The sequence below is a fragment of the Asterias rubens genome, chromosome 19, assembly GCF_902459465.1.
Source record: "Asterias rubens chromosome 19, eAstRub1.3, whole genome shotgun sequence".
NCBI classification, from domain to species: domain Eukaryota; kingdom Metazoa; phylum Echinodermata; class Asteroidea; order Forcipulatida; family Asteriidae; genus Asterias; species Asterias rubens.
The window spans coordinates 1,632,302-2,141,731 of NC_047080.1; the positions used below are offsets into that span (position 1 = coordinate 1,632,302).

Sequence of the window (509,430 nt, forward strand, 5' to 3'; positions counted from 1 at the left end):
GAATTTGTCAAATTTTGCTTGAAAAGTCTAAAATTTTGCTTGAAAAGTCTACAAGGCTATAGCCTTGTGAATTTGTCAAATTTTGCTTGAAAAGTCTACAAGGCTGTAACCTTGTGAATTTGTCAAATTTTGCTTGAAAAGTCTACAAGGCTGTAACCTTGTGAACTTGTCAAATTTTGCTTGAAAAGTCTACAAGGCTATAGCCTTGTGAACTTGTAAAATTTTGCTTGAAAAGTCTACAAGGCTGTAACCTTGTGAACTTGTCAAATTTTGCTTGAAAAGCTTGAAAAGTCTACAAGGCTATAGCCTTGTGAATTTGTCAAATTTTGCGTGAAAAGTCTACAAGGCTATAGCCTTGTGAATTTGTCAAATTTTGCTTGAAAAGTCTATATACAATATAGCCTTGTAGACTTTTTCAAGCAAAATTTGTCAAGTACACAAGGCTTGTACACCTTTTCTCGAAAATGTACACTTGTGCGATTTTCATGTGCGATTGTGACTGCAATTAATGACTAGTGCCAAAAGGAATACATAGTGCACAAGAACATTGTTTATTTTAGACCCACATGACCGCACAGTGCCTACTTTGTTTAATTAAGTTTGTATAATGTACACAGCACCAAATAAAAGCAAAAGGTAGGTAGGTGGGTATTTTTCATTTAGACATTTTTACGTACACCAATTTTGGGAAGAAAAAAAAAACTTCTTAAATACTGGTTTTAAAATAAGGGCATCTTTAAAACATACATCAGAATATTAATGGAAATGACACATCCTTCAAGTTCTTGCAAGAAAACAAACTTCACGTGCTCATTTGCAGATAATGTTCAGTTCCTGCTAAGCGTATAGCTTTAAACCAAGATAATGTAAGAATTTGGCCAAAGTTGGTAGAGTAAAAACATCATCAAAAAGTTTTAAAAAAGAAACAGCTATGTGCAGTTTGACTCTTAAACAAATACACTTTTAAGATGCAGTTCTATAAAGTGCAGTAGCATTTGTAAGCAGGAATTTTGTAATACAATGATGTCCAAAGATGCCCTGATTTTAACAGAAATATTGGTGTTTCTTTTGGGCAAAAACATTCTTTTTAAGGTTGAATTAAAGTTTAATTTTAAAAGAGACTTTCTAAGAAAGTAATAAATTATAACTGTAGACAACTTATTAAGTAGTCACATGGAAATATGAGTGAGAATTAATGTGATGGGTTATCAGGAAATACTAGTGTAAACGGGACAAATTCACAGGTGTACTGTGAACTACAACTCAACTTAAAGGAGAACTAGTGCACTTAGAGTGCCTTGTCACACATGTAAATAGCTACAGTGATTTGTATATTTAAGGAAAATTGTACCACGGAACTACAGAGTAGATAGGGCCTTTTGGTCAAACGATTCGGACCCGTCATTTCTGACACTGCAAATTTTTGGGATGTCTGAATGAAGCAAGGGAATTTCTGCCAATTACAAGGAATTTATGTGCGAGTACCAAGGAAATTTTACTGGGTACCAACGATGCTTTGCCGTCTAAGGCTGCGTTTGAAATGGCGACTTCGGCAACAGCTACGGCTAGATCACTCTCGCCTGCCTATTCTTCAACACTGGCAGACACGCTGATCTAGCCGTAGCTGTAACCAAGTCGCCGTTTACGACACGGCCTAACATAAAACCTCTCCAAGTATACCATGAAATAGTAGGCAGGGAGCGCCACAGTGTACCATGGAACCTTTGCAGGGTACAAAGAACCAAAGACTTCTGAATCTTCTTCGACATTATCCTATTTTCATCTAAACAACTACACAGTGTATCCTAAAAGGAACAGACTTAAAGATATTTAACTACACAACACTTTGAGTGCATTGGACTGTTTATCTAGGTGTGGCCATCTTTGTTTTTACTCCCTGTTAACCATGTATAAGGCGTTGTCCGAATCGTGGCTGCAGTTGTTGGTAAAGGCATCCACTATTTTAAAAACGGCCAAACAAAACTGAAGCACACCAGGCTATTGACAGGCAACCAGTTCCAGGCTATCCCCATTAAAGAAAGGCATTCATGTTTGAATTTACACATATTATTCTCTGAGATTGTAAGACCTTGTTAGCCTGGAAAAAATGCTCATGTGCAACAAAAGTGGTCCTATAGAACATACTGCAATTGGTTGTCTGCAAGTTGCCTGTAAAAGTTGCTTCGTGTGACAAGGCCCTTACATCGAAGGCAAAAACCCCACTGCCCTTACAACTGAATAAGAGTTCCATAAAATGTGGCAACAACACAAGTGTATAATTTAAGAAAACTAGGAAAACACCTTCTCTGAAGAAAAAAAAAAAAAAAAAAAAATAGAACTACCAGATGAAATAACAAAAATGGCTGAATTTAAAATACAGACATTCTACTTCATGACATCCTATACAAAGCTCACATCACACTTGCTTAAGTTACTTATTTACCAACACCACATAATTAATATATATATTAAATTTTTTGTAACCCTCTTTGAAGATCAAAAGAAAGCACTTAAATACGACTTAAATCTGAATGAATTAAAAACACAACACTGTTCATTTGTACAATTCACAATACACATAAACGCCAACATCACCACACCATATTTTTTTGTTTTTAAAACCTTGGTAACTTTTTTTTTTAAAATACGGGAGGCCTGCTCCAACACATTTACAAACAAGACTTTTTTTTCCTCCCTTCTTCTTCTTCATAGGAATATTTTCTTGTGGACAAGTATACAAATGCATCAATAAGGAGAATATATACAAAAAAAACGCAATACTGTCGGTGGTTTTCGTTTTCTTCCATCTCTTTATCTGTAGGCCCCACACAAAAACATCCATAATAACAACAAAAATACACTTTGGGAGAAGCAAAATACCACTCACTATTTCAAAGTCGTAATTGACTCTACTTTAAAAAAAAAAAAAAAACCCAAGAGAAACAACCCCTTGTACTTTCTTTCTAAGGAACACAAAGCTAACTTAGTCAAATTCATACTTCTTTGTAAGAAAAAGACTGTGCAGAACTACTGGAATCTAGATGTGTGTTTACTTTTCGGAACACCCAAGTACACAACCAATCACATGACCAATCACATGACTAATCACCTGACTCACAGAAAAACATACAAACCCAGAAGGCATCTTGTCGGTGCTTTAAAATCGAACCATTGCGGATTTATGAGGAAAATCGGTGGGATCCTATCATCTCTCCATTAACAGGGAGAATATGCTTCAAGTTTCTTAAACATCTATAAAAGCACATCCAAGTCAAAAAAGTTACTACGAAAAAATGTTCTTTCACAAAGCCCTCACTCATATATATATATCCCAAAATATATACTTTTTAAAGTTTATGTTTAAACCGCCAAATTTATCTTTGGCTAAAATTGTGTGTGACACCAAACGCACACACACACACGATATATATATAGAAATATAGGTACAGAATGTTTTTTTCGGTGGAATAATACGCTAATATTTTTTAATATCAACAGGTGCTGGGGGTACAAAAAGTAAAGAATTTTACGCCATTTTAACAAGAACAAATTCAAAAGAGTTATGGGATAATTTGGAAGTCCCCTTTTGTAGTTCGAGACAAATCAAAATAAATTTAAAAAAACTTCTGATCAATAGTTCTTTCCAAATAAAACACTTTTTTCAACCAAACAAAACCTGCAATTCCAAAAACATGGTTATTTGTTTCCCGTCCTCAGCGACAAAAACACCCACAGTGAAGTTTTGTAACAACTCAAGTAACAATTTAGAGGAAGTTGAAACCTGTAAAGTGCTGGTGTATGGATTCAGCAATTATGCACCAATTACAGTATTTGTTGTTTGACCTATTTTTATTTTTTATTTTTATTTTAATGATTTTGTTTTCTACACAGGCCCTTGACATTTTGAGACAGATGTCCTCTCTTAGACCATATTTGGACATTAATGAGTTGCAAACACCTTATGGTCGGATTTATATGAGTTCTGCTAATAGGGACACCATAATGGTTGAATTGGTCAGAACAGTGAGTGCGTCCACTGCTGACGAAAGGTGCAGGGCCCCTCACTATTATCATTGCCACGTCCCTTTTATTTAGCCCTAGGCGAAAATATAATGTTCAGGCCCCAGGAAGATTTTTAGGGAAATATCATTTTCACCGTTACCACAGCTTCAATGCTAACGTTTACCATACAGGAAATCCATTGTCCATGCCACACACTGAACTTCTGTTATAAACTTGAGAAGGAAAAGGTTTTTCGTAATCCAAACTCAAATTTGAATGTATATCTTGCGTAAAGTTAGTGTGTAGGCTCAGGCCTTGAATTTTGTTTATGAAGGGGCACAGCAATTCTGCTCTGATAAGGGGCACTTCTTTGAGGCAAATATCATCTTGTATTGGAACTTTGCAAAGGGCACCACAGCAAAAGCACAGGGTATCGCGGCAATTACTGTGTGGGTGGCAATGGGTTAATTTGAGGTGTGTAAGTCAAGGAAATGACGATAAATCCATAGTTGGTTCATTTGTTTGGCCACCTTGATTATTTAATCAGCAAGGTGTTAACACCTAAAGTGTTGGTTTATAGAACAGATAAAAACCATTTTCCAAGGAATTTACAATTAATTTCTGAACTTGTGCGACTCTTTTTGTTTTTGCTTCAAATCTTTATATTTACCATCACCTGTTGATATCATCAGCTATTTTTTAGAAAGTGTCAAACTTTGTTTTAAGTCTTGCCCTCTGGCGAAATATTTTCTATAAATCCAGAGTTTTGAGGTAACACTTTTTCTGTTTTCTATTTTTTAATTCTTAAAAACTATGTACAAACAGGATTCTTTTTCAAAGTCCTATTACCAGTATTAGACATCAGTTTTATATATATTACAATATCTACAACACACAAAGAATTTAATGCACAATTTTAGGTTTTTTTAATTGGTGGTTTGGAATACATGTTTTTTCTCAAACAAGAAAAAATGGTACTTGGTCAAACAGCGCCTACCTTCAGGAAATTCTTTGTCAGATTTACGAATTCATGAAATCGTTCTCAAAAGTTCAAATACTTCAAGAGAACCCTCTGATAAAAGCCAGCAATTATAACAAAGAAATATTGTTTCCACAAGGGAAACGACGTGGTAAATGTTTAATAACTGTTCGTTCAACAATAAAACACCAACTACAGCAGGACTTGAACCTTCGACCTCTGACACGTTAGTCCGGAGATCACAGGTTCAACACCTGCTTTAGTTAATTTGTCTTTGTTCAATCCCAAAGTATTAATTGTTGATGTACACTTTCGATCTTACATCAGTCTCGATTTTTGAATATCATCAATTTTTCTACCTGTTGAAAACTAACTGATGTCAGATTTGTTGTTCTTCAAATTGGACATATCCATCGTTACACTTTTGGAGTGAATTTCTAACATTCCGAACTGTGGATTATAACCGCTTTCATAAATCAAAGTTCTCCCTTGAACAGTTTTCTGCCGGCCAAATGACAGTTAAAACACATAAGGACCAGTCCCAATACACTCTCCTGCTGCTGGTCCTGTTGGCTAGTTCAGTATTGAAAAAGCATCTCTATGAAATATGAACTAATGAAAAAAACGCTGACAGATTAGTAAAATGACAAGCTCACTGGTCCCGCTGGCCAGTCATTCAAAAAAGTTAACGTCCGATAAGCATTGCCGTACCATTTTTTCTCTTTATGTCCTTCCCGGAGATGACGACAGCGTCTTCAGGATTTCGCCATGGCAACCGCGTTGAGCAGATACGGCATGTAAATCAGTTTGCTGTTGGACAGCAGCTCCGAGCACTTCTGCAACTCGGGAAGTTGGCTCATAATCTCCTCGAAGCGGCTGAGCTGGTGGTTGACTTCGATGAAGTCTCGCAGGGCCAAGACGTACGGATGCTGGACCTGGCGGACGAGATCGCTGCTTGAACGGTTTTCTGAAAAGATAGGGTTAAAAAACAATTATTTAAAATGAAATCATTAAGTTAAAAAAACACAATTAAAAAATGCACTGGGTGAATTCTTTCAAATATTGGGGTTGAACATAGAAAAGTTTTGAACCAATGACCTCTGGATTAACAAACTGGCACTCTAGCCACTGAGCTATCTAGCCCTATAAAGGCAGTCTCCCTTTATTGTTTAGACACTTTTCGCGATTATGACTTCAATTTTGAGGGAAATATTTCCCCCACAAATGGTTATAGTATGACTTTTACAGTCAGTAAAGTTTGGCACGCTAAAATTAAACAATGGTGTTTTTTATTCTTACCAATCCTATACCTAGAATTTAGCTTTGAAGTCTCAAATCACTTAAAGACTCATTTTACAAATTTTATCTGCTCCGGGCCAGGTGGGTGGCCTGCCCTGGACCTTTCCTGCCAGCATTCATTTTATAGTTTTCCTTTTAGGATAAAAAAACCCCAGACCCCTTCTAACCATTTAAAACTTCAATCCTGCTCTTGGATCTACCCATCAACGAAAATATTAAACTTTGCCATAAATCAGACATTCGGAAAAAAAAAACATTCTTTTTGTAAATTTTCCACACAGTGTATATGGGTCAACGACAATGAAAATGAAAGTGTGAACTGTGACAGCTAGATTCATTGTTTGTTTTCAAAATAGAATCTGTTAGTGTGCAGGTCAAATGAAGGAGTCAAAATTCAAAAGCCTTAACCAGGGGTACAAAAGTGAAAGACTTTTTGGTCCGACCTATTCTGCTTTCTGTTGTCGATACAGACTGTTGCCTATTTGAACCTATCTCTGGTTAAATGACAGCAGAGAATGCATTGAATTGCAACAAACTTCTCTATTTTAAAGGCATTGGACACCTTTGATGATTGTCAAAGACTAGTATTTTCACTTGGTGTATCCATATGCACAAAACTATGAAAATTTGGATTCAACTGGTCATCGAAGTTGCAGGAAAATACTGAAAGAAAAAAAAACATCCTTGTTGCTAACAGTTGTATGCTTTCAGATGCCTACGAAAGGCTTCAGGCCTCAAGTCTTTTAATATTTGCGTGAGAAACTACCTCTTTCACAAGAACACTGATGTGTTTCGGGCCTAATAAATGAAACTTAACGAAGAAACAAAATGTTGAGTTTTTAATATGGGGGGGGGGGGGGAGAAAGAAACCTACACACTGCTGATTTTTTATAATTGTCAGATCTCGTAGTTCATTATACTTTTTTTCCGAAAAACCCAATCACGGAAAATGTTTCTCTAAATCAAATTATAATTTTCTATTTTGATGTTGTCTGTGAAACAAAAAAACCAAACAAAAGGGATTCGTTTGCGTATTTCAATACAGCACATTCATGTCATTTAAAGCATAAAAGTACACAGGCCCGCATTTCACAGACATGAACACATTCTATTAAATGTCATACTTATTGTTCGTGCGGAATAAACCTGTGGGGAGCATAGAAAGAAAAAAAGTCCCCAATTAAATATCTTCCCACGCATCACTGCCCATCACCAATAAAAATAGCCATCAAATTCTCCAACAAAATTGTAAAATTGTATAAATAAATAAAAAATGTATAAGTACTTAAATTGCTTTACGCGTTACTCTGAATGGAAACATTTAGCTGCGGATGAGCGGAATTTAAGAAGAGGAAAAAAAAATCATACTAATATAAATAAAGACAGAGAGAGAGAGAAAGAAGACGAAGAAAAAAACAGCTTCTGCCTAGGACAATCACCCTACGCTGATTTCTCCATCGGGGCAACAGCATTCCTCAAGAAAAGTGCAAGACACTTTGTCTGTACTTTGGAAGGAGCTATCGTATGCTGTCACTCGAACTAACAATGAACTTCCCCACAGCCCCGCACTGCATACACATTACACACGGGCAGCCTATTTAGCGCGCTGTACGTCATTCACAAAAACGTCCCGCTTTTCAGATGTGAATGGAACCTTTGGTCCACAGGACGGAACAATAGGAAAGAGCAAGGGTCTGCCTCTTCGGGTACTACACAATGTCGTTGCAGCTCCTCAAGCCCCCCCGGGGATGGTGACTATAAAAGTCTCCCGTCAGTATTCGTTTCAGGAAAGAAACCAAGCATTTTCACACTTATCTCTCTAACTTCTGATTTTTTTTTCCAAAAGCAGTATGACGTACGCTTGGTAATTTTTAAGGGGTTGAAGTGGTTATTTTTAGTTGATAATGAACCCCCTCTTCCCATTCAGCGGACCATTTTTAGGGCTGCGGATTTCTAAATTTGTCCTCTTTTGAAGTTTAAATTTGGTGTCCAAGGGGGTGATACCTATTGTAAAAGACTATATTTTGCACTTTTATCTAACACAGGTTTCTGAAAACAATTCTTTTGAGTTTAAATTTGGTGACTGAGGAGGTTATATATATTCAACAAACTATATCTTGTGGTTTTACCTAACCTAATGTTCACTGCTTTTCCTTTAGACATTTTCCTTTCAAGACAGAAGGCTTATCATCTGCTTCAATCTCAGATCATCGATCAAATCGTCTTTTCCTAAAATATGCTAAACTGAATTTATAAATAATAAACACCAACACCCTTCACCTGCATGATCAATCTAATCACTTTCTATTTTTACAATTCTTCTAAAACAATTGGTTCAAAAATTCAATTCCAGATATCTTAGTCCCCCGATTGAATAAAAAACAATTGGCAGTTTTTATAAAAGTACATTTCAAAATTACATCGAAATCACGAGAAGAAATCCTAAAGTGGTCTTCAATTATGCAAAAATAGATTGGGTTCAATGCTCTTTTGGAGTGGGAAAAAATGTACTTTTTAACCAAATGTTTCTATGATCAACAAGAAATTCGATCCTCAAACCGTTGTTGACATAGTATTCCACAGAAATTCTCAGACAAAAGTTGTTAAGTGGAATTTGACTGAGCAAGCCAAGAGAAAGCTAAAATGTATTAATTTTTTTCTCTGACAGTATTGCACAGGATTGGTAAGGATACAAAACATAATTGTTTAATATTGGTTTTGAAGCTTACTGATTATGAAGTTTATATCGAACCATTTTTGTGGTGAAATAGTTATTTCCCTCTGAAATGTAGTCATATTTGACAAAACTGTAGCTGTGTATGGGTGTATACACACATCGGTGTATGGGTAAAAAAACAAAACTAATATTCTTTATCCCGATGCAAATTTGACAACTCTCCAAAACTGTATCTAGCCCCACCCCCCCCCCCAAAAAAAAAAAAACCAAGGGAAAAAAAAAAAAAAAAAAAAAAAACGCAACAGCCGATGTTGGTTGTTGCGACCACAATGACAGACAATGTCACAGGCTGAAAAATTGTGCATGGTTTTTCACTATTTTCTCGTGACTCACAAAACCGATTGAGCCAAAATGTTCTCAGGTTTGTTATTTCATATATTTAAACAAAAACATTGTTGCATATGGATGATCACACGAAGCAAACACTGTTTGCAACTACTGAAGTATTGGTCGCTATGAAAGCCTCCTGCAGTTTTGCATGTAATTAGAGTCTTTCAGAGCAACCACTACCTTCCTTGCAACTTTTTTTGTCAGCTCTACCAATCTTGTATATACCTTTATAAAAAATGAAGGAATACTCACTGAAATTAAGAAGGATGATGACTTTAAGGAGTAAGTACTCATTGCGTGAGATGTTGAGCGTCCTGAACGATGCGGCGAGTCTCGTCAGCTCCTCAACGGCTTCGCCCATCTCCTCCCGGAACACGCCCATGTCCAACTTGAGATCCATCGTCTTGTTCATGCACTCCTGTAGGGTGAGTAGATTCTGATGCACACAGTGCTCAAACCCAAGTACCTTCTCACCACTGTTCTGCTTGAAATACATTGCCCGGGAGACCGTGCACAGGATCAAGAGTTCCACCCACTTCGTCTTCAGGATGTACGTGTGTTCAACTTGCGATAGCTGGGTGTAGAAGGGGAGGTGCTTCACCCACTGGACTAGGTTGAAGACCAGGGTGTCGCCGAGCGAGCACTGCTGCCCCAAAAACTCATCAAGGGTCATCCCCGCAATGAGGGCCGGCGATCCGGTTTTCCCCTTCTCTTTAGACGAGACTTTCAAGACGGCCGATTCGGTCTGCTGGAGGACCTCGATAAGCTGTGCCGTCTGGGGTTTGAGCTGCCGTACGTCGATGTGGGAGTGGGAGTTCAGCTTGTGGATGCCCGCGCTGCCCCCGCCCGACGATGGACTTTGCGGTGAGCTCTTGGACTTCTGGTCTTTCTCGGATTTGAGCGTGTCTCTGGCTGCTTTCAGGGCTTGTTTATCGGCCCGGTTCTTGCGACTTAGCTGCGCTTTCTGTTGAGCGATCTGCTGGAACTTCTTGCGGAGTTTGTCATAGTTCTTCGGTTTACTCTGCAGAAGAAAAAAACAAATTTGACATTAATACCAAACCAATACAAGAAATGCACTCCTTACAAAAGAACAAAGTCAAAAGCTTAAGTTTCTTTAAAAATTGGTGTAAAAAAGTAATTTTAAAATACAAAATTATAAAAAAAATCAAAAAAATCTCGGTATTCAATAAATCAGGTCAGAAATTTGTCGCTGAGAAAAGTTTGGACAATTTATTGAGTACAAGGCTGACCTAAATGTGCACAATGGCTCAGGCTAATTAACAGTCTTTTCAAGCTTTTAACAACAACATTTTCGTTAGTTTCTAAAGGCCAAGAAATCAGAATTAAGTAGGAAGAATATCCCAAAATATAAACTAAAAATTAATATATATTAAAATAAAGAATATCTAGACTGTCAAATCCTTGTAGAGGATCCTAGATGAGGATTTAACTGTTAGAAAGCACAACAAAACAGAACGCTACAATAACAACATGAATTCTGCCAAACAAAACAAAATTCCCAAAACTATCCAAGATCAGCTAACCCCACTGCGACACATGACTGCTCTTTTTCGTTCCGCTTGTTTAGATCACTACAACGTTAGCTTCTGATCCTCTGTTTACACTCCCCATGAACAGCCATGATACACCCTTCATCGTGACAGCCTTTGTGTTTTCCTTCGCAGCGGGGCGGCTTTTGTTGCCCCTTATATCTAAATGTTTTCACGGCTCCTGGTCATGTTCTCAGAGGGGGGTGCTATTGAACGATGACTCTGGGAGCATTTTTTTTTCTGGTGTGCCGGGCAAAGTGATATTGACGGAAAAATGAGCCCCAGTTTGCAACAGATTATCTCAGCTGGAGTCAATGATAAGCTGATGATATGAGATTTAGCACGGGGCCCAATTTCATAAGGTTGTTTTAAAGACAGTGGACACTATTGGTAATTGTCAAAGGACCAGTCTTCTCACTTGGTGTATCTAAACATATGCATAAAATAACAAAACCTGTGAAAATTTGAGCTCAATTGGTCGTCGGAGTTGCGAGATATGAATGAAATAAAAAACACCCTTGTCACGCGAAGTTGTGTGCTTTCAAATGCTTGATTTCGAGACCTCAAGTTCTAAACTTGAGGTCTCGAAATCAAATTCGTGGAAAATTACTTCTTTCTTGAAAACTACATCACTTCAGAGGGAGCCGTTTCTCACAATGTTTTATACTATCAACCTCTCCGCATTACTCGTTACCAAGTAAAGTTTTATGATAATAATTGTTTTGAGTAATTACCAATAGTGTCCACTGCCTTTAAGCAGAAAATACTGCATAACAAATGTCTTTGTCAAGCAACAAAACAAAGGGGCACCAGTCCCAACAATGAAACTTAATAAAATGTTGGTTACAGTAACCAGTTTTTGCCTAGCAAGATTTCCCTCGGCTGAGCAGGTTTTTGTGCTTAAGGCTTGAAGAAACTAGACCGAGGGCCCAAATCATATAGCTGCTTGTTAAGCACAAAAAGTACAATGTAGCTAAGCACAAAACACAAAAATAGCTTAGCACAAAACAATTTGGGTTAGGAAAAAATATAGGTCATTAGCCAAATCACTGCTTCATAAATGATCAGACTGTGACCCGGTTAAAGTCCTGCATGCCTTAAAGTCACCACCCTTTGGATGACATTTCCCGCCCGGCCTGGAAAACATTTCATTGTGTACTGCACGCTCACTGCATGCTTAGCTTTGCGATGCAGGTAGGATGAGCGTGCCTTCAACATTTAACACATAATCCAAAGCTCATGTACGATCATGATTACCCATCTTAAGTTAAGAGAGAGAAGAAAAAAAAACAAGCTAAATAGCTGTTTGAACTTTAGTAAGTAACGACAATTATAAACGCCCGTAACCTTTACCAGTGTGGTGAATAATCTCTCACACATGAAAAACCGACTATATTTAGCAATGGAGCACATGCATTATGAACGAGGAAAAATAAAACCGGACATAAAAAAATACCAGTCATTTGCAAATTGAAGTATACTCCAAAACTTTTTCTGGCAAAAATCCATGTATGAAGTAGACTAGTGTCAAGATAAGGTTAATTGATGAGGACCCAATTTCATAAATCTGCAGTTCAGCAAAGAAATTTGCTAAGCACCAAAAAGTCTTGATAAGCAGGTATCGGTTCTCCACCTAAGTATGTTGTTAAGATCATTACTCATAATGCTCGGTCCCCTGCTTAGTTTTGCTTAGCAAATGCACTTGTTAAGCAGTAAATTTCTAAAATTTAGGCCTGTTTGGTGAATCACTGAATCCAAAGGTCTTTGGTTTTAGTTCTCCCAAAGTCACACTTCCAGGGGGTTGTGATCCAGTAAGGCATTCTAAAGGGGAGGAGGAATACAAGAATGCAAGAATGTACACAACTGGGAACAAGGTTGGAATTCTCAAATCTGTTTCCTCTCGCCTTCAAAATTTCGGACCAACAGAAAGACCCCTTCACTCTGACTCAAGGAAAGTCACCTTCTCTCATGATTAATTTTTCAAGCCCATATCTTGACCCAACTTTAGTAGGGAAAAAAAAACCCACAGAAGATGAAGTTTCCCGAATGATTCACTGCTCCTCGAAACACATTCCTGAATCACACATCTCAGAGTCGGCCGCTATTCCCTTCTGGAGCATTGATCTCCATTAATGAAATCTCTATGACAACTTCTCGTAACCCAAATACTAAACTTACAAAAGATTAATCATTGACCATGTCAGTGTGTGTTGTTTCACATCCCCCTCCCCCTCCAACCACATCCTCACCGCTTTCCACTTCAAGTTTGCCATAATTAAGTCAAAGATCACACAACTGCTATTCGTCACCATTGTCCGAGACCCAAATGTATCAGCCAAACATAGACCAGCTGCTCCTTGCTCGATGAAACAATGTCCTGTTTAAAAAACATTCAGCCCCGCCTCCACCCGTACCCCCACCCCATCAAAGAGTTTAATTTTGCCACATGTCCAAACCCCCAACCTGGTTATCCTGCCCCAAACTATCCTATTTCCCATCCGCCCCGTCCAACTCTCTAGTTAAATTTCTTCTGTTCATATCGGGGTTAATTTTTCACACAATGAGTGTTATAATATATACAAAAAAGCACCCCCCTCCAGACAGGAATGGTTGAGCCCACTCCTGACGTCAATGTAGCCGGAGTCATCACCCGGCTCGGTAATTGCCACCTAAAATAGGTGAATCCAAAATAGGATCATTGCTCTCCTTTGAATCGGACCAAATACAAAGACGACAATGATTTGAAGGGGGGGGGGGAGGGATGAAAAAAAAGAAAAAAAATGATGACGAGTGTAACTACGGGAAAAAAAAAAACTGAGGAAGAGAAAGAAGAAATAAAAAAGGCTGTAGGGCGAGGTTGACTCGAGAGCTTTGTATTCCTAGGAAAAAAGTCGTGACGTACGACTAGGTCTTAGTTGGGGTTTTCCCTGGAACCTGTCGCTACAGAAAGCGATCCCCCCTCGACATGTCTACTACATCCCTTTGTCTGGCTACTTTCTGAGTTCACGTTGATGGCAAATTATTTGTAGAATCATTGTGTGTTAAGGGGAAATGAGTTTACAGTTCACCCCTCAGCGCTCGGCGTTTCCGCAGTTTTTCTTGAAAATCCAAATGCTGAGCATGACCAATGAAAATTTGCGTACTTATATGGAATTTTGAATTTAGGTGAAGTTACAAGGGATTTTATGTTACATGTGTACTTCAACTTAGGCGTTGTTACAAGTGGCTGTTATAACTTTGTTCAAGTGACCTTAATGTGTCATATCTTACATTTTGTGGATTAATACAATGGAAATATTTTATTGTACTGAAAGGTTTGTAGAGACAAACAAGAAAGCAATAAGTAATTTTTTTCCCCAGGTAAATTGGTAGCAACTATATGAATCTTTTGAGGACAAAAACAGTCCTGAAAATGTGTTACAAATGTTAAAGACGTTATGTAGCGCTGAGAGAGTAGACCCATACAGTCACAGTGGTTATGTTCAGTGTGATCAATCATATGCATGAAATTAAAAAAACTGCGACTTCATTTCAGAGGGAAATGTTCCACAGAAAAATATGTTCTACAGGGGTGAGAGTCGTTCCGAACGAAAAAAGTCTGAAACTTGGATACAAATTCAAAGGTATATTGAAATGATGCCATTTCTACTATTTGGTAACTCCTAGGGTTATAGATTCCAAGGAGCTTTTGGAAACAGTATCCAAAGCACTAGAGAAGTAGACCAATGAGCAGGATTTCTTTATTTGTGGAAAAAAATATTGTCTGATTTTCTTCACCAGGCCGACATAAAAAGACTGAATTCAGCCAAAAGACTGAACAATCTCATCCATGGTTCTAGTATGAGTTTCATAATCAGTTAAGCTGAAGACTACAAATAAACAATGATAATTGTTATCTATAACAATCCTGTATACATGTAATAACTTTAATAATATTTTGCATGACATCTCCATTAAAGTTTCTGCTCTTTGACTATTTGTCACCCACTTACAATATTGTCATCAATGAGAATTTAATCAAACATGGCAGCAATACATATCAAATTTCCACTCCGAGAGTGTGTTGATAATTTAGTGAAATATCTCGTGATATAATAACACTCCATGTATGTATCTGGGTTCTTTTACAGTAGAAAATCAATAAACCATAGAATATTCAAATATGCAAATTTTCATGAATAAAGAATAATTTACCTTGTATGAAAGTCCGGTGTTCCGACCCCCTGGCATCCGGTCCTCACGAACAGCTGCAAAAAAAAATGAAATTAGAAAAGAAATTTCATTTAACAGTTTTTTTTTTAATGGTTTAGAATTTTAACGAGTTCAGGGGACTCAACAAAATGAAATAAAATTAGAATAAAAAAATGAAAACGTCCTGTTTTTTTTTTGTAAAAGGAACAATTATCGAAATCAGATAAAATGTGAGGACTCATTTAGCATCCTGCTATTGAAAATTTTATGTGGGGAGTCACGGCACAAAAGAGCAGAAAAGTGCAGCCTGAAGTGCAACGTACGTTTGTGACACAGACACACACACACACAGAGTGAACCATAGATGCAGAAAACATGTGACGACCGATGACCATACGCCCAGGTATCTAGGTTAGTGGGCTCTGTAGAATTTCCCCGGCTATTGTAGCCGTGGAATCGACACGGCATGGACAAAAGAAAAACCATAGTGAAATTTTCAAGTGTTGCTATTTTATATTTGTTGCTTTTTTATTTTTGTTTCCTTTATGCTTGTACCTTTTTCATTCATTCAAACTTACAATTATTTCCACACTTCATGAAAACAGACCAATCAATTTCTTTTAAGGAATAACCCATAGACAAGCTATTTAAATGAGGCAGAGAAAAAATTAATACTATTTTGGCACTTTATTGTTTAAATTAAATTGTAAGTCCTTTTAACGAGCTGCAATTTTGCATACTTGTAGTAAATATTTTTAATGAAGGGATAGGCCTTGAATAAAACCCATGGCACCTACAGCACTGGTTGGCGAGCACAGCAAGTATTTGTATTTACATCAGGATTCATGGGTTCTGATTGCATGTGTTTGCCCATTTGAGGTTTTCCTCCCACATCTAAAACTCAGCTTTTCTACTCGTTTATGATATTCATCTTGGTATTGCTGCTTGCACTATTTGCTGCTTCCACTATTTCATGTCTAACAACCTTGATGAGGACTCGGGAAAGTACTGAGTATACAGTGCTAACACACATCGGTGTATGGGTAAAAACCAAAATTAATATTCTTTATCCCCGATGCAAATTTAACATCTATTAAACCTTGATAAGGGAATGAAAGGGTAAGCGACAAGTTCTTAAACTGCCGTTTTAAACCGGACATTTTTAACCTTGTTTCACGTCGTCTGATGAACATACTGTGAACGATTTCCCTTGTATAGACAGCAGAGCAGAACGCTATGCAAAATGTATCAGTTGCTAAGAGTACTCAAAAATCATCATTTGCTAGTCTAGCATTCAGTGTGCACAAAACTTATACTGCTAGGCAAGATTGGTGAACAAAATCATTCACTGGAACATGTTTCTGAAGAAGTCACAGACCATGCACAGATTTAAGACAGCGCTAACCATTGTTTATTACAAAACCAGTTCTTTTAAATGCCTAACCAACATCTGCTATTTTTTATTTTATTTATTTTTTTTCGTCCCAGGTCCAGCCACCAGCTCTTTCATTGGGCTAGTTCACTCATTCTCCTGCCCTGCCCTGCCCGCCAAAAAAAAAAAAAAAAAAACACCTTGAAAATAAATTTCCCCCCTCCATATTACGGAGGCTTCCTGCCTTTACAACATGATCAATAGGAACCTTGGACGCTGTGAAACGGACAACAAGCAATTCATAAAGCCAGCGAGTCAATGACTCCTTCTCTACCCCTTGCTGACTTCATTGGCTGCCCAATGCCATCAGCCCCTGGATGGCAAGGTTTTAAATATTTCAATAGAAATATTGTTTTTCATGGATAGAGTTCGGACTATACCCTAACAGTCCCAAAGACTGTGTGAGAAGACCTTGGATGTATCAAAGACAGGATATACTTTTGGAAATTAACAAAGACTCGTATCCTCACTTAGTTTTTCCCTACATTTAAGCATGAAATCCTGGTAAAATTTGAGCTCAACTGGTCACCACAGTTGCAAGGAAATTATGAAAGATAAAAACATACTTGTTACATAGAATTGTGCACTTTCAGATGCATGAGAAATGCTTTATGCTTTCTTAAAGGCACTGGACACTTTTGGAAATTTTCAAAGACTATCCTCACTTGGTTTGTCCCAACATATGTATAACAAACCTGTAAAAATATGGGCTCGATTGGTCATCACACAGTTGCAAGACAATGATGAAAGATAACAACATCCTTTTTACATAGAATTGTGCGCTCTCAGATGAATGAGAACAAAACTGTATCATCGCATGATGAAGGCTTCCTTCCTGCTTTCTTAAGCAGGGATTGGTCAAGGGACAGTTAGAGTAAAGTGCATGATACATGTACGCACATTTTTTTTCAGAACACAAAATTGTATAATGTATATAATTAAAGGTGTTGAAGTATTGTATGAACTGGATGTAATAAAGCATACCAGAGAGATGTTTAAGCACATGAACTGAAAAAAAAAAAATTAAAACCCCGGACCCGGATGCTTTTCTTGCATAATCCCCATCATCAGGTGATGACCATAACAGAACTCTCACCTCTCCATTTCATTCCAACGACCTCGACCCCTACCTAAGAAATGGTACAGTCCACAGCCTAAAACCCAATCAGTTACTCATGGTCAGCAGGCCTTGGTCAGTAAAAGCTCAACCCAGACAGCACTAATCATTACGGACACAATAAGTCTGGCCGGCAAGGCCACTCAGTCCACACACACAGAAAAAAGAAGAAGAAAAAAAAGAGAGAACAAAAAATTCCCAAACCTGGGCATTAGGCCAACATAACTGAAAAATATTAACATACATTTAAAACCTGGATTACTGCTTTAGTTACTGATGAAGCCCAAGGCTTTATTGATCCAAGGTCCAGCTCTCACCTTGGGTTGACCAATGACATACAGGTTCCAAAGGGGGGGGTGGTAATCCCAAGGGTCCAGTCCTTAAGAACACCAGGGCCTGGAATTTGGACAGATTGTCACCTCGTTTGGGGACAACTCCCCAAGCCCCCCTCTGGGTATTACATCATAGACATTACCCCTCTACCAAATACAACATGGAGAGCCACACAATAATCCTTTATCATGGTGCAGCCATCTTGATATCAATGGTACCAAACAGAGGCTTGATAAATAGTCTGGTTCCTATTTGCAAAATGATTATAAGCATTCATTATTATTATGGGATACGGGAACAAGACCAAGATGGAGGTAGCATGATGATAGAGGTTTAAGACCCCTCCCCTTCACCTAACCTCAGTAGTGCAAACCCTCTTTTGGGTAAAAACAAAAGTTTACCTACAGAGCAATAATCTTTGAAAAGTTGATACAAAAAAAATTCTTTTAAGGGACAACACTCCCTAAAAAGAGATTTATATGCCTACATGGTTGTACCGGTAAGTTTATAGTTTACCTTCAAAGTTTACCTTCAAAGCAGCAATCTTTGAAACGTTGGAAATAAATTGACTCTTTTCAGAGCCAACACTACACTCCCTCATTAGATGTTTAAAACATGGTCGTATCCGCAAGATTATAGTGTATTCCTCTTTTGGGTCGAAACAAAAGTTCATCTACAGAGCAGCAATGTTTCTCCGAGATCTTTCTCCTTGAAGACGAGCCGAGTATAGCTGTTTGAAACGTCAAGACCAAACCGGCTGTTTTCAGAGCCAACACTCCATCAAAGGAGATTTACACATTGTTAGACCAATGAAACATGGTTGTACCCGCAAGTTTACTATTATTCATAGTTTATTCTTGGCACTTATGATTAATGATTGTATTTACACCCTTGTTTTTATATGTTTTGTTCATTAGCATTTTGTAAATTGCCAATTCTGTTTCCCCCCGCACAAAACAAGAAAAACACTTTTGTTACACAAGGAAGTCAATAGCACTGAAAGCATGTTTAACCATGTAGAAATTACAGTAGAAAAATGTGAACAATGAGGAAATGTTAGAAGTCCTGTAGGACAAAGCATTTCATTTTTTGTTTATTCCTACACAATTTGTTTTGCCATTTCCTGAATAGCTGTTTTCGCCTAAATGATCAAAACAATGTTTTTTTCCAGCAATTTTGTTCCTTCTTTCTTTTCTCTACAGCATCAGGTTGAGAGTGTAGAATGTGTTATGACACCTACACATAATGTTCATTAGTGTGAATTTATCATGCACAATATCCGTCATTAAACTACACTTCTGGTGTCGAGTTATCAGAGCCCTCGACACCTGCTTTTATATCTACATGGGTATCCTTGGAGAAAATTGTCCGGACACACCCTAAAATTACGTAACACTGAGCAGTGAATTGCTTTCTGTGAAAAAAAAAACCTTCAAATTTTTAACCCAGACAAGATATGCAAATTTATATCTTATCTGACCATCGTCCAATGGAATTGCATCGGTCTGTTAGGTATTGAAGGACACTTTATCCACCCCGGTACTAGGCCTTCCCTGGTGTTCGGATCATTGACCTGTTGCCACGTATCAATGGATGTCCGACCAATAATTGCATTACATTATCTAAAGTGTACAAGGTTGTTAGTTTTTTTTTTTTTTTTTTTTTTTTTTTTTTTCAGGGTGAAATAATCTAACTCTGCCATGACAATTAGTGGCGAGATTGGACAAGGTCTTCCGAGTAAGGGTCCAGCCTTGTAAAGTGACCAATGGTCTCAGAATAAAGCAACAACCACAGCAGGAATGCTACCCTGAAAAAAAGTTGACCTTTTTTTATTTTCTAGAGAATATTGGCATTGTCCCAGAATTTAAAATCACAAGGTGAAATTTGGAGTCCAAATTTTGGACTGTTCCATTTCACAAGTGAAATGGAATAAGCAAGTTTTCACCGCAGTTATTTATATTTTGTAACAAAATTTAGAACGAAATACGCTCAATATTCGTTTCATAAAACTCAATCTTTGTCCTTTGGATTTTTTTTCCAAAATAAATACATAATCAACACGGAAATTCATCCTCCCCACGCTCTGATTATTGTAAAACACCCCTTCTAATCAAAATGGATGAGTCTACATATGAAGGTTGTCAACCATGTCCGCCCATACCTGGTTTGGACAAACAAGCAAGGAACAATTTTATTTTTTAAACAATACTTTACCGAAACATCAGTCCTTTAGCTATCCATGCTGGACTCTAAATTTCAGAGCATCCAACAAAACACATGACAGATAATAATGTCTGAGATATATAACTTTGGATTACATAAACTAGAGGATTGGAATGAATGTTATCAACCCCTTAAAAAACGGCAAATGCTCTTCCTTAAACATATAGCTCAGTGATGAAATGCTTACGGATTGTATTTTATTTTTTGTTGTGCTTGGGGAATCCTTACTACCTTTCTGAATTTTGGTTTTCAAAAAGCAAGGAATTTACCTTGAAATCACAATATTCAATGCTAAACTCTGATCCTTTCAAACTGTTTCCAAAGCCATTTTCTCTCCCTCTTTGTTCCAATAATTTTAAGGCTCCTTTTCTTAATTCTGTTTTGCTTCTTCTACTTCGTTTTTGGAGGACAACAAAACTGGACAGTTTCTTGAAAAGTCATTGTTATGGATGCAACCTTCGCATATCTCAGACATGACAACACGTCTTCGGCCATCACTACCGCTCCCTGTCATTGCAAACCACAGAAGACAATGCCAACGCCCACACTACTTTACTCATTCTGTAAACACACTGTGCAAACACAAACACTCAAAAGTAGTCCCGCAGCCATTTAAAACTTTCGGGCGCCAGGGTATTTCTAGTTTTGGATGTCATCTTCCAAAGGTACGCTTTTTGACCCCCTCCCCCCCCCCCCACCCTCACCCCATATAGTTGGGGTAGGGTTTACAGTTGAGTGGAACTGAAAAGAGTGAAATAAAAAACAGCTACGTTTGAGCCTCATTACTTCTTCTAAAATGGCCTGATGAATGGTTACAACAGCAAGACAGACTGTTTCTGTGTTTGTACACAATCAACATAGTTACTTCTTGCTATATGTCAAAACTCTTGTTCAGCGAAAATTTGAACTAAACGATACAAAATAAAGGAGAGATGGAGCAGCCTTACAGGGATCAACCCCTTAAAGATGACGCAACAGGCCGAAACAGCGCCCTCACTGAGATAAATGCTTTCATTGGCTGAGAGTATTATGTGCAAGTAAGGCTACACATTTCCATTGTTCCTCATCAGCCATGACAGCCATTGCAAGGGGTGAAATTTTGTTTTTAAACCTTGAGTTTAAAACACATAACAATGTGGAGGGTTTTACTGGCTGTAAATGACCTCTACGTCTAGACCATGGGCAGGGTTGGACCCCTGGCAGTCAATCAACATAAGCTGGTACCTTGGCCACCACCAGGAGTGGCTGGTCCTTGATGTCCACCAAGAAAGTCTGGTCAAGGATTTCTTCCCCTCCAAAACACAACATTCAGAGAGACCCCCTGGGTTTGCAGTGAAATTGACCATGGAGGCGGGCATTGCCTGTTGATAGACATTAGAACATGCAGGAGACATTTTTCATTTCTAAAAATTGTAAAATTCGTTCTATATTCACTCGCTTGCTTTCCCATTTCCAAATCTATTGGATGACTGTGCTAGGCACATATGGCATATCAAATCCATTTCTGAGCTGCAAATCTTGAGAAACTAGCCAATTCCACAATTTCAACGCATCTGTACACGATTATGAAGGATATAATATCAAAATTCTATGGGTTTTTGTTTAAGCTTACTTTTTAACAATATTATGCTAGCCAACCAATTGTGCTGAGGAATATTTTCAACTTTGGGGGTGACCAACGAAGAAATATTTTCATCAGAGCTGCTGTCATGTTCAAGAACCTGTGAAGAAAATGTAGTTGTGTTTCTCGAAAGGGCATGACTCACATTTGTAATTTTATTACAAATCAGAGGGAGATGTTCTTGAAAGATTGACATCATCATGTTGGATTTTTTTCATGGAAAACAGGGAAAGAAGACAACTTCGGATGGAAGTAAAGCAAGACACCATTTGCTAACGCACAGGTTTGGAATGTTCTAATAGTTCTTCTTGGAATGTCCCAACCTTTATGTCCATCTTTCCACCCCCCCCCCTATTAAAATAAAGACAAACATATTGACCAGCGACCCTGGTCCTCAAAAAAAGTCTACCTGCCGTCAATGGCCTTGTTCCCGATGATTAACAGCGGGTCCTTGGTTTCCATGTGAATACAATTGACCAATCACACATCATAAAGCAAACAGGCACGCCTATTCCTGGGGATTTCTATGTCACTGTGTGCGTCATACAGAAAAATTGTTACGTAACGCTTCTCTCTTACCTGGCACAACCTTGGAACGGACAAAAAAAACAAAATGGATCTTGCGGGGCCTATGTATTTGTTTGGTCTTTTTTTAAAACTGCTCTGCTGACAAGAATGTGTTTACTGAGGTTAGGGTTGTGATTAATTGGTGGGAGTGATTGAGAACTTATTTCTCAACTCAGTAATTGCCCTGAACAATGGGCCTAGAAAAAAAGGTGAACCTTTTCTGCTTAGCATTCTCCCTTAACAGTGGTCAGTTAAACACCTGAAGACCAGTCATAATTCTCACCAAGTGGTCAATCTGGCTAGCTCAGTGTTTAAAAGCATCCCTATTTCATTTGCAAAATGGACAAGAGAAGAAAAAAAACACTGGTTTTGTTTTATATAGGTTTCTCGAAGATTTGTAAAAACTCAAGTCTTTGAATTTATTTTCAACTTCATGTGAAAATTTGGCTTTGGAAATAACAACCATCCAAACAGACAGCAGAGATGAGAATGGGAAATTTGAAGAATAAAATAAAGCATTTTAAGATGGTTGATTCATCAAACAGAGTTTCATCGAATTGAAAGCACAAATATATTTCCTCACTCTGTTTGCCTCCTGAACAAATAGTTTTTTGAAAAGAGAAAACGTGTTTTCTCTGGGTTATTCCATTTTTACCAAAAGGGGTTAACTGTTCCAGTCTGGGGAGAGCTTGTCAGGAGACAGTGACTAAAGTGGAAACTGCATTAAAACCCTGTTAAAATCAAGGCTGACCGATGGCACCATGTAGTAGACGCAGCTCTCTGATTGGTCAGCGGGGCAGGTGCTTTCAGACTAAAGCCATCTCGTAATAATCGCTTCATCCTTGGTTTACTCAGCTACTTGAATCATCCAACCCGCCAGAGAGGAAATATCGGACCAGTGGTCAGTTGGTCATTCTCTGGCTGGTCATTTACCCGAACCTGGGGAAAAAAAGCCATTATGGGATGGATGGATCAAGACTATAATAAAAAAAATTTCATTTGGGAATATCAAGGGTCCAAGGGTATCAGTGAAGCCTTGCTCTATATTATAATTGAGAGGGGGGTGGTGGTCAGATGGATGTAGCAGCCATTTTCATAATGGTCATCACGAGTTGTCCGGAAACAACATGGTCATTTTTGACTTTGCTTTTTTAAGTGTTTTCAAGGTTTATGCTCACAGTTGTTTTATCTGTTAATAATCAGGAGGATATGATCAGCATTAAAAGCCAATACCAGGTTCCCCATCGTCAACTTAAAAGAGTATCCTAATCAGGGGATAATACCTCATCGAGGGCAATGTCAACCAATCAGAGAAGTCCATCTGGAGAAGCGGGATGCCAAAAAGGGATACCAAAAAGGGATACCAACTGTTGTTACATTGCACCAACATCGGAAAACATTTTGGGGCGGGTTATTTTCATTGTGAGCTTGAACCACAAAAACAATTTGAAAACTCTGCTGCAGAGGCAAGACAAAGACCCAGGGATGATGAGCCGAGGCTAGTGGGTTCTAAAAGGGGGGTGGGGTTGGGGAGGGGGGGTGTACACCCTACAACCTCAACTTCCCACCCTTCCTCAAAAACTGGTAACCTGGCTCAGTAGCTCCTATAAGTTTCTCTGGAACTAATTTTACCTCTTATCCCGCTCCCTCCCCCGTCCCCCACTCAGCCACCTGGATCCCCCTTGTAGCCAGTCTTATGGTTACCAAACATTTCCCACAAAATAACATATTACTGTTTTTGCTTATCAACAATTTCATCTTACACTTCAACAACTGCTTCGCTGCACCATTTTCTCCTTCACAGATTACCATCAAAGTCATTGTTCTCTTGCCATCGTCGTCGTCGCAAGAAAAAAATTTTTTTTCTCGAGGCAACACTTTTTTCTTTCTACTCGTCAAAATTTCTCCATCACAAGGTAAAAGAAATGATTGAATCCGCAAGCGCAAGATCTTTCCAATTGTCTTGTCTTATGAACCCATCTGGCTTCTCCGCCTACAATCCAATCAGCATCAAGGTCACGGTAAGGCCAGTCCGGGAATCGTATTTCAATATTTGTTAAAACGCCCAGAATTTGCAGCTTCTGCTATGATTTCTCTTTTTCTACCTCTTCAGTTTGAGCATCTGCGTTTTCAAATTGACAAGCCAAGAAACCACAATAGGCAAACAACATCTTGCAGACGAAGTCAGTTCTGGTTTACACCTGCAATTGTGAATACATAATTGTTGCCATTGCCGCCACCCCCCCCCCCCCCCACCCCCAATAGAGTCAGTTTGAAATGTACAGATTACAAAACCAAAAGACACTGAGTACACCAACAAAAGAAAACGTTTTATGGAGTGATTTGAGGTAAAGCTACAATTTGAAAATGTTATCGCACCAAAGTTCCACCCGTATATTCCTACTGGAACAAAACAATTACACAGTCGTCATTTTCCAGGTTAACGTTTGTAAACATTCAAATACAAGACACATTTTCACTCCCCCAAAAAAATAATCTTGCCATAAATATTCTGGGAGAAAAAAGTATTTGGTTTTAAAAATCCATGACTCCCATCCAGAGAGGCTGTGAAACAAACTGGGGAAATTCTCAATCTTCATTAACTCAGAAACGACTTTGTTATCAAGCCATTATCTTTTCGCGCTACATGTATTTGTCCACATTCATCAAAGCTTAATGTACAGACGCCTCATCCCAAGAGAACATTTCGACCCATATCCTTTCCTTTCTACTCTCCCTAAAGCTTTTTCCTTCTCCGTCCACCCACCCACACAAAACTCGTAATGGCCGACTCTCCATTGGTCATTAAACGGCGTGCTAGAACTGCAATTACTACTCTGGGAAAGAAAATACAAGTGCAGTGACAGGATATGGCGGAAAATTGTTGCCAATTCACCTTGTTCATGAGTTGTGGCTGCGGCTAGTGATTTGATGTAGAGATGTAGCCATAGCTTAATGAAGCTGTAGCCATTAATACACATTTCCCTGTCAGGACTCATGCTTTAGCCGGCAACATTTCCCTATGAATGTACATAACGCATCTCTTAACTTTTCTCTTAATTTACAATTGTGTAGTCGAAAAGAGTCCCTGGATTCAGTTGCCAGGGAAGAGGGGTTAGTTTTGCAGCGATATTGCAAGCCTTGAATTTGCAATTGTTAAAGAAATCTCTCAATTCAACCACCCCAAACTGTTTTTCTATCTTCCTTTGACCTTTTTGAAGACCTCGCAGTTTAGTCGGGTAGAAGCAATCCAATGTGAATTTGGGCCAGCCACAGTAATATCTACGTGTCAGTTTGTGTGTTGAGTAAATTTAGGGTTTCATTATTACAGTTTCATTATCACCCTAGTAGATCGGTTTTATTAGGACGGGTCTGCCCTGAATTAATCTGATGACAAGATGGGAAAAAAGAAACACTCTTCAGTTTATGAAGAGGTTGGGGGTAAAATGATCTGTTCAAGAACCTCTCATATGTGTCATGTACCCTGTGTTAACTAGCTATAACAATAACTATCAATTGTATCAAGCTGGGGCCAGACTGAATCCCTATATCATGCTGCGGCCATCTTGATTTTTGTTCTCCTTCACTACAGATCAATGTAACTAAACTGAGGCTTGATGGAGAAATAGTCTGGTTCCTTTTTGTACAATGAATTGTACTATTAATTTCTGTTACTTGATATAGGGATCATGACCATGCTATGTTCCCCTTCAGCTTACTTTGATGGCTACACCGATTTTAGAAAATGCAAGATGGCCAATGAAAGATTGAATGAACGCTACTTTAACAAACAAAAAAGGTTAACCCAAAACTGTCACATCACGGCTTGTGTTTACTGAAATCATGTCCGGGAGTGTATTCTCTGGAAAATCTATAGAAAATAGCGGCTTTTTCGTACCTGATACTTCCTTTCCAAAACAAACAACGACATCTATAGCAACAGTTCAACAAAAGGACACGCTTCTCAAAATTAGAAGCGTTTTTTTTTCTCTCTCTCTCACTGTTTGTATTTCTGCCTACGTGCGGTTACACTTTGAACTTGACTGTCATTTTAGGGTTTCCTTATTCATAGATGTAGAATCAATAAATGATATCCGGATATCAATGGAAAATGAAGTCGTTTGAAAGTTTCATATATACTGGAAAAGTACAATTTATTGCCATACAATTGTGGGAGGGAATTTGTCTGCACTTTTGGCAGAAGACTTTGAAGAACAATGTGATTATTTCCCCCTTCTAATTATCCACAAAATTGATCAAATCAGCAGATATATTTCTAAAAGTATCAACATTTTCTTTCATATATACTTTCTTTCTAGATTGCAATATGAAGTGCATTTTTTCTGTATTTTGGGTTGAAGAGTTTAGAGAACAAAGTCTCTTGATTTGATTCCCCTTCTAAAAAAAATCCAAAACAGTTTTCAGATATATTTCTAAAGGTATTTAATTTTTTTCTTGAATATAATTTTGTTCAGATTTTTCAGACTGATCGTAAAGACAAATCATACATTTGTTTTAGCCAACCAGTCATTAACCATCAAGGTCATTAGTTTTGTATAAGGAGACTTAATTCTCATTGGCTATTGGTCATCACCAACCACCAAGGACAATTGGATATGATTGGATGGAAACTAATGGGAAAACAGCCATGAAGACAAACAGTCTTGTTTGTACTGTGACTGACCATCAAGTTTTTTTTCTGTGTGTTTTTTTTCCCTGCAGAATGCGAGTTGTGGACAAATCAGCCTCAACATCTCACTGAATCCTTCTGAGATATCGGATAAATGGTGTGCAAGTGGGAAAATTGCACCCTAACGCCTCTTTCACATGAGAGCAATTTAGCACGGGTCAACTTACTAAATTGTAGCATGGTTGACAAATTTTACAAAATGTACATCGTGTGAAATTACAACAATTTTTGTACTCTCCAACAGTCCCTTGCAAATTATTGTCAAACATTGCTACATTCTGTCGGGGATCCACGATCAAAATCCGCAAGCAGAAGTCTTAAATACACCCTAGTCCTTTCGAATTGTCCATAAAATTAAAATGCCACAGGCACAATGACTGTGCACAAAATCTCTGCTACAACATGAACAATAATATTCCAATGTTTTCTTGGAAATGTGGCAACATAATTTGAAGAATTGTCCACGAGGTGATTACAACTACTACCTATGGCTTAAAAAAAATAAAAATAGAACAATGTTACTGTCTTTTACAATATTGGTGTATGATACACATAAAATATCTTGAGAGATTTTAGATTTTGTTTTTATTTGAGGGGGAAACAAGTTTTTCGGACAGTATGGCTGCAAATAATACAGCCAGACTCAGACCAATTCAGGGCCATCACTAAGCCTTGTTACATAACACTGTCTGACAAACCAGCCAGGTATTGTTGGGCTAAACCATTCTCAATGTCACAGCATTTCGAGGGGTGAATGTAATAATCCTGCGCATTATTGGTCAAGCTCCGGGACTTATTATTATCCACTCTCCCTGCTTTCGAGTTTGGGTGTGGCAAATAAATTAGGAACTTCCATGAAATTGTGAAACCACAACTGGGAAATATATCATCGATACTCGGTTTTTGATCGCTTATTTTTTATTCGCAGAAACAGTTCTCGGTCCAGAGAAGATTCCATTTCCGTTATTATAAGAAGATTGATTTTGTTAAGTCAATAAATGGCTGAACTAAATATAGTCAACGACATGTACCAAGCCAGACAGTTTCAACAAGCAAAGAAAAGACCCGCACCATTTTTGTTGAAATTCATTCAAGGAAATTTTGCCCACATTGATATAGGCACAATTTGGCCGGTAGTATTATGTAATTATGCAATGGGGTCAACACAATAAGGTAGAATTTAAGCTTTCTCAAATAAAGTTTGTCCTCCAGGAAAAAGCTTTACCTGAAGAACAAAAATGCAGGCACCCACCTCTAGCACCAGCCTTGTGAAGTCATGCTTCCTGCATTTTTTTACAAACAAAAAAACCTTCACATATAAAAAAAAAAATTACCACAATGAAAAGCAACAACATTAACAAAAGCCAGGGGAAAAAAAAAAGACCACCCCCTTATCAGGGATTTGTCAACTTCTCTGAAGAGAGAAAAAGATCGGATCCCAGGCATACAACGACATCTGACTATGACACCCTACCTTTGTAGTATTCTTTACCATTTGTTTGTCTGATATGGTAATCAGTACCTATCTCAAGGTTGGCAGCCTTTTGTATTTTTGTTGTATTTTGCTTAGGTAATATCATCTCTTGGTGGTCCAATTCCCCTTGACTCTACACTAGAGTGAGCAAAACAAAAGTTGCCAGGGACGATAACAGCCTAGCAAGGACTGACAAACTCGAAATGAAGTCTTGCAAACAAGCTCGGGATAGAAAGAAGTAGTGTAATGCACGGTTATTAACCATCGACTTTAAAAAATACCACTTTACAAAATGAACAAAAAACATTTTTGGAGGTACAACAGTCCTGTAAGTGGCCTACTATATTCCTACAAAGTAAACTTTCCTAGACATTTTTTTTTAAAGAAAAGATGAACCAGTAGGATTTTATACAGCAAAGTTTGAGGTAACATCACGTAATAATAATATCTAATTGAGTTGGGGTGGTTCTGGAAATGAATCAGACAAAATAATTGAAAATTTGAAGAAATATTGAGCTAACCTACAATATCTTTCGAAAGAACACTTTGCTAATGCTAGGGAAAATTTCCAAATTTTAGAAGAAAAAAAATCAAAAAGACAAATGATTCAAGACAAAACAATTGTAATTTATAGAAATATTGAGCTATCAATCTTTAAGATTCAATTGTTTTTTTTTTTTTCTCAAAGGAACTTTCAATAAACTTATGCATCAAGTTATTTTAATGAACCTTGACTCTTTGAACAAGCCCATAACCATTTCTTCTACCTCGACCAACTCAACCCCGGCTCTCTAGCAATCTGCCTCTGCAATATAAATCGCTCTTACTAGGTGAAGAAAAAAATTCCCTCTCTAAAATAAATCATAAATATGATCCAAGCTGGAGTAGGTCATTGAAAAACCCCGAGCAAATGCTACGGAAATGGCATCCCATAAATCGTTAGGTAAAGATCAAAGAACAACAACGAAAACACAAAACATTCCAAACTAAAAGGGCAGCAGACACAGCACGACTTGTCCGGCAACAGTCAAACATTTCCATGAAAATGAAATGCCACGCCTTGCATCTTTTCGTTTCATAAACATCTCTCGATTTTGAGTATTTTGTTCATGCTCTGCACCCAGACAAGGGCAAAATTTTCTCATCCAATTGATAGGAATTTGAACCCTGACTCGGACCTTTAAGGTGCTAGTAGTGTTAAAGACACTGGACACCTTTGGTAATTTTCAAAGATAAGTTTTCTCACTTTGTGTATCTCAACCTGTGCACAAAATAACAAACCTGTGGAAATTTGAGCTCAATTGGTCGTCAAACTTGCGAGAGAATATTGGAAGGAAAAAACGCCCTCGTCGCACAAGTTGTGTGCTTTTAGATGCTTGATTTTGAGACCTCAAAATCTAAATCCGAGGTCTCAAAATCAAATTCAAACATTTTAGTGGTATTAAAGAAATTACTTCATTCTCAAATACTACGTTACTTCAAAGGGAGCCTTTTTCGCAATGTTTCATACTATCAACAGCTCTCCATTGATCTTTTTTTCATGATTTTGAGTGACAACCAATGCCTGGTATACATGTAGTAAGTGTTCAACATTTCAAAAAAACATCACATCACGATTGATAACAAAACTCAGAAACATTACCACGAATACTTTTCCATTTTCTTTTTCTTACCCTAAACTCAAATTGTTTAAATAAATGACTTTGCTTTTCAAATGAACTTTGCCTCCCCTTTGTATAAAGATGAACTTTGCCACAGTGGAGAAAACATGTTTTTGTTGTGTTTTTGTGTTTGTATTTTGTGCTTGTATAAACAAAATTCCAAGCAATGTTTCCCTTGAGGTTTATTACTTGATATTTGAAATAAAAAGTCACATTCCCTTTAGGTGATCCCTCTGCCACCGATTCTCAAGTTGTATCACAAACTTGGGTGTGATCCCTGGCTACATGGCAGTTACAGGTTGAATGGCTTCTGACTGGCACCCGAAACGGAGATTTAAAAACAAAAGACGAAAACTGCCAAATTAGGGCTACAGCTCAGTTAAAGGAACACATTGCCTTGGATCGGACGAGTTGGTCTATACAAAGCGTTTGTAACTATTTGTTATAAAATGCATGGTTAGAAAGATGTTGTAAAAGTATAATACAATGATCTGCACAAATTTGCCTCGAAATTGCATGGTTTTCGTTTTACTTTGCAAGCTAACACGGTCAAAGCTATACCCATAATAGCAATCCACACAACAAATTATTTTGGGGAACCTGGAACTGTGGGATAACACACACAAAAAAAACGATATGGTTTAATGCAAGAAGCACAGGAAACAGTTCCAATTGCGCCGGACGAGACAAGGGACCGGAAAAAAAATATATCACTTGTTGGTTGAGAATTATCATCATGGTGGTTACACAGAGTTCATAACAAGTATTTATTCCCATGTCGTTAAACTATAACATAGATATAGCGTCTAGCGTCAGGCACATATTATGAGTACATCCATACAAAGACAATTAATCATCGGGGTTTTTCATGCTTCCAAAGCATGGCATAAGGATACGATCAATCTGGACACTGGACGGCAACACAGCAGTCAATGCACGCACTATGTTCTCTCTGACATCATTAGACACATACATTGCACAGAATGAATGTCACATTTAAATATTATGAGGTAACAAATTCTAACATGTATCATCGAGGGAAATACAAAACAACGGGCCTTTCTTTAGGTTTTTCTTATGGACCAGACTATTTGTTACAAGACAAGACAGAAAAAAAAATAAGAAGAAAGAAAAAATCTGTCTACACATAATCAAAATGTTTTTACTTGATTGGCAAGCACTAACGGAAGATTTATCTCCTTTGTCTGAAATGAGTAATATTTTCAGCTATTTATCAGATTCAGAATCAACATTTGAGCATAATTGTTAAAAGTATCGATGAGGTTGAGGGTTATTATTTTAAAATCATACAATATTGACAGCCTTTTGTACTTGTTCGGTTGTTACTGTTAGTTTACTGGCCCAATGCTCAAAACACTGGCCTCTGGCAATACCTGACCACCAAAAATATTCTGTTATTATGTAAAAAATTATTATATCTCAGCCAATGAGTTTATGCCCCTGACAAAGGTCCAGCTGGATCGAAAGCTAGGGCCATCTTCTCAAATAAGTTTTTTTCAATGATTTGTTTTTAAACTGTAGGACATTCTGGACCAAAACCTGTGGATATTATGCTGAAGCATGCTGAATTGAAACAGGGTCTTCAAAATGTTTTCCACTTGGTGTTTATCTTGATTTTAAAAGCCCTTTTGTGCAATAAGACATTCTATATGGTTTTTTTCCTGATATTTTTTGTGTATTTTTGTCCTTCTTTTCTGTATCGGCCGGAATTGTGCGCGTATGAGCACGTGATTCGCGCAATACACTATCTTGTACATTATTAAGTTGAACCCTTTATATAATAATATTAATTATCTTATTTACAATTCCCAAGATGGAAATAATTTTGAGGGGGTGGCTGTTGATCAATAGAGGTTTTTCTCCATCTTCCTGTGGGAGCCTCAAACGAGTCAAAAAAAAAATGAAAAGTGAAAACTGCAGTTTCTCAAAAAGCCTTATCTTTTTGTGTTGTAGTCTCTTTTTCCTGGACAGTCGCAATTTTTTTTTACTTTCGGTTTTATTCCTTCAAGCGTAATTGTAAGGAAGCTGTTGACAAGATGACTTCAGGTTTGCATCCTCTTCGGACTGTCGGGGAATTGGTTTGTTTAATCTTTCATGTTTTTTTCTCTTTATCTTCTTCCTTTTTTTTTTTTTTTTGCATTGAATCTTTTCTGCCAGACAGCCGGATGTTTACAAGAATTTATAATTCAAAAGTGTAATTCTGAAAAATATTTGTACAGATATTAAAGATTAAAGCTGATCATTCATATAAGACAGACAAATTAAAAAGATTTTCAGCTCAAACTTTCAATTGTACCGCCCTAGATAACTATGCCTATAAATCAGCATTAACACATTTAACAAAAAAATCTATAAACCTTCCATTAAAACAAAATTTCCAAAATGTTAAGTTAAAATATTTATTTATTTTCTGTGATTATTGTATGATCTGTGGATCAATTCTTAAAATAAAAAATTTAAAAAGCAGATCCAAAGCGATGAACCTCATTTGAAAAGGATTTTATTTCTCATAAATTTACTTCATATTTAACTGCTACTGCAATAAATTTATAGACAATGGACACTACGGGTAAAATTAATCTTCATTTCTGATAAAAATTACAGACAATCCACTCTTAATAATACAAAATATTGCACCATGATCCTGCTGCATACTGGTTTCCATGTGTTCGTTAGTCTATATTACCATCCGTAAGTATTTCACAGGAACTGGCGTACGTCATTTTGGTTGCCTTTTTCTCGTAATACCGATTGCTTTTTTTCTTTTCTCGGTAGCCATGTAAGTCAGAGTGGATTGGTGACCACGTCTAGCAAGCAGCATCAATTAACTCTGTGTGCGTAACAGATTCCCCCCCCCTTCTCACCGAGTCCGACACCCGACTTCAGTGCTGATAAACTATGGAAACAGATCTGGCAGAGGCAATAAGCAGGACCTATTTAACGGCAGGATTGGGCTGCCATGAATCATTGATTTTATTTGTGAGGGCTGTTTGCCGTGACAGATGTGTTACAAACAGGCAAACAAGTAAGGCAAAAGGGGCGACGAGTTCAGAAAGTCAGGTTTTTTTTCTCTCACATTTTTGTTCTCTTTTTTTTTCCAACAGGGGTGTGTTGAAGTCATCGACGGCTTGTTGGTTAACTGAACTAATCTGTACAGGATGAAGTTTTTTTCCGAAACTCCAGTTTACATTTCAATCTGTTTTATATGTTGGTGAGGTATTCTCAAGCTGGGAAAATTATGGGTGAAATTTGGGTGGAAATTGTTGACATCAATTGACATCAAAAATTAAGTTGTCTGACTTGAGTTGGGGGGTTTTTTTTTCTGCGGAAGTTATTGTGACTGAATTCCCTAATGTGTTTAATTACTGGATTGACATCAGTGTGTGGTCTATCCACGAAACCGCAAGATGTATGCAAATAATGGCGTATGATGTTTTGATTATATACAATTATCAAAAGCCATTGAGAAAAAGGATAAAGGCATAACGCTGATCAAATATAAAAACTGTGTTGAGGCTTACCTTCGAGCATCATTCCCATGTGTAGACATTTCTGAAACCGGCAATATTGACAACGATTCCGTTGGGCTTTTGTTACTTCACAATTTCCGCTCCCGACACAAGTGTATACTCTTTTGTTCTGAACTGTTCTTTTAAAGAAACCCTTGCACCCCTCGCAGGTTATGATGCCGTAGTGCAACCCTGTGGCTTTGTCGCAGCAGATGCTGCACAGCATCAACGAGTCGTCCTCGTCTGAATTGCTCTCCTCGCTGTGGCCCTGGCTGTCCAGCCCGGAGACGGCGCTCTCCGACTGCGATCTGACTTTGAGTTCGTTCTCGCGCAGGAACTGGTGCGTCTGGAACGGCAGTTGCGGCGGGAACGGGAAACGTGTCGCTGCGGAGAACGGGATCCCGGCAGTGAACGGTGGGAAAAGAAAGTTCCCGTTTGGGAGTGATGGTGGGAGGAATGCACCCGGGGTGGGAAGACTGGGCGACGGTGAGGGTTGACAACTTGGGGAGGGGAGGACGGTGAAGGGACTGAGGCCACAGAGTGGGGAGTCCATGCCTCCGAGGGATTGGCGCTGGCTTTTCATCAACAAACCCTCGCTGGTTCTTGGTGTGACCTGTCCGACGCTCGTTGGGATAAGTCCGGGGACCATCAGTAATGGGGGTGGGGGAAGTGGGGGGCGGCAGTGAATTGGGTTTGCGTCCATTGAAGACTCCTCGCTGAGAAATACTTCGTCCTTGCTGGGGCTTTTGGCAAGGGGGGAGATGGACATGCGGTCCTCCCCTTTGTAGAGTCCACTCCAGCGTTTGGTCGGTGGGAGTTTCTTGAAGATGGGCTCATTGTTGTTGTTGTTGTTACAGATGGCGTCCATCTTTGGTGATTTACACATGAGGTATGGTCTGTCGGCGAACTCCATGTCTACTGAAGAACGCTTCATTTTGTGTTGGGAGGAAATCTGAAATGATAGAAATAAAAACAAACAAGAAATTAAATAACACAATAATTTACTCATACTGTGGCCTGTCGTGGCCAAGTGGTTACGAGCACAGAACTTAAGCTCTGATGTTTCTGATCAACAAAGTGTGGGTTCGAGTCCCGGTTGTGAGCAAAGGTCAGATCTAGCGTGTCCTTGTCAGCATTTAAGACTCTTCTTCTCCAATTTTACAGGGACAAGTTTGCATCTGACTTTTCAGCGGATGATGTCTGCACTTGGGTGTCGCACTGCCATTGCTCTTCTTGTCGTCTGTAATTGTCAGTCCCGCCTTAAAGCGCTCCCTCTTTTTTGTGGGTTGGGTGGTTTTTTGCTATGGGGTGGGTTTCAGGGGACATTTCTTGTGACAGGACGGCTTTGTAGAGGTGCTGGTCACCTGTTCCTCCTCGTCACTCACTGGCTTGGTATTTTTTATAGCTAATTTGATTCTTTATTTCTTTATGTATCGATTTGTATTTCTATATTTTTATGCCAGTGTAAAGTCTAATAAAACTAAAACTAAAACTAAAATTGATTTGTCCTTCAGATGGGACGTTAAGCCATAGGTGCTGCATACTACAGATGGTAGTGTACGTAAAAGAACCCAGAACACTTTTTCAAGGAAGACAAGGGTTTAACCCAAGTGTTTCTGGTTCACAAAGCAAGCACCTTCGTTAACAGGTTTCCTCAGGCTTGCGAGCTACAGTGATTAAGTTCACTTACTGTATGAGGCATCCTTGGTTTTCATGATCAGAAATACATTATAAAATAATACCTTGGCATAATTCTACAGCGTGTTGATTGCATAGGTCAATTTGTAAATAATACACAGACAAAATAAACAATGTATAAGCAATGACAAATTTGTACAAATTGAAATTGACACCATCATATAATTTAAAACAGACCCTTTTGGCATCAATTCCAGATGCCACAATTAATCTACCAATATCAATTTGCCAATTTTTTCTACATATCAAAAAAATGTATCGGAGGGAGAAAAAAACTTAAAACGGTTGTTGGACAGACCTAGTTACAGCATCAATCATTTTTAAAATCAATCATAGAAGAATCGCATGTCAGTTTAGTTTAACACTGCATCACAAAACGTCTGTAAATTTGCATTAATTTTCCATTACACTGTATGTATACAGTTGTAGAAATCTAACAGGTATAAAGCCTAATGCGTTTTTGCTAAATTCAGACGGAACTTAGCATTGGGGCTGAGTATCAGTGTCTCTGTGGTCAAAGGGTTATACTGCTGGACTTGCAATCACAAAGTTGTGGGTTCGAATCCAGCCAAGCTAACTGCTGATTTTACAACGACTATTGAATAAGTATTGTTGTCTAGTCAATTTCTTGATTTGTGCAGTTCATAATCATAAATGTTAAACCACTTTTTATGAGAGAGATTGGCTGATGCCAGCTTGGTATTAATAGTTATCACTTTAGTGGAAGCTTTGCCAAGTTCTTTTGGTAAGAAAATTGTCTACACAAACAAACAATAAATAAGTTTATTGTAATTTCCTTTGTATGATTGGAAAGTCGCTACCCATTGTTGTTTGTTTCGTTGTATGACAAGGCTGTTTGGGTTTTTCAAGGAAAGTAAAGAGCCATAATTTGTATCTACACGGAAAATAATAAATTAAAGGATTGATCATCAATAAAAACTTATTAATTTCTATTTGTTTCAATTCATAACAATATCAAGAAAACAATTTGAATTTGCTACTCCAAAAAATCAACTATGCAATATACCTTGAAATATTGAATTTATGATGTCAAATAAAACGGGATCTTTGCAGCATGCCCAGCCGTGACAGCTATGGAGTCTTTAAAAGTTTCAGTTCATGTTCTAAAATTTGTTTATACTATGGAGGTTGACAGAGATGAATATTGCATCGTTTTAAAGAATAAATGATTAACTTATAGAGGCATATTTCATCACTCGCTTCATTTTTAGTAAAACTGCATATCATTTTAACAGAAGTTACCTTAAAACTATCATTGCACTAATGGAAAGAAATAATTTCTGATGATGACTAATTTTGTCTGTGTTTTTAAATGATAATTAAAAATCCAATAAAAAAGCTATTATGTGAAATAAAATTATTTATAGCTTTTTGTATGTGGGTTGTTTTAGTCTCTTCTTTTTATTGCCTTCTCAAAACTACCAGCATGTTTTTGTATTACTTATTGAATGAAATAAACAATTTTTAGTATCTTCAAAAACCGGGTGGGGTTGAGTGCTAAGAAAATGTTACATAACAACTATGTTTTTAATGAGGAACAATTTCTCTGCAAGTCGATCACACAAAATAATATGGGGAAACAGAAAACAACCCATTTGTAAAATGAGTTTTAAGGCACTGGACACCTTCGGTAATATTGTGAAAGACCAGTCTTTTCACTTGGTGTATCCCAACATATGCATAATTTAACAATAAATCTGTGAAAATTTTGACTCAATTGGTCACCGAAGTTGCAAGAGAATAATATGAATGAAAAACACCCTTATTGCAAAAATTTGTGAGCTTTCAGATGCCTTAGAAGAGCTGTTTCTCACAACATTTTATACAATCAGCTGCTCTTCATTGCTCATTACCAAGTAAGTTTTTGTGCTAACAATTATTTTGATTAATTACAGTAGCAATAGTGTCCAGTGCGTTTTAAACCATGTGTACATAGAAAAACATGTTGTTCTTGAATTTGCTACACAGCCTTCAGCAAGGAGAACAAACAAAAACTTTAAATACTCGGACCAAACAGAGTCTTCAATCAAAATTAACACAAAGAAAACATATCAGGGGGGGGGGCTCTCTATTCTGATTTTATTTGGCATGTTTGAATCGGTTATTGTGACTGACCTGTGTCTTTTTTCTTTCTTTTTCTCAGTTGAGTCCCAACCTTTCAAGCGTTGTGTGAATAATTCATACAACTGTTATAGACTGAACTTTGATCGTGATCCGGCATAAAGCCACTTTCAAAATTACCCTAGAAAAGACGCCAGACCACGAAGGGAACTGTTTGCAAAGAATATTGGAGTCTTTGGAATGATTACAAAGGTTACAAGCTATTTTAAACAGGGGACAACTCCCCACAGTGCAAGACTGCACTTTGTAATAAGTTTGTTCTTACCAAAAGAAACCCTATCCAAAAAAAACTTACGCAAAATAAAAATGATTTGGGGGTTGAAAAAAGAATTGACTCGAGTGGAATTCGAACCAACAACCTCCGGATTAACGGAAAATAAAAATGTAAATTTGATCGTCAGATTACCCACAAATAAGTATAATTTGATTTCTTAAAAACTGCAACAAAAGGCAAACAAAATAATATTTTTCTGTGAACAAGGAAATGAAAAACCTTGACAAATTGATGAAATGTGCAATCACCCATTTGTTAAAAAAAAAAATGGTGTTGGTTTAAAGAGCAGGTTATCCAATAAAATTTAAGATTTGTTTTCAATTTTGCAAGCAATTCTTTTTTCATTTTAAGTTCAGTTTATGAAATAAATATTTCAAAATATTTTCGTCTTCTTTTGTTTTGTTTAACAAAGCATCTAGCTCGCAACATCCTTTGTTTTTCAAGTTGAAAGTATCCATTGTTTTAAAAATTAATGTTTCACGAACAACAACAAATTTCGACATGAGCAGAAAAAAATTATGAAGTAATCGAAAAGTCTACAAAGCCAAAAGTGAGTAAAATAGACTACCTACCTTTATTGACCTGGGTCAAAGAGATGAAAAATGAGCAATTTGACCGGTGTTTTTCACTGGGAAGATACCCGGGTGTTCCTGTCTGATGTTGAACCCGATGCCCGCTGGAATTAATGGTACATGATTTTCAGTCGACCCGGAATGTACTTTTCTCCGATGAAATATGACTCCCGGGAGAAAAATATATTTTATCATCGACGAAAACAGGTACAAATCTCCAAATATCGTTCCTCAATCTTTACATGTTTCAGGTCAACAATTTCCCAGATAAATATGAGATGATATTTGGAGGTGATTTTAAATTACGGAAGAAACGTAGACTTCAATTCAACCTGGATCTCTTTCTGTAGTTTTTGTTCACCTCGGAAATCGAAAAGACCAGCAAATTATTCGGTGAGCGACATCAGCAGCAAGTCGCGGGCGGGGAAGAAGCCGTTTTTCCTGGGGAGCTTTCACCGGGCACAAGTCCGTGGAAACTGAATTCACCTTGATCGTGACAAATACTTTGAGGTGTTTTTTCTTTCTCTCCACGGTGCAGGGCAGGCAGCCGGCTTGCTTTAGCCAAGGCACAGCTAGCAGGAACGGTCGTTTCCAGTCGAGTCAACTACCCGAAGCCCGTGAGTCGCGCACTCTGTGAGGGCAGAGCTCTGCGATCAACGACCCCGGCCCAGGCGAACGAGCCATGGCCTACATTCATAATATTAAAGCAGGGTAGGCAACCCCATATACTAAACAAAACAAAACATAACAAAATGAAAAACATCATAAATACTCATTCAATCTTACCTTCGCAAAGATCCACGATCAATCCAAAACTTTTCTCCTAGATAGGGTATTTTGTGTTCCCGGGGATACTCTCCAAAAAAGATGCGATGAGATAAAGATTTTTCCTTCTTGTGTAAAAAAAAAAAAGATCGCCCGAGTTTGTGTGTATGCGATGCGTGCACTCCTGTGCCACAGTGCGGTCTGCGTGTACGTCCGTATGTTGCATGTGTAGTGTACAGAGCAACTCGGAGTTCAAAACGGACTGAAACTAGGCTATAAATACAGTGGTATTAGTAATGCTACGACGGCCGCAAAGTGCATGCGTTGTTACTAATTCATGAATACAGGTACCTCACTGTGCTGAACAGTTAGCAATGGCACAAGTTGAATGACCACACTTTCAATGTCACGTATGATAGGCAAAACACAATGGAGCCAACTTCTTTTATACTCTTCTTTAGTTATTTTTTTTTTTCTCTCTCCTTCTTTTTCTCTCCTCACTATTGATGAGCTGATGCAATCAGCAACTGGGTAATTCCCGGGTAGCGGGGAGGGGAAAATAAGGGAACATTTTCGGCTAGACATTCTTTGGTCTCGTTAAATATTTAAACGGCAAACATGAGGTTGGGAACGAGGGTGAACAATTCTTTAAGGGATGGGATTGGGAAGTTCCATGGGGTAAATGAAGTGAAATAAATTGCGGTCGGGAGGACCTCTGTGGTTTATTCTAATATTCAGAGAATTAGTCAGTGTTTTGGGGTCACTTGGAATGATGAATAAAACATCATCTTTCGCTGTTTTCTTTGAACTCTATTCGATTTTGTATTTATTTATTATGTGAAATTTGTTTAGTAAACCTGGTATTATATCGGTATAAATTTATTTAAATCTTCCTAGCTCTGAACTCGTAAATGTTTGTCCCCGTACAATTGATGTTTTATGGCCAGGCCTTAAGGCAGCAACATAAGCACTCAATATGTTATTATGGCCTAGTTCTTCATCGGGAATTGGGGCCGCAAAATAATTAAGGTTTTGCCCGCAACATATGGTAAATCGGTGATAAAAAAATATCTAAATAAATTTGTTAGCAAAATTATCCTCGATGAATGTGAAAATTAAACAGAATCTTAAATGGATTTCAACTTTAACCTAAAATTTAATATCGAACATATTCAAACATCTTAAAATTGGCACCATGCGTTTTCTCATTTTTTTTAAGTACATTACCGTTTTACGTCATTTAGCAAATCAACTTTGAGATATTGCAGTCACGGAATGAGCAAGAACAGCTCAAAAGCAGCCATGTTACGTTGGTTGCGTTCCCTTTAAAAATAATAGTTAAGAACCTGACGTTCAATTTACAAAAAGTTACCAGTTTATTTCATATTAGATTTGTAACTTGTTAGCATGAGGAAACATAAATATGGCTACCTGCTTTTTGTTCAGAAAATCCCGTTATTTTGAGCGTCTTTTAAAAAAATATTTTCGATTTTTATTTCTATATTTATTGGTATAATATCTTTCAAGCAAACAAAAAAATCACCTCATTATAATATCAATGCTGAAACAATGCCTGATGTGATGGCTTCTCCAAAACACCGTAGTTGCTGCAAAGCATCCATTATAATACTGTCTGTTTAATTGCGCTATCAATCAACGCGCTTACGTAGTGTTAATTATTTCAGCACAGTTCGCCATCACATATTTTCGTCTCACTCAGTGAATACGTTTTAAACAATCTATAACTCAAAGAGTTTGTCACCCAAATGTTGATGGTCCATCAACATTTTTTTTTCTGAATCAAGATGCTTTCGAAAATCGGGATTGAAACTAACCAGTTGGGGATTCCATTTAGGAATACAAATAATGAGTGATTAATTAACTTGTCCTCAGAATTAAATTTATGCTGGCAACTGTGGAGGCAAACAACCAAATATGTCGTACATCTTCATTGAATATGTTTTATGTGTTCCCATCTGTTATTTTGGGAATACATTGATGAATAATTAAACGGGGTTTATTTTTTATGGTAGCTCACAAAACATTAACAGAGAATTTTGAGATTGGCATAACAATTTATTCGTTTATCAACAAAAGTGGTGTGAATAATATTTTCGTCAGGAAATTTGGAAATTGAAAGCTTTGGCATCGGTTGGATACAGGTTTCTTCATGCAGTTATTGTTTTTCAAATAATATTCAACAATAGTTGAGTAATTCATGTATAACTTTAAAATAATTTAACGATACCTTTTGTTGGTTTAATTGTGTTCGAAAAAATCTATAAATCACTAAATCACAAACAAAACTATGAAATAAATAACAACTATATTTGTATCGGCTAGACTGAGACGCACAAAATGGCACGCAGAAAAAAAAACATTTTCTAGGACCCTTGATTATTTTGTACTCATTTGTCCCTGAACGATTTTTGTGTAGTTTGTGGATCGACAGATAGCGCCACCAAGCGACGGGAACTGTTACGTAATCTAGCCTTCGGACACAGCGTACACGGCACAACGGCCGGTTGGGGACGCACTGGGTCATCTTTCGTCTTAAAAACCAATACGTGTGTTTTGCAAATTGTGAAATCTGTCCTGGCAATTGTTTAACTTGTAAAAGAGGGGATATTGTGTAACTTTGTTTATTATTGGTAATAATGTAAGTATTTATTTGTCATTAAACGCTTTTTGTCCTTTCAAAAAGGTGCCTTACAAATGTAAGTTTCTATTATGTATGATTATAAACACGCTAACAACTAATAAACGAATACAATACAAAAGACAATAACTGATGATAGGAACTAAACAAATACTTAAATCTAGACTAATAAAATCAGAGTTTGATATTTCTTTAATGAATAGGCAATTTAAACATAAACAAAAGCAAACTTAAAATTTCAATTACTTTAAAAAATAAGGCGCATTATTTCGATGGTTTCAAATAATGAAATAAAAAATCCCCAAAACCTAAAATTCGTTAATATCCTGAACATTTTCGCATGAAGTCGGTTAATCTTTTTGGCAAACAAAATCTTTTAAAATCTTTTAACTTACTTAAACCAACACTTGTTGGGATAGAGATTACGGAAGTTCATTCATTTTTCTCATTTATCAAACTTAAATTTGCGAAGACAAATGTTATTTAAGATAATCACAAAATAAAATAAATATATCCATTACTTTCCGGCCTTTAAATAAACCAGGGCCATTGTGTACGTGTGCCATATCACGCGCGTGTCCATCTTCGAGTTTTATATAAACCCGGCGGCCATGTTGGACTATTCCTAGTGACGACAAGCTGGCTGTTTCGCAACATGAAAGACGTCTTTATTTCCCAGTGTCCCTCCATCCATCCAACTAGCTCTCTCCTCTTAGGCTGAAGTCTCTCCGCAGGTTGCTGCAAGCCTTTTTTCTCTTCCTGCGCAGAGCTAGCTGTGCATTAGAGATTTTTTTTCTATAAGCTAGGGTCGTTGCTCGCGCGTCCCACTTTCACCGGCCAACTGGGGAGTTTGCTCATGCGCGGGGTACCGAGGAACGCCCCCAGGGCACCGCTAACCCGCTTTCCCCGCATTGCTGTCGCGTAATGTCGCTTCGGAGTCCGCTCACCCGTACACCGATGTACCGTCCTTTTCCCATCACAAAACCGACGGACTGACAGAGGTGATAATTGTCACAGGTCACTTTCTTATATTCTTCTCCTCCTTCTTTCACAATCTCTCTCCCTCTCTCCTCACAAAACCAACACAGCTCAGAATAATTAACGGATGGCGATTGTTTTGTGTAATGTGTAAACACAAAAGGGGACAGAGGAAATTAAACGTAGCAACCGACAGTTTTTTTCCCTGGGATTTACAAACCCGTCTATAAAAAACATGATTTCTTTTTCCATTCTTTCTCCCCACCGTATCTCACCTCCCATCCCAACATACGCACAAGGCTTGCTCAGCGTTTTTTTTTTGTATTCTCATTTTTTTTTTCGTTTTCCCGTAATGACAAATGCAGTAAAACCCCAGAATCTATATCCTCCGCATCGTGAGCCATAGTAACAATGACGTCGGTTGCTCTCCAACCCGAGTCCATCGAGTCAAAAGTACGGGAAGTGCATTCAACTAGCACTGTGCACAGCCACATCGGGTCAGCGACCCAAGTAAGAGCAAACCAACCAGCCGGCTTGCCCGGCCCCCGCGTGTGCCACAAAATGATCCAGTCGGCCGGGCCTCATCGATTTTCTTATCCGCCTCAAATTCAAGTCTTAGCGCTACATCGCTTCCGGATGAGAGCCCATCCCGTACCCTTGCATCTCAGAATGCCGTGGCCGGAATAACATCGCCAGGTTTTCCACGGGAGGGACGGGATTAATCGAATTTTCTAGGGGGGAGAAGTAGAAGAAGAAGGCATTTTGCAAACAAGGGCTGCAGCATCAACCCCAACTACAGCACTTCATCACCATGAGCAGGCGATGAACCCGAGTACTGCGCGGGCGCAGAATTCTAGGTCAATAGATTCAACCGCGGCACAGATGCCTGCCCTCGACCTTCGCACGACCGTGACTTTGAATGCCGCTGCCTGCGCCGCCTGTTTACCGTTGTTCTATTTTTGTCGCCTGCCAGCAGAGTGTTGTGCGTGAGTCAGTCGAGAGAGGCCACGGAGTTCAGTGCTCCTCTCTCGCTCACACTCGTTCGATCGAGCCCGCCGCGGTAGCGCGATCGCTTTTTCGCCGGCTATGGCGCTGTTACCTTCCCCACGGTGCCCCGGACTTTTTAATTCACAACATCCAAGACACATCCAACATCTCCATCCGGCCTCACTTGGCTTCAATTTATTTCCTCAACCCCTTCTTTAAAAAAATATCAATCTGTGAACGAGGTTAGACAGCAGCCTGGTGAAAGGGGGGTTTGGTTGTGGGAAATATCCACGGTTCAGGCAAAGTTCAACCTCGGTAAATAAATGTAACCGGGGCCGTCTGTCCGCACTTGAACTAGACTATGAAGTGAGTTGTGTGGTATGGGTTTACTATTTGGGCTCTTTGTAACAAGGCAGTCATAGAAGGCCAGGGTCACTTGGCTACTTTAGTTACAGTGCTCTGGATCTTTGCCCATTGTTGCTGGCATGACTAAAGAGCTTCGGTGTGTAAATATTATACACAGTGCAGTAAACTTGTACCTCTCTTTTTTTTGGAGGAGGCGAATGCCGAATTTTTAAACAGGGATATAAAATGTTATGTTCGTGTGGATATATATATATAAAATATTTTTGTCCCAAGGAAGTTTCGTAAATATATTTTTACATCTGTTTTGAATACACTCTTACATAGGCCTACATTTTGTTCAATTCATAATGAGGAGCGTTTGTACACTGTAAATATTGTAGCATGTCATTCATTTTCTTTAAACAAATATAATACATATTTGAGACTTGTCTTAAAACCACCACAAAACTTATTACTTTTTAACATGTTCATTTAATGACTTACACTGATAACAGAAAATGCTTGTATACGTACACTTGGAACGTACATTTTTCATCGTGCAGACATTTGTAACTTTTGTCTATTCAAATCAATATTGCCAACACGAGGTTGGAAGTGTTTTAGTCTGGTTTTCTCTTCAAGCAATTTCATTATGTCTATATCACTGGCGAACACAAGGAACACGACACACACATGCATGTAGGCCCTAAGGTAGCAGCGCGATTCACATTTACAACAATAAATATTACAGAATAATTAGTATGAGGGGAAAAAAAGAGTTTGTAATTTATATAAGTCGATCTAAAACTTCACATATAAGAACATAATGTGATGTTTGTAGACCAACATTTGTTTGTTTTTTAAGCAAAACAATGTGTATACTATCACCAACTAGAGAACCTTTTCAGAACAACATGTGCAATTTCATGACAATGTTTACAAAAATAGAACGAAACAACTGTCTATGTCTACAATATTGTCAGAAGAAATCGTTAAATAAATAAAAAATTACTACTACGACCTGAACTTATGGATAATTCCATTCATTTTTTCGTTTACAATCTGGCTCCAAAGGGCAGTTTATAAAAAGCGAGGTTTTAGATTAGAAAAATGTTGATTCTTTTGTTTTATATAAATAGATGTCATCTGGAATTTAGAATGGTTCGCGTGAGATCGGCAGTCGTTGCGTGGTAACTGGTGCCCGACCCACACGGCAAGTAATTTATATAGAGCAACTATTTAAAGGGTTTATGCCTTTTGGGGTAATTACTCCCCCAGAAAATATTGACCATACAAATTTATTTTCGTTTCTCAGATTGTATTCTAATAACGAATTATTCTTACTGCGTGGACATAATTGCTCCAGATGTTCGACAATTATCTCAAAACGCTACCACTTTTTGAGGTGAAAAATTATAGTAACAAAGCAATTAAAAGGTTCCAAAAGGTCAAATTCAGTTCTGTACTTAGCTCATTTTCCAATAAATGGGGTCTTACAACTAAGGGAATAATGATTACAAGTCTCTAACCTCATGCCAATAATTGGTGTAAAATGCCACTGTATTTGATACCCTCAGATGAGGTCCAAATCCCAAACCGTTCGATGACGTCATGTTTCAAGTTCCGCTCTGACAGGGTATCAATTTCAATGGAAGACCATTTTAACGTACGGCCAGAAACTTGTATCTTTTCACTCTAATTTTAATGAGGACTTTATCTATTTGGAAATAATGAGTGAATTCACAAAATCTTTTTATTTGGAAATGAGTGCATTCACAAAATCTTTCTATTTGGAAATGAGTGCATTCACAAAATCTTTCTATTAGGAAATGAGTGCATTCACAAAATCTTTCTATTTGGATTTAAGTAGACTCCCAAATCTTTTTTTTTTTTTTTTTTTTGGGGGGGGGGGGGTGAAATAAGTATATTCCCAAATCTTTCTATTTGGAAATCGAGTTCTTCACAAAACTCGGTTGAACCTAGAGGCACCTCTTTAAGGGAATAGGCACCGGATGACCGCGCCATTTCCTCCGAACAGCGAACTAAAAAACAAACATTTGTGTATTTTTTCACATTAATGAACAACTATGAGCTGAGACCATTTTCACAGATTTGACCCTGCACAACATAAGTTATTTGCATTAAACATAAAACCAGGTGATTATTTGCAGACCTAAAAACCACAAAGTTTGCAACACAGGTGATGTTTTTACATCAGTACATCACGCACAGGACATACATTGGTTCAGGTTTAGCAGTTTAGCAAAACTGGTATGATGTTTATCAAAAATGGTATGATAAGAATGTCTCGATACTTTTAAAAGACATTTTCACGGCAGTTCGTGAACTGTCTATAACTTTCTTTGTCATGTAAAGTATACGGTGTATATTATTGCCCAACAACACCGTTAATTCTCAGAAAAGTTGCAAAATGGCGCCGTAATCATAAGCCCATGTCGTGAAGTTCAAAGTCATGCGTTTTTCTAACTGGGTCATTGTGGTTGGGGGGTTCACTCAGGGGCTAAGCCTGAACCGAGCTGGGCCTTCAGATTTTCATTGTCACCACAAATTTTGTTGGTTGAAGTTGCTGTACATTGACCATAGGGCCCAACTTACTTTAGCACAACAGAATAATGATTAACAAAATAAGCTACCAGCCAAAATAACAATTCGACGTGTATCATCCGTGACCGGTATATCCTGCTCATTTTCGGATAAAATTACACAATGTTTTCTAGGTCACGGCCAATTGACCCCTATCCTTAAAGGCAGTGGACACTATTGGTAATTACTCAAAATAATTATTAGCATAACACCTTTTTATGGTAACGAGTAATGGGGAGAGGTTCATAGTATAAAACAATGTTGGAAACGGCTCCTTCTGAAGATAATGTAGTTCACGAGAAAGAAGTAATTTTCCACGAATTTGATTTAGAGACCTCAGAATTAGATTTTGAGGTCTCGAAAGCACACAACTTCGTGTGACAAGGGTGTTTTTTCTTTCATTATTATATCTCGCAACTTCAACGACCGATTGAGCTCAAATTTTCACAGGTTTGTTATTTTTTTGCATATGTTAAAATACACCAAGTGAGAAGATTGGTCTTAGACAATTACCAATAGTGTCCAGTGTCTTTAAAGTATTATGTGTGCCGCAGTGTACCGAGCACAACATGATTATGCTTGAAAGAATAAGATTACCAACCAGCAAAAGAATCATGTCCTATGTTCCAATAAGTGATTGGTATCCTGCTCTTCGGAGCAACACTATCTTCTGTTCCAGCAGCACTCTGCAGGGCCCAATCCTCTATAGCCCAGGTAACCACCTAAACTTGCTAAGCACAGAAAAGTATTGCTTATCAAAAACAGGTTACAAACCAAAGTTACACGAAGTATAATTTGTTGCGACATGCCCCACTCGGGGTTTTTTTAGCAAAGAAATTTGTCAACCAGTATTTTCTGTTTAACAGCTTCATTAAATTGCGCCAAGTCAGTGGGCCCAAATCATGCTGCTTAAGCAGAAAAAAACTGCTTACCAATTTTTTGCTAGGCAGAAATGAGCAGGATACCAGTCACAAATTGTACATGTGACATGGTAAATTGGCTGGTAACCTTATTCTGGTAAGCATAATTTTGTTGTGCTTAGCTACTTTTGTTTGTGCTTGAGCAGCTCTCTATGAAATTGTTCCACGATGTGTTTTTAGAAGAGTAAACACTCACTGATGGGTTCATCGACATAGGTCACTCTCTCTTGATGTAAGGGGAAATATGGAATTATAATCGTCTGGGAAATTCATCTGGACTGGGGTCAACTCTCGGTCGGCTCCAGAATGGATCCAGGAGAAGAAGAAGAAAAAAGAAGGGGGACAAGCAATTTAGCAGAGGGTCTGTTCTTGACGTTGGAGACGACTGTTTCCTGTATAGATGGGAGACGTGTTTCCTATCACAGAGGTGGCACTGACCTACATGGGATATTTTGGTCTGTGGAGAATAAAGGTGACGTGAAAGTCTACGGACGTTTCATCGTTGGCAGTAAATAGCCACTGAGTGTTTTGTTGATGAGTCTGACACTGAGAGCCATAGTCCACTAATACATAGTAATGCTTATTAGGAAGAAGTAGCAGGTTACAATAAAAATGCCTCAATGTGAACGTTATTATATACGTGTTGATACATTATCTCTGGAGCGTGAACAATCGCACTTGGTCGAGAAAATTTTGATTTTTTTTTTTTTTGATTTTACTAAAACAGGCGTTTTAGATGATTGGATTGTTAATAAAAAGAAATTGTAATTTTGCACAATTTGTGAAATATCTTCTATTTTGATTTATTGATCAATATGCCTAGTATTGATCAACTAGTGTCAATACTTAATGAAAGTTAGATCATTGATGATCAATTGGTCGGTTAGCTCAGTCGGCAGAGCATCGTGCTAATAACGCGAGGGTCGTGGATTCGAGCCCCACACTGACCATATTTGAATTCATAACTCGCGCAAATAAATTGAACCCAGTGTTAAAAAACCTACATTGTACATGCTTTGACGGGCTTAGTTTTTTAATCTATGATGATTTTTGTCTTCACCTAAGTTGTATCCATGGTTTAGCCTTTCAGAAAGACTGTATACTATTATTCCAAAGTACCCAAGGTCAGAATTTAACCCCGTACTCAACATCGTAGCCACTTTCTACATTCAACCTCGAGTCCAAAACACATGGATCCTTTGATACATTTTGGGTCACGCTGACCCACAAAAGGGTACCATTTCAAATCAAAAACTAACTCCAAATATTTGACTGGCACCTCGCCCATCAAACAGTCGTTTGCTTCACCTTTGCATAAATTCCACCATTTGGAGCAAATAAAGGGTTCAAATTTCAGCATCCCTTTAAGAAAATGTGATATTAAACGGGCCACCGTCTTGACAAGAAACTATTGGCCGTTGTCCAGGCGTTTTCTTCCCGTCTGTCTTTTGATCCAGAGGTTGCGACTCCATTCAGTTGGGATTGCAACAGTCTTGACCCAATTGCATAGAGCTGCTTAAGCACAAATGCTAAGCACAAATGCTAAGCACAAATGCTAAGCACAATATGCTAAGCACAATATGCTAAGCACAATAATGCTTACAAGAATTACCAGCCAAACTAAATTCAACACGAAAAGAGACGAGCACCATCTTCACGGGAAACCAGGGCTGTAAATGTAGCACGGAAGGACAAATTTATTGTTTAGTGACATTGAGGGCTTTCCCGTTTACTTTCTAATATCCCTTTTCTTTAACATTTCAACAATATTTAAAAACCTACAAGTGCAGTGCCTATCCTTACCAAACTGTTTGGTAGGGCCTACAGTGCCAAGACACTGGACACTATCGGTAATTGTCAAAGAGTGGTGTTCTCACTTGGTGTATCTCAACATCTGCCTAAAATAACAATCCTGTGAAAATTTGAGCTCAATCGGTCGTCGAAGTTGCGAGATGTTAATGAAAAAAAAAAAACCACCCAGATGCTTGATTTTGAGATCTCAAATTCTAGATCTGAGGTCTCGGAATCAAAATGGTGGAAAATTGCTTCTTTCTCGAAAACTAAATTGCTTCAGAGGGAGCCATTTCTCACAATGTTTTATACTATCAACCTGTCCCCTTTATCCTCGTTACCAAGAAAGGTTTGAAGTTAATAATTATTTACAGTAATTACCAATAGTGTCCACTGCCTTTAATATGTCCGTGAGGAAATGATTGTTGGATCTGACTCCCCAAAATCCACACTCTTTATCTAATACCATTTGCCCCCCCCCCCCCCAAACCCTTCCAAATGTTCCCCTCCCGAATTCGCACCATATGGGAAAGCTTTTGTCCATCAGGCAATATCTGTACTGAGTGTTGTTGTTTTGTGTGCGACGCCGTGCGTCCTTCAGTATAAAATTGACATTGTTAATTATTAATAAAAACTTGGTACGGTTATGATAAATTATGTAACACCAAAACGGCGGGGCATTTCGGGGACGAAATTGGCAAACTGACCTCGATACTGTTCACTTTGTTGGAAAGAGAGTGGGTTTAAATATTGTATGAGGAGCAACTGATGTTGTTGTGACTGTAGGTATAGAAGCAACAGAGTTAAAAGGTACTGCCATCAGACGATATTCATTGGTTTACACAAAATTTAGGTTTTTATGATGTTTGTAAAAGAACAAATGGGTTATTTTTTATTTATTACCAATATTATCCTTACTTAATTATGGAGTCGGTACTGGAACTAATTGCCATTTGAAACAATTCTATTCACATTATTTTGGCTTTGAGATTCATAATTTAGCTTTAAAATATTGATAAATACTGCCCTGAAAATGCAGATGAACAAGAACTGAATATTAATTTGCATGAATAATGTAATTAACACTTTTCGGTAGGAACCCGAATGCTTGTTCTAACTAAACATCAGCTAATTTTCTATTGAACAAAATATGAAAGTAAAATGTTATTCTTCAGTAATTCTTGTTACAATAGGTTTTATCTCATTTGAATTAAAGGCAGTGGACACTATTGGTAATTGTCAAAGACTGGCCTTCACAGTTGGTGTATATGCATAAAATAACTAACCTGTGAGAATTTGAGCTCAATCGGTCATCAAAGTTGCGAGATAATAATGAAAGTAGAAAACACCCTTGTCACACGAAGTTGTGTGCGTTTAGATGGTTGATTTCGAGACCTCAAGTTCTAAATCTGAGGTCTCGAAATCAAATTCGTGGAAAATTACTTCTTTCTCGAAAACCATGCCACTTCAGAGGGAGCCGTTTCTCACAATGTTTTATACCATCAACCTCTCCCCATTACTCGTCACCAAGACAGGTTTTTTTTTTTGAGTAATTACCAATAGTGTCCACTGCCTTTAATTATCATCACAACAAAGCAATGAACTTGAAATTTAAACACAAGAACCAACCAAAACATTCCATCAAAACAACGCAATCAGATTCAGAAAGGTTGACTTGAACTTTTTCCTATCTGATATTTTTGATTATTCAGTTTCGTTTCGGACGTAAATTTCCATATCTCCTACAATTTTCTGATAAAATGCATCCTCATCGTCAGTTCAAGTTCATGAGTTCCTCTTATCAACATTTTATGGATTAATATTTAACCCGAGCAAACAGGTTGACCTTCCACAGCCCGTACTGAGTCAATATTATTCGATTATTTTTCATCAAATACCCTCAAAATTGGAAAACCCATTTGTAGGGAGGAGACAGATATAACGGCACGATTTTAGCTTCGAGGTTGTGTCGTTAATTATTAACTTCGCGTTGCTTGGACAAAGAAATTAATAAATTAATATCAAACTAAGTATGGCGTCGTACCCTAGACCTTCATGTGGCGGCCATTTTGTATTTCCTTGAACGCGAACAAGCGCCTTGGCCATGAAACTAAAACGGATGAATATATGGTGTGGCTTCTTTAGGAGATCGATACTAAGGTTATGGTTCATAAGTGTAATATGACAATGAGAGTCAGGATTGCAGACCTTTGGTGCGGCAATTTTTATTAAGTTTTTGCATCCAAGTCAATGGCAAAAAGCTGGTATACTGGTATACAGACAGGAAAGTCTGGCGCCTTTTATGAGAATGGGTATTCGTGTATTTATCGAACATAGGACACTATACAATGTTGATCTGGATTTTCTGTATTTTGTGGAAATTTTGAAAAATTTGTCAGTTCATCGTGCAAAGGAAAGTTAAATAAGGATATCCCATGGAATGTGTGCGTTGGTAGTGCGAACAAAATGTTACTGTGGACAAGTTTTTGTTTTGCCAAATTTAATAAGGTTTCCAGATCCACCTCAGTGAATGTTTTTAACCAAGTACCCAAACTTTCGTTTTTAACTGCAACCTTTGAACATGAAGTTTTGTACATTTTAAGTACTTGTTTGTTCGATAAAGAAACATCCCAAAGTAAAGGCGCCATCTCAACCGCGAACACGCGCCATCCGTACGTCGTACGGCCTGCCGTACGGTCTGGATATTGAGCGGCCGTCTATTGCACATTGTTAGCAGCAAACATTGGGTCATTTATTATAACACAGTCGTTTCTACCCAATCGACTGATTACAGCACAGCGTCGCCCCAATGTCAAGATCGCATGAAGTCAATAAGGAGTTGTTTAATGATTGACGAAAGCCAAGCGCAAATGACCGACAAAACTAACAGACACGGCTGGCGCACTCCCCATCAGCCCCCGCCCCCAACGTCTCTGCCCCGTAGTCTGGAGAGCCAGGCAACGCGATACAAAGTGGGACTAGTGAATCCTGCATTCTGGGTGACTTCAATTTTGTAAATTATATACTTTAAAGGCACTGGACAGTATCCCAACATATGCACAAAATAACAAACATGTGAACATTTGGGCCCAATTGGTCATCGAAGTCGCAAGAGAATAATGAAAGAAAAAACACACTTGTTCCACATTAATTTGTGTGCTTTTAGACGCTTAATGAACGTCTTCAGGCCTGAAGCATGTTAATATTTTAGTGAGAAATTACCTCTTTCTCAAGAACTACGTTTTTCAGAGGGAGCCGTTTCTCACAATGTTTTATACAAGCAACAGCTCCCCATTGCTCGTTACAAGTACATGTTTATGCTTACAATTATTTTGAGTAATTACCAATAATGTCCTGTCTGAGTGCCTTTATTAAAGTGGGCACTCTGGTTTGTTTTATATTCTGGGAGCTAAGTCCCCAAAGTTTTATAAAATGTACGAGGGAAGTGAAGGTACAATGGGAAACTAATGGGGAACGTCTACACACAATGTCGCTCTATGATGACAGACGTCTATGTAACAGTCTGTGACTATTGGTCTACGTGCCTACCACCATGTACGTATTGTTACCTGCGTGCGATAGCAGTGACGAACACCAGTTCTGGTAGTGTGAAAGGGGGCCAGGCTATTAATTATTCCTTTCCAGCATGGTTAATGGCTACAAACAAAATGTCGGCTGTGTGAGAAACGTCGACTATGAACCCATGATCATAATTTGACTCCCAGATGGTCAAACTCGAATCCCAGATGATAAACCTCGACCTTCTGGTGGTCAATTCGGCCCTCATTTTATGGTAAAACTCGACTCCCAGATGGTCAAATTCGACTCGACTCTCAGACCATTACGAAAACTAAACTAACTCGATCTAAACAAAATCCTAGTGGATTATCACATCACACTTTGTCATCCCCCGAATAACAACCGCCAATTTTATCGGCGTAAAAATAAGTAAGAAACCAATAATTCCGATAATTATTTATAGGCCTGTCCTATTTTTAGTGTGACATTATGCATAAACCGGGGCACGGTCTCGACAATTTGCCAAAAAACACTTAGGTCATTGACTCGTCACTAGTTTTGATAAGATGAACAAACTTTGAGAAATCTGGCTTGCTTCTCCAATTCCAACTACGCTGAGGAAATGTTAATTTCGATGAAGATCTAAACAAAGGTACAAGCAAATGGTATTGTCTCTTAGGAAAGTATAAGTATCTTGGTGTCAAATTAAAATACATCCGAGTAAAGCCGGTAGCTTTCTTAAAGGTTGGGCCTATATAGGATCGTTCCGGATAAAACACATTGTTTAATTTAATTATGAAAAAGCTTACTGGTTATGAAGTTCACAGAAGTCATTTTCGAGAAAGCTGTCTGAAAATCGACTTACTATACAAAAGCTGATTTCGGTTGTTATAACTAATAAAGACAATGTATTTACATGCTAACAATTGTGCATGTTTTTTCACCCACTATTCTCTCCCGACTAAAAACAAACGGAGTAAGCGCAAATTTTCACAAGTTTATTATTTCATGTATATTATGATTGATCCCTCAAAATCATTAAAGAAGCACAGAACTTTATCGGTAAAAACAGCTGGACGAGAACTTTGGCTGAGGCCTTACAGTAAAATCAACTATAAGATTAATACAACATACATCTCATATTTTCTAGTAAATGAATTTGTCAGATGGGTACAATTTTCCGGATGCTTGTTACAGATTCCAAAGTTCAGTCAAAGTTGTCAAGCAAGCAAAAGACTGCTAACACGTTATTTAGCGAAAATTGTTTGCCAGTCCCAGATCATTACTAAATTATAATGGTATGCTATATTAATGAAACCTAGGACTGTATGCTTCGTTTCTGAAAGGGCAATGGCACCAAGGTATTTTTCACCTTGGTGAAGGTGACCCTATTTGGACATTGTAAATGTCTATTAGAGCATATTGTATTTTCAAGGGCAACAAGGAAATGACCAGGGGGCATCAAGGCTTAGTTGCCTATGGGAAGTATCAACAAAAGGATGCCTCAAAGTGAACTTAATCACTGTATCTCGCACACAAGCGTGCTTGGTATTTGAACCTGAAACACTGGGGTTAACCCCAATACTCTCCCAGATCTACGATAAGTGTTCTGGGTTACGTAAACTTACCAAATCTCACGGATCCTTAGTACGGCTTTAAAGTCCCACCCAAATGACAAAGCAATAATAATTGAGGTAAAGTGTCAAGACCGAGACTCGAACCCACACTCTACTGATCAGAAGCACCAGAGCTTGATGCCGGTGTGTTTTAACCACTTTATCGCGGTGACAAAACCTGTGAAAAGAAAAGTTTGCCACAGAAGTTGGACACAAAATACGATTTGTTTGTCTCTCAACTCAGATGCTAAGTGTCCGTCTTTGAAAACAATTGGTGGAAATAAAAAATAAAAAAACATTTCCGCGAAACTTTTACCGAGACAACAACAGAATAGATGTGTTCAACTTGGGAGAACCATTTGCGAGGGGTGAAAAGGTCATGTGGTTGAAGTTGGCTGTTTTAGAATTGTGGTCGAACCCATGATGGGTGGGTGTAAAGGGCTTTTGATGACCGGTAGTTTCAAGTGGGTTCAGCCAGGTCGACGGTCTGTTTTTCAACCTAGCTGCCCGCACGAATGTGTTTTTTTTTTGGTTGATTCATTGAGGAATACAGTTTTGGAAGGGAAGGAGGGGGGGGGGGGGTCATTGAGCCAATATGACAGACAGGAAAATCGTTCCCAGGAAGGCTAGAGAATTTTCCTCCAATCGGTTCCTAGGTCAGGAAATGCTTGGCAGGTTTACTACTTAGTTTGAATAAATACAATTGCCAGGCGGTTTTATTACGCACGACCATGGCCTAATTTTCATAAACTACTGAATCTGAAAAATGTTGCTTTTGAAGCAATTTTCTGCTTAGCAAAAAAATGACCAGAACAGTCACATAAGGCTGCATGTGATATTGTGTTTTGGCTGGTGACCTTATTCTGGTAAGCATAAATCATGTTGTGCTTAAAAGGCTCGATGCAGTTGCCACATCACCATCACCTGCATCCTGATTCCTATAAAAACGAAACACACTACAAAAATAAAATAAAAAAACAAAACAGAACCACCCCAAAACAACAAAACAACAATGATAAACATTTCCTTCTGACGACCCACTGATTTGAGATCCATCGGAGATTGTATATCCATTGCGTACAATAATTTTAAGAGGTTCCCCCTGATGGGCAGAGGGTCGGCGGGTAAAGTTAGTACCACCAAAAAAATCCCCCTCCGTAATCTCAGTCTACCCCCTCTACGGTCTACCAAGCACGTCCAGGCAAACTCAGCCGCACCCACTTCACTCCCAGACTCTCTCCGCGTGAGCTTGGCCCACTTTCCGCTCCCCTTTCAAATCAGCACCCCTCCAGAGAGAAAAAGAACCAACAATTTGGACCGCCGAGATTGTTGACACCCTTTTGCGACCGTGACCCTCTACCCCCTAGCCCCCCCTCCTTTTCCCAGAGTTGGTGACCCGACAGAGAAACAGAGGAAGAGTCTCCTACAGGTAAGCTGGCGTGCAAGCGGAAAAGACTGGGATAGCTGTTAATTCCAGAAAGTAGGCCAGGAAGGCCACTGACATTGGAGCGGTTCGAGTTCTATGCCAAGGTTGTCATGACCGAGTTCACGCGTCCTTCCTGTTGGCTGATCCAGGGCATTGGCTTGGCGTCATAAAGTCAACAGAGGGCGCTACGCAACACTCATGATCACACTTTGGAAAGGCACTAAAAACTAACCTCTACAGCGGTTCGGAACATTCCGGCACGGTTCGCGACGATCCCCCACGCAGCAGGTTTGGGGAGTTGTTACATAAGAGTGGACTAACCACTAGGCCCTGGTTGTTAATGATTTCATGCTTAAAAGATGCAAGCACTGCTTCAGACCTCTTTATTCAGGTACATTTGTAGCAGCAGGTTTGGGGAGTTGTTACATAAGAGTGGACTAACCACTAGGACCTGGTTGTTACGCTCGGGTATTCTCCGATGGGCCGAACCGCTGTGGAGTTTAGTATTTAGTGCCTTACTCAGACTTAGGGTCACAGACGTTATTATATACCCATTATTATTGGTCAGTGCTTTGGGTGCACCGCACTAGATAAGTTCCTGCTGGCTTGTAATGCTGAATGTTAAGATCAAAAACACTCAACAAGTATTTCTAAGTTTCTCAGCCTCTTGAAAACAAACCAAATAATATTTTCCAACATCTAAACATAATTTTTCTTTAGATTTTTGTTGGTAGGATAGCCGATTAGCTATCATACTAGGCTCATCCAAAGTAAAAGAAAACGCCCATAAAGGACTAAACTGGCCAGACTCCGTCTGGGAAAAAACTACCCTTTACCTCGTAATGTAGCAAAATAGGACATTTTTAAGAGGGCTAGCTGTACCCCAAATGCTCCAGGTTGGAAATTAACGCCCACATGGGCACAATATTGGACTATTGTTTTTTTTAAGCTAATAGAAATATGGCCTTCAAATCTTTAATTTTACAGACGAAGTAATATAATAGTAAAACAAAACTTGAAATTACCAATATTGTGCAAACCCTTTAGAAAGAAAATCCATGAAAAGCTGTACATATGCACTAACCCTCATTAAGAACTTCAGCCAATCGAAGGCTAGAATATGATGCCTGGCTTACACTTTCAATAATATAGACCATTACTTCACCAGTGCTGTTGATATATAATATCATATTTTATCATCACAAAATAATAAACATTCATGTTAAAATTCATACCATCATACCATGGTGCAACTATCATGAATTCATATCCCCAATGTACCAAAACTAGAATAATAATCTTTAAAAATAAGATTTTGTAGGCTAAACTTATTATTACTTTTAAAATTAGAATATAATAATACTTAAACAATTTTGGAGGCTAAACGTCCTTACTCCCAACTGAGAAGCTAAGTTGCATAGAGCGCAATTAACTGGAAATTCTGTGTAGAAAAATGCACTCATCACGGATTTGAAAAGTGACGTCATTGAACACTTTTGGATTTTGACAAAAATTGCACTTAAGTGGTCAAACAGTGGCATTTTACACTAGCTTAACTTTACGTTAGAGACCTGTACATTTTTTCCCATTTTCATACAGACTTTAAAATATTGAAAAACGAGTAAATAAAAAAACTGAATATGACCTTGGAGTCACTCTTTGATGTTCCATTTAAAGACTTGTGCATTCACCATTTGAAACAATTCTTACAAAAAGATCCCATCCAGTTGATATATAGTTATGTTATTTTTCATAAACTACCCAAATCATGATTAGTTTAAATGTTAGCAATTTTAATTTACTATTTGGGCGTATAAATAATGACTTTCGGAAAAAAAAAGACTAGCTAGCCAGTTCCACCAGTTCCATCAGTTCCATCTGACCTTTCAATCAAAACTTCGTGTCGTTTTTTTTAAGGCTGTCTGCGTTTGACACAGTGTCTTTAAAATAAAAAAAATCGGAAAACAGAAAGTCACTCGTTTTCGAATCGAATCATTTGGAGAGATACTTCTTGGTTGCCGCGGCGATGCCTTTAGCGCCCTCTTGTAAGTCGCTGTCTAGGTAGAAACTGAAAGACAACCGCATGCAGTTGGCGTATTTACCGCTCGGTGAGGCTCTAAGAAACGAGACAATTGAGATTGTATGTAAATGAAAAATCCTAAAAATTGGAATACAAGCTCAATCTTTAAGTGGATGGAGATAAAGGCAATCCATTGTGGGAGATGTTAAATGGTAGAGAGACCACAAAATAAATGTAAAAAATCAGGGAGGAAAAGTGGAGATTGGCTTGACACCGTAGCATGCATAATCGACATGAGATGGACCGCAAGATTTTCAGGTTGGCAACTAAGAACAGAGAAGAGAAAAATGATGCAGACAGAAAAAGGAGGTGGAGAGACGACATTACATCCTAGCTGTGTACTACTTAATAAGACAGGCACAAGAATGAGGAAAATGGTGAGCACAGGAGGAGGGTTACATCAGATACTGGATGAACACGGCTTAGGCAAGGCTAGGCTATAGAGAAGGCTAGGCAAGGCTAGGCAAGGCTAGGCTATAAGGAAAGCTAGGCTAGGCAAGGCAAGGCTAGACAAAGCTTAGCTAAGCTATAGGGAAGGCAAGGCTAGGCAAGGCATGGTTAGAGGTTTACAGATCCTCTACATCATCTCAAGGTTTGGTGACAACAATTTCACCTCTTTGGTGGAAATTTCACATCTGTCAAGATAATCTGAAGGAGCAGGAAGACCGTTAAAAGAAAGTCCCTGAAATCAGGGAAGTTTTTGCTATATCCCTTGTGTACTACGAACTTTAAGTCCTTAAAATACAATATAGGCCGATTTTCATTGAGCTGTAAACCCTTTGGCGAGGCACGGTAGAGATTTTCTAACCGCCATATTCATTTCACATAAAGTAAAACCAGCAGAATATCAGTCACAAATGAATTATCTTGCGCAAGGTCCAGTTTTCACTACAGAAAAGGGAGTGCTGTATTAGCAGGAGCCACACAAGTATGCATGCAAACTGTGACTACCCTGGCAAGCTCAAAAAGAACCACCAAGGCAATGGCTTTGAAAGTACATGATCTCACACCATGCATGCACTGTGTGTGCATACACATAAATCATAAACATGCACAGACATTTACACAGCTAACTCGAGCTGGTAGCAGGCGCAAAAAAACTTTAAAAATATCTGAATAAATGAAACGAAACTCAAACGGTCAAGGGTAAATGTGATAAGGTATTTATTCATGATAACAGGGCATGGTCAGTGGGTGCATTGAAGACAAACAAACAGGATTTGTAAGTTGCCCGAAGGAGGAAAAAAAACAAGCACTTACTTTTGACCGGGCAGAAAGGCGACTTTGAACTCCTCCTTTGCAATCTTGAGGACTTCAGCTGCGTCAGATCCTTCGGGAAGCTCCACCCAGATGAAGTACCCCCCCTACAGGGAGATCAACCACGTTAAAGATATTGGTAAAAAAATCGGCTGAATTATTTTGAGTTGTTGGTAATCACTCTCAATCAGTTGTAATTGTTGGTGATTAATGGTGTTTTCAACTCACTTTATGCTTTATTTTTGAAAGGGCAAGGGCACCAGAAATGTTCTCCTTGGTAAAGGGCATACTAAAAGAAATTGTAATATTCTACTGGAGCATTTTAAGGGTACCAAGTCAATGACCAGGGGCACATAGGCAATTACCTTTGTCACCTCCGTGAAGCATCTGACCTGCTATTGACTTAAACATTTGACAAAGTAGGGAGACAATAACATTTGGGCTAGATAGCTCCGTTGAAAGAGCGCCATAAAGTTCATTTGCAGGTTCATGTGTAAAGATTTTTCTTCGTTCAACTCAAAATTCTTGGAATTTTTGTACTTGTTACTTTTACATACTTGGTACTAATAATAATAAGAAGAAAACTACAGCATTTATTAGGCGCACTTTACTGAAAAAGAGAAACATTCAAAGGCGCTTCAAGTTTTGGATAGCAAGCAAGAACAATGTGTGTTTTGAGTGTCTGCTGTGAGAGAGTGATGTTGTGTATTTGTCTGAGGTATTCCGGAAGTGAATTCCAGAGTCTTGGTGCTATGTTGGAGTAAGCCCTGTCCCCATAACTGACCAGTCGAGTTCGAGGAACATGGAGTGTATTGCTGATAGATCTTAGACCTGGTCTAGTTGTACGGGGTGTCAAGAGATTGTGTATGTAGGGTATGGCTGACCCATGTAGTGCCTTGAATGTGAGTATGATTATTTTGAATTGAATTAATAAATTTGGCCTGAAATAATTAATGTCATGTTTAGAAAAAATAACACCGTCTCTTGAAATTCTGGCTACAACCGAGACTAAAGTTTCAACTGAGAAATGAGCCGAGTTTTGTCCTACCTGTGGTTCTGCAACACGCACCCCTTCTGGCATCTCTGCTTGCAGAGTTTTCCACATTGCCCGGGACGACGCCTGTCAACAAGATCCAAAAAAATATTTCTAACAAATGTCCGGGTTTAAAATGCGTCAGGTTAAAGAGTGAAACATGGAATATAGGAACCTAATTTATAACCTCCCCTCGCACCATATGGCTCATAAATTGTGATTTTTTAAATTTGGTGGTCTAAACATGAACATGTCGCTGACACAAACTAAAGACAGTATTTATGATGTGATGGTCAAAATATACTACGTACGTTGCAATAAAACTAAAATACCTTTTCAGACAAAAAAAAAGTGATGTGATGGTCAAAATATACTACGTACGTTGCAATAAAACTAAAATACCTTTTCAGACAAAAAAAAAGTGCGTACAAATCTTATGTTTTTTTTTCGACGGATAGAAAGAATATTAACAATAACAACAATAGTAATAAGAAGAAAAACAAAGTAAAATCTTGACGGAAATAATAGGCAATCTGACTACTAAGTAGGAACAGCTAATTATACTCACAGAGTAAGTTTTCCTGAGCCAAGCGAGATGATTCTGCACCAGATTCATCTCCAATGCAGCACCCATGATTCCTGAAGCCAACGTGTTGAAGTTACCGCCACTCAGCAGATATGAACTGTTCAAACAATAAGGTCAAAAGTCAAAGGAAACAGAACCTACATCAGCAGGGAACCAGTCATTAGCAATACAGGTTACATTATATCAGGCATGGTAACCAGTGTTTTAGCAAGTGAAGCCCGGTTCATACTTCATGCGAATGCGAAGCGAATTTGACGTGACTTTGACGTCACAACCCTCCTTTCGCAGCGATATTCGCAAGTGAGTCGAGGAAGTATGAACTGGGCTTGAGAGTGATCTTTGTGTAGTGCATATTATTGAGAGAATGATTCCATCAGCTTTATCATGTTGTATAAACAAGTAATAACATTTTTAAATACTTGAAAGTAATAGAGCCCTTTTTCAATATGAAAACAAAATCCTTTTCAGACCCCCTTACATGGCCCTGTTGCCCCTGGTCTTTGCCTTGGAGCCCCTTCAAACCCTTCATATCATGTTGTATAAACAAGTAACAACATTTTTAAACACTTGAAAGTAATAGAGCCCTTTTTCAATATGAAAACAAAATCCTTTTCGGACCCCCTTACATGGCCCTGTTGCCCTTGGTCTTTGCCTTGGAGCCCCTTCAAAAACCGATTCCGATAGACTTTCTAACGGTTTCAAAGACTTTTTAATGGAGAAATGGAATTGCCCTTTGGAAAATAAAAATCGCCTTGTCCACTCAAAGATGAAATTCCATGCCTGCCCTTACCTTTTCCTCATCATATCAATGATGCGAGGAGCAGTCTCGAACCAGCCCAAGCGGACACCTGGGCACATGAACTTGGAGAACGAGCCACAGGAGACGACGTTAGCTTTGTACCCTGGGTCGTCCTTCTTGTCGTACGAGAAGAGTCGAGGTGGGGCAAGGCCGAGCTCATCACCGCCTGTTGGCACCCACGAGAGTACATTGTAGATGTCATCAGAAACAACGAGAAGGTCGTACTCCCTGGCCAGCTCAATGATACGCTCACATTTAGCTGTTTTTACAAGAAAAATAAATAGTAAGTCAATCAAAAGACTATTTAAAAGATGTTACATTTGCATCGACGATAACAAATATTATTTTGAGTTTTACCCTTACACAGTGTGTTAGCACTAATAATAATTATAATAATAATAAGACTTGTAATGTGCACGTATCCACCCTGCTGGGTGTTCAAGACACAGAAGCACTGTATACTTTCCAAAATGTCTGTTTAGAAAAAAAAGGTTATTGGATTGAATCCCAACTGATGCTTGCGATTTATTTTTGTTCTCTTGTTCACAGAATCAGTCAATTAATTCGTATCAAAATCAATCCTTTTGCTTGCTGAAGGACAAAAGAAGAATCACCATCGGTAAGCTAGTAAACCTCCTTCACAAGCCTCTGTTAATAGATTTTTGTAATTGTCAAAAACGTTTCACACAAAAAAAAACCCAAAAACAATGGTTACCTTTGGAGTAGCACAGTGTGGTAGGGTTCTGGAAGACAGTTATGACGTACAGCATGGCACGGAATGGATGTGCGGCGGTCGGTTCCCAACTGCTCTTGGCTTTCATCTCTTTCAATTTAACCTCCAGTGTCTCTGTGTCGATCCCATCCTTTTGTAGGGGTACTGCAAAAAAAAAGTTAATAAATAAAATAGAGTCAAATTGACCCCCTTGCACGCACGTCACAAGCGGCGACTGCGCCACGCTCACCATTTCGGTTGGCAACGGGTTTACGTGTAAATGCTGCGTCGCCTAGAATGCGCACTTCACTGAATTATGCACAGTGACATTGCCCACCAATATGGGGCATCCAACAGATATGTTTTTGTATGCATTGGCTGGGATGCACAAAACAAACAACAAACCTGTGAGAATTTGAGCACAACTGGTGGTCAAAGTTGCAAGATAATAACGTAGGAAAAAACACCCTTGTCACACGAAGTTGTGTGCTTTCAGATGCTTGATTTCGGGACCGCAAAATCTAATTATGAGGTCTCAAAATCAAATTCAAGGAAAATTTCTTCCTTCTCGACAACTAAGAGGGAGCTGTTTCTCACAATGTTTTATACTGTCAACCTCTCCCCATTGCTTGTGACCAAGTAAGGTTTTTTGCTAAAAATTATTTTGAGTAATTACCCAAAGTGTCCACTGTCTTTAACTGACTTTAACCGCCTATGGAACAATGTTCGATTAATAGTCGGACCCACCTGGCACAGCTTTCATGTCGGCATCTTTAAAGATACCCAAATGGATAAAGTACGTGGGGTCCTCGACGAAGATGGTGTCCCCGGCAGTGAAGAAGTAAGAGAGTAGGAAGGACATAGCCTGGGTAGCTCCCCCCGTCGTCAACAGATCATTGCTGAAAGCAAATAACAATCATTACACATCAAATTCTTTAATAGATTCATTAGGAATGGCCAAATCAATAAATAATCAAGACCCAATTTCATAGAGCTACTTTTAGCACAAAAAGTATTACGATTAACAGCCAAATGACTTAGTCACATGTACAATTTGTGACGTGTGTCCTGCTTATTTCTGCTCAGCAGAACATTTTTTAGCAATATTTTCTGCTTGGGTAGCCTTATGAAATTGGCCCCTGATTAAGTCAGTGGTTCCTTTCACCTCTGTGGACTTTGGTTCGAATCCTGCCTCAGACCTGGAGGCTTGCATGTGGATTGAGTTTTCAGTCCTGAATTTGGGTGTGTGGTGCAATACCTTCAAATGAAAGCTTACAACCAATTTAAAAAAACGACTATTTTAAATCTAATCAATGATTTAAATCATGATAACACAGTACCTATAAAATCTAAATTCGGGGGTTAGGTCAGCCCAAAAGTCAAAACTAGATATTTAGTATCTTGTTTCTTTAGCCCATAACAGTGCCCCAAATCCAATGAGCTGTTTTCATAAGTAGAAAGTATTTAAAACAAATTAAATGCTTATAAGAAATGAGCAGGATACCAGTCACACATTGTACATGAGACATGGTAGTTTGGCTGGTAACTGTACTCTGGTAGCATAATTTTGTGTTTAGTTGTTTTTTGTATTTAAGCAGCTTCATGAAATTGGGCCTAATTTCATAAAGCCGTTAAGCATTAAATGTCTTTGATAAGAACAAAAATTAGTGGGGCACCAGTTGCAACAATGTAAACTCCATTGAATTTTGGTTGGTAACCAGTTTCTGTAAAGCAACATTTTTATGCTTACATGCTTTATGAAATTCGTCCCATGGCTAGATCTTACACATCCATCAGTTTATGGGCACTTACCAGTCAACCGGCATGCCATACGCGTCGCTCAGGAACTTGGCCAACTCGATGCGGCAAAGTGGATCTCCATAAGGGTTACCGTACTGTAAAAGATCTGCTTCACCTGCCGCCTCTTCACCCTATGGAGAAATAGGATGAAAAGATTAAGTCTTAAGTTTTATGTCGTGGCCGAGAGGTCAAGAGACTGGACTTGAGCTCTGGTGTTCTGGTGTTCAAGTCCGAGTCTTGACACTTAAAAGAACACGTTGCCTTGGATCGGACGAGTCGGACTTTGAAAAGCGTTTGAAACCATTTGTTCTGACATGCATACGGTTAGAAAGATATTTTAAAAGTACAACATAATGATCCACACAAGTATTGCTCAAAATTGCACAGTTTTCCTTTTATGTCATGAACTACCACGGTCAGCCATTTTATGGAGTCAAAATTTTGACTCAACAAAATTGCCGACTGTGTGACTTAGCGCGTAAAAGGAAGACTGTGCAATTTCAAGGCATGTTTGTGTGGATCAATATGTTCTACTTTTATTTGATCTATTAACCATTTGCATTTCATAACAAACGGATTCAAACGCTTTTCAAAGACCAACTCGACCGATCCAACGCAGCGTGTTCCTTTAAATGCCAACTCCATCCACGATTAGCGAGGTGACAGCCGGTACCAACCACAACCAAATCTCTAGCCACAGCATTTGCGAACAAACCCCTACCCTAAGAAATCTGGAAAAAAAATTCATGCATGAATCACTTCTCAAAACACTGAATTAGACAAAATTTTACCCCCATCCCTAACTCCACCTTTCCGAGCCCATCTCAACCTACCATCCTCTTCGCCGCAGCCTTCCACAACAATTCAGCTACAATCTTAAGTTTGTCATGGCCTGGTACACCGAGGGATAAATGCTGATCAATACCCTCCAAAGTTGCTCTGAACTGAAATTGGTTCTGGGCGAGAAAACCAATCTCTTGGATGTCTGTGCGCCTTTCCCGAACAGGTAAATATACCTCCATGATGAAACCAGTGATATCAGATAGAATTTCCTGGGTAGCTAAGTCCTTGCTTTGCTCTGTGATCCTTTTCTCTGTTTGGTAGAGTGCAGGCCTTGAACAATTGCCCAGCAATTTTCCTCACGTAAGGGGCACTACTATCGGGAAATTTTGTATTAGAAGCTTTGGAACCTTACAGAGGGTACCACTTAAGTGTTGGGAATTTCTACTGTAATGGTTGAGAATTTGACTGCTAGGTATTTTTTTGGTATAATAGGGTGTAATTTGGTTAACAATCCCACTATTGACACTTGTTTAGGCTCCAATGCATTTCAGTTGTTGCATGGTTCCTTTGTACAGAATTTGCCACCCAGCTGTGGGAAACCAATGGACCCCATATATTATATTGTATATTATATTATATTGTTAACGCTATCATTCTCTGTGTTGACTCTGTTGACCCCAAGTGGGCGGTGCTAAATCTGTTTATGAAAGTTTGAGAATGATGTTTGGAAATGTTTAGAAATTAAAATTTAGTTACGGGTTAGGCTACTTTCCAGAAAATTTTACCAATCCTTTATACAATGGGCTGGGAGGGATTTTTCGACAGGACACAAGTACTATCAGACTGGTGGTAGGAGCTACGTTTTGTTGGATGAAGGACAAGCATTTTTAAAGAATTTGAATTTATACTGTGCAGAAACCTCCTCAAAACTTAATGCCAATATTCTAGAGTGGTCATGTTTGTTACTACAAAACCAATCCTCATTGACATTTAAAAAAATGTCCATACTTTTATATCCACCCGCAGCCAGTAGGCCTATTTTTTTTTATATATTATATATTTATTGACCAAACCAACAGCGGACGAGCCGCCAATTACAGGAAAGGATACAAAAAAAAAAAATAAGAAATATTCATATAGCCTATATAAAAAAAATCTGATATGTACAAAGTTAACAATTAAAATAGAATCATCTTAGGAAAGAAAATTAAAGCATACATTGAAGATTAAGTAAAATAAAATAGGGAACAGAAACAGACCACCATGAACGACTGTGAAAATATATTTAAAATAAATTATAAACAGAATAAACGATAGATGCACGGTAGTGTAGTTGGAAAACTTTCCGACTCCAGCTAGCTAGGCCTACCACTTTTTCACTCATTTTTAAGTAAATTTAATACTTTTTTTTTGTATAGCAAATGAAAAAGTGGTGGCAGGATACTGAAACTTTTCGAGTTGGCTTGCCCCTGAAATTAATGGACTCAACAGGACATGCTATACTGAGCTGAGGAGTCAGGTTTGTTCCACCATAGAGCATGGAGCAAGGACACTTAGTCATTAGTCATAGAACTATAATTTATAGTTCTATGCCTAAGGTCAACAAGGAGTCATGCCTCACGAGTTGGCACAAAAAAAGTATGGATGGCAAAGGGGTCGGAAAAGTTTCCGTATGGCGCCACCACTTTTTCATTCGATATGAAATAATATAGTATCTAATTTACCTCAATGAGATATCCTTTTTTGTAAAAAATAGTGAAAAAGTGGTGGCGCCATACGGAATTTTATCCAAGGGGTCCTACTACTTGCCGTCAACTCGCCGTCAACTCACTTGCGCCGTCAACTCGCCGTCAACTCCTCCAATATACATTTAAAATCCACAAAAGAAACATAGAACTGTAAAGTATCAGCTCAAAGAGAATTCGCGAAAGTTTTAGGTCATATTTCGGAATAAAAATTGAGTTTTTTTCTCGTGAAAAAATTATCTCGAAACAGCAAAACCGTCGGCCGCCATCTTGCTTTTTCACATTGATTAGTCTTGGCCCAAGATGTCAATGATTGGTACTTTTTTTTTATCAACCCAAAGTCGTTTTTGTGAATGAATTTTTACCGAAAACCATGAGAAATATGTAGTTCAGCCCAGACTTAACACTTCCGTGTCCCATTTATAAATATTTCATGTAAATTTAATGAGTTGACGGCACGAAAATGAGTTGACGGCGAGTTGACGGCAAGTCGGCGAGTTGACGGCAAGTCGGCGAGTTGACGGCAAGTAGTATAGGACCGTGGCAAAGCGCTATATACGATGGTCGATCTTTTTCCTAATAAGCCATGATTGATGTAGTTTCTACTTCCGTTCCACATCCATGGATAAACTTACCATCCTTTTCACCGAGGCCTTGGACAGAAGACCAGCAACTGCTTTGAGCCTGTCCGGCCCTGGGCCACCGACGGTTAAGTTCTGTTTCACGTTCAAGAAGAGACCCCTCGACTTGAAATCATTCTCAGCCATTGGACCGGATTCCGTGATTTCAGTTCGTCGTTTCTTGACGGGAATGCATGATTCTGCCATTGTGGACGACGTTGACGACAAACAGCGTATCTTGAAGGAGGTTTGGAAGGGAGATGTTGCTGCTGTCAGGGAGGGAGAAACGATGGGGGAAAGATATCTGGCACTGGTTAACGCTGCCCGTGAAAGTCTTGCAGTTGTAGGCATGAACATTGTGTTACGCAAGGGACCGCGGTACGCAAGGGCCGGGTGGTCGCAGGTTGTCGTCTGCTGCCGATGCGATACGTGTAAAATAAGACAACTCGACACTCAACCTTTGTCCTCAGTATGTTAGCAGTATGTGCGTCCCCCTGTCCTTTGGTCACGCGACTGTGGGCTAGTTGGGTTCGATCCCCAAAAAGGAGGTCCGGTGCCGTGCGTGGGAAAAATGATACCAGTCAGTTTCCCTTGTGGTTTTTTTTATTAATAGTTCATGGAGGAAGGATTTAATTTTTTAACGATGTATTTTTGTACGGTATTTCCACCAACCCAACTTGGAATACAATGACCAGTTATTATTATACCTCCTCCATGATCGATTCTACCTCTATCTATATATAGTGTGATTTCCATTATACTGCTCCATCCATGGTTTTCCCATGAAATCTGTGATGAAGTCAAACAGTTTTGCAGCTATATTTACTCTGGAACCATCTGGAACTAGCTAACACTATTATTAGAGTAAAAAGTTATAAATAAAAGAAATTAGTTTCTGCCTGTAAAACCTATTGAAGAAGCATCATATTTCTTGTTCATAATACCACAACATTACGTGAACAAAAGTAGCTCAAAATTCTTCACTGATTGCCAGACATTCAATATATTGTTGCAGTCATTAAAATCACTAAAATTTAAGAAAGAAATTTAAAAAAAAGGAATTCTGGTCAGTGTGGGGCTCGAACCCACGACCCTCGCGTTATTAGCACGATGCTCTGCCGACTGAGCTAACCGACCTCATGCCTACATAGCTAAATTGTTACAATAAATACGTTTTAATAGGAGAGCACGCCCATTATGACGTCATTAGGCAGTTAGCACATATCACGTGACCATTTACAATGTGTCGTGTCGTCATGGTCGTGTGTACATGCAAAACACCATGCAATGGGCCCTTTTCGAAACCAAACTCTGCATGCTGCCGTCCAATCGAAAGTACATGTTTTCAGCCTCGAGCCCCAAAACCGAAGCCGCAGCTTTGAAAATGTCCCGAACTCTGTTTGATATCATTTGTTTGTGTGTATCGTATTTCGTAAGTTTGAAGAAGAATGTAAAAATGTATGTGCCCAAAAAGTACTAAATCATGATAAAAACTTTAAAAGCAATCGTCACCATTTAATGGTACTTGTAAAAAGAGGAAATACTAAAAATATTTCAGCAGTTCGACGGTAATCAGTATTTAATTCAGTATTGGTCAATAATAAAAGAAAATAAGCAAAGAAGAAAAAAGAAGCATGGTCAGTGTGGGGCTCGAACCCACGACCCTCGCGTTATTAGCACGATGCTCTGCCGACTGAGCTAACCGACCGCTCGACATGATATTGAATCATAAAACTTTATACTCTTGTGAGCACATAAATGGTCATTTTCATATATTTTGTTATCAAAAAGTAATTGTTTACTGCTAAGCGGTGAGTCAGATACTCTGTGTTAGTAATATTCTAATTTGATTCCTAAAAGAAACACGCAGTTTTTGACACCTAATTTTCATCTCTTCACTTCCCCCCGATAAAGTTATCTAGCGCCCTCAGTGGGCTGATCAGAATAGCTGAAAATCCAGCCGCTGCACAGCGCCACCACCGGGCATCAGAGCACAAACACAGTTTCAGTCTCACGTAATGATGGGATTATAATTATTACCCATAGTAAGTTCCTCATCAATAGATTTTCAATTACTCCTCTGAAAGTAAATTAAAACGCAAGAAAAAATGCCAAACGTCAGCAATAGGAAAAACTCGAATTCAGTATGAGTATGATGTTCCATTTTGGTGTTTTTTATGTTGCTTTTAACAAAAACTTTTACTGGCAAAAATAAAATGGTCAGTGTGGGGCTCTTATCGAACCCACGACCCTCGCGTTAGAAAGATTTTGTGAATGCACTCATTTCCAAATAGAAAGATTTTCTGAATGCACTCATTTCCAAATAGAAAGATTTTGTGAATGCACTCATTTCCAAATAAAAAGATTTTGTGAATTCACTCATTATTTCCAAATAGATAAAGTCCTCATTAGAGTGAAAAGATACAAGTTTCTGGCCGTACGTTAAAAATGGTCTTCCATTGAAATTGATACCCTGTCAGAGCGGAACTTGAAACATGACGTCATCGAACGGTTTGGGATTTGGACCTCATCTGAGGGTATCAAATACAGTGGCATTTTACACCAATTATTGGCATGAGGTTAGAGACTTGTAATCATTATTCCCTTAGTTGTAAGACCCCATTTATTGGAAAATGAGCTAAGTACAGAACTGAATTTGACCTTTTGGAACCTTTTAATTGCTTTGTTACTAAAATTTTTCACCTCAAAAGGTGGTAGCGTTTTGAGATAATTATCGAACATCTGGAGCGATTATGTCCACGCAGTAAGAATAATTCGTTATTAGAATACAATCTGAGAGACGAAAATAAGTTTGTATGGTCAATATTTTCTGGGGGAGTAATTACCCCAAAAGGCATAAACCCTTTAAATAGTTGCTCTGTATAAATTACTTGCCGTGTGGGTCGGGCACCAGTTACCACGCAACGACTGCCGATCTCACGCGAACCATTCTAAATTCCAGATGACATCTATTTATATAAAACAAAAGAATCAACATTTTTCTAATCTGAAACCTCGCTTTTTATAAACTGCTCTTTGGAGCCAGATTGTAAACGAAAAAATGAATGGAATTTTCCATAAGTTCAGGTCGTAGTAGTAATTTTTTATTTATTTAACGATTTTTTCTGACAATTGTAGACATAGACAGTTGTTTCGTTCTATTTTTGTAAACATTGTCATGAAATTGCACATGTTGTTCTGAAAAGGTTCTCTAGTTGGTGATAGTATACACATTATTTTCCTAAAAAAACAAACAAAATTGTTGGTCTACAAACATCACATTATGTTCTTATATGCGAAGTTTTAGATCAACTAATATAAATTGCAAACTCTTTTTTCCCCTCATACTAATTATTCTGTAATATTTATTGTTGTAAATGTGAATCGCGCTGCTACCTTAGGGCCTACATGCATGTGTGTGTCATGTTCCTTGTGTTCGCCAGTGATATAGACATAATGATTAAATTAAATAATCGACAATAGTTGTTCGATATTGATCAATAGAACAAAACAGAAGCAAAAGTCATGACCTGACTTCCAGCACGAGTCTTTTTCTTAAGAACTGGGTGTAAGGTGATGGTCAGGCATGTTGTTTGAAAACTGGGAAAAATTAATTTGCGAGAGTCATGAGATAAAAATCATTGTATTTAGCCTATTATTATATATACGGTAGAAACAAAAATAAATACTGGTCAGTGTGGGGCTCGAACCCACGACCCTCGCGTTATTAGCACGATGCTCTGCCGACTGAGCTAACCGACCAATTGATGTTTGTCTCGCCTAACTGGAAAATTTGTCAATACTATTAAATCAAAAAGACAAAAATAGAAAGTTCACAAGGTGTGCAAAAGTAGGCCTACAATTTACGTTTTTTATTAACACTCAATCCAGCGATAGGACTATGTTAATTATTTTGGAAAAGCATGAATTTCCGACCAACAAGATTGCTAATGCTCCAGATGGAATTAACAATCAATGCACCGTTACAATTGTGCATAACGATAGCCCGAATAACTCAAACATGTAATGTTATTGTTGATACAAAGTCCAAACCTAAATTTTAAGCCCACTCCGCGCCCAGAATGCCTTTCCCGTTATTGGTGCGAGCGCCCTCTATGTTAGCCGTGGACATCATCCCTTTTTGGAACCAGCAGGGGCCGATTTCACAAAGCAATAAAATCCACCGCAACACAAGAATGTTCAGTATCACCATAGTGATTTGAATTGTGACATCACACTTTACTAAGCAACTACGATTGATTTGCAGTTACGATCAATTTTAGATCTTTGTGAAAAGAAGTGCTAATCTAGAACTGTGAGTTATAGACTACACTAATTTGATTTTATTCAAGTTGGACAAAGAGAAAAACAACCTCAAAAGATCATTTCTGTGAGCTGCTTTTAATGCCTATAATTATTCAAAATAATTATTATTAATAAGCAATATACAAAAAGCGAGTTATGAAGCTCAATAATGCTGCGATTTAAATTTAATTTTAAATTATTATATACATTTATTTTTCGTCTACAAAATAAACAATGTACCTTCAATTTGAGAAGGAAAAAATGTTATGAAATTAACAGCGTCCAAAAAAATCTTATTGGAAAGTAAGTAGGCCTTTCATTCATTCTGCAACATCGTTCCATCAGTTTTCTGTAAAATACTTGACTTCTGAAATAATAAACTTATATAAACTTGCAAGTAAATTACTCCGACTTGGCCTAATTGGCTATTACTCACATTAGTTGTTAGCAGAAAAACTTGATAACGAACAATGAAGAGCTCGTTGAAAGTAAATAAAATATTTTTTTTTTTAAATTGAAAAACCGATCCCTACCCTAGTAACGTAGTTTTTGAGAAAGAGGTAATTTCTCACTCAAAATTAAAAGCATTATGCATCTGAAAGCACACACTTGTTGTGCTACACGGGTGTCTATACGTTCATTCTTCTCTCCGATGATCATCGAGTTCAAAATGTTCGATGCATTATGTTGGGATAGGCCCACACCAAGTTAGAATACTGGTCTTTGAAAATTACCAAAGGTGTGCTTTTAAGGTTCCCACGACTAGAGCATTTGCTCAAAATAATAGGTTCATTTCCGCTTATCAATGTGCTTTATAATTGAAGGGGAAAAAATAAAACTTTGGCTTTATAAATTTACTACTCCGCTTTCAACAAGTGCAATCATGATTATTTTAACATAAAATAAATTGTTTATTGCTTTTCTGAAGAATACAATGGAATGTTAGTAAGCTCGACGAGCGAAACAAACAAAAACAAACAAACAAACAAACAAACAAACAAACAAACAAACAAACAAACAAACAAACAAACAAACAAACAAACAAACAAACAACACACAAACAACAAACAAACAAACAAACAAACAAACAAACAAACAAACAAACAAACAAACAAACAAACAAACAAACAAACAAACAAACAAACAAACAAACAACAAACAAACAAACAAACAAACAAACAAACAAACAAACAAACAAACAAACAAACAAACAAACAAACAAACAAACAAACAAACAAACAAACAAACAAACAAACAAACAAACAAACAAACAAACAAACAAACAAACAAACAAACAAACAAGCAAAAACAAACAAACAAACAAACAAACAAACAAACAAACAAACAAACAAACAAACAAACAAACAAACAAACAAACAAACAAACAAACAAACAAGCAAATAAATAAATAAACAAATAAGTAAACTTAGCACTAATTTGAATAACTTAGACTTTAAATAAATGAGTAGGTGCATAAATAATATAAATAGTTATAATAGTGAGTTAAAATTTAACTCAACATTTAAATAAGATAACTTAGTATCCTGATTAAGCACATATGATGCTTGGCATAGCATTTGACACGTTTGCGGGAACTCAAAAATAAATTAAAATAAATATAAACATTGCTAAAATAGTCCTAGCTCTTATTTTACGGCAACTTTCACTTCCAAAATGCCCTCACAGAATCAGAAAATATATCGTGCGTCAGTTTTAAATAATATTTAGAAAATTTAGTGCTGAGTTTGTTGCCAAAGTAACAATGATCGGCTTGAATTCTTGGTTGAGTAATGACATAAAATTGTATATATTAGTTTCGAACATAATTATCATTTTTTACTTTAATAAATAATAAATAAAAATTGTAGCATAATAAAAAGTTATGTTGTGTTCTTATTCATAAGTCACTCTCCAGTTTTCAAGAAACAGATCAGACTTCAAAGCTGGAAACTTAGGGGAAACCCAGCCAAAGACAATGACAAGTTTATCTTTTGCGGGTTGTACACTTTGGGCTATAACAAAAACAGTTGTTTTTAAATAAGTAGTTGGAATAAATAATGCTTCACAGAACACGGCTTGCTATACTTATTTTGTAGAACCAAAATGTCTTAATGGACAACCCTTGAAAAGGGCAAGGAGCAAAAACAAGGCAGTGTACACAACTTATTATCTTCATATCCTTACGAAGTCTGCTGTGGCAGGAGATTATGTGGCGCCTTATTCCGTTGGGCAATAGTTTTATTGTGCTTAGCTACTTGTTGTGCTTAAGCAGCTGTATGAAATCGGGCCAAGCATAAAACTATTGTAGACCACATCATTTTGTATGTTTCAAGTTAAACTTTCTTTCCATTTTTAGCTCTGTGGGATCTTGGATGTGGTGTGGTCCGGTTGGTGGAATGTCAGGGGTTGTTGGGACTGCTGGTTGACCGGGGCGGCAGGGGGACGGTGCCGGGCGCTCTTCTGATGAGCCCGGAGTCCGGCGAGTTGGGAGTAAGCACTGTGGCACACGTTACATCGGTACGGTTTCTCACCTTTGAAAAAAAAATGAAAAAGTGTTACATGTGTCACGATGTGAAACGAGATAGAATAAAGATGTTTTTTGTTTAACTTCTTTTGATCAAATTAGCGGTTGAAACAAACTTCTTTGACCCACATTTTGAAGCCGAGCCCCTGAAAGGATCTGCAAGCATTTCCCCCAAAAATATGTACCGAGAGTTATTGTTTGCAGAATAATTCAGAAATTAGGGAGGCATGGCATTTTTAAGCAGGTCCGTGGAACTTTCTTTTATACTTTTAATCTTACCCCGAAAACCAACATTTTTGTCCAGGATTTTTCCCCCAAGTATGATGTAATACTTTGAGTATAACTTGAATTATTAAAGGTATTTCAGTTCTTATGTTACGGAATTAATAAATAATATTTACCTGTGTGCAGACGGACGTGGTTCCGAAGTGTGGACGACTGGCTGAATCTACGATGACAGAACTTACACACGAATGGTTTATCCAGTGTGTGGATTCGCATGTGGGACCGGAGGTTACTGCGGGAGTTGAACCCCCTACGGCAGACAACACAGTGGAGACGGCCTGCTGAGTTAGACTGATGGTCGGTGGCACTAGCAAGATCCTCTGTTGGTTTGAATGATAATAGTTGGGGCTAGATTGGAATTGACAATAGGCAATGGCTAACAATACCTCAACTCTGTTTCAAACTGTCCAAGATCAAATTTCTTGACTAACTTCCGGAATAAGTCTGACCCAGAACTGACCCAAATTGGTCAAGCCCCGCTTGATGGGTCAATTTTGTCCTGTGAGTTTTTTTTTAAGAAGTGCTTTACACAACACACGGGACCTACAGTTTTACGTACCATCAGAGGGATAAAGCAACAATCATGTGTTCCACAATTTCAGCAATACTAATGTGGTTTGGAACGATCCGAGTGGGCAAAACTTTCTCAATTCATTTATATGCATCATGCTTCAAAGAACATAAGTGCCATAACCGGGATTCGAATAAGGGATCAGAAACACCAGAGCATTGAATCCTGTGCTCCTGACCGCTCGGCTCGGAAGGGTGAAGGTTTTGAGATTTTTTTTTTTTTTGGTTGGGGGGGGGGGGGAGTATATTGCGGTTCTATGGAGAAGGCCAGGAAGCAGTTTACTTACCAGAGCCAGCTAGCTTGACGCTGCCGTTATTTTTGTGTTCCGGTGAGGCCAGGCCGATTGGAATGCTGTTCATGAAGAGATCGTAGGCACTGCCGTAGTAGACGAACAGCTCCTGGTCTGGCGGGATAGTCTACAAGAAAGATTCAAGCATAAAAGAACTTCGTGAGCTTTGTAAATTATAAACTTTGTGAAACTTCATAAACATTGTGAGCATCTTGAAATTCTTGAGCTTTTTTCCTATATTTTTTTGGAGGAGACTTTTCTTATCAAAAACAAATTATCTTTGTGAATTTTGAGTTTCGTGAACTTCTTTAACTTTTTGTATATATATATTATTTTTGGAAGATTGTTTCTATGGAGAAACAAACTATCGTGTCTAAAGTCTTCCACTATACACGCTAAATTTAAGTCGGCCGCTTTTTTACAGAAAATTATCTAGAGTGTATTTATGTGCATTTTCAAACGTAAGACCAAAACACATTAAATATCACAACTACCAATAAAAAGTCTCATCAAAACTTGCGTTCCCAATTATAAGATATCCGACTTTAAATTTTACTTGGTACTTGGTTTTTTACCTTGACAGCGCGGTAGTAAATGTCGGATCCCGTCTGAAACACTTCCAGATTTTGCTCCTGGTCGTTGCGGGCGCAATTGACGTAACACATCCACGTCTGTAGCGTCTCGTCTGACGCGTCTACGAAGTGACTCAGCCGCCCCTGCTCGTCAAATACCTGAGTTCAGCAAAGAAAATCAAAGATTTCATGATTATTTATTGTCTGTTAGAAAACATAGCCTTGGTTCAAGACGTTACATTAATTTGCGCATAAGCCGCACCTTATCTTCGATCATTGATAAAAATAATCAATATTGCTTATATTTTGAAACTGAAGGTAATAAAAAGTACTCAATGTTTCTGCAGCTTAAGAGTGAACTTAAAACTGGGAGCTTGAGCCCGACTTGAGTCAAAATATCATTTTGGTGTCGATAATAAATTTATCCGAACATGGACAGAACCTAGTGTTCTTTTTAAAATACTTGTATAACGCACATAAAACGGCACATCGAAGGGCAAATGAGAGACTTCTGAAGTAGCCATGATTAGCCAAGTTAATTGAATCTGACTGAACAGCGCCCTCTGTTGGCCAGTGGAAGTTAGCCCAACAAGTGTCCTTGCCACATGCACTATCTCCCGCACTTGTAGCAAGATTGGGAGGCCGAGTTTTCTTCAAAGCTAAAACAAACAATCACAAAGAAAAAATGGACAAACCTCCCACATGAACTGATTGTCCCTGTCGGTAGCCACCTCATGAGGGCGCACTATACGTCCAGTGTAGGGTCCCATTTCCGTTCCCTCTTTGATCCAGTCTGTTGAGAAGACGCCGATGGCCGAGCCGGGGAGCGAGGAGGGGCATAGGGAAACCTGCGGTGGCATTGGCATACCTGGGAACGAGAGCAACAATGACGTCTTAATTAGGTTATTTTTGGATGAGCAGATAATAGCCAGAAGGCTAGCTAATAAAAATATAAAGAAACGCATTTTGAAAAACATAACGTCACAAAAATAGAAAACAACCGCATACGCCTTCAAACATCTTTTACCCCCTACCCCATTTATCAAGTAAAACGAAACAAAATTAATTGGAACTTAAATTAAAGACATTTGAATTTTGAATGACCTTACTTTATGATCAGATAATAAAAAAGCGTTTTGAGAACTCCTAATTAAACATTTATTAAAAATAATGTTACTGTGAGTTAAGCCTACGTGACTCTTCTACAGGGTCACGCATAGGGTGCTTGGCTATAATAGACAATACTGTGCAAGTCTCGCTTACCAATGTTACTCTGTATAAGCAGGGAACATGACAAAGTCAGTTTTTAATATAATTGGTTCACAAGGATATAACAAAAGCAGGGCCAGCATTCATAAAGCCCGTAAGCACAGAAACTTGCTAAGGACAGAATAGTTTTGCAAGGTAGAAACAGGTTAACAACCCAAATTACATGAATTTTGCATTGTTGTGGCTGGTGCCCGACTAAATTTTTGCTTAGCAAGGACATTTGTCAAGCTGTATTTTCTGCTTATTAACAGCTTTATGAAATTGGGCACAGGTATGATAACCGAGTACGACGAACAACCACAACAAGTAGACTCTTTGACTGACGTTCTTGGAATAATAGCATTATAATAATGGCGGCACGCGACCCTAAAATAACTTTCCAATTGTATGTGCCAAACTTTCTATGAAATTTACCCCCTTGCCTCAGTGCTCCTGGCAGACCCACGAAGGGACATCTAGAAGCAGTGAGCAAGAAAAGAAAGCAAAACCCTGAGTGAATGGAAAAATAACCGCAGGGCATAGTGGTGAATTATGCAGTAGGGCCGGGGTGTTTCTTGTGCACGCATAATATTGGTCTTTGCATGGGACGGCCCTTTGCCCTTGCCTTTATTGTGCACGACTTATTATTACTTTCCATCGTGTGCATTCTTACCGCCCACAGCTTTCTCCTCACAGTGACCATACCTCGTCACCTCGTTAAATCATTTTTAATTAGAATTTCAAATTTTGGTCGAGCGGGTTGGGTTTTTGTTTTTAATGGACCCAAAGGTAGGGGAGTGGGGAAGTGATGCGATAAATTAACAAGGTTCGGGGGACGGTATGTCCTTGGTTAAGTTTCTTGGCTGAGCGGTCTTTAACAAAATAAATGGACGTGTAACCATCTTTCACGCAGCAATTTCGATCTGGGAGCTTTCAGAATGTTACAAAGCTTTTGACTAGAGAAAACAGTGGGTTATTAACAAAATCAGTTGGCAAGGAGCAGGGTAGTAGTCAAAACAAACAAGGTGTGTCGCTAGAAATGTTGGCAGATTACCTTATTGTTCAGGTGCTTTCAGCGCAAAAAGTAATTAAACTATTAATTGTGTCTACTGAAGTTTAGAGTAAGATTGTATACAATAAGGAAAACTATTATTGTTTTCCTTAGTGTAAATATATTTCATTGAAATAAATCATTTTAAGTTATAATTTTGTGTTGTTCTTAGAGAGCGAGGGTTATGGTGTCACGGTGTATCTGAGGAAAGATGTTTCGTTTTTCTTTAATAAAAAAAAAGAAGAAAAAAAAGCGCGGGATAGTGTTCCTTATTATTGTTACCATAAACATAATTCCTTTAAATAAAATAACAAGTAAAATCACATCCTTTTGGAAGAGTCTACTTCAATCAATAAAGCAACTACATAAAGAACATGCAAGTTTAATCAGAATTGGCGGAGAGAAAAAGGTTGAAAAGGGGTCTAAAGGTTTACTCTGTCCGTCTTCGCGTGAAGAGGTTAAAGTATTTACAGAGAATTGCAACATGGAACAAGCAAAGGTAAATTTGGAGATCTTCAAAACGATGTTTTTTTCTCCAACTCTATTTAAAGATGGAAATATTTCTCAAGAGGATGACACAGTGAGTTTTCAGTGTGCAACTGATCTGATGTTCTTTGTCCATCTAAAGGTGTTTCACAACTCCAGCAATCCGGTCCCCCACCATTTTCTTCAAAATGACCACGCCCATATCCCTACATCCCCTTATCCACATCTCAATCAACCGTAACCATATTAAAAGATCAAGCTAAGCAAGAAATGAACTTCTCCAGTGTGTTTTGTCCTGGTCGGCACACCGTGTTTAGCTCAGATCTTACCCGCCGGAGGGCCGACCTGAAGTAGCCCCCATTTTCCCGGGCCCTGCGTACTCCGTTTCAAGATGGTCTACTAAGCTTTACGGAAAACAATCAAATTTTACTAAACGATTCGCACTTATCCGAGGTGAAGACAAATTGATTTCTTGGGAAGAGTTAAGATGGAGCGGATTCCTCAAAAAAAATAACACCGGGGTATTTTGTTTTGCGCTTGGGGGAATATCATGTCGTCTCGGTGATAATGGGGGTATAGAGGGCGTGCGGTTTGAAGCGGGAGTTTTACAGAGCGTGGCAAACGAGTGCATCATTATACCGCCTTAAAGGGATGGTCAAAATCAGTTTTAGGAAAAGCACATTTATAGGTTGTAAGGAACATTAAGAAGAAACATAAGCTTTGCTGCAGAGGTTCAGAGTGTAACTTTTGTTACAAGATTGGAAGTTTTAATATTTCAGTGTGGCAAAAATTAACGGCGTCTTTATTCAAATGTTATAGCATTGATTTAGTTTCAGCATATGCCCCTACAAAGGGTCCCTTGTCTCTCACCAACTGTACCACTTTCATATTCAAGTGAGCAATGGAAATATGAGTTTTGCATCCTTCCAGAACCATCACCCACTCCAATTATCTGTAGGTCTTATACTGTCACTTTAAACAGTGAAAGGTGAGCGTGCGTACTGTTCAAATACATCGGCCCGTGCGGACTTTTTCTTTCTCGGGCTTCTCGGTAAGAAAACCCATCTCGACTCGGGCTCGAGTTGCGATGTGTCGGGTGGGTTTCAGTCAAAAAATATCGTTTAACATTGGTGTTGAGGACTTATAAGAAAGCTGCTGATGAAAGACACATGGAGGCACTGTAACGGGACTGTTATTTATTCGAGAAAGCCACCCGTTGTTTTGTGGAGCCTTGTATGTACCGCTAGAGTTATAAAGCAGAAGGGGAAGATTCATTGTAAATGACACTGGACACCATTGGTAGTTACTCAAAACAATTTTCAGCAGAAAAACTTACTTGGTAACGAGTGATGGAGAGCTGTTGGTAGTATAAAGTATGGAGAGAAACGGCTCCCTTTGAATAGTTTTTGAGAAAGAGGTAATTTCCCACATAAATACTACGACTTCAGGCATGAAGCCATTTACGAGGGAGCACAAAGAATGTGCAACAAGGACATTTCTTCTTTCATTGTTTTCTTGCAACTTCGTTGACCAATCAAGACCACAAAATATTTGTTATTTCATGCATGTGTTGGGATACCAGTGAGAACACTGGTCTTTGACAACTACCAAACGTGTCCAGTTCTTTCAAGAAGAATTTCGAGGATAGGGCCACATTTTGATGTCAGGTTGTGCTCTATACCGACCCAGTTAAAAGTTTGTCCCTCAAAACTACGGAGATTTGAGCGTTCTCGCCCTCCCTCCTCAACCTACAAACTTTAACCCATTTTGAAACTATAAGCCGGCGTCAAAACAAGTTATGCATTACAGCATTAAGATTAAAGAACTGCAATAAACACACTATACAGAAACACCAACCGACAAGAATGTACAAAGAATTAAAACTACGTAATTCCCCTTTTGTTAAGGGAATTACAACTAATGCATCTTTGAAGTACTTAACTTGAAAACATATCGCATTATAGCAGCTCTGGAGTAGGAAAAAAAGACTAGAAGAAAAAAACTACCAGAAAAGAGAAATAATTTCATTACACTTTTAAAACAACACCGGAGGGTTTAGCTGGATAGGATCTCACTACGGGAAGAAAGTCGAGTGACTTCTAAACTGGTATAAGTCACTGGTGTACCCCCTTTGTAGGGACTCCATGGCGCACGGGGTTAAAATCATTTAATCTACGATTAATAACAATTTTAATTATGTAGCATGTCCTGGGGTTTTGTACCGCTCTGGGGTAAAACGGGCTATGATCAACTGTAGCTAGTTAACCAAATGATGTGGAAATGGAATTACTGCAACGGAGATATTTTTCTTGTCTGAGGGGGGGAAGCTTCGACTGCGCGGTCATTCTAAGCCGGGGATTCGCCTCGATGGGCCCGGGGAACAGACTGGGTTTGCGCGCTGGTGATTTGTGGCCCGGAGATAGGCTCAGAACAGATTTGCTGTCATTCTGCGTATATTAAGTTGTTGTATTATTAATACACCACCATGGTTCTACTGGTGTGCTTTTGTTATTGCTGTGTTAGGGGCAAACGGTTGGATTTTCAGACTTGTAACTGTAGGCAGTGTTTTTTATTCCGGTGAGGGGGTTGAGAGGGAGAGAGGGAGAGAGGAAGTCGGTTGGTTTGAAGACTTGCTCGAGTTCACAGATATTAATATCAAGGGCTCTGTGTTTTCTTAGGATTATGATTTGAAGGAAAATGAATTGTGAAGGCGTAAAAATGAGGTATCGTTTTCATCCCGATCGATCTCGTAGTTGATACTCTACGTCCCCTCCCCCCCCCCCCACTTCCCCCACCCCACACCCCCATTTCAATGTAGGTGCCACGAATAATAATTTGTAAATGTATTATTGGTTGTCTATCTTAGTTTGAACTCATTCAGCGCAAAACTCTTGACGATTTAGTGACAATGAGTTTGTTTCTAATATTGGAATCTAAGTAGCTGGTTATTGGTGTATCATCAGTCCATTTATTCCTCCCGAGTCAGAAGTTGGTATCAACCCGGAGTCCGTGTCCGGAGCTGGGTCAACCAACCCGAAAACTTGTCAGTCGCCACCGGATCTTCTCGGATTCTGCATCAGTGTTGACCCATTCCTTGGTCATACTGACCGAGAAATGGGTCAAGCTCAACTGGACCCGGATCATTATTCTGACTCAGAGATTTTAGAGTGCAGTGATTCTTGACTAAAAATATACAAATCTCGCTTTACATTACAAATAATGGTTAAAGACAATAAATGTACTTAAGTTTAAATTAGTATCTATAAATGAAGCACACGTGACTCAGACAGTCGTGTGTCCTTGTGTTATTGTTTCTCTGAGCTCGGTCTCTGTTGTCGTTATTAATAGCCCTTTGTTCTAAGAAACTCTAACCTGTACCAATTTAACAGACCTATTCAGTTTAATAATGCACATGACCTAGATTGACCCTCGTGTAACTGAAGCTCTCTTAATGAACTACGCTGCAGCATCAAGAAAGAAAAAAAATGAAAGATGCGGGAAGAAAAAAAAAATATGAAAAGCCGACAATGACGAGACGGTCTTATGACAACGCCTATTAAATTCAATCATTTTCCCCCAATAAAGTTTAATTCAGTGGAAGAGGGACTCAGTCGACGGGTCTCCAATTGGTCCGAGATGGGGACACCACCGTGTTTAATCTCGGACGTGCTGTGAGGCCCAACTCATACCCCGGGCCCTCGAGTTCCAATTACCGTATGTCTTATTACACTCAACTCCAAAACAACAACATAAGAGTAAGATTTTGTTAGAAGGCAACAGGAAAAAAAAGGACATTATTTGATGTTATTAGTACAACACCAGCTCCAGAACATGGAAACCCCAAGTTGTTTTTGTTTTTATGGTGGCGTTGATCCTTTAAGACGGCCCTCTAACAAAGGGCAAATCCTGCTAAGTTTTCCCCGACACCCTAGGCAGAGAGGATATTGTTGCCTTGTGTTCAAATTGATCCCACTGCAGGTAAATCTAGAAGGCATTTGGATTTTTTGTTACCGCCACACGCGCCCAAAAAGAGTCCCATACCATACGCCCTGAAGGGGGACAAATTTTCATAGTTGCTTGCTGTGTTTGTGTAATGATTATTAAAGAACGGGAAAAAAAAAAACGTTCGCGGGGAACTCGGGTTTGTGTGAGACCATGGAGGGAAGAAATTGAGACCAACAAACCCACACTGGCCATTTTTGTTTTAGTTTATCACTTAGGAATACTGTTTTGAGAATATTTTGATAGAAGTGGTAAAGGATACATTTTCCCAGCATGTTCATAGCACAAGAAAGTCTGGCAGATTGTTCGGAGACCTCAATTTTTGATCTTTACCCGAATGGGGTCAACCTAGCAGACGGTCGATCAACAGAGATGTTCTTCTTTATCTGTCTTCGATAAGTCGCTGGTAAGTCTCGACTAACTCGCATGTTTGGAATTTCTTCTTTGAGAGGGAAGGGCACTTCCATTGTCAAAGTCTGAGGGAAACTTTAAAACGGGCACCGAGGCCAAGGGGGGTAATTAGAACCGTGGTTTCCGTGTAATTCCGGGCACTGAACTCGTCGCAATAGCCACTGCATCAAGTGTCGTAAACAGAACAAATCAAGGTAAAAATGTCTCATAATGATACAAGAAAATAATTAGGCATTTAAACAATAAATATTATTTCAAACTCTGTGTACAAGGGTTTACCACAACCGATGTTTTTCGTTATCTTTAATATTTATGTTTGGATAGTTTCTTGTAAACATGTTATTATTTGTTATTATGTTATGCATTAGTAAACAATGTTAAGCCGTTTTTTATACGTCGTTTAACAAAACATGCGGATCAGCCTTAATTGATAAAAAGGGCTTTGAACTAACAACCCGACCCCATTCCCATTTTTAAAACACATATAATGTCAGATCATCGAACATCATTTATCAACAGGTTTCGTTCTTCCCCAGACCCCCCCCCCCAAATTGTAATATTTCAAACAGTTGCGGTTATAAAAATACTACAAAGGTGTTTATATCTACATCGTACGAATCTAGACCAAGTTGTTTTGTTTGTTTTCACAATTACAAGCCACCACATTTGAATAGCCGACCTTGAGTATATGACACAACAACTGCTGCCATGGGTGAGCTGTAGTAATTGATTGATTGGATTTTATTGTAGCATTTTGTTCAAACCAATTTAAGTTATTGTATGACGGAGTCCGCCAATAGTGTGGCCTATTTGGCAAACTTCAATGCTGCATCGTTTGAAAATGAACAGCCCTGGACGCATTTTTTTCTTCTGTAGTATTGAAATGCCATCCTCCAAATTGTTCCAGTTTTTTTTAAGGATTCCCTTTTTGAATCGATTTAAAAAACATATTGCCAATCGAAAAGTTTAGTGCTATTTCGATTGTGAATTATGTTGGGGAAATGGCGATGTTGGTGTGGTGTGCTGAAAGCAAAATATATCGCCAGGACGGTGTTGAGCATAATATTTGACGAGAAAAAAACACACACACACTCTTATTTTGTTTTCACTGTAGGCTTACGTCCTTGCCTATTGCCTAACTGCAGCTGATTCCTATAATATAACTTTTTGATAATCCATGCTTTGTTGATCAGGGGAGGTTGTGGGCAGTGCTTTTGTAAACGCTACATGGCTTTCGGTAAATAAAATAAAATCCTTCGTTGAACACCGGTGCATAAATCATTGGAGCATACTTTTTTCAACGTTATCCTTTTCACCAGTCAACCATTGATGTAAGAAACTTATGCAGGGAAAAAACAAACAGTTTTTGTTTGGAGGTTCACCGAGCCGTGGACAAAGGTCATGGGGGAGATGCGTCCTTTCTCCCCGGGGCTGATTTGCCTGGGTGACCACCAACCAGATGCTTTATCAAGACAAAAGAGGTGCACATAATTACAAGTTGCTGATGATTAACTATTAATGAGGGGCTAATTATGCCTTCCAGGGGTACATGAACAAGGTTTTATAGTTGATAATGGGAGACGTGGATGCGAGGTTGGAGATCTTCAACCCAAGCCTCCTGCAGTGCGCACAGAGCCCAACAATGGTAGGTTGTCATGTTAGGCACAATGCAGTACATTTTTATTGGTGTTCCAACTCCACGCATCTTTTATCAACGACATCATCGTCTTTGGCAACCAATGGTGTGGATTTCACAAAGAGTTAAGGCTAGTCTTGTTTCGAGTGATAGGACGAGTTAGGACTAGCCTTATAAAAGCTTCGCATATCTCCTAGGACTAGTCCTATACTATCAACAACTCCCCATTACTCGTTACAAAGTAAGGTTTTATGTTAATTATTTTGAGTCATTACCAATGGGGGTCCCCTGCCGTTAATTGCCATGTAAAGTGTAATGCCACAATTTGAATCACTGTGGTAAAGTTTACAACTATCTTATGAAGAACATGTGCTTTGTGAAACCAATGCCTGTTTTTTTGTGTTTATTATATTAAAAAGAGACTAGACACTTCATCTTCCAAACTGATCACGATTACATTTATGAATGAGCGAAAAGGCCAACGATGCACACAAAGCCAATCGTTTGTGAAATGTCTCTCTATTCCAAGACACAATAGTTAGACAGAGTGACAATGTCACAGTGTGCAAAGAATACAATCCCAATTTCAATAGTTGCAATTAACCATGATTATCAATCGGGTGGTAAAAGTACATCGACGCTGTACGTGCTCGAAGGGAAACTCAAAACGCACCCAATTTGACTCATTTGTTTCATTCAGTGTTGTCTTCTTCATTCATTCTTTCTCTTATAATAAGACCATCTTTTACAGGCGCCAAGTACTGTCTTCTGACCCGAGAAACGGCCGGTTTGGCCCAGGCCTAAATCAAACAGACTTCTTACAAGGAAAGCAAAGCAGTAGCGGACAACGCGTTGCACACGCCAACACTTATACCTTTTGACAATCAAACAAACACCCCCATGTCCTTCTTTTTTCCCCAAAAAATACTTTGTTGCACTTTAGCTTATTTAAAACACTCTGGGTGTACCGTCTGTAAAGTAAAAAGAAAATTAATAAGGAGAACAAAAGAGGTCCCCTGGAAACATTCCAGCTGTCGGTATTCTGTCCTCTCAGATGTTTACTATTGACATGTAATCAAATCGGTTTATTTTCCGACGATAATGTGTCGTGTGTGTTCCTATTACAATATGAGACAATATTGTGTGTAGATTTTCCATCCATATATAGAAGAGCTTTTAGAGAAGTGCGATGACCGAAGACGGGGGGGGGGGGGGGGGGTTCTAGCCTTTTGTCTTCACCAAGTCGCGTCGTAAACCTTAAATGCTGGACGATGACAACCTGAACGTTTGCCTTTTCGTACGTGATTTTGTGGCGGGAGACATAACTACCTTGTAAAAATATAGCTGAGATGCGGGAGTTTGAAGTCTGGAAGGGCTGCGCACGTGGTCGCGTAAGAAAGGAGCTACAAATCAAAGGTTCGTCAAGCCATGAGAAATCATAGATAGCTTTGACTTCAGTCTGAGAGAGGATACGGTTTCATTGATCTCGTGTGCCTCTGGAAGAAGGGTGTCAGTTTTTTTACCGGGAAAAGGGCGCGAGAAAGATGCAACTTTGAGTTTCAAGTAGAACTGAGCGTGACAGTTTGATTGTTTTTTTCCTATTAATAAGTCGTTTTAGCAAGGTTAAATTCTGCTTGGGAATGGGTTAACATTTTTCTTGGGTTGTCTATAGCAACAATATAACATAAATGCAATAAATATATAAATGTTTTCGGCTAGGAGCCATTTTATTGCGTAAGGCCTTCTTAAAATTGGACAAGCCTTATGCTCTTCTCCCGGTCATACAACATAGCACGCTCAACAAATTGTAAAAAGTATTGTCAGAAGATTTGTAATAATTAAACTGTTGGGGTTTGGGAGTAGTTAGTAAACTTTTTTAAGCTAGCTAGGAACTCTTGAATGTCCATTCGGTATGAGAAACTCGTTTTGTTTATGCTGAAATTCAAAATCCAAGAAGTTTACTTCCAGCCATGGTGACTTTAAGGAAGATTACGAGGCCGCATCAAGATTGAAGTTACGGCTGTGTTTTCGATTGTAAAGCGAAGTGTGAGGTTGGCCTGTAGGGTCGGACCCTGTCATCAACTCTGGTATGACGTTTTCGATTTGATGTAAGGAGGACAATTACTCAAAAACAAGACATTAAGATGCACAGCGAATCTCTAGACAACAAAAACAGCTTGAATCTCTAACCACTCTATATAAGTATCAAGTTGGATATAATGGGATGGGAAAACAATACTTGCAAAGAAGACATTAAGAAAAGAAAAAAAATATGCACTCTGAATCTCTCGTTTTTTTAATATTTTAAATTCCATACCAAGTTCAGTTTAATATTATCTGTATAAATTGAAGAGCTCTTTGGTTGGATCCCCTACCACTCTTGAGTATGAAGATGTGATCGAGTTAGAATCTTGAACCACTCCCAGGTTGTGATTGGACATGATGGGGTGGGTAAACAGACCGAGGGCATTTCGATCGACCCCCCAACATAACCACAAGTCAGTCACCATTAAAGGGAAGGTACACTATTGTTAATTGTCAAAGACCAGTGTTCTCACTTGGTGTATCTCAACATATGCATAAAATAACAAACCTGTGAAAATTTGAGCTCAATTGGTAATCGGAGTTGAGAGAAAATGATGAAAGAAAACACACCCTCTTCAATGCTCGCTAAACCAAGTCAGTTTTTAAGTTAATATTTGTTTGTTTTGAGTAATTACCAAACGTGTACCTTCCCTTTAAGGCAAGGTACGAGGAAGAAACAAGGAGATAATTCAGGGAGACAGCTCAAGTCTCGTCTTTCTTATTATAAGTTGGCGTTCCCGTTTTGGGTAAAACGGTTTTGTCATAGACTGCAGGGGAAATGTGAAGAGGTGGTAGAGTTGTATTTCACAGGAATAACATAATATGTCAGAACTGAAAGTGTCTTGATGTGATTGAGAGTGTTTCTGTGGGAATGGTTTGTCTGGTATAAGGATATACACAGATGCAACGGATCAGAAAAATGAATATGGATTGGAGAACAGTGCTCCACAATCATTTGATGCATTCGGCAGAATATTAATATCTCGTAAGATTTTAAACTACCACCGGTTCATCTTGGCACCGTCACAACTCACTGGAAAGACTTAAACAAACTTTAGTTTCTATAATATATCCACTGACCAACTCCTCCAGAATTATTTTAATTATTATACACAAAAACGACTCATCAAAACAAGAAGATCCATAAATGGCAATTAAAAAAATATATATACATAGAAATAAAAAAATGAGACCAACGCGAAGATCATTTAAACCACTGGAGTAAACATCATTACACACCCCCAACAAAATCTGATTAAAACAAAACAAAACAAAAATCTCGATCGCTCACCCAAAAAAAAGGCGTAATGCCATAAATTAAAATTTAACAGAAACATTATCAGAAAACTATTGTGGAGTTTGGTCCTATATCGCCATCACAAAAGCTGTTCCGTGCCCCCATATCTAGAGCCCCGTGTCTGTGCGTCTACGACAGACGCTGGCTACAAGTTGAAACCCCCCCTTCGTACGCGATCTCACCTTTTCACGCGGGTTATACTGCTACAATCAATCTCAAATTAGAACTGCACTGATTGAGGGACGCCATAGCATTGTGAGCAACATCAGCCTGATGGGAGTTTTTAAGCTTTTTATGAATGACTTTATTTTCATGGGATGACTTCCCTACATGCTTTGCGGGAAAGTCTGCCATTGGTCAGAGGATGACGTATTTGGCGGGTTGGGATTAAGCTTTACACGGATACACGTGTTGCAATATTAGTCGATCTATTCAAGGCGAGCTTTACTACCGCCAACCCTAACAATGGCGCGTTTAATTCCTAACTTTATAACCTGCAAAAACATCAAAAGATTTCAGCGTGAAAACAAAGTTCATACGCTAGCAAGAAGGCCAAACTCTTCCTTTCTAAACATGTTGTATTGACAACTTATATCCCGCACCGTTCGCCCCAAAAAATCTGTGATTTTTTTTCCACGAGTTGATTCCTCACAGCTTTGATCCGTGAGATGCGAAACTTAATTTGCCTGCCACACTGACCACGATTACAGTGGCAACACTTGCAGGTTTCAAATTGTATATAAGCCACTGGCATGGGCGAGAATAAATTTAACACTAATAACAATAGAACAAAGTATCATTACTAATCTGTTTTTAAAGCGGCAAATGGCCCAGAACAAAACCGGTGGTTTTTATTTTCCCTGTGACAATTTTCGACAGACGGACCGGCGGGAATCCACAAGCCTACCTGCTGGTGACAGGAGTCTATGGGGGGCGAGAGACCGGCGAGAGCCTCGTCTCTAAACTAGTCAAGTTGCGGCCCACAACTACGACGAGAGCCCGTGTTTACACTGGGACACGGAGGGCGTGAGGAACCGTTTAATTTCTACTTTTTCACCCATTCGGTGACATGCTTGTAATTGCTTGTTATCACACTGTTATACTTGGCCACTCGAAACAGACTCTGAGCTCGCTTTCGTGTGACATATGGGGGATGTAATGCACCGTCTGTCACGCGCGCAGCCCCAGTCTGGACGCCACCACAATACCTGTTGAACAACAACAGTCTCTAAACTCTTTTAAAAAACACAGTCTAGCGGTAGTAAAACTAAAAACCACCTTTTTGTCATTTAGTGCTACCCGATAGCGGAAAATTAGAGCAGAGAGGGATGGTAATACTTGTCACCTGGTACTTGATTTTATGAAAAGCAGACGGCACAATGAGAAAACAGACAGAAAAGCAAAGTCAGGCGAGTTTGGGTTGCGACTAGGTGTCGTAAAACTTTACAGCATGAACAAGTGACAGCATGAGCTGTTGTCAGCGATCTTCCCAGACGACATACTCTTGGGGCTCAAGAACAAACCCTGCCTCACTCCCCAGACAAAGAAATACTCAACCACCAGTTGCAATTGAAACATATATTTATATGTGTATATATAAAATCCCTCTCTACCTATCATACACACGCCCTACATATAAATATATATCTATTAAAAAAATATAAAAACACACACAACGTGAGTAAGCCAACTGAAACACCGCATGTTTCGTACATCGCGCTGTGCAGGTTATCGTTAAAAATGTTCTGCCTCTTATTCTCTCTCTCCCCAAAAGCCGGCAATTCAATTAGTGTGGAAATCAAGAAAACAGAAAACGGGGGAGAAGTCGATCCATCAAAAGCCACTCGAACGTGGAGAACGACGTGCGCTCGAGTGAGACAGGCACTCGCACACTCACTTTACTACAAGCGTCTGTGTCTTTGGTCGGGGGCGAGCGAGGCGAGCTTCACGTTGAGATGACGAAAGGGATCGCATCTGTTGCAGAGGCATGGGTGGCTTTACCTAAGGTGACAGTCACCAGGATTTATTCGCAATTAGGAAACAGGACCACGCCGGGTCTCCCTGCCCCCCGTCCCCCCTCGAAAACAACTCTGCATGATGAAATATAGTTCTTGATTGCGATTTTTAAAAATTTGGAGTTGTTCAAAGATTTCGTGAGAAAAAGTAAAATTTTACTTGAAAGCGTTTGACTAAAAAATGGCAGAAAATCGGACAAAGACGGTTGTAAGGTTGAAAATGGCCCTCATCGACATATGTTAATGAGGATGACGTCACAATGAGCTAATGTACTGGTTCACCCCCGGGAGATGAATATTTAAATCGGAAAACACGCCTCTGCGATGAAGCAATCTGATTTCCACAAAAATGATCGCTCGTCATAAACTTGCTTTCGCTGAAATAAAAAAGTGCCGAAAATGCCGAAAAATGGCAAACCTGGCGATCCCGTCGACATTCAGGTTGAAAAAAGAAACTTGGAGAGGACCCCCCTCAAAGGTGAGCCCCCCTCCGAGAGTAATGTTATACGCGGTGGACAGGCGAAAAAACAAGAGCCGTGACGCTTCAAGTCAAGAAAATCAAGCGATCGCAAAATTTTATCTGGAAAATGAAAATGCCTCTCGGCCGACAAATAAATGCCGGCACTTTTCCCTCAAATTGCCAAACTTTTCCAAATGTTGGCCGACAATGTCTCCGTCCAGAGCGCAAAGCGCCCCCCGTCTTAGAACTACTCTAAGATTCAAACCCGAAGTCAACGCATCCAGGTTAACTTTGAAAATAAGACTGTGAAATTTCACACGGCAGTTTTAATGCAATAAAAAGAAAATAAGCGAAAAGTTGTCCTACCCTTTTTCCGTTCCAGAAGTTCCGCCGTTGCAGCCTTGTTATCTCGTGTGAGCCCCTGGCCCAAGACATTACACCATTTGCCGTAGAGTGCATTACGCAAAATCTCAGGACTGATGTAGTCGTGCGGGAGTAGGGCCTGGTCCATGACAGCTGGCGATTGGCGAGTTTAACCCGAGCAGGTGAAAGAGTAAAAACTGACTGTCGCTTCTATCTGCCGCAATCACTTGTTTATATAGAAATTTTTCCCTCACCGACCTGGGATCGCCCATTGAAGTAGGAACCCAGGATAATGAGCGACAAATATGGCTCTAACAACTAGGGAAATACAGCTCGGTTGACAATCACGGCCCCGCCGAACAAAGGGCTCTTTTTTTGCCGATTGAACATAATAAGTGTCTCTGATGATTATTATGTGCCCTATCACCAGCCTGGGCATTTAATAGTGTATTTCCAGCGGGTTGCGTACACTTGACAACTCGGCTATGCACCTGCAGCTTGGGGGCCAGCGCGTGTGCTCGCTCCCCGGCCGCTTACATCGCAACAAAAGTCGATCGCTTTTTCGCTTATTTCAATGGTAAGGAACGAACATGATGAATTGTCGGCTGCCTGCTATGGTTGTTCTAATAGCTCAATTAATATAAATAAATAACAAAACGATAAATGTTTCTGGAGCGTGCGAGGCGCGAGTGGCAGTGCAACAAGGCAACCTGCCATTGGCGCTCAGGCGTTCGCTGTTTGCAAGCGACACAATCGTGCCGCCTGTTCGTTCGGTCTTACTCGCTCGGCTCGGACATGGCACCCCCACCGCCGGGAGCCAGAACAACCGGTGTCTGCTGCCTAGACAATACCCCCAAAAGACGACCAAAGCTAACACTATCAGGCCTGCTTCGCTCTGCTTCAATCGAAGACGACTTAGATTGGTCGAGAGTAGCGCGTTCTTGGCTGACGGGCTTTGCAAGTGAACGTGGGCACGGCATCTCAACATGTTTTGGGCCGACGCGCCGGCCGACTCACCAGGGTCGGCAGGAGGCAAACCAAATCACAGACTCATTCGATCAATCCCAACTCTTTGTTCTGGCTCTGTAGGAGCTTTTTAATGCCCAAACAGAATCACGAAGATTGGCAAAAGATTTAACTTGTGAGCCAAGCCATCAGACGGCCCATTCAACACAATGCAAAGCCAGCAAAACCGGCACTTTGGCCCCATCTGCGCACCAAACCTTGGCCCGTTTTATATATAAGACGCCGGGGCAGCCGCCACCCTATCACCCCTACTCACCTTGAAAAAGACCTAAATAAGGGTTCTGAGGACATTGCGAGCAAATTTGTCGCTGGCGTCTTGGCGAAACGGCGAGATGTCGAGAAGACCTTTTTCGCGTCTTGGAACGAAAACAGCATTGTGTTGTAGGCGCATATACAGCCAATGCGTGCTACACTATATACACACACGGTCGGTACAGCGCCTCGCGTCGCCATCTTCCTGCACCCCTCATTTGTTGCCATTTTAGCGTATTTAATGCTTCTTCTGTCCCGACCGTCCCACAGGAGTAAATTGCTCAGGAAAATTCAACTTTATTGCCTGTACTTTTTGGATGTTTTTGTTTTTCTATATTAATTTAATGTGTCTATTCTGTATGTGTGTGTGTGTGTGTGTACTGCGTGGCCATAGCGTGGGCCATATATAGCAATATGTACGTAATGAGTGAGGTGGGGTCGAACCGGCCAAACGCTAGGCATGGGGTGCCTCAGACAAGGATCCACAGCCACCGGAGGTAATATCATTTTATGATTCGAAACAACTATGGCGTCTTTTGTTTTCAATGCAACCTTGCTTTGTAAGAACACAAATCCTTTGTTAAAAGACAAAAAAACACAATAAAATACTTTAAACACGCCCACAGTTGTACTTTTTCCGAAGGCACGGGGGACGTGATGGCTCAACACCGGCGTGTAGCTCAGCCCGCCGATCGCATCAAAACTTAAACACTAACGCACTTGCCAGCGCTCAATCCTCAAACAAAAAAGGCCCAACAAACAAGTAATCTCCAACTACTTTTACTCAAAACCAAAAACAAAGCCTTGTAAAGATCAATGGAAATCTGGTTGAATTTGAGGAGACGTGGTACACCATGCGAGTAGAATTCCTGCCATCTTGTCTGGTTGGATGGAGGAGGGGGGGGGGGTAATGGTCACAATCCTAAGCTTTCTTCTGAGTGGATGCTATTAAGTTTGTTGTTAATCACGTGGCCGCCGAGGGCCTAGATTTTTGTCAAGGGTCATGCGAGACAGAGATCCCCGATCGTGTTCTGTCCACTCAAGGCAACCACTGTCTGCGAGGCTCAGCTGATTGGCCAGATTTACACAGTGGTTAAAGCGGCTGAGCGACGGGCGAATCGCATCCACGCAAGCCCGCCTCCCCTCGTGTATACCTCCCGAGTGCCAAGTAAATTCCAACAATAAAAAAGTAACGAAGCGGTAACATTTACTAACTTTTGGACGTTGGTAAACTTACACAAAGCATGAGTCAGTCAAATCGAATAGGAAAAATAACAACCTGTCTTGGTATACCAGATAGTCAAATGTGCATCAGCAATTTCTGTAAGCACACATTCAAACTTTCTCACTTGACGTAAAAGAGGCATCATTTGGTTCTGAAAACAAACATGAACAAAATCCAACCTCAAATCCTGAGGGGCACTGAATACAGAGAAAAAACTGCCTAGTGCCGAATATTTTCGCCAACAACAGTGTTCCCAATAACGATTTCAGCTCACTATGAAAACGAGCACCACGGACAGTGAAACATACTGTGAAAGTATTGCGAACAAGTGCACGTATGTATTTTGTACATAATACCAATTCGATTAAAATATAAATACAAGGGTTTATAATGTCTTTGTATAATGTGTGAAACCGAAACAGCCCCTTGTAAAATATAACACATTGGAAGACACCGGGAACCCCTATAGGGTCAGATACATTTCTAGTTTATTCATAATACAATAAATTCGAGAGCTTTAACAAAAGTCGAGCCGGACTCGACTCAGATACTCTACCAAAACCCCCACGCCAGATTTGTGTTTATTTTGTCAAGTCGCGGTGTGTGATGCAAAAGATGTGTGTGTGCACACAATGACCCCCGTTTAGCAAAGCTCCAATGTTTCCATGCTATAAATACAAATCAGTTTTTATTATTAAGTGTTAAGTGGGCTCTCCACTGGCCTAGAGACGCGGGGTGTTAAATATTACACCATTAGTGTCTACAGCGGCCTGCTCGTTCGCAATGTACCCTACGGAAGTTTTACAGTAACATGTAGAGCGTTGTTTGTATTTTATCACCGGGTTTTATGGACGGTAATGTAAATTAATTACATTTATATCAAAAGGGTTGATGTAATAACATTCATAGGTTCAAACAAAGAAGTTGTGCTATCATTTTTTGGAAGGGGAATAAAAATAACGAGATGTTGTTAAAATGTTTATTGTTAGTATTTTAAACATTTAACACCTATTTAAATAGGTGTCGTTGATAAGAGAATCGTGGCTCTATTGATATTGTGTAATTTCCAACGCTCTTTGAGTATAGATTATTAAAGCATTTCGATACCTCAGTATATAATTCTGAGGTGTCGAAATCAAATTCGTGGAAATTTACTTCTTTATCGAAAACTACGTCACTTCAGAGGGAGCCGTTTCTCACAATGTCTTATACTATCAACAGCTCCCCATTACTCGTTACTGGTTTTATGCTCATAATTATTTTGAGTAATTTACAATAGTCTCCACTGCCTTTAATATATTAGCAGTTTTTTATACGCTGTCAAGAATTCTTCAAATTAGCAGCCAAGTTCTTGTCTCAAAACTTAGACAGTGAGCATTCTGGCGTGCTACTCATGCACTCTTGACTAAACGCCCTCAATGGTAATAATGTGCGAGAGTAGCCCACGTGACACCTTGCTGGAACTTTATATCTATCGTATTGACATGTATTTTCTGTTTAAGTGGGCTTTGGTAACATACTGTTTTATTAAATGTACTCAACACTGTTCAATTTACAAACAAGTTGCTGTTTATTACTTTATGTTTGATATACCATGGGTGTGATCCCAAGCTACACGGCAGTTGCAAATGGCTTACGACTAGCGGTCTCTCCCCAACAAAGATGTTGACGAAATGGGGAGACCCCTAACATAAGGGCTAGAGAGCTCCGTTTGCGCACCGTCTTGTTAATCCGGAGGTCGCAGGTTCAAATCCCGCTCTAGACAATTTCTCTTTGTTCAACCCAAAATCGCTTTACATTGCTATGATGGGAAAGATCATTTGATATGCTGCACTGAGCTTAGATATATGACTTTGTTCATATAGTCCATGCGCACTGAATCTTAAGATGTACGACTCCGCAATACAAGAATAGCTTAGTACTATTATGGGTTTTCTTGCTAAATGTTCATTTTTTAACACCCGGCTCATTCACTTCCCTTTCAAAATGATACCTCCGTTGCATCAGCAATCAGCAGTCAAAATTCACTTCTGAAAACAGATCATTAAAATTCATTAGGTCGCAAAGATCAACCAATTGCGTTAAAGCCAGCGGCAATAGGCTGCATACTGGGGTGTTCAAATTGGCCCAATGGGTGTTGTCACATTATAAATAAGTCCCAGTTTTAACAGTGTTCAGCGTGAGGTTGGTCAACCATTCAATGTGTAAGGTAGTGGAAACCCAACAGAGGAGTGGTAAAAATGTAGTCTTGAATTCATGCAAATGAAATGGAGTCATAAAACGATCCTAAATGAGAAGAACCGGAATCACATGTGCTCGAAAACGAAATTTAATATAATAACAGGACAGTTAAGTTGTATTATGGGCAATTGCGTATTTGATTGCGTTTTAAAGAAATGGAAATAATCTTAGCAACAAAATTCTGGGAAAGCCTATGTGACATGATTGCTATTTTGACCAACCCTCCAGAGTAATTTTAAATATGTAGAGATCAGACCCATGTTCCATGCTATATAAGCCCCCCTCCCCCATCACAAAAAGGCTTAGCAAAGAAATAGCTTGCTATAAAGCAGAAACAATTTCAAAATGTTGTGTCCTTCAAACTGTCGCAACTGTGCCCTGCTCTTTGAGCGTATAGATTTGCTTAGCAATATTTTCTAGTAGCTTATCATAATAGCACCAGCTAAGCACGGTATTGTGAAGTCATTTGTTTACTTGCTAACATGACATTAAAGCATGCCATGTGAAGCCGTTTCATAGTGATTTGTTGCTTTTGATTAATTGTAATGACTCTGTGGTTATTTTAATGTACCGGTCATCAATTGTGGTTTTAACCGAGACAGAGAAACCGCGGTATAGCGCGTGCATACGTGACGGTTTGTTCAACCGTAGCTGAGTTTTGATGTTATAATACAAACGTCTTCAGCAAAGACTTGTTTGCGTTACTCAGTTCAGCGGAGTGTGCTCGTGAAAACTCTCAAGTTTGTTCTAAAGACTTCCGAGTTTCGGTTTTCGGTTAGAATTTTAAAACGCATTCTTATGATATTAAAGCCACTGGTGATTGTCTGAGACCAGTATTCTCACTTGGTGTATATTAAACATTTTGACTCAATTGGTCATCGAAGTTGCAAAAGAATAATGAAATAAAGAAAAAACACCCTTGTTGCATTACTTTGTGTGTATACTAAAAGGTTTTTTATTTTTTATTTTAGTGAGAAAACTTCCTTCTCAAAAGCTACGTTACTTCAGAGGGAGCAGTTTCTCACAATGTTGTATACTATCAATGGCTCTCCGTTGCTCGTTACCAAGTCAGCTTTTATGCTAATAACTATTTTGAGCAACGATTAATAGTGTCCAGTGCCTCTACAGACACTGGACACTTTTGGTAATTGTCACAGACCTGTCTTCTCACTTGGTGTATCTCAACATATGCATTAAATAACAAACCTGTGAAAATTTGAGCTCAAATGATCGTCGAAGTTGCGAGATAATAATGAAAGGAAAAAACACCCTTGTCGTACGAAGTAGTGTGCTTTTAGATGCTTGATTTCGAGAGCTCAAAATCTGATTCTGAGGTGTTGAAATAAAATTCGTTGAAAATTACTTCTTTCTCGGAAACGACGTAACTTCAGACGGAGCCGTTTCTCACTATGTTTTATGCTATCAACAGCTCTCTATCACTCGTTACCAAGTAAGGTTTTATGCTAGTTTTTATTTTGAGTAATAACCAATAGTGTCCACAGCCTTTAAGTATGTATTCATGCGGTTTTTTGCCTTTGTGTGGATGAAACAGAGAGAGAAAAAGAAATTGCCTTTAAAAATTCCACATGGGTTACAAAAGGCTTAATTGCCATAAACAAATAAATTGACTAAACACACAGTAAGCAATAACATTTTCAAAAGCATCTTTACACATGGACAAGCGACAGTGAGACAAAACACAAATGCGGGTAAAGTTATTTCGGAAAAAGGGAAGCACTAAAGATGTAATTATGTTTGACCTTGTCCTTGGTTTGACAAGATACAAAATAACTAAAACGTGTGGACCGAGCATCAAAACATCTTCATCAAATTAGAAACCAATCACCGCCTGAGCGACCGTGCACTCGCCCCGACCACGGGGCCTTAATTACGGGTCAAGTTGACCGGTTAACAGGTGGATGCAGCCCTTGGTCTTTAAGGGGTTGTTTCCCGTTCGGTATGTCGGTCGTTATCGCCTTATTTGTCGTCACCTACGATTGATGGAATCAAGGATTCGGCGACTCAAAAAAGGGAGACAGAATTTACACCGCATGGTGTTTAGAGTTATATCCATTTCTACACAAATAATTAAACTAGTGTAACTTTAACATCATGATTTAAATTTTTCGTTATCTATAATATGTGACAATACCAATGGTGTAAATTTTAACGCTCAAGTTTCTACAGTGTACCCGGTGTCCAGTGAGCTCCGTTGAAGGACAATGAGCAAATCTTCAATAGCATAATAAACACATGAAGTTATAAGAATACGAATTCCAAATAATGGAAATCATAGATGATTAACAGAAACCCAGATTAAATAAATATGAAACTCTTTGGAGACTCGCAGAGCAAATAAACTACTGACCGTGGAGGGAAAGTACTACTGGGCAGATATTAAACAAAAATACAGCTCAGGACTGTTGGAGTAGCCGTTTTTCTACATCTACGTATTATATAGACCATCATTTAACACAGATTTGTGGAATTGTACGCAACAAATCCTAATGACACACACTGCGAGTAATTTAAATGGTAATCAATTGATCTGCACACACATAAATAAATAATTCGCAGAAAATGCCACCCTATTAAAATATGCGACACGACAACTGTATTAATACACTGTAGTTGGCCCGGACATTCATCAAACATGTACCTGCAGGGCTCGTTATGCTCATCTCATGCTCGCCCCCACAGTAGTTCTACGTACAGCTGTAGAGCGCACAGCAAAAACTAGGATAATTTCAGTTTTGTCACAAATTGTTGCTACCAGCATGTCTGGTCGACGGAAACTATTCTAAAGCATTTTAGTATTATCAGTGACGTCACCGGGGTGTGAGAGCCCCCCTTCCTCCCTCCACTTAACGTTCTTGCCCCCGTACAATGGAAAGATTCACACATTAAGGATTCTTGGTCAGTGTATATTGCGTGAGTAAATTCTTATAAATCGTGTTTACATTTTAAGAATTGATGATCGGCGAAAAAAGGAGAGAGAGATATTTGCTGCAGCTCGGAAGACGTAAGGTAACATTTAAGCATGTATGAGATACTATACCCTTACCACTCCACGGTAAGTTTTTGGGGATGTATTACAAGAACCACTATTTACCGATCCCCTGTAATAGATATAGAAATTCAACATCATTAGTCGTCAACATCATTCATTTCTGCACCGACTGCCCTGACTGGTGAGAAGCTTCCAAACAGACCAACACTTAAACCAAACATGACCTAATTAAGCAACCCCAGAACAACAAAGACTGTTAAGCATCTTGCATCAACTTGACAGCTCCTCATTGTATCCGCTTCATTCCAGGTCCGATATTATAACGTGGCACTTACGATTTACTAAGCACAGATTAACCATGCTTAGCAAGAAACAGGTTACCATTAGAAATGCCATGAACTGTGATTGGCTCTAGTTATTTTCTTTGTATCAGAGAGCAATTTAAAAGAGAGCATTTTTTTAAAGCGTTTTGTTTCTTATTTATAATTGGTTCTCCTTATTCTCTTATAGGCTATCAGATGCACCTGCAACTCCACTCCATCCTCAACAAACATAAGACCAACAATCATTTGGAAATTTCCCCAGCCACAGAGGGACATTTTCAAGCTTAGTATGCATAGTGCTTGCTCAGGATCTAACGATGATAGCAAGTTTTAATCCATTTGGGTTTACCCTCGTCACGTTCGGCCCAACGCAGCGTGAACTCTAATCCCGGACTTGCATTGAGCCACGCCCATCAGTTTAATAACGGGACAATCATTATTATTGGTGTGAGGTCCGGTATATCCGTTTTAATTGTGTTTTTTTCTTTCGATTTGATGGATTTGTTGGTTTGGTGGTTTTGAAGGATCAATTAGTAAGTCTTATATAATTCCGGGTAGCTGTTTTGATTGTTTTTTAGTATTGATAAATTTGTCGGCAAAGTTCCGAAGGAATGATATGAAGGGATACATGCGAGATCTCTTCGTATAGACACACAATATGCTTACAAGAACTGGGGTCGATTTCACAAAGAGTTAGGACTTGTCTTATCTCGAGTTAGGACGAGTAACTCGTCCTAACTTAGGATAAATCTTGAGGTCTGCATGCTACAGTGCAGGGTTGGGACTCGTCGATTTCACAAAACTCTTCCTAACTTAAGACTAATCTTAGGACTTAGGACGATTCCCAACCCTGCACTGTAGCATGCAGACCTTAAGATTAATCCTAAGTTAGGACGAGTTACTCGTCCTAACTCGAGATAAGACGAGTCCTAACTCTTTGTGAAATCGACAGCTGAGTCCTAAGATTAGTCTTAAGTTATGAAGAGTTTTGTGAAATCGACGGCTGGGCCCAATTTCATAGAGCTGCTTAAGCCCAAAAATTAGCTAAGCACAATATAAATATGCTTATCAAAATATGGTTACCAGCCAAAATGACATTTCACATGTGCAATCTGTGACTGGCATAATGTTTGCTTAGCAGAAACTGTTAAAGCATGATGTTACTCATGATTTCTTTTAACACAATCAAGTATACAAAACTATTATTTGAAACTTTGCACGATTGTAAATTACTTTAAGACCGGTTAATGAATGATGGGACCCGTTATTTTACAGGGTGCTGCAGCGAACTCAGCAGCCACTACCGAAAAAAGGGGACAAACCTCTTCTCTTTTGGCGACACTGTGTTCTTCTGGACACCTTACGCGGGACCTACGGTTGCACATCCTATCCAAAGGATGAAACAGTACTGAATAAAATGTCCAGAATGGGACTCGAACCCACACTCTGCTGCGAGGTCGAGTCCAGTACGCTTGACCTCTACTCGGCCAAGACACTCCACAGACCAATCTTTTCCGAATCATCGAAACCCAATGGGTGCGTTCGTTTAGCTTCCCTGGGTCGACCCCGGTGTATGGCGGTTTTTCCCCCAGGACGAACGTGTGTAACTATCTGCACACGTTCGTCCTGGAAAAAAAACCCGTCACACACCGGGGTCGACCCAGGGAAGCTAAACGAACGCACCCAATATAATTTGTCCAAAACACAATCATGCACACTGATATAATATTGCTACAAGGAAATACTCGGCTGTTTTCCTTTGTCGTTGAAAACAACTGTAAATTAATTATCAACGTTGCTTTGAAAAGCAAACCAAAACAGTTTCATTCTCCACATTTATTTATTTTGAAATCAATCTTAATTACTGTTGTTGTAAGTTTAAATTAGGCTTGAATGTTTGCATGGTGGAAGGACACTAAGAAATATTGTTGCGGTAATAATAATGTAGATACATCTCGGTTGAGTGGTGGTTCTTCTCAACTTCATAATCAGCACAACACAAATCTGTCAAAAATCAATCGAACCTCCGGTTCAGAAACCTTTTTTTTATTTTTATAATGAGCCCCTTTTTAAAGTTTGTTTGATTCATTACTGACCCCAACCTAGTTGTTTTAGCCTGGGGCAAATTTCAACGCGCCGAAAGAAAAATTTCGCGATATGAAGTAGCAAATGGAAACCCGCACATTAGGTACAAAATCGGCCGTTAAAGTCACTGGACACTATTGGTAATCATTCAGAGTAGCTGTTAGCTTAAAAACTGACTTGGTAACTTGTAATGGGTAGAGGTTGATAGTATAAAACATTGTGAGAAACGGCTTCCTCTGAAGTGACGTAGTTTTCAAGAAAGAAGTAATTTTCCACGAATTTGATTTCGAGACCTCAAGTTTAGAATTTGAGGTCTCGAAATCAAGCATCTGAAAGTACACAACTTCGTGTGACAAGGGTGTTTTTTTCTTTCATAGTTATCTCGCAACTCCGACGATCAAACGAGCTCAAATTTTCACAGGTTTGTTATTTTATGCACCTGTTGAGCAATTACCAATAGTGTCCAGTGTCTTTAAAGGCACTGGACACTATTGGTAATTACTCAGAGTAGCTGTTAGCATAAAAACTTACTTGGTATAAACGAAAAATGGAGAGCTGTTGATAGTATAAAACATTGTGAGAAACGGCTCCCTCTGAAGTAACGTAGTTTTTTTGAGAAAGGGATAATTATTCACTCAAATAATACAAGATTTCAGTTTTATTTAGTTTGCGGTAACACCATGTGCGTATCTTCTTGCCAGGCAGATACACACATTTCAGCTTAAGTATTTATTCGGCATCTAAAAGAACACAAAGATGTGCAACAAGGGTGTTTTTCATTTCCATCAACTTCGACGAGCAATTGAGCCCAAATTTGCACAGGTTTGTTGCTTTTTGCATAATAATGCTGAGATCCATATATAATGAGATACGCCAAGTGAGAAGACTGGTCTTCACCAGTCTGGTCTTCACTGGTCTTCACAAGTGAGAAGAATGGATACACCAAGTGAGAAGACTGGTCTTTGACAAGAGGTCCCTCATTGAAGGTCATTAAAGGAACACGTTGCCTTGGATCGGACGAGTTGGTCTATAAAAAGCGTTTGAAACCGTTTGTTATGAAATGCATAATGGTTATAAAGATGTTTTAAAAGTACAATATAATGATCCACACAAGTATCACTCAAAATTGCACGGTTTTCATATTACCTCGCGAACTAACACGGTCGGCCATTTATGGGAGTCAAAAATTTGACTCCCATAAATGGCCGACCGTGTGAGCCGACGAGGTAAAAAGAAAACCACGCAATTTCAAGGCATATTTGTGTAGATCATTGTATTCTACTTTTACAACATCTTTCTAACCATATCGATTTTATAACAAACGGTTATCGAACGCTTTTCAAAGACCAACTCGACCGATCCAAGGCAACGTGTTCCTTAAACATGCGTCACTGATGATCGAGGAGAGACTTGCAGGTACCCTGTTTTCGACACTTCCAGTTATCAATACGCGAAGAAGAGCAAATAGATTAGCTCGATATTTTCCACGGTCCTGACTCATAAAACCTCACGAACTACATTCCCATGACCGATAATTCGCTTAAATTGGTTGATTGATGCTTATGTTTTATACTGGTAGGTTCACGGTACGTATGGCGGAGTTTATGGTCAATTTCACTAATAAATTTAGCCCAAAAGGGGGTTGGGGAGTGTGACCCCCTTTTTATTTTATTTTTAAATGAGTGATGGCGTAACATCTCAAGGGCAAGGCCTGGCGGCCATTTTAATGTGAGGGTTTTCCCTAACTGATTTTGACTACTGACCCAGATAAACTTTCTGCCAGGGGCACGTTGTCATCTACGGGTTTGAAAACAGGGTACCCCCTCAAGAGACCCTAATGAGCCATGTTTATCATCCATTATGTGCTTGGCTGCTAGAGCAAAATGCACTACATTCAAAACTTTTTTTTAACGATGCAATTATGGTTAAGGGCCTTGCTCAAGGGCACAGGTGTCACGACCAGGTTCCGAACCACTACCATGCTTATTCTGCTGCTGATAACACCAGAGCTTAGGTCCGGTGAACCCAAGACCGCTCAGCCACGACCAGCACATCCTGAGAGACCCTCAACAGGGCTGGTTAGCTTAGTTGGAGCCGCGCCCGCACATTAATTCAGAGGTCGCATGGTTCAAGTACCTCTATGGTCAATTAATTTTAATAAGCACGCATTGGTAAGTGCCAGTGACCAGCGTCCACACTTTATTGTGACCCACATGCACGAAGTAATCACCCTGTGACTTAAGCTCAGTATTGGTCATCGGAGACACTAGAAAATAGTGCAAAAACCTTTTAGGATGTTTTCAAACATCGGATTTCAGACCCCAAGATCAAAACTGATTGTTGTTACTATATTTCTCTAAAACAACAGCCTGGCAGGTAACAATTTCATGTAAACTTTTTCCACCATGGCCATGTTTCAACTATTGTGCAAACATCTCAACTTCCAAATTTACCAATATTGTGCACATCATTTTGATGATTTTGAAAATATATAGACAAATCAATGAATGGGCCTGCTAATGAACAGAGGCAGTTCAACTGTTTGATGCATTCATTTTGGGTTAAAGAATAACCCAACTTTTGCCTCTAAGTGAGGGCGCCCTACTCAAATGGCCCTGGAAACTTCGTACAGTCTTACGAGACACTTCGTACCTCGTATTATTCGGGATTTCTGCCTCGTTTTGAGAGGGTCATGCAGCCAAAGTTTAATTATTTTAATGCCCTGGTGTAATTAGACTCGACTAGTATTGACCCGAATGTACGAACTAACCAAGAAGCCCGTTTGGCCGTTCATGTTTCTTTTGGCAATGACTTGGCTACTTATCGTCAAGCGAGGGCGTAGTTTGCAAATAATTTTATTTTTGAAGCAAAACTGAATAACAAGTTTTAGGGCCCGATTTCTGCCCAACAAATTTCGAAAGATTTTTGCCGAAATCTGATGTTGTTTCGAAAGCGAAACATACAAAACTTCCGCATAATGCCGTGGACAGTGCCCAAAATACATAAACTTGCAAGATTGCCTGGCCCTGGTGGATACGAGGCGACGTCGGGATCCCGACAACAACAAATAATTCGTTTTGAGTAGACTACCATTTATCAGTCGTTAATATGTTTGTGCAATACCTTAATTGAAAGCTTATACCTTTCCCGAATCTATCAAATAGCCATTCATAATTTAGCCCAACATTTTATGGGCAAAACCGGTCAATGCTCCGAGCTAAGTATCTTTAATACAATAACAGATATTAGAATGATTCGAGCGCTAACCAAACAACCTGGCAGACTTTCAACTGATGAGGGCGCTACACAGAACTCAACCAAGCTCAAACGGAATCAGACATACATGTATGACCACAATAGATAAAGCTATAAACACAAAGTTTCATACACAAAGCACGAGTAATTGACACTGTCTTACTCAAGTTTAAACGCTCTCAAATAAGATTACGAAACAACCAGCAAGAGACAAGTTTTTACATTAATAGAAAGTTAATAAAAATCGGCAATATGAAAAGATCACTAGGGTGTTGAGGGTATTAAAGCAATTGATCCCTCTATAATAAAGTTTAAACGGTTAACCTTGTTTGACGATTACGTTTAACGGTTGCTATTGTCTTGTCGTAAAGCACGACTGTAATCGAATTCATCGTTCACAGTGGAACAACTGCTCGAAATTCAAGTTGTATACAAATCCTATCACACACATCCATTAATTCCCCCCCCCCACGTTTTGATCGCTCAATCCAAAAAGCTCCCATAGAGTTGACCCGATTGCGGGTCTTGACCCTTTCCGGGCCAGGCGGTCCCGTAAAGTGGTTAAACACATGATTGTTTCTCGGATTCTGTGTCAATTTGACCCCTTTTTTGAGTTACTTTTGTCCACAAAATCTAAAACCCCATTCCCGTGAACACCATTATTATAGTACACGGGTCGGCATGGTGTAACATCATAACCAGAAGAATATTATTTCGTCGTCCTGGAAGACGCAATACAGAGCGCATAAATAATTAATGTCGATGCTTGTTTAAAGGCAGTGGACACTATTGGTAATTGCTCAAAATAAATATTAGCATAAAACCTTTCTTGGTAGCAAGTAATGGGTGGGGTTGATGGTATAAAACATTGTGAGAAACGGCTCCCTCTGAAGTAATATAGTTTTCGAGAAAGAAGTAATTTCCCACGGGTTTGATTTCGAGACCTCAGATTTAGAATTTGGGGTCTCGAAATCAATCATCTGAAAGCACACAACTTCGTGTTACAAGGGTGTTTTTTCTTTCATTATTATCTCGCAACTTTGATGACCGATAATTTTTGAGCTCAAATTTTCACAGGTTTGTTATTTTATGCATATGTTGAGATACACTAAATGAGAAGACTGTTTTTTTAACAATAAATCAGAAGGAACATGGTGTTATTGTGTTCTTCTTCCTAACATATAGAACCTTCATCCATGCTCTGAACGAGTGTTGCAGTGCTCAAAACGAAAAACACACATAAACTTTCGCATGCTACATCACGGACAATGCACAAAATAAATGTAGTGCATCAACCTGTTTGCACTTGGCTAATGGACGTCAATCGCTTTTTTTAACCCCGACAATAACTCATTTTTTAGGTTTTAAAGTTAACTACCACTCACCATTTGCGGATTTTTTGTGTGTGGAAGATCTTAAACGAAAGCTCGTAACTTTCTTGAATCTTTTTATACAAATGGCTTTTTAGAATGTAAACTTAAAGGCATTGGCCCTCTCACTTACTTGGTGTATCCAATTATTATATGCACCAAATACAAATCTGTGAAATTTTGAACTCAATTTGTCTTTGATGTTGCAACAAAGACAGAAAATACCCTTGTTTCACAAATTGTGTGTGCTTTCAAATGCCTAATAAAAAGCTTCAGGCCCGCAGTCTTTTATTTGAGTGAGAATTTACTTCAGAGTGAGCCGTTACATTCACAATGTTCAACTATCAAAATCTCAGTGCTCGTTACCAAGTAAGTTTTTAAGCTAACCATTTTTTTTAAGTAATAACAACAATGTCAAGAAAATGGCTTTACAAAGAAGTCGGCCAGAAATCAGATCTATATTATCTTATAGACCAAACTACGACAGAATAATACCAATGAGCACCCAAAGTTCAGCGCCCTCAATTATCAAAAGAAGAGAGTTGAGGCTAAACAGAACCAGTTTTAACGGTAAGTCAAACAGCATTCTTTATTTATTCTTAAAAGGAAGATCATGACAACTTTATGTGCGGAGGTGCAATAAAGTTACTTAGTCTGGTCGTGAGATCTTCTCGTTGCCCTGAGGTCTGCTGTTCCACGCGAACTTACAAACCATTAACTTTTACTTTCTGTGTATAGTAGCCTTATTGACTTCCAGTTTATAACCACTAAAATAAATTCACTTCCAATTTATATCACACAAAACTTCCTTTTCTGTGGAGTAAAAATAAATCGAGGAAAATTGTTTAATTTTGAATGGGGAACAAAGAGACGAATAAGAGATTTGATTTGGTAAAACAAATTTTTATTACCAACTGAAAAGTTTTCGCACATGAAAAGTGAAGTAGAACTGACTAAAGTGTCTATCGTGGGTTCGAATCCCACCGAGTAACATGCCTGTGATTTTGTCCATGGAACTCGGGAAAGTACACAGTGCTAACATACACCGTTGAGAGGGCAAAACCCAATTTATTTTAATTTGTGTTTGTTATTGAAAACAAATCTCCAGACAGAGAATGATTCTACGCCCTAGAACGCGATCAAATGAAACTAGGCCAATGTCTTATACTCTCCCCATTATAACCACTGCGTCGGAGAGGCCTTGATTTAATAGTTTATGTGAATTCCATCATTCTGCTAGCCAGCATTCGAAATGGCAGAAAACATCATGACCTTGTAACACATATCAACATTTATTAAATTTTCCCTTAACAATAATTACGATGGAACATTATGGGCTTTCAAAAAGTAATGTTTTCAAGGTTACCTATGCGCCAATGTCCATTTAAAATTTAAAGTTAGAAAGTTTATATGATACATAACTCTCTTAAAAATCATACTCACAACTTTTATGGATAAACATAAACTAAACTTTCAGTCGAAATTGAGGATAAATCGCTTGGTAAGTCTGTTATGCAGGAGCCACCGCGCCTAAATGTCTGTGGTTGACTTCCAAAGGACCAGACTAGAAGTATTTTTTATGGTCGAATTGGGGGCATGGTTCAAGAATACCACAAAACATTACAGCATATAATTATTAACAATTGTTATTTGGATTAAATTAAGACTAATTTACGTCCGATTCCATCAGAGTAAACGGTTTTACTGCCAACTCTATTTGCAGCCCACTTATATTCTTAAGCGATAAACAGGTGTTTTCATAAACGATCATTTTACTGGGCCCATAAAATGCTGATACATCCGTCGGTATCAATGGAAACTTACACATAATCTATCATCAGTTTGTAATTTTACAATACGCAACATTTAAGGATTCAGTTACGAATGTCTTGAAACTGGATTAAGACGATGAGAGATTAAAGAGTCCAAGCTGCTCCAGAGAGTGGTCAAGATGATCATTTTAGGCTATAACAATAATATTAAATTTACATTGTATGAGTTGTGTGCTGTGCTTGTGTTCAAAGGTAGTTAGGAGAAAAATTGTGTTTGGAGGAAATATTGCCCCAGGCCTGGAAGACATGAGGGTTGGGCCCTTCCCTGGACGGCCTGTGCTTGTTTATTGTGTTGTTTTGTTTTGTCCGAAGAATTAAAATAAATAAATAAAATAAACTTTACCATTGACATTGAAGATTTCCCAATAGAAGTGCCCTCCGCAAAAATGTCCTTGCAATTCCAAAGATGGAACTCAAGGCGTGTTGACCGTCTTCAAACATTTCGGGGGAGTTAATAGTATGGGCGTTTTCCTTTTTTTTTTTGTCATAGTGTGTATATAAAGGGCACTTCGTGAATATGCGCTGAAGTATTTGTTTACCCTATGTTGAAACAAAGTTTCAGTTTCAAAATAAAGCCCCAATTTATAACTGGGATTTCAAGGTTGCCATTAAGTGTGCACCCTTCTCCCTTTGGTTTTACCTTCACTTCTAATAAAAAGGTACCACATAGTACATTCATTGATGATTATGCCATGAGCTTCACGTGGATGGAACGGGAGCTACACAAAAACAGTTTGCTACATTTGGAGTGTGGTAAATAGATTGCACCAAATAATTGGCCTTTAGTCCTATTGTCATAAAAGCTATTGTTTTTGTTCGCGCATGATTAATGTTGCACAAACCTACAACCTGTTAAAGTTTCATAGCAATGGCTACTGTGTTTAATAGTTTAAAGGTTTTACCACAAATAACATCACGGCCTGATAACATAAACATTTAAGAAGTCGAGTTACTCCAAGTGATTCATCAAAAAGTTCAATTTCAGCTAAAGTTGTTTGAAAGAGTTTTAATTTAAAAACAGATATAAAAAAAAAATTCAAAAAATCTGAAAATGGTACAAAGAGATTGAAATTAATGTTGAAAAAAAAATCAAATTAATACAAACGTCGGTAAGACATCACCTTCACAAAAAGGTTTATATACAAGTACCTTTTCCTTTATAGAAGACAAATTACTTTTTCGCAAATAAATAGACTTTGACGCTAACAGTTTTTATTGTGCTACTTATCTAAGGGTCTCGTTAAAAGAAAAGTGACCAATTTGAGTCGACATTATGGGTGTTAGCGACCGTGCAGTCAATTGTACAAAATCACCTACTTGTCAAGTCAATAACTTTGACAAATTCTTCATTTCTTTTCGCCGTATTATACTTTACAAGTAAGCCACCAACATAGCTGTCCACACACCGTGGTTCAAACCAGGACCGACTCGCACGGGTCACGACGAGGTCCCGGGCGGCACGCGTCTCCGCAGAGACAAGGGTGACGATTGAAAACAACTTGGACCATCATCAATGAAGACCCGACGCGTCGTTAAATTCAAAAAGTAAACAGGAAAAAACAATGCGATCTTTCCACCCCATCACGTTTGTATGTTATTTTTAACATTTAAAAGCTGGGTGCTGCAGCTATATAATTATACGAAAGCATTTAATTATAATGTTTTCACACAAACAGAAATCGACGTCCGTTTTTTGTTTCGTCTAATTGTTCTCTTTGTTAGTTTGGACTCATAACATTATAATGTACTTATTCAACTTTTAAATGTGTAGTTTGGTTTTATATTAATGACAACTTTGGGGGTAAACTGTTATTAACCCACATGCCACAAAGCATCACTATCCTGGGATAGTGCATGTAAAGAAAATAAAATTGCTTTAGGGTGCTCGCTTTAGGTACCGTTTAACTTAAGTAACAGCCTATTTGACATAACTTAGAAAGTCCTGAGTAAATAAACAGAAAATCGCAAGGCCTTTCTAAGGTCAAGCAGATTGAAATTTATATCACAGCTTACCTTTGTGTACATTCCACCACTGCTAAAGCGTGCCTTCAATGCGAGAGAGTTTTCTGTCCAGTGGTTTCCACAGTGGGTACGATATCCCGTTCAGAAGAACCAATTAAAGGCGATGTGGGGTACATCTGTCAACTGCACCGAATTACGAACTGCACCCCGCCAAGCTATCGCATAAATCGCCCTCAACGACAGGTCATTACGTTTTATGCTTGTTACCCGCTAGCAGTCTCAATTTGTAAACTTTTTTTTTTGCTGCTGGCTGAAGTTGACCGTCAAACAGAATTGTGTTTATTCTCGATTAAAAAACCTTCCCACATTTCCCATGTGTTAATTTCAGAGCAAAGAAAACCGAGGGATTTCCAACCCCCTTATTTTCAAGTTGTTAACAAGTTATAAATTAATTTCATAATTGTTTATTGACATCATTAATTTCACAGTCGGAGTTCTATTTTTTTTTTCAATTCAGACACAGAAGGGTCATTAAGACAGTGGGTTGAAACATGTCCACTCTATCAAAACTTCTAGTCCGTCGAGTAAAAACCCTGCCGCAAACAGCATGGCGTTTGTTTTCAACTTGATGAAATAAAATAAACCTCCTTGAGATTTGTTTTAATGGAGGCTTAATAACACAGCGATCAGCGCATTGGCGGGCCGGTGCGCAACTCTACCAACACTTCAGGCGGGGCTAATTGTCTCACGGAGCGGGGGGCTTTGCTGCCGTGCACGCCTGACAACTGCTACCGTGTACTTGACCAGAAGTACGGCAGTGAATTAGCTCGTTTGCGCTGACTGTTCAAACTCGTTGTACACACGCATCACCCACAAATCAATACATATGAGTTAATGATTTATCAATCTTATACGTTTTTCTGGGGTTGGAGTTTCATTAAATTTACGTTAGGTTTAAGATTTGATCTTTGCCCGGTAGTTATTGGATTTTATTTATTGGTGTTTTTTTATTGCATTTTGTTTAAGTGCCGAAGTTCAATAAGCAGGGGTGTGTGTGGGCATTTTTCGTTCCTTAGACACACTGGTAACTATCGACGTGATTTTATACGAAACAGAACGGGAGATAAATGACAACGCTAGGTGGCAGCATACCGGGGCCCAAAGCAGCTGGTTGGTAGGGTATCAGTCACAAACTTTGGCTGGTAACTTTTGTTTCAAGTAAGCATTATTTTGTTGTCCTTTGCTGCTTCTGGGGATTGAGCAGTTCATTGGTCAGGGTAAAGCCATTGTTCTTGAAAGTGCTCAGAATTACACAATCTCACAACTTGCTAAAGTTAAACAAGAAATTAAGAATCTGCGCCTACAGCAAAAATGGAAGGTATAGCAGTATTATTCTAAAGTATCAATTACTTTTTAATTCAGAGGAACAATTTTTTTAAGAAAGTATAGTGCACAATTAATCAGGGGAAATATATCTGAGGGGGTTACCCTTATAACATTTTTAAAAAGGAAGCTGCATTAATTAACTATTTGTGTGCGAGGAACCACTCTGACTCTCATAGCTCTGTGCCTTGTCATTGTGTGGCGCCCTCTTGCGACAGTTTGCGTATCGCGGCGAGCGGCAAGAATTACATAATCGCGTATTTATAAAATAATTGAGTTTATCCATGGAGTTGGTAAATCCAAATTTGCTAAATAAAAACAAGTAACCAACCAATTATATGGAGTTGACATTTGCTTGTTCCATGCACCGTTCTTGAAATTATTACTGAGCGGCAGAATATATTTAATGCAGTGGACAAACGCGCGAGGACATTGTAATAACTAATAAACATTATTTTACGTTTTACTTTAAATGCACTGGACACTATTGGTAATTGACTAGTCTTATCTTCACACTGTGTGTATCTACACATATTCATAAAACAACAAGCCTGTGAAAATTTGAGCTCAGTTGGTCGTCGAGGTTGCGAGAGAATAATCGACGAAAAAACACCCTTGTCATACCATGGAGGAATTCCTCCATGGTCATATGAAGTTGTGTGCTTTCAGATGCTCGATTTTGAGACACCTCAAAATCAAACTCTGAGGTCTCGAAATCATATTCAAATATTTTAGTGAAAAATTACTTCTTTCTCAAAAACTACATTACCTCAGAGGAAGCCGTTTCTCACAATGTCATAATAATATCAACAGCTCTCCATCTCGTAACCAATTAAGGTTTTATGCTAATAACTATTTTGAGTAATTACCAATAGTGTCCACTGCCTATGCAACACGAGAGGAAAAACTTGCGTCCGATTTGCGCTAGAGGGTATTCCCCTATGTTCACATATTTGTTAACCCAGCCCCACCACAAACCCTTCAAAGAATTTGAAGAATTCCTGCGATTCCAAACACACAATGGATACACACACTATGACCGTATTGAGCACCAAATCATGCATTGAGAAATCCTGTTCCAGGTTGTTTGACATGTTTGACGTCTTTCAGCATCTTCATTATGCAGTTATTTCAGATGGGATGGTGTAGCAAAGACGAATGGAACAAGGAGTGACTTGGTGTTCTTTTACAAAGAAGTATGGGGACTCAAACTGGGGACAATTATGTATTATTTAGATGTTCTAAATCTAAAGCACATAGACTCCCGGGCCAAAGTGCACTCAACCAGCAAGTAGTCAAGAATGCTCGCTTGCTATGCCCATGGAACTACATTGGACTTAAAAACTTAGTCAAGTCGTCATGGTCGTTCGTGCTGTGTGCTGAAAAATACCCTCAACAAAATAATTTGAAGTTCACACAACAAAGCCTGAACACATTTGCTTACCTTCACCCAAATAGCTGCCTTCGGTTCTTTTACTCCACCAATCCATCATTCTGCTATCCAAACGAGGAACTATTTGTCGTATTTCAGGATGCATTTGAACGTCAAGTTGTCAAGATTTTGTCGTCTGGTACTTGCGGTGACTTCACAATGAATGCATGTAGCAGACGATCGATCAACCCGCACGGGTCTGTAACGCGACTGCTGATTGGTGGGCAAGTTTTCTTTACGGGCGGTGTGATTGTTAGCCGCTCGTTCTGATTGGTCAGCTGCACCTGTGTCCTTAGTTAATTTTGCATAATAAACACCTGTTTATCGAGTGCATTCATTGCATACTTTAGTTTGCAAAGAGAAGATACTCTTTTTGAAACAAACAAAGAACAAAATGAGAGAATGGATTGTTTTTATTATTGTAAACATCACGTGACATTGTACGTAGTCAAAAATATACTTTAGGGGCTAATAAATTATACATTAAATTGTCAGAGGACAGTTGTAAATGGGACGGGGGAGGGTTTGGGTGGGGATTGGGTGACCCCACCACAACCCCTCAAACGAGATCTCAGAATAAAAAAATAAAAATAAAGTATGGATATCGAGTACCGTGGAATGCAATTTTCTTTCCTCTTGGATCTTTTACATGTACATGTAGTAAGGAATTAAGTCACTAACATTTGCCCCTGCCTACCCCCAATGAAAATTTCTACTTACGCCACCGGCAGAAAGCAAAGGTACTAATTATTTAACACACATTTGTATTAATCCGTCGGCATTACAATTTCACGGTTCAATGCTGTATCCATAGGGTTTCATTTCGGATATTATAGTAACTACAAAAGTGGTACAATAGTTAAATGCGAAGGGATTAACGGGTAAATAAAAGGTTCTTTGTTGAGACCGTAATGCGAGCCTAAAGTCGTTTGACTTGCGGGGGAGGAATTTGTCTTGGCTTTTCCGAGCCGCCAATTAAGTTTTAGTTTCTCTTAATGTCTTGTTAAAATGTCCGCATCTGTGGCAATTGGTATCAGTTTTTGTTTCTTAATCCCTATGGTTGGATCAACCACATCTCTACAGAGTTAATGTCGGAGGCCATTGCCCTCTCTGCTTGCTGGGACATGGGGTGCACTACACTCAATAGCCTGATTAGAAAAATCATGCGCCGGGCCTAATGAATAATTTGTTAACCCACAACTTATTTTGTTGTAAGTCGTGGCTTTTCGGTACTGCTTGAAAATGGAGCCTTGGGGTGGCATTTCGGTCATAGGCGTCGAAAATTTATATAATTTGCTAACAAGCGTATATGGCCCATTCCCTTTTTTTCAAGATGGAGACTGGCCAGTTTGTCGTTTTGTGATGGTAACGTTTCGGATAGGCATTGCTCAAAAAGTCTACAGTATATACCTGCCAAACATAATATATTTGATTTGGTTTCAAGAGACTGAAATATTTAAATGATTTTGAACATTAATTTACCACAGGAAAGCTTGCAGTGTGGCCGTAGGTGGCGCTTTTCAAAAGTTGTGAATTTGTATAGTCACCTTTTCTAACTTACTTTGTCACCTCAGTAAATCTTTGGTAGCCTTGTTGTACACATTTCGACCATGAGAGTTTTAATTCTCACTCGATGAAGTTCGCTCAACATGTTTTGCTTTTCCAGGCTTTTAATGTGATCATTAATGATAATGGGATAGGATTATTAAAATGCACAGAGAAAATAAACAAAACTAACAGACATAAAGAATGAATTTATATGCTTCAAATGTCACTTTTTATTACAAATTGTACAGCGTACGGCCAATAGTTTTTTTTAGGTTTCTGATAAAACCTTGTTGACTGTTTTATAATTAGACACATAAAATGTTCAGAAGGTCAACAACAGCCTGCTGAATCAGTAGTTAAAACTCAAACAATGCCATTGCTCAATAATTGCATAACAGTTAGTGCAGTGGAACAATGTAGTATTCAATCACAATTAAAAGACACTGGACACTATTGTTAATTACTCAAAAACATGGTTAGCATAAAACTTACTTGGCAGCAAGCAAAGGAGAGCTGTTGATATTATAACCGTAGTGAGAAATGGCTCCCTCTGAAGTAATGTAGTTTTTGAGAAAGAAGTAGTTTCTTGAAAACTATGTCACTTCAGAGGGAGCCGTTTCTCACAATGTTTTACAATGTATACCATCAACCTCTCCCCATTACTCGTAACCAAGTGAGGTTTTATGCTGATAATTATTTTGAGTAATTACCAAAAGTGTCCAGTGCCTTTGACAGCGTTTGTATAATTGGTTCTGGCCCACTGTGTAAATATGTGACGGACAGTATACTACATTCTTTCATCATTTCGTTTTCAGAAAGTGACACTGACAATATTAAATAAAATCACAAGTTACACTTAATTACTCTCTCTGTAACGAAAAACAAATAAAGTAAACATATTTTAGAACTGAAAAATGAAATATACTGCTATACGAAAGACAATTGAAAACTTCTTATATTTAAATCTCTGCAAGAACACATTTTTGATTGGTTGATGCTATGTCATATGATAACAAGGGTGCACATGATTGGTTAAATTTTGTGTTAACCGTTGAGGAAACCTGAAAGAAAATAATGAGGTCAGTTTGACCGTGGAGGAAATTTATTCCTCCATGGTTTGACAAAGAACAAAAATAACTAACGTCAGAACTATGAAGTCAATCTTATCTCAAATTTTACCCTGAACAGAAAAAAAAAGAGTTGAGAGAAAGAAAAGAAAACCTCCAATGCAATTACTTTTACTTTTGTGTTTTACCCCCCCCCCCCCCCTCCCCGTGATGCACCTTCAGCCCATTTTTAACCAAACTGATGCTGGAAGGATTAGAAATTACAAATTAGAACTGACAGTGTTAATTTGATAAAGTATAACTTAAGGGAAGGGGGTTCTCCATTTAAGCTAGACATCTTTTTCTTTTTTAGGTTAACTCTCAAAACACTAAAATATAAAGTTTACGAACAAAATGTATTTTTTAATTCACGATTAAAAAATCTCAATAAAAAATCTCAATAAAATTTTGGTTAAATCTTTTATACAATGTGATTGATTAGGGAAACATGTTCTTGAATATTTATTTTCTATAAGATTGCTAATTTTTTTTCTCACAGGCGGTCATTAAGAGACCCTGGAATCAATTTACTGCTTCAAATCCATGGTTGGAAAGTAAAGATCTAAGCGTAGAAGCTTGAGTTTAGTATTGCCTAAGTAGGGTAATTTTACCAACACTTTCTTAACGTGTCGTTGCCGAGCAGTTTCAGAGCGTCGGACACAAGTTCTTGTGGCTGAGTCGTCAGGGTGTGGGTTCGAATCCCGGTCATGGCACTTCTGCCCTTGAGCAAGATGCTTTACCATAATTGCTGCTCTTCACCTAGGGGTAAAAATGGGTATCTGTGACGGCAGATTTGTTTCTTGTGGTTGATTTAGCTGGGTGTGCTACATATTTAGCAGTCCAGGGAGTTCAGACTGTTTTACGAATGAAATAAATGGCTCAGTGACCAGGGGTAGTAATGTTAGAGCGAGTTGAAAGGGGTGACAGAATCGAGCACTATATAAGACGCCACTATTACTATTAACCTTATTACCATTTGACAGTTGATCATCTTAAGAAATATGACTCAAGGAAAGTGAGGAAAGCTGCTACTGATCTCCTTAAAAATACTGTCGAGAGTGTCTCAGAACCACACTTGAGTGTAAAGGGTGAAGATACAAAATTATTCAAGCACAAACATATAATATACATGCATGTACTTCTGTTGATTCATTGCTAGATTGCAGGGTTCGATTGGTGGATTGTAACTTTGGTTACATGATCAAACAAACAAAAAAATCCCACAGTGCTTTCAAATTTGTTCAAAAATTTTACAGAGTGCTTTTTTTCGCACTTCTCCATCAAGATAAAGAAGTGTAGAGGCAAGCACCTGCACTTGCACCCCTTAAAAAAAATTCTGATTTCATCTTAAAAACATGAAGAACTTCTCCTTCTACGATTCTTTTTAAAAATAAAACACACACGACGAAGCTGATAGTTAAAGATCTGATTTTCTTCAGAAGGGTTTTAGAAACTACGATTTCTCTTTAAGGCTTATGTGTCGTATAAGTCAGACCAACAGTTTCTTTAATATTTATAATACAAGGCAGGCTTATCCGTCGTTACAATACATATACAAATACAGCACATGACATATACATATATATATTCATACATTTTGTGGAGATACGAGAGTCGTTGTTTGAAATATAACCAATTTTTGTTTTCTCGTCTTTTGTTGCTGAAAGGAGGACCTCGGAAGTGGAGGAGCTTTTTGAGAAATACATAATACTTACGCTTGCACTACTTTGGTTTGTGGTAACAAAAACAACACTGAGTTAAGAACAAAGGCAGATTGAAGACTCAGTGTCGACTACAACGGCAGCCATCTTGGGTTTGGTATCCAGCCTACACATCAATGATGGCTGTGCACATTCTCACTATCAGTCAGGACCAGTCTTAAACAATCCAATTCTGAGGCATTTTGGCTGGTAACCTGTAACTGCCTAGCATATTTTAACCTGCGAAGCAATTCTTCATCTACTCAGCAATGCTCAATCTGGTCAGCAATTCCTAATTTGCTAAGCACACAAATCTGTCCCTGCTTACCGATCCCTGCAAACATTTTGTCTGGTAACCTGTATCTGCTAAGCAAATCTCAATCTGTTTAGCAAATCTTAATCTGCTCAGCAAATCTTGATTTGCTAAGCGTACAAATCTGCCCCTGTTCACCAAATCCCACAAACCAACATAGAGCAAGCATGAGCAAGGTTCAGAATACTTGAAAATTGTGCAATTGAAAATGACATACATGATAAAACGACATCGTTTATGAAAGAGCAGTATTTCTATTCACATATCATACATGCGCTATCCCCTTCCCGCCTTAGCTATCGTTGAATAAGGGCCCTTATTTCCTCAATCTGTTTTCTAACATCACCAAGTATCGACCCGAGCTGATCGTCGGACCCCGTTGTTGTCTTGATTTTCAAGTTCTGAACGTGAGTGTCCAATTGGCTGAGGTGCTCCCTTACCGAGAAGCGAGTCCGAACAGGTAACGATTCCAAGTATTTGATGCAGGAGCTGTAAAGAACCTCCAGTTCGGCGCACAAGTCGCTACACCTACTAAAGTCCCTGTTATCATATATTGAGGTGGCTTTCAAGCCCAGTGTCTCTGATAACTGAAGTATGGACCCCTTCGTGATTTGTCCGTTGGCACTTTGAAGGTCCGATTGTGGAAAGGGCTTGTTGGGTATCGAAGTACGCTTCTGAGGTTTCGGAGGGGTGGGCAGCTGAAACTTGGGGCTGGTTAGGTCTGGTTTAGGGCTTAGGATTGGTTTAGGTCCAATGATTTGAGGCTTGCCTGATACTGGGGCAGGCTTTCCGGTGGTCTGCAGAGAGGATTTGCTTGGCGAGCCTGTAGGGCTCGGGCTTGATCCCGACGAAAAGTCACGTGTCGGTGATGTTACCCTCTCAATAGGGGGTGCTGGAGGGGGCACAGAGGGCCGAGCTAGACGCACCTTATCCCGGGTTTTCGTTCCATAGTTTGGTAAAGTTCCAGGGGGGCTGTCGATCTCCGGGCTCAGTAAGGGACTCGTTGGGGGTGGAAGTGAGATTTTCTTAGTAGAAGGCAGTGATTTTGTCTTAATTAACTGCTCCTTGGAATTATCTGACTGTTGATTTGTTTCTCTGTGTTTGATGTCCAGTTTAGGGGGCGGTTTGAGGGCTTGGCGACCCACCGTCCGCCCTTCCTTAACCTCAGGCAGTGCTTCTGTTCTCTTTGGTTTCTGTTCGAAACTCGGCGACGAGGAGGTGCGAGGAATTGGGAAAGGTACCTCCTGATGCTCCTCCGTAAGTACCTCCTCAGCACTCTTCTTGCGCTCTCTGTCTTTCCTGAGTTTTGTCTTTTGCCCGTTTCGCACGGGCGGTCTTAGAGCGACTCTCCCGCTCTGTCCTGAGCCGCCGCTTTCACTGCTCTCAGAGCTTGTCTGCAGCGGCGACGAGGAGTTATGAAGGCAAGAATTCAGCTCCTGGTGGAGGGAATCCTGAAATTTCATCGCTGTACCATTCTCCTGGCGGTGGTGGAGCGGCGAGCCCCTCTTTGGCTTCTCGGGGATGTCTTGATGAATGTTGCGCTGCCCTCGTGTGTTGGTGTCGTCCTCGGCGGAGGAGCTGATTTGTCGCTCGGGGGGTTGGGGTTGGTGATGGTGATCCTGTTTGGAACGCTCGGTCTTCTTCTTGGGCAGATGTGGAATTTTGAAGGGAAGCTTCTTGCGGCTAGGTTCGGGGGAGTTTGGAGGGCTTTGTCTTTGCTCTGTAAAGTAAAACAACATCATAAACAATTTAGAGTTTTGAAATCCACTCAAAAATGTTCGGAGAACTTCATTTATACACTTTTCTGATAAGGCCAGGAGTTTTCAGGTTCTTGATCAAGTTCCATAACTCGATAATGCACCAAAGTAGTGCTTCGTGTGAAAGCGTTCCCAGCAACAACGTTGTATCTCTGCCTCATTTACAAGCTGAGACGAAACAGACGAAACGTTCCAAAAAAAGAACAACTGAATTCTCAAAGTGATAAACCAAACTTCAGTGAGGTTGTAAACCCAAATTTTCTTAAAAGTGCTGGGGCTTGGATTTCACTATCAGCAGAGAAAAGAAATAACAAAGAACTTGCTGAAACTTGACACTAGGATTGGTCAAAGTAAACAAGGTAAAATGTGCAAAAAAATCAATCAGGTTTTGAGGTTGTCTTTGTTTGGGGGAAAACTGTAAATTACCAAATTAATCTTTTCCAGAAATCTTTAATCAAATGGTGCATATACGTCAGGACCTCCAAGGTCAAACTCAGTTTTGTGATGCACACATTTTTCAACAGATGCGTCCCAAACATAACAGCGTTTTACACTGTTTTTAAGTCGAGTTAGAGACTTGAAATTTTGTTCTCCGACTTTCAAAGGCTCTGTCTGTTGGAACACGAGTGCATCACGAAACTGAAATGGACTTTGGTGCCCCTCTATAAATTAATTTCTCTTGCACAGCTTCAAGCAACAAGCAAAGTGTTAGTAGAATGGTAAATGGATGATTATTAGTATGTTTTGGTTTTGAAGACACAATAGAGATGATGTTTGACTGGGTGGATTACAACTTTTAAAGAGCACTGTCATCCTGATCAAAGCAGGCAATTTTGCTTTAACAATTTTGTGCTAAACAAAACTTGTCAGGGCACCAGTCAACTATTGTGCATGTGACATGCTATTTTGGCTGGTAACCTTATACTGGTAAGCATCATTTTGTGCTTAGCTACTTTTTGTGCTTAAGCGGCTCTATGACGTTGAGCCCTTGACCTGAACCTAGTGCATGTGCATGTAGTGCATGCAAACATTTGGTAGAGTGTGAAGTGTGGACAAATTAATATTCTTTTTAGCTCTTGATTGTGAACAATATATGATAAGAAAGGGAGAATTTGGCAGAAAACAAAACCATTTGAAAAACAAAATAAAGACAGGTGCAAAACAAGTGGTGCATTAATTTATACCCGGAACCGTGTTTGGGGCAATTTCACAGTGTTACGATGCTCACAGTGTTGAAGAGCATCTCTATTTCATTCGAAATGAAGAAGGTTAAAGGAACACGTTGCCTTGGATTGGACAAGTTGGTCTATAAAAAGCGTTTGTAAACGTTTTTTTTTATATGAAATGCATATGATTAGAAAGATGTTAAAAAGTATAATACAATAATCCACACAAATTTGCCTCGAAATTGCACGGTTTTCCTTTTACTTTGCAAACTAACACGGTCGGCCATTTATGGGAGTAAAAAATTTGACTCCCATAAATGGCCGACCGTGTTAGTCGAAGAGGTAAAAGGAAAACCGTGCAATTTCGAGGTATGTTTGTGTGGATCGTTGTATTCTACTTTTACAACATCTTTCTAACCATATGCATTTTATAACAAACTCGACCAATCCAAGACAGCGTGTTCCTTTAATGGACTAAAGTGTTCCTGCTGGCCAGTCACTAAAATAGATATGGGCAAACCCTGGAAACATGCTTAAGTTTCATGCTGGATGCACATGCAGCAAAGCAAAGAAGAAGTGAAATGAATGAGAAATGAACGGAAAAGCACGGAAGTGTGTCATGCAGTGTTTTACCAAGTACCAACATGAGTAGCTTTTGAAATCATTGCTCTGTTAAATTTAACATTCCATTTGAACAAATCAGTTTCCGACAGCCAGATTCTTTTTTACTTTTCGTAAAAATCTTCCTGTCTTCATTTCATAAACCATAAATATTTTAAAATGTCCGAATGTCAACACACATTTTCTCTATCTGTATTAGTGAGACTATGGGTGCGTTCATTTAGCTTCCTTGGCTCGACCCTGGACTGCCCCCGGTGCGTTTGAATAGCTTTGACGTCATCCCAGTGGCTCACCTGGGTCAGCCCCAAGTGCCCTGCTTGTGGGATGGGTCACTTAGGGGCTAGCCCCAGGTGCATGATGTCACTAAGAGTGAGTGGTTGTTTGTTTAGCTCTTGTCAGGGGCTCACCCGAGCGAGCACTGCTGGGTAGACGTAGACCCAGGGAAGCTAAACGAACGCACCCAGTAATTAGCCTGAACAATTCACCTTATCAGAGAATGAGAACACAGACATTTCCAAGAAACAACGAAAATACAAGATACAGGAACGTCACTAGTGCAACAACACATCTCATAAAACTTGAGGGCGCATTCAAAGTTTATTGCATTATGGCAACCACAACTATTAAAGCTGGCTGTCTAATTGTTTTGTTGACTTGATGTTTAAGTTTCAAGTGACATGTTTCATTTCTACATATCACGGCACATTAATCTCAGACAATTAGACTTCTTAAACTGTGTTCGATGTTCCAGTTTGTTGCATGAGTGACAGATGGAAGTTAGAACGGGAAAAGGGACTAGAACCGGCATGGTTGTGGCATCTCTCATCCATCTAATGTAAACAATTGAAAAATTGAAAACAAAATTGATAATATTCTTCTTCTTTTTTTCCCAGATTTAACTTGTTCTTTCTCCCGAGAATGCCCCGAGCAAATACATAATATATTTTGGCGCATACTTGTGTACATCTAGGCTATTTTAAGCATGATACAATATTTTGGCACTTTCAAACTTGGTGTAAACCCAAGTGCTATTTTAGGAGATACAATATTTTGGCAGTGACACAAAGGTATTTAAAATCTTTGATACCTTCGCTGTCTCAGTGCCAAAACAACATATCTCCTATCACACTTTCAAAAGTGCAAATATACACACAAAACTAGCAGGCGCCATCATGTGTACGACACAACATTCTGCAGAAACTAAGATTTGACATAATTGCCGAATCAAGACACAACATTTCTGAAGAATCGAGATACAATTTTCTTTGCCACGGACGCTACATTTCAATGCAGCCAACCAAAGCCAGGTCCTAGTACCCATATGTCAGTAGAAGCTGTGCAAGAGCCAATGCAAACCTACGAGAATGACCTACTGGAGCTATCGCTAGGTGCTCCTCCTCCTCCGTCTTTCCCTCCCCTCCCGTGATGATTGGGATCACCGCTCCCCTTCCGGCTGCTCCTCTGCTTTGCCGGCAGCATCGGTGGCTCCCGGCGTCGATGCAGTGACTTCTCAACCTCCTCGGCGATGCTGGAGTTCTGGAACATGTTATTCATTTCCTCTTGTATCCCGATGAAGTTGGGTCGGTCCGTCGCTTTCCACTCCCAGCACTTGAGCATGAGCTTGTAGACGTCGGCGGGGCAGCCTTCGGGACGCTCCATACGGTAGCCCCGCTCTAGTTTCTCGTAGACGTGCTGGAGTTCGAGGCCTGGGTAGGGTGAGCTGCCATAGGTGGCGATCTCCCAGAGTAGAATGCCAAACGCTGTGTGGTTAGAAAGGTTACAAGACTTAAAGATGCTATGTCAAATTTTTGGCCGATTTGACCCAAAAGTTTTGATTTAACATTCTACAGATATTTTGATGGGGGTCGAGAAAGTTACAAGCTTTTATTTGAGCCAATGCTCAAAAAAGTTCGCCAATTATTAGTAGCAGTGAAATAAAAAGCTCAAAATTAGTTTTTGTCGGGATCCCGACAATATATCACGTGACCAATTCTTACGTGTTTTATAAGAAACTTTTTAAATTTTTGTCATGGTTCCTGACCATTAAAAGTAAAAGTTAAACTTTTTTGTCGTTAGAGCGGGTGATACTCTTTGAAATACCATTCACTCAAAAAAATCTACTTTTTAATGTTATGGGCCAAAAATCTGACATAGCATCTTTAATATACATTACATGTAGGTGATAATACTTAAGATGATAGATTAGACCGCAGCTCGATAACAGTGTTTTCAGCACTGGGCCAGGTAGCTTGTGAATCGACATGTCTGGCGGTCTTGTATTTTTGTTTGAGTGTTGACTTTAAGTCTGATAAGAATCTTTTTAATTCTGTTCAAGATTGAAGAATACTTGCTACAATACAATCAAGATCAGTCTTCTCTCAGTGTTAATGTTCAAATCTTTTCTTATGACTGGTCTTGTAAAAAAGACATCCGGTCTAATTGACCTTTTTGAGTAATAATAATAATAATAATAATAATAATAATAATAATAATAATAATAATAATAATAATAATAATAATAATAATAATAATAATAAGACTTATAATGCGCACGTATCCACCCTGCTGGGTGTTCAAGGCGCAGTAAAGTATATAAAAAAAAAAAAATAAATAAAAAAAAAAATAGTCTTTGAAAACCTGTGACATAAGATAAGTTTTGAGAAGAGATATGAATGTTGTGGTACAAAGACAAAGGTTAAGTGGTAGAGAGTACATACAAGCGCTGTAGTTGATTTTCTCCCATAATTCGACGCCTGCCCTCCTACGCTCAGCAGCATTTGACAGTTGATTTTCATCAGCATTCACCTGCAAGGGTTTCTGTAGGGTACAGCAACTCACTGCACACAGAACTACATGCGTTCAGTGTAGATGTAATTCACCTTTGATATCATATGGTCTTTTGAAAAACAGAAATGCTCGATTGCCGTTTTTTTTTTAATTATCTCTGACAGCCGACACTCACCCCAAATATCAGACTTGTTTGAAAACTTATTGTAAGCGAGACTCTCCGGGGCAGTCCACTTGATGGGGAACTTGGCCCCCGCCTGGGCCGTGTAGATCTCTCCCGTCACGATCCGAGCCAGTCCAAAGTCGGCCACCTTCACAAGATGGTTATCACTCAGTAGACAATTCCTTGCTGCTAAATCCCTGGGAGAGGATAGAAAAAAGCACTACATTGAAAAACTCATTACTGAGTTTAAAAAAACAATGAAAAATCACTGCCAATAGAGGGCGCTCTTCATTAGGCTGTTATGTTATTTTTCTTGAGTCGATGGTCCCTTTTCTAATACTTAAAAATCTTTGTTTGTTCCAACCATCGATTGCTTGACTGGGTAAACTTTTAAAACATTGGGGTTCAACAAAGAAAAATTGACGAGAGTGGGATTTGATTCAATGATCTTCTGTATAACATGCTGACAATCTACCAACTGAACCTGAAGTTGGCAGGCTCCCTATTTTGTCAGTATCTTTGTTCGGGGTGCAACTTATTTTTTGCATTTAAACCATAGGTCCTTTTGGTTGGAAAGCAGTTTGCTATAGCCGATTCTAATTTCTCATAAATAGTTTCTTCTCGTAGCCCCCTCATCAAGAATGGCTTTTAAGCCTTGTTCAGGCAAACTTGAAGGGAAACACAATTGAATTCCGACTTGAAAAAGAAACTTGTAAAACTTGAATTTCGTCCGAGAGACGTACCTGTGGATGAAATTCTTGGACTCCAGGTAGCACATTGCAGAAGCTACCTGTGATGCCATGTACAGCAGCGTGACGGCCGGCAGTGTGTTGTCATCATTCTCTCGTAGATACTCTAGGAGATTACCATGGGGCATGAACTCAGTGATGATGTAAAATGGGGGCTCTCTTGTACAAACGCCTGGAAGGAGGAGGATGGTAAGAGGAGGGTTGGTCAGAGACTCATGCTTGAATAAAGTAACTCCAAATACCAAAGGTATACTTTGCCTTCAAGGAATAGACAAAACAGCCCTTTACACACTGCTTCTTTTATCCCGCGGTTTCTTTTTTCTAGCTTTTTTTTTTGTTAACCCGCGGTTTACCCCGGCGCATTTTCAAACTGTGTCCCTATTCCAAAGGGTTCTGGAGGCAATGTTTTAAGAAAACCCAACGGGTTTTGCCGTTTACCCCTTCACCTGAGCAGGGGGTGGGGCGAGTGTCTATTCCCCAGGGTATGGACATTTGCCAGGGCAGACCGTGAGTGAAGCGATCATAGTGTGAAACGGCCGGGCATTATACCCTGGGGCAACCCTAGTGAATAGAGTAGTGTGAAAAAGGCTTGATTCTAACCCATAGAAACTGCAATTGCTTCTTACCTAAGAGTTGGACCAGGTTAGGATGTTTGATAGTCTTCATCACACCGGCTTCTCTTAAGAACTCCTCCACTCTCATATTCTCCTCCTAAAGGTCACAAAAGCAACGAAGGTTTAAATACAAAGGCTGTTTAAGTGAACTTAAAAACATGTAGGGATATAACTGCAAGGAACATCAACTCTTTAACGAACGGTTGCTTAATCCCAAAATGGTCTCTTTTTCTGTAACAAAACTTCAAAGACCAATCCTCCACCCGAGTCTCGTCCATCCTTAACCCTAAACTAAGGTCTATCTTATCCCGGAAGTTTTTAACAAACACCCTTTCCCTGCCCATGTAACCTAGAGATTATCTTCATTACACTGGTAGATTTACCTGCTACAATATTGCTATATTTCTTGGACAGAAACCTCCAATCCCTCCCTCGCCAAACTAGAAATTCATGTGTCTCACTTACTCAGACAGTTTTTACCACTACAATCTTACCACCGCCCACAACCCACCCTCTCCCCCCCCCCCAAAACATCAGCCATATTTCTTACCCTAACAGTCTTAACAGCGACAATCTTCCCATGTTTCTTCCAGACGGCCTCATACACCTCCCCGTACTGTCCGCCTCCAAGCTTATTCCTCATTGAGATGTCAGTCCTCTGGATCTCCCACTCGTCCGGCTGCGGTGAGACGCCGTAGATGGTCGGCTTGTTCATCTTGGCCGCGGGGAAGCGCAGCGTGGTGATCAGGCCGTCTGCGTCCTTGCAGTGGTGGTGGACGAGCTCGGCCACGCTGCAGAACTGGCTCTCGTTGGTCACGTACACCATCTTCATTAAATACAATAAAGATTTTCAATAATAAAATTCAATACTTGGAAAAATTACTTTGATAGTCTATCAATAGACACAGTCAGGGATGAGATTTGACATCAAGTGGAAATTCCGGGAAAATGACTAGCGGCCTGGGTCCCCATTATTCTAGGCCCAGAAGGTTTTTGTGCTAAGCAAGTATTTATGCTTACAGGCTTTATTACAGGAGGTTAACATACTCTGTGCATCACCAGAAAGACAAATTTACAGGATGGGACACAAAGTTTGATCTCCCTTTAGTGACTTCTATTTCGAATGAACCAGGCATGACTATGGAAATGTTCACATGGATTAGTTTGCAAGATCTGAAGAAGACGATGATTTTAAAAAAGTGTAGTCCCTTAAAATTACAAAGACTCATACAACCAAATTATGATGCAGGGTACCTGACCAAAGTTTGCCGCATTTATTTATTCACCTTTCCGTCTGTGGAGTGGTTAATTCGGTAATGGTACACCCTCCCCGCAAAGCGTAACGATATTGACAGCTGCCCGGGACTACTTTCGCTATCCCGAACCAAGAAGCTCCCATCGATGCCGCTGCTGAGGAGATATTCCGCCGCGGTACGGGAAATAGGCCCATGATACCAGGAATGTTTCTCAAGGCTGTTGACGGTGGTGACGTAGCTGGACGGTACCCAGCCCACCTTGGAGCTGTCGACGACCTTCTTCGCTTCACACCATTCCCCGTTCTTGTTGTATGTGATGATGCGGACATGTTCACCTGAAAAACACAGAAACGACACTAGTTAAAGGCAGTGGACACTATTGGTAATTACTCAAATTAACTATCAGCATACAACCTCATTTAGTAACAAGTTATAGGGAGAGGTTGATAGTATAAAACATTGTGAGAAACAGCTCCCTCTGAAGTGACATAGTTTTCGAGAAAGAAGTAGTTTTCCACGAATTTGATTTCGAGACCTCAAGTTTAGAATTTGAGGTCTCGAAATCAAGCATATGAAAGCACACAACTTCGTGTGACAAGGGTGTTTTTTTCTTTCATTTATAGTTATCTTGCAACTCCGACAACCAATCAAGCTCAAATTTTCACAGGTTTGTTATTTTATGCTCATGTTGAGATACACTAAGTGAGAAGACTGGCCTTTGACAATTACCAATAGTGTCCACTGTCTTTAACGCACTGACCTCTAAACTAAAGGTCAAAAATGGTGCAGCCAACCGAAGAATACCATACCAGGGGTGTGTTTTTACGATTGTAACCAATACGTGTATTGGTCATTGGCCATTGGTCATTGGCCAATGATCAAACAACGGCCAATTCAACAAACTCAACGGTTATTGGTCACAACCAAGAAAACGCACCCCAACACCCCAGGGTATTCTCATAACTCTTTCATTGACCGGCCAGGAAGACCAGTTAGCTTCTGATTTTAGTAGTCCCTCAGCTTTTTCACAGGTCCATAGTCCATACAAAATGGTTATACATGTACCTTTTTAACATTGGACTAACTGGCCGAACCACCTTGAGAGAATTTCTACTGGAGGGTTTTGACTACTAATGGCCAGTGAAACACTGTCAAGTGAAAATGGTACGCACACTTTAAGAATGAAGACAACATTTGTTTTCTATGTGTCACTCACAAGGAATCCAGACTGAGAAGCCCCCCCCCCCCCCCCACTTCCAAAACATGACATGATCAACCCAGCAGTCCCAACCGGAAGCAAAGACAGAGTTAACGATAGAGCTATCCACACTGTCTGGTGGTGCGTGCTGACACATTGGATAAGTCCCACGCCATGAGATGTGGGTCGCATAATATTGGACAAGGGAATAAGAACAACTATTTCGAAATTGTAACAATTCTCACAGGAACATGATCAATATATGTCCTCGTTTTAAAAACAATTTAATGCAACGATCGAGTGAAATAAGTAGAGGGTTCATAAATTTGGTAAAACGCACTCAATTTGAATTTACTATGACCACGTATGTTTGACATGTATGGATAATGTCTGTACATTACTGGTTGCAATCAAAACTGTTGATACACTAACACTTGTGATATAGTGTACAACTGTGTTGGTGTACACATGGTATGCATATAAGTATAGTTTGCAGAAATGTTGAATTTTGTCACAACATCCGTTGACACAGTTGTATGTTTTGCTAACATTCACCTGTCCATGCCAGCCAGTGCAGATTTTTTACATACAAAACTTTTAAAAGCGCGATATGGGAGGAAAAACAAATATAGTTGCAGGTGTTGAAGGCACGCATTAACCTTGGACTTCCAAATAAACATTTCAAAATGAAGCTATTTTCGTCCCACATATCTGTGCCAATTCGTACCAGCCAGTCCCGCAAAGCTTTCGTGCCAAACATTTTATAAACCAAAAACGTACTTAACGCCGTTACCGCGTTTCAATAATGAGTTTGTTGGTCAGGTCACCTGTAAACAATCAGGTGACCTTTATCAGGTGACATTATCAGGTGGGTATCACATGACCACCTGAACTCACCAAAAAACCCGAAAATAGCTTGAAATAAAAACACAACTCCCCCAAAAAACCTGACAGATTAGTTTATTGCCAAAATTAAACGGGCTCCTTTCCCGAATTACTACGGGCAGGGCAAGTTGAAACATCCTGTTGGTATTAAGCTAATTGGTTGCTACGGCAACTGCAGCCAAATGACGTAAGGCGAGCGGTTTAGCTACGTCTTTCCTGGCAGCGTGGTTGGGAGAGGGGGAGGGGGGGGGGGGAAACTGCGGGCCATCCTGAAATAGGGTGACCATCCTTTTTTTAGGTTAACGCAAAACATTAGCCAATGTGAGCGTAATACCAAAGCTGGCGGTTCGAGAAAAAAAAAACGTAGTATAAGTACAAACATCTGCTTAGCACAGAAAAGTATTGCTAAGCAGAAACTGGGTACCAGCCACAATTCCACAAAATTGACATTGTTGCAGCTGGTTCCACACTCAATGTTTGCTCAGTAAAGAAAGTTAAGAAGCAATATTTCCGACTTAACAGCTTTGTGAAATAAGGTCCTGGTCCTATTCCGTCAACAACCTACAACCCCCCCCCCCCATGTAATTTTCTTTCTCCGAAGACAAGGAGAAGGCTATTGAGATTCGAGTGCGTAGAGTCAATAAGTTTATTTGCTGTCACCATATAAAACGCAGATACACGCTTTGACATGTGCAATGTGTCCTGTGTGTGGACTATTTCGGGAACCGGTGAGACCTCGTTTGAAAAGGTCAATGGCGTCAACAGAGCCAACATTCTCGAGTACTGCGCGGGGTACCGTGCAAGCCTCTAAAAGACCATCTTCTCATCACGGCTATATTGGCTTTTCTCATATTGGTATTTCGTACGTTCCTGCGTCAGCGCTAATCAGAGCACTCAAGAAAACTCAAGACTATTTTAATCAAAAACAGGCAAGGACAGCAGTTCTAGGCGTATTCGATTCGAAGTGACCACAAATAGCAGAACTTTACTTTCCTGAATTATTTTTTGGCCACAATTTAAACTGATGACAAATGACAACAAATCACGACATTAAAATCTTCCACAAAACTATGATCCCATTATCTATGGATGTTGTTGCTTAAGACCCTTGTCATACGAGGCAACCTTACAGACAACCAACAGCAGTGTGTGCTTACGGACCACTTTGGTGGCACTTTCAGACAATGCCTTACGATCCCCAATAAAAAATATGTGAACATTCATATGTGAATGCCTTTCCTGACAAAGCCCTATCAGTGGAACTGCACCAAACCCTTTCCTGTTTTTTTTTTCTTCCAAGTTTCTCTCAGTATGACGTACCTTTTCGAACATTGAGTTGATTTTCACCGCTTCCGCTGAAGTCATAGAGCACAACGAAGACGTCAGGGTCAAACTCATCTTGAACGTTTAATTCCTCTGAGGAGTTCCATCTTGTGAGGTCTACAGGGCCGTGAGATGGGGTGCTGGGAAGAGGTCTTGACTGTATACTGTCTGGAAAGTTTTCTAGAATGAAACGGACAAATACGGAAGACAAATTAAATCAAATGATCTCAATTGTATGTTGCATGAACACAAGAAAGAGCACCCCGATCTAATAACATATTATCAGGGCTGTATGCTTCGTTTTTGAAAGGGCAAGGGCACCAAGGCATTTTCCTCTTGGTAAAGGGCACCCTATGATGAAATTGCAAATTTGTACAGGAGCATTTCAAGGGCACCAAGGCAATGACCAGGGGACACGGAGGCAATCGCCTTCATTGCCTTCTGTGACGTATCAGGCCTGTATTATTCAGTCGTGCTTTGATGATTTACATACACTTTCTGACTGAAACTGCATTCAAGTTTTTGGCTGGGTTAGGCAAGCTTGGAACAACTGGGGCCACAAAGCCAATGGCCAACTTTCCCGGGTATTGGCCACTGTGCCACTTCAGAACTTTCCTAACACTTTAAGATTTTCCAAAGGAAGCGCCCTTTAAACATTTTAAATGGCCTTGCCCTCTCGACGATGAAATGCTAGGCCTGTTACTGTTGTATTTTAGACGGCAGATCTGGAGAAAAAATATTTACAAATACAGAAACCAAAAACAGATGTCAAGTCTTTCTCAAGTTTTCTTTGTCGATTTGTAAAATTTATTTTACTGTCCTATACACTTCATGGCTTAACTTGACTTTCTGAATGACATTTCCAAATTGTTATATAAACTACATTAAAGACAACAGTATTTGAAGAGACAGAATTAAACACACATAAACTCAACATGGTTCAAGTAAGTGTCATTGACATTTCAAAGTTCAAGGCCTGTTATTGACAGCAGGAAAACAAAAAAAACCTGGACACCGAGAAGACAGTGCGATTCAATTTACCGTTCCTGTACATAACAACCGCATTACGAAACACATGTATTACTCATCTTCAACATGTAATGAGTAAAATAAAAACACTCTGCTGTTGTTGTTGTTGTTATTAAAAACTCTCCCTGTTAATCTATCTGTGACTGTGCTGACTATTATAAAATTTTATTTCATGTTTTTTTCTTTTTCTCCGTCACTTTAATACTTTGAAAAGTGAACAGAAAAGATTTGTTATCATTATGTTATTTTATATTTTTTTTAATTTTTTTTATTATTTTTACCCATACACTGATGTGTGTTAGCACTGTATACTCAGTACTTTTTCCGACTCCTGTGAAAAAAATATCACAGGCATGTTACTCGGGTGGAAAACAAATGAAGTGGTTTATTCCGTGATATTGCAAAGAAAAGATTAGTTTTCCCTCAAACTGAAGAAAGAAACTAGCCCTGCGGCTAAAATATACTTCACACAGGCAAGACAAATTTCCTGAGTCCACATTTTCTTGTTTCACATTATTCTTTAAATTATAAAAACTACTTTGAGGGGTACACCCCAACCAGGGGTTTGGGCACCTGGACGTAATATCCCCACAGGAAATTAAGGGCCTCTCTGGGGGCTGAGGTAGCCACCTTGGCATGGTCTCAAATGTCCTGCGTGACGTCCAGTTTTAAGAAAATCTAAAGAAAATGTGACCTGGGATTTGTTCTTCCCCTTCTCTTCTGGAATGTGACACTCAACCGGAGATCACTTTTCATTTCCGTACTGCGATATAAAACAAAGTGGTTTATTACGTGATATGGCAAATCAAAATTTGCATCCCCCTTTTGGTGTTGCCTTGGTCTTGGCTTTAGTACCCCTTCAAAAGTTTCCCTGACTGAGGCTTTGAGATTATCCAATGGAAGTAAACTTTGCAAAATTGCAAAGGGTCTTGTCCTCTAAAAGCTGGATTTTCAGGCTTGCATTAACCATAATAGGGATAAAGTTTTCTTAGTCGAGAGAGATTTTTTAAATTTGTTCACAAGGAGCATGGAAAGATTATTTTAAAAAATTCCAGGGAACTTTCTGCAGAATCAGGGAGAGTTGCCAGCTCTCATATGAATTTGGGTTGTAACTTGCAAGTCTTGGGGTCATTTGCATAGAGCTCTGAGTCGGTGCGGGCGCTGTTGGTGAATTGGCCGTGATGTGCGTGAAAAGAAAACGAGAAACGTCTTGCACCACGACTACTATAATGGCAGATGCGCTTATTACAAGTTCATGAGTTTCTATTTCATGTTTGTTTTTTAGAGAACTTTCTGTAGGATCAGGGAGAGTTTGCAGTCTCTAATGAGCCTGATAGATAGCCAAGTCTAAGATGCCAGCTGCCTGAGTGACCTACATTAGTATTCTCTGTAAGTGTAATCCATCCCAACTTCTTGCGGTATGGGGGAGAGGGGAGGTGAATGACATACAATATAAACTTTCACATATTGATGGGTTTATGGCTTACACATGAATTTTTCAGCTCAAAGGAAGAAGGGAGAATCTGAGACACATTTCAAATTTGCAGCTGTCTTTTGACCGACATTATTGAACCCCAAAACACTTTGTCGATTGTCCTCCCATTTTGTTAAAGTAAAAAACAAAATAAGATTCTCTTTTTATTTCTCACATAGTGGAAGTACTCAATGTGGTAAAATGTCAAAGATCCTCAACATTTTTGATCGGTGATTCATTGTTGTACTAAATCATGATTTCATGCACTGCAAATGGTATTCTTGAAGTACGAAAAAATCCTTCTTCTGATTTTGCCAAAAAAAACCTTCTTGTGTCAGTCACTCCCAAAACTCTTGAGAAACTAGAATTAACTGATGCAAACTGCTTACCAACCAAAATGATCTATGGCATAAATGCTTAGTTGTAGTGGCCTAAAATGTGACCACCCTAGCAGAGTCTTTCTCGCCAAAGTCTTACAAGAACATACTTCTAGGGAGTGAAACAAGAAAGATTTTCTTGTACAATAACAATTTTCGGCTGTTTAGTCGAACACTAAACGATAAGCAGAATCTCAGACAAACAACTTCTCCAAAACAGAAGTGAAAACAATCACTATTTACAAACATCTTCCAGCACGACTATAAATAACGTTTCTACTGAATTTCTCCTCGCTAAAACAGGGGACTACAAAAAATAACGAGGTCTAAAAATAATCCAGTTTAAACTTTGGTCACTCAGGGAAACCACTTAAGAAAATTAGGCCCTCTGGCGCTTGCAGTGTGAATATAGGATTATAAAACAGCATGGGGGATAGAATTTTAAGAAAGGGAATATTGTCCGACAAGGCAAAGAGGGAAAGAATAAACTGCTGGTTTGTTCTGGTCTGGTCTTTTCTTAGATGAAGGCGAAAAGAAATCTGTTTGATAAGAATATGCATTGGAGCGTGTTGGCATATGGTGGTATGGTGGGCAGCGAATGGAGTTCATTGTTTGTTAAATGACCTTCATTGGTTAGTGTTTTGTTACATAACCTGGCACAAAATATTCACATACAAATTTTATTGCCACATTTGTAATTTTAGCAGTATGGTAAAGACTTTCCAGAGTTTTATACAGCTGCTAATTAAAAAACAAATTGTTTTGGAAGGTACATGCAGGCTACCAGCCAAAATGCTGATTGAATATTGTTTGCCACTGGTTCACTGCAAATTTTGACTAGGAAGGGAAAATTTGTAATATTTGTCATATTTTCATCTCTCTTTACAAGAACGCAAAAGAAAACCTACCTGCCCCAAAAATCACATTGTGACTTGTGTACAAGTTGGTAAGTTTGCATTTAAAACGTTTTTTGCTTTGTGGTTGAATGAAAATTGGGTGTAGATTTTGGGTCTGCTTAAATTGGGCCACTTTGAGACCATGGAAGGAAGGAAAATTAGCCTTGGCCAATGTCTCTACAACGTGTCCGTGTAAGTTTGGCCACAAACCTCGGTCATGCATAGAGTTACAACAGCTACCTGTGGGGACTTATATTGTTAGAACTCCATTCAATGCTAATAAGTATTCCTGTATTCAAACACCACATGTAGTATTAAACACACAAGACTGAAGCTATCATCACAGATTAAGGCTCTGTGAGTTTTGCCGCCTCTCTCCTAAACCCCCCCCCCCCCCATCCCACCACCCGTGTTTTACCAATCACAGGAAACATCATAACATACACAAGAATTTACAAGCTCTTACATGTAGGTATAATGCATTCAAATGACACAGCGCAACATTTTTAATGGTCTGGCACTTTCGGCCCGTCAGTTCAGAGATGACAAACAGATGGAGTGCAAATTGTACACGTCGAGTACGTGTTGGGAATATTTGTAGTCTGACAAATGTTCCCAAATACATTTGTACACATCCTATTTGCAGTTGAGGGTCATAAATCAAGGGTCTATATTATCGTACAATCAACTGTGTAAACAGACTGTGTGGGTATTAATGGTAGGGTCAAAATTCCCTTTCACACAAGAGCAATTTAGCATGGGTCCCTTGTTAAAGTGTAGTGTGGTTGTACAATTTTACAAATTTACCTCATGTGAAAGGACAACAGTTTTTAGGATGCTCACACAAATTTTATTTTATTTTCTTCTGATAGGCATTTTTAACAAAAGTTTTCAAAATTTCACTAAAAAACTGTGTTTTTTTCCCCTTGTCGAAACGACCTATTTTGACCCCTCTCAAGATTCCTGGTGAGGAGGCTGAACAATTCCATGTAGATTTAATTCTGTTTTGGTTTTTCCTAAAGTGAGAAAAACAAACAAAAGTATTCCTCATTTTTGCATTTTCAAAAAAGCCTCATCATCATCTGAAAAACCTCTCTACAAATCTCCATTTATGGTGAGATGCAAAACAAATTTTGCAAGACGTTCCCCTCAAAGTTGGTTTGACATGACCAGTTCTTAAAAAAACAAATTGCCGCCGCATGACTTCCCTGAAGTCAAATTGACACTTTACTTTTAAAAAAAAAAACCACAACTGTCATTTCATTTAGTTTTTCTTCGTCCATTTATTCATTTCAGCGAGCACAGCTTCCGTGCCTCAAGACCGGCAGAAATTCCTTTCAGAAAAAAAATGTCCCCTACAAGCTATGGATGAGTCCCAAGACATACCTGTACAGGTAATCTTGAGAAAAATGCTGCTCCCGCAACACCCCAATAAATTATCAAGCTGACATAGACTACCATTAAAGGCACCGGACACGCTTGGTTATTGTCAGAACGCTGCTTCAAAGGGAGCCGTTTCTCACAATGTTTTGTACTACCAACATCTCTCCATTGCTTGTTACCAAGTAAGTTTTTACGCTAATACGTATTTTTTAGTAGTTACCCAACGTGTCCTATACCTTTAAACAGACACACAATCACCATCGAAGCTTCTGGCGACATTACAGATTCCTGTCCTCCATTCATCAGGTTTTGGATCAAGAGCTGAGATCCAGAGTAATGACAACACCTAGCGGAACTATTCCCTTTTTACTTGCCAGGAATGACCGAATGCCACTTGTCCCCCCAAGGGGGTAACAACTGAACTTCTATTGCAAGTCATTTGTCAGTTGACTTTCCCTCCTGTCTACTTACAGGATACTTATAGACCTGAGATTCTGTTTGTTCACGTGGAAACCTTTCAGTGGCTGGTGATGGTAACTTATTGAGAGGAGGGATGGCAATGGAACACAGAGGAAGTTTAAAGGCAGTGGACACTATTGGTAATTGTCAAAGACTAGCCTTCACACTTGGTGTATCTCAATATACATGCATAAAATAACAAATCTGTGAAAATTTTAGCTCAATCGGTCATCGTACTTGCGAGATAATAATTAAAGAAAAAAACACCCTTGTCACACAAACTTTTGTGCTTTTAGATGGCTGATTTCGAGACCTCAAGTTCTAAATCTGAGGTCTCGAAATCAAATTCATAGAAAATCACTTCTTTCTCGAACACTACGTTACTTCAGAGGGAGCCGTTTCTCACAACGTTTTATACTATCAATCTCTCCCCATTACTTGTTACCAAGTAAGGTTTTATGCTAATGAATATTTTGAGTAATTACCAATAGTGTGCACTAAAAGCTGATGTACATGTATTCTTATTCAGCAGAGGGGGAAACAACTGGAAGCTTGCTACAAACTATAATCACAGCGATAATATCAAATTCATTTTTGGCAATGGAGGACTGAGGAGGGGACTGAGGAGGGGAGAGGAGGGAAGGGGTTTCTTTGTGGGTGTGGGTAGAGAGCTCAAAGAAGCATTCAGGCAGTTCCATGCACAACAAAACCTCTCAAAATTGTCCCTTCCTACAAAAGTCTGAGAAAATCCATGCAGAGTCCATACAATACAAAACAACCACTAAAGCAAAACTAAAAACATCTTTTTTTTCCTCCAAACTCCCAACAACTTTTCCTCCAGGGTAAGAAATTTGAAAACCCTGACTACCCCCCTCTGCCCATGGTCATTAGTTATTTCACTCATTACCAGGCACCACAGGCTTCCACAATGGAGGGTATTTAGAGAATGTTATATATTCCAATATCTTTGGTCCCGGAATGTCGCACCTTTTGCCACATCCTGTTTGTTACATTGATTCAGGTGACCATCATAAAAAAAAAATGGGACTGGTAGGCCTATACTGAAGATCTAAAAGTGATATGGTAAAGCAAACTGATAAATTAGGACCAAATGTAATGACTGGTAGCAAATGATCAGTGAACATGTATAATCATTGAGCTTATTATTGCCTCATGGTACATGTATAATGGACTGGCATACAATGACTGGTAGCAAATGATCAGTGAACACGTATACTCATTGAGCTTATTGCCCCATGGTACATGTATAATGGACTGGCATACAATGACTGGTAGCAAATGATCAGTGAACATGTATAATCATTGAGCTTATTATTGCCTCATGGTACATGTATAATGGACTGGCATACAATGACAGGTAGCAAATGATCATTGAACATGTATGATCATTGAGCTTATTGCCCCATGGTACATAATGGACTGGCATAATGACTGGTTGCAAATAATGGCCGGTGTATAATGGACTGAAACAATGGACCAAATGCTCCACCTGTCTCCTTTCTTTTCCACCAGAGCTCTTCATCTCCTTTTGAAACTCAAACTAAAACCCTGTCTTTTAAACCAGATATAAATGTAGCTCCCACATTACCGCAGCCTTCTTGACGCGGATGTAACAAATTTTCCCAGCCTTACAAACTTGTGAAAGACACGTCCTTTAAATACATTCATAGCTTTCAATTTCCTCATTAGGAATTGAAATGTCATGCTGACAAACGACAGCAAATTTAGCAGAAAAATTAGACATTTCACACGTGAGAGCGGGGACCGACACCCTCTCATGACAATCATTCGTCTGAAGTAATTAATTTCTGGGAGGAGGGATCCCGACAAAACCTGTTCAAGCTCATCAGGGAAGAAAAAATCTAATAGTGGCTTTATCCGTCACTCAGTGACGCTCAAAGCACTTCAAAGTATTTCCTGCAAGGTATGTAGGAATACAATTGAGTTACTACTCTTTTTAAATAGCACCATGTAATGGTTTACAAGGTGTTGTGGCGCAACATGCAGCCAATCCAGACAGGAACACCAGGGCAAACCTCTTCTCTTTCCGATAAGTGCACTTCCACTGGGTCCTTAACATGCGTTTCGCAACACACTGGACCAACAGCTTTAAGTCCCATCCGAAGGACGAAGCAATGGTTAAGTGTCTTGCTTACGGACACATTAGTGTCACGACTGAGACTGTAAACCCACACTCTGCTGATCAGAAACACCAGAGTTTGAATTCGGTGCTCTGAACTGCCCGGCCACGACACACTATGACTTCCCAACAGAATAAAAACCTTTTGACCACCGTCCAAAAATAGCTTCCTGCTTTTGAGCTACTCAAGTTCAACCACATGTGTCTTGTGGCCGACACAGGTGAGCACAAAGTGAATAAGCCATGGTACTACAAAAGAAAATTGAGATTCCAAGAAAAACAGGTGAGGGTCTACCCGCTGCCACACCAAAGCATGAGGTCATCAAATTCTCAACTGACTGTATTATAACCTGCTTTCTTGAACTGTATTTGTACAATTGTAACTCAATTGAAAGAAAATATTTTGTGTGTGTGTATATTTTTTTATGAATGACAGTTCATTGACACAGGAGATAAAAGTTCAACCACAGAGCATGGGGTTCAACAAATCAAGTTGTTTATCAGTATGTATATTGCAGTTTTTAGTGCTTGTGTCCTTTCTTTGTGCTGTGTTGTGTCCACACCGGCGGACTCGAGCTCTTGAGTGTTTTTGAAGCTCCAGTGTTTCTGATCAGCAGAGTGTAAGTTTGAGTCATGGTCATGCCACATTGTTTGTTTGAGCAAGATACCATGTACTTTCAATTGTTTGTCCTTTGAATGGGACATTGTCTTGATGTCTCTTTAACTGTTCCAGTCATGCCAGTACACATTAACATTTCATTTTGATAGTAGAGATCCCCTCTTCAGTGCAAGTAGAAGAAAACGTCAGCCATGCCTTCATACATGTACCATGGACCTTACAATTTATTTCTCCCCCAAACTAAAGATTCTCCTACCGCAACCAATAATTTAGCAATTCCTTCATCATATAATAGGTCTATTCCAGTCCACTAACAGCTCTCTTAACTGTAGAGATGCTAGTATATTGTATCAGGCCTTGAACTTCGCTGTTGAAGGAGCACAGAAAATTTTCCCCTGGAAAGGACACCTCTTTAAGAAAAATGTAAAAAAGATTCTACCTTCTCCAGAAGAATATCAGAGCATACTGATCGGAACGTCGAATCGAAACTAACGGTTCTTTTCATTTAGAGATAGACATTACATGGTGTTAACTTCGACAACCGATTGAGCTCAAATTTTCACAGGTTTGTTATTTTATGCATAAATGTTGAGATACACAAAGTGAGACTGGTCTTTGACAATAATACCAATAGTGTCACATTAAAGAGAGTCATCCCTGAGTTGTACCTCAACCTAAACCTCAACCCTAAATATAGTTAGTTTTACCTCCTTTGATGGAGTAGATTCCTGTCCGACCAATCATTCCCCTCCACGGTCTTTCCTTCTTCTCATTAGTCTCCCTCGACGATCTCATTATTCCCAACCCCCCGGAACTAATTAAATTTGCCAAAACGCCATTGTATATTAGGGGAAACAATTATCTCCGGTACAACTGTGACTAGGCAAAATTAACCGCTAACAATGGCACGGTGAACAATGGCTATTGGGATTATCTACCACGCCCAGTTGTTGGCATTCAATTGTGTGAAGTACGTGTAGGGAGCTATTTTTAACACATTGGATTGTTTTGTTTGTGATCTACATTTCGGAAGCCTGTTGCGTTAATCAGTGCTGTGTTAATCCATGATGGTAAAAAAACAAATGGGACCAGTGTAAAACAGCAGTGGACCAGTCAGGTTTACCGAGAAAAGTACAGCACTCGGTACTGTCACTGGTGCCAGATGGCAGGGTACCAAGATACGATACAATAATATTTTACTAACATGCACAACTTTGAGGTGGTTTACAATCAGCCAGCAATAAATAATAAAAAGAAATAATTTGAGGTGATTTACAATCAGTCAGCAGTAAATAATAAGTAGAAATAAATTTTCAAAACAAAGCAGTGCCACAGACCAATTATCTGTGTAGCATTCATAATTTAATCTAATTTACATATCCTTTAAGATGTTGACATCAACTTATTGTTTAAATATTAGAAAAACAAAAATAAAAACAAAGTTTCATTCTCTTCAGAAATTCAAGATGCATAAATTCATGCCGTCAAACGAATCAGCAATATTCAATGACAAAAAAACTGATGTTAATAGCGAGCAATTTCACTTAGAAGTCTTGCACCAAGACTTCATTCATATTCATTTCCAACAGACAGGGAGTAAACATACCAGCAGATTGACACAGCAATGACACTGACAATGACGGAAGCAGACAGTGTGACAAACAGTCTAATAGGGAGGTAAGGAGGAGGCGAGTGGGGGGGGGGGGGGGGGGGGGAGGAGAGAAAGAAAGGGTCACATATGAAACCAAACAAAACACCACAGATAAATATTTGTTAAAAAGTTACATCAAATTTTGACTACATGATAGAAAACCTTGATATCCAATGTGAGAATGTATTGAAATCAAAGACATAACACAGTAAACACAAAGAAAAGTTTCCCCCTAGGTCAGAGCGGTGCGCACCCTATGCCAAGTATGGGATCCAAAAACAGGTCGGAAATATACTTGGCAGGTTTTTCGGGGAAAGAGAAAATCTACATGTCGGCGTTCATGGTACTTTAAAGTTGCGTTTAAATCTGAAAGGTCACTGTATTTATTTTACATACGATACCAAAACAACTGTTTGAAGACTCCTACCCCAAAATACATGACCAAAGCCATAGGCCTGACACTAAAGCTACTGGCTTCAGGCCTGTGGTCCAAATTGAGCCTTGCCCTGAAGGTTTAACAGCATTCCAAAATGCATTTTTTTAACATTTACTCCATCAGTATAAATCACCCACTCCCAAATATTGAACATTGTATGGGGGGGGGGGGTTAGAGAGCCAACATTATCCATTTAAGGAAATACCGGTCCTAGATAACAGATTGCTCACACTGGGTGTCCAATCAGATCCCAATCAACAATCGTTACCGACTAATCATTCTGAAAAATAGTCCCGCAGGAGTCTGGTGCCCCGTTTTTATCAAACGGAATGTTACAAAGACGGCCGTACGTGATCACTGGCGGAGGTAACGGCTGTACGAGATTGCTGGCGGAGGAAATGTCGTACGTAGGATAGCGGAGGAAGGTTAAGGACCGGGAGATGAGATGGTGTTATCAAGTTGTCTCGTGTGTGGCGGAGAGAGATATGAGAATTGGACGTCAGGTGTTGCACCAATCATTGAGTTGTCTTTTGACACTGACAGGGGTTATTTCAACAAGATGACTTTTAAAGGTTGGGTGATAGATTGGTATATACTCCAAAAGTTAATGAGCATCAAATTTAACTTGGTGAGAAGCAAGGTGGCTAATGATGATGGTATTTTGAAAAAGGATTCCCTTTGAAGTAAAGGTTTCTTTGGATAATTTTTAAGCCAAAAACATTTGAATTTCAGAAACGCTTGATTCAGGCATGAATCAATTCTCATATTTCTTCTGAGGGAAGGTGTTCGCTCCTGAAAGCGGCACCCAGAGATGTTGCTACCTTGCTAACCAAGGATGGATTCAATGGAAATAACGTGAGAGTGTTTTTCTGTTTTCTAAGCAAGTAGACACTATATTCCGCTGAAAACTTCACATAGGCAAACAGATACAATAAAAATTGCATCTGTTTGCCTACATTGTATAAATCAGCATTACCTTAAATAAAATATAAAAAAAATCTATAGACCCTGCATTAAAAGCTGGGCTGCAAGAACATTTGCCAAGCTCTTGCCAAGCTCAGAAACACCAAGCTTACCAGCCCCCAAGTATGCCATAATGCCTGCATAATGAGAAAAGTGCTGCCCAGCAAGATGTTTTCCTCGGCAAACAAAAACTTCAAAACAATATTTTCTGTCCAAACAGCTTTATGAAACTTTACCCCTAATGCTACACAGATGTGACCACCCTTCATTTTCTCACTTTTCTTTCAGTTTTCGTTCTGGAAATCTAGCCTCTCTCCATAGGTGGTCCGGCCGTTACTAATAAACGTAAATCCACAAAGGGGTGATTCAAGTGAAAATCTATCAATGTCGTCAGTTTTTTTTATATATCCTTTATGTGAGGTGTTCCTGGACCGATTTATTACTGGTGTTTGTCAATGTCACTTTGGGGGTAGGGCCAAGGACCAGAGGGGCAGCTACATTTCAAGGGAGGGTCATGGTTAATTGCTCCATATGACTCTATGACAGAGATTTTTCCGGTTTCTATCCGTCATTCTAAATACCCAGTTTACTAAGTTGTCTGAGTTTTCTTGGTTTGTTCAACATGTGGTGATTTCTGAAAGACAGGTAGAAAATGAACACTGAAGCTTGTATATAATTACTCAACTTAAAGGCAGTGGACACTATTGGTAATAACTCAAAATTAACATAAAACCTTACTTCGTAATGAGCAATGGGGAGAGGTTGATGGTATAAAACATTGTGAGAAACGGCTTCCTCTGAAGTGACATAGTCTTCATGTGACAAGGGTGTTTTATCTTTCATCTTGCAACTTTGACGACCAATTGAGCTCAAATTTTCACAGGTTTGTTATTTTATGCATGTTGAGATAAAGCAAGTGAAAGACTGGTTTTTGACAATTACCAATTAGTGTCCATTGTGATTTTATTTAAAAAAAAATTATAACCACAAAAACTTACTTAGAAAGAAGAAGCATTGCAGAGCTGTTGACATCATTTTGAGAAACACTTCCCTTCAAACGAATGTAGTTTTTAGAGAGGGATTCAAACACATTTTAATCTGAGAAGGGTTTCTGTATGATTCATTTCTCAGACTGTTTCTTCCAATTATGGATTATTCTTCTTGCGTGGACATAACCGCTCCAGGTTTTTGGCAATAACTCAAAAATGCTATCACCAATTTAACCCTTAGCATTTGATACCATCAGACAGAATGTTTTTGCAATGTATTCAAATAATGGAAAACTCTGTCCAGAACAACGCACCTCTAAAGATAATTCAAACCCAATTCAATTGTTGATGTTCCCATTTCAGCTGGGATTCAACAAACAAAACAAAAAACCGAGGACAACGACTTATCCACCCAACACCTGCGATATCGTCAAGATATTAGACATTAATTTTCTTATTAATATAAACAGTCCAACAGCTGATGTCAATGTGCCATCAAGCCCCGACCCATCTTTGGTACACAGCTATTTTTAATACCCAAGACTAGAATTTCAATACAGAGGCTCCGTGCTGAGAAGCGAAGATCTAGTTCCAGATTATCGGTCTGCAAGCTGGAGGGGGGGGGGGGGGGGGGGGAGGTTCCATCGTCGACTAGACTGGCAAGGTTATTTCTCCCCTGTGACAATTTCTTGTTTACCTCTTCTTCTTCATCATCCCCTTTTTCAGACCATGTCGTACAGTTAATTAAACTTACTTCCAAAATTAATATCCAAGCTTGACATTTTGCATACTGTATTGCCGGGAATTTCATCTTGAAGAGGGCAAGACCGTTTTCATTTTGCCAAGGGCACTTCAGTTGCAAAAATCTTGAAAGATATGAGAATCGTTTGAAGCGGCACCAAGTATATCATGCCCAATATGGTGGCAGAGGGTACCCCCCCCCCCACCCCAAATGGTCTCATGCAGGCCTGATTCTTCACGGAAGCAACGAAGACAATTGCCTCCGTGCCGCCTGGTCATTGCCTTGGTGCCCTTGAAATGCTCACAGTAGAAATTCACAATTTCCTCATAGAGTGCCCTTTACCAAGGAGAAAATGCCTTGGTGCCCGTGCCTTTTCAAAAACGAAGCACACAGGCCTGCTCATGTTTGATTGAACACTCTAATCACTCTAATAATTCCCCAAAGGATGCCTGAGATTACAAGCACACAATGAAGATACAATAGAAGGGGGGGGGTGTTACCACAATGCACCATACTGAGCCCTAAATGGCATTAAGGCCAAGACCAGGGGCAATAGAGGACATGACCTCTGTGGTCTCCTTGTAATTCCAGGACTAATATGTACACGTGTTCATGTACATAGTTGTGAGATGATGTTATATGAAAATACAAATTAAATTGGGGGGGGGGGAGAAGACTGATAGCAAGTCTAGAAACCCTCAAAGGGCAAGACGAATAACCTCTAGCTAGGGAGCCAAGCACTGTCTCCGCCAAGTGTCAAAGGTCGCACACCTGTGTCTGGCGTGCTGACCTCTTGAGATTCAAAACGACCGAAGAAAGAAAGAGCCGTGGACAATCAAGTGCAATAGTGTAGCGATGGTGACACGTTTTTCATGGGTAGTCTGGTTGCCTGCTGTCTGGTGCCCACCCACCGGGCAACCAAGACAAATTATAATTGCGAAATAATTGGAAGTAATAATATGCCATCTGACAAGACATGATGATGAAAGTACAACTACAACATACTGTGGAGACACAAAGGCATTTAAACATTTTTTCAAGTAATTCTAAAATTTAGGATAGCAACACATTAAATTGCTCTACCTTCCAAAGTTCTGTCTTAAAATGTTTCTCTTTGTTAAGCACCTTAGGAAGCTCAATGAAAAATCTGGCCCTTGACCATAATATTAGTAATGCATCATAGAACAATAACAAAGTGAAGAAAGAGTCCATTTATAACCGATAATGATGAAAAACCTAAACCCATGTTTATGAAACATATAAATAGTCATCAATCTAGGGGGTCTTTTGTTTTTTATATCAGTGAATTTTGGAATAAACAGAAGCTGCAATGAAAATCTTGGCTCTCCAGGTCACGTAAACAAAACTCAGGCCACAAAATAATCTTTTCGCTGCGCATTAGCTGACGCATTAGCTGACTATCTCAACATGAATGTCTACAATCTGTTCCATGAAGTAGAATGAGGAGTCTGTCTGGAGCAAAACTAAAGACTAGTGCTAGACCTGTGAGGCCTGAGCAAAGTGTGAAACGAATGTCTCACTCATGGCAGAACACAAAACAGCAGGGCTCAGGAAAACTGGAAGAGCTGGCTGGCATATGGTAACCATTGGCAAAGTCAAATTGTCAATGAGGCTTACTGTGTGCGCATAACATGTAATGGCCTTTGTTCTTCATGTGCATCAATTTTGTATATAGGATTTGAGGCATTGCATGGTGAGGTATCAATGTATATTTGGTTTGCGGTAACACCATGTGTGTATTGCAATTTTGTATTGCACGAAACCATTGAGAATTGAACATGATTAGACTAGTCACCAGAACCATGGAGGTAGAATTCTATCTCCATGCTGAAATATTGCCAGACTACTACAAGCAACAACAAAAACGTTAATTTGTTGTTATTTATGTAATTTATGGTGAACAATTTTCATAGGCCTTTTTCATTTGTAGGGACTCCTTTCTTAAAAAAAGTTTATAATATCAACAGCTGCAGTGCCTCTCAACAAGTAAATTTTGAAGGTCATTAATTTCGCTGGTACAATTACCAATCTATGACCCTACCTAATTAGTTCACCACAAAATGGCAACAAGTCCATAAACCTACATATAAAACAAAAAAGACCAACTCATCAAACCCATCAAGTGCCTCTTTAAGTTTTAAATAACTTCCTAATTGTCTTGTTCTCTAAATTATATTCCCCACACAGCAAGCATCCATCGCTCTTTTGAGTGATCAGAACGGAAATTGAATATATAAATTTCCCCCCCAACAAATTAATTTACATACAATCTAGACGGTCTAGCTTTTTTGCCAGTAGAAGGAATTCTTGTGTAGCATTTGCATGCAATGAGTCGGCAGCCAGAGGGCATTTCACTGCTCATTACAGAGCTACATGTAGTACATACACAATTACGCACGTACCAATACTTATGAGTAAAGCTGGAACTGTCGTCTGTGAAAATGTTTCCTTTGCCTCACAGCCTAGCCTCGAAATTGGTGGGAAAGTCCATCAGACTTGTAGTACACAACTTTTACTGGACTGGAATTTTTTTCACAAAACCAGAATTAAAATGGTAACTAAAAGAACTTTCTAAACAGTTGAAAACTGTACTTTTTTTTAACAAGAAGCAATATTAGATGACTGGAATGCCACAAAGGCCATTTGCCCCGGTCTTGAACTTGGTGCCCCTTTAAAAGTTTTCAACAGACTTTAAGATTTGCCAATGGAAGCAAATGCAAATGAAAATGGCTTTGAAAACTCAAAGATGAAATTCCGTGCCTACAATCGAGGGAATATTTATCAAATTTTGCCATAAGCCTAAAGGGCAATTGTACTTTAGTTTCTAACAGAATGTTCAGTTTTTTATTTTAAATTTAGACTAAAAATTATGATCGCCATTGCCTCACCATGGAATTCCCCTTGATCATCTTTGTCTTGTTCCCCATGTACATTAATAATACTGAACAATGATTCCCATAATACATGGGAGGGGTCAGACTACTCCACCCATACAGCCTCAATTCCGAAGGGTGACCCCCACCATGAAGGTCCACACTGTAATCCCATAATCAAATTATAATCACATGAGGAACACAAAACATCAACTCAGTCCGATCATCTCTACACCTGCTCAGTATCATCCCAAATTGGATTACTTAAATCTAACAAAGATACTCAACTTCCTTCGCAAGATCTCCACAAGAAACGCCTGACGTCTTTTTTTGCCCCCCGTGTCCATACTCTCTTTGTTACGCAAATCCATTCCATCATCCGTGACAAATGAAACAGAGAGCCAAATCACAATGTTGGGTTGGCGATTGGATTGTAATTAAGAAAAACGTGGAGGAATGGAGGTGTGGGCTGAGAGGACATAATGAGGATGTTTACAGGTGAGCGGTGATCAATCAAGCCGGTCGTTTGAGGAGCTGGTCGAGTGTTCAATCGAGTAAGGGTTTGATTAAAAGATGACGCCTGTGATGTTCATTAGAGTAACTATTGTTAACTCTGATTTGTGATTTGTCATTACAAATAATTTGTGATTTGTCATTACAAATAAATGTTTTCCTCCAACCCTTATAGCCTAGAAATGTTGCCCCTGCTCTTGGCCCCCCCCAGAGTAGTTTCCAAAACAGATTTTCCGCTGATGCCCTTACCCTCGACCATTGAAAGTGGGCCTGCCCCTGCGTTTAATTTACACACAAATTTACATTTTCATAATCACCACATAAACACTTTTAACACTAAAAACGTGAATAAATAAAAAGTTATTGGCAGCCTGCCACACATTAAGTAGTTTCAGCCAAAGAAGATTTGTAAATTGTCCAGGAATAAAAAGAGTCCTAGAAAGTGCCAATGTTTATGGCAAATTTTAAATCATCACAGTCTTTCACAGATATACATGAAGCAATCACATCAGATATCTTAAAATTCCAAACAATCTTTAATTCCACCTCTTCAAAAATAGTTCTCTCTGTCACCTGCTCGTTGAGACTCCCTTCACCTACTCCGAGAACTAAGAGGTTCATTTCACTATTGTCTTGACGATAGCAGAACAATCCTCATAGTTCTAAGTTCTAGGAGCTACCCCCTTCACCTACCTTTACAAGGCTCTCGCTGCTTCTGCAACTTCCTACTCAGCTTCTCCTGCCTACAGCGTTCGCACATCACCACTCGGTTCTTACGCGGCGCCCGGTTCGCCTTGTCTCGCAACACCACCACATCAACAAAAGAGTCCGTCTCGGCAACGGGCACCGCCATCGCCACGGGTATCTGCAACATCGGCGATTTGCTCGTCTTCTTATCTCCCTTTGTTAATAAAGTCGGCATGATCTTCGTTGTTGTTCCTTGTCGTATCGGCGTTTCCAATTCCATCCGGGTGAAACTCTGTCCTCTTGTTTTCAAAATATCCTCTCAGCGATTTGTTCTGAAAACAAAACTCGAGGCGCAGGATGTCATTGTTTAGATACAGAAGTGAGAATTTCGTCGTCGTCGGCTCTCGGGCTAATATAAATATTATAAATAGGCACTAGGATAACAAAGACTAGGTTCTCTGCGAGTCCCCCGATAGATCTGGCCGAGGAAAGAGAATCGCCCAGGGGTGTTATCATTCATGAATCACTGGAGATTCTCTGATGATGTGACACTGCCGAAGATATACCATCATTACGATCATCATCAACGCATTGGACTATGTCAACTCAGACTCTCGTAGACACTTCATTTATGCATCGATGGCCACCCATTCATAAAGAAACTCACTCATTAATCACAAACTCGGGAAAATATTATGATGACGAAGGTAATAGTAGATTAAGAAGTTGCTGTTTGGTTCACATAGCGTGCCAGCCAGACTAGCAAAGCGAGTTGCCATTAGCATATCCTTCATGAAAACAAACCTGTCGCAAACTTCACACAGGATATCCACCATGTAGTATCCCTCTCAGCCACTCAACACCCGAAAATAACTCATCGCCCCCTAAAATTATCATACAGTACACCCGAAAAACCCCTAACCCCAATAAGACCAAGAATAAACAGTGTGTGTGGAGTCCCACCAAGAACCTAAGCAGGAAAAAACGTATTATCAACTACATGTGTCAATTGAGTCATGTACACAAAGGCATGCCCTGTGATGTCATCCACAGTGGGCGGGGCTACACCAGCTCCATCAGCCAATAGGAGAACACCAATATGGTCAGTGGCCTCGGGTGATGGAGGGGGGAAAGCCTTGTGTGTGTTCAGTGTTCAGTGTTCACACACCAGGGTGTCAAGTAGTGTTGGTGTTACATGTCAGGGGACAAAAGCCAGGGTGAAACATTTTTATCAATATTTGAGTAGAGCCAGTGAATGAGGTTTTGTCCTTCGGGTTTTTTAATTGACCTTTGTCAAAGTGCAGGTCTGGACAAATTGAAAACCAACACTCTGGCTAGACTGGGAGAGAAGTGTGTACATTGTAAATATTTTCAAAAGAAAATAGATGTAGAATAGAATTGGTAATGAGGTGAGGTTTTTCTCCATTGTGTCATGAATGAGTAAATTCCACAAAAACTGCCACAATGAAAGAAAAATCACTACAATTTGTTTATGTTCTTTAAAAATTACAGAGTAAAACATTTCCCAAACAATGCATACATTGTTGAGTGAACAATCTTGAAGGTAAATACAGGATTGGTAAGAACAAATCAATGTTTAATTTTAGTCTAAGATCCTGCTGACTACGATGGGTTGAAACTATGCTTCTTTTTTTTTTTCTTCTTTTTTTTCATTTATTGGTTGGTAAGGAATTTGCTTTTAACTTCAGCTAACACTAATTTCTGTTGTTTATGAAGTTGACACAAGAAGTATAATATAAAGTCGTTCTTTTCAATGTTAATTTTTAAAAGCACAGTGCACTCAAAACTTGAGAATTAAACATGCTAATATGTAATAAATTAAACATAAACTGACCGTATGTTAACAGTTACCCCTATAAGAAATTTGTATGAATGAATGAGCTGTCAATTTTTTATTGAAGTGGTATAAATTATGTCTCATCCCTCTTCCCTGATGACTAAAGTCAACTGGAGTATCTCGTTTATTCCAATTGAACGATCCAACGATCCGACTGGAATGATGTCTACAGAGGATTGGTTCTTGGACTGTCATTTATCAATCATTCCTTATCTTACAATTCAAGGGAAGTTCCACACATTGGTTGGTTGGTTTTTTGAATAATTTGGGGCTGAACAAAGAAAGAAAATTGACTGGAGTGGGATTGGAGCCTGCCACCTTTGATTGACAGTAAACTGATCTACCGACTGAGCGGTCAAGCCTAATGTTGGCGGTCTCCCTATTTTGTCAATATCTTCATTCCGGGGCGCCAGTCACTGGTCAGAAAACTTTTCAAGCTATAACTACCATATAACCCGGGATTACACTCAAGTAAATACTACAATATGGGAAGTGACAGCAAAGCACCTATGAGCGATGTTGGCAAACTAATGTCTTATTGCAAACCCCACATTTTGTCTCTGACCTCATCTCAGAGGCAACCACTGGTTTCTTAAAGACAGTCAGATCGAACCATCGAGTTGCCAAACGACCCATTCATCTCAGAACAAACACTACTTAAAGACACTGGACACTATTGGTAATTGTCAAAGACCAGCCTTCACAGTTGTTGTATCTCAACATATGCATAAAATAACTAACCTGTGAAAATTGGAGCTCAACTGGTCATCGAACTTGCGAGATAATAATGAAAGAAAAAAACACCCTTGTCACACGAAGTTGTGTGCGTTTAGATGGTTGATTTCGAGACCTCAAGTTCTAAATCTGAGGTCTTGAAATCAAATTTATGGACAATTACTTCTTTCTCGAAAACTATGGCACTTCAGAGGGAGCTGTTGCTCACAATGTTTTATACCATCAACCTCTCCCCATTACTCGTCACCAAGAAAGGTTCTACGCTAATAATTATTTTGAGTCATTACCAATAGTGTCCGCTGCCTTTAAACAAGACTTACCCTTCTGGTACCACCACAAACCTCACCTGTACTCCCACCCTGCAAATTTTCAAATTCTTCTTACAAATTGTAAACAAAACAATTCGGTGTCGAAATATAATATTTCAAACAAACACCATCATAAAGAGAATTAACGAATTCTTTCAAGTGACTCATACATTCCCCCCCCCCCACCACCCTTCTTTACAAAATCAAACAGTTTCAGACCGTCAATAATCCCCGTTTTAATAACATCACATTTAACCAAATATTATTAAACCTAACTGTAATGTACTTTCTCAGAAATACAATGCAGGAAGATGGTGTATTTTGATAAAACTTCACGGCATTCACTTTTTTTTCACAGTACACCCAGGAAATGGAACAGGGGGAAGTTAAACTAGGCCAAATCCAGCGTTTTATTAGAGGTTCCCGGTCGATAAAAATCCTTCAAGAAAACCACATTTTGAACTCGTGTCCACAAACTGAGATGAAAGTCCACAGTACTGAGGGGGGGAAAAAGAGATGTCGGGTCTAAGCAATACAGGAAACAGTGGAGATTCTATAGGCCCGCAAGATTGGTTCATTTCCTGGAATATACTTAGTTCGGCCGTTTCTTCCTCATTCTTAGCATTCTTATATTATCTTTTTTTAACCCTCTTTAAGGCCTGAAGCAAGTTTCTTGTTTACCAGTAGGAGGCAGTGGGTGGTTGAACCCGGAGAAACGAAGGAGGTTTGACTGATGCTGATGAATAACGAATTCCCCGAATTGTAGAGTTTCTTTTCTTTTTCTGTTTCTGTCACTCCACCCCCCCCCTAAAATAACTGATTCATTGGTTTCCAAACCAAGGACCTAAAACCACAGAACAGGTTTCTGTTTGAGGCAAATTCACTCACGATCCACTCTGAAATTTTATTTTGACAACTGTACTCGCGTACCGTGAACCTGGGGTGAGCGAATCGCGACCGAAAAGCAGGCAGTGTATAACCTTCGCTGTTGATGTTTTAGGCGGAAACCCCCTCTTCGACCCCCTAACAATCTCCTAATGACTCCAAAGTATTGTTGACAAAATAGCTTTATTTGATTACTTGTACTGCCATTCTACTTTGTGTCGTTTGACCAGCAATTATATTCCTAATAGAATGATAGCAAGTATATCAACAATGTAAAACCAACAGATTTTGTCAAGCACCTCTTCAACTTTTTTTTCAGGGACTTGATTTTTGTCAGTCCTTTAAAATACGTGACAGATCGGTTGTTTTCATTTGTTTGCAATCATAACACTGTCATCGCCCTGAGGGGGTTAAGCTTAGGAAACTGTCCGTCACAACCGTGAAAAGAAAATTACAGAGAATGTTAGCCCAAAAGGGCAAAACACAAAATAAACGGTAATAAACCTAGCTGGGGACAATGAAAACACTGGTAAATGCTATTGTGTTTCAACTGACCTCTTTTGCAGGGGGATTTTACGGTCCGAGTGTTTCGACAAAGACTCAAATAAATGGCAATCACTGCCGCCACCAGGTTGGCTTTTTGGGCTGGGAAGCCATAAAGCCAAATCAAAAAGACAGTCGCAGGTTTTTATCAACCCCCAGTCTGCCAACCCTATAATGAGCGTACTGCATTGTACAATGCATTGCTGGTACAATAGAATTCACAGATGAGTCATGGGTTGAATAGAAATGGAGCTTTAAATTACAGTTGTGGTTCGGAGATTTATGTGCACTGGTCCGGGCCCAATTTCATAGAGCTGCACAAAATAAATTAAGCAGAACCAAAATTATGACGACGACGGGACATCCACAAGACAGCAGCACTGTTCATGTAGCTGAGAATCTTTACTGGACCAGAATACAAGACTAGAATCAAAATGAGTAAAGACTAGAATCAAAATGAGAAAAACCGTCTTCTCATCTCAACTGTTTCATTTCAACAAAATACTCAAAGAAGATGATCTCAAATAACATTCCTTTTGTGTGCTCAGATGTTTTTTTCACACACTATATCAACCTGTTTACTGGCCCAACATTGAAACCAATGGCCTCGGGCCGGTGATCCAGTGTAAAATTTGAGCCCATATAGGCCTACATGTACTAGTATACAGTTGTACAGCATAGAATATTTAACAATATTCTTTCTGACTCTCCAACAGAAAAAAATTCTTAATTAAGAATATTGATATTTCACAAACAATCTGCCAATCATGATTAATTGGCTGCTTAATTGACAACTCAGAATGAAACACCATCAGCCATGCATGCATGGTGTTCTTGCCATGACTGAAAATGTAAAGTGAGCAGCCAGCAGTTGTAAAGTGAGCCCTCTGTTGGTCACCAGCAGAGATTCAAGTAAATACACTGCACTCCAGTGCCCTGTGGTTTATTATTAAATTAAATAGGTACAGGATTATCAAGGGTCTATCTAATTTCAAGATGCTTAAATTTCTTGCTTCACAAATTTAGTTGCTAAGCGAATGAAAAGCAGGGCACAGATCACAACAATATGAATTACTTAGCGCTTTAGCAGGTAGCTTGTTTCTGCTAAGTGCTAGTGAGATACTCAGTGTCATAAAAATAAAAAAATTGTATTCCTACATGTCTGTATTTGGTTGAACCCTTACACAAATAAGTGAAGGGCGGTTTACTCGGTCTTTCCAGCATGAGAGTCCCCTGGGTATATTGTACATCCACAGGCATATTACTCAGGTGGGATTCGAACCCATGACATAATTGCCATTCTAGAGCATGTACCACTAGACCAACGAGCTTGCCCAGTAGCATTGAATCCTGCATTCTAGGAATGGGTACCACACACAAAATCTGCTTTCATAGCAGCTTCAAAGACAAGATTAAACCTAAAGATGGCTTCAAAATTACCGGCTATGACTTGATCAACATCATTGAAGCATCTGGTCATCTAAGCTTGGGTGATATAGGTTTATTTTATTCACGATATATCGCCGACAATATATTGCGATATTCGATATAATCGCGATTAATTAAATTTGACACCATCACTCACTCTTCAAACTCCCAGTGAAAGTTGTAGAAGAGACAGTCAAAGCATAAGAGAGGTGTTCTAGTGACCAATTCTTCTGGTTTTACTCGAAACCTATGGGGTGCAAGATGTCTCAGCTAGGAAATACATCGCGATATTGCGTCACTTAGTCGATATCGCGATTAAAACCAAATCGATCCGATATCAAAATCGTTTCCAAATTAGTATCGCGATATTCGATATCGTGGTATCGCCCAAGCATGGGCTTATGGTCATCCTTAGCAACAAACCTAGCCAACGCCGACACTCGACCCTGAATCACACATGTGTACATGTAGTATCTACAAAACGTCTTTCGTTCACTGTGCATACTTGTCGGCACTACATGACGGACGTATTAGGAATCATAATATTACAGCGTCAGGCATCGCTTCATCTCACCACACAATTTATCCCTATCATTTGGGCAAGTTATTCCGAGGGAGTCTGGTACTCCATAATGTACAGTTCACCGTTAACAATTTGCTCACTGGAGTGTGCGACATATTATAATGACTCCCAGCTACCAGACGGTTATGCTTCTACCAAAATGTCTAGTTACTATATGTCTAGAGTACACTATGAGCTTTACTATCACCAAGCATGAAGGGCCAGACTGATTTTCTTTCCTGCCTTTGCATTATTTGTAAATTTCTGTGTTAATTTCAGCAAAATTACTCATGAAACTGCAGAAATTTTCCCACATAGAAAACTGTTTATTTTTTGTATATAATATATACAAGTACCTATCCAACAGGACTGACCATGAAGTATAATGGATCAACTAGGGGACTGGGGGGGGGGGGGGGGGGCAGTTACGAAAAATGGTGACACCTAACTCACAATTTGTGTTCCTAGTGGATCAAAATACAATTTTTCTTCCGCAATGGTTGGGTTAAGGTTACAGTGCAATATAAAACGACAGTCATTGTAAACGACGGCTTGTTGTAAATTAAAACAGGAAAATGAAATTTTAACCCATCAACAAATGTCTGCTTACAGGCTTGGCCTTAGTTATTAACAAGTGCTATAAATAGTTAAAGATAGATACCTCGCTTGGGTTTTGGCTTTCAGCTGCGTCAAGCGCTTCAAATTTGCTACCCAGCCAAGTGGTTTACTGACCAACCATGCAGAAAATGCGTTTAAACTCTGCCTCAACAAAAAGGCCAACTATTATCAAGAATATTTTCTGTCAAGGGCCGAATTTTATAGGGCTGCTTAAGCAGAAATGAACAGGATACCAGTCACAATTTAATGTGACATGGTAGTTACGCTGGTAACCATATCATAGTAGTAAGCATATAATTTTGTTGTGCTTAGCTACGTTTTGTGCTTAAAAACAGCTCTATGAAATCAAGCCCAACATAAAGCATGTTTGACGAAAAAAAAAAAAAAAAACCTTGCTAAGCACATAAATATAATGCTTAGCAGAAGAAATACATTTCCAGCCAAAATACCACACAGTTTACATTGCTGCAACTGGTACTAAAATTATCCGCTAAGCAGCTTTATGAGATAGGGCCCAGATCATCAAGGAGACAGTGTTCCTGTTTCATCATAGTACTTGATGATGTTTCCTGTTGATCTAAACGAGAATAACTGATATTGCCGATGACTGGCCACATAATATGTACACAGTTAGATAGCGCCCCCAGGGGTCAATGTGCTAAAGGTTACAGGGCGGAAGACACAAGAAACAGGCCGCTGGCGTTAACAGTTCCTTTAATGTTCAAATTTAAAGGGAAAGTTGACTGTGCAGCAGGTATTACCAGGCCTGAAAATTAACCCACGGCACCCACAGCAATTGCCGGATGGCCCTGTGCTCTTGCCACGTGCCCTCTGCAAGGTTCCAATACAAATTCACATTCTCCTCATAGAACTGCCCCCTTACCTGAGGAAAATTGTTGTGTTCAAGAACGAAATTCAATGCATGTATCACACGTATTGAAAACAACTCGAACAAAAACAGTATTCCTGAGAAATAAATCTTCCTGATCAATTTTATTTACAGAATACTTGAAAAGAAAATTGCAAGATGGCTTCCATTTTGGCCCCAGATGTTTGAAGACAAGCAAGAAACAGAAAAAGAAAGAAAATAACAAATACAAAAAGTTATCGCTTTGAGTGCAAATCTGTTAATTGTATTTAATTAACTTTTCTCTCTTACTTATTGTGTTTGATTCAAACACAAATGAAAGCGAAATATTAAAGACAATTCCAAAACAATTCCTTATAACACTTTAAAAACTACAAACTGTTTTTAGTTCTGTGGTTGTCGTCATTGTGTCGTTCGTTTCACAAACCTTATTGTTTCCACGTTCACACAGGAACATATCTTTATTTACTTGAACTTTTCATTCCTGCACTATGTTGTTGATGGTCGACTGGGTTATTACTATACAAGGTTCAAATTTCTCTTGTGCAATTTTGTTATGGGATTTTCAACATGATGGAGAACACAACGTTGACGTTTTTCCTGAGGTTAAACAAACTTACGACCAAAAAAAAAACAATGACAAAGATTAGTTTGGCAATACTAACACTGAACAGGACACGAAAATGAGGTTGACTTTAAAATGAACTGAAAACAATTCTTTAAAGTTTAAGTGCAGATGTGGGCACAATGAAGAACAATACAGTAAAGCATTATTAAACTGCTAAGTGAAAAAATAACCAGGTAACCAACCATAAAAGATGTGCACCAAATTCTTATTTGGCCGGTAAATCCCACTAAGCAAGATTTGTCTATACCAAGCATATTTGCAGGCTTTTGCTGTGTGTGTATGTGGGGGGGGGGACTCTCTGAACAGTCCCTTTAAGTTGACGTCCAGGAGTGCATGCTTTGCAATTTAAACCCAATGAACCTGTAAACCTGTAAAAGCGTTTTGCGCGCCACCGATCTCCCAATTGCAATAACTCTGCTGAGAGATTTGTGTATACAGGGCCAACCTGTCCGGGCTGTCCAACTTGCAGAGTGTTTACACTTGCTAGTGAGCCATATCAAGTGCTCCAATATGAGAAAATGACGGAGCAGGCAAGGTTTTTTTTTGGAGCGTGTGAACGGGCTAGATGAATTTGTTTGAACCTTCCTGAACCGGAACTGCAAGCAGGAAGTGAGAAAGTACAGTTTACATGGGGGACAATCTGAATGTTCAGTAAGAACCAGCAACAAATGAATTGCATAAATTAATAATGAATAGCCATGACATTGATCAAGTAATACACCACAAGGGAAACTGACTAGGTAAGTTTCTAAAAACAAATTAGGTTGGTCAAAGAAGGGAAAAAAATTACTAGTGCAGGATTTGAATATACATGAGAAACCTCCAGATAAACGTACTGGCAAACACCAACTGAGCTATCCAACCCTATGTTGGCGCTCTCCAACCTGGCGCTCTCCCAATTTTATTTTAAGAAAAATTGTAGTGCTATTTCACATCTTAGCTGTGGATTTGAAGTTGCATTTATTTCATTTTCACGCATGGTTTATGGGTGCATTTGTCATCCAAACTGTTTCAACAATTCAGGTAGTTTACAGACTGTGAATCACAAGAATACAAAACAACAGGTTAGGACACAATGTGGACTGACTCTTCCTCCCGATGATGTCTGTGTTATTAAATTTATTTCAAGACAATTTTAAGCATTTCAAGAAAATTTAGAGACTCCATGAGGTTGATAAATAAATTCAGAATTCAGTAAAAATTCTAAAGAAAGACAAGAGTTTGCTTCTTTCTTATACAACAACCTTAAACACATTATCTTAATTCACATTTCACAATCAATTGACTGTCTAGCATTGCTCCCCACTCAGTTTTCTACATCAACGAACATTGATCGCTGATCAATCTGCTCCCCTACTCCACACAGGAAATCCTAACGGCGATGCGTGTTACATAATCCTAGACTTGCATTCAATGCCATCTCAATGGTGGAATACGTTAGAGAGAAAGAGAGAGGCAAAAAAAAAAGGCCATTATGCTGGTCGGAGGCCATTAATGAATAGACAACACTGAGTCATAAATACGGATCCTCAGAATCGCTCGGAGCCATTGCACAAGTGATGCAACCAAGCGCGGTATGATGTACCGCCTAAACGAACACCACCTGATTTTCCTTCTCGTCTTCTTCTTCAAGGAGGAGTATGCGGGGCAATGATCACTCAACTCACCCGGCTACGGGATCGGCCGATTACACGAGGCGATGCCATTAAATGAAAACGAATACAGCGGCAGCGTGCGTGGAGTGGCCACGCACCCGGGATCGAGAAAGAAGAAAAAAAACAGGGAGAGGCCCAATTGAAGAGGCAATAATTGGGGTGGGCTTCTGCTCTAGATTTAGATTCCGATATATGGATGACGTACAGCGATCCCGGCCAACACGATGTTATTCCAACATGACACACCTGTAGGTGCTGAGATTTTCATCGCGCTCAATTTACACATCATCTTGAGAGTTGAGTGGATTCAATGGGGGGGGGGGGGGGGGGGAGAGATTCTACTTTATAAAAGACGATGGTCCTTCTCCTCTACTAATAATTCATTACACCTTTACACCCCACTCGATGTTTCTTGATAAATTGTTCTCGACGAGTGTGTACAGAGTTTAATATCGGACCCGTGTGAAGTCCCTTATCCTTGAGATAGATTGATGTGGTCGGACCCGAGAGGTGGTCATTATTCAGAAGGATGGTCTTAAGTATGAACGTTCCGCTAAAGGGATGAATATGGCATACGTACTTGTACATGTTGAGGGCAGTGACTCTACCATAAGGTGAAAAAAAAACCGCACAGAAAAACAACAGAGTTGAATCTATGTTATAAATAATAAACCCATGAACAAAGACATTGACAAAACAGGGAGAATGGCAACAATAATGGTCAGATACATGAAGCTCAGTGGCTAGAGTGCAAGCACGTTAATCCAGGTGTCGTTGGTTCAAATCCTGCTCTATAGTAAAATTGTTTTTGTTCAACCCCAACTCTTGGAAATTGATAGTATTTATCATTTAACAACACAATTTGTTCCAAAAATTTAGGTTAAAACACAATATTCCCCAGTGAAGGTGCAATGAAGTTGTTGAAGGCTCTTTGACCATGGATACAGGAGTTTGACAGCAAAGATTGGCCAGCAGTAAGAAAAGGACAATAACAACAATTTATTTATGATCTTCATATAAATATAGTCTGGAGTAATAGTCCAAGAAGATAGTTGGAATGAGGAGATTTAACTCATAAATACAAGGCATTTCTATACCCATACACAAATGTAGTCAACAAATTAGGCTCATTTAATCGGCAAAGGACACAGCAAGCAATAGAAACGGGAGGACTGGAATAAATGCACTCTTTCAAAACCCAACAACTATGTGTCATCATCAAACAATGAATAGTTCAGTCATGTGTTCACTACATACCTGGAAATACACGCCCATTCCTCCGTTCTCGTTTCACCGTGGACACACACGTACAGTAACAAGTGCAAGACGCAGATGTTTTCTCTAAAATCACATCCATCGCTTTCTGACTGTTCTCTTTTTGCACGGTTAAAGGGCAAGGCATCATTCCAAAATGTTCATAAACAAGTATTTCCCCCAAACAAAATCAAAAGTTTCAGTAAAGAAATTCACACTTTTCCTTAATAACCAGAAGAAAACACCTACTCCGATTGAGCTTCAGTTTGTGAATGACTATCACTTCACTGCCCCCGTGAGAATTTTAATCCAAAACTTCCTAACACGTTTTCAATTTTTTTTATAGTAACCCTGACATTCCCAAAAACCCACCAAGGCCAAAGAGTGGGATGCATCATTGTTTGTTGATCCCTCGTTTAGTAAGCCTCTAAAGTCACCTAGCAACCAACTAACCTAGCAACCACTTTTTCAGAGGGGACAATCACCCAGGGTTTGGCAACGTCTAAATTGACGTCATAAACACAACAGAGCTGTAACACGTCAGTGATTTTTCAGTGTGAGAGGGCCACAAAGCTGCATCCTGGTTCTTTGTGACAGTAAAATACAGGGCCGTATTTATTACCCAATTTAAAGGCAATCAAGCCTGCAGGGGAAGATGCACTTGAATGATCCCTTTAAACTCTGAAGAATACAAAACTGTTAAGAATAGAAACACCCAAGGTGTTTTTACTTTTACTTTTCTTTTTATTAAATGGGGAGACATGATTGCACTAATATTACAAATATCCAACATTCTTGGGCAACTATAAAGTCACGATGTGAACCGACACAATGGATCAGTTGACCAATAAAAAGGCACCAATGCTTATAATTTACACACGCATTATACATGATGTAATTTACATATAACCATTATACATTCAATGTACATGTACATGTTTGCCTCCTACCTTGCCAACAATATAATTTACATTCATTATGCAAGATGTACTTTGCATATTAGTATCCACTGTCCACACCTTTAACATCTCCAAACACCCTTAATAATCTACAAAGTGCCCGGGACACATGAGTGTCACCTGTGCGTCTCGCAAACTCTCAACGGCGTTAAGTACATGCAAAGATCTTGATAATCTCGTTAACAATTCCAAGGGGCCACATTTGTGTACGTTTCATCACCGTCATCCTATCTGTGCAATTCTACATTCAAATCTATACGCCTAATGTACTTAAGAGAAGTGCATGTGAACCTGTGTGAAGGCTCTGCATGGACGTCTAAACACAGGTGGATAAGTTACATTAAGGGGGAAACAAGGTGTGGCCTTGACAGACGAGGGTCCAATTTCATAGAGCTGCGTAATGGTTGATTTTGTGCTTACTGTGAAAGCACAGGAAAAGGCATGCTGTAACCTTCTGGTGCTTACTAAAATGAATGACAATGCCATTCTATTTCGCCTATTTTGCCTACTTACTGATGAGCAAAATGAGCAGGATACCTGTCACAAATGGTACATTGTACATGTCATGAATTTGGCTGGTAACCTTATTCTGGTGAGCATAAATTTGTTGTGCTTAGATGCTTTTCGTGCTTAAGCAGCTCTAAGAAATTGGGCCCAGATGACAGGACAGAACTGAGACTTCACAGAAATTTACAATTTCCTCATAGGGTGCCCTCTCTCGAGTGCCCTTGCCCTTTCAAAATCAAAGCATACATGTACGTAAACATTATGAACTACAGGGAATAATATTATCACTTGAGTAAAACAAGACACTTCCTAAACACTGTCTGTGCATGCCAATGAACCCTGTAGCGGTAGCATTCAAGCTGTACCTCTTCTTAGAGATTACCTGGAAGATTGGCAATGGTTCTGACTACTATCTGATTGAGATCACTGATTAGCTAAAAAGGTAAGGTACATTTGCTCCAGATCGGATGTTTGTTGGTGCTGCATTCTACCAAGGTTCATGGCCCGATTTCAGTGCTGCCGAATTCTGTGATCATCACCATTCTGTGCTTACCAAGCAAGCAGAATTTCTGCGCTACAGTAGCTGTGCTAGCTGTGTAAGCAAAGAATGCCTAGTAACACTGGGTACATGTACACACCCACACACAAGCAAAATTCCCTGCGAACCCCTGAAATAAACATGAAATTCCCTGCTTACGGTAAGCAGAGCGTTGAAATTATGCTCAAATAGTTTCAGGAATACCTTTGAATACGTGAACCAACATCAATGTACTTGGATTTAAAGCACTTTATAAATGATGAACTGCCCTCTCCAGAAAGCTGACAAAGTCTCAGTCTGGCACCCACGAATAAGACGGAGGTGGAGTCTTAGGTTGAGATTTCCTTCCTAATCTAGAGTTCCTTTTCTTGTGTCAAGTTTTCACAGACCGCCTGGAAGTGCAGATTTCCGGTCAGTGATGATCCCGGGTCAAGTTCAATATCAAATGCACTAAGTGATTGGAAACAGATCAAAGTTCTACTTACTACAAAACGTACATGTACAATGTATGTAAATTTGCTTGAAGAAAATGCTTGAGGATTTTTTCTGCAAGACGTTTCCCTTCCAAGTGCAGAGAGTCTCACATAAACTGCAACATTCCCTCAAAACAACCTTCCCTGGAACTCCACAAATCAGATATTTAGATTTAATACCACCTACCCTTCCCCCCCCCCCCCCACAACCAATGGAGAGAAAAAAGATCCCCAGATAATTGCTCCTTTGGCCCTCTCGGATCTCCAGGAATCTTTTAATTGATTGTACACTCGGGGAATCAATCAAGAATGGCGGGCATCTCTGGCGAGGCGGGTGGGCAAGAGCATGCCGCTTCCCCGCAATGGACATTTGTCACTTTGGTAATTTCAACCGCTGTCGCCGAAGCCCACCATTTGGAAAAGAAACCTGTAGTTTATTTATCTGTGAATGCCTACATGTGCATGTGTTACTGTGGGCTCTGGATGTCGAGCTGAGTGGAAGTGAAGGCACTTCTAGCATGTAGTAAATATTGTTCACGTGTGGGACTTTGGCGCGGACGTCAGTTTTCATTTGGCTGTCTATGATGACCTACAAAGTGAGTTAACAGTCTTCGAATGCTGTTAATGAATAACTCCTGACACCCAGACTTTTTTTTCTGGGCTCAAGTTTATGGAGTGAATAATGAACCTCGGGGATCGAGCTAAACGTCTGTAGCGGACCGGAAATTTATTTACGGGACAAGAATCATAATGAGAAAAACAAACTCTCTACAGTTTACTGTTTTACATGCATGCTGAGAGATGCCAAACAGGTACAAGTTCCTAGATACAGCACAGATTGGGAGACTTTGGAACTCTAGGTGGCAGCAAACTTACCAGGTAAACTTCCACACCACAATAATTAATCTAGTCCTCGTGAAATCAGCGATGGTCAAACCACTTGACCAAAGTGACTTTGTGACCTTATCGCTTTTTCTGGCGACACAATACTTTGGGATTTGTATGCATTTATCTTCACTTTAAATTTTTTTTTTTTTTTTTTAAGAAATTCTGATAGCAAAAGAAGATCAATGAACAATTCTTAAGATCAGGGGAAACAAAATGTCAAATCACAGGCGTGCTGGAATGAAAATTTGAGGTGTAAAAAAAATAGAACACGCTTCCATTTTCTTAGCCCTAAGGGTAGTGTTGTGTGGCAAACTGAAACCTTGATGCCTATTGTACATGAAATGTATGCACCAGCTATGTACATTGATCGGCAGTATTGCATTACTGTACACATTTAACTATAAGAATCTATCCTGCATTAATTTGCATTTCTGAAAAGGGCAAAGCCCGATCAATCATGCCAGTCTCTTGATTTCCCAGACATGAAATCTTTATGATATAATATTCATAAATCATCCATTTACACAAGTGCACATTTATTATTCTGATGTATACAGAGGAAAGTACATAATTGTCGTGCACGAAAGAACAACATGAAGCTCTCTACCATGCCTAGTACTATACATACATGTACGTGGCATTGGGTGTCCCCTTTCCCAAATGTTCCAATACTTTAAAGCCATTGGACACTTTGGGTAAACAGTGTTGTCCAAGGCCCACACTTCGTGTCAAGAGTGAAGGGCGGATGAGAAAGACTTGTACCCGAGCCACTTTCCAACGGCCACAGGACAACGAGAAGGACAACTCTGACAATAAACCATGCTGTAGGAGTTGCGACCACATGCATTAGAGCAAAAGAAAAATCATGATGACAGTATCACAACTTATATATAAAATAACAAACCTGTGAAAATTTAGGGTCAATCGGTCATCGGAGTCGGGAGAAAACCCACCCTTGTTTCTGCACGTTTCGCCGTGTCATGACATGCGTTTACTATAAATCCGTAACTCTCGTTGTCGAGAATTGATAGTTGTTTTAATGTTTTCTCAAAAAGTAAAGCATTTCATGGAATGATATTTCAAGAGAAGTCTTTTACCATTACCTTCTGTAAACCCTGTGAGTTATTTATAAATCTGTGAACTTTTAATTTTGTTTCTTTTCCGAAATTGTATAATGGCTTTAAACACACCCTTTTCCTCTTGAATAGAACCCCCCCCCCTAAAAAAATCCTCCAAAGAATTCTTGAGATTCCCAGAACAAGATCAAAACACAATAGCAGGGGGTACCTCAAGCAACATATCAAGCAAAACATGTATTTAAAAAAAAAACATTAAAAAAAAAAACGTTCAAAACGTGTCTGTAAAAGGTGTCTATCTTTTTTCAAGCACCTTGAGTACCTTATTGGTAGAATACTAGACTACTGTATATTTTTGTATATTGTTATAAATGTTTTTAACAAGCCTTGAACTTTGCTCTTAAACGGGCTTGGCAGTTTTTTGTCTGGTCAGGGGCACTTCTATGAGGACAATGTGAGTTTTAATTATAACCTCGCAGAGGGCACCAAAGCAAAAAAAAAACAGGGCACCATGGCAATTGCTAAGGGTGGCGTGGGATATTTCCTGAAATAAGGCCTGAAACTACATTAGGGCACAATGTACAATTGTTGATAAAAATGCTTTGCGACATGGCCTAGCCCAGTTTTGCTGCTCTGTACATTTGGCCAGGCATATTAAACAGTACTTGCGTTTCTCTTTTGGTAATTTCATTCATGTATGACACACTATAGTTTCAGTAAGTGTCAGCGAGCCCAACCAGGCGTAACATCCTGTGAGGAACAATCCGTAATCCACAATGTGAATGTCTCGTACGAACTTAACACATGACCGAGCAGAGCTTACGAGGAGCTGAGAACCAGCGAGTGTTCGCTTTCACTTTCCCATCTAGAGCGAGATATGGATATTTGTGCCATTGAGGCAAAACCAAGTGCGTGCGAGACGAGTATTTCTCGAATCTAATTAAAGGAAAAGTGAACAGTCCTCAACCAAGCAACTTTTAAGATATACTGCCAGGTTTTCTAACGAAAAAAACCAAACAAGTTTCTCTTCTCCCCAGGATTTTGTTTAACCTCTGGGGCATTCTGGACCAATATTTGTTAAGTGTGGCCAAAGTGCGCTGCATTGAAACAATGTCCTTTGAATGTTTTCTACTTGGGGTTTATTTAAAGTGGAAAAAACTCCAACCATTAACTGGGGCACACTATCCAACCAGTTACTGGGGCACACTATCCAACCATTTACTAAGGCACTATCTTTCCATCACCCTTCCGATCACTAAGCTTGGGCGATATCACGATATTATCGAATATCGCAGTATTAATTTGGAAACGATTTCGATATCGGATGGATTTGGTTTTAATCGAAATATCGATATATCGCGATATATCGCGATATCGATTAAATATCGCGATGTATTTTCAAGCTTAGACATCTTGCACCCCATGGGTTTGGAGTAAAACCAGAAGAATAGGTCATTAGAACACCTCTCTTATGCTATGACTGTCTCTTCTACAACTTTTACTTGGAGTTTGAAGACTGATGATGTCAAATTTAATTAATCGCGATTATATCGAATATCGCGATATATTGTCGGCGATATATCGTGAATAAAATAAATCGATATTGCCCAAGCTTACCGATCACACATGTACTAGATTCACACCTTGATGGCAGAAGGAAAAAAAAATAGACTGGCAAATATTTCAAGGCTCATTAGCAATCTATACAGAGACCATGGAGACAAGCGACAGTGCCAACTACACGCACATAACATTAATTTTATTAATTGAGATGATTCAACATTTCTGATCTTAAAGGAAGGGTCTCAGATTGGTAGTCACTCCAAAAAATAAAAAGTACTGCAGTCGTTGACAGTGTAAACGGTTTTGAGAAATTCCCTTTTCAACATAACAAAAGCCGAAAGCAGAGTTTAAAAAAAAATTAACTTATCTACATTCTAGACTGGCAGAAACATTCCTTATCAATACAAATATAAATGTATTTAACTACATGTAACTTTAACCCGACCTTCTCTAATTGATTCTTCCAACCTCTCTCTTTAAAGAAGAGAAATTAATATCCATGTTTACACAAGCCATGTTTTCTTAATAATTGATTCCAAGCCGAGCCCTGGTGCATTCTACATGGTCTGTCATGCAGAACATACATACAATGCCACTCTCCATTGATGTTCCTCTCTCTTAGAAATATTCGAGTCCTGCTCTAAGCGAATCTTAAAGGGATGAAGTCTGCTAAAGAGTCGCAAAACGTGCAGTCTGACACATTTTAATCTAGGAAATTTAGTATTATAGACTGGGAATTTTTTTTCTTCAAAAGTACATGTACTATACAGGATTGGTACAGTGTAGATCTGACAAAATAGTTATAATTTTGCCTATAAATGGGCACTGTACTATTGACAAGAACACTTCAAAAAACTGTCATGGTATTTTCACAAGAATGTCAAATCCATCCACATTTAGCAAGGTGACAGCAGGTACCAACTGCATCTCCCCCTGACCACAGCATTTGGCAGTCAGCCCTTGGAATGCATGCAAGAACCCTTTCTCGGATTCAAATGTTTTAGGGTGAAAACTTGTCCAAACCATAGGCCCTATTATTTAGCGAGGTGACAGTGAGTACGAACTGCATCTTGGGCTGTAAGGGTTCACAAATGGACATCAGCCCTCAAAAAAACAAAAAAAAAACTTTCTCAGATTCAAACATTTTCGAGTGAAAAACTGTCCAAACTAATAGGCCCCCCTAAAACTTCAAAGAAGGGAATCCCTTCTCAAAATAGTTCACACTATCAACAGCTGCATTGCTTCTCACCAAGTAAGTTTTCAAAGCGTATCAATCTTTGGACTAGTTACCAACGCGTAACTCTAACTTTAAGAAATATTTTTTCCTCAATGCGCCTAATCAATATTGAAATTTTCCTTCTCAAAATACACTCCCAACCCACTCCTTTTCCCTCTTCCCACTCTCTCTCTTCCTCTCCCTCCTGCAGCCCGTCAACTCAAATCAACAGGCTTGCAGATCTTCCTCCGAACGTGTCTAGGAAGACAACACGGTCCGAAGAAGTCTGTAACCCAATCTCGTGAATCAATACGAACATGGCCTACTCCTGTGTACGGACAAGGACCCCCATTTTGACTTTTTTAATAATACAATAAGTAAGAGGCTTGTCGTCAAATTTGAACACGCTTCGCTTGTTGGCTGTGTACATTTTTGGCGCTGAAATCACCGACTTTTTCATCCCTCATGTCTTTAAACACGCTTCGCTTGTTAGCTGTGTACATTTTTTTGGCGACATCCCTCGTGTGACTTCTCGGAATCTATTTTCCTTCATACAATGACTCAGAATATGCCTTTATCATACTGTCAATATCTCAAGTTTGTCAAGTTCCCTGTATGCACTAGCAGTCTGGAATACTGATTTGCATCTTACCGAAAAATGCGCCTGACTATATTCTCTTTGAGCCTCATTTTGGTTTCCATTGATTTTGAATGGGTTAAAAAAAGAAGATGGCTACATGCAGGCCTGGAGTTTCGTCTTTGGGAGGGCATGGCATATTTTCATTTTGCAAAGGACACTTCTACTGGAAAATCTTAAAGTCTATGGGAAATTCTTCAAGGGGCACCAAGGCCACATGGGGCAACAGAGAGAGGCAATGTAATTTCAGGCCTTCACAAGTAAACTGTTTCCATTCTCAAACCTGTGGTAAACAAAACTTACTGTATACAAATAGTGGCAAAAAATGCAAGGGGCAAATCTGAGCAAGTCTGTTCCAGTGTTAATCTTTCGTTAATTTGCAATTTACATCAGTCCTGCTTGGTTTTCATATAATTATCAACACATTATTAATGATAATAATATTATCAAAGTCTTATATAGCGCATGTATCTACCAAATAAGGTACTCAAGGCGCTGAGTATAATACAAACTTTCAGAAAGATAGGTAATTGCAGTGATGAACTTTGAGACCCAATTATTTAGCACCTTATAATGGTTTACAAGGTGCTACAGCGCATACAGCAGCCACAGCCAGGAACACCGGGGCGAACCCCTTCTCTTTTCGAAAAGTGCACTGGGTTCTTCATGCATTTCACACTCAAAACATTCTGATAGGAGAAACCAGGCCGGACACACTTGTGGCATACCGTGAATATATTCTTAGAAATTACAGAGGCTGGCTGTTGGCTGGCTTCTGATGGCACGAATCTAACCAAGTATCCAAACGAGCTAAGGGTCTGATGAAATTAAAATAATAGGATTTTCTGGAAATTCCCAGGGTTTCTTTGGACGCTACATGTAGTATCAAGTATGAAGAGCAGCTGGAAACCGCAAGGTTTTGTTTTTGATATCCAAGGGGTATGCGAACAGCGTTTTTTTTTTTGAGCCAACTCTGGGGAAAGGAATGTGTTTACGACAATTCAGGAAACTTCAGAGTTTTAACTCGTCGTCGCCGATGCAAATGCAATGAATTGAGTCCTCTGTGTGGAAAGTCATCTGGGATCCGGAAAACAGAGTGTGAGAGTTGTAAACAATTCATGGGCATTTATTTGCCACACCTACGCTGTAAGTGTCCGAGCTCCGAACGTTTGCATCTTGCGATTGAGGAGATTTTGTACAACAATCAGGGAGATCTTTAGTTACATTGAAGAAAATATTTTGATACAAATCGGGGAGATTTCTCGATTTGCCATCAGAACATGGAAAGAGATACTGCTGTGTTTGCACAATCAGACAGTACATTAGTTTATCCATGGCATTTTACCTGACATGTGGACGGCCGCCTGCGGGGATGATAATATAAAAAGGTCAGACTGACCATACGATGCCTTGAATACAAAACTATTTCCTAATATATGTGTGTTTTATTGTGCCATCTGGAGTATTTTTACTACATATTTTCAAAATAATAATTTTGACTTATATCATAAGTAATCTTTTGTTACCAGGTACCAACCATCTCTCGCGAATGGACACCAACCCTCAGAAATCTAAGAAATGAATAATTTCTCAGATTCAAATGTTTTAAAGATAAGACTTGTATTAAATCTTGAAGTTTGGGTTCGAAAAAAGATCCGATGTGGTCTCGATGTTTCAAGAGAAGAACGTTTTTTATCACACCATGTTACTCCAAAGGGAATCCTTCCTCAAAATACTGTGTACTACACCAACAGCTAGCTGTGCATTGCCTCTCACCAAGTAAGTATTTATGGCCGTTAGATTTTTACTAATCTTTTACCCTACCTTTAATATAAATTTACATGCATGGGGGGATTCGGTGTGCATATCCATGAGCGTGTTTCATTACAACGGATTGGGATCGCTCTTCTCCAACACTGTAAGCATGCAGTGTGCGTAGGGGGAGGGGGCCGTTAAGAGGAAGGGGGTAAGGACCCAAGGAAGGGGGCTACCCAAGGACGGGAACTAGGTGGGGGGAGGGAACTAGGTGGGGGAAGGGAACTAGGTGGGGGTGAGGGATGTCTGTTGATGAGTAGGGGGTAACAGGTGGGGGTAGGAAAGGGGACTATGTGGGCTTAAAATCCACTGTCATATGCTTTTACCAATATTGCTTATTTCATGACAGCTACCATAATAATATAACTATGTTCTGTTAAGCCAAATACAAGCGTTCCGGGGTTAAACCTGTGAGCCAAGTATTAAAATGATCCTCAACAGAGTTTCCGTTTTGTAACAGATGATGGTTACTAAACTAAAATGCAGTGACTACTTAGACGAGGGCCATAAAATAACATGAATTAATATATCGCCTGTTGCAATGTTTGCAGTGTGAACAAATTAGTTTTTTGTTTTGTTAAGAATCCCTTTAAGACACTGGACACTATTGGCAATTGTCAAAGACTTATCTTCCCAGTTGGTGTATCTCAACATATGCATAAAACAACAAACCTGTGAAATTTTGAGCTCAAAAGGTCATCGAAGTTGCGAGATATTAATGAAAGAAAAAACTCCCTTGTCGCACCATGGTCTAACAAAGTTGTGTGCTTCCAGATGCTTGATTTCTAGACCTCAAATTCTAAATCTGAGGTCTTGAAAACAAATTCGTGGAAAATTACTTCTTTCTTGAAAACTACATCACTTCAGAGGAAGCCGTTTCTCACAATGTTTTATATTATCAACCTCTCCACATTACTCGTAATCAAGAAAGGTTTTATAATAATTATTTTGAGGAATTACCAATAGTGTCCACTGCCTTTAAAGTTAAACTGTTCAAGATATGAGGCATGAAGTAAACAAAATTGTTTTGGGGGATTAATTTTTCCTCCAAAATAACCAAAGATATATCCGCCCGTTTATCATGTCGGCTGAAAAAATTCTCTCCCATCTTAAGACTCTCCCATCTTATCCCCACAAGAATCTATGTTATGAGCTGAAAATATTTGAAAAGAAATCCATACATATATAATTTCTTCCAACATCCCTCATACGTGTGCATCATTTTGACACCCGTCTACCGCATGCAAAAGATGTGACACATCAGAGAAATAAAACCACAAAAACATAACCTGCTTACATATGCCATGGCTATCCCCCCCCCCCCCCTTCGAACCCATCACACTCATCCTAATTAAACAGGCCTCTATGCAGTCAGAGCTATGAGCTCATACAGTGGACATTCACACCATTAAAAAAAAAAAATAACTGTCAAAAATTACAAGCATCTTATGTTTGACTCATCGGGAGTTAAGGCAAAAACTTTCAACCTTGTAATCCTGGCAGGTTAGGGTTTTTTCTTGTTGTTGATGGCAGTCAAAGAATCAGCGAGTGGGTTATGATCCGCCCCCTGGGGGAGCTGCTAAGAAGTGTGGATCGTTCGTTTCTTTTTAGAGGCTGAGTCAGGATGCCTGGGGGGGGGGGGGATGGAGCACTGGTCAGATTCCATACATGGATGGGACTGGGAGAGGTGGATTGTTCATCACAGTGTGGACATATTTGTCATGTACCCTGTGTACACAATAATTATGGTGATCTTGGTAAGGGGCTAAAAGAAGAAAAATAACTCAGTCAAGGGAGCTGAAAATTTATAATATATTCCTCTTAAAATAGTCTGTATTGCAGTCTGAATACCCCCCCCCCCAAAAAAAAACCCACTACAGCCAAGTTTACTATGATTAAATGCATATTATTCACAATGAATGAGGCTCATTAAATGTTCATCAAACTCGTTATAATTTGCTGTTAATTTAAGTTTCACCCCCCAAAAATATGATAATAACAACTATGCACGTTCGTTAGCTAACAGTAATTTAAGATAATCACAATATATTGAAAATGTAACTAACTGCAATATTTTGTCGTTAGGTTTCAGTTTCACAAAACAAAAAAGGAATTAATGCTCACTCGCTTACTCACAGTAATTATTGACCACAACGTAATTACATGCATTGAATGTGCAACATTACATACCAGCAGACCACTGTTTAAGGGCTGGTCTAATAAACATGTTGAGCAACAAGCCCAACGGTCTTGTTGTGGATTTTTCCCCAAAATTTGAGTCCTACATACTGTACTCAGTTTTTTCCTTATAAATGATTAATTAACACATCAATTAGCGAATTCTTCTGGATTTCCCTCAAAATTGAGCCCTTTATACTGTTCTTAATTTCTCTTTTATCAAATCCATAATTTAAAAAAAAAGGCATACCAATACAAATTGTAATTGGGGGAAAAAATGTAAGGATAACCTACTTCACTTCCGTTATATGCTTTGCTAAAAGGTATAGGGTATATCCCTAAAATATTACATAAAGAACAAAAATGTGGACCAAAATTAGGAAATAAATTTTGCTTAATGGTCTACAGCACAATCACAACCTTTTTTTCTGAGGTTGGACAAGCAGAATTGCAAAAATCTCAGACGACAGGAAAACACCAAATGTAGGGCAGGACTAGCCTTCAGCATCTACTGCACGCCATGAACAATCGTACAAATCTTTAATATTATTTTTTGTCTTCCTTGTAAGCGAGAGGGGAGAAATAAATCAATATGTATGATTCATGGGTAGTATTTTACAGCTTGGTTTATGGGTCAAGGTGGCAGGTTCTAAAAGAGAGCCGAGCATATTGTGAGGCTCGGAATTGCACTTATTCCATCTACTGGTTCAGAATGTACAGTCATTAAAAAAAAAAAAAAAAAAAAAAAAAAAAAAAAAGAGAGATTTAGACTTAACCCAGCAAATGTAGACTTTTTTACTCTTTTTAAAAAATTGTTATTTAACAGTTACTGAGCTAGAATGTTAGTTTATAATGTGTTTTTGATCATTTGTCATTTTGATACGTTACCACTTCGGTATTTTGTTTTGCTACAGTTTTGTACTGAGCTAGGAATGTTTTATTAAAACTTGTTTATAATGTGTTTGTTTATTCATTTATTTATTTATTTATTTATTTATTTATTTATTTATTTATTTCATTTAAAATTTAATATTTAAACAATTCTGAATTTGTTTGCAAAAATCAAACACTACAAAATTGAGGCCCCAGCTCAAACGTTAAGATAAAATAGACCTACAGTTCCTGCTTTGTCAGGAACTCAATCAAGTTCAAATAATCATAGTGAAACAAAAACCGATTGTTTGGGACAACATTCTAATACACTTTCAGTCTTTAGTTTATAAATAACTGAATTGTTTTTCTCCAAGGGTCGACTTTAACAATGTAATTTACACTCGACCGCAACATAGAGCGAACAAGTTCAACGTATCTTTAGATTCTGGGAAATTCTTCCTGTTTCTACCTTGGTACTCAGTGTGTAGTAGCCAACATTCCGTTAGTGTAAAGCTAAACATGTGTGTCTTGTGGGCGTCGCCTCGTTCCGGTAGATCAAACATAGAGGCTGTAAATTCAATGGACGACGTCCTCCTACCCAGACATGATATTAAAACATCCCTCATGGCATCGCCAGGGCTCAAATTTCAAGAAAAAGAGTACATCTCCAGTAGGTCTTGCATCTCTCAATTGATCATATATATTTTTTAAACGACCTACAAATGTCCTTTCTAAATATATTTTACAGAATTTTTAGGAGTAAGTTTTGAGCTTGAATGGAGGGAGGGGTGGAGGGGTGGAGGAAGGGGGGGTTGTCACAAAGAACAGGGCTTGTAGCTAGAATTATTTACTGTACCATAATTGTTTTCACAAGACCCAGAAACAAATATAAGGAAAAACTTATCTACATAGTCGTTGTATAAACGGTCTATATTGAAGATAAGCACTCAGAGAATCCTTATCTCATTTGTCGTATTATGGGCACGGTGCTTTGATAGTTGATACTCAACAGGATTAAAAGATATTTATCAGACTCCAAGTCAACATTTTAACATTTTCTTAAAACGCTGTAAATAGAACTATTGCCAGGACATGCTCACATATTTCAATATTTCCATTGTCTTATCTATTTACCACATCATACACACTAGTCAGTTCATACGCCATGATGTCCTAAGCTGGACCACGCCACAATATCCCAGAGGGGTGTCAATCAACAGTGGTCAGTGATTTGGTTATGAGGGGCAGAGCAATGAACAAACTCTGCCCGCGTCCTTTGTTTACTAAGTCAGTATGTCAATTGAATAGGTAGATAAAACTAAATAAAACTTAATTAATTTCAAACTAGCAAATAAGCTTAAATTGTAAGCAACCATGGCTAGAAATGTTAACACGAGACGTGTTGTTTTCAAATACTTTTTGTTAGGCCACATAAAAAAATAAATTGTTGATCATCCTTTTGTTTTTGCGGATGGGGGAGGTAGGGAGTTTTTTTTTTTTTTTTTTTTTTTACTTTAAAAAAGAAGTTTTGTTGACATGCCAAATATGAAATCAAGAATAAAGAAATCATCACAGTCACTTTAAAACAGTGGGTTTGTGTGTTTTTGATGTTTTCAATAGTTTTGTCAAACAAATTTAACTCCTAGATGACATTTTCTGTAAACTTTTTCAAACAACTAAGCACAGTGTAGCCCAAGTAAATATTTAAAAAATTGTTCTTGCCTTGCCAACATAAATAAAAACCTTCTTTAAACATCTTTTCAAACCTGTACATTTTGAAGAAAAAAAACATCATTGAAAAAGTTGTTTTTTATGATTAAAAAAAGAAAAAGAAAAAAAAAAGAAATGGGGTTGGGGTTTTTTGAACGGTCGGGCGGGGACGATCAACAATTTTTCATTTCTATGTGGCCTTATTGTCGAATACCAATATCCCCACTTGGTGTATCCAAACAAATTTTAACTACACACTGTACACTTGTTTGTCAGTTTATTTATACACTAAAATGTACTGTAATACATACAGTACACGTTTACGTCCAGTACGTGAAAGTACAGTGTATTTAAAGCCTAGCCATGAAAAAATGGGAAAGGAGGAAATGGACATAACAACCTGTACAGGAAACCACAATAATAAACTTATGGAATCCTTACCACCTGCTGTAGTGTACTTCTCTAGTGGTAACACAATACATGCACTACTTGTGTGACAACGTTATATGTTTACATCATGTCTTGTACAGTGATTAAAGGCAGTGGACACTATTGGTAAATTGTCAAAGACCAGCCTTCACAGTTGGTGTATCTCAACATATGCATAAAATAACAAACCTGTGAAAATTTGAGCTCAATCGGTCATCGAACTTGCGAGATAATAATGAAAGAAAAAACACCCTTGTCACACAGACTTGTGTGCGTTTAGATGGTTGATTTCGAGACGTCAAGTTCTAAATCTGAGGTCTCGAAATCAAATTCATGGAAAATTACTTCTTTCTCGAAAAATATGGCACTTCAGAGGGAGCCGTTTCTCACAATGTTTTATACCATCAACCTCTCCCCATTACTCGTCACCAAGAAAGGTTTTATGCTAATAATTATTTTGAGTAATTACCAATAGTGTCCACTGCCTTTAAGAAGATAGGGCCCTAATTGCACATCAGGTACAATACAGGCCTCACATTTCAACAATGTTTTTCTTCCGTATGTCCCCACACAAGGGCCCCATTTCATAAAGACATTTAAGGCCAACTTCCCTATTTTAGAGTCCACCACTCATTTTTTTTTATGACAATTTATTTGATTTTCTTTCTTTTGACGATCTCAGCAACAAGTTATTTTGTTTCAAAAATAGCCCTGTTTGTTTTGACAAATATGTGTGCCGCCATTTTGTGGGGGGGGGGGGGGGAAAGGGGCCCTCCTTCTTCCTTTTTCAAAAAGGAGGTATGCTAGACAAAAATATCACTTAGCAAATTTCCTTGCTAAGCAAAAAATTAAGTAAGGGAACCCAGTTGTAATAGTGAATTTCGGCTGGTACCCAGCTACTGCAAAGCAAGCTTTTCATGCGCTTAACAGGCTTTATGAAATTGGGCCCAGCTCTTGTGTGTGCATCATCAGGGCCCAATTTCCTAGAGCTGCTTAGCACACAAACTTGCTTAGCATGAAATTTCTTCCACATGATTTTCAGGAAGAGCAAACAACAGCTGAATACCAGTAATAGGCAATATGCCAGAAATGGAAATTTGGTTGGTAATCCTGTTTTTATCAAGGAAGAAATGTCATGCTAAGCAAATTTTTGTGATTAGCAGCTCTATGAAATTTGGCCCAGGTCACTCATTATCCACAATAAAATGTAAACACACTGTCTTGTTTTGTCTACATTGGGCCCAAGGGGGCAGGCAGCTCAGCATCTCTTTAATAAAAGAACCCCAACACAAGAACTGAACTCACGCATGACTTAACACAGACATCAACACAGTTTTAAAGACCTTATGAAAGGATCCCCACAGTGAATGATTTGTACCCTGAACAGCAAATTGCCACAAAGAGGGTATCACTTGCTACTCAAAAATTCATCATTTGCCAGCACTTGATGTGCACAATTGAAAACAAGTTCTGACAAGTTATGCCTTATTTGCTTTGATTTTCATAAGAATGATATCCTTACCTGCAATTTATGTACATATACAGTATACCCTATGGTAGTTTGGCTGGTGGACTGGTGAGCAAAGCTTTCATGTGTTTTGAACAGCTTTAAAAGTTACAAATGTACTGTACGTAGTGTTCAGGATTGGTAAGGATAAAAATCACTATATTGTTTATCAACCCCTGTTTTCCGGTGAAATTTTCTCTGTGAAATGAAGTCATGTATATTCAAAATTTAATACTGAAAACCTTAAAAACACAGCTTATTGCAGTTGTTACAACCAAAATTAAAGATAGGTGTTTACATGCTAAATTTTTGTTCATGGTTATCACTATTTTTTTTTCTGACTCACACAACGGATTAAGATAAAATACTCACATATTTGTTATTTCATGTAACTAGTTTTAAAATGCAACTTGTTTTTACCCTTTAACACCAAAGCTCTTATGTATTAAAATCGTCCTGAGTTTGGGAAAAAATCAACAGGCAAGTCACTCAGGTGGAATTCCAACCCATGACCTTTGCATTGCCAGAATAGATGTCTTACGACTAGACCAACGAGCTAGCCCAGTTGTTGTACATGTACATAGTTGATCACACTGTAGCCTGAACACTGTCTGCAACTATTTTGTCAGCTCTAATACCTTTTACTTTATTTTTAAAAAGCAGAGATTTTTGATCTGTGCTCAGTGAGCTTTTCAAACCAGCGCCCGGCTTTAAGACAAATGTACCCACGGCCCTTTGAATAAACACGGCCATCAACATCAAGCTGTTAACCTTCGGGTAAAAAAAACGCTGTGCTAATCGTCTCAACGGATTTAACACGTCCCAGTCAAGTGTTTCAGGAGTTGGGTGTCGGAGGAATAAGCCCATCACCAAGCCACGACTCGGTTGCTAGGCAACTCATCTTGCTGAATCCTACCGACGATGCCGCACCGGCAACATAAGAAGTGACCCTGCGCTCCAGAGGTCTTCAACAACGATTATCTAGGGCTTTTGCTTTTTAAAGGGATTATCACCCACCAACAATTGAGAGAGTAACAAGTAACAAGTAAATCACTTCAATTTTTGTTTCAAGAAAAAAAGTTTTTTTGTTATTGTGATCAGGTTGGCTATAGTGGTTTCTCCCCTGCCTTCACCTCTGTGAACCCTGGTTTGAATCCAACCTGGGCATTTTTATCTCATTTCTTATTGTATGTCTTCTCTTTTTTTTCCCAGACATTGGGCTACCGAGAAGCATGTTTGACTAGCCCGCAGCACTCTTGACTAGTGTTTGCAGGAAGGGCTAGTGTCTACATGATGCACAGCACCCTTCCTTATGTAGTTCCTTTACAGACACTGGACACTATTGGTAATAACTCAAAAATAATTGTTGCAGAAAAAACTTACTTGATAACCAGCAATGAAGAGCTGTTGATAGTATAAAATACTGTGAGAAATGGCTCCCTCTGAAGTAGCGTGGATTTTGAGAAAGAAGTAATTGCTCACTAAAATATTTTAATTAAATTTGAGACCTCATACAACTGAGGTTAATTGAAGCATCTGAAAGAACACAACTTGTGCGACAAGGGTATTATTTCTCATAACTTCAAAGACTGGTCTTTAACAGTTACTAAAGGTGTCCAGTGCCTTTAAGATTCCCCTCAACCACTTCCAAGATCATCCTGAGTCACTCTATTTACACAATGGACCAGCGGGGGATTCCAGAAAACAGACTCATGAACTACAGTACCTCACTCGCTCCCTAAGTCTACATCCTACAACATGTTAACACCGCTTTCCAGGGAAAAACGAAAAAACCTCCGTGTACGACACCTGTTGAGGAAAACAGATGCGGCACTCCGAGTGCCAAAATATGACCGGAGTTCGCTGTGCTGTTAACGAGAAGGGGGGGGGGATTGTCCTCTGGCCAAATGCCAGTGGGAAACAGCTGAAGACGGACTCAAAGTTGTTCTTCAGCAAATTTGTAGAGTGCTTCCAAAATTTTGAGTGCTGAGTAAATTATCTTTCCAGAATCTTAAATTTGGCAAAAAATGCAAAAAGTAAACTTCTTGACTCTTATCAAATTTTAATCTAAACTATTGGGTAACGAAAACCAAAACTTAGCAGCTTTAACCCTCTAAGGCCGGTTCCACAAGCCCCCTGCACTCCATAATGCACAAGTTCAAAATGCACCTCAATTACTCTGCACAATCACCCGCAGGCCATGTTCAGGGCCTTTTTCTCTGAAAGTCGTTTTACATTTAAACCAGATTAAAAAAAACACCAAATAAGAAATCCTCTCAGACGAAGATCCTGCTACATCATCCTTCACTAACTCCCAGGCAACGAGGAACATTTCAGAGGCACATAGCCCTTCCCAATACCCCCATCCATCTAAAACCACAGAGACAACCGTTATTTGACCAGCCAGAAACGCTCTGTACAAAAAAACAATCGACATAAACTCAATTAATTCCCGCTCTTGTTTTTTCCCCAGGCTTCCAAAGACGTCTTAATTGGAAATTAATTGGGCGCCTTTGTCTGCCTCGGAGAAACAACGTCAGGGGCCAATGATAGGGTAATCATTCCCAAAAAAGCGGGGCAAGTGCATGACGTAAACAACATCTACAATATATGTACATGTACCCAGGCCTGTGTGCTTTGTTTTTGAAAGCGCAAGGGCACCAATGGCAGATCTTCCTTGGTTAAGGGCACCCTATGAAGAAATTGTAAATTTCTACTGTAGAGCATTTTAAGGGCACTAAGGCAATGACAAGCAGGGGGCATGGAAGCAATTGCCTTTTCGTTGTCTCTGTGAAGTATCAGGCCTATGTACCTGGCCCCAGTAAATTTTTACACATAGAGACCGTTTCTTATTATAACACGAGAGATCGGATTGAAACAAAACACAAATTCAATACACTTTCCGAATCAATACAAACTTTGCAGTAAGAGACAACAGTATCTTCGCAAACTCCTAGCAACCGACACCCCCAACCACCCAAGCCCCCTGATAATAAAACAGGAGAGCATTTTCGTCCAGAGTCTACAGGCAACTGCCAATGTTTTCTAAATCGATAATTAACGTGAGACGCTCAAGGAATGTACGTCCAATTTTGATTCAATTTAGGAATGGAGAGAGTGCCAGGTGGACGTCGGGAAAAGGTCACATTAATATCATCTTCCTCCGAGGAGCTTGTCTCGTCTTTCCATGCAACCTCCTCGTACAAGTGCCTCTCATCCTCAGGGATGCCCCTAAAGATTCTCCTCTGAGGCTCTCTCTTTTTTTCTCCCTAAAATAATGGAGGATCTTATTCTGAAGACAAATTCTAGAAGATGGATCTGGTGAGATGTTATACGGGTCTGGATTTTCATCCTTAAAAGATGAGAGCATTTTCATTGGAAAATCTTCAAAGTCTAAGACAGGGAAACTGTTAAAGGGGCACTGAGGACAAGACCGGGGCAAGAGGGAACATGGGCTATGTGCCCTCAGGCTCAGGACAAGACATGATTTCACAAAGCAATAAAATCCATCACAAAGCAATAAAATCCACGACAAATTGTCAGTGTTACCATAGTGATTTTTGTGACATCACACTTAAAGCATCTGCATGTACATTGATTTGCAATTATGATCAATCTTATCTTTGTGAAATTGGCCCCAGTGCAACAGAGGACATGGCTTCCGTGCTCTCTAAGTAATTCCAGGCAGAGGATGTTAAACTGCAATGGGGGGGGGGGGGGGGGACTGGCACTTGTTGAAAATCAGCATTATCAGAATGTATTATACATAGAAACAATTTCACAAAGCACTTAGGCTCAACAGTCAATATTAATCTATAGGCCTATAAACATTTTCGGATTATGAGTCTTTGAGATTATACAATGTATGTATGGGGCACTGCCAAAACCATTAATGTTGAGGTCACACAAAATGCATGAGTTGTCATTGAAGCAAATACAGTTTTACACACACACACTCTGGGAAAGTTAAGGGAAATCCACCCACCAGCAAACAATGAAATTTGGTAAACACACAATAATCACCTTACGAATATAAAATCAACAGCAAGAGGCAAACAAAAAACCAGGAAACGCACAAACTTAAATACATTTATACGCAGGCTTATTGCTCAGCTGAGTGGCATTATACACAAGTTTATACTCATCATGCAAGTTTTCGTTTCTATTCAAAGCCACTCAGAAAAATATAAACTTTTTTGTGAAATCACTCTCCAGGTATGAAACTGCAAAAACCAAGGCCTTGTTTTTGGACAAAACACAAGTTGGTACATGATCTATGGTGTTTTTAGGAGGTTTAAATCTATGGCACTTATGTGGGAAGATAGGCCTGGAAATTGAACTTTGATAGGATGAGGCTACAAAGTATTTTGCAAAGGGCACTTCCATTGGAATATCTTAATTCACGTCAATATGGAAAACTTTTAAAGGGGCACCAAGGCCAAGACAAGGGGCAGCAGAGGCCATGGCCTCCGTGGCCTCTGCATTGGTCCAGGCATGAGAAGAAAGAATAAAATGGTTAATCACTTGGGACTTTGCATGCCTGTGGTTTTCTGATAAATAGACTTAAAGGTGTCTTCTTGCAATCTTCTAAAGAGAACTACAAAATTAAGCATTGAACCAGAAGCAGGCCTGATGCTTCACGGAGGCAACAGTAGAGACTATTGCCTCCATGCCGTTGGCCACTGCCTTGGTGCCCTGTGAGATGCTCCATGGAACACACTGAGGGTTATTTCCTTCATATGCCCTTTACTGATAGTATACTGCATTGCCCTTGCAAGTGCAGCGTATTAAAGACCATGAGGGAATGTAGGGTGTTTTTGACAGATTAAGGATTCCGACTGAGCATCTAAAAATGTAAAGGCGTATTTTTTCAAAACTGAAAAAAATTATACCTGGATTTACACACTAAACCATTTGATCCCAACATAATTGCAGTCAATATTTTAGGTACAATGTGCACACAAAGACAAGCAGAACATGTGGTCACATATCAAGATCATCTTATCTCTAATTTTTTTTTTTCGAAACCACAAATTTTTCCGCGAAAAGATAACAACTGGTTGATAGACTTGTCCTTGAGCTTTGCTGAAATGCAAAATCTTAACGTGGGAGTAGTATGCCAATTTTCCCTTTTGGCAAAGCAAATCTTTAAGAGGTTGGGGGAAATTGCCTCATCTGACCTTCATTGTTCAGTAAGACTATCTGTCTTTCCATGGGAGGAGGTTGTGGGTGGGCCTATATAGTAAAGGTATATTGACGCTGGTATGATATGATTCACTTCTTTGATGACTGCGAGACTTTCTTCCCTTTTACTTATGACAGAAATCATTTCAAACTTGATGGAGAAAATGTGGAGGTCAGATATGCCGAATTTTAAGAAATTCAATGTCTAGTTGAATTTTACAAAAGCTACGTACTATGTACAGCAAAAGGCAATGTCAAAACCAATAAGTGCTTATTGGCAGTGCTACTGCTACGTACTAGTACGCTACAACCTGTACTGTAGTACAAGAAAATTCAGTCACAACTCCCAAACGCATTTCTTGATTTTAAATAAAAAAGGAAGGAACCACACCAAGTCAAAAGGAGCATTATCCAAACCACATTTTTAATTCACTTACTGAGTCAAAACTCTCCAAATGTGGACAATATTTGATCATGATCTTAAATATGTTGCATTTGAAGTTGCTTAAAATAATATATGTATGTGAAAAACAAACAAACAGGCAGTTGCAATGTAAACAAGACATTTGGCATGTTTGGCCGGACCTTTCCAGCAAAAGCAACATTTCCTGTGCTGAACTAAGCAACCTTGTGATTACCACCAGCCATTAAAACTCTGGCCAACCCAAGACCTTCTATTCTACTGTTTTTATAATTATTATACACTTACTGAGTCTTAATTTAAATAATACACTAACTACAGTGTTCATGTCTGTAAAATTGAACTCCTTTTCAAACAAGTAATTTGAAGTTTTGTTTACCTTTCACATCTGGTGGAATTCTGTGGTCATATCCTTTCCTTCCATCTCCACCATGGCCATGTTGCTTGGACGACTTGGTACCTGGTCCGCGTCCTCCACTGGCCGAGTGGCGTCTACTGCTAGTGGTGTGTGGGGCCGGAGGTGGCTGATGTACGGCGGTCGTAGCTTCCTTCTGTTGCGACTGGTCGCCCTTTCCATGTTGCTGTCCCATGTTTTACTGCATGATGGTACGGAAGTCCGCGCACGTAAAAACCTCACCGCTGCTCTTCCAATAAATCCCACAAAGAACAGGTCCAGCAAGATGGAAATCTTCCTAACCCCGATCGACGACGGGGCCTCGAAGCTACAACAACCTCCACAGGTCTTCCAGATTTCATGCCGCGAACACGGTCATTTTGGGGATTTTTTTTTATAAGAACGAAACGTCTGCACAAATTTGCCAGGAAGTGTCAGCCATCTTATATCTAGATACATGGTCCCCCGATCGATCTTTCACACATGATGACAATGCATTGTTGATGATGAGTACCAGTTAAACAACCAGAGAGGGATTTGGTTCGAAACGAAAGAGGGCGGCATATTATTTTCCAACGTGACTTTTTAACAACAAATGAATGTCGTCTGCTCTGGGTTGAAATTCTTCTTTTGTATAAAATATTAAATAAACTGGAGGGGAACAAAGTGATAAAAGGTAGTATATTAACATAAGAAAATACATACATTTCATAGTTTCAACCCTTGAAAGATTATAAAAAACATTTGTTCCTGTGAGAAAATTCATGTTTTTTTGTCAGCATTCTGCAGACGGCCTAGGCCTACACTCTGTGACAACCGGCCAACAACGCGTATGCGTCAATTTTCGGCGCGTGGTGGAGAGAGCCGAACGCGGACGCACAGTGCACATCACATTATATAAAACGCAATCACTTTACTGAAAAACCTTTTGCATTTCATCATCTGTGCACGACTCTGATAAAGATTTATTTCCAAAGTCGACTCTGAAAGTTGCAAACTATCTACAGAATTAGATGGTTTGTGTTTGAAGATCAATCCAATTTTATGTTTGTCGTTTTTCATTTACAATGGTGAGTGAGACCAAAGTTATCCAATCCCGTAGATGGTTCTTTTTTCATGCTGTTTGGATGAGCATTATTTCTATGATGAGCAGAATAGTGACTGGCACAACAACACACGGTAGGTTTAAATCTTGTTTAGCTGCCTCCATTTGCTGGGCACTTTTGGTTTTGTAAAGTTGTACAGACCTCGGTTTGTAAATGCAATAACAAAGTTAGTCTGCTGCAGTGAGTACAGATTGTATGTTTTTAGTATTACTTACTGACCAACCAATTGTTAATATTTTTCAGTACAAATATCTGTAAACATATTTAACTATAGTGTGTACATAAAATTGTATACAAAAACTTTTAAAACGAACATTAACCAACATTCAACAATAACAAATACACTTCATCAGGAGTAAATTCACACAACAATATAAATAAACATGTCTTGTCCTTGACACTCTACTTTATTTATATTAGTCTAATTATTATTTTGGACAGTATTTCCTGAGCAGGGTGTCCACATGGAAATTAATGGAAGTACACAAGTTTACAAACAAAACTCATCAAAAAAGATCTACCCTCTTAAGTCCTGGACCCAATGCATAACACACCCTTCTGTTTTTTGTAATATCTTATTTTATTTCTTTTTTGTTCCAGATGTTTTTGGGGTGTCCGCCCCACCTGAGGTCAACTACCAAAATCCTGTAATGTTTGCCTTCTTGACTGATTTTACAAGAGAGAGCCAAATGGTGTGCTTCTGGGTCTTTGGTGATGGACAACATCTGTTTACAACTGCACAAGATTTAAAACAGGGGGTGTCACACCTATATGATTTTCCTGGTCATTATTCGGTAAGTACACTGAACTCTGCAAACAAAAATCAATCATTTTAAGATAATTAATCATTTCTCATAATAAAGTAAACATTTCTTGATTCAAATGCATCCATTCAAACAGCCCTGTTTACAAGAAAAATCATAACAAATTCATGGAACAAAATTCATTTTTTTTTTAAATAAAAAATTAGATGCCGTTTGTCTTCTGAGCCGTTTGTCTTCTTTTGCTTGTTATGGTTCTTAATGAGCATAGCAAACATTGGAAACGTTCTAGGTGCGATTGAATGTTCCTATAGTGTAGGCATGCCCCACAATACAGTGTAAGAAACCCAAGCTCCACAGCAATTGAGTAGCCCGGTGCTTTTTGCTGTGATGTTCCTTTGCAAAGTTCAAACACGAATTCCTTTGCTCATAAAAGTGCCCCTTACCAGATGAAAATTGTCATGCCCCTCAAAAACAAATTCCAAAGGCTAAAACAGAATGTCTGACAATAACCTTTTTTTTTTAAATTTAGATTTTAACGACTTGTCAGACTTCACGCGGCTTCATCCACCAACGCACTCAAGTGGACGCCATTCACATTATAGACTCAATCCAATGTGTGATAACAGACGCGAGCGCAACGGAGAAGGAGTTCTATCAACATGGTACAGATATCGTTATCCACTACCAACATGAGTACACAACAGATCTTCAGTATACTTTACTCATCAATGATGTGATAGTCTACGAAGCCAGAGCAGCGACGCCAAATCCGCCGACAAATCTCGTTGAGGATAGTTTGATCATAACTGATCAGGCAGACAAGCTTCAAGCTGGTCGTCACAATCTAACGCTGCGCGTGACAAACGACCGTGTCAACGTCTGTTGCGATGAGTTGGTAACATTGATGACCATAGTTTCAGAAGTCAGCTTGTCTGCGAGTCAGAGTGCTGTGCTTCCCGCTAGTGAAGTCGTGCTTGAAGTAACGGCCGAGTCAGGCTATCCTGCAATGATTAATTGGACAATGAAGAAAGAACGCAATGAAACTTTTGTGTGGAGTTTGGTGAAAGAGCGCAGTGGAAGAACAGCATTGGATGTTGACCAGATAACAGTCTTCTTGCAAGATGGTAAGATTATTTGCACTATAGGGCCTAACTTGATTTGGTCATCTTGTGAAGGAGCCTTAGCTTTCTAGGAAAGTGTAAACGAAAATGTTTTTTCTTAATAAAATTGATAACTACTAAGAGCCGTGTCACATGAGGCAATTTACAGGCTACCAGTTCTAGGAAATCTCAAAGATGAAAAACATTCACATCTTGATGTCCACATTTTGGAGATCTCAAGACATTGTTTGAAAAATTACTCAATGTGCTATCAAAGTTGTTCTTTAGCACAGGAATTGGTTGCCTCAAAGTTGCTTTCTTTGACAAGGCCCTTTGGTTGCCTCCAAATTGCTCCATGTGGCAAGGCCCTTAGACCCTTGTATAATGATTGAAAACTTGTTCATCAACTTCCTTGGGCTGGCAATACAAACAAAATTGCGCCCCCTGTTCTTTTTTAGTGAAAAATGTGTATTTTAATCTGATTACAAAAAAAACACAAACCATGTTCTAGAACCATACCTAATGTTCCTTTGACACTAGCCACACTCCTGTGGGAATCTTAACGGTTAAAGTCAGGTAAGAAGTGTCCTGCTTTGGGCATAAAACATCAGAATTTGTATCCTCTAATTTTTGTTGTCTACACAGTTGGAAGTTATCAAGTCACAGCCCGGATCTACAACAATCTATCCTCAGTGGAGGACACCATTCAGATTAAGACCCAGTTGCCCGTCACATCAGTTATACTGACGTCAAATAGTCCAGTCAACTTTGATGCAGAAAATACTATTCAGTTCTCGGCACAGATACTGGATTCTCCTCTCCCGAAAAGTCTGAAATACTTCATTGAATTTGGAGATGGTCATCATGGTGAGTGCTTCCAGTAGCTTCAAATTCAATATAAAAAAGTCATCTTCACACAATAATTTTGTGAAACAATTATTACAAAAGTTTGGGAAGTCCATTTTATTTGAGGATAAAAACTTATTTCAAAAGCTAACTTTGATATAAGCCAGTACACTTCTGGCCCCAATTTAATAGAGTCGCTTCTACAGCAGAAAATAGTGGTAAGCAAAAGAAAGTAGGATACCAGTGACATGTTGCACATGTGACATGCTATTTCGGCTGGTAACCTTATTCTGGTAAGTATAGTTTCCTTCTGCATATTTTAGCTACTTATTGTGCTTTAAAAACAGTTCTTTGGAACTTGGCCCAGGGCCCATTTCAATAGAGCTGCTCAAGCAGAAAATAGTGCTTAACAATTTCCTGCTAAGCAGAAACAAGCAGGATACCAGTCACGGATTGTACATGTGACATGGTACTGGGCTGTTAACCTTATTCTGTTAAATACAGTTTTCTTGTGCTAAGGAACTTTTGTGCTTAAAGCAGTTCTATGAAATTGGGCCCAAATTAGATGGGTTTATTTTCTTCACTTTGAGTATAGCTTAACAAAAATGTGGCAAACTCTCTCTGCAGAAAACTCCAGTGTGCAGAGCCCCGATCCTTGGTATGCCCGCTTGCGGAAAAGAGATTATCAGTATGGTACTCAGTCTGACGATCTGATAACAACCTCGCACACCTACACTTCACCAAATGTCTACAATGCCAGGATAACCGTCTACAACGACCTCAGCTCGGTCACGAATGAAACAACAGTGGCTGTGTTGGTGCCTATAACCTATCTGGCAATCGGTCTGAGTCATAACAGTAAGTTTGACATGGGACAATGTTTGTTAAGGGACAGCAGGTCAGGCTGGTGTCTTGCCTCGCCTTCCACCCCCTTGGACCCTGATTCGAATCCCACCAGGGGCACTGTATGGATTGGGTTTTCAGTCCCCAATCGACTGCGTGTGTTTTCCCTGGAAGAATTCTCTTGGGTTTTCCTCCCACATCTAAAATTGATACTTCTTCATTGTCTTCTATCTTACTGTCTGGTTGTAGTAGAGAACATTGAGAATATATCCACATCCAAATCCAAACTGAAAATCTCATACTTGAGTGCCATGAAAACTATGGGTGCATTTGATTAGCTTCCACAGGTTGACCCAGGTCCTCTCCCCCGGTGCATTAGAATACCTTTGACATATTTCTTGGGGCTCACCTGAGTCAGCCCCCAAGTAACCTGCTTGTGGAGCGGGTCACTTGGGGCTGACCGAGATGACGTCAAGCTGAAAAACTTTCTCAATTCTCATTTCAGGCAGAGAGCTTGAACCCTTTCTTCTCCTCAGACTAAGTGCATTTTGCTACACATTTAAAACATTAAAAACATTTGATGAATACTTTGGCAGACACTATTTTGCGATTTCATATACACCTTCTTTTTCATTGATATTTTTGTCAGGTGGTGTCTACTTTCCAAGCATTGACAATGACTGGTTTTGGCAGGAACCACCATTTTCTTATCCAGTTGTGGTCGAAAATGAATATGCATTGGAGGTGAGAGGCACTGGTATCCCGCAGCATGTAATCTGGACCATGGCAAACAACGGTGACCGGTACCAACGCAACACCACAGGTCCAGTTCTATACTATCAGTTTCCGACCAACGGGACGTTTTTGATTTCAGCATCTGCCAGTAATGTGTACTCTCATTACACAACACAAGAGGAAACTATAACTGCCCTTAATGCTATTGTCGGCCAATACCTGATCAGTAACAGCCCTGGAGTTGAAGGGGAGGTCACGACCTTTGTGGTGATTGTACAGAAACTTGGGTTGAATCCAACGTTCAGCATCGACTATGGCGATGGGCTCTCTGAAGCCATACCTGAACCTCGACGAGACGACACTGTGATGAGATTCATCCCAAGTAACCTAGCTTTACCGGCTGACCCACTGAAGTCCTACGTCGCCATCCTCAACCACACCTATGCCGCAGAAGGGGTCTACGCCCCAAGACTCACAGGCTCCAATGCAGCCATGGAATGGGTCTCCATAACTTACGTCCATATCGAAAACAACATTCACCCATGTAAGATACCAGACATTCACATTCAAGACGGTGGGAGTAACTACTACCAGGCCAAGAAGTACAGCCCTAGCCAAGCATTGATTTTCGGGGCGACGGTTAGCATCGACTGCTGGAGAGCTAAGAGAACCAGCTTCCAATGGTCGATGTATAAGATAGAGAGTCTATTCACCGTACCTAGCTCCTCCAATCAGGTCATTCTACCGCCTGGCATCAGAACAAACGCAGCTGATGTTTATATCCCGCAGTATACACTTGGTTACGGCATGTACATCGTTCGTTTGACTGTTACCGTTGTGATGAAGGATGAAGGAGACGCTAGTAGTGAGAGTACTACACATAGTTACATTGAGGTCGTCGCGTCTGATCTCGTGGCTAGAATCAGAGGAGGGTCATCATTGGCGGTTGGTGAGTTCCATTATCGGACCTACCCCCATCTTATCAGACAGGAAATATTTCTTACGCAAAGGGGGTCCTCTTATAATAATAATACTAACAAGTTTTTATGTAGCGCATTTTACAAGAATATATCAATGCGCTTTACATAACTGCCCTAGTCATTGGACCAATAACCTTCCTTTAAATGTTTCTCAGCTCCTTTTGGAGTAATGTATACAGCCCTGAGCTGCTGTTGTTCTCAGAAGGCTTTTTCAAATACAATAGCAACCTCTACAGTAGCAGCTGTTAATACCCCCTGGTGAAGAGAAGCAATTGTAGTGAAGTATCTCGCTCAAGGACACAAGTGTCATGACCATGTTCGAAACCCACACTCTGCTGATGACTCAACCACCAGAACTTGAATTTGATGCTCTAAACAGCTTGACCATGACACCCCGTAACAAGCTTTTCAATTATTTTATGACAGGCTGGCATTCTAATATAACCCTTGATGCCTCGGACTCTTACGATCCTGATGTGATACTTGGAGAGTCACATGCTGATCTGATATATACCTGGTACTGCCGCCAGGAAAATACATCCTTCCCTGCTAACATGACTGATAGTCCTAATCTACAAACAACAGGTAAGCTCTCGGTCTAAAACAACCAACATCCTCAGAAACCATTAGAAACTCTTTATAAAAAGACGGACTGTTGCCTTGATAAAAGCAGGCCTGTCGTTATACGTGAAATTAAGAACTGAGAAAATGGATTTAGCTGTAGCAAACTGTTTACCAACCAAAAGGACCCATGGTATAAATGTAAAATAATAATAATAATAATAGTGGCTTCTCATATAGCACTCAGGTCCATCACGCAGTGTCGCTTCAACATTATTACCCCTGGTCAATGGGCCTTAAACCATTCTTTACACCATCCCAGCTCCCTGTGGAGTATACAGCCTGTGCCGCCAAATATGTAGCGTAATCAATCACAAGGACCAACTCTGCCCTCACAGGTACCCATTTACCCCTGGGTGGAGAGAAGCAATTAAAGTGAATTGTCTTGCTCAGGGACACAAGTGTCACGATAATCAACCCTCGCAGAGTCTTTCTCGAAGGTCAACACAACATCCATGAACAGATAGATAAGTGTAACAGAAGCAATCAAATGGAAATACATGAATGGAGAGAGAGAGAGAGTCGGAAAGCATGCAGCGAAAAGAAAGGTGAAACTAAGGGTGCGTTCGTTTAGCTTCCCTGGGTCTACCCCGCAATGCTCACTCGGGTGAGCCCCTGACAAGAGCTAAACGAACGACCACTCACCGCTCTCGTAGTGACGTCGTTTACCTGAGGCCAGCCCCCAAGTGACCCACTTCACAAGCAGGGCACTCGGGGGTTGACCTGGGTGAGCCCCAGGAATGACGTCAAAAGCTATTCGAACGCACCGGGGCAGACCGGGGATGACCCAAGGAAGCTAAACGAACGCACCCAATGAACTCTAATACAGTTTCTTAACGTATGCACTGTCCTTCTTTGAATTTCAGGTGGCTGCTTTGGGACAGGCTTCCTGCTTTCTAATGATAGTGTCAGGTCACTAACCATCTCAGCCCAGACTCTTGCAGGGAACCAAAGCTACGTCTTCCTCTTGATGTTGTCAAAGTCTGATCGTGAAAGCAGAAGTGCAGAGCAGAGAATTACAATTCTACCGGGTGACCCACCAACTCTTGTTCTGAGGTAACTTTGAATAAAGTTCATGGCATCAATGTAGTTTTCTCCTCAGTGTTTGGATTTCCAATTGGTATAATGGGGTGTCGTGGCCGAGTGGTTAAGAGCACCGAATTCAAGCTCTGCTGATTCTGTTCAGCAGTGTGTGGGTTCGAATCCCGGTCGTGACACTTGTGTCCCTGAGCAAGACACTTAACTATTATTGCTTCTCTCCACCCAGGGGTAAATGGGGACCTGTGAGGGCAGAGATGGTTATTGTGATTGATTTAGCCGAGTAGCGCATTTGTTGCACGGGGCTGTATACTCCCCAGGGAGCTGAGATGGTTTAATGAGTGAATTAAGGCCCAGTGACCAGGGGTAATAATTTGAAGCGCTTTGAGACACCCATTTGGGAGTGACAAAAGCGCTATATAAACTCAAATATTATATTATTATAATTAATTCAGTATTTCAAAAGTGCAATGATTACTGAAAAATAATGTCAACCGAACAGAGTAGAGGGTTGACATTAACTGATAACAAATTTTTCAGAATATATGATGCGACTGACAGCAATAACAAGCCATAACAGGCCAACAGGTAAATTTTTCAAAAATATCTGTTTTTGTAAATTCAAATGGCAAAACATATCTTAAATCATATTGGCAACTTCCGTCAACATCAAAAACATAAACCACTTGACTTTTTACTCATTTCCTCAGTTTCCTTCTCTCATATCTCTTAGAGTTTTTACTTTCGCAACGTTTAAACCAAAGAGGTATCAACAAGAGTTTTTGGTGGCATTAAAACATAGACTATGCTCTATTCAAATGTATCAAGATATAAAAATGACCTTAGTCGACAAACGATTCATTTTGCTCGACCGCATCACATATATTGAAACAAAATCTTCCTCTGAAACCAAGATTTTAAATTTCCCCATCCAAGGTGTCTGATGAACTGCGGATCGCAACTCAACCCATCGGCCCGGCTGGTCCTGTCAGGGAAATGCACTGACTGCACAGCCACAACACAGCCCAGCTTTGAGTGGACACTACTACCAGGAAATACATCGAATACGAGGCAGACACTGGATTGGTCTAAAGACACAACCACAGGACGGTATTACCCGTACCTTGCCATCCAAGCAGGAGTATTTGCTGGATCTCATGACGAGACCTACATATTGCGTCAACAAAGTAAGGGCATCATTTGTATGTTTGACAGCAAAACCCATCGAGTAACTTTTTACAAAAATCTGCAAAAAAAAAATCACTGAGCAATTCATTTGGTTGGTCTCTAAATCTATAATATATTCCTAAAATAATTTTAAACTGCCTTGGCTCAATTTCACAAAGCTCTATGCCCTATAAGTCATCTTTTCACAGTGACTTGTATTAAGCCATCACAATTTGATCAGCAATTAAGAGTGACTCACAGTAAAATCTCTCTTTGTGAAATTGTGCCCTGGGCCCAATTTCATAGAATTCATAGAACTGCTTAAGCACAAAAACTGCTTAACAAATTTCTGCTTAGCAGGTATGAGCAGGATACCAGTCATAGATTGTACAAGCAACATTGTAGTTTTTCTGGTAACCATAGTATGGTAAGCACAATTCCGTTATGCTTAGCTTCTTGTTGTGCTTAAGCAGCTCTATGAAATTGGGCCCAGGTGAGAGACATTTATAAATTGACATACCTTTCTTAGTCTCAAGCAAGAGCGGTTCCACAAACTTTGCCGAGTACACCTTCAGGACCAACTCCCCACCAACCCTCGGCCACTGCTCTATCACTCCATCTGAGGGGGTGGTCCTGGTCACTCAGTTCTCCATTGAGTGTTCAGGCTTCGAGGACATCCATACACCACTGACCTACACGGCAAATGCTGTCACCGGAGCAGAGAGGTCGGCTGGGGTTAGCTCACTCAGCGACTCATCTCAACAAGGTTGGTCTAGCAATAAAAAAGAATAATTCAAAGAAAAAATACGTCATTCTAAGAAACAGGTTAATATTTTACTACTTTTGGAATAAAATACTGTACTAAATTGGTATCATGTAATAAACTGACTGGGGAAGTTTGAAATAGTAAAGGTTTTGAACAAAGAAAAATTTACTAGAGTGGGACTTGAATCAAAAACCTCTGTACCAACTCAGCAATCCAGCAGTGTTTAGTCAACACTTTGTTCATGGATGCCAGTCAGAAGCCATATAAACATTAGCTGCTGTGTAGCCAGGGATCGCCACATAAGAAGCAGCAGAGAGGGGATCATGACCTTAAGGGGATGCAACTTTTTTTATAAATTAGCAACAGCATGTCTCTGGGATGAGATAGTGCTCTTTCGGTGGAATGCAAAATTTGAATTATCCTGTTCTTAAATTCTGTGTTTACTTGCAGGTAGCTTTCTTTTTTATGGAGTAGATCCAAATATCCCTGCAACTTTCCTTCCACTTGGTTTGTCCAGTCGTGACTTCAGAGTAGAGATCAAAATACACGTCACTGACTCACTGGGTTCTAGTGTACAGACGTCCCTCTTTGCCGTGGTAAGTGCGTTTTCAACAAATCTGGGCAAAGTTTCAAGGCTCTTATAGAATATGGAAACTAAAAGTGCTATTTTACTTGTTTAATTGCTAAACGAGTTAAACAGTTCAGCTGCAGAACCCTTAGAAAACATGTGGTCACCGTGGTCTAGTGGTTAGACTGCAGGACTTGCAGCCACAAGGTTGTGGGTTCAGATCCTACTAAGCTAACCTCTGATTTCACAATGACTAGAATTAGTATTGTTGTCTAGTTACTGAAACACAATTTGTTGATTTGTGCAATTCCTAATCCGAGACATTAAACCGATGTTGGTATGTGACTGAGAGATTTGCTTTTGGCAGCTTGGTGTGTAGGAGTTTGCCAAGTTCCAAATTTAGTCACTAGTGCACATCCATATTCTCTTAGGCCTGCGAGTGACCAGAAGTGGGCGTTATTCCAAACATTTACAGCCCCGATTATCTTCATCAGGCTAACTTTAAAAAGTCTGAATTCACACACAAAAGTCTGACGTTTCTCATCGTTGACTATTAGGTCAGGGAATCTGAGGAGGAAGTGGACATCGAGGAGCTCGCTCTTCAACTGACCTCGGATGAAGATTCGCAGTTGAATCAACTACTAGATGAAGGTAACTACCAATCAGCTACACAAGTCATCAACACTGTCAGCTCTATGCTGAATGTGGAGGCAGAGAAGGATGGGGATGATGAGGGAACCATGGTTGAGAAGAAACAACAGCGAGTGGAGGTTGGTCTGATTGGAATACTTCAATATAACAGATGTTAAATTTGGGGTTTTTACCCATATACACCGGTGTGGCGGTTTCAGTCTTCCGCCATGTTCAGTTTTCCAGGTGACTTAGCCGGACATAAAATGGACTACTTTCGCTTGCTGTGCGCAGGCGTCACATGACGTAATGTTACCGTATTTGGTCATTCGGAAAACTAGGGGCAATCTTGGAGGACTAGATGGTATGACATGACTCTAGAATTGCAAAGGTCGTGGGTTCGAATCCAACCAGAGTAATATGCCTGTGATTTTTTTCACAGAACTCAGGTAAGTACTGAGTATACAGTGCTAACACCAAACTAATAGAACTTCAATACTTAAAATTACTAATAATTACAATAACTAGTTCGTATATGGCGCATTTTATAATGTATCAATGCACACATTATTTCCCTGGTCAGTGGGCCAATAACAATCCATTAATTTCTCTTAGCTCCCTGGTGAGTATACAGCCTGTGCTGCTTTTTTTAGACACAATATCAACCTCTACACTCGCAGGTACCCATTTATTCCCCCTGGGTGGAGAGAAGCAATTATAGTAAAGCATCTTGCTCAGGGTGCAAATGTTTAGCAAGGATCGAACCAACACTCCTATGGCTCAACCATCAGGGCCCAATTTGATGGCTCTGCTTACCGTAAGCACAGAATCGGCGCGTACGGAAGCAGGGAATTCTGTGCTTGTAACAAGCGTATTTCAAGGGTTAGCGGCGAATTTTGGCTTCTGCCGCGTGCGTACTTCACGTAACAAGGCATTCTTTGCTTACAAGGTTAGCGCAGAAATTTGGCACTTGCACCTAAGCGGGGAATCGCAATCGTAAGCGCAGAATTCGGTGGTATGCAGAGCCATGAAATTGGGCCCTGAACTTGAATTCGATGCTCTAAACCACTCTGCCTTTCATTTCCCAATTGGTTTTATTTTGTGTAGGCAAGAGAGTCTCTGCTCAACATGCTCAGCCAGGTTGAAGTCAATAGCCTGGAATCCATACAGTTGACATCATCGGCTATTTCCCAGATTACTAGCGAGGTAGAGGAGATATCCCCACAAGCTCAGGTATAAAAGTTTTGGTTAACTTTTGAAACTTGTAATTTGTTTCCATTTTTATAAGAACTTTATCTATTAGAAAACTAGTTTATCGGAAAACTGAAGTTTAATCTTGGAGTCCCTCTTTAATTTGTCAATCCATAGACCCAATACATTCAACTTGGACTCGGTGAAGATTATTACTACAATTCAAGCTCAACTTGTTCAAGAAAACGTGTAAAGCCTGGTTCATACTTCTTGCTAATGCGATTCGAATTTTGACGTTACAGGGATGTTTTCGCAGAAAGGTTTCGCGGGAGTGCAGCACAAGTTAACCGAATTATTTGTTGCGAGTTTGTGTTGTCAAAATTTGTATCGCAGGAAGTATGAACAGAGCTTTGCACTCAAGACATTGTTTCAATTCCGTTGTATTTACCACTTGAATCTCCAGGTGTCGACCACCAAGGCAATCCAGAGCATGAGTACCATCTTAAAGCAGCAGTCTGATATGGGAGTTGGCGGAGAGGCAGTTGAAGGAGCAGCTAAGTAAGATCCATAAATTACAGAAAGTAAAATTGTTAAACAATTTCAATGACAGAATCTGAAAGACACTTTCCCTTGTGGATCGAGTCTAAAAAAAATAATTTACTTTTGTACAAGAGATAATATCACAAGGCCGGCAGCCGTCGATTTCACAAAACTCTTCCTAAACTTAGGATTAATCTTAGGACTTAGAGCGAGTTTACAACTCGGGATAGGATAAATCCTAGCGTTTTGTGAAATCTGCTACAGGCAACTTAAAGGTGGGGGTGTTGTCACATAGTGCTGAAGCTGAAGGGTTAACCCCTTTACAATTGGCAAGGATGGTGCCATGGGTATCATCCACTAGGTGCCTGGCTGGTGGAGCAGAATGCACTACATGTACCTTCCACACTTTTTATGGATTAACTAGGGTTATGTTCCTTGCTCAAGGGCGCAAGTGACATGACCATGATTCAAACCCTTACTCTGCTGCTGACAACACCAGAGCTTGGGTCCGGTGAACTAGATAGCTCGGCCACGACATGCCACAAAATGTACAAAGTATTTGTAAGCAATTTTTCACATTTCTGATTTGATTGTCTCTCATCAGGTTTATTGTGTCTGGATTGTCAAATGTCATGAGTTCTACAGCCATCACCCAGGATCAAAACACCTCAGAAAGTTCACAGTTATCAGAGCAAGAATTGGAAACTAAACAGCAGGTGATTTGATACTTTTAATAGTACGTCAGTCACAAATAAAAATAATAAAAAATCAGTTCTGTATTATTGATGTTTAATTATATAATCTAAGAGATTTTCATTTCATTTCATTTCATTTATGAACTTCACAGGTAGGTAAAAAATAAATAAAATAAAAATAAATGTTTTTAGATCTTAAAGTCGACCCCCTTCCCCCAAAATCGGCTGCCGAGTAAGATGTAAACACACAAATAATAGTCTCCCCCACCTTATTGAATATTTTGAGCGTGGCAAAACAAGCTATATATGTAGCTCAGTTGGTAGAGCGCCAGCACATGAGTCCGTAGGCTGTTGGTTCAAATCCTGCTCTAGTAAACTTGTTTTAGTTCAACCTCAAATCATCTTACCTTCTCTGTGTTTTTTTCTTCTAGGCTCGTAACATCACCTTGGCATCTCTCCACGCTCTTGACGATGTCCAGGCTGCTATTTTCTTAAACAAAGTACCGGGTGAGCAGCCGACCGTTCTCCAGACAGAGTCCCTCTCCATCATCCTACAGCGACAGGAGAAACACGATTTGGATGGTTTGATGCTCCAGACAGAAAACTCTGATGTGATTTTCAAGTTGCCAGTGGGATTGAGCACAGCAATTGATCAGCATGGGGCGTCATCATATGATGAAGTCGTTGATACAAAGGTAAGTATTACATAAATTTTGGTTTGTTTTAAAACAAAGACTGGTACAGAGTTGGCTTTAAATGAGAGCACTTACTTGACCCTCCTACATACAGGCAGTGTTCTACCTTAACCGTGGTCCGCTGGCCAAAATGCCACTTAAAACACTTGTGGACCTGTCAAATTACACTCCAAGTGGTCCGGCTGGCTAGTTCAGTCTGCCAAATCACCCTTGTTTAAAAAAAGACAAGTGAAAAAGCTGAGGACCCAATGAAGAAACAAGCTAGTCACTGAAAAACCTGAGGTACCATAGACTACCACAAATATAATACTTTCTAGGCTACCATTGAGTACATGGGTTTCTTCCGTTCTGTGGACTTAAAAGTCTCCACATAAATACCTGTGGTATTTCTTTTATTGAAAGAGTTTGGCATAATAGAGTCCAACGTGTGATTACTTATACTAATTAATATGTGCAGGAAACGATAAAAGCTTTTTACTGATAAAAGCTTTTCATACCGTAGATCCATCATTTTCAACACAACCCTTTTACATGGTCGGAGAGCAGCAACAGAGTGACAAGTCATGTGACCAGCCTCAAGCTTGGACATGGCACTGACCAATCAGACATCGCCGTTCAGACCCTACCTGAGGCCGTTGAAATGATGGTGATAAACGGCGATGACATAAAACCTACGCTTCTCCGTGCGTCTTTCAACCAGCTGACCAATCAGCTCCTCTACTCTTTAAATGTGACCAATGAAAATTCTTCCGCCATCATCACAGTTGCATTCAACCAATCGTTGGACTCAATCGAAGCACGGACTTTAAATTTAAGCCTGTACTATGATTCTCCACCAAACAACACAAACACACCATTCGACGCATCAACAATTCTGCCTTCAAATCCAGTGGAAAACCAACTGAATTGGAATACAACCAATATGACCTTTGACCCTTATATTTGGGTCATACCAAGTGAGAAGATCTCTGAAACAGGGGCATATTTTGTGACGGTGGACGGAGGGGATGGTGTCGATGTAAGGAATCTACATCTCTTGGTGTATGCGTTTGGTTCCCAATGTCTGTACTGGGATGAGGCTACAGAAGAATGGCTAGGCGACGGTTGTAAGGTGACAATTTACATTTTTGCAAATTTTATGAGAGACGGATTTTATACTAGGAAACTGTCCTAGTTATCAAAGTAATGAAGAGAAGATGACCATTTGGTAATGTCAACGCAGGAAGAAAAATCAGTATATTGAATACACAAACTGAGGAACTTTTCACGCAGAAACGTTTCTCAGATTGAAATGTTTTTGAATCCCTCTCACTAAAACCACATTCCTTAAAGCGAATCATTTCTCAACATGACCTACATTGTGAACAGCTGCAGTGCTTCTTACAAAGTCAGTTTTTTATGAGTAATTACCAAAGGTATACCCTTCAAATAATATACATGCTGTTTTTTTGCCCCCAAAAAAACATTTTTAACCACAATGGAGCTTTCTGAATACCGTCAAAGAATAACTTCATACAAATCTGATTGGAATAAACACTTCAAAACTATAATGTTTTACATTTTCTTCAGAGTTTATATGACGGCTCACAAATTATTTCCCATCTTCCTCCAGGTTGACCCGTTAACATCCAAATCTAATTGGAATAAACACTTCAAAACTAATGCTTTACCTTTAGAGTTTGTATGATTGTCTCTCAATATACATTTTCTATTCCCAGGTTGGACCCTTAACATCCACAGCCAAGACTCACTGTCTGTGCAGTCATCTTACATCCTTCGCGTCAAGTTTCTTAGTCATGCCCAATGCTGTGGATCTGACAGACTTCAGTCTCTTCGCAAATGTGGCTGAGAATCCAATAACTGTCATAACTGTTGCTGTGGTGTTTGTTATCTTTGGTCTCGGCGCTGTGTGGGCGCACAGGAGGGACCGTTTGGAGAAAGAGAAGGTTCGGACTGTTTTGTTTGTAGGATAAAAATTGTCATTTTCACAACAAAAAATACAATGAAATGAACTGATCGTCATAAGCCAATCTGACAGGCATCCCCAAACAAAGATATTGACAAAATAGGGAGATCAACAGACCGCAAACAAAGGGCTAGATATCTCAGTTGGTAGAGCACCGGCACGCTAATCTGAAGGTCACATGTTTAAATCCCGCTGTACTAAACAATTTTTTTTAAATCTTAAATTTATACTAACGATTCCATCACAGCTGCACATTTTGTAGTGTTAGATTTAGAAACCACATACTATTGAATGAAAATAGAGAGAAATTGTAAGTTGAGCTATTTGGGTACATGGATCTTAGAGAAAGGACGACAGTGGTCTTTTCTCTATGCTTTGATGGAGAACCCTCATTTAATACAAAAAGAGGCCAGACCAATTTGGGAAGACAAAAAGTAAACACCAAATTCTCTTCTTGAAAACAGGCTCGCCTTATAGTCCTTGAAGATAATGAACCACTGGCAACTTACGGATATCATGTGACGGTCTTTACCGGAATGCGTCGAGGAGCTGGCACGACGGCTTCAGTGACTCTCACCCTACAAGGCATCGTGGACGATAGCGAGCGTCATGTACTGGCCACAGACGACAAGGAGAGCCCAGTGCTGCAGAGAGGCGGGATCGATTCCTTCCTGCTGATGACTAAAGAGTCACTTGGGATACTACGGTCGGTCAGGGTGTGGCATGATAACGCGGGCAGTAGTCCTGATTGGTAAGATCAATAAATATAATCGGATATTATTTTCCGAGTGGCTTTCAATATAAATACTTGGCAGGAGAATTACTTTTTCGGAGGAGACACAGTGATACACAAAGGGGGGGGGGATGGTGTGTAAAGGCTGACCAACAACAAATAATAACAGGGACACTGTACTTTTGACTCTACTCTATCGCGGTCCCCGTAGCTGTTAGGCTGAAGGGGCAAAGAGATGGCGGCCACAACACACTTCCTCCACAACTCTGGATCTTCAGTGGTCCTCAACATTTGCACCCAGCTTACGATACTCCCGTCCAATGCTTCACATTGTCTACCCATATCTTAAAAAATCCACCTTAAAATATTCATTTTTATCAATAACTGAGACACAGCTTTAGACGTTCATCTAAACCATAAACAAGCAGCAAAATTTTTACGGAAAAGAACTTGATTTTTTGTTCATACATTTGAACTTAGCATTAATTTTGACTCTTTGTTGCAGGTATCTCAGCCGAATCTTGGTCCACGATTTAGAGAAAGACCGCTGGTGGTACTTCCTCGCCCATACCTGGATCGCCGTCGATGCATCCAACGGCGAAATCGACAAGACTTTCAAAGTGGCGGCCCCTGATGACCTGAAGGGTTTCCACTACCTCTTCTTCACCAAGAGCGCCCGCGACATGAAGGACAACCATCTGTGGTTCTCTGTGCTGTCCAGACCACCACGGAGCTCCTTCACGCGGCTCCAACGTCTCGCCTGTTGCTGGTCGCTCCTCATGTCGACGATGCTCATGAACATCATGTTCTTCAAGGCTGAAGAAGGAATAGAGGATACCACCGTTAACTTCGGGGTGATGAGTATTTCGATGAACACAGTTTTGATCACAGTTGAGAGCTGCCTGTTAGCCTTTCCAATCAACTTTGTCATTGTGCAGATCTTCAGGAACACTCGGCCGAGGAGTAAAGAAGAGGTTGAGATTGTGGCCATGAATGAGGAAGATGAGACTGTGGTTCATGTGGATTCAACTGGCTTTCACGAACGTTCGAGTCAAGCTGAACAACCATCTTCCAAAGTTGAGGAAGCCGAAAAGAATTCCCAGCTTCAAGCTGCTCCCTTGGATATACCTGATACTCCTTCAATTTCACCGAGCTCAAATATTGGCTATTCACTTGCTCCCGAGTCTCCTTCTGAGTTGACGATAACCTTAAATCCTGGACGTGGTGACAACAACTCGGCCATGAGTCATAACACCCTTCCAGAAAGGGAGCTCTTTGCTGGTGATAAAGCGTATGAAGAGTACATTGACATGCATGCAGAGTATGTCTATCTGCGCAGTACATGCACCAACTTCAAAAACACAAGTCATGAGTCTTCTCAAACATCAGCCAACAACAATAATCCCCCCGAACGAATACAGAAGACAAGGACGATTGAAGTTCCCGTCGTTCAAGAAAGTGTTCCAAAGCAAGAGCATTTCAGACTTGAGTTGTTGCCAGAATGCGACCAGGGCATTCTGTCACACTACATAACGGAACTTACTCCAGAACCGTCCAGGAACCAGAACACAAACAGAAACTTCAGTGCATCCAGCGAAGCATCATTCCCAAGACAACAATCCTCTCCATCCAACATGAGCAGCCACGTCACCAGCAGCATCAGTATCTCAATCTCATCGCCCAGTTCAAACGAATCCGCCACCTACACAAACTACCAGAAGTACCTGAGCACTCGTTTAGGCCTGCTGTACGAACAGCTGCACAATCCCAATCCGAATCTATTCAAGAGTGAAGAGGACCGCAGGAGGGCGTTGAGGAAGTTCAAATTGGTCTTGTCTCTCCACGGTTGGGAGGAAGAGAGAGACGGTTCAAGTTCCGAGGAGGAGGAGCCTACGGATGAAGTACAGAGGCTGTTTGTGGTGAAAGGTCGCCTCCCCTGGTGGTGCACCTACGTAGGATGGTTTCTTGCCGTGTTTTCGAGTCTCTTCGCCGCTTACCTGATCATTCTCTACGGCCTGACCTTCGGGAAGGCGAAGTCTATCGAGTGGGTGATTGCTATGTTCATGTCAATGTTTCAGAGCATCTTTGTCATTCAACCGTTTAATGTCATTGCTATAGCAGCTTTCTACGCTATCGTCATCAAGAGTTCTGAATATGACGACATCGGGGCCAGGTTCTTCAGGCAGATGAAGAGTTACACAGGTGAGACGAGACAAGACTAATTATTCTCGGGAATTGTACGCATATTTAGATCTATAAACAATGGAATTTTACTGGTTATGTGAGCTGCCACCTCGTGCTCCAAAGTCTGTCATTGTTCTTTCCTTTCACACTACTTTTAAATTACTTGTTACAACATTCTGCTTGGCAGATTTCTTGGCCAAGCAAGAAATGACTGGGGTACCCGTTCTAGCATGGGCTGGCTGGTTAAAAATCTTTACTTTGCAAAAGTTGTCTGTGCTGAGCAAGTTCTAGTAATTACAGACTCTATTAAATTGAACCATGACACCCTAAAACACACTATCATTACCTTATCATTACACTATCGTTACACTATGTTTACTTACCTCCAGGCAATCGACAAGCAAGCAAAACACACTATCATTACCTTATCATTACACTATCGTTACACTATCTTTACTTACCTCCAGGCAATCAACAAGCAAGCAAGACTAACGTTGACACCAAAAGTTTCCACGCCAACAGACAGCGAGACTCTCACTTCTACTGCCCGCCCACCGAGAGTGCCGTGGAGCTGGCGAGAGAGAGGAAACAAATGGATAGTAAGATGTACTCCGTCGTCAAGTCTTTACTTGGTCAGTTGCTCTTCATCTGGCTGGTGGTTCAAGTCAGTAACGGTCAGCGTGACCCAAACAGTATTTACCTTCACCAGGCAATCACAAACAGCTTTACGTCTGAAGTGAACAAGGTAACAAAATTAATTGTAAAATTTATGAAAAAAACAGCTTAGTTGTGGTATTCATGGCATAGAAATAGCTCACAGCAATACACCGATCCAGTAGGCTCCGTCCACAACGCACGTGTGAGCTAGAACACGTGGTGCTCTCCAATGCCTTTCTGCACAACTCTGCCGCGCGCGCCATGATACGCGCACGCATGTCGGACCTTATTTGACTGACCTTCGTTACGTTGTGATTGGTCAATACACAACGGGGCGGAGCTCAGTGGATGGGTCTATTGCTGTGGTGCCCTGTGCTTTTGATGCGGTCAGTGGTGCCCTTTGCAAAGGTCAAATACAAATTTTTACTCATAGAAGCGCCACTTACCAGACGAAAATTACTGTGCTCCTTCAAGAATGAAGTTCAAAGCCTGGCATTCACAAGCTTTATGTGGAAAAACATTATTTTAAAGCCATATTGTCATAAAAATATGAAATAAAATGACACTACATTCATCAGCGGTCTCAAGTACATACATAGGCATGTTATTTGATTCTTGGAAAAAATAAATGAACATATTTTTTAGTACAAAGCTAAAAAGCTTTTTCCAAGCCACAAAGACCTTGATGAAAGGCAAATAATTGTCAAGTACCACCCTGAAAGTGAGCAAGTAGTTACTCAACACTTTTGCTTTGAAATAAAAAATAGATACTTACCCATGTTATATTTTCCTGATCTCTAGGTGATAAATATGGCCGATGTGTACCACTGGATGAAGCTGGAATTTATCCCAGCATTGTATGGGGACGATGATTCAACACTGGCGGACTCTTTTTTGGTTGGAAGCCCACGACTTCGTCAGCTCAGAGTCAAACAAGGTGTGTTCATAGATAAAAGACGCTTTTCATTGTCCACCATCGTTGAAACATGCACATGAGAAAAGCTGAGAGTAGTGCGCGAGCGTATACGTTTTTAATCACATTTGGTGGTCAATGGTGTCATGTCCAATCCATGTGATCTTCAAGCTTATGTGGAGATTTTTATTTTATTTTTTATGTTAAGTATAAAACTTCCCTACAAAAGCCTACGGCTGTTTCAAAATTGACAGCTGTGGCTATGGCTTTGATCATTACTAAGGGTGTTGCTAAAGACGTCCTACTTCAACGCATTGAAATGGTGATCCAGCCAGAGCCATAGCTGTAGACACAATGTCAGACACCATTTCACGTCTAATTGTTAGTGAATATAGATCTACCACAATAGACTTTATCCATTGACATCATCCTGCTACTGTTGTAGAGGTAAACGATGATGAAACAATGCAAATGCGCAGATTTTGAACGCGTGGCACAGGAGTACAACCTCCTCTTGACCTCCTGAGGGCATCCTACTGAATTGACCTCATCGGCATAAGGTCTGTATATTGTCTCTTAACGCTTTGATATTTTGCTTCCATCAGATCGCTGCGTCGATCCAGAGGCTTACTTCGGTTTGAGACCAGAATGCCACGCTATCCCTAGTTGGATGCTAGATACAGAATCCTACAGCACATCCTGGGCACAGCAACTATCACCAACAACCACGTCTCAGTCATCCAGCCCATGGGTCTACCAAACCCAGCAACAAGCTCGTGGAAATTTCATCCTGACTGATCCAGGTCGATACCACCGCGGGGGATTCACTGCCAATCTTGGAATGACGCGAGAAGCTACCGAGAATGTACTGGCCATACTACAAGATGCATTATGGATCGATCAATACACGCAGGCTGTAATCGCAGAGTGGGTGATGTACAACGCCAATGTGAATCTGTTCAGTGTTAATACCGTCATCTTCCGCGCGGAGGGAACGACTAAGGTTGTGGCCGCGGAGGACTTTGTCATACTTCGGATTTATCGGTACACAAACAGCTTTGATAAGTTTGTGTTGACTCTTGAGGTGATTTATATCCTGGTCGTACTGATAATTCTTGTCAAGGAGATCAAGAAGTGGAGAAGAAAACGTGCGGACTACTGGGTGTTCTGGAACTACTTGACGATAGTAATCATCTTGCTTTCTGTTGTCGGTAAGATGCTTATTTAATCTGGCAAAAGACTTTGCAAACTCATAGCTCTAAAAAGATACAACTTCATAAAGCCAAAGAAGTTCAACAATATTTGTGCTTACTCAAAGTGTTCACAAGCAGTTTCATTGATTAATACCACCAATGTGATTAAGTATTTTGATTTGTGCAACTCATCAATAAAGATGTTAAACTATTGTTTGTATAAAAGAGATCGGCTGTTGCCTGCTTGGCGTTTATCCCTTGACAAAAAGTTAATGAGGACATTCTAACTCCAGAAGACTATCAGAGCATACTGATCGAAACGTCGTGTTGAAACCAACGGTTCTTTTCAGATAGTCATTACATGGTGTAACCGCAAACATTTCCATATTGAGGATATTATATTTTTTAGTATCATACTTTTAATTCATTCTACAGCAACAGCGACTTATATATGGGAGTATGTACTAGCAGCAGAGAGGTTGGCGCTCCATAAAACCAACCGTGAGATGTACATGAGCTTCGCTGATATCGTCTTCTTGGACTATATTCTCATCCTGAGTCTGGGTGGTATAGCCTTCTGCAGCATCCTCAAGTGTCTCAAGATCCTTCATTTCAACAACAGCATCTTCCTGATCCAGAACACCATCGGAATCCTCTCCGAGAAGATCGCGTCTGTCATCTTCTTACTTTTCTTCGCCATAACCGCATTTGCGTTCTTCGGCCACATCGCCTTCGGTAGTCACTTCCAGGATTTCTCAGGGTTCGTCATGTCTGTCGAGAGTGTCTTCGTCCTCATCTTGCGGAAGTATGATAAGATGCTGGAGGTGATTGAAGAGTTTGGGGTCCAGGCCTACTTCCTGTTTGCCGCAGGAAACTTCCTTCTTGTCGCGGTCGTGATGAATGTCTTCATTGCTCTGATCTTGGATTCCTTCTCCAAGTCCAAGAGGAAGTTTGTTAGATACAAAGACCATAGTGTGTTGAAAATGCTTTGTGGGTGGCTTCTCTCGGCTTTTTCGATTCAGGAACAGCCGGTGAGACTTCACAAACACAACAGCCTCCAATAACTAAGCACATCGAAGGAAATGTAAAGACAGCTGGCATAGTTATCCTCACACTCAAATGAGAATATTTCTGGGTAAACAAGCACTGTTTGTCGTGTTTCACTTATGTCCTGTGTAATACAAAGACTTGAAGAAAAAAATATGGATTTTTGTTTAGGAGCTCTAACAAAATTGTACATTGACGCAATGATTATACTTTTGGCTGTTTATTACTGTTGATCATATGAAATGTTTATATAACAGGTGCATGGCTGTTTATAATTTAAAATGATTGGTTCTGTGTTGTTTTCATTAGAAGTTATTCTTATTTCAAGATGTACAGTATGATTCATTGTGTTATAAATGTATTTAAAATGTAAATAAACTTCCAATGAAGTATTCAGCAATGAGCATAAAATCCTGCACCATAATTGCTCCGTAAAAAAATTGGGAGGTAGTGCATTCTGCCATACCAGCCAGGCTTAGTGGATGATACACATGCCTGTATCCTTAGGAACTGTGAAGCGGCTACTTCCGTTTAAGCCCAAGGAGTAGGTGGCATGTGCCCCTGGTGGCAGTTGATTTGGGTCGACAGCCAAAATCAGCTCGATGTGACCCTCACCTTCAAGTGGCCGTCCATGGCGTTAGGCGATGTCTCCATGGCGTTAGGCGATGTCTCATAAGAAATATATATAAAAACCAATGTAGAAGATGATGTCACCCATTTGTACACAAATTCCTCTCCTTGCAGTTTGCCAAAGACAAACACTGCACTGATGCAAATCCATTGGTTCTTCGTAAGACCACAAAACTCACAAAGGTCCAACAAATTTATATTCACTGTAGTTAACCTCACTCTAACCTTTGGCTGGGACTAAAGAGAGTTCTAAAAAGTTTCAGAGTGTTATTTCAAAATTCTCGTCCATTCCACCTAGATTGGGGTCACCTGGTTTTGCGGATTTCTTCCTTCAGTTCTTGCATTCTGCCCTCTTGGAGAGCTTGTCGGATGCTTTGAAAGAATTTGAAGTGATGATGGAAGTTGTGTCTGCAGGGAAATAAAATAAACTAAAATCGTCTTGACAATGAAAAACAGAGGGAGCAACAGGAATGAGAAATAATGATTTATATTTGGAAATAGACTTTTAGGTCAGAAGTCCATGTGTCCCTCATGCGTTGTTTGTAATACGCAATCAGGGGCGAAATGGTGAAATACAATCTCTAGGCCGTCTGGCAGACGGTAGGGTTGCTACCCATTAGTTTATCCCTCGGTATATGACTTAGTATATTGAGATAAGCATTGCCAGTTGTAAAATGGCACCGTTTCATTAAAACTTTCCAAATGGACTCTTGTACACAAGGAATACAACAACTAAAATGCACGCCAAGCAACGCAGATATTTTTACATGGAATTATGTGTGTTGCTAAGCTTGTGTTTTAATTGTTATGCATTGCACACTAATACGCACAAACGCATGACAGACACATGAATTTCCCACCTTGACAAGTATTTTCATTAAAAACGAAGAAAAAAAAAGTGGCCACTGGAAGAGTTAGAGGTTTTCTTACATCATGAGCAGCACACCAGCAAGAAGCTCCTTAACATTGATGAGATGGTTGATATAGGCTTTGGTGTGATTCACACAGCAGTAACATTCACATCCTTCAACCAGGGTAGAAAAATCCTCAATGTACCTGTCATCACAAACAACAACACAAACGGGTGTAGGTTTGAGTCCTAGTTACTGATTCATGTCATCACAAAGAACAACACAAACAGGTGTAGGTTTGGGTTCTAGTTACTGATTCTTGTCATCACAAAGAACAACACAAAATGGGTGTAGATATAGGTCCTAGTTACTGATTCAACCTTCAAAATCACCAATGCATTTATCATATTTCAGGCCTTATGGAGCAAGTTTGGTTAAACAAAATACCTTCGGTCAGAGAGTTTGATTTCATACATCGTCCGGCCACCATCTTCTCCATTTTCACCACACTGTGTAGTTCTGTCATTTCCACCATCTGTATCTGTCATATTGGAGGAGGCAGGCAGGGTATGTCTTACCTCCTCATCATTAACAGATGAAGATGGAGGAGGGTCAAGATGGTATGAAAACACCAAGGCACAACCTCTCTCTGTTACTTCAAATGGGAAGCTGGTTTAATAGTGATAGGAAAGTTTTTGTTTTTTATTTTGAAAAAATGCTTTTTAAGTGAGGTTTGCGGTAGCACCATGTGGAAATCTCTTTTGAGCGGTGTTAGTTCTGAAAAGAACCGATGGTTGACAACTCTTCTAAGTAAACTCCCACCATGTTTCATATGATACATAAAATGCTGTTATTTGAAATGGACTTCTTTTGAAGTTGATTTATTATGTACAAAGGGGAATGGACAATTTCTCAGGATGCAGGATAATTTCCTTCCTAGTTGAGTTTTTTAAAATCATCTCCACACATAACAGGATTAATGCTTTGACAAGACTTCAATGCAATGGTCTTACCCTAGTGATTGCCCGTGAGTTTTTTTCCACAGAAACTGGGAACCTATGTGTGTGTACAGTGCTTTAAGGGTAAAACAAATTATAGCTGATACATCGTTATGGTACTGGTTTTACCTTCTTCACTTTCTTTTAAAGAATTTAAAAAGGATACGCTGAATCAAAAATATCCACACCAAGTTCCACTGCCTGGATCACCTTATCCGGTCGACCAACCCTTGGGAGAAATCTTGGCTTGTCCTCAGGGATTTCGTTCTGATGAAAAAGGAAATAAAACTTCTAAAAAAGGGCTCCAAAACACCTAGCAGGAAAATAATTATTGTTGAAGCGCCTTGAGCGTCAATGAATGACAAATACGAGCGTTACATAAGAAGCCACTACACATGTTGAACCTTCCCTTCTGGGCCAACTTTCATAGAGCTGCTTAAGCACAAAAAGTAGCTAAGCACAAAATATTTATGCCTACCGAAATAAGGATACCTAACAAAATACTATCTCACATGTACTGTGGCTGGTATCCCGATACTTTTTGCTAAGCAGAATTTGTTAAAGCAGCTTTACGAAATTTTTGCCCTGGACTTGATAACGGACAATCAGACTCCTTACCAGGACAGACTCCATGATGCTCCATCTTGTCCCGTCTTCCATGGCTCCCTGGTGGAATCCATCTAAGACAAAGCCTCCTACGGGTCTCTTCACCGTCTCCCTGACTGATCGGTTTCTCTCCTCCAGTGAGTCTCCTCCAACAATCACACCAAGAATAGTGGTGTCTTTAAGATTCTGTTTCACAAAAAGATATCAACAATATCATTTCCTTCTTTCACCGCACTGTTGTGACTTGTGTGTAGTTCAAAACATATTTAAACAAAATCACATCAAAAGTTTTCCATGAACTTCTTTCTAGGTATGGCTGGTAATCATGCAAATTTCCAAGGCGGGGTGCGAAGTGAATGACGCTATGTGCTAGTGCTAAAAGATTACTTGTATGGTCATAATGATGGTTATGGCAGTAAACATTCTGAAAAGTTACTTCATCTGAAGTGCCCCCATAGATTAGAAATCAATAAAAAAGTATAGCGCAAAAATCTGAATCTCCAAAAATTGCCGGCAGGCGACTTTTGAAAATATATGTTGTGTCTGTTATGAATGCTGCCCTCAATAAAGATAAATCAGACGCAATACTTGTTGAAAGTGTACCTGCCTGCTCTGCTTTGCATCCAGACACTTGTCTAAGTAAACCAACGTCCGGTCTACTGATTTCCTTATTCTCTTAGACATTGATCCCGTTGGGGTGTCTCCATCAGAGAGAGCGTCTATCCAGTCCACTTGCAAGGCTTCTTGCAGGGACAGGAACCTATCAATGGTAAGCTGTCAAATGAAGACATGTATGATTTGAGGCATTGCATGGTGAGGTATCAATAGATATTTGGTTTGCGGCAACACCATGTGTGTGTCTACTTGCCAGGTAGAGTTTGTTGTGTCTTGCTATTCGAGTCAACTCTTGATATAACAAAGTCGCTGAGACTGACCAAATGACCTCTTTATATCAGTAATGTTGTTATAAGAGGACAGCAAAACAAAGAAACACAAAGTGGAAATGAGATTAAGGATTTCAAAATGTACTTGTTAAAAGCAAAACCTCTTCTCAACAGTGCTTTTTATAACAAGAGCTAAAAGGTTATTACACAAACTACCATTACCATTCTCTTGAGTAATGTGCGGTGGTGTGTTAAGAACCCAACCCTGGGAATTGAGGTATGAATCTCAAAAATAAAAAAATAAAAATTAATCTTTATAGTAAAAACATCAGGGAGTATGAGAATGTGTTCACCCTTTCTCTGCCAGCAGGGGTCCATACAGACACACTGTTCTTGTCATTATAACCAGATCGTGATTGCTGGCCTGGGTCCTGAGTGCAGGAGTATGTGATGGTACCGGGCCTCCCTGAGAATGAAGCCACACCCTGACCGAGGGTGGATAAGACCTCTTGGCTTTCAACGCTACAAGGGTGAAAAATAATCACAGTGATGGTACAACAGGAAACATTTGAAATCAAACGTTGCAATGTCAAAAAAAAATTTACAAAAATTTTAGCTAAGCCAAGTTTTTTAGAGCATCTGCTGCATAATTATTACTTTACGTCATTCAGAAGAGGTTTTATAAACTCAGTTTGAAATGCAAAGAGATTATTTGTTAGACTGCATGCAGGACTTGCAATCACAAGGTTTGGGAATCGAATCCTACCAAGCTAACTGCTGATTTCACAATGACTAGAACAAATGTAGTTTAGTTACTGAATCACAATTTCTTAATTTGTGCATTCATGTTCATAGACATTAAAGGAACACGTTGCCTTGGATCGGTCGAGTTGGTCTTTGAAAAGCGTTCTGTAACCGTTTGTTATACAATCGGTATGGTTAGAAAGATGTTGTAAAAGTAGAGTACAATGATCTATACAAATATGCCTCGAAATTGCGTGGTTTTCGTTTTACCTCGTCGACAAACACGGTCGGCCATTTATGGGAGTCAAAAATTTGACTCCCATAAATGGCCGACCGTGTTAGTTCGCGACGTAAAATGAAAACCGTGCAATTTTGAGTGATACTTGTGTGGATCATTATATTCTACTTTTACAACATCTTTCTAACCATATGCATTTCATAACAAACGGTTTCAAACGCTTTTTATAGACCAACTCGTCCTATCCAAGGCAACATGTTCCTTTAAACCAATGTATGAGAGAGATTGGCTGTTGCCAGCTTGGCATTCATATCCCCTTGTGGGAGTTTATTGAGTTCCCTTGACAAAAAGATCATAAAAACACGGCATAAGGCCAAAAAAAAAGAAAAGAAGTTGATCGTCCCCTCCCTCATCCTTTTTTGAGGCTGCATCATTTTTTTTACTATTTTTTCTTTTTACTTTTTTTTTCTTCAAAAAGACAAATATATTTATGTGTATGTATCTTTAAACTAAGGCCCTCAACTACTTTAAAACATGTAACTACACAGAGTAATTGGTAACTTTAATAGTTTTTAATTAAATTGCTTGGCGGATGGCGGCCACCTTTGAAAGCAATAAACAAATAAAAAGGGCCTCTTCTTTTACCAGGACGATCAACTGGTGTTTATTTTTATTTGGCCTAAAAAAGCAAGACTAACATTGTTGGTATCGGTATTTGAGTCACCGGTGGCACTCCCTCTATGCCATTGAGTAGAGTGAGCGACAGGTTTGGGGCTGAGCCTCCTCGAGTATACAACGTACATCCTGGAGATTCCATCGAGATGTTTCCATGGTGACCAAGCTCAGATAATGTTGCTAGGCGACCAGCTGTACTTTTGACGTTGTGCAAGTTGAATTTCATTTTTCAAATTGGAAAAGATCTGTTTGAAAATGAGCATTAATTACAATGAATTTACAATGTTACAAAGTCATACTCATACATTACAAGTTGCGATACTAACGTAACCCTCCTCTTACCCCTCCCCCCGAAGCGAAGGCCAGAGCATAGTGCAAGGAAGAGGGAGCTCGGAGGAGGGTAGTCTACACACACACAGTGTGACTATGATGTGCCCCAGTGAGTCACTAGACTAGTGGTGGGCCGGGACACTGGGTCTACAAATCAACTGGAACTTGGAATGGATTGGAAATGGAAGCGGACGGAACCACTAACATGACTAACCAGGCGATGTATATAATTTTATTCCTCTGTGCTCTGGCTGACACGGTGGCACACACTGGTTGAATTTGTTCTAAATACAAACAAAGTGATAGTTACCTGCTTGTGAAGTTGTGTTATTTTGTGCACACAATATCCACGGGAAAAAAGTGAAACATTGGCAGAAATGTACACCTTGGGGGCGCTCTCTGCATCAAAGCAGGGCCCTTTTCGAAACCACCGCGTGAGTCTCAGGCTTCGGCTACCTCTCCAGGGGCTATTTAAAAATACTTCAAGTCTTTCAACCTCTTGAAGGAAAACTAAAATTCCTTTTTTTTTCTCTTTCATTTTTGATAGGTCAGCCAATCGAAATTGTGCTACTTACCCCTGAAAGTAACACCCCGAAAATGTGTTTGTTTCTCCTATGGCTAATTGCTACTAGTACTAGTTTGAGCCACCTCCACTTCACAAGCCAATGATGATTAACGAATGACCATTTTCGAACGACATTTTGTCGGCTAATAAAGTCATATAATTCTTTTGACTATTTTAGTGTGGTGCCCCCCCCCCCCCCCCCTCTCCCCCTATTTGGAGTTCGAATACCGGTGTCGCATGCAATTATGTCCTCTATGCAACACTATCCGGCGGACATTATTGCATATATTATGCAGAAAATAAAAATGAAATATTATGCGCTATACTAAGTTTAGCATCTGCACTACTATAACGATGTTTGGTGTATCAATGCTAACAAAACAGCCGTCTGCTGCAAGTACGTCACCATGGGAACATGATAACGAAACAGCCGTATGTATGCACGTCACCATGGAAGCATGATAACGAAGTCCAAGTTGCTGGGGGAACACTCGAGTTCTAAACAGCTTTTGAAGTTACAACGGAAAATAATTGATACTTGACTAAACAAACAGTCTATGAAAAATAAATTATTGAATGTACAAAAATTACACCGATTAAAAATACTTCTTGTAAATATTACACATGATTCTTCATAAACCCTATATATTTTCCACTCTCCAATAAAAAGAAAATCTTTTTATACAACTCCACAATGTGAAACATTACAAGTTTCGAGAACTTTGTCTACAACATGACAATACCAACATCATAAGAAGAGTTACATTTTGTGACAAACGTGCATGCACGACCTACACTGTTTACATAACACTGTTGATCAGGTCAGACTTTTATCTGCATATATATCTTTGAAATCGGAAACATAAAAGAAAGGCTAAAGTTCGGGATAAAAAGTGCGTGATGGAAAACAAACCAAGACAGAAGAATAACTTGTGTATACGGGTTGTAAATTCATTCCTATCAACAGTTTTCGTGCGGAAACATTTTTAGTTTCAAGGGAAAGGTATGACTTTTTTTGTATACTGTTTCTATCCCAACATTTTGGCGGGAACTTTATGGTGTGAAAATCTACCATTATTTTAAAAATGAATACCGCCTAATCTGGACCGACGCTACGGTTCAAAACCGGCATGTTGCTTCAAGAGGATACTATCTGCAATGTTCGAGCTCAATTTCTTAAGAAGATACTTATAGGGACTATGAAAAATAGTAATTATTTTCTCTTTTTCTTTCTTAGAACGATGAAGAAAGTGGTCATCGTCTTCGGAGCGACAGGGCGGCAGGGCGGCTCCGTGGTGCGAGCCCTCCTCGAGGAGCCTGAGAAATTCCACGTCCGTGCCGTGACTCGTAACCCAACATCACCCAAAGCCCAAGCCCTCCAGGCCGCCGGCTGCGAGCTCGTCCAGGCAGAGCTAGCCCAGACAGAGAGTCTCATACCAATCCTCCAAGGAGCAGATTGTTGCTTCCTCGTTACAGTCCCGCCTCAGCAGTTCGCAAAGGATGCAGACAAAATCGAGTACCAATACGGGATGAACTTTGCGAATGCCTGCATGGCGGTTGGACTCCACCACTTGGTGTTCACGACGTTACCACATTGTGAGGAGGTTACTGGCTGCCCGGTGCCGTGGAGTGACAGCAAAGCGAAAGTGACGAACTATTTTAAGGAGAAGAACTTGCCGCTGACGGCGGTGACACTATCTGACTTTTATGAAAACTATGCTGGTGTTCTTAAACCGAGGAAGGTAAAAGACGGTGTGTATACTATAGGTGAGTCAGATTCTAAGTTGTTGTAGAAGATATTTATGTCATGAACGCGTCATTCACTTCTCACAGTTTGTTTTTGTAATAATTATTTTCTCGGTCAAAGTTGAAAAGTAGTGTGAATCCATTTCTGATCAGCAAACTTTGCAAGCATACTCACTTAACATTGGTCCGCTGGCCGAAATGGCAGTTAAAAACACCAGAGGGCCAGTCAAGATTCTCTTCTTGAAAGTGGTCCGACTGGCTAGTTCAGCGGAGCGTTGCACCACGCCCCTGATTATTAATATGAAGTATGAACCTGTTAAAAAGCTAATGGACCAAATGACAAGACAACTGGTCCTTCTGGCCATGAGTGACTGAAACAAGTTAAGAGCGAATTCCGAACCCTGCTTGTAAGCGATTATTCTTTGAATTCTAAACGTTATTGCTTCTTTGCCTTTTCTAAGACACCGACTTTCTTGCCTCTTTTTTCTTCCTAAGAAATACCGACTGGTGAGCAAGCCTACGGCATGATGCACATAAGCTTCTTGGGTGAGGCCGTACGCCACATATTCAGTCATAGAGAAGACTACCTTCGCCGAGATATCACTCTAGTAACGGACAGACATACGGTGGGCGAGGTGGCTCAAATTATGAACAAACACCTCCAACCACTGGGACAGACCATAGAAAACGCACAGGTAATGGCTCACTTGTCGTCTGTTCAGTCACAAAATGAATGCCAATTTCATATTATTTTTGCAATGAAAAACAGTCATTGAATTAATGATAATACGCATACAAGTTTGAACAATCAACAAATGAATGTTTTACTTAGAAAATGAATAGTTCTTTTTGCACAACAATTACGTTGAAGTCTACTTTTGATCAATAAACTCCAATTATACGCTCCACATGCAAAAGGACCATACAATGATTTGCACCAATAACCAATACTCTAGTTTTGATGATTAATGATAGCAAGACAAAGGCACCTGATCATACTCTCTAAATAAAAAAGGGCTGCGTTAAAGCACCCTTTGAAGAGCCATATGAGGGACAACTCTTTTTCGAGTGGTCTTCCACTCTTTCAGATTGACGTTTGCATCTGTTTGAGTGATTTTTCACTCTGTCCTGGAGTGAAACCTCTATACAAGAGTGAAATAACCACCAATCTTTTTAAGGAGCCATTGGAGGGACACCTCGACATGTAAAGAGTGGTGTTTTTCACTATTTTACATTTAGAGAGTAAACTTTCATAGAAGCAATAGTGAGAAAAGACTCTTGACACAATCATCACAAGAAATTGTTATTCATTGATACTTTTAACATTGTTGTTTTTCCTTGGCAGTTCACACTTGACGATTTACGAGAAAAGTACAAGACCCATCTCGGCATCGAGACATTGGCCAACTGGTACAAGTTCATCCTGGCGGGAGAGGCATATCCCGGGTATGCCAAATACATGGACATTGAAGAAAGCAGGAAGCTAATGCCGTCAGCTAAAACATTCGATGAATGGGTTGAAGAAAACAAGGAGGCAATTTCTGCTGTTCTTGATCCACCTGATAAACCTATGCGGTTATAGATGATGAGATACGCCATTTTCATCTGCTATAAAAACAGGAAATTTTTGCTTCTACTGAATTGTTGTTGAGTGACTGTTATATTTTGTGAAATAATTCCAGTTTGCTAGAGACATGGAAGAGCAGTTTCAACAGAGGGCGTTTTGACATGCGTAAGACTTGGCAGGCATTATTGTTTTCATAAATCGCAGGCGGACCTGTCAGCGAAATTAGTATACAACTGTACAAAGCTTCCTCCTGTTGTAGAGTTGGGCTACTCGCACGGTAAATAATAATAGCAATCAATTGGTATCACTACATTGTATATAAAACTGATATAGGAACATAATCATTAGGTAATACTTGTAGGCTACTCGAAAGGGTTAGAAAATTGCTTGCTGTGAATTTTTTTTTTTACAATGTGTACTGTGAATGATTCCCGACTCCGTTTACAGGAATTACAACAAAACTTACCCGCAGTTGCCAGCACGACCAGCCGACTGTATGTACCGCATTCCCTTTGCATCCGTAAACGTAATGTTACGAAATATAAGGTAGAAATGATGGTTAATAATACTAATTAATAACAGAGCGACAGAGCTATGCGATGTACAAGTTCTTAGTTTTGATACTTGTAGACTTCATTGTGTGGGACACTTTTTCTTGCACTGTTGCGCGGTTGTGCGATGCCGAATCACCATCTTGGTAATTACTGCGCGCAGCAATTTCTGCCCACTTTTAATTCATGCAACTGTTTCACAAATTACATTCCATGAGACCTACATGGATTTTCAATTTGAAAAAAAAAAAAAAATATATGGTAAACAAAACGGAAAATGATTGCTGTAAATTAAAATTTGCTAAAAGCAGGGACCTCTTTTATTACGCGCATGATTATTTACGGTGCGAACAAATTCTGCATCTGTCCACCTGTTGTTTGTAGCACTATTGGCCAATCAGAAGGCAGGGCTCATTAATGCAACAGTTTCATTGGTTTACAACCTTATACTATTGTTTACACATAATGGACTTATGTTAATTCCACACTAGGCACAACTTGATTCGTCCTAGTACAATAAAGCAAAGATTTAGTTCAATATGATGCATGTGTTGCAACTAACTCCTGTTTTATTTCTGAAAGCGAGTATAAACATGTTAAGCCTAATTTTATGATAAAAAGGATAATAAGTTACAGAAATACTGTGTGAATAAAGTGTTTGTTAGTATCTTTGACAAAAATGTTTGGAAGGATTTATTAAAGATGCTACAACCGTTTTTGTGTGGTTTCTTTTGCCTGTTTGACCTGAAAACTTATATTTGAATTTGAAACAGCCATGACATGTTTACTGCAATGAGCAGTGTTTTTATCAAACCATTAAATCAAGTATTCACCCTAAAACTGCATGTAAGCAATTTTGATAGAAACTTTAATGGTAACTTGTAGATACCAAAATCCCTCACATTAAAAAATACCAATAAGGTCACCAAAAATAGTTCACTTTTGGATTAAAAATCCCTTTTCCATTACTTATGCAGTGTTCAGTTAAAAAATATTTTGTTTTCCCGCCAAAGAAGCAGCTAATGTTGAATCACAGCCTCGTCCCATGGACCATGGATATTTCTGAAGGAAGGAAACAAGAAACACAAAAATTGAAATGTCATTTATTAGTTTTAACCAGGGCCCAATTTCAAAGAGCTGGTTATGTAGACAATATTGCCGAACAATTTTCTGCTAAGCAGAAATGATCATGATACCAATCAAAAATTGTAAGGGTAATTAATAATATAATAATAATAATAATAATAATGAAAACCGTTCTCATATAGCGCATATGAGCGTGATGTCACTATGAGATGTAAAAGGAAATCAACAATTATTGTACAAAGTAAACAGATATGTTTTTAACCAGGTTTTAAATTATTCTGATGTCTCAGCCTGTTTGACAACCTCTGAAAGACACAACTGAACTGTCGCATATTGGAAAGAGCGGGAACCATACGACTTGGTTTTGAGGGTAATTTTGCAATGCTCAGATAATTTGTGTGCTTAAACGTCTCTATGAAATTAAGCCCTGTGCGGCAAGCCACATGTATTTGCAAAGTTCAACAAAGCTATTAGTAAAGAAAAAAAATAGAACTCACTTTTTGAAAAGTTGTAACCGTATCAGGCAAACAGGAACAAGGAAAGTAATGGCAAGATCAATGAAGACGATGATAATGGCCGCTATGTTACTCACTGTTACCAAGGCAACGAATGCAACGATAACCGACAACAATGTTAATGGAGTCTGGGATCTCGGAATGCAAACCTAAAAAGACAAATGTATTTAAAGGGCATGAATACCTCTGACTTCTGGAACTGTTCAATTGTTTTAATCCCACATATAACAAGTTATGTAGACTAATACAATGAAACTAACCTGTGGAAATTTCATTTAAAGATGTGGTAGCAGTTTTGAGATATCAATGAATATCAGTGGCGGTCTAGTGCACACAGGAAGAATCAGTAATTAAATCAGAGAAAAGTTTCAGACAGTTACCTTAAGTTTTCGTCTGAGTTCAGGCCAGAGTGCAAACAACTGCATAGCAACAGTGACTGTGGCAAAGGCATGGAGAGTAGTAGGAAGTCTGGATGCCAGACAAACCGATGCAAATATAGATGCACATAGTGAGACAGGTCTCCTTCCCCTGAAATATTACAAGAATGTAATGTAAAATCGGTTTAACTCGAGATGTTGTTATAAAAAAAAAAAAAAAAAACTCATGTCCAACTATTTCCAGGCATTGCAACCCCATTATGAGGTTATTTTTCCCCAAAATGTGAGCAACATTGTGTTGATATCCTGGTGGCACGGTTGGCTTGTGGGTAAAGCGCTCGCCTCTCACCAAGGTGACCCGGTTCGATTCCCGGCCAGGGCCATAATGTGAGTTGAGTTGTGCGTTGGTTCTCTGCTGTGCCACAAGGGTTTTCCAGACTATCCGGTTTTCCTCCCTCAGGAAAAATTAAACACTTTCGATCTTGGCTGTGCTCCGTGGTCATAATGTGTCGATGTGGCTGGCAGCCAAAGGCGCCCTTGCATGCCTGCTTCTCGAACATGTTGTAGCCGCGTTCTTCGCAATTCAGCTCTTAGCTGCGAGTAAGGATGATTAGCCCCCCAAATTATTTATTTATCCTGTTTTAATGTTAATTTGATTACATCTGCATTATTGCTGTAAATAACAGTGCTACATGTTCCCATAAATAAGATTAAATCAACCATTTTTTACAGGAAAAAATAAATAAAACTGAAGTCATACCTTGTTTCCGTTGTCACATAATCATGAAAGAGCAGATTTCCTAAAAGCATAAATACCTACAAAAAATAAAGTCGAATGTAAATTAAAAATTTATAAAAACAGCATTAATTTGAAATGTTTGGACGCTTATAAGATTGGTATGCTTGTCCCAATGATAAACATTTGTCATTTAGACCTGCATCTACACACCCTACACAGTTTAACATATTTCTGATTTGGGATTGTAGAAGACATAGGCATTGTTAGGGTTAAAGGAACAAACTGGGTCAACAAATATTAAATGTTACTTAATACTTACAGTCATTGCATAGATAGTGTCGGTACTAACGGTATCAGTCAATGTTTTCAGGATCGGTGACAAACCATATGAAAAGGCAACAAAGATGGCAGTACTTTTAACATCATCCAAGCCTGTAATAAAAACACCAAAATCCCTCAAGTAAGTTCGGCATCACTATTAATAATATTAATAAATAATAATAAGCTGGCATTTAAACGCGCCTTTTCCAGAGGTCGCAAAGCACGTAACAAAATCAAACTCAAAAATGGCCCAAAATAAAAACCACTAACAACGAATGTACTCATTAAAAAAATAAAAAAAATAATTGGCATTTTCCAGTACAAAATAATTTCAAAACTTTTAAAATAAGAATAGAGCCCCAGACTGGGGATATTTGGTACTTACGGGATCTTCCGCTCTCCTTCCGATCCTGCCCTCCATCGATGACATCATAGAGAATATAGCCAATCAGAGACAACCCAGCGTTGACGTACAGCAGATTGACTGGAGAGAGCAATTCCCGTTGCATATACACAAATAAAACCACAAAGATGCAGATACTACAAAAAAGTGACAAATTGAAAAGAAGAACAAATTAGTCATAAACTGTTTTGATATTTGATATTTATTTGATGTTTATTTGATGTTTAATAGAAACAAAAGAACACAAATTGTAGCCCGCAGCTGCAGGCCAAATTGTGTTTGTTTTAAAATATATTGCTTTTAATTTACACACATTAGAAATTATAATCACAGAGAAAACCAACAAATATATAAAAACATTAAAAAGTAACTCCTCAAAAAATGCATTCCACTCGTTAGACATACCTACTTATTTGTTGAGTCACAACGCCTGATTCCCGCACCACATGCCACAATTCATACGTAGTTTCTGCATAAACAATAAAACAAACAAACAAACTTGTGAATGTTAACTAAGACAAACAACAAGTAAATAAGTTGAATTTGAAAAGGAAAATAACTTTCAACACACAAAAAACACTGAATACAATTTTTCCCCCATGATACATCACATCAATAAATATAAAGTACAAGTATATTTGCTATTCAAAATCATTAGAAATCTGAATAAAAATTTTTCAAATTTGAAATAATTTTTTTCAAAATGTACCTTTTCTCTTCAACTCCCCAAGGAAGGATTCATCAACGTAGTTATCCGGAACACCCTGGTCTTTATACAAGACTTTCTGCCACCTTGGACGATAATTATTGCCTATTCCATTGTCCATCTTCCGTTCCACTATCTCTACTACTACACCAACAAGCCTATCACTATCAATAAAGTACACAGAAGACAAATGCAATTCTAGAGCAGTGTCTTACCAACTAGACTACCGAGGTTGCCCGGTAGCTAGAGGCAGTTCGAATCCTTCCTATGTTTTGGCAGCGGGTACTGCAAATATAATAGATGTTAAATTGATTTAGATTTAGATGTAATATTCCCCTAATAAGATTTAGATTACTGAACCGTTCAATATGAACTGTGCAGTCGATGAGCTGAAAACGATCCCATGGGCGCAGCCATCTTGTTATTGAGGAGTTATTAAAAACAAACAAACGCATTCTTTCACTGGTAATCAGAAAACTAACTCATTGAATTTTGTGAGATGTGCTGGATTGAGTACCAGTTGTGTGTTTATATCTGACGTCACGCTTCTTAGCGACGAAGCAGCACCAGCAGAGCGATGGCGCTATGATTGGGAGTATTTCATCTGGTAAGATTCTCGATAGTGTTCTATCTAGTTTATTTGTTGTCCATAGTAGTTCCTTCGTTTATTTTTGTGAAACTGATTATGTATTGAATACCTAGATAGGTAAGTACTGACAGAAATATTTCAGAACGTACTGAAAAACAGAAGAAACAAAACCATTATGATGATTAGATTTAGAACAAGTTAGTGACTTTGTGCACTGCACACAAACTGCATGTTTTTGTGTGGACAGGAGGGGTGGGGGAAGGGATGTGTAAGGGGGGGGGGGTTGATAAATTTACTCAGAAGAAAAACTGAACAACCTGAAATCCTGACAGACATGATGATTAGAAATGCAATTGTATTATTTTACTGGCTAAAATTATTAAAACAAATAGGCCTAGCTAGGCCAAAGGCAAAGAAAATAATAATAATTAATTTTTTTAAATATTTTTTTATAAAAATAAGTCAAAAAAGAGCTTAATATCCCGGCCCCTCTCCCTTGCCTCGTCTTGGCACACAATGCATTGATTGCCTGAGTGAGATGCGAGATCTAGTCCAGTGTAGTACAGTACTACAGTAGTTAGTAGAATGGTTCTCTGAGATCCAGGTAAAAGCAAAGTGCTATTTTTTAAAATAATTCTGTTATAAATCACCCTTGAAATTGTCAAACTGTTCAATAAGTTTTATTAATTTGCTATCACTGCATAATTTGTCTTAATTTACTTTTTTATACCAAAATTCATCCAAGATTTTTCTTGTAGACATGTGACCTGCTGCAGGTATAAAACAAGCTATTATAGTATTAACCAGTTTTGTAACAATAACTTAAAAAAATACTTTTTTTTTTTTTTTACAGATGCTGACAATTGCAAGACATGAGTTAAACTCAGGTTGGATTGAACGCGGATACACACTTATAGACAAAAAGATGAAATAACAGCCGAGCACTCGGACGTACTTGATGGACCTTCTTGAACCTCAGTTTTGAATTTAAAAGTTGAGAAAAGCGACATTTACTCAGTCAGTGAACTTGAATCTTTGGCAGAAACATGCCACCCAAGAAGAAAGGAGGCAAGAAGAAGGGGAAGAAAAGTGGGAAAAAGAGCGGAAAGAAATCTGCGAGGGCTTCCTCAGCGCCCTCGGGGGCCAACCTGACCGAGGTCAGTAAGGAATTTTTCCTGATACAGATACGCGACTTAGAGCAGAGGCTGTTTAGGTGAGTAATTTTAATTTTGTCGTTGCTACCCCCAACTTGATAGAACGTGTCATGGCCGATAGGTCTAGGGCACCAGACTTGGCTGAGTTATTGCAATGTGGGTTCAAATCCTGGTCCCGAAGCTTTTTTCGTGAAAAATGCTTAAAGCCATTGGACACTTTCGGTAAACAGTATTGTCCAAGGCCCACACATCGTGTATCACAACTTCTATATAAAATAACAAACCTTTGAAAATTTAGGCTCAATCGGTCATCTGAGTCGGGAGAAAATAACGGGAAAACCCACCAATGTTTACGCACGTTTCGCCGTGTCATGACATGTGTTTAAAATAAATCCGTAATTTGATATTGTTTTAATGTTTTCTCAAAAAGTAAAGCATTTCATGGAATGATATTTCAGGAGAAGTCTTTCACCATTACCTTCTGTTTTTTTTCTGTACTGAAAGTGTCCAATGGCTTTAATGCTTAAGCAATTTTTGTTTGTGCTATAGTTAGGACGAAAATTTGCTTTCCTTTAAGCAGCGCTATGAAAGTGGACCCTGACTTTTAACTTATTGTAAGTGTACTGTTGTCTCTGCTAAATGTTTCCTCTAAAATTATTACAAGATCATTCATCTTTACAACACAGATACCAAAGAAAATGCGATGAACTTGAGGTAGCAAACGGAGAATTCAGGGCCCAGTATGATCAGATGGGCACCGACAAGAAGGAAATCGTCTCCTTCTTGAAGAAGCAGCTTGAGCAGCGACAGAATGACATCGCTGATCTGAACGATCGCCTCGTCGGCCTCCAACAGATCAAGGATGCAGAGAAGGATGCTTACGAGCAGCAGCTCGCACAGCTCAGAACGGAGTTCCAAGAAACTAAAGATCAGCTCACATCAGAAAACATGATTCTGAGTAAGAAATATTACTATAATAGTTAGACCCATACAACTTTGAGAAATATGCATTTGAACAGTCAGTGTATGATGTCACAAAGTTCAAATGGTACCCTCAACAGAGGGAGACATTTCATTGGCTTATAATTGTGCGTTTCTATCGTTAGTCCTCAGCGAGGGTGGTATACGCTAAGTGTCTTTTGCAGGGCAAAATAACTGTTTTTGTAGTAAATTGGTAAGATGGATCAACTTTTGCACCTCGACAGAAATGGAAAGAACCATGGCAACAGTTGAAATTTGTACCATACACATTTGTTTTTGTGGTACAACTTGTTAAACTTCTAACTTCCCTTGCCTTAAAGGTGGAAAGCTTGCATCGTTGGAAGAGTTCAAAGTTCAGAAGGAGGATCTTATGGCCAAGTTTGCACAGATGGAGCAGGAGCTCGACAATCAGCAGACGGAACACAAGGAACAGATCTACCAGCTGGAGAGGAAACAGGTGGTCGACAAAGACAGGTGGGTACACAGTCTGTAATTGGTCAGTGGTTAAAGGACACAGTCTGTGATTGGTCAGTGGTTAAAGGACACAGTCTGTGATTGGTCAGTGGTTAAAGGACACAGTCTGTAAATGGTCAGTGATTAAAGGACACAGTCTGTGATTGGTCAGTGATTATTAAGGAACTTATACCTTCTTTTTGTTTACCATTTGATTGTTATAATCCTATATTATTGATTGTAGCTATATATTGTCATAAAACTGACCTGTGAAAATTTAATTTCAAAAGGTAGTGTTTTTAAGATATCGCAAAAAATCCGGAGTGGTTTTCTCCAATTGGATTACACAATCTGAGAAACGTATCTTACCGTAGCGTTTCTCAGATTTATATTTTGGGGGATAACTGATATCTTTTTCCATAGAGCCACATTTCTTGAAAATTACATGATTTCATGGGTTTGCAGGGAATTTTGGTCGTGCGAACTCCAAATTATTAGCCACTCTTCACTTACACAGCAAGTTGAGAAATTTTGCGCTTGTAAAGGGAGCCGAGAACGGTGATTGTAAGCGCAGATTTCTGTTGTAGGCAGAGCAATGAAATTGGGCCCTGAAATCTTATGAACTCTAGATCTCCTAAATGAGTACAAAAGTTAAATGTTTAGTGTTATGTTTCTCTGAACAGGTTGAAACGAGAGATGGTCCTGCGCGTCAATCAAGTCGCCGCCGAATTCCGTAAGGTCTCCAATAAGCAGATGGCCGACACCACCAAGCGCACCATCCGCGAGAATGTTAGCATCCATGCCCAGCTGTCCAAGATGTCCGACAAGACGATGGAGTTGATCGAAGAGAATGAGCAGCAGCAGGCCAAGGAGAAGAAACAGCTGCAGCAGCTGGACATGTTGGAGAACAACGAGAAGGAATTGGCTAAGAAGAATCACAGCAATCAAAAGGTAGAAATAGTTTTTGGATACCTACTTGCACACTTTTAACGCCTTCAGCCCCTTTGTTTGTGTTTTGACAAAAAAAATTATATTAAAGAAGAAGAAGTCTGTCTCACCAAAAACAAAATGTATCTTGCGGATTTGTATTGCCTTAGTGCATCCCAAAAGCATGACTGATACTATCAAGAGTCATTATAGGCGATTGCCTCCATGCCCTTGGTGCCCTTGTGCCTTTGTGGCCTTCATTCCCAGTGCAATTTCTCTCATTATGAGCTGCCCTTTACTTTAAGGAAAATGTGCCTTGCCCTGTCAAGAAAGGGAGAGTCACCATGAGGAAGTTACCCTTCAAAGGTTAAAGTTTAAAAGCGCATCGAGCGTCTTTTAAGTCTGATTTTGGCGCTATATAAATACTGTTTATTATTATTGTTATTATTAAATGTTGCTTCACTATGTTGTCACCACAGGTCATTCGCATGCTAACAGAGAAAGCCAAGCAGCAAGAAGCACTCATCATCGACCTGGAGGAGCATGAGAAAGAACTCCTGGAGGTGGAAGCGGAGGCTGCTCTCCTCCGGCAGCAGACGGAATCATCTCGCGAAGAGATGCAGTCCATGGGTAAAGAGATCGAGCAACTCGAAGACAGGATAGAGCTGATGGAGAAAGAGAAGAAGGAGATTCTGAAGAATAAAGAACGGCTTGAGAGGATACTAGCTGAAGCGGCATACTCAATGCATAGGATACTTACAGTAAGTACTCTTGAATATCTGAGTAGATTCTGCAGACTCTCTTCAGATGGGAGTCTAAGCACGGAACAATTTTGCTTTAGCAGGTTAAAGTCTCTAGCCAAAATACTGAGCCCTTAACTTGAGCAAAATTTTCATAGAGCTGCTTAAGCACAAAAAGGTGGCTAAGCACAACAACAAAAATTCCTCACTAGAATGAGGTTCCCATCCAATATAGCGTGTACCATTTTTAACTGGTTAGAGTTTGCCCTAAACTTTTTCATTGACTGGCCTTAAGGACCACTAAGTTTGTAATTTCACTGGTCTGTTCGCTCTTCTCCAGTCCAAGCGTTATATTAAAGAGAGTTGCTTTTTAACACTGAACTAGTAGCCAGCAGGACATAATTCTGACTGGTCCTCAGGTGTCTTATCTGGTATTTGGCCGTTGGACCACGGTTAAGAGAGAACGCTGCTGGTATCCGGAAATTTTTTTCCTTAGCATAAAGCTGCTATTTGTTGCTTACTTAAGTAGCTCTATGAAATTTGACCCAGTAAAGCAACTCTACACTTTCGAACTAAGTTTTTACTGCTTCCTTAAAGTAAGATTATTTATTTGAACCCATCAGTCGAGGCCAGAGGAAGGTGACGTCGAGGATGCAGACGAGGACGATGGGATTGAACAGCGTGACAGCATGCTTGAAAACCTCCTGGTCATCCTCAACAGTGCCGCTGCCATCGGAGTTGGCCCATCACCAGCGAGCTTCTTGAGGGAAGAAGAAGCCATGTATCGGACGAAGAGTAGGCAGTCAAATATACCAGGATCGGGCAAGGGATTTCAACCAGGGTGAGTGAAAACTGTAGTGGCGAGTCTTGCTGACCCACTCTCAAGATACATTTAATAAACAGCAAAATTCAGGACATACTTTTAAGAAGTCCAGGGGCAAATTTCTTAGCACTGCTTAACAAGAAGCACATTTTTGTGGTCAATGTAGCGGAACAAATTGCTGAAGCCTAAGCGTATTTCATAGGTTTGCAAGAAAACGAGGCGGCAGGCTTGTACAATTACTGTCAATTTGCATTGTTACATCATTCCTGTGCTTACGGTCAGCAGCGCTATGAAATGGAAACTCGCACAGTAAGTAGTTAAGCAGCTCTGGGAAATTGGGCACAGAGATTTAACGTGACGAACTTGTCACATGTTTATACGTAGCTGTTATCATCTTTGTGTAATACAAACTTGAGACAAAAACATGACTGAGTATTTTGTGAACATTATAAAACTGATGTGTAAACAAATTTCTAAGGGACAAATTTCTAAGGGATTGTATTGCTGGTATTTACCATTTTAGAAAGTAATTCCAAGTATTTTGTTTATCACCTATAGCGTGGCACCCCTCTCACCGATCGCCAAGGGTCATGCACCACTGCCCCATTACCAACTGGGAGACCTTGGTCTGGTGCCCAGACCCAAGCCTGCATCCTTCCAAGCTGATAAGATGAGGCAGCTATCAGCAACGAGTCGGTTGAACAGACTACATGGAGTCAAGACACGCTCTGTTGGGATCCAATCATCAAGTGGACCACAGGTAGAAAAAAAACTTCTTTTTCTTCCTCCAAAACGAAAATTCTGAATAAACATGAAACACACCTGGGTGTGATTAGAACCCACTACCTTTGCATTGCTTGAGAAGTGAAGTTAAAAACCACAAGTTCCCTTGAATCACTTAACGGATGTAGTAGTCCTGGCTGATTTCCTACCTTCAACCCAGGTAGTAGTTTATAAGCAGGACAGTTCTTTTCAGAACTAAGTAATCGCCCGAATTCTGAAAACTACTCCACGGCAGTAGAATCAAAAGCAAGACCTAGTTCCCAAAAGAACAAAATCCACAATTTTGACGAGACCCCCACATGTCTACTGTTCGAGAACGGCCCTTTCTAGGGTTGAAACGTCTGCCCATTAACTATTTTTGCATTTACTCCATAGTTCCTTTTGCTTTATAAGCAGTTTGCAAGAGGTCATTCTATTTTCACAAAACAAGTCTATCAATAAAAAAGTCAGTAGAAACCAATTTTAACCTAGTACTTCAATAACAACTTTTTGTTACTGATTTTCTCTCACCTTTTAGACACTGTTCTACTCTGACCAGCTTCTTGGAGGAGGGACAAGCGCAGCTACATCAGCTCTAGTCAATGAACTCGCCATTAAGGGCCGCCGTCCATTAGGTCCAGTCAGAGCCCAAAGGAATGTTTCAAAATCACTGGTGCTTTAAGACTGGACTTAATAATATCTTCTTTGGACCGCTATGATGCCGCCATCTTCCCCTGTATGAAAAATTACAACCATAACAAAAATACTGTTATTCATAACATAGAGAAGATTCTCCAAGTGCCCAATTTCATATTGTACAATTTCTTCTCTAACTTTATTACCCATTGAACATTTCTCCCCGCAAAATGGTGTTTTAAATGCTTTCATGATGGTTTGTATATGGAGGGGTGACTTAGTTAGGGGGCAACTTTGTAGCGGTGACTTTGTAGTGGGCGACTTTGCTTTGGGTTGAGATCACTGGTATTCAACTTAACCATTGCCCCAACCTAACCAATTTGAGTCAGGTTCTAAAACTGTAATGTACAAATATTTCATCATGTTGAACAGTATGTCACAAATAAATCCTGCTTATTTCTATTGTGTAGCTTTGTTTTTGTTAAGATGATTAAATAATAACAATTAATAAAAACTTATACTTGATGTTTTGGCCTTCAATTATGCTTTGTTACTCATAAAAGTTCCGTCCAAATTATCTTTATTTCCATTGAAGAAATGAGTTGTAAATAACAGTGCCCTATTCTCCTGCTATTTTTTAAATTGCTTGTACATAATGTATATACATGTATTTTGTGAGTAACTTTACTGTGTTGAATAAATTTGAATCAATGCTAAGGACCAAAATTGTGTGTGTATTTATCATTTTGTTGTTAACATATCTTGAAGGGCAGTAACATTTCACAGATCTGCTTAAGCAGAAAACATTTGGTTAGAAATGTTCTGCTAAGCAAAAGTTAGCAGGATACCAGCCACAGATAGTACATAATGGGGTCAAATTTCATAAAGCCTTTAAGCGGAAAATACTGCTCAGCAGATTTGTTGCTAAGCAATAAATGAATTTGAACCTTTGGCAACTTGAAACTTTTTGCAGGTATTTCTTTTTCAGCCAAGCAAGTTCTTTTTCTGTGCTCAGCAAGTTATTCTGCTTAAAGTCTTTATAAAATTATACCCTGATGTTTTAGCTAGGAGCCGTGAGTTTTGAAAATTTCTCATCATTTTTTATTTTTGAATGTTTTTTTTAATTTTGCAAATAAAGGTCTACTTAAATATTATAACACAAACATCAAACGACAATCCCCTTATTATTATTAGAATAATTAAATTGGAATCAGGAAAAAACAGATACACACGATAATGTGTGTAGGCCAGAAAACGGGGTTACATTTAGTCGCGGGCTTTCTGAATTTTGTTTTTCGGCGTTCCATACTACCAAATGCTCCGGAAAGTTTTATATTATAGAACATGTAGTATGTGTCGATATAAAAGCACACCTTTAATTATACTCCACAAACAAAATAAATGTTGAGTAATGTGAAAAATAGTAATAAAACAAATTTATTTTGTACAAATATTTTACAGACATTTCTAAAAGCAAAATTTAAAGAAACGCCAACTACACGTTTATAACTTATTGGATGAGCGTTCGTCTGTTTGTTGAATCATTACTCGATAATTGATTGATGCGTCTGTAGCAACGGGGACACCTGTCGTGCAAAGTGTAAGTAGAGACCCTTAAACAAAACATTTTTTAGGGAAACTGTTTGATCTAAAAGGGATTTTTTTTATGCAAAGGTTGCAGCTGTTTAACATATATGTTGAAACTTGATGTGTTTGATATGAGTTTTGAATACTGTTTTCAACAACAAGATATGCCATTGCTCGCACTCGGCAGGCAGTCAATGTATGCTGTGCCAAATGGAACGAGCAAGATACTTCTTCGTGATGATTTTTTTCAGTACAAAGAGTGCGAATAAAATATGTAAGATATGCCGATTTTTAATTTTTTTAATAATTAATTTCATAACGAAGGAGTAATGGCAGGTAGTTGTCTGATATCAAATCATTATGGAAAATTTTGAATAACTTTCTGTATGGCGCCACCACTTTTATTTTTACAAAAAGGGATATCTCATTGAGGTAAAATAGATACTATATTATTTCATATCGAATGAAAAAGTGGTTGCGCCATACGGAAACTTTTCCAAAATTTTCAACAGTATTGTAAGGTAATAAGTTTAATTTATTTATCATTCATCTATTTTTACATTGCAGTTAAATTTTGGAATAATCGTTCAAGATGGTGATGGTAATTGCAGTGTTCGGTGCCTCAGGCACGCTGGGAAACTCTGTGGCACGAGCATTATTGAGAGATTCAACGCACTTTCAAGTGCGCGCAGTGACACGCAATCCGAACAATCCTGACGTATTGGCCTTAGCAGACAAGGGAGCAGTCGTCATCAAGGCTGATATGAATGATCGGGAAAGTCTGGTTCCTGCGCTTAAAGGAGCAGACGGGTGCTTTGTAGCAACTAACGTACCATTTTCAGATCCGATGTGTCAGGAACTTGAATACCAGCAGGTGGGTTCACTTTACTCGTAGAACAGTAAGGTTGGTTCCACTATCATGGAGACAAATACTGGAACGAACCTCGATAGTTCTAGGAGAAGGTTCACAATATGAAATCAAGGGAAGTTATTATATATCTTCAAAAGTGACTACATGTATACGTTTAACGTGTAGGCCTGAAGATGAGAAGTAGAATCTGATGATGAAGAAATGTCATTTTGTGGGGTGGAAAACCCCACACGAGGAAAGCCACACTATCAAGGGACTGAAAACCCAATCCACATGCAAGGCATGGATCCAAAGTGGGATTCGAACTGAGGTCCACAGAGGTGTAGGCTGGGAAGTAGTATCAATATAAAGCCACTTTAATTCCTTGTAATTGAAATTCTTCATAAACCTTCAAATTTGCGATGTTATTAATCAGGCAGTTGGCAATATAACATTAAAATAGGATCTGGCATTAAAATTTTCAACAGAAATTCTTGTGAAAATTTCACCCCTGTTCTGTTTTGGCTTGTTTCTCCATACTGATATTTCCAAACAAAAACAGCAATATAAAATAAAATAGAATCTGGCATTAAAATTTAAAACAGAAATTTTTGTGAAAATTTCAACCCTGTTCTGTTTTTGCTTGTTTCTCTGTACTGATATTTCCAACAAACCACTCATTTAGCTTGATCGCGTCTCATATATTTTAACAGGGAGAATGCGTGGCTGACGTTTGCATGGCCATGAAGGTAAAACACATCGTCTTCAATGCTCAAAGTCACGTCAGCAAGGTCATCGGAGTGAAAGCCAGACACTACGACGCAAAGGCCTACATTAATGACTACATGAACGAAAGGGAACTTCCACTCACCAGTGTTATCCTCCCATTTGCGTATGAGAACTTCCTCGGGGAATTCAAGCCGGAGAAATACCAGCAGCATGAGTACACCATTGGTAGGTTTCTGGCATGTTGTCTGTTGCTGGGGGCTGATCTGGACTCCTCAGCCAGTGTAATTTTGTTCAATGCATTGTGTATCTGGATGAATCTGCTACTCACTGAAAAGAGAGTGAATGTTTTGCGTATTTAATGTGAAATATGGACTTGACAAACCAGCAGGTCCTGCTGGGTAATCACTTGAAAAAGGTTAAAGGGCAAACCCTTAATTGCCTTGTTATATTTTATGAAAAATAGAATTAGCTGTTGCAAACTGCTTACCAACCAAAAAGGCCTATTGTAAAAAATAATGCCCAAAATAGTTAATGGTCTGTTGTTTCCACCCTAGAAGAGTCTTTCTCAAAGATTTAGAAGAAAACAATAAAGAAAACAAAATTACCTGAAATGAAAACCAGCTTTTGTATTTTTGTTTTTATAAATAGTGAAGTTTAATCATAACTTTTAAATTGTATTATTGTCAGGTATACCTATGGGAGACCTGCCCCTCAGCATGATGAGTGTCAAGCAACTAGGGGAAGCAGTGTATTTCATCTTCTGCAACCGTGCCAGCACCGTCGGAAAAACCTTCTCCCTAGTTGGTGACAAGCTCACAATAAAAGAAATTGCTTCCACTTTGACGTCGCACCTCAGACCTAATGTTGTCAGAGATATGAAGGTAATTTCGGGATGCCCTGGGATTTTTTAATGCAATTCTGTCGCAAACATGGCTAACATCCAGTGAACAGGGGCTACAAGGAGACAAATATTTAAAGATGAAAATAACTTGGGGAGCTGAAGATTCAAAGGATACACCTATGTATTAGAAATGCAGAGTACAAAAGACAGCAAAAAAGAGTGAACAAAAAATATCTTAATTTCCTAATACCCATTTTCTTGTTTTCTTTTATTTTCTGAAACAGATTACACTTCCGGAATTCCAGAAGCAGAACTGTTTGAACCCTGGCAATGATGACATCACCAACATGTTTGACTTTTTGCATAAAGTCACCCAAAGGTTCAGCATTGAGACTTCAAGAAAACTAATCCCTGACCTTTTGACCTTTGACCAGTGGGTGTCTCAGAACAGGGAAACTATTTTAAAGCTAATTCTGAAATGAATTGTTTTCTAAGGTACAATTTGGCCGTTGAAAAAAAGGACATAGTTGGCCTCTGACAGGCACCCCCTGAACAAAGATTTTGAAAAATATGGAGACCACTTACCAGGATGGCTGGAAGGGCAAAGTTGGTAGAGCGTCCACATGTTAATTCAGAGGTTACAGGTTCTAACCCTGTTGTCTTCAATTTGTTTTGACCCCCAAATTTAATTTAAAATATCCTGTTCGTTTCCCTTGTCAATTGCTTTGATTAACTTTCAAACAATAAGCCACAAGGGAAACTGCGGGGTAAATTTAAAATGATGTGGGGTTGAGAAAGAGTGTGACTTGAACCACTGACCTCTGGATTGTTTTTTAAATTAAGTGCCAATATACTTGTGTCATATTCTGATTTCATTGGTTTATAGAAAATATTCCAACAACCGTCCAATTGTACGTCTCATTTTACATTTTTTATAAACAACATACCTGAAATTCAGATGTATATATATTTGTCAGCAATGATATTCATTATAAATGCGTGTTAAATGTACATTCTTTTTGTGTGACCATTGCAATAATAACGATCTTTCTAATTGTGATAGGACTAAAATTGGAAAACATGATGATTTTTAAAAGGATTCCAGCAACAGTGCAGAGGAAAATCATGTCCCAGAAAACAGAGGTGTATTTAACATTGAAAGAATTGTATAATACTAAATTGAATTAGTAAAAAGGTAAAGTAAAGACCTCATAAAATGATGCAACAGTTTTGGTAATTTTTTCTCAAATTGTCAAATTTAAAATTTAGATTTATACTGGTTTTTGTTAGAAAAGTATACTTTTTAAGGATTTCATGGTTAAATTTTGGCTTAACCTATAACTGTATTTGTATTTGTATATTTTGAATCATTATTTACATTGTATCTTGGCAATAAAAGATATGGTAAAATGAACTATAATTTTCAACTATTGTTTCACTTGTATTATGTTTGCAGCATTCTTCTTTGCAGAAAGAAATCGGTGAAAACATTTTATGCCCATTTTGCTGTCCATACAAAAAAAAACGCGGAACTAAATTATAAATAACCTCAACTGCTGTTCTATGTACACTGGCATTTACCACAACCTGATGAAACAGCCGTATAAAAAAGTCGTAAACAAACAATTAAAGAAAAGTTAGATTTCACTTCCTGATTTGCAATACAATTGTTTTGTGATTTGGAGAATCTGGACGGCTGAAGGACTAAAATTGGACTTACGGGAATTCCCGAATTATTTTCGGGAGATATTCATTGATAACTTCTTGTAAAAAAAGGTGATTCTGTGTACTGGCTATGTTAGTTTTCCATTACACAGGATCCGGAAATGTGGTCTGCCTTGCCTGCCCGCAGTTGAACTATAGGGACAACCAGGAAACCACGAACTCAAACTAGATTATAGCACACACAGACTGAATATTGTGACTGATTATTGGTGACGTGTGTGGTTCCGGCGGCAAATGTCAGAACTGGACAACTGAGTTCCAGTTGTCTTTTCTCTGGCACTTTCACAGTTACTAAAAGTTTAGTATTCCTTGTTTTATGATCTGTGTCTGAGTTGCACTCAACAATCACTTGAGGATATCCTGCTGATTTATCAACTGTGTTGTATTTATTTACTTGTTAAGTTCAACCCTTACTCTATGGTTCAACTGACTGTGGGTTTATGATTGAGACAATGAGTTCTTCAAATAGACGGGAAGTACTCCAAAATGAGGAATATCTTATGTTTCTTCACAACAGAGTAAGTTATGATTTTATTGCCATCTTGTCAAATAATTTTTATTGAAATTTATACGTCATCTATAACTACTAAAAAAAACCTATCATCCTATGCGGTTTCGTTCCGCTATCGTCTCCCATTACGGGAGAGACGATAGCGGAACGAAACCGCATAGTTCTAGGACTCAGGAGTAATCTATAACTTGGTGATGATTTAGTATCTTCATATGCGCTATAATAGGTTTACCATATCTGTAGAATATGTGGGGAAAATTGATTTGTTAATCTGTTTAAAATGTATGGTATTATTATTAGGTTTACCATATCTGTAGAATATGTGGGGAAAATTGATTTGTTAATCTGTTTAAAATGTATGGTATTATTATTACTTTTGTTATTAAATAAATGCATAAATTATATTCATGTATTTATTTTTTGCTCATGTCATGTGTTCATTAGTTTATTTATTTGTTTTTAAAGTACTCAAAATTATACAATATTTATATTTGTTTAGTGCTTTACTTAAATCTCCTAGTATAATATAAGCCTGATAAATCAAATAGCAATGGTATGTAACAAATGTTTTAAGCAGTATTTTTACATTTTAATTTTTCCTGACAGTTGCTGGATGATCAGAGAGACTTCCTTTGTAAAAACGGACGGATCAACCCGAAGCATCACTATCCATACCTCCGAACAAAGCAAATCTTAAACAGAGAAACCTGCGCAGAGATTGACCACGTCGTTGGCCCGACAGCAAGAGCCAACCGCTTCATTGACGAGTTACAGAGAAATGGCAGCCCAAGAGCTCTCGTCTGTTTCCTTGAGTCGCTGAGAAGAGACGGGACACAGATATTTGTTTTGAAAAAACTTAACCAAGCTCTAGCCAATATGAGAAATGACCTTCCACTCATGGGTAATTTCATTTTTATGTCAGTTTATCTTTTTTTCTTTCAAAGTGGCTGAAATTTGTCTTCACTAGTTGAGTTTTCTGTTTTGGTGGTGATAGTTTTTCAGAGATTATTGTTTAATGGTGTACCATGCATTGTTGTTATACTTCGGGTGTTGTTGTTGCCTTGTTTGTCTGATTTTACTTATATTTGTTTTGTTGGGTTGGCTCTGGAGGTGGGAGAATGTCATACATTGCATCCTTTATTTAGCACAGTAACTACTGACGCATTTCCCCACAAGACAAAGTACTATGGAGTTTGTAAACTTTTTCATCAACAACACTTCCACAAAAAAATTCCCTTTTTTCAAGAGCTTGTTACAAAGGAAAGTTCTTAAGAATAAGAGCTTGTACATGTATTTTTTTTATCAACCTCACTTTCACAAAACAACTTTCCTTTTCCAAGGGCTGGTTACAAGCAAAGTTCCTAAAGAGTTGGTACTCTTTTTCAATTACATCACTTTCACAAACAGACAAAATTCAAGAGCTAGTTACAAAGACAATTTTTAGTGCTGGTACTCTTTTTTTTATCAACATCACTTTCACAAAAAAAAAACTTCATTTTTTTCAAGAGCTTGTTACAAAGAACAAATTGGAGTTAGTACTCTTTTTTTCATCAACACAACTTTCACAAAAGTTTTTACTTTCTCAAGAGCTTCTTACAAAATGTCTCTCAAATTAGATTTGTGACCATAAACCACCAATGGGCTGTAAAGTTGACACTTTTACTGTTGTGGGCTTAATGCATTTTTGGAGAGAGTGTGTAATCAGCTTCAAAATGATACCATCCACATTTAAATCAGACTTTTCTTGACGAAGTTATGATTTCTCTAAGCCACCTACTTTTTTATTCAGATTTCTCAAAGTTTTCTTGAAAACCCAAACAATTTAATAGGCTCTGTAATGTACAAGTGCGACTTTACTGCCCATTGGTGGTGGATGGTCACATTTAACCAAATTAATGTATTATTGTTTTGTATCAGATGAGTTTCAAAGTGAGTGTACCCCAGAGTTACAACATCAAACGTCAAGAGAGTTTGAAGAATCTTCCATTCCGTCTGAGGGGGAGGGAGAAGTAAGCGGAAGTTCCCTCGAGGAGGGGCAAACAGCCTTTACCACTACAAGTTCAACACTTCTAAGACCGGGGGATCCTGGGGCACCCCCGCTTCCCACTTTTGAGGAGCTGACACAATTTCCTAGCAGTTCAACTGTTGGTAAGTGCCCCGGGACCAATTTCACAGCGATGCTAAGTAAAACAATTTGCTTAGCAGGAAATTTCTTCCTTGATGAAAACATTGTTAGCACAAAACTTCCATGTGTTTTTTAGGATAAGCAAACAGCAGCTGAACACCATACCAGTAACAAGGAAGACACTTCATGCTAAGCAAATTGTTGTGCTTAGCAGCTCTATGAAACTGGGCCCTGGTACTGATAATGTTGGTTGGAGGAGTGGAGGAGTTTGTTTCATCTGTGGTCTCCTTGACAATTTTATATAATTTTAATTTTAATAATTGCTGTTGTTAGAGGGAAGGTTTTGTATGCTATTAATAAAATTTCAGAATTACTCTAATATATAGCTGGTTTCCAGTAGCACCATATTGCATATCCACCTTCTTGGTAGGTTATGTTCTTACATAATACAACAACACTGCAACTGTAACACAACTTATTTAAAAATTTGCTAATTGCCAACAGTGCTTTTAGATTTTCTTCAAGTTTCTTGAACAAGGGTTGTAGCAAACATAAACAAACATTATAGAGAAACTATAATGTCTTTGGAAATTGGAAAAAAATGCAGATGATTTTCAGCCTGGCGGACATCATCTGCTCATGATTACCTCTGGTTAAGTATACAACATTGTAACTTACAACAACAGGCAAAACAATTTTACTTTCATTGCATTGGAATTCTCCTTTTTTTTTCCAGATAAAAGTGCTGACAGGGGAGATGATACAAATCTATTGGAAAAATAAACTCGAGAGAATGAGGTTTTTCTTTCTGCCGACACACATCTGGTCAATCTGTTTAAATAGGTAAAGAGTAACTTTGATTTTCCATTTTCCAAGCAGTTATTTGGTACAGGCAATATAGTCTCAAAAGCTATGTAGTTTAATGTGCCTTAAAGACACTGGACACTATTGGTAATTGTCAAAGACCAGTCTTCTCACTTGGTGTATCTCACAAATGCATAAAAATAACAAACCTGTGAAAATTTGAGCTCAATTGGTCGGCAAAGTTGCGAGATAACCATGCAAAGAAGGAACACCCTTGTCACACAAAGTTGTGTGCTTTCAGATGGTTGATTTTGAGATCTCAAATTCTACATCTGAGGTCTCAAAATCAAATTCGTGGAAAATTACATCTTTCTCGAAAACTACTTCACTTCAGATAGAGCCGTTTCTCACAATGTTTTATACTATCAACCTCTCCCCATTACTTATTACCAAGTGAGGTTTTATGCTAATGATTATATTGAGTAATTACCAATAGTGTCCACTGCCTTTAAACTATCTCAACAAAATTAACTTGTTAACAAAAATCCTACAATATTAGTAAGATAGCTAGCTTTGCTGTTATAAATTTAACATTTTATTGAACACCACAATCGATCCCATCCTTTTAAAATGAATGATCAGTTTATACTTCACATACATGCATTAGGCCTAAAACTTAAAAGGTTCTGAGCAGAGATGCTGCTTTTTCAAATTCAACAAAAACTACTGGGCTCAAGTCGATTTCACAGATACATAGCTGAGATTAATCTTAAAAAAACATATTGATCATAATTTTGCCAAGGAAAGTGTGATATTACAAGATAAATTATCATTATACCAATTATTTAAAGGCTGGTTTATAGTCAGTCGCGCAAGGTCGCACGATTGACATCTTGACCTGCGATCCTAAACAAACACAGTTATAGTCATTGCAGAGTCGGCGTGAAAGCCGCTGAAAACAGCGCCCTCTTGTGATCTACCTTCGCAATTTAGCCAACGATTTAGATTGCGAGTTAGGGCCCGTGATAGCTAATACAATGTGGGGGCGTTTTTTTGTAGCGGAGATGCAGAAGAACAACCGCGATCTAAGACTTGAATCAAGTTTAGCCATTTATTAGCTAACTAGCATTATTTTAATTTGATCTTAAATCTAATTTTTGTATTACACAAAATTACAGCTGTTTGTAGGATGGCAGTCCAACAATGATAATGTATTGGAAGACTTAGTAGTATGGTGTCTGTGTTTTGGTCTGGGGTTAAAAGGAATTGTTTTACTAGGGTTGTCGTTGTAATTGCAAATGAGCTGTCTTCATACATTTTTCTTGATGTACTAAACTTTTATATATATAAAGAACAACATTAAAAGAGCCTGATTTTCTTAAAATTTGTATTTGCCTTCTAAAAAGTTATTGTCTTCACTTAATTGACCCAATTGACCTGACGTCATCATCAGCATAATCTTGGTGGCCATTGTTACTGTGCGTTATTCAGTAAAGTGAGCATTTCAGGTGACGCGGCCTTCAAACAAAACCAAATGACCACCATAATGTTGAGTGTCAAATCGAGGTGTCTTTTGAGCAAGACACTCTTTTGAAAAAACTACTTTGCCAAACTGTTACACATTCAACATTCAACTTCGCTTTTGAATAATTTGAAGTGGGCGCAGCAATGTGCCTCTGGTAAGGGCAACTCTGATGGAGAAAAAGTAAGTTTGTTTTGGAACCTTGCAGAGTGCACGGCAGCTAAGGCACCGGGCACCACAGCATAAATGCAGCAGGGATTCATGGCAATAGGGGACTTTTGGAATGCTTGGTGGCAGCAGACTTACCAGGTAAAATCCATTGTTCTCGATAATGTGCGCGTGTTCAGAACTATGTAAACAATGGACATTTACCTGGTGAGTCTGCTGCCACCTAGCGTTCCAAAGTCTCCTATTGCTATGGGCTCTGTGGGTTATTTTAGGCCTCCATTCAATGATGAATACTTATAACTGATATTTTCCCATTCTAGGCTGACCTTGGTATCGTAGATTTAAATCGCTTCATCATGCGTAAATTTCTTTTAAAACTAAAAAGCTGTCACAATCACTTGGAAACTGAGAGGCATATAAAGGATTGTCTGTAGTCTCCTCTCCTGTTTTCCCCTCTATTCATTCCATTTCATCTCCATACTTGTTCTTCTTGATTGCCCCACTCGAAAAGGGAAGTTCTTTTTCCTTCTTTACTTTAGGCTCTTGTGGGCGTGTTTGAGGGCGGGGCTGGTAATGGCCAGGCATCACCTGGGTGTATTGGGAAGGATGATGCTGCCGGTTTTCCCGTCGAAGATCTTCATACGTCTTTGTCATCTCTGGTCGCTTCGCTTCAAGTTCCGGGTCGGCGTCGTTGTTGAGCTCAAAGTCAAAATGATTATCCATGGTCTTCACATTACTTGTATCGATGTCTATGTTTGCACGGTAGTCATCATTGGCATTAAAACTTGAATAGGAATCACTGTTAGATTGGGGGCTACTGGTACCCTCCACAGGATCGTCATTACTTGACTGGAAGCCGGGTAGTTGCAACCCAAAGCTTCCGCCTTGACCGGAGGGCATACCACCACCCTTTCTGAGCATTTCACCGATGGGGGAGTTTTCTAGCCTGAGAAACTTTTCTTTGCAGGTATTGACGTAGGAGATTTTGCCGGCCATGTAACCAATGATGGATCCAAAAGCAACCTGACGGGAAGTAAGGTTTAAAAGAAATGCAAGCAATTCAAATGAAGAAAAAATAAATTACATACGTAAGTATAAATATTAAAAAAAAACATAAATAAAATACACAAATGCAAGTAAAAAGTAGCCATGTATTTGTTTGGTGTCAGTTTGTTGCGCAACAAACTGTGGGGGCTCCGGCTGAGAAAAAAATACATGTCGTATCCAAATAAAATTAACTTTTTTGAGCTTGCTGTCTGGGCCATTGCTCAATATGCAATTTTAAATATCAAAATAGTATCAAGACATAGCATTCATTCAGTTCAGCTGTAAAACAAATTTTAATTTTAAAAAACCCAGTGATTATCATATACAATGAAAGAAAAACAATTGTTGTATTTTGTATTACTTTGTAAAACTTTTTTGATGACAATTAAATAAAATGACAGTGCCACTGCCAGTGACAGTATTTCTTTGTCAATTCTTTTTTGCTATTTTACTTTTAGTTTTAGTTTAGTTCTGATATTTTCTAGGCCTAGCTAGATCTCGATTAAGATGGTGATTTTCTACACTTGACCAATTGTTGTTGACCAATTCTGATTAATAAAATACCTTTGGAAGTGAGCCAAATCTTCCGAATCTTGTCCCTGTCGTTATGGTGCCCCGTGTGATGAGTGTTTGCGTCAGCAGGCCTGCGCCGAGCGCAAGGGGCAGGGCACGGTACCAAAAACTCTCCGATTGACACTGGAGCAAAATCCGCTTTTCCTCCTCGTTCATTTGATAACTCTTTTGAAAGTCAGCATTCCTTCCACCACGTGCATGTCTACCTTGGTTCGAGGGTTGGTTTGGTGGCAAATTTGGGTCGTTCCGGTTAGACATCTTGGAAGAATTTGGCAAAATTTTTCAGTTCACGTTTACCAAGTTTGGGAAATCTTTGTAAAGATAACGGTCAGGCTGGTGCATCATCACGCGCCTGGATCTAAGTGATGTGAAGCAGTCAGGGGGTCGTCATAGTTAGGTATTTATTTTAGCTAGGATGTCAAAGGCACTGTTTTTGTCCTTTTCTGTGCAAAAATATAACTTCAACTCTGACCGTACCACTGATTTGAATAATAAATTTGGTGTTTATGTTTGTTTTTGTTTTAAACAATAATAACAATGTAAAAAATACACTTTTCAATTAAGTTTACTGTGAAAAACTAAAAATCATAAAGTGGACAACGTTTCGTCTGCTTAAAAAAAAACGCCTCTGCACACAAACTCCCCTTGATTCTATCGACGTACTGCGCATGCTCTGTGTATATAGTTGCCAAGGAACTGTGACTGCGAGGAGCACTAAAATGTCTCTATTTAATGACGATTTTCTGGAAATCGTCTGGATATTTTTTTGAAATTCTAATACGATAATATTAACTGGAAGTCTGTTATTAAATAAGTTTCAGTTTTGGTGTGATTTGAATCTTCTGATCGCTTTTACAGAGCTGGAAAGATCGGCAAACTTCTTCAAGTCAATTGTCACAATCATGTGTAATCTAATGGCATGTGTGTCTGCAGCAGAGGTGCATTCATAAACAAACTCCGGTAAAAATTGTTGTTTTCTCGGGGAATTGTTCCAGAGAACTTTTAACGATGGCGGAAACTCAGACAAGGCCAGTGAGGGTTGTGCCATCAGGCAAGATTTATCGACAGTTATTTGATGCTGAGGTGAGTGCTAAACATAGGAAATCGTGCATTTTCAATTTATAATTCCTGGGAAAAAAACCGAAAGTCTAAAAATTTCATGAGGCAACTTAAACTTTCTTTCAAAAAGTAAAACACTGACTGACACTCCCCTACAAAAAAACACAACAACAACATAACATACAACACCTGTATGTAGCTTAAAATAGGGCCCTAGGCCTAATTTGATATGTTTTGTTATGCCAATTAAGTTTTTAAAAAGAAAAAAAAATCCAAAAACAATATTTTTCATTTTTGTTTAAATTTAATCTGAAAAACAAAACAAAGTGAGCAACATAGAGTGGTTATAAATACACTAAAATAGGCAAAACTAGGATGATAAAGTTGTATGAATGTGTTTATGATAATAATTGCTGAAGACAGAGTAATGATTGTTTTTGTTGTCTCGTTGTTAGTGTTTTTACACATCACTAATTAGGCCCTATGTTATATCAAAAGTGGATGAAAACTGCTTGTTATCTTGTTTGTTGTAATGTAGGTGCAACTCGTCAACACCTTGGAGAAAACGAAGAGTGATCTCAAGACAATGGAATTAAAGACAGCATCAATCCCACTGGTCCGAGAAGGTCGTACATCAATGGGGGAGAGCCTACTGACAGATAGACAGATTGAATGGATCGAGAGCATGCCTAATGACCACAAGACAGAGAACCCAGTATTACTTAAGTAAGAAATTGTTTCAATGATTTTAAAGTTTACCTCACAAATTGTCATCTTATCTGGGCCTGAATTCATTAAATAAAGTACACAAAAAATTCAGTCAAAACACCATGTCACTTTGTACAACTTGGGACTGGTATCTTACCCATTTTCGCTCAGCAGAAATTTATAAAAGCAATGTTTATTCTGAAATGTCCGAGTTTTTCATCTATTGCAGAAGGGGAAAGGAAGAGCAGAAAGCTGCAGCTACTGAGCCTGTTTCTGTTGTTGCAGCCAGGGAGGTCAGGGGGTTAGCTGATTCTGTCGGTAAGTGCCAGTGAGACTGTTTGTCGAGACCATCAAACTAATGGTCTGGACATCCAAGAAGATAATTACTATTAATTTTTGTTCTCTTTGCCTTCTCCTTTTTCCATAGATATCCGGACCCATTTCCACACAAATTATTTGTTTCACTAGTATACCTGTTTATGTGTGTTGTGTTGTCAACTTGGCCAACCTGATGCCTTAAACTTTTAAGATTTTTTAAAAAGAAGTGCCCTTTCCTGAATGAAAATTGCCCCGCCCTCTCGCAGATAAAATTTCAGGCCTGCATGTACAGCATCAATTTGGTTCATCTTAAGAGCTTGAGATAAATTTAAAAGGATGATCACTTGGAAGTATGTTATACAAATGAAGAGCAACTGTTTCAAATCAAATTTGTTTATTACTGCAGAAGCTGAGAAGACTGGATCTGATATCATTGAGAGGATAGCTGAGAGTAGACGGTTAAGACATGAAGCTGCCGTGGAAGATCTCCATCAAGATCTGACTGTCATTGCCAATGTAAGCACAATACGGGAAAGCTCGATTTAAGAAAGAGGCCAGAATAATACATCCTTCTCCTTTAGCAACTCACACCTGTTATCTTAATGTAATTCCTTTTTCAAACTACTTAATTGGATCATGTACCAACCAGAATGCTCAACAACTAAGTTAAATGATCCCATAAATTCAATGTAAAACACACCCACTCATTGAAAAGAAAAGACCACTATCGGTTATCGCTGCTGTGACTGGTACCCAAGTAATTTCTTGCTTAGCCAAAAAATTAGATAAGCAGAATTTTCTGTTGAACAGCTTTGTGAAATTCTGCCCTGGCAGTTGTGGAACATATTATTTTGTGCTGATGAGCTGAAGTAAAAATGTATGTTGACAGGGTCAAATCAAAATTTAGGTATATTTTTGACGAATGAGAAAATTGTTATCTTGATTTACCTTCATGACAGGATCTTGAGCCTAGAATTACTGGTGCAGGAGATAGACTCATTCAGCAACTACAGGAGAATGATAAAGGTAAGAAGAATCAAATAACAAAAAATTAGTAACATATTATTCATATGTATTCTATCTTTTTAAATAGAGAAAATTCAGCAATGATCGTTCCATTTACATTTTGTGTAAAAATTTCTCTTTTTCTGTGGTTCTTTTTCCCCTGCAGACATTGAGAAGATGCTTGCAAGAATTGGTGATGATGATGTAAGTATGAAGCAATTGTCTTCATGAAATGTGAAGTTTATCATTTAGATTGAAAGGAAAAGAAATTTTATAACACGGTATTCAGTTAATTTAATCTGGTACACTTTACATTTTGTTTAATGAGATACTGCCTAACATCACAATGCCGAATGGCAACTTCAAAGCGAGGGCTACACTTAATTGTTTTGGGCTGTCGACCAAATTAACTGCCACCAGGGGCACGCTGCCACATACTCCTGGGGCTGAAACAGGGTTACCCCCTTAACAATCCAAAAGGATGTAGGCACGGGTATCATCCACGAGGAGCCTGGCTGGTAAAGCAGAATGCACTAACTTCCACACAAAGCTATAATGGTAAAGTGCCTTGCTCATGGGCACAAGTGTCATGACCGGGATTCAAACTGGTGCTCTGCTGCTGATAACACCAGAGCTTGGGTACCGTGAACCAAACTGATAAGCCACGACATGCAACAATGATTTAATTTGTTTGTCCGATTATATATATTTTTTCTCAACCAGGATCTGCGAGACTACAGTTTGGATGAGTTGAATGAACTCTGGAGTCTGATTGGTACTCAATCAATCAGCAGGAGGGAATGGATTGTGGAGCTCGACAAAACACTCGATGGATTCGAATGTCAAAGACTACAAAGGGTAAGTAATATTCAAAATACTTTGGGAGGGCTAATCATCTTTACTCACAGCTGAGAAGCCGAGTTGGGAAGGACGTAGCCACAACGTGTTTGAGCTGCAGGCACAAGGGCGTCTTTGGCAGCCAGCCACATTGACCTATATATGACCACATAGCACAGCCAGAGATAGACAAATTGTTGTGAGGGGAAGGAAAGTCAAAAGAAAAAAAATAACCTGTAGCATAGGAGAGAACCAATGCACAACTCTACTCTCATTTGGCCCTAGCCGAGAATCAAATCAAGGGCCAATTTTATAATGAGCTAGGACTGATCTTTACTGTGTATCAATTTGAATTGCTGATGTTACAACATAAGTCACTTTGGTGAGATACTGACAACTCTTCTTAAGATAAATCTTAGTTTTTTTTGTGAAATCAACCCCAGGACCACAGCGAGAGACGAGTGCTTACATCATGTAAATTTTTATAAATTTGAACCTCTTAAGCTTGAGCGAAAATCTTGTTTGAAAGAACCCCTAAACATTTATTATATTTTTGTTCAGATTCGAGACGTCTTAAAATCCTACGCTAAAAACATAGAGAAGATTGCCTTCTTTATGCCCCCGGACGTCCAACGTCTGATCAGCAAAGAGGGTCAAGTTATCAACCAGACGATCTTGAACAACCGACGAGCGTACGCAGACCTGTTTACGAGGTTGATGAAGACGGATGTGGAGCGAGATAAGAATCATCATCGTATCTGGGAGACTAGGGTCTCCGATTGGAAGAGACTCAACACGGACGTCGCCATTGACAAATTCACGTGAGTATTTTTGTTTTTCTGATATCGAGCGCATCATCCATGTGTAGTTGAGACACATCACACAATTGGCTTGTGTACTATGGACTTAGTCGCCACAGTGTCCTGTTTGTAAAAAGTGCCAGTGGGGCAAGAAAACTACAAAGTTGAAACAAGTGCCTTTTAGTGCTTCCTTCCTTTGACTGCCTGGATAATATTTATTTGTATAAAATGGCCAACAAAATAAAAAGGATAATAAAAAAAAATGAAAAAAAAAAAAAACTGGGATTGAAACACGATTGTTGCTGTATGATTTGGTGGACAGGTTGTTTATGCAAAGTGAGGAGGTGAAGAATCCACCGCGGATTGGTTTCCTCTTAGAGGACCTGAAGGCAGAGCAGATGATCTTCAATAATACAAGACTGGATCTACTTGACTCCCTCAGGTAAGTTTTTAAGTCTCATGCCTCAAAAGTAAGGCCCCCACCAGTATGGCTACTCATTTCTTAGTTCCAGCTTTGGCCGAGGCCATTGATCACCATTCCGCTTATTGTGCAAGTGCTGAATTTCTGTGCTAGCTGTGTAAGACTAAAATGCCTGAAAGCATTGAGTATGCATGCGGAAAAGCAGACATTCCCTGCTTACGTGTAAAATACGCTTGAAGTAAGCGTGGAATTTGCTTCTTACCTAAGCGCAAACTCTTTGCTTATGGTAAGCAGAGCCATGAAATTGGGCTGTGGGTGATGAGAAGCAGTTATAGTTAAGTGTTTTGTTCAAGAACACAAGTGTCACAACCAGTATTCAAACCAACATGGATTAAACACATATAAGAACTTGTATTTAAGTGCTAGATTTCAAAATGACAATAAAAAGTTACTTCTTGTCAACTTTACAAAAAAAAGTTATTTTTTCTCTTCTCAAATTTATTTATAAACTCCCTTGTGCTTCTGATTTTCCTTCAGGGAAATGAAGCCACCAGGTTCAACCAAGACTGCTGTGTACCAGTGGAATAAACAGTTGACCACTACTTGCCAACACCTTGAGCAACTACACATCAAGTACCTAGGAAAGCTACACAAGGAGTATGAGAGAGTGTGCCAGGATTGTCTGGACCAAGTGGACAAGTACAGGGTAAGAAAACATACCGAAAGATATTTTCATTATTGTTAAGATGATCTTCTGAAGAAGGGAAATTTTAACTGAGCTATCGGGTTCTTCATCATGGTAAAAAATGAAACAATTTAGAGCTTTGCTTTCAAGTACATTTTGGCCCAATTTTTGTGCGTGCATTCTCCACGGTACTTGGCATTCTAACACATCCAGTTCAGAAAACTCTGCGCTTACACGGTAAGAGAAGATTGGTGATCTGCCAAGGGCAGATTTTGGCGGTAAGCAAAGCGATGAATTTGGGCACCCATCTAACCATCCACTTATATTATTTCTTGGTGCAGGAGGAGCTTCTTGAGGCGGGAGTGTCCAATGAGGAGAAGGTTCAGGAAGTGATAGAGGAGAACTTCTTGCCTCAGGTCGGCAACCAACAAAGAATCTTTGAGAATACTCTGGAGACGATAGATGTAAGTACGATCCCACCCCTCTACCTCCAAACGAAATGACATATCCGAGTAAAAAGTCTTTAAGACGCCTTGCTATGGCCCCTGAATGCTGTAGTCAAACAAGAGGCACGTTGCCACCTACTCCTGGGGCTGAAACAGGGTTACCCCCTTCAAAGTCTAAGGATTTAAGCATGCGTATCATCCAAGGCAACGTGTTCCTTTAATAGAAATGAGTCCACAGAAATCTACATTTTACGCACATTCCTCTGACTCTGTCGTCAATAACTGTTATTTATTGAAAGTAATTTTTGTAACCCACAGAAATCTTTGGAGCAGTTAGCGGAGCACCACGGTCAGCGGCTGCGCTCGCTGTTCAAATTTGCTCAGGGGGCAGCCCACCTCTGGGATGTCCATGAGATTGGGTTAGCCAAGAAGGAACGAGAACTCCAAGAAAGACTGGAAGATTGTCGACATGATCATGACAACCAAAACCAGGTAGGAGGGACGTTTTTATTATGTGCACAGGTTTACATGGCACAATTTCATAAAGCCTGTAAGCATACAACTTGCTTAGCACAGACAAATCTTGCTTAACAGAAACTTGCTAACATAAAAAATTCCATAAGGTTGTTCCAACTGGTGCCTCACACAGTTTTTGCTTACATGTAGCAGTATTTGTCTGCTTAACAGCTTTATGACATTGGTCCCAGGTATCAAGATGAGACAAGTTCTCAAAAGCACAATATCTACCCAGCAAGTAGATGTTCTCTATTTGACGACCCCGTCACATACACATGGTGTTATTGCAATTAACCATTGAGCTAACCATACAAATGCCTAAAAATCTATATACTTTTCAACAGCTATTGTATCATTTCATCGATGGTTTGAAGGAACTAGACAATAACCTAAAAGCCACTAAATAGCTTGGCTATGGCACTCGGTGGCTTGATTACAATTTGTGAATTTTTCTCTGCAGGATATGGAAGCAAACTTGGACATTATCATGGACCGGCTTAGACAAGAAAGTAGTGAAGAAACATTAGAAGATCGATTGCAGAAAGCTCTCCTCATGCTGGACAAGATCAAATCAAGGTACACACCAAAGTGTTTGTTTTAAACCCTTCAACCGTTGCTCTGACTGCTTTATGTGTAGAGCGCCCTCAAACATCCACATGAATGGATGTAAACCTAAATTTATATTGCTTTGCTTAGAATGCTAGTAGGGGAGATGGCATTGCTTTAAATCCAAACTGGCCTTTCGTCAGAGGCATAAACAAAAATGCTATATATTGTATCACATTGCAGTCGAGTGGTCTAGGACATCAAACTCTCAGTCACCAGGGTGTGGGTTCAAATCCCGGTCCAGACACTTGTGTCCTTGAGCGAGACACTATAATCAACTGAAGGGGTAAAGATTGTGGATGTGAATGAGAAAGATGATCAGGGCCCAATTTCATAGAGCTGCTAAGCACACAAATTTGCTAAGCGTGAAATGTCTTCCTTTATAAAAACAGGACTACCAACCAAATTTCAATGTGATACTCAACAGCAAACAACAGCTGAATACCAGTAACAAGCAATAGGCAACGAATAGAAATTTGATTGGTAATCCTGTTTTTATCAAAGAAGAAATTTCATGCTCAGCCGATTTTTGTGCATGGCAGCTCTATGAAATCTGAAGATGATCTGAGCATACTGATCGAAACGTTGAGTTGTCAACCACCAGATCTTTTAAGAACCAACACTACTCAAAAGAGATTTACACATGGCGCTATCGTAAACCTTATCCGATTATACTCCTACCTGGCATAGTTTCAAACCCTACTTATGTAATTACTATTTTTGTTTTTATACAGTTATGAGAGATTCCACAAAGATCAGATGCGGATTGTCAGAGACTATCCTGACATGGTGAAGGAAGAATTACAGCGCTATGATATGTCTGTCTGTATGTTCTACGAAGTCGACAGACTACATCCCACGGTAAGAATGGTATTTGGAAACAAAAAGTTCATTTGAACGTTTGAGGTTGTTGTCCTCCAATCAGGCTGAGAACCTCTGGTGTTGCAAGCTTGATATCAGATCGTGTATTGAAACAAATAAAATGTTTTAATTTTTTTTTACCCTTACACCAATTTGTGTTAAGCACTGTATACTTTCCCAAGTCCTGTGAACAAAATCCACAGGCAAATCACTCGTGTGGGATTCGAACCCATGAACTTTGCATTGCTAGATTTGAACTGCCTCTATAGCCACCTGGGCCCAATTTCATGGCTCTGCTTACCACAGAATTCTGCGCTTACGGAACCCTTGAGGCACACAATTCTATGATACGTAAGCGCAGAATTTCGCGGTAAGCAGAGCCATGAAACTGGGCCCAGGCTAACTCATTATCTATTCTGGCAATGCAAAGGTTGTGGGTTTGAATTCCACCTGAGTGACTTACCTGTGTTTTTTTCTTTCTCCAAAGAACTCGGGAAAGTTCTGAATATACAGAGCTATTTACACCTCCTTATAAGGGGTAAAAACACATCATGTTCTTTATCCCCAAAGCAAAAGTAACATCTATTTTATAAATTGTTGTGGATTTTAGGAACGGTTGCATCAGATTGAGCAGGAGATGAGTGAGGAAGCGAAAGCGAGAGGCAAGAAAAACCATAAGAAGAAGACGCCAAGGGGCGTGACTCCCGTTGCCGATCTAGCCCTGCCTCCAGAGAGTAGAGTTTCATCATCAAAGTCTGTGACGGTAAGATCATTGGGGAGGTTGGGTTCTATCAAACTTTCAGCAAAGCTCTATCCAGTTAAGAGTTTGTCCTCCGTTTGTTTGAAATCACCCCCTGCACCTTCCTCTTTATTCTCCTTATTCTGCCTAAATTCATTTAAAATCTCCTCCCTGGCTTTATACCCAATTTGCCTGGGTCCAATTTCTTGGCTCTTCTTACCGCCGATTTCAGCGCTTATGATCACCATTCTTCGCTTACTGTGCATGCGCTGAATTTGTCTATGCTAGCTGTGTAAGCAAAGAATGCCTAGTAGTCTGGAGCGAGCATGTGCACAAGCAAAGATTCCCTGCTAACCTGAAATACGCTTGATGTTAGCGCAGAATTCCTGGCTTCTGCAAGCACTGATTCTTTGCTCATGGTAAACAGAGCCATGAATATTTGTACCGGTCATCAAACCTTTTCTTTTGAATTCTCAGCTGTTTGCATTTTCCTCTAAATCATCATTGTGACAAGAGAAAACACACGATTGTGCTTCACTCTATCAACTCCCCCCCCCCCCCCCAATCTTCACCAACGCTTTCAAAACCCCACCCGTACCCGGTTATCCATCACCCTTGTATATTTGTACCCGGTTTTCATTTCACTCATCTACTTGCACTTTCCTCTCATCACTTTCATCTCCACGCACTGCACCCTTCATTCCTGCTACCTACAGATCAGCATTAGTCAATCTAAGATCAAATGGAGGAAAGCCTTCAAGAGGGTAAGAATATTTTTATTATAGATGTTAAGTTTGCATCGGGGATAAATCCCGATGTGAATTTAACATCTACTATATCGTTGCGGTACCAGCTGCTAGAACAAAGGATTTGAACTGCCTCTAGCTACTGAGGAACCTCGGTAGTCTAGCTGGTAAGACGAATGCCATCTGAGTAATATGCCTACGATTTTTTTCACAGGACTCGGGGGGAAAGTACTGAGTACTCAGTGCTAACACACATCAGTAACCAAAAGTAATAAGAACATTTTTGTTGCGTCCTTCTTATCACTTTCATTTAAGCGTCTTACATACTTCGGAATACAGTCTTTTTGAGTGTGGGGGCAAATTTCATAGACATACTTATTTTATTGATGTTTTCCTAATAAGAAAATTATTTGAACAATTAAATATGCACTGTTTTAAAATTTATGGTTTCATTTGCAGAGTTACCCTGGCGACTCATCGTTTAGCCAGAGCCCTGTTCCCACGGCAGTCAAAGAGGTCCTAGCAACCAATAAGGGGACTACCTTCTACGTTCTGACCATCGCTGGGGAGCATGGGATATCAGAGGAGGATTCTGGGAAGGGTCCCGACACGACATTCATCACCGAGAGCGGAGTGGAGCCAGAGGCCGTTGTGATGTACTCCACGAATGTTCTGATTCCCCACGAATTGTTTGGAGAACTTCGGAGAGTGTGAGTTTAAGAAATATTTGAAAGTTGGCATTTTTTCCGATTAAGTATCTAGAACTAAAGATATGGCCCCAATTCATAGAGCTGTTGTAAGCAGAAACAGTAGCTAAGCGCGACAAAATTTTGCTTACTAGAATAAGGTTACCAGGCAAACCACCATGTCACCTGCACAATTTGTGACTGGTATCATGCTAATTTCTGACAGGGAAAGTCTTTTAACACTTTGGGTTTGTACAAAGAAAGATTGACTTGAGCGGGACTTGAAGCAACAACCTTCGGCTTAACGTACCGCACTCTACCAACTGAGCTATATACAGCCCTATATTGGCAGTCTCCCTATTAGTCAATATCTGTGTTCAGGAGTGCCAGTCTGAAGCCAGATATTTTATTTTGTTGTTGTTTGTTTTCTTCTAGAATGCGTATGGAATTCTTGAACCATCTGGAGGCGTGGTCAGTGGAGGCTGTTGAGAGAGCAAATAATGTGGTTGCCGCTAAGGTACGTTAGCAAAGAGGCGATATTATTCAAAAACACTAGACTTTCGGACTTGTACGGTCATAAGTTTACTGGCCCGATACAGTGTTATTTTCGAGCCTGGAGTATTCCTGACTCCGGGTACATATTAACATCGTTCAATTCCGTTTTCATTTTTTTGACTAGATCGAAGAACTGAACAGTGAGCTGGACTTGCGCCTTCACTTGCACGGACCGCGCTCTAAGCGAGCCGAACTCGATATCCATCATGTACGAGCAGCCGAGTTAGTCCTCCACCAGGAACGTGTGTCGCGCCATTCCAAGGGCATTAACGGCGCCCTCAATGATGTCAAATCGCGTTTTGTTGAGATGCAGCATGAGCATAACCGGCTGGCAGAGAAGTTCCGCGACGAGATTGACGCCTTGGAAGAGGTTTTTGTCAACGCGAGCAAATCGGCAACGTAAGTCCGTAAATGTTTATTGAATCAGGAAAATTTGCTTAAGTGTAAGCGTATTTCACAGATTATGCAGCCAGCTGGAGCGTTCACCATGGGTGTGTACTGTGGCTTTATTAAATTTGTGCAGTAAGTACTGGAATGTTAGCATGCCTTTTTCATGTGCTTACCGCAGTAGAAGTGCTACGAAATGGAAATCGTACAGTATGCACAAAACCGCAGCTTTATGATATTGGGCCAGTAGTGTCAATATTGCATTCCATTTATACATTGTTTCATTTCTATTTTTATAGTCTGGTAGCCCTATCCAACCAAGTAAGCACCAAAGTTGAGACGCACATGGACGTGATCCGTACCTCACTGAGGCAATTCAGACAATATCTGGACGACACATTACAGATGTTGAGAGAGTCCAATGCCAGATTCATCAAATCCTTCAAGTAAGTAAAACTTTCAGTAAATGGACCAGTGGTTTGAAAACATAACTTCATGAGTTGTGTGAGATGGCGCACTCAAACCGTGCAGAACTAACTCTTTACATGTATTGTGTGCATTCACCCCTATATCATAACTGCAGGCATGGCAGGCTGGCATAGTTTGTCTATCATTCAAAATAACAGTGGATTGGCTTGAATGGTCTGACAGTAGGAGGGTTGCCTGTGTACTGTCATGACTGTGTAGAGGTATTCACAAAATGACATCATATTGCAGGTTACCATTCAAAACCAGTGGTTGGAAAGTAGGAGGGTTGACTGTGAACTGTGAGACACATTTATTACATGATATCATATTGCAGGCTAGCAAAGTTCATCTATTATTCAAAACCAGTGGTTGGAAAGTAGGAGGGTTGACTGTGAACTGTGAGACACATTTATCACATGATATCATATTGCAGGCTAGCAAAGTTCATCTATTATTCAAAATCAGTGGTCAGACAGTAGGAGGGTTGATTGTGAACTGTGAGATGCATATCATACTGCACCCCTTTCATTGATACACCGGTTTCAAAAAGGTTCATAGAGATAACAACATTTGTTACAGAGTTTATGAAGACAATAAAAGCTATTGTTATTTATTTTCTTCCCTGCAGACTGTTTTCTGATGGGGGTAACTTCTCCCCTGAGGAAGTTGATTCCTATAAGAAGAAACTGGAGAAGTTGGCCATTAAGATTGACTCGGCTGAAGGCTTCGTCATGGCCGACTTGGAAGGCATGGAAGCTCGGAGACTAGAACAGGCGTTGGACATTGCTAATAAGTTCGAGGACAGGTACGTTGGGAAAGTAGTGGGTTAAATCATAAAAGTAGAGCTTGCAGAATGCACAGCTCTGTTGATGTTTGTGTTTGCCGTGCATGCTCCCTATAACAGCTTTGGACAACTGCTCCGGAGGCTGCAAGAAACTTGGAACCTTTTTATTGTCGTGTTATGCCTGACAAATCCTCAAACCAGATACTTTCCATCTTCCAAAGGTTTTTTTTTTTTATGCAGCTGCTCCATGACCTTTGGAACAATCAATGGGTGCATTCGTATTAGCTTCCCTGGGTCTACCCTACGGTGCTCACTCGGGTGAGCCCTCTGACAAGAGCTCTCGTAGTGACGTCATGCATCTGGGGTCAGCCCCAAAGTGACCCACTCCACAAGCAGGGCACTGGGGGCTGACCCGGGTGAGCCCCTGGAATTACGTCAAAGCTATTCAAATGCACCAGGGGAAGACCGGGGTCGATCCAGGGAAGCTAAACGAACGCACCCTTTCTTAGCAAATACGCTCGCCATTTGACTAACTGAATTCAAACTGAACAATGGAAAGTCCAGGGGTGTTGACATTTTTAAATATTTTTTTAAGTGTATATACAAAAGCAGGTTCAGCCAATTTGTGGTCGTATGTCCAAAAGCAGTGTGTGTGCATACCTGTCATCCGGTCATAACCGTTTAAATTCGTTGTTGCAAAAAAATCCGGATTCAACTCCAATGTCCTGTTTCCCTCTTTGTTTCTTTCCACGTTTTAGATTCAAGCATCATCTCTTTGATCTGACCTTCATTGAGAAGTTGACCCGATGGTTGACCAACACCCAGGTCAAGGTCAAAACAGAGGTTGCTGAGAGTAACGGCCAGGCTCAGCGCCTCATGCATCATCTCAACGTACTGGAGAAGAGGGTAGATGCGTGCGAGAAACCCAACTTAGATAAAGAGGTCAGTCAAATTTATAAATTTTGGTGTGAAAATCTGTTAGTCTTTGAGAAAGTCTGCGTGGTCATTATTATGGGAAAGCTCCATTAAAGAAATTCTGAGTTTTGCAACGAAAACTTGTCCTTTTAAGTGAGTGGTTATGTTTACAGTGAATTACATCGGTCATTCAACTTTATGAATGAGCAGTTAATATGCCTTGGGCTTGGGAATTCTGCGCTTATGATTTCACAGGTTAGCATGGAATTTTTGCTTGTGGGCGTGCAGACACCACAGTATTCTAAGAGGCATTCTTCGCTTACACAGATAGTGTAGAAATTCAGTGCTTGCTCTGTTAGCAAAAAATGGTGATTGCAAGCACAGAATTCAGCGATAGGCACAGCCATAAAATTGGGCTCTGGTCAGTCGGTCGTCTAACCTACCCCCAGGCTTAAACTTCCCAGGGACCCTTGACGCCCCTGGCCCTTAATTCTGTTGGTCATGGGCCGCAGATTAAGAAACTGGGACGGACACTGACTTTGGAAATTTAACATGGGTGTAACCGACCACTTCACTTTGACTTTATTATCACAAAATCATGTTTTTTTAAAAGCCATTTTTAGTCTACCCATGAGTGAAATTTCCTTTTTTTGTAATACCACTCAGCAAATCACACCTCTGCAGCTCCTAGAGAGCTTAAAGGCGATCTTCGCGGCGTTTGACGACCGGAGCAAATATGTCAACTGTCTACGCCAGCCGGCCATCTTGCTGGACTCCCCTACCAAGAAATCTGGTCTCCCGTTCCAGAGTGCAAAGGTGGCCTTCAGTGGAGACGATAAACCACAAACACAACAGACAGCTCAGGGGACAACGGCCCTGACGACATTGGTTACCCTGACAACGCTGAAGTCTGCCAAGCCGCAAATTGAAGATTCAGCCGTTTCACTCATAAAGAACATTCTGACGTGAGTCTCCCGAAAATAAACAAAAACTTCATTACTGTGTCTGCTTGATTGTGCTCTCCCCGTCACAAGGCAAAATGGCCACTCATGGTTTGGGGCTGAAGAAATTAAGGGCTGTCACATAAGGAGCCGAGCAATTTCCTCCATGTTTTAAACAGGTTTTTCCTTCCACTGGGTCTTTAAAGAATATAGTTGCCAGCTGGTGCAGTTACTACTCATGAAAAGTGGGGCTGGAAAAATGCCTGCGAGGGAAATGAAGTCTTAAGTGTAATTTACTTAGGCCTTGCAGATGAGACTGAAAACAAAAATACTGTTCTTGGTTAAAGCTGTTTAATCACACAACTCCTGCTTAAATCTGACTCCCCTGACTATGGGCTTATCAATGCATTACTCAAAGAATAGTAGATGTGTACACATTGTTGTTAGAGCCAGCTCACATCACTGACATAGAGTGTTTTGGCGACCCCAACCAAAAACTGTTTCTGACGTCACAACCAAAACGTTAACCGAGCTCACAACTTGGTTGTCGTTCAGTCTGAACAGCAGAACCAATGACCAACAACCGAAACAGTTTTTGGTTGGGGTCGCCAAAACGCACTCCTAGCAACACCATTTACAATAATAATAATAGTAATAAAATGTTTATCACAGATAGAAACAGAAGCATAAACAAGTAAACAGTCAAAGAATACCCAAAGAACAGGTCAAGTTACTACTCGGTAAAAATATTCAACGCCTGAAAATATAAATACTTGAAACAAATTTATATTTATGTTCTACTACCGCGAATTAAGTGCAGTTAATAAGAAGCCTCCTCAATCCACTTGAGCAAAAGTAGTAGTCCCAGCCGATTTTCTATACCTTCCGCCCGGGTAGTAGTTAAAAGGCAGGACAGTTCTTTTCAGAACGGAGAAATCTCAAGGATTCCGAAAATCAACATCACTTTAGTGGAACAAAAAGCAAGACATTACCTGGTAAGTAGATATACACATGGTGTTACTGCAAACCAAATTAATACGTCACTATGCAATCCTCAAGTCCCATGTAATCAATGTCACCAATTATTAAAATCTGCAGATCTCAAAAGATGAAAGTGAAAATGACCGGGGACGGTGACACACTAGGTGACGTACCCCTTACCCCTGGGGTGGGGAGACCCCCAGGTACACAGTCCACCATACAGGCAGAGGATGCTAAAAGCAGGAGTCTCGGCAGGGCCCTTCAGGTCAAGGCAGTGCAGGACAAAGAGAGAATGAAACCCAGGAAGATATCGCAGACTATGGACAGTGGGAATCCGCGGAGGATAGCGTCAGGGTGAGTGTGTCAGGGATGTGATTTCTCCATTTTTACCAAAAGGTTTTTACCACTCCTCAAAAAAAAATGGATCCTTCCCTGATTCCCTTTCCTCTCTTTTTTCTATAAATGGAAATGTATTTGTTTGTACTTGTTTATGCCTCTGAAGAAGGTCCAGTTTGGATCGAAAGCTAAGGCCATCTACCCTACTCATTATAAAAAATAAATATACACAAACAATCAACAACAAAAATCAACTAAACCATCTTTTTTGAGGGGTTTGGAGAAACTACTCTCAAAAATGAAGGAATTTATTTTCTCAAATTAGGAAGGAGACAACAAAAACGAAGTTTAGAAATACTGAGCACAAACAATTTTTCTTGACAACAAGAACTGAAGTTTATTGACGGAGTTGAACAGGTAGATTGGTCAAAAGTCTTTGACCAGTAAAGTTGCCAAGGAACATGGTCAACTGATTTCCTCTGAATTCGAGTATTGTGTGTTATATTCCTGTTTATTTTAAACAATGATTTCCATCTTTATTGCTTTCAGAGTTCAGCGAAACAAGAACACCAATCTGAAGTTCGATCAGAAATACTATATTTTTGGTGAGAAGCCTGAACGAGAAACGTAAGTTTTGTATCTTCAAATACTCTCTTGCACATACAAGTGTGGCAGGGCCCAGTGGTCTGGCGCACCTGAATCAAATTCTGGTGTTGTCAGGGAGTGAAGTTCAGGTCCAAGTCTTTGCACTAGTGACCATAATCACTTTGTCCTTCAGATGGGACGTGAAGCCGTATGTCCTGTGTTTTGTGTAACGTTGCTATTGACCCCAATGAACAAGACAAACATGGTTGACGGATGGTAGGCCGGCTGTAAACGAAGTGTCACCAATATTTATTTTTAGCGTAAAAAACAAAACTCCACTAGGATCGAAGCGTCAGGCCATAAACAACTTTTTGCATTTATACCATTGGTCTGTCCAGTTGGTAAGCAGTTTGCAACATGAATGAAGTAATTTAGCATCTATTACTGTTGCATATTTTTGCTTTGCCCGCTGCCAACACATAGGATTTGAACTGTCTCTAGCTACCGGGCAATCTCAGAAGTCTATTTGGTAAGCCACTGCTCTAGAGTTACAAAGGTTGTGGGTTCGAATCCCGCTCGAGTAATATACCTGTGATTTTTTTTTCACAGGACTCAGGAAAGTACCGAATACACAGTTTAAACACACTGGTGTATATTGGTAAAACCAAAATAAATAACATGAATGAAGAAATAAACATTCTTGTTGGGTAATGAATATTGATTGGACTGAACCCAGTATGTCCTTTTTTTGTTTCTTTCTCTAACCAGGCACTTCCTGGCCCTTATTAGGCGGATCCTACAGGACGCCTTGGATGGTCTGCTCACAACAGCTGATGTAAGTCAACCTCAGTAGTCCGTAGTCATAATTACCAATTGTCACCAAATAGGCCATTTCAATTCAAAACATTGGTGAAGGTTCACGCACATGCCCCGCGCTTTTGGAACTCCCTCCCTTATCAAACTCATTCCGCATAGTCACTGGAAGTTTTCAAGAATGGTTTAAAAACTTTCCTGGACCAACTGTCTTTTATCATTGTTAGTGCCTCTATTTTTTCTTGTAAAGCGCTGGTAAGAGTGGATCTATAATGCCTGTTATTATGAAGTTTATACTTTTTCTGTCAAATATTTCCCCTCAAAAAGGAACCTTATCGAGAAAACTGTATCTGAAACCCTAAACAATAAAAACGCAACGACTGAGCTACAATGTAATTTTGGTTGTTAAAAACAAAGTTAAGGACAATGCATGGAGCTGAGAAAGTTCACTTGAATGTTGTTGGCCCAATCACCAGGGCACTAATGAGACGATATTGTAAAAATACACTATAAGAACTAGTTATTATTATTACTTAATCAAAACAAAAATCCTATACAATATGTTTGTACACTTGGTTGGCAATATTGTTTGCCAAACTGTGGTTCTCACATGAGAGTCGTTGTGTTAGGAAACCAAAGAGTTTTCGTTAAAGTTCAAAAGATTGTTGAATAGAGAGAGAAAATCAGATAACATTTTGAAAGTTAAGATAGACACCTACATTTTTTATTGATGTGGCCCGATCATAACACACTTTGAACCAACAATTGACTGTAAACTTATAATCACACAAATCTATCACGGTATTTCAAAACTTAACAAGACGTGGAAGTGACTATTAGGCCTTTTTATGTAACTTGCGGAAAATACTTGCGTGGGATAATTTCAAAGGGGATCATTTAGGATTTGGGCTTGGGAAGTGCTCGTGATTTTAAATTTAGGCCATGCTGGATTTGTGTATTTAAAAAAACATGACTAATTGGGAACAGGTTATGGGGTTATTTGGGGTCATTATTTTGTAAAAGAAGAGTGCACTCCACTTAATAGTGGCTGAAGCTGTGGGTGGGGTTTGCTTTTTTGAATTTAAAGGAGGAGCTCCAAGGTCAAACTTAGTTTTGTGATAAACTCATTTTTTAATAGGGACGAGCCTGAAGGAAAAAGGGAAAAGATAGAAATTTTGAACCTTGCGTTAAAACAGTGTAAAATGCCACTGTGTTGTCCCTTATAGTGCGATTCACAAATCTGAAACTCTCGATGGCGTCACTTTTCAAATTAATGATCTGTGCATTTTTGTTCACTGAGGTTTTAGTTCATTCCTGAATTTGTTGATATTCAATCAAAATGCCATTGGCTTTTGACTGGCACAAAGTTTGTTTCAAAAACTAAAACAAGCAAACAGACAAACAAACATATAATTATGAGCCAAATGTCTAAGATACTGTCACAAATTTATGAAACTGCAGTTAAAATCATGATTTATCTCGGCTGTCATCAACTTTGGAGAGTTTGGGAAACAGTAGACACTAAAACAATAATTTAAAGTGTAGGTCCCTTTTGTAAATCTTTTCCATAAATTTGATAAATTTTATTTTTCTTCCCCGAAATATTTGTTTAGCTTTACTATCGTCAGAAGGGTCTAAGGCCACCTACGAGATCCCATGCTATACATGAGTCGTTTGAGCAGTGCGCTGATGTTGTTGTGGCTAAGCTACAGTCGTATTTCATTCAGGCTGATGAATATCACAATCAATGTCTTCAAGGTAAGTATTTCAGTTTCAGAATTGTAGATTTTTGCTTTTCAATTCTTTTTTTTGGGATTAGTTCGCCAAATGTGGATTCTAAACATAAAGAGTTGCATACCTTATGGTGAGCCCAGTATAGTACTGTCGGATAAATCTTGCTGACGAATTCCATTGGTTTTTTTTTATCCAGAATTAAACCACAAGGGAAACTGACTGGGTAGATTTTAAACAATTGTGGTTGGAACAAAGGCAAATTGACTGGAGCGGGATTTGAACCAATGACCTCTGGACTTAACGGCACTCTACCATTTTGGCTATCTAGTCCTATTGTTGCCAGTCTCCCTATTAGTCAATATCTTCATTCGGGGGTACCACTCAGAATCCTTATAACCATATCAATAATGGCCAATGTAACAACTTCTTTATACAATTTTCTTTCTACACCAGAATTCCGTGAGCAACTTGAGCGACTCGAGATCCTGAATGGCAGAGTGCCTCCACTGGTGATCCGAGAAATCTTAGACAAACATCTGACAATATCCAAGACGTCACTGTATGAGGTTTCTGAAGACTTCACAAATAACCTTGCGAGATGGGATAAGGAACGGGTAAGAATGCATCGAGAAAGGAATTCTAGTTCCCTGTTTTCAATTGAAAGTAGGAATAGTCTAAAAAAGGAGAAAATTCATTATTTTACGAAGAAATAAAACTAAAAAAAAGGTGACACCAAACAGTTGTCCAAGCATTTTCTTTTTTGTAATTTTATACCAAAACTAAACTCGTTTTTTGTTTTTTTGTTTATTAGTCTGAGCACAAGACGCTTCTACGCCCAACTCTAGGCCATCCACACAACCGCAACCAGCTACAGTCATTGTGTGACAGTGAGGAGACTCGTAAGAAAGACTACATGATCGGCGTGGAGACTAACTCCCAAAACCTCAAGGTAAGAGTTTAAAGCACTTATCTTAAAACAAATGGCGACTCTAGTTTATACATGAAATGTAATTCAGCAAAATATGATCATTCAATGTGATCATACTTCTTTAATACTGGTATCTTATATAGCCCTTTATTACACCATATGGGCGCATCAAAGCACTCAGTATTTTTTCCTGCAAGGTACATGTATGTGGAGCTAGGTTTTTGAAGTATTAGACCTACTTCTCTACGCAGCACCATGTTATGGTTTACAAGGTGCTGTGGCGCAATATTGCTGCCAATCAGACTAGGACAACGGGTGCCAACTCTTGTCTTTATGATAAGTTCACTGGGTACTTTACATGTCATTACACCATACACAGGACCTATGACTTTACTTCCTTTATAAGAAGGACGAAGCAATAATGATTAAATGTCTTACTAAAAGACACAAGTGTCACTACCGAAACTCGTACCCACACTCTGCAGATCAGAAACACCAGAGCTTGAGTCCAGTGGTCTTCTTTGCTCGGCCACGACATGCCACATTTTAGTCAGTTGTTGAATATTTTTCATGAATTTATTTTGTAGGAATCGGCAAAGAATCTTGGGACAGACTTTGTTCAGGAGCTTGCCTCCGCATCAGAGAAACTACTCTTGATGTTTGACTCCTTGTTGACTGTTGATGAAGTAGAAATCGGTCGTAAGTACAATTTACAATTTATTTTTACTAAATGATTACATCAATAATAACGTACAAGTTACTTTTATCTTGGTCAAGACTTATATGTTTTTTACTGAAAGTTCATACAGCTCATATAAATTGCCTGAATGTTGAAATTTTGATTTGTCCAATTTACAAAGATTCTAATCTTGTTTCCTTTAAAAGGTGTTGATCCAAAGCGTCTCAAGACAAGCGCCCTCATGCGACGCAAGAAAGCCGGCCTACCCCTCGAGGACAACGAATACATTCCTCTTATAAAACGAGGTAGTCGCCAGTGGGTCGGAGTACCAGTCGATCAGCTGACCGGTAAGAATCGGCCGGCAAAACCCCAGCTCTCGGCCGCCATAACGACGGGAAAGACCACATTGGCTCACCAGGCACTGGTGGATTCAAGAGATCAAGTGTACAAGGTGAGCAAACAACAGACAAACAGAAATAATTTAGCGTTCTTATATAGACGATGTGACCTATGTTTACATTCAAACAGCCCTCTGTTGACAAAACACTGTATACGTCATGTTTCGCTGGGCAAAAACACGCGTAGTCATGGTAAGATTGCATTACACTTTCTAGCTGGCTCCCAAAACACAAAGGTTTTGCCCGGCGGTATGCGCGCGAATCGCGCGTGTTATGGTTTTCGAGTGACGTCAGAGGTCACATCGTCTATAGCACTTCACAATAACTTTATGTTAGTGCCCTGTTCACTGGGCCAATAACATCACTTTAATCTTTCTTAGCTCCTTGAGGAGTATACAGCCCCAAGCTGCCATTGCTCTCTGAAGGCTTTTTCATTCACAATATCAACCTCTACCCTCGCAGGTATCATTTATACCCATGGGTTAAGAGAAGCAACTATAGTAAATCATATTGATGAAGGACACTTGTAGGCTTTAGGACTGATTTTTTTAACAGTGGCGTTGTAACAAGAATGAAGTTTGACTTGGAACAATAATTTTTAGAAGGAATCTACGTACTTGTGCACTGCAGAAAACTGGGGCTGTGTCTTGTAAACACAGAAAGTATGGAGGAGACTGTCTGACTGTATGCACTGTTCCTTTAAGCAGAGGCACCGCCTTGTAAAAGAAATGTGAATGAACAGGACAGCGCAGAGAGGAACTGAGATTTTCCTGTTGAAAACAGACTGCCCGAGTCTGGGTACTGTTCATTGTTCATTCATTACTTTTATCAGTGTTGGGACAATGTCCACAGGGAAACAGCTACCAAAACATGTCATCTCTGGGCTTCTGGCAAATGTTTTTCTTTTGAATTATTTATTTATGAGACCTGATCCATGGCACTAGGATGCTCCCAACAGTGTGGCAAATTTTTTTACAAAACGTAAAAAAAAAAGAATTATCACTCATAGTTTGATGCCCTACTCCAAAGCCAGACACTTCTCAGAAAATAGTGAGATGGCATTCAAATTTAAGAGAGCCGAGACGACATGCATTGGAATGCAAGTTTGCTTTGAGATTATCAGCCATCAATTTCACCAAACTCTTTCCCGTATCTAAGAAGTTAGGATGCATTGAACCCATCCCAAGTTAGAATGAGTTACTCATAACTCGGAGATAGGATTTTAGCATTTTGTGAAATCGGCTGCAGAGATGTTCAGAATGTTTGGCCGATTGCCAATGATGTTCACAGCCTTTGGGGAGAGTCGTGCAGAATGTCAAATCCCATAAGGAAAGACACCTTATGGTGGGCCTCAGGTCAATGTCTTCAGCCTGATTGGCCCTCGCAGATAAAGGAGGGGTCCAAACTGAGGGGGGGATTAAGCACAGGGGGTTTTATGAAAGAGGAAGAAACCATGGCAGCTGCCGAGCTATCAGGGCCTCCAGAGGGCCAAGAAACAGATTAGTCTAACCCCCTTTAAGGTTAACTCCAATATCCTCGCAATATCAAAACTGTATCATTCCAGATTAATCAGAAACAGATGTGGTGGGTCGTGATTGGGTGTGGGAGGGGGCGGGGGAGGCGGTTTTATAGGGAAAGGTACTTTACTACTGTCCTTGTACCGGAGTCATTAGCCTTTTCTCCTCCTCGAAAAAAAAATGTTAGTCATTGCACACTAATTACAAACATCCCAATTAGCCTAGATTTATTCTGTTTTCTGACATCTTCCTGTGTGCATGAATGTAGAGCTAAGACAGGGGGCCAAGTTCACACAGGGACCGTTTGTTGACTTGAGGCTGATATTGCCCAGTACCCACCGATCGGAATCGAGGATTCAAGTTCGGGTGATGAAAAACTGTGTTCTGTGTACAATTCTTTTAAGCAAGACACCTGAGAGGCTTTCAGTTCAAATCTTACAAACTTTGGTGACAATATTACTTTGCCCTTCTGGGATCGCCACTTCGTGGGGAACAAAGCTCCTCTGGGACCCACTGGTGTCTCCCCTCCAACTCAAAGGCAAAGGGTCAGCCGGCAGAAGCCCTTGACCTTTCTGGTCGACCGAGCCACTTCTTAACTCACTAAATACTCCAAAAGTTCTCCGCTGATAACATTAGGGAACTTCAAGACAAACTACAATTATTCATCCACTCTAAACGTCACTAAACACAGATTACAATTGCGCTGAAACACAACTGAAACACAGCTGAAACCACCACTGCCTGCCTGCCTTGTGTGTTATTTCCTGACCCAGTTTCTTGAGACCCCTACGCCTTCTATACGAAGACAGCCTTTTACATTGAGACAGCTGTTGTGTCTTATAACATTCCCAGCCTTTTATCAACATAGAATTACCGCCCTTTGTGGATACCCCTCCCCCACTCTATCGAAGGAGGCCATGTGGTCTACTGAACTTTTACCCCAGTACTCCTCTAGACTTTTCCCCCCCAAACCACCGGACTAGTTTGTTTGTCAGTGGGGAATGTGGTCCAGTAATTTTGCACAGTATACAGTAAATGTCTGTCAAATTTCTAGCAAAATAGGCCTAAAGAGGTTTTGTCTGTGTGTGAACATTTGCTCCTTGGCTTCATTTTTTTTGTTTTAAAAGAGTAGCTGAAATGCCGACTTTTACACACAATTCTCTCGAATGTTTGAGCAAATTCTCTGGAATCTTGTCCGACAAAAGTTTAAAACATCTTGAATGAATTAAAATAGGGCACAATTTTATAGAGCAGCTTTTAAGCAAAAAAAAAAAAAAAACTAAGTACGGCAATATTAAGCTTACCAGATTAAGGTTACCAGGCGAAATACCATTAAACAAATACCGTTACGCATCCTGGTATCCTGCATGTTTATGCTTAGCAAAAAAAATGTTCAGTATTATGTTCTGCTTAGGCAGCTCTATAAAATTGGGCCCAGGTTTTTATGGGCATGAACAAAAAACGAATCTAGTGCAAACTGTGAACTCGTCCACATTTCATCACTGACTGTTACCCGAGGTAAATTGACACAGCCTAAGGTGTTTAGTCACCTGCCTGGTTCCCTGGGCTGGCTGGTTACCATGGGAATGATTCCGGGTTACAAATGTCGTCCCATGATAAGCCCTGAAAGACCGAGTCCCTAGCGTCAGACGGTGGACAGGTCCGCGGGGAAAGCCCTGGGTGCTATTTGCATCTCAATTTTAGTGCATTTACCTGCAACGTCTGCCTTGTTCTTTTCTTTTTCATATTCAAAACATAAAATATTGCTCTGTTCTTTAGGGCTGGTTTCTGAGGTCATGTTGAAAGCTGTCAAGGTTTGATGCTTGTTTGATTGAGAAAAGTTTATGGTCCCATTTGGGAAAGCAGTTTGGGAATTAGGAACTTAAATTTGAAGGGTTCTTTTTGATTAGTATGTGGGTGTGATTGCTTAGAGGAGCTCCCAATTGGATCCCAGTCATGCCAGTACAAAGTTATATTGCTGGGTTTTTTCAGTTCTATTGTATGTTCATAAGATATACCCATGTCCATGCCATATTCCACAGCTGTGCTGTAAAGGTTTCTAAGAATATATACAGGTGTACTCAGGCAAAAATACATTAAAAATTGACATTATCAGTGTGATGCCCTGAGAGCAAACAGGTGGTTATTGAATTTAACTATCGCCAAAAGGGGGGAGGTCTCCCAAATCCAAGAATAAGCAAGAAAATACCAAACCAAAATGCAGCACAATCACAATTTAAAAAGCCTAACATAACAAAATGAAAAATCACAGTGAGTCTTTCAAATGAGTTAAAAAAAAAAACAAAAAAACTTAGGCATCATTCAGAGTACTCCAGCTAGGAGCAAATGACAGGGGATTAAAAATATTTAAATACGTTGGTATGGGGCGGACTTGGATTCAAAACAGGCATGAAAGATTTAACTGTGTGCTTTATTGATGGTGTGTATTCTACTGCTATTTCAGTGATTACAGAGCAGTTATGGAGCTTGGGGTTTTTTCTCTGTCAGAATTTTTGTAAAAACAAATTTACCATGTATCTTTTCTTTCAAAACAAGAAATACCTTTAGGACTTGCGTGTCATTCCATTTTTAAGTATCATATCAATGTCTTATAGAATTTGCGGTAGTTAAACGAGAATGCCTTTTAAAAAAGTAGTCGGAAATGACACTACTGATTTGTCAACATCCTGAAAACTGTAAAAAGGGTCGTTTTGGGTCATTTTGGGTCAGTTTGGTTAATCCCGACTGGATTAATACTTCACGAAAGTATTGGCCAATTCCTGGTCTTATTAAGCGGCACTTAATTAAGTTGATTTTATCACTTGCACGATTTATTGACGTTGCCTTGAAATGTTTTATCACTTGCTAGAGAGGTCCATGACATTTACCCGAATGAGAAATTTCGGACTTATCTGAATTCAGACTTCTGAAGCTTGGTTCATATGGTTCGTAAGGGAGTTTTGCCCAAACCCTCATAAATACACCAGATGTTGTTGTACAACACATGTACCTGTACTGTAGGAATTGTGATCAGGCTGCGGTTTTTTCTCTCCAATTTGGAAAGATTTTCGAATCCTGCCACCACTTTTGCACTCCATGTTAAAAAAGATTTGTTTTCATTTCATTAAAGCCATTGGACCCTTTCGGAACAGAAAAAAAAAAAGTTCACAGATTTACAAATAATTTACAGGGTTTACAGAAGGTAATGGTGAAAGACTTCTCTAGAAATATTAGTCCATGAAATGCTTTACTTTTTGAGAAAACGGTAAAACAATATAAATTCTTGTTAGTGAGAATTACGGATTTGTTATAAACACATGTCATGACGCGCGAAAACAGGAGTGGGTTTTCCCGTTATTTTCTCCCGACTCCGATGTCCGATTGAGCCTAAATTTCCACAGGATTGTTATTTTATATATAAGTTGTGATACACGAAGTGTGGGACTTGGACAATACTGTTTACCGAAAGTGTATAATGGCTTTAAATTAGGTACTAGTTTGTTTCATAACAAATGAAAAGGTGGTAGGATAGGGGAAAACAAAATTCTAGAAATGTTGAGAAAGATTGCCAAATACGAGGCACACTTTCTCACACTCATGACCAACATGGTTGTCAGATTTGGTATATTGTCCTGAAAATTTGTTATTGATAAACCTAAAAGCGAAATTAAGATTCCATTCTTACCTTTTCTTCCTGCAGGAATACTTGACTGCATTTGACAAGAACCTGGCTGAGATTGACCAACAGAGGGATGAGCAGTTAACAGCAGAGTCAAGATGGCTTGAAAGCTGGCAGAAATCCGTCCAGAAAGTCAAAGATTTGTATTAAAAGAAGAAGGCATGGAAACTGCCTTCGATTTCCATCTTAAATATTGTAGAATTTGTAAATATTTGAAGCAATAAGTTACTATGTTTGGAGGAGTGAAAAACAGGCACCATTTTGAATTTGTGTTGATGGTGGTGTGGGTCAGGGTACCAGCTGCATTGTAAGCTCCATAAGGACTATGTGGAAGTGTAGTTGGTAACCTATCACATCTTCTGAGCAAGGAATAACTGTGGTGAACAAAATATAATAAAGAATTACCTTTTTCATGAAAAGCAGTTTACAGGTTACATTTTTAAAAGAGTATTTTATTTGAAATTTTCATTAGAATTTGCAAAAAAGGGCAGTAAGATTTTCATGTACATATACTAATGGGAAGTAAGCCTCAAGTATTTTTTCTTGTACTTGAATAATGTGACTTTTTCCATGTATTCTACCACTTCAGCAACACAACTATTAAGTTCTTGAAGCAATTGGGAATCCAGGGTAATAAGAGTATTGTTATAAGAGGTAATGCACTAAATGCCTGGCACAAAAAGTAGCTAAGAACAACAAAATTATGCTTACCAGATTAAGGTTACCATCCAAACCACCATGTTATAAGTATAATTTGTGACTGGTATCCTGCCTATTTCTACTAAGCAAAGAAATGTTAAGCAATATGTTTTTTTGGCTTCAGCAGCTCTATGAAATTTGGCCTTGGTGATGATCTGCCGACACTAAATATCGAGGGGTATTACTTTGTCTATAAAATTTGATTTTCAACATGATGACAATTTGAAATTCCGTCCGTTAGTACATTCCATCCACATTAAAATATTGTTCAAAGTTTGTGTATATATTTATTTAAAAAAAAACATATTCCTCACATGCCGTCCATCCAGTTTTGAGGTTTACCAAATTCTATGTAAATGAAAAATTTGTTTATGTGACCTAAAAATGATGCCTTTAATTTAACTACTGAAAATTCTGTTTGTACTGGGTTTTTAATAGTACCATTTTAGGTCAAATATATGTTGTATAATAAACATTGTTTGTTAAAAAAGCAAATCTTTTGCTGTATTAACTTTTTTCCTTGTGAGTTTCTTTACAAGTTTAAGTGAGAAAGAAAACATGACGAATTGGATAGAAGCTGCAAGGTATAAAAGACATAAACAAGATTTCTTTCAATTGTTATTTCAATTTATTGTGTATCCAGATACACACAGCATGGTTCATACCCAACAATATCATGCAAAAAATCCGCTTAATTTTACAGTATAAAAAAACACTTTTCATACAAAAACGGTTATGTACATGTACAAATTTGAAGAGTTCCCATTAAAAGCATGGGACCTTCAGCTACAAGGCAACTGTGTGCTTCAACTACTGAAGAAAGCCGATCATAGTTCCTATACGATCTTTATAAAGTTACAGCTAGTTTATTTTCAATTTCAAAAATCCAGGAATTCTACCTTTAAGAAGAACATAACTTTAGCGCAGAAACTAGGTTGTACAAGTTTTTCTTCAAAATGTAGGGTTTTGACAATTTAAATTATTTGCATCAGAATTTGTATATACTATACCCGGACCCTGCATATTAAAAAGTATACAGTTTTAATTGAAAGGCACCAGTCTATTTTGAATACAGCCTCATCATACTCAACACATTTTAGCTAGGATAGGGGGTCTTATCCTAAACACTGGGTTCAGGTCCAGCTCCTTGTTATGTACGTGCAGCAATACCAAAGGTATCCAAACGAGCTGGGCACCATACTCAATGAGGGTACCTAAGCTGGTGTTGAAAACCATGTTTTTGGAAAAATCTGTTCTAGGTAACCACAGTAAAGCCTACAATAAGCTTTTTAGGTGTATCTTAAAGCAGTTGATGAAAAGGAGCTAAGCTCAACAAAAATTCTGTTTATAAAAATATGGTTACCAAACAAAACACCCATGTAAAATGCACCATTCTCTCTGTAACTAGTATCCTGTTAGTTTATGCTTAGCAAAAGAAATTTAAGCAATATTTTCAAGATTATTAAATGACCATGGAGTTCCAGAAACCACACAATAAACAACTATTTCAAAATGCAAAATATTAAAATGCAAGGCACACAAAATATAAATGATGTTATTGCTTATTTTTTTGTTTACATTGCTGATGAGTTGTGATTTAAAAAAGAAGGCACAGCAATCGACAAAAACAAGAATAAAAAAAATGATTGAAATCTTGAAAAAAAGTATTAAATACTACGAAAACTTTAAGTACATAATAGTTACAGGAGTTCTACACAAACATGTATGCTACAATGAAAAATCCTTCAGAACCATACATCTTTCTTAAATGTTTATGGTAAAAAATAAAGCATTTTGTGGCACACAAGGATTAAGTGGTTTAGCACACATAAAAAGATATAAATAGCCAAGACTGCAAGTAACAAAAACTAGAAAACATCACACATAAATAGAGAAAAGCTGAACTAATCTAGATTACACAAACAACCTGTTTTACGATAGCAAAACTAACATGTGGATTGGATCTTGCTCCATATTAAATATGTAACACACACACGAACTGACTCAGTGCAAAAGAATTTAACTTTTAAACAACCACTTTTAATGCTCTTCACAGCTCTTTCTTCGTCAAGATATTAAACAAACTTTAACTTTTAGCAAAAAATTGCAAACTGCAATAAAACTCTAACAGCTGTATACTAACTATTGGCCAATAGTAATAAACAATCTCAAAACACTAGGATCCTAGATTTATCAGTTCACGAAGTCAATTCCGCGATTAATATCCGATTTATCAGTTCACGAGTTCAATTCCGCGGTTAATATCAAGGATACGGGCACTGTAATTCCTCCTCCACTCGACACCTTGCAGCTACATGTACAGATGTAGGTACGCAGTAGGTCAAATAGTTCAGAAGTCCCGGGGAAACTTGTTGCAGCTAGGTAGTACGTCTAGACCCAGTCCAGCAGTCCACGCATTCCACAGTCCAGCAGACAGCGAGTCCAGATGTGGAAGGTCCGCAGTTTCATTCGTCACCAAGTACCAACACTCCAACAGTTTAGAGTTTATTCAACTTGAGAAGCTGATTATTCATAGAGAAGATCTAAGATTGTAGATCTGAGATCTGAGAGCAAAATATCCACAAAAATGCAATCACTATTTGCTGGACATTAATATGCTTTATAAACCTTTAAAAACAAGCCATATAATTATTTGTAGTATCCCCCAGATTTAACCAAAATAATCATCCATAAGCACATGTGAAAAACATGAGGCTTGAAAACTCTTTAGGAAATGATTTATAATAAAACCAACTCTTACCTGAGAGCCAACAACTGCCAATAAATCTTTACTGGTTTGCAGGAACACAAAACCTGCTAACAGGAGGTTATTATTTCTCCCTCAACTATTATATTTCAAAAACAAAACGATGAGCAAACTTTTACATGACATGCATAACAACAAACATGTCTGCCATAAAAACACTCTCACATGGCCTGGACATCTCCAGTCAATTGAGGGCGCTTTCACCTGTTCCAGCCTTGAGGGCGCTATCACCTTTTGAGCTCTGGGCTACATCCTCCCCTTCTAAACTCGCTGCATCGTCCCGATGCATTCATTTCGTCTGGTCCCAAACAAAAATCTGCTAAGTGCTGGAACGAAATCTCCAAACGTAGGGGTAACTGACAAACTGTAGGTAGGCTGACCTAGCGTGTCGTAAGTGAATCGCTGAGGGAGTTTTCGTACTCTGGAGGGGCGGGAACTCGGGAATGCACCTTGGTCATCTTCAAGATTCTCTGATTCAACCTCCTCCACAACTTGTTCCACAGAGATATCCGATGGAAACGTAGCATCTTGTAGGCTAAGCTCAGGCTGTGATGTAATCGGGCTTTGATTAACATTGTCCTCAGTAATCTCAACAGGTGTAGCCTCAACAACCTCTAATTCATGGGGTTCATGATCATCAGCATCGCTGCCAATCCCTTCAGGATCCAAACTATCACCAGGTGGGGGGTCGGACACTGTAAGATCATCTGCTGGTATCTGCTTGAGATCATCCTCGCTTGAAGTTAGACCACTGCTCTGGACATCATGACTGCTGACGCAAACACCATCTTCATCCATCCCATTCATTGAAGGAAGTGACAATGTGTCTCCATCAACACTGGGGTCTAGGGTGACAGGAATGCCATCATCATGGACATCGTCAATGGTTTTCAGCTGACAGTCTTCAGGGCAAGGGTTCACATTCGGTTCGGTATCACTAGAGAGTTCGGCTTGGGTGTCCATATAGGGTGTCTCCTCAGCAGGATCCATAATCGAACATCTTTCAGAGTTCAAAAACTGGGAATAGGGAACAAACTCCTCTGCCGCTTCCCTCAATGTCGACTCTACTTCAACTGAAGAATTTCCATCATGTGCACTAACCTGTGGTCCAAAGTCAATTGAACCTTCATCTATCAGGATGTTTTGTGCACTAGATTGGGTATCGGGCTGTACAGTAGAGTCTCGCTTCTTGGGCCACACAACCACTACATCAGATTCCTCGGAGTCTGACTCTATGTATTCAAGTTCTCTTTCTGGATCACCGGGGTCACACTGCACAGTTTCGGGTTTCTTTGACTGTCTCGTTATGGGTCGATGTACCTTCTCAGAGGGCGGCTGCTTGGGTTCACCTGTGAGCATTCCAATAGGAAGAATCATGTTCCTGTGAAGTGTCTTAATCTTACCCTCACCAGCTTCTGGTTTGAGCTTATAGACTGGTATATTGTCACTATGTCTGCAAACAACGAGGTACACATCTTGTCCCCATTTATCAGCTAGCTTATGAGTACCTTTCAAACCCACATTCCTGATAAGGACACGATCTCCAGTCTGAAGTTCATTTCCTCGCACTTTCAGGTCATACCTTCGCTTGTTTGCTGTCGCAGACTTGGCCGACTCTTCTGATGCTCGCTTAAATGCACTTTCTAGATTACTTCGCAACTCTTGAACATACTTCGAGTGGTCCTTGTTCGTTACACCATCAGGATATGTACCAAAGGAAACATCAATAGGAAGCCTGGCTTCCCTTCCAAACATGATGAAGTATGGGGAAAATCCAGTGCTATCATTTCGAGTGCAATTGTAAGCATGTACCAGGGAGCTAACATGCTTACTCCAGTGCTGCTTGTCTTCATTCTGCAAAGTCCCCATCATGCTCAACAGTGTCCGGTTAAACCTCTCAGGTTGAGGGTCACCCTGAGGGTGGTAGGGCGTAGTCCGTGATTTGCTTATACCCAACATCCCAGTCAGTTCCTTGATGAGTTTGTTGTCAAATTCACGTCCTTGATCTGAATGCAATCGGGTAGGTAGACCATAATGCAAAAAGTACTTCTCCCATAGCAACCTGGCAACTGTTCGAGATGATTTGTCCTTTGTCGGATATGCTTGAGCATACCGAGAGAAATGATCAGTGATGACTAGAATGTACTGAGCACCACTTCGGTCCTGTTCAAGTTTCAAAAAGTCTATGCAAACCAACTCCAATGGGTAAGTAGTTGAGATGTTCACCAAAGGAGCGGAGATCTTGGTGGGTGTCTTATGCGTCACACATCTTTCGCAACATCGGATCCACTCCTCAACGTCAGACACCATCTTTGGCCAGTAGAATCTTGGTCTAACCAAAGTGACTGCTCTCTCTACACCAAGATGTCCGAGGTCATTATGCAGGCCTTTCATTGCTTTGGTTCTATAGTTCTTGGGTAATACCAACTGAAATCTGGCAAGACCGTTGGAGTCCATTGATCTTCGATACAATGTTTCATCTCTCAGAACAAGACGATTGAATTGGCCGAGCATAATGTTCAAGTCCTTGGAGAAATCATCAGATCTCTTGGGTCGTACCCCATCTTTGACAAACTTGATAAGTTGACTAATATCTGCATCAGCTTCTTGCTCCTTCCTCCAATCAACATTATCCAGACCGACCATCTTTGTCTCAGTGTCTGGATTGCAGTAGTTTGACGGAACTGCTTCGGCACTCATTGCCATGGAGTACACGAGAGGTAGATCATCATCACCGTTTGAAGATGGACTAACAACATCACCAGCAAGATAACGAGCACAGATCGCATCAACTTGTTCCTTGCCACAGGTCTGGTATCTCTCCTCACTGTCCTCTTTTAAACGTGTCTCAAGATCACGGATCATCTCGTCCTGGTTAAACTCTCCACCACCGACAGAATTTGGGTCAGGTCTCCGTGATAAAGCATCAGCATCTTGGTTGCAGTGACCCGGCTTGTAGTGAATTGTAAAATCAAACGTGGCCAATGCTGCTAGCCACCTGTGTCCGGTCGCATCCAATTTCGCTGAGGTAAGTATATACGTGAGCGGGTTGTTATCTGTGTAGATCTTGGTACCCTGGGCCGAGTACAAGTAGTCTTTAAATTTTTCAGTTACAGCCCACTTTAGGGCGAGGTACTCCAACTTGTGAGCTGGATAGTTTTTCTCCGCCGGGCTCAAACTGCGGCTAGCATATGATATAGGTCGTACTTTGTGATCTATTTCCTGACAGAGAACTGCTCCTAGGCCGTCACGACTGGCATCTGTATGTAGAATAAAAGGACTGGCCATATCTGCAAACGCTAACACAGGTGCAGTACAAAGCCGCTCTTTCAAGGTTTGAAATGCTGTTTCACAATCTTGTGTCCAACGTGGTCCAAATGGAGCTCTCGGGTTGACAGAATTTTCCTTAGTCACAGAGTCCTTCTTCTGAACACCCCCCGTCAGCTGAAACAAAGGTTTGGCCACAACAGAAAACCCTTCAATAAATCTACGATAATAACTCGCAAACCCTAAAAAGGATCGCAGTTGACGGACATTGTCTGGACAAGCCCAAGTTTTCAACGCCTCTACCTTCCCCGGATCAGTCTGAACTCCTTCTCCAGAGACAATATGGCCGAGGTATCGCACAGAAGTACAACAAAACTGGCATTTGTTCGGAGAAACCTTCAAGCCAAACTCTGCAAGACGGTCGAACACCTTAGCAAGTCGCTCTTCCATTTGCTCCAACGTCGAAGAAAATACAATGATGTCGTCCATGTACACCAATACTTCCGACATGTTCAGACCCGCCATACACCTCTCCATCAACCTTTGAAAAGTTGCGGGAGCCCCTTTTACACCTTGTGGCATCCTCTCAAACTGGTAAAACCCAACGGGGCACGTAAAGGCTGTCTTCTCCTTGTCCTCTGGGTTCATTGGTATCTGATAATATCCGGACTTGAGATCAATGACGGAGAACCAGTTACACCCATGTAGGCAGTCTAATGCTTCATGAACAAGTGGGACGGCATATTGGTCTGGAATTGTTCGTGCATTCAAAGTCCTATAGTCGATACACAGGCGTATTTGTCCATTCTTTTTACGGACAATAACAATGGGTGAAGCATATCTACTTCTCGACTCAGTGATCACTCCTATGTCAACTAAACTCTGGATGTGGTCTCGCAGATCCTGCAAATCCCTTGGAGCAACACGTCGAGATCTTTCACGAAACGGCTCCTCATTGTTCAGTCGAATTTCATGATACGCCTCAGTAGTCACACCAATATCCCATTCATGTGTAGAGAAAACTTCAGCTCTCTGAAATGCAATCTTTAGTAGTCGCTCTTTCTCCTTGGCATCTATCGGTCCCCAATCAAAGGGTAATTTCCGGAATTCCTCTTCTGTAATTGAACACTTTGGGCTCGGTGAAGTCTGTGTCTTCACTGTTGACGATGTCACCTTACATTGTACCACTCCAGATGAAGATGGATTCGGAACATCACTGGTTTCGCTGCTTGTGTCACTTACCCATGATGTCAGGTACGCCCCTGCTACAATACATCTTCGAGACAAAATAACAGGCCTGTTGTTCTGGTTTTGATTTGTGAGGCAGACCTTTACTTTACTAAACCCTCTCTTGATAGTACAAAGCGAGCAAGAAACCTCTATCCCTCCAGGTAGCTTATTTGGGACAAATGAATCCAGTAATCCGGTAACAGACTTCCCACATTTATTTCTGATCACTCCCACTACTTGTTTGGTTGACCCAGCTGGAATCTCCACTCTGCCTCTGGCTTTGAGTTTGACATACCCAAGTAAACCATCAGGGCCTGCTTTTGTCGAACATCTGATATCTTCATATATTTTATCACAAACTGCATCAATCGTCACTCCACTTGAGTCACGCTGCACCTCTGAGTAGCAGTCCTTGAATACTCCAGCATTTGTACCAACTATCAGCTGGTAATCAACAGCACTTCTGCTATCGGGGACAACCAGAGCAAGAGTTCGAAACATCTTTTGTGTACCACAGAATTTCTCGTTGAACCCAAGGTTGATTTCAGTCCATCCTAAGTATGGCATAAGATCATCACCACCATGCCACAACACTAAATCTTTTAGCGGGTACAGTGATCTTTCAAGTGTATCAAAAAACTTCTTGTAAATGAGTGTCACTTGGGAACCACTATCTACAAGTGCACTCGTCTCTACCCCATCCACCTTGCATGTCCTGATGGTCAGTCCCCCAATCAGTCCCTCTGGAATGTCGGTGTCGGCTTGACATTGGTAACTTGGTTGAGTACTGCATGGCCTTAGTTCTGTTGGGGCATCGCATCGGCCTCTTTGGAATGCCCTTTCCCGTTTCCCTGAAGATAGAATTGGATAAACCTTTCGCTGACTTTATCTGGGTCCGATGGATTGGCACATTTGGGACGGTAGTGGCCTTCCAAACCACACTTGAAACAAAAGTTTGGACGCTGATTTGCTCTGCCTTTATCACCTCTCTGGTCAAACTTACAACTTTTGGCCTGTGTTTTAGGTTGTTGTTGTGGGATGGAGACTGCAGATGGGTTGGAAACAGACTCGGGCTCTCTATGGCTGATCTTTTCTGCTTGTTCGGCCTCTTCTCTCCTCACCATCTGAAGAAGAGATAGATACGTAGGTGGTGTTTTCACTTTATCCTTCAGTCTGAGGTTGATAAGCATCATGTCGTTGTATAGTGTTCCACGAATGAACTGAGACAACAGCAGTGAGTTTGCTGAATCCGGTAGTGCACCCCCTTTTCGAATCAGCTTCCGAAGAAGACCCTGAAGGCGTGTCAGAAAGTCTGAGGGCTTTTCTTCTTTCTTCTGATGTAGCTGATGAAACTTGATTCCCAACTCCTCTGCTGATTGTGTGTCACCAAATGCAAGTTCTAAAGCAGTTAGGTAATCAGCTGCTGTGGCTTGTGGGTTGTCTCTCCTATAGTCAGTGATCATATTGGCAGCTGGGGCACGCAGTGCTTCTCTTAGTCTCTTTCTCTTCTCTCCTTCATCGCTTTCCTCTTCTAATTGCCCATGGACAATTTCCACCCACAGATCAAAGGTTTCTTCATCTCGGGCTGGCTGCTTAGATCCAGAAAAAGAAGGAAGTCTTCGGCTGTTTGATATTTTGCACATAGACAGCGCCTCTCTCAACCCCACTGCAACATCCTTTGATCCATTTGCTGTGGATTTCATTTCTTCTCCATGATTTTCAGGTTGTTTCTCTGCTGAGGATGGCAAGTCTTTGGACGACGACGGCAGCAAACCTCGCGACATTAAGTCCGCTATTGTTACCTTTTCACGAGGGGAGTTAAATTGTTGAATTGTGAACACAATTTGTTCATCGGAAATATCAAGTCGAATCCTCCCATCAAGAGGAAGTTCGACATCCTTCATGGCAAGGTCAAATTCGACGAGAAGAAGAGTTTGGCTGTCTCTATCCTGGCGCGAAACACTAGCGAGATGGTTTATGGTCTGATATAAAGCAAGGGCTATGTCATCTGTGGGAAAATGTACCGTGGTTGCACTGACAAGAAGAAAACAATGAGTAACACGTAAATCTTCCTTTTTGCACCATGACAAACCTAATTCCCGAAGCTCTGCTGAACAGTCAGGCATTTTGTATTTACGATTGAATTAACACAAAACAAAATTTCAATATCAAAAAAACTTGCGTGCTGTGGCACGTTTGAATTTGACAATGCAATGCACAAATTATGCAACACACAAATCAGTTGTTGACTCTCAGAATGAAATCACTAAAATTTAACCTGTTTAAACACCAGCTATGAAGAACACTAAAATATATTTAATAATTCAACTTGCACGAGCAGATGTTTTTTAGTTTCAGGCCTCTACTTTTCGAGGTCCTGGCAAGATCGCCAATTATGTAACACACACACGAACTGACTCAGTGCAAAAGAATTTAACTTTTAAACAACCACTTTTAATGCTCTTCACAGCTCTTTCTTCGTCAAGATATTAAACAAACTTTAACTTTTAGCAAAAAATTGCAAACTGCAATAAAACTCTAACAGCTGTATACTAACTATTGGCCAATAGTAATAAACAATCTCAAAACACTAGGATCCTAGATTTATCAGTTCACGAAGTCAATTCCGCGATTAATATCCGATTTATCAGTTCACGAGTTCAATTCCGCGGTTAATATCAAGGATACGGGCACTGTAATTCCTCCTCCACTCGACACCTTGCAGCTACATGTACAGATGTAGGTACGCAGTAGGTCAAATAGTTCAGAAGTCCCGGGGAAACTTGTTGCAGCTAGGTAGTACGTCTAGACCCAGTCCAGCAGTCCACGCATTCCACAGTCCAGCAGACAGCGAGTCCAGATGTGGAAGGTCCGCAGTTTCATTCGTCACCAAGTACCAACACTCCAACAGTTTAGAGTTTATTCAACTTGAGAAGCTGATTATTCATAGAGAAGATCTAAGATTGTAGATCTGAGATCTGAGAGCAAAATATCCACAAAAATGCAATCACTATTTGCTGGACATTAATATGCTTTATAAACCTTTAAAAACAAGCCATATAATTATTTGCAGTATCCCCCAGATTTAACCAAAATAATCATCCATAAGCACATGTGAAAAACATGAGGCTTGAAAACTCTTTAGGAAATGATTTATAATAAAACCAACTCTTACCTGAGAGCCAACAACTGCCAATAAATCTTTACTGGTTTGCAGGAACACAAAACCTGCTAACAGGAGGTTATTATTTCTCCCTCAACTATTATATTTCAAAAACAAAACGATGAGCAAACTTTTACATGACATGCATAACAACAAACATGTCTGCCATAAAAACACTCTCACATGGCCTGGACATCTCCAGTCAATTGAGGGCGCTTTCACCTGTTCCAGCCTTGAGGGCGCTATCACATTTTGAGCTCTGGGCTACAAATATACAAAACTTGCTAAGCATAGAATAGTATTGTATAGCAGAAACAGGTTACCAACCAAAATTACACTAAGTTTGCATTATTGTGGCTGGTGCCCCCACTCATTTTTTGCTAAGCAAAGAAAACAGCTATAAGAAAAATTGGGCCCTGTACTCAGGAGACTCCTCACTTCCTTGGCTACTTTGAAAACTATGAATTTGAGCCAAGAGGGAGAACCATGCCCTTACTTTTCGGTGTCAGAACCCGGGATCCACCAGGACAAACAAATTAAAAAAACTTCTGACATTGAGGCCATAACAAAAAAAAAACATGAGTGTAAAAAGTTCACAAAGTCACATCCATTAGCACAAACTGATTGTGATTTCCTCAAAAAGCCAAGGTCAATTGTACTATCAGATATCTTCCCAAATAAAACATTTCAAGTTTCTCTAATACCCGTCGTCCCCGCGGGACCTGGAGTGAAAGGTGAGCCTTCCTGAACCATTACTCTACCGTTTTGAATCACAAAGTCAGTGCCGCATCAAAAATTCCTATGTGAGATGATTTCATTCGCTATAAACAGACGATGAAGAATGTACCCCTCTTGGGACGTGCAGAATCATTAAGCACATTTCCCGTCGGAAATCGACCCTACCTACCCGACGAAAGTCGTCAGAGATCCCCCACCCCCTCCCCATACATGAGTTCGTTGGGGGGTATGCTCACCCCTCCCTTGTAGCACCCTCAGGGGAAATTACCCTTTTTGGTAGTGTGAATAAGTCATAATGACAAAAGCAATCCCAGTGGGACTCAAGAATCATCAATGATGTGCGACCTCGACTTACATTTGAAGTCAAAAACATAGCTTAAAAACATGAGCAAATGGTATTCATACTAATGGTATTCCAGCAATCCAAAAGGGGAGTTCAATTTATCAGGCATGATATTTGGTAGTACAACTGCTACCTACATGTAGGGTTTAAAAAGACTTTGCAGTCCTTATTAATAATAAAAAAAACTTTTTTCAAGGACAACAACAAATATGACAACAGATGGTTGGAGGAATAATGTATCATGCCTGTTTTACACATTAAAGGAACACGTTGCCTTGGATCGGTCGAGTTAGTCTTTGAAAAGTGTTTTAAACCGTTTGTTATGAAATGCATATGGTTAGATAGATAAATTAAAAGTAGGATATAATGATCCACACGTCGCGAAGAAACACGGTCGGCCATTTATGGACGGACCGTGTAAAAAGAAAACCGCGCAATTTCGATTGATATTTGTGTAGATCATTGTATTCTACTTTTACAACATCTTTCTAACCATATGCATTTTATAACAAACGGTTACAAACGCTTTTTAGACCAACTCGTCCGATCCAAGGCAATGTGTTCCTGTCACGGAGAAACAGAGGTCAATGTTTTTTATCTTTATATTCTTCTTTGGACTCTTTCACGGATATGCTGGTTAGAAATGTACTCCTTCGAGAAGTTGACCAATCACAGCAGCAGGAAGGCGTAGTCCAATCACACTAACTCATTTATGCAACTCGGAAGAAAATCCACCATTCAAAAGTCTCCTGCCAGCAAAATGGTCTTTGTCCCAATGGAGGATTGGCAAACGCTCATCCCAATCCACACTGCGCACTTTATGTAGTTCAGTAGTTCTACAGCACCTTTACATTCATCCACGGGTACTGGGTTCACATCCTGCTTAAGTCATTATTTATTCACACATTAACATATATATAATATGTACACATTAGGAGCGACGGAACTGGAAGGGTTAAAGGGTAGTCCTTTCATTTGATATGACAATCGATGAAGGATTCTCGACAGGTTGGAGGTCACCGTTGGTCTCTTCCTGGTCCAGCAGGACGGCAATGGCTGCCAGGCTATCTTGCTTCAGTCGACTCGGTCCTCTCGAGGTTCGGGCCACCTGGGAATAATCAACATCACAATGTTATTCAAACCACTTGATTAAATTGTCAGCAGACAGTTGGTATATAGGATTTGAGGCATTGCATGGTGAGGTATCAATGTATGTTTGGTTTGCGGTAACACCATGTGTGTATCTACTTGCCAGGTAGACTTTGTTCTTAGAAAACTGTCAGTTGTTATAGTTAATACACAAATGCAAATAGTGGTCAGTGACTGGCCCGACCCAAGCAGAACTTCCTCATGAGCTAAAAAAATGACAACACAATGGGTTGTGTTTTCATTTGTCAAAGACTCTACTATGCGTCAAACTGTCAGATCATCAACTATTTTTTGCATTTATACCATAGGTCCTTTGTGTTGGTATGCAGGTTGGTAAGCAGTTTGCAACAGCTAGTTCAATTTTCACTTTTACAGAAAACCTTACCACAAATTATGTTACAATTTTGGTTACAAAACAATAATTTCCAATTCTGTGTTTCTAAACGGATCACGAAAGACATTTTGGGGGAGAAACAAAATCTCAAATTAGGGGAAATAAATTATTTTAAAAATTTCTTCGCGAACAAAGATATTGACAAAACAGGTCTAGCTCAGTTTGTGGAGCATCACTTTGTTTTTGTTCACCACAAAATTATTTTATTTGGGAATTAAAAAAAAAAAATTCACAACATTCACATCAACTAATGCAGGACAATGAAATCGACAAGTAAAGAATTCTGCCATTACCTTGTTATAAAGTTCATCCAGCTTGTCGGGCGTCGTGTCTTGACTCTCTAACTGCCCATGGGAGGCTGGATGGTATTTAGCATTCCTCGGACCTAAAAATAAAAAACATTATTATTAATATTTGTTTTTATGAAAACCTGGATTCTTCCCATGCTAGTCGATATGCTTGATTTGTGGCCTGATATGCGGAAATTTTTTGGCCGATAAGCAACAAAAAAATTCCCCAAAATCATCTTGAGAAAACCTTATAAAATGATCCAGGTTCAATCCAATTTTCAATTCACATTTATTTCCCTGAAAACATTTCGACAAATTACAGAACTACATTGTAATGCATATATGTATGTACACAAGATAGAAAAGGAATAAACAAGCGGGAGGCACAGCCCAAAAATAAGCCAGGTAGCTTACATAACAATAGACATAAACTGAAGGCTTTTGCTCACAAAGGCTTTTTTAAAAACCAAGATAAACGCCAATTAGAAAACATTCCGTAGGCTGGTTTCAGTTCAGAGTACCTCAACCAAACATCAAAAGGCCTTAGAATAATGCTTGATAAATTCTACTTGCTGTTTCCATCCAGCCATAAAAAAAACACTCACTTCTTGCCGGGGTGTAGAGTCTCCCATTTGCCCTCGGTACGGTCCCCGATCCCTGCTCGACCTGCCCTCCGTACGCAGCATATCCATCCATATCTCTGTGCACCCTCATGTGGTCCATGCTGGGGGAGGAGCTTGCCCGGGGGCGGTTGGGGTCCATCGGGCCGTCATTCATACCGCTCAGATCCGCGAATTCCTCAGGTGGGGACGGTGTTGGAGTGGAGACGGACGGGAGACGAGAAGTGTTTCTTGAGCTGACCGTCGAGGGCGACTTGGAACTATTGGAAATCACGATATAATAGGTAGGTAAGTTCTCTCCTCGCTAAAGAGGGAGGGCACTATAAAGAAAACGTTTACACATCTGGACCCAATTTCATGAAGCATGTAAGCTCAAAAACTTGCTTGGCACAAAAACTCTTGCTTATCAAAAAATAGGATTACCAGCCCAAGTACCATACAGTTACCATTGCTATGACTGGTACCAAACTCATTTCTTGCCCAACACATTTCTTGCTTAGTAAAGAAATTTGCTAAGCAGAATTTTCTGCTAAACAGCTTCATGAAATCCGCCCCTGATGACTGTGCAGGGCAAAATGATTAAATCAATCTAACTTAGTGTGGGTGTGGGAAGGAAGGTAAACCAGGAGTTGAGCAAGAATTGGAAAGCTAGGGGGTCAAAAAGGCGAGGAAAAACAAAACCTTGTCTTTGATGTTTTTTTTTTAGAAAGAAGGAAGTGTATTTTTATTGTTTTAACTCTAATATGGCAAAGTTGTTCCCCAAATTTCATGGTGCTTTACTAAGTTTGACACTTTCCAATTCAATCGTGAAGTTTTTTATTCATTTAAGTAAATATAAAAATATTGAGGCAGCCGAGAAAAAGGAAGCAGGCAGGGACGAGAAACTGTTAATATATTTAATGTGGCCTAAGAGGTGCGGACTCGATGCTGCCTCGTGTCTTATCCTAAATCTAATACTAAGAAATCTCTCCATCAGAAAATCCGTTGATCACATTACGAGACTTGCCACTCAGTAAGAGTGAGCAGGTCACAAGCGTCTCTAGAAAAATGTCAAATTCTCCAAATTTATCACCCGTGGGTTGGGAATAACAACCGGAAACAGTAACAAACTAGCCACAAGCCGAAGGCAGCCAATGGAATCTACTCATGGGAGTTCTTATACATTTCCTAGTTCCTGTAAGTTTATACTTTGTGCTTGCACAGCAGCCATGTTTAGTCTGGCTGGCAGAGGAGTCCGCAGCCAGATATGCCAAGGTTCAAATCAATTTCCGTACAGGTGCGTTAAAGCTGATCGTGGTGAAATAAATCTTTCCAAACGATTCACACCCTAGCATTAAAAAAATGTTGAAAGTAGATCGACTCAGTGAAAGAGGGAAAAATTGACACTTACTACCCTTTGTAACAATGTCACAGTACTGTGTTACTTGTGACAGTGACACAGTAATGTGTAACTGGTAACAGTTTCACAGTTATATGTTCCTTGTGGCAGTGTCATGTTACTGTTTGGTAACAGTTTGACAGTACTGTTACTTGTGACAGTTTCAGAGTGTTGTGTTACTTGTGACAGTGTCACAGTATTGTCACGGTGGCAATGTCACAGTACCATGGTAGTTGTGACAATGTTACAGTATTGTGTTGCTGGTAAAAGTTTCACAGTGTTGATATGAACTTACTTTGCTCTGGAGATGTCCAGCACTATATCATCACTCCCGCTGCGTTGGCTGGATGAGCACATCTGATCATTGTCAATCACTGTTCATGAAAATAAAAAACATTTACCTTACTATTTGGTTTATTCCTCTAAACGAACAGGTTCTGCATTTGACAAAAAAAACTTTAAACAAAAAAATAACTAACAACAAATGGTTTTTTTAACAAGAGTGAATTTAATTACGCATAAAACCTGAACCTGTGTTTATAATGAGAACAGTTTTCACTAGAATTAACAATAATAACAAATAGCAAATGCATCAATAGCCTAAAAAGAAACTGCGATTTAAAAACAAGGCCACCATCAATTTTACAACAGTTTACCCCCAAACATTGGCCTGAGTGAAACCTGTTCAGTCTATTTCAAAGAGCACTTGATAACCGGGCTTCATTCCTTTATAGAAATTGAATCATTCTCCCTGAAGGAATTCCCTAGAAATGAAATCAAGTTTGACCTTTTCGGAATGTCCTTTTCAATAAATGATCCGAAAAAAATTTAAGTAAATTTTGTATATTTGATAATAAAATGTATGAAAAGTTAGCTTGTGAGAGCCCCTTTAAAGCCCTAGTGAAATGGTGGGTATCTACGTATTTATTTTTTTAAATTGTCCACTGCCCATTTAAACCCTAGGGTCATGTGTCACAGGGAATATGGGTTCAACCGGGGTCATGGAATTTAGTACCATCATCGGAATTTCTAGACAGCAAAAATATTGACTTACAGTAATTTGAATTTTTGAGCGTTTTGTCATCGCCACGTCGCTTACACCACACTAAGAGGACAACGAGGGCAAGACAGAGGGCAGCTCCTGCAAGACTGACTGCTGAGATGAAGATGATCAGGGAATTTCTAGAAGAAACAAATATTAAAGAAGAAGAAGAAAAAGTTCACACAACTATCATTCTCAACCACTTAAAGGCAGTGGACACTATTGGCAATTACTCAAAATAATTATTAGCATAAAACCTTACTTGGTAACGTGTAGTGGGGAGAGGTTGATAGTACAAAACATTGTGACAACTCCCTCTAAAGTAACATAATTTTTGAGATAGAAGTAATTTTCCACTAATTTGATTCGTATACTCTGCTTGTTTTCTGGAAAAAGGGAGCTTTACAAATTTGACATGGTTTGACGATGACCGGAGATACCACACGGACATCTTCTCAGCTGGTAACCGATAGCTCTGGGGAACCAGTTGACCCGTCTGAGATAATTTCTCCGCACGTGGGAATCATTGCCTCAAGGCATGTCTGGCGGTATCAGTGGCAATACTGGCTGATGACTAGCTCTGGACCTTTTAAACAATGCCAGCAATGGCCTCTGTGTCCGTTGCTTATCAAATTTCTTCTAAGGACAAAGAATTTCCAAGCCCCAATTTGATGGGCTCGGCTGACCACAGATTTCTGCATTTACAGTCACCTTTCTCCGCTTACAGGGTTAGTGCTGAATATGTGTGGTAGCTGCCTTCAGCGTAAATGCTTAGGCTAAGTTAGAAATTGAATCTAGTAGACAAAACAGCACATGTGTATACTTATGGCCAGTAACCTTTTTTTCCTTGATAAGCAAAAATTTGCTTTTCAGCTCACTTTTTGTGTTCAACCAGCCCTATGAAACGGAAGACTTGTGGAGATGCTAGGCGGCATCAGACAGGGAGAAACAGGCGAACGTTTCCCAGGTTGAAAATCAATCTTTTGGATCAATTAACATTAAACCACATTCCTTTATGCAACCATCTCCTTTAAGAGTAATTTGGACTTTGTAATAAACCGTCCCGACCGTGAATCAATTTGACTGGGCCCGTGATTCAACGTTGGTCATCGCTAATTACAAACTGAAAAGTCCGTCTGTACCTTGAAAGATTCCCAAACCATTTACACCTGGTTATAGCTTGAGGACTTGGCCTAAACTGTTTAGAAAAGTGGACTGTACACCTGGACCCAATATATAATAGTGCAAGAAAGTTTAACATGCTTAGCGAAAAGAGAGCAGTGAACTCTTTTTTTTCTTTCTACTCATCATGACATTTTTGTTTGAAAAGTGCATCTGCGAAGGAAACCTCAGCAAATTAAGTGACCTTCACAGAAATTGGCCCCAGGGTCCAAATTAAATGAGCTACAAAGTTTGTTGAAGCTGACTTGAGCAGCCAAAATGCCAGGTAATGGGTTGTTAAAGAGGAGTTCCAAGGTTTGCGTTTTGTGACGCACTTATTTTCCAACAGATAAAGTCCTCGTGAAAGTTGGGAGAAAAGTTACAGCGTCTTTAACTTTAATTTCATAAAGCATGTAAGCACAAAAATTTGCTAGGCACAGAAAAATAATGCTCAGCAGAAAGTGTTACCAGCTAAAATTCAATCAAGTTTACACTGTTTTGACTGGAGCCCTACTAATTTTTTGCTTATCATAGAAATTTCCTAAGCAGTATTTTTTGCTTAACAGTTTTATGAAATTGGGCCCTGATGGAAGGCTTTCGGGGTTGGATTTCACAAAGAGTAAGGACCAGTCTTATCTTGAGTTAGGACGAGTACTAGTCCTAGCTTAGGACTAGCCGTTTCTAATATTACCTAGGACTTGTTCTGAGTTAGGACTAGTCCTAACTCTTTGTGAAATCAAGCCCTGCTACCGAGATGTGTAAGGAGGTTAAATGTACTTACAGTGGGTAGGCTGCTTCTCCTGGGAAGGGGTTCATGGTCTCGGTGAGCGGCGGAGGCTGAGAATCCATCGGTGGTTGGGTGGTACCCTGACCTGGTGGTGGTAACCGGGTAGGTAGTGCCCTGCCTGAAGTACAAGAAAGATATTGATAGTTTACTACAAGTTGGAAGTAGTCTTGTTGAAGGATTCAGCAAAAAGTTTTGGCGGGCGTAACCAATAACTTTTCCAGTCATCGGCCATTGAGATTAACCAATGGCAGACTCAGCTGAAACAGGGTTAAGACCAAAATGCCCCCCTGCTAAATCTGCAGTAATATTTTCTTGAAGAGTCAACATTGAGTTTCTTTCGTATACCTTCACTAAGTGTATACACTAATAGACAGTCATCCCTTTTAGCTACAAAAGTTCAAGTTTGACCAGTTCATATTTGAGTAATGATATAAGTTAATAATATCCTCAATACATTAAATCATTGTTAAACTTAGAAAACAAGAAAGAAAAAAAAAATCTCAATGCAGACATGATATTTGGTCCTCAGAAAAAAAGTAGGAGCCGACCTAAATCTACACAAAGTGAAAAGACTTTTCATGCTATTTGATCACAATTTTTAAAATTTTTCCCAGGGCCAAAAATCAGACTATAACATGAAAAATGTCAAGCCTTTCCACCGGCACAAACAATTTCCCTGTTTGCAGAAAAAAAAATAAACTTTTAAGAATAAAGTTTCAAAAACCTACCAGTTGAGATGAAGAGTTTCTCAGCATTGACTCCCATACCAGCACTGGTCCTCCCTCTAATCTCAATCACGTAGTCTGTCTCCGGCTTCAGCGACGTCAAGTTATAAAACGTTTCTGTCGTCTCAATTTGTCCGTACGTCTCGTTGCCAAAAATCACGTCTCTTCTACGTCTGGAGCTATCTGCTTCCAAAAGAAGGAAAAAAACAGGAATATTATAATTTTTTGACATTTTGAGATGAAATAAAAAATGACTCAAGTGCAACATGCCCAGCCCTTCCTCAATCACAGCCCATGCTTCGGGGGGGTTACTGGCTATCAAAAGTTGACAGGACACGATTGTTCAACTTGGAGAAGTTTCAAAAATCAATGAGAGAGAAAAAAAACCTTTTTCTAACGGGAGACAAATACTTGACTTTTCCTGACAATACTAGACTTGTATTGACTGCCAGACGTTGTCTGGGCCAGGAGGGTGGTTGAAGGGGTCTGCATGTACACACAGATAGGAAGTTAATACAACAGACAATATCCAGACATCAAAGTGGAGCTGTACACCTTTTTTTTCTCCCAAGGAAATGTTGATATTTTAAATCAAATATTCTTCCAAGAACTTAATAGCAAGATCACTCTTAATACAGGGGTGAGAGTCATTACTGACGAAAAAGTCTGAAATTTTGATACAAATTCAAAAGGTATGTTGAAATGATGGCAGTTCTACTGTTTGGTAACCCCTGGGGTTATAGATTCCAAGGAGCTTTTGGAAACAGTATCCAAAGCACTAGAGAAGTTGACCAATGAGCAGGATTTATTTATTTGTTGAAAAAAAATATTGTCTGATTTTCTTCACCAGGCCGACATAAAAAGTCTGAATTCAGCCAAAAGTCTGAACAATCTCATCCTTGTTAATAGTAGCTTAAAAGTGCTGAAAAATATGTAAGATTGTCAAAGTGGATTTCTACACGTTTTTTTTTCTCCAAAGAAAATCTTGATATTTCAAACCCAACATTTTTTCAAACCTAACCTAATACCAATAACACTATCAAAGAAGCTTTAAGTGCTGAATAATATGTTTTTTCTTTATAATTTGACAATTGACATGATTAACAATCTAGAGAGTGGCTTGAGATGTGTGGTGGCTCTAAAAAAAAAAAAAAGGCAATGGTTTAGAAATGTTTCTGTTATGCTCACTTTAAAGATACAAACGAACAAAACTACTGTGTACATAATCGATTTTGAGGTATGGCGGACATGATACGCGCGCGTCACAAACCGCGACTGATGCCACGCTCACCATGTTGATGGTCATTAGGTTTACGTGTAAACGCCACGTTGCCTAAAATGCGCACTTCACTGAATAACATACGTTCTATTTCCATGGTCAATACGCACAAATTTACCACAACTTTACAGTGTTGTAGCATTGTGTCCGCCATACTTCAAAAAGGCTTATTGCATAAAGAAACATCTATCCTCGTCTTGCCTAAATCAAATCACCTCAAGTCACACACATCAACTTTCTCCCCAGTCAAAGCCAAAAGTCTGGAAAACATTCTGACTCAATGTAAAGAAATAAGCACAGTCACTGAGTTCAAAGTCAACAAGCTAGCCCAGCAGATCCATCAAGGGTTTTTAATCCAAGAGACGTACCGGTACTCAAGCTTCGTCATTGACTTCTCATTGTCAAATAGATAACAATAGCAACCCAAACCCGGTAAAAAACACTCTTAGGCCGGCGATCAGCTTGAGATCGTGCCCACCAGAAACAGGAAAGTTTTGTCTGAGCCCCGAGCCCAGGATCTCCGAGCTGGTAGATCTTAAAAAACATAGCCCTTGTAATTGGGTGGATATAAATAAAGTCTGCTTATGTCAATTTGGGAATGAAAGAGGGATCACTTTGTAGTTACATGTCGGTGACACCCAAGGAAATTATGGACGATTAGCCGATGAAAGCATTAGGAGGGCTTGTTGATGTAAATCTAAAATACACAGGTTTGAAGTTTGTTTTTCTTTTGGATGGCCAAAGGACGGATACACATAGAGCCCTAGTTGGTTCATCAGCGTAACAGGCCGATAATGCCTTCTTCCTCAGCAATTTTCTTCAACTACAAACATGGCCGTGTTGTTAAAGGAACACGTTGCCTTTGATCGGTCGAGTTGGTCTTTGAAAAGCGTTTGTAATCATTTTTTATAAAATGCATATGGGTAGAAAGATGTTGTAAAAGTAGAATACAATGAACCACACAAACATGCCTTGAAATTGCACGGTTTTCCTTTTACCTCGTCAACTGACACGGTCGGCCATATTTTATGGGAGTCAAATTTTTGACTCCCATAAATGGCCGACCGTGTTAGTTCGCACAGTAAAAGGAAAACCACGCAATTTCGAGGCAAACTTTTAAAACATCTTCCCAACCATATGCATTTTATAAAAAAAACGGTTATAAACGCTTTTTATAGACCAACTCGTCCGATCCAAGGCAACGTGTTCCTTTAAGTATAGGGAAGCTCAGTGGTTTATTGGTCAAGATATCTACACTCAGACTGCAAAAAGGTTGTAAGGTTGGATTTCTACCCAAGATGACGTCTTTGTCTGCGTGACTCGGTGGGCACCGAGGCAGTGAGCGATATTGCATGTAGGCCTACCGCATAGTTTTGTTTTTTTGTGACAAAATTTTGACAATTTGCTGAACAGTCATTATAAAAAAGTGGATCGCATTTATTTATTTAAATGTTTGATTATGCACAATTTATAGTGCCTACTGGTCAAGTGTCTTGCGTAAGGACACAAGTGTCAAGATTGGGACTCGAACCCGCACCCTGCTGATCATCACCAGAGCTCGAGTTCTGTGCCCTTGACTCTCAGCCTGGAAAACCACCAGACCACTTAGCAGAACACATACAACTTTCTCATGCTGGGCTACCAGCAATCTCATTCAATAAACAGTCCAACCCTTCTTGACAAAAAGTTTACACTTACAGACCAGACAAAAAGTTAAAATTTCTATGTTCAATGAGGATGCCACAAATAAACCACTCAATTAAGCTAAGTCACTTCCCTCAGAACCAGCCTCCCCTTTTATATATGCCTCATGCATATTCATGTTTAAACCTTATCTTTTTATTATTTAGAATGGAGTAGGAAAAGGGTTTCCTTTAAAGTTCCGATTCACTGGGTCACACAACTGGACCATTTATTCCCCCGTGACTAGCTGTTTTTACAACCCCATACCCTCCCACAGTAAAACCTGTGGTGGCTTGTTTAATGGAGGTAGAAACAGATGCTTGTTCTAAATTTAAAACATGCATTTAACAAAGAAGGCTATTTTCAGTACAAAGAGTGACTTATTTTCAACAGGCCTACCTACATGTATGTATACAGCAATACTTACAACACCCATAAATGTGTACAACATTTTCACAGAACTCAGGAAATCTACTGCGTTAACAGTGCTTACCATAATACACAAAGGGTACAATCAAGTTCTTTAAGTCGAGGCAAATATAACATTAAACACCCATATATGAAAATTCTTCTGTTTTCACAGCAAACAAGTTAAACATTTGCTAAAAAATTAAGTCGCAAAAAATAACGTTCCCATAGTCTCACCTGTGCACACTTAACGTGATGAAAGTTACAAAAACTCCGAACCCCAAAGGATACGCCACTTTTCACTAGGATCCTTTTAGGCTTTGTGCATTGTTTATTGTTGAGTTAGTAAGTAAAACCTCAATACCTTAGGCCCCATACAGTCAACGCTGCACACGTCAAGACTATTCCACCGATAGAGGGCGTGTCTATAAGCAAGGATCCCGTTTAGAGTGTTAAGTGGTGATGGTGATCAGGAAGTGGCTGCTATCGTTTGTTGGTGATGTGTACAGTAAGTGCGAAAAATGGAGTTGGGGATCGCAATAGTTGAGTGATAGTGAATAACAACGTCTTGCACCAAGACTAGGATCTTATTCCTGAGAACAGTCGGACAACGGTTGATATATCAAACGGTTAAAACCATTGGACTTTGATCATAGGTGGTATACGCTCCACGCTGAGTTTGTGTGTGTGGTACTTCAGTTCTAACAGTGAATTGTTCCTTATAGTTCAGCAGCCGATTTCACGAAAGTAGTGTGTAACTGTGTCACAAAGTTCCGCATATGGTTGATACATCAAACAGTGAAACCATCGGACTTTGATTATAGTTGGTATACGCCTGGCTCCATGCTGAAGTTGTCTACTGTGTGGTTCCTAAAGTGAATGGTTTCTAATTGTTCAGAAGACGGGGTCAGGCTCCTGGCAAACAGACATCTCTCATAACTCATTCACTGTCTTAGAACTCCTTAGGCTCCTGGCAAACAGACGCATCTTGTATAACTCATCCACTGTCTTCCTACACCACAACAGGTGTCACAGTACACCTGTGTGATTGGCTACAACATTGATCCAATCACCGGCCCACAATCCAGACAATTAATCTACTCCCTCTCCAGACAATAACATCGTGCCCTTGAGTCTAATCAGACATATTGAAAGCTATTTAATGAGCCACTAGGCTAATTGACCTCAATTTAAACAGTAAATTACCCAAACTGTTCTTAAGTGTTCATTTCTATATGTGCTTATTTATATGCAGAGTACAGGGCCCAATTTCATAGAGCTGCTTAAGCAGAAAAATTGCTTACCAATTTTCTGCTTAGCAGAAATGAGCAGGATCCTACCAGTTAAAAATTCAAGCATGCGAGCAACGCGACAACTTGGGTCAACTGAGTGAATGATTTATACCATCCTGTATACCATCCCAATTTCATAGAGCTGCTTTGAAAAGCAGAAACATTGCTTAAGAACTTTCTGCTTAGCAGAAATGAGTAGGGTACCAGCAAAAAAGTGAACACAAGAATTTGTAGTTTGGCTGGTAAACCCTTCTCTTGTACAGACATTTGGTTTGCTTAGCAACTTGTTGTGCTTGCAGCTCCGTGAAAGTGGCCAAGGTTTCCATATCTCCACTTCCAAAGTGATTACAGGCCTCGATTTTTTTTAGAAGGGCCAGAGCAATTTCCTCTGGTCAGGGGCACTTCTTTGAGGAAATGTAAAACTGGAATGTTGCAGTAGAGGGCACCACAGCAAAAGCACGGGGCACTTTGGCAATTGCTGTGGGTGCCGCTAGTTATTTCAAGGCCTGGATGTACGTAAGACATCCAGGTAGTCAACTCAGAATGTTATTTACAGTTGAATATCATAGCCTCGCTGCAATATTAACGAAATAACGAAACCCAATACACTTGTAGAAAATGTTGACAACCTTGAAAACTGCACCCCACTTCACCTCCTCAAGGGTTCAAATAGCTCATTTTTGTACAACACACCGGGAACAATCCATCAACCATAAATTAACCGCTTCCAAACAAGAAATCCATCCAAGACCAACTCAGCAGATGGTGACAGAAAACTTCCAACGCTGATGGGCAAATACTTTTTTTAGGGCCACGGATAAACTTTCAGATTTGCTTTGGGGTTTTGAAGAAATTGTTGATGCTAATTTTGGAGCTGGTAGTACTAAGTGGTTGAGCTTCATAGAAGGAATTTCAAACATTCAAATTGTATATAGAGTTGTGAAGGTTCATGAAAGAGAAATTATCTAAATATCAATTTGTTTGAAAGAGTCTATAAAAAAGAGCCAGCATTGTAACAACTTAACATCTTTAACAGTCAGTGTTCTCTTGGCCCAATTTTATAGCACTTTTGCTGAGCAACTTAAATGTGAAGAGGATACCGTCACAGGGCACAAGGTACATGCTATTTAGGCTGGTAACTTATCCTTGCAAGCATACATCCATTGTGCTTAGCTGTTTTTTGCTTTACTCTGTAAAATTGGGCCATAGCTGCTTCATTGGCAGTAAATATTGCTTAACAACTTTCTGCTAAGCAACATAATACCATTCACATATAGTGCATGATAAATTTTGCCTAGTAACCTTCTTCTTGTACATACATTTTGTTTGCGCTTAGCTTACTTTTACACAGCTCTAAAAAATTAGGTCCTGGGCCCAATTTTATAGAGCTGCTAAGCACAAAAATTTGCTCAGCATGACATTTTTTGCCTTGATAAAAACAGGATTACCAACCAAATTTCCACTTGATTTTCAGGATTTAAGCAAACAACAGCTGAATATCTGTAACAAGCAATATGCAACAAATGGTAATTTGGTTGGTCATCCTGTTTTTATCATGGAAGAAATTTCATGCTAAGCAAATTTTTTGTGCTGCGCAGCTCTAAAAACTTGGGTTCTAGTTGTTTTTCAGGATAAACATTTAGTCACATACAAATTGCATGACTCGTTTCATCACCTGAGTCATGACAAAAAAAATCCCAAACACAAAACACCAAATAAAAAACTTTGGTAATTGCCAAGGCCCCCGTGATTTGTTCAGCGAAACAAGTTGGGCCTTAAGGATCGACGTCAACTGGTGGGGCTTAAATACCGGGGTCCTGGAACAGACATGATAAGGGTCCATGCTTGTCTTCCAGACAGATGGTGGCCTACAGCGAGACCGTTCTAAGACGCTCAGGAAGGATACGTTTCAATTGATCCATCTCCAGTCATTAACTTCAGACATCTAATCAAAAGTTAACCCCCTAAAACTTCTTGAGTTGGAGGAGAGGGGGAGCGGGGAGGTTTGGTCTGCATATTATTCAGGATTCAAAATGGTTTAAAAATTGTTTGCAAGATAGTGATACATGGTCGAATTGAAGCGGGATTGATAGATTAGGATCAATATTCAAGGCGGGACTGTCTTGTTCTGCTTTCGGATGAGGCTGAATGGGCTTAGTGACAAGGCTGGAAAGTTTGTTTGACATGGTTTCAATTATTATCCGATTATGGTACTTTGGGGCAGCGGGGTTTTTGGGTGGAGGGTATCGTTACAGGGATGTGGTTTCTTAAAATGTTTGTTGTGCTTCACAGTGGAATCACAAGTGAGACTTGATTGATGGGTTGTCTGTTTGCTTCAGTTTTGAGGATGACTAGATTCGTGGTCGACAAGGCCAGAAAAGTTTGTCAATGATTTATATTTAGTGGTAAGACATGAACCAATTAAAGTAGTCCAGTAGGCAATGGTAAGGTGATTGTTCATGGACCAGGGCTGAGTGATCGCACGCGAACGAACAGTGTCTGGTCTTCAAACTCTGAATAAGTCAAAATGTTTTAACAGAAGGGTTTGAGAAAAGGTAGAACCCCAAACAGGTTTTTTAAAAAGCAAAAAGTATTGCAGAGTAAAGCCAACCCACCGATGACAGAATTGGGATAACTCAACTCTTTTTTATGTGTCAACGATTTTAAACAAACACTCCCAATTTAGTGTTTGAATTATTTGCAGTTTACAGCTTGATAAAATAATGTAAACAAGTTTGTTATGTGCACAATCCCTCTCAGAATTCCTGAATTGGGAGACCAGTCCATAAGCTTGAGTTAAGAAACGGACCCAAAGGAATCGATGGTGGGGGGGGGGGGGGTTGGACTTTCAACTCTCAACAATACAAGAGGCAGAGGAGCGGCATCCTGCTGAAATTTCTGATTGAGAGATTTTTATCCAGTTGTGGACTGACAAGGAGTTAAAGCATTATTCCTGAAGTGCTTTTAATTCTTGAAGAATGTATTTGCACGGACATGGTGGGCTGGGGTTGCTGCACTGTATTACCTGATTAAAGAGAAGAATTTACAAGGCTGAACACTCTGCCGCAAGTTAAGCAAGACTAAGCACTCTTATACCAAGCCAATTTTGTTTAGTAATGCGATTATCCAACAATCAGTTATATACTGTAACAAAACTTTGTACAAACTTGCCGTTAATTTACTTCCTCAAGGAAGTATGTACTTTCAGCCAAATTGCCAGTAACTGTGCTCATACTTCAACTGGACGCAGACCCACGTGCAGAAACACAAACCAATGAAAGCTTTGACGAGGCTTAGCTTGTTTATCGTTTGCCAGGAAACCATGAAAGCCGATGTGATTTTTCATCGTATTTGTTCCAAACAAGCAGAAAATGAGTCATGAAATAATTTAAATGGAACAAGTGCAGTATTCATGAAGACAATCAAAGCGTAAGCCTACTGATTGAAATGTTGAGGTTGTTACACCGCTATCTCTTTTCAGAATCAAAACAAATCTCAACAAATGTTTAAATTGTAATGGATGTTAGATTTAAACGAGCTGCTGTAAAACAATATTGAAGCTTGTTTTTCCTACCATGACATTTGACCCAGTGAGTGCCATCTTGTTATTATTTTTTCTTTTTACATGATGGCGAGATAAACCTGACAACCCCATTTGTGCACCAAGGTCTTAGGGTTATATGGTTTACAAATTGAAAACAAGAAAGAGAATGGCATTAACAAATAACTTTTTACAATCACTTAAAACATCTCAGTTAAAAAGGTTAATCTAGAAATTTAAGAGAAGTCTTCCGAATTCTGAAAATGAGTAGAAAATAAAGCAAGACAAGTTCTCAAAAGAACATAAATCTAGCTTACAAGTAGATACACGGCAAACCAAAAATGTATATTGATACCTCCCCATGCAATGCCTCAAATCCCATATAAGAAATTAAAAACTTTCAAAGTCTCGACCAGCCAAGTTTTTACTGACCAATTACTTCCACCTACAATGTAGGAAGTGACTTTTTATTTCTCAATGCGGCGTTCGTGAATTGGTTTTTTTTTCTTCTAAGCAGCCATTATGCACTCATTGGCTCACTATACTTCTCAGTTTGTTCAATTTAAACAACTATTACCTGTACAGGTGGCCTTGCCGGACTTGAACTATAAAATACCCATCCTGTTAAAGTTGGCAGCTGTAATATGAACCAGGTAGTCTCTTTTAAAGGCTGTATAATGCTTGTTAAGAGGAGCGCATGAATTGAGAGTGGCGGTGGTGCAGAATAGCATTAAGATTTTCTGCAGAAAAGGTCACAATTCTTGTTACTTAAAAATGAGGAAATTCTGTACATTTTTTTTTTGCTCGGAGACTTTCTGTGCTAACAAATAGTAACACAATTTTGCTGCTTGAAGTTGGGTTTTAAGTTGATGTTAACAGCAAGCATTAGCCACTGTTGAAGCTTTTAAAGCGTGTGAATAAAAGCCAAAGTTCCAAATTACGAAAGCCTGGACTTTTTTTCAAGGGATCACTTAACATTAACATCACAAGGCCGGACGGCTACACTTTGCAAACTGCCACAAGTTTTAACCTTCTCCTGGGGCTGAAACAGGTTTACCCCCCTTTACAGTCCATGTAAGCATGGATATCATCCAATAGGAGCAGAATTCACTGCCTTCCCAACTTTCTGAAAACTAGGCACTGTTGAAAATCGCGCAAAAATTCAGCTAATTATGCCCGACACTATTAGAGTTTAAAACGCAGCATGGTCGGTGCGACAACAAGTCTACAAAAACGAGATTAGGAAAGCCATCCAGTGGAGAGACCATAAGAGAGACAATAACAGCATAAAGAAATTGCAAACACTCATTTGTGAAACAACTCAATCCATGTATAAATTTCTGCCGAGGAAAACACTTGTAATGACCCAAGCTGTAGCACAACAAAATGCCATTCAACAACTTCTGTAAAGTCTAGAGAAAACTCCGCCCATCAACAAACAATTGTTATTAACTTTTACAAAACATTTTTCCAACAATGCAATCCTATATTGATGAATTAGGGTACGTTCAGACGTGGGGTTAAACTAGTCCTTAATCCGAGCACCGCGGGTGTCCAAAAGATAAACATGACTTAGTCCAAAATTGGCTTGCGTTCACACAGTGAGTTTATTCTGGTCAAGCGGACTAAACTAGCCCTCGATGTTGATTATTGGGTCATGCATCGGCGAACCTTACCATTGCTGGTTCCGGTTTGTTACATTGTCCATGCGTTTTCCACAGGGTTTCGATCCGCTATCGTTTCTACGAACCTCATGGTCATTATGTATTCCATCATTAAAGACGGCAAAATCACTTCATATCCTTGCTTGGCCCCAGCACAAACGCAATTCTATTGTGCCCGCTGAAGTTTCCGTTCCGCACTGCCCTCGATGAACGAAACATTTACACGTTGTTGTTGAAAGCTTCAAATTATTTTCGAGTGTGAACTTTTGTAAATATATCACAACTTGGTCATTAAGAAGTCGTAGCCTACACACATTCTCATGTTACGTTAAAAATTGTTTTTCAATTCAACATTAGTCTGCTACTTGTATAACTGTTACGTAAAGTTGTTGAGGGCAGGAACCAGATACAACCTAGTTTTCGAACCCAAACTTTGGTCTTAATTGTCGATCCCGTGTGTGTAGCTTAGCTGTGATTAGATGCCACTTTCTTCAAAGCAAAACCCGTTCGTTATCATAAAGTAGCGTTGCACACAGAAGAAGTGAATTTAAAAACTAAATAGTGCTACTAAAAATGAGAACTTGTTTTCGTGCGACGTCCATTTCAAACATTTTCGGCGAAGGGGAATACCGGGGCCCCAACACTTAATGGTAACATAAAGGGAAGGCAGCGGAGAGACGCAAGGAGATATTATATAGCTCCATGGATTCATGAAGACACCACCCAATACTCGCTGCCGATCCATCCATACACGTGGAATGACGTCACCTTTGTTGCCGCGGTCATTTGGGCTAAAATAGACCGGAAGTAGCAGGTCAGTTGCGTTCCAACGATGGTTTACTGGGCCTCGCAGCGGGGGGTTGGTCGTAAAACCTGGGCTAAGTTAGTCTAGTCCACCAATTTTTTTGGTTTAGTTTAGCCCAGCTCAGTGGGTCAAATTAACCCTCGCGGACCAGAATATTGCGTTCACACGCAGGGTTAGTTTAGCACTTTTGGATTAAGGACTAGTTTAACCCCACGTCTGAACGTACCCTTACTCACTCCTTGACTCACTTTGGTATTACATTACAGAAACAATACTTTATACAAGATAAACCAACATGATAAGCAAAAGCCGACGCCAAAAGTCGCCGACAAAACCCCCCCAAATACCTCACACACTACGGTGACTCACAGCGTGGGTTACACCTTGTCGTCCAAACAAGTTTTACATGTGTCCCCGCCAAATTGACACAATGGCAAACACCTAAACCCGGCCCGATCTGAAAGTACACAGCGAGCCAAATCTAAATTGGATCTAATGTACGCAGTTGACTTACCCCTCAAACACACACAGATGTATCTTGACGATGAAGTACAAACACCGAAGTTTCAAGATGTGCGAGTATTTGTTTTTCAAACTTCACCCCCTTAAGAATTCCCAAGAGATCTGAGAGAGTGAGTACGTGCTTCGCGTTCCCCTAAAAACCCACGTCGTCGTCTTTTGAAAGAGAAGTTTAGGTCTGCGGGAAGAGAAAATAAGGACTTACCCCTCACTCCCCCTGTCACTACACTCAGGACGTCAGTGGTAACTTCCTGGGGAAAGTCTGCCGTGTACGTGATGACATAGGCCAGGATTACTCCATTGCTGTTAGAGGGGGGTTCCCAGCTGAGGTAGATGTAGTCGGAGCCAACTTCGGAGGCTGTGATTGATCTGACGTGTCCGGGAACTAGCCGGAGGAATTGAGGTAACAAGTTAATTAGAGATTGGATGTGAAATGATGAGTTTTTATGCCGCAGATATTCTTGGGATTTTTATTTTGTTTTTGGATCTCCGAGCCGCACACAGAGTAAGTGAGAAACTTACATATTCCCCAAATCGACTGTGAGAATTCATACTAACCCTTCCCAAATAATTGAAACAATATTGGCAGATCGGTTTACAAGTTAGTCAACACTATGTCATCAAAGGAAATAGCCTTGAAAATGATTCGCCTTTGAATCAGAAATTTTGAAATGTTCAGCTTGCGATGGATCATGAAAATTTAAGTAGTCTACAACTATAAGTAAAAACTGTTCTCTTTAATAGTAAAAAAACAAAAAAAACAATTGAAGTATTTGACTTTGACTTCGCTAGCATGTGCCGTGATCGTGCAAATAAAGTGACATCACCACATGTTGCTTAGCAACCTTGGTGACATCACTAGCCTTGCCCTGTGGCAAACGTTCAATGACATCATCTTTATATTTAAAAGTTTGTATGCCATTGAGTTTGAACATTGAAGTGTCAAATTAGCCATGCCAAACTACAACCCCTTTTTTAATGAGGAATACTTGAACTTTCTTACAAGAACATGAATTATATGTTTAAGAATTTAACAATAAATATATAAATAGATGTATTGAGATTTTGTAACTGTAAAGAAGTTTAACTTAGATTGTCTGCAAAGTCGCAGTTATAATATCAGATTTGAATGAAAACAGTTTGGTTTTGTCACACAAATAACAAGCAAAGATTCCTGCTAACCCGTGAAACACACTTGACGTAAGCGCAACATTCCCTACTTCTTTAAGCACCGATTATTTGGTTGCGATCAGAGCCATGATATTCGGCAGCGATACCATCAGGGTCTATAAATCTTAAATGTACATCAGCTCCAAAATCTTCACCTCTCCCCCTAAATGAAAGCAACCAATGCTTCACCTTATTATCAAATTAAGGAGAACCCAACAAATCTTAAGGTGTCATTCTCACTTTGAATTAGCAAATGGCCTGGATGTAAGAAGTCCGCTTTGCAAATCGACTGAATGGGGAAATATTCTTACTTCCTTCCTGTGTTGAGGCAGATGTTTCTACTGATGGGGGACCCTCTAATCGAACGCCATCCACTAGGTTGTAGGCAACCATCTGGGCGAAGTAGAGTGTCGCGACCTCCAAACCTGACAAAGGGAAGAAAAAAACAATTAAGTGTCTTTATCAAGATGGGTTTTTTTATAGTTTTTTTTTAAATCCTGACGAATGACTAGCGTTGTCCTCTTGTTCTTGACACAAAACCCCTAAATTTTTAAATTTTATTTTCAAAGGATTGATCTTATTCATAATTTTCAAGTCATAATAATCCAGAGGGACCTCGCCAGACTGGGCGCTGGGGTGGTCTGGGGAGGAGGCAGAAGTGGCAGCTCAAGACCGGTCTATTTAGAAGCTTCTCACAAGTCAGGCAGCCGGTGCAAAAATACATGATGCTTACTGATGATGATAATAATGATGTTATGTGTACACTTTGTGACTGGTACCCTGCTTATTTTTGCTTAGCAGAAAGTTGTTAATCATAATTCTCTGCTTAGGCAGCTCAAAGAAATTGGCTCAAAAATCAACATCCAGCTACACCTCCCTTCCAATGCCGAACGATCACGAAATAGGTCATTTTAACTCTGAATGGTTCCAATTACGTTCGTCATATCCTTTCAGCTTAAAATGAAACCCAACTCTCGCCCAGAGAGACCCAACGCAACAGCACCGACTTTCTCATTTCACAAATTGAATCATTTCATAATCCATAGCTTCAATCTGCTGAAAGATGACTTCTACAGAAATACAAGCCACAGATGGGCAGTATACATGTATGAATGCAAGAATTAAGTTGTCATTCATTTACCACTGCCGACGAGTTTATTGCGTTAAGGCGGCTTCCCCCTAAGCCCACACAAGACCCCCTAGGACCTCCCACTCAAGATAAATATTCTGCACTAAATTTCCATGCAGGTTTTGCAGGCTGCGAAGTGAATCTATTTTTTGATGAAAAAGCTTGTTTTATAAAAAACAAAATGACCTTAAATTATGAATCATTACATGGAGAATTGAAAGCATTCATTTCATGCTCCTTTGCGCAAACAAAATGTTTTCAGTAATTTCATTTTTTTTTTTTTGTGGCTTAACATCTTAACTTCTTCACAGAATTCTAAAAGCTTACAGAAATTTCCATGCGACAAAATGCATTTTACTGGTAAAAGAACACTGTATACTCGCCATGTGAATGTACAATCTACACACAAACATGACAAACTTCCTGAGACTTGGGAAAAAAAGAAAAAAGTGCTGACTCCCTCGAGACAACTTTAAGATAAAGGAGAAACCTTCAGACCTCCCTCGTGTCTCCATGTTTATCTCCTTTCATGCCAACACATCAGGAAAGCTTCAATTGTCGAGTTTATTCTTTCGGAACCCTTCAATAGTGGAGACGTTTTTATTCTCGGGAATCTATTATTGGGGAGTCAGTTTTCGTCCTTTTCCTTTCAGGAAGCTGGCTTTGTACCAGTTCAGTAGATTGTTTAGTTGACTTGATGATATATGTATCTGTTATCATACTGCGTCCATGTTTTGTATGGCTTCCTGACTACTCAGTGCAAATTAAGCAAGACGAGTCAAAATTATGATTGAGACCAGTCTAGTTGGATTTAGACTCGATTTGACTTCTTCAGCCATTACAAAATAAAAATGGGAGGGAGTGCAAAAAGTGAAGACAAAAGTTCAAACTGAAAAATATTAACAAGAGTTAAGATGGACCACGGGACAAACTGTGCTAAACATGAGGCATGGCTTAAAAAAAAATAATAATAATAATAATAAAAAATAATAAAAAAAATAATAAAGTTTTTGCAAATTGGGTTTAAATTGACCAGTGATGAGTCTTTCAAAAAGTGTTTCTATAGCCTTTGACAAAGATTCTGCTAGTGTTAAAATGTAAGGCCTTTCACCATTTTGTGCAAAGGAAATAGGGAAAAGTTAAAAACGGAAGTTACTTTAATAGAGTTTTGAGGCGTTGCATGGCAAGATCAGCTATTTCTTGTAAATGCTTGCAGGAAAAACCATGTAACAAATCAAGGAGTATTGGCCCCGAGAAAGGCTATTTATATTTAGTTGGCTCTCGTCATCAGAGACCCAACATGGCTGCCACAGAGATATCTATTCTAAGGTTTTCAAAGTCCTTGCTGACTTTTCTTCTGTAATAATACTCTTGAAACAAACAACAGTAAAGAGACAACCACCCGGAGAAAAGGACCTTGCAAAGGAAAAAAACAACTTAGATTTAATTTGGGGGTCTTCACGGATGCGTAAAGCTCTGGCCATCATCGAGTAGTGGAAAAAAACACCAGACCACCTCCGGTTATTTTGTCCCATCAGCGTCTGGGGATATCGAGTTTTGTACTGGGGCACACTCTCTGCAGAAAAGGACGCCACCGCTGTGGTCAGCGCAATAAATCTTCCGCTTGAGGAAACTCTTTATTATATTATGAGGACACCATTAATAAGATGGCATCAGGGTATCCGGGTCAGCTTTGTTATTGGGTACCCCCCCCTACTCCATCGAAGACAACGCCGGTATTCATTTCCTTTGTGAGCATTGATGAAGCTTTGCAGTGGTGTTGTCTGATCTGTTTTTGTTGTTTGTTTCAGAAAACATGCTTTATCAGATCCAAGCTGATAAACAAAACAAATTGCTAATTTATATTTAAAAAAAATTAGAACTCAATCCTCTAATTGAGTTTTCCTTCTGCCCACTCGGCATTCATTTCCTTTATGAACATTAATGAAGCTTTGTAGTGGTGTGTTGTCTGATCTGTTTTTTTAATTATTTTTTATTTAGACAACAAGCTTGATCAAACCCAAGGTGATAAACAAAAAAGGCATTTTATTAGTTGCAGTACTCACTGCTAAAACTAAGGACTTCAATTTGAACAGTCTAACAGTGGTTTAGTGGTAAGACTACTGCTCTAGCAATGTAAGGGTTCTAGGTTTGAATCCCGCCCAAATGGTTTGCCAGTGGATTTTTTTCACAGATCTCGGGAAAGTTGTCAGTATACAGTGCTTAATACACATTAACTTGGGGGAAAAAAAGAAAAAAAATTGAGAACCCAATCTTCAAATTGAGTTTTCCCTCTACCAACTCTCATGCGCGATCAGCTACCTCAAAACATTTTGCTCAAAATAAGATTTATCCTGCATGTTGGTGCCCTCGAAGTCTAACATTGTACATTGATACAAGGATCCATGTACTGCCTCAGTATCAACTATGTCAAAAGTGTCGAGCGCATGTGTACTTTTCATTGCCAATGACCCTGCACGACCTATCAAAATATTTTTTTGCAATTTCATGCCTAAATATAGGTGTAGATAAGAGCAGTCTGTCAGAAAAAAACTTGATCGAGTCAAGATATTTAATTTAACATTTCCAAATGTAGCTCTTTTCAATTCCGACAAAAAGAAATTGTATTTAAAAAAGCTAACCAATCACTGTCAATGAATTCTGGTAACAGCTATTAATTATTGCTGATAACGTTATGTAGTTGTACAATTAGTCAGCGTGTTCCTGCCAAGGTGAAGTTTCATCATAACGTTACAATGTCCTTGTAACAGGAACTAGACCTAGTCAAAAGGAAGGGTGTTGAGGGTTAAGACGTTCCTCTGACAAGAAGCATCTTCAGGGGTGCGAAGATCTGGGATAAGGCTAGGACGGGGGTCACTTTTTAAAGCTAGTAAATCATAAATTACGGAGAGCTGTAAATCTGAATCTTATCATACAGTAGGAAACAACTATTACACATTTTAAGTCACTGATAAATGGTTTTTGCTATAACTTATTTCTGAGTGGAGGACATTTCCGCGGCCGTAAATTATAAATTAACGAAAACCCATAAATCTAAATTACAAAGCATACTAGGTGGAAAGGAGTAATTAATATTTTACCTTTGCGCTGACCGTGCGGATATTTTTATGAAATATATATATTTTTTCATCTTCAAGGTGATAAATTATAAGTTACTCATACCTAGAAATCAATGAGTCCAGTGGAGAAAAAATGTAAATATAAACAGGAAAGCAGTCGTTAAAATTTAATCCAGGTAAGGCCACGTTGTAGATTTTGACGTCAGACTTGTCATTTGGTCATCGGTTTGGACAAATTAAAGGTTAGCAAGGAGCCACACTGTCGCAGAACATTTCCTTGTTGCTGCGTTTGGATTTTTAAAGATATACCATGTGGTAAAGACCACTTAGTGACATCACATTTGGTTACAGACTGCGTATAGGGTGTCATGGCCGAGTGGTTTAGAACATCAAATTCATCGGAGTGTGGGGTCGAATACTGGTCATGAAACTTGTATCCTTGAAAACAATGAAACTTTCTTCCTTGTCTACTCTCCATTTGAGTTGTTGGCTAGAACAGTGTTAAAGGAATTGCCTAGAATTGGTCGAGCTGGTCTATAAAAAAGTGTTTTAACCGTTTGTTATAAAATGCATATGGTTATAGAACGATGTTGTAAAAGTAGATTACAATGGTCCACACAAACAAGCCTCGAAATTGCACGGTTTTCTTTTTACCTCGTCGACTAACATGGTCGGCCATTTATGGGAGTCAAATTTTTGACTCCCATATATGGCCAACCGAGTTAGTTCGCACAGTAAAAGGGAAACCACGCAATTTCGAGGCAAATGTGTGTGGATCATTGTATTCTACTTTTAAAACATCTTTCCAATCATATGCATTTTATAACAAACGGTTACAACTGCTTTTTATAGACCAACTCGTCTGATCCAAGGCAACGTGTTCCTTTAAGTTTGCGTTTCTGAGAGTCCTTGGCTTCAGAATTAATCAATTAAATAAAAAACACCTTTGTCTTGTACAGTCTTCAGCCCATACAAATTTTACTTTTTTTCTCCATATACATTGTGTAGTCTCGCCCAGACGCAATGTTCTGCCTGCCGCTGGCAAATGCAAAATGACAATGATTTCCTGGTGTACTGGTGTAAGGAAACCAAATAAACCACGGGCGTTCCCTACTGTCTCAATTAATTTATTAAATGGTAACTGCATTTGAGAAAGCTAGTTTGTCATTTTTTGTTTTCATGAACCCGTCATATTACCTTACTTCGCAGAAAAAGTTTCATTTCTGAATTCCAAAATCTTAGAAGAACAGTTTATGCAGCAAACTAGATACCATCAAATTGGTTTAACTGCAGACCAAACTGCGTGTTCTTTATCTACTCTGTGGTTAGCAGCAAGACAAGTTCTTACAAGAACAATTTGCGCAGCGAAGTAGATACCATCAAATGGTGTAACCACAGCACCAAAATGCGTGTTCTTTATAATTACCACGGGCAGATATGAGTTAAACAGACAGGGAACGATTTCAATCGGCAATTTTGTATTGCAAAATATTTAGACCAAACATTTTTTGGGTGCACACTGAAAGCTGATATTTAGCAAATGGTGATTTTGAGTAGCAACCTGGACATTTTGTGAAGCATTTTGCTCTACTATAAATGAGATCAAACGCTGAAAACTAAAACAAAAAAGAGTCACATTATCAGATGACAATCATTTTGAATTCAACTACAATGCAGGTTTTGAAACTTTGCATGGATAGACAGCATAAAAGAACTGAGAAGAGATTAAAAGACACCAGGAGATGGCGGTGACTCCAGGAGTGCGCCCCATTACAATTTGAGGACAAGGGGGCCTTGGACGCAAATCTATGCCTAATGATGATGATGGTGGTGGGAGAATAATTAGGTGAGGTTTTCGCTAGCACTGTGTGTAAATCTCTTTTGAGTAGTGTTGGTTTCGAAAAGAACCAGTGGTTGATAATTCAATGTTTTGAACAGTATGCTCCGATTGTCTTCAACTACAATATGATCACTGGCTGTTGGTGTTATATCCCCCCCCCCCCCCACCCGCAGAGTATGACTGAAAAAAAGTTCTTCCTCCCCACAAAAATTCTTGATTTTGATGGATTCTTCTGATGGTCTTGATTACGAAGCATCCTGAGCAATGACTTCACCTGGTATTTACTGTCATTCTCAAGATGACATTCTCTACTCTTCAAGATGGATAAGGTTATTATAGATCCACTTCCACCAACAACAAAAAAATACAACCAATTTTTACAAAGTCTTCTTTTTTTTCAGCTGATTTGTTTTGAAGATTTCCAGAGATAAGTTTGTTATGTGAATGAATCTTTATTCATATCGACAAGTGAGCTGAGTTTCTGCATCAATTCGATAGATCAAAATTTCCCAGTTTTTTACCAACAAAACTCTGTTAGAGATTTACTAAATGTAGATATACAAAAAGGAAAAAAAGAAAAGGCAATAGCTATACATTTGGTTGTTAAAAATTGTGCACGGTTTTTCACTATTTTCTCCATGACTCAAACTTTTGTAGATTTGTTATTTCATGGTTGTTCACACACAATATGAACATTGTGCCTATTTTGTCAACTCTACCAATCCTGTATAGCACCTTTAAAATTAAAGTGCGTGTAACATCGTTGTTAAAAAATGTAATATCCCAAGGGTTCCCTCATGATCGTGTTTTTTTGTCCCTCTTTCTTTTTTTGTTGCAAGTTACCCCCTGGAGCTATAAATAAATCCCCTAATGCTCAAGAGCGAGCCCAGAACGGGCTGCATCCGTCATGGCCGCTAAACAAATTATTATGAAAAGGTTATACGGGTGTTTTTGGAAGTAATATAGACTGTGAGAAAATAAAGCAAGTCTGGGACTTGTTTCCTTGCATCAAGGGGGGGGGGGCAAGAAGGCCCTCGTGGGATGGTCGAAGACCTTGAGCTCGCTTTGAACTTAAGCCGTTTGCAAGTTTCACTTGAATAATGTTTGGTACAATGACTTGCTTAGTCACAAATTACCCATTAAATATAAATTTTGCAGACTATATTGAGACGGTTGGTATGTCACATGGTTCCGGGCAAGCTTGGTAAAGCAAACTCCAGGGCCCAATTTCATAGAGCTGCTTAAGCAGAAAAAGTCAACAATTGTTTGCTTAACAGAATAGTGTTACCGGCCAAACTACCATGTCATGTTTACAAATTGTAATTGGTTTTCCTGCTCTTTTCTGCTTAGAACAAAACTGTTAAGCAATATTTTTGCTGAAGTAACTCAGGTACAGGTACAGGTAAAGCCCAATACCATTGTGTCATACACATTTATTTAGGTCGTTTATTGTCGCTTACATACATGTATGACATAGAAATTGTCTGTTAAAGTTTGAGAAATTCAAATGGAAGTGCTAACTTGTGACTGAAGCAAGCCATTGTAACATAACTTGTTCCACTGTCTATAGTCAAAGAAAAAGGTAAAAGCAAACCCTGTAACTCTTAAAGAATCTTCTTCTTGATATGTGGAAGAATTTGAGGGGAAAGTGTGGGGGGGGGGGGGGTTGGCATTTCTTGCCCCGCTTCTTGTAAAGAGTGTTACTCCCAATAATCACTATGGATGTTCAAGATTCAATGGCCTGACATCCTTGATCCTAGCGGGATCTTTAGTCGAGAGCTCAAGATCCTTCTACCGGATAAACATGCCAAACCTTGACAGTAAACTCATCCATCCACCAGCCGACGTCATTCTCTGGTAAGCAGCAAACATGGCTAGTCAGCTGGGCCCAAATTCATAGAGCTGCTTAAGCACAAAAAGTAGCTTAAGCACAACAAATTATGCTTACCAGAATAAGTATACCATAATAGTAATAATAATAATAATAATATATTTATATAGCGCATTTTCCATATACATGTTAAAATGCGCTTTACAGTTATAGTATTAACAAAACAGGTGAGTTTTGAGCAGTTTTTTAAGATATTGACAGATTGTTGATTATGGAGAGATATTGGTAGTTTAATCCAAATAGTAAGAAAAAAACAATGAGTTTTGAACCACTTACCAGTAAGAACCAAGAAGTTGTCCGTTCCTGGTACATCTAATGTTTGTCTGCTCATTGAGTTCTGGGACCAATAGGTCACCAAGTAACCATCGATGGGACCAAACCGATCAGCCTCAGGTAAAGCCTAGCAAAAATACAACAAAAGACAACAAATGAGAGAAGAATTTCTTTATGTTGAACGTCTTCAGCAGAATTAGTCTTTCTGAATGGATTTTGAAAATGCTACCACCTATCGAAATCAAATTTTCACAAGTTAGTTTTATTGTGTATAACTACTTGTGTGTATAGGATTAAAACAATCAAACAGTTCAAAAAGTCCCATTATTGATGATATATCTGTGTTACTACACCCGTTCACCATCTCACTCGATATAATTTTACCATACATGCGTAAACAAAATTGGAGTGTTCACATTTGCCCGTAACATGATCTCACAACCCAGTTGGACAAATAACCACTCACACATCAGCAAAGAGCTGCTTAAAGCCATTAGACACTTTCGGGGGGAAAAAAAAAAAAAAAAAAAAATTCACAGATTTACAAATAACTTACAGGGTTTACAGAAGGTAATGGTGAAAGACTTCTCTTGAAATATTATTCCATGAAATGCTTTACTTTTTGTAAAAACATTAAAACAATTATCAATTCTCGTTGTCGAGAATTTCGGATTTATTTTGAACACATGTCATTACACGGCGAAACGTGTGGAAACAAGGGTGGGTTTTCCCGTTATTTTCTCCCGACGCCGATGACCGATTGAGCCTAAATTTTCACAGGTTTGTTATTTTATATAGAAGTTGTGATACACGAAGTGTAGGCCTTTGGACAAAACTGTTTACCGAAAGTGTCCAATGGCTTTAAGAAGTTGTGCTTGGCAAAATTAAGCAGGATACCAGCCACATACAGTACATGTGAGATGGTATTTTGGCCAGTAACCTTATACTGGTAAGCATATTGTTGATGTGCTTGTTTGTGCTTAAGCAGCTTTATGAAAAAGGGCCCAGGTACTCTATTCCGTTAGTCTGGCCCCATTTAGATACCAATGCAATTGATAATTAATGACGTACAGGAATCTGACTAAGATTGCCACTACGTGATGAACTGCTAATAAGTGTCAGGTGCCCTACCAATTATAAGCATCTTCACTTCATAAAGAATCAAGGTACCAGTCCAGACCTTCAGATGTACCAGCCTTGAAAAAGTTTAAAAGTTCATTCTACACTTTTTGTTCTTCTTTTCTTTTGAGAAAACCGACAAAATCTGTTCCAATTCATTACAGTATGGAAGTCTACCACCTGCTTGTCATCCATTTCACCTTCTACACGCGTTTCACATTTTCCCTGAAAATGACAAACATGCCAGATAGAATAAACTTCAATGGGTCTTTGGCACAGTTCTTTGGTAGTCTTCAACTACGCCAATTGGTCCGAAGTGTTTTTTCCCCCTTAATTATCGTCGGTGCTTAGTCCAAAACCTTTCTAATCCATAGGAAAGACACATCAATATGACTGAATGTGTTTTGCCGACTGCAAATTGACGCTCTGCTTTGAGAAAATTAAGTATGACTAAGCGATGTTCCTCCTTAAACGCTAAGATGCTACAAGTTTTTCTGAAATCAGTCTACGGCCAGACTTCCTTGATAAGTCGTCAGCTGCGATTGATTAAAAGTTGGCTTAACCGAAGCTCATGGGGATTTCCATTGTTACACGGAAAAAGTACAGCATTGGTAATTTTTTTAGCGTCTCTTGTTAGCGCATGCTTATAGTCTATTCATCTGTTTTTGTTACAAGGAAAAACTACAGCAACGGTAATTCTTTTAAAGTGTCTCTTGTTAACGCACGCTTAGTCTCGTTAATCTGTTTTGTTAACTCACGCTTAGTCTCTTTAATCTGTTTATCAAAACATGCTTAGAAACAAACAACCTGTGTATAGGTTTAACTTGTTAAGTTTATCGATACAAACACACTTTGGTGTTTGTTAGTTTGGGATGTAGATTTATCGGATGTTCAGTAGACTTCTTAGTTCTGAAAAGAACTGTCCTGCTTTTTAACAATTACCCGGGCGAAAGGTATAGAAAATTGGCTGGGACTACAATAGCTTTATGTAGAAGATTGTCCAAAACTTTCTGCATGCATACTCCACACCCAAGGGTAAGAAATCTTGAAATAAGGTCATAATATAAACCCTGAAGGATAAGGAATGGGATTAAGTGGATGGATCAAGAAGGATTAACAGTGTTAACCCTGTCTTGATAGACCTCCTTAACCTGAGGTGCAAACATCAACAGTTTGACAGCATCTTGACCTGACGTGTTGAAAGGTCAAACCACGCCTGACCACAACAAAGCTCTATCCCTGAAGACAAGTAGCACACAAGTATGTGGCGTGCAGAAAAGCTCTACTCAACAAAAACTAGTCACCGGTCAAAGTGTCAATTGAGGTTTATCATTTTGTGAAAGGTATACCAGTAATTCAGCTAAGCAATGTTTGTCAAGAGCTTGTGTGCACTTGACACGGCTGATACTGGGCTGAGAAAGACCACCAAGGCCCAGTAATTTCATGACTCTGCTTACTGCCGAGTTCTGCTCTTTCGATCACCATTCTCTGCTTACTGCACAAATATCTTTAGCCGTGTAAGCAATAAATACCTAGTACGCTTGCAAACAAAATACCTGCAAACCATGCAAATGCCCTTGATGTAAGCGCAGAGTTCCCTGTTTCTGTAAAGGCCGATTCTTTGCTTGCTTTAAGCTGAGCCATGAAATTGGGCCAAGAGCTAAGCCCCCAAAAACATGCTTTAAAAAAAATGTTTTCCCTCACTACTTTTCATTCATTATCCCATGACGAGAGGGAGCATAAGTTCCAATTAAGATGTTTCAAACCATGCATGTAAATGGACAATTGTCTCACTTGTCTTCAGTTTGTACAACATGTTCCGCAGGCCGTCCTAAAAATATAAGATTGAGGCAGTATGTCCTCTGACGATGATCCTCCCAAATGACTAATCCAGACGTATTAATTTCAAAGTGAAAACAAAAGTCGGAAAAGAAAAAAAAAATAACGGCTGCTGGAGGGTGACATTTGAATAAGCAAGCCCCCTCGGAAAAAGTTCATGTCATCGCCTTGGTCTCGTAGCCTTTGCAGGGGAGAATCCCCAGGCAGGGTCCTAACCACAGACGCTTCGGACGTCCAAAGTTGTATTTTCGAAACAGGACAGAGATATGGTTTGATTTGCCGCGTGCGTGAACGTGACGACAAAAAGGTTACAGCGGGGTTGCCTTTAATTGTTCCCATACGTATGCCCATCGGCTAAGGGAAGGAATCCTGCTCATACAGTAAGGGGGGAAGTCGGGACCCGTTTTATATTTCTTTCTCTCTCTTCAGGAACTTTATTTTTGTGACTGGGGAGGAGTTGATGATGTGAATGTTGCACCCTCTGAGGGGGTGTGCTTGGGAAAGATATGGACTCAACTTGGGGAATTGCCTGTGAACTTAAGGAAGTCCGTGCACAAATGACAAATGACTTTATCTTGGGATGGGATCTTACATAATATCAGACGTCAAACTTTAGGCTGATGTACAAGAACTAGAGGGCATAGAGAACACTGCAACATGACCCAGCAAGAATTATTTTTGCCAATTGAGACAAATCTGACCCATCATATTAGGGTGTAATGGCGGAGTGGTTTAGAGCTTCAAATTCAAGTTCTGGTGGTCGAGGGTTTGAATCCCGGTCATGACACTTGTGTCCTTGGGGAAGATGTTTTGCTATGCTTTTCATATACATGTACATGGGGTGCAAATTGGTAGCTGTGAGGGTAGAGGGTAGAGGGTCGATATTGTGTTTGAAAAAGCCTTCAGAACGCCGCATCAGCTCAGGGTTGTATACTCCCCAGGGAGCTGAGAAAGATTAAAAAGGAATTTCATGGCCCAATGACCGGGCACTAAGCGCATTGATGCGGTTACTGTATTGTAAAATTGCTAAAGAAGAAATAGTTATTATTACAATATGGTCATTCTTCAGTTTACACAACAAACCTTTTCATAGGCAGGGATTGGTATCGATATAACTCCATGCACCAAAGCCAAAACTTAAGGTTTTTTTTTTAAGGTTAAAAGTTGTTTGCATTTTCTCAGCAAAAAAAATGTTTGTGATGAGAGATGACACTCAGTGGCCATTTCCATAGATTGGAATTGAGTCATGACAATGTTTGATCCACTCTCATACAAAAAGTAAACCTTGTTTGTCACATATTAAATCAACCATGTGTAAATGGTGACAAACATTTTGTAACAAGAGTAATGTATTATACAAGATTGGTTGAGCCGACAAAATAGTCACAGACAGTGTTCATGTTTTGTGTGATCAACCATTGTATAAGAAGTAACAAATTTGGGCTTCATCCGTTGAGTGAGTCAGGAGAGAATAGTGAAAAACCATGCAAAATTTTCAGAATGTAAACACACTATCCCGTGATTACAGCATACCATGGGAGATTTTTGGCTGTGGCTTGTGGCCGACGGACCACAGTGAGTACCTACTCAATTTTCTCAAAAGACAACACCAAATCTCGGTGTTAATTATGAAGACCTTTCCTTGGGTCAGGTTAGGGTTTAATTGGATGGCAACGATATTGTCAAATGGAAAAAAAAACGATTACCGTACGTACTCACAGAGCTCCAAAATGTTCGGAAAAATAAAACCGCTGATGGACGGAAAACATTTTTCAATCACCAATCTCTGCTAATTGTGTAAGCGCGGAGTTTCTGCACTTACTGCATAAGCGAAGAATTCCTAGTAACAGGAAGTATGCATGAGCAAACATTCCCTGCTAACCTGTAAAACCCTTCACGTAAGCGTAGAATTCCCTGCTTCGGTATAAAGTGCTTATTCTTTGCTTACAGTAAGCAAAGACATGAAATTGGGCCGAGGACAGCACTGCCTCATCAATAACAAAGTTCAAACATTTGTCAATGACCGGGTAACATGTGTTCTATAACAATTTCAGTCAGTTGTTATAGTTCCTGGTGTGTTCTGGCACGGCAGTTGCCCTAGACACAAGGCAACTCTCTTCGGGAAAACCATTTTTGTTTTCCAGATTTTGAGTGTATAAATAAAAAAATAATGAAAAAATACACAGTGAGTTCATGTCGAACTAGGACTTTTGGTGATCATTCTTGTGGAAGTGACAGGGTGTTTCCGATGCGGGGAGAATCTAGTACCGAAAAAACATGGCGGGAAACTATGGTAATAAATTTATTGGGATTTTGGAGTGTTTTAATGATTGTGTTGACAGAAAGGCAACGTTCGCGCATTTTTCTTGCTAACTACAGCGTAAGCGTATATCAAAGGTTAGCAAGAAGATTGGGCAGCTAGCTTGCATGTTCACCATGGATTCGCATTGTTGCGCCATTCATTTTCATATAGTAAGCTCAGAAAAGTTAGCATAACTTTTCGTGTGCCTGAAAGGAGATTTTACACATGGTTGTACTCGCAAGCTTACTGTTCATATTTATATTTATAGTTAAGCCCGGTTCACACTTCCTGCGAATGTGAATGGATACGAATGTCGACGTCACAAATTTGCAACGAATAATTCGCAGCAGTTCAACTCTGCTCAACTCACTTGCGAATATCGGTGCGAAAGGAGGGTTGTGTCGTCAAATTTACGCCAAATTCGCTTCGCATTCGCATTTGCAGGAAGTATGAACCGGGCTTTTACTCTTATGAATTGACTACATTCCTTGTGCACCCTCTCCAGCCGATGATGTTCAAAGGTACAAAATGTTTGAAGGTTAAAAATGTTGGACAGTAAGCATGTTTTCATTGTCTTTGCACGCATTTCCTCAATAAAAACTACTCTAAACTTAAATTGGTGGCGTTCCCAGTAAAAAGTCCAGAGTACCCTTTACAAACGCTATGGTCTCCATCGTTAACCTGACAAACACACATTAGCAAGTGAAAACATCAAATTCCTTCCCCTTTTGCGGGGAGCGGTAATTCCCCAGAGCTGTGTGATGATTTCTTGCTCCACGGACTCCCATCAACATCCTACTCAAACAACGTTCTCGTTTCTCACGTGACGATTTATAAACAGATCTCTGACCTGATTTGTAACCTGAACTGGGATGGTTTGACTGATTGAACTTGAAGCGGTACGTGAAAGAAATATCGAGGAAACCGAAAGTTTAAATAAACATGGCTTGTCCTTTTTTTTTGCCTGAGTTTTAGCCAATCAGGAACTGTCCTATTAAAGATAAGATTTGCCGTTCTCTTGATAAAGGAACAGAGCTTGTCCTTTCAGTTCAGCCAATCAGGAACTGTCTAGTAAAGATAAGGTTTGTCATTGGTTATTTTGATAAAGAATGAGGGCTTGTACACCCTTTTTTGCCTGAGTTTTCAGCCAATAAGGAACCGTCTGATAAAGGAATAGCTTGTCATTGGTTGTTGTTGAATAAATAGGGCCTGTCTTTTTTGTGCTTGACTTTTCAGCTGCCATTACCGAGGTCCGAACAATTGAAGCGTGTATGTATTTACTTGCCACACACAACTCTAAGCTAATGATACTATAGGTAACTCTTTAAACTCAAAGAAGAAGTTTTTGTTGTCAAATACACGGGTCTATTGTCTTAAATCTAATTCAGATTAGGAAGTCTTTAACTTGTTAAACAATTGGTATATTTTAATGGTTTTCCCTCATTTAATTATGGCGTCCTGGCCAAAGAAACATGTCTCTATTTGATCTCTAGTTGATGGTAATCACCAATAAGACATTCATGGAAATCAAAAGAGGATGAACAAAAACGGTGGATATAGAAACATCCTGTTTTTGTGGTAATAGTTAAGGTTTTGTTAAGATGTGAAATCATCCATCATCAATGGGAGACTTTCTGGGACGATAGAGGGCAGCAGACTTACCGGGTAAATCCATTGTTCTCAGAATTATGCGCATGTTCAGAACTACGTAAACAATGGAAATTTACCCGGTATGTCTGCTGCCGCCTAGCGTTGGAAAGTCTCCTATTAGGGCCACTGTTTGTTTGCTGAGAATCAATTGTCTCTTATACTGGAACTTTAATCATTCTAATCATTAGTAACTTGGGAGTGGTGTTATTGTTTGATTTTTCCAAGAAGTCAACCAAATATTTCTTGTTTAGGCTTTTTTGCCTTTCCGACTCATCTATGAATAATAATCAGGAAGGTTAATCATTCTAATCATTAGTAAGGGGGTTGTTTTTTCCGAGAAGTCAGCCAAAGATTTCTGTTTAAGGTTTTCATATCTTTCGGACTTATCAAGGGAGAATAAATGCTTGGTTTTTCTGCCAAATGTGGGTGTGAACAGGAAGTCACATAACAATGGTGGTTGTAAATCTGGTACCACTAATCACTAATAGTAGCTAAGCACAAAACTATTGTGCCTACCAAAATAGGGTTACCAACCAAACTCCTAAGTCACATGTAAACTGGTATCATAGAGAAAGGAGTCCCTGTCCTTTCTCTCTGCTGGTATCCAGCTTAATTTTGCTCCTTAACTACATGTAAGTGCAGAAAATTGGATCTGACCAAACTTTTTTTAAAGAAATAACTACTGAATCTATACATGACATCTCATCTCGACACCATTTATCAGCACCATGTCATCGACAAGACCTTCAGGTAGCGTTCCTGTCATTGAAATCTGTGTGAAATACGCGATGCCATTAACACGAGGAGGAAACCAACTGTGATTGGATTATTTCCAATGGCTCGTTTCTCACGCGAAGCATTTTTGTATTTATTTGGAAGGCGGGGACTAGGAAGAGGAGGGGGGAAGCAATCGCAATACTAATCTCCACTTTCGGAAGAACATTTATTGTGAAGGCTTTGAAGATGGCTGATTAGAAAACCACAATTTGGGCTGCATAAGATTTGGTGGCTACAGCTGCGGCTGTTGCTAAGGGTGTTACTATCCTATATTAGATAATGATGAGGTAGAGATCTAGTCGTAGCCAAAGCCGCTAACTGAGAGGTAAATTTGTTGTGAAGGTTTTAAGATGGCTGATTAGAAAACTGAACTGAGGAGTGACTTGGGCCACATGCGATTTGGTGGCTACAGCTGTTGGCTGTTGCTTAGGGTGTTACTAAGGACCTCCTATATTAGCCGAAGCCGCTAACTGAGACTAATTTAGAGAAAAATTGATTGTGAAGGTTTTAAGATGGCTGTTGATTGGAGACCACAACGAGTGAGTTGCTTGGGCTACATGTATGTGCGATTTGGTGGCTGTGGCTGTTGCTAGGGTGTTGCTGGGGATGTCCTTCTAGCGCATGATGAGGTGAAGATCCAGCCGTAGCCTAAGCAGTAGCCGCAAACGGGTAAAGAGAGGGGTAAACCTTCAAGAAAATGTTTGTACATAAGACACACCTCAGCAGTCTAGTGAGGTTTGTGGCAACATCATGTACAAAGTGACAGACTTAACCCTCTTATGCACAATTTTAGTGATAAATTTATCATAGGTACACAATAATTTTGTTCTTGTTTCGTTTGCAAATGACGACCCCCAAAATAGGTCACACTCTAGCACCCTCAAGTGTCCTGTTTCCCCTTCTGAATCCTGTGCAGCCCTGCAGTCTTTATTTTATATTTAACATCTAATTTTCTGAAGTTTTTTTTTAAAAGGCCGCTAGGGACCACTTTCGAAGCGTGAAGAAGTCCAAGAATCATTTTGTAATATCAACGTTTACTCCTCCAGGTAATATGATATCATTGGCTCCAGTGGTCTGACCATCCTGAGTTGTCTTTATGGTTCATTCCCCAAGTTCCCCGTAGGCATAAATTGTGTCAAACATTAAACAGACATCAACCAGTTAAAATTGTGTGTCGCACGGTTGGTGCATATGAAGGACACCAGATACACACACAACTCTATGGAGATTACAGCGGTAGTCACAGGTGGTTTGTGACAGTGGACCGACGCAAATTATGAGCTCCAAACAAATTTCATCTCCAGAGGTGAAAACATCCAAGGTCAAAATCAGTGTATAATTTCTAAAGCAACTATGTTATTTTGTAGAAGCATTTTCACCAAAACGTTAAATTTGTCTGGGGTATGTTTTGATGACTATTGACCCCAGGCACGCGCGTCACACGCGACGACTGATGCCACTCTCACCATGTTGGTTGGCAGTTAGGTTTACGTGTATTAACGCCGCGTCGCCTAAAATGTGCACCTAACTGCATAACCAAAGCATAGAGTTATGTATAAAAACGCACTGTGAAATTGCCCACCAGTATGGCGCATTCAAGATTTTTCTGATAATGACGTCAGGTGAAATGGGTCAATATGCGTCTATAAAGAAGTGTGGAACATACAACATTAACCCATGAATAACATACTGCCAAGCTATACAACTGGACATCATTTTCTATACTGAAGTCACCCACGAGGGGGGGGGGGGATCGGGGGGCGTTCGCTTAACACTCATTTTCATACAGCTGCTTAAGCAGAAATTGTTTTAATAGATGACCTTTTAAAAAAGTAACATTGTAAAAAGTAATTTGATAAGGACTCACTCTAAAAAAAATGTTGACATCATCGCTTCAAATAAAAGGTCCCTGAGCTAGGTGAGATAGTGATTTTCTTTCTCATTTACAGTATAAATAAAATTTATTAAAATAACCTTCCCCAAACTTGCTTTTTGTATCAGCAACTTAAGACAAAATTAGGTTACCACGAGATACCTGATACCCAAACTTCAAACTCTTGAAAACTTCCTCCAGAAGTTCCAGTCGCCAGGAATCTACCGTCCAGCCGCGTGGACATAATTGTTGCTAACGAACCGTGCATCCGATACCAAGGCAATGACGGCAACTTCTTTGAGACCCCACTGCCCTCCTTTTCCCCACCTCTCCATGTCTCCCTCTCTCCCGAATCGCGGAGAGGGGAACGAGACCGGAGAGGGACTTCTTCTAGAGCGAGAGAGTTAAGGGCCAGAGGCGACCACGTCCTGTGAATCACAGGTGCACTTATTATCTCGCTTGACGCTCGGCAGGAAGCGTTGCCTTTTGCCCCTGACTAATACTTTGCGAGGGCAGGTTGTGCGGTAGTGCGGCCACACGTAATGTAGGCGGGGAATGTACAGATGCAGTCTAAGATAAGGAAAGGGTTGTGATGCAGGATCCGGTGAGGGCGCAATTTTGGTTTAGGATGCATGAGTCAAGAGAAATACAGGGACTTGACGATTTTGTTATGAGTTGTTATGCATACAGGTAATTTAGGTAAGCAGGTTTAATCCCTTCAGGTTCTCTTTCATGAACTTACCTGCCAGGTTACCAGGATGGCAGTCTTGTTTGTTGCAATCAGGCCAATGTTCAGTGGACTCGCCGTCGGAGCTACAAGACAAAGAAAATTTCAAGGGTTAAAAAGGGATTCTATGGTCGATATCAAGTTGCTTATGCACTCTATTTTGGTTAAATAGATAGAGAGCCTTGAAAGCAGGGAAAACATTACTGTAAAAATGGTGTAAAATGTAATTTTATTTTTTACTCTTTCAGAACTACAATATTAACATGATGTCATTGCTAAGAGAGGCTTGCGGTAACACCATGTGTAATCTCATTTGAGAAGTGAAATGAGTTTGCTCCGATTGTCTTCATTCTCCCAAAAATTACCAAAATATGCTGATCTTTATTATTTTTGTTATCACTTCTTCGTACACTCTTTGAATGAATCTACTCTGATGCGTAACTCACCATCCGCCTTTGTTCTTCTGATAATAACGTCCGTTTTAGGCCCAGCCCCCTCTCCGTTGAACGCCCACATCTGTACGTCATACTCCGTCCATTTCATCAGTCCGGTCAACCTCACGGAAAACACCGTCTCATCGACTGTTTCCACCCACGGTGTAATGGAAGACCCGGTTTCCTTGTATGACACATTGTAGCCCTGGATCGGTCCATTCTGATGCTCAGGTGCCACAGTCTAGAGAACGAGGGGAAAAAGAATACAATTATGACAACCTGTAGGATAGCTTTTACTTGTGATTCAATTAATTTGGCTCACAGGAGGGTGCGTATTCAAAGGATACAATGATTTAACGCTCTTACATAAAACTTTGTACTTGGTTTATTTTAAAACCAGGTCTACACTACTCTTAATTTCCTTAAAGATATAAAAAGAACTGGCCAAATTTTGTTTAAGCACAAAAAGGAGCTAGGCACAACAAAACTCAGCTTAATCTAAAAAAAAAACAGCCGAAAAGCCATTTCTTATCTACTATCTGCAACCGGTGTCCTGCTAATACTTGGTTAGCGGAAACATTTTAGGTAATATTTTTTTGCTTAAGCAGCTCTATGAAATTGGATATGCTTCCTACATAGGGTGGATCTAATTTATTTAAACAGGGGATTTTTCTTTAAAAGTACATACTAGGGAGACCTTAACAAAACTAATAATATTTTGACAAGATTGATGAACAAATCTTTAAAAATAAACAATTCAAAGCCACAAATAGACCTTTCCTGTTGACCAAAGGTGTTAACTAAAAATCCTGCCAGTTGGAACGATTACCCTCGTGAGACTCCTTCCCCTAAATAAAACTGATTCCTTCCTCTAAATTATAAGACCTCTGAGTTGCGACACATTGTAAAGATAAAGTAAACCAGACGTGTCAAAGGAAAAACAAAAATATCGTAGAAAAAATTGCACCTTCCTTCAGATTCTTAGTGAAGAAAAAAAAATAAACAAGTTTTTAGTGAAGCTGACAGCACAAGTGTTTGGGCGGGAAAAGTTCTGTAAAAAGGGAGGGAAAAAGAGGAAATGCAATTTACAAAGAATTCTTTTTTCGAGGACAAACTTTTTCTTTCTGCCATGCAGGGGAGTTCCGCATCATACTTTAACAATTATACAAGGCTATCATTTTCAGCAAGTCTGATTTACTTTACCCGTGGTGACCATAATATTTGCTAACCCATGAAGACTAAATTAAGCTTTTGAAGAAAAAAATGGCAGCGTCACTTTCAAAAATATTTACGCACTTGGATTAAATCTGTTAATGGGATGGGGGAGGGGAGACCAGAAACCTGCACTTCATAGATAAAACAATCCATGTAACTTTCAGGATATTACAATTAAAATGGAAAAGCATGCCCTGATTATGTTATAGGAGGATGATTAATGACTTAGCAAAATTTGCGTCATGAGAAACTGTCAAGAGGGGAAACATGGCCATCCATCTCAGCCCATGGATAGGACTAAATGGAAGGAACGACATTGGCTCACCCCATAAGGTGCTAATAAGGCGCCATCTTAGAAGAAGTTTCTGCCCTTGTAGAAACTAAGATTCAAATAGGAAGTCTTGAACCACAATAAGAAGACAATCAGAGCATACTGATCGAAACGTCGAGTTTAAACCAACAGTTCTTTTAAGAACCACCCCAACTCATTAGAGATAGTCATTACATGGTGTTACCGCAAACCTTTCTATAAAGAAGTTAGTAAAAACGAACAAATTGTAATGGACCTTGTATAGCGCAAAACGCTGAGGTCATGCACATATTGTACACACGGAGGTCAGCTTTATCCAATGATTAGCCTCCTTTGGCCTAAGTGAGGGTGCTTTTTAGCCTGAGTGAGGGTGCTTTTTAGCCTGAGTGAAAGCCCTTTTTAGCCTGAGTGAGGGCGCTTTTTAGCCTGAGTGAGGGCGCTTTTTAGCCTGAGTGAGGGCGCTTTTTAGCCTGAGTGAGGGCGCTTTTTAGCCTGAGTGAGGGCGCTTTTTAGCCTGAGTGAGGGCGCTTTTTAGCCTGAGTGAGGGCGCTTTTTAGCCTGAGTGAGGGCGCTTTTTAGCCTGAGTGAGGGCGCTTTTTAGCCTGAGTGAGGGCGCTTTTTAGCCCGAGTGAGGGTGCTTTTTAGCCTGAGTGAGGGCGCTTTTTAGCCTGAGTGAGGGTGCTTTTTAGCCTGAGTGAGGGCGCTTTTTAGCCTGAGTGAGGGCGCTTTTTAGCCTGAGTGAGGACGCTTTTTAGCCTGAGTGAGGGCGCTTTTTAGCCTGAGTGAGGGCGCTTTTTAGCCTGAGTGAGGGCGCTTTTTAGCCTGAGTGAGGGCGCTTTTTAGCCTGAGTGAGGGCGCTTTTTAGCCCGAGTGAGGGTGCTTTTAAGCCTGAGTGAGAGCGCTTTTTAGCCTGAGTGAGGGCGCTTTTTAGCCTGAGTGAGGGCACTTTTTAGCCTGAGTGGAGGGCGCTTTTTAGCCTGAGTGAGGACGCTTTTTAGCCTGAGTGGAGGGTGCTTTTTAGCCTGAGTGAGGGCGCTTTTTAGCCTGAATAAGGGCGCTTTTTAGTGTGTTTGAAAACATGACGAATGATAGGTCATAAACAATAGCAAACTTTAATGATATGTTTTTGGGAAGTGCGTGAAAAATTTTAATGTACTAGCTTCCCTCCCCCCCCCCACCCACTCTCAAAAAAGAGCAAGTGCACAAATAACCGTTGTATCATTGTTTTTATTTAAAAAACAAAAACTCCAGCGATGTTATAATAAATGATGGCTATAACGATCTACGACACGCTAAGCTCTTACATGTACAAAGCTTTGATTCAATTTACACCTCACCAAAACAAAGTCAGCTGATGGACTAGACTTGAGTAAGGAATTAATGGAATGCAAAATGGAACTGACAGAGTTGGTGTTAGAGTTGTCATTTTGATGTATTAGTCGAACTCTGATTCTGATACCCGATAAAGAGCTTGATCTTGTATCTTCGTACACAAGCGTCAACTGTGTTTGTTTTGACAATTTTCCGTTGTCTCATTTGTTTTGAAAGGGATTTGAGGATCAATGTTTGTGGATATCAAAAATAATTCCAAACCCATGGATTTTTGGGGGTATTTTTTAATCTAGCCTAGAGGTGAAAGGTCCAAGGGCACCAATAGACCATGTACATTTCTTGGCTAGTCTGGCAGGCAAGATACTGCACTGGTCCTATGGGCAAAATTGACATTTTGTGCCATAATTTCCACATAAATCCAAGAGTTATGAAAGTAAAAGCTGGACAAGTTTTGGGATGTGCCCCCTTTCATCATATCAAAAATTGAAAAGAATTGGACAGTGCAAGTTCCATAAAATATAAGATTCGATGTTTTCTTCCATTGAGCTGTGTACAAATCGTGCCTGCAGGAAGTCCAGGCTTGGTGGCTCTACTGTAAACATGTGATGTCACAGGTCACATCGTCTATAGCCTTTCCAATGAGATATGCAAATTAAAATTACGCCAATTTTGTGCTTACCGCGCAAGTTTCCATTTCATAGCATTTGTTTATGGGAAACTTTCTGCAGGATCTGGGAGAGGTGGCAGCTTACAGTCACTCATCCATCAGATAAAACATACATATTCATAAGCTATATAAACATATTCATAAGCTATATAAACATATTCATAAGCTATATATACATATTCATAAGCTATATAAACATATTCATAAGCTATATATACATATTCATAAGCTATATAAACATATTCGTAAGCTATATAAACATATTCATAAGATTGGGTTTTGTTTTACTCACCGACCAAGACACCAGAATTGTTGTAGAGGATGACGCTGTGATAACGACATTGCTGGGAGAGGCTGTGGGTGCTGCAAAAACAAAACCAATCGATATCAAGACTTTTAAAATAACTAAGAACTCACCAAAAGACCCCCTTAACACCATGATTTAGTTTTGATGTCTGGCGATTCCGCTTTTGCAAACTGAGCCAAAATTGTCAATCGGAAATTTGATATGAATTTATTACAAAGTAAAGTTTAACTTCCTTGTTGGTTAAGAAAACAATCAATGTGTCTGTGCGGAACGGAGGGCTTTGGCAAAAAAAATTTTGTTTTGCAAGTGCCAGATTTGTCACATCCTTAAATGAGGAAATCCTCACAGGAAAATCAACACACACGACTTTATGAAAGTAAATAAACAAAGATGGTCAAATATAAAATGTTATTTCCTTGTGTTATGAAACAATGTCTACGCATTTCATTTAATTTGTATGCGTGCTGACCATGTTTGTGCTAAACAGAAAAGAAAACTCTATGTTACTCGGAAAGAACAGTAATAACCCCCCAAAATAATAGCAAGTATTAAACCACCAGGGAAACTGACTGGGTAACATTTGGGGTTGAACAAAGAACAAATTGACTAGAGCGGGACTTTAACCTCCAGGTTTAACTGACAGTGCCAGCACATAAATCTGGAGGTCGTACTTTCAAGTCATGTTCTAGTTAGTTTGTCTTTGTTCAACCCAAAAGTCAAGGTGTGCCATTTTGCCAGGGAATGTGGTGGGTGGAACTTGCAGGACCTGGCTATTATTGCTACATGTACCTGAGCTCTCATTTTGTGACAGAAGGTCAAATATCACAGTTCAGACCAAGAAGACTTTTCAACAAAAAATTTTGATTTTTATTTCTTTTTCTTTCCTCGATCATGTTTCTAGAAATTAAGCCACAAATAGAACCAACATTTCCTATAAAGTTCCAGCCGTCGATTTCACAAAGAGTTAGGACTCGTCTTATCTCGAGTTAGGACGAGTAACTCGTCCTAACTTAGGATTAATCTTAAGGTCTGCATGCTACAGTGCAGGGTTTGGGAGTCGTCTTAAGTCCTAAGATTAGTCTTAACTTAGGAAGAGTTTTGTGAAATCGATGGCTGGATATTTTCCAACAAAATCCTCTGATGAGTTCTTACCACTCGGTGATGTCATCTGCTCAATATAGTCTGTAAAATCCCCAAACTGGTGCTGTCCATTGTGTAACGTGGCAGCAGTCACACGGAACTGGTACGACGAGATGGGACTCAAACCAACTACAATGGCCTCAATGGTGTACTGGTCATTTCCCAACACCTGAACGCTGGAATAGTCTGAAAAGAAACAAGATGATTTTGTTTTGATTCAATATTTTTATTTCAATTTTGAGTGTGCAAGTGTTGTCAGTCCAACTACAACTAGAACTAGCTATCGATTCTTCCTCTGCCAGCACGACCAGCAAAACGTCCTTCCATGCACTGTTTATCAAGATTTCCCCCCTCTCTCCTTGTAATATGCTTCAGCTTCTTCTTTTGTATGATGTCAACTAAGCATTTCGGGTTCTGGACTTTCTCAAACACACTGGCGTTAGTCTGGTCTTGCCATTGGATATTTAGCACTCACTTCCAGCACCAAAACTCAAAACTTATTCTGTTTCTCATCCTGCTATAATGTCCATGTCTCATCCGTACAGAGCACTTTATAAGACTTCATTATTATTATTACCTCTGTGGGACCCGGAACACACACTCTGACAACACCTGGGACCAATTTCATGGCTCTGCTTACCACAAGCACAGAATCGGCGCTTACGGAAGCAGGGAGTTCTGTGCTTACGGCAAGCGTATTTCACAGGTTAGCGGCGAATTTGGGCTTCTGCGCATGCGTACTTCACGTTACTAGGCATTCTACGCTAACAAGGCTAGCGCAGAAATTCGCGTAAGCGGGGAATCGTGCAGAATTCGGCGGTAAGCAGAGCCATGAAATTGGTCCCAGAAATAAATGTACATTCAAAGATGAAGTGGTCCAAAATTCAAAGAGCTTCCAACTTATTCTGAATTGGAAGAGGGGCGGCATAGAAGTTTTTCCTCCATTTAAAGGATTTGGGTACTTTTTGTAACACAAACCACAATGTCCACAGATTTACATTAAACCTACACCGTTTGAAGATAATGATAATAGAAAGCTTACCTTAAAATATTAGATGCTGAGGTGCTGTAGCTTTTGAGATTATTTTCATGATATTGTTTACTCATTTCTCAAAAACTACAGCACCTCAGCAAGTAATGTTTTCAAGGAAGCTTTCTACTATCAAACTGTGTAAGTGTAAATCTGTGGACATTGTGTTTTTTGTCCAACAAAAAGTACTTAGACACTTTAACCTACCATTGGTTCCAGTCTTCCTGTACTCTACTGTGTAGACTTCTATAGGGCCATTCTTCGTTACAGGGATTTCCCACTGCAGTGTGACGGCAGTCGCATTGAATGATAAGATCTTGAAGTTTCGTGGAGCAGACGGCCCTGAAGGAAAACGAGACGATAAAGTGAACATTACTGTACTCTTCAAAAAATACCAGAGTAGCCTGGTCATTTCTTGTATAACCAAGATAAATATGCTAAGCAGAATGTTCTGCTCAACAGCTTTATGAAATTGGGCCCTGATCCTCTACCTGATCAAATTTGACTTGACCATGGCCCAATTTCATAAAGCACAAAAACTTGTTAAGCACAGAAAATTCTTGCTCTTTAGAACTGTTTACCAGCCGAAAGTCCATAAAGTTTACATTGTTACAACTGGTGCTCCACTCATGTTGTGCTTAATAGCAACACAATTTGCTAAGCAGTAGTTTTCTGTTTAACAACCTTAATGCACTTGGGCCATATGGTATTTTGTGGTCTGGTGAGCATACTTTTGCTATGGTTAGCTACTTGTTGTGCTTAAGCAACTCTTTGAAAGTTGAAATAGAGCCCTGATCAAAACTTGACTTGACCACATGGATCGATCACTCTCCTTGGACCCACTTCCATCGGAGAGTGACTCATGTTACAGAAGTGTGACCCTACCTGTGACAGACGGCGTGGAGGCAACCACAATGTTACTCGGGGACGAGATACCCAGAGAATTCTTGGCGTAGATTCTGAACTGATAAGATCTACTCTCGTCCAGCCCGTAGACTGTGCTTGACTGAGGGCTGATGGTCGCCTCGATACTGTCCAAGAAAGTTGTCCATGATGTCATAAGACTGAAGGCGAAGATAGAAAGTGGTGGGAATAAAACATTTTTAGTATTTTTGTTATTGTATTATTATCATATCTTTATAGTAATGAATCCAAGAACATTCAAAAGGGCCTTGGTAACTCATGGGAGCGAAGATGCTGTTTTGTCAACATCTTTATTTGAGGTGCCAGTCAGAGGCAATTCAGCCTGTAACTGTTCCAGAGCCAGATAACACACCCAGGTCACACCCAAGTTTACAATACAACCAGCGGCCGATTTCACAAAACGCTAGGATTAATCCTATCTCGAGTTAGGACGAGTAACCCCGTCCTAACTTAGGATAGGTTCAATGCGTCCTACGTCTTCAGACAGGGAACTTAACTCGTCCTAAGTCCTAAGATTAATCCTAAGTTAGGATGAGTTTGGTGAAATCGACGGCTGGAAAGTGGCAGCTCAGAGGGATGCAATTTTCATTTCAATATAAAGTTTTAAACCACAAGGGCAACTGAGCAGGTCAATTTTTAAAATAATTTCAGGTTGAACCAACTTTTCAACCCAAGACTATTTATCATGTTTATTGCGTTAACGCCATGTTACCTTAGCTTGTACTGCAGTTGATAGTGTGTTGTATCCATTACATCCCCTCCCACTGACCAATACACAGTAATGGAGTCCCCTGTCACTGGTGCAGCATTTAGTATCGTTGGTGCCCCTGGTAAACCTGCAAGAAAACAAAGGAGCACACAATACGTTCAGTGTTTCATCCCAAAATAAACTTAAAATTTCCTTAGTTTGGTATCCTTTTCATTCCTGTTAAGAAGAAAATTGTTAAGCAATTATTTTCTGCTTAAAGGCACTGCAGCCGATTTCACGAAACGCTAGGATTAATCCTAACTCAAGTTAGAATGGGTTCAATGCGTCCTATGTATTTGGATATGGAACTGACCCAGTCTTAAGTCCTAAGATTAATCCTAAGTTAGGAAGAGTTCGGTGAAATCGACGGCTGGACACTGAGAAACTACTCAAAATAGTTGTTAGCATAATAACTGAACAAGAAACGGATAATACAAAATTTATATATACAATGTATCTATGTTTTAATACACCGAGTGAAAATACAAGTCTGACAATTACCAAAGGTGTACAGTGCCTTTAAGGCAACTCTATGAAATTGGGCCCAGGCCACAGAATGTGCTCTTCGTCACTTTAGCTCCTTTTCTCCGGCACAGAATTCAAGGTTTTGTTACAACCTGGTCATTCTCATTTGACCACAACACAGACACCCGGGTTCAAAAGACAGATTATTATGACAAGCGTCCCCGGTCCCCACAAACACTTCCAAATGTTCGCTTACGACAATGCAGGGGCGTTGTGACGTACACCGCCGACCACAGAAGAGATTTAATTACGATCCGGTGAGGTTTTAACAAACGGGGCAGACAACTCAAGGGTTTCAACGGACATCGAGAAGTTTCCTGCTGAGCAGATGGCAGCCATCAATTTTCCTAACCACTCGCAGATGACAGGTTTCTGTTTGAACCCTGTGGGGAACCAAGTCCTAGCGCTCCATCATCAATTAGCAGGGGGCTTTTGTCAATGTGTAACATTCTTCTGGAAGTACAACGGACGTTTGTTTGAGTTCTCACCCCCGAAAGGGGTGAGCTTATAATGGTAATAAAAACCATTCTTACAAAGTGCATCAGACCGTTTCAGTTAAAGATTCTACCGCGTTTCAAAACTGGCATGTCACTGCTGATGCGCCAACACACACATTTTGTTCACAGGTATATGTGAATGTAGCGTCTACAACCACCAGATGCAAAGTCAAGCATTTAAAGGGAAGGTATATGTTCCGTAATCACCCTTAAAATGACTGGCGATAAAAACTTACTTGGTTAAAAGTGCAGCAACTTTGGACAGTATAAAGCATTTTGAGAATCATTTCTCTTTTAAGTGTCATGGTTGTGGAAAAAAAGATACCAGCTTTTATTCTCCAAAATTTGAATCTGAGATGCGCTACTGATTATTCTTCATGCGTGGATAATCGCTCTGGATTTTTGGCGATATCTAAAAAACGCAAACACCTTTTGAAACGAAATTTTCTTAGGTTAGTTTGATTGTATAAACTTAATTGATGGAGAATTAAAACAATGGAGCGGTTCCAAAAACCAAAGGTATACTTTTTCCTTGAAACCCCCCCCCCCAGGATATTGAGGGCAAGAGTTTCTTCTTTGAGGTATGAGGACAACAATGATAATGGGTAAAGTACTAAACTTGAGGGAGTCATCCTTAAAAGATGTTTACATATCTGAAATATCATCCCCAGACGTTTCCATAGGGATTTATGCCACCAACTCTGTTTATCTCTGATAAACTAACACACAAAGTGAAACAATCCATAAAGAAACCCAGTTGTATCCATGCCACCAAGCAACCCCCCCCCCCTCCTAGATCCCAGGGGCTAGACCTTGTCACCTGAGACTGCAACTCTCGGACCATCTTGAAGAATTTCCTCTCCCACCGCAAAGTTACAAAAGTTCAACCTTACTGACCTCTTTCTTCCTGCAGTGGGTTTACCGGTCGGACAAGAAACCACAAGAATTAAGAAGTTCAGAGAGTTCCTTGACAGGAAATCCTGCCAAGCAAATAATTGTGTCAAGAAAGTCAAACTAACTTTTTGAGGAAAAAAAATAGTTAGGGGTCGACTGAGGAAAAATTTTACTCGAGTGGGACTTGAACCGGCAACTACAAAATTAACATGCCCTAATGTTGGTAGTCACCCCATTTTGTCGTTGTCCAGAAAATAAATCAATAAAATGTGGCAGAAAGCACTAACAGCTACAGAGTTTGAAGTAGCCTTTTGATACGCTCAGTGGCCTAGTAGTCTAGGAAACTGCTTGAGAATGGCTGAGGTCGTGGGTTCGAAACCAACCCCAGCGACACCCCTGTAGGTTTTTTGTTCCTGCAGTTTTGAGTTTTGGTTGTAATGCACCATACCTCAGTTAGTGGAGGAAACATCCAAGTTTTCTCCCAGCCACCTTAGTTGGGATCTTAACTTACCTTCCCTGATGATGGGCAAAACTGTCTTAATGATCTAGACCTTGTTGACTTACCAAGTACGGAGATGCGGAAGTTTTCCCTAGTGTTTCCGACGCCATTAGAAGCTACACAGCTGTAGTCACCTACAAAAAAAATCCGACAAAAATTGGTATATTGGTATATCATACATTGTATGTGAAGAATTTTAAATCTTTTTTTTTTTACCAAGCAGAAATATATGAGTTCAGATGAGTCTCACATTTGTAGATTGGGTGGGAAATTTAAGAAACAAGTAATGTTTTTAAGATTTCAATGTTTTGAGCTAAAATTTTGTCAAAACTACCCTACTTTGAAGGGAATCCTTTCCATAAAAAAGTTTATACTGTTAACATGTGCAGTGCTTCTTACATAGTAAGTTTTTATGGTCATCAATTGGAGTATTTACCAGTCATATGACCCTACCTTTAACATAAATGAAAACAAAGGGCCTACATAAATGCAGAAAACATTAAAGTTCATGTCTACTGTGGAGCCTTGAAAAACTAAACAAAATCAGCTGTTAACCCATGACATCTCTAATCGCTCAACAAAACTACCGACAATTTTACCCTAAATGTTAAACGGCTCATGACAAATGTTTAACATTTCGAGAGAGAAGCACGAGGGAAGCTTATCCTATGGGGGGAAATGTTACACTTACATCCGTCCCCCGGGAGCGGGGTTGAACAAAACTAGAAACCCATGTTTCACCATGTGAACGCTTGATGAAAGGGGGGTTGGATAGTGGAGGTCGGGATCAAAAGGTTTAGGGCTTCGCAAGGAGGTCTCTTTTTATAAGCGGTTAATTCTGATTTTGTTTAAGGAAGAGGGAGGTGCTCCCGGGGAAACTAGGTTATCGAATGAGGTCGGACAAGGGAAGATCGTACTGGCTTGATGAGTTCAGGATTACTGGCTTTCAAGAAACCTCAATAGTTGTGATGTACATCACTTGGTCTTTAATTCTCAATGTGATCATGTCCAAGCATCTCGAATTATTCTTCAAACAAACTCTAAATTAGACTGGCCCCTCTCATAAAATGCAGATCAATGCTGTATTCTTAATGGTGTATAGGGAATAGACTCAATCAAGATGGCTGCTAGGTAAGGGTAGGCTTGTGGACAAGACGTTAAATGTTTGTCGAGATGATAGCGCTCCAACTCTCTCTGCAATTCTTGCAACACTGGCGATGGTCTTGCGAGAGCGCAACCATGCTCTAATTTAATGGAGAGCAGTCAGGGAGCCAGCCTTGCACGAGAAGTGATCTCGCAAGAGCAGACTTCGATCTCAGAGAGCATCATGTGGCTACTGAGTGTATTACGCTCACACGACATTAACGACTTGTCCACAAGTCTAGGTACGGAATACACAGCTCTCTATAGTCATACCTTGATCTTCCTTGGTAACCGAAGCAATGGTCAGGGAACCGGGCGAGCTGAAGATGATTCTTTCTGATGCAATGATCACATCCTGCCCCTTCAGCCATGTAATGGTCGGCTCCGGAAATGCGCTAGTAATACAATGAACGGTGAAAGACGTCCCAGCGTCGACTGTCGAGTCGCTTATCGGTAAAATGTCTGGAGCAACTGAGGTTGAACGAGAGAGAAATAATTTAGCGATTCCATTTTTGACTATTTGCATGATTTCAGAGGGAATTTTCTGCGTGGACTGTCTAGTCGCTTATAAGGGAAATGTCGTGAGCAACTGAGATCGAAAGAAAAGAAATTCCATTTGTGACTATTTGCATGATTTCAGAGGGAATTTTCTACAAGTTAAGTTTGTTTTGATAAAGGCTATTTGTCATGTCCTTGGAGATGGAAAACATACTTGAAAATTTTATTTATTTTAGCAATGGAATAAATTCCATAACTTGAGAATGCTGTAGACATTTGGAATAAACTTGTGAACAAAGTGAGTGAGAACATTTGTTTTCTTTTTCTTTTCTAAACAAGAGCAAATATTCTAATAAAAAATGTCATGGTGGTAAACCACAAGGGAAACAGATAGGGTAAACTTCAAGTGATTTGGGGTTGAAGTGGTTGTGCCGAACGAAAAATCAAAGTATGCCTGTGATATTTTTTCCCAGGACTCGTGGAAAGTACTGAGTATACAGTGCTAACACACATCGGTGTATGGGTAAAAAAAAAAAAAAAAAAAATTAAAAATTTAAGTATTGAACCAGACATTAATCAATGCACAAATTCACAACCGTATCCTTACAAACAAAAAAATATGTTTGAAACTCCCTTTAAGGTGTTTATAAGAGAAAAACAACTCCAATAGGTGTTAAAAAACCCCTTTAAAGGTGTTTATAAGAGAAACACAACTCCAATAGGTGTTAAATACCAACAGGACGATTAAATCATCGAGGGTCTGGTTTATCTGTCCGCATCAGGTTTGTTCACATGTGCTAGCATTCATCGATGAAACCTGAGAGTTTCCTGGCGAGGGGAAACCCCATGGGTACAACGGTTTGAAATGCGAGGCGCCTCACCTCTGAAGAAATAGTTACGATGGGGGAAAAACTAGAGCAGCGCTCAGGCGGTAAACAGAATAAATTGTATTTTAGGAGTTTTGCAATGACTCAGTGGAATTGTGTAAGGAACTGCGATAGATTGGAACCTTGCATGTTGGGATCTAACTCATGCTTTGTGCTTGGTAGACGCAACATTTGTGATGCGGTCGAGCGATTTGTAATTTTTTATATATATTTTTATTTTTTATTTGAAAAGAGCATAATCTGCGCTTCAATGCTGTTAAGACCCGTGTGTTGAAACCCTTTTGGTTCAAAAGATGTGAAAGTAGAAACACCAAGAGATGTGAAAGAATGAAACTGGGATAAAGGGGTTTTAAGTTGAGTGGTTTTCAGTTTGCAAACAGAACAGGTACTTCCTGTATTGTTTAAAAAAATAATTCCTGAAGTTTACGCATTCTGGGCCCAATTTCATGGCTCTGCTTACCGTAAGCAAATAATCGGCGCTTACGAAAGCAGAGAATTCTGTGCTTACTGCAAGCGTATTTCACGAGTAATCGGGGAATTTTTGCTTCTGCGCATGCGTACTCCACATTACTAGGCATTCTACGCTTGCAAGGCTAGCACAGAAATTCGGCGCTTGCACGTAAGCGGGGAATCGTGATCGTAAGCGCAGAATTTGGCAGTAAGCAGAGCCATGAAATTTGACCAAGATTTGAAGACTCTCACCTCTGACTTGCAGGTTAGCCTCTGATTCAGCCTGACCCTGCCTGTTCTGCGCCCGGCATGTGACTTTCCCTATAGTTAAATCACTGGCCGAGCTTACAGTCAGTATCTGCCCCTGGTTGGAGATACTACCCCAGCTCGGAACCGGCCCGTCGTTGAAAAACCACACTAGGTCTGGTCTCGGTTCCCCGCTCGCTTGGCATACGAAGACAACGACTGCTTCCTGGTAGACTGTTTGGTTGGTGAGCGGAGTGGTGATGACTGGTGGAGCTGGGGGGGGGGGGGAAATAAATAAATAAAATTATCATTATAAAATTCCTCAAAAGTAGACTGTAGTAATATGGAAATTTGCATCGAGCTAAAGAATATTAATTGGGGTTTTAACCCATATACACCAATGTGTGATAGCACTGTAAACTCAGCACTTTCCTGTGCTCTGTGAAAAAAAAACTCAAGTTCTTCAATTTTGGCGGGAAAACTGTTGGCAAAAAAGGAATCAAAGTCTCTGTGAAATGGTCAGTACCGGGCCTCAACATGTTCAAACAACTAGTTTAAAACTGATTCAACGCGTTTTGATTCCCATTTATAATATACATTTTTGTAAAATTTCCGTTTCCGTTTTATTGACCAAAACAAAAGAGTCTACTAACTTAATTGGTTTACAACATGATAACAATCCCTCTCAAAATAGACTTAGTACACCTCACACCTTCTAACCTAATAACCCAATTTGCAAAACCCGGAAGTCTGGTGCTCTAAGCTGAAACAAAGCCAGCCAATAAGCCATGGGTGTTGTCCCAACTTGGCAATGAACAACAATCCACTAATGACAGATTGATTGTAGGTAAGTTCTATTGTGTGCTAATTTGAGGTACCTTAATCATGTCAGAGGAAGTGGTCGGGATTACTTTGTTCGAGCCGAGCTAGAATGCCGCCAAGTTTAGTGTCATGTAAATGTCACGCAACCGACATAGCTGATATTATAAGGCATTCTGATTATACATGTAGCTATAAAGCCTTTTGTTATGAGGCAATTGCAAGGTCATTATGGAGTTTGTGTAGAAAATTCTTCACTAATAAAACCCTGCTTTCAAGCAGTGATTGCTCATAGCATATGCGTCACTCACTGTTAACTAGACTGCTTTTTGATTGACAGCTTCGGTTTTTCGGGAGACTATGAAACCGCATTCTTCATATTAGTTTTGTATAAGAACCTTTGCATCGCTGAACCTCCGTGCACAATTCCCAGCCAATGATAGGTCTCCCTTTGGCCTCAGTGAGGGCGATGTTTAAGCTTGTGACATCAATGTAAAGGGGCTATTCTATAACGTGGGCCACACTTGCCAGGATGTTGTTTGAAGGCCCAGACTTTTTCAGTACATTCCTACTAGTGTAAATGATAAGAGGTATCAATAAGGCAGCTGCTCATGTTAGCGAGGCTGCCACAAACTATTTTACTGGTGTTTTTTAGTGTATTTGATCTTGAACTTTTGTTGTTACTAGTAGAAACTTTATACATCAAGTAATAAACCACAAGGGAAACTGACTGAGTAAATTTGTAAACAATTTTTTGGATTGACCAAGTTTTTTTTTACAAGAGCAGGGCTTAAACCTACGACCTCCAGATAAACGTACCAGTAAAAGTTATCTGTGGTTGTATTTATAACTTTGAAATTAGGCAATTGATCATGCACTTTCCCTTTAAGGTATCGTTGTTGTTCAGACTGTAACAAGAATTGAGGTCAGTCGGGATCAAATGATATTAATCATAACTAGAATAATTACAATAGGATTATATAGGTAAATTGAATCTCCTGACTTGGGACTAGTGGAACGGTTTATGCTTGACCCGACGACCAGCAAAGTGTCTTGGCTTTGTAGGGTATGGTCAAATCGAGGGATAGCATTTAGGTTTGGGTGATCGAAGAGTAGGTTTTGAAACTTAACCGTTGACAGACAAGATTAAGATAAATCGCAATGGGACAAATGGATAAAGGAACACATACAGAAACAAAAGTATCATAAGAAAAACATGAATAATAGTAGCTTTTTATATAATGGTCATATCTGTCTCTCAGTGGCGCTCATGGCGCGTCAACATTCCGTATTTTCCTGCATGGAATGTGGATCTACTTTTTTTAAAGAATGAGACAAGTTCCAGTACCAGAAATGGTTGATAAGGAAGGTGCTGTGGTACAATTTTCTGCCAATCAAATCACGATAAGCTGGTTCATTACACAACACACAGGCCAATAGATTTACCTCACATTTTTTTGAACCACTTTTGCGGCCACATTGATCCTTTAAAATGTCAAGAAAACAAATTGGTGCACTTTAAATCCATCTGGAAGACGCAAGAGACTTGCACAGTCTATGAGAAATTGACAAATTTTGAGTTCTGAAGAAGTTGAAGGTTTGAGGTCATTCGTTATTGCTCAAATCTAACCCATGGTATGACCAATTAAAAGCAATTTGACGTTGCATTTCCTCATTTTGAGCGTCCTTCGGTTTTGTTTTTTTACCTTGATACATATCGCTCTTTACTGATGTTGAATTCAACAAATTAAATCTCCTGAAAGCTAATGACGTTAATAGCTAATACATCTATCATTGAGTAATATTTGTTTGAGCCCCCCCCCCTCACCCTTTCCAGTGAGTGTATTTAGAAGGCAATAAACAAGTAACCAGCAATTAGAAGTGGGGTCATGAGACCATGGCCGAATTTCAAGGCTGAAAATTGTGTCCTTGCAACATGAACAAAATCATAGTTCAAGAAAATGTTTCTAGCGTCACTCCCCAAGATTTTCTTGTAAGATTTTTGGGAAAGGGACAAGAAATGTTTTTCCTTAACAGACGTTTGGTCCCAACAAGGGCTGTGTCTTTCTTCCTTCTGATAGCAAACAAGAAAATATGAAGGCGATCAGTGACAAATCCTGAAAACTTCTGACAAATCGTAGATCGTAAACACTTCAAGAGGCACCACAAACCATGATACAAGGCCCGTTCACACAGGCCTCGATAATGAGAACGAAAACGAGAATGTTAACAATGCACGCCCTCGGTTGGTTGAATGTTTTTTTTTTTTGTGGGGGGGGGGGGGGGGGGTGATTTCCAATCAGTCCCCGGGCATTTCATCTAAAATCCTGTTGTTCTAAGCTCCTTGATTGCTCCCCCACCCTTACCCTAACCTTTTCCGAATCGTGCCTTCCCCAAATATTTGCTCTCCATTGACTTCACACATACTCTACACAGTGGAAATGAAACTAGACATTGAACAAAAACAGCCCACTGCGAGATCCAGAAGGAAGGAACGTAAATTGTGTTTTTACAACCCGTGTGGAGAGTGTCTCTGCGGAGAGAAGAACTTTGCAATTGCCAGAGGCATATTAAAGTACTCTCTACGGGTGAAAAATAAACCACGCTGAGCAAATTTGCATGTTCCCCTTTTACATGGTGTTCTTAAGCAAAGACACAGGTGTGTGGCAACTCCTTACCTAAGAGTGGCTTTAAGCGTTGTTTGGGCCAAACTTGTTTGAGCCAAAAATGTAATAAAATAATAAAAAATTTTAAAAAAGTTAACATTTCTATTTTTTTTTATACTTTTGCTTAAAGAGTTTAGTTCATTAAATTTGCAATTTTGTTTAAAATCATTGTCACGCCCCCTCCCCCCCCCCCTTGTGAGGGTGGGGGGTAAACATTTCTTTGTAAAACCCTGTATGCTTCATGGGATTACAGGAAAGGTTAGTACAGATAGCCTTCGTAGGGGTTTGCAAAACACGCCTTCCAAAAGCATTTCAAGAATATTTGTGCAGGGTATACAAGGTACTACAGACACTGCCAGAAACGTGGTAGCGAACCCAGCTTTCTTTGGCCTTCCAAAAGCATTTCAAGAATATTTGTGCAAAGTACTACAGACACTACAGACACTGCCAGAACCCAGCTTTCTTTGGCCTTGGTGCCCTTCAAAAGATTCCCATAGACTTTTCAAATTATGCAAGTGCTCTTTTCAACATGAAAATGGCCTTGCCCTCTCCCAGATGAAAGTCCAGGCCAGTGGGTTACTGCTTTGAGTTTGAATTTGCTCTTTGTTCCTAATCCTTCCTTCTTTTAGAACCATCTGTAATACTATGCCTTAAAGGCAGTGGACACTATTGGTAATTACTCAAAATATTTATCATCATAAAACCTTTCTTGATTACAAGTAATGGGGAGAGATGGATGGTATATAACATTGTGAGAAACGGCTCCCTCTGAAGTGACGTAGTCTTCGAGAAAGAAGTAATTTTCCACAAATTTGATTTCGACACCTCAAGTTTAGAATTTGAGGTCTCGGAATCAAGCATCAGAAAGCACACAACTTCGTGTGACAAGGGTGTTTTTTCTTTCATTATTATCTCGCAAATTCGACGACCGATTGAACTCAAATTTTCACAGGTTAGTTATTTTATGCATATGTTGAGATACACCAACTGTGAAGACTAGTCTTTGACAATTACCAATAGTGTCCACTGTCTTAAAGGAAGATGTCTCATTTTAAGGTGAAAAAAAAAAAAACACACAAAATGTCCATTACAGTCCATGTAAAACAAAACTCAAATAAAACTTGGTTTTGGAATGTGGACACATGGCCAACAAGAACCTTTAGCACAACGCATGACACAACACAAAAAAAAAAAAATTATGTTTCAAAATGGCAAAGAAAATAAAGTAACAAAACTTGGGGGACTCGGAACATTTCCCAACCACAACATGGTCAAATTAAGCTCAAATTTTCACAGGTTTGTTATTTTATGCATATGTTGAGACACACCAACTGTGAAGACTAGTCTTTGACAATTACCAATAGTGTCCAGTGTCTTTAAACTGAACCCACTAGCTCAAAAGCAGGCAGTTAAATTTAACCCTAACCTTTTGGAACCCAGACATGCCAGAGGGATTCTAGGAGGCGAACAAATGTTGTGTTTTCTCTTTAATTAAAACAGCTGATTCATTCGAACATCTACAAGGAACATCCGGGATACACTTTAAGTCTCTCTCGTTAAAAAGAAAAACCTCTGGTTGTGATTTATCAATAAGGAGGGAAACGAGGGATAATCGGGCGTTAAAAGAAGAACCATCAGTTATCTCTTAATGATGTACCGGGAAGAGTTCCGACAGGGAGTCTCACCCAGTTCCTGTTCCATGTTTCCCCGAGATTAAAGGGCAGGTGGTGTATCAATTAGCCATTTGGAGAAATTAGGAGAGGTTTTTCGGTAGCACCATTCGTAAATCACTTTTCAAGGAGTGGTTATTCTGAAAAGAACGGGGGATTGAAAACTCAACGTTTTGATCAATAGACCGTATTGAATATGACGTCACGCGGCTCAAATATCTGACCTACAAGATGGCGTATGTGCAGGTGCGGGCGTGCATGTGCCGTAAAAATCAATCCGGGAATGTTGCGTGCTGCCTGCTTCGATGATGTACGCGTTTGGACGCGCATACGGTTTGCCCTACAAGATGGCGAATTTTTATAGCAAAAAGGGGTTATTCAATACGGTCTTTAGGCCTATGCTCTGATCATCTTAAGAAGGAAATATTGACTTTTCAGCCACCAGCTCTTTACCTATTTTAAGAAAATTTGAAAGCCCAAGACGTTTTGAGCAAATCCTGAAGTAAGGACAATTTCTGAGAAATCACATGCCTGTATCAACAACATGGCTAAAACAAAACTGAAACATTGCCGTTAGGAGTGAGGAAAATGTGAGGGGCACAATTAATCTTTACCGAGATCATTATCCAGCAATTCAAATGAACAAGAATATTTATTACAATACTTTTCATATTTGATTGATCTTTTCCCAAGTTTTATTTGAGGAAATGGCACACCAACACTGCTGTCAAGTTCCTTTAAAACGTTTTCCTCCCAAAACACCACCATAACAAGTTATGGTTAGGATTCGGCCTCTATACACCCTTTAGACAAACACAGTGACTAAGCGAAGAAGACCAACTTACATTAATTTCTGCTCACTCTGACGGGCAATATAGTTTCCATTTGTGGAGGCAGCCTTCAAGGTAAATCACTGCGACTTGTTATTTTGTCTATTGTGGTTTGCAAGGACTGTGAAAAGTCAGCCGTAATTTGAAGAAATTGACTGCGACTTTTTTAAAGTGGTCCACTACAAGGGGGGTGGGGGAAGGAGGATGGAATGAGGACGGGGCTGGGATATCGACCTAATTCATTTTGTATTTTAAATGTGAGTCAGAGAAATTATAATCAAGTTGTCCTGTCCTTGTGTGTCCCTGGGGTGAAATTGTCTGATGTCGGTAAATTATGAATAATCACAAACAAGCCATTGGTGTATTCTTCATTTCCATTGACTGTAAACTGCTTCTTGATTGTTTGTATGGTTGGGATGAGCAAGTTGGAAGTATTTGAAAGACAACTCAATGAGTTGTTGGTTCAATGAACGAGCACAAGTTTAATTTGTATTTCTGCTTCAATCTGAAAGTTTAGCATTAGTGCGCCCTCTGTTCTTTCAGAGTAGAGGCAATTTTCACTATGTATCGTTTAGAAGGGTCAACAAATTTCCATCCACACGCAACGCTCTTGAGTTAGCAAACTCAAGACTGGCTTAATCTGGGTAAAATTTAACCCTACCCAAGACTAAGGTTAACCAACTAATATCTATGTTAGCATAGAACTGGGTTAAATCTTCTCTTGGTTGGATATTGAAGTGTAAAAGGAATCTCTTGGTCAGTTTTAATCTGTGTAGAAGACTTTTTACACAGTTCGCTAATAACACGGGAGTGTGCAAAGGGGTTTGCAAAGTAGGATTTTACAGGCTTTAAAGCGCAACACACACACACAGCCAGAAGCATCTCAAACTTGAAGACAAGTTCGGAAGGGGGTGGGTCCGGGTGTACAAAGTTGGTGTCGAACCCGCCATCAAATTTCATCAGCTTTAGAAAACAAAGCCCTGATAAGTCTCTATGGGTGATTTCTGTCAGATAAAATCTACACTAGATTCTAATCCAATCCGACAGGACAAAACAAATGTTTGCTATAAATCAACTTAATTAAATGCTTGATTGAAAGCAGATAGATTCCCTGACTTAACTTTTCAACCCCCAAGGTATAACATGACCATGACCACTGGAGGACGAGTGGCTTGACTCACTTTCTGTTTACTCTTTGGTCAAATTAACTTCTTCCATTTTAATAGTCAAGCATTAAGCTTAAAGGGTCAAAGAGACGGGAGCTTATATTTCATGGAGTTGATTGACTTCATACCCTTGATCATTTTGGCTTGGTCGAGTTTTTGCAAGAAATATTATCGACCATAGTTTGAATAAGTTAGCCAAAACTTTGGCTACTCAACGATAGATGGACTACGCTGGTCAATTATTTGGAACCAACCTACTGGGCATGGTCGCATCGCTAGTTATCAATAGCCGTTTTCATTGCACAGTGCAGAGATGACCAGTTATCAGAAAAGTATGTAAGTAGCCGGTCGCATTGATATGACATGACTAGAGTCTTTCGCACTTTAACTTCAAAGCGCATGCCCTAGTGTACGTGACTCAACAACCACCAGTAATATCAAAGCAGTTTGGTTTTGCTTTCCTTTTCACTGGAGTACAAAATCACAAATGCTATAAAAGGTTTATATTTTGTTCCCTGTTTATAAAAAGCTATGACAACACCAAAGGCCCCTCCTACTTGCAGGTGTTCAAAGATAAACAAAGATGGATACCGTTACCTCCATAAAGGTAACACCTTTCGAACTTGTCCAAATAGAAGGTTAATTAAGACGCATAACGACAACCCTGTACACGCTAACGAGACATGAAAGGGGCACCGCCTTGAGTTGCGCCAGATAGTATTTAATTAGACTGTGGATGTTGCCCCGGTGGGATGGACCGGGATGGCCGCCCTCTTTAACTGTGATGGATGACCTAACAAACAACCTTTATGAAACTTTATTAAACACGGAAACGGAAAAGAGTGTCTTTAATGTTCCTCCTTTATCATAGCCGTTGCAGGCCTCGAAATAACTCATGGTACCCCACAGCAATTGCTGTGGTGCCCTGTGCTTTTGATGTGGTGCCCTTTGCAAAGTTCCATATGCAAACTATTGTGCTTACTATATAAAAGAAAAAATTGTATTGTATTTCATAGGTTAACAAGAAAAGTAAGCTTGCCATGGACTTGTATTTTTAAGTCATTCATTTAGGTCCAAGTTTAGCTTTAAGGCAGAAAGAAAAAAAAGTGTCTGCCAAATTGTTACTTGGGAAGTTTAATATAAAAATTGATTTCACACTTAAACATTAAAATGTAGCATCAATAAGGGAATCAATGTGTGGTGAAAAGGTTTTAAACTAGTGGTTTAAACCCGCCGCCAAGGCCTGGTTCTTGATAATTTTACCGATAATGTTAAGGAATCTTTGGGCACAACATCAGCAGCACTAGAGAAGTAGATCAAAGAGAATTACATTAACCAAATAGTTAGCACCCAGCCAAGCTTTACGTCACACAACTGGAGACACTATTTGCCTTGGATGGAACAGCTTCTGATGAGTCAGCGTTTGACGTAGACTAAAAACGTTATCTTTCCTGGCCTTGTTAGTAATCTATCCCGGTGCACATGAAGCCGGGTATGAGGATCATTTAATCCTAGGTACCCTTACACTTACAGAAAGATCAATTTATGTTGGAGGAGGCACTGTTACGAGATTGTTTCAGGTTAGTGGTTTTCCGGGCAGTTCTGCACGTACGAAGCCCCCTTAGTTTGCCCTTCCTTGGACTCATCAAAAGCCTGCTGGTTTCGACAGATATTTCCCCTTCTGTTTTTTTCTTTTTCTGGTTGAATTCAATCGTACAATGATTGGCGAATAATAGAATTATCTTTTGATTGTGTTATCTGTGCTGTCACTAAAAGCCCCCCACCCCCCCCCCCCAACAAAACAAACCCCAAAACATCTACATCAATATTCAATAAAAAGTTAAGATTAAAGTTATAGAGTAAATTACAAAAATAGTAACCAAAAGGGAAACTGTCTACTAGGTAAGTTGTAAAATGATTTTGGGTCGAACAAAGACAAATTTACTAAAGTGGGATTAAAGAAAACTTCTATTACTTCAAAATGTCCCTCCCCAAGGAACTGTGGCATGAGAGAAGTATATTGCACCTGCATAAATGCGTAAACATGAATTGCCCAAGCTAAATGGCTACAGAAAAAAAAGTTTTAAAACAAAAAATAAAGATCACACGGCCAAACACTTTTCAGAATGGGAAAGAGGACTCTTGAGGGGGTGCTACATGTATTGTTTTCCCCAGCTCAATGGAGCCAAAATAGAGACGTAGTACAAGAAACACAACATGATTTATGTTGAGTGGACAGTCAATATAAGCTCTTCTTGGTATTGGAATAATAAACAAAATAGCAGGCCTGTATGCTTTGTTTTTAAAAGGGCACCAACGCATTTTCCCTTGGTAAAGGGCACCCTATGAAGAAATTATAAAACTCTACTGGAGCATTTCAAGGGCACCAAGGCAATGACCAGAGGGTACAGAGGCAATCGCCTTCATTGCCTCCGTGAAGTATCAGGCTAAAACTAGTTCCCTCGGCTTCGCCCAGTGAACTTCCAATACCTCAGGGAGCTAATAACGACAAACCATTTTATGTATTTGTATACTGTATCTTTATCTCCAAAAAGCAGCGCCATAAAACTGGTCCTTGACCATGTGGAGCAGCTTGCAAAACATCAGTTATAGAAATACACAACAGATGGTGGCCAAATAGGTCATCAAAAAAACAAATTATTCACCGAGGAAAAAGAGAGAGAGAGAGAGACTGAATGTCTCGGATTGATTTGCAAAAAGCACGGGACACCTAGAGAAATAAAACCTGAGAAACACATGTCACACTTTCGCCGTGACGGAATGAATGACACATGTATGTTGGAGCACACATGACGGTGCAGGGGTGGGTTTCACCAAGAGTTAAGACTAGTCTTATCTCGAGTTGGGATAATTTACTCGTCCTAACTTAGGACAAGCCATAGGTTTTTAACATCTTTTAGGACTAGTCCTAACTCTTTGTGAAATCGACCCCTGTATATTTAAAGGCACTAGTCCTAAGTTTGGACTATCTTTGTGAAAAGATCGACTCTTGTACCTTTAAGGAGAAATAAGTTCTTGAAGGCAGAGCGGAGGACGCTCTCAATGACTTTGCTAATTGTTACGTATTAATTAACAGGACTCCAGGGAGTAAGGTTATAGAAATACATCTTAACCTTGTAAGGGTCTGCCATGGTTTTCATGAAAGGAAACTTTCATAATGTAATTGACCTCCTGAAATTGTTCTATTTGGTTGATCGGAAGGTTTACCCCACGCACAAGGCAGACTGTTATGTGTGTTTTAAGGCCCTTTTCACATTGACTTCTTATCCCTGAGGAGGCCCCAGGAATCTTGTTATCCCATTGTTACCCTGGCGCACTTTAACATTGTCCCTTTCAATGGTACCTTCTTCCACAAGGTTTCGGCTACACATTTTCAAGAATACCCCAGGTCTTTTACCCCTCACCCCTACTTCAGAGTAGAGGTGGCTATTACCTGGGTTATGCCCATTTTCTAGGGCAAACCGCTCCAGGGCCAACCGTAGGTAAAGTGATCACAGTGTGAAAGGGCCTGCCTTTATTTACACACACCAAAATTAAATACAGAATCGTACAAATGTAACAATGCAAGGGTCTTTTAAAGCCATTGGACACTTTCGGTACAGAAAAAATTTAAAAAAATTCACAGATTTACAAATAACTTACAGGGTTTACAGAAGGTAATGGTGAAAGACTTCTCTTGAAATATTATTCCATAAAATGCTTTATTTAAAAAAAAAAAATTAAAACAATATCAATTCTCAATATCGAGAATTAAGGATTTATTTTAAACACATTGTCATGACACGGCGAAACGTGCGAAAACAAGGGTGGGTTTTCCCCGTTATTTTCTCCCGACTCCGATGACCGATTGAGCCTAAATTTTCACAGGTTTGTTATTATATATAGAAGTTGTGATACACGAAGTGTGGGCCTTTGACAATACTGTTTACCGAAAGTGTCCAATGGCTTTAAAGGCAGTGGACACTACTGGTAATTACTCAAAATAATTATTAGCATAAAACCTTTCTTGGTGACAAGTAATGGGGAGAGGTTGGTGGTATAAAACATTGTGAGAAACAGCTCCCTCTGAAGTGCCATAGTTTTGGAGAAAGAAGTAATTTTCCACGAATTTGATTTTGAGACCTCAGATTTAGAACTTGAGGTCTCGAAATCAACCATCTAACTTCGAGTGACAAGGGTGTTTTCTTCTTTCATTATTATCTCGCAAGTTTGATGACCGATTGAGCTCAAATTTTCACAGGTTTGTTATTTTATGCATATGTTGAGATACACCAACATGTGAAGGCTAGTCTTTGACAATTACCAATAGTGTCCACTGTCTTTAATACTTATGGAAATGATAAAAAGCAAAGATTGTAACTTACTCTCTATGATCAATGTTCCAGAGCTCTCGCTCGTCCCAGCTTTGTTGGTCGCTTGGCAACGGAAGCTCCCGCCGTCGCTAACCCTAGCCTCGTTAATTGTCAGTCCCTGATTGGTCAGCTGGTAGTGGATGTCACTGGGGTCAAAGGTTAGGAGAGTATTGTCTTTGTACCATGTGACGTCTGGGACGGGGTCACCGATGACGATGCAGGGGAGGAGTATGGAGGAGCCGAGACCCACACGGAGATCACCTGGACCCGTCGTGATTTGCGGAGAAACTGCAAAAATATCAAAAAAAATTATTAATTTAACAGGAAAGTATACATTTGCAAATCACTTTATGACAATAAAAACTTCTTGTTAGAACCGCTTTGGATAGTGTGTCAAAGCATTTTGAGAATCCTTTCACTTCCAATGATTATATGCGAAAGGATAACAGTTTTGATGTCCCAAAGCGTGCCTGTCAAAAATTGATATACATGTACCCCTTCAAGAACAGAATTCAAGGCCTGAGCCCTAAGTGAGTATACATGTATATATATTTTTAAACATTATGAGCAAAATTGAAGGCAGCATGATTGAAATCTGAATAGCATTCAATTTGACATCAATACATTTCAAAAAAAGCCACACTGTTCCCCGTTTGATCGTCTGATGAAAATTAATCACCTCCAACCATTCATTATTTCTTACCGCTCATCGCCCCAGATACAGCAATTACAACATAGATAATCCACAGCTGATTGCCTCCCATGGCGCGGCAAGGTAACAACATCAGCAGCGACCGTAGTGTAACAAAAATGCTCCAGAACTACCTAGGCACACGCGCTCTTGAACGGCCTGCAATTAAATTATGAATCACGCTTCCCTCCCTTGCCCCCATTTTAAAGTCATCGCTGTGATTCTGTGACGACAGAGGTTTTTCAGCCGTGGTAAAAGTTTAGTCACTTACATGGTACCCCCTATCATGCCCCCCTCGTGTTCACCTCTCGCAATTCCATTGGTATGCCTCATGGAAATTGTTTCGCTGTAAGCACTTCCTCTATGGATGATTTACGCTTAATTGATTGCTTCCCGCTGCCAGCAGATTAGGGGTGTGATGTGTTATCGTACAGGGGGGGGGGGGCATAGATAAGTGGGATCCGAAATCACTTTTGGGTCACGAAGCACACATTTTAAGACCGGTTTTAAAAATTGGAAATGGTTGTTGAGTTCCGAGAGGGTGAAGGCAGCCTAATATTCTCAAGAAGTTTTACTTTGAGTGGTCCACACCTGAAGCTGACATTAACGTCTCATCTTGAATATTAAATTTTTGATGAAATTAGACTTCTGTTGGTGTATAAAATTGAGCTGCTTGTGCAGAAAATATTGCTTACAAATTTCTGCTTAGCAGAACTAAGCAGGATTACAACAAAGCAGCTATACAACGTAACATGACGGATACTGTCACAGAGCTTTTTGCAAATTTTTCTGAAAACAAGAAAACAAATCAAAACCCATTACTCTGATGCAAACTATTTTACAGCTGGCAAGGACATACTATCCCTTTCAAAATATCCATCTAAGGTGAATAAAGGCGCACTGCACACAGCTTTAACTGACCAAGCATGTGTCATTGTACAGTCACAAAAAAGCCCCAGGTATAAATACTTAAACCCACACCTGACCACATAATAAACTGAGGGTGTCTCGGGTAAGCCTTTGAAGCTCTTGACCATTTTCCCATCTGGATTCAATCCAAAGGGATAAGACAAACCAAAGTCATGGAATTATTAATTTTTACTCTAATCCTCAAGTGTTGGACAATAAGAACCAAGCTCATAAACTTAAGCTGTGATTCCATTTTTTTTTAAGTGTGACAACTTTTCTTTAGAATGACAAAATTAAATCCAATAGGACGCATGGTAAACTGACCTTCCTGTCAACTTACCGCGACCATGATGTAAAACTAACAGGCCAAAAGAGATTGCACGGACTTCCGCGCAGCCAATGCAACTTAACCATGCCGCTATAAAGTCCAACGGGAATAGCTCCGCCCTGTCAACCTACCGCAACTACCCTAACTAATTATTTATACAAGTCCAAGTGGGAACGCATGGTAGAATTACACCAAAGCCAGTCACAAAAACTTTTCACGTGGCAGCAGGGGAAAAAAGTCCAACGGGAACACAACTTTAGAACCTGCAATTGCCTTACAGGACACACTGGTCTTGAGCGACAGTTTTTGTTACGCTAGAAATCATTTCATAATATCCGCTCTGTGCAGGAACTGCTGTGGGCAGTGTTTGTTTAAATTTATGATGACCTGTAGACCTCTTGCAAAATGATATTATTAGCTGCAGCCATTAAGGACGATGGACCTCTAACTTCAAAAAAAGATTTTTTTTTTTTTAATGCATGTCGCCTGACACACAAGGCCTGAAGGCCATTTCAAGGTGTGGGCTACAATCAACTATTTTTCCAGGAGCCATTGCCACCTACTCCTTGGGCTGAAACAGGGTTACCCACTTGTCAGTCCATATACAGATGTAGGCTTGGGTATTATCCATCTGAAGCCTGGCTAGTGAGCAGAAAGTACTACCTCCCCAACTTTATGAAGCAATAGTGGATAACTGTCTTGCTTAAGGACAAAAGTGTCACGACCGGGGCTTCCTTTAACCCACACTCTGCTGATCAAACATCAAAACTTGAATCCGGTGCTCTTAAACCGCTCCGCCATGTAACAATATGAAGCTGACAACCCATGATGTTTTATTAAAACCAGTGTCGGTTTTTTGTAGTTTAAAAGAGTTGATGAATTGCGAGCATTATTTTTACTTCTAATGGTACTTAAATTAAAGTGGGCTAATGCCGGGTGACTAAAGTTGCTAAATTTGTCCAGCTTAAGACCGAGGCAAATGAGGTTTTCAAATGAGGGTGTTGCCTATTATCAATATGGCACTTTGCCAACATGAGTGGGGCACCATTTGAAACAGCGTAAACTTTATGGAATTTAGGCTGATAACCAGGTTCTGCTGAGCAAGATTTGTCAGTGCTTAGCGCGGTTTTGTTCTTTCAGGTATATATTAAATTTAGCCCAGGGCCCAGTTTCATAGAGCTGCTTAAGCAGAAAATATTGCTTAACAATATTCTGCTAAGCAAGAATTGAGTGGGGTGCTGCAGTCACAGAAAGGATAAACTACATGGGTTCTGACTGGTCATCTATGTTTGCCAAGAATTTTGTTTGTGTGTTTAGCAAGTTTTTTTGCTAACCGGCTCTATAAATTGAGCCAAAATCTCTCTTCCATGCCAACAAAGAGACAACCCCAAAAAATTATTTCAAAAATCCTGTCTCGTCTGAAAGTTATTTTTTTCTCTCCATATTTCTGTTTTTGACGTAGGGAGGAGAATCATTAATTTCCATGTACTTCTTACTGATTGGTTAGTTCCCCTCCAACTCCAACAGTTCAATCATCGGTCTTCAAAACCACACTTTCCTGATGCTCTGTTGGGCTCTATTTAAAGGGACACGTTGCCTTGGATCGGTCGAGTTGGTCCATGAAAAAGCGTTTGAAAACATCTTTCTAACCATATATGCATTTTATAACAAACCATATATGCATTTTATAGCAAACGGTTTCAAAGTATGGCTTGAAATTGTACGGTTTTCCTTTCACCTTGCGAACTTACACGGTCGGCCATTTTTATGGCATGTGTATGGAGTCAAAAACTTGACTCCACCAAGTGGCGTGCCGTGGTAGTTAACAACAGATAAGATAAAAACCATGCAATTTCGCTGCATGTTTGTGTGGATCATTATATTCTACTTTTGAAACATCTTTCAAACCATATGCATTTTATAACAAATGGTTTCAAATGCTTTTCATGTACCAACTCGCCCGATCCAAGGCAACGTGTCCCTTTAATAGGCAACTAGTTTATGTGCGCCAATCAGGGGGAGGAGTTATGAGGGACTAAAAAGAAGGAGGATTGTATCGCCGCTGGAGGAAGTGGGTATGTGAGCTGATTGATGATGTGTTTGATATATGTAGGTCGAGAAACAATGTTATGTAAACAGCCAATTAAGTCCTGAAAGTTCAACAGTTCTGAAGGAGACATTTTTGAAGAGCATACCTTTCTCAACCTTGAAAATATTATCATAAATATGAGCTTCAAAAACAAAGAAATCATTGAGCACCCTGTCTGCTTCCTCCAGAAATCAAAATAAGTTTGAGTTGGATTGTTACACATACTACATCTCTTTGGAAACTCCTTGCCTGGTGCATGTTTCCCTCCATCATACAAATCCACACTGTTTAAAAAGGAATATCGATTCCTCCAAATTATTTATCTTAGATATTTTTCTCCTTGTAGCCCCTTACCAAAAGTGGCCTTCAGCCTTGTTTGAGGCAAACTTGCATATAAAAAAAAAAAAAAACATATTTGCAAAAATACATACCAAGAACATCGACATACACTGATGCGGACTCTGACCCGTATGCGTTAGAGACTTCACAAGTATAAGTCCCCTGGTCCAACCCAATGATCCCAAGAATGTGCAGTAGTTGACCAGCATTTCTAAAAGTAAAACACATTTTGCAATTAATTAAGGATAATCAAATTACGTGTTTACCTGTAACAAAATATTTTGCATCTTGCCCCAGTTTCATAAAGCTGTTAAGTAGAAAATACTGCCTAGCAAATTTCCTTGGTAAACAAAAAATGAGTGGGACCACCAGTTGTAACCTTGTAACCTTAATGGAATTTTGGCTACTTACCAGTTTTTGCACTGAACGATTTTCCTGTGCTTAGCAAGGTTTTGATGCCCAGAATAGTAACAACAAGGACATCAACCTATTTAAAGTCTGTCCCATAGAGTTTTACCTCCCACCCCCAACCTACCACTAGCCTAGAGCTTGTGTGCCGTCCCCCAACCTACCGCTAGCCTAGAGCTTGTGTGCCGTCCCCCAACCCACCACTAGCCTTTACTGTATCTTTAAACTTTCTCAAAGATTTTATTTCTTGACATATAAACTGTTTCAGGGTCTGAATAAAGGAAAACAAACCAAAAGAACAGGATCGCATGTCAGGACCTTCTAAATACATAGATGTCAGTTTACCTAAGGGCACTACTCAATCAAAACACACATGGACACAATTCTGAATGTCATTTCAATCAAAACAACACTCAATCAACTTATTGAATAAAAAGAAAATTCAAAACATTTGGAATCTCAAATCCCACATGCTGCCTCTAAATCAAACAAATGTTCCATATTGAAACAATATACTTATTTAGACTCTCTTGCTCTACACTTTACATGTGATAGCAATTTCAGAAAAGTACGTCTCAATCAGTCGATGATTTTGTCACAGGTGGGCGTTTAAAGAACGGTTGTCAAATCTAATCATATTTTGTGCGTTGGAGTTTCCTTAGCAAGGTGGCAGCATTCGTGAGAAAGATTGGGGATAACCCCAAACCGCAGTGATGCTTAAGATACGCCGATGAATCACTCATATTTTTTTTTAATAATTTAGTTTACTATCCGGTGTCACATTTGATAAACGAGATAAAAAACTAGTGATGACAAATATTTGTGGTTTTCTTTTTACATAGGTTCAACTCACCCTATGGTTGTCCGACCTCCGGCCTGAATTATTGCCGAATCTTTCCTCCAGACTATCATAGGGGTGGGATCCCCCCTGGCTTCACAGGTCAATGTGAGGTCGTTTCCAAGAATGACCTCTCTGGCAACTGGTGGCACCTCAATAGAGGCCTTGACTAAAAAATAAAAATAAAAATTGTAAAACTAAACACTTTGCACGGATGGATCATCGATCAAACTTTTGAAAAGATAGAAAAGGAAAGCAATCTCTTTGAATCTACTTGGGCAAATATTTGAACTTTTAGGACACTGAAATGGGTCACTTTTAGGGAACTTCCAACAGAATCAGAGATAGTTGGAAGCTCTGCACTATTTCCAAGCATCCCCTCTGTCTTACCTCGTACTGATAACACAGCAGTGTCTGATGTAACACTCTGTGGGAGGAAGTCATTGGTTGCTACGCAGAAGTAGCTCCCTTCATCATCCTTAGTGATCGATGAGAAGTAAACATCTCCAACACCTGATAAATAAATAAAACAAAAATTGAATGTTGAAAAGATTGTTTTTTGGGGGGGAACAAAATATTTCTTTCTTATCGTGTCCTCACATGCTGGATGCTGTGTTTCAGCCATAACTAAAGCAGAGTCCTCCTTTTACAGAATTGGTAAGAAACAAAAATCGTGGAGATCACAGATTTACATAAAACTTACACGGTCTAATGATAATGATCATAGTAAACATCCCTTGAAATATTTCTGTCTGAAACAGCATATTTGTTGAGAAATAAATAATCTAATTTCGCGTTTGGAGTTTATCGCTCAGTGAGCGTTTTATTCAATTTTGTTTTGGCATCAATGCAATGCAAAATTTGTAATCGGTCTTTCACTATTCTCTCGTGACCCAGATGGCCGATCAATCTCAAACAGGTGTGTCAGTTTATGTATATAGTGGATTACATAAAGTGCTTACACTGCCAACAACTGTTTTGTTAGCAAAAACCAATTACGTAATGGTCCTTTAAAAAAAGAAATAAAGTGATGATATAAAACCAAGGAGTTTTTTGTATGCTGAAAAGGTATCATACAGGGTAGGTAAGGGTAAAACATCATTGTTTAACTTTAGTCTGAAAGATTCCTGATTATGAAGTTTCAACTATTTGTTTCTATGAAATAACACCCCAAAAATGTCTATTATGACACCGGCGCAATAAGTTTGTGAATGAACCTACATGTACCCATGAAACTTAGTGTGTTAACAAATAGTTAGCACTAACAACCAAATTAGGAAAAGCTCCTGTAAGTAGCGTCAACCTTTTGTTGTAAAAAGTCATATTGTAATTAGCCAATCAACCCAATTAGGAATAGCAACCCAATTTGAGACCTCGATTCACATGACCTCTGCCCTTTGACATTACCAGTAGAATTCTGGGTCATTCTGTAAGTCAATTACAATGTTGTTCCTCGCGAGGTTCTTCAAAACACATCAAACCCAAATATTGTGACACGGTTGATATATGTTGAGGAAATTGGTTATAACTGGTTTTTTTTTACATGAGAGGGCGTTGGCAGGTTTCTGGTTTGAGGGGGGTTCGTAACCGCATTCCGTCATCTGTCGGTCAAATGACCTACATGAAAATTGAAATGTCAAGCCTTCCTCTCAAACAATCCAAAGCTCTTTTAATTAAATTTTCTTTTTTTCTTTTTTTTTTGCAGCCGGGAGAGAATGAGCAGACAATGTTTTTGTGAAGTGCTAGACCAGCAGCCGATATCACCAAAGTAGTGTGTAATGTGTGCCATGAGGTAAAATTTGGGAAAATTGGCTGAAAGGTTAAATTTTATACAGCTGTTAAGCAGACAACACTGCATCAAAGCTATGGAAAACATTTTTTTTTTTAAATAGTTGGGGAAAAACATTGATATTGGTCAAGAAAAACAAGAAAAAATGATATACATACATTACACGCAGTTCTGACTTGCGTGAGATATTAATATTCATGTTCTAAAAACTAAACTTCTCAGAGATGGCCCTATTTGGCTTTGAGTTAAATTCAGCGATTTTTTGCATTTTTTTTAGGGAAGCTATAAGTTGAATTCAAACTGTGAAGAACTTTTTTTTTAAATTAATCATAAAATAAAATGTGTCCTCTGTCTGCACATTGTGTCCTTAAGCAATGTTGCTTGGGCAGCTTCATTAATTAAGCATGTTATCATATAATGAATGTTGAAGCAAGTTTTCAACTCTGCAAAAATGACAAATCTATTATAAATCAATTTTTGAAGAAATGTTTCTTCATACGAGCATTGACCTAGGCTGTCAGAGCAGATTCCTCATCAAACTCATTCCTTCACACCTTCCCTGACCATTTGGGTTTTATGAGGGGGGCAACCCAACCAAAACCAAAATCTTTCTTAAAAACATAATTTACGAAGGGAAGAGATTTTTATTAACCGATATTATCACTCGGAGACACGAGGGAATTTCAAACGGTAGATGGCGACATTAGTTTCCTCTTAGGTAATTGCTTACAGAAATAATGTCAAGATATATCAAGCACCAGGTTGACTGATATTTGAACCCAGTATGTGATTTTTAAAAAATCTTACTTTTTAAGCGCCCTAATTTTGGTGTCTTTTCAGAATTTGGTCCATGTGCTGGAAACATGAAATCAACGTCCCTCTGTCAACCTCTATGATTTTCCTGTGACCCCACCCCTGATATTTGAACCCAGTATGTAATTTTTAAGAAATCTGACTGTTTAAGAGCCCTAATAAGTCGTGTCTTTTCCTAATTTGGTCAATGTGCTGAAATCAGCGTCCCTGCACCGACCTATACGATTTCCCTGTGACCCCCCTTCCCCCAAACCACATCTGCAGCTGTGGGGCACAATTATGGAAAGGGGAGGGGGGTAGCCTGAAAAGTTAAAGACCGTATGCTAACCTTAAGGCATAACAAAAACTGCCAGTCACAATTTTTGTGTAATATTGACTTGACTTTTCTTAAAAAGGCCCCTTCCAAAAGCTATGTGAAAACTGATGATTGTTTGTATGTGTTTTAAATACCACACAAAAGTACCATTGACAAAGTTGGAGGACTATTACACCGATAATAAACTAACTGGTCCCACTGGCAATTTACTGGAAAAAACTTAAGGGCAACCCCTGCCCTGGAGTTCAAGGAGCTTTTGGCGACAGTATTATTACTATTATTATATTTATAAAGTTCTGGTAATGCAACCAAGGTTGCCTCATTTATAAGCGAGCTTAATTACGTAGCTCGCGAGCCTGAGAAATCTAAGTCAAGAATGCACAAAATAGCTATTGGCTTCGAAAAATCTGGCCACAAATTTTTGCATTTATACCATAGGTCCTATACAATGGTAGGTAGTTCGCAAAAACAAATTTTATTTTCTCATATTTCAAGAATAGTACTTGACCGAAGCACTTATTTAGAATGAAAATGGTGGTTTGTTTAATACCTGCTGTCAACGTATCGCACAGGTCACCAACAATTGCCACTTTTTAATAGAGTTACGACCCTTTTCCTGCTCCAGAAAGAAAAGGACGGTCGAACCGAGTTGCCGTTCTGAAGTGACCACTACTTCCTCCAGCCTTGCTGGGCCCTAATCACATAGAGAGAACCCATTTAGCGGGGACCCACCGGTGCACTTTGACAAGATCAATTAACCACCTAATTACGCCTGCTTCCTAGGATTGCTCCCTTTCCGTGATCATCTTCTACCTGGGATGACTTTGGTGACGAGGCATAATTATAGAGACAACGTTATAGAAAGGTTTGCGGTAACACCATGTATGACTATCTCTAATGAGTTAGGGTGGCTCTGAAAAGAACCGTTGGTTTCAACTCGACGTTTCGATCAGATGCTCTGATCGTCTTCTGGAGACAATGTTTTTGCGTATTGTACCTTTGGGAGAGGTAAACTTTGCATTTTACATCAGTGCCCAGATAATTGACCTGAAGACATTTCTGTATATCTGGTCAGCTCCCCGGGGAGTCTACAGCCGGCAACAGAACTTTTTCAAACACAATATCAACCTCTTACATTCAGGTATCCATTTATACCGTTGGCATGTTTGGGTACCCTCACAGGCATCCAACTGTTCCAATGGGCGAAGAGAAGCAGTTACAGTAAAGCATCTTGTTTGAGGACACAACACTTGTGTCATAAAATAATACACAAATTTACGTCTGTATGGATGCTGGAATAGACGCAGTGAGATATCGGTTGGCTTGTGCGTAAAGCGCTCGCCTCTCACCAAGGTGACCCCGGTTCGATTCCCGGTCGGGGCCATATATGTGAGTTGAGTTGTGCGTTGGTTCTCTGCTGTGCCACAAGGGTTTTCCAGACTATCCGGTTTTCCTCCCTCAGGAAAAAATCAAACACTTTCGATCTTGGCTGTGCTCCGTGGTCATAATGGGTTGATGTGGCTGGCATGCCTGCTTCTCGAACACGTTGTAGCCGCGTCCTTCGTAATTCAGCTCTAGCTGCGAGTAAGGACGATTAGCCCCCTCAAATTATTATTATTATTATTATTATTATTACAACTACCAAAAGTCTACCCTGCCTTTAAGTTTCATTAACTACTCATTCTCCCGTGTTGAAACCAGGTCCCTCGGTAAAAAAAAATGAACCCTAGCTGTGAACTGTCGGCCAATGTTAAGAATCCTGCTGTGTAATTTACAGATTCCTTCCTAAATGGACTGGAAAAATGCTTAATTTCTTGTGCGATAAATAATGTCACATGTGGCGTCTGTTGACTGTGAAACTTAATCATTGGTGAATGATGAACTTCATAAAATGTTGTGTGGAGTCAGAAAGTGGAAGTAACACCTTGTAGAAACCATTTCATTAAATGCAGAGTAAAAACAGGCGAAAAAAAGTAGCAGAATTGGTGACCAAATGCAATGCACTGTTTTGACTGGGTCCCGGTTGAATTTTTCCTGGTAGTATATTTGTTTCTTATCATAAGAAAGGAAACATATTAATAGAAGGAGCTTTTTTACCTCCATGGAATAAGACACATTGTGTATTTTGTCCTTAATTTTGTGGACCGTTCACACAAAGATGCCGGATAAAGCCCAATTCATACATGAACATCCTGCATGTGCGAGTTCGAAGCAAATTTTGGGGGACGCAATAATCGGTATGTGCTCCCCTTTCAATTGCAATGCAAGAAAATCCGCTTCTTACGAAGAAGTCTCAGGAAGTATAAACCAGGCTTTAGACATTTGTTCCCAAATGACAAAAAAATCCAACAGATTGATTGATCTTTTTACCGAATCTCCCTAAAAAAATACGTCCCAGGATGTTTTGCCAGTTGAGTGATTGACCTGGCGATCTCATGTGCAGGACTGATTTCGTGACCAGGGGGGTCTGGAATAAATTCATTATTGTGTTCCAATCGCTTGTCAAACAATGTTTCTGGCATATGAATACTGTCCAAAAATGAGTCACTTAAAAACACTTTTCTCTAATGGAAAAGGAAATAATGCTTTTCCGATTTTGAAAAATTCTCATAAACCATTTCTATGGTTTTTTTTTTAGAAGGCATGTGTTGGTGCAACATTTGCAGTGGTATGAGTTGAATGATGTGCGATGTAATTAATTGCGAAAGCTGTGTGTCAAAGACCTGGAGTCATTTTCTAAGACCAGGGGCCAATTTCAAACAGCTGCGTAATGGTTTGATTTCTGGTTTACTGTATGAGTTTCCATTTCTGAATGCTGCTAACTGTAAGCACAAAAAAATCTGACCTTCTCGTGCTTACTCTATGAAAATGAATGAAGTAACAATGCTCATCAATGGCATGCACAAGCTGTCTATCTAATCTCTTGCTAACCGGAAAAAAATTCATCACCAAAACCAAAAAGATCTGCGACAATAGAATAAATTATGACTGGTTCTTAAATACTTGAATATTGCTGCCAGAAAGCAAGACAAAACAAATAAAATTACTTCAATTTTCTGAAATATTCTTAGAGGGGGTATATCACTTTGAAAAAAATTACCAACTATAAAAAAAAATGCTTTAGTAATATTTCTTATCAGGCTCCTACCCAACGTTATGCCTTCCTTTTTAACATTAAGCACCCTCAACAATTTCTTGCGGCAAAATACCGGCACATCATGACTTTCTGAAAATGGATCATACTTCAGGAGCTAGACTATACTTCACCAGCTATCGCCATCAAAAGAGAGAGGGGGGGGGATGTCAGATCAATTAAAACCGCGAATCAAAATTGACAACTTCATTAACATGGTGGTATTTAAAAGTTTGACGGCCGGCCGCAGACATGCAGGAATGGGGACTTGTGGCTTCTTGGCATTTGGTCTGATTGTGCTGCTTATAATTTTACATTATTCAAAATAGAACACTGCACTAAGAAGGTCAGTTATTGGACTTTTGTTGGAAAGGTCAAAAGTTCTGTGTTGACGGCGGCCTGGAGCAACCATCCAAGGCACTGGCCTCTCATTTCCAGAACATTGAACTATGACCCCTCTGGTTGCAGTAGTGAAAAACATAAACATACCGCATCCAATGAGATCAATTAATTAGTGAACCCGAAGCATGCAATTGAGAGACAAAGAAACCTAAGATTTCACAAAGAATTCGGTTAGGTACAGTCCTAGGAGATACTAAAAACTTAAGGCTAGTCCTAAGTAAGGACGAGTAAACTCATCCTCACTTGAGATAAGACTTGTCTTAACTCTTTATGAAATCCACCCCAGGGCCTAATGTCATACAGCCTGTAAGCACAAAAAATTGCTTAGCACAAACAAATGTCACTTAGCAAAAATAGGTTACCAGCCCAAAAACCATATACAGCTACCATTGCTGCATCTGGTACTACAATAATTTCTTGCTTAGCCAAGAAATTTGCTAAGCAAACATTTCTGCTTAACAATAACAGCTTTATGAAATTGGGCCCTAAATCAATGAAAGCTGGAAATTGGGTATACTTAGAAAACAAAAAATGGGTATAATAAAAGAAAAAGGGGTACACAAAGAGCAAGCATTGCATTAACAAGCTGTCTGTGATAAGGGGGGTACCTTCCCTTTGCCCTATAGTTTCCCCTCCGTTACCCTCCCCCACAGTGCCTGCATGGACAGATAGGGGGGCTGCTGACAACCCACTTTAGGTGGTGCCCTGAGTCGACCCTGGGTGGTGACAAGGTGACCTAAGCCTGAAAAGTTCATGATTGAAGACCCAGGAATATTGTTGATTTAGAAACTATAGAAATTTTTTTTTTGCAGATTTACACAACTTTAATGGTACAAAGAAGACTGTGGTGGAAAACTGAAGACTGAAATGCTTCATTTTTTAGAGAAATGGACAGAACGATTAGCTTTGATCTTCCGAGTCTGAAATCCGATGTTTCATTTCAGTGAAACATACTAATCCAGTACACCAATCCATGATCAACAACATTATCAAAATCATAAAACTCCAAATTGTAAATTCTCATGTCCATTTCCTTCCACTACCTGACTGTCATGGTTAATAGTTGTTTTAGTCCTTGACACATCTAACCCTGCCCCCCCCCCCTTCAGGGAGCTCACCCGTTACACTCGTTAGAATACGAAGTGTCGAAAGACGAGACTTCTCAACGGTTGCGTTGATTTAAGGCGACTGGCGTCAAACCATTACTCAACCGATTAAGATACTGCACGATTTTTGATAACGATGTTGTATTATTTAAAATTTGTCATTAAGGGCGGATTTTGCTGTGAGAGGATGTAAACACTGTTGGTAATTACTTAAACAAAATTGTGACGAGTTCTCATGTGAAAGTTTACGTAAATCGAAGGTGGCAATCATAATATATTAATCATCTTAAAATGTTACTTGGTTTAAAAGTCTGCATCTTCCATTGTTCAGGGCTTAATTTCATGGCTCTGATGCTTACAGTAAGCGAAGAATTGACACCTACGGAAGCAGGACAAATCTGCACTTACATCAACGTATTTCCCGTATAAGCAGGGAATTTTTGCAATATGCGTGTGCGTACTCCTCATTACTAGGTACCTGCGATGGTCGCCCAGGGCTGAACGCTCCCCCTCCCCAGGGAGCTAAGAAAAATTCAAAGAATGTTATTGGCCCAAGGGCACTAATGTAAAACGCATTGATACGGTTATCGAAAAATGCGTTTATAAGAAGTAGTTTTTATTATTATTACTATTAATAAAATAATTATTATTATTTCTATTTCCGGTGATTTTCAAGTCTTCAAAAGTAGTTTACCAGAAAACTTGTTAACAGCGGGTAAATAGCTGCCTAAATTGTGTCTTCCTCTCCACTTAAGCTCTCTCTCTCATGTCTCCATAATTTATCACCCTTGTGGTAAACTTTCCACCTGGATATTCATCATGTTTTGCAACTGGTTTCTTTCCCAAAGGAATGTTCTAACTGACGGGGTTGTGGCACCGCCGCAATGTTCTTTGATTTATAGTTTTGAAAACAACAGTCTCGAGTTTGACCATGTTGTGGGTGGGAAATGTTCCGAGTCCCCCAAGTTTTGCTACTTTATTTTCTTTGCCATTTTGAAACCCAAGGTTTTGTTTTGTGCTGTGTCATGCCTTGTGCTTATTAGGCCATGTGTCCACATTCCAAAACCAAGTTTTATTTGAGTTTTGTTTTACATGGACTGTAATGGACTTTTTTTTTTTTTTTCACCTTAAAATCAGACATCAGCCGTAAAGACAGTGGAAACTATTGGTAATTGTCAAAGACTAGTCTTCACAGTTGGTGTATCTCAACATATGCATAAAATAACTAACCTGGTCGTCGAAGTTACGAGATAATAATGAAAGAAAAAAACACCCTTGTCACACGAAGTTGTGTGCTTTCAGATGCTTGATTTCAAGACCTCAAATTCTAAACTTGAGGTCTCAAAATCAAATCACAGGAAAATTACTTCTTTCTTGAAAACTACGTCACTTCAGAGGGAGCTGTTTCTCACAATGTTTTATACTATCGACCTCTCCCCATTACTCGTAATCACTAAAGGTTTTATAATGATACCTATTTTGAGTAATTACCAATAGTGTCCACTGCCTTTAATGTGACATATTTTGTTGGTGTACATAACTTTTCAAAAGCAAAATACAGGGGAACGAAAAAGCTGCACAATCTGTTTCAAATTATTACACCTTCTCTTTAGGATGGCCGCAAGGTGGTCCTCTTGATTGGCTCATTAACTTTCCCAAGGTTACAAGATTGGTGTAACCTCCCTTAAGACTGACCCAGAAATTATCCCTCCCGCCCGCAGGGAAGAAACAATGTCTCTCCACTAACAACATTAGATTTTATCACTCAGCGCCCGCTGTCAAGAACAAAAATTCAGGATGCTCAAAAAAAAAAAAAAAATGGCTGGCCCGTGGCAGTGGAAATGAGATTTTCTTCAGGTAGGTTCCGTTGGTAATTTGGCAGTGATTGATGAACTATGGGATGTGACATTTTACCGAATGTTTGGGAGTTTAAAAAAAAAGGGGAAGATAAATTTAGAAGTTCAACTCAATTACCCTTTCAGTTGAACTTGAACCTTATCTTGTTTGCTGTTTGAGGTTTTGTCTTTAAGTAACTATTCGTCAGGGTGCACCTTTCCGTGTCATTAGTGCATCCATGTTTTTTTTCATCACCTTTTTCCCGTGCGAATGGTGCCAGAAACCCTGAAATAGGTGCTATATAACACACTGCTAAACCAACAGGGTAAAGGCAGTGAGTCTGTTTATCTAGCAGTAACACCTTTGGGAAGTACAGTTACCAGACGCTTGACACCTAACATTTCGTTACCAAAACTTTCAATCAAGGTTGATTGAGCTTTGGGAGACCAATAATATTGGTTTAGTCACCACAATATATTTTGCTCCTTTTTAGAATCAAATTTGTTGGTTTGTAAAAAGGAGCAAAATAAAAAAAAAGCATGAGACAGACAAATTATGTTCTTTTTAGAAATTTGTATACTACAATTAACATACATGTAGTATTTAAATATATAAAAAAAACATGAAGTTTTCTGTCTCATGCTATTTTTGTATGTTAACAAAGTAAACCTTGGAACTTTTTGTTTTCTGGACCTTATCTTTACTTAGACTTCTTTGTGCGAAAGAACATCATGCCAGAGGTAATTAAGGTTGCCAATAATTCTTCTTGATTATTATTCCTTGCTTTTTGGCAATATCTATAAAAAAAACGCTACTACCTTTTGAAACGTATACATTTCCTTTAAAAAGATCATCTCGGCAAACTAATTGGCGCTGTGTAAACTGTTGAGGGCACCAGATTGATTTGATCACCGATAAACTCCTCGGATTTACAACAAGGTTCCCACGAGGATGGAACTCATTAGACTCATCAGGAAGGCAGACAGTGTTAAGTATAAGAGGCTTCTCCGAGCACACAAACAAGGGAAGTCCACTCATAGAGATTTACACCCATCCACCCACCTGTTTCGAAGCAACAGGTCGTTCTCGTCAACAAAACGGTTTTCACAGTAGCAGTTTTTTCTTTTGCTCCTATGGATTGTAGGCAGTGGACACTATTGGTAATTACTCGAAATAATTATTGGCATAAAACCTTTCTTGGTGACGAGTAATGGGGAGAGGTTGATGGTATAAAACATTGTGAGAAACGGCTCCCTCTGAAGTGCCATAGTTTTCGAGAAAGAAGTAATTTTCCCTGAATTTGATTTTGAGACCTCAGATTTAGATTTTGAGGTCTCGAAATCAACTATCTAAACGCACACAACTTCGTCTGACAAGGGTGTTTTTTTCTTTCATTAATATCTCGCAAGTTCGATGACCGATTGAGCTCAAATTTTCACAGGTTTGTTTTTTTACGCTTATGTTGAGATACACCAACTGTGAAGGCTAGTCTTTGACAATTACCAATAGTGTCCACTGCCTTTAATGTGACATATTTTGTTGGTGTACATAACTTTTCAAAAGCAAAATACAGGGGAACGAAAAAGCTGCACAATCTGTTTCAAATTATTACACCTTCTCTTTAGGATGGCCGCAAGGTGGTCCTCTTGATTGGCTCATTAACTTTCCCAAGGTTACAAGATTGGTGTAACCTCCCTTAAGACTGACCCAGAAATTATCCCTCCCGCCCGCAGGGAAGAAACAATGTCTCTCCACTAACAACATTAGATTTTATCACTCAGCGCCCGCTGTCAAGAACAAAAATTCAGGATGCTCAAAAAAAAAAAAAAAAATGGCTGGCCCGTGGCAGTGGAAATGAGATTTTCTTCAGGTAGGTTCCGTTGGTAATTTGGCAGTGATTGATGAACTATGGGATGTGACATTTTACCGAATGTTTGGGAGTTTAAAAAAAAAGGGGGAAGATAAATTTAGAAGTTCAACTCAATTACCCTTTCAGTTGAACTTGAACCTTATCTTGTTTGCTGTTTGAGGTTTTGTCTTTAAGTAACTATTCGTCAGGGTGCACCTTTCCGTGTCATTAGTGCATCCATGTTTTTTTTCATCACCTTTTTCCCGTGCGAATGGTGCCAGAAACCCTGAAATAGGTGCTATATAACACACTGCTAAACCAACAGGGTAAAGGCAGTGAGTCTGTTTATCTAGCAGTAACACCTTTGGGAAGTACAGTTACCAGACGCTTGACACCTAACATTTCGTTACCAAAACTTTCAATCAAGGTTGATTGAGCTTTGGGAGACCAATAATATTGGTTTAGTCACCACAATATATTTTGCTCCTTTTTAGAATCAAATTTGTTGGTTTGTAAAAAGGAGCAAAATAAAAAAAAAGCATGAGACAGACAAATTATGTTCTTTTTAGAAATTTGTATACTACAATTAACATACATGTAGTATTTAAATATATAAAAAAAAACATGAAGTTTTCTGTCTCATGCTATTTTTGTATGTTAACAAAGTAAACCTTGGAACTTTTTGTTTTCTGGACCTTATCTTTACTTAGACTTCTTTGTGCGAAAGAACATCATGCCAGAGGTAATTAAGGTTGCCAATAATTCTTCTTGATTATTATTCCTTGCTTTTTGGCAATATCTATAAAAAAAACGCTACTACCTTTTGAAACGTATACATTTCCTTTAAAAAGATCATCTCGGCAAACTAATTGGCGCTGTGTAAACTGTTGAGGGCACCAGATTGATTTGATCACCGATAAACTCCTCGGATTTACAACAAGGTTCCCACGAGGATGGAACTCATTAGACTCATCAGGAAGGCAGACAGTGTTAAGTATAAGAGGCTTCTCCGAGCACACAAACAAGGGAAGTCCACTCATAGAGATTTACACCCATCCACCCACCTGTTTCGAAGCAACAGGTCGTTCTCGTCAACAAAACGGTTTTCACAGTAGCAGTTTTTTCTTTTGCTCCTATGGATTGTAGGCAGTGGACACTATTGGTAATTACTCGAAATAATTATTGGCATAAAACCTTTCTTGGTGACGAGTAATGGGGAGAGGTTGATGGTATAAAACATTGTGAGAAACGGCTCCCTCTGAAGTGCCATAGTTTTCGAGAAAGAAGTAATTTTCCCTGAATTTGATTTTGAGACCTCAGATTTAGATTTTGAGGTCTCGAAATCAACTATCTAAACGCACACAACTTCGTCTGACAAGGGTGTTTTTTTCTTTCATTAATATCTCGCAAGTTCGATGACCGATTGAGCTCAAATTTTCACAGGTTTGTTTTTTTACGCTTATGTTGAGATACACCAACTGTGAAGGCTAGTCTTTGACAATTACCAATAGTGTCCGCTGCCTTTAATACTCAAACAGGATAGTATATACAGCAAAACTTACTCTCAAGTGGGAGAAAAGGCTCAAAGAAGGTAGTATGAATTCTGTCTGCTTAGTTCTATAAGCTTATTAGTGGAACTTTTATGAGTTTCATGAAAGTGCTTTGGCTTACTTTGGAGCTCCTGGTAAAGGGAGTTAATTGATCAAGAGAGGTCTTCAAAGAATTATTTTAGGGCAATAAAAAACATTCATTTTTCTAAGTTAAAAATGTACCGGTTCATTTTGATTATTTGTTTTTAAATTTATTTGCATGTTTCATTTGATGAGCTTTTGTTTATTATGGGGGAAAAATGGCGATTATACTTTGGCTCGGTCAAATTTGTTATCTTCAAAAAGCGATTTTTGATACTGGGCTTCAAACAGGACAACTTGTTGAGCCAGATCCGAAGCAATAGCCATGGTTTTGAAAATGGCTTTGTGTTTCAGAAAGGGAACTGGTTAGTATTGACAGTCTTACCTAGTATAGCCACACCTTGAAACACTGCATTGTCTTTGTACCATGTGATATTCGCTTGCGGCTTGCTGAACGGTGGCCGGCAGCTTAGCGTCGCACGATCATCCTCAACGACCTCTGTGTCAGATGGGTTCTGGGTAAAAACCCAATCCATACCTAGAATGACAAACAACAAGAAGGGTTTCATATATTTTAAACAAAACACCGTCTTGAAGTGCTATTAATAATTAAAGGCAGCAAAACTATTGAAAAAATAAAAGACTCATTTATTTACAAAAGCACCATTTATAGTTTACAAGGTGCTGTAGCACAATTTGCAGCCAACCAAACCAGAAACTCTAGGGCAATTCTTGAAAATATGCACACTGGATTCTTTCACATGCATTACACAATACACAGGATCTACGGCTATTTGAAGGACAAAGCAATAATTTAGGTATCTAGTTTAAGGACACAAGTGTCAAGACTGGGACTCGAACCCACACTCTTCTGATCGAAAACACCAGAGCTCAAGTTTGGTGCATTTGATTGCTCAGCAACAACAAACATACAGCAATATGATTAATGAAGGAAAAAATAAAGAAAAAAAACCTCCAAACACTACTAAAGCACCTCTTCCTTTATATGCCAGAAACACTAATTTCACACAATGAACAGTCTAAAAATACTCGTCATTGACCTTTCGTGCCAGAAATTAAAAACCCAAGATCTTGAACAACTAAGACATCAAGCCTCTTCCCACAGGAAACTTCATCTCGGCTGTCGCTGGGGCGTTTGGAAGACGAATACCAAAGATAGGTCACCTTAGCCAAGAGACCTTTGGCTTAAAGAAACCGTCCCGACCTTATCTCGATCCAAACCTTGGGTACAAGGACGTGAATTAATCGGTAGAACAAAAAGCATTGTTTTACGGCCTTCTTCCCCGGGGATGGGTTAAAATAAACCTGTTATTCGTGCGGGCAGTTCTTTAAATGCCTCACCATGTGTCTCTGGTTTAGAGAATGGGAAGGGATAGGCCCATGAGTAGGGTTCTTTCCATGAGATGAATCCTGTTTCTGTTTCCTTTTGCTACCGAATTGATTTTGGAAAAGGTCAGCTCAGGGTAGAAACATTTAAAGAGGGGAGGGGTGAAGGGCGGATAAAGATGAATTGAATTTGTGTTTAAATTTTGTTCAGATTCTTGTGGAAGTTTTCTAAAGGGTATAGCTGGAAGCACTTTTGAGTGGTTACTGTGTATTTATGGGTGATTTTCAGCTGCATTGGTGATGATAGTGATGAAGCTTGGCAATTTCGGCAATGATGAAGGTTAACCTTTAACAAGTTTGAAATAATAATAAGTAATAGTTAGTTTTATTGAGCACCTCTCGCTGAAGACATTGTGTTTTTCACCGAACAAATCGGTACATGGTACAATGTTAATGATTAAATTCCATCCAAATTCTGAGAAAATTGCTATCAATAATCAACAATCAAAGAGGCACCCAAGAGAAATGTTTTCATCATCCTAACCAAGGACAACGGACGACGGGGAAGCATTCCCGCCCATCCGAACCATCTGATTCTGATGGGTCTCCTAGCTGCATTCAACAAAAAACCACATCAACAACGAAATAGAACTCCTGCAAAAAAGTAGTCACTTAGGAAATTAATTCAGACAGGCCAATCAGAGCGTCTACAGGAAAGCCAGGTCAAGAGACACCGATAAAAGGTCAATCAGTTCACTAAAGTCTAAAACCGTCCAGAGGTATTTGGACAAGCTTTGCTTTCAAATTTCTGTTTATTTTCTTTGACTCTCTTCGCTAATTTCTGCGGCATGTTTATGAGCGGACTTTTTGAGAATCAGCCTGGGTGAATCAAAGAGGAGTCTGTTGCCAATTGATAAAACTCATAACCCCACATGGACATTCCTTTTATTTTCAGATGAGTCATTGGGATTTTGACAGGCGTAACGGATGAAACAGGAATTGCTAAATGCCAATCAATATATAATCTTACGAACATAATTTATATTTTTGGTTATCACAGCAGGACACACAAATGTTTTCTGTGAAGGGTATTCATTTGTACACTTTGGTCTTTGTTTGTACGTTGAGTTATAAATGAGACAGTCGTAGGCAGAGCTTCCACCTGGGAAGGGCATGTCTTCCTGTGTATAAGTCACGTCAGTCTTTTGTCCGAACGTCAACTCATCTCATTTTGGATAATTGCCACTAGTATACTTGTAAACGCTCTCGGCATGCAGTCATCACGACTTATCGACACTTGAAAGTGACTTGGAACACATGTCCGCAATTATTTCTGAAGTGTAAAACAATCTGTTCCTGCTGGAGTTTTTTCACAGATCAAAGACATTTATGTCTAGCTCCGCAAGCGTGACATGTTCACCAAATGTACAACTGACATAACACCATGAATGGTTTCCTGTTGAAACGCTACCTCAACATTAGTCAGAACTTTATAGACAGTGATTGATTTAAACAATATTTTTTATTAAGTGTGTAAACAAACTGTTACTCACAATATGAGCAGACACTGGACACTATTGGTAATTGTCAAAAACCAGTCTTCTCACTTGGTGTATCTCAACATATACATAAAATAACAAACCTGTGAAAATTTGAGCTCAATCGATCGTCGGAAGTTGCGAGATAATAATGAAAGAAAAAACACCCTCGTCACACGAAGTTGCGTTCTTTCAGATGCTGGATTTCGAAACCTCAAATTCTAAATCTCTACTAAAAATATTTTCCTGTGCTTAGCAGGTTTGTGTGCTTACAGGCTTTATGACCTGCCGTCGATTTCACAAAACTCTTCCTAGGACTAACTTAGGATTAATCTTAGGACTTAGGACAAGTCCCAACCCTGCACTGTAGCATGCAGACCTTAAGATTAATCCTAAGTAAGGATGAGTTACTCGTTCTAACTCGAGATAAGGCGAGTCTTAACTCTTTGTGAAATCGACGGCAGGTCCTTTACAACAGCGTTCTAATCAGGATTAGGGTAAAGGGAACCAGACCATTATAACCATCTACTTACGTGCAGATATCAGAGCCACTGGATTGGTTGAGACTTGTCCCAGTCGACTGGTACCTGTACATACGTAGTTTCCCTCATACATATCAGCTACGTCAGCAAAGTACAGACTGCCGTCATTTCGGGCGTAACGCTCGGGTGTATCGATGAGATCATCGGGGTCGTCGAGCTTTCTCCAAGAGATCGAGGGCGCCGGGTCACCAAGGATCTGGCAGGAGAAAATGGCTGGTTCCCCGGCTGGGATGATTTGGTTTCGAGGCGCGATGCTGATGTATGGGTCTCCTGGATTGGCTGATGAAAAACAAACAAAGAAACAAGAAAAATCAATTAAATGGGGTTCCATTACGAGATTTTGAAAAATAGATGGCTATCTTAACTTCTAGGTTAAGTGTGATGTCACAATACAAATTACTATGGCAATACTGGACAACTCTTCATGAGATGAAAGTTAAGGTTAAGTAGAATCGAGCACTGGTAAGTTCCAATTGTTTAAAAACACATTTCCCAGTGACTGCTATTGCTGAGGTCTGCGCACAATGATTGGTCTTCATTTACCTCACTGAGGGCGCTGTTTGGGTCTTATGACATTATATGCAATGGGTCGATCAAAAAGTTGTCTTCAATTTCCTTGAACTCAAACTGGACCATCCCAACATGGTTTGAAAGATATCTGGCTTGGGTTTGAACAAAGAAATTGACTGGAGCGGGACCAAGGACCTTCGGATTAGCGTACCGATGCTCTATCAACTGAGCTGTCCAGCCCTGTTTTGCAGTCTCCCTACGTTAGCCTGTCATTGCGCATAGTTCATAAAGTATCATTATGTGGTACTCAAACCATGGCTAAAATTTATCACTTACGAAGAACTTCCAGGAACGAATAAGAGCTTCTCTGGACCTGTCCATTGAGCAGTGGGTTGCTCACCACGCATCGGTACGACCCCTCATGGCGCTTGCGTACATTATTAATCTGGAGTGTTTGCGACCACTTCAGGGAACCAGTCCCGCCGAATTGCTCCCCGTATGATAATTCATCTGTGACTGGTATCCCGTTTCTCTCCCAGATGATGGTTGGAAGCGGTCGGCTTTCACCCGAAACACATTGGAAGTAGGCGGGAGCCAGCTGTTTGTCGATCACAGTCTGGTTACCGGTGATCAGATCAACTGGGTTGAGAACTGGAGAAAAGAAAATAGGAAAAGTTTTGTTTTAAACTTGAGATTTAGATTTAAGTTAAAGCAGCTTCTCAATCAATATGGAATGGCCCTTTCTGCGCATTCAAATAATCATGTAGATTCATCGATTTGCCCGACCATTTTCTGGCAGGTCTGAAGATGGGGTTCAGACTATGAAGACTTTGTCTTATTTTAAACCACCATGTTGAAAATTGACTCAAGGTGTTTAAGGCCCAATCGAGTGATAAATGAAGGGCAAGGGTTAAAAAGAGAAGCCCTTTTTGAGGTATGGTGGCCACTATAGGAGTACAACGTGTGATTTGGGTGTAAACAGAACAAATTTACCCAAACCTAATAGTGCCGTAGTATTTTGTTGCATATCTCAAAAATGCTTAAGAGGGATGGAGCTTCTAATCTCTCTTTGGACACATTGACAATATCATCATCTTATAAGCACAATCTGGACAGCACAAGCACAGAGCAACAATGGTATTTGCAACCCACCCTCTCCAGGACAGCAGCAATGCTTGTAGAGTATTCACAAGATGTAAGGCGTAAGGTTTGTTGACTAGAGAGTATACGGAATAATACTCATTTGAAAACCAATGTTTTAGTTTCCCTTTAGTCTTTACTGACTATTGTATCCCAGAGCCCACCTGTGTATTGTCTGTGTTTGATCACCATTACCGACACCTGTCTATCATGTCAGACCAAATTAATTAACAACACAGGATTACGTACATTAAGAGCATTTCCTTGTTTGCCAATTATAGGAATTTACCTGTTTCATCACAGGTGTGTTCTGTCTCAGGCTAAAATTATAAAGAGTTGCTAATCCAGTTTTGTTTATAAACAGAAACAGTTAAAAACTTAAGGCAATAAGATTTACATTTGTTTGTGTGACTAGTGATATATATTTGTTTACAGTGAAATGCTTTGTTAAAAGTGACCGTTTTAATTTGAATGAGCCGAAAATTTGCTGAGCTAAAATGGGTTACCGGACAAGTAAAACCTCGAAATAACCCGCAGCACCACGGCAATTACTATGTACATTTTGCATGTGGTGCCCTTTGCAAATTTAAATTTTCTTTATAGAAGTGCCTCTTACCAGAGCGAAACTCAAGGCGCGAAAATACAATACTAAGTAAGCAAGTTTTCTGTCTGAAAGTTGAAGAAGGTGACCTGTATAATCCCTCGCCCCCTTCTTGAGGGGGAAATATCAGGTGACCTAGAGACATTTCCCGTTCTCCAGTTTCAGGACTTAATACCCCGATTTACTTCATTATCGGACAGGTGTGCCCGTTGTTTCACAAAACCCTTTCTTAAAAACTCTGACCTTGTTAACGTTTTAAACACAAACCAGACGCATGTCATTTAGTGGTCTAAGGACGGCTTAGTCCTTTACACCTTTCCCTTGTTTTGCAGGAGACAGGACTTTGGGCTAACCAAAGGATACTTCCGATTCAACCTTTTATAGAATTCACATGCAATCCACACAGGTGTGCGGGTTGAATCTCGGGATTGAATTTTTGAATCTTTGACCCTGTACGAGCTGTAACAGAAACCAGGCATGTTTGATGTTTTCGGCAGAAAATTAAAAGCTGGCCTTGAAACCACCAATACGCCCCATATTTTAGAAAGACTTCGATCAGATATGAACATTTTCAGCAATGCTTCCCCCTTCCAAATAGACCCCGCCATCACGCTACCATCTTAGATGTAAAACAATGATGCAACAACGGGAATCGCACTATGATGCCATGTGCATTTATGTTCAATTTTTTACCATATCCAAATGTCGTGCAAATAACCAAATAACTGGCTAGCTTTTACCAAACCAATAGACCCTTGTAGTGGGCGACATCACTGAGTTCAAACAATAGAAATGTGCATGTGTTTACGCACAGCTAGCAACTGTCAGCCAATGATAGGTCTTCATTAACCTCAGTGAGGGAGCTGTTTGGGTCTGATGACGTAATGTGCCGAAGGGGTCTATTGTATGTTTTTTGATTTCATAGTTAATCTGTTCTTCCAAAAAAAATCATTATTTAGCTCCACCTGGCCACTTAGATTAATTGTCTAACAATCTACTGACAGTTTTTTGTATGCAGCTCAAAGTATGTTGTAAATATTATTAGACCCAACTAATAATGCCAATTGCTTGGAACATCTGCAACGACACCCATTGGTTCAGAGAGCCTGACCCAAATTTCCTCAATTCAAAAATAATGGCAAATCTTAATCAGCTGATCAGAATTCACAAGAGACTGAAGTAAAGTATAACATAAAAAAAAAAACTTTCTTTGACAGGCTTTTGTAATTTGTTCCCTTTCTATAGATCTGATTCATACCTCTGACCTACATTTTATCCAAATCACCAGCTGTGCCTAAATATATATTTGTAGATTTTACAGTCACATGTTGCCGTCAATGATTTGTTACATCCGATCCCAAAATGTGCTCCACCAATATTTCCCCAGATGAAATTCTATTGATATGGTAAGCCAGCTGTTACTAGAATAAATCCCCGTCAAGGTGCCCATTATGTTCCAACCACTGACCCAGGAAGTGAATTTCGTTCCGACCGGCAGATGCTCCCATCTGTCGGTTCACCTGTGGGTCAACAGGTGAACCTCATGGCTAGTGAAGGGAACCAGTGATGGACACAAGGGGAGGGGGACCAGAGAGAGTAAAAGGGGGACAGAGCAAGGCTCAATTTGATAAAGCTGTTAAGCAGAAAATTCTGCTTAGCAAATTTCTTGGCTAACCAAGAAATGACTGAGGACCAGTCGCAGTAATCTGAATTCTCGCTTGTAACCTATTTTTGGTAAGCAACTGTTTTTTTGAGCTAAGCAAGTCTTAAGACTAGCCGTAAGTTTTTACTCGAGATAAGATTCGTCTTAACTCTTTGTGCAGTCTACCCTAGGGACTCCACTATAATTGTGCAAACTCTCAACTTGTCCATGTAACAAAAGTTGTTGCCTATTTAAGCAAAAGCGTTTTAATTCGGAAGGATGATTAACCCTTGTTTAATGAGGAAATAAAAACACAAATTAATTAATTTGCAAAGCGTCAATCCATGCCCTTTGCTGCTTTATTTTTTACCTTGCGTCAACACCTCACACCACATGCATGGACTAATAAGACATCCTGAAACTCAAGGTACACAAACGGCAAAACGTTTACCTGTAAATGTTTTGAGTGAAAACACAAGAGTTCAAATATGTCGTACATCGTATTGAGACAGCTACGCTCCGCTTCGCTTGGCCCAAGTTTTTTGTCTTTGTAAGATTTGTATCAACAGATGTAAATATTATTGTTTTTCAAACAACTATACAAAGGACTTCAAAATAGACTGTTAAATTAAGTAATGACGTCAAAAAGTTCGTGGGGAAACTTTATTTGGACGTGAGGGCTACAGACAGGTGGTTCGCCGAGACTTTCTTTCAGTAATCACAGATTCAGTACTTGTGGAGTCGACTCATGCTTTTGACAACACTTTTACTGGCAGGTTCTATCCCATTGGCTGGTAACCTGTTTCTGCTGAGCAAGTGCTTAGCATGTTTTCATGCTTACAAGTTTTCTGAAATTGGGCCCAGATGAACCTATGTAAAGAATTACAATGCAAATTGTTTTTCGCCAATAGAGTGGTGTTTTCTCCCTAAAAATAGAGCTAGCTCAGTCTGTATTAACATGCTAAATTGAGGTATCCCGCCAAAAAAGTTGTGCACTTGGGGCTTTGCCTATCTACACCACTTTCAAGTCAACTTTGATTAAATCTTCAAACTTTGAAGAACAAAGTACCAATGCATTGTCAACACTTGGCACCCAAACCGCCCCCCCCCCCTACCCAATTCGCACTCCAGGCTTAACTTTCCTCTAATTATCCACTTTCAAGTCGACTATAATAATTACCTCTTTACTTTGAAACCTTTTGTCATCGGACCCCTACTCTGAAACTGTGTCATAAAATTAAACGTGTCCCAGCTGAGGAAAATTTAATAAAAAAAATATTTGCCCGTGGCAATGTGAACGAGAGGAAATTTCTTCATATTGTCCAGCTGTACGGAGCTGCCGTGAAAATGCGAGTTGCACTGAGAGTAGTGCATCGAGTTACACAGCGGTAAACAATAAGTTGGATAGTTTCAATGTAAACAGCTAATTTTTATCAGGTTTTTCTGGTAAAAAATTGTCGGCTTTGGAAAATTCAACAGTGGCCAACAGCCAAAAGGGAAAACTTTGTTACATTTTTGCAGCTGTCTATTTAAAATATTGTTACTGCAAGTTTGTACGACCACATTTATGTGTGGAATTGAATGTTATGTAAAAAAAAAAATGCATAGATGGTTGGACCATGCCTTTGCAAAATCGGCAACAGATATTTTACAATGTTGCTTGCAGAAAGTTCTTTTCAAACTGCCTAGATACCCTTTTCCTCCATGATACAAACAATGTTACGCATACTCTTTTTACTCTCAATTTACAGCCAATTTGTTTAGGAAATAAATATTAGGTTGAATCGAGTACTCATTTAAGATAGTTTGTTGGTAATTTGTATAGGAAATAAACGTTAGGCAGAATCGAATACTCATTTAAGATAGAGTATCAGTAATTTGCAAAGGAAATAAATGTTGATTTGAATTGCACTTCCCGAGGTAACTTGTCTGTGGGGTCGACATGTTACCAGTATCATTTGTAAGTTCAATGACATCATACTTTGACTAAGACTATTTATTTTTAGTGTGTGTCAGAAGAAGTACAAATAACAAGTTCGATTTAAAACTTAGCATGGTGGAAGTATAACTAAGATAGGTTTGCGGTAACACCATGTGAAAATCTTTTATGAGTAACGTTGGTTCTGAAAAGAACCGGTGCTAAAGATTCAACGTTTGATCAGTATGCTCTGATCATCTTCAGGAGAATGAAACAAAAATGACATCATATCTTGATTGGCAGCACATTATGCTTACACACCACTCTCGTTACAGTTTGCAAATTTTCCACAGTCCTTTTAAAATAATCATTGCAAGTGACTGGTCTGACTTAAGAAATTTGACCACAACAATGAAGTTTACTGAAGAATCGCATACAACCATAGAGCAAGGAACAGCTGGTCTATAAGTAAGTTATATAAAGTGATGAATTACTATTGTTTATCATAATATTTCTGGTAAAGAAACCAAGGATGCATCAGAAGTGAACTTAATCACTGCCGCTACATGTAGCAAGGCCTGTGGAAACCTGTAAACAAGGGTGCCTGCTGTGTGACCCATAAACAAATGACTTATAGCCTAATGCATCTTTTGAACCCTACCCTGAGTATCGCTTGTTGACTCCTCGTACTTTTCTGTTCTCTCAATTTGACCATTTTATTTAAAGATGTTGATATGTCACAACGGGGTCACTTTTACGACGGGAAGGTATCTGTCTGAGTTTTGTCTGGGGTTTTCATCAAACCTGATGATCCAGTGATAGTAAATGTTGGCACGAATTCAACACTTTATTTGCGGGCATGACGAATAACAACACACTGAGGAATTTACATCTGGGGGGAAGACACGGGACGAGACTTTACAACCAAAAGTCTGACAAAATTACCATCATCTTTAGAAACTAGTGACCTAAAGAGCCATGAACTGAAGAAATAACACACAAACTAATCGAGCAGACATTCAGATGCGTAAACAGCGCGGGTGAGAGAGTTTGAGAAACGAGTGATGATATACGACGCAGACCCGTGTTAATTGTGGTATCCTCACTGTCTTGGCATTCGCAGATTGAACAATCCGAAGAGACCGTTGACGTTGGGTGGTCTCGGGAAGGAAATATCTCATTGCTCGACTTTGCTGGAGGGTAATCAATGATTACTCTTGGAACATTTAGAATCTGAACCAAAACGCTTTTCAAACTGGTGTCTCTTATCTTTGGGGAATACAGTCCAGGGGAAGCCCGCCCCACTGTTATTCCAGCGCACTTTCATACAGTCCCCGCCATTCAATGAGGTTCCGGTTGCTCGTTTGAAGGATACACCGGGGTTTTAATGCTTACCCCTACTCAAGAGCAAGGGTGGCTATTCCCATTTGCCAGGGGTAGATCAGGGTTAAAGTGATCATAGTGTGAAATAGTCGGCTGTTCCTCCCCGAGGGCATCCCCGGGGAATAATATAATAGTGTGGAAGGGTCTGAAGATGCAGTAAGGGGGGGGGGGGGGTCTTATATTCTACACTTGCTGGAAAGTGTACATGTAAATCACATGGCTGAGTCAACAGGGCACAGATGATTGTGTGTATGGCTGGATTAAAGAATTCATGGAACAGAGTTCTGCTGTGAATCAGAATGGACTATTTCTGGTAATTGTTAACAAACAGTTAATTGAAACAAAATACATGGATGGAAGACTTCTACTGTGGTCTAAAAATGCAATTGCAGTGCCGAGATTTTGAATCATACCATAAAAGAAAGCTCTTTGCAGAGATGTTGAAGGTTACCCATTTTGGATTATAACCTACATCAGGTACCACAAACTTTTTGTGCATGCTGACTTGTTCCCTGACGCGGAACAATTACCCTTCTCTTTTGAGGCCCAGCTTTGATCAATAAATAAAATGAAAAAATAAAACATTCTTTCTAAAAAGTATTGTAGGCATGGTAGGTACATGTATGAAAAAAGAAGTACTAAAAACGTAATTGACATTTGACATTGACATTTTGTCTGAATACGATTGGAAACGGGCGAGTCAATGAAATAATCTGTCAAAAATACAAAACCCCACACATGACTTAAATTTCAATGAAGACAAACTTTCAACTAAAAGAAATTCTGAAATTAGATTATTTCAGAGAATTTAGGAAAAGAATCACGTAAACCTTTCCGTAACAAATTGCAAGAGTCCCTGTAGAGGGTAACCATAAGGATCCATTTTCATGTTTTGAGTGATAGAAACATCTGCGAGTCCCAAAAGGCTTCCAATGAATTCCTCTGACGATGATTGGCACCTAGAGGAAGTATCTTTTAACCCACGTCGATCCAGCCAAGAGTCGCTAAAAGCTTGCTGGCCCCCTTTTTGCCCCCCTTTCCCAGGGTTTCTCTCTCACTCACCCATAAAGCCCCCCCATGAGGGTGGTAGAACGGTATCTCAAAGATCAATTTTTCTGTTCTTGATAAAAATATTTATTGAGACGTCGCTATGTCTTCCATGTCTTTCAGTGAGGGATTATGTTTTAAGTGATACACTGGGTCCCTGTAGCAATTTATTAAAGCAGATCATCATTCTTTTGAAAAGGGTATTTTCATTTTTTTATTGGACAATCTTTGCTTTTTCTAAAGATACTTTCCGAAGGCCGCAGCAACAAATCTAATACAGACACTTGTCTTTCATCCTCCAGGCACACATAATGTCTCTAAGGACAATCCGCTGCATGGACAAGATTATCTTCTGAACCTCTGGGCAAAGCAAAGCAATACAAGTTTGCGTAATTTCTAACTCAATATAAAAGTCAAGGTTAACAGAAATACTGCCCCACTTTTAGAGACCGTAGCGGCCAGAAGCGGCTAATTCTACCAAAATGCTTAATGGTTGCAAAATCTGACCTAGTTCTACTCAGGTCAAGTAAAGATCACATCCTAGGGTGCGTTTTCGCTGCCGTAACCAACAACTGTTTCAGTTGAACTTGCCATTGGTTGATCACTGGCTTATTGCCTAAAACAGTTGATTATGATCGCCAAAGCGCAGTCCTAAATTGACACTACTTTTCAAAATTTTCACATTTCTGTGTTTTTAAAACAAAACCAAATTTTCAGTTCATATTATTTTTTCAGACACTTTTCAAGTTTTTTTTTTACATTATTATATAAATTTGGCATTATTGTGAAAAAGAAACTGTGGATGAAACTTATATCTTAATGACAGGAGAATTTTTCCACAGAATGCATTGCCACTATGCAAGGTTTAAAATCCAAAAATAATTCAAGTCTCTAACCCTGATGATTTGTGGGGAACAAGATTGCGCAAAATAAACTGTAAACCGGGGAAATAATGACAACCGCAAAAAAACACAAAAAATACTATTACACTGACAAGACCTTGAACCTAATCCAGATCTGAAAAAGAACACACTAAAATAAAAACAAAACCTTGCATGTAGGTCAGAAATATGAGAACCTTAAACCTAATATACCCAAGAGCCCTTTGTATTAACCAACCGCATCCGTCGGCAACAAAATGAAGAGTTACACGCCCCTCTTTAAAGAACTGGGCTTCGCCCCGCCCCTGCCTTTCCTCCCCCTTCTTTACCCTACCCTTCCCGTTTTGCGACACAAGAGAAACTTCCGCCATTTTCCTCCATGCCTAGTTACGTCCATAATTAGGCTGTATTAAATGATACGGTTTAGTGATGGCCGCAATCAGGCCGTGCAGTCAATGCTGGGGGGAGGAAGTCTGATAACCCGATTTTTTCTTTTCTTTTCTTTTTCTCTCTCGATGCTTTGGATGGCCTCGGGGGCTTTGTATAAAAATACGTGCGAGAACGTTTCTACATTTCATTCTATTTACAGATAACTTCAAGATGTTCCAAGTCTGTTCACATGACCAGCTTACTCCCAGGTTCCAGATGTGTAAAAGCACAGTGGGTTAGTACTGCTAAGCAGGAAACTGTTGAGCCACAAAATCTTGCCCTGAGCACACTAATGTTAAACAAAAGTGTTCATGATCTAAAGAGTTTTAAAGTTTGCTCATCAGAAAGATTGGTTTATTTTTAGGAAACTTTCTGCAGAATCGGGGAGAGTTGGTATCTCTGCATGCAAAATCCTCCAAATGTATTTGTTGTTCAATCAGCAAAATTGTTCCTGTGTTAATTTGAGAGATAAAACTTACTCCGAAAGGAAAGCTTGAAAACTTACAGGCAAAATACAACATGGCCGCCAGGCTTTCTCTCTGCTCCAAGAGACCTCCAGAAACAACAAGGCTGGCCGTGCAGGAATACGTCCCCTCGTCTCCCGTCTGCGTCGATACCAACTGAAGGGTCCCGTTAGGAAAGATGGTCACTCTCCCGCCGGCACTGAGCGGGGTGCTGTTATGTTTCCATTGGACTGAGATCGTACCACGGTTTTGGGTATCGGCCGCCATGCAGTCAAAGTAAACTGGCTGTCCCTGGGCAACAACTTTGTCATACGGCTCCTCTCGAAATTCTGTAATAATAATAAAAAAAAACAAGGATTTAAAACAATCTAAAAGATCAGAGAAAAGCCAGCTTCAACTTTGATTATATAAAGACCGGTTCAATGCGAAGCAAGGCAAGTGCTACGAACAATATCTAGTGCGCCACTTTCTAATTCTTTTTATGTTCTTGCCTTCGTGTCGAATTGTTCAAATGGAGAGAGTTTATGAAAGGTTGAGATAAGACTAGTAGTGTAGATTGAGGCCAACAAGATCTCAAAGTTCAAAGGTCCCATCAAATGCAAGACAAACATGTTTGCAAATAATGCATTTAGGGATTTATTATATGTTTTGCCCACTTTTTTGCTTGTAATCTTTTCCAAAGGCCTAAATTTCCCAGCAGGGACCTATTTTTTGGCTTACTTTACAGTAATTATGTCAAGTGCATTATTACACAGGTATGCAGGGATTTTTTGTTTGGGTGCATTCGAACGCCACTCTATTAGGCACTCTTTCCTAAACACAGCTAGCGCAGAAATTCAAAGCGTGCCCTGTAAGCCAGCAATGGTGGTCCCAAGCACTGAATCCAGCAATGAAATGTGGCTCAGATTGCATCGCATTCGCTTGCAAACCCTCATAATTGAAAACTCAGCATACATGTATCTTTCATTCAAATACTTTGAGACCCCCGTACAAAGGTATAAAAGTACTTTATATGAACCAAGCTTTCATTCTATAATTATTGGTTCCCACCTTAAAAAAAAGTTTTCACACTTTTCGTAAAAGTCAGAGTTAAGCCCTCCAAACGAAAAGTCATCGTGGATAAGGGCAAACGTCAATATCGCTGACAGTTGCAAAGCGCAATATACTTTTAACAACACCCTCATGAGGAAACACATTAACACGTGTAATTTCCTGCTCTCCATTGACAATACTCATTGAAAATTAATTACGTTTATTCTTCAACGAGAAGCCAAACCTTTCCCCCGCTAATAATAGCTAGGAACCTGTGCAGGCAGGACGAATGTTCTTAACGTATTGACAGTTGAAACATCACGGGCAATTTTAACTAACACCTCGGAAGGGAAAAGTTTCAACACCTGACGTGCTGCATCCCTGATGATAAATATGCACCGGGTTCCCCCAGTGCAAGCCAGGGGCTAGAAGTGACAAATTAAGGTATGGGGGGAACAACATGGTTCATGACAAAACCTGGGGACAATTTCATGTTCGGTAAGTTTACCGAAATAGGTAGAAAAAGCTAATCTGGAGGTCGTTGGTTCAAATCCCACTCTTGTAAAAAAATTCTTTGTTCAACCCCAAATCATTAAAACTCACCCTTTTATTTGAAATTTGACAAATTTCATAAAAGGTCAGTGTTTGTCAAAACAGGTATTGACCCCTAGCACTTGGCGACTGTGTCACACTCACCATTTTAGTGGTCAATAGGTTTACATGTAAATGCTGATCGCCTAAATTGCGCACTTCACTGAATAACGCACAAAGTGACATTGCCCACCAAAAAGGCACATCCAAGATTATTCTGATGATGTCGTCAGGTGAAATGGGTCAATAGGGGGTATGTTTTACATCAGGAAGTTATTGTGACAACCAAGGTCATAAAGGGTGTGATAGTCGCCACTGAATGTGTTTACGATAAACAGCTAAATATGAAATTCATATTCAAAGGAAATATGATAAATTAGCAGATTAAAGAGGGAAAGTGAGTTCATCATGACTTTCCAGTGCCAGCTGTTCAGGATTTTGTTTTGGTGTGTTTTTGTACCTTCTGTGAGGTCAGCTTTTACCTAAACTAGTGCCTCCAAAAAATCACCCATTTTGCCTGATACAATACGAAGTATGCTTGAGTGGGAGAGTGCAACCAAAAATGAAAGCATTAATTTCTTTCTTTCTGTTTTGCGTTCGCCCTTGAATCACCGATTCTAAATTGACATTTTAGGTTACGTGACATAAAGCATTATGGTCTCCCAAACCCTTTAGGATATGGTGAACATAACAGATAGGGGGAGACAGGAGTTCATGTTAATACTCAAATTTCCACATGTTAAACTCTCTTAACTTTCAAAGCAAAAAAAAAAAATGTGATTTTTATTTAAGCACCCAAGCTCGGAAGTACCGTAATCCGAGATGTTTCGAATTGATTGAGTTTTAAAACCAAATTCTGCCTATGACAAGTTTTTTTTATGGTGATAGGAAACACAGCATCCTTGTTGTAATTAACAAGGGGTTCTAGGTGGGTCATGAGGTGCCGGGACGTGTGCCTTCTTATTTTAAGAGGGGGGTAAAGAGCGCCCTCATGTGATTAAATTCTACAAAATTAATTTGCATCTGGGATAAAGAAATACTGCTTAAAAGTGCTAAGCAGAAATGAGCAGGATACCAGTCACAAATTGTACAAGTGTAATGGGTATTTGCCTGGTAACCTTAATTATTTATTCTGGTAAGCAAAATTTGGTTGCACTTTTTTGCTTTAAAGCAGCTCTATAAAATTGGTCCCCGGCTTTGAGTCCGCGGTCCAGTGTTAACTCCGAGCCATGTTAGCATTGCAAATTCGTAAGCTGCACAAGTTCATGTCAATCAACCTTGCTGGCTGTCAGGGCTAGATCCACATTCAACTGACCATCTCATTCAGAGAGTCTTACTGGAGATAATAAAGGCTTTTAAAAATGACAAAAGGTGCCCATTGGGATAAACTAAGGAGGTCAGACCAAATCCATTCGGCAGACTTTGCCGGCGACAGTCCTTGGTGACCCTCTTAGCATGTCAGTTGTCATTGAGGCTGACCGAGTAAGGAGTTGGATTGTGTGATGGGATACATCCTATTAATGGAAAGTCAAAATATTTGAGAGAATCTTCGTGCATTTAAGACAACAGACCTTCATTTTTAAGCCTATGCAACTTCTTAACTTTGCTTGAGGAGAGCGAGAAATAGCACTTCAGTTATAAACTACTGGTTCTTATCGGAACCCCCCCCCAAAAAAAAAAGTTCATTTGGTTACTTTAAACATGTAATGAAAGGACTGTCTTACCGATTTCTGCTCCTATGTGTACAATGAAGAGGCCCAAGAATAGAGCCCTGAGGAACCAATGATGTAGCAGTTCCATGGTTTTTAGCTACCCTGACGTCAACTTATATCACGCTTCTGTTATCTCTGAAACTGAAATTAACAAAACTTGACAAGTTATATAAATATCAAATAGTATACCACAAAGGACTGCTAGGTAATGATTTGGGGTTGAACAGAGAACAAATGACTATATCGGAATTTGAACCAACAACCTCCCGTTTAAGACGCCAGTGATTGTTTACTTAGCTTTTAAAACTTTGCTACACAGCAGTTAATGGTTGTATGGCTTCTTACTGGCAAACAAAGATATTGACGAAATAGGGAGACTGCCAACAGAGGGCTAGATAGCTCAGTTGCTAGAGCGACGGCAAGTTTAACTGCTCTGGTTTTCAAATTTTCCTTGTTCAACCTCAAATCAAAAGTCTGAAAAATATGATCCCTGTTTTTTTTTTAGTTAATTCATGTTTATGGAGCCTCTCACAGGTGAGTAATGAGTAACAAATGGAACAGATCATCGCTGTTTGGCTACAGAGGTGGGTGGAGTTGACACCAGAAGGTCTGTATATTGACCTCAGCGAGAGACATAAAGGCCTGAGCGAGAGACAAAGGTGGAGTAGCTAGACTGTAGACTCATCCATCATTACTGTAGGGTCAAACTATAGCTCATTGCAAAACCTTAGAACGCCTACTACTTTTACTTTAAAGGGATTGCTCTTAGCAAATTTCGGCTGATGATTCCACCCCCCCAAAAATGAAGAGAAAACCATGACTTTAAAACAATGATTTTAAAGAGATGGCTCTCAGCAAACTTTGGTTGATAATTTCACCAAAACAATCAAGAGAAAACCCTATTTATAATGCTCCAGATTGCACAATAAGTTTTGTTTAACCATGATTCACACCGAGTAGAAAATATTCCCAAAACCCTGTTTCAATTTAGTAAATGTTTGTTCAAACATCCACAAATTTGGTTTCAGAATGCCCAAGAGTGTTTTTTTCCCCACAAAATTAGTCAATGAAAACAGTGGTCTACATTGATGACTACTGCGTACTACATAGTATGCACAATGAATGGTACCAACTCAACATTGTATTACTTCCGTGACCAACCATGCTGTATGATGTATGCATAAATTGAAATGCGATCGCCATCTGTTCCTCATGCATAATTTATCAACAAGTCAACTGACTATAAAATACATTCCAAATGCAGGCATTGAAATAAACCACATTACCACCAACGTTGTCGTGGTGCCCTGTGTTTTTGATGAAGTGTCCTAGCTTACAAGGTTCCAATACAAACTTACATCCCAGGTCGAAATTCCAGTTGAACCTAGTTAAACTGGGTTTAACTGGAACTAGTTGAAACCAGTTGATAAACTAGTTAAACACAGTTAAAACCAGTTGGTTTAATATGGAATATGGACAGAGACCAACTGGTTTATAATTTCAACCTAGTTGAACACAGTTAAACCTAGTCCAAACCAGTTGGTTAATATGGAAAATGGACGAGTTTGATCACTATCCAGTTGAACCAGTTGACCCCAGTTAACTAGGTTCAACTGGAATTTTGACCTGGGATGCGCCCCTAACTAGAGGAAAATGGTTGAGCCCCCTTCAAGAGCAAAGTTCAAGAAATACTAATTGGACCCTGTAGGATTACAGTGATCAATATTGGCGAGTGGAGCTCAACAGCATGAGTACTATTGTGTTTTTTTATAGCATTGAAAGCATTGGTCAGTGGCTCGCACTGATTTTTTGTTGCATCAAAAGAGTCGCTTACTAAAATGGCGTACAGTGCGTACTCGCACATCTCGGGCTTGCAGCGTTATCAACTCTTTGATTCTAACTACCTTTATTCTAACCAATCTAATCAGAGATGAACTACTCACCAAAGTTTGAGGTTCAAGACAAAAACCAGTACTGAGGTTCTATGCTGACTCTGATGAAATTCCTGATATACGTAGCTTCATGTTTAACTCACCATCCAGTAAGAGCAACAAGTCACTGTAAAAACGAAACAAATTATACAACATTCTTTACTTAGTGCATTTTCACTTTCGATCATCTTGAACCCACCACTGACCAATCAGGTCAACTCATCATTATATTATCTTGAATATATGCATTAGACAGATTTAACATACTTAGATCCAACCCACTTCTGTCCAATCTAGCTTAAACCGCATACATCACATCATTTGCATAAATGAATATTAATTGATGAATATAGTCAGCTGAGATAAAGTGACGTTAGAGTGCTGTCTATAATTTTGTTGAGCCAGTAAAATAAACGAGAAGGTTGTTATCTCAAAACTCACTCGGTTTTAGATTTGAAAGAAGAAAAAACACCATTAGACTTAGAAGCTGTTCCGCCTATCGTATCATTTCTCGTAAACTGAATTACACATTGTAAATTACTTAATCTGAAATGGCCAAGTGGGCTGATGAAGAATATCCAGTTTGAATGAATTCAAACTATCTGAGTCACAAATCGAGCTGAAAATATCTCAGCCTCAGGAAGACTGCACATTCCAAAGGAGTTGAGTTTGTTTTTGTTTTTTTTTACAAAAAGATGCACAGTTTTTGTAAAGATTTGCAATAAATTATTTTACTACAATTTGCTTGCTTACTTACAAAAATTTGACTAAAAGAAATAACAAGGATGAAATGAGATTTCTACGATTTGCTGAGCACAAATCTGCTTAGCAGCTTTATGAAACTGGGGCAGCAAGACCAGGGTCCAATTTCATATGTCTGCTTACCGCCAGAACTTTGCACTTGCTTTGCAACTGGTTTCCTGCAAATATTTGCTTAAATTTGAAACCCACAGTTCTTTTCAGAACCACCCCAACTCATTTAGAGATTATCATTACATGGTGTTACTGCAAACCTCTCAACAGGGGCCGATCGTATTTCCACCATGCAACATTTCAAATCCTACTTAGCAGAAAATTGTAACAGCAATATTGTCTGTAAAGTAGCTCCATGAAATTTGGACCAGATGTTCAGTTTCCCGTTTCAAATCAGAAATATTTCTTGGGATGATCTTTTTTAAATTGAAAGAGCTCTCGAAAAAGAAACAAAATTGACAACTCCAAAATCACAAACTTACCAGGGGTTGTAAGCGCAACTAGTTCCCTTGAAAGACGTATCCTGCTAATAATACGTCACAGACTGGTCTGAAGCTACAAGATAAAAACAAAACACGGAAGAAAAGAGTAATTACTTAAGGATTACAAGTGGCTAAGTCAGTGTAACTTACACTCATGTACTTCATACATGCCCACTTGTGTTTCCTTAAAAACCTACAATGTTCAGTGTATCCCATCTACACTATCAGTGTTGACCTGTGTTCTTTTAAATAGCTATTATCACAAGGCCACTCCGTCACTGTCAAATATCTTCAACTCCGAGATCCATCACCAAACCCCTGCAAGATTCCTTAGCGTGGTTTGGATAAATACTTACATTTAATAATACCCTCTCTCTCAACAGCAAAAATGTAACTTTATACACCGGTACAAACTAATCACATCGTCAAAAACTCCAATTCGCAAAACATTTGTTGAAGTGTCTTTAGTGTCCGTAAGCTCAATGTTGATTTTGAAACACCCTCTCGATTATTCACCCAACAAGTTTTTTTTTCAGCAACGTCATTCACATTTGGGTCAACCCTCCTACTAACCCAATCACCGCCCCTCAACACAGGTCTTTCATCTTGGACCTTGCCTAATCTCCCGTCCACGTCTAGGAGTAGGGGGGAAGGCCAGGGGAAGATACAACCCCAGGGGCTCTCTAGATATAGCCTGCAGTCTAGCCCAATTAGCATCATATCACATGGGGTTTCCAGCACCCCTTAGCAAAGTGTATATTGTACACAAGGACTTGGCCTGGATTTACTTGGCAGCTTTTGATCCCATTTTAAGAACATTTAATACAGTAACCTGTTCCAGGTTTGATATCCCTAACCTCAGACAAAGTTTGTCGAGCCTTGAGAGTGTTTGAGATTGAAGCTTGAGAGTGTTTGAGATTTAAGCTTCACCTTAATCTAGTTCTTTCATTGATGAAGGATGAAGGTTTGACACTTCCTTAAAGAAGAGCTCCAATGTCAAATCTAGTATTTTTAAAACTATGTTGTGATGGATAGAATCCTTATTTCCCAAAATTGTTTTTACAATTTATTTATTTATTTATTTTTTATTTTGTTTTGGTATTTTTGTGTGTGTAAAGACGATGTGACCTCTAACGTCACTCGAAAACCATAACATGATTCGCGCGCATACTGCCGAACAAAACCTTTGTGTTTTGGCAGCCAGCTAGAAAGTGTAAGCAATCTTACCATGACTACACGTCTTTTTGCCCGGTGAAAAGATATAGACAGCCCTGGTGGCGGGATGCATGACTATTGTACATCTGTCTACAGTCGATCCTATGACGATTAACCGCCAATAGTGTCTGTTTGCATGCGTGAATTTACTTAGCATTAATTAATGGGAATGGCTAATTGAGTTCTACCTAAATCAAAGTATAGATACTCAACTATTACAAAACTTTATTAATCACTCGTCACATCTTCTGTTTTGAGCTCGTAGATGTGTAGTCGAACATGCACATTGACATCATTACATAAATAGACAGAAACATGACTAATTGTTAAGTGTCGATGTTACAATTACACAATATCTTTCAGGCGGAAACATCAATTTTGACCCAAACGGTGTGATGCAAAATGATACTTTGTTTTCGTTCACTAAACTTAAGCATCACATAGAATCGGCATCAATGTATGTCCCGCAGTTTCGCTAAATAGTCTGTCCCACACGCAGCAGAAGCACCCAGTGTTGAAGTCATTGTGTGGACAATACTTTGTTCTGTAGGCCTACACCTTAAGGAAAAGCTTTCTTCTCAACAACGTAAATAACACTGTGTGGACGTATGTAAGTCCACACAGCGTTTCAACTTCCCGCATTAAGTGGACTTATTTTGCAGTCACTTTGTGGGCATTTCTTTGTTCTGCACTTAAGGAAAATCCTATTCTTCAAAACTGTACATAAAACTGTGTGGAGGTGTGTGAGTCCACACGTGTTTCAAGTCTTAACAATATGTGGACTGCTTTTGTTTATGGGCCAATTTCAGTAAGTTGTTTTAAGCAGCAAATATTGCTCAGCATTTTTCTCTGCTGAGCAAAAATTGAGTGGGGCACCAGTCACAACAATGTAAACGTTTAATAATGGCTGGTGACCTATTTCTGTTAATCACAACATTTCTTGGCTTAGCAATTTTGTGTGTGCTTAGCTTACAGGCTTTATGAAATTGAGCCCTGGTCCACAACTTCATAAGAAGCATTATCCCAACCCTGTCCTGTATGCTTTGTTTTAAAAGGGCAGGCATTTTCTCCTAAGTAAAGGGCAACCTTTAGAAGAAAAAAATTCCATTTCTACTGAAGCTTGTCAAGGGCACCAAGGCAATGAGCAGGGGGCAAAGAGATAATCGCCTTCAGTGCCTCCACAAAGTTTCAGGCCTGCCACGCAACTCATGCGCCCCTGGCTTATTCCATCGAGCCATTCACACCCTAGCTGTTCTTTCTAGCGGAACAGACTGTGGGTCAACAGTGTTCAGGGAGGGTGTAAAGGAACAAAACTGGGCGTTAGTGATAACACTCCCCCCAACCTGTCCTTATAACAAGTTTGGATGATACAGAAATTGACTCTATCAGTAAGACACGATGTCGCGTGTAGAAGAAAAGGTTAATATCATAATGTATGCATGTAAGTCTGAGTGTTCACAATGTGGGGGTGGATTAACAACTGATGGAGGTTTATTTTGGAGTGTGTATTTCTTTTTTTTTGCGGGGAAAAAGAACGGGATAGGGAGAGTAACTGTGAAACTGTGATGAGTCAGAACCCAGTGTTGTCGAAGAATATTGTTATGGTAAATTTCTGCGACACTCGTAGGATTTTAATTTATAATGGGAGATTTTGAATTTCAATTCAATTCAATTTGAAATATTTGTTTTTCCAGTGAATGAAAATGACACTTTGTCCCTGAGCCACTTCTGCATGACCCACAATTTTTTTTTTTTTAAATTGATTTTTATACGCCGCGGGTGTGGGGGGGGGGGTAGACAGTTAAGTACAGCAACATTTTCAAACCTTTCAACATTTTTGCTGTTGCCAACTTGGCAAAATTGGGAAATTGGTGAGCTCCCTTCACAATCTAAGCAAACAAACAAACAAACAAACAAACAAACATAGTTTTCTTGGACTAAAAATGGCTTCTTTAAGTCTTATACAGTCAAGCACATTGAGGGGGAAACCCAATCAGTGACAGACATTCAACTGTCGTCCCCATTTTGCAATGACTCAATCTCAGCTCCATTGGAAAATGTATCCTAGAAGCACAGATGCTTAAAGGGTGTGTTCCCTGTTGGTAATTACACAAATTTTCTTCTGAAAATTTTCTTTGTGAATTTCCCCCCCTGGCACAAAAGTTTGTGAATCCACTCTGCAAAGTTAACGAGAACAAAGTGAATTGTGTGTCAACTACTTCATGGATCACTTCAGTACACCTCTGCAGCCGATCTCTGAAAAAATTATATTTTCACATTAACTGGCATTAGCAGCCAAAAATGTTGCAGAATGTCAATGTTAACTTTTAAAATGCAAATTCATTTTTTCTTTGTTCCAGTGACAATAGACCGATCCATTAAGCTCCGCCCCATTGCGTACTGACCAATCACAACGCAACGAAGGTCCGACACTGAGGTCCGACATGCGTGCGCGTATATTGGTGCGCGCGGCAGAGTTGTGCAGAAAGGCATTGGAGAGCCCCACGTGTTCTTGATCGCACGTGCGTCGTGGGCGGAGCCTACTGGATTGGTCAATTGCATGGTGTCATATCGGGGTTTGCGCTCAACTGTCTTTAGTGACTGGCCAGCCAGCAGGACCAGTCAGCTCCTCATTTTACACTTCTCTGTCAGCGTTTTCACTAGTCCATACTTTATTTTCAACGGGATGCTTTTCAACACTGAACTAGCCAGTCGAACCACTTAGTATTTTGACTGGACAGTGGTCCTCAGGTGTTGCAACTGGCATCTGGCCAGCGACCCACTCTTCAGGGAGAGCGCCGCATGATACTATTGGTACAGTTATAAATGAACTTCAAGGAAAATTCCTGACTGCTAAGAGAGTTGAAAGCCCCCATCATCTCATTCTTTAAAAAAAGAAAAAAACATGTTCCCATGGAAACCGAGCCAAAACACTCTGCATTTTAAAACTTAAATTTTAGCGTACTTAAATAATTAACTGAAATAAACAACCAAGGCGACACATGGCCCATTTACTGTTGGGGTTTCTAGAGCAAAACTTCCTCTTCCTCTAAAATCTAATAAAAAAGGCGATAACATCCAACAGAGTAAGTACTTTTTCATGGAAAAATGAATAATTCCCGACTTTCGAATGAGTCCCATCTTTAAAGAAATAGATAGAAAAAAACAGGCCTGCAACACTAATAGTGACACACACATGCTGAAATGGTCACCTGTTTTCTGAAGTAGACAAATAGTATGTTAAAGTTTTAAAGGGTTTTGATACCCTTTTGTATGTAATCAAGCTTTACGCTACTCACTTAATGAAGATGTTTGTAATATTTTACTTAACTTGTAGTAAATTCAGCTTCTTTAGTCGACAAGTTTTTGAAAAGAAAAGTGGAAATCACAGAGCAATGTTTCCAGCTGAGTTATGAAATCCGTTTTTACGTGCTAAAAACAGTTTCCGTCTCATTGAGACAAAAAATAAGCTTTGTGAAATAGCCAAGTTTGACTCATTTCTCAAATACTACAGTACCGTGGCCTCAGCAAGTAATATTTGAAGGAAGGCTTTCTACCATCGTTTATCTGTAAACCTTGTAAGTTTAAAGTAAAAATGTGAACATTTGTGCTTAGTGTCGTACAAAAAGTACACAAACCCCATTAAAGGGAAGTAGACCTGACAAGTAAGTATATGGCAGACACCAGACTGCAAAGGCAAGCATGTTTGCCTGACTGTTAACTTAGAAGACTGCCTAACAAATTACCCTTAAAGTTACATGAGCTAATTACATTACAATGAAGTCTCAACTCAAAACACTACACCCTTGGAACTTCTCAACAGCAAGGACACCCGTTGGGGAAACCTATAACATCCCTTTAAATTGTAAAATGATCGATAACGGATGTTTGTGCTTACAAAAAAAAAAAAAAAAAATGAAATTGAGGAAAAATATTATTTTTAAAGCAGTGTTTCACTAAGTTTACACAACCCCCAGATGCCGGGAAAAGACTTCATTTGGGTGGAATATTACCTCTTTCTCTAAAACTACATTACTTCAAAGGGTGTTAATTGTTTCTAGCAATGTTATATAGTATCAACAGCTCCTGAGGACTACAAAGTAATTTTATTGTCATAAATTTTTTGATTATTTAAACCAAAGTTGTACCCTCCCTTTAAAATGACATCATTCATAGTGGATATAACTGATCATTTGGGTAGAGCCTACAGGATGAATTGGAATACAACAAAAATGTCATAAATCATCGTTTCATGACAAAATTACATGTATTTCCTGTTCAATTGTGCCATTTGTTGTTTTGTTTCGAAGTACAACTAGTCATTCTATACCCCTATTAATGTACTTTCACTGAACTTGTCGAAGGGGCTTTTGTCTTTCTTTCGGTTGATTTTTTTGTTCAACAATAAAGGCTTCCTTCCTGTTTGAGAGTGTGTGATGGCCGAGGTTGCTGATGAATTACCGGGCCTTGGGAATTCCATTCTGTTCAGGTACATGATGAATATTTCCTGAACATTAATAATAAACTTGGCTAAACTCCAGTAACTCTTGTTTATCGGCGTTGAGTGTTATTGTTTGTCGATGGTTGCGATTATGCGTCCCGGAGTAGACCACTAGGGTCCAATTTCATGGTTCTGCTTACCATGGTTCTGCTTACCAGAAGCAAAAAGTCAGCAGTTCTGGAAGCAGGAAATTCCGCGCTTATGTCTTAGCGTATTTTACATGTTAGCAGACAATTTTTTGCTTGTGTGTGTGTGTGTACTCCTCTTAACCTGGGTATTTTTCTTCGCTTACTAAGCTAGCGCAGAAATGTTGAGCTTGCACAGTAAGCAGAGAGTTTAAGCGCATAATATAGCACTAAGCAGAGTCATGAAATTGGGCTCTAAACAGCAATATGCATTGTCAGTTAACAAATTCCCTTGTTTAGCAGATATAACAATATGTCTCAGTTGCTACTACATGTAAATGCAAGTTATTGTTAACAATCAGTGTGTACTACAAAACTTGGTTTTTAAGTCTAAATATTTTGCTGAGCCTAAAGTTGCTGGATGAAATCACTAGTTGTACAAAACGAATTGAATTGTCAAATGGTTGTATTACGTACAGGAAGTTCAAGTACTTGTAAAGTATCACGGTTTTATTTAGATTACCAATTAATCACTTTAACCACAGGCTTATCCTGGAAATTCCATTTGTTTTGTTTATGGTCATTTGTATCAATGTTCAACACCTCATAAGCCTAATTTATGTCTGTTTGTTCATTTTATGTAATTAGTTATCATTGTTATGACGATGTAATTTTAAAGGTCAACAACCCTGGACTTTCATCTTAGAGAGGACAAGGCCATTTTCATTTCAAAAAGGACAATTTCGTTGGAAAAGCTTAGAGTCTATGGGAAAATTTGTGCGAGCACCAAGTCCAAGGCCAGAGGCCGTGGCTTCTGTGTATTTCTAGGCATAGGTCAACACACATCAGAAAAACGTTATTACAACAGGGTCATATAGAATGGTTCAGGAAATGATGTCTGATTAAAGTGATACTATGGTTGCCTCAGGAAGTTTAACTCAATGAAGTCAAATGGAAATTCATTCATTTTGTTTTATACATTGTCTGCTACATAAACAAAGCCTAGGTTAGTGTTTTGAACTGTGTTTACCTTTCAATAGCCCTATCATACTTCACGCATAAGTGAAAGCAAAGCCGGTTTTCGATGCACCAAATTTCAAAATAGGTTTTAAAAATCATGGATGGTTAAACATTTTAACCAAATGTTGGGTCACATAAACTTGCTTCGCATTTAATACTTTAACGTAATCAACAAAATGAAAAAATTTAGTTTTTGTTTGTATATGAAAAATAGGCCTTTGAATAATTTCTTGTTGGGTGTGACTCGGCCACAATGAATAAGATACATTACAAGGGCGGGGCATTACATGGAATACTATTCACATTAAACTTTCAAGGACACACCCAAATTTACAGGTTACGCTATGACAAGGCCATTTTGGATGGGTACTCCTACCTAGAACTATTATATTAGATTTGTTCCGTTATTACTTGTAATACTTATAATATGAGTACGGGATCAGAAAATAAAAAGGATAATTTGTGTTATTCACAGCAACTACCTGAAAATTACAAGCTTATTTTCTTTCAAGAGATGGAATTTTCAAGCAATAATAAAAACGTATCTAAAAAGTTAAAAAAAATTGAATGATAAATAGAACCATAAAAATATTATCTCTGTAAGTTTCCCGCTTTTTTTTATACTAGAATTAATGTACAACTTTTCGTATCCTGCCACCACTTTTTCACCCTTTTTTTACAAAATTGACATCTCTTTGAGGTAAATTAGATAAATAACAGTGTTTTAAAATTTCATTTCGAATGAAAAAGAAGAGGCGTGAAACAGACACTTTTCCCAGCTAACATTTGAAAAAATGTAAGACTAAAGCCTGTAAAATTTATTTTGAAACAATCATTGATGGCGGAAGTCTCTTTTTTGCTGAAAGCCCCACCCATCCCATAACATCCCACAACAGTAATACCTATATTCATTTGACACTGACTAACAACTATACAATAACACAGTCTACACACTTTACACACAGTCCTTAACAATCATAACAATAGATAGTGAGTGTGAATCATCGCATCCCAATCAATCAAGAGTATAGACCCACCCTCCTTAAAATGTTTAAACTTTAATTTAAATAATTTAAACCATATTAAAACAACTCGATTCAGCCCATCATTTCGGTCTCACTGCCTCAGTTGTAGTATTGAAATTCAAACGCAAATGAATGTTCCATTTAAGTCCTTAAAAATATCAAAATACATATTTTCGAAGAGCAGACAGACCAACTCAACCGCCAGTGACACTGAAAGTGAGAGTGTGACACTGACAGTTGGGCCATTCACATAATACCACACACGCTGCCGTTACGTTTAGAAAAATAAGCTAATGAATGTTTTTAAATACACGCTGAAGACATCAATATTGATCATATTTAAGACAATCAAACTTACCTAATCCCAGGAGTACCTCATCCTCTATCAAATCCTCGTGTATGCTTAGTTTCTGTGCCTTCTGATCCTTTTTACGATTATTTTCCGTCGTGGTTGAACAATCACAACAGGTGGAATTTTCAGAAAATTTTATCTTGAAAACTTACACTGGTACCCGGAACGATTTATAAGTAGTCGAGCAGTGCGACGTCGAGACACCAGTTTACCCTTAGCAATCGAAAGCGTCTCCTTATTTGCATGATTGATAGGGAGGGCGCCCTTTACATTTAACGGGCACAACTTTCACCTTAAAGGTGTGGTTGCAAAAGATAAAATTGTGATTATTTATTTGATAATAAAATATGTAAATTGAATAGTATACACATAATGAATGTTTATGAGTGCAATGGTGCGAATATGTTCATGAGTTGAAAGATGGAATGTTCTATTCAACGAGGCGGAGCCGAGTTGAATGGAACATTCCAGCTTTCAACGAATGAACATATTCGCACCATTGCACGAATGAAAAACATTCATTATTTGTTTTATATAACATCCAAGTAGAACTTTGTCATTTTGATTGAAAGAAACAACTTTCAAAACAAACAATTTCAACTGTAGAAGCCGAATGCTAGTAATTTTACTATGCTTTCTTGCAGTAACACCTGCTGCGTTACCAAAGACACGCGCACGCAGTGATGTTTTTACTCAGCTTTTTCGTTCCATCCGAAAAGTACCATTGCACGCTGGCAGCGTGCCAGCGTGCAATGGTACTTTTCGGATGGAACGAAAAAGCACGGCGAGTGACTCAGCGTGCAATGGTACTTTTATTTGCTATCACGTGACGGACAATCCTCCAATCAAATGGCAAGGATCTGCTTGGGTGTTATATAAAGCTATATAATAAGAAGCTCTATATACAAAATTAATAACGTTTAATATTCACTTCAAAGGTGTAGTTGTAAAAATTCCATGTTTATTTGATAAACAATTGACTTTTTGATATTTTGAAATTTTTGATAATGTTTATTAAACTAGCGTCATTTGGTGCCTTTCTGCCCCTCTAGTAATAAAAACTTTTTTTTCAAATAACAAAACCTTTTTAAAGGGCTTCTTATGATTTATTTTGTTTTAAAAAAAAATTGTTTAAAAAGTGTACTTCTGAGAAAGTTTTTACCACTTTAACGTCAGTCTTTACTTCAACATTGAGGGCAGTATACCGGGGGACCGTAAAAAAAACCCGGACCGCTTCGCACGGATAACTGTGAAAAGTGTATACCAACCTCGTATTCAAAACAATTCCAAAGTAGAAACGATCCTGATGGGCGGTGCATGTGATCCTAGCTGGGGTCGAGGGATATAGTTAGGGTTAAGCATTCCGCCAGAGAGAGATATGCAGCTGCTGAGCTTGAAGAAAATCTAAAGAAGTAACTCAAAAAAAACGTCGTTTTGTCACCGAGCCATGTCTTGATCTTTCAAATTGACGAAAGATCCAGATATGGCCATGCAGGCTGAAGATGCAAGATATCTGAAAAGGTGAGTTACATCGAGATTTTGTCTAGAAACGGTGCCGACAGTCAGTGATTTCAGTCGATGGAATAGCCGTCTCGACCGTGGATGTTTCCATTTTTACACGGGCCTGACGGGGCTGGAGACTGGGCCGGCTAGACCACCGGGGCGCTGTACTCCTTAATAATATATTTGTGACATCTGCGGTCATACTGACACTATTTCACCGGGCAAACTCTCTCCCAAGACCGTGATATGGCAATTTGATATGAATGATTATCTGAACACCCGAACACAAAAAATCCCCCCCCCAAAAAAAGGACAAAATGAGTATGACAAAAACTAAATATCTTGATTGAAAATGAAAATCACCTGTGACTTTTTTATTTTGTGTCGTATGAGAACAAGTTTAGACCAAGTGACTGTGGCGCTGCACTCCTGCAGTTTATTTAAGAATGAATTACTTTTTAGTTAAAACTTAAATTAAATTAAAAGAGACCATTAATTTTTGAGTACGTACCGTCATCACAAAACGCACAGACAGTGTCAAATTACAAAACGCAACAGTTCAGGTATGCGTACTGTTATGTACCCCGTAGGTACACAATTCTTCAGTTATATTTATCTCGTTTCTGATTATATTACAGGAAGGTGAAGGGAGGAAGTATTGATGTGCACCCAACAGAGAAGGCCCTCGTGGTCAACTATGAGTTGGAGGCGACTATCCTGGGGGAGCTTGGTGACCCAATGCTGGGCGAGAGGAAAGAATGCCAGAAAATGTAAGCAAGGAAGAATCAGGTCTCAAAATAACCCAAAGCACTCTCAGCAACTGCCATGGTGCCCTGTGCTTTGATTTGCTGCCCTTTTGCAAAGTTCCAATAGAAAATGTTCATTTTTTCTCAGAGTCAGAGAGTGACCAGAAGAAAATTGAAAAGTTCAAGCCTAATACGAGCTCCATATTTGAAATCTTACCCGTAAGAAGCTACTCATCTCACCGAGGCCCAGTTTTATAGAGCTGCTAACAGCCGATGTTGCGCTTACCGTGCGAGTTTCCATTTCATTAGTGAGTGAGGGTTACGGTGACAATGTAAAATCTCTTGGGTACTGATGGCTCGCTCTGAGAAGAGCCCGTTTGTACTGTTCTACTATTTTGGTCAGTTTGCAAAATGTGTCCAATTATAGGCACTGTAAACACTATCTCTTAAAGATTGAAAATCCAATACAAATTTGTTTTTGTTTTTGTCGCATCTGCAGAATCAGAGTGCGGAGCCTCAACTCAGCCACTGACATTGCCGTCTTGGCGAGGGAGGTGGTGGATAAATGCAAGCTGATTCATCCCTCAAAACTACCCGAGGTAGAACAACTACTGTACTACCTCCAGAACAGGAAGGAAACAGCGCCCTCTGGTGAGTTAGCGGAACAGTTGCATTCATTAATGTTTTGGGTTGTTGTTGGTGTTGTTGTTTACTTTCGGGTGGGGATATGACAGCCGAGTGAACACGATACATCAATTTGATACGAGGTAATAACTGGCATTGGGGGATAATGAATGATATCTTTGGTTTCACCAATCACGGATGATTATGTTGAGCGCAAGTTCTAACATCTTCCTGATTGTTGTAAAAAGATCTCGCCGATTACAAGATGCACGTGTTAGTAGCTCTGTCTGTGCCCACGAATGTTTCAATTCAATATGTCGCAATTTTTGTTCTTATGATTACAGCTGGGTCAAAGAAGGGTGTGATGACGGGGCGATTGAAGGACCCTCCACCGTACGAAGGAACAGAGGTAACTATTAAATCATGTTATTAGAAATTGCTGTGGTCAACCAGCTTTAAGACTCAACGCCAAAACTCTTATAAAGAGACATATGTTTATGTGCAAGCAATTTTCCATAATTTTTTTCGCATTCACCAAGTCTCACCCTGACGTGCATACTTTTCCCTCCATCATTTCTTAGCTGGATGAGCAAGCAAACATCAACGACGTGGAGGATTATATCGAGCTCTTATATGAAGACATACCTGAGAAGGTCCGCGGCACGGCATTGTTGCTTCAACTCGCTCGGAATCCCGACAACTTGGAGGAGATTCTTCAGAACGGTAAGCTGCGAGGATTGTTAGACTGGAATTTTGTGTGTCTGTCAAAGCCAAATGCGTAATCCTTTAAAATGAAAATACAATTTATGTTCACTTCCAGTTCGGACTTGCTACCATCCTTACTGCCCAAAGTTGCGTTTGAGTGCTGGGCTAACTGAAACTAGTGAACTTGAACTTTACATGGATACTGAAATTGTTTTACTTGAGTCCTGTTGATTGTAAGCTCATATCACAGTACTCTACTACCCGGGTTGCCCCCAGAAAAAAGCAACCCTTTTTTCTGGAGTAGGCAGTAAATCCCAATGTATTCTTAAAATGTGCAACCAGAACCCTGTGGGATAGGGACACTGTGTGAAAGTGTCCCGGGGAAACCGTGTGGTACAAGTTGTCCTGGGGGCTCCCCAGGGCTGTATAGACCGTATTGAATATGACGTCACCGTTCAAATATCTACCCTACTAGATGGGGGTCTGTGAACGTGTGCGTGGGTGTGTGCGTGCATGTGCCGTAGAAATCTAACCGGGAATGCTGTGTGCTTCATTGATGTACATGTTTGGACGTGCATACGGTTTGACCTACAAGATGCCGACTTTCATAGCAGAAAAGGGTTATTCAATACGGTCTATTCCCTGGGGAAAAGAGATACAGAGTGAAAAGAGATACAGAGTGGAAAGAGCTGATCTGAAGCTAGTGTACCCATATTTACAAGGTCAGCCTTTAGGACAGACGAGTCCCTGGTTTAGCTTAGTACCATCATTGCTGTCTACAATAAGTCCTTATTTTGTTTTTAATGGTGGTCCACCTCACCCATGGCCCAAACATATCTGAGGAAAGTGTTATAAAAGTCAGTCCAAAGAAACGAGAGTATGCAATCTATGAAGACGCTATTGATTTTTCTCTATTTTCCAGAGACCGTTCTTGGGGCTCTTGCGCGAGTCCTCCGCGAGGACTGGAAGCGAAGCGTGGAGTTGGCCACCAACATCGTCTACGTGTTCTTCTGCTTCTCGAGCTTCTCCCAGTTTCACAGCGTCATTGCGCATTTCAAGATTGGCGCCCTCGTGATGTTCATTGTGGAGCACGAGATCAAACGACACGACCTGTGGGTGGACGAACTGCAGAAGAAGAGAAAAGCTGATATCCTTTACTCTAATTTCAAATTATTAATTAATTTTAATGTTTTATATCAGTTCATATCCAAAAGATATATGCTGTGTGCTCATTTCTTTTTTCTTTTTTTTTCTTTTTTTCTTTGGTATCCCCTTAAGGTGATCCTTTGGCTGTCGCACTCCAGGATGTTTCATAAACTTGGGTTTTTTATCCCTTGCAGCCAATTGCTGTATGGCTTCTGACTGGCACCCCGCAAAGTGATTAACAAAATATGGAGACGTCAACATAGGACAAGATAGCTCAGTTCGTAGAGCGCCGGCGCGTTAGTCCGAAGGTCGTTGGTTTAAATTCCGCTCTAGTCATTTTTGTCTTTGTTCAACCACAAATCATTTGTTAAATTTTATCAGCAGTATGTTTAGGCTAAACAACCTTGCGGTTCTGAGCCTATGTTTTGGTTATTATAGAATCCTTAACCGGCAATCTCACCAGAGGAAAGTCCACAGGCTAAGAAGGATTACGAGAAGAACATGAAGAAGTACCACGGTCTCCTGAAGAAACAAGAGCAGCTACTCAGAGGTAAAAAAAAACACCAAGTTGAAACAATTTCAGATATAGAATCAATTATAAAAATCGTGCAAAGCCCAGCACCAGAGAGTAGCTTAAAACCCGGTGGTTGCGTGTCAGTGAAAGGTGGTTGGGAGAGTGGATGATACCCATGCCTTACATTCTTACAGACTGTGAAGGGGGTAACTACGTTTCAGCCGCAGGAGTAGTAGGTGGCAATGTGCCCCTGGTGGCATTTGATCGAGTAAAGTGTAGCCCTCCCCTTGAAGCGGCTGTCCGTGACCTTGTGAAGTTATTTGATCTCCTAAAGTTTAAAAATACAAATTTATTAAATATGGAATTCTCGAGAACAGACATTTCCAAATGAGTTCTCTCATAATAATTGTTTTATTGGGGTTTTTTTTTAAATAAAATTGGAGTTCTAGAAACCAGGCATTTCCAAATGAATTCTGCCACTGATAAAAGAAAACATTTTTAAAAAGGAAAAAAAAAAAAAAAAACAATGTTAAACAAAATGTATTAGATAAGACTTTCATGCTGACCGTTTCTTGCTCGCAGTCTCTTACTACCTCCTGCTGAACTTGGCCGAAGACACCAAGGTCGAGATGAAGATGAGGAATAAGAACATCGTCCCGTTACTCCTCAAGACGCTGGACAGAGACAACTACGAACTCCTCATCCTCGTGGTCTCATTCCTCAAAAAACTCAGCATCTTCTCGGAGAATAAAGCAGAGATGGTGAGTTTTTCTTTTTGGGGGTTTTTACTGTTGGGATTCCAAAGGCGCCCTCTGTGTTCAAGTGTCAAGTGTCTGTTCAACCTTTGTGAGGTTTCAGGATTTTTCACTGATACCTCTGCTCCTTCAGATTTTCCTCAAAAGAGGTAAAAAATACCATCTCAGAGACATAAGACAGTTGGTATTGGCGCTTTGTATCCTTTGGCAAAAGGCGCATTATAAATACAGTTATTATTATTATTATTATTATTATTATTATTATTATTATTATTATTATTATTATTATTATTATTATTATTATTATTATTATTATTATTATTAAGATATGTAGCTCTTGCTCAGAGTTGGAACACTTCTTTTTTATTTCAGGCACAGCGTCAAATTATTGAGAAGTTGGCCAAGCTTATTCCATGTGACCATGAGGTGAGTGCTAAGATCTTTTCTTTTCTTCTGTAAAATAATGGGTTTTTATTTATTTATTTTTTTTATTTAGTGAATGGTAGAAAACTAGCAACAGACATTTCCTGGCTTGATTTATCTATAATTATATCAGAAGGACGAAGCAATGGTTAAGAGTTTTGCTTAAAGACACAAGTGTCACGGCTGGGGATTCGAACCCACACTCTGCTGATCAGAAACACCAGAGTGTGAAAATCTACGACACTACCCCAAAATCTATCTAAAAATCTACTTTAAAATCCAAATATCTACTTAAAATCGATGTGTTTTCCCCTTATTTTCTCATGAATTTTATGAGCAGGATTTACTGAACATCAGCCTTCGGTTGTTGCTGAATCTTTCTTTTGATACCGACCTCCGAGGAAAGATGATCAAACTTGGCTTGATGCCAAAACTTGTAGGCCTTCTGGGTAAGTCCTCACTTTGTTAACCGCTGGTAATAACTGTATAAATTTACTCTTTTTCCCTTCGCTGTTCAACATCTTGAAGAATTTTCAGATATTTTGATAATATTTTGTACTCTTTATTTTTTGCAGCCAACGACAACCACCGTCTGATTGTGCTGTGCATCTTGTATCACATCAGTATGGATGACAAAGCTAAATCAATGTTCACCTACACAGACTGCATACCAATGGTGAGAAATGTAAAAGCGTTTTTATAAACAACTTATATGAAACGAATGTCTTCAATTTATTCTTTTGAAAAATACTTATGAGTCCACCCGTTTATTTGCAAAGCATATGCGGCTAATGATTTTTCAACTTCAGAAAACGGAATATCCCATCTTTGAAATAGTGAACTTTTATTCAGACAAAGATGGTTGTATGAGGTACACAGCCACAAACATTTAGGCAGGTGACCTACAGAGAACGAGCCAGTAGGCGGCCGAACAGAATGCTGGCATCTGAATTGGCACCTAAAGTACGCTTTAGCACGGAAGAGGCTATTGAGACCAGGGAAGAAACTATGGTCATGAGGCTGGTTCCAAATGGTCGACTACAGTAGTCAACCAATGGTCAACCAGCCTGGGTTCGAGGCATAGTCGACCTTCAGTGGAACTGGCTCTCAGTTGTCAATGGAATTCAATATTTTTTTCACCCACAGGTTATGAAGATGATTCTTGAGAGTCAAGGAGAGAGCATCGAACTAGAACTAGTCTCCTTGGGGATCAACCTAGCCTGCAACAAACGCAACGCGCAGCTCATCTGCGAAGGGAACGGCCTGCGACTCCTGATGCGCCGTGCCCTGCGCTTCAAGGACGCGCTGTTGCTGAAAATGGTGCGGAACATCTCGCAGCATGACGGCCCAACAAAGACGCAGTTCATTGTGAGTATTTAAGAACTGGTATCTAGCGGAAGGAAATGATTCAGTGCCAAGTTACAAGTGACTAGTCTTTCGGTAACGACACCCGCCAAAAATAAATAAATAACAAAGTTAAAATTGCTATCCAAAATCTTACTTGTTATAAAGATGGTAATGATAGTATGAAGCATCCGGCATGATTAACTTAAAAACTGTCTTGGTATCGATTATTAGAGAGCTGTTGGTAGTATAAAACATTGTGGGAAACCACTCCCTCTGAAGTAACGGATTTTTTGAGAAAGAGGTAATTTCTCACTAAAATAATAAAAGACTTCTAGCTAGAAGTCTTTTATTCCTATCTGAAAGCACACAGATTCGTCCAACAAGGGCGTTTTTTCTTTCATCATTTTCTCCCAACTCTGATGACCTATTGAGCTCAAATTTTCACGGGTTTGTTATTTTATGCATATGTTGAGATATACCAAGTGAGAACACTGGTCTTTGACAATTACCAATAGTGTACCTTCCCTTTAACATTTATTTCCACATTTGGACATGAATGCATCATCCTAAAAGCCGAGTCTTGTGATGGATGTACCCATTACAACAATACAAAACAAAGCAAAAAAAACAAAGTTAGTATTGAGTCTTTCCACTCTGTATTACCAGGAATACATCAGCGATATTGCCAGCGTGGTCAAGAATTCTGATGATGAGGAACTAGTCGTTGAAGCCCTGGGGATTCTAGCCAATCTGACCATACCAGATCTCGACTATGAGCTCATCCTTAAGGAATATAAACTAGTGCCATGGATCACACAGAAATTAGAACCAGGTAGGAAATATATTCTTTCTGCGTAAGGGTTGGTTGGTTTTTGTTAAGACGTTCTTGTGAAGCCCTGGGGTTCCTAGCCAATATGACAATACCAGATCTCGACTATGAGCTCATCCTTAAGGAATATAAACTAGTTTTGTGGATCACACAGAAATTAGAACCAGGTAAGGGTTAGAGTCTTCTGTTAGTGTTTGTTCGTTTTTGTCTCGCCGTTTTTGTGAACATACCAGGACATTCTTGTTAATGCTGTTATTCAGCAAGTAAAGTAATATAAAGTCCTGAGCTTACACTTCTTCATTTCGCACCTTGCCTTGCGTGGCGATGTTCAGGGTTTGAGGAGGCAGTGCATCTGGAAGTAAATTAAAGTCTGTCCCGAGCCAATATGGCTCATCAGGCCAGTGTTTATATCCGGTTTTCTTCGCATCAAACGACGGAGAATACTTCTTTTCCCCCTGGACTGGATGCCAGTCCATCGCAGGTTAATTCCCAGCTCTCGCGGGTAGCCATTTGTACTCTTGGGTGGAGAGTGGAGAGAAGCAATATGATAAAATGCCTTGACACAAATGTCACCACTGACCAGGCCAGGGTTGGAACCTGCAATCTGTAAATTACAGAACTTTAGTCCACCGCCCTAGACCGCTCGGTCAAGACACAACTCCTCAGCAAGTTACCATTTATTAAGCCAAAACTTTATGAAACAAAAACTTTCTTATGTGACTTTTATTGTGGCCCTACCTTCAACTTCAATCTTTGGAATTCTTTTGTTCACTGTTCAGGTGCGGCTGAGGATGACTTGGTTCTTGAAGTCGTCATGTTGGTTGGAACGGTTGCCATGGACGACTCGTGTGCGGCCATGTTGGCTAAATCTGGAATCATACACAGTCTTATCGAACTTCTCAATGGTGAGTTATCAACAACTTACTCGAACATCAGATAATTTTGTTTCTGTTTACACTTGACATGTTCCCAGCAAGAGATTCCGCCTATTATTTTCCTTTAGACCAGTTTTCACAGAGCTCGGTTAAGTACTGAGTATATAGTGTTTTTTTTTTAGAGGTCCTCATTAAGGCTTTTTGATATATGGCGGACACGATGCTACAACACTATAAGGTATAGGTAAGTTTGTGTGGATACACCCAAACCAAACAGTACACCCCTATCACGTCCGCCATACCTCAAAAAGGCTCATTGCATGTTGGGCATTCTAAATATTTTTATAGTTTTGGTGTTTATGATTTTCAAAATTAAACTATTTTGAATTGTTTTTGTTTTTTACAGCTAAGCAAGAGGATGATGAGATTGTTTGTCAGATTGTTTATGTCTTCTACCAGATGGTGTTCCATGAAGCAACAAGGGAAGTTATCATCAAACAAACTCGTATCCTTTTGTTTTCAAGTCACCATATAACTTAATATTGCAGGCTGGCGTAGTTCAGCTATCATTAAAAAATCATTCAGACAGTAGGAGGGTTGACTGTGTACTGTGTAGACGCAATCATTGCAAGCTGGCATAAGCGCATCTATCGTTCAAAACCCCAGTTGTCAGACCTCACAAGTGAGGGCTACACCTGATTTGGGCTATTGACCCAAATCAACTATTACCAGGAACAAGTTGCCACCTACTCCTTGGGCTGAAACAAGGTTATCCCCTTCACAGTTCTTAAGGATGTAGGCATGGATATCATCCACAAGGAGCCTGGCTGGTAGAGCAGAATGCACTGCCTTTCCACCTTTTTACGCAGTAACTATGGCTTTGCACAAGGGCTTATGTGTAACTGATTTAAGAGAAGATACATTCTGAGAAAATGTGTCATTTTTTGCTTAGCAGACTAAGCTTTTTGGCTGGTACCAACAAGGATGATTCCTTAACCGTGGTTTTTCAGAGGCCCCTGCTTACCTGATTGATCTCATGCATGACAAGAATCCTGAGATACGCAAAGTGTGCGACAACACGCTGGATATCATCTCGGTAAGTAGCCGCGTGTTGTTAGTTTGAAAACTTTATGTTTAGCAAAAACAATCATGGAACCAGTCGCAAACTTAACTATCCGTATAACATGATACTCATAACAGGAAAACATTTTTTTAGTAAGCAAAATTGTATGAAGCTTAGTAATCTTTTGAGTTGCTTAATCAAAACAAGTATCTAAGCTCAGAATAATTCTGCTTACCACAGAAAGGTTACCATCCAAAATGCCATGTCAAATATAACGTTGATGACTGATATCCCGCTCCTTTTTGCCTTGCAGAAATTTTAAAGCAATATCTCCTTCTATATTACTGAATTCTGCATGATTTAAGGTATTAACTTGTTCCTCCACTTTTCCCGACAGGAATTTGACGAAGAATGGGCTAAGAAGATCAAACTTGAGAAGTTCCGATGGCACAACTCTCAGTGGTTGGAGATGGTGGAATCTCAGCAGATGGACGAGAGTGACGGGTTGATGTACGGAGACGAAGGGTACAGTCCTTACATACAGGAATCCGATATACTGGATAGACCAGACCTCTTCTATGGACAACAAGGTACAGCAGTCAATAATAATGATTGGGTTTTACTTTAATAATTAGCGCATTTTACAATAACCGTATCAATGCGCCTGGGCTCAATTTCACAAAGAGTTAGGATTGATCTTAAGTGCAAATCATAATTGCTAAGCAAAGCGTGATATCATAATACCAAATCACAATGGTAAAACTGACGACCCATCTTAAAGGCAATGGACACTATCGGTAATTACTCAAAATAATATATTAGCAAAAAAAAACCTTACTTGGTAACAAGTAATGTGGAGGGATTGATAGTATAAAACATTGTGAGAAGCAGCTCCCTCTGAAGTAACGTAGTTTTTGAGAAATTTAACTTAGTCCCCTGAATATGAAGTCAATGCTCTAAACCACTTGACCATAACACCTCACGTGACAAGACGAAGTGCATTGATGATTGATGCTGATAATGTTCCATGGTTTGGTTTTTCCTGCTCAGGTTACGATGATGGTGAGATGTACGATGGTGTAGTAACTCCTGACTATGTTGATGACTACGGCAACGTACAGAACGGAGATTACATGGGGTCTCCAGGATCTGCTATGTATGGGAACAGGTTGGTATCTCATGAAAGTCTATCTCTGAAAATTTCATTTGAAAGCCATTGGACACTTTCGGTAAACAGTATTGTCCAAGGCCCACACTTCGTGTATCACAACTTCTATATAAAATAACAAACCTGTGAAAATTAAGGCTCAATCGGTCATCGGAGTCGGGAGAAAGTAACGGGAAAACCCACCCTTGTTTACGCTCGTTTCCTCGTGTCATGACATGTGTTCAAAATAAATTTGCAGGGCTGTATGCTTCGTTTTTGAAAGGGCAGGGGCACCAAGGCAATTTTCTCTTTGGCACGGGCACCCTATGAGGAAATTGTAAATTTCTACTGGAGCATTTCACGGGCATCAAGGCAATGGCAAGGGGCAACGGAGGCAATCGCCTTCATTGCCTCCGTGAAGTATCAGGCCTGAATTTGTAATTCTCGCTATCGAGAATTGATATTGTTTTAATGTTTTCTCAAAAAGTAAAGAAGTTTCATGCTTAGCAAATTTTCGTGCTTAGCAGCTCTATGAAATTGGGCCCTGGTCATCAAGCGACACCACCTTCTCCTTTAAATCAGACACAAAGGTTACATCCACAGCTGACCGCTCTGTTTCTTTTTTGTATCTTAGATACAGCCAAGAGTTCCGACCGGACTCTCGTGTCGCGTACGTCCCCGGCAGTCAGGCCATCGACGAGTACGGCCAACCCCTTGAGGTCTACGGAGGACCAGCTGTCGATGAATACGGCAGGCCTGTGCAGGAGGGGTACGGGTACCAGACCCATGGGTCACAGGATTATGGTTACAGGGGAAGCTATGAGTACAGATAGCACTGATTGGGTAAGAACTTGAAGGGTCATTGGGTAAGAGGTTGAAGGGTCATAGTTCAGGGGTCAAAGGGGAATGGAATCGGATTAGAGAGACCTTTTAATTGGGTTCATTCTGAAGAGGGAAGAAATGTCAGTACTGCTTTGGTTTCTTTTGTAGAGTAATTTTAAACGTCCATCTCTGTACTTCATTTTTTATTTTTGTCGAGGTTTTTTTCACAGGAGTATTCAGTACTTACACACATTGCTGTGAGGGCTAAACCCAAATTAAATTGTTTATCCCTATTTAACATCTGTTATAGGTTTAAATTTATTCTGGTATGACCAAAACTTTAGATGACAATGATATCATTTTGGGTTTTTCTACTAAAAACCTCAAATGAAGGCGTGTCGTTTTAGACTAAAGCATCGCCTGCTTGGTTTCTTTACATATACTATTTGCCACTGTACATGGATATCTTATTATATGCATGCCAGAAACAAGTCATTTTCAATTGTTAAAGTATTTCTCTTGTGGTATGCTATGCTCAACAGTAATATTTTCTGCTTAAAGGCACTGGACACAATTGGTAATTGTCAAAGACCAGTCTTCTCACTTGGTGTATCTCAACATGTGCATCAAATAATAAACCTGTGAAAATTTGGGCTCAATTGTTCGTCTAAGTTGCGAGATATGAATGAAATATAAAAATACCCTTGTCACACGAAGTTGTGTGCTTTCAGATGCTTGATTTCGAGACCTCAAATTCTAAACTTGAGGTCTGGAAATCAAATTCGTGGAAAATTACTTCTTTCTCGAAAACTACGTCACTTCAGAGGGAGCCGTTTCTCACAATGTTTTATACTATCAACCTCTCCCCATTACTCGTTACCATGTGAGGTTTTATGATGATAATTATTTTGAGTAATTACCAATAGTGTCCACTGCCTTTGAACAGCTCTCAAAATTTTGCCCATTGGGTAGAGTCACAATTTGCTGTAATGTAGTTTAATGTATATTCAATATAAGGTGGATGGAATTGTGTATGACTGGGACACCCATAATGTCAAAGGTTGCATGAACAAAGTTTGTTTTTATCACGACTGAAGCCCGGTTCATACTTCCTACGGATGCGAATGCGATACGAATGTTGACGTCACAAATTCGCAACGAATAATTCGCAGCAGTTGAACTCTGCTTAACTCACTTGCGAATATCGGTGCAAAAGGAGGGTTGTGACGTCAAATTTACGTCAAATTCGCTTTGCATTCGCATTTGCAGGAAGTATGAACCGGGCTTACTGCAGTGAAATCCTACCACAGGTAGTACCATGTACATGTATGTTGTCTAAAGAAGTCGCTCTTGATTCTAAATGCACAAGTGGTTTAGAGGTAGAGTTGTCATTTGGGGGTTAACAGGGGATTCCCGTTGGGTGTTATAAAACGCTATACTATAAGAACAGATAACTGTTACCATTTTGGTAATTTTGGTCATCTAGCAAAAAAAAGTTCTCTTGACATTGTGCAGTACTCTTTTCACAGCTGAAGTCTTCTGTATAGTTATAGTTTTTGTATTCCTAGGGTGTTAATTATAATTTCTCAATTTATAAATTGAGAACATTTTATGCATGAGACTATATTAACCAGTGGTTGTACATTTCTAGAAGAGAAAACAATTTATTTATTGTAAATATTGATATGCATAACGTGTGCTGTGGGTCAAACCTTAATAAATTCAATGGTCAATTCAAGGAGTGTTTTTGAGGTTTGTTTTAGTTTGTAGTACAAAGTTATCTTATTTTAATAACAGTAGTTACACACATGTCCCAATTTGATAGAGCTGCTTAGACACAAAAAGTAGCTAAGCACATCGATATATGCTTAAAAAATTAAGGATTTACCAGCCAAAATCCCATGTCACATGTATTATTTGTGACTGGTATCCAGCTCATGCTTGCTTAGCAGAAAGTTGTTGGTAGCGATGTTGTCTGCTTAAGCAGCTCTATGAAATTAGACCCAGGGCTCAGTTTCATATAGCTGTTTAAACAGCAAATATTGCTTACTTTTTCCCGCTAAGCAGACTGGTAACCTTATGCTGGTAAGCATGATTGTGTTGCCCTTGGCTACTGTTTATGCTTAAGTAGCCCTTTGAAATCTGGTCCTGGTATTTAATGTAGATAAACACATATTGACAAACAATAAGTACAAAAGTTAAACCATCAAGTAAAATATGTTCGTCACTATATTTACAGTTTTAATTGTTTTAGAAAAACAAACATCTTCATTCTTTGGGTGTGGTCACAGTCTTGTTCCCAGAAAACATAACATTAAGAAGTGCGTAGTTCAGAAAGAGAGGACATACTATTTAAAGGAGGGAAAAATAACAAGATGCCGTATGAGGCAGAATACACTTTGTCCTAACATCTTTAACCTCATAATTCCAGCCCGGAGGTGTTATTATAACGGATGAGTACTCTGCAGTCCGTCACTTAAAAAAAGACCATGAGTCATTTCCCACCATTTTTAAATCCCATAAGACCCTCACCCCACCCCTGGTTGGATCGGCGTATGCTTTAAATCATATTCTTATCTTAATCTTGAGTGGATTAAGTTTAAGAAGCAAAGTTTTTGGAGGGTAATGATTTCAAATCTCCCCATTGTCTAATTCCTGTATGGACTCGTCTTCAATTATAAGCCAAAACGTGTGACGTTCGTAGTCATCTTTAATGTTTCGCATTGTCAATATTAAAAGCCACTGGACACGTTTGGTGATTGTCAAAGACCAGTATTATTGGTGTATCCTAACATAGAATGTAGCCAAACTGGGGAAATTTTGGCTCAGGTATTTATCGAAGTTGCAAGAAAATAATGAAAGAAAACACCCTTATTGCACCCTTGTTATGTGCTTTCAGATGCCTGAAAAAAAGCCCCCAGGTCTGAAGTCTTTTTCAGATTCAAGTGTTTGAGTGAGAAATTACCTCTTTCTCAAAACATATATAACATTATGTTACTTTAGAGAGTGTCGTTCCTCACAATGCTTTTCTTTTTACTATCAACAGCTCTCCGTTGCTCGTTTCAAAGTAAGTTTTTCATATGCGAATATATACAGATATATATATCAAATAATAAACCACAAGGGAAACTGACTGGGTACATTTTTAAATGATTATGGGTTGATATATATATTTGAACCAACGACCTCCGGTTTAACGTGCCGGCGCTCTACCAACTGAGCTATCTAGCCATATGTTGGTGGTCTCCCAATTTTGTCAATATCTTTGTTCGGGAGTGCCTGTCAGAAGCCATTTAACCGCAAACTGCCGTGTAGCCAGGGATCACACCCGGGTAACAATACAACCAGGGAAGCGGCAGACAGGGGATCACCTTAAGGGGATGCGACTTTTTATATCAGATATCAAATAATAAACCACAAGGGAAACTGACTGGGTACATTTTAAAATGATTTTATATATATATATATATTTCTCTTTTGAGTCATTACCCATAGTGTCCAGTGCCTTTAATTTTGCCAAATGTTAGCATGGGATCCCTATACACACCAAACCACAACTATGCGTGTCACATAATCACAAGTTCTGTGACCCCGAAACCACATTATTTAAAGCCTATTTCCACGCAGTAAAAAATAGTTGCCATTGGAAACGGTGATATCAAATTAAAGGGTCCCTAAAATGCCCTCTGTCGGTTTCCAAATTACCTGCATCCTCCAAGAATGTTCTATCTCTCTTTCTCAGGTCAGCTTTTAAATTTCCCTCACTGATAATATTGTTTTGGTTCGTAATTTTGTTTCAGGATTCACTGTTTATCCTTCGTGCCTAATTACACAAGACTGTGTGAACTTTGTTTACACCTTGTGAAGTCTTAAGCTAGTCTGGAAGGCAAGATACTGCACTGGTCATCTGTGAAAGTCGACATTTTGTGTCATTATTTCCACATAAATGCAAGAGATAGGAAGTAAAAGTTGGACAAGTTTTGAGATGTGCCCCCTTTTATTATATCCAAAGTTGATAAAAATTGGACAATGCAATCTTGATAAAATGTTATTTTTATGTTTTCTTCCATTGAGCTGTGTACAAATCATGCCTGCATGAAGTCCAGGCTCTGTGGCTATAGTGTAAACAAGATGTCACAGGTCACTTCGTCCATTTATAACCTACATTTGCAGAGCGAAGGTTCCCTGAAAATAAACTAATGTTTGTATGAGTTCTAAGTGCCTGCTTGGCCAATACAGCAACGATTCAAAGTTGACTTCAGTATAGACCTTATGCACATGACGTCATTTCAGTACGGCGCCCTCGCCTTGAGGTCAAAAGGAGGTTGTTCATTGGCCAATCTATGTGCGCATTGATTGTTTCGTCACCGTTTGACCTCAAAGATGGCGGCTGGATAACGTCAATGCATAAGGTCTATTAAAATGTCATTTGGTGTAACGCTACATTTTTTATTTACAGGTTTTACTTTTGTACAGGTTGTACTTTAAGTACAACTTTAAATATTATACACCACTCACCCTCTAGCTCTTTTGTAAAATGCTAGAGGTTACAGGATTTTATATTCTCACTTTCAAAATACTTTTTTTGTTATACACTTTTCCAGCCAGTTGTCTAAAAGCGGATCTATCTTAGCTGACAACTCCATGTTCTCACACTTATTGTATTCACACTAATGATTTAATGAATGAACAAAAACAATTTGACTACAGGGGGATTTGAACCAACGAAATCCAGTTTAACGTGCCGGAGCTCTACCAACTGAGCTATTTATCCCTATGTTGGCCGTCTCCCTTTTTGTCACTTTCCCCAATTATTTGAATTGACACTAACTAATACAAAATCTGTGGCAAATTTTACAACTGAAATTTACATTTATTTATATACATGTAAATACACTTGCAATTATTGTTCGACAAGAAGGGGTCCAGCCCGATTACTTGTTGATTCGAACCACCATGCCTAGTTCAAGAAGTGGTCTGTCCCGTTTCTCCACTGGCTTCATGCATTGCGGCATCTCATTGACCAGATCCAGTGCCGCTCGGACCACCATAAAAAGGTTCTTTGTTAGAAAAACGGACGCCGTCATTCCCTGTTGCAACCACAGGTTGAATCGGATGGCGAAGAAAGGAATGTCCACGAGTAGGAGATAGAGTACCGACTTGAGGAGGAAAGCCCCCTCCCAGTGGCTCTCTTCTTCGGGTGGCTCCTCCCGCTCGCCCCGGTTTCGGTCTTTCTTCTTCTTCTTTGGCTTGGGGCGAGGTTGGCTCGGGAAGCGCGGTTGCTTCGAGGCGAGGACCCGGAGTGCGAAGAGCGGAATGGACGGTAAGATGAAGCAGATACACCCGAAGGCGACCACAGCAGAGCGAACGTGGTACGGTAGGATATGTTGCTCATCCCCGCTCACAACCATGTCCAGTAGGTCGGCGCTGTCCAGCAAAGCCAACCCAGCCATAGTGCCAAGCTTCTGAACTTGAAGTCTATATTCCTCTTTCTTCACGTCTTCATGGTGGCTGTGCGTGAGCAAGAGAAACAAAATGGCGGACAGCGATACCGCTATCTTTAGAACGATAGGGCTAAATAATCCTTCGTGCACACCGGTGAGATCAATGTTGTGAATAATACGGATGATTTTGGCAACGAAGACGCAGGCATAGATGAGCCAACAGGCGTAGGCAAATGGGAACTCGTAGAAGAAATCTTTCTTTGTTTTTGGCAGCGGGTACACCGGGTGACCAGCTTGCCGTCTGGACACCACAAATGCTGCGATCCAGAATAACAAAACTATTGCGTCGATGATGATCCATTCGAAGCCACGCCGAAACCCGGTTCCCTCTCCGTAGTGGATAAGGATGTGGTCAAGAAAGGCTGACTGACCAGCCAGGACTAAGAGGCACACTAGTTTGACCCCTACATCGGCGACCAGACTTCTCACATTCTCCCCAGTGTTCATCATCCTGAAATAACTGTCTCTCTTCTGAATTTTTCCGCCCAAAAATCAAATCACACAGTCACGTAGGTCCGGATACCACAGGATAACTACAAAGTAGACACTGTGAACTATAGCGCTGATATCAAAATTGAAATGCATGAGGAATTTTCCTCAAGTTTTTGGCAATCATTGTGTCAAGAAAGATAGTGACTCCTGTGGTTATTTTGAGCAGCAAGTTTACGTTGACTGTTGGTCCTTGGACCTATTTTTAACTCGACTTTTGTTGGCATCGAGTCGGTCTTAAAGGTATAGTGACGCACTTGGTTGCCCACTGCTCTATCCTTTTAAGGAGATTTTAGCAGCAGCTGAAAGTACACGAAAAATGTCGTTGTCGTGACACTTAGATTTCCACAAGGATCATCATTTACATCCTTGCATCTCTATCGTATCTATGCACTGAGGATGAACATGAACAACACGCAAGACAGTCTTATAAAAAGTAAGATTTGAAACTTTGCATGATTGTGCACTATGGTGAGTTAGGTGAGGTTTGCGGTGGCACCATGTGAACTCTTCTTTGAGCAAAGTGTATGCTCTGAAAATATTATAGACAACTCAAGACGATCTTAGGCTATGCCTACATTCAATTCTTGCTGCTGATAGGCATAGCATACGCCACATCACATAAGAAGCTTGTTCGTTAATAGTGTTTTTGTCCAGTCAACCACACGCTTTGTAGAACGCAGAGTGGAGCCGAAAAGTTGGCGTAGTAAGTGTCCGTAAACTCGAAGAAAGTTTGAAGTCGTTTCCACAAGTTCAATGCTGACAATTATCATCAACAACTAAAGCAAGCAAATTCACCACTATTATTAGGCCTCACCTGCCCGAAAGAATGTTTTAACCATCACACTGCCAAAAAGACTCATCTCATCTTTTTAGGGCTTTCGTTTGTTCTAAGATCATACAAAACGTTAGTGCCATCAACTACGGTGAACAAAGTAGCTTCAAAATGGGACTGAAAACTTATGGTCTTTTGTGACTCAAAATGGGCTACGGTAATAATGCCCAGTGTCTCGTGGGGACTCATGATAGCTATGTGGATGTGGAGTCCTTAATAGAAACTAGGAACTTCCTGAGTTTAAAGTAGAGCATGGATGACGTGATGACGTGTCAGGGAGTTCTCGAGGGTGATAATAGTCCTTGCATTCAGTAGACTTGATTCAAGTCCCGTTCTCGTGTGAGAGGTCCCCAAGCAAACACGCCGTATGATGGTGCGCGCTCGCCGTCAAGTGGTCTCGGGGGAATGCACAGCATCACAAAAAATAGTTTTCTGGCGATGGCACGGGATTGGGACTTGAGGCAAGTCCATGCATCCAGCAGACAAATTGAAATTATGTTGTTAGTCATCTAGTGTCGAGTCCACCCCGTATAAAGGTTTACTCGTGGTTCTAAGACACCTCATTGTATGACAATGGTTGGACATTTTGGAGGACGCCTTTTGCGTGCATATGGATTGCTCATTTCAATTATTATTATTGCCAAGTGACAGCTGATAAGCTAGTTCACCATAATGATTGACCCCTTGTATACGACGTGACAAGCTCCTAACACACACGTCAAAAGAATTAAGGCTATCATTGGCTGAAGGTTGTGCGTGACCACAGCGATCGGCCAATGTCATGGGTGTGGAAGGAGTTCAACAATCCAAGAAAATAGAATGTATATTCGGTTTGCGGTAACACCATGTGTGTATCTACTTGCCAGGTAGAGTTGTTCTCAGGGAACTGTCTTGCTCTGCCGTGGAGTAGATAATCGGAGGTTCGGGAGACTTCTCAGTTCTGAAAAGAACTGTCCTGCTTTTAACTATTACCAGGGCGGATGGTATAGAAATTAGACTGGACTACTAATTTAGCTTATAGGATCGTAATTAACTGTACTGCCGCGGAGTCAGTTCTGAAATTGGTCTCAACGTTTCGACTAGCTTGCTCTAGTCATCGTCAGGAGACTGTAGAAGCAGGTTTTTAGGTTTTTCAGCTGTATAATGGATTTATAACTACGCAGGTTCAGATTAAAAAGCAAAAGAAGTATAGGTCATATGTACGGTAAGTCCAGTCGTTCCGAAAAATAATATCCAGTATGTGAAGAAAAAAAAAACCAAGGGTCTTTGCGAAAGCAACCTTGAATCTTTGTAATACGCAGGTTCACGTTCAGAAAGCATGGTAATCCAGTGCGCCGTTTCGAAAATATCCCGCCCTCTGCCGCCCGTGCCTGTGAAAAAAATCCCAACAAGGGTCTTTGCGAAACACATGCACACAGGCAGGTTGTCATTGTCAGGGTCGGGACGAAGATTACCGACTGAAGTGCGAAAATGACTTCTCCGTTATTAGCTTGGAAAAGGTTTGTATGAACAGTTATTTATTTTAAAACAAAGTGTCACACATTTTTCTGTCTATCACGAGTATCGTACCAAATTATGTTTTTTTTAAAGCAAGTTTTAAAGCCGCAAATTGGTCAAAGTTAGATATGCCCAGTTTCCGGACAATACAGTTTCACCGCGTTCTGTGCAAACAAAATTTCTGTCCCCTGTGGCTGTGCAACTGCAAGTGCAATGCAATGCACACAGATCAACCATTGACGAACGGTATTATTTGTTGGTAAACTTTCCGTATCCTGCCACCACTTTTTAACTAATTTTTACAAAAAGGAATATCTCATTTGAATGAATAATTAGATTGAGATTTTAGAATTAGAAATAGATACTATTTTATTTCAATCATTATTACATTTTATAATTATAAATTACAAATGAAAAAAAGTGGTGGGTGGCAGTATATGGTATATTTTACCGGGCCGTTATATGGCTCTCTCTTATTGAGAGTCTTATTCATGTATTACAAACACCTCTGGCTCTGTCTTTTCAAGTCCAATGATAAGAAGTGGTGGTAGAAATTTGCATAACGTTCATCCCATTTTACATTTTACTCCCCATCCAAAAGGACATTTGCCATTCTGCAAAGGTGTTCACCACAATGCAGCATAGGGGGTAATTCTTGTTCTGCTCGATGCTTTTCAGAGACACAGAGTGTTCCAACCATCAGACAAGGTACGTTTAAATGAAACAGCCTTCACAGGATTATGAATGAAGTTGGGAAGGTAGGGCTAGCGGGTGATACCCATGCCTACATCCTTACGGACTGTGTAGAGGGTAACCCTGCTGCAGCCCCAGGAGTAGGTGGCATTGTTTTCCTGGTGACAGTTGAATCGTGTTAATAACCCAAATGTATTGTTGTAACAGTTGTAGCTCTCACCGTGAATGTGGCCATCCGGCTTTGTGAATTGGGCGATATCTTGTAAAATTGCATAGACCCACTCCTTGTTGCATATGATTCCACAATCTAATCAAAACAGCGACCTCACCCATTCCTTAACTGTTCCTCAAGTTTCTGCTGTGTGACAATCAACAATTGTACAATTAAAAACAAAAAAATTGAATTAGATATCACTAAATGTGAGAAATTAACCTGTGTTTATAATAATAATAATTTCAAATATTGTTATATGTTCGATCCGTTTTATTCCTCTGCAGTTAGGAAACAGTTGCAGGTATTGGTTGGAACACAGAAAGTATGGAGGTTTGTAATAAAAATTGTTTGCCTGTTTGCTGCATAATTTTGTAAATATTCGAGCCCGTCATATTTTCAGGCTTTCGCATTCCAGTCTTTGTGGAAATGGTGGACGAGGATTGTGAGTAGGGGCTTTCCACAAGGAATTTCAACATTTTTGCAGTTCCTACAGTTCCTACAGTGAGTACCGGTACTACTTTTGAGGATCCCCACTTGTGTCCTTGAGCAAGACACTTTATCATAATTGCTTCTCTCGTCTGGCGAGAGCTAGGGAGTAAACTGGAGTATGGGATTATTCTTAACGGTTTAATGCCAATGAAACCAGAAATAAACATCAGTCCGATGGGCCGTATTTGCTCGGGACAGACTTGACCCTTTTCTTGACCCTTTTCTGTAATCAGTGACATGGAAAGTAAATGCTCTAGTCTTTTTGTCCCATCTACAGCAACCAGCAGCAGGATCGATCAGCTCTCTTCAAACAGCTCGCCAATAAGCAGGATGACCTTACAGTGAAATGCATGAAAGACAGCTACCAGGAGGCGGTCATCCCACTAGCCGACGACCCACGCATCCAAGAGAAATACCTCAATTTCTACAACACGGTGCGGATCGGCAAGATACTAGAAGACTTGGATACATTCGCTGGTGAGTTTCAAGTGAGTTCTATTCTTATGATTTCTTTCCCTAAAGGCCATGTCATCTTTCTCAGATTTCTGAGGGTTGGTGCCCATTTGCGAATCATGCGGTCATGCTCAAACCAATTCACAAATTACTGCGTCTTTCTTCTCAAACAGTTTCCACGTCTTATCTGCACAACAGAGAGTCACAGGGTCAATCCTCACCTCTGGTTATTGTTACAGCCCTGGTCGATAGAATAAGTAAGTATTAATATATAAGTAAGTACTGTATGTGTTTCCTAATAAGAAGTTATTCCATGTGTCAGGTTTTTTTTCATTTTAAAATCTGGATCCATGTTGTTGCAGATTTTCATGAGTTGGACATAAAGTATGACAAGGATATCAAGATGTGCGGCAATGTGACGTGGGCGGGGAAGAGCTCGATGGAAGTCACCATGAATCTGCACCAGGTGAGACCTAGACTTGTCCACAAGTCGTTGAATATCTGTCGCAGTAATGCGAAACAGCTCTCTTGCAACTATCTCACAAGAGGGATGTTCTGCTCTAATCGTCTCGCTTCAGATTTTTGGCAATATCTACCCAAAAGACACAACCACCCTTTGAACTTTATATATAAATGAAACAAACAGTGGTTTTGAATTACTATAAAAAACATACAATTTTGATTTGTTTTCTTCTCGGCAACCTCCTATATTATCACTTCCCGTTTGCTCTAACTGTATGGGCTTTTTGCTTTCTTATTGATGCAGAAACAAGATGATATTAACTGGAAGAAATTGCTTGGTGCGAGATTTCTGATGGTCGCCAGAGACCCAAACAATAGAGGGTAGGAGTTCACAGAATTTAACAGAATAACCATTGTAACTTGTTCCCAACCCCTTTAAAAAAAGAGAAAAGTATCCTCCATGTGTGTATAAAAAATAGGGACTGAGAAAAACTATTGAATTTCTCTAGCTTTTGAACACATGTTCTGGAGCAGAAGAAAATATAATTTGATTTTAATTTTCCAGCGCTACATTCGTACATCCGCTAAGAGCGGAAACACCAGAGGAAGCAACCATTCTAGAAAGAGGGGAGAAGAATAAACAGCTGCGTCTCCATCGCTCGGAGCAGTCGTTATTCAAGAGCGCCCCAACAGCTGAAGAGAGAGAAATCATCCATAGGCTTTTTGTGGATACGCTCGATACAAAGTGAGTGGATTTGTTGGAGGACAAGCCTGGAATTTTTTTTCCAGCACAAGTAAACAATATGAGACCTCAACAGTTTTTGACAGGTTGTCAAAAGTGAAACGAGTGAGAATGCAATTTTGTTGAGCAGTTGTGATAGCCCCAATCTATGGTTAACCATGGGCAAACCTTCCACCATGCCATGCCCTCAATTTTAATATTTTTTTAAAAGTCAAATTCTTTTTGCGGTTAAGTATGCAATTCTCGTTTACCGGCACGATATGTTAGCTTTCACCATCAGCTGTATTTTACCAATAGGTTTTTAAAAGCTTGTAGGCAGTTTGACAAGATTACAAGAGACAATATTTGAAATGATAGCTTTCAAGAGTAACAAACCATTGCTATTTGGTTGTTGGTTTTTATTTTCAGGTCAGCCTCCTTCAGCACAAGAACGAAGCCTACAAACTCAGTCTGGATGGAAGACTCGAAGCTTAAGAATCTCCTCATCTGCTTCCCAGAGGTAAAAACTGTAGACACAAAAACCACTAACATCTTTTCCTCTTGGCTTACAACTTATGGAGTTATTGCATTAATATAATCTTCCTTTAAAGGCAGTGGACACTATTGGTAATTACTCAAAATAATTATTAGCATAAAACCTCACTTGGTAACGGGTAATGGGGAGAGGTTGATAGTATAAAACATTGTGAGAAACGGCTCCCTCTGAAGTGAAGTAGTTTTTGAGAAAGAAGAAATTTTACATGAATATCAAGCATCTGAAAGCACACAACTTCGTGTGGCAAGGATGTTTTTTCTTTCATAGTTATCTCGCAACTCCGACGACCAATCAAGCTCAAATTATCACAGGTTTGTTATTTTATGCATATGTTGAGATACACCAAGTGAGAAGACTGGTCTTTTCATTGTCTTTAATTTTCATGTGCTATATTATTAAGGTGAAGTTTGCAGTGACACCATGTGGAAATCTCTCTTTTGAGTAGTGTTGTTTTCGAAAAGAACCAGTGGTTGACAACTTATCGTTCCATTATGCTCCGATCGTACACAGGAGAAGAAGATGGTAAAAGCATACCAAAGATGATCAGAGCTAACTTATCAAAACATTGAGTCAACCACTGGTTCTTTTCAGAAACTGCTCAAGAGAGAGATTTTTACATGGAGTTACGTCACACCTTACCTTGTGATACTTCCACTATGCAAATTTTGAATCCTGCTTTTTTTTTTTTTCTTTTTTGTAGCAACGGAACTTGTACAACAAAATCTTTGGTGGTTTTCTAATGAGACAAGCATTGGAACTGGCTTACGCAAATGCTGCTGTGTACTGGTGAGTGTAGTTTCAGTAGTGTTGCAAGCCGCACAGAGACTATACATGTAAACAAAGATACTTGCAAATGATGTTGGGTATTCTTTATGTAATATATTTAAAATGGTGTTATAGGGGCAAGGGTCATCTTTTTTTTTTTTAAGGATAATGTCTTAGCAGATAGTACTTCAAGAACGATTTCTGTTTGTTCCTTCTCATTCAGTCAAACGAGACCCATTTTCAAGTCGGTAGACAACATTCAGTTCCGAAAACCAGTCGAGGTTGGAGACTTGCTCTACCTATCATCACAGGTACGTGTTATTGCTTCTCTTGAAAACTCGACCTTGTTCCCAATGGTACATGGTGGATTTCATGATTAACTTCAAAGTCCTAAAATTCTCAATGTATCTCTAAAGGTAAATATGGGTTTTTGTTCTGCAGGTTGCCTTCACAGATGGCCATTACATGCAACTCAGGGTCCATGCTGAGGTCGTTGACCCAACGACTGGCGCACGAGACACCACCAATGTATTCCACTTCACTGTCAAGTCATCGAGTCAGGGTCCCATACCCATGGTACGACCTAAAACCTATGGAGGTCAGTAGCCACGTACACTTTATATCTTCACGACAAATTGTCTTATTATTAGTAAGTTGTTTAACATCTATTAAATTGTTGCGGTACCATATAGGATCAAACTGCCTGGAGTAACCCGCAGGCAATCTCTGTCGTCTATTTTGCAAGACAGTGCTCTAGTTGCAAAAGGTCGTGGGTTAGAATCCCACTCGAGTAAATGCCTGTGATTTTTTTCACAGGACTCGGAAAAGTGCTACAGTGCTAACACACATCAGTAAACACACATCAATGTTTTTAGTGTTCAACCAACAATTTAAAACAAAATGTCTGTGGCATTCTATTAGGGTTTTTGGCTAGCATGTTGAATTTTTACAAAGTGGATAATTTAATATATTTTTTTTGTTGTCTCATATGTTGACAGAATCAATGTTATTTCTGAACGGTCGAAGACACTTTCTGGAGTTTTTGGAGGAGAATCCTGAAGAAGCAACAACATAGAACACCATTGTGGAGGATACGGCTTGGGGAGGAGGCACACACACAAGATGCCGCACCTTTTATTCGTTTAAAGACACTAGACACTATTGGTAATTGTCAAATGCTAGTCTTCTCACTTGGTGTATCTAAACATATGAGTGAAATAACAAACCTGTGAAAATTTGAGCTCAATTGGCCGACAAAGTCGCGAGATATTAATGAAGCCGCTAAAACACCCTTGTCACCAAAGTTCTTTCCTTTCAGATGCTTGATTTCGAGACCTCAAATCCTAAATTTGAGGTCTTGAAACCAAATGTGTGAAAAATTACTTCTTTCTCGAAAACTATGTTACTTCAGAGGGAGCCGTTTCTCACAATGTTTTAAACTATCAACCTCTCCCCATTACTCATTACCTTGTATTAAGGTTTCATGCTTATAACTGCTTTGAGTAATTACCAATAGTTTCCACTGCCTTTAAAGCCATTGGACCCTTTCGGTAAACACTATTGTCCAAGGCCCAGCCTTCGTGTATCACAACTTCTATATCAAATAACAAACCTGTGAAAATTTAGGCTCAATCGGTCATCGGAGTCTGGAGAAAATAACGGGAAAACCCACCCGTGTATCCGCGCGTTTCGCCATGTCATGACATGTGTTTAAAATAAATCCGTAATTCTCGCTAACGAGAATTGATATTGTTTTACTGTTTTCTCAAAAAGTGAAGCATTTCATGGAATAATATTTCAAGGGAAGTCTTTCACCACTACCTTCTGTAAATCCTGTAAATTATTTGTAAATCTGTGAACTTTTTTCTTTTTTTTCTGTACCGAAAGGGTCCAATGGCTTTAATATAGGGGTACAGTAAACTTGTTCCTCGTTGTGTACATGTGCATAAAGTCTGAATAGAAAGCTGTAAAAATATATATGCAAATATGCCATTGAGCAATTATTTAACAGTATATTTTATCTTATTTTAAATAATAGAAATCAAATACGCTGATAGAAGAATGTTCTTAAATTATAACTTCTCTTTTGTAAAACATTGCATTTTTATTTTGATATCAGTTTGACCTACCCAATTTAGGAAACAGTTTTTGAAAAAGCAATTGCTCAGACAATATATCCTAGTCTTCGTGGTATAATTTTAACTTAAATATTTTTTTTAAATTAGTTATTTTTGTTGATTTTGATCTTAAACATGTGGTACTTGATTGTAAATATCTGCATGTTTCATGAAAATGTAATTTTATTGTCCCGAAATAATTATTCATCAATACATGTACAAATCAGCCCTATTCTTGAATCTAATTCATTTGTCTTGAATCACTTTGCTGATTTTATATCTGCACTTTTAAAGTAAATCTTTTGTTTGAAAAGAATTAGACAACAGATAGATAATGGAACATTATGCTGCTTTTATTTACAAAAGTAATTAAATTATATGTTTTTGAGATAAATTGCTGTTGTATTTGCCTGGTTGTATTTTACTTTGATCAATTTAATTCTTTTATCTGAAGCGAAAGTGGGAAGTTCTACAAAAAAAGTATGGCTTGTGGGAAGAGTCCCATGGCAATCCACTTGTTATCTTTGGCCCCAGCAACCCTCTTTCTAAGTTTGTGTATTACAAAAGCTAAAACTTATTTCATAAAAACTTCTTCAAATTCGTTTGTGTAGTACAAAATCTAAAACTTATTTCATAAAAAGTATTCCGTTTCCAGAAAGATAGGCCCCTTTCGAAACCCCGGCTTACACTTATTGGCTCCGTCAGTCAAAACGTGCGCGATTCAATCAGACGGGCAGAGCTCACGCCATATCCGTAGTTTCGAAAATGCTCAAAATGTACCAGGTTAGTGTCTGAGTCCCAGTCTTATTTTTACGGACAGCTGTAGAACAGCATGATAAGATCGAGCTTAGACTGGTTACTTTCGCACGTTGCCTATCGCTATTGAGCAATGCTAGTTCTACCCCTTTCAACTTGTTGATAATTTCGTTGTCAGAATTTCACTGTTATTTACACTCTTGGCAAGCCTTTAACTTGAAGTTGAACGTCATCATGGCCGTTGGGAAGTATGCGATGTCTAAGGCGACATTTTATGATGAGGCGAAGAGTTATTGGGAGCAAATAAGCCCGACTGTGAATGGAATGCTGGGCGGTTATGGAAGCATTTCCAATATTGACGTCAAAGGGTCCATCAACTTTCTCAAACCAATGCTACTGGTAAATTATATTTATTGTGTTAATATTATTCTTCACAAACCTGCCGATAAATTATGTCATTTTCTGAAGTTTATGAAAAAGTTAACATGCAGACATTAATTTCGTTTAACTTGTTCCACCTCGTTCCTATTTTATTTAACATGATTACGTTTGAATTCAATTAATTTATTTAAAGATTAAGTTCTTTGGACTTTATTGGTTGTTGTTAAGGAAAAGTTTCCGTATGGCGCCACCACTTTTTCATTCGAAATAAAATAATATAGTATCTAACTTACCTGATTGATATATCCCTTTTTGTAAAAATGAGTGAAAAAGTGGTGGCGCCATACGGAAAGTTATCCATTGTTAACATTGTTTGCTGTAGTTTGTTTATATTTTTCTATATAAACAAATCAACTTCCCCTTACTTGTTGACAACTTGACTTGAGGCTTTTGGTTAGTTTAATTTTTTCATAATCATTGTAATAGGAGGATTAGTTCCTTTTATTTTAATAAAGCCCATAAAAAAAGGTCTAATAGTATTTTTATTTATAATGACATGTACTCTACTCTTTTTTCTTAGTTCTGAACTTTGAATTATTTCTGCCACATTTCCATTAAATTCTCACAGAATCTTTCTTTTTCTTTAGTACACACTCTTTGTTATTCATTGGCACCTATTTTAATCTAACTAATGCAGTACGTTTTGTTTTGTTCAACAGTGTGAATGGAAAGAGCGCGTTGGATCTGAAAGAGCGCTAGACTGTGGTGCCGGCATCGGCCGCGTCACCAAACATACTCTCCTGCCCTTATTCCAGACGGTCGATCTCGTCGAACAAGAGCAGAAATTCCTCGACCAAGCCCCTGCGTTCCTGGACGAAGGAGCATCCAAAATCGGGAAATACATCTGTTGCGGACTTCAAGAGTTTGTTCCTCAAGCCAAACACTACGATGTCATCTGGTGTCAGTGGGTCTTAGGACATCTCACCGATAAGCATCTTGTCGACTTCTTCAAGAGGTGCAAGGAAGGGCTGAGGGACGGGGGTGTCATCTGCGTCAAAGAGAACATTTCGAAGGAGGGTTATGTTTACGACGAACAGGACAGTAGTGTAACACGATCATCCAAGGAGCTGACCAAGATTTTCTCAAAAGCGGGACTCACGATCTTGAAGGAAGAAACCCAAACGAACTTTCCTCTGGAGATTTATACCGTCAAGATGTTTGCTCTCAGATGAAAAAAAATCACCTCGTCCTGTAGTTGATTTCTTATAATGTATTGACAGTTTCAGGAAAATGGCAGATTTTGACTTTTTTGCAAAGTTACAAACCAAAGTCTTCCTTAAAGGATTCGGGTACTTTTTGAAATAGTCCAAAGATAATGATAGTGGAAAGCTCCCCTTCAAATATTACTAACTGAGGTTGTGTAGTTTTTGAGAAAAGAGTAAAACAAGTCACAAAATAATTTTCGTCTCAGTAAAATCCAGTTGTGATATTATACCAAAACCATAGCATAACTGGTTAATACGTTTTTACATGCTAAAACTGAGACGGAAATTATTTGTTTTACTCATTTCTCAAAAACTACAGCACCTCAGTAAGTAGAATTTCAAGGGAAGCTTTCTACTATCATAATCTTCAAACTGTGTAAGTTTAATGTAAATCTGTGGACATTGTGTTTTGTGTTAGGAAAAGGTACATAGACCCTTTAAAAAGAAATTATGCTCATAGTATGAGCATAATTTCTTTATACGCAATTGGTAAACAACAAAGATTGCATCTGACACTTGACGTGATGTTGAAATACAAATTCATTATTTTTTAGATGGACATACCACAAAACCTCATCCCAAAGATTATAAATAGTTTTGCAGAAAATCATTGTTTCTTAATCGAAATGAGTTGAAAGTTTTCAGATGTGAGTGTGTTAATTTAATTTGGATATTTACCAACAATGTGTACTGTTGTGATGCCAGTATTGAAATAAAATAATAATGCTTTTTAGACAAATTAATCCAAAGTTTGTTATTATAAGTTACCGTTTACCCCTTCTTGTGGTCAAATTAAAAGAAAATTCAAGCGCCTACTGTGTTTGTGCTGAAGGTCCGATCAAAAACATTACTGTGCCCAAGTTGTTTAAATGTGTGCCCATAAATTACAAATAGAAATGCATAGCTTGCTTACTCTGGCTTAACTTGATATAACATTTTAAAGATCAATAAAGTTAATAAGATGTCGCACAAAAAAAGAGCAGGCCCATCGCATCCCATATTTTCCTTTTTAAGTCATTGGTTTAACTGTTGGCCTTGATGAAATTACTTAAACTTGTTTGCACCCCATGGAGCGAGCAAGGATAACTATAGTATATAGATAACTATTATTTATAATAAAATGAGTAGGGTAGATGGCCTTAGCTTTTGATTCAAACCATACCTTTTTTTCAGAGGCATAAACAAGTAAAAATGAATCCCACATCCGTTTATAGCAAAAAGAAGAGCAAATAAAGGGAAGGTATCCAGGGTTTATTATTTATACATAGACTGTTTCAAGCTGATGATATAGTCCAAACATGGAAACTCTACCTCCATGGTCCAAAATATCACCTGGAGGAGACCATGGGTGTTTGACGTCAATATAGACATTTTGATTGTTTTTAATATTATTGACAAAATGGGATGATGTAACTGTTCTTCCCCATTAGAGACCCACACGTCATCAGACTGCAATTTTATTTTTAGACCACAAGATCAAAACTGGGCTTCCCATCCAGCCATCATACACTAATAATTTTCTCCACTGTCAAACCAGGGAGGTAACCTCCATGGTCAAACAAAGTTTTATCATCGAGGTAGAAAAATAAAATACACCAATATAACAAATACCCTATTGTTTTTCATATATATACACGATTAAAGCTTCTGAAATGATTGATAACATGGAGCAATGTTGATACATTGACTTTGGTTTGGTTTACAAATGAGTCACTGTTTTAATCCTTTTAATACAACCTGTCGTAAATAATTATTGCATTATCATGCGCGCGCGCACCAATAATTACGTGCCTGAATAATTCTTTTACCCAGAATTCCTTTCGACAAGTCATATAAAAAACAAGATGGCGCTCAAGGCGGTGGTCGGTCAAAGTAAGTTCGCTATGTTTTTGTTGAAATTATGTCTGATAATGAAGAATTTTATAAAAATAATGACTTGAAAGTGCGGAACTTTATTTCAGCATAATTTTTATCCGATATTTTTGTGGCAAAATGTGAGTGTTATGGATGAAATTTCATTTGAAAGCCGTGTGTATTTTTGTTGTAATTTCTTTTTGGTGTGTCGTCTCCCCCCGGACCCGCCCACCTCTCACACCCTCCTCCCCAGCCAAAACAACATGAATTTATTAAAGCCGTTCTCTACAAATACAATGGGTATGTGTCCACAACAAAGTCGCTTAAACAAGGTCACCGACTGGTTGAGCAATCCTGCCCTTTATTTGCAAACTCCATAAAAAAAATTAAAAAAAATAGTGCACAATTTTTGAAACAGAGACAGAGTACTGTCTAGAAAAAGACTTCCCCCTCCGCCTTTCTGGCCCACAACGACTACGCCCAAGTAACTTCAAGAGGTAATAAAAGAAATTTCAAATAGAAAGTCACGTTTTAAGCCAATATTTCTTCGGGATATCGCCACCACTTTTTCACTCATTTTTACAGCAAGGGATATATCACTGAGGTAAATTAGATACTATATTATTTCATATCATATCAAAAATGAAAAAGTGGTGGCGCCATATGGAAAATTTTCCATTACTTCCCCCAGTTGTCACACGCACAAATGGATTTTGTAAAATCCTGTCAAATTTTTGTGGAAATTTAAAAACTGGATATCCAAATTGTTGACTTGCAATACATTCACATGAAAATTACAGATAAAGCAGGGTGTCTAGATTTAAAACAGGGTGTCCAAAAGACACACATATTATGGAAAAGAGGGAGGGGATTTGCTGTGCAGCTGTCATATTGGGGGTGTGGGTGGGGGAGATTGTAACAGCTATGGGCAAGCTAATCTTGAACGTCGAGGGTGTATTTTGTTGTGGATGACTATGATGGTGGGCGAGATGACTGGTTTCCATTATTTCGGGTCCTACTACTTGCCGCCAACTCGCCGTCAACTCACTTGCGCCGTCAACTCGCCGTCAACTCCTCCAATATACATTTAAAATCCACAAAAGAAGCATAGAACTGTAAAGTATCAGCTCAAACAGCATTCGCGTAAGTTTTAGGTCATATTTCGGAACAAAAATTGAGTTTTTTTCTTGTGAAAAAAAATTCTGGAAGCCGAAAAACTGTCGACCGCCATCTTGCTTTTTCACAATGATTAGTCTTGGCCAAAGATGTCAACTTTTTTTTTATCAACACAAAGTCGTTTTTGTGAATGAATTTGTACCGAAAACCATGAGAAATATGTAGTTTAGCCCAGACTTAACACTTCCGTGCCCCCTTTTTATAGATTTTTCATGTAAATTTAATGAGTTGACGGCGCGAAAATGAGTTGACGGCGAGTTGACGGCAAGTCGGCGAGTTGACGGCAAGTAGTAGGACCGATTATTTCAAAGTCTATTTTCTGTAACCAAGATAAGCTAATTTTATACAGTCAGCTGCACCAACTTGTCTATCAAGAAAACCTAATAATAGGCCTAACTATCCATGATAATAGACCGATCCATTAAGCTCCGCCCCATTGCGTATTGACCAATCACAACGCAACGAAGGTCCGACACTAAGGTCCAATATGCGTGCGCGTATGCTTGGCGCGCTCGGCAGAGTTGTGCAGAAAGGCATTGGAGAGCCCAACGTGTTCTTGCTCACACGTGCTTTGTGGGCGGAGCCTACTGGAGTGGTCTATTGTCAATGCCAAAGTACATATTATGGTAGTACAATGTATGCTGTACAAATGTTTTTTTCTAGTCCCATGGTATTGTTTACCGCTCAATGTGGTTATGTACATGGAATAATACACTGAGGTAAAAATATGTTTTTTTTATAGATTGTTTTTCTTCTTCTGTCAAGCCTCTAGTGATTAATTGAATTTATGACAGTTTTGTGCTAATATTTATTTTTGGGGAAGAACAGGGATGTCCACGGAAAATAGATAAAAAGAATTGGGGAAAATTATCAAGAGATAGTTGAAAGAAGAAAAAACATTATTTTGTTGTGCTTAGCTACTATTTGTGCTTTTAAGCAGAACTGTTAAATTGGGCCCTGGAATTACTCGGGGACCATGTTGCTTGTTAGCCTCAGTGCCCCTGCAGAAGTTTCCGAGAGACTTTAAAGATTTTCCTCTGGAAGTGCCCTTTGTAAATTTAAAATGGCCTTGCCCCTCAAAGATGAAATCCAAGGCCTTTATATATTATATGGTAAAAGAACCTTACAGAATTGGTAATAATAACAAAAATCGTGAAGATCACAGATTTACATAAAACTTACACGGTCTAATGATGATGATGATAGAAAACATCCCTTGAAATATTTCTGTCTGAAATATCTTATTTGATGAGAAATAGATTTAACTAATTTCCCATTTGGAGTTTATCGCTCAGTGAATGTTTTATTTGTTTTTGTTTTGGCATCGATGCAATGCAAAATGTGTACTAAGGTTTTCACTATTTTCTCAGGACCCAGATGGCCGATAGATCTCAAACTTCTACAGGTTTGTCGAAGGATTACATAAAGTGATTACACTGCCAGCAACTGTTTTGTTATAAAAAAAACAATTCTGTAATGTTCCTTTAAATAAGGATATCTTTTGCAATACTGACCTAGCCAGCTGAACCACTTGGATTACATTCTGATTGGTCCTCATGTGTTTTAAATGGCATTTTGCCAGCGGACCATTGTTTTGGAAGATTGAGTGGTGTGTAAAGTGTACTGGGAAATGTAATGTGTGTTTAGTATGATTGGCAAAGCATGGGAAATGTAATGTGTGTTTAGTATGATTGGCAAAGCATCCTCTGCTTTGACTGATCATCAAAGCATACTTACTCACATGAGATCCAATTTACAAAATTACAATTAACATAAACATGTACAAACATTGTAGCTCTACATTTTGGTTCATATTTATATATATTCATACATAGTTGTTACAGATTCCTGTAAGTGGCGGCTTTCCGCTGTTGGATGTCAATAAAAAAAAAAATTAAAAAAAATAATTATAAAATTCAAAATAATACAAACACCGTCCTCACAATCATGGAAAAAAAGAAAAGAGTTACGCTGCTTGAATTTGTCAGTGAACAAATATTTTCCCCTTGGGCCTTTGCCTTCTCCCCGTTTGCCTGTTATGCACAAACACCTTGCAATAATATTGACCCCTCAGTATTCACTCAAGCAGATCAATGCAATTAACATATCATGTACACCACACAGACGGATGGGAATATTTTACTACTTACTGTATACATGATATGCATAATTAGCCTGCTGGCGCTGGAAGGGGTAATGCCTATTCATCGCGTTAAAGGATAGCTGTAATTGAATTTGGGATCCACTTTGACGTCCAAGTCAGTGGTTGAAAAACATTAACACCATGATACGTGTGTAGATCTAATTTGCTGTGAAGATCCGTCTTTGAGAACTTGCCATTTATTCTACGTTTTGTCTACAGAGTAAACTGAATGGAATTCCTTAAAAATTGCCACGCAGGGCACAACTGCACAGTTTGTCATCCAACTTGTACAGGGCTTGTTAATTTTGGGTTTTTTTTTTTTTGGGGGGGGGAAACCCACTTAAGACCAAATTACTTTTTTATTTTCTGGTGTTATGTTGATTGTAAATGTGTACTGTATTTACATGTACATGTACTGTATTTACATGTATGCAATTATTAGCTTCAATTATTCCAGTTTTATGTGTGTACAACGTATTATGAAAATTACTGTATTCTAAAAAGTTTTTAAAATTTAGTTGTAACAAATATGGAGTGCTTTGGCATATTATTATTAGGTATGCAATGTTTACAATGTTTTACATGAGGTTTATGTGCCAGACATGATAACTTTACTATGTTGTCTGGCGTATTCTCCCCAAATTTTCAAAAGATCAAAGCAAAGATTTCCCAAAGTGATATCAGATATGTTGAGTTTTTTTGGTGGATGATTTAAAGATAAACTTTAATCGTAGAGAACGGTGCTTGTTTTTCCTTCTGCAGGGATCCTCACAGAAGTGTTTTCTCCTCTGAAGAAACCAAATGAATGGAAGGTAAGGCAAAGGGTATGATTTGGGGGGATTCTCACTTGGGGAGATTCCCATTTGGGGGGATACTCACTTGGGGAGATTCCCATTTGGGGGGATTCTCACTTGGGGAGATTCCCATTTGGGGGGATTCTCACTTGGGGAGATTCCCATTTGGGGGGATTCTCACTTGGGGAGATTCCCATTTGGGGGGATTCTCATTTTGGATAAAGACCGGGGATAAAATAGTCAATTATAATTTTCTTAAGGTCGGCCAATATCCAGTTTCTTTGGCATTAAGGAACTGAGAATATTTTAAAATTGCCCTGAACAGGATGCCAGGCCATCACAGGTTACTATCCAGAATTTTACTCCTGTGTGTAGAGAAGCAATTATGATTAAGTGCCTTGCTCAAGGACACAAGTGTCGCAACCGACCAGGCAAGGATTCAAACCCACAATTTGAAATTACAGAGCTTGAGTCCACAACCCTAGACGGCTTGGCAATGACACCCCACAAGTCGATAACTTGATCTCTTTTTACATAAGAACAAAAAGTAGAAACAAGAACTCAATGAATAGGCTCATTTCAGCCTTTGAAAATTTGAAAGGGGACCAGACTCTTCCAGCCTCAATTTGTTTACATTGCTTCAAAAGGAAGATTCCACACGATTGTGCAATGATAATGGTCTAGATCCCTGACTCTTGTTTGTCTTTTTCCCAAAGGTGTTGGTTGTAGACCAGCTGAGCATGCGCATATTGTCATCATGTTGCCGCATGAAAGATATGACCAATCAGGGCATTACATGTAAGTAGTAAATGTCGTAAAGTCGTGCAGGTTAAACAAACGTCATACATTCTTCACTGGCACTTCTTGAGGTAGACGGCGGTTTCTTTATTAAGCCCCCTTAATCAAATTAAATACAGGGTGAGTCAGTCCTCTGAAATGAAGTCAATTGGAGAAAACCTTGTTTGGAAAACTATAAAGTGCAACAGTTAATTTTGGTTGTTTACGACCAAATTTATGTGCTGAAAATTGTGCATGATTTTTCACTATTGTCTTATAAACTCACAAAATAAATTAGGCCCAAATGTTATTTCATGTAAAATTGTTGATCACGCAAAGTCTGAATACTTTCTACAGCTATTTGTTCAGCTCTGATAGTTTGGGAGGTTATTGCAGAAATTACTGCTCAATATTCTTTTGCTAAGCATTAAACATTTGTGCATTGTAAAATGCTATAGTTGGTAACCTTATTCTGGTAAGCATAATTAATGTTTTGCTTAGCAACTTTTTAAGCAAACAACATTTTGCTTTAGCAGATAATCTTGCCTACAAAGGTTTTTATACAGGGGTGGTCTTTTTTCGGAGTGAATAATTGGACTTCCTTGAGCAAGGCTATGTTTTGCGGTAATACCATTTGTAATCTTGATTGGGTAGTGTTGGTTCTGAAAAGAACCAGTCGTTTAATGACTCCACATTTCAATCAGTATGCTCTGGTCGTCTTCAAGTAGTTTAAAATCTTACTTAACATGCTGTTTATTCATGTACAATTTGTGTATGTTTAATAATAGTGGTGGAAGACTTGATGAAGAAACGTGAGCCTCTACGCACTCTGGAGGCCATCTACATCATTCAGCCATCGGAAAAGGTACCAAAAGACGGCTGTTTTAATTTCTTCTTTGTATCTCTTTGGAAGGATCTAGTTATTATTATTTAAAGGCAGTGGACACTGTTAGTAATCACTCAAAATAATTATTAGCATAAAACCTTACTTGGAAACAAGTAATAGGGAGAGGTTGATAGTTTAAAACATTGTGAGAAACGGCTCCCTCTGAAGGGACGTAGTTTTTGAAAAAGAAGTAATTTTCCACGAATTTGAATTTGAGACCTCAGATTTAGAATTTTGAGGTCTCAAAATTAAGCCTCTGAAAGCATGCAGCTTTGTGTGACTAGGGTGTGTTTTCTTCCATTATTATCGTGCAACTTGGACGACCAATTGAGTTCAAATTTTCACAGGTTTGTTATTTTATGCATATGTTGAGATACACCAAGTGAGAAGACTGGTCTTTGACAATTACCAATAGTGTCCAGTGTCTTTAATAGGTGTTTTTTTTGCATTGGGATAAAATTTGTATTTCGTTAATGTTGGTACCATAGCTTTCCTGAGCTCGTTGAAAAAAAGAAGAAAAACATTTTTGCGGTACCTGCTGCTAACACACTGGATACGAAGGGTGATCAGTTTATAAATGGTGTAGTCCTTTCAGGGAACAACAGCACAGGGATTGTGATGGGGGTTCGATGATGAGGAGGGTTCACAATATTTAGTTTGTGGTGCACATCATTGCACAGAGATTAACTCAGCAGAATTCAATACAAGGCCTCGAAATAACCCACAGCACCCACAGCAATAGCCGTGGTGCCCTTTAATAATAATAATAATAATAATAATAAGACTTGTAATGCACACATATCCACCCTGCTGGGTGTTCAAGGCGCAGACATAATTGTGCTTAGCAGAGAGTATCAAGACAAGACAATGGTTCAACTGGCAGACGATTGCAAAGTTCTAATTCAATTTTAACTTTTCCTCAAAGAAGGGCTTCTTACCAGGGGAAACTTTGTTAAATGCCCTTACATGAACGAAATTTAAGACCTGTAATGTTATTTGTCTTGATTTTGTTTTTATTGACAGTCTATCACTCAATTGATCAACGATTTCAAGGAGCCGCTCAGCCCCCAGTACAAAGCAGCCCATATTTTCTTTACAGAATGTAAGTGAATAAATCTTGTGTATTCGATAATGTGTTGTTTTTATGACAGAAAATCTGTTTTTTTACCCCTCCTCTCCTAGGGCCACTGATTTTCCGTTTCAGAAAAGTGCAAATTCCGTTTGGCAAAAACGTGAATTCCGTTTCAGGCACAAAAAATTCCGTTTCATGTTTTTTTAATTAGATAAAAGGTTGTTTAATACCCAGGGACACACTTATAAAAATCAATTTGAGATAAGTTGCACTGTTGACTTCGTAAAATGTTCATTTGACCTGACAAATTTCAAAAAAATACTTTTTTTTATAATTGTGGATTATTTTGTATACTGCTGTTCTAAAAAGGTTGCACTGTGACTGCAGTATCAATGCACATGATGTGATAGACTTGATTCCAAGTCTAAAACTGCAGTTGATTCTCTGCATCAGCCACATTGTAGGCTAATGACAGGAGTGTATCCACAAGAGGGCGCTGTTTCAGCATGATCAAAGACTTGGGAACAAGTCTATGGACGTGACCATTCTCCATCCACAAACAAAATGTCAGCCATTTTGTTTTCGCTTTGGCGACAGAATGTTGACAGTTTACGGTTTTATTTTAGACCTTTCCGAGATGAAAAAACATTGTATGTGTTCTTATAGATCATAGGTAAGCTAGTTTGTGTATTATTGTTGGTAAAAGAGAGGGAGAAAATGCAATTTGGGTGAACAAAAAATGTTTAAAACGTGCCGCGAATAATGCCCTTCGCTTAACCATGTTAACAACGTGTGTACATCATGTGTGTAAACATTGAGGATGGTGTGAAGTAGAACAGAATGATCCACGGTTACGATCTCGTACTTTTTAATGGTCTGATTTCTGATGCCTTTTTAGTTTAACAAAAAGAATCTTAATAAAGAATGCAATTTCAATAGTTTTGGCGTCAAGAAAAAAAAAAAAAAAAAAAAAAAATCAAATTTTCTGAAATCCCGTTTTCCGTTTCAAAGGGCGGATTCCGCGAATTCCGTCCGTTTTCCGCGATCGCGGAAAATCAGTGGCCCTACTCTCCACCCCCCCCCCCCAAAAAAAAAAAGCTTTCCCGCTCGCAAGCTTTCCCGTTCGTAAGCTTTCCCGCTCGAAAGCTTTCAAGTTCGCAAGCTTTCAAGTTCGCAAGCTTTTTTTTTTTTTTTAACAGCCTTTCACGTTCCTGTTTATTCAATAGTATGGTTAAATTGAAAATAATAACATGGTAAAAATGGAGACAAACATGTTTTTGAAGTTAAATATTGTATCGTATAGTTTCTCTTCTGAGTCTTTGTAGTTGAGTATAAAAAAATATAATTGATTTTGTTTTATATTTGAGCATTTTCCTAGAACACATAAAAACCCTCAAGGAATTTGTTTTGGTCTGATGTCATTGAGAGTCTGATGTCATTGATATTTTATTTATGGTCATGACGTTAGTTGATCTACAATAGTTTCCCAATTACAGCTAACGAGTTTATGTTGTCTATAAAGAGACCTGGGTCCAAAAGAACACAAGATAAGAATTCCGGGCAACTTCTTAAAAGTCTGTAAAGGCGGTGCCTATTGTTCAGTATCTGTGTCTTGTTTGAGCTCGGTCGTGTAATGAGTACGTTCTGCAACACAGGTTGCCCGGCTGAGCTGTTCACCACGCTGTGCAAGAACCCGGCGGTGAAGAACAAGATCAAAAACTTGAAGGAGATCAACATCGCCTTCATGCCGTACGAATCATCGGTGAGGGTCAACTTTAGATTTTTGCCTCTACTTCATTCAGAATGTTGTCATTTTGGCATGTGATTTCTTCTCATATTCACCTGATTTCAGGATGTCTTTTTCAAAATCTACTCATGCCGTTATCCTTTTTTTGGGGGCAGAAAAAAGCAGTCACTGACTGGAGAATGAGGAAATCCACATTGTGTCCCAACTACCATGTCACGTGTACAATTTGTGACTGGTATCCTGCTCATTTCTTCTCTGCTGAAAATCGTTGAGCAATATTCTCTGCTTAAATTGAGCTCGGACCAGCAAGCAAATTTTTTGTACAGGACTTTTCACATTTTGTCAAATCTCATCAATGGTTGGATTATATTAATTAGCAAACTGATTATTTTAATTCGCACTAAGCAAATTTCAAATGTGAAAATAACCGAATGTTTTAATGATTGTTTTTTTTTTCCTGCAGGTTTTCTCTCTGGATTCTCCCGAGAGTTTCAACATCTTCTACAATCCAACACGTACAGCCAACCGCACCACCATGATTGAGAGAATCTCAGAGCAGATCGCTACCCTCTGCGCGTCCCTCGGTGAATACCCGGCCATCAGATATCGCAGGTCAGTTGCTTAACACAGAAGGGCAGGCCTGGAGTTTGCAAGACACTTAGCCATAGACCTTATCGCAAATACCAATGCGCAAGCGCAGACTGTTGAATGAGGTGCATTGTGGGATATATATGGATCAAATTTGGATACCAGCAAGACCACAATGCACCTAATTCCAAGCTTTACGCGCGCGCCCCGGTATTTGCGAAAAGGTCTATTGTTGCTGCATCCTTGGTGACAAGGCCATTTTCATTTGCAAAGGGCACTGGTTGTACTCAACTCTGTAAACTCAAATGTCAAAGCTGTGCAGGATATGCTGTGGAAGATCTTTTTTTTTTACGTTATCAGGAGCTGTTTGTTAATGATTGTCGTGATGATTTTCTTTGCAGTGATTTCGATCGGAATCTTGAAGTGGCTCAGATGATTCAGAGTAAGCTGGACGCCTACAAGGCCGACGAGCCTACCATGGGAGAGGTTAGTATCGCATCATGATAAGTCCTTTTATAACGTCAAAATCACAGGGTGAGAAATTTCAGAAAGTTTTCTGGGCCCAACTTCATAGAGCTGCTTATGAAGCAGACATACTTGCTGAACAAATGTCTGCTTAGCAGAAATAAGCATGATGCCAGTCAGAAATGGCACATGTGACATGTGGCTGGTAACCTTACTCTGGTAAGCATATTTTTTAAGGCTTAGCTTATTTTTATGCTTTTAAGCAGTTTTATGAAATTTGGCCCTGGATTTTGACTTTGTTGTATATGCTTAGTGAAAAGAAGCAGTTGTTTGATACTTTATACATATATAGGAATGATGCTCTTTGATCCACTTTTCCATTTTTTCTACCATTTTTATAAGGACTTTATCTTTAGGATATGTACGTCTTGCACGCTCTCCGAAAATCAGAGCATACTTATTGCAACGTTGAGTTGTTGACCACTAGTTCTTTTCACATGCTGCTATCCAAACCTCTTTTAGTTAGCATTAGCAGCCCCTCTGTAACCTTGCTATCTCTCGCTCTGTCTGAAAAAAAAACCAGGGTCCGGAGAAACATCGCTCTCAGTTGATTGTCGTCGATCGTGGATTTGATCCAGTGTCTCCTCTTCTGCATGAACTGACGTTCCAGGCCATGGCCAACGACCTCTTGCCCATTGAGAATGACGTCTACAGGTCAGTAAAGAGATCATTTCCTCATGTCATTGCAACATGGTCGCAACTCGATTCTGCAACCAAGTCAAATCTTGTACAAACAAGCTCTGTCTACAGTATCAATTATGTTATAACAATTAAATAAGAAAGCGTTCTGTGTGTTTGTCTATTGGACTCAATCTATATGGATAAAGATTCTGCAACTTCAACTACTTCTAAATACTAGTTGCTACCTAGTTATTATCTCTATTTACCTCTATTACTCAAGTTAGTACATCTACCTCTAGTTACCTCTAGTTACCTCTAGTTTCTACCTCTACCTACTAGGACTGGATGTTTGATGTTTTGTGTTCATTTAATGCTACAACTATCAGATAAGGAGAGCAGTTACAATGACACAAAATATTATCAAAAGACAAAGTTCCCGTCTGTGTTTTTGATGTAGGTATGAAGCTAGTGGAGGGGAGATGAATGACCAAGAGGTGCTCCTGGACGAGAACGATGATCTGTGGATTGGTCTCCGCCACCAGCACATCGCTGACGTTTCACAGTAAGTACAGATGCCAAACAAAATAATTTGTAGATTCTTTTTTTTTTTTTTTTTTTGAGAGAGAGAGAGACATCTTTTTACAACACAATTCTTTTGGGTACAACAAAGCGTGAAGTTTCTCGTTTGGAAGGAGTGCTGACTCTGAGAACATTCTACTGGTGCAGCATATAAGGATTATCTAGACCCCCACCCTCATCATCTCATGAAGAGGACTAGAGTAAGCTAGTCGAATTATCAAGACAAACCCAAGTCTCCTCAGACCCAACACTCCTTACAAGAAGAGATTTTGTTGCAAAGTTATACCTGCAAAAAATTCAAGTGCTTCTACATAATGAAATCTCTCGTTCAAACGGTTTCCTCCTCGTTCGACTCAGGACCTCTCCCCCAGCCTCGTTTTTCTCCTCTCAACTGACCTTTTTGACTTTCATTTTTACAACAGGGGCATTACCACTCAGCTGAAGAACTTTGCCAAGGCCAAGATTGGCGGCAAGATGGGTTCCGAAGGCTCAGATAAGGTGAGAAGAAGTGTACAATATTTTGGCTACGATTGTTGCTAAGGAGTGTGCTATAGACCAATCCGATGAAACAAAATTGGTAGCGCCCTCTATTGAAAAAATTAACCATTGCGGTGTCTTTTTGTGCACAATCTATGCACTGAAGACACCGCAGCAAATGGCGCGCGGTGCTCAACACTTGCGCGCCCGGATCGGTCTATACTTCAGTACATAATGACTCCAAGATCCAGCGGTAGTTTGAGCTGCCAATTAAGACACAGCCTTTTATGGTGCAATTTTCTTTGCTCATACTGTCCTCTGTTTGGATTGTTGAAGATTACTCACTGTTCATCGTTGACTGTTATTTTTTTTAATTTTTTTTCAGACGAGCGTCCGTGATCTGTCTCAGATGTTGAAGAAGATGCCACAATATCAGAAGGATATGAGAAAGGTGAATATTGTTTTCAAAATAAAATTGATGACATCACAATGATGAACTCAAGGGCACAAGTGTCATGACTGGGTATATAATGCCACATCCTCCCAAAAGGTACTCAAGGTGCTGACATTAGCTAATCGAACGATCACACTCGCCCTCTCGTGGTGACGGCTTGCACCTCAGGTCACCCCAAGTGACCCGTTCCACAAGCAGGGCACTGGGGGCTGACCCAGGTGAGCCCCATCAAAGTTATTTGAACGTACCAAGGCAGACCGGGGTCGACTCAGGGAGATTAAACGAACGCACCCATAGTGGGGCTTAAGACTGGGGTAGACATACATTGTACGACTCCGGTCTGAGGCATATTTTGAACTGAGGGTCCATGGAGTAAAGGGAAAGAAATCTGAATTCGTCTTTTCGTTCTTACCGCAGTACTCCACCCATCTGAGGCTTGCCGAGGACTGCATGAAGCAGTTCAAGCCGTTGGTTGAGAGTCTGTGCCGAGTTGAGCAGGACCTGGCCCTCGGTACCAACCCAGAGGGAGAGAGAGTCAAGGATCAGATGAGGAACATCGTCCCGATCCTCCTTGAGCAGAAATATTCCTCCTACGATAAACTCCGCATTATTCTGCTCTATGTCATCGGAAAGAATGGTAGGAAATCATAATGTGTGAAAATAAAACCTGTATTATACATTTACTAGGATAAAAACATCATTGTTTGAGTGTGTTTTCTCTTAACAGTGGTCCGCTGGCCAAATGCCAGTGAAAACACCTGTGGACCAGTTAAAATTGTCTCCAACTGACCCGGCTGTTTAGTCCAGTGTTGCAAAGCATCCCTATTTACTCTTTGTTCTGCTGGCTTGTCCCAGAAAAAAAAGTTAAGAGCAAACACTGTTTACTGATTATGAATTGATACTAGAACCTCTTTTTTCTGTGAAATGTTCCCCTCCGAGGTTGTATTTGAGAAATACTACGGATTAAGTGATCATGCAAAAACATGAACACGGTCTGGAACTATATTTGTATGCTCTACTGTGACCCTGTATTAAATCTTGTTGTACTTGATCGCTTTTTTTAGGAATCAGTGAAGAGAATATGAACAAGTTGATTCAACACGCCCAGATTCCTGAGCCAGAGAAGCCAATTGTAACCAACATGAAACACCTCGGAGTGCAAATCATATTTGACGTAAGTTTACTATTTAATAGATGTTAAATTTGCATCGGGGATAAAGAATATTAATTTTGGTTTTTACCCATACACCGATGTGTGTTAGCACTGTATACTCAGTACTTTCCCAAGTCCTGTGAAAAAAAATCACAGGCATGTTACTCGGGTGGGATTCGAACCCACGACCCTTGCAATTCTAGAGCAGTGTCTTACCAACTAGACTACCGAGGTTGCCCGGCAGCTAGAGGCAGTTTACTATTCTTGTTTTTGTTGCCTTCAACTACTTCAACTCCTCCCTCCTACTTTCAATTTTGGAGTTGAGCTTTAACTGGCTACCAGCCAAAATGTCATTAAGTTTATATTGTTAAAAACTGATGCCCCACTCATTTTATTTATAGCAAAGAAATTTGGTAAGCAGTAATTTCTGCTAAACAGCTTAATGAAATTTGGCACTGATAATGTTTGGCATGAACGATGATAATGGATTGAGAAATTCTTGATCAACAGCCCAAAGCTCGCAAGTCCAAGAACTCTGACAGGAAGGAGCGCATTACGGAGCACACCTACCAGCTCTCACGCTGGACACCCGTCGTCAAGGATATCATGGAGGTAAACAAAATGGTGGTGTTGTTGTTATGTTTTGTATTTACCACTTTGGATCAGTATTCCAAAATGTTATGTTTTAAAGGCAGTGGACACTTGGTAATTACTCAAAATAATTATTAGCATAAAACCTCACTTGGTAATGAGTAATGGGGAGAGGTTGATAGTATAAAACATTGTGAGAAACGGCACCCTCTGTTGTGACATAGTTTTCGAAAAAGCAGTTGTTTACCATGAAATTGATTTTGAGACCTCAGATTTAAATAATTGATCACTGCTGTGTTCACATATACTGTATAGTAGATTAATAATTGGACATTTTCCTTCTTTCAGGACACAATTCAAGATCGCTTGGATCAGAAAGTGTACCCATTCTTGTCAGGCAGATCGACTGCTACCAGCTATGGAGGATCAAACGCTAGAAGGTAAGATGTTACAACCAGTCAGAACTTGAGGAGTGGTTCCCCCTTGGGAACATAAATAACAAGAGTTGGTCCAAGCCATCATCATCATCATCATCCTTCGTCCTTATACGGAATAGTAGAAGCAGCTTTGATGAAGTGGTGTCAGGTTGCTTTGTCCCTCATGAGTTGTTGAGTCTCGTTTGGATTGAGATTTGTGTCTCGGGTGATGGTGTCAGTGTAGCTCATTTTCTTCCTGCCGCGATATGGATGTCCGCCAGGGGGATTCCAGAAGACCAGATGCGATATGGGTTGATCTGCTGTTCGCAAACAGTGGCCAGCAAACTGGAGAAAAAAATTGTGTACTTACTAAAGTTTTTGTTTTACCCCCCGATGAAGTGAAAAAGCAGAATAGAAAAACCAAGTAACAGATTCGGGAGCGAACCCCCCCCCCCCCCTCTAAATTTTGTATTATTTTGTTAAGCAGTATAAAGCAATGCTAGAAGTAGGGTTGAACTTTGGTAGTGAGCTCTTAAAGAAAATTGTTTTTATCCAGAAGCCTTCTTGTTCTAAAGAGGTAGTAAGCATCCCAGGGAATATTTCATCTGAAAGTTCCACCGGGGATGAGAAGGAAATCAATGAAATAAATAAATAAAATAGAATAAATAAATAAAAACATGGCTGGAGGAAATGGAGTCCAAAGAGGGCGCTATCAGATTAGTTTTCATTAATGGGTATTTTTGTGTGTGTGATACAGCGCAAGGTACGGCCACTGGCACAAGGACAAGCAAGCGACTAACTACAAGAGCGGCCCTCGCTTGATCATCTTCATCATCGGTGGTGTGTCCTACTCGGAGATGAGATGCGCGTACGAAGTCACTAAGAATCCACAGTTCACCAAGTGGGAATGCTACATCGGTAAGTGATGGGAAGAAAGGGAGGGAAAGAGGAAGGGGGGCGAGTTAAAAAAATGGTTCTTGGACTCGTCATTCCAAAATTAATACAAATACTAAATGCATACCCCTTTTCTCTATAGGATTGAACAGTAAACGTTTTCCCTTGTGAACCATAGCCAAATGCTACACAAAATGTAACTCATAGTATTTTGCACTAATGGCGTAACTTTGGCGCAAAACAACCTGAACGTCAGGTGGACATCCCACTACCACTCTTGCGAACACTGCATAGGCATGCCAGACTACAGAAGCAGCACAGTCAGTAGACTCAAGAAACAGGCTTGGACATGTGTGCCCCAGTTTGTTTCTGACATTTGACTTTGTCTACAATGACAGTCTTCGTTTGCCATGCAATATAGCATTCAGTTTGCAAATGCTTGGTCTCAAGACTGTACTATGCACAATTGTTGGGCGAAACCCTTGGCAAGTTCAACGTTTTGGAAGAAAATATGAAGCATTTCCAGTATTATACATGTACACTTGGTTTGCCTGTCTTTGTTGAAGCATATTTTCACCAATTTTAGGAAACAATTATTTACTGTGACCCCTTTTGTGGCCTTTCACTATTCAGGATCGACACATATTCTGACTCCGGAGGGGTTCTTGACAGACCTCCGTGACCTCAGTAACAGCTGAACAGTTGCAGCCAATCACAGCACAGTCGTGCTGGGCAGTGACCAATCAGAGCCCAGCCAACTTTCAAACCAACTCAACACAAGCCATACATTGCCGTCGTCCTCCTCCTCTGTGGGCGGGGCTAGGCAACGCCCACGTCACGGTAGGTTACGGCACCTTCCCAATCGTAACAGCGATTGCACCGAACCCGACAAGCACAAGCTATTACAGGAATAGCAACAAAAATGCGTGATTGGCCCTATCTGACCTGTAGAGGGAGCTATAACAAGAAGAAAAAGAAAATTCTAAACAAGAACAATCTAAACATATTTACTCAGACAATGAGCTCATGTATTTAATCACATTGTACCTGTGATATTTAAATGCCATGAACTCGGTATAAACAAGCTCTCAAATTCTCTTGTACACGCTATACTCACTTAAAAATTAAAATTAAAAGTTAAAATTTATAGCCAATATTTATCGATCATGATTTTGTGGAAAAAGTAATTTTTGGCGGGCCATCCGGTTATGGAAAAAAACATGTTTTCGTTGACAATACAATAATTGATTTGGTGCTTTGAAAAGCTCCCTCTACTGGCAGCATATGTCCAATTTAAATCAAGGGGAAACTTTCCATGGCTTGCCTGCAAGTTTTCCGCGAGTGAAATTGTTTTATTTCATAACCAAGCAATATTCAATAGATTGATGAAATCAAGATGTTGGGAAATATCAATTTTTAAGAAGTTATAATTAAATTGATTCTGTTTTGATATTTGAATGATATTTATTTCCTCATGGTTCGATTCCGCGGTGTTAAAAGTTCATAAGTTTCAGTGGTTCTGACAATCGCAGAGATGCTGTAGGGTCGAATTATATGAATAGAGATATGCGAAGTAGTGAAATAGTCAGTTTGTAAGCTTCATTTACAGATTTTTCAGACATTTTTTCATCGGTGAATAATTTATTGTTGTTGATTAAGTAAATCAGAAATAGATTAAACATTTCACTTTTGTCTTTTTTCCTGTTGTCAAGGCAGCCATTCCATGTATCGTACCCAAATATACGGAGTGCATACTAAATTTGTAAAATGAAAATACATAAATATTCTACAATTTGTCTTGGCTTTCTGTAGTGCAGTTATATCAATGTTGGACAACTTATTATAGCTCAGAATCAACTATGAAACGTGTTAACCATTTGTATGATTGTAGTCGAACCTATCCGATTGAAAATTAGTATTGAAGGAAAATAATATTTGACGTAATTTTAATATAATCTGCTGCATAGGGTATACTCGGTAAGAACTATTAACATTTTAACGATGATTGAAACGAGGAACTTTTGGGGGTTTTTTTCGAGCCGGAAATCCTTGGAGTGTTTGAGAGAAAACTATTCAGAGACGTCCGCTGTTTCATGTCGTGTTGTTAGATTGGGAATGAGGTGTTGCTTGTCATGCTTGTTTGTGTTAACATTGATTCCAGTTGGATACTTCATGAAACAGTAGTAGGCAGGGTTTGGTCGCAGACTGAAAATGAGTTCACAATGGGTGGGGGGGGGGTGCACCTTGCCCCGTATCGAGTTTACAGAAGATAGCAGCCACCGATGACATCAGTGCTAGTGTCTATAGGGCCCCCCAGGGATCTCACATTTTACTTCAAGATATCTCTACCAAGTCAGCAGTGCAATACTGTATACCTACATGTAGCGTAAAACTTTATGTACAAAAACTAAGGCATCAATATAGCTTCAAATTTTCTCTACAATTTTCTTTCTCTTCATATTTGTAAAGATTTAAATCCACAGTGTGTGATGGTATTAATTACTGGTCGAAACAATGTGGTAGATTTCTGAATTCTAAATATGTACTGATTCAGAATATAATAATTGATAAGTACAACTGTAGATAGCAGTAAACATGGAAAGTAAACAATTAAACTTTTTGACTCCTAAGATGTAAGATTGAGATTAATTATGAAGCATGGTATGTTAATAATGTCAGAGGTGTTTTGATTTTTTATATGACATTCCTTTTTCTAGTGTTAAAATAATCCCAGTGAGTTATGCCCCTGTGGTTTTGTTTTGGGTTTAAAAATTGTTTTTGTTACTACACCAATATTTGATTTCAAAATATTCTTTGACATTAATCACAAAAGTAAGGGAAATTTAACAAATCTTTAAGACCCAAAAGTGCTGGGCCAAATTTCGTAAGAGTCGGTCAAGCACAAAAAGTAGCTAAGCATAAACAAATTCTGGTTACCAGAACAAGGTTACCAACCAAACTACCATGTCCTGCTTATGTTTGCTTAGCGGGATATTTTAAGCGCTTTTGTCTGCTTAAACAGCTCTATGAAATAGGGCCCTGCAAGTTAAACAGCAAAATTGGCATTGGTCAAAAGTAAAAATAAAATGGTTATAGTTTTTTTTGTATATACAAGATATATTATTTACCCTTTTTTTTTTTTTGGGGGGGGGGGGGGGTGGGAGGGGGTCTTTTAAAATATTTATACCTACACAACTGGCATAACTAGCTTTCCTCACCTCAGAATGGTAATTATAATTTAATTTCCTTTCTTGGGATTGTGGAGTCGGATCTTGTTTTCTTTTTTATAAAGTATAAATGTTTAAGAAAGTCAAATATAAATTAAAGTTTATTGTACATGTATATTATTAATAAAATTGTATATTAGAAAAAGTTAGTTGTTGTATTTAGGATCTATGTAGATTATACAAAGCTTAAATATGTCCACGCCAAAAAACAAACAAAACAAAAACATGCAAATTGCAGGCAAAACCGTGATTTGATTGTTAATTTCATGATCTTTTTTGGGGTTGGCATCTATTTATTGATATAACTTCTTTCTTTCAATTCGAGTTAAATGGCCCTGTCACAAGATGCAATTTTCTAAGCAACTTGGAGGCAACCAACTGCAGTGCATGCTACAGGATCTTTTTGGTAACACAGCAATGTCTTTTCAAACAATGTCTCACAATCCCCAAGAAACAAATAAGGACATTGAAATAAGAATGCCATTTCTTCTTGGAGATTGCCTGGAACTGGTTTGCCTTGCCTGTAAATTTCCGCTTGTGACATGGGCTTAATAATCATACCCAGATATTATACAACTATTAAGAAATTTTTAAACAGACTCGGTGATATTAATCTTGTACTAATCAGAACACAACTGTGTTGTAAAAATAGAAAAGAAAAAACAAGTTTCTCTTATTCTCAACACAAAACTGAATTTAATTTATTATAATTGTTCATGTAAAAGTGTTGACTTCTATCATTACTTGGGAAAGTTGTCTTCACTTCTTTAAAAATCCTTAGTTCGTGTACATTTACAAATTCCTTATATTCATGATACAACAGTATAGATCAGTTGTAACTTTTCAAATCTCTGAATTAGCTAAGATACTTGTATAATCCCAACTCCATCATGTGTGTATCACGTTAATCAGTGAATTCTTGTGGCTGAAATTTGGTAACGTATTTTAAATGAGAATATTGTCATACATTAACTGTTTCAATGAAACTAAAAGAATTAAAATCAGTGCATGTCAAGTGGGAATTAGACTTTGTTTATCTTGTTTGTTGTAAGGTTTCTACGATTTAAAAAGGTGTGTATCCTAAAAACATGTGGGAACAATTTAGAGGCGTTGCTGTTAAAGGAACACGTTGCCTTGGATCAGACGAGTTGGTCTATAAAAAGCATTTGAAACCGTTTGTTATGAAATGTATATGGTTAGAAAGATGTTTTAAAAGAAGAATATAATGATCCACACAAGTATCACTCAAAATTGCACGGTTTTCTTTTTACGTCGCGAACTATCACAGTCGGCCATTTATGGGAGTCAAGCCATAAATGGCCGACCGTGTTATGGACGAGGTAAAAAGAAAACCATGCAATTTCAAGGTATATTTGTGTAGATCATTGTATTCTACTTTTACATCATCTTTTTACCCATATGCATTTTATAACAAACGGTCACAAAACGCTTGTCAAAGACCAACTCGATCGATCCAAGGCAACGTGTTCCTTTAAGCTTTTTCTTGTAAACTGGCTTATCTGGATGAGTTTAAAGCACTTCCAATGATATGATATAAATTGCACTCCTGTTGTGCTTTTTGAAAGTTCACTATTATAAGTGTAGGTAGCAGAATGTGGAATCGAATGACCATCATGACACTTCTGCCTCGAGTTGGGAAGGTAGTTCATTCTGCTCTACCAACCAGGCTCCTACTAGATCATACCCATGCCTACACCCTCAAGGACTGTGAAGTGCGTAACCCTGTTTCTAACCCAGGATTAGGCGGCAGTGTAACCCTGGTGGCAGTTGATTTGGATCGACAGCTCAAATCAGTTAAGTTTAGCTCTCACCTTGAAGTGGCCGTCTGGCTTTGTGACTTGAGCGATATCTCATAAAATTGTTTTTGTAAAAGGTCTTTATAAATACATTTCAATTTATGCAAAGAGATAAGTTATTGCTATCCTCCATGAAGTGTTGATATGAAGACTATTCTATCAGAAGGTTGCAGTTTGTAATCTAGCTCTCCCTGAAAAAAAAAATTGAAAAAAAATCACAAAATATTCACAGTCCATTATTGAAGCTACAACGATAGTCCAATTACATGTGGGTGTAAACTTATTTGGTTTGGGTTTAATTGTTTGGATAGGCACTTGAAATGGAAAGGAATTGATTCAAAGCCAATCTAAAGAGCTGCTCAAGCAGACAATGGCGCTTAACAAGAATTTTCTGCTTAGCAAAAAGCAACAGAAAACAATTGCAGATGGTAGATGTTACTTGGTATTTTTGGCTGGTAATATAATATTCTGGTTAGCAAGGTTGGTTTATACATTTTTGTATCCAGTTCATTGTCGATATTTCACAATCGTACATGAGAGTATTGATGCCTAAAGATATTTTTTTTAAGCAAACTTGTGCTTTTAGAAAATACCTCCACAAAATTAGACAGAATATAATGACGTACCATTAGCTCCCAATCGGCATCATTCACTAGCACCAAGATGCCAGGTCTCCTGTGATAACACAAAAAACGAATTAAAGAGAACCAGAACCAATTTGCTTACTTGGCCCAGATTTGTTCCCTAAAGTTCTTGAGTTGTAGTGTTTTTTATAGTTTTTTGAAGCCGATTGACAAACAGACACTGACTGGTTAAGAATTAAAATAGCTATGATTTTGGTTCCGCTGTTCACTTTGCAAAGAAGTGTGTAACTTACACAGTGCCATTTTGGATAAACAGCTCAGGTCTCTCTTTCAGAATGTTGTCTTTGATCCAAACTAAAAGTTCTCTGATATTCCCTAAAGAAGAAAAAAAGCAAAATATAAGAACACATTGAAAATTGTTGTAGGGTACACTTCACATTGGCCAATGCCAGTTTAACTTGTAAGTATTTTAGTTTGATCAAACCTCTTTACATGCACTTACATTGCTCTCCATTTGAAGTGTCCAATGCGACATCGTGTGATTTCACTTTGTCAAATAGTAATTCAGCTCCTCCACTTGAAAAAGAAAAAACAATCAGATACGCTTTATTATTAAGTAGAACTGACAGCAGAAACACTATCTTAATTTATTATATTACTTTTCTAATTAATAAGAAAATAAAAGGTACTTTACAGGTAAAGCAAGAAAGTGTGGGTGCGTACTCCATCTTACCCAATAACTAGGCATTCTCTAGACCCAGTAACTGGGGCAAAAGTGACAGTCAGACCCGTCACGTCAGGACAGTAGACACCCTTTCTTTATCATCACTTTCACATTTTGAGTTTCATCTTTATTATTTTCAATTTAGTAAAATTTAAAAATGTTTTTTTTTTTTCAATCGCTCGGGCTGTGCTATCTGAGTATCTCTGTCCACTACTCTATTTTATTTTAGTACTATATTTTATTTTAGTACTATGTTTTATTTTAGTACTATATTTTATTTTAGTACTATTCATTCAATTTCAATCATTCATTCAATCATGATAAACTTAATTTAAAAAAAGTAAACAGACAAAGTAACATTAACAAGACTTGTTAATGTTACTTTGGTTGAGGCCTACTTTATTAAAAAAAAAAAAAATTTTTTAGTAATTACAACGCAAAACCAATGGCAATGTTATTAATACAGCTAAATGTGTGACCTGCACAGTTCATGAGTTTGTTATGGTAAGTAATAATTTCATTTTAATTAAAATGCGTTGAGTTTGGTTCAAACGAATAGATAAAACGAACCAACCAACCTGAATTCAAGCCGTATTTGTAAGCCATCCAAACTTGTCCTGGGCGCTGCCATCTTGAATTTAGTCTAGTCCACCGTTAATGTCATATAGCGCCACGGTACCATGCGACGATTCAGCGCCAGATTACCATACTTAGAAAAAATGGCAGCCGACAGTGTGCAGTCAAACTTGCAAGACGAGCTTGAGAAATTCAAGACTGTTCAGAAAAGTGAGATGTTTTCTTTAATTGTTTGATTTTGCATTCATTATAGTTGTAATGTGCGTAATGTGTAATCGTATGATGTATTTCAGAGTGAAATATTTTAGCGGAAAACAGTAAAATTGAAGTCACCATGCTTTATTTTTATGATTCATCATTCAGTTTCACTCGTCAGATATTCCATACACAGCACTGAGCATATGCAGAGTGTGAGTTTGAACCGTGGGTTCAACATGTTCAAGGAAGACGTACCGGCCGACCAATACTTCTACATCCTTTAGATGAAATTTTGGATAACTTTCCGTATGGCGCCACCACTTTTTCACTCATTTTTACAAAAAGGGATATATCAATCAGGTAAATTAGATACTATATTATTTTATTGCGAATGAAAAAGTGGTGGCGCCATACGGAAACTTTTCCGAAATTTTGATGAGTAATTTTTAGTAGAATACAGCTATAATTTTGCCTATCATCCCCTTTCTTCCAAAAGTAAAACTATAAAAGTATAATTTTTTATAAAATTAAAAATAAAGAGAAGTAAAAATAAAAGTAAATTAATAATATCCTTGGCTTCAGTTACATGTGTACTTCAAGTTCAAGTTAAATTAAAGAAAGTGTGTTGAGCATGTTGGGAGAAGAGCTCGACTTCGGATTAAGATTATCGCAACATGTATCGTTCGCAACATGTCATGTATCTTTGTTCTGTTGAGCCAGTCAGTCAGAAGCCATTCAACTGTTCACATCCTGCTCTCTAGTAAATTTGTCTTTGTTTAATTCAACCCCAAATTTTTATTTACTCTTACTTAAAAACATTTATGTATTGTTAACCATTATTATCTACACAACAGATTATCAAAAAGCTGTGGAGACGAGGCAAAAGCTTGATGCCCAGCTAAATGAAAACAACATTGTCAAGAGTGTAAGTATTTTCTCTCAGGGGGTGGGGGAGGGTGGGGGGGTGGTTGACAGCTACACCGGCCATCCCTTCCTTGTTAAAGTCTGACCTGTGATTTTATTTTTGACAAGTGTTATAAATATTTCAATTACCCCTAATGCAAATGCCTATTCAATTTCACAAATATTTGTTAACATTCTGTCTCATACATTGTTTGTTATAGGAGATTGACCTCCTCGATGGAGAAGCCAAAGTCTTCAAGATGATGGGCCCCGTACTGATTCAACAAGATTTAGCTGAGGCCAAATCCACTGTAGGCAAGAGGATGGAGTACATCGGGGGAGAAATGTAGGTTGATTGGAAATTTCAATAATACTACTTTTGACTGAGTTCCTATTCAGGGCTTTATCGCACCTGCTGGGCGTCTCTAAATGTGCAGTATTTTTTCCCTGCAAGGTATGTGGACGCAGTTCAACAATGAACTAGCCTCCTGGACCACTTTGAGAGAATTGTTACTGGTTTGTACATTAACTAGCATTTGGCCAGCAGACCACTGTTGGAGGAGAACGTAGCCTTCAAAGTTAAAACAAAGTCAGGGTGTATGTTAAAGGCAGTGGACGCTATTGGTAATTACTCAAAATAATTATAAGCACAAAACCTTACTTGGTACTGAGTACTGGGGAGCTGTTGATAGAATTACACATTGTGAGAAACAGCTCCCTCTGAAGTAACGTAGTTTTCAAGAAAGAAGTAATTTTCCACGAATTTGATTTTGAGACATCAAAATTAGATTTTGAGGTTTTTCGAAATCAACATTCTGAAAGCACACAACTACATGTGACAAGGGTGTTTTTTCTTTCATTATTATCTCGCAACTTTGACGACTGATTGAGCTCAAATTGAGCTCAAATTTTCACAGGTTTGTTATTTTCTGCATATGTTGAGATACACCAAGTGAGAAGACTGGTCTTTGACAATTACCAATAGTGTCCAGTGTCTTTAATGATATTTGGTGATTGACCTTACACTGATGTGTGTTAAGCACTCTGTACTGAGTATGTTTTGAAGTATGAGACCTATTCCTTTACATATCACCATGAAGTGGTTTACAATGTGCTGTGGCACAATATGCAGCCAGTCAAACCAGGAACACCAGGACGAACCCCTTCTCGATACGGACTGTGCTCACTGATCTAAATCAGGTGGTGACAACAAACAACATGCAAAGTTTGCAAGTACAACTTGCAAGTACCTGCTGCTAAAGCATAGGATTTGAACTGCCTCTACCTACCGGGCAATTTCGATGGTCTAGTTGTTATGACACTGTTCTAGAATTGCAAGGGTCGTGGGTTAGAATCCCACCCGAGTAATATGCCTGTGATTTGTTCACAGAACCCGGGAAAGTACCAAGTATACAATGCTTTACACACATTGCTGTATTTGGGTAAAACCAAAATGAATATTTCAAATTCTACCTGTAAATAGTCGGTAATTTGTGTTCATTTTCCCTTCTTGTTTATAGAAAGCGGCAGGATGGTTTGATCAAGGATCTAGACAGCAAACAGAACGAGCATCGTGACAAACTGGCCAAGTTGCAACAGCAATTCCAGAAGACTCAAGCACAAACCATGGCCAAATCATAGCAACAGCTTTAGGAAGTCTCAAAGTTTTTATTTAAGATAGCATTTTTTTGGTGTTAGAGTGTAGTTGGTACTGGTGTGTGAGGCCGAGAAGTTTGTAGTAAGCGCGGAATTTCTTGCTTAAAAGCTTCATGAAATAAGATCCTTCTACCATGGCAGTTGCTTTCCCATTTAACTGCAAATTTAGGCCTAATTCGCTTTTATCAAAAGATGTTAGTTTTTTTACTCGTCATAATGTATCATTCTTACAGATTGCAATTTACTGTGTTATTTTGAAATTGCTTGGGGTTTTACAGTACTTTGGTTGACTACACAGAGATTCGATAAGTTTTAATTTTTGTTTTTTTTAAGATTTAACTTTAGAAATATGTGTTATATTTCTATCCAAAACTACTGGCTAATCACTAATCAGTGATGAGAAATCTCAGAGTTTAATCTGAATTAAGACCTTTTTCAATCTGTATGGTGAAAGAAATATTGGTTGTTTCATCAGATATGAAGAAATCCTGCTCTTTGATATACTTCTATAGTGCTTAGGAAACTGAGAACCTCCTTACAGTATTTAACTTTGGGCTACAGCAAGATGGAAAAGCCATCAGTTCAACATACTTCATTCAACAAATTGTATACTTCTGGTAATTACTCTTCAAGTCAATGACCATAAAAAAACATCCCTTTGAAGTACTTAAGTTTAGAGAAAGAGGTTATTTTCAACCCCAAAATTTGAATCTGAGAAAGGCTTTAGGCTTTTAGTATATTGTTTTCCTTCAAAACGATGGAGATTTGTTCACCTGTTTTCTTTTCCCTTTTTATTTGTATGCATTGAAATAAATGTAATGTTAACCCCTTCTCTGTGTACATCGTTTCTGATTTATTTATAATATGTCGCAAGGTTGGAAAATAAAGTTTGAGAGTGATAAAGAAAAATATGTCTTGACCATCCTGATTATTTAGACCATCTTGATTATTTAGAGTTAAAGCACGAATCTGACAACAGAAGGCGAAATAATTCTCGAGATGGGGTGGGTAGAGAGAGGGGGAGGTCTCATACATCAAGGGGGAGGGGGAACATGCCCGCCCCTAGTAATGCAAGTGTTTACAGCAACACATTTCCAAAAAGGTAGATGTAGGGGGGCCTAACATGCATTGGAAAATTATAGTTAATTATAATTTGTATATTTATTATTTTAATATAGGTAAACTAAAACAAGTGGCTATGCTCTCAAAGGAGACAATTAATTTAAGTTAAATATGCAAAAAAAAAGATATACAATTTGATTTGTAAATTATGTTCAAAATTATTGATATAATATAAAAGTAGTTGTGAATGTTGAGCAGACGTTTTTTTCACAGAAGGTCCCCCAAAGTGTCAAAAGTTTCCCCCTGACTGGTGTTCTGTTTCATGTTACTTTAAAATGCATGTTAACCCCAGTGTACCAGCGAACGAAAAAGTTGGAGGTCCCACGGCTGGTACTCTTTAACAGCGTATGGTTTATTAATGAGAGGGAACCCGACACCAACTAAAGTTTATCGTTGCTACATGACGCTTTTCATTGCTTTCCATATGGCTAGTGGTTTTGTGTGTGACACTTGAGTGCCTCTCTCCGGTCCCATGCGTAATAAATGTTGTGGTAGTCGAAAATGTGCTGAAATTTAGTGGAGATTCCTGCAACTTCCGCACTTTGAATTGCAGTTATTTGTAGCGTACTTTTGTTCTATGCAACATGGATAACTATAAGGTGAGTTGACACGTGTTTAGTGACTGTATTTGCAATCTTTATGACAAAGTGTTTAATTTAAAGGGGACGACGACGGTCACGGTGGAGTCAGCAAACGGAAGTAAGATTTTGTTTTTTAATTTTGTAGAAGACCTTGATTTAGTTTATTTAACGTTGAGTAGATAAGATAAATGGCACCACTTCTGCTCTCCACACCATCACTAGCAGCTTCACCTCCATATCCATAAAAATCATCATGACAAAAAAGTGTCAAGAATCAGCATCTCAAATATATTTTAATATATTTTAATATAATATATATATTTAAATATATTTTAATAATATTTCTATGCAGTTTCTACGACTCGCGCATGCAACGCCTATACCTTTGTGTGGGTTCAACAGCACCCTCTCTTGATATTTTGCTATTCGCGATAAACCTTATTGCACGGTGTTTCCAACAACAAACGGTGTCGGAGACTAGACCCGGTAACAGGCATGACTGGGGCTCCGCTCTGCCTCTGTACTAATTCTTAAAAAAAAAAATTGACATTTGACTTTGCTTAGGAAGATGTCATGTGTATGTCAAAATTCTTATGTGTGTGGCACTGAAGTGGATTGTTGAGGTAGAAAACAAAACAAGCAATTGGTAGCAAAAATATCTTTGACAGTGCCTGAATACAAGTTCTAGAACTGTGAGGTTCGTTCTGCTATCAACTCCGCTAGCGAACCAAACCTCATGGAGTTCTAAGGAGGAGTAGTGCCCGAAACCCTTCCCCCCAAAAAATAAATAAAATAAAATTCCTCAAACAGACAAACAAAAAACAAACAAACAAAATAAATTAAATAATTTATCAAGTATTGTAATAATTGTAATCCTTTTTATACCCCTGCAGTTGCTTGAACGACTAGGAAAAGGAGCCCAGGGATCCGTATTCAAAGTCGAGAGTAAAGAAGATGGATCAATTCATGTCTTAAAAAAGGTGAGTTGGAAGAAAAGTAACAATTTTATACAAATCAGATACAATTTGAATTTGAATTTGAATTTTTGTGGAATATTATTCTCACTGCATCGCATGGCTCTCCTCAGCTGCTGTGAACAACGCAACACTAGCTAAATTCAAGGGACATTATTAAGCAATACCCACCAGTACGCTATTTCCACACGCATTGTGCAAGTTAGCGCTGATGTATCCGGCAGGATATTTTGCTGACTGAACCAATGGAGATGGTTTTCACTGAGACCGTGACCCCAAGCCATGATTTTAGCTTTGGGCCAGTACACCCACGACTGGACAAGTCGGACTGTCTGACCTTTTTGTGTAATTATCTTATTAAAAAATTACATTTAAGGGAAGGTACACGTTTGGTAATCGTCAAATACCAGTTTCTCACTTGGTGTATCTCATCATATGCATAAAACAGCCTAACAAGCCTGTGAAAATTTGGGCTCAATCAGTCATCGAAGTTGCGAGAAAATGATGAAAGAAAAACACCCTTGTTGGAGGAATTTGTGTGTTTTCAGATAGGAATAAAAGATTTCTGGCTAGGAGTCATTTATTATTTTAGTGAGAAATTACCTCTTTCTCAAAAACTATATTACTTACAGAGGGTGTCATTTCTCACAATGTTTTATACTATCAATAGCTCCCCAATGCTCGTTACCAAGTCAGTTTTTAGGTTAATATTTTTTTTTATAGAAATTACCAAATATAAACCGGCATCCACAGAGGCGAAAGGCAAGGACAGAAACCACTGAGCCAACCTGACTGCCCTAAAAAATCTCTTCTGGCCTGGTAAAAGTTTGAGACACAAGCCCTGAAATTTTAGCCCAAGATATGACCCTATTAAAGTTCAGACGCAAAACATGAATTTGGCGTAGGGGTGGTTGTGTAAATCTGTTCTTAGAATATTCAGGTAATTTTTCAATATTTTACACCACCAGGTTGAGTGCACAGATGAAGCGGAGGCGAACAAGGCATTCAAAGAGGTAAGTTCATTCCAGGTCATAGGATTTTAGTGGGAGTAGTCTCAGGGCCACTTGTGGTATGTTGTACAGGCACCTAAATAATACGATTTGGTTAAATGTGTACCCTTAAGCTCTGTAACTAAGGGCCCCCCCAGGGAGAACAGTTCATTGACAACTGATGGGGCCCCTGGTGGAATAAGTTTTAAAAAAATAACTGGTTTAGTGGGGTGCGAAGCTTTTGTTATGTGTGAGTACATATGGGTGCTTCTTTCTCTAAATTAAAGTAATTCATTTAAGAGTTTAATTCAAAATGTCAAGTAGGCCTAGTTGTACCTCAATGATTTTACCTCAGAATATGCTATCAACTGTCATTGTACCATGATTCATGAACACGTACAAAAGTCACATGAATGAAATGTGTAAGTTACCCTGTACTTACTCTATGCATAGAATGCTCTATGGTTAAACCATGGAGGTAGAAAACCATTATTGACTCCACCCAGTGCTTTTATCTCCTCTCTGTTAAAGGATGTATGTACTTTTTGTAGGACAAAAAACACAATGTCCACAGATTTACACTAAACTTACACAGTTTGAAGATAATGATAGTGGAAAGCTTTCCTGAAAATATTACGTGCTGAAGTGCTGTAGTTTTTGGGTAATGAGTAAAACAATGTCATGAAAATAATTTTCGTCTCATGCGACCAAAAATATTTTCAGCATTTACTACCGTATTTTTTCGTTACATTGTTTTACTCATTTCTCAAAAACTACAGCACCTCCGTAAGTAATAGTTGAAGGGAAGCTTTCCACTATCATTATCTTCAAACCCTGTAAGTTTAATGTAAATCTATGGACATTTTGAAAAAGCACTCAAATATTTTAAAAAGGGGTGACTGTTTTTCTGTACCTAGGGAAGTAGGGACAGTCCCTTGCTAGTCCGAATAATAAAATGTTATATCAATACTTGCATGTACATTGTACATGAATACAATGGTCACATTGGTTTAAAGTATAAAGTGTGTAAAATCCCCCTTTGGCATAAATGATGCCTGAAGGTCTACTATTTATTGACCCCACTCAGAAATAAGGGTGTGACTGTGTTTCTGTACCTAGGGACAGTCCCTCGTCCTAAGAGGAAATCAATAGATGCTTTTGTTGTCAACTAAACCAGTCACAGCCTTGTGCCAAGATATCCAAACTTATTATTGTCACTGCATGCTTATAATGCCATCCCTATTGATGTGCATCACAATCCATCTAATCATGAGCCAAGGGCCATCAAATCCACACAACAGGAGACAGAATTTGGCAAACACTAAAAAAAGACACCAACACAACACAACAAAAACCACATATTAGAGCTGCAAACTCTCCCTGATTCTGCAGAAAAAAAGTCCCTGAAAATAAACCTCCCTGAGTCTTGGAAACTTTATATTGAACCAAGGTTTTAGCCATGACCAGGTGAATGGGTGTCCAAATTTAGCTTGAAATTTAAAAACTAGGTGTTCAAATTGTCACATTTACAATGTAAATGACACAAAACTTTACAATTTTTGGTTTACAAAATTAACATTCTCGACCATGTGTCGACTGTGAAATGTATTTCCTTGAATGTTTTGGAGCATTACTATGTAACTAAAAATCTAGTCCCAGGCAACTGCTGGTTAGGTATGTGTACTGTAGGCATTGATTTGCAGCGAGTCCTTGTGTAGTATGGTTGTGAAAAATACAACACCTTGCATTGATTGTAAAGACACTAGACACTATTGGTAAATGTCAAAGACCAGTCTTCTCACTTGGTGTATCTCAACATAACAAACCTGTGAAAATTTGAGCTCAAATTGGTCATCAAAGTTGCGAGAAAACTATGAATGAAAAAACACCCTTGTCACATGAAGTTGTGTGCTTTCACTCAGATGCTTGATTCAAGACCTCAAAATCTAACTATGAAGTCTCGAAATCAAATTTGTGGAAAATTACTTCGTTCTCAAAAACTATGTAACTTCAGAGGGAGCCGTTTCTCGTTACCAAGTAAGGCTTTATGCTAATAATTATTTTGAGTCAATTACCAATAGTGTCCACTGCCTTTAATGTGGAAATTTGTTGTTCTGTTTAAAAAGTGCCAAATGTAATAATGTCAGGTTAATAATTTCCTTCCATGAAATTAGTTCCTGATATTTGCACACATGTTGCACGAACTCTTCACATTATTAGTTTGATTGTTTACATAAAAGAAATGTCACTGTTGTAAGTTTGCACAGCGTACATGTTCCAACATACCTCTCCATAAATCATGACACTTTTATAGTAAACATATCAAGAATGAGTGTCAAATACTTTGTTGACTGGCACTTTATACACCGTGTGGATTCAAAGCTCAGTAAATTTCAAAGGTCGCTTTCCTGCTAGTGATATTTCCGTACATTTTTTCAATGTGTGGCAATTAAACATTAGTCATGATGCTCAATCAAGGGCTTCAATTGTAATAAAAAAAAAGGGAGTTCCGAGCTCCATCAGATATTCAGGTATTAACTTCATATGTGTCTTTGTTTTATACCATAATTTTGAGCACAGAAGGTTTTTGCATTTTCAAAGTGACTTTTACAATGGAAGAAATTTATAGGAAAACCAGGCCTACACAGTGTGCTTACAGGCAATCGGACAAATTCTAATTTTGCAGTTCTTACAAAAAAAAAGATATAGAAAATCTGAAATATAATTGGTTGTTGCAAACTGACTACCTACCAAAAGGATCTATGGTATAATAAGGGGGAAAAAAATGAAATGGCTTGACATTTCGACCTTAGCAGAGTCTTTTTTGAAGGCTAAAAAAGCCCTTGAGAAAGACTCTATAGTGTCAAAACTCTATAGCGTCATTAACTTTTTACTTGCAAATATCATAATCAGTATTATTGAAAAATTGTCTTTAAATGTTTCAGCCCATGAGTGTAATCACAGTTAAACCTTGGTCCATATGCTTGGTTCCTAGGTACTCTACTGGTTGCTATGAATGAAGCGCTGTGATATTGACATAGCCTCACACAGAGAATTCATGAACACTTGTAGGCCTGTTACTCCTTGTACTTTATACTTAGTTGTTTGACAATAGTCCTTTGCATTTTAGCCCAAAATACTTCTCACCTGTTTTCCCTATACAGCTCTTTGATCATGAAATAATAGTTCCCGTTTTTATCACCAGAAGATGGAAATCCATTGAAATGACTTGATTGCATGTTATTCAAAATCATTGTGGGTTATTAACTATTAATACTTTTGTGTTCGGTTGCGTATCGGTTTTCCAGATCAGTTTCAACAAAAAGTCATTCAATTTGATACCCGGCTCATTCAGTTTCCTTTGAAAACTAATGATCCATTGCATCATTATTCAATAGGATAGTCAAGGAAGTAATTCAATTACATTAGTTAAAGCTGAGCTGCCAACTCCCGTCTTTCCGTGTTCTCATATAAAAACAATTGCAAATATCCCAGTTTCCCTGATTGTGGAACCATTCCCCCCCCCCCTCCATAACTTTATTGTAAATGGTCTAAAAATCTCAATGATTGGTGTAAAAAATCTTCATATTTGCAAGATGCAAAATGTCGGCACCTCATTATAGTTGGTGTGTTTATCTATGCATAGTGGCCCGTGCTCTATGGTATAAAGTATGACTGCAGTTAATTCTCTGTTTGTTTGAGGGTTACTAGAGTCGACTGTTCACCAACTAAAATATGTAGTCCTGATTAAACAGGGTGCGGAGGTAGATACCCCCAGATCATACACTTGATATTATAGTCAACACATTAAAAGGGAAGACGTGCATGTTTTCTAAAAGGCCATGTTTGTCATTGCTGTGATCCCAGCTTTGCTGAGCTGCCTTGACTCTCCCTGATTCAGCAAGAAAGTTCCCTGAAAATAACGAAATACTTTCATCATGTTCTGATGAACGATATTGAAAAACTCCCTGATTATGAAAACTTGTGGAATGTAACCTCTAAATATCTCCCTGGTTGTTGCACAAAATAGTCATGAATTTTGATGGAGTCCTGCCAATATTCTGTATTTTTTTTTACAAGGTTCTAATTTAATAGATATTTTATTGCATTTAAATGTTTGTATCAGAGCTCAAACTATTCAAGGGGTCACTGGCCAGAGTCCAGAAATGTTAGCATTGTGCCGATTGACCCAATTCTCATGATGCCAACAAGGCTTTGTTGCATCCGTTGCATCAATTTGGGAGTCAATTTCCAATTGTCCCATGTACTATGAAATAACAAGCTGTGAAAATTTAGGCTTCGTTTGTTGTGTGAGTCTGAAGACAATAGTGAAAAACCATGCACACTTTTCAGCATGATGTAGACCCTAAACAAATTTTCCTTAACTTTGGTCGTAACAACTTAAAAAATTGTTTAAAGGTTTTCATTTTGTTTTAAGAAACAGGTTTTCTTGAATATGACTAGATATTTCAGTGTGAAATATTTCACAGAACAAAATATTAGGATTCGAACTGCCTGTAGTTACCGGGCAATCTCAGTAGTCTAGTTGGTAATACACTGCTCTAGAATGCAAGGGTCGTGGGTTCGAATCCCACCCGAGTAATATGCCTGTGATATTTTTTTAGAGGACTCTGGAAAGTACTGAATATACAGTGCTAACACACATCAGTGTATTGGTAAAAACCAAAATTAATATTCTTTATCCATGATGCAAATTTATTTCCTTGAACTGTTCTAATGTGATTTTATAAAAAATCAGTAAGCTTTCACTCTACTTGGACAAAAATTAAACAATGATGTTTGTTTCTTGTTCTACCTCTTTGGTTTACCCGTACCTGAAAATATTATGATTGCAGGGGAATTACAGTCAAAGAAAAAGAAGCCTGGAAGTGCTTGAGAAAGAAAGAAAAGAACAGTCCATGTTTGTCATACAACATGAATGAACTGTTGTTCGTAGGTGTTCTCTTTCTTTGACACTTCTTCTCTCTTGTCCTTGTTTGAATTCTCCTCCAGGCCATGGCCTTACAGGATTTGAAGCATCGTTATATCTGCGGCTACAGGGAGTTCTTCGTAACATGGGACAAAGAAGTGAGTAGCAGCTCTATGGTTGCAAAGTTGGAGCAGTTTTGATGGGTGCGAGGGGAACTATACTTAAAGGCAATACAGTTTGGTAACCACTCCTAACTTTAATGGCAAATAAATCTTACTCCATATTGTGTCTGAACTTCTAGTTTTGAGATTTCTGGGGGGGATGTGCAGAATCTGTTAACCCCTGAGCTATGACATCTGGGCCCAATTTCATAAAGCCTGTACTCACAATTTGCTTAGCACATAACTTGCTTAGCACAAATACCACTTAGCAAAAATAGGTTACCAGCCAGAACACCATTCAAGTACACCACCATTGCTGCGACTGGTACCCTGATCATTGACTTGCTTAGCCAAGAAATTTGCTAAGCAGAATATTCTTGGGCCCTGTGAGGTTCTGGGTCTAGACTAATGGGAACCCGACCCTCAATCTATTTTTCTGGAATTCCCACGTTCATCAATTTTCATCCCTGCTGATTGCATTTTTGCAAACAAGGTCTTTTACTTTTTTGTTTATCCATTCTTTCTTGTGTAGGAGTCAGCCCTGTATGTGTGCATTGTAATGCAATACTACAAAATGGGTGACTTGGACAAAGCATTAGGTATCAAAAGGAAACAACAGGTCAAAGTTGAAGAGGTGGTAAGTTTGAATTAAGAGGTTTATGTTTTACTGCAACAGTTTCCAGTTCATTGTTTAGTCTGGATACAATACTGTTTGGGTTTTTCTTCTTCTAATATTTCAGGTTTTGAAGAAATGGATTGGGCAGATGATCGAGGCATTGGTTTTTGTTCACGACAAACAAGTCATTCACAGGTAAGAAAAGAGTTGTCATGATGAGGTCATAAGACATTTTTATCAATTTTCCTTGTCCACTTTTGTTGTCTTCTGGAGGTCATGTCATTGAGAATAAGTGTGGGTTTCGAAACCCAGTTATGACACTTGTGAGCTCGAGCAAGATGCTTTAATTGCTTCTCTTCACCCATGGGTATTGGTACGTGCGAGGACAGATGTTGATACTGTATTTGAAAAAGCCTTTTCGAGCGCCACGGCAGCTCGTGCTGTATAGTCTCCAGGGAGCTGAGAAAGATTTAAGGAATGTTATTGGCCCAGTGACCAGGGCAGTAATGTAAAGCGCATGATACACTATTATAAAATGCACTATATAATGACTAGTTATTCTTCTTATTCATATTATTATTTACAGAGACCTCAAACCAAGCAATGTATTTCTGACCGAAAAGCTGGACGTGAGTCTGGGAGACTTCGGTGTAGCTACAGTCATGGGAGATGCACGCACAAAAACAAGGACCACCGTTGGTGAGGAACTTTGAAGAAAATTCTGAAAAACTACCCAAGGGAATACCTGTATGTAGGGCTTGAATTTAACACTGAACCACAGGCACAGTTAACTCAGGAGGACCCGACTAGTCCTGCTGTCTTTTTCAGTTGAACAATTTTACTTCTAAGATGTTCAAATGTTGACTTTGCGCCTGGAAAATATCTTTCACTTCTGTCGAGTATCAAAGTACACTCGCCTATATAAGACTATTAAAGATTAATATTCCCTCATAACTGGTTCAAGTTGTTGAAATGAATCTTTTCTAAGTATTATTATTCATTTCCCCCCCCCCCAATTTTTTTTTCTTTGTTACAAATTCCAACTTCTTTCAGCCATCATTTTCAAAAGTGGAGAACGAATGTGTTTGGTAACTTGTACCGATTTCACATTAAGTGTACCTAAACAAATGCCCTCTTTATTGTTATCATTTTGAAATTACTTATGCGGTAAATGTTTGCCCTTAAGGTTCTATGATATGGATGGCTCCCGAGGTACTAGAAAGACCATACGATGAGCGGAGTGACGTCTGGTCACTAGGATGCATTATTCTGGAAATGGCAACCTGCAGATTTCTAGATGTAAGTGATTTAATTCCAGTACTGCGCCCTTAATACAACCGTGTTCTGAAAGCAAATCCAAATGTGATAGACGTAAAGCATGTGATGTCATTTAAGTCGGGCGCCCTCAGCTAGAGGTCAAAAGAAGGTTGCTCATTAGTTCTTTCTTTGGGCAATTCCTCAGTAACTCGTGTTATGTTTTTTATATGCTTTTGAGATTCCTCTGGCTTTAATAAACTTACTGAAAAGGTTTAATCCCCATGGTAGATAGAGTAGACCTACTTCAGCACTAAAGATATTTATGATACAATACACACAAATTTTACTCACATTATGAAAAAAACAAAATTGTTACTTAATTGAGTAACCAATTTCTTGGCTCTAGATGTCATTTTTCTTGTCTTGGTATTTGCATATCTGTAACACGCCTCTCAGTACCCTGGTTTAAGTAAAGGGCTCTATATAAAAGTCGCTGGTCATTTAAGCCTGTGTTGTGTTTCCTTTTTGTCCACAGCGTGCCAACGTGAACGCAGTCCTGTTTGACATGAAGCAATCTATCAACCTACTTGAGGGAATCTTAGAGAAGGTTCAAGAGGTAAGGAAGGCGGGGAAAATGCAGAACCAAATAGGCATTTGTGATTGCGCTGCGTTTTGTGCAACAAGGGTCTATTGACCCAATTCACCTGACGTCATCATCAGAATAATCTTGGTGGGCAATGTCACTGTGCGATATTCAGTGAAGGGCGCATGTAAGGCTAGTCGACGTTAACACCAAAACATATGTGCCCACCCAAATGATGAGCGTGGCACAGTCGCCGCGTGTGACGCACGTGCAAGGGGTCAATATCTGGTTTGCAAAGAGGCAAAAGTGACGAGAATTCGCCTTCAATTTGTTTTTATTTTTGAATGAGTTATTTTGATATGATTTTTTTCTTCATAGGATTACTCTCCAAATTTGGCCCAGTTGATCCGCACAATGCTACGTAAGAACTTCCAGCAGAGACCCACTGCAACGTAAGTCAATATCTTGCATCCTTTTTTATTCTTACCCGTCACATTATCAAGTAAGTTGTCAAATGGATTGCTTAGGTGGTATCTTCCTCGCCTTCCACTTCTAGGACCCAGGTTCAAATCAAAAGGACTCTCAGAAAAGCAAACTTAATCACTATACTAGCAAAGAACACATACACGTAGTTCCCCCAGCAGAATTTGAACATTGTGGTCGATTTCAAACAAAGGTAGAATTTGAACCAGAATTTGAACATTGTGGTCGATTTCAAAAAAGGGAGTTCTAACTTGGGACTTATCCTAGGACTTTTCAGGGGTTATTAAGACAACTTTAGGCTAGTCCTACATTGGACGAGTAACTCGTCCTAACTAGAGGAAATATCAGTCCAAACTCTTTGTTAAATCCACCCCACGCCAACCTGCCTGAGAAGATCAAAAATTGAAATAATTAAATCTTGAGTATCATGCAGTATGATGAATTCTTGTTTTTGTTTCCTTGCAGGGAGTTGGTGGAACTCCCCTACATCAAGGAGTGTCTTGCTCTTAGCCAATCACATATTGTACAGAAGAAGAAAGCCAAGCAAGAGGCTGCCTGTAAGTAATCCTCAAGATTAAAGAGATCATCCCAGATTAACCAGAAGTTTTCCTCCATGGTAGGACCATTGAAGATGAATTGAATTGAAGCGAATTGAAACTTGATGCAGCCTGAGTCGCTGTTTACCCATTTCAGCACCATTTTTTTCACCATTCAATACCTAGAACTCGAATCGTGCATGTTTTATGTTAATTTGTAAGCCAATAGTGTTTCTATAACTCCATATGTAACAACTGTTTCTCTTTTTTTAATTATATTCCAGTGGCTGTTTCCAAAGATATGGATATACCTGCGGCCATAGGTGAGACATAATTTCTGATTGCAGGTTTTCATTTTTTTTGAAGAGGGTCTCCAGGATCAAATTCTGAGACGAGCAGAGTATACTGTTTGAAATGCAGATACCACACCGGCTCTTTCTAAAGAGATTTATACATCAAAAAGTATATTTACAAGTAAAAAATAGTTCACATAGGTACAAATATATATGAATGTTTCTTGTTTCAGAATTCATGAAGAAGCATAGAGAAAACGAGGTCACCACAGCAAATGCCCTGACCCATCTCAACACGTTCAAGAGTAAGTCCATCATTCTTAAACCGACATCATTTAATGAGAACGCTAACAAGATATCTTTGATGAAACTCATTTAAAAAAAAAAATTCAGCTAACAAAGAAATTCTGTTCACTTGAGGTTGGAATTTTTGTCCATTGCGTTAAAAACAGTAATTTTGAGTACCATTCTCCGATGCTTTTCAGAAAGATTAAAAAAAAAACTGTTACGTCATCACTCATGTAACGTCATAAAAGGGAGCTCTGTTTTGTATAGGCCTTAGTTGCAACATGTTAGTATATTTAAAGACAATGGACACTATTGGTGATTGTCAAAGGACAGTCTTCTCACTTGGTGGATCTCAACATATGCATATATTAACAAACCTGTGAAAATTTGAGCTCAATTGGTCGTCGAAGTTGTGAGATAATGAAAGAAGAAAAAACCTTGTCGCACGAAGTTGTGTGCGTTCAGATGCTTGATTTCAAGACCTCAAATTCTAAATCTGATGTCTCGAAATTAAATTCGTGGAAAATAACTTCTTTTTTGAAAAAATACTTCACTTCAGAGGAAGCCTTTTCTCGCAATGTTTTATTCCACCAATAGCTCTCCATTACTCAATACCAAGTAAGGTTTTATGCTAATAATTGTTTTGAGTAATTACCAATAGTGTCCACTGCCTTTAACAAAGCATACTCCCACACATGACATCAAAGTATTGATTAATCTGTCTGTTTGTTTTACTCTGCAGCTCCTGTGTTAACTAATGATGCAAAGAACCTGGTCTTGACTCTTATGAAAGATCACTTGAAGGATGTTAAGGTACAGGTCCAGGCCTGTCGACTTCTCCTAACCCTCGCATCGGCAGGTGAGTCATGTTGTTTCACTCCCAAAGGTGGTTTTGTTTGATTGGGATTAAGCCCGGTTCATACTTCCTGCGAATGCGAAGCGAATTTTGGTGACGCAACAATCGGTACGCGCTCCATTTCCCTTTGTGACGCAATGAAATTCGCATTGCTAGAAGCATTCGCAGGAAGTATGAACCGGGCTTTAGTCTTTCAATTTGAAGCACTTTTTTTGTCAGAATTGTTCCCTTTGTCTTGAATTTCTCCGAAAAGGTGGACGTGACATTCTAGAGAAGAGAGTGAATTTTTCTTTTTTTAAATTAAACAAATTAAACTCTTCTTCAATGCTGTGTTCATTGTGAAGCACTTGATACTTAAAGTGACATTGGACAAAAGTTAGATCCTTGTAAATGTTATTGAATTTTATTGAAAAATGTGTATTGATTTATCGCAGCTGATCCTGAAGAGGATGGCGATGATGTTCTGTTCTCTAGCGCCCTCATTAAAAGCGTCACACTCAGCATGAAGGTGAGTAAAACTGTGGTAGTTATGTATCTTCGCTGGTCGGGTCTGACTGACACAAGCTTTGGTCGACCCGACTGAGACTGAGAGCAAAACAAACCCTCAGCGTTACTTGCTCTCATTGCATTCTTCAGGGATGAGATTGTTCAGACTTTTGGCTGAATTCAGACTTTTTATGTTGGCCTGGTGAAGAAAATAAGACAATTTTTTCCACAAATAAAGAAATCCTGCTCATTGGTCTACTTCTCTAGTGCTTTGGATACTATTTCCAAAAGCTCCTTTGAATCTATATACCCAGGGGTTACCAAAAGGTAGAAATGATGACATCATTTCAACATACCTTTGAATTTGTATCCAAGTTTCAGACTTTTTTGTTAGTAATGATTCTCACCCCTGATTCTTCTGAAAAGCCCTCTAGCTTTCAGTGTTTCATGTCTTTATTGTATTATGCAAAGTAATGGACCCTTCCCATGAAATATGCTAATTACGCATGCGTACAGACCCTGTTGGTTGGCAAACGCCATAGAGTTGTGCACTAAGCAGACGCGCAATCGCGTCTGCGTCACGCACCCATTAGCCGTGTACAAAACAGCGCGATGTTCCCTCATTTTGCCAACCAAAACGCTATGTGCAATTTACATATTTCATGGGAAGGGTCTATTAGATAACAAAGAGCTACAAGCCAGTAAATTGGAAACAAAGCGACAGTTTTTGTGTGTTGAATACGCCTCTCTTAATACTTATGCATGACGTCATAATTCTTACCCAAAATGAGGTTATGGGGGCACTTCCCCCATCACTTGCAGTGGCTGCGCCCATCGCCTCGTTTTGAGTTAGCATTGTGACGTACCTCATGCATAAATATTAAGAGAGGCGTATATAGTGTAATGTGTACATCGTAATCTGAATGTGGTCTGCTATTTTTCAGATCTTTCTGAGCCAGGCAGTTAGGTGCATTGGCAATAGGCTGAACTTGCTGTGAGGGTGGTTGTTAGCCATTCTTTATTAGCATTTTTTGTTGTTTCCCTTATTATTTAGTCTCACGGCGCATCACCTGAACTGCAGAGTGTAGCTTGCTTGCTTTTAAAGACACTAGCCATGAACGGTAAGTGTTTTCTTTTTTTGAGCATCATAACACTATCTGTCCAACTTCATTTTTTAATATTCTTGACTCCCAAACAAGAGTAGATGTTCTCATGAAGTGCTTCCATAAATGAGAATAGTGTAAAATTTGGTGGTCATTTTGTCGTCTTTCACGTTTAGGATTCCGGTTCGAAATCTGCTGGGGGGCACTAGATGAATTTTGTTAACCATTTAAATGCACAATTTGTTAAAGGATTTGGCTACCTTTTGTAACACAAAACCTAATGTCCAAAGATTTACATTAAACTTACACCGTTTGAAGGATTATGATGGTAGAAAGGGTACTTTAAAATATTACATGCTGAGGTGCTGCTGTTTTTGAGAAATGAGTAAAACAATGTCACAAAAATACGTTTTTACATGCTAAAATAATTTTTGTCTTCTGATCCATGAGACGAAAAATATTTTCGTGACATTGTTTACTGATTTCTCAAAAACTACAGCACCCCAGCAAATCATATTTTCAGGGAAGCTTTCTACCATCATAATCTTCAAACTGTGTAAGTTTAATATAAATCTGTGGACGCTGTGTTTTTTGTCCTAGAAAAAGGACCCAGACCCTTTAATGGCCCCACAAATTGTCAAAAGGTTAAAAATTAAAAGTAGTTAAATAGATTAGATGAAATTAGGGCAACGAAGCAGCGAGTGTTATTTTCTTTCCTTTTCTTTCCTTTCCATATTGTTTCCAGAGCAAACAGCGGGCCTGATTGGATCTCATGGGGGCATTCAAGATATCTTAGCTGCAATGAGAGGATTACCCAACGAAGCTGAAATATGTGCAAACGGCTGTAGCGCCCTCTCTTGTCTCACAATTCATGGTAGGTTTAAAGGAACGAGGGAAGCGTCTCCCTTGCTCACATCTCTGCCCTCCACCCACCCCAAGGAAAAAAGGAAAAATATCCACACAATGGACATTAACAAATGAAGATCACCGCAGACTGAATTTACACATGTATTTTTGGTAAAAAACCTTGCAAACACAAAACACAACTCTTACAAATTGTTACTTGAAAGCAACAAATATCCATATAATAACCCGGATGTACACCAAAAACAAGTATGCGTCGAGATAAAACTGTTATGGACGGAGCATTTTCGTGCGAGATTTGTCACTTGGCATTCCGACACCCCCCTTGTATTATAAATGCTAGTGTTAAGCCCGGTTCATACTTCCTGCGAATGCGATACGAATGTTGACGTCACACATTCGCACATGAAAAATTTGCAGCAGTTGAACTCTGCTCAACTCACTTGCGAATATCGCTGCGAAAGGAGGGTTGTGACGTCAAATTCGCTTCGCATGCGCATTCGCAGGATGTATGAACCGGGCTTTAGGGTTAGGAATAGGAAAACACCATAGAGATGTCGGAATATAAGTCTGAAACATCGAGGACATCTTCAACAATTTGGCTGTCGTTGCTTTGCAGAGAATAACCTGGGCATCATCAGAGAGGAGAGTGGAGTCAGGGATTTAATAAACGCCATGAGTACTCACATGGACACTGCTAGCGTGATCGACTCGGCATGTACTGCACTATGGGGGCTCTCACTGGAAGGTACAAACAATTTGTTTCCCCAATTTAACCCGTTTGTAGTGATTGTTGTGGTCAAACAAGACAGGATAAACAAGACATTGTATACTGATGTTTTAGCCCTATGTTCAATAATAATAATAACCTGTTTTTATATAGCACTTTTCGCACCCAGAGGGCGTCCCAAAGCGCTTCACATTATTACCCCTGGTCACTGGGCCTTAAATCACTCCTTAAACAATCACAGCTCCCTGGTGGGAGTATGCAGCCTGTTGAAGGGGGTTAACTTTTTTATCACAAAAATGCTTAGAACCTATTAATGAACTGCTTTGTTTTTTCCGTTAGATGAGAACATTGAGACGATGGGTGAACACAGTGCAGCTGAGTTGTTTCTCAAGGCAATCCAAACACATGTTCAGGTAAATTATTCACTTCAGTTTTGTGGCTTGTCGTGGCCGAGCGGTCTAGTTCACCGGACCCAAGCTCTGGTGTTGTCAGCAGTGGAGTGCCCTCTAGCAAGGCACTGATTTAAAAGATGTTAAATTTGCATCAGGATAAAGAATATTGCAAAGGTCGTGGGTTTGAATCCCATCCGAGTAAAATGCCTGTGATTTTTTCACAGGACTCGGGGAAAGTACTGAGTATACAGTGCTACACACAAGGCACTGATTGCTTTGTTAAAAAGTTGGAAAAGTAGTGCATTCTACTCTTCTGACCAGGCTCTTAGTGGATGATACCCATGCCTTTCTCCTTCACGGACTGTGAAGGGGGTAACCCTGTTTCAGCCCCAGGAGTAGGTGGCAACGGCCCCTGGCGACAGAGTGAAGCCCTCACCTTGAAGTGATTGTGAAGGGCCTTGTGATGTTGGGCGTTATATCTCTGACCCACTTAACCAAAGAATCCTGTAAGCCAATGCAGCTCATCAAAGCTGCACGTTTTTCTGCGTGTTATAGGCTTTTAACAGAGCTGTAATTTTCTTGCAGAATTCTGACGTGGTGAAGAATGCATGCATGGCACTCGCCAGCCTCGTGAGCGAGTCTGAAGAGAGTGCCTACGCAGCCCTGCAGGAGAACGAGGAAGGCAAGACTGGGATAGAGGTGATCACGGCAGCGTACAAGCAGCATCATGATGACCCTGACGTGGCTGAGAATGCATGCTGCTTTTACATGGAGATATCTGAAATAGGTAAGAGGTTGCAATGCAGGATGAATAAAAACAGATTCTTATTTAGCGCAATAGACGATCCATTAGGCTCCGCCCATGACGCCCGTGTGAGCAAGAACACGTGAGCCTCTCCAATGCCTTTCTGCACAACTCTGCTGCGCGCGCCAAGATACGCGCACGCATGTCGGACCTTATTTGTCGGACCTTCGTTGCATTGTGATTGGTCAATACGCAATGGGGCAGAGTATAGTGGATCAGTCTTTTGATCCTCCCATGAAATATGCTAATTACATTCGCGCATGCGTTCATACCCTATTGGTTGGCAAATGTCATAGGGCTGTGCACTAAGCAGACGCGTTTGCCGTGTACAAAACAGCGCGATATTCCCTCATTTTGCAAACCAAAAACGGAAGTGCGCACGCGCTATGTGCAATTTACATATGCGAAGGGTCTATTCAAAAGAATGATCAGTGCGCTTTGAATTTTACTACCCCTCGATAGCATCTGTAGGGCACACTTTCCTGTAAGCTTTCAAAGGCGTCTAGTAGAAGTTTGGTTTATAGAGTATTGTAGAAAAAGCAGAACAGAACATTGGCTCAGCTGGGTTGGTTGAGAAGGATTCACAACCAGGAAAAATACTGAGAAAGTTGAGCAACAAAGCGAGGCAAAGTGCAAGGGGCTGCCGAAGGGTGGTATGGACCCAATTCACCTGACGTCACCATCAGAATAATCTTGGATGCGCCATTTTGGTGGTTATTGTCACTGTGAGTTATTCAGTGAAGTGCGCCTTTTAGGCAATGTGGCGTTTACGCGTTAAACCTATTGACCACCAAAATGGTGAGCGTGGCACAGACGCCGTAGGTCCCATGTAAACAAAGTCAAACTAGATAAAAATCATCTGTAGCGCCATTGCACTCCTAAATTCCGATCCACTGTCTGATCTGCAGATGATGGTCTCGTAGCTCTGAAGAAACTAAATGTTGCCAGCGTTCTCAAAGACATCAAGACACGCTTTGCAGACAATGAGGTAAGTGAGAAACTGTTTGTTTGTTTAGATGATCTTCTCGTTAAGGGAATTCGGCAAACTCCCACAATTACAATTACATCTGTGATTATAAATTGCACAAATCCATACATTGTGATTCAGTAACTAAACAACAATACTTATTCTTGTCATTATGAAATCAGACGTTAGCTTGGAAGGATTCAAACCCACAACCTTGTGATTGTAAGTCCTGCAGTCTAACGGCTTGACCGTAGTGACCCCTGACTTTAAACCACTGACAGGCCTGTATGCTTCGTTTTTGAAAGGGCAAGGGCACCAAGGCATTTTCTTCTTGGTAAAGGGCACCCTATGATGAAATTGCAAATTTGTACTGGAGCTATTCAAGGGCACCAAGGCAATGACCAGGGGACATGGAGGCAATCGCCTTCGTTGCCTCTGTGAAGTATCAGGCCTGCACTGACCACTGACGGGTTCAGAAATCTTCAAGATTTAGTTTTGAGTGTGGATAAACTTTTGTAGACACCGAAGCTATAGGAAAAAATACCAAAATTTACCCAGTCAGTATCTTGTGTGGTTTATCACTCGTTGGATATTAACATGTTCCTTTGCCAAATATAAATTTGCGTAAAATATGTTGAGAACATTGCAGTATTTTAAAAATGTTGGGGTCCATTCCTGTGACAATTTTTTCTTGATATGTTTACCCTCAACAGGAGATCATGGGTAACGTTGTGGATGTCTTAGGCAAGTTAGGCGAGGGCGCTGGGTCATCAGGTTCTCGCCCGCAGTCCGCACGGGATAAAAAGCGTGGGAAGTGAGTCGTAAAAGGGAACAATATTGTAGACGTCTCGTCCAGTCTAACTATCGCTGCAAAATCTGTCATGCTCTACAAGTTGCCGTGACCGTGGGCTATTCTCACTAAACTGCCAAACTGGAAGTGTGCTGGACAAAATGATTGAATAGCTAAAGTGGAAAACTTGCAGAGCATTATAAAGCATATAGTAGGTATCCTTTTTTTGGCCGAGAATTTGTTCTTCTTATTTTATACAAATTCGTTTTTGTAATAGCTTTGGGAAACATTTCAGCATTTAAAGACACTGGACACCTTTGGTTATTGTCAAAGACCAGTCTTCTCACTTGTCGTATCTCAGCTTCCGCACAAAATAACAAACCTACGAAAAATTGCTAAATTGTGGTGGTTGAAGTTGCAAGATAATAATGGAAGAAAAAACACCTTTGTCACACAAAGTTGTGTGCTTCCAGTTGCTTGATTTCGGGACCTCAAAAGAGTGATAATTATCTTGATTATAAACAGACAGCAGACTTGACAACGAAGGGGACACCAATTATGACGCCTGATGTATTAATTTGTGTTGTTAGATTTTTCTTCTTTCGTATACACTTAAAATACCATGGTAATTTTTCAAATTGTACACAGATTAGATAGTTACCATTATTGTACTCTAGGTTTTTACAACGCTCTGTAGATACATTTATATTTGTACTAACATTTACTCCAGCACTATCCTCCTTTTAAGAACTTACTCAGAACTACTTACTAATGTAGAATTGCAAATGTTCATTTTGAATTTTGTAGTATATTGAGTTAAACTTAAACATTATTAATGGTGTCGGCCTTATGTTTTCATTTTGAAAAATTTTCCAAACTGATTTGAAAACAATCCGTCCAAAATAGTTTCTAAAATGAAAAATAGTTTATTATTTTGTAAAAGTGACACACATAATTATACGAACTGCAGCTTGATTGGTTTATAATTTGATATTAGAAGATGTGGTTATAAAAACTCATAAATATTTCCGTCCTTTTAAAAATATTGATTTATACAATTTTTTTCCAGTCTGTATTCATCCGTTTGTAAATTTTTATAGGTCTGATTTTTGTTAAACTTTTGTATATTTTGGCATCAATTGAATGAGCGGGATTTATTTTCTGAAGAATAAAAAGACAGTCTAGTAGTAAGGAGCGTGTTTCTGCAACTTCATTTGTGTTTTCAATTTTTAAAGACACTGGACACTATTGGTTATTGTCAAAGACCAGTCTTCTCACTTGGTGTATCTCAACATATGCACAAAATAACTAACCTATAAATAGAAAAAACACCCTTGTCACACAAATTTGTGTGCTTTCAGATGCTTGAATTATAGACCTCAAATTCTAAATCTGAGAGGTCTCGAAATCAAATTCGTGGAAAATTACTGCTTTCTCGAAAACTACATTACTTCAGAGGGAGCCGTTTCTCACAATGCTTTATACTATCAACAGCTCTCCGTTGCTTGTTACCTAGTAAGTTTTTATGCAAAAAAATATTTTGAGTAATTACCAATAGTGTCCACTGCCTTTTTAAAGAGTGTCAAATCATAACCAACAAAATAAAGTAATTTTAAAGCCGATGCCATGCAAGTTGTCAAGCGTAAAGCCCGGTTCATACTTCATGCGAATGCAAATGCGAAGCGAATTTGGCGGGAATTTGATGTCGCAACCCTCCTTTCGCTGAATGAACTGAGTTGAGCTGCTGCGAATTTTTCGTTGCGAATTTGTGACGTCAACATTCGTACAATCTTGGCACACGCGGACTTAGACTTGTAAACGTCGTTCGAGTTGCCAACTTTCCCTGATTCTGCAGAAAGATCCCTGAAAATAAACCCAATCTTCCAATGTTCGGATGACTAGATTTGAAAATCTCCCTGATTATTGAAACATACTTCCTGCGAATACGATGTACACAGGTTGTTGTACACAAAATCTTACTTATTGCGAAATGTTTGCAGCTCTGCGTATTTATCTGCGCGCGGCTCGAAAGTGTGACGTCGGATGTTCGGTTTAGCACGTGTGTGACCGGCTAGATTAATTAAACAACAAGATTTGCCGCCATTTAATTACTGGTATTATGAACGTTGTTCTATAATAGATGTTAAATTTGCATCGGGGATAAAGAATATAAATTTTTGGTTTTTACCGATGTGTGTTAGCACTGTATACTCAGTACTTTCCCGAGTCCTGTTAGAACGTTGTGCTAACAATCCAGCGAAACATTGGAGCGATATCGATAAAACAGTTCAGCCTTATTGTTATTTGTTTACTTGAGGACTTGGTTTTATTTTATAATTAACAAAGGGTTGGTCGATTGTTTTGGCGAGCCATTTTAAACTCGGTCTCGTGATTGGTTATAACCGTCAGCAGAAACGGTTTTCATTTTTACAACTGCGAAAACTCATTCAAAAGCGCAACAAAACTTGCTAACCACATGCGATTATTTTCCTAGCAAAAATAGGTACCAGCCAGCAGAACACACAGCTACCATTTCTGCGACCGATATCTTGGTCACCAGCTAAGAAATTTGCTATGCAGAATTTTCTTTTTCACTAACGAAGGTTGGTCGTTCGTTTTGGCGGGACTAGGTCCCGTTCTTGGTTATAACCGTCAATGCCAAAACGGTTTTTAGTTTCACAACTGCAAAAACCTATTCAAAGGCACAAAAACAGGCTCACATTTTCACAGGTTTGTTATTTTATGCATTGGTGAGATACACCTAGTGAGAAGACTGGTCTTTGACAATTACCAATATTGTCCACTGTCTAAGACAACGGTCCGAGTAGGGTTGAGCCTTCAGTCTCGAGCTTGTGATTGGGCAACGGCAAGATCTCAACGTGTAACGGTGCTTTGAACGTGCAAAACGAAGGTTACTAATAGCACGTCGCTCGACATGGTTTTATTTAAACAAAGGTATTACTTTGCCACAAAACAATTAATTGTCCTTAATTAACCTCGCTACTTTTAATTAAAATGAAGCTATTATCAATAGAATCTCTTTGTTTGATAAATACTCTTTACGAAGACATACATTAGTACCCTTGGACATACATTTAAGTGCCCTTGGACTATATCCGTCCACAAAATCACTGCAAAGAATAAACAAACAAAATTAATTAGACGGTTTCGAGTGTCAAGCACTGGGGTGACACTCCTATAATGGTACGGGAAGTATAATATGACAATTTGGATGTACTGATGCCAGTAAGTTTACCAAAGTCAAAATGAACGTTTTTAAAGTAACTGCAACCCCTCCATCCCAGCCCCCCCCCCCCCCCAATAATAAAAAAAAATCGACATGCTTGACATGGTTTTATTTAAACAAAGGTATTATTTTGAAACAAAACAATTAATTGTCCTTAATTAACCTCGCTACTTTTAATTAAAATGAAGCTATTATCAATAGAATCTCTTTGTTTGGTAAATACTCTTTACGAAGACATACATTAGTACCGCAAACTTTTCTATATTTCTATATACATAAGTACCCTTGGACATACATTTAAGTGCCCTTGGACTATATCCGTCCACAAAATCACTGCAAAGAATAAACAAACAAAATTAATTAGACGGTTTCGAGTGTCAATCACTGGGGTGACACTCCTATAATGGTACGGGAAGTATAATATGACAATTTGGATGTGCTGACGCCAGTAAGTTTATGAAAGTCAAAATGAACGTTTTTAACTGCAACCCCTCCACCCCCCCCCCCCCCCCCACAAAAAAAACCACCCAGATCTCAACATCCAAAAAAACAAAACCCAAAGCAAAATACTCTCACAATATTCCAAAAATCGTCGGAGTTCCTCTGCGAAACGGACTGGACTACGTTCGTGTGCAGTCGGCTAAAAAATTACTTTGTCAAAACCACTGCTTTCGGCTCACAAAATAGTCTCATGTTTCCTTTGTATCGCCGCATGAAGACCCATGGTTGCGGATACAGCAATCCCCGCCTTCGTCGTTGGAATAATAGAATCACAAATTTTTACGGGACGTACCTCCCCCGGGGATAGCTTAGTGTTTGATCAGGAATTGTTGAAACTGTCAGCCAATAAAAGACCGCGTTACCATCACCCGGTCTTCATTAAGAAGAAGGGAGCCGCTAGAAGTAACGACAATGAAGACCTTGCTGATCACCCTGTTGCTGGTTGGGTTCACCCTCGCATTTGTCAAAAATCGTGGGGTAAGTCAAGAATCTATAGTCACTCCCATGGTGTTCACCTCCCTAAAGAAACCGTCTATTATTTTATGAAACTTAATCTCTTTAATAAGTTCTTAATTGTTATGGTTGCATTAAACCATGGAGGTAGGATTGTTAAAGCCAGTGGACACTATTGGTAATTACTCAAAAGAATTGTTAGCATAAAACCTTACTTGGTAACGAGTAATGGGGAGAGGATGATAGTCTAAAACATTGTAAGAAACGGTTCTCTCTGAAGTGACGTAGTTTTCGAGAAAGAAATAATTTTCAACGAATTTGATTTCGAGACCTCGGATTTAGAATTTGAGGTCTCGAAATCAAGCATCTGAAAGCACACAACTTCGTGTGACAAGGGTTTTTTTTTTCTTTCATTATTATCTCACAACTTGGACGACCAATTGAGCTGAAACTTGCACAGGTTGGTTATTTTGTGCATATGCTGAGATACACCAAGTGAGAAGACTGGTCTTTGACAGTTAAAGTTTGTCTTTAAAGTTGTGTTTGCTAATGTAAGGTCCCGACTGGTCAGAAAACATATAATTGTTTCTCTTTAATTAACTATATAGACGAGACTGGAAAAGTTTCCGTATGGCGCCACCACTTTTTCATTCGAAATAAAATAATATAGTATCTAATTTACCTGATTGATATATCCCTTTTTGTAAAAATGAGTGAAAAAGTGGTGGCGCCACATGGAAAGTTATCCACGAGACTCAAAATATTTGAATGTTGTGTCATTTTAAAAGATGGTTCACAAAAAAAATCCACCAATACATTAGTTTTACTATACCGTGGTCCAGTGGTTTAACCTACAATCCCAATATTGTGGGTTCGAATCCTACCAAGCAAACCGCAGATTTCACAATGACAAGAATGCCTATTGTCGTCTTGTAGTTACTGAATCACAGTTACTGGATGTGTTCAATTCTTCATCATAGACGTTAAACCAGTGTACTGTATGTATGAGAGAGAGAGTGCTGCCACCTTGGTGTGTATGTGGGATCCCTTTCTTGTGGGAGTTTGCAGAGTTCTCTTAAGGGAAGGTACAGGTTTAGTTATTACTCATAACAAATATTATCTTAAAAACTGACTTGGTAACGAGCATTGGAGAGGTGTTGATAGTATAAACCATTGTGGGAAACGACTCCCTCTGAAGGAACTTAGTTCTTGAGAAAGAGGTAATTCTAGCTATAGAAGTCTTTTATTCTTATCTGAAAGCACAAACATTCGTACAACAAGGGTGTTTTTCTTTCATCATTTTCTCGCAACTTCGATGACCAATTGAGCCCAAATTTTCACAGACTTGTTATTTTATGGTTATGATGGGATACACCAAGTGAGAAGACAATTACCAAACGCGTACCTTCATCTTAACTACATCTTAACAAACGTGATGAAGTTCGCCCGGCCCACATTCATGTTTAGTTTAACGGCTCACTGGTCATGGCGATTAAAGTGCACCTGGCTAGTAAAGTCGTGTTTAAATTACGTAATAAGTTTAGTATATAAGACCCATTCAACCTTGACTCGTGGTCTGATTCCTTAATTCGGGTGCGCCACCACAAGCCTGTAATACTAGTTTCTAATTTGAGTTGTGTTTAAATAAAACACCCTGTTGTTTGTGGCTAGAACTACGTTCAAGAAGAGAAACGTCTCGAGTTTCGATCCCTTGAACGGCACGGTTGAGAAGGCCAGCCCGTCCATTTAAGTCATCGTCTCGAAAAAGGGAGCCTAAATAGTTTGCATTATTGAAACCCCAGATGCGGGATGACTTCAACAGCAAAGCGGTGGAATTCCTGAGCGGGCGTGACGGAGAGGCTGCCCGGGCAGAGATGACGCCCTCCCCAGGGTGTGTAGAGGGTGACATGGAGCTCACATCGGAACAGAAAGATGTCTACTTCGCCATGAGGGAAGCCACAGCTAAGAACAGAGCTCGGGTACGGCGTGACGCCCAAGCCGCATTCTCTATCTGGCCGAACAAGACCCTCGTGTATCGGTTCGACGCATCACTTGGTTAGTCGGTCTTTATTCGTTGCGAAATCTTGACCAAATTTCCTTCATTGAGCTGATTAAAGGCAGTGGACACTATTGGTAGTTACTCAAAATAACTTATTAGCATAAAACCTTTCTTGGTGACAAGTAATAGGGAGATGTTGATGGTATAAAACATTGTGAGAAACGGCACCCTCTGAAGTGCCATAGTTTCCGAGTAAAGAGTAATTTTCCACGAATTTGATTTCGAGACCTCGGATTTAGAACTTGAGGTCTCGAAATCAACCATCTAAACGCACACACACCTTCGTGTGACAAGGGTGTTTTTTCTTTCATTCATATCTCGCAAGTTCGATGACCGATTGAGCTCAAATTTTCACAGGTTTGTTATTTTATGTATGTTGAGATACACCAACGGCTAGTCTTTGTCAATTACCAATAGTGTCCACTGCCTTTAAACTAAGCCGGCAACATTATGCTTACTAGTTGAAGATTTACCAGCCAAAATACCAGGTCACAAGTACACGTTGTGACTGGTATTCTGCTCATTTCTGCTAAGCAGGAAATTGTTTAACACAAATTCTGAATATGAATTTTGGTTGTACACTTACACCGATGTGTGTTAGAACTGTATACTCGGTACTTTCCTGAATTCTGGGGGAGGGGGGGGGGGTGAAATCACAGACATATTATTTGGGTGGGATTCGAACCCACGACCTTTGCCAAATTAGAGCAGGATGTCTTTTGACCACCATAAAACTCGCTTGGTCAAACAAAGGGAAGCTATTGACATATAAAACATTATAAGAAACAACTCCCTCTGAAGTAACGAAGTTTTTGAAAATAATATTTGAATCTGAGAAAGACTTCAGAACTTGAGAAGCCTAAGAAAGCACACAAATTTTGCAACAACGGTGTTTCCCATTATTTTCTCGAAACTTCGCTGACCAACTTGGCACAAGTTTTTCACAGATTTTTTTATTTTATGCATAATAATGTTTGGATACGCCAAGTGAGAATACTGGTCTTTGACAATTGTCAAAGGTGCCCAGAGGTCGATTTCACAAAGATTTAAGACTAGTCTTATCTCGACTTAGGACGAGTTACTCATCTTAACTTAGGACTAGCCACGTTTTTAGTATCTCCTAGGACTAGTCCTAAGTTAGGACTAGTCTTAACTCTTTGTGAAATCGACCCCAGTGCCCTTAAAAAACATTTCTCCTAAAAAATGTTACAAGAAGAGGAATAATGTAAATTTTCATGGGTATTTCGTTACAGACAACGGCATCAAGCAAGTATTTAGGGAGGCGATTGAAATCTACAGAGAGCATACGGGTCTATCATTTGAGGAGGCGTTTGATGACTACAGTGGCGCTATACATCCTCTGGTTGTATATGGACTCAACGACGGGTAAGAAACATTTCTTTCCCTCATTGATGCGACTTGTGCCATAGAGATTCTTTCTAACACACCATAGGTCATAGCTGTGTTATTCCTTTAAATTTGCTGTATAGTTTGTTTTATATACCTCATACATAGAATCCTGTTATCTGATTGGTTAAAAAATGAGTCATGGAAATAGCTGTGCCCCCACCCCCTTTTTCCATTGAGATGACGTCATAGTTGACTATGCCCTGGGCACGATCTAGCCTTGGCGTAGTGTGCCCTGCGGCTGCCCGGTGCGGCACGATTCGGCAACAACTATTTAAACATTTGCTAATTGCTCGTGGTTCGATGTATATTGATGGATTAATTTTTTTGTATTTTTAATATTTCCATTTTATGGGTTTAGGCCCTATATATTATATCTAGGTCGGTTGTTTCTAAGGTTTTGTCGGTTATTATTCGGTTTAATAGTATTTTGCCTCTATGATTTTAATTGGTCTTGTTTCTGTTTAGCCTTTTAGTTTTTATTGTTAGGCGCATAGAGGAATCTTTTATTCATAATGCGCCTTATAAATGCTGTTTATTATTATTATTATTAAACTATTGAAATAGTGAATGAGAAAAAGTAAAGCTTATTTTTCAGCTAGCAGAAAAGGAGATGAGTAGAAAAATGTATTTGCCTTGCACGTTTAATATACTTTTCTGACAGCAGAAAAGCAGAAAAGTAGGATTATACACTTTACACAAGACGTTCAATCTGCTGTTCTGCTATTTTGAGAGCAGAAAAGCAGATGTTCACTTTTCGACCTTCATCCTTGCTCAATACTGGTGTTGCGGCACACCATTTTGGCAAACAGTAAGGCAGAAAACCTCTATTGGGCCAATACTGGTTTTGTAGCTGCACACAATTTTTGTCAAAATGGTAACTTAGAAAACTTTGTACATATTGCTTTGAGGCTCTTTGTGCGGCACTACGGCGTTTGTTGTATAATGGTAGATTCACACGACAGAAATTTAACTGTGGTATACCTTGCATGGTTGTTAAATGAAGCACTGTTTGAAAGGATTGCAAGAAAACTTGGACAGCAAGACACAATAACATTGTTGTCCTTTCACACGAGGTACATTTTGTAAAATGTAACAACCATGCTACAATTTAGCAAGGGACCCTTGCTAAATTGCTCTCGTGTGAAAGGGCTGTTAAGTGTCTGTTATACACTTTCTCTGCCTTACATTTTTATTGCTTTTCTATAACATGGTTTTCGTATAGATGCTCCTCTTCTGTGGGTTACCGCGAACGCTCTGGCGGACGGATGCATCTTGAAACAGAAAAATGTGGAGCGGTAGGCATGCTTTTTTTAAAAACATTATTAATAGTGTATGGACATTATTGGTAATTTTCAAAGACCAGTCTTCCCACTTGCATAAAACAAGTACAAACAAATACATATTCATTTATAGAAAAAGAGAGGGGGAAAGTGATTAAGGAAAGGATCCAGAAAGAAGCGGGAAAATAACAGCCAATCACAGTTTCTATTTCAGACACAATATTGGTGGCTGTGAACCAATAGGAGTGAAGTGGCGAGGACAAAGGATGTTTGGTATGAAAGGATGGGTTACTGGACCATTAAAGGGGTAAATGTATTGTTCGACAACAATGCAGGGAGACATGAAAGGGTAGGATTAGAGCAGCATTATTCCTTTAATAGATATAATTCATTAAAGGCAGTGGATACTATTGGCAATACCTCAAAATAATTATTAGCATAAAACCTTACTTGTCAACGAGTAATGGAGAGGTTGATAGTATACAAATATTGACTGCTTCGAGTGCTATGGTTAAACCTATGACTCCCGAGGTGATCCCCGGAGCGTTCTATTTTCCCGAGGCGAAGCCGAGGGAAAGTAGAACGCTACGGGGATCACCAAGGGAGTCATAGTTTTTAACCATTGCACGAGTAAAAGCAGTCAATATTTGTTTTATAACACCCCAAACATTTATAAATACTGTACTATTATTATTAAGTTACAGACCTGAATGCTACAATCCACGGACGACGCGAATACAGATTGCAAACACTTTTACTGTGCTGCATGTAGTGTCGTGCAATCCGAAATGGTTACAGACTATTAATTTATCATCCTCGTACACGCAACGGACGTCTGGGTACTGCACGCCGTGTGCTAGTCTTCGGACTAGCGCATGGCAAACCGACGCACTATCACACGGCCGTCGTCTAGCAAAACTAAGACATGTCATGTGACGCGCTCTTAACCAATGAGCAGGCAGAATACTTGCAAGGGGTGTTATAATACAAAACATTGTGAGAAACGGCTCCCTCTGAAGTAATGTAGTTTACGAGAAAGAAGTAACTTTCCACGAATTTGATTTCGAGACCTCAGATGTAGAATTTGAGGTCCCGAATCAAGCTTCTGAAAGCACACAACTTCGGGTGAAACGGGTGTTTCTTCTATCATTATTATCTCGCAACATCGACGACCAATTGAGCTCAAACTTTCACAGGTTTGTTATGTTATGTATATGTTAAAATACACCAAGTGAAAAGACTGGTCTTTGCCAATTACCAATAGTGTCCAGTGTCTTTAATGCTGCTGTTACGGACATTACATTTTTTGGACATGACATTTGACTACCCTTTACATTTGTACAAAAGTCTATGACATTTGGGTTCCCCTCAATGTATTTTTAGTACCAGATAATTAATTAGATATTGTGTAAAAGATGCAGAGGAACATTTGACAGAATTTATCACAAATTTGGTATCTAGAGCACAAAACATGGCGTTACGGACATTACATTTTGATCGTTTCGGATTAACACTTTTGACCACACTGTTTTCTTTTAAGTTCATACTGTCTTCACTTTCTCGCCAAATATATCCTGTCTTCACTGAGCAACTGTTAATTATTATTTAAATGAATCGGTAACACTATTTCCAACACTACCCTCTTCAGCTTGGTACTATACTCCATGAGCTCGGCCACGCCCTCGGGCGTTTCCACGAGCAGACCAGAAGCGACCGTGATGACTACATCACCGTAATTGAATCCAACATCCTACCGGGATTTGAGCACAACTTCAGGAAGGCCGATCGACCAATACTTGCCCTGTACGATCTCCAGTCCATCATGCACTACAGTCGTGATGTATGTGTTTTACACACGTTTTATTATTGCCTGTTTGAATCATATTTGAGTTATTTTTTTTTTACACCGATATAGTTCAATGGGTCTCGATGGGTTTCCCAAGAAGTTGAGAGTACGAGTTAAGACGTACGGGTTACTCGTCCTAACTTAGGACTAGCCTTAAATTTTGACTAGCCCTAGCTCTTTGTGAAAGGACCCCAAGCCTCTTACAGGATGCGGGTAAATTTATCCATATTACCTTTAAAAAAAAAACCCCAAAAACACATTTTTATTAAGCGGGGACTATGGGGTATTGTTTGTGGTAGCACGATTGTGTAAAATCTCTTTCTTAAAGAGTGTTGGTTCTGAAAAGATAGTGGTTGACAATTCTCTTCTCATGTATTTTCGCGAGTAGTTTGAAAGATTTACAATAATTGAAACACAATCGTCGACTTTATTATTATAATAATAGTAATACTACAGAGCATTTATAAAGCGCTATTAAAGAGAGGGCTTTACGGGATGACGGGGACAACAGAATAAACGAACGATCTTTATTGGACTGGTTGTGGGAAAGAAAATGTCTTCATCGAAATCGCAGGAAGCTGTGCTCATTGGTCAGAATTATCTGCAAATTTCTAAATATTTCTGTTTTTTTTCGAATTGAAAGGCATTCAGTTTCGACCGCAGGTCATCAACGATCATGCCACACAATGCGAAGGATTCAGAGAAGATGGGCACACAACGGAGACTGTCTCGTCTTGACGTATTCACTGTTAACGCTGCCTACGGTGTGGATGGTATGTTAAGTATTAATGTGCGATGGCCGTATAGTATAAAGGGAGACTTTGGAACGCTAGGTGGCAGCAGACTTAACACCAGTTTTAAGGCCACATGCTCAATATGGTGGCAGCACAGTATATACACATACATATTGTAGAAAAACAGGTTTTCCCCTTTAATCTGTACAGCTGTTATTTCGATGTTGAAATTATGATACAAAAATAGTGTTTAATTTCTCATATTATGAGCATTGTATGGAATCTTGCCTCTTAGTCTTAGAAAGGCATGTGAATGTACGGGGTAGCAGACTTACCAGGTAAAATCATTTGTCATCGGTATTTTGTGCGCAAGCTTAGAACTACGTTGAGCTTTAAAGTTCAACTGTTTGATTAAACAGCCATGATGGAATGGGAGACTTTTGGGACGCTTGGTGGCAGCAGACTTACCAGGTAAAATCCATTGTTTTTTGGTAATGTGCGCATGCTCAGAACTACGTAAACAATGGAAATTTACCTGATTAGTCTGCTGCCACCTAGCGTTCTCCCACTGAGAACTTTCTTCGAATTGTTTTGCAATGGGGAGTCTAAAATGTTCTCAGATCAACAATTCGTTTGTAACACTTCACCCATATCCCACATTACACAAAGAACCCCCTGTATCCCCTCCCCTCATCATAATTCACAAAGCTATGTATCTCCCATTTGTTGATACAGCATTGTGTCCCGCCGACCTTTGGGATAAGTGTCAGCGTGGTGGAGTTCCTAACAAGCATTGCTCTTGCGACTGCCTGCCGGAATTTGAAGGCCCGTATTGCGAAATCGTCGTCATTCAAACAGGTACAAAGAAGCAACTACTGTTCTTGTTAAGTGTATTTTGTGTAGTTTTGTATCTTTGTATTGTTGAATCACCAAAAGCTCTCGAACTTGACACCAGGGGCGGATCCAGGATTTCCCAAACGGTTGGGGGGGGGGGCGTGATTTATACGTGGCGACTGGTAAAAGGGTGTGACTTTGTAAGTAGATGACTTTGTAAGGGGTTAGCTTTGTAAGGGGTGACTTTGTAAGGGGTTAGCTTTGTAAGGGGTGACTTTGTAAGGGGTGACTTTATAAGGGGTGACTTTATAAGGGGGTGACTTTGTAAGGGGGTGACTTTGTAAGGGGTGACTTTATAAGGGGTGACTTTGTAAGGGGTGGCTTTTGAAATGGGTGACTTTGTAAGGGGGGGAGGGGTGACTTTTTCAGGGGTTTACTCTATGAGGGGGTAACTTATAAGGGGTGACTTTCGTAGCGATTAAGGGTTGACTTTGTAAGGGGGTAATGTTGTCAGGGGTGACTTTGTAGGGAGGTGACTTTGTAAGGGGTGACTTATAAGGGGGTGACTTACCATGTCGCCCCCTGGCAAAGTCGCCCCATAGCAAAGTCGCATCCTACCAAATAAAAAAAAAAACCTTTCCAGAACCCCGCGATTTCTGCATTGGCCGATATCTATTGGCTTGCGTGCCTGAACATCTGGGCCCAATTTGATAGAGCTGCTGAGCACAAAAATTTAGCTTGATATTTCTTCCCAGGAAAAAAAAATCCAGGATTACCAACAAAATTTCGATTTCTTGCATATCGCTTATTACTGGTGTTCAGCTATTGTTTGCTTGACCTGAAAATCATGTGATAATATGTTTGGTAATCCTGTTTTTATCAAGGCAACAACTACATGCTAAGCAAATTTTGGTGCTTAGCAGCTCTATGAAATTGGGCCCTGATGTCTCACTTCGAGGCTCCTACAGATTTACCTTTTTCTAACTTGAAACGGACGGAGATTCGAAGTCCACTCTGACAAACTACGTATCATCAGAGTTGACCAATCATAACAAAGATGTGGAAAGCTTCGTCCAATGATATCATTGTGCATGTAAGACCAGTGCCTGTCTTTACAGGGGACCATTCTAATGGCGATAATGCGTATACATGGTGCGTGAATTATCTCTAATTTTCGTTGACCCCCCCCCCCCCCCCCCTTAGAATGTAGCGGCCACTACCAGCTGGAAGAATCGGGGCTTATTTCATCCCCAGGTTACCCTAATACCTACTCCAGCAACGCCAAATGCAGCTATGTCATCGAGGTAAGATTTAAAATAATCTGCCAAACAAAATGGTCACTGTCCCTGTATCCAATGAGTGCTAATTTTCATTGTTCGAAATAATAATAATAATAATTTTGAAGCCTTGTATAGCGCACGTATTTCACGAATATTATATTCCCAACCCCTCTTTTGTGCTTTCGGGTATTACTATGTTTCACAGTGTGCGAAGGACGAGGTCGTCCAACTGGACTTTTTAGAATTCTCCTTAGAGGGCTGGGGCTGCTTCTTTGACAAGATGAATATGATGACGGGCGATTTGGTTACAGAGGAGTACCCAGATGAGTAAGTATAGACTCCGTCATATGACGTCACAATACCCAAACAGCGCCCTCACTCTAGACTTGACTCAAGTCGCGTTCTCCGTCAACATGTGGTCTAAACAGGTTAGGGGAATGCAGAGCATCACAAAACAATAGTTGTCTGTCGATAGCACGGGATTGGGACTTGAGTCAAGTCTAGCCTCACTGAGGTCATGGAAGACGTACCTATCATTGGCTGAAAGTTATTATGGCACCAGCGTTGGCGACCAAAGCAAGGGGAAGTTTCACGCGTGTTCGAACTTCCAGAACTACTTTTGATCTCAATTTTGTTGATAGAGATCAACGGTCTTAAAATAAACCATTGCGAGATTCTGTTTCTTCAAATATTTTCAATTTACTGTGGTGGTTTGCGGTTATGAATTATTGTTTCATAATGTACGGAAATAGACCATTTTAGAAATATTATGAAAGTAAAAACAAAAACAAATTAAAGGCAGTGGACACTATTGGTAATTGACAAAGACCAGTCTTCTCACTTGGTGTATCTCATTATATGCATAAAATAACAAACCCGGCTGAAAATTTGAGCTCAATCGGTCATCGAACTTGCGAGATAATAATGAAAGAAAAAATCATCATTGTCACACGAAGTTTTGTGCGTTTAGATGGTTGATTTCGAGACCTCAAGTTCTAAACCTGAGGTCTCGAAATCAAATTCTTGGAAAATTAATTCTTTCTCGAAAACTATGGCACTTCAGAAGGAGCCGTTTCTCACAATGTTTTATACCATCAACCTCTCCCCATTACTCGTCACCAAGAAAGTTTTTTATGCTTATAAATATTTCGAGTGATTACCAATAGTGTCCATCACTGCCTTTAACAAAGGGGGAACAACGAGAATATGGCCGTGTTCGAATGGGTGACTACTTATATATGGCTACAAGGATAGGTGACACAACTCCTGCGTGTGTTTCCATCCGCACGTAAAACCCCTGAGAGCACATAACGACTAACAGACGCCAAAAGCCTACCCCCGTGTCGTGGTTTCGAAAAGGCCTGTACGTTATAACCCCAAATTTTCCCTCTATTATATTTCAGATATTGCGACGATAACCTGAAAGGAGAATCGGTGTTTTCCAAGAGCAATGTTGCATTGATGACGTTCGAGAGTGACGACATGTTTAACTACGAAGGATATCAGATATTTTACCACTGTATTCATTCGGACTTGGTATCAAAATAATTTCAGTACCTGCTGTGGCATTGGATTTCATCCCCCGGGCCCATGATTGTGTCCCCCGGTAAAGGAACCACGCCCAAAAAGGTAATCTGAAAATCGGTCGTCAAACTTAATAGAATTATTATTAATTACTATCTATATAATATTAGACATTGCGGAACAAGTCTTAATGGAAAACAGGTGGTGTCCAAGACCAACTATGCTTTGATAAAGTTCAAGAGTGACGACATGTACAACTACGATGTATATCAGATATCTTACGCTTGTATTTCTCCTCCAGACGTCACGGTTCCTCCTCCAGACGTGATATAAAAATAATTTCAATATACCTGCTGTGGCAGTTGATTTCGTCCCCTCTGGAAGCACACAATTTTGGGTGGAAGGGTGTTTTTTTTTCATTCAGTATTTTCTTTCCATTTTGATGACCAATTATTGAGTTAAAATGTTGTGCAGAATGGTGTTTTTTCAGAAGTTTTGTTCTTTTTCTTTTAGTATTTTCTTGCAACTTTGATGACCAATTATTGAGTCCATTATGTTCACCGATTTGTTATTTTATGCATGAGATAAACCAATATAGTGTCCAGATCAGTGCCTTTAAACATGAATAATTACGACTGTGCGTAAAAACAAACCTCAGACAAACTTGTCTTGAAGTAGTCTTGAGATTGGAACAGTTTTTGTACTGTCAGGTCTAAGGTTCTTACAGTGTGGCAGTTTCCCCAAACATGGACGCTACTGAAAAGTGGAAACCAGCATTGCTGAGCAGTGCAAAATATTCTATGTTAACTTATTCTGACCGCTGTAGAACAAGCAGTGACCTTAAAGTTTGCATTCAGTTTATATGGTGATGGAGAAAATAATTATTAAAAGTCTTCGTAGAGTAGCAATGAAATAACTAATTTGTCTGATTTGTGTGTTTATTACCATAGGCCATTGTTACACTTCATTTAGGGCAGTATGTTGCGCTTGCGGATCCTTTTGGACAAGGGACTGCGGTGGGGGATTGGGGGGGGGGTGCCTGATGGCAATTTTGCACGTAGTTCTTGTATGACAAGAGATTCTGCCGGTTCTCCAGAGATTATGTGCACCCGCCCCCCCCCCCCCCCCCCCCCTCCCCGCATCATACGGCGAGTTGTGTTGAATAATATTCGTCATAGCGTCCTCCTTTGACCGTGGGGTGGCAGGAGATTCTGTCAATGGCGAAATGTGTACTAGACAGGGCCCCTGTATACAAGGTTAAAAACAGGTCCCTGCAGCAGCCTCGCTAGCATGGGCAGCGCCGTATCGATACATCTCGCCACTCATGATCGAGCAAGGCATGCTGGGAAAAAAATGGCGCGTTGAGATCGATCACCCCTGGGAACGAGGTTGAGGTCCCTGCTGTCAGATCAGATCCACTGATTCCATTGGATACAATGATATCATTAGATACGTACGTGCTGGACTTGCCCCTCGTGGTCCTTAAACGATATTTCCCCCAAATTTGATGAGAATACTGGACTTGCCCCATTGTAGTTTTAACCCAAATGACATGAAACATCCAAATGAATGAGTAACAAGGCTAACTTACCCCTTGTATTAGCAAGGCTTACCCCTAGTGTAATTTTATTCCAAATGACATGAAACATATTAAATAATAATAACAAATTCTTAATAATAACAAATTCTTATATAGCGCATTTCACAATAAACCGTATCAATGCGCTTTACATTAGTCCCCTGGTCATTGGGCCAATCAGCTCCCATTAGAGAGTATACAGCCCCGAGCTGCCGTGGCGCTCCGAAAGCTTTTCATTCACAATATCAACCTCTACCCTCGCAGGTACCCATTTATACCCCTGGGTGAAGAGAAGCAATTACAGTAAAGTATCTTGCTCAAGGACACAAGTGTCACGAACGGGATTCGAACCCACACTCCGGTGAATTAGCACCAGAACTTGAATTCGATGCTCTTAACCACTCGGCTGTGACACTCTACTGAGCAGCATGGCTGACTTACCTGTAATTTTTAGCCCAAATGACATGAATCATCAAATGAATAAACATCAATGCTTACTTATAAAGCCCTGGTAATTTTATCCCAAATGACATTGAACATCCAAATAAATGAGCAGCAAGGCTTGCCCCTTGTAACTTTAGCCCAAATGACATGAAACATCCTAAGAAATAAACTGTTCTTCCGTTTTGCATCTTTTCAAGAAATGCCGAACCCCCCCCCCCCCCCCAAAAAAAAAAAAAAAAAAAAAAAAAAAAAAAAAAAAAAAACACGAGTAATACCCCCCCCCCCCATTAGTTTTGGGGTGTTAGAAGCTAACATTTCGATTTCACAGCCTTATTTTACTTTAAAATCGTGGTTTGATACACTGTGCGTTGGAAAGAAAAACGTTTTCCAAACTACTGTTTCATGTTAAAACGTGTGTAGTTTTCCCGATTTGTAAAACGAATTGCATGCAAGAGCCGTCGGAGCAATTACGTTTTGCAAAGCATTATGGGTACGGGTTGGCTATGTACAATCGTTAGGGGGCGTTGTTAAAATTGTCCGGAAAAAAAAGTCGACAGACGAGAGAGGAAGACAACAGTATCAAATAACAAGCAAATAATGCCATCATTTATGCCTTCAAAAAGCTGCCAGTCTCGAAAGTGTCATACAGATTGTTTCGTTAGTTGTTTGTGGAGCTGCTGGTGTTGAATTCTCAACGGGTAAGTGTCCGTATGCTTTGCTTTTGATTAATTAATACAATTGTTAATGTTTTTTTGTAAATTGGTTTTGCATTGGCCCTTTTTGGGCATTGGCCATATGACTATGATGTTGACGGAAAAGTTTCCGTATGGCGCCACCATCCGATTGGACTACTCCGTTTAATCATGGAGGAAGAAGACACAAGGAGTAACAATGAACAGGACAGGAGATCAAACGTCCAAGGTCTGGTACCACCATAGTTGCGATAATCGTAACCCTCCATCCTCCCGACGGTCGGAGACCGGAGGGTTACGACACAAGACTGATATTATCGGTGTAACTAGCAGTTTTGACCAGTTTTTGCCAGACTCGTGATCAGATTCGTCCTTTTTTTCCACTTTCCAAAATCATGACAAACATTCTAAACACATGGAGTTGATCTTTATTGTATGACAACGTCATCTGGAACCCTTAAAACAACATCATGAAAATATTTGGCAGAAAAAACGACAAAAACTTACCAAAAGACTGACCGAATATATCCATAATCCATAGCGGAGCCAACTAGTGATTTTGAACGTCGCACTTGCTTGGCAACAACCAATCAGTGTGACCCAACCAAACACGATGTTCATACAGTACATGTACATGTACATGTACATGCCTGCATGCTGCGCACTCGGTGCGGGGGATCGGTGCTTACACACACAGGCGGTGACAGCATACGACAGCCATGGCTCGTCCAGATGCGTGTTTGGTTGGGTCACGCTGATTGGTTGTTGCCAAGCAAGTGTGACGTTCAAAATCACTAGTTGGCTCCGCTATGGACTATGGATATATTCGGTCAGTCTTTTGGTAAGTTTTTGTCGTTTTTTCTGCCAAATATTTTCATGATGTTGTTTTAAGGGTTCCAGATGACGTTGTCATACAATAAAGATCAACTCCATGTGTTTAGAATGTCTGTCATGATTTCTCACTGCGCATGGAATGGACAATAAAGCTACCATGTAGGCCCTACATGTTGTGTTGACCCATTTCATCTGACATCATCATCAGAAAAATCTTGAATGCGCCATACTGGTGGGCAATTTCACTCTGCGTTTTCATATATAACTCTATGCATAGAGTATGCTGTGCGTTATGCAGTGAAGTGCGCATTTTAGGCGACGCGGCGATAATACACGTAAACCTAACTTGCCCACCAACATGGTGAGCGTGGCACCAGTTGCGCGCGTGCAAGGGGTCAATAGAGCTACTGCGCATGCAAATACTGCGTTTGTTGGGACTTATGTACTATTAAAAAGCACAAACGAGTAAATTCTCCACTGTGCAGTCCGAAGGGGTAACAGACCCCGTGCACATAGAGAACTTAAAATCATCCATGGTGACAACAACAATCCATTGATCAGTTTATCACCCTGTTGGGGGCTTAGCGGGCCATTCAAACTCCTTGTGTTTTATTCCTCCATGGATTAATAATACAATGCGACAAACTCACAGGGTATTAAAATGTCCCGTAACTTAACCGTTGTGTGTTGTGACAAAACTTTAAACAAATAATTTTAAAAAATTCGGTGGAAGAAGAGCAATCCTTGGCTTAACGGATAATGTTAAAAATAAAATATCCTGCCACCACACTTTTTACAACCTATTTTTAATTCATTTTACGATCGTGAAACTGTTCCCTTAAAGACACTGGACACTATTTGTAATTATCAAAGACCAGTCTTCTCACTTAGTGTATATCAACATATGCATAAAATAACAAACCTGTAAAAATTTGAGCTCAATTGGTCGTCGAAGTTGCGAGATAATAATGAAAGAAAAAACACCCTGGTCACACAAAGTTGTGTGCTTTTAGATGGTTGATTTTGAGACCACAATTTCTAAATCTCAGGTCTCAAAATCAAATTTGTGGAAAATTGCTTCTGTCTCAAAAACTATGTCACTTTAGAGGGAGCAGTTTCTTACAATGTTTTATACTATCATCAACCTCTCCCCATTACTCATTTCCAAGTAAGGTTTTATGCTAATAATTATTTTTTAGTAATTACCAATAGTGTCCACTACCTATAACTGAAGGACTATGCCAAGTGCTGAATTAGAAGTAGAAGTAGAAGTGTAATATTTAAAAACCAACACTATACATTGTAACTGTCCAATGCACTGGATGCATTTGGTGTTGTCAAAGACCAGTATTCTCACTTGGTGTATGCCAACATGCATAAAATAACAAATCTGTGAAAATTGTGGGGGCTCAATTAGTCATTAAAGTGAATGGAAGAAAAAGTACCCTTGTTTAAACAAAGTTGTGTGCTTTCAGATGCATGAGAAAGACTTCAGAGACAGAATTGCTCTTTCTCAAAAACTACATTTCAGAGGGGTTGAGTCGATTCTCACAATTTTTTATACTACAAACAGCTCTCCGTTGCTTGTTACTACATAGTAAGTTTTTATGTTAATTTTGAGTAATCTCCAAACGTGCCCAGGGGTGGATTTCACAAAGGTAGTCCTAACTTAGGACTAGTCCTATGCAAGGCTAAGAGATAGGACCAGTCCTAAGTTAGGATGAGTTACTGGTCCTAACTTAGGACCAGTCCTATCTCTTAGCATTGCCTAGGACTAGTCCTAAGTTAGGACTACCTTTGTGAAATCCACCGCAGTGCCTTCAATTTGATTCTGGCCAGATGTAAAATGAATTCTGCTCTCCTCAGGTAAAATTGTGGATTTTTTTACCCAAATTCAAACCCTCATTGAAAAGTGGAGATTTTTCATGTACAGCTGTACTGAACTTGAGATTGTTCAAAATTCTGACTCTCAATTATTGATACAAAGGTCATTGCAGACTCTCTTGAATGCACTCCCCCCCACCCCCAAACCCAACTTGACATTGACCTTTATGCTGTTTTTTATTGTCTTGTTCAACTTTTAACAGGGCCCAATTTCATAAGGTGTGTATGCACACAAACTTATTTGCTAAGCACAGGTATGTTGCTTAGCAGAAAAAGGATACCAGCCAAATAATAGTAGTTTACATTGCTGCAACTGGTACCCCACTCATTTCTTGCGTTCACTAACAAACATTTGCTAAGCAGCATTCTGCTTTAAAACAGCTGTTTGAAAGTGGGTCATGTTTTGTACGTACATGACACATCAAACAAGTACAATACATGAAGAACAATACCCTAGAGGTATTGTATTGCAATAATTAACCAAAATATGTTCCATTTGTCTCTTTGCAACAGTCATCCACCCCAATGCCTTTTCCTGTAATTTATACTTTCACTTTCCAATACATGTACCTGAATACCTAGGTTCAAAAACAGATTGAAGTTCCACCAAATAACCCCCCCCCCCCCTTAGGGCTTAAATGAATATCTCGTAATGAGTCATGCTGCAGTAGGCCTACATGTACGTGTTTGCAGCGACCGGCCCCCTGAACAAAAAGGAATTAAAACGAAAAAAAAACATTGTTCCTTTGTACAGGATATCCTAAGCATTTGTCACTGGCACATCCTCTGTTGACTTGGAGTGCAAGGTACTGACAGAGTCAGACGGACAGATCACTACGCCAACGGCTACATGTCACCCTGGTAGGACCAAGGCTCAAATTTTTCAAGGGGAATCCGCCAGTTGACCGCAGGCAGGAAAACAAGTCGGCCGTCAACTTTGCATAAAAGCAAGAAATTGAGCCCAGACTGAACTTATTTTGAACAGAATGCTAATGTTGAGTAGGAAATTTTGCTTGTTTTTTGAATAGCAATTGAATACATTTTGTGTAGCATTTAACTCTGCTTAAAGCCATTATACAATTTCGGAACAGACAAAAAGGTACAGAACAGAAGGTAATGGTGAAAGACTTCTCTTAAAATATTATTTCATGAGCTGCTTTGCTTTTCAAGAAAACATTAAAACATTAATCAATTCTCGCTAAACGAGAATTATGGATTTATTTTGAACACATGTCATGACACGGCGAAACGTGGAAACAAGGGTGGGTTTTCCCGTTATTTTCTCCCGACTCCGATGACCGATTGAGCCTAAATTTTCACAGGTTTGTTACTTTATATAGAAGTTGCGATACACGAAGTGTGGGCCTTTAGACAATACTGTTTACCGAAAGTGTCCAATGGTTTTAAAAAGGGAAAATGTTCACTGGCAGGGCTTGTTGCTCAAAATGTTGAAAAGACCAGAATCAATATTAGATAAATTTTCCGACACAGTTTCACTTGCATTTTAGTGGGTTTTTTTTTTTTCTCGAAAAAGCACTTAGACCCCATACTGTGTGTATGGTTTTTGTTTCGTTCTCAATTAGATTGAAAGGTCACTTTTGATATATGAACATTATATGTAATTTGTCTTTGTTTGAGACAGTGGGGTACATTTGAGTGTTTTTCAATTGAAAAGTACAAGACTGGTGAACTTGTCTGGTCATGAGATTATGTACTTTCCCAACACTAAATTACTAACTGTAGCCTCGGACCATTGGTCCAGTGTTAAATTTGAGCCCTGGTAGGACGCCATTCTCGTTTGAACCGGCACCGATGAGTCCAACATGGGCCAGTTGTTGACAAAACTCATTACCTCTTTTCAGTTTAGAAGTAGAATATCAGTCCTTGGACTCCTCTCTTGAAGGGGTACATCCATTTTCCTCTAGTTAAGGGCACTCCTAGGGAAAACATAGAAGTTTGTATTGGAACCTTGCAGGCTAGGGCACCACAGCAAAAGTACAGGGCACCACGGGTTGGACTCCCGGTCGTGACACTTGCTATGAAAATTGGGGAGGTGGTGCTCTCTGCTCTACCAGCCAGGCTTTGGATTGATGATACCCAAGCCTACATCTGGACTGTAAAGGGGGTAACCTTCAGGCCTGATACTTCACGGAGGCAGCGGAGGCCATTGCCTCCGTTGCCCCTTGCCATTGCCTTGGTGCCCTTGAAATGCTCTAGTAGAAATTTACAATTTCCTCATAGGGTGCCCTTTGCCGAAGAGAAAATGCCTTGGTGTCCTTGCCCTTTCAAAAACGAAGCATACAGCCCTGAACCTTGTTTCAGCCCTAGGAGTAGGTGGCAACGGCCTCTTGACAAAATAACTATTTACTGGCTATTGATTTGTTTGAAAAAGAAGATGTGTGGTTGATGCTATCAACTGAATTTTGAGTGACTCGTATAAAAACAGCTGCCACATTAAGACCGCAAGCATAAATGTGTGTCAATTTCTTAAAGGCGCAGTCATTTTGCCTACTTAGCGTTTGACGTCAGGCTGACTCATGCAATAATTAGTTGGTGTTTCCTGACTGACAAAATTCTTCAATTTAAAGAGACAAAATGATATTTAAAAAGTTTATCTTGCAGCTGGCTCTTTTGATTTGTCAATGGTGACAAAGATTTGCTTGACAGACAAATGTTACAACCAAAACATTTCCCAGTTTCAAGGGGCGTGTAAATTGGACATCCGGAACTGTGTTTTCATGTAGCGTTTCCTAGACTTAAGTTCCCAATTATGTTGTAATCGTTGCCATTTATCGTTTCAGTGATTACAGATGATGTGAACTTCTAAACAGATCTCACAGGGTGTCACGAAACCCTTTCAACTTCCCGAGTGGTGGCAAACGGCTTCCTCCGATCCGTAAAGCGCCTTCACCACCATGGCCACTTCTTCCTCCAAAGCTAGCAATGAGCTCCTGGACCTGGCGAGACATCTCAAGCAGGAGCGTCTCTACGTCCTGTCCGAGAAGCAGCTCCTCCAACAGCTCCACGAGGAGGTGACCCAGCTGGCCGACAAGCTCTTCCGAGAGTCCTGGATCACTCAGCAGCAACGGCAGACCCTCAATAGCTTGACGCTGACGAGAAGCGATGCCCCGCCGAACTACTGTTGCTATCGGGCCAACACCCTGGAGAAGTGCTCCTTTGTGGACAGCTACAAGCATCTTGGCTTCCACGATACAATGTACGGAGAGTTCTTAGGGTACCTGCGGGAGAATCCCAAGGTGATCGCCTTGTGCCTGGCCCTCGGAGAGAAGGATCAGTTAGAGATGACCCAAGGTGTAGTGCATTCCATCATGTGTGCAGTTTATGGAAACTGCGTCATACAGGACGACGAACGTCAGGCTCTGTTCTTGCTTCAGAGCCTCATGGAGCAACAGCTCGCCACGAGCAGTGACCCTCGTCGGTTGCTGAGAAGGGGAAAGTGCGCTATGAGCATTGCTTTCAAACTCTTCACGGAGGGACTGTTCTCGTGCAGGTTGTACCTAACCGCTGCTCTCCACGAGCCCATCATGTCTGTCCTGGTCGACGACGACGTGTGTTTGGAAACGGACCCCTTGAAGGCGTTAGACTCTTTCACCATGGAGGAGCGCAAGCAGCGGTTCGGCACGCCGGGAACCGAAGAGTTCCGACAGTGTCTCCAGGCTCATCTCGAGTCCATCATCACTCAGCTAGTATCCATGTGCAATCGCTTCATCAGCAGTTTGAGGAATAACACGTTCTGCTTCCCTCAGAGCCTAGACTGGATCATCACACAGCTCCACAAGATCCTCCTCAAGTCGGGCCAAGTACCTCCTTCGGACGTCAGGTCTACCTGCGCAGACCTCCTCATGAATTTCTTCATCTGTCCTGCGATTGTTAACCCGGAACCGTACGGGATCACCACGGATGTGATGATCAGCTCGACGGCGAGGTTTAATCTGATGCAGGTTGGGCAGATCTTACAGGGTTTGGCGATGGAGACTACGGGCTCCACCACACCTGGTCAGACAAATGATATCTACAGCAGATTTCCTAAGGTAAGGACATTTTGGGATTGTTATGTTTGCTGTGACTATTCCGACTCGTGAGTGTTGAATTTGGAAACCCAACAGCACTTTATCTCGTTGGGTTTATTTGCCTCTCGGTTTTGAATTTGGAAACCCAACTTTATATCTTCCAAAACTTGGGTTTTATTTTTAGCATAGTAAAAAGCAAGTTAGTTTTAAAAGTTTTGTTGTTGTTGCCATTCTGTCACAGAAACCACACATAATTTCATTTAGACAATACTTCTGATAAGTGTCCACATGAAGTGTGTTTATTGTGTGAAATCATGACATCAGTCAGACATTTTTCGACCACTTGCCCTATTTGTCCAAACAAAAACTGATGCTCTCTGTCACTTTGTCCGGACAAACATATGAGTAATAGCTTTGTGTGTGATTAGTGTCGAATTAGGATTAATTATGCAGCACAGCAATTTTCCTCTAGTAAGAGTATTTTGTTATGAGGAAAATGCATTGAACTCGGCAATGGGTACCATGCCAGTATGCTCCGTTTTGAAAGGGCAAGGGCACCGAGGCATTCTCTCCTTGGTAAAGGGCACCCTATGATAAAATTGCAAACTTGTACTGGAGCATTTCAAGGGCACCAAGGCAATGACCAGGGGACACGGAGGCAATCGCCTTCGTTGCCTTCGTTAAGTATCGGGCCTGGGGTGCCAAAGAGAAAGCACTGTTTTGTGGGAACATGGTAAGCAAACAGTGGTCCTACCACCAGCTCACCGGATTGATTGTGCTATTACATTTTGTCCGAGCACATTTTGTTGTCTAATTTCTCGCCTTGGAGTAATCGTTGATAAGCGTGATAATGTTTGTCGTTTGTCAATCAGGGTTGCATGTCATCATTCCTTGATACATTGATTGACAGCATGAGCTCATCAGACACACCGCCAGAGGTCAGTCACCTCCAAGGGATGGCCAGAACATCAGCGCTCGTCACTGAATCGGAGCTGCAGAACATGGTAAGCAAACGGCATTGGACCTGGCATGAGTTGAACATGGTGGACGAAAAAGAACAAAAAAAACCCTTCATGGGACTTAATTGAACCGTATTATGTACTGGAAATATTCAGAAGTACTGGAAGTGTGGAAGGAAAACAGAATCTTGAACCAAGTAAGATATCATTCTCCATATGGGCCCAGTTTCATAGAGCTGCTTAAAGGTAGGCTCATAAGTTTATTCGCAAATTAACGAAGGCAGAATACGATATAAGTCATGTGAAAGTTTCAGCTGAATAGCCTACAGCAAAAAAGCTGTCACTGTATTTCCACAAACGAGGTGACAGTGGGTACGCAGCAGCATTCCAAAAAAAAAGACCACAGCCATCAGCAATCCGAGGAAATTTTTCACGCTTGAACCATTTCTCAGATTCAAATGTTTTTGGGTGAAAAATTATCAAAGCCATCTTCGGAGGGAATCGTTTCCGATCGGCAGCAAAATGCACCACAGCACAATCACATGGTGCTCATTATTAGGTGGTACAAAGGAACAGGTAATAATATCAAAGTCTTAAAATGTGTCTTCCAAGGTGTCATACACTTTGATACGCCTGTAGGGGTGGATGATAAAGCGCTATATAAGAACCCAGTGTTATTGTCATTATCATCTGTTGTCCTTCTGAAACTTCCAGGTGGCGTTCATCCGTCGAGTACACACAGCGAACCCTCAGCATCAGAACCTCAGGGACCTGGAGCCTCTTTTGTCCAATGTGCCCCAGGTGGCAATCGCCTCGTCCTCAACCTCCCATGGTGGCTCGTCACCGAAGATCGGAGGCGGGGGATCCTCACCAAAGATGGGAACCCCAGTGAAGAAGAGCGGTGTTGCCTCGAGAGGTAATTTGTATGGATAACCTTGTAGTTTTCATAGCGTTCAAAATTGCTCACGCCTAAACAAATTTTGAGATTTCCATCTTGTGTAATTGTGTTATTCTATCGTGTTTTTTTTTACATTTTGTATTCCCTGTATATTTTGTCCTGTAATTTGACCTTTAGGTTGACATGGGAATTATTTTTTTTCTGTTTGAGGATGAACCAGAATTGAATGAATATTTAGGAAGTAAGATTGCTAAATAGGAAGTAGGTTTTGCAAAACTATCATACTCTGCCCGTTTGTTCAATGGTTGCAATTTTTTTCCACGCTGGAATAGGTTGATGTCTTCATGGAGTTGTCTACATTGATTAGAAGGATTTTTTTCTTAAATTTAAGAGGGGGGGGGGTGGACCTGCTTATTTGGCTCAGCTGAAAATATCTAAGCATATTTTCTGCTTAAAGCCATTGGACACTTTTGGTAAACAGTATTGGCCAAGGCCCACCCTTCGTGTATCACAACTTCTATATAAAATAACAAACCTGTGAAAATTTAGGCTCAATCGGTCATTGGAGTCGGGAGAAAATAACGGGAAAACCCACCCTTGTTTCCGCACGTTTCCTCGTGTCATGACATGTGTTCAAAATAAATTCGTAATTCTCGCTATCGAGAATTGATATTGTTTTAATGTTTTCTCAAAAAGTAAAGCATTTTATGGAATAATATTTCAAGAGAAGTCTTTCACCATTACCTTCTGTAAACCCTGAAAGTTATTTGTAAATCTGTGAACTTTTTAAATATTTTTTGTACCGAAAGCGTATAATGGCTTTAATAATTTGGCCCAGATTTCACCTTGCGATTATATTTTGTGACAATTCACTCAAATGCATCTGGTATGGTGTTGAGGAAAGTAATGCGAGACGAAACTCCCTTCTCTCTTTCTCTAGTTTCCAAGAAAATGCAGCGGAGTTCCTCCAAGAATGCCCTGGGTATACCAGAAGATGACGACGGTCTCGACCCAACAATGTCTCCCGACGCCCCGCCCGTATACCAGCCGGAAGACGTACTGATAGTAGCCTTTGGGAACCAGGGAAATGAATGCCCTGGAATGATCTCGGAGGCTAAGGTATGTCAGGTGTCGATTCATCAAACGTCATTGGCTGGGCGAAATTTTGAGATATAGTTAACTCGCCTACTGCCTACTGTCTGACCATTTAATATCATACCCGGTGGTTTTGAATGATAAGGCAGCCTGCAATGTGATGTCATAAAGAGGATGCATCGATACTGTTCACCTTTAACCCTCCTACTGTCTGACCATTTAATATCATACCCAGTGGTTTTGAATGATAAGGCAGCCTGCAATGTGATGTCATAAAGTGTATGCATCGATACTGTTCACAGTAATGGGAGACTTTCCAACGCTAGGTGGCAGCAGACTTACTGAGTAAATTTCCATTGTTTACGTAGTTCTGAACATGCGCATAATTCTGAGAACAATGGATTTACCCGGTAAGTCTGCTGCCACCTATCGTCCCAGAAAGTCTCCTATAGCCCTCCTACTGTCTGAGCATTCAATGTCATGCAGTAGGGTTTTGAATGATAAACTATGACAACCTGCAATTTGATGTCATTTGGTGCATGCATCTACATGTATACATTACACAGTAAACCCTCCTACACGTACTGTCTAACCATTCAGTACCGCCAACTGTGGTTTTGAATTATAAATGTTGTTGTAACCCTCCCTGGGTTTAAGGGGTGTGTTCCAAGTTGGAATAAAAAGCAAATGAATGAATGAATATAAACTATGCCTCAATGAGTTACCTGTGACAAAATAAAACACAAATCTCACTGTTGATTTTTATTCTTTTTCTGGGTAGGTTTTGAGTTCCATCCCGTCCCGTCCCAAACCCACGTTGGAGCCGCCTACCGCCCAGAATAACCTAGCGGCTATTAGCGAGCAGCCAGAGAAACAGCTGCGCTTCTCAGCCGACGCGGACGCATCGGGAAACAGTGACCATCTGATGGAAGCCATGTCTATAGGTAATACAAACATCTCCATCTTTCAGCTGCAACTCAAGACACACCTGTTCACACTTGCTTTCCCTTAGAACACTTAAGAATTCCCTCTTTTCCATCTTGACCGGCGCCTTTGAATGGTTTAACAGCAGACTTAATGCGCCTTTATAAATGCTGTGTAATTACTATTATTATTATCTTTATATGCCAGTGGCCTCGGAGTATTCCATGGATCTTGAAAATGAGATGGCCAGTAATATAAGTGGCCGTAACACTCCCCGCTCGGCGGTCAGCCTGGCCAGTAGCTCAACCGAGCACAACAGACCTGATCTCATTGACTCAGCGCAGCTGACTAATAATGCTAACATCACCGACCGCTTCGGAAAGTTTGAGATCGGGGATGACTTGGAGAAGAAAAAAGCACAGGGAAACCCAGGTACTCTATTTGTTTACCTTTCCTTGCCTTACCTAACCTCTTCCAACCAATAGATCGATCCATTAGGCCCCGCCCACGACGTACGTGTGAGCAAGAACATGTGAGCCTCTCCAATGCCTTTCTGCACAACTCTGCCGCGCGCGTCAAGCATACGCGCACGCATGTCGGACCTTATTTGTCGGACTTTCGTTGCGTTGTGTTTGGTCAATACGCAATGGATACGCAATGGATCGGTCTATTGGCACAAGTCCTCAACACTGGGCCAGCAAACTCATGACCAGACAAGTCCAGCCGTCTTCTTTTTTTCCCAATCCATTACCTTTATTTAAAAAAAAAAGATCTTCAAAAGTGACTTACTTAGCAACAACAATTGGTTTGCAGTTAAGAACCATCTTAGCTCTTTGTGAAACAGAGGTGCTAGAGCAAAACAAAAATTGCTTAACATTTGTTTGCATAGTAGAAATGAGCAGAATACCGGTCACAATTTGAACACAGTAGATGGTAGTTTGGCTGGTAACCCTATTCTGGTAACATAATTTTGTTGTGCTTGACAATTTTTTTAAGCTGAAGCACCTCTAGAAAATGTTGCCCTTGAATTTGATATTTTTGTTGGATATTACTACGAAGAAAGATCTGATAATAAAATGTTGCGTTCACGCTTGACCCCACAGAGACTTTCAGCGAGACATGGAGCACCGAGGTGATCGGTAGCGACACCTCCGAGCCCCCGTCGGAACCAAACACCATCGAGCGTCTCCAGGAGATTGCCGAGTCACAGGAGGACACCAGCGAGCTCTCCGGTGCCCAGGCTGCAGTTCTGCTCGGCATCAGACATTCTGTACCTGACATCTCGGAGACAGCCAGCGAGACATGGAGTGTGGACGTGCTTCAGAGCGACTCCGAACCTCCCGAGGACAGGATGCAGGAGGTGGAAGATAACCCCCACGAAGAAGCCATTCAGGTCAGTACAAAATTAAAAATATCTTTTCAAGTGGAAGCGTAGTTGTTATTTGTTTGCGTCAAAACACTCTTTTTGATCACACTTATTGAAGAAAGCACTTGTGTTGCTGGTGACTGTCACGCTGCTGATCTGGGCCCAATTTCAAAGAGCTGCTTAAGCACAAAATTTGCTTAAGCTAAACAATTTCTTGGTAAGTAAAATCAGATTATCGGCCACGACTTCACTCAATTGTTAAGCTAAGTAAACAGCAGCTAAATACTAGCCACAAGCAATGTATATGGCATAAAATGTTGGCCAGTAACATGTGTAAAATAGGCAAGCTATTTTCGTGTTGAGGCAAATTTTGAATTGCTTTTTTTTTCTCTGTCAGGCATCCTCATTAGAAGCGGACACTGACAGGACGTCGTCAAAGACGAGCGAGGGCCCCAGTTCTAGGCGGAGCTCATGCGGTAGTCATAGCATCAGTAGAAGCTCAAATAACGACAGCCCGAGTGTGGACGAGGGCGCTGTTAAGAAAGATACTGTAAGTTTTAAGCTGCTTTTCTTTCATTGGTTCGCCCGAGGGGTTTGCAAAGGTATAGTTCTGGTTAAGTCATTGGGGTGTTGGTTCAAATACCAGTTATGACACTTGTGTCTTGAGCAAGATGCTTTATTATATTTGCTTCCCTTCACCCAGGGGTATAGATGGGTTCTTGATATTCTGTTTGGAAAAGCCTCTGGAGTGTCACGGCAGCTCAGGGCTGTATACTTCCCGTGGAGCATGAGCATTAAAGGAATGTTAATGGCTCAATGGCCAGGGTGCATTGTTGTTTCTTTAGTATGGAATTCAATTGTTATCCTTAAAAAAAGTCCTAATTGTTGAAAAGCATTATGACAGCCTCTGGACACTAATGTAAAGAACACTGATATGGTTATTGTAAAATGCACTGAATAATTATTATTAGTATTATTCTTTCCTTGTATGTAATTTGCAGAGCTCTGACGCCACCGAGGACTCCAGCAACACACATTACTTTGATCCCATGGAGGACCCGTCCATGCTGAAGGGAGCTTCCCTGTCAGGTATCTCAAGCAGTTCTTCAGGAGGAGGTGCTGGGGATTCCAGTAACAACGACCTTGGATTTCCTAAGAATCAAGTCGCTCGGGAGGAAAACATCCCTGTCCTGGAAAGGTCGTCTCCTCTGATAGACAAGCAACGAAAGCTCTCTAGGGAAGGCCCGCCGACGGACAGGCCGATCTCCACGACCTCAGGCTTCATGAATCAGTTCGATCCCTTGGGCAACCGGAACAACTTCACTCTTAATAACGGCAACGAGCCGATTAGTAGAACTGGTAGTAAGACAGACGTCGGCGGTAAACCCGCAGAGGATCTGCTGCAGGATTTTGATCCTTTCTCGAGTCTGATGCCGCGATCGTCGAGCACCCTGCCTCCGTCGGTAGGGCGGCATGTTGAAATGCCCATGGGAGCCAAGCCAAAGATAAGATCTAACTCTGCCCATCAGAAGGGAACGGGTAATCGTACGCCCACGGGTTACGTAACGTATAATGAACTGCACGGATTAAATCATGACTACGGCAGTCAGGGTCGGCAACAGCCACGGACAAATCCTTTTGATCTCGGTGACGACGGGCTCTCCCATGTCAATCACGGTTTCTTCGAGCCGGTGAGGCCATCCAACCAAACCGCTCAGTTCCAACCCGATATCTTAACCCCTTTTACTAGTTTCGATCCGTCAGCACCGGTCAGTCACACCTCGCAATCGCTGTTTGCCAACCAACCCCAAAGCCAAACTCCTTCATTCCGAGGGTACGGGTTGGACTCTGACAGCGGAGTGGTGTCCGGAGACTCTAGCGAGCATCTCTCGCAGCGTGTCGCCAGCACGATCAGCACGGCCAGCAGTAGCAGCACCTCTTTCCTAAACACATCGAGCGAGAGCTCCAAGCCACTGGACTTTCTCTCCCAGATCGGAAGCCAGACGTCGGATGAGTGGAGTGGCCTGGAACAGCAAGACCAAGGCCGTGTCCAAAGCTTCCCTAGCACCTCATCGGGGTCGAGCTTGGGCTTAGCCCTCACGAGTTCGACAGAGGTGGAGCAGAAGTCGAGATCCATGAGTGCAGACCCTGAATTTCTCTTGGAGGACGGATTGATCAAACATGTGAGTGGAGATAATTTTGAGATTTAACCACGCCCTGATGTTTACTCTCATTGGGACGAAGCCAGCGACCTTTTAGAAATTAAACAGATTTGTATCTTCAAAAAGTATTCCATTGATTATTGTATGAGAACTATTTGTGTCTTATTTTTGTTTTTGTAGGATGGCGGTGATGCTGATAAAGGCAGGTCCTGGTTAAAAAACAAATTGAGAAAAATAACAATAAAACGTGAGTAAACAAAAAATGTGAACAAAGTTAATTTTGTTTCAGGTGATCAGGAGATTTTGGTATTCACACACTCGTTATTTTATGTATATGTTAGGATACACCAAGTGAGAAAACTGTCCTTTGACAATTACCAAACGTGTCCAGTGCCTTTAAATATCTGTTGAATTATTTTAATATGGTGTTTCCACAAATCTTTTCTCTTTTTTATAATCCTGATTTTGATTTGGTCCCACAGCCACAAGGAAGTCGACAAAGGAAAAGTTGGGCCCTTCGGATAGAGAAGAGGGATCAGGAGACAGGGGGCCAGAGGCTAAACCTTCCGACTCGATCCAGATCATCCCTAATCCAGCGTTGGTATCCTACCAATTTGAAGGTTAGTATTACCCACGAGTTGCTCGCTTGCGTGACCCTAATTCTATAAATTTGTTTACAGGGGTTTAAAAGCACTTGCATTCAAGTCCTTCGGATGGGAAGTACAGCCGTTGGTCCCATGTGTTGCGTAGTGCATGTAAAAGAACCCATCGCACTTATCGAAATGAGAAGGGGGTCACCTCGGTGTTCCTGGCTGTGGCTGCCGTGTGCACCGTAGCACCTTGTAAACCCGTATAAGGTGCTACATTGGGTCTCAGAATTCATTACTGCAATGACCTTTCTTTCTGAAAGTTTGTATATACTAAGTGCCTTGAGTACCTTGTTGGTTGATCTGTGTGCTATATAAGGCTTTGATATTGTTATTAATATTAAGTACATGTAACATTTGTACCTGTTGGAACACTGTCGCGTCTGTTGTATCTTGATGTTGCAAAAATGCTGTGTCTCGCACGAAAAATGCTTTGCTCAAAAACATTGTATCATGGCGCATTATTGTCTTTTTGTGTATATTTGGGCTGTGTTGATGGAGATAAGGTGTTTTGACAAATTTATACATTTTTGGTAACGTAAGTGGGTTTTTTAGTAGATATATTGAAGTTTTTGCCTTTATAACCACATTATTTCGAAGTAAAAATGTTTCTTAAAATGCTTTATACTGTGAAAAGCTGCTGTAGGCTTCTAACCAAAAGATTCTATTGCCATGAAGTGAAAGACAGATTATCAACCGTATATCTTTCTTTCAAAAAAAAAACCTCAAATTGTATCTTGCTGTATGTAAATGAATTTGTTGCACTGACTTGACAATTTAATCACCGGCTAACTTTGGTTCAATCCAACAACATCAGATGAGAGACTCAAGCCCGCATCAGTACCGGAAACAAGCAGTGACGATATCCTGAATAAATACCGCGATCTCCGAAGGACCCACTCATCAGATTTGTTGGAAGATGATCGCGGGTCACATGGTAAGTTCGTCCGCCCTTAGCAGAGGCTTTCAATACTGCAGTTCATACTTGAGAGGGCAAGGCCATTTTTAATTTTGATAAAGACGACTCCCATTGGAAGATATTAATAATGAACCATTTTTGTAGAGCGCATATCACAATCACAGAGAAGTCCCTAATGCGCTTAGAGATGAAAACACAAGAGAAGCAAAAGTTAATAGAGATGTGAAGTAAATACAAAAGCAAAATTTAGTTGATACAGAAAGAAGCACTGAAGGCTATTGCAAAAATAAATTAAGTATATTGAAGATATTGAAGTCTACGGGAGATTTCTGAAGGGCACTTAAGCCTGAGACTGTACCCAATTTGATAGAGCTGATTAAGAACAAAAAGTAGCTAAGCACAACAAATTATGCTTAGCAGAATAAGGTTACCAGTCGCAGTACCATGTAACATGTAGGATTTGTGACGAGTTATCCTGCTTATTTTTGCTAAGCAGAAAATCTTGAAGCAATATGTACTGCTTGAGTAGCTCTATGAAATTGGGCCCACGGCCAATGGCTGGCCACTGTGTAGTTTAGGCCTGTCGATTATTAATTATGATTGTCTTTAGGAAATGTAACTTATGACAATGGTCAGTTCTTCTTTCATTTCATGTTGTGACTGGGTACATGTATACCATTCACTGATAATTTAGCTGTTTGGGTGACAAAAATTGTAAAACTTCCTTAAGATGCTGTTTCTTATCAAATCCACACTATTTTTTCATACAATTTAGATGTGAATAACTTAGAATCATCCACTGAGTCTACCGGCAGCCACAGCGATAAACCTGATTCAGGTAACGCCGATCAACCGAACATCGACCCCGAAAACTTAGAAGAGTCCTACGCGTACATCGACGCCAAACGCAAACTCCGCATTGTCCTGCGTTCAGCCGACGTCCACACCCTCCCCGGTCTGACCAACTTCACCACGTCCCTTCATCTTGGTCCAGAGCTTCACATCGGGGTGACCTGGGGCTACCCAGAGAACGAGCTGGTGGCGTTCTTGAAGGTGCAACTCGCCGAGGCAATGAATCTTCAGGATAGGTCGTTAATGGCACAGCTCAGGGAGACACTGAGATGCGTCCAGAATTTTGATAACGATGGGTGAGTGAAAAGGCATGTTTTACTTAACGAACAAACCAGAAAGTTCTCAACTTAAAGACATTGGACACTATTGGTAATTGTCAAAGACCAGTCTTCTCACTTGGTGTATCTCAACATATGCAAAAAAAATAACAAACCTGTGAAAATTAGAGCTGGATTGGTCATGGAAGTTGCGAGATAACAGTGATAGAAAAATAACCCTTGTCACACGCAGTTGTGTACCTTTAGATGGTTGATTTCGAGACCTCAAATTCTAAATCCGAGGTCTCGAAATCAAATTCGTGGAAAAATTACTTCTTTCTCGAAAACTTTGTCACTTCTGAGGGAGCCGTTTCTCACAATGTTTTATACTATCAACCTCTCCACATTACTCGTCACCAAGTAAGGTTTTTTGCTAACAATTATTTTAAGTAATTACCAAGTGTCCACTGTCTTTAAAGAGCTGAATTATTTCACAGAAGTGTGGTTACCATGTGCCTCAATACCTTTCAAAATCACGTCAGGAACTCAGTGATTAGGAGGATTGAAGTGATTACCTTTTTTTTTATTTTTTTTTTTATGCAAGTCGCCTGACACACAAGGCCTGAAGGCCACTTCAAGGTGTGGGCTACAATTATTTTTTCCAGAGGCCGTTGCCACCTACTCCTAGGTCTGAAACAGGGTTACCCCTTTCACAGTCCATACGAATGTAGGCTTGGGTATCATCAGTTCGAAGCCTGGCCGGTATAGCAGAAAGCACTACCTCCCCAAGAATGTGTACGATTGTGTACAGCTTATGGATGTTGAATTTATGAAAGATTTGTGAAGAATATCTGTTTCCGAAACTGACAGCCGAAAAATGTATGCAGCCATGGAATGTTAGTTTCTCACGTCAGATTTGAAATAATTATGGAACTCTGAAATAAGTCCACCTATTTGAACCCACATATCCAGGGCTATGTGAAACATTGAGAATGAGCGATAATTTCTGTCCTTAGCCACTTCTTATAATAATTTGGGGGGTTAATCGTCCTTACTCTCGCAGCTAGAGCTGAATTGCGAATGACACAGCTACAGCGTGTTCGAGAAGCAGGCATGCAAGGGCGCATTCAGCTGCCAGCCACATCAACTCATTATGACCACGGAGCACAGCCAAGATGGAAAGTGTTTGATTTTTTCCTGAGGGAGGAAAACCGGATAGTCTGGAAAACCCTCGTGGCACAGCAGAGAACCAACGCACAACTCAACTCACATATAGCCCCGACTGGGAATCGAACCGGGGTCACCTTGGTGAGAGCCAACCGTGCCACCCTTCTTGACCAAAGATGAATACAAGTCCTAAACTTAAAAACAAGGTTAAACAAGGAAATTTAATGTGAAATGTTTTTACCCTTGGTGTGTAGATGCCGGAGGCTTTTGGCATCTCTCCGTGACGACTATGAGAATCGATCTCCGTACATCGCTTACTTGGTCCGCAGCCGAAAGGGTCTGGCGTCATCAAGGGCTCATCTTGAACGACTTATGGAACGAGTGGAGAGGTCAGTTTAGTTAGGCTTTCCAAGTTCAAATTACGATATGGTGATGTACTTATTTTTCCTCATTAAAAGTCTCTAACCTCCCGTTAAAATGGTGTAAAATATCATTTTAGTTTATGCCCTTTCAGAGGGAAATTTAGAACAAGACACGTTTTCTCTCGGAAGTAGAACAACAAATCCCGGTGTTTACTATGAAAAACTTTTTTGTCTTTCCTTTGTCAAGTCAGGGTTTCAATGTGGCAAAGATATTTTCAACGGATGATGACAATTGCAGAAATGTTCTGAATAAATTACGGCTAGCTTGGGTCACAGAAATTTTTCAGGATATTGGTTTGAAATGAAGATGAAGAATATTCTTTAAAGGCAGTGGACACTATTGGTAATTACTCAAAATAATTATTAGCATAAAACTTTACTTGGTAACAAGTAATGGGGAGAGGTTGATAGAATACAACATTGTGAGAAACATCTCCCTCTGAAGTGACGTAGTTTTCGAGAAAGAGGTAATTTTCCACAAATTTGATTTCGAGACCTCAAGTTTAGAATTTGAGGTCGTGAAATCAAGCATCTAAAAGCACACAACTTCGTGTGACAAGGGTGTTTTTTTTCTTTCAAAGTTATGTCGCAACTCCGACGACCAATTGAGCTCAAATTTTCACAGGTTTGTTATTTTGTGCATTATGTTGAGTTACACTAAGTGAGACGACTTGTCTTTGACAATTACCAATAGTGTCCAGTGTCTTTAAGATTGAAATCCACAAACCCATGACTAGGCTCTACAAGATCTTCAAACTGTTATTGTTTTTCAATTTTATATTTCTGGTTATGAAACCAAATGATCTCTCATGATGTGAACTTAATCACTGTAGCTCGGAAGGAAACCTTGCCTATGGCCATTTCTAACAGATAGTGTGTTGCGTTTTTCAGGGACAAAGCCGTCGTTAACAAATACTTCACGATGGTCCTCGTTCGGCTCTTCTTGGAGAGGCAGGAGACGAGTATCTTGAAGTTCATCTCAGACTTCAAGGCCCTTACTGCGGCTGACGAGAAGGTAAGAGACACAACAGGAAAGAGCCCTTTTGGCCTGGTTTTGGACTGAGTGCCCCTCCAAAACTTTCCCTTAGACTTGTGGAGTGTCGGGGCCGGGTTGTAGAGAGCATCGAATCAAGATCCGGGCCCAGTTTCATGGCTCTGCTTACCGCAGAATTCTGGGCTTACGATCACGATTCCCTGCTAACGTGCAAGTGCCGAATTTCTGCGCTAGCCTTGTAAGTGAAGAATGCCTAGTAACGCGGAGTACGCATGCGCAGAAGCCAAAATTCGCCGCTAACCCGTGAGATACGCTTGCCGTAAGCACAGAATTCCCTGCTTCTGTAAGCGCCGATTCTGTGCTTACGGTAAGCAGAGCCATGAAATTGGGCCCTGGGGGTTCAGTCATCAGAGTGTGGGTTTGAATTCCGGTCGTAACACTTGTGTCCTTGAGCAAGATCTTTACGATAAATGCTTCTCTTCACCCTTGGTACCTACCAGAATAGTAAAAGCCTCTGTAGCGCCATGGTTGCCCTGGTTACATTAAACAGCCGTCGATTTCGAAAAAAAACTCTTCCTAACTTGAAGGCAGTGGACACTATTGGTAATTACTTAAAATAATTATTGGCATAAAACCTTTCTTGGTGACGAGAAATGGGGAGAGTTTGATGGTATAAAACATTGTGAGAAACGGCTCCCTCTGAAGTGCCATAGTTTTTCGAGAAAGAAGTAGTTTTCCACAAATTTGATTTCGAGACCTCAGATTTAGAACTTGAGGTCTCGAAATCAAGCATCTGAAAGCACACAACTTCGTGTGACAAGGGTTATTTTTCTTTCATTATTATCTTGCAACTTTGATGACCATGAGCTCAAATTTTCACAGGTTTGTTATTTTATGGATATGTTGAGATACACAAACTGTGAAGGCTAGCCTTTGACAATTACCAGTAGTGTCCACTGCCTTTAAGACTAATCTTAGGACTTAGGATGAGTCCCAACCCTGCACTGTAGCATGCAGACCTTAAGATTAATCCTAAGTGAAGTCGAGTTACTCGTTCTAACTCTAGATAAGACGAGTCTTAACTCTTTGTGAAATCGACGGCAGGGCACTGATGTAAAGTGCATTGAGACAGTTATAATGAAATGCACTATAATAAGAATTTGTCATTATTATTGTTAAGGACTCGAAAAGATTTAAAAATGTTGGTTCTTACTTAATCTCTATCTTCATTTTACAAGTTACAAACAAAAAAACTGTCAGCGTCTTTTTGTGCTTTTCTCTTCTACAGACACAACTGATGAAGTTTTTCCTGAAGACATTAAACACTTGGATCCTGGATGACCCAATCTGGGAAGGTAGATGTCCTTTTGATTTAAATTCTTTAAATTGAAATCTCTTGTAAAATGGTACAGAACTGTGAAAGTTTTGCACCTGTTCCAGAGCCAACTCTCCCTGATTCTGCAGAAAATTCCCTGAAAATAAAACGAATATTTCCATTTTGTGATGAACAAATTTGAAAATCTTCTTGGTTATGGAAACTTTTCCCCTATTATGTCGAATGTTATCATAAATATCTCCCTGATTGATGTACAAAATCTGGAGACCGTGCCTTTTCCAGCTGCGCACCGCGTCTCTGGAATGCCTTGCCAGACGAGCTGAGGGACACTCCTGATCTGTCTACATTCAAACACAACCTTGAAACTCATCTGTTCAATTTGTCTGCTAGCTAGCATCCGACGCCTTTGAATGGTACCTTCCAGTTACTATGCGCCTTATAAATGTTATACTATTATTATTATTATATCTTTTGTCTATTCATACTATTATAGCTGCTAGCGACACTCAGATGAACGATGCAGAAATAGTGACAGAACGTGCCATCATGAGTCGAATCTACAAGCTGGCTCTCTATCCTAACGACGAGGCTGATGTTGCTCGAGACAGGTGCGTTGGAAATTTTCATAACCATATCAAATTAGTAAACCATATCAACCTTTGGACTGATGATACCTGAAGCCTACATCCGTATGGACTGTAAAAGGGGTTACCCTGTTTCAGCCCTAGGGGCAGGTGGCAACGGCCTCTGGGAAAAAATTGTAGCCCACACCTTGAAGTGGCCTTCAGGCCTTCAGGCCTTGTGTGTCTGGCGACTTGCATTAAAAAAAAATAAAAAATAAAAAAATTAAAAAAATCATCAAGCCTAAGTGAGCAAGGCTATTTCCGCTTTGAAAATGTTAAAGTAGTTGGGAAGCATTTGAAGGGGCACCAAGGCTAAGACCAAGGGTAACAGAGGTCATAACCTTAAATTCTAGGGGAAACTTCAGAAAGGGCACCAACATGACCAAGGCCAAGACAAGGAGAAGCAGAGACAAGACCTCCATGGTTACTCTGTAAACTTTAGGCCTGTGTCATTATTTAGACCGTCACAGGGAAAAACACTTCTTCCAAGATTGGGTCATCGTTTGGGTTTGTTGTCAACGTAATGCTGATTTATAAGCAAAATTATCAAGAAAGACACTGTCAAAGTTTCAGCTGTACACAGTTTCTACTTGTTGAGAAAACAGAAAAGAACCCTATCATGGTATTTTCATCAAGAATGTTGAACCCATACATGTTTATCAAGGTGACAGCGGGTACCAACCTTATCTCTGACCACAGCATTCACAAAGGGACACCACTGTAAAGTTGAATCATCCATCTCGCTTTTTCGGGGAGCTGAAGCAATTCAAATTTATCAACATAGTTATATTTATAATCAGCGGCAGGAGTACAAAATAATTTATATAATTTCTTCACCTTTTACAGAGTACTTCAAGCTCATATCTACCGGTTGTCCAAGGTGATCACAGTCAACCATAAGGCGCTTCAGATCCCGGAGAAATATGGGAGGGAGGCCCCCTGGCCAGCCGCCCAAGCTGAGATTCTTAACATCAACGTATACAAGGTATGTAGTACCCACAACATCTCGGGCCCCAGCATTTACAAACGGACACCAGAGAAATTTGAATCACCAAAATTAGCTTCGAGGGCAATCTTTGGAGACTCAAATTTGTTGACATTCTTATATTGCTTTCTATTATCAACATTAGACTAGATAATTTGTTCATATAAAAATTACACACTTTAAAAAAAAACCTTCATTACCAAAGTGTGACCCTACCTTTAAGCAAATCATTGTATACAAATACCAATAAGCCATTTGCGTGTTAGATTTGAATAATGTCTGGTACAATGACTTGCTACAATCCCGGCCAAAATGCTTGGGCCACCCTTTCCTGAAACAACAGTTCCCTGTAAAAAACCCAACCCAAAACACCACTACCTCCATTGACCCAGCAATAAACACTCTCTGCCAGTCCCTCACCCGCCCCACCCCCCCCCCACCCCACCCCGCCAAAAAACAAAACACCACTACCCCCATAAAATAATCACTGTTAAAATTAGACATTCACTTTGTTTGGACATTCATTATCTTTTCAAAGCGTTCTTTGCATGTAAAAAAATTTCCAAAAATCACTCAGACAATCCCGGCCAAAATGCTTGGGCCACCCTTTCCTGAAACAATAGTTCCCTGTGCACTTCCCATTCACATTCACATTAAAAACAGTTCCCTGTGCACTTCCCATTCACATTCACATTAAAAACATTTGCCCGCCCCCGGCCCCCCGCTCAATGTTGACTGAATTCGGAAGACAGTCGGCAAATGGAACCAACATTGAAAGGGGGCAGGGGGGCCCAACGAGATTTGGCCGGGATTGTAGGTCACGATGTACCGCGGCCCGACCGCTTACATTGAATTACTCAGACTAATTCTTTCAGGCAAGCCTTTGCACAGCAACCTAGTACCAATGTACTATGCAGATGGCTTATTTCTCCTTGATTGAAAAAAACGATAAATACGGGTGGCCTGAAGTTCTCATATATTTTCCCCTTTGTTTTTTTTTAGACTCCGAAAGACAAAATCCGTTGTGTCTACCGCTGTTGCATGATCATCATGAACCTCCTCAGTCTCGCGAATGAAAACTCAGTACCGGGCGCCGATGACTTTTCCCCGGTACTCATGTTCGTCCTGATCAAGGCCAACCCGCCGAGTCTCCTGTCGACCGTCCAGTATGTGGACAGCTTCTACTTCGACGGGGACCAGTTCCGAGAAAGCAGTGATCCAATGGCGGGGGAGGAGCAGTATTGGTGGATGCAGTTCTGTGGTGCCATAGAGTACATTAAGACTTTAGACGACAGAAAATAAAACAGCAGTAGGATTTTCAAAGGCAGTGGACACTATTGGTAATTACTCAAAATAATTATTAGCATAAAACCTTACTTGGAATGAGTAATGGGGAGAGGTTGATAGTATAAAACATTGTGAGAAACGGCTCCCTCTGAAGTGATGTAGTTTTGGAGTAAGAAGTAATTTTCCACGAATTTGATTTCGAGACCTCAAGTTTAGAACTTGTGGTCGTGAAATCATTCATCTAAACGCACACAACTTCGTGTGACAAGGGTGTTTTCTTCTTTCATTATTATCTCGCAATGACCGATTGAGCTCAAATTTTCACAGGTTTGTTGTTTTATGCATATGTTGAGATACACCAACTGTGAAGCCTAGTCTTTGACAATTACCAATAGTGTCCACTGCCTTTAAGTGTTGATGTTTTTTAATCATGGCTTAGTCAAACCACTACAGGGCCCAATTTCATGGCTCAGCTTACTGTAAGCAAATAATCAGCGCTAACCGGAAGCAGGAGTTCCACGCTTACGGTGAATGTGTTTCACAGAGGCAAAAAGGAATTTTTGCTACTGCGTAATAAGCCAATTCTGTTTCTGATTGGTTCTTTTTGACCTATGGGTTAGCTCGTAAATTGTAGTATTGTGCCCTTGTGCATTAAGCCTTTGATCAGAAATCATGCCAAAGTATGTAGGAAATAATGTACACAAAAGAGTCAAATTAAACTATTTGAGATCTTTAAACAAATATTTGTCAAAAGGTTCTTCATGCCATCTGTAAGTACATGTAGTTTGATAAATCTGCTGTTCTTTGTGCTTATTATGCAGCTCTTTAAAATTGGGACCAGCGTACTAGACTACTCGATCATGACACGCCTGGCAAATTTTCCTGTCAAGTAGAAATTAACTTGCGTGTTTGTTCGACATAAATGACAGGTCTCTGATTTTATTTCAGTTGGAATGAGAACATCTCTCTGTGATTAAAGCTTTTCTTATTTGATGCTCAAGTAAACTTGACGAGTCTAAACAGATACTAAAAGTACGTATACAAACTTTCATCCGAATCAAAATCCACATTTTTTAAGCTTGCTTAAAAAGTTTTTTTTATGTAGAAGTGTTCTGCTTTTCTGCCAAAGCCTAAGTAAAATAAGCATGCTTATATATGTAAAAATAAGTAAAGTTCTTTCAACACCAAGTATCACCTTTCCATTTTGTTAGTTTCTGAATAAGTTATGATTGCATTGCACTTTGGAAAAACAGCCAAATAATAAACTTGCACCACCACTTTGTGTTACCTGCCCTCACTGAATGGTTTAACGGGTTGTTTCGAATTGACTGAATCGCTCAGTTTTAAATGAAGTTGGACAAAATGTAGATTTTGCTTTTATATTTTGAGTCGGTGCACAGTTCGATGAAATCCGAGACTTTTGTTCTTTTGTTTTGTAAAAACAAAAATGGTAAAATTCATGTTTAATATCAGCTGGCTCTGACAAGAATTATTTTCTTCAAAATATTTTAAATGAATGTGCTTTGGGCCAAAACCGTTTTGCTTTATTGTTCAAGGTCTATAGCAACATTGTGGTACATCTGGTTAAATTCCTTACATTTAATGGAGTTGTTTTCCATAAGTCTAAGGGCATTGTTATAGGCATACAGATTACAATTAGCTGAATTTGGTGGAAAAGGGTGAAGGAAAAAATTTATCAGGAATGTATTTTAAGATCATCTGTATAATGCAATGCATTGTGTTTGTTATTGAAACAAGGTATCTCAGAGTTGTTGCAATTCAGGAAAAATTAATATTTCTTGTTTCTTTTTCTTCAAAACTACTCAAAGTGTCTTACGTACATCGTATTTAGTCACTCTTATTAGCTGTTCCGACCTACCGTCGGAACAGGTATTGTTTTCGTCGAGATTTTTATTATTTTTATTATTATTATTATTCTTTGTTTCCGCCTAAAACCCCATTGCGTTTGTACAGCATTTTTGTTCAGGCTCCGTCTCCTAAAGTATAAGGATAAAAGAGTTAAATCATATATCAAATTGAAGCTTAGAACATAAGCTTTACTCTAATAAAAAAGTGTTAACATTCTTAATTAATTAACCACGTGGTCTTCATTTGAATTTTGAATTTGTAAACTTGATGCAGTCACTTTCATGTTATTGTGAAATATTCTCTTCGGTAATACAACACAGTATGTACCTCTATGAGTTATTGCCTTCTTGAGAGGAGTCTATACTATTTTGTTTCCTACCTGCGTTCTGGACACATTACTCTGTACACGCACAACGTACGGAGGTTTAGGATTTTCGTTAGAACGTGCGTTAAATTTGTCCTTGTTTTTCTAACCGCGTTCTGGACCAATTACTCTGTGCATGGGTTTTCGTTAAAACGAACGTGCGTAATTAGATAGGGGTTTTTGACGACATCGACGTCGTCGTCAAAAAACCCTAAAGGCATCTAATACTACATTTTAACCCTACTTAATAGTTATAGGCGTTTTAAGCAGTTCATATTTAGTGACATTGGTCGCAAAATCATGGAACAAGAATTATTTCGCCGGATCATAATCCCCTCTGTTGATGTACACATGTAAAAACCCACCAGTTTTGCATACTACCCTTCTAGCCTAGTGGTCATCAGTCGCGACTACACATCTGAGAATTGCGAGTTCGAATCTTTTTATCCCCCCAAACTAAAAATATATTTCTTTTTGTAATATTTAAGTTTGATTCTTATCTTAATATCGATAGTGTTGCCTTTTCTTTTTCTTAATTGTTAGCCCAACATAACCTGTGTGCATGCATGACATGATGATGTTTAAAAACACAGTAGGCGAAAAATGGTGATCATAAGCGCAGAGTTTGGTGGTTAAGATTTCTATGAAATCAACTTGTACTAGATCAAACATCAAACCACCAACCAAAATATTTTTTTTAAATTTGTAATTAATTAACCACGTGACCCATATTTGCATATTTAATTGTACAAGGGGACAAAGTTGTTGGAACTTCCTGTTGATGCTGACATCATGAGAACATCAGCATAAGTATTGGAATTGCACTACCTATTGAACCACTTGGAGTGTTCAAGGAGTCCAACACGTCAGTCTAGAGTCCAACTCTGATTGTAAAAATCAATTCAGGCATCATCTTCAATTTAATTTTATGCAACAAGCAAACTTAAAAATTTTCTGATTTTATTTGAAAGGGTAACATAAATGGCTGTTAGCAAACGGTTTCCAACAAAAACTTCATGGTGTACGTGCACAATACTCTTACTGGCCTCAAGCATTTACCTCTAGATAATAAATCAAGCATTCAGTTCAAAATGATAAAAGTTTGTTATTGCCACATTATTCAGCGAACCATGAATCATACACAGCTACTATTCACAAGAAAATCTATGTGTGGAGGGTAACAGACAGCACACAATGGAACCGGAGTTTAACAATGACAATACCAAAAGTGCAATCGTCAGCCGTTGAAGTTTATTATACATGGGGCTGATGGTGATCAAAAGGATAAAAGTCTGTTGTCGATACAACCGCCCACTTATATTCAACGGACCATGAATCACGGACCATATGCACAAAATAAAATATTCAAAAGAATATCCATATAATAGATTTGTCACATTAACACATAATCAAAGCAAAAGAACACGGAACAGCTTTGTGTTTGTTCACAAACACCTAATGTCTAGTTAACTTTGAATTAATTAAATTGATAACATTGCCGATGAATCCTGCAGAGCAAAATTTCATCAAACTCTTTAGCAGATATCTTTGCTGAGTAAAACATGAGTTGGGCACCAGTTGCATTAATGTAAAACTTCATGGAATGTTGGCTGGTAATCTGTGTTAGCTTAGAAAGATTTTCTTGTTGTTCTTAGCATGTTTTTGTGCTTCATAAGTATTGTTAAAATTAATTGTGAAATGTTTCACACAAAAAAAGTGGTGAATTTTTGCTGTGGACTTAAACATAATTTTGTTGTGCATACTTTTTCATTGGTATGCTTAAAATCTACATGGTCCTGCTGAATCTAGTTGTTTTTATTAAACTTGCTGGAAAATTGTAAAGGTGTACAATTTCTTTGTTTTAAAGACACTGCTCCTAGAGAGACATTTTTTTCGTTTTTGTTTGTGAAAAGATCTGCACTCAGTATTAAATATTTGTACATAACTTTACTCTGAAATCATATAATTTGCATTATTACCATTATTATAAGAGGATAAACATCATGAATTGCACATAAATGTTGTATATAAGAAAGTTGTGTAAATTTGTAAAGTAAAAAAATGTGAATCTGTGAATCTGCTCAGACGATTTTAGATTTTTTGTTCGTATCGTCTAAAATGTAACCATTTAATTAAAGGGAAGATGCAAAGCCATCATGTTATGTTCTTCTTACATGCTGTAAGAATTGTCCATTGTTTTGACAAAAATGCTTAATAATCTGCTGTGAAATGGAAATATTTACATGACAAAAAATTAAACTGGTCATTAAAGGCAGTGGACACTTGTTAATTGTCAAAGACCAGTCTTCTTACTTGGTGTATCTCAACATAGGCATATAAAACAATAAACTTGTGAAAATTTTAGCTCAATCGTGCGTCGAAGTTGCAAAATTACTATGAAAGATTAAAATACCCTTGTCACACGAAGTTGTGTGCTTTCAGATGCTTGATTTCGAGACCTCAAATTCTAAATCTGACGTCTTGAAGTCAAATTCGTGGAAAATCACCTTTTTCTCAAAAATTACAATACTTCAGAGGGAGCCATTTCTCACAATGTTTTATACTATCAACCACTCCCCATTACTCGTAATCGTAATCAAGAAAGGTTTTATGATAATAATTATTTTGAGTAATTACCAATAGTGTCCACTGCCTTTTAATTGGCACAATTATTTTGTGAAATGCTGTTTGTATTTTATTTATCACACCACACTTTAGCCAAAGAAAAATATAATCACATTAAATTTATGAATACACAAATTTTAAACAATTGTTTCTACAAATTTTTACTTGTTTTATTTACACTCATTTGATTTTCTGTCCTCTTCCTTTTTCATTTATCGTTTTCATTTTTCGTTTTATTTTCTAAAATCCTTGGGCTGAGATGAGCACATCAAAGGTTTCTTGTAACATTATTTGATTTGATTTGGTAAGCATTGATAGTTACCAGTGTAAAGTACTGAAAAGCGCTGCTAAATTATCCACAAAAATTATGTCAAAAGAAGTTATGGTAATAAAAAATATCAAATTAATCATGGAGTGAACGCCTCATTTAGTTTAATTTCTTGTATTGGAAATAAATTGTTTCACTTCTCTCTTTGTTTCTCCATAATATTATACTTCATTCCGTTTTCTTTCTTCACCTCCAAACTAAAGGTAATATACAGGACTGGTAGAGCTGAGTGTTCATATTATTTGTCAACAACCATAACACACGAAGTAACAAACCTGAGAAAATTTGAGCTATGTTGTGTGTGCATGGGTCCGAAACAAGGTAGTGAAAAACCACACACAATAACTTCCAGAATTGAAACCGACGGTTCTTTTCAGACAGTGACCACCCCAACTCATTAGAGGACAGAGATAGTCATGGTGTTTCCGCAAACCTTTTCCA

The 509,430-nt window shown here is 39.4% G+C and overlaps 24 protein-coding genes and 4 non-coding genes across 33 annotated transcripts; 15 read left to right on the forward strand and 13 right to left on the reverse strand.

The window, feature by feature from the left end:
• Nucleotides 1–528: 528 nt before the first annotated feature.
• On the reverse strand, nt 529–39,428 carry LOC117303060 (nuclear receptor subfamily 6 group A member 1-like). 2 transcript variants are annotated; one of them, XM_033787112.1, is made up of 5 exons: nt 39,209–39,428; nt 33,749–34,688; nt 15,092–15,144; nt 9,600–10,368; nt 529–5,948 (listed from the first exon to the last, which is right to left on the reverse strand). In XM_033787112.1, exons 2-5 carry the CDS (start codon nt 34,668–34,670, stop codon nt 5,737–5,739), a joined length of 1,956 nt encoding a protein of 651 aa, XP_033643003.1. In that variant the 5' UTR covers nt 34,671–34,688; nt 39,209–39,428; the 3' UTR covers nt 529–5,736. The 2 variants fall into 2 exon arrangements, with proteins under 2 accessions (XP_033643003.1, XP_033643004.1); XM_033787113.1 differs by lacking the exon at nt 39,209–39,428 and adding an exon at nt 38,423–39,038.
• Nucleotides 39,429–48,557: 9,129 nt separating this feature from the next.
• Nucleotides 48,558–48,630, forward strand: Trnai-aau. The gene has a single exon. It is a non-coding gene; the product is annotated as a tRNA-Ile (tRNA).
• An 8,570-nt stretch (nt 48,631–57,200) lies between these two features.
• Nucleotides 57,201–67,897, reverse strand: LOC117303388 (uncharacterized protein YER152C-like). Of its 2 annotated transcripts, none has more exons than XM_033787565.1 (9): nt 67,463–67,897; nt 64,312–64,430; nt 63,247–63,398; nt 62,503–62,664; nt 61,779–62,046; nt 60,971–61,085; nt 60,418–60,489; nt 59,373–59,476; nt 57,201–58,148 (listed from the first exon to the last, which is right to left on the reverse strand). In XM_033787565.1, the coding sequence occupies exons 1-9, from the start codon at nt 67,802–67,804 to the stop codon at nt 58,025–58,027; spliced, it is 1,458 nt and encodes a 485-aa protein (XP_033643456.1). In that variant the 5' UTR covers nt 67,805–67,897; the 3' UTR covers nt 57,201–58,024. The 2 variants fall into 2 exon arrangements, with proteins under 2 accessions (XP_033643456.1, XP_033643457.1); XM_033787566.1 differs by lacking the exon at nt 67,463–67,897 and adding an exon at nt 65,133–65,529.
• Nucleotides 67,898–68,511: 614 nt separating this feature from the next.
• Trnai-aau lies at nt 68,512–68,584 on the reverse strand. Its single transcript has one exon. It is a non-coding gene; the product is annotated as a tRNA-Ile (tRNA).
• Nucleotides 68,585–69,082: 498 nt separating this feature from the next.
• Trnai-aau lies at nt 69,083–69,155 on the reverse strand. The gene has a single exon. It is a non-coding gene; the product is annotated as a tRNA-Ile (tRNA).
• A 1,981-nt stretch (nt 69,156–71,136) lies between these two features.
• Trnai-aau lies at nt 71,137–71,209 on the reverse strand. The gene has a single exon. It is a non-coding gene; the product is annotated as a tRNA-Ile (tRNA).
• A 2,077-nt stretch (nt 71,210–73,286) lies between these two features.
• Nucleotides 73,287–91,198, reverse strand: LOC117303443 (PR domain zinc finger protein 12-like). Its single transcript, XM_033787636.1, has 6 exons — nt 91,051–91,198; nt 76,689–76,861; nt 75,997–76,152; nt 75,419–75,548; nt 74,678–74,881; nt 73,287–74,283 (listed from the first exon to the last, which is right to left on the reverse strand). Exons 1-6 carry the CDS (start codon nt 91,193–91,195, stop codon nt 74,105–74,107), a joined length of 987 nt encoding a protein of 328 aa, XP_033643527.1. The 5' UTR covers nt 91,196–91,198; the 3' UTR covers nt 73,287–74,104.
• A 24,360-nt stretch (nt 91,199–115,558) lies between these two features.
• On the reverse strand, nt 115,559–147,795 carry LOC117303017 (tyrosine-protein kinase ABL1-like). Its single transcript, XM_033787047.1, has 9 exons — nt 146,909–147,795; nt 129,627–129,809; nt 126,254–126,558; nt 125,518–125,793; nt 124,980–125,064; nt 124,348–124,525; nt 123,617–123,801; nt 122,028–122,414; nt 115,559–118,830 (listed from the first exon to the last, which is right to left on the reverse strand). Exons 1-9 carry the CDS (start codon nt 147,180–147,182, stop codon nt 117,407–117,409), a joined length of 3,297 nt encoding a protein of 1,098 aa, XP_033642938.1. The 5' UTR covers nt 147,183–147,795; the 3' UTR covers nt 115,559–117,406.
• A 34,316-nt stretch (nt 147,796–182,111) lies between these two features.
• LOC117303051 (polycystic kidney disease protein 1-like 2) lies at nt 182,112–203,622 on the forward strand. The gene is made up of 24 exons (XM_033787104.1): nt 182,112–182,512; nt 183,012–183,606; nt 184,228–184,453; nt 185,108–185,286; nt 185,921–186,955; nt 187,413–187,571; nt 188,474–188,663; nt 189,582–189,832; nt 190,342–190,578; nt 191,029–191,174; nt 191,704–191,916; nt 192,884–193,009; nt 193,431–193,525; nt 194,112–194,223; nt 194,634–194,897; nt 195,400–196,008; nt 196,616–196,843; nt 197,328–197,614; nt 198,102–199,798; nt 200,248–200,525; nt 201,239–201,378; nt 201,522–201,526; nt 201,956–202,561; nt 202,979–203,622. Exons 1-24 carry the CDS (start codon nt 182,183–182,185, stop codon nt 203,605–203,607), a joined length of 8,637 nt encoding a protein of 2,878 aa, XP_033642995.1. The 5' UTR covers nt 182,112–182,182; the 3' UTR covers nt 203,608–203,622.
• Nucleotides 203,623–203,665: 43 nt separating this feature from the next.
• LOC117303052 (queuine tRNA-ribosyltransferase accessory subunit 2-like) lies at nt 203,666–209,935 on the reverse strand. The gene is made up of 9 exons (XM_033787105.1): nt 209,857–209,935; nt 209,240–209,461; nt 207,913–208,081; nt 207,279–207,449; nt 206,688–206,861; nt 206,236–206,336; nt 205,519–205,740; nt 205,151–205,276; nt 203,666–204,628 (listed from the first exon to the last, which is right to left on the reverse strand). The coding sequence occupies exons 2-9, from the start codon at nt 209,440–209,442 to the stop codon at nt 204,526–204,528; spliced, it is 1,269 nt and encodes a 422-aa protein (XP_033642996.1). The 5' UTR covers nt 209,443–209,461; nt 209,857–209,935; the 3' UTR covers nt 203,666–204,525.
• Nucleotides 209,936–211,352: 1,417 nt separating this feature from the next.
• On the forward strand, nt 211,353–213,752 carry LOC117303200 (nmrA-like family domain-containing protein 1). The gene is made up of 3 exons (XM_033787337.1): nt 211,353–211,878; nt 212,353–212,552; nt 213,203–213,752. Exons 1-3 carry the CDS (start codon nt 211,353–211,355, stop codon nt 213,437–213,439), a joined length of 963 nt encoding a protein of 320 aa, XP_033643228.1. The 3' UTR covers nt 213,440–213,752.
• Nucleotides 213,753–214,057: 305 nt separating this feature from the next.
• Nucleotides 214,058–225,170, reverse strand: LOC117303202 (phosphatidylinositol N-acetylglucosaminyltransferase subunit C-like). 2 transcript variants are annotated; one of them, XM_033787339.1, is made up of 9 exons: nt 225,083–225,170; nt 218,126–218,280; nt 217,822–217,885; nt 217,399–217,553; nt 217,012–217,124; nt 216,714–216,769; nt 215,957–216,104; nt 215,559–215,725; nt 214,058–215,037 (listed from the first exon to the last, which is right to left on the reverse strand). In XM_033787339.1, the coding sequence occupies exons 2-9, from the start codon at nt 218,241–218,243 to the stop codon at nt 214,995–214,997; spliced, it is 864 nt and encodes a 287-aa protein (XP_033643230.1). In that variant the 5' UTR covers nt 218,244–218,280; nt 225,083–225,170; the 3' UTR covers nt 214,058–214,994. The 2 variants fall into 2 exon arrangements, with proteins under 2 accessions (XP_033643230.1, XP_033643232.1); XM_033787341.1 differs by lacking the exon at nt 225,083–225,170 and adding an exon at nt 218,640–218,678.
• On the forward strand, nt 218,676–225,898 carry LOC117303201 (cilia- and flagella-associated protein 157-like). Its single transcript, XM_033787338.1, has 9 exons — nt 218,676–218,729; nt 219,565–219,924; nt 220,552–220,823; nt 221,167–221,320; nt 221,983–222,250; nt 222,706–222,987; nt 223,590–223,807; nt 224,348–224,549; nt 225,090–225,898. Exons 2-9 carry the CDS (start codon nt 219,758–219,760, stop codon nt 225,231–225,233), a joined length of 1,707 nt encoding a protein of 568 aa, XP_033643229.1. The 5' UTR covers nt 218,676–218,729; nt 219,565–219,757; the 3' UTR covers nt 225,234–225,898.
• An 826-nt stretch (nt 225,899–226,724) lies between these two features.
• LOC117302916 (nmrA-like family domain-containing protein 1) lies at nt 226,725–230,578 on the forward strand. The gene is made up of 5 exons (XM_033786897.1): nt 226,725–226,787; nt 227,342–227,648; nt 228,338–228,578; nt 229,041–229,234; nt 229,479–230,578. The coding sequence occupies exons 2-5, from the start codon at nt 227,367–227,369 to the stop codon at nt 229,674–229,676; spliced, it is 915 nt and encodes a 304-aa protein (XP_033642788.1). The 5' UTR covers nt 226,725–226,787; nt 227,342–227,366; the 3' UTR covers nt 229,677–230,578.
• Nucleotides 230,579–230,814: 236 nt separating this feature from the next.
• Nucleotides 230,815–234,556, forward strand: LOC117302918 (B-cell lymphoma/leukemia 10-like). Its single transcript, XM_033786899.1, has 4 exons — nt 230,815–231,437; nt 232,037–232,331; nt 233,348–233,578; nt 234,292–234,556. The coding sequence occupies exons 1-4, from the start codon at nt 231,360–231,362 to the stop codon at nt 234,336–234,338; spliced, it is 651 nt and encodes a 216-aa protein (XP_033642790.1). The 5' UTR covers nt 230,815–231,359; the 3' UTR covers nt 234,339–234,556.
• Nucleotides 234,557–234,989: 433 nt separating this feature from the next.
• On the reverse strand, nt 234,990–237,979 carry LOC117302917 (OCIA domain-containing protein 1-like). Its single transcript, XM_033786898.1, has 2 exons — nt 237,661–237,979; nt 234,990–237,072 (listed from the first exon to the last, which is right to left on the reverse strand). The coding sequence occupies exons 1-2, from the start codon at nt 237,925–237,927 to the stop codon at nt 236,509–236,511; spliced, it is 831 nt and encodes a 276-aa protein (XP_033642789.1). The 5' UTR covers nt 237,928–237,979; the 3' UTR covers nt 234,990–236,508.
• Nucleotides 237,980–238,206: 227 nt separating this feature from the next.
• LOC117302915 (coiled-coil domain-containing protein 180-like) lies at nt 238,207–264,521 on the forward strand. 2 transcript variants are annotated; one of them, XM_033786894.1, is made up of 32 exons: nt 238,207–238,752; nt 239,267–239,454; nt 239,666–239,754; nt 240,161–240,270; nt 240,714–240,780; nt 240,926–240,963; nt 241,483–241,617; nt 242,158–242,417; nt 242,719–242,838; nt 243,355–243,523; nt 243,844–243,966; nt 244,267–244,440; nt 244,925–245,040; nt 245,805–245,931; nt 246,542–246,694; nt 247,387–247,434; nt 247,876–248,126; nt 248,538–248,619; nt 248,782–249,056; nt 249,344–249,490; nt 250,141–250,317; nt 251,055–251,238; nt 251,878–252,176; nt 253,251–253,487; nt 254,019–254,096; nt 254,823–254,889; nt 256,481–256,625; nt 257,055–257,215; nt 257,413–257,550; nt 258,117–258,228; nt 258,415–258,659; nt 263,824–264,521. In XM_033786894.1, the coding sequence occupies exons 1-32, from the start codon at nt 238,678–238,680 to the stop codon at nt 263,950–263,952; spliced, it is 4,719 nt and encodes a 1,572-aa protein (XP_033642785.1). In that variant the 5' UTR covers nt 238,207–238,677; the 3' UTR covers nt 263,953–264,521. The 2 variants fall into 2 exon arrangements, with proteins under 2 accessions (XP_033642785.1, XP_033642787.1); XM_033786896.1 differs by lacking the exon at nt 247,387–247,434 and having other exon boundaries at nt 238,208–238,752.
• Nucleotides 264,522–276,505: 11,984 nt separating this feature from the next.
• LOC117303302 (Down syndrome cell adhesion molecule-like protein 1 homolog) lies at nt 276,506–386,465 on the reverse strand. The gene is made up of 32 exons (XM_033787469.1): nt 386,351–386,465; nt 378,107–378,179; nt 376,884–376,998; nt 374,953–375,081; nt 371,647–371,934; nt 362,437–362,751; nt 361,582–361,869; nt 358,549–358,701; nt 345,679–345,801; nt 345,304–345,457; nt 344,135–344,253; nt 339,699–339,974; nt 328,169–328,435; nt 326,355–326,552; nt 325,004–325,072; nt 322,488–322,611; nt 321,737–321,915; nt 321,059–321,193; nt 319,834–320,007; nt 318,667–318,737; nt 314,863–315,091; nt 314,432–314,502; nt 304,133–304,256; nt 296,228–296,341; nt 294,952–295,131; nt 283,559–283,738; nt 282,825–282,948; nt 280,895–281,022; nt 280,136–280,214; nt 278,448–278,722; nt 277,846–277,937; nt 276,506–277,117 (listed from the first exon to the last, which is right to left on the reverse strand). The coding sequence occupies exons 4-32, from the start codon at nt 375,026–375,028 to the stop codon at nt 276,965–276,967; spliced, it is 4,758 nt and encodes a 1,585-aa protein (XP_033643360.1). The 5' UTR covers nt 375,029–375,081; nt 376,884–376,998; nt 378,107–378,179; nt 386,351–386,465; the 3' UTR covers nt 276,506–276,964.
• Nucleotides 386,466–387,717: 1,252 nt separating this feature from the next.
• LOC117303428 (kinesin-associated protein 3-like) lies at nt 387,718–399,457 on the forward strand. Its single transcript, XM_033787621.1, has 19 exons — nt 387,718–387,865; nt 388,486–388,617; nt 389,093–389,244; nt 389,562–389,626; nt 389,799–389,940; nt 390,845–391,069; nt 391,529–391,618; nt 392,165–392,343; nt 392,710–392,763; nt 393,101–393,209; nt 393,336–393,436; nt 393,907–394,128; nt 394,774–394,939; nt 395,716–395,841; nt 396,218–396,316; nt 396,822–396,907; nt 397,272–397,464; nt 397,925–398,042; nt 398,656–399,457. The coding sequence occupies exons 1-19, from the start codon at nt 387,828–387,830 to the stop codon at nt 398,852–398,854; spliced, it is 2,496 nt and encodes an 831-aa protein (XP_033643512.1). The 5' UTR covers nt 387,718–387,827; the 3' UTR covers nt 398,855–399,457.
• Nucleotides 399,458–403,777: 4,320 nt separating this feature from the next.
• LOC117302933 lies at nt 403,778–404,867 on the reverse strand. Its single transcript, XM_033786926.1, has one exon. It carries the CDS (start codon nt 404,795–404,797, stop codon nt 403,778–403,780), a length of 1,020 nt encoding a protein of 339 aa, XP_033642817.1. The 5' UTR covers nt 404,798–404,867.
• A 2,215-nt stretch (nt 404,868–407,082) lies between these two features.
• Nucleotides 407,083–412,733, forward strand: LOC117303159 (acyl-coenzyme A thioesterase 9, mitochondrial-like). Its single transcript, XM_033787282.1, has 13 exons — nt 407,083–407,170; nt 407,770–407,876; nt 408,360–408,405; nt 408,842–409,041; nt 409,191–409,274; nt 409,380–409,483; nt 409,784–409,860; nt 410,045–410,224; nt 410,630–410,720; nt 411,457–411,542; nt 411,745–411,832; nt 411,963–412,119; nt 412,520–412,733. Exons 1-13 carry the CDS (start codon nt 407,142–407,144, stop codon nt 412,594–412,596), a joined length of 1,326 nt encoding a protein of 441 aa, XP_033643173.1. The 5' UTR covers nt 407,083–407,141; the 3' UTR covers nt 412,597–412,733.
• A 1,758-nt stretch (nt 412,734–414,491) lies between these two features.
• LOC117303217 (N-terminal Xaa-Pro-Lys N-methyltransferase 1-like) lies at nt 414,492–416,185 on the forward strand. The gene is made up of 2 exons (XM_033787359.1): nt 414,492–414,793; nt 415,495–416,185. Exons 1-2 carry the CDS (start codon nt 414,629–414,631, stop codon nt 416,005–416,007), a joined length of 678 nt encoding a protein of 225 aa, XP_033643250.1. The 5' UTR covers nt 414,492–414,628; the 3' UTR covers nt 416,008–416,185.
• Nucleotides 416,186–417,884: 1,699 nt separating this feature from the next.
• LOC117303219 (syntaxin-binding protein 1-like) lies at nt 417,885–435,901 on the forward strand. Its single transcript, XM_033787360.1, has 18 exons — nt 417,885–417,912; nt 421,976–422,025; nt 422,724–422,805; nt 423,573–423,649; nt 424,694–424,772; nt 426,398–426,504; nt 426,953–427,101; nt 427,479–427,563; nt 428,126–428,256; nt 428,681–428,785; nt 429,225–429,300; nt 429,665–429,730; nt 430,151–430,370; nt 430,798–430,907; nt 431,397–431,498; nt 431,826–431,917; nt 432,651–432,811; nt 433,421–435,901. Exons 1-18 carry the CDS (start codon nt 417,885–417,887, stop codon nt 433,483–433,485), a joined length of 1,785 nt encoding a protein of 594 aa, XP_033643251.1. The 3' UTR covers nt 433,486–435,901.
• A 1,538-nt stretch (nt 435,902–437,439) lies between these two features.
• LOC117303222 (ubiquitin-related modifier 1-like) lies at nt 437,440–439,792 on the reverse strand. Its single transcript, XM_033787364.1, has 5 exons — nt 439,718–439,792; nt 438,918–438,991; nt 438,709–438,790; nt 438,458–438,506; nt 437,440–438,022 (listed from the first exon to the last, which is right to left on the reverse strand). The coding sequence occupies exons 1-5, from the start codon at nt 439,768–439,770 to the stop codon at nt 437,954–437,956; spliced, it is 327 nt and encodes a 108-aa protein (XP_033643255.1). The 5' UTR covers nt 439,771–439,792; the 3' UTR covers nt 437,440–437,953.
• Nucleotides 439,793–439,828: 36 nt separating this feature from the next.
• Nucleotides 439,829–443,383, forward strand: LOC117303221 (prefoldin subunit 6-like). Its single transcript, XM_033787362.1, has 4 exons — nt 439,829–439,925; nt 440,768–440,838; nt 441,038–441,162; nt 442,337–443,383. Exons 1-4 carry the CDS (start codon nt 439,859–439,861, stop codon nt 442,455–442,457), a joined length of 384 nt encoding a protein of 127 aa, XP_033643253.1. The 5' UTR covers nt 439,829–439,858; the 3' UTR covers nt 442,458–443,383.
• Nucleotides 443,384–444,032: 649 nt separating this feature from the next.
• Nucleotides 444,033–463,452, forward strand: LOC117303220 (serine/threonine kinase-like domain-containing protein STKLD1). The gene is made up of 22 exons (XM_033787361.1): nt 444,033–444,193; nt 445,069–445,155; nt 446,118–446,162; nt 451,152–451,226; nt 451,762–451,866; nt 451,970–452,040; nt 452,432–452,544; nt 453,032–453,144; nt 453,638–453,718; nt 454,064–454,137; nt 454,634–454,725; nt 454,989–455,027; nt 455,231–455,302; nt 456,028–456,144; nt 456,576–456,649; nt 457,682–457,748; nt 458,476–458,604; nt 459,214–459,342; nt 459,664–459,737; nt 460,302–460,503; nt 461,430–461,509; nt 462,202–463,452. Exons 1-22 carry the CDS (start codon nt 444,179–444,181, stop codon nt 462,304–462,306), a joined length of 1,959 nt encoding a protein of 652 aa, XP_033643252.1. The 5' UTR covers nt 444,033–444,178; the 3' UTR covers nt 462,307–463,452.
• Nucleotides 463,453–466,394: 2,942 nt separating this feature from the next.
• LOC117303223 (blastula protease 10-like) lies at nt 466,395–477,885 on the forward strand. Of its 2 annotated transcripts, none has more exons than XM_033787365.1 (10): nt 466,395–466,503; nt 468,282–468,534; nt 469,792–469,924; nt 471,171–471,243; nt 472,877–473,068; nt 473,718–473,847; nt 474,544–474,666; nt 475,846–475,946; nt 476,128–476,249; nt 477,326–477,885. In XM_033787365.1, exons 1-10 carry the CDS (start codon nt 466,438–466,440, stop codon nt 477,468–477,470), a joined length of 1,338 nt encoding a protein of 445 aa, XP_033643256.1. In that variant the 5' UTR covers nt 466,395–466,437; the 3' UTR covers nt 477,471–477,885. The 2 variants fall into 2 exon arrangements, with proteins under 2 accessions (XP_033643256.1, XP_033643257.1); XM_033787366.1 differs by lacking the exon at nt 466,395–466,503 and adding an exon at nt 467,491–467,564.
• A 2,148-nt stretch (nt 477,886–480,033) lies between these two features.
• On the forward strand, nt 480,034–503,897 carry LOC117303237 (GTPase-activating protein and VPS9 domain-containing protein 1-like). Its single transcript, XM_033787386.1, has 20 exons — nt 480,034–480,167; nt 485,681–486,931; nt 487,783–487,914; nt 488,584–488,785; nt 489,708–489,886; nt 490,644–490,806; nt 490,994–491,218; nt 491,890–492,179; nt 492,550–492,702; nt 493,154–494,335; nt 494,495–494,561; nt 494,797–494,934; nt 495,779–495,898; nt 496,656–497,028; nt 498,411–498,545; nt 499,470–499,593; nt 500,861–500,927; nt 501,402–501,516; nt 502,378–502,516; nt 503,519–503,897. The coding sequence occupies exons 2-20, from the start codon at nt 485,795–485,797 to the stop codon at nt 503,816–503,818; spliced, it is 5,241 nt and encodes a 1,746-aa protein (XP_033643277.1). The 5' UTR covers nt 480,034–480,167; nt 485,681–485,794; the 3' UTR covers nt 503,819–503,897.
• The last annotated feature ends 5,533 nt before the right edge of the window (nt 503,898–509,430 follow it).

Coding starts and splice junctions, on each gene's coding strand:
- LOC117302917 (XM_033786898.1), bottom strand. CDS start 237,927: ATGTCTAACCGGAACGACCCAAATTTGCCACCAAACCAACCCTCGAAC. Junction 237,073..237,660: donor GATTTGGCTCACTTCCAAAG/GTATTTTATTAA, acceptor ACTTCCCGTCAG/GTTGCTTTTGGATCCATCAT.
- LOC117303217 (XM_033787359.1), top strand. CDS start 414,629: ATGGCCGTTGGGAAGTATGCGATGTCTAAGGCGACATTTTATGATGAG. Junction 414,794..415,494: donor TTCTCAAACCAATGCTACTG/GTAAATTATATT, acceptor TTTGTTCAACAG/TGTGAATGGAAAGAGCGCGT.
- LOC117303220 (XM_033787361.1), top strand. Junction 454,726..454,988: donor AGCCAAGCAAGAGGCTGCCT/GTAAGTAATCCT, acceptor ATTATATTCCAG/TGGCTGTTTCCAAAGATATG. Junction 455,303..456,027: donor CCATCTCAACACGTTCAAGA/GTAAGTCCATCA, acceptor TTTACTCTGCAG/CTCCTGTGTTAACTAATGAT.
- LOC117303219 (XM_033787360.1), top strand. CDS start 417,885: ATGGCGCTCAAGGCGGTGGTCGGTCAAA. Junction 417,913..421,975: donor CAAGGCGGTGGTCGGTCAAA/GTAAGTTCGCTA, acceptor TTCCTTCTGCAG/GGATCCTCACAGAAGTGTTT. Junction 431,499..431,825: donor TCGTCAAGGATATCATGGAG/GTAAACAAAATG, acceptor TCCTTCTTTCAG/GACACAATTCAAGATCGCTT.
- LOC117303302 (XM_033787469.1), bottom strand. CDS start 375,028: ATGGAACTGCTACATCATTGGTTCCTCAGGGCTCTATTCTTGGGCCTC. Junction 318,738..319,833: donor GCAGATGACATCACCGAGTG/GTAAGAACTCAT, acceptor TTGTTTTTGCAG/CACCCACAGCCTCTCCCAGC. Junction 280,215..280,894: donor GCTCAAAAATTCAAATTACT/GTAAGTCAATAT, acceptor TTTCATGAACAG/TGATTGACAATGATCAGATG.
- LOC117302916 (XM_033786897.1), top strand. CDS start 227,367: ATGGTGATGGTAATTGCAGTGTTCGGTGCCTCAGGCACGCTGGGAAAC. Junction 228,579..229,040: donor GCAGCATGAGTACACCATTG/GTAGGTTTCTGG, acceptor TATTATTGTCAG/GTATACCTATGGGAGACCTG. Junction 229,235..229,478: donor ATGTTGTCAGAGATATGAAG/GTAATTTCGGGA, acceptor TTTCTGAAACAG/ATTACACTTCCGGAATTCCA.
- LOC117303237 (XM_033787386.1), top strand. CDS start 485,795: ATGGCCACTTCTTCCTCCAAAGCTAGCAATGAGCTCCTGGACCTGGCG. Junction 488,786..489,707: donor GAGCGGTGTTGCCTCGAGAG/GTAATTTGTATG, acceptor CTCTTTCTCTAG/TTTCCAAGAAAATGCAGCGG. Junction 494,935..495,778: donor GGTATCCTACCAATTTGAAG/GTTAGTATTACC, acceptor CAACAACATCAG/ATGAGAGACTCAAGCCCGCA.
- LOC117303051 (XM_033787104.1), top strand. CDS start 182,183: ATGGAAATTAATGGAAGTACACAAGTTTACAAACAAAACTCATCAAAA. Junction 184,454..185,107: donor GGAGATGGTCATCATGGTGA/GTGCTTCCAGTA, acceptor CTTGCGGAAAAG/AGATTATCAGTATGGTACTC. Junction 191,917..192,883: donor AGAAACAACAGCGAGTGGAG/GTTGGTCTGATT, acceptor TATTTTGTGTAG/GCAAGAGAGTCTCTGCTCAA.
- LOC117303202 (XM_033787339.1), bottom strand. CDS start 218,243: ATGGACAATGGAATAGGCAATAATTATCGTCCAAGGTGGCAGAAAGTC. Junction 217,125..217,398: donor GAAGGAGAGCGGAAGATCCC/GTAAGTACCAAA, acceptor TTTTTATTACAG/GCTTGGATGATGTTAAAAGT. Junction 216,105..216,713: donor TATGTGACAACGGAAACAAG/GTATGACTTCAG, acceptor GTAATATTTCAG/GGGAAGGAGACCTGTCTCAC.
- LOC117303052 (XM_033787105.1), bottom strand. CDS start 209,442: ATGAAATTCAACTTGCACAACGTCAAAAGTACAGCTGGTCGCCTAGCA. Junction 206,862..207,278: donor ATGCAAAGCAGAGCAGGCAG/GTACACTTTCAA, acceptor TTTGTGAAACAG/AATCTTAAAGACACCACTAT. Junction 206,337..206,687: donor GCATCATGGAGTCTGTCCTG/GTAAGGAGTCTG, acceptor CTTTTTCATCAG/AACGAAATCCCTGAGGACAA.
- LOC117302933 (XM_033786926.1), bottom strand. CDS start 404,797: ATGATGAACACTGGGGAGAATGTGAGAAGTCTGGTCGCCGATGTAGGG.
- LOC117303200 (XM_033787337.1), top strand. CDS start 211,353: ATGAAGAAAGTGGTCATCGTCTTCGGAGCGACAGGGCGGCAGGGCGGC. Junction 211,879..212,352: donor AGACGGTGTGTATACTATAG/GTGAGTCAGATT, acceptor TTTCTTCCTAAG/AAATACCGACTGGTGAGCAA. Junction 212,553..213,202: donor AGACCATAGAAAACGCACAG/GTAATGGCTCAC, acceptor TTTCCTTGGCAG/TTCACACTTGACGATTTACG.
- LOC117303201 (XM_033787338.1), top strand. CDS start 219,758: ATGCCACCCAAGAAGAAAGGAGGCAAGAAGAAGGGGAAGAAAAGTGGG. Junction 219,925..220,551: donor TTAGAGCAGAGGCTGTTTAG/GTGAGTAATTTT, acceptor TTTACAACACAG/ATACCAAAGAAAATGCGATG. Junction 223,808..224,347: donor GGCAAGGGATTTCAACCAGG/GTGAGTGAAAAC, acceptor TATCACCTATAG/CGTGGCACCCCTCTCACCGA.
- LOC117303159 (XM_033787282.1), top strand. CDS start 407,142: ATGACTTCTCCGTTATTAGCTTGGAAAAG. Junction 408,406..408,841: donor GGAACACAGAAAGTATGGAG/GTTTGTAATAAA, acceptor TCCCATCTACAG/CAACCAGCAGCAGGATCGAT. Junction 411,543..411,744: donor GCAAATGCTGCTGTGTACTG/GTGAGTGTAGTT, acceptor CTTCTCATTCAG/TCAAACGAGACCCATTTTCA.
- LOC117303060 (XM_033787112.1), bottom strand. CDS start 34,670: ATGAAGCGTTCTTCAGTAGACATGGAGTTCGCCGACAGACCATACCTC. Junction 10,369..15,091: donor ACACCGGACTTTCATACAAG/GTAAATTATTCT, acceptor TTTCTTCTGCAG/AGTAAACCGAAGAACTATGA. Junction 5,949..9,599: donor CATCATCCTTCTTAATTTCA/GTGAGTATTCCT, acceptor CTATCTTTTCAG/AAAACCGTTCAAGCAGCGAT.
- LOC117303428 (XM_033787621.1), top strand. CDS start 387,828: ATGGCCATGCAGGCTGAAGATGCAAGATATCTGAAAAG. Junction 388,618..389,092: donor AGGAAAGAATGCCAGAAAAT/GTAAGCAAGGAA, acceptor TCGCATCTGCAG/AATCAGAGTGCGGAGCCTCA. Junction 391,070..391,528: donor GCAGAAGAAGAGAAAAGCTG/ATATCCTTTACT, acceptor CGGCAATCTCAC/CAGAGGAAAGTCCACAGGCT.
- LOC117303221 (XM_033787362.1), top strand. CDS start 439,859: ATGGCAGCCGACAGTGTGCAGTCAAACTTGCAAGACGAGCTTGAGAAA. Junction 439,926..440,767: donor ATTCAAGACTGTTCAGAAAA/GTGAGATGTTTT, acceptor TCTACACAACAG/ATTATCAAAAAGCTGTGGAG. Junction 441,163..442,336: donor GAGTACATCGGGGGAGAAAT/GTAGGTTGATTG, acceptor TCTTGTTTATAG/AAAGCGGCAGGATGGTTTGA.
- LOC117303017 (XM_033787047.1), bottom strand. CDS start 147,182: ATGGAATTGGAAACGCCGATACGACAAGGAACAACAACGAAGATCATG. Junction 126,559..129,626: donor TCAACTCAATGTTCGAAAAG/GTACGTCATACT, acceptor TGTGTTTTTCAG/GTGAACATGTCCGCATCATC. Junction 122,415..123,616: donor AAACAAGTCTGATATTTGGG/GTGAGTGTCGGC, acceptor CTAACCACACAG/CGTTTGGCATTCTACTCTGG.
- LOC117303222 (XM_033787364.1), bottom strand. CDS start 439,770: ATGGCAGCGCCCAGGACAAGTTTGGATGGCTTACAAATACGGCTTGAA. Junction 438,791..438,917: donor CACTTCAAATGGAGAGCAAT/GTAAGTGCATGT, acceptor TTTCTTCTTTAG/GGAATATCAGAGAACTTTTA. Junction 438,507..438,708: donor TTTATCCAAAATGGCACTGT/GTAAGTTACACA, acceptor GTGTTATCACAG/GAGACCTGGCATCTTGGTGC.
- LOC117303223 (XM_033787365.1), top strand. CDS start 466,438: ATGAAGACCTTGCTGATCACCCTGTTGCTGGTTGGGTTCACCCTCGCA. Junction 469,925..471,170: donor GTATATGGACTCAACGACGG/GTAAGAAACATT, acceptor GTTTTCGTATAG/ATGCTCCTCTTCTGTGGGTT. Junction 471,244..472,876: donor AAACAGAAAAATGTGGAGCG/GTAGGCATGCTT, acceptor TACCCTCTTCAG/CTTGGTACTATACTCCATGA.
- LOC117302915 (XM_033786894.1), top strand. CDS start 238,678: ATGGCGGAAACTCAGACAAGGCCAGTGAGGGTTGTGCCATCAGGCAAG. Junction 246,695..247,386: donor CATCATCAAAGTCTGTGACG/GTAAGATCATTG, acceptor TGCTACCTACAG/ATCAGCATTAGTCAATCTAA. Junction 258,229..258,414: donor TGATGAAGTAGAAATCGGTC/GTAAGTACAATT, acceptor TTCCTTTAAAAG/GTGTTGATCCAAAGCGTCTC.
- LOC117303443 (XM_033787636.1), bottom strand. CDS start 91,195: ATGGACCAGGCCCTACTCCCGCACGACTACATCAGTCCTGAGATTTTG. Junction 76,153..76,688: donor ACAATCAGTTCATGTGGGAG/GTTTGTCCATTT, acceptor TGCTGAACTCAG/GTATTTGACGAGCAGGGGCG. Junction 74,882..75,418: donor CGTCAAGCTAGCTGGCTCTG/GTAAGTAAACTG, acceptor TCAAACCAACAG/AGGATCTTGCTAGTGCCACC.
- LOC117302918 (XM_033786899.1), top strand. CDS start 231,360: ATGATTGAGACAATGAGTTCTTCAAATAGACGGGAAGTACTCCAAAAT. Junction 231,438..232,036: donor TTATGTTTCTTCACAACAGA/GTAAGTTATGAT, acceptor TTTTCCTGACAG/TTGCTGGATGATCAGAGAGA. Junction 232,332..233,347: donor AAATGACCTTCCACTCATGG/GTAATTTCATTT, acceptor GTTTTGTATCAG/ATGAGTTTCAAAGTGAGTGT.
- LOC117303388 (XM_033787565.1), bottom strand. CDS start 67,804: ATGTTCATGCCTACAACTGCAAGACTTTCACGGGCAGCGTTAACCAGT. Junction 62,047..62,502: donor CACACTGTGCTACTCCAAAG/GTAACCATTGTT, acceptor TTGTAAAAACAG/CTAAATGTGAGCGTATCATT. Junction 59,477..60,417: donor TGCGTGTTGCAGAACCACAG/GTAGGACAAAAC, acceptor ATCTCCCTGTAG/GGGGGGTACTTCATCTGGGT.